Here is a 530,795-nt window from a genome sequence, read left to right as displayed (position 1 = left end):
GCCATCAGCTACTACATCGTCTGTGCTCATTGCGTTCCATTTCTTTAGGCACCCTCTTGACCGATGCAGATGGTAAAGTTACTGATCTGCATTTAAAAATGATACCAATATAATTTAATTTAGCGTAGTGCCTACGATATCAAATTCACTAAGACGCTCAGGAATTTGTGTGCATACATAGAAGTTGTCTCGAGGAAAAAAAAAACATGAAGTTATATGTACTTATAATGGTATGCACACATTCAAGATTGTGACCATTTTTTGTCGGCAATACCACTTGCTTAAATAGTTATGTACAAATAGACTCAGAATGTATGTCGTAGATTTTCCATTTCACACTATTTTGTGCCAGCGAGAAAGAGAACCACTGTCCTCTGTCTTGAAAACATATTGCATCGTTTGTTTCGTTTTTTTATGAGGCGAGGGGGACGAAATATTTATTATGGCTTGCATAGTTTCATAACACTACACGCGACGCCTTTCATGCAGACGGCTGGCACGCTACCCAGCTTTTCCGACAAGCTGGTGACGACAATGCGACGTGATTGGTCGTCGACGAGTTTCGCAGCCGTCCGTTTGCTCACTCTCTCCATGCTGTCAGGGTGACTTCCACCAGACGGTAATACTTTCCATGAGATCCCTGCAAAGACTAGTTTTCCTTTATGCAATCCAAAACGGGATAGACTACATTGCTTCATTGTGTTTATACCGTTATGAGAGTCCGGAATTTCTCAAACAAATGAATAAATTGGAAAGGTGCTTCTGACACCTTCAATGGATTTCTCCTACTCTCTGTGTAACAATTCGAAACATGAACACAAATGCAGCTCATTGCTAATCACGGCACCCGAGCATGACTCATGAATCGATCCGAGGCTTCAACTCATCACTTGGCCCGCCTCGTTCCTATCACATTTTCGATCTTCACTTCTACTACTATTCTGTATGACTGTTGCTCTTGTTGGTCTGTAGTTCCCTAGTAAATGCCTTTTATACGGTCATCTATATTTCGACTATCTGGAAGTCGTCTTCTGTTTCCTCGTATGCTGCACTATTATCTTCACCTCTTCATACTCTCTAGGCTCAACAGTGCATACTATGCTGCTTATCACTTAACTTGTCATCACTGATGGTTATTCTCTCATGTATCAGAAATTGACAAGTCCCTAACTCTTAGACCCATTTCCCATATTGTATCACCTTTTCTGACAGAGTCTATCGATATTTATTTTGTATTTGATCCTCAACGCTGGCGCCATGGTCTATTGGCAGATATGAATGATCGCCAGTCATCTTCTCGATCGTGCAAGTATCATCAAACAAAATGTAAAATTTTGAAATTTTCTCTTCACTACGTCCGACCTTGGACAATTTCGGACTAGCACAAATCATCAATCCTAATCAGGTGCCTTTGGCGGCTCTGTCGTGCTTTCCTTTTTGCTGCGCTTTCCTCCTTCATTTGCGCTGAACTATGGTCTCTTAGTTCTTAAATTAATATTCGATACAGTTGGCAGTTTAGGTGCATCTCTAATGAGACTGACTACAAGTTTACCTATCGTCAGCCAGCCGGTGGAAAAACCAGAGATGTCATGAACTAAGCTAGCTATGATTTGCAGGACATATTCCACCAACTTGGTGTGGTTTTCTGAGCAGCGTCTTCCGACTTCCAGAAAACATCCCTCGGTGAGATTTGCAAAGGCGTGGTAAACAGTCGTCCAGTAGACGTTGATCCCACACTCTTCCATCGAACTGATCAGAGTTTGACTCGTGAACTGCAGATAAAACTCCCTTCTTGGGTCAGGGGACACTGTGTTCCTTGGTTCCCCCCCCCCCCCCCCCCCCCCTGGTGCCTCCAGCAAGTTCTGTCGCAGCTAGCAGTGCACGGACAGCTCAATCGTGGCACACATCGCCAGTGGTTGTATTTCTTTTTCTCATGCCTCGTGTTCTCATATTGTACCAACATCGCGTTCGCTCCGCTCTGGTTCTGCTGATGGTAACTGCCACCACTCTACCCAGACAGCTCAGGACAATGACCTTTCCCAAAGGTAAACATTGCCCGTCTAGATGCCAACGACGTCCCACCCCATCACCTGTGTGTGGAGTCAGTGAAAGTATTCAGTGATGGAAAAACTACTGTTAGCTCCACGCTATTGTAAAAACCCAAGGTGGGCTACATATTTGTTGAATTAGTAGAATGATTTCTCAAGGGGAGAATATCGCTGTCCATGTGGATGCTGGCTTTTTTTTAATGTTTCTGTGTATGTTTAATTTTAATGTAAAGGTTAATTGTTGACTTTGTTGTAGGTATGAATTTTTCTATGTCGGATGAAAATACCACACATGAGAAGAGTGGCATACGTAACTAGTTTTTGAAATGTGAACATTGTAACTGAGGCAGCCTAAAAAGGAACAGAATTATAATTTTTATCGTAATGATCCTTCTTTTTGCATATACTCTGATCAGTTGATATACACTTGTATTCTTGAGACTTGTGCCTTGCCTCAACTGGAGTTTTGGTTCCCAGAAAGACGGTACTTTCTCCCCCTTGAACTCCTTGATGGCGTCAGTTATAAACCAGAGATTCGTCCCTGCCACCTTCCATGCACATGGAGAAGACGTGACATTACGTCCAATAAATACAAAAAGAGAGTACACATTTAATAAGTTAATTTAAAATCCAGCTGCCGATTCATACAGGATGGAAAATTAGGATTCCAATGACCACAGTTAATGGCCTGTTAAGTGCATATTAAGTGAGTTGAAATACTTTATCCATTATTTTCCCCTGTTAAATTAATTTTGCTACAGAAAATAGACGCAACGATAAGTTGTGAAAGTATATGATCATCTAATTATAAGAAATTAATAAACAACTCTCTGTAAGTGAACAGCTCTGTGCAAAAATCTATTAACACTAACAGACAAAAGGAGCCAGTGATTAGGGTAGCATGCTCCAAATATTTGGTTTACGTGTTGATGAAAATTAAAACTGGAACAGGGAAGAAAGGAAAGAAAGTTATTGTTTAGTATGTGTGGACAATAAGATTATTGCAAACGGGGCACGAGTACGGACTGAAGAAAGAAAGTCGAATTCATCTTTTCATAACAACCATCCCAGCATTTTCCTTGCGTTATTCAGGAAAGAAACATGTCACTGAACTTTTCAAACAGCTCTTTACGTAGTTGCTAGTTTTGGAAACAAACAAATCTTCTCAACATATTTTTCACATTTTCTACCTAATCTCTTACAATGCATTTTTATGGGGTAATTCACGGCATTAGAGGAAAGTAATGACCGCGTAAAAGCGATCAATGAGAAAAGTGTACGATATTCAGCCACAATAATTTTGTACTCGCCTTTTCTAGGAGGAAGGCATTCTAATTGTACCTTCAAATAAACCATTTCAATTTGAGAAGGTTATCAAGTCCACAGCTAGAACACTAAAAGAAGAAATGACCATCACACATTACTAAAACTGAGAGCGGATCAGAAAGAAGTTCAGTAAACACCTTTTTTTTATAATTTACCCAATAACTTAAAATGTCTGACAAGACCCATAGAAAATTTTACATCTAATATGAAATCTTTTCATCTTGACAACTAATACACTACACTTGATTATTTCATTAATCATTGGCACCATGTGTTCACTTCGCTGCCAAATTAGTGTTTCACTTGTAACATGAGAAGCATCTAAAATTTTCATTTCTGTCACTGCACTATTTAGTACTCTGTGTAAGCTTAGCATGCAGCTACACACAGAAATACATTATATACACATAGCCAGTAAACTGATTTATAAAGAATATAATTAACTAACTCTATTCAGTTACATGTCTGGTTCAAATGGCTTACTCTCCAACCGATAGTGCGATGTTATCACAGCCTCCCCGAAAAGCAAGAACACGATATAAATTGGCCCTCTTATGAATGTCCTTTTGGATATCGTCTATAAAGATGGCAGTCTGGTTTCATATAATTTTTGCTTCTAATATTCGTGCTGATTCTCACAGATGAGGTATTAGACCCAAGAAAAATCGACATGCAGTAATAGATTGTGTTCCAGGTAGCTCCATCAGACTAACATCAATAACTGAAGCATTTGTTCATGATGCCTCCCCCCCCCCCTCTCTCCCAGCAGCAGAAGAAATAAGGTGTAATAAAGTGCACAGGAAAATCACCTGTCAAAGAACTACGCAATACTGAGCAAAACTGAAACATTTTTGCAAAAGTATAATGCTCCCTAGAGTTGGAAGTTCTCTTGAAAGGCAAACTCTTCGTGACCCTAAAATTGCTCCATGTAAGACTAAACACCTGTTGAAAATTGAAATCCTCTTGAAAAGTGTTAAATAATCTTGAGAAATTAACAGTACTCGAGAAATTAACAGTACTCGAGAAATTAACAGTACTCGAGAAATTAAAAATACTCCTAGAAAGCAAAAGTACTCTATGGCTCTAAAAATCATCTTTCGGAGTAAAAATAGAATTCCTCTTCTAAACTAAAAATTTTCTTGAAAAGTCAAAAACACTATTGGAAACACATCCTTCCTGAAAATTAAGGAACACTCTGAAAACCTATATCCTGTTAAAATCATCCATAAATTATTTACATTATGTTACATCTAATGCAAAATCCATGGAGTTTTGTCTGCTTACATTGAAAATACAGAGTTTGTAAAATAATTGCGTTAATTATCCATTTATAATTACTGTGATGTTCCCTTCCACTTACATATTAGAGTAAATCTCCCCTGCTTAAAAAAATTTGAAGTTGGCTTGTGTCATCAACCTAGGCACTCTTCGGTTGGTAATTTTTTGGAATGTTTCTTTGTCGTCACTCAAAGCTGCTGGAGTAGGTGGTCTCCAGATCCCATAGCTGTTAAGTTCTGTGCTAGGACATGTCCACCTCGTGGACAGACACAACGTTCAGACTTACCCTTGTTTCTCCCGATGTCTTATAAATTACACAGTGCCCCTCTTCTAGGTTGCAGAAATAACACCTCCAATAGAAAGTACGTAGCGCAGAGTTCTCTGTTTTCTCGTGGAATATACATTGTTATGAACATTTGTTGCAAAATGAAACTTTGTATCGAACCAAATCTCAGAGTCGGATCCTGACTTTCACTGGCACTGCACTTCCGGTAAGTGTAGCTGACTGTAAACATATCGCATTTTGCTGTTATTACGCATAACATTATCGTTATTAAATGTGACTGATACCATAATTAATAAGTGAAGGTGGGAAGTATACTGTCATCAATTTGACGTCGACCACTATGACTCATTAACTAGAATAAAATAAAAATTCTGTTGCTTGATTATTTGTTCCTATGCTTAACGATATAAACAATAATTAAGACAGCCAGGATCCTTCATATTATACGAGTGTCAGAACCTAAAATAAGCATTTGACAGAGTAAGCGAAATAAGGTGTTCTAAATTGTAAGGGGACATTAGAGTAAGTATCTACATCTACATGTAGATGTAGATGTAGATGTAGAAGTAAAGGCACAGTCAAATGCCCTCAGATATTTATGAGTACCAAATAGACAGAAAGCTAAAAGAACTGTAGGCCTTGGGATGGGGAAGCAATATATGAACAACTGGTTTACTTAAGGTACCACGAAGCAAAAGCAATAAAAATTCCGAACTAAAGCAATGCTGTTAGTGGCAGAGAGTTATGCGTTGCTTCAAATATGAGTTTGTCATTGTGACTGAAGCAAAGAAAGACCTATGAACAGTATAAGATGAATGGATCAATAAAGATGCAATGACATGAAATCAAATTAGTGCAAACTGTTCAGGTATGCTGAATATCAAATGTAACAAACCTGTAGTGAGACTATTCAATATAAAAGAAGGTGGACGCTCGTTATGCAGCACGGAAAACCGCGTAATGAGTAGCAGAGCCAATGAAAGAAAAACATTCTCTTAGAGTAGAGAAAAAAATTGAACTGCCATACCAAAGCAGCAAGATACAACCGTACACCTGAAGAAGGAGATATGCAAATAACACAGCAGCGCAGCCAAGGACACGTTCTTTGAGAATGAAAACCTCCTGGCCTCGTTATGTGGCATAAAATTAAAGAAGTTCGTGAAGTTGCATCAGTCCAGCACATACTGCCTTGTATCGGAGTCTGAGCAGTGAGGAAACCACACTGGACAGGGCATGTCTGAACGTATCACCGCAGAGGTATTATTAAAGTTTTAATATTTCAAAGGTTCCAGTGTCACGTATTATCAAGTCCCATGCGAGAAAAATTTCAAGGGAAGAAAGAAAGCAAGAAATGGAGGCGTATATCAAACCAGTCGAGAAACCTTCTCTACGATAAAGAAAAGAAGTTCAAGAGCTTTTCTCCGCGGTAACATTCCTGTGAAGAATGTCTTCAAGTTACTTTCTAGAGCAATTCGTATCTCAACATTTGAAAAATAGCTGGTGTCCTTGCAAACTGGTTCTGATAGCAAGACCGAAACAGCTATCGCACCTGGTAATGAAGTCACAACGCTAGCGCAGTTACAAAGGCACACTTTGGAGCAACCTCAGGGTGAAACACATGGCACACATTTACAGTTGATAGCGACCGAGACGCGACAAGAAATCTCTGCCCTGATTTACACCACTTCGGCCTTTCGGTGTCCTGCTTGATGTGCACTCTGAGGCAATCGTGTGAGGCATCGGGTCACACAAGTTGCGAAACCCACTTCTGTCCAACGCTTACTAAAGAAAGTACGGCCATATTGCGTATCAAACAAAAATCGTTGCTGAGTTAAGGAGTTATTCTTAGGGAGGAAGCAGTATCGGTTAAGCATGCGACAGCATGCGCTATCTAATATGTCCCAAAACGCCACACATCAAAACGGGATTCTTACGGGTCACATACTTCGGATTCTATTGGTGTATGCAAGGTACGGTGAAGTGTTATGGATAGACCATATGGATACCCCATCTGTATACCCAACAGAACTATCATCTTGCTACATGTATATTACATATCTCTTCCTGTTTAGGCAAATGGAGCATATCGGTTGGTTCCTTTCACGTTTGATTTGGACTACTGTGGCTAGTAAGGGCCCATAGTTTATGGGCGGTTCCTTAGAAAATTAAAAAAAAACTATATTTACCAATCAAGCTGCGGATCCGAAGACGCCTATTCAAGGCAAATGACATATTCCTAAGATACCGATATCGAATAGCCCTGAAATGTCCTTTTCTTTTTTTATGTCGTTATCCGTATTTGGAAACAGAGGTTCAAAGTACCCTTACTTGAACGCGTGAAGCGAAAACATTATTTATATAGGGACGTAGCAAGGAGTAATATCCCAGAAGTGTCGCCTAAAGGTTTCTGGGAAACACATAGTGTTGTACTGAAGCAATATGCAAACTTTCGTTGACCACCATCCACACAGATGAGAGTGCACTTTCTGAAATTCCTGCAACTTTGAAGGGGATCTCTAGTCACCTATTTATTGTCACCCATTAACCTAATGTTCTGTTACATGTCACCAATTTCTATAGCAAATGAACTGACAAATTAATTAAACTGATCGAAAACATTGGTGGAAATTAGCTCAGTTCAGGTATCTTCCCTCCAATTAACTTATTGCGCCACACTAGGTATTCTTTCGCTGCATACCAGCTGCTTCAGGTCAGACCTCACTTACATGTACAGCGCACCTCCCACTCTAGAAAACAGACTGACTAATTAAATCTATATATTTTGTGTGAGACAGTTTGCCTTGACGGATAGAACCCCTTCTGTAAATATTGATTGGGTGGTGGGAAAATGATTGCAGTGTGTGGACTAATGTATTTTTAATCAGTTGGTCAGGCAATTAATTGCAGTGCGTGGAGTTTTTCAACAAGTGCGTCACTGTTTTATCCTGATGACGTAAGGAATACCATCGTAAAACATTCCCCACATGTAATTATATTGTCACGGATCACGCCAAACACATCCGGCGATCGTTGGGCTGTGCCATGTGCCGGACTCCACCGCAGCACTCCAACCCGACTGTGAGGCATGCACAGGCGGACCACTGGAAGCCACCGTGCCCCCGGTCTCACAACACCACACTGCAATGCAAGGGACCACCATGTGTCTACCACTAATGGCACAGATCTCAGCATTAGCACATTGACCCTACGGAGACTGCATATCAATACTGAAATTACACAATGCATACTGAGCACCCAGTGAGCTCTGATGCCTGTGTGGAAGCTACATTTTTTGTGGCCAGCCAGCAGGCGGGTCACAAGGGAGCTGCGGTCCCCTGTTCGCGGTAGCAAAAGCGGTTACTTCCGGCTGCAGTACCTGCACCTCAGACCAGCAAACCAAGCTGTCGCTCCTACTGACTTAAATATTACAGTCTGGAATCCACACTAACACCTTCTTTACCCTGCACAAAGTAGCGGATACCTGGTAAATCTCCAGCTGTGGATGTCTTGAATATTAACATTTCCACTACCCCCACTCTAACAAACGAATTGACTTATTAATAGAATCAATATCACCTGTGTGGGACAGCCTGGTGTGTGCTCGCAAAACCACTGTAACAGTAAATTGATCAATCAGGGATTTGACATCGTGAGTGGACATTTCTTTTAGCCGTCACTTCCAGTCGACCACTGACCACATACATTGCGAGACAAGCAGTAGAGGCTTGTATGTATACAACAGTTCTAACCAATCCCACCCTGAGACAGACCTCCCAGTGTAAAAAAATGCACATTATCCAATCCGTGACAGAAACATTGTGGAATTTATCTTGAGAAATGTAAATTTCTCACTTTCATACGAACAGTTTTCGAATACTGGGGATATCCAGACGTACACGCATTTTCACAGCGCTTATGTGTCGTTACTTGTTGTGAAAATCCTGTAAAAGTATGGCGTAGACTGTATTTCTCTCAGATGCTCAAAAAGTCTCTTCTAATCAGCTGAATATCTGTTTCATCCTGCATCACAGGACTAGAATATTAAACTAATTTTTGCTCATGTCAGACAGCTCAGAGCATGCTCTGCCTCTGTCACAGGATCCTTCCTCATTTTCGATCTCTCTTAAAAATGTTCCATCACACATGAAGCCTCTTAAGGTAAGAGCACAGACAAGTCGTAACTTGATCACGTTATTTCTTCGATAATATAGCTGATTTATCACAATGAATATATCTCCCTGTGAAGATGAAAGACTGTTATTTCATTGAATGATTTCTCCACAGTGATAAAACGCTTGATTACCAACTCAAACCCTCAATTATATCCATGGTAATATATTCCTCGCTTCTACCCACCTGATGGCAAATCGTTGATATCAAATTGATATGCTAATGAATGAAACTGATCATGAGAGTCAGTTTGCAGGATGAGTAATTTTTTTCCAGCTGTCGGTTTACACTCGCCAGCCAGCTCAAATGGGAATCCCTGGAGAGAAGACGATGTTTTTTCGAGGAACACTATTTAGAGCTGAAATCTGAAGACGAATGCAGAGGGATTCTACCAACGCAAACCTATATTTTGCCAGGACCACGAAGATAAGATACAAGAATTAAGCACTCGTAAGAAGGAATGAGGCAGTCTTTTTCTCTGACTCTGTTTGCTAGTGAAATAGATAAGGAAATGACTAGTAGCTGTATAGGGTACCACCCGCCACACACCATACCATGGCTTGCGAAGTAAGCATATAGATGTAACGATAAATTTAGTCTACATGTTACAAAGGTCACTCCATCGATTTATAGGTATAAGAATGTCACAGAAGGACATTGTCCCTTATCTGTTGAGAAAACAAAAGACGGAACTCCTTCTCTCGGTAAGAATCTTCGTATTAGCTCCAAATTTTCTCATTGTTGTCACTTCTCGAGATGTATGTGAGATGTAATATCTTAGAAGAAGCCGTATATACCTCACCTCATAACTCCTCTTTCGTCAGGGGATCTCTGACCTCGGATATTCTCATGAATCTTCGATGTATAGCATTTGAGTCCACATGATTTCCACAGGTAAGAGATGTGCTCCGCCAAATCACAGCTGCTAATTCTCTCGTAGTCCCTTCACTTTCCGACAGCATCTTCCATTAGTCAGAAGGCTGTCTAGTCCTCCATCAATCACTGACCAGGTAGAGACTATCACAACGAGCAAAATAGCACATTAATGTACGGCAGGAAATTTACAATCTTGCAGAGTACACACAGACTGCACAAATAAATTCAGAAGCAAAACTCCTACCATTTATAGATATCAAATGATGGTCTATAAATATCACCTCGTACACATGCTGATCTCTTTTATCATGGTCCTACAACCACTACATTAGAATCATGATAGTGTGAGGTGTGAGAGACTACAGTGACAGCAAAGTATCTCTCTCTCTCTCCTCATTATTTTTATAACATTCAACAGAGTGTAACTACGTATTATAAACATTTTGCTAATGACATCCAATAGAGAAATTGATAAGATATTACTGCATGCCTCTGTTACGATGTATCAAAATCAAATACTGTCTGCGTGTCGATATCAAGCTTATGTGACGATTCTCTTAAATATACATGTATTGATCCATTGGAGCAGGTGAGCAGTGATCAGAGTCACTTGCGCAAACCAGAGTAAAGTTTTTTCACTTATACTAGAGGAGGACCATATCTCACACTCTGTTCATCACAAGAGAAGTTTCATGCTTTGCTCTTTCATAAGCAGCCTGATACAGTATTTTTCTGCTGTAAGAGATCCAAGCATTGTATGAGTACAGCTTTGTACACAGCTATACATTTTGTTTTTCTACCATGTTTTCGAGTTCTGTGTCAGGTGTTAAACTGACATTAACAAGTTTTGATCCATCTGCTCTCATAGTTTACATCACATGGTGTAAACTATGCTCCTGCCACAACACAGAGGATGGCTGAAACAAAAGACAGAGGCGGTGTTTCATATTGACAAAAATGCGGAGGACATCACAACATACTCAAACTGGAAGAGTTTGTGCCATTGTGGAACATTTCCTAATGTTTGCCTGAAGATGATGACCTCTACATTTAATTTCATCTTCCACAGTGATATGGTATCAGAGGCCTCAGTGTTTCGTTTTCCCAAGAGGTTCTGAACATTGATTCCTCTTATTGGTGTTGCATATTGCATCCAGTTATATGATTCCTGTTTCAGTGTCCTAGGTGGTAGTCATCCTGACCTCCAAATCTTTGGCCATTGCATCTTTCGTTTTTATGACTTACAGTGCATAACTACTTATGGAATAAGAGGGTATTCTGTAGGATACAAACCCTTAGAGCACGGAGCGGTTCTAGGCGCTACAGTCTGAAACCGCACGACCGCTACGGTCGCAGGTTCGAATACTGCCTCCGGCATGGATGTGTGTGTTGTCCTTAGGTTAGTTAGGTTTATCTAGTTCTAAGTTCTAGGGGACTGATGACCTCAGATGTTAAGTCCCATAGTTCTCAGAGCCATTTGAACCTTAGAGCACGGATTGTATGCACCATCAGTTGCCAGTCTAATCGGTAGAAGAATGGAATGATTTTCATACATCCAGGCGAGCATGTAAGTACCTTCATCCCTCCAAATTTTTGTCGTATTTTCATCAATTTTCCATCAGTCTTTGTAATTTTATGAGTTTTTCCGTAATTTCAACACATTTTACACAACTAATCGAGGTCCAAACGCAAACAAAACGTCTCATCACGTAGAGCTCGTGATGCTATCAGCCAATGAGATTGCAGCATGGTTCTCAGTTTCTGTATCATTGCTAACCTCCGTCCCCCCCCCCCCCCATTACTTTGTGAGACTTTTAGACATTTTGCGAACCCTTTTCGACAGTTTACATCAAATGATGCAAATATTCTTAGTGTAGGAAACAGCCATCAACAGAGATGAGATGTATAAACTGCATTCCTTAGCCGAAACATTTTATAATTTGGTAAGATTTTATTACAATTTGTCAATCTCCCTCTATGTGGACGGAGTCACAAGGTATTCTCGCATTCCTGGGATAACGTCGGAGATTCAAAACTCTAGCACTCAGCCCTCCATTCTGAAAAGAACCACCCTTCATTCAACCTATCAGCTAAGGATCCTGAATGTATCTTCTAACTCCTCCTCTGTCTTCAACCAACAATCCCTGAAACACTGTCTCTGACATAATTTGAAAGTGACCAGAAGTAGTAGGGTACTATACCCCACTAAATTCGATGTCTCATGAAGGAACAGAACAAGCTGACTTCCAAATAATCAACACGCTTCTGTGTTTTGTTTTTGTAAAGAGCATAGCACATGTTCCAAACTTGTACTAACCGGTACTAGTAATATATACCGGTATTCTCATTCCAATTCTGTAACTGCCGTTCTGCGAAGACTGTTCCATCCCAGTTTCACTAACATCACCTGGCCAATTACACAGGATCTTTCTAGATGCTTGCATGGTGAGTAATTTAGCATTCCTAATTGGTGTATAATACACTCCTGGAAATTGAAATAAGAACACCGTGAATTCATTGTCCTAGGAAGGGGAAACTTTATTGACACATTCCTGGGGTCAGATACATCACATGATCACACTGACAGAACCACAGGCACATAGACACAGGCAACAGAGCATGCACAATGTCGGCACTAGTACAGTGTATATCCACCTTTCGCAGCAATGCAGGCTGCTATTCTCCCATGGAGACGATCGTAGAGATGCTGGATGTAGTCCTGTGGAACGGCTTGCCATGCCATTTCCACCTGGCGCCTCAGTTGCACCAACGTTCGTGCTGGACGTGCAGACCGCGTGAGACGACGCTTCATCCAGTCCCAAACATGCTCAATGGGGGACAGATCCGGAGATCTTGCTGGCCAGGGTAGTTGACTTACACCTTCTAGAGCACGTTGGGTGGCACGGGATACATGCGGACGTGCATTGTCCTGTTGGAACAGCAAGTTCCCTTGCCGGTCTAGGAATGGTAGAACGATGAGTTCGATGACAGTTTGGATGTACCGTGCACTATTCAGTGTCCCCTCGACGATCACCAGAGGTGTACGGCCAGTGTAGAAGATCGCTCCCCACACCATGATGCCGGGTGTTGGCCCTGTGTGCCTCGGTCATATGCAGTCCTGATTGTGGCGCTCACCTGCACGGCGCCAAACACGCATACGACCATCATTGGCACCAAGGCAGAAGCGACTCTCATCGCCGAAGACGACACGTCTCCATTCGTTCCTCCATTCACGCCTGTCGCGACACCACTGGAGGCGGGCTGCACGATGTTGGGGCGTGAGCGGAAGACGGCCTAACGGTGTGCGGGACCGTAGCCCAGCTTCATGGAGACGGTTGCGAATGGTCCTCGCCGATACCCCAGGAGCAACAGTGTCCCTAATTTGCTGGGAAGTGGCGGTGCGGTCCCCTACGGCACTGCGTAGGATCCCACGGTCTTGGCGTGCATCCGTGCGTCACTCCGGTCCGGTCCCAGGTCGACGGGCACGTGCACCTTCCGCCGACCACTGGCGACAACATCGATGTACTGTGGAGACCTCACGCCCCACGTGTTGAGCAATTCGTCGGTACGTCCACCCGGCCTCCCGCATGCCCACTATACGCCCTCGCTGAAAGTCTGTCAACTGCACATACGGTTCACGTCCACGGTGTCGCGGCATGCTACCAGTGTTAAAGACTGCGATGGAGCTCCGTATGCCACGGCAAACTGGCTGACACTGACGGCGGCGGTGCACAAATGCTGCGCAGCTAGCGCCATTCGACGGCTAACACCGCAGTTCCTGGTGTGTCCGCTGTGCCGTGCGTGTGATCATTGCTTGTACAGCCCTCTCGCAGTGTCCGGAACAAGTATGGTGGGTCTGACACACCGGTGTCAATGTGTTCTTTTTTCCATTTCCAGGAGTGTAGATACGAGCCTGACACATTTGAGAGTGTTGCGGTTATACAACAGATGATTAGGGAGAAAAAGAAATGTTTGAGTTGTGCGTAAGGGAGCTCCAGACAGAAGGAGCTTGAAACATTTTATGTAAACCACTTGGGCTATCAGTTCTGTAGCATTGTTGTAGTGTTTGGATTCGATACCAACAATGTACTGGGAAGAGAGAAATGATCATAGAACATAAACACAAATGCACAGTAACGGTGTTTGACATGTGAAATTATACACCATGCTGCACTAATTTCGTAAACAGAACACAGTTCCTCCCACACACACAAAACATTTGTGAAGCAAATGTACACACTTTGATTGTGTACCTCACAAACCCCTGTCATTAACTTATAATCAGTGCATTTATGAAACTGCAGACTCGAGTTATGTCCAAGATATGGCACAGAAATTACTTCGCATACGTTTTAGTTCATCTGGAGGATATTGTTGAAATCTATGAGCATAATTCATTACACACGTGTTGGAAATCCTCTGCTGACTGTGATTGGGATAGACTTGCCTTTAACGATTGAAGGTAGATAGCCCTCAAAGTCACAATAAAACAGGCAGTTGTATACCATTCGAACGCAAGTTATACCACACCGCTGATGTACCTCTAGAGAACAACAGAAAAAAATGGTTAAATCTGTGGTAAATGATCTGCTACACCTTCTCCCTCTGTCTACAATGCTTCTATTTCCATTAAATCATACCTCATTACAACCGCTCACAATCAATTATTCCATCTACATTCTATTATCCCTTAACGCAAAAAAAGGTTCAAATGGATCTAAGCACTATGAGACTTAACTTCAGAGGTCATCAGTTCCTTAGAACTTAGAACTACTTAAACCTAACTAACCTAAGGACATCACACACATCCATGCCCGAGGTAGGATTCAAACCTACGACCGTAGTAGCTGCGTGGTTACAGACTGTAGCACCTAGAACCTCTCGGCCACAACGGCCGGCTCCCTTAATGCAAATTCATGTCAGTTTAGAAGTAGATGGTTCTCTTTCCCAGGAAAGCATCAAAGACAGCAGTAAACTATCAGGTATCCCTATTACCTCAGTAGACATACAGCAGGATGTTGCTAAAAACCATGCAGCAAATGTTCTTTAAGGTATTTGTTAGCTGACACTGCACGGTTGTGATTGGGAGAGAGTACAGAGAAGCACATTTTAAATACTGTTTGTTAGCGTTTAAAACACCTGAACAGTCTTTCATAGGATCAAACATGAAGTTGTACGTTGCAGTCCCCCAGCTGGTAATAAAATGCTCTTTAGCTAAGGACACTATACAAAAATCTATAAAGTGTTGCCGGTAAATTTGGAGTCACTATTAAGGTTGCGTTCCGACACACATAAATTTATTACTCTACATTTGATGGTCATCCATGTTAAACAATCTGTTCCATCTGTCTTGTCACTGTCCACGAAAAATGACTGCTTCCCTGGTTCCCAGTTCTTCCATATCAACTTTCTGTCACATTCCTCTTGCTGTCATAAGCTCGTTCCCAAGTACAAGGCCGGCCGTTGTGGCCGAGCGGTTCTAGGCGCTTCAGCCTGGAACCGTCCGCCCCCGGTAGCTGAGTGGTCAGCGCGACAGACTGTCAATCCAAAGGGCCTGGGTTCGATTCTCGGCTGGGTCGGAGATTTTCTCCGCTCAGGGAGTGGGTGTTGTGTTGTCCTAATCACCATCATTTCATCCCCATCGACGCGCAAGTCGCCGAAGTGGCGTCAAATTGAAAGACTTGCACCAGGCGAACGGTCTACCCGACGGGAGGCCCTCGTCACAAGACATTTCATAAGCCTGGAACCTCGCGACCGCTACGGTCGCAGGTTCGAATCGTGCCTCGATCATGGATGTGTGTGATGTCCTTAGGTTAGTTAGGTTTAAGTAATTCTAAGTTCTAGGGGACTGATGACCTAAGATGTTAAGTCCCATAGTGCTCAGAGCCATTTGAACCCACGTACAAGAATTTTGCTGCACCAAGCAGACATGCAAGTAGTCCCTCATTTCCACTTAGTTTCCCTGTATTTTGCCGTACTTTCCTCAATTTATATCTGTTTTCCGAATTTTTTGTAATTTATCGATTTTATGTCTCTTCTATTCATGTGCCACGTATTCTAAAATTACTTGTAAATGTAGTACAGTTGTCAACACCTAACGCAAATGCATTATTTTTCTGTAAACCTAGTATAAGCCTGGTAATTAACAATTCTCTGTGCTCTTACACTCCTGGAAATTGAAATAAGAACACCGTGAATTCGTTGTCCCAGGAAGGGGAAACTTTATTGACACATTCCTGGGGTCAGATACATCACATGATCACACTGACAGAACCACAGGCACATAGACACAGGCAACAGAGCATGCACAATGTCGGCACTAGTACAGTGTATATCCACCTTTCGCAGCTATGCAGGCTGCTATTCTCCCATGGAGACGATCGTAGAGATGCTGGATGTAGTCCTGTGGAACGGCTTGCCATGCCATTTCCACCTGGCGCCTCAGTTGGACCAGCGTTCGTGCTGGACGTGCAGACCGCGTGAGACGACGCTTCATCCAGTCCCGAACATGCTCAATAGGGGACAGATCCGGAGATCTTGCTGGCCAGGGTAGTTGACTTACACCTTCTAGAGCACGTTGGGTGGCATGGGATACATGCGGATGTGCATTGTCCTGTTGGAACAGCAAGTTCCCTTGCCGGTCTAGGAATGGTAGAACGATGGGTTCGATGACGGTTTGGATGTACCGTGCACTATTCAGTGTCCCCTCGACGATCACCAGAGGTGTACGGCCAGTGTAGGAGATCGCTCCCCACACCATGATGCCGGGTGTTGGCCCTGTGTGCCTCGGTCGTATGCAGTCCTGATTGTGGCGCTCACCTGCACGGCGCCAAACACGCATACGACCATCATTGGCACCAAGGCAGAAGCGACTCTCATCGCTGAAGACGACACGTCTCCATTCGTCCCTCCATTCACGCCTGTCGCGACACGACTGGAGGCGGGCTGCACGATGTTGGGGCGTGAGCGGAAGACGGCCTAACGGTGTGCGGGACCGTAGCCCAGCTTCATGGAGACGGTTGCGAATGGTCCTCGCCGATACCCCAGGAGCAACAGTGTCCCTAATTTGCTGGGAAGTGGCGGTGCGGTCCCCTACGGCACTGCGTAGGATCCTACGGTCTTGGCGTGCATCCGTGCGTCGCTGCGGTCCGGTCCCAGGTCGACGGGCACGTGCACCTTCCGGCTACCACTGGCGACAACATCGATGTACTGTGGAGACCTCAGGCCCCACGTGTTGAGCAATTCGGCGGTACGTCCACCCTGCCTCCCGCATGCCCACTATACGCCCTCGCTCAAAGTCCGTCAACTGCACATACGGTTCACGTCCACGCTGTCGCGGCATGCTACCAGTGTTAAAGACTGCGGTGGATCTCCGTATGCCACGGCAAACTGGCTGACACTGACGGCGGCGGTGTACAAATGCTGCGCAGCTAGCGCCATTCGACGGCCAACACCGCGGTTCCTGTTGTGTCCGTTGTGCCGTGCGTGTGATCATTACTTGTACAGCCCTCTCGCAGTGTCCGGAGCAAGCATGGTGGGTCTGACACACCGGTGTCAATGTGTTCTTTTTTCCATTTCCAGGAGTGTATTTTAAGAGACTTGGTATGTGTCGAGAAATTTGGTTACTTTAAGAGAGTTCGAAAGTGAGGAGGCATCCTGTGACAGAGGTGGAGCATGCTCTTAGCACTCCATCATGAGACAAAAATGAGTTTAATATTCTAGTCCTGTGATGCAGGGCGAAACAGATATTCGGCTGATTAGAACAGTTTTTTTAGCAGCTGAGATAAACACAGCCTATGCCACACTGTTACAAGATTTTCACGACAAGTAACGACACATTAGCGCTGTGAATATGCGTGTATGTTCAGATTTTTCCTATATTTGAAAATAACTCGTATAAAAGTGAGAAATCTACATTTACAAGAGAAATTCGAGCTGGATCGTCTGTAAGGTGGCTATAATTTCGCACCTTACAAGCACTCATCTACATACTTTGCCGTGATTTACAACCGGAATTAGGTACCATTCGATAGGATGTACATAGTATACTTTAGTATTTAAATGAGACTGAGATTGTCACGTACACCTTGTGAATAGTTGTTAACGCATATCGCATGAAAGGTGGTGGATCGTCTTCGTTATCAAAACAGCGCAATGAATGGTTGCCTACACCAGCAGAGGTTGGAACGCCAGTGGAAATGAAAAGGCAGGCGTAACTCAGGCCCTGGGTGGAAAAGCCCGTACAGGTTTGTTGGTCACGCTAAAAAGAGAAAGTAGCCCAAGATGGAGGGTCAGGGCAACTGAGTGCTGAGGCACAATAGAGTATTGTAGCTAGGCCGGAAGGATAACCGGAAACTCTGAAAATCTTGGAAGCAGCAGAGAGAAGCAAAGGAAGCGTTACTTCGTAAATAACGCAGGAGGATTTTTACTCTGAGAAGCATGCCATTGTAGGAATTCCTAATTAATGGGGATAGGTATTTCATGGCAAACTTTCCGCGCTGGACGACAAAAGACTAAAATATGGTTGGTTGGCGTTCAGAAGAATTTGCAAATTGGGAGTGTATTCCGTGGTTTCGAGAATATGATTCGCCTTCTGCAGTTATGAGAGAGGGGAGACGAGCTCTGCTGTGAATCCAGCGGTGGAGAGAATGGGTCTTGCGTTTTGAGCGCCAATGTTTGATGCTCGCTTAGTATCAGCTTTTGTTGATACAGATGGACTTGCTGCCTTTGCTCTCAATAGATTTTTATAGTTACAACGGTTAGACACTGTACTGCTGCGAACTCATACGATTCTGAACTTTGCCTCTGGGTAGGGAGTCGTCGTTGAGTAGGCAGCGTTCAGTGATTGAGAGCACTTCCTCCGTCTACAATCACGTAGAGAAATTATCTGAATTCCGTGCTTGTGGCTGGGAGCTGGCGTTTTTTGTCTGTAGAGCACAGAGAGGAGAAGGCAGTATTAGATCATACTAGTCACGGGACCAGCTTCTGCCGTCCTAGTGTTTGAAAGAGTTTTCTATTTTGTGGCTGGAGCTCTTCTGTCGTCGCAGACATGTATGAGGACCATCACTCCGGCGCCCTGGACGCCCAACATAAGGTGATATTGCTAATTGCTTTGGCTTATTAGGGCTATAAAGCTTAACAGGCGTGAGCACGTAAGTTTGATTTCCACTGAGGTTGCACCACACTGTAGATCATCTTTGAAAGTACTGTCTTCTAGTGTTTAGTACATAGATGATGTCAGTCACCTCGCGTTATTTATATTAGATCGCGTAGCTACAAAAAGGGGCAGATTTGGGCAATTGATCAGCAATATTAGTTACGAAATTCATTTGTGTCTCTTTATGTCCACTGCACATTGATACATAAACTTTTGTAATATATAAAATGGGTTTTAATCTATAATAAATGGATAAGCAGAATCAACAATTAACAATTTTGTAGTTACTAGTTCCCTTAATCATTCATTTGTGTAATTTATATCTTAAAGAGCAGCAAGGAGGAATTATTATCACCATTAAGAGACTCTAAGATTTGCTTCAGGCCGCGGGGTAGCCGCGCGGTCTGAGGCGCCTTGTAACGGTCCCTGCGACTCCTCCCCGTCGGAGGTTCGAGTCCTACCTCGGGCATGGGTGTGTGTGTTGCCCATAGCGTAAGTTAGTTTGTTAGATTAAATAGTGTGTAGGCTTAGGGACCGATGACCTCAGCAGTTTGGTCCCATAACACTTTACCACAAGTTTTCCAAATCTGCTTCAGGGTAGTCAGACAGGGTCAAATCTTCATTTTCGCGTTCAGTATTTTCAGTTCCGCACATTCCTTTTTACACTCGCCCGGAGTATTGTCTTGTTTTCTAAATATCATAAGAGAGGGACGCAGTAATATCTTATCAGTATTTCTACCAGAAGCCATTTGCGCAGTTTTTATAGTTCGTAGTTTTTTTCTGCTGGATGTTATAAAAATAACGAGGAGAGAGAGAGAGAGAGAGAGAGAGAGAGAGACTGTGCCGTCAATGAAGCCTCTGTCGCATTACACTGCCGTGTTGCTAACGTACTCATCAAAGGACTGTGATAAAAGAGATGAGGACGTGTACAGGGTGATATTTATAAACCATCATTCGATATCTATGAATGGTAGGAGTTATACTTCTGAATTTATTTGTACAGTCTGCGTATACTCTACTTGATTGTAAATTTACTCCTGTACATTAGTGTGTTATTTTGCTCGTCTTGATAGTCTGTAACCGGTCAGTGATGGGTGGAGGCCTAGATAACCTTCTAACTAGTGGAAGGTGCTGTCGGAACGTGAACGGATTGCGAGAGAATTAGCAGCTGTGATTAGGCGGAGTACACCTCTTACCTGTGGAAATCATGTGGATTCAAATGCTATACATCGAAGATTCATGAGAATATCCGAGGTCAGAGATCCCCTGACGAAAGAGGAGTTATGAGGTGAGGTATATACGGCTTCTTCTAAGATATTACATCTCACATACATCTCGAGAAGTGACAACAATGAGAAAATTTGGAGCTAATACGAAGATTCTTACCGAGAGAAGGAGTTCCGTCTTTTGTTTTCTCAACAGATAAGGGACAATGTCCTTCTGTGACATTCTTATACCTATAAATCGATGGAGTGACCTTTGTAACATGTAGACTAAATTTATCGTTACATCTATATGCTTTCTTCGCAAGCCATGGTATGGTGTGTGGCGGGTGGTACCCTATACAACTACTAGTCATTTCCTCACCTATTTCACTAGCAAACAGAGTCAGAGAAATAGACTGCCTCATTTCTCCTTACGAGTGCTTAATTCTTGTGTCTTATCTTCGTGGTAGTTGTGCAAAATGTATGTTTGCGTTTGTAGAATCCCTCTGCAATCATCTTCAGATTTCAGCTCTCAATAGTGTTCCTCGAAAAAACATCGCCTTCTCTCCAGGGATTCCCATTTGAGCTGGCTGGCGAGTGTAAACCGACAGCTGGAAAAAAATTACTCATCCTGCAAACTGACGCTAATGATCAGTTTCATTCATTAGCATATCAATTTGATATCAATGATGTGCCATCAGGTGGGTAGAAGCGAGGATTATATTACCATGGATATAATTCAGGGTTTGAGTTGGTAATCAAGCGTTTTATCACTGTGGAGAAATCATTCAATGAAATAAAAGTCTCTCATCTTCACAGGGAGATATATTCATTGTGATAAATCAGCTATATTATCGAAGAAATAACGTGATCAATTTACAACTTGTCTGTGCTCTTACCTTAAGAGGCTTCATATGTGATGGAACATTTTTAAGAGAGATCGAAAATGAGGAAGGATCCTGTGACAGAGGCAGAGCATGCTCTGAGCTGTCTGACATGAGAAAAAATTAGTTTAATATTCTAGTCCTGTGATGCAGGATGAAACAGATATTCAGCTGATTAGAACAGACTTTTTGAGCATCTGAGAGAAATACAGTCTACGCCATACTTTTACAGGATTTTCACGACAAGTAACGACACTTAAGCGCTGTGAAAATGCGTGTACGTCTCGATATCCCCAATATTCGAAAACTGTTCGTATGAAAGTGAGAAATTTACATTTCTCAAGATAAATTCCACAATGTTTCTGTCACGGATTGGATAATGTGCATTTTTTTTACACTGGGAGGTCTATGTCAGGGTGGGATTGGTTAGAACTGTTGTATACATACAAGCCTCTACTGCTTGTCTCGCAATGTATGTGGTCAGTGGTCGACTGGAAGTGACGGCTTACAGAAATGTCCAATCACGATGTCAAATCCCTGATTGATCAATTTACTGTTACAAACAGTGGTTTTGCGAGCACACTCCAGGCTGTCCCGCACAGGTGATTTTGATTTAATTAATTAGTCAATCCGTTTGTTAGAGTGGGGGTAGTGGACATGTTAATATTCAAGACATCCACAGCTGGAGATTTACCAGGTATCCGCTACTTTGTGCAGGGTAAAGAAGGTGTTAGTGTGGATTCCAGATTGTAATATTTAAGTCAGTAGGAGCGACAGCATGGTTTGCTGGTCTGAGGTGCAGGTACTGCAGCCGGAAGTAACCACTTTTGCTACCGCGAACAGGGGACCGTAGCTCCCTTGTGACCTGGCTGCTGGTTGGCCACAAAAAATGTAGCTTCCACACAGGCATCAGAGCTCACTGGGTGCTCAGTATGCATTGTGTAATTTCAGTATTGATATGCAGTCTCCGTAGGGTCAATGTGCTAATGCTGAGATCTGTGCCATTAGTGGTAGACACATGGTGGTCCCTTGCATTGCAGTGTGGTGTTGTGAGACCGGGGGCACGGTGGCTTCCAGTGGTCCGCCTGTGCATGCCTCACAGTCGGGTTGGAGTGCTGCGGTGGAGTCCGGCACATGGCACAGCCCAACGATCGCCGGATGTGTTTGGCGTGATCCGTGACAATATAATTACACGTGGGGAATGTTTTACGATGGTATTCCTTACGTCATCAGGATAAAACAGTGACGCAATTGTTGAAATACTCCACACACTGCAATTAATTTCCTGACCAACTGATTAAAAATACATTAGTCCACACACTGCAATCATTTTCCCACCAATCAATCAATATTTACAGAATGGGTTCTATCCATCAAGGTAAACTGTCTCACAAAAAGGATATAGGTTTAATTATTCAATCAGTTTTCTAGAGTTGGAGATGCGTTATTCCAGAAACTGAGGCCTGACCTGAAGCAGCTGATATGCAACGAAAGAGTACCTAGTGTGGCATAATAAATTAATGGGAGGGAAGATACCTCAAGTGAGCTATTTTCCACCTTTATTCTATCAATTTAATTAACTAGTCAATTAATTTGGTATCAAAAATGGTGAAATGTAAGAGAACAATAGGTTAATGTGTAACAAAGGCAGTACACTAGAAACCGCCTTTAAATGTGAGCAAATTTCAAAAAGTGCGCTCATATTGGTGGGGAGTGTTGTGAAAGTGGAAAGGGAAGTGTGGAGGGTGAAGGGATGGGCGAGGGGTCGCAATTTCCCAGAGGGATAGTGGAAGGGACCCATGTGCCAGCTGGAGAAAACCCATGACGTCATAAGGGCGTGAAGGTAACTAATTGATGAATTTAATTAATTTGTATAATTATTTTGATATCAAAATGTTCCCTTCTACTTGTAAAACTCGGTCTGAGGTATAAAATTAGTTTCGCTTTATTTCATTTTCACATAAGCAAACCTTCAAAATTTTACTGACCCTTGAGGTTCTTTTCATATTAGTGGCATACCCTGTGGTGGCAGGGTAAAGAAGGTATCCAGTGGAAAAATGCTCCTGTCAGAGCACTGACCGAAAATTGAGGTACCGGCTGCCAGATTCATCCTTCCTCCCTTTATATATTTTCACAAAAATTTTGGTTTGCGAACATACGCTGCTGAAGGACACAGTGGAAGTGGGTACAAGCGGTTCTAGGCATTTCAGTCTGGAACCGCGTGACCACTATGGTCGCAGGTTCGAATCCTGCCTCAGGCATGGATGTGTCTGATGTTCTTAGGTTCTAAGTTCTAGGGGACTGATGACCGTAGATGTTAAGTCCCATACTGCTCAGAGCCATTTGAACCAAGAGGGTACAAGACGAAAAAGTAATAAATATATAATAATATAGTAGTCAGTATATATATAATAATATAGTAGTCAGTAACTGTAGTATGAAAAGAGTGGTGGAACAGTGACATTGTGAGAGAAACAGATGAACACAGTGGCTGCGGAACATAGTTGACAATGAGAGAACAGTGCTAGGAAAAGAGTGAAGAAGACATTTCCAGTGGGAGAGGAGTGAAGAGAAGGAGAAAGTAGAAGTGAGAGATGGTGACAGAAGAGACAGCACATTGGGTAGGGGTTAGTGTAGTAGTAACAATAAGGGAGAGCCAGAGGGAAACCGTAACAATGAGAGGAGAATGTAGTAGTAGGACAGAATGACGGAGACTGTGGCTGTCAGCCAAGAGGGACAGTTAGAGAGACACAAAGAAATAATGACAGTACGTTGGGCTGAATGAGTGAGACTGGACAAGTGGTAGCGGAAGGGTATGAACGACTTATAGCGGTGAATGTGGTCTTGAGCGAGTTAAGTTTAGGTGAGCTTTTGGAAATGAATGGTAAGTTGCATGTAAAAAAACTGCGCGAATATGTTCGCATGTCAAATTTTTTGGAAAATTTTCAAGGTGATGAGGAAGATAGGATGAGGCACCTGGTACCCCACTCCTCAGTCAGTCCTTTAAACAGGAGCATATTCACCTTTTTTGTACTCGGATAGGAGCATTCTTTTCGATGCTGTTATCTTAGAAGGAGAGTCAGTGATAGCTTGGGAAAAACTTCAAGCGTGGTCAGGGAAGAGTTGAGACCCCTACTCCGCCACAGTTTCCAGGTCAGTATTAAGCCTGGCATGTGGGAATATACGAGTATTATAGTGCCCTTCGTATCGCTGCTGCAGGGAGTACGGATACAGGTTAAATTACAGGGCGCACAGAGGCTGTTAAACTGTCATTCACACACGCTCCAAAAACCATTGAAGAGGAAGAAACCAGAAACATGGTACAATGGGTAGCACTCTCAGCCCTGTTCTTCAGAGTAGGTTTCATAGAATGGATGTAGACCTTTGCATGTAAATTTCAGAGAGCCCTTCTGGGCCACGACGACGTCTGTGTTATGACCGTATGTAATTCACCCCGACCGTTGTCAAAGAACAGCCCAGTTCCACGCTGTTGCGTAGCGAGCGTATTGGCACAGTGGTGTGTGGTACAGATAAAGGTGAAACGTGCCCATTACTTCCTGTCGAGTAGTCTGACTTTTTTGTCACTTTCTCATCATGTTTGGTGCGCAGTTGCCGAGTCTGCCCAAGCTAAATTTTACGTTAGCAAGACTGCACTAACCCTCTGTGGAGAAGACGGACCAAGCTAAGTGTCTTATTTCATTTATTCCTATTAATGCTATTTTAGTTTTCATTCTCCTATATTTCATGAGTCAACGTGGTTTTAGACACGACGGAGAAGGGAACAGACCATGAGAGATGATTCTTGTTTTAAGAAATAGAAGGTTGTAAATTATGGAAGTATTTCACTGTTTATACAAAAAGATCCCAACAATTCCCGAGACTTTCCCCGCGCCACAGTTTTTATAGTGCGAAGGAGTTGGAGGGATTGTATTCTAAGTCACTTCAGTGTTGATCACGTTGGAATTAAATTATATATGTGTCAGAATGCAACGTGCACTCCACTAAGTCACTTTCTAATGCAACTTTGCTTAGTAGGCGTTATTTCATTGTGTGAAGTTATATTTCATTGGGCCGTGATTTAGTTGTTTCACCTTAATCACTAAAGCACCAGACAAGGAATCTGACGTGAGATAATACAGCAAAAGCAAAGAGATAGTTCCAAGTTAACAAAAGTGTATCATTTAGCGACCTTCTGCCAAGGTAACAGTTCATTTTCACTTCTCGACCCTGTCATAATGTCATATTCACGTGAGTTCTTTGTAAAGCGGGAAGATCTTAGGATTATTAATAACCTCTAATTTTCTTTTGGGTTCGACTCAATACTGCTTTCACGCTCACAAAAAAAAAAAAAAAAAAAAAAAAAAAAAAAATCCGATCTTGCAGAACAGCGTTGATTATGTATTTTCCCATGTTGGTTTACTGTCAAGAGAGTTTTTCGTGTGAAATTGATTTCAAAAGTGTTCAGATCCATTATTAATGATAACAGACATTTTTATTAATGGTGTTGTTCAGTATTTTTGAGATTGGGGTAAAGAATTGACGGTATTGCCAAAGCAATAGTACGAATTTATGTTACTACATAATCAAAGGCTGAAGTCTTGAACACAGTAGACGGTGAATAGCCGGCTATAGTGAAAAATAGCGTTGCTTATTCCAAGGGTGGAGAAAGCAATGTGGCCAACTCGGAGCAAAGCAAAGCGAGTGTTCTGGAGTTACAGGCAGGTAAGGAACCAGCGCCGTACCAGGTAGAGAGTAAGCCGAACTTGACGCCTTTATTGCTATTTCTATGTCCACTTGTATCGATTAGAAGTAGATTTATATTATGTAACTGCGTATCTGCAATTATGGAGTGTGTATTCTTAATTATTTAAAGGCCTTGATTTGTGACATGAAAATTAGAGGTTCTTAATGTATATATGAAAAAAATGAAAAATTGTTATAATATGTGTATGTTCATAAAAAGAAAATGTTTATTGAAAGCTGGTTCATGCTTAGGGCACTTGTATTTGTAATGTATAAAAGACGTACGGAAGTCCCTCCGCAAGGGAAGTGGCATGGCGCGATGTGAAAGGTGGATCTGGCGGTCGAACTGAGCGGCTTTTGGTGTGAACGGTAAGCAGTATGTGGCTAACCGTAGCAGGGTACACTTCGACGGTGCTAAGATAGTCAATTGGAAGCTGCTTTACAATGGATTTGCCTCGGATGTGGATCTGGGTATTATTTGGTGATCTCGGCAAAAAGGAATGGCCCTAATATGGTGAAAATCCGACACCAAGAAGAGAGTTTGTAGAGCATTTGAACATCAAGAGCCGTGAGTACAGTTGGCCGCCATGTCGCTTGCCAACAGTCTTCGCCGCTACTTCACTAACTTCATACAGTCAGTAATGTATATGGGCATGGACCAGTTAATTTGTGTGTGGTCTGGAATAATAATCACAAAAACAAATTTATGTCCAAAACCATATTTTCTGTCCTGATCACGAACCTATGCAGGGTGCTCACCTAAGTGCTACTAAAACCGAGTATCCTATTTTAAATGAATAATTCTTCCATTCAAGTGTTTTAAACTGATTTTTTGCCTAAAGTAAAAGAAGTACTAAAAGTTAAAACCACACAAGTAAAGTTAGAGAGGATTTTGGTAAAGTATCCTTAGTTTATTACAAAGTATAGTTTTGTAGGAATACATTGCAAGATTGTGTAAATATTATTGTCTAAAATACCAGCTTCACAGGTGATAAAAACGCAAATAAGTTAAGCTCATTTTCAAAAATAGTGTGGTTTTGATTTCTATGGTTCCTTTTTTTAATGTTAATTAAGCCCAGTGTTGTGTTTTACTGTCTTGCAAAGTAAATTATGGAATACTCCAAGTGAAGTGAATGATTGTCTTTTTGAATTAGTCTTTTTTTTTAATGTAATAATCAGAGAGAGTTGACTAGCGAAACTATACTTGTTTATGGGTCCCCATAATATTCTCCACATAGTAGGAAAAAATTGAACATTTACTGTTGCTAAGGAACAGTGATGTACGTAGAGGAGCTTAAACAGTGTATTTATGATATTATTCACCTCTATTTATTTTTTTTATTTTTTTGTATGTCAGTTAAGATAAAAGCCTCTCATGTCCAAATTAAGTTCTGCACTTCATGCAGTAACATTTCAGTATTTGATTAAGTAATGCTCTTGAGTGTAGCTGTCATTAGTATGAGCTTGGTGCAAAATTACTTCTTATAATTTACTGATGTGTGCGTTCTTGATAACTGCTGCTACACACCGTTCAGAGTGCACTGTGTGAGTTTGTATCCTGTTTGCTACTCAATGTGAAATCTCAACGAAAGTAACTTCAACAACCAATATTCAATTTTCTTAAACGTATATTTCCAAATTAATGTGCCTAATTGGGCTGGCGACCGATCATTTCTTGTCATTCACTTATGATTTTGTCACTTCCGTTAACTCCCAATCTTAAAGTCCGTTTGTTTTTTTTCTGTTAATTTCAAAATTAGAGTCCGACACTTTCGTCCATTAGACACACGCACAGTCAATCTTAAAACTTCTCCAGAGGGTAACATTAGCTTGTTTCATGGCAAGTTAGTGTTATACGATCATTACCCAAAATGCTTGCACTATTATTGTAAGGACAACAAACGTTAGAGAAGACCGACAACAGGAGATAGATGGAAAACTTGTTAATCAACAACATGCCTTAGACAAGAATCTTGATTATCAACAACAGCAGCTAGGTAACAACGCGACGATTAAAATAAGACCTTTAATGAGAGATAAGAGGCGCTGGATAAAAAGCTTGATGAAAACATTCAGAACTAGGAATTAGATTTATCTAGGTAGTTATAGAGACTACAGCCACCACAAAATGCAGGGAGAAACTTAGTGCGATCACCAAATGGAAAGACGAAATATTAATGTAAGTTGGTGAGGTTCAAGGGAACCAACAGTAGTTGTCAAAATACACTGAAAGTCTCATTTCTGCGTTCAGTGTCCGATGAGACGATTACTGACAGCGATAAGAACAGAGGTTATTGGGGAGCTTTGTGGCTAACACTAGGAGGCTCTCGAAAGAAAAAAGTCAATAAGGTATCTCGTAGGAAAAACATGAGACTGAGACTCGTGATGTCTTCAAAGAAAGTAGATGCCCTGGCAATGCGAACTATAGAGATATATTTAAGGGATGAGGGGGACTCAAAGCGAATGCAGCCAATGGCTGTAGGAGAGAGTGAAAAAATGCTTTCTCTGTTACATTTCAAACAAAATGAGTTTGAGACCGCCTTGCGGATCCAGGCGGCATTAGATCTTCTGCAACGAATGCGAACAGATGGGAGTGAACTGTGAACAGGCAGATGACTTGTTCATGATCATGTCAGTGAGAACAGTAAGCACAACCGAGACGAAGACACAAGAAATCGAAGATTTGTAGAAAAGGATACGAAACATTCGACATTCTTTGGATCTGTGAGTCTGCTTGTTCAAAACGAAAGGATAGATATGACGATTACTGATGGAGGCACATCGTGTCAATAAAAAATTGTTCATTGTGATCTGAAGCCATCTCTGACTAGCTTCCGCAGACATCATTAGATCAATTAAAACAGGTGTTACCACTTTTACACTACTGGCCATTAAAATTGATACACCAAGAAGAAATGCAGATGATAAACGGGTATTCATTTGACAAATATAGTATACCTGAGCTGACATGTGATTACATTTTCACGCAATTTTGGTGCATAGATCCTGAGAAGTCAGTACCCAGAACAACCACCTCTGGTCGTAATAACGGCCTTGATACGCCTGGGCATTGAGTCAAACACAGCTTAGATGGCGTGTACAGGTGCAGCTGTCCATGAAGCTTCAAAACGATACCACAGTTCATCAAGAGTAGCGACTTGCGTATTGTGACGAGCCAGTTGCTCGGCCACCATTGACCAGACGTTTTCAATTGGTGAGAGATCTGGCGAATGTGCTGGCCAGGACAGCAGTCGAACATTTTCTGATCCAGAAATGCCCGTACAGGACCTGCAACATGAGGTCGTGCATTATCGTGTTGAAATGTTGGGTTTCGCAGGCCTCGGATGAAGGGTAGAGCCACGGGTCGTAACACATCTGAAATGTAACGTCCACTGTTCAAAGTGTCGTCAGTGCGGACAAGAGGTGACCGAGACGTGTAACCAATGGCACCCCATACCATCACGCCGGGTGATACGCCAGTATGGCGATGACGAATACACGCTTCCAATATGCGTTCACGGCGATGTCGCCAAACACGGACGCGACCATCATAATACTGTAAACACTCTGTGGAAGAAAGTTGCATTGACTTTCTTAAGGAAACCGAAAATCCTGAACGCAAATACCAACTGCTAAAATTATGCAAGTATTTTTTTTTTCTATTCCTGCTCACAACGCCACTGCGTTAAGAGTATTTTCGATGATGTCGGCCCACTCGACTGATGAAAGAAATCGACTGCTGCCAGGGACTGTGGAATCAGTCTTACAGTGCCAGTTTAACTACAAGGTGACTTGCATGGAATTTTATAAATACGTCAGAGGGAAAGACGAGTAACTAATAAAGGTTAAATCTTCTGAAAAATATGGTGTACCAACTACTTCTGCCGCAACAAGTTCCATGTAATTGTGTTCTAAACAAAAAGTAAATAAATTTTTTATTTCATTTCTACATCCCCACCTCAGATTCCCAAAGAGGTCCCAACTAGATATGGCATTACTGGTCTCGTGATGTTCTGTCTCTAGCCACGAGTTTCTCGCTATGTAGCGATTAGCGATTTACGAGTCATTTACAGGTATCTGCCTCCACAATACCAGCAGAGGTGTCACGACGAACGGTTAAATTATCCTTTATTTAAAGTCACGTGATGACTGGGTGTTGTGTGATGTCCTTAGGTTAGTTAGGTTTAAGTAGTTCTAAGTTCTAGGGGACTGATGACCATAGCTGTTATGTCACATAGTGCTCAGAGCCATTTGAACCGTTTAAAGCCAAGCTAACTGTGTTTTCTGGTAAAAGAGGTACGGCAAAGTTTTCATTTTGTCGATCCGTTTTTCATGCCAAACGCAGTGATCTTGTACAGCATACTAAACCAAAAACAAATACAGGTAAACACAAAACTACTTTTCACAGCGCAGCATTAATTCGTCGTGGAGGAAGTTGGAATAGTTTGTAAAATCAGCTACGGAATCCGGAAAGATAGGACAAGGTGAAATTCATTTTTTCCTGTATTGTGATTTTATTCCCCTGCTCCATATGAGGAGGGGAAGGCTGGCAGCAGCACAATCCACCTGTCTTCAGCCGAGTAACATGACAATAAATAAAAAGAGAAAACTATAGATATAAATGCTATATAAAGGGGGACATAAAAACAAAATAAGTGGAGATAATGGCATGGAGACGTTCATTATGGAACAGTTAAAAAAAAAGGGAGACATACAGTTAAAAGACGCAGTTAGCGAGTCATGGAGCACATAAAATACACTGAAGCTACACGCACAGGGTAAAATATGGTCACAGTATTAAAACACTCCAGAGCAAAGGCACTTTAAGACCACTGTAAGAGACGAAGCACACACGAAGACTAGGATCTGGTGAGAGGGATCTGCGAGGGAGAGGCTCGATAGGAGGGAAAAAGAGGGGAGAGCAAGGTGCATCAGGGGAGGGGGCGGGATGAACAGAAAAGGAGGGCAGAGGCCGCATCAAGGTGCAGGAGATGGGCGGGGTGGGAGATGGAGAAGGAAAGCAAGGCAGGAGGGAGAGCAGCAACACAGAAGGGGTGCACTGGAAAGGGAGGTGAGTGGAGGAGGGAGGAAAACCGCCCAGGGGAAGGCAAGAGGAGGGGAGAAGGAACCATCAGGAGTGAGAGGGGGAAGGTAGGGCTATAGTTGGTAGGATGGGTAGATGTCAGGTGCAGCTCATCATCTGGGAGGATTAGGTGCTCGAAGTTGCCTTGGGAAAGGGTGTGGAAGGTGTGGAGATGTAGAAAGGGCAGGACACAACGGTAAAGGTGCGGCAATGGGCTGGGGGTACAGAGGGATGGGGACATGAGGGGGCGGGGGGGGGGGGGGGTGGGGATCAAGTTGGTGAACTATGTGTTTGAGAAAAAGAAGAAGGTGGCGGAAGGGGATAAGGTTGCAGAGGACGCGTGTAGGGGACGGGAGGCGGATATGGAACGCGAGGCGGAGTGCAAGGGGTTCCAGGATTTGGAGGGCTGTACACAATCTGACTAGGTAAACTTCTCTGGCCATTTTTGTAGCATGCTATTCATCAATAGCTTAAGGGCACAGTACTGATGATCTCAGAAACCTTTACAAAATGTGTTTAATGACAATCAAACTGCAGCAGGAATTAAAACCCATAGAACAAACTGCGAAATAATAATGAAGTTTGTCTTGGGGCATGCATATTGTGAAACTTTTGTTACAAGGTAGTACAGGGAATGACCATTTTAGTTTTCTTATTGACGACTCTAATGACATCTATGTTGCTGGTTTGATGTTAGCTTTGTTTTCAGATTTGTTTTCTCTGCATGGCGGCAGGGTTGCCAATGTACACGACTAGACGCTACTAGTACATGTTTTCGATGGTGTCCTGAGTTGCTCGACTTCAGCCTCAAGTTCAGAAAAGAGTGGCGAACACAGGAAAACCTCAAGGAGGTGCGACGGGTCAGGCTCTTATCGCGCAGTTTCCTTTCCCTGAAAGAAAATCCACCTACCTCGTTTCTTAGGTAGTTGCTGCACTCGCCTCTCCTGATAGCAGCTACTGGAAAAATTGCAGAAAAGCAGTGTTGAAGAAACTGCAATTTAATAGCCGCTCACCGGAGGCCGCGATACATGTTTGCTGAAATACAATCTATGAGCAATCTTCCTAAATAAATTGAGTTATTGGAATGGTAGTAATTGTTTACTCAAACGAGAACGCGAAGTTGGTAATTCTATTTAAGCTCTTTATTGTCTTTAAGCCTGATCATCAGCCCGCTAATCTACGTTTGAAGAAAGTTCAGTTCACAATTCTATCCACACTCAAACCCCGCCAGAATTAGCTTTCAAAGTTACGGAATTTACTTAACTGCAACACAGACGATTTTCTAACATACACGTTTGCAGTCGATGTTCAATAATAGTTCGTTTTTTAACGTTAATGCTCGCCATAAGCACTTAGTAAAAGTTTACGAAGTACCGCCACGCTTTTAATTATTAAAGTTACTCGCGTCTTTCGCGGAACGAAAAGTCACAACTCGCTCAAACTCACACTACGCGTTACTGGACTCTTCCAGTCTCAAATCGCACAGTACCGAACCGATGAAGCCGTTTTATGACTTCATTTTACACATTATTCGCGAGGACACATCAAGCATGTCTCTTCTCGATCACAGTTCCTTCGCGACCCCTCATCCACTCGCGACTCCCTCTCCTAGTCTGCTAACCGTCCTCGCATCTCATTGGCTCACACATCACACAGCCAATCAGAATTAACTCTTTGGGTGCGCCTCGCGCCAAAATCTAGCACGCACCAGTCATGACTTCTGAATCATTTACGTCATGATTTCTTGTTACACAAAATTTACTGTATAATTTAACAAACCGAAAGGAAAACTAGACTTTACTTTATTTCCAGAAATTATTTAAATACTCGCGAACGTTCTGGCTGCTTGTACAATACCATACACTCTTGGACATCCGACATTCACTAAGATGGGGAACCACTGGCGACTCTGTTCCCACGGTTACATCGTCTGAACACTTGCGAGTTCCAACCTAGATTTTATACACTTGCAAAGAATGGCGAATGTCCCTCTTTCATTCACTCAGGCACACTCATTCACTCTCACCTACTCATATAAAATAACTGTTCACAAAAATTCAAAACATTTATGATTTTAACAAAGTTATAGGTGAATTTCTAAAAGTAAAATTCTCAAAATAAATACAAAAGCACGGAAGGTGATTTTGTTTCATAGTTGGATGGTCACTGAAGGTGATCTATACATAATGGTATTTATTTAGACTCGAAAATTGTAGAAATTTGCGTTTTCTGTAAGATTTTTCTAATTTCCAAAATATGCAGGTTTCAAAGCTCAAATTTGGATGACTTATTTTTATTCATAACAGAAACTAGTATATTAACTTTTAATTTCCTCAGGTTCCTCAGTTAGAAGTTATTAAAGATGAAAGTTCCACATTATACACGCGGCTAGTTAGCGCACAGGTCTTACATTCTCACGGTACAGACATGCCATATGGTCGTGACGTCAGACGAACGGACACCGGTAATCTGCCCGCTACAGCACATATGCTAATCTGATGGCTACTTTACAGTCTGTCTACATTTCACAGTAAATATTTGATAGAAAACTGTGCGCTCGCACTAGTTGCGACGCCACACACCTCCTGAGGAAACTAAATTTTTTCATTCATGACAAACTTTTAGTTTTCTAAAAAAATTTCTATTAAAGATTTACTCAAACAGCTATTTAACATTTATAGTTCCTGTACATCAATCATCCACTTATACCTAGGGCTGACGACCTACAAAACATCTTATATCTAAACATGCACTTTTATCATCATTCAAAAAAAATTTTTCAGATTACAAAATTCTATTTACAAATTCCTGAAAGAGAAAACAAACCTAAATACTATCTTGATGTACGTCACACGCACACTAACACTACTATCGCTATGGTGAGCGTCACTTTTTTTTACCACTTACACTTAAGATTTTGATAGCACTCGTAGTTCGACCGGGTCCTGCTTGGGAGGTCCATTTCAAGTCTCGTGCTACCACCTCTGTTTACTTCGGCGCACCTGAAACATCAGCTGGCCTCAGTTCCCTTTCTAACTGCTACGTCTTAACCTACAGCAGCGATAAATGGCGCTATCTGCTTGACTCTAAAGTCTCATATTTTTGATAAAATTTACTTTACAGTATGTACAATTTTCAATTTTTTTTTTTTTTTTTTTTTTAAGTGAAAAGTGAATTGACTTTCCTAATGCAGTACCGAAGTGGCACATTTACTCTTTAATTACTTCTTCATCTCATAATCAAACAAGTTATGGTTACATAAGAAATACTAAGAAAAACAATTCCTACAAATAGTTCACAAATACATAATAAATCTCCGCCAGCACTGGTGACTCTCCAGTTCCTGTACAATACACAACAATATAAAATATACACAAAATTATCAATATTACAATTCTGTCTCCAGGCAATCTCCTGTAGTCCTGTATCATAAATTAAACACTGAAAAATACATATTTACTTATTCATTTATCAACACTACAATCCTTATACTAATCTCTACGACAAACTTGGGGAGCTTTGTGTGTCTCTGGTCAAAAATGGAATCGATGTCATGGGTACTTTCCTCATCTCACATATCAGGAGTTACTTCAATTTCTTGTCAACATCAGGTTTTCTCTAGTCACATTCGGGTTTAATTTACAACTCTCATACTCATACTTCACACACTCAGGTTAGTATTTGTTAAAGCGTTTCCTACTAATCTGCGAAACCTCGTTACCCATACTTTCTAACATACATCCACCTCCTGAGTTACCAACGTCGCCTCAGCTCTGTTTACATTCGTAGCCTCACTTCCTTTTGTTTACAAACATCTCCTCTGTTTACCAACAAACGCCACCTCTGGTTACCAACATTAAGCTTTTTATTTACTCACCTTCGTAGCCTCACTTTTTCCTAATATCGAGCTAGCTAAACACTATGCTCATTCTTTCTCCTTTTCTCACATATTTCTCTTCATTTGACAGTCAGTCCTGCTGCACTGTCCCTTTAACTTAACTTCCTTTACCCCTTTGACAGTCAACCTTGTTGCACTGTACCTTTACTCATTTTACCACTAAATCACCTCCTGAGGCTCTGACTTCATTGAACAGACAGTTTTGCTGTACTGCTCCATTTCCTTTCCTAAACATTAGCTTAATGCTACGTCTTAACATATCGTTCTGTTACTTAACAAACAGCTTCAATGTTCGTCACCATATTTTCTGAGGCTCTTACATTTCTTAGTTATTTTACCTTTCTAAGGGCATTACTCACACCTTAGGCCAAACATTTACTTTACTGAGACTTATTACTTATCTGAGGTATCTTAATCCTTTTTGATTTTCTCTTACACTCATTCCTTACGCTTAACCTATACTGCACTGAGGTTCTTTCCTACTCATTACTTAAACACTTTATCACTTAAAAACTACGATAGAGAAGAAGGAAAGACGATAGAATTTTAGTTCTGAATGAAAGAAGAGGTAGGTTGACAATACGGAAAAGAAAGTGGAAGAAATATTGTCAAACGACTCGAGACCTAGTGCTCGTCACGCACTTAGCTCTGCAAAGAGTGCAAAGCTCTCTGAGGTATCTACTCACTCCTGACCACGTCTCTCTTTTGAACATATCTTTTCAAATCCACAATGTTCCTAAGCCCTAACACCTTATGTGATTTCACAAACTCCAGTCTATAAGCATTTGGGTGAGGCTTCTCTACGATTCTAAATGGGCCCACGTACTCATTATAGCCCTCCAAGAATTTCTCTGTTTTACAAATACATATAGGAAAATCATTCTGCTCAGGATCCTCACATAGCTGCTTACCGATGAAAGGTATAGTAATTAGTTTACCCTTAATTTTTACCATAACATCATTGGTAGAAAAATTCACCCATCCTTCATATTTATTCAAAAAGTCAGCCCCCACCAATATGTCTACACTCAGTCCATTTATAACTAAGAAGTTCTGTCTTATTTCTACTTCCTTAAATGCTATGGGTAGAAACACTTCCTGTTTTACTGTCTTCTTAGTCTTACCGGTTGCTACTACAATGTTCAAGCCACTTACTGGCATCTTAACAATCTGTTTACTGTTAGGGAGTTCATTTACCAAGTTCTGGGATACTGCACAGACTTCCGATCCAGTATCTATCAAACATTTAACTGGTTCATTTAATACTCTTAGCTCTACTATCGGTTGCCCTAAGTACTCTTTATTTATTTTGGGTTCTGCTTCCTCCAATAAATCTTGCACAATTTCTCTCCTTTCGAAGCCTGTCTTTTGGGTGGCAATCACATTCACACTTACAGGGTTTATTTCATGCTTATTATCACCCTCAATTCTAGTGGCAGCTCCTATTAGCCTATCCACTATTGCTAAGTCAAAACATTTTTCCAATGTTTCCCCCTCTTTCTCATTAACCTCCTTTTCTACGACCCTATCCAAGGCGTCGTCATTAACCTCTACCTCCTCCTCTAATCTATCCTCTTCTTCGTAACTATCTACAACATCAATTATCTTATCAAGCACAGTCACAACCCTGCCATTATTACTGTTCTCACCCCTATCCGACAGCTCTTCATTAGTTTTACTGTGCATAATGTCTTTCTGATTATTACCCTTATAACTAGTACTTAGTTCTTCAATAAGTGGCTTCTTATGATTATTCTTACAGTTAATTGGTTCATTAACCTCCACTTGACTTAAAGCTACTATCTCTGTCTGTTTTACGTTATCCTCCCTAAATTTTGTAGCAACAACATTTATGTTAGGTGGTCGTTCAGGCTGCTTTCTTATGAATGGTTTTGCCAGCGGATTTAACTTTAAACGCTGTTGCCTACGATCGCCAGCACACTCGTAGACAATTAATGGTTTTCCGAGCGCGGTGCGTCATCACTATGCCTCCAGCTGACCGCCTCACCTCCTGACATCTGTCGGCCGCTGTCATACTGCTCGCGTTCATTGAACCTGTTAACATATGTTCTTCCTCTACCACGTGAACTGCCACGGTATCCGCCGCCTCTCTGAACACCCATCCTATTAATGTTTACATCCGCGCGATTGTCATTCTGCCTAGCAGGCGGGCGATGCTCCCTCCTCATGTTTTCTTCTTCTTTTTGGACGGATTCAACCCTTTCTAAATACTGTACGAACTTGTCAATGTTATCTCGGGGCGCAGATATGATCTTAGTTTTCCAGTTCCACGGTAGCTTATTTTCTACCCCTAATATGATCTGTTCTGTTTCTAACTTATTACTAAGGTAGGACAGAGTTGTTACCCACCTTTGAACAAATCGTTTGATGCCCTCTCTCTTGGGGTCATACTTCTCTCCCGACCAGAACCGATTAAGAACATCCATCTGCTTTCTCTTTCCCCAGTATTCCTCAAAGAACGCTAATTTAAATTCTGACAATTTCGCGTATTTTTCAGAGGCTAAATTCCCCCATACTCTGGCCTCTCCCATCAAATTTGAAGTGATAAAGCCTATCTTTTGTTTATCGCTCCATACTTTCGGCAAAACGTCTTCAAAATCGTTCCAAAATTCTCTGGGGTGCATGTTCTTACTTGGGTCAAATTTTAAAAACTGTCTGTGGGTAAAATACGCAACCTCGGTAGATTCAATTATTCCACTGGAAATTATACTACCACTATGGTTAGAAACACACTGTTCTACTTTGGTTAGTCTGCATTCATGCCCACAAAGTTGCTCATTCACACTTTCACTGAAATGGCTTATGTGAGTCTCTAAATTATTGACCTTATTTACAACTTGCTCTCCAAGTTTCTCACACCGAATTTTGGTATCATTTACTTTACATTCTAAGGCGGCATGATTAATTTCATTGGAATTCTCTACCACTTTTATGTGCTCACATACTTTATCTAATTCTGCATCAACATGGGATTTAAATTGCTGTTGATCCTCAGTAACCTGTTCGATTCGTGTCGTCAATTCACTTTGCACTTGAACAATATTTTCTGTACATTCTAGTTTAACCTGCTGTATTTCAACATTTACTTTACTACTGAGCACTGCTAAATCTTGCTTCCAACAGTCTCTGAGATCGGATATTTTGGAATCTAAATCAGCGCCCATTTTAGTCATCTCATTACTTAAATCAGATCCTAATTTAGACATTTTTGAATCCATTTTACTTGACATATTAGTTTCCAATTGTGACATACTGGAATCCATCTTACTTGACATATTGGAATCCAACACGTTCATCTTAGTTAATAGATTCATCAGCATACTGGCGACATTATCCTTCGCCCCCTCATTTGCTGATACAATGTCCCTATTAACATTAACTACCGGCATGGGTAACTGTAACTCACTGGGCACTGACATATTTGGATCTGACTCCAAACTATAATTAACATAGGATGAATCAGTCAAACTACTACTGAAATTGGGTTGAGACACGTCTAAACTAAAATTCATGGGGTCATTTTCCCCTGTCTCCATCCCACTATCACAACTTAGTTCCGCCTTTTTGTCACTTGGTTGAAACTCAGCCATTTTTCTCAGTTTGACTCCACAAACACACAAAGTTTTCAAAAGCACTGTACTTAACTTTGTGCTTCGGCGTGCTGCGTTGCTGCTAGATGAAACTGCGGGTCCGTTCACCATACACTGCAATGCTGTACCAGTTTCCGGGCCCCCGCTCGAATCAGCGCTGCCAACTGCCACTGCTGTCGTCGCCTCTGCGTAGTCTCCGTAGCTCGTCGTCTGCCAGACGCCGTCGTAGACTGCTATTCCAATCGGCGCGTAGTCACCGAAAAATTCTTCCGTTCCGTACAACACATTACAGTTCACGGACACTTTCACTGTCCTTCCTATTCACGTGGCGATATCAATTTGTACGCTACACAGTTCCTACACATAGCGAGCACTTCTGTATTGTCCGGTAATTGTCACTACTGCTTTTTTTTGAAATTCACTGGAATTTAATATTTTTATTTCCCGGCCGATGCACCACTTGCGACGGGTCAGGCTCTTATCGCGCAGTTTCCTTTCCCTGAAAGAAAATCCACCTACCTCGTTTCTTAGGTAGTTGCTGCACTCGCCTCTCCTGATAGCAGCTACTGGAAAAATTGCAGAAAAGCAGTGTTGAAGAAACTGCAATTTAATAGCCGCTCACCGGAGGCCGCGATACATGTTTGCTGAAATACAATCTATGAGCAATCTTCCTAAATAAATTGAGTTATTGGAATGGTAGTAATTGTTTACTCAAACGAGAACGCGAAGTTGGTAATTCTATTTAAGCTCTTTATTGTCTTTAAGCCTGATCATCAGCCCGCTAATCTACGTTTGAAGAAAGTTCAGTTCACAATTCTATCCACACTCAAACCCCGCCAGAATTAGCTTTCAAAGTTACGGAATTTACTTAACTGCAACACAGACGATTTTCTAACATACACGTTTGCAGTCGATGTTCAATAATAGTTCGTTTTTTAACGTTAATGCTCGCCATAAGCACTTAGTAAAAGTTTACGAAGTACCGCCACGCTTTTAATTATTAAAGTTACTCGCGTCTTTCGCGGAACGAAAAGTCACAACTCGCTCAAACTCACACTACGCGTTACTGGACTCTTCCAGTCTCAAATCGCACAGTACCGAACCGATGAAGCCGTTTTATGACTTCATTTTACACATTATTCGCGAGGACACATCAAGCATGTCTCTTCTCGATCACAGTTCCTTCGCGACCCCTCATCCACTCGCGACTCCCTCTCCTAGTCTGCTAACCGTCCTCGCATCTCATTGGCTCACACATCACACAGCCAATCAGAATTAACTCTTTGGGTGCGCCTCGCGCCAAAATCTAGCACGCACCAGTCATGACTTCTGAATCATTTACGTCATGATTTCTTGTTACACAAAATTTACTGTATAATTTAACAAACCGAAAGGAAAACTAGACTTTACTTTATTTCCAGAAATTATTTAAATACTCGCGAACGTTCTGGCTGCTTGTACAATACCATACACTCTTGGACATCCGACATTCACTAAGATGGGGAACCACTGGCGACTCTGTTCCCACGGTTACATCGTCTGAACACTTGCGAGTTCCAACCTAGATTTTATACACTTGCAAAGAATGGCGAATGTCCCTCTTTCATTCACTCAGGCACACTCATTCACTCTCACCTACTCATATAAAATAACTGTTCACAAAAATTCAAAACATTTATGATTTTAACAAAGTTATAGGTGAATTTCTAAAAGTAAAATTCTCAAAATAAATACAAAAGCATGGAAGGTGATTTTGTTTCATAGTTGGATGGTCACTGAAGGTGATCTATACATAATGGTATTTATTTAGACTCGAAAATTGTAGAAATTTGCGTTTTCTGTAAGATTTTTCTAATTTCCAAAATATGCAGGTTTCAAAGCTCAAATTTGGATGACTTATTTTTATTCATAACAGAAACTAGTATATTAACTTTTAATTTCCTCAGGTTCCTCAGTTAGAAGTTATTAAAGATGAAAGTTCCACATTATACACGCGGCTAGTTAGCGCACAGGTCTTACATTCTCACGGTACAGACATGCCATATGGTCGTGACGTCAGACGAACGGACACCGGTAATCTGCCCGCTACAGCACATATGCTAATCTGATGGCTACTTTACAGTCTGTCTACATTTCACAGTAAATATTTGATAGAAAACTGTGCGCTCGCACTAGTTGCGACGCCACACACCTCCTGAGGAAACTAAATTTTTTCATTCATGACAAACTTTTAGTTTTCTAAAAAAATTTCTATTAAAGATTTACTCAAACAGCTATTTAACATTTATAGTTCCTGTACATCAATCATCCACTTATACCTAGGGCTGACGACCTACAAAACATCTTATATCTAAACATGCACTTTTATCATCATTCAAAAAAAATTTTTCAGATTACAAAATTCTATTTACAAATTCCTGAAAGAGAAAACAAACCTAAATACTATCTTGATGTACGTCACACGCACACTAACACTACTATCGCTATGGTGAGCGTCACTTTTTTTTACCACTTACACTTAAGATTTTGATAGCACTCGTAGTTCGACCGGGTCCTGCTTGGGAGGTCCATTTCAAGTCTCGTGCTACCACCTCTGTTTACTTCGGCGCACCTGAAACATCAGCTGGCCTCAGTTCCCTTTCTAACTGCTACGTCTTAACCTACAGCAGCGATAAATGGCGCTATCTGCTTGACTCTAAAGTCTCATATTTTTGATAAAATTTACTTTACAGTATGTACAATTTTCAATTTTTTTTTTTTTTTTTTTTTTTTTTAAGTGAAAAGTGAATTGACTTTCCTAATGCAGTACCGAAGTGGCACATTTACTCTTTAATTACTTCTTCATCTCATAATCAAACAAGTTATGGTTACATAAGAAATACTAAGAAAAACAATTCCTACAAATAGTTCACAAATACATAATAAATCTCCGCCAGCACTGGTGACTCTCCAGTTCCTGTACAATACACAACAATATAAAATATACACAAAATTATCAATATTACAATTCTGTCTCCAGGCAATCTCCTGTAGTCCTGTATCATAAATTAAACACTGAAAAATACATATTTACTTATTCATTTATCAACACTACAATCCTTATACTAATCTCTACGACAAACTTGGGGAGCTTTGTGTGTCTCTGGTCAAAAATGGAATCGATGTCATGGGTACTTTCCTCATCTCACATATCAGGAGTTACTTCAATTTCTTGTCAACATCAGGTTTTCTCTAGTCACATTCGGGTTTAATTTACAACTCTCATACTCATACTTCACACACTCAGGTTAGTATTTGTTAAAGCGTTTCCTACTAATCTGCGAAACCTCGTTACCCATACTTTCTAACATACATCCACCTCCTGAGTTACCAACGTCGCCTCAGCTCTGTTTACATTCGTAGCCTCACTTCCTTTTGTTTACAAACATCTCCTCTGTTTACCAACAAACGCCACCTCTGGTTACCAACATTAAGCTTTTTATTTACTCACCTTCGTAGCCTCACTTTTTCCTAATATCGAGCTAGCTAAACACTATGCTCATTCTTTCTCCTTTTCTCACATATTTCTCTTCATTTGACAGTCAGTCCTGCTGCACTGTCCCTTTAACTTAACTTCCTTTACCCCTTTGACAGTCAACCTTGTTGCACTGTACCTTTACTCATTTTACCACTAAATCACCTCCTGAGGCTCTGACTTCATTGAACAGACAGTTTTGCTGTACTGCTCCATTTCCTTTCCTAAACATTAGCTTAATGCTACGTCTTAACATATCGTTCTGTTACTTAACAAACAGCTTCAATGTTCGTCACCATATTTTCTGAGGCTCTTACATTTCTTAGTTATTTTACCTTTCTAAGGGCATTACTCACACCTTAGGCCAAACATTTACTTTACTGAGACTTATTACTTATCTGAGGTATCTTAATCCTTTTTGATTTTCTCTTACACTCATTCCTTACGCTTAACCTATACTGCACTGAGGTTCTTTCCTACTCATTACTTAAACACTTTATCACTTAAAAACTACGATAGAGAAGAAGGAAAGACGATAGAATTTTAGTTCTGAATGAAAGAAGAGGTAGGTTGACAATACGGAAAAGAAAGTGGAAGAAATATTGTCAAACGACTCGAGACCTAGTGCTCGTCACGCACTTAGCTCTGCAAAGAGTGCAAAGCTCTCTGAGGTATCTACTCACTCCTGACCACGTCTCTCTTTTGAACATATCTTTTCAAATCCACAATGTTCCTAAGCCCTAACACCTTATGTGATTTCACAAACTCCAGTCTATAAGCATTTGGGTGAGGCTTCTCTACGATTCTAAATGGGCCCACGTACTCATTATAGCCCTCCAAGAATTTCTCTGTTTTACAAATACATATAGGAAAATCATTCTGCTCAGGATCCTCACATAGCTGCTTACCGATGAAAGGTATAGTAATTAGTTTACCCTTAATTTTTACCATAACATCATTGGTAGAAAAATTCACCCATCCTTCATATTTATTCAAAAAGTCAGCCCCCACCAATATGTCTACACTCAGTCCATTTATAACTAAGAAGTTCTGTCTTATTTCTACTTCCTTAAATGCTATGGGTAGAAACACTTCCTGTTTTACTGTCTTCTTAGTCTTACCGGTTGCTACTACAATGTTCAAGCCACTTACTGGCATCTTAACAATCTGTTTACTGTTAGGGAGTTCATTTACCAAGTTCTGGGATACTGCACAGACTTCCGATCCAGTATCTATCAAACATTTAACTGGTTCATTTAATACTCTTAGCTCTACTATCGGTTGCCCTAAGTACTCTTTATTTATTTTGGGTTCTGCTTCCTCCAATAAATCTTGCACAATTTCTCTCCTTTCGAAGCCTGTCTTTTGGGTGGCAATCACATTCACACTTACAGGGTTTATTTCATGCTTATTATCACCCTCAATTCTAGTGGCAGCTCCTATTAGCCTATCCACTATTGCTAAGTCAAAACATTTTTCCAATGTTTCCCCCTCTTTCTCATTAACCTCCTTTTCTACGACCCTATCCAAGGCGTCGTCATTAACCTCTACCTCCTCCTCTAATCTATCCTCTTCTTCGTAACTATCTACAACATCAATTATCTTATCAAGCACAGTCACAACCCTGCCATTATTACTGTTCTCACCCCTATCCGACAGCTCTTCATTAGTTTTACTGTGCATAATGTCTTTCTGATTATTACCCTTATAACTAGTACTTAGTTCTTCAATAAGTGGCTTCTTATGATTATTCTTACAGTTAATTGGTTCATTAACCTCCACTTGACTTAAAGCTACTATCTCTGTCTGTTTTACGTTATCCTCCCTAAATTTTGTAGCAACAACATTTATGTTAGGTGGTCGTTCAGGCTGCTTTCTTATGAATGGTTTTGCCAGCGGATTTAACTTTAAACGCTGTTGCCTACGATCGCCAGCACACTCGTAGACAATTAATGGTTTTCCGAGCGCGGTGCGTCATCACTATGCCTCCAGCTGACCGCCTCACCTCCTGACATCTGTCGGCCGCTGTCATACTGCTCGCGTTCATTGAACCTGTTAACATATGTTCTTCCTCTACCACGTGAACTGCCACGGTATCCGCCGCCTCTCTGAACACCCATCCTATTAATGTTTACATCCGCGCGATTGTCATTCTGCCTAGCAGGCGGGCGATGCTCCCTCCTCATGTTTTCTTCTTCTTTTTGGACGGATTCAACCCTTTCTAAATACTGTACGAACTTGTCAATGTTATCTCGGGGCGCAGATATGATCTTAGTTTTCCAGTTCCACGGTAGCTTATTTTCTACCCCTAATATGATCTGTTCTGTTTCTAACTTATTACTAAGGTAGGACAGAGTTGTTACCCACCTTTGAACAAATCGTTTGATGCCCTCTCTCTTGGGGTCATACTTCTCTCCCGACCAGAACCGATTAAGAACATCCATCTGCTTTCTCTTTCCCCAGTATTCCTCAAAGAACGCTAATTTAAATTCTGACAATTTCGCGTATTTTTCAGAGGCTAAATTCCCCCATACTCTGGCCTCTCCCATCAAATTTGAAGTGATAAAGCCTATCTTTTGTTTATCGCTCCATACTTTCGGCAAAACGTCTTCAAAATCGTTCCAAAATTCTCTGGGGTGCATGTTCTTACTTGGGTCAAATTTTAAAAACTGTCTGTGGGTAAAATACGCAACCTCGGTAGATTCAATTATTCCACTGGAAATTATACTACCACTATGGTTAGAAACACACTGTTCTACTTTGGTTAGTCTGCATTCATGCCCACAAAGTTGCTCATTCACACTTTCACTGAAATGGCTTATGTGAGTCTCTAAATTATTGACCTTATTTACAACTTGCTCTCCAAGTTTCTCACACCGAATTTTGGTATCATTTACTTTACATTCTAAGGCGGCATGATTAATTTCATTGGAATTCTCTACCACTTTTATGTGCTCACATACTTTATCTAATTCTGCATCAACATGGGATTTAAATTGCTGTTGATCCTCAGTAACCTGTTCGATTCGTGTCGTCAATTCACTTTGCACTTGAACAATATTTTCTGTACATTCTAGTTTAACCTGCTGTATTTCAACATTTACTTTACTACTGAGCACTGCTAAATCTTGCTTCCAACAGTCTCTGAGATCGGATATTTTGGAATCTAAATCAGCGCCCATTTTAGTCATCTCATTACTTAAATCAGATCCTAATTTAGACATTTTTGAATCCATTTTACTTGACATATTAGTTTCCAATTGTGACATACTGGAATCCATCTTACTTGACATATTGGAATCCAACACGTTCATCTTAGTTAATAGATTCATCAGCATACTGGCGACATTATCCTTCGCCCCCTCATTTGCTGATACAATGTCCCTATTAACATTAACTACCGGCATGGGTAACTGTAACTCACTGGGCACTGACATATTTGGATCTGACTCCAAACTATAATTAACATAGGATGAATCAGTCAAACTACTACTGAAATTGGGTTGAGACACGTCTAAACTAAAATTCATGGGGTCATTTTCCCCTGTCTCCATCCCACTATCACAACTTAGTTCCGCCTTTTTGTCACTTGGTTGAAACTCAGCCATTTTTCTCAGTTTGACTCCACAAACACACAAAGTTTTCAAAAGCACTGTACTTAACTTTGTGCTTCGGCGTGCTGCGTTGCTGCTAGATGAAACTGCGGGTCCGTTCACCATACACTGCAATGCTGTACCAGTTTCCGGGCCCCCGCTCGAATCAGCGCTGCCAACTGCCACTGCTGTCGTCGCCTCTGCGTAGTCTCCGTAGCTCGTCGTCTGCCAGACGCCGTCGTAGACTGCTATTCCAATCGGCGCGTAGTCACCGAAAAATTCTTCCGTTCCGTACAACACATTACAGTTCACGGACACTTTCACTGTCCTTCCTATTCACGTGGCGATATCAATTTGTACGCTACACAGTTCCTACACATAGCGAGCACTTCTGTATTGTCCGGTAATTGTCACTACTGCTTTTTTTTGAAATTCACTGGAATTTAATATTTTTATTTCCCGGCCGATGCACCACTTGCGACGGGTCAGGCTCTTATCGCGCAGTTTCCTTTCCCTGAAAGAAAATCCACCTACCTCGTTTCTTAGGTAGTTGCTGCACTCGCCTCTCCTGATAGCAGCTACTGGAAAAATTGCAGAAAAGCAGTGTTGAAGAAACTGCAATTTAATAGCCGCTCACCGGAGGCCGCGATACATGTTTGCTGAAATACAATCTATGAGCAATCTTCCTAAATAAATTGAGTTATTGGAATGGTAGTAATTGTTTACTCAAACGAGAACGCGAAGTTGGTAATTCTATTTAAGCTCTTTATTGTCTTTAAGCCTGATCATCAGCCCGCTAATCTACGTTTGAAGAAAGTTCAGTTCACAATTCTATCCACACTCAAACCCCGCCAGAATTAGCTTTCAAAGTTACGGAATTTACTTAACTGCAACACAGACGATTTTCTAACATACACGTTTGCAGTCGATGTTCAATAATAGTTCGTTTTTTAACGTTAATGCTCGCCATAAGCACTTAGTAAAAGTTTACGAAGTACCGCCACGCTTTTAATTATTAAAGTTACTCGCGTCTTTCGCGGAACGAAAAGTCACAACTCGCTCAAACTCACACTACGCGTTACTGGACTCTTCCAGTCTCAAATCGCACAGTACCGAACCGATGAAGCCGTTTTATGACTTCATTTTACACATTATTCGCGAGGACACATCAAGCATGTCTCTTCTCGATCACAGTTCCTTCGCGACCCCTCATCCACTCGCGACTCCCTCTCCTAGTCTGCTAACCGTCCTCGCATCTCATTGGCTCACACATCACACAGCCAATCAGAATTAACTCTTTGGGTGCGCCTCGCGCCAAAATCTAGCACGCACCAGTCATGACTTCTGAATCATTTACGTCATGATTTCTTGTTACACAAAATTTACTGTATAATTTAACAAACCGAAAGGAAAACTAGACTTTACTTTATTTCCAGAAATTATTTAAATACTCGCGAACGTTCTGGCTGCTTGTACAATACCATACACTCTTGGACATCCGACATTCACTAAGATGGGGAACCACTGGCGACTCTGTTCCCACGGTTACATCGTCTGAACACTTGCGAGTTCCAACCTAGATTTTATACACTTGCAAAGAATGGCGAATGTCCCTCTTTCATTCACTCAGGCACACTCATTCACTCTCACCTACTCATATAAAATAACTGTTCACAAAAATTCAAAACATTTATGATTTTAACAAAGTTATAGGTGAATTTCTAAAAGTAAAATTCTCAAAATAAATACAAAAGCACGGAAGGTGATTTTGTTTCATAGTTGGATGGTCACTGAAGGTGATCTATACATAATGGTATTTATTTAGACTCGAAAATTGTAGAAATTTGCGTTTTCTGTAAGATTTTTCTAATTTCCAAAATATGCAGGTTTCAAAGCTCAAATTTGGATGACTTATTTTTATTCATAACAGAAACTAGTATATTAACTTTTAATTTCCTCAGGTTCCTCAGTTAGAAGTTATTAAAGATGAAAGTTCCACATTATACACGCGGCTAGTTAGCGCACAGGTCTTACATTCTCACGGTACAGACATGCCATATGGTCGTGACGTCAGACGAACGGACACCGGTAATCTGCCCGCTACAGCACATATGCTAATCTGATGGCTACTTTACAGTCTGTCTACATTTCACAGTAAATATTTGATAGAAAACTGTGCGCTCGCACTAGTTGCGACGCCACAGAGGGGGCTCTAAAGATATCTTGACCTACCTTCATTTTTATCGTAACAAAAAATAATGAAGTCACATAGAAAGTTTTATTTAAACTGATTATACACATATAGAATACAATGCCATCTTATGGCATAAAAAGTTACAATTGCGGTTCTCTTCCTTAAATGATGAATTCTATGCTCCTATTCTTCCTGGAAGACTCTTTAACTACATTGTCAATAGGACAATCAATGCCAGGGTGCGTGTTCAACAGAGCTAGGTCATCAAGTCGATCCTCCTTCATTGTCGACCTCAGCCATGTCTTTGTAAGTCGCAGTGTTGAAAAACTTCTTTCTACTGCAGCAATAGATGCAGGCAGACAAGCAAATATCTTGTACAGCTTGTGCAAAGTAGGACAGCCAGATCTAGGACAAACAGACAACGCTTGCATAACAGAATCACGATCATTAAGGACGTTTATGCTCTTTTGCTTGTATTGAACAATCTCTCCCGTAAGTCTCTTTTTAATCACAAAGAGTGATTCTTCTTCAAAGAACGGTAGTTCAGATAAGCACTGATTCAATTTATATGCCAGATCATTACCGCCATGTTAAAGTAATTATGAGGGCAAAAGTATGTTGAATTTTAAATGACAAATATTTTATTCAGCAAAAAGTTCTCTCACATCAGTCGTAACATTGTCCAGTGTTGCAATAAAAACAGTTCTTTTCCCATATGTCATGATTATGTCATCTGGCCATTTATGTGTGTCAAGCTTTTATTGTCGATTCCGTTCCTTTCTACTGTATTCGATAGGGGACCTATATAGTAACAATGCGTTTTTAGGAAGCTTCTCGAAAGTCATTATTACCGAAGATAGGCGCATCAATAGTTTCCCATACCTAACTCGCATTTTACGGCGTAGGCACCGAAGTATCGAAGCACAAGGCTGAAAAGATGTTTCCTTTAGTAGTTCAGTACTTCACTGAAACTGACGGAATCCAACAGAAGCTTTTGAAATCTGATTCGTTGAATAACGAAACATCGAAGACAATTGGAAAGTTTTATCTAGACACATTAAGACAACTGCAAATTCCATTTGGTAAATATTAATCGCTTTTTGTGGAGACAATACCTTTGATAAACCCTCGGCACCTGTTTGGTAAATCCTCGTCTCCATTTTGCTAAAGGTCTCGTCGCTACTACCGAGTTGCCACAGTTGTTACGGTAATCTGAGTTTGCGAGTTCGTGAAACGTCTTCTGTTTAGTACACCGCAAGACAATTTCTCCCTGCCACTATTACACAGCTATGCCCCAGTGTCAGGTAACAGGGTAGGAGAACGAATGTTCTACAGCGCTCCAAAAATTAGTAACAAAATCACACAAATGAATTAAAAAGATTTACTTATCTTTGTGAGCCGAGCGGCCTAAGGCGTTGCAGTCATGGTCTGTGCGGCTGATCCCAGCGGAGGTTCGAGTCCCCCCTCGGGCATGGGTATGTGTGATTGTCCTTAGGATAATTTAGGTTAAGTAGTGTGTAAGCTTAGGAACTGATGACCTTGGCAGTTAAGCCCCATAAGATTTCACACACATTTTTATCTTTGTGACCTATTGAATAATGAAGTCTGCAGCACTGCATGTAATATAACACTTAAGTGACGAGTCTCTATGGCACTGGCACCACCTCGTATATTCGCGCCTGTAGTACTTTTTCCCTGGCTGTTTCCTGTTCGAACGACACAGCAATACCAGTACCAACTTCGGAGGGCTTTGTCGATGCGGCCAGCAGAATGTATTTCACCAAATGAAAGAAGAACAAGGAAAAAATGTATAAGGAATTGGATGCCCTGCCCATATTACGAGTTAGGTATAGGAAACTATTGTTACATTATTAGTAAAAACATTGTTACAAGTCTCGTAACAATATTTTTACTGAGAAGTTACTATGAATTACTGTTATTAATACTTCACAATCAATTGATCACTCTCACTCTTGACTAATCTTCACACCTCCACTTTCTAAAACTAGGACTTTTTATTTATTCATTGTTCAGTCCTAAAATTTCTGCTTCTGAATGTAAATTAGCTTCCTATTCGGCGAATAGTCCGTATTTATATCGCTACGTATCGAAGGTTCTCTGTAGAAGAAAACAGTAGAATATTCGCGACTTTCCTCGAACAAATGCCAGACAGAATAACGTTCCGAGATGACTATAGTGGCCACGACTTTTCTCGAGGTTTGTGTTAGCGCGCCTGCCATATGCATCCGCCACTGTCAGAAACCCATAATGAAGTAAATATCCACCACTACAAAATCCCACTTACAGAACGCATAGTACACGCCTACTTTAGTTTGATAAGAAAACGTGAAAGCCAGAAGAACTGTCCGATTACGAGATAACGGCAACTGAATGTCGGAGAGATTAAGTGGTGGGTGTTTTCCGTCGTTTATTTTAGATGTGAACAAGTAAATGCAGGCAGTCGCAAAACGCCGCTTGCAGCATGCACAGTAAACGACTACTTTAGTAACAAAACATGAAGCCAAATTAACGGTCCGATTACGAGTTGGGGGCACCTGGATGTGGCAGAAATTACGTGCCTTCGTCTCCTAACTTCTGATTTCAGTTACTACGCGGTGTTGCTGTCCCCCAATTGCAGCATTCAGAGAACACTTCTTCCTAGTTCATTTAAGGAAACTTGAGGCCAGATTAACGGTCTCCTAGTTGGTTCGTTAATCTGGCTTCATGGTTTCTTATTTAACAAAAAAAAGGAGTGTTCTTTGGATGCTGCATGTGAGATATTTCGACAGCGAATTTTTATTGAGTGTTTGGCTTCCAAACTTGGCAGCCGAGATCGTCAAGCGCGCCTTTTCTACCATATCTCGTAATCGGACCGTTAACAATGGCTTCATGCGTAGCTGTTGAACTAAAGAAGGGTGTTCTCTGGATGCGGTAACTGGGGAACTGCGACGGCGAATAGTTATTGAGTTACTGACATCCGAAGTTGGCAACCGAGGGTGCCAAGCGCGCATTTTCTGCCATCTACTGCTGCCCATATCTCCTAATCGAACCTTTAATCTGGCTTCATGTTGTGTAATTAAAGTAAGGAAGGAATGTAGTATACATACTATAAGCGGCATTTTGGGAGGGCCGATACTTATTTAATTATGGGTTTCTGAACTTGGAGGCCGAAGTCGTGGAGCTCGGGAAGCTGTAGAAAAACTATCCACCCCCTATCTCCAGGCTGCGTAAACAAATCTGAAAACAAAGCTAACCTGAAGCCTGCATCAATGTTTGGAAGTGGAAAAAGAGAATTTCAGTCGTAATAAAACGTGTTTGACTTCAAATTTTTTGTCACCTTATGAGCTACGAAACTGTGACGCCGTAAATGTCACTGCATGTGTGCTGCAAACATACGGTGAGAAAGGACTAAAAAAAAATAACGTAAGAGGAACTGGTGTTGGTAAAGCCTCGTTTACGCTGGGGCAACATCTTGCAACATTGTGGCATACAACAGTGCCGCATGCTACAAGACGCACGTTGTCGCATGATTCGTGCGGCATAGACAACACGGTGCGCCATGTCGCAAGCTGCCGCAATGTGCCTCAGCTAACTCCCGAGCTGTGCGACATTTTCTGTGCGGCAGCGGTAAATCCGAAAATATGGAGTGGTAGTATTTAGCATTTATAGAGGACTACTGATAAGCTGAGGTTCTGTGGAACGCACGTGAAAGTAATTATAAAAATAATGTATATGCTATACGAGATCTCGCTTTAAAATATGAAATCGATGAGAATGCTATGATGAAGAAGATTAAAAACCTGAGGAGTGCCTTCATTGCGAACACATGCGTGTGACGAATACAAAAGCGGCTCAGCGGATAATGCGGAAAGAAAATGGTTCGCTTATGAATCAATGAAATTCATTTTAGATGTGACGGAACCACGTGCAGGAATGGATAGCTGAATTGTAAGTATCTCGATTTCAATAACTATTCATATTTCTCAACTGAGTACTGTAGCATACCAAACCATGGCAACCATAACCCCTCTCATTTAATCAATCAATCAATCAACCATGGCAACAAAATTACCAACAAGTATATTTGTAAAAAAGGAAATTTTATTCTGTTCTTAGAAGCCCCGTTCAAAAAAAAAAAAAATGTTTTGATGGATAGGCTACATATAGTACCTTCTACAAAATGCTTTCGAGTAAGTATCTAATCGGTAGATGTAAACTGTAGTTTTAATACACGCTTTTCTACAGTGGACCACCCAAACAAGAGTGTAGGAACAAAGTAACTAAAAAGTTTGAGTTCATATAGAAAATTCTGTTTATCTACTTAAATGAATTTACATTGTAGTACGAACATAGCTAGTATACATTGGTACACGATGAACTATTGCTATCTCTCTTGCCACTCAATCTTTCCATGTGGTGTCAGAAAATATTCTTGGAATTGCTCTCGTACTGCCTGTGCATCACAGGAAGACCCTCGAGGTATCTTTGATAAATTCGTTAGGCCTGCATAGTTACGAGCAGCTTCTCTCCATTCTCCAAAAGTAATTACATCATTATCTACGTCTTTTGTATCTAAATTATTTGGAGGTGCATAAATAGTTCTGGACGTTGCACTTTGTCTTAAAAAATTGTGGAGATACGTACAATATTTTGTAACAATTCCAGTGTTCTCAACTTTAAGTAATAATGGTTTGCTAAACACTCTAAAAACAGAGGACATTATTCCGAAAGCGTTTTCAACATTAAGTCGTGTGCGAGAAAGTCGGTAGTTAAATATTCTTTCCTCCGACCTTGATAATTCCCCAGTATACGTTTCCATTATATTTGTGGACAATGGAAATGCCTCGTGAGCTACTAAAACATCTGTTGTCAAATTTTCTCTTCCTGGAAGAGATTCTGGGGGAGGAATGTTTAATTTACTTTCCATTAACGCTTTGTGAAACGAAGTATTCTTAAAATGGCCTCCATTTGCTACGCGGCGCTGACATCCAACACGTACATACTGAAAGCAGTAACAAGCGTCTGCAATCACCATAAGGACGATGCTAAATGTTTTTTAGTAGTTAATATATTCTCTTCCAGTATTGGCAGGACATATAATTTGCACATGTTTGCCATCTATGACTCCTACACAGTGAGGGTTCGTAATTTCTGTTAACATTCTTACATTCTTCGGGATCCTTTGGAATCTGAATAGTAAAACATTATCATTACTTTCCCATTTTTTTCAGAATAACGACACAGAGGGCACAGAAATAAAACATGGAGATTAAAGTCAGCTTTATGAAGAAAATGTGCCTCAGACACCAATTACGTCTCATGGGGAAACACAGAGAAAGAGAATTACTAAACCCAAAAAACAACAGCTCAGAAATGCAGAGAGATGCTCGAGTTGTAGAATCTTACCAAATTTTAAAAACTGTTAACAACAGAGGTGAATGGAGTGTGTATGGAGAGATCATGGCCAATGAGAACAGAAAATTTCCCCGACAACACAAAAGTATGTGAAGCACATCATTAGAAATGTGCTATTCAAAGCAGCGTTGGGGGAGTAGCAGAAGTGAACTACCAATATCACATCATAACCGGTTCTCGTATCGGAAAACAGTACAAAAATAAGCTGTCCAGGAGTTAACTGTGAAATTATATACGTCGACAATGATGAGCCACGGGGTGTAGCCGTGCGGTCTTGAGCGTCTTGCACGGTTTGCGCGGCTCCCTCCCGTCGGAGGTTCGAGTCCTCCCTCGGGCATGGGTGTGTGTGTTGTCCTTAGTGTAAGTTAGTTTAAAATGGTTCAAATGGCTCTGAGCACTATGGGACTTAACTTCTGAGGTCATCAGTCCCCTAGAACTTACAACTACTTAAACCTAACTAACCTAAGGACATCACACACATCCATGCTCGATGCAGGATTCGAACCTGCGACTGTGGCGGTCGTGCGGTTCCAGACTGCAGCGCCTAGAACCGCTCGGCCACTCCGACCGGCAGTTAGTTTAAGTTAGATTAAGTAGTGCGTAAGCCTAGGGACTCATGACCTCAGCAGTTTGGTCCCATAGTCCTTACCACAAATTTCTAATACTGGTGAGAGCGAAGAATTCATTGTAGTACCAGGTACATCAGAAGAGCTCCATCAGTTTTTGCGATTTAAAAAAATAAGTTATATATTTTATACCAATTATTTAATTTCAATTATAACTTGCTTAAAAATGAGAATAAAAATTATTTTTGTAAAGTGAGTATTGAATGTTGTGTACTGATTTAAAAAATAAGTGATATATTTTATACCAATTATTTAATTTCAATTATAACTTGCTTAAAAATGAAAATAAAAATTATTTTTGTAAAGTGAGTATTGAATGTTGTGTACTTACCTTTATGTAGTTCAACACTGATGAAATAGCTTTACATACTTCAGGCATTATGAGGGAAATAACCGAATATGATGATACTTTGAATAAGTACAGGAGTGATTTGTACGAATCCCCAATGGCTAAAAATCGTAATGTGATGGCCAGTCGAATTCTTGGTGAAACACTGTCTTGGCAGTTGGTATCTTTCTTTAGAATAGGAGGTGTAGTTAACTGTAGTAAATAAATGATGTCGTCATTGAAGATTCTCGAAAAAATTACTAAATAATGCACCATCATCTGCTGCTGGATCTCCTAGTATACTCTTTCGTGGGTCTTCTTTAAATATTCATCTCTTCCACTATCGTTTCCTTTTCCGTTTATTTTCATTTCTGTTGTTAGCGGCATGTGCGATGACCAAGTAAGCAGCCACCGCAATCATTTTATTACCTATTCTCCTGCAAAGCCGACTCAGTGTGCCACAAATTCGGTTGCTTTGATATAAATTAACCTGCCGCATGCAACATAGGCCGCAAGATGCCTTTAGTAGCATACTACAAGAACACGCACACCGATTTCCGTAGCTTGCCACAATGTTGCAAGATATTGCCCCAGCGTAAACGAGCCTTTTAACGCTAGTAATGATAGTTATTAACAATGGAGTTTATGTCAAGTTGCGAAAGGATTGGCCCAGTCTCGTCCTGATTCGATGTGTATGTCATTTACGAAGTTAGTGACTCCGTCACCTTCACAGTGTTTGCCGATAAACTGAGATTTTCTCGTATGAGTAATGTACAACTGGTTTTCCCGTTCCCCTGTACGTCAGTGCATGTATAAAGTTCTGTTTGCTACGATAAATGGGGGACACAAGCCTATGAAAGGTGTTCGCGTGTGTGGCAATCGATTGATTTCGATTTGACTTGTCCTATATCATGATGTGCTATGCTGTATAAATTGTATGATCTATAGGACCAATAATAAATCAAATCAAATTGAATATCTATTTTTTTCGAATTGAAAAACAATGGCTTGAATTAAATTCTACTGGCATCGTGGTGTCTAAGGAGAGGAATTCATACTGATTCATTTCTACATTCCGTGTACCTAGATGAAAAAAAAAAAAAAAACTTTTTGCGTTTCTCATTTTTCTTTGTCTAGTTTGGACCGAAGTGTAAATCGATTGAAACTAAGGTTGACGAAAGTTCTAAATTGTTGGAAGCTGGTGTAGGCAGGAAGGTATTGCAAAGAAATTTGTTCTCCCAACACGCAGAAAGGATTTCTTGACAGAGAGTCTTGAAATCTACGTACGGCAGGCCTTTATTATTGCTCCTATTCATGGTTTGAAACTGGAGAAAATTGCACAATTTGAAATTTTCTGCTAAAGAAGAAACCGAATTTAGGAAAAGCTGCATTATTTTCCTTTGATGCATTTTAGTACAACATATACAATGTAGACGCGAGAACGCGAACAACTCTAGTTAACCGTAGAATATATGAAAGTCAACGGACAAAAATAAAATCAGAGAATAAACAATACGTTGCAGCTCGTAACGAATGCCGTCCTCGCTTTTCGCCTTTGAGATTTCATAGTGAACTTCAAACAAGACTTCCTGTTAATTTTATAGTTTCGAGAAATATGTCAGTGTTGTCAGTTTCAAATTCCTTGCGAGTTGTCAAGGAATCACTTTTAGGTCTACCAATAAATGAAACACATGCAAGACCTCAGCGAAACGGTACGTAAGAAATTTAACATCTGTTAAATCAAAATGGAACTTCTGAGACTGAGTTTCTGGCATGCTGTGGTTAACAGTTTTTAGTTTAAAGTGAATGTAGAAACTTCTTTACTATATAGTTTTGCCTCGGTCAAATGCAGAGTTGGAAAGAGCATTTAGTACTGTACCACTGACATAGTGAAAAACGAACTAAGCGATGGAATGTCATCAGAAGTGTTAAAATCAATAACTGCAATCAAAGCAAGACTTAGACGGATCGGGAAGTGTGAAAACTATAAATCTGCATCGACAGTGTTGCTCAAAGTAGGAAATGTGAATGCCCACAAGAGTGGTCCAACTGACAGTCCATTTCTGCCAACAATTAGAGCTACATGTTCGAGAGCTGCAGAACGGAGCAGCAGGTGTAGCTTGTTTCCTATCGATCACATAATTCGAATTTGAGTCTTATGAGCCAATAGAAATATTTATATAAACAAGGCAAGCATCATTTTTGTGCTCTTCTATGGCATTAAAAATACAAATAATACGGTATTATAAGTAATGTTTATTTGCATGGCTTTTGCCACAAATAATAAAATATCAATACATTTTAGGCTATTTCAATACAAAATAGGCCCTAGCTTATTTTCGAATCGCTGTTAGCGGGGTTTTCCACTAAGCATTTGGCAATACTGACATTTAGTACCATAGCCATTTGTATAAAGTATGTCTACGTCCTTTAACCGCTTGCTGACTTCTACTAAAGTTTTACCCTTTTAGAGTAATTTTAACCTTGAATTTTATGCCTTAAGTCCATAAGCAACTTTTTGGACCCTTCTGAAACTAAATTAAGTTCTTCTCATTAACACCTACATGATAACACTGAAGTTGAATATTTTTGTCTCGTTTTTGTGATGTTGTACATAATTTAAATGAAAATTAACTGTTGGTGATTCACACGTGGGCTAAATATGACAATAATAGTTTCTTTTTCTGTTTCTTCACACAGTCATAGCACGTAGGCCTACTCCAAGCCTTTTTAATGCATTAAGTCCTTTTAAAGTTTGCGTAAGTTGTTTCTACTTGTAACCAGTACAATTCACCGTTGCGCTCAGTTTCTGGCTTACATGGCTTTCATTTTTCTTCTTCTTTGGGTTTTAGCTGTTTTTGTCAGGTTTAACCTATTATACACTCACATCCTTGCCATGGAGTATTAAGTGAATGTATTTGTAAATATATGGTACACCCATGGTCCCGAACGTTATGACCACTGCCCACTGCGGAGGTTAAATACCAACTGGTGGCGTTGCAGTCATGTGATGCAGTAAGGAAAATACATAAATGTTGTAGAGATGAATGAGGAATCATTCTAGTTACAATACAAGCCACAAACAAGAAGAGTCGCTTATGTAAGTGACTTTGTATAAAGCCAGATAGTTATAGCTGGGCACCTAGAACAGGCCTCTCAGAAATGACAAAGCTGTTCATTTGTTCACGTGTTACTGTCGTGCATGTCTATTAAATTGGTTACAGGATGATGGAATCATGAGTTGGTGACAAGGTATTGGACATCCATACCCCATCAGAGAACATGGAGAATGAATGCTTGCACATTCTGTAAAATGGGCTAGGTGGCGATGTGTGGCAAATCTGACAACAGAGTTCATTTCTGGTGTGGACACGAGTGTGTTTGGTGCACACTGTTCAGTGCATTTTGTTGAGTCTCTTAGCAGACAACTACTACATGTTCACATGTTAATACAACGAGATTGTCAATTACAATTGTAATGGGCATAGGGTTACCACAGATCAGCGGAAACATGTCGCATGGTCAGTCGAATAACATTTCTTGTTACACGAGATTGATAGTCATGTGTAAATAAGCTGTCGTGCAGATGGATGGCTACTTAAACTGCGCACCACATCACGTACACAGGTCTAGGCTCTAGGAGATATTCATCTGGGCTTCCATGGAACCTATGGTAGTAATAAAAGGCTCCATGACAGGTACTGTCCATGCAAACATTATTGTGGGCCACCTGCATCTCATGCTTGATGTCTTCCCTAATGACAATGGCATCTCCAAGCAGGATAACTATCCTTGTCACAAGATCATAATTGTACTACAGTAACTGTAGGAACATGATAATGAACTTCCCCTAATGCCATGACCATTAAATTTGCCTCAGCTGTACCCTGTGGCATAGATCTGGGACAGTATTAGGTGCCAGGACTGTGCCACAAACCACTGGCTCAAGTTTTAAAGGAATTGCGTAACCTGTGTGTAGACGTCTGAAGCCACACATCTTTAGAAACCTTCCAAGAACTTATTCAATCAATGCCATGCAGAATTGCTACTTTATTATATTCCGAAGGTGGACCAACAACCATTAATCAGGTGGTCAGAATATTTTTGGTCATCAGCGTATATGTGTACACAGTTCAGTATCTGTCATGTGATCTTACAATACATAGAACCCATTTTGTCGTCACTTGTCATATTGTAGAAGACCACTAAGAACAAAAATGATGAGTGCCCAGAAACACTCTTCTATGCAATGATTCATTGACTTCTGCTAATATCTTGCACCTATGACTCTACTTGCATTATACCATCAGAGACACAAAACTTTGTCTCCTGAAGCATATGTAAATTTTGTGGTCCCAGAATGTACTCATATTATGGTCATGTCATGAATTGTGTGCTGTCAGGCTGTAATGTCAGCTCCAGTCGACATGCCTAGAAGCTGCTAAGACTAATGGCACTTATATAGTAGTTGAGATTATTGTTACCATACATAATATACAGTGTGACATTAGTTACCACAGTCAGCTCCTGGCACTGAAGATGGAGGAAGTCATCAAAAGGTTGTGTTTTTGTTTCAACCTAATGCAGCCAGGAAATTGGAGGAATTTTATCCAGTTGTTCACAACAAAATGTATAAAGGTTTTATAATTGTGAAATATGATCACTTGTGCTAATAATCTTACAGAAACTGCAACATTATCTGGTATCCCTCAAAATAATTCTGTTCACTCACATGACGGATCTGGCAATGATCTTTTTCACAAATTTTTATGCTTACCATAAGCCTTTCATTTTTATGTACAAAACAATTTATTTTTTTGGAAAATACACTGTAACTGTGAAGTTACACTACAAAATCGTATTAGTAATATAGTCACACTGCAACTATATTTAATTATACTGCAACATTTATCAACTGCATAGGTCGTGGACATCCCACTATTACAACTTGACATTAGGCCTATGTACCAATATATTATCCACGTGAACTTAAATGACATACAACAACAATAAATGGCTTAATAATGTCTCATTAGCTGGTATTTTCTATCTAAGTAGTTTATTTCAGTTTGACAGTATCTTAGAAGGGTAATGACCACAGAAAATGTTCTCTTGATATTAATCTGTTTGTTTATAACTGTAGTTTGCACTTTCATCTCTGGATGAGAGTTTCTTCATGCTATTGTCTACAGACTCCAGAGCAGAGATACCACAGTATAAACTAATATCTCCTCAGTGTTTTACCTAGTTTGGCTTGCTTGAATTCATCTGTTCTTGTGGGTCTACTTCCATTCTCAGATCCTAATTACTCTTAATTCTCTCTTTAGGCATATTATCGCTAGACAAGATATGTCTGACAGTCATTCACTTATGGGCAATATCAGTCCACAATAATAACAGTAAGTACTTGATATTATTGAGATAACACATTTCATTATAACTCATTTCCTGTTACATGGAAGATGACACACTACAATAGATGCAGAGAATGACAAACATGAAACAGCTACAGTACAGAGTGAGTAAAAACAAAGATATTGCACACTTCAATACTTCAGTGATTGTTTTTAATGTCTGACTAGTTGCATTGCCACACAGCTCCTCAAACCCCTCGGTGTAGGGCAGGTCTCGTGGTATAAAGGAGTACTTGTGGCGTACAACTATATCATCTCTAGACAGTACAGGAGAAGCTGATGGAGCGTCTGATGGTGGTAGACTCTCATCTGTTGATGGCATAGCCTTGGAGCTGACAGTTATCATGTGATGTAGTCATTAGGAGTTGACAGGAGATTTGGCCAGAAGCATTGTCCTCGTAAAGCAAGGGTCCATTTTAAGACATCCAAAGGACACCATAGTGGGTTTACCATTCACTAATATATTTAATTGTGTTCATTCCATGTTAATATGGGACAAGGGCTCATGTACAGTACTTTGACACAGTCTGTAAGCAACAAGACAAAAGGGCATGTCCATAAATCCTTGTGTATGAGGTCACCCGCATTTGTATTTTGGTATGACAGTGATGGATGACATTTGGAGATGCTACTTTTCATCTGTTGCAATAGAAGCTAATGTTTACCAAGGCAGGTGGTCACATTGTTGGTAGAAAAATTTCGGGCAGGGGGGGGGGGGGAGGGGGGGCAGGGGACTGAGTGGCTCACCCACCATGCACACATTCCATTGCAGAAGCTTCAATATCAGGTTTAAAAGCTACACGTAGATCCAGTAACACTAGCAGAAGGGCAGATAAATACAAAGAGCCATGACACACAAGGGGAAGATTTTAAAGTACAATTCCATAATTCTACCATTCTGTTACTAGATGGGTGATAGGTGGTGGTATGGTGAGGTTTGAAGCACATATGTTTGCAGCTCATGGAACAAACTTGATTCAGACTGACATCCATGATTAGTATTGGTGAGACTTCCAAAATGGGAGATCCATGTGGTCAGAAAAGTCCGTGCCACTGTTTTCGCTGAAACGTCTACCCAAACGCCTGATTCCACCCAGTGGGTAAACCAGTCAGTTGCCGAAAAAATGTTTCAAAACTCTTTACTGGAATGAGAGGGCCCACCAAGTAGATATGGATGTGTACATAACACCATATACGTATCTTGAATGAACCAATAATCTTACGGACATGGCGCCTCACCTTAAGCTATTGGCATGCTAAGCAAGTTCTTACCCATGATTTGCTGTCACATTTGACACAGGGTCATATGAACCTATCAGTCACCATCCAGAATGTCATATCAGTGGATATGATCAAAAACTAGTTTTCTGCAAACTGGCAGTAGAAAAGGGCAAACTCAGTTTTGGAAGTATCGTACCATATTAGAATTTGGTTACTGACCATAGAAGTCATTTTAGATGCAGTTCAGTATTTTGGCCCTTGATAAGCTGTTGTAATTCCATGTCAGCTCCTTGTAGTCAGTGTTTGTGGAAACATTATTAATTCACTTTGATACAAGAATACTTGCGAAAATCAGTAGTAAAGTGAGTAATGAATGCCAATTGGTAGAATTGTCTTCGTAAAAAAGATCTACATTGCATTTTAAAACGAAAACAAATAGCTTTAAAACTGTGGAAGGCCATGCTTCTATGTGCGGTCTGAAGTGCCTAATGGGTTCATACACAGCTAACAGCTCCATGTCTTAGCTACTTCGCGTAGTTTCTGATTCAGAAAGTTTCCTGGAAAGAAAGCAAGTGGTTTTGTAAGATTTGCCCCATATATGTGCCCATCACAACTCTTTCCAGGCCTATCACAGGTATGTCTAACCTATCTGAAGGGCCATTTGTCAAGCGAGTCACATCAATTGTCAACTATGCCGCAGTTACCATACTGTGTTCTATGTTAATATGAACATAACATAATATGGTGAAATTGAGCACAGATGGGAAGTTCCCCTGCTAAAAATTCTTTATTCCCATGTGAGTGGCCACAATCTCCACTGGTTGCTGATCTCCGTCTATCTCTTTTCCACTTTGTTCCACCCTCCTGTTTTTACAGCAACCTAATACCTCCATGTTACTTTTCTAGTCCATCCTATCTCATTTATATCTTTCTTTCCTTGTCTCTATCTCATATTCAAGATATCCAGCCTCTCTCCTATACTGATATCTCATTATTTCTCCAAGCAGTTCCTGCATAAGTGCCAGCTTCCTCTCCTACTCTCTACTGTCTGTCCAATGTTGGTATGATCTTTCCTTATTCTGCCCCATCCTGTTTCTCCCAGTCTTCCCTTTGCTTTCTCCTTGTTCCCCCCACACATCCCAATTCATATTGCTACTCACCTCTCTCTGGTTGCAGCTAGAGACTACATTCAATGTATGTATTTTGTTTTTGTTTGTTAGCATTATGCATAATATTAGCAATTTATCAGCCTTCCTACATGCCTGTCTGTTCTCAGCATCTATTTTATCTGGTGAGTAGTGATCTGCCCCACTGTACATAATAATATTCCATCCTAGATTTTCCATGGATACATTTTGTTTATGTTTTTGTCTTTCGCATCTTTGGTATAAACAGTAAAAGGTGAATGTGGAAAAATGTCTCAGTTTTATGGAAGCACTAGATGATTGAGTTGTGGTTGAAACAAGTTACTATTCCCAGAGGCCTAAAATAAACTGAGGAGTAATATTGGAGACAAATTCTACAAACATGAAAGAGAAGAACTGATAAGACCTAAATAAATAATCTGATTTTTTCTTAATTCACAATCTTCTAATTTAATAGTTTTCATTCTCATACATATTATACAATGGGAAACATTACCATTAATATTTCAGCTGTAATTTAAAATTTAATCACAAAGCGATGATAGGCAGGTTTCATTCGCTCTATTAGGTGAAGAGCTTGTCTCCTGCATTTCACCCTTCTTGCTCAACACTGAAATTTCAAATTCCGAAAAATACAAGTTAGCCTATTACACTGAAATTAACACAGTTTTTGATATTAACTATAAAGAAAACTGAAATCCAAGATGGAATAACAACAGTATTTTGAAAAGGGATGGATTAGTACTCACCATATAGAGAAGACGTTGTGTCGCAAACAGGCACAACAAAAAGACTGCCATACATTTAAGCTTTTATTCAGAAGGCTTTCTTCTGAAATAGAAAATACAGTCACACAAGCACAACTTATACACACAGGACCACTGTCTCTGGCTACTGTGACCAGACACAGTAGTCATGTGTGTGCAAGTTGCGCTTGTCTGAATGTGTGTGTGTTTTCTATTTTGAAAGAAGGCCTTTTGGCCAGAAGCTTAAATGTATATCAATCTTTTCATTGTGCCTGTCTGCATCCAAACACCTCCTCTATATGGTGAGTGCATTTGTGCATTTCACAATGATGTTATAATGAAAGACGTCTTGTATTGTTGTTTCTTCTTATATTTCTCTACACTTGACAACTGCTGAGGACCACTGTAACATTTCTTCTTGTGGCTCAGTCATTTCTGATATCACAAGTTCATTGTGCAAAAACCGTGGATATAGGATGTAATATAAGGAGTTTCTTTTAAGTGGTAGAATAAAAACTTTGAACTGTGCTGGCGAACTTTATCACTGGTTACAAAAATTGTGATATATCTTCACTGTACCACAGTGCAGAAAACTTCACTCAAGGTCTTAAGCCACTCACAATACTGAAATATATTTCACCAAGCTGTGAGATATTCCATTTCCAATCCCTTCATGTAATGCAGTTTGTTACAAAAATAATGATATATACTTTCTTTTTATACAAAAATTAATATTTATTAAAAGTTTTACCAAATAAACTGTAATAACAAATGTTTTCATATATTGAAGATATAAAAACAGTTCATCCTTTACATTTTACCTTTACATCACAGATGATCTATTTACAGTTTGACATTAGAAAAAAAATCCTTTATTCAAGAGTGCAGGCATCCTCATTTCAAGAGTTACACTACACTGAGAGCAGTGTATATAGTAATGGCAATATTTTTTAAATGTTACACTGACATAGATCTGGCACATAGCAAACACCATTTATTGCTGAAACGTATTCTGAATAGACTTCAGTATGCAAAGAATTAGAGCCAAATACAATAGTATTTGTGTTTCTATTATAGCCCTCTCGAAAAGGTCGCACTGTGATCTTATGTGGCATGACTTTGGACACACTTCAATTCATTCAGACTTCTTGAATGTCAGTGCTATTTTACATAGATCACTGTACAAATGTTTTGTTTTACATTGTCTCAGAAGTGAGGCAGATTTGTTTTTCTACTTCTAAAAATACTCAGGCTTCCCGTATTATTAAGCTACGAAATATATAAGTTGTAAATGTAGGAAGCTCTTGTACTGATTTCTTACTTTTTGTATTCTAGGAATGTAACTTTCACCCCTCTAACCTCCATGGAAAGCTTGTAAAATCTAAAATATTTTCCAAAAAACTTGATTGTACTTCTAGTGTAAGATGTTTTTAAGGAAAAGTACATTTTGAATAGCTTCTGAAAAACTTTAAAAAACAAGTCCAACTTAAAGTAGCAAAAATATTTCCAGGTACAACAGATCTGGCAACAGTTAACTCTTTGTACAAGGCATCCTCCAATTTATGTACATTAACATCTGCCTGCACATCAGAGGCAGCACATTTAATAAAATGTTAGCATCATTGTTTATTTACAATTGGCACATTATAAATGTTAGAGAGGTTCAAATGTTTCATCTTTTTGCCAGTGTAATACATATTTGTAATGGATAAAAAACATTTTTGAAAAGAACGATCCATCAAGATGTATCATTGGAACAACTGCGTGTATGTAGCACATCTTTAATAACATCTATCCGGACCCTAAGCTGTCAAGCCAAATTTTTAATCTTGATGCTTGAGTGTTGTAAAAACTAAAATAAAAAAGACTGCATGAGTGACTTAAATAATCTCAATATTCAAACAGAAGAAAAAGCACAGAACAAAGCTCTTCAGCTTAAATGTACTGTGTTCCCATTGCCAGATAACAGATATTTTTCTGGAGCAGGCTATATTTGTGGTTGTGCTGGTAATATATGACAAAATAGTTTAAAAGGTCGATGCTACTCACCATATAATGGATATGCTGGTCGCAGATAGGCACAACAAAAAGACTGTAGGAAAGTGAGCTTTCGGCCAACAAGGCCTTTGTTGAAAATAGACAACATACACACACACACATTCAAGCAAATGCAACTCACAAACACATGATCACAGTCTCTGGCTGCTGATGCCAAGACTCTGGCCTCAGCAGCCAGAGACTGTGGTCATGTGCCTGTGGTCATGTGTTTGTGAGTTGCATTTGCTTGAATGTGTGTGTGTATGCTGTCTATTTTTGACAAAGGCCTTGTTCGCCGAAAGCTCACTTTCTTACAGTCTTTTTGTTGTGCTTATCTGCGATTCAGCATCTCCACTATTTGGTGAGTAGCAACTATCCTTTTCATGATATTGTTACATTCCATTCAGGAGTTTCCATTGTTTAATATACGATAAACAAATACAGCAGAGTTGTAGGAACATTAAGCAGTTTGCGAGCCATAATGAGATAAATTATCTTAATGCAATCAGAAATACAGTGAATGAAGGTATTCACATACTTCAACTGATGTAATATCTTTAGTGAAACCACAAGAGAGAATATTTAAATTTAAATTATAAGTGGTCATGATCTGTGCTAATAATCCATAACATTAATGCAAAAAAGTTATAATAATCTTTAATTAGTTTGGGGGCATTTTTGAATGTTTCATACTGGTGATGATACAAATTTAAAATACAATATTTTATAAAATAATATTGTACAATATCTCTAATGGACCAGTGAAAATCTAAAAAGTGCTTTCCAGTGGTTGCAGATACCCAGATCAACTGTCTGTTAGCAAGAAGTTCCGAGATTCACTAAAAACCAAAAGAATAAGTAGCTTGAAACTATTTTGACACATTCATCAGCATTACTAAAAATACCAAAAGAAATAATAAAATAATTATTACTCTTTATTATGTAGCTTGTCTATAATCATCACAGTTTTTACACAGTTGTCTAGAATGTGCATTGATCTCAAAGGAATGTGAACACAATTTTTTAAATTAAAACGAAATAGTGTGGATAAACACAGTATATGGTTACATTAATTCATTCACTGCATTTAGTATTCAGCAATGGGCAGTTCATGTTTGCTCCAAAGCTGACTGTGACCATTGAGACAATTACATTCAAATGAAAGCTGAATTTACCACAAATGTAATTCAATGCAACTTTTCAACAAATGTGGCAATAAATGTATGTTGAGTGTAATATACACTGAGCATAAATTTCAGAAGTAGTAAGCATTGCAAAGTAAATGCCCAAAAAGTAATAATATTTTTAAAGACAAGGAGAAAGTATTTAATTGTAAAGGAAACAATTTATTATAACATTTTACAAATAAATAATCACAGTTCATGGTACTCTGTTCTCTCTCTCTCTCTCTCTCTCTCTCTCTCTCTCTCTTTCTCTCTCTCTCTCTCTCTCTCTCTCTCTCTCACACACACACACACACACACACACACACACACACGTACTCTCACTCACTCACTCACACACACTGTAATATCCACTCATACATGTGGATTCACATACATGTACAAACATATCTCCACAGAGTAAAAATAATATTGTTTCCAATACTGAATACTGTAAAAAGGCCCTCAAAGTAACAGCTTTTACATATTTTCGATAGTTTGAAATCACTTTCCTAATTTCTCTTCAGTCATCTAATTCAGTGTTTCAATAGAGAAATGAAACATTAAGTGAGAAGTGCCTCACTGTACGACTGTCTTATAGTGCACTAAATATACGTCTTTTTCATTTATTTTGACCATCGTCACTTTGTCAAACATTCACTCAGTCTCCCAGTATATTGCTGGTATGCTTTTGACAATTGTGTCCCAGTGAACATCATTCACACTAGAACCACATGTACTACAGTAGTACATAGTGGCATCCGATGTTTAAAGCTGCATGATGTGTGAAGCCCCCATATACACTTATTGATGAAGGTAGGTTTCACCTTTAATGTGCTTTAGAGCTTTGTTGTTTCATTCTCCACAACAGCATCTCCTTCCACTGTCTTTCTGTATGCCTGAAAAACAAATATGTTGAACATTATGTATTGACAGAAATGATTTTTTTACATTATGACATAAGGAATAGATCCATTGTGACAACCATTCACCTGCAGTTAATTAATTTGAGACACATGTAACAGCAAAGAATATTCCACTAGCTCCCAAGAAAACTACCACACTTTTAACGTTAAAATACTCTCACATGTACAACAACGTATCTGCTGCTTTGTGAGCAGCTCCCTTGGAATCTGAGGGGGACGGAACACAATAAAGTTTGTAGCTGGCAGTGTTAGTTCCTCTCTGGAACTTCTTTGCTCCCCCACCCTCCACTTCCATTTACATGGGCAACTGCTCATAAATAGCAGGTCACTGTCACTGCAGACAGTTGTGTACATCTGTGTGCACAGTTTGTATCTTTGGGACAGACATCAATCAACTGCAGGTGAGAATTGCCTTTTCTCATTTTTGTTATATATTGTTTCCAAAAATATCTTCATACCAAAGAATTTCTTACATAAATATGGCACTCGCTATGTGCCACTATTTTATAAGTGAAAGACATGATTTTGTGAAAGGTATAAATTTCATAACAATTGTAGGTTATTTTAACATTAACTCTTTCTTGAAACTACTATTTTCAAACTAAAAATTACTTAATTGTGAAAGGCAGATTATGTGTGAAATTATTCGTATTTTTGGGTGACTTTTTTCTGGAAATAAATTCACTTTACAAAGTAAAAAGTGCAAGTGACAGAAGAGAAATGTTATTTAACAGCTACTGATACAGGAACAACTGGTATATGGTTGGCCGAAACAGCCCAGCTCTGAGTGATATTGTATCAGATGATGTTCTTCTTCGGTACCACGCATTGTCAATTATGTTATGTGCAAATAAATTGATAAGCAATAAAGGCTAGCCAGTTGGATAGACTCCAGTGTAAAACTTTAAACTTGCTCACTGAAAAGACTTTGTTATATTTTTACATTATTATCTCACAACACTATTTTCTGTGATTTTACTGTCATGCAGTATTGTATAATTGATTTTATAACAAATCAGGTAAAATGTAAAATGTGTTATTATTTCTCACCTGCTGTGCTACTAAGAAGAGATTCTCGGCCATAATCTTCCCAGTCTCTTGAACAAGCTTGTAGAAGTAACCATCAGGATTCTGCAATAGCTTGTATGGGTGATCATACTCCTGTAAATTGATATAAAACCAATAAAAGTTCACACATTTTAAATATAGATTTGATATAAATTACATACAGCAATTCATTATTTCACCATGTTTTGTAGATCTCATCAAAAAGAAAAATCTTCGGGGATGTCGAACCCATCATGGTACAAAGTAACAGGAGACACGTAACTTTTACAATTTTAATTTGTATGCTGCATTAATAATAATCTGTTGCTTCATTAACTAATCAGATGTGTGTTCCTGCCAGTAATACGTAAGAAAGTAAATTAGAAGGAAAACCACTAATTTGAAAAAAAAAAAGGTGCCTTCTCATAATTATTAAGTAGCTGCTGTTGATCCTCTGTTAGTACTTCAATATTTACCTCATTACAGTGATATTTTCTCAGAGATAATAGTTACCTAAATTTGCAATAACAGAGACCTGCTCTCAATATACTACTTCTTGATATGCAGTTAATAGAGTGTTTTCAACCCTTGAAACTAGATAAACAGATAATTTTTAGGAGTCATCAATGAGGTATATTTTCAATTTATTTTCAGTTGGTTATGAGTCCCAGTTTGTCTCTTTTTTTAGGTGGGAGAACTTGAAGAACTTTCCACAAGAGTACTAGTACCTAACCTCACTGTGAACCTTAGGCAAAGAAGCAAAGTCTACATGAAAATTTATTTGTGTTGTGCAGATCACAGTTCAGCTAAACTGCTGATGTGCAACAAATGCCATTAAGGAGTAAATGTTCTGGGAAGTGGAAGAATTCCAATATCTTTTAAAATGATTTTGCAAGATTGGCATTTGTTTATTTTACACAATGTTTTTACTATACTCTTCTGTTAAATAAATACATTTACAACAGGTATACTGCCTCAGAAGATAAGACAATAAGGACTGAAAGTATCCATATTAAGCTAATACCCTTGTCTTCAAGTCAACACAATGAGAGATATTTCTAAGAGCAAAATACACTGGACTGAGCTTCTGCATTAGTTTATCCATCTGTTGACTCCAGCTCAACTTCAGCAGAGCAAGCTGGGACCCATTCCCATTTTGTTTTGTTATTTGCCTCCTCAAATGATTTGTTTTGTTTTGTTTTTGTTTTCCTTATTATCATTAGTGTTAGTGAGAGAAACATGCCATAAGGTAAAACTGCCATTCTGTAATTCCGACTAAAAGACCAGACTCAGCTTTGCTAAATTACATTAGTTAGAAGAATTTCCTAATTAATTTGAACCATTTCAAGTAACTAGTTTTGCTAAGGCTCAGTTCAGTTAACTAACACTAATTATTTCCTATTCCAGTCACATTGCTGACATGTAGACAGATATAATTACTATATTACTGATAAAGTTGGGAAAATTACCCATAGAATTCCTTAAATTATTCATGTAGCTAATTTCCAAAAAATGATAGGAACATCTGCATTTAATTAGTTCCTGGGTAATTAACACTTTTATGTATAGTATCATTTATTTAGCTATTCCTGCATTTTTTTTTTTTCAAGAAGGCTTATTTCAGTCAAAACTCTTATTGTAACATGATATTAAAACCAAAACCAATTTTTCTGCACAATTTAATTAATTTGAGATGTAAAATTCTAATTGTAAATTATTGAAATTATGTACTTGACAATGTGAAACTTTAGTAGTCATTTTTGCAAAACTAGCAATGGGCCTGAAGCCATTTTGATGTCAGTCTGTTCCAAGATTTCGAGTGTGGAACCTGTGTCAGTCAAAACAGCCATAATGTACTTATGCAATAATGTGTTTAACTTAATATGAAACCATACTGTGAATTACAACTGTTAATAACATGTGCATGTTATCTTGAATATGAAAGACAGTCAAGCCTAGGTTCCAAGTGTTGAACCCATGTCAGTCTGAACTGTAATAATGTAATGGTGCAATGATGTGTTGTTGTGAATAAGAAGATGGAAAATGAAGTAGGACAATTAATTGTGACTGGTGATTGACCTTACGTGGCACATGTATTGTTCATCTGAGTGAGACTGTTGTTGGCCAGTTAGGTTATACGGCACAGTAACTATTGTTGTGTAATGAGGAGGTGCACTATGTGGATACCTGGTAAATGAGACTTAATTATGTAACTAAGACACAGACTGACCGTATAACTAATTAAGTGAGGGGGGTCTGACATTTATGGAAGTAAAACCTCTGAAACCAAATGTGTGTGTGACTTGACCACATTATTGGCTGTATGCACCCATATTTACATCCAATTTTTTTGCCATGATCACTGCCACTGAGAAAGTACAAGCTAATTCATGACCAGGTATGTTACAAACTTGCTATCCAGTTGGATGCCCCACAGTTTTTAAAGTATGGATGTTAATGTCTGTGTCTGTGCTTACAGTGCTATCTGGTCATTTTTGCTTGTTTGGAATGATTATTTGTTGCTTAATATCTCCATGCTCCTTCCCCTCCCCCCCCCCCCCCACCACCACCCACTCTCTCTCCATTCGGCTCTTCCCCATCTCCTTTTTCTCCTAGTCCTTAATTATACTTCTCAATTCATTTCTCTTCCTCTTAATCCCTCTTTACTTCTCACTTGATCCTCATCATCTTTGGACAGAGATGGCACAGTGATTACCAATGTATTACTTTGGCATCCCATTCTCCCTGACACCTCCACCATCATTTTTGTCTCTCCTTGTCCTCACAACAAATAAGTCTCTCCAATCTTGGAGTCTGGGTGACCTGCCCTTTGTTTCTAACCTTCCCCAACATAATCTTTTATCCTCCCTAGGGACTATATAAGCTAAGCTAGTTTATTGTACTTATTTGTGTCTGTTAGCAGTGCTGTAAATTTCACCGTTTGAAGTTAAGTCCTGGCTGCCATTCACAATTTTGTAGTTTGAACAGATGGAAATCATTATTGCACATTTCCCATTGCTTATCCACCATAGTTATATATGCAGCAGCTGAAGAACATACAGAGTGTACATGATAAACAGATGCTTTATGTCACAAAAATTCATTTGTTATAATTTCAGAAACTGACTGGCAGACTGCCTGGACAGAATTTTATACTCTGCCAGAAACAAAAATTAGTACACCTCTTTTAGAGGTTTCCAATACACTCAATATTTATTGTTACAACAGTGTGTGTGGAGTACATGAAATGATTACATTTACAGATCATTAGCAAGTGGTTCTGAGGTAACGGGTACCAAACAATGCTGAAATATGCATATTAGTACATGATATAGCTTCCATGGGCAGCAATGCAGGTGCTGACTCTGGAATCCAGTCGATCATACAGATGGCGAATACTATCTTGGGGTACATTATGCCACACCTGCTCAAACTGTTGACGTAATTCCATAAGAGTTGTTGGTCCTTACACAACCACTGCTTTTAGCCCCTTGCCTCATGGCTCATATTCCTGTAAGATACCTAGATGCAAGAACTGACCTATCCTATACATCCTCCGACCACCATTTACTCCAGTCCAGCCATGAACATCACCTATCCCATCAAAGACAGGGCTACCTGTGAAATGAACCATGTGATCTACAAGCTAAGCTGCAACCATTGTGCTACATTCTACATTGGCATGACAACCAACAAGTTGTCTGTCCACATGAATGGCCACTGACAACCTGTGGCCAAAAAACAACTGGACCACCCTGTTGCTGAGCACATCACCCCACATGACATTCTTCATTGCAGTGACTGCTTCAAAGTCTGTGTGATCTGGATCCTTCCCACCAACACCACCTTTTCTGAATTGTTCACGTGGGAACTCTCCTTGCAATATGTCATACGTTCCCATAACCCTCGTGGTCTCAACCTTCATTAGTCACAGTCCGTACCCATCTAGCTCCTTCCCTCTTCATCCCAGCACTATACAGCCCTCTGTTCTACCAACACTCCCAGCTTTCTAACTTCTCTCATTTTCCACTGCCCCCTCCCTCTAACCTCCTCACTGCACCTTGCTATCCTACCTTCTGTCCACCTCGTCCCTGTGCATGTTTCCACTAGCAGTACCTTACAATCCCAAGCCCTGTCCCAGCTATCCCTCCCCTTCCCCACCCCAGCCTCTTCCTTACCCCCACCCAGTTGCCTCTCCCATCATGCACAGCTGCTCGTAGTCTGGCTTCAGCTGCCAGAGACTATGGTCATGTGTGTGAGAGTTAAGTTTGTGTGACTGTGTGTGTGTGTGTGTGTGTGTGTGTGTGAGAGAGAGAGAGAGAGAGAGAGAGAGAGAGATGCACATCCTGCAGAGCAAGTTGAGTCTCACAAGCAGTGCGTGGGGGAGCATTATCCTGTTGGAATAACACATCACATTCTTGGTGCAAGAAAGGTAAAAGACCAGTCTAATAACAGTCTGCATGTACCAAGTTCTGGTTAACATCCCCTCCAGAAAAAGCAAAGGTGAATGAGAGTTGTAACTTGCATCCTGACCATAAGACCTGAGGAGGTGCCAATGTGTCTTGGACAAACACACTCTATGAGACAGCACTCACCAGGTCTACATTGTATGACAACCATTGCTTGCATGATGGAAGAATTTGATTTCATCACTGAAGATCATAGCATGCCATTCCATCTTCCAAGTGATTCTCTGATGGCAGTATTTGGGCTGTGCTCATTGATGCTGTGATGTGAGTGGAAGACAGCTAGAGATCTACTCATAGTCCCACTGCTAATAAACGGTTTGCAAAAGTTCACATTGAAATGTCTGGGCTCACAAGTCATCTTATCTATATTGTGGTAGCAATGGTGGTGGACAGCACTGAAAGCATTATCAGTACATCTACTGTCATATGCCATCATCAGGTCAAAATTGACATTGTCTTTCAAGGTGTACTAATTTATTTTTCTGGCAACGTATGCATATTTAACTTACATTTGGTACTGATGTAGATATAGATATGTTCCTTCTTTTCCCTTCTGTTGTGTGGCAACACAACTACAGTTTAAGCAGTTATTACAGTTAATCAAAAGACCTGGATGACATGTAAATTATGACTGAAAGCTGAAGCTTGTTTCTCATATTTCAAATGGCGTGCCCAGGTGTGGTATAGACACAAAAATGGATTAGGACAGCTTGCGTTTTAAGCTTTCATTCTCCTTCAGAAGGAAAGGAAATCTAAACATATAGCCTAACACTGTATCGTGACTCTTGATTCTGCCGTGTATCCATATGTCTAATGGCCTCCTATCAAGAGAAAAATAAGTTTGGAACACAGCAGCCTAACCACTTTATTACTACTGAGGGCTTTCTTTTGATAGTGAATGGTGGACTGTCCTCTAAGATCTAAGTGAAGTGTTTATTTTACAACAGTGAGCTAAAGCATATAATGCAGTGCTCAGTTATTAACATTGTACATTTCTCTTAAGGGCTATTGTTTTTTCAAAATGTGCCTACTCTTTGGTACTGTTTGTAACAAAAAAAAAAAAGGAAAACAAAATGACCATAGTACATATGAAGTACAGAACCATAAAACTATATTCCAGAACATTTGCATATATACAGTACTTTGTATCACAATCCAAATTTCGTAAGTGGTGCACTACATTGACGTAAAAATCTTAGACAAACTTCCACTCAGGACCTTCTTTTGAAGGTGAATGGAGGTATCTGTCTTCTCGTATGCAGGTGAAATATATTTTGTATAACCATTGTTAATCATTTGTTAAAAATAATATGTAAAATTATTGGACCTTGCTTATTTGTGTATCTTGATAGTGCAAGTTTATATCCAGCTACTATTTGCAGAATGATATATCCATTACTGTTGCATATAATTATAATAAAAATGTTGGTTCCATAACACAAGCTTTATAAAGAACACAAATTTTCTTTCAAAGAATCCTTGAGCATTTTTTTTACACTTTTTCGTGTGCTGTCTTTGCCTTTAAGAACCTTAATAGCATGTCTCTCATGAATATGTTCAATCTTTCCTGTTGTGTCTATATGTTGCCAAAGTACCCTACTGCCAATTGTTCTTGCACTGATGCAATATATTTTGTAAATCGTTCTTCATCTCCTGTATTTTCCTTTCCAATTGCTCCAGAGGGTTAGCACATTACATGTAAGTTATTCTACCCATCATTAGATAATCCAATAATCCTTGAAAACACTGACCATAACCCTTCTGGTAAATTTAATGGTTTTGCCTTTTTTGTGCTGGGCCATCAGTTTTCATCCACCATTTAGATTGATATTTTGTTTCTGGAGTGAGGTTGAGGACTCATGTCTCACCCTCAATCAGTTGGGTTATTGTAAAAATTTCTGAAAAATTGGCTTTTCTCTTTGCTTTTAGTTTTTGCTCAACAAATATAGAACCAATTTTCTTTATGTAAAATTTACCACACTCTTCCTACTAATAGGCATCTGGTGGTAATTATTTCATATGCCTTTACTCATCAGTTGTACTGTAACTTGGTTTCACTTTCATAATGTTTATTTACATCTGTTATTGTAGTACTGGGACAATCTTCATGTGGATCTTAAAGACAATACTGTCATATCTCACTTCTTAAATAACAATTGAATGTTGTATTAATGTTTATTGGCAATGGAACTGTCCAAAATAAAAATAAAAATTGTGGGTTCTAGTTTATCCATATGAATGGAACAAACTCAACGTAACTACTTAAAATTTTCATATAAACAGTGCTAGTCTAAGTTAACGTTTGAGTCAGGTTACTACACCAAGATGTATCAATAAAATTTTTATTTTTTATTTTAATACAGTATCTGTACCAGATTTAGACATTATGCCCTTGCTCTCATACATATTACATCTGTCTGTTTAATAATGTAACAGCCTTTTAAGTGGTTTTGTTAGTGAATGGTTCAATTTGATGTAGGAAACGGCCCAAGTTGCAAGATTCAGTTTTTTTATTTAAATTATGACTGGTTTTAGGTTACCTGAACCAAGTTTCAAATCATCCAAATAGACAAAATAGTATATCCCAAAATACCATGCAAACCATGTTGAGATTGTATGTACAAGTGTATAACAGTCAAGTTTTTTTTGTTTTTTTTTTTTTTGTTTTGGTACACTTGTATGTACAATCTGAATATGGTTTGCAGGCTATTACAGAATGTACTACTTTGTCAGTTTGGGTGATGTTTTGAAAATGGAATCAGGTAACCAAAAACTAGTCTTCAATTGAATAAAAAACTGAATCTTGCTACTTTAGCTGTTTTCTACATCAAATTGCTTAACACAAGATGTTGTCCCATTATAAACCCAGCATGCTGGAAATCCATAAATAAATCAATACTTTAAATGATTTACTGATGTATAACATAATCCACTTACCACCATTGTTCCTGCATCCATTACAAGGACTCTGTCAGAATCCATAATTGTGTTCAGCCTGTGTGCTATGGTAAGAACTGTACAGTCGTTAAATTTTTTACGTATGGTTTCTTGGATAAGGGCATCAGTCCTGAAAATAATAAGCACTATTAAAGGAACACTGACACATAATGTTTGCTAGTCCATTTAATCTATTTCATGTATGTTGGGACATGTTCAAATTTGTTTCTGCTTCCATTTGTTTAGGCAAGGAACATTGACATATAATTCTGTCTAGTCCTTTTAATTTATTTGTGTATTTGAAATTTGTTTCTGCTTCCATTTGTTTAGACACATCTAAAAGAATACTACGACACTTTAAAACAGTGTTTATGCATGTTAATAATACTTATAAATGAAAATTACCTATTAAAAATAAAAACTGTTAATAAGAGGTAACTTGTTATTCAGCCAGTGGCCTCTAGAAACAAATATATGTGCATCAAAAATTTCATTTATAAGTATTATAAGAATCACAATCAGTGTGTATCATTTCCTTCTTTCAGTAGATCTTTCCACGTATTCAATAATTTGTTTTTGTCATTGTACTTTAAATGTTCCACACTGCTCATGTCTTGCAGAAATGGTCTAAGCATTGTTGACAATTCAGATTTCACATTTGTTTGGGGTAGCATTGAAAAATGTGGTAGCATTTTGCACAATTCATTCTATAAAAAGTACTGTACTCTTCCTACTGATGTAAATCTGAAATCAATTTTAAACATCAGTCATCCTGTGCTACATTATGCTCATTCTTAATCATTTTTGTTCATATCACACTCTAACTAGGTAAAAGTTTGAGAGCAATCATCTCACTCCTTGCATTCCATTGTTAGGGGTAGGTGGGGCTTCACAAGACATGGCCTGTATCTCAATAGGGGCTGGGGTGATAGCAAAATCTTTAAGGGGGATGGGGGGCACCGAAACTCATGGGAGTACTTTTTTAGGCTAAGATCAGTAGCTAGTTGTCCTACATTGTTTGAAAGTATGCTTAACGAAAAGCTCAGACAGGCAGATACTAGTGATGTGAAAATATCACAAGATTCTCCTAACAGTACAGTGAAAAATAATATATCACAAGATTCACATAAAAGCACAGAAAAAATATTTTTAGTATATTGCAACAGAATATCAGGGAATTAAAAACAAAGTAGATGAGCTTCTTGTTTGTACAGAAGATTTAGAAACTGAGGGTGGAATAGATGTACTATGTCTGTCTGAACATCATATAGTCACAGGTATGGAAATGGTAAATGTAGGTGGATATAAGCTCTCAGAAGATGTAGAGACACTATGTAGAGAGGAGAAGTTGCCATATATGTTAAAATCAGTCACAGTGTGAAAAATATGGAAACTAAAAAATTTTGCGTGAGCAACACATAGAAGCATGTGCATGTGAGCTTAAACTAAATAAAGGCACTTTTATAATTGTAGCCGTGTACAGGTCCAGATTGGCAAATTTTCAACTATTTTTGAAAAACTTGGCTTATTTGTTGTGCTACCTGTCAGACAAAGGAAAGCAAATTATTGTTTGTGGTGATTTCAATGTAGATTTTCTGAAAGAGCCAGATAGAGAGCTTGACCTTGAAGTATTACTTGATTCTCTCAATTTGACATCAGTTATTGATTTTCCTACCTGGGTGGAACAGGAAAGCAGCACACTGATGGATAACGTTTTCATAGACCGTGATAAATTCAATCAAATAAAAACTTTTCCTGTTAAGAATACTCTGTCTGATCACGATGCACAGCCAGTTACAGTATATGATATAGCTCCATACAGTGATGCAAAATAGTCCTCGAAAATAGTGGTTTAATTAATGATTTAGCACTTCAAAATTTTAGGGAAAGCTTGCAACAGTTAGACTGGGATGATGTGTACAGGGAACATGATGCTAATTTAAAATTTAACTTATTTCATGATACCTTTGTGAGTATATTTGAAAACAGTTTCCCTAAGAAAACAGTGAAATATAATTGTAAGAAACCATGTAAAAAGCCATGCCTTACTAAAGGAATAAAAATATCTTGTAAACAGAAAAGGGAAATGTATCTTATAGCTAGGATGAGTAATGATCCCAAAACAATGAAACATTATTAAAACTACTTCACTGTATTATGAAAAGTTATTGAAAAGTCCAGAAGTATGTGCATTATGTCTGAGATTAGCACATCATATAATAAAATTAAAGCAATTTGGAACATCGTGAAAAGGGAAACAGGGCAACCAGAGCACAGGAAGACAGTATTTATATCAAACACAATGAAAAGTTTATTAACAAGATGTCAGAAATAGAAAAAATTTTTAATAATCATTTTTAAGTGTTGTAGAGAAAATAGGTTTCAGATATTCATTAGAAAATGCAAGGTAGTATATGGAAGAGGCCGTACCTATGATCAATTTGATAAAATTGAAATTCAACCCACCTCTCCCTACTGAAATTAGGGAAATAATAAATTCACTCAAAAGTAAAAGCTCACATGGAATTGATGGCATTTCTAACAGAGTACTAAAAGCTTGTTCCCAACAAATAAGTTGGATTCTCAGCCACATATGTAGTAGCTCACTGAACAGTGAATTCCTCTAGATAGACTGAACTATGTTATTGTTAAACCTTTGCATAAAAAATGAGATAGATCTGATGCTAACAACTGCCACCTGATCTCACTTATGACAGCCTTATCCAAAATTCTTGAAAAAGTAATGTATTCAAGAGTAGCATCAATATTTGTAAAAATAAGGTACTAACAAAATGAGAATTTGGTTTTCAGAAAGGCTTTTCAACAGAAAATGCTACATATGCTTTCACTGATCAACTATTAAATGCAATGAATAACCAAACATCACCCATTGGGATATTTTGTGATCTTTCAAAGGCTTTTGATTGTGTGAATCATGAAAGTCTTCTAGAGAAGCTTAAGTATTGTGGTATGAGTGGGTCAGTGCACAAATGGTTTAATTCATACTTACCTGAAAGAATGCAGAAGGTTGAAATCAACAGTACAGATAGTCTACAAAAACCAGTAGTGTCCTCTTACTGGGGAAGTATCAAGAATAGTGTCCCACAGGGTTCAGTCTTGGGTCCCTTATTGTTCTCAATACATATTAATGAGTTGCCACTCTATATTCATGAAGATGCAAAGCTAAGTCTTTTTGCTGATGACACAAGTACAGTAATCACACCCAAGAAGCAAGAATCAGCCGAGGAAATTGCAAATAATATCTTTCAGAAAATTATTAAGTGATTCTCTGCAAATGGACTCTGACTAAATTTTGAGAAAACACAGTTTATACAATTCTGTACAGTAAATGGCATAACATCTTTGATAAATATAGACTATGGACAGAAGTCTGTTGCTAAGGTAGAATACTCAAAATTTCTGGGTGTGTGCATTGGTGAGACATTGAATTGGAAGAAACACATCAATGATCTGCTGAAACGGTTAGGTTCAGCTATCTATGCTATTAGGGTTATTGCAAATTTTGGTGATAAACATATCAGTAAATTAGCCTACTATGCCTATTTTCATTTACTGCTTTCATATGGCATCATATTTTGGGGAAATTCGTCACTAAGAGAGAAACATTCATTGCACAAAAGTGTGTAATCAGAATAATAGCTAGAGCCCACCCAAGATCACCTTGCAGACATTTATTTAAAGAACTAGGGATATTCACAGTACCTTCACAATACATATATCCGCTTATGAAATTTGTCACTAATAACCCACCCCAATTCGAAAATAACAGTAAAGTGCATAGCTACAACACTAAAAGAAAGGATGATATTCACTATTCTGGATTAAATCTCACTTTGGCACAGAAAGGGGTGAATTATGCTGCTAGAAAAATCTTTTGTCATTTGCCAAATAATATTAAAAGTCTGACAGATAGCCAACCAACATTTAAAAGCAAATTAAAAGAATTTCTGATTAACAACTCCTACTCAATAGATGAATTCTTAGATACGAAGCAGTAATTGACAAAAAAATTAATTAATCAATTCATTATTTTGTGTAAAGAAAACTTATGTGAAAGTGACATGTTCCACATCATTATGAAATCTCATATTCATTACCTATGGAACAAGGACTATCATAGCAGAATCTTACTGAAAGTTTGCTGAAAAAAAATCTAAAGAAATTCTGGCCACACACAAATGCCACCAACATTAGTGTCAGCACACTGATGGATCACACATGAACTTACAAGTGTTCTTTCACTAAAGAAGATTCAGATGTACTTAGTGATGGGATAACTGACTGGCTTTAACAACCAATTGGTCAGTCAGCTGTTTTTCACTTGAATGACAAAAATAAAATGAAACTAGTGTCTGTGGTCGCATTCAGCTGTATGAATTTCAGTCACTCTTCAGGTTTGAGCAGCTTCATTTAATACTTTTTCAGCCATTTTGGTTATACATGAACCATAACTGGGGTTACCCACTAGTTTAGGCACAAGTAAAGTGTGTTTCACAGAATAATGGACAGCAAGAGTATATATGTAAAAAATGAAGTATGTTCAAAATTCATGCCCTTATTTACAAAAATTAGAAATTTTTCATACCGTTGGCATTAAATTTTGATTTTTTTTGTTGGTTTTAAACGGGGAATAACTGGTGCTGCACTGCAGTTAAATAAAGGACCAATTACTTTTTATTTAAATTTACTGAAGCTCTGTCTGTCTCCCTTCCCACTGGTTTGCATCCATCACTGATAATTTTGTTTTTGTAAATGATGTGACATGAACAGAAAGCTTATAAAATGAATTATTTTATACATTTGATGACTTGATCACTTGCTTTTTAAGCATACACTGTCACTTAACAGAATTTTTTGTGAGAAATATTGATCATCTTTTGTTAATTGTCTTTGAATTTCGTAATTAATATAGTTTCATAATATGAATCATGCTTGCAGATATTCTCTATCCCATTGAATTTATCTTCAGGATCACTTCTTATCCACGCACAAGACTTTTTCCATTCCCATGCCACTTGAGCTAGAGACAAAGTTAATTAAAACATTAAGAAAACATCTGTTGGTAACCATAAACATGGATGAAAGCTGTACTAAAAGCTACTGATTGGCACTCAATAAAAAGTTTATATCAGAATGACAACAACAGTAACAACAAGCAATAGCAGAGTGCAATCAGCAACAGAGATTTAACAGTACCAACATTTTTCCACTCAGAACTGAATGTGCCAGACTGCATCAACTGTTTTCATTCTGTTGCTCCTGTATACTGGTTTCAATGGAAAGAAATGAATGGATAATGATGCTATAGATACATAAAATGACAACTGACTGAATCAAGTGTTTTGTTCAGTTGCTCCTATGGACTGATTTCACCCAAAAGAATGCATGAATAATTTAATCAATAGCTAAAAACAACACTCAGTTGTTTTCCAACAACCAGTTGAATAGAATGTTTTCATTCAGTTGTTCCTGTCACTAGAGGTGGTACCCCAGTTTATTTCTCATGCCACTGCATAGATAGCGACAAAGAGAGTAGTGTGGTGTTGAGAAACAGCTAAAACTGTTGAAATTAAACAAGCCTCTGGGACATGATGAGATCCTTGTCAGATTGTATAAGGAATCTGCTGCTGAGTTGGCTCCCTTTTTAACCATAATATATCATAGAGTCCTTGAAGAAAAAAGGACAAGTTGTACCCATGTACAAGAAGGGTAATGGAAGTCCACTTGAAAATTGCCTGGATGCGAAAGCCAAAAATAGTCATGCCCTTAAATAAACTGCATGTCAGCAACTGGAGTGGCTTTTATTAATTAAATCAGATAATGAGGCCTCTCAAGTACAATCTTCTCCATGGCAACTAGCATGGATTCTGAAAACCTCAAAACCTGGAACATGAGAAACCCTATTTTCACTATTCTCATATGGCATCCTAAAAGCCACAGATTAAGACAGTTAGGTAGATGCAGTATTTCATTATTTCTGAAAAGCATCTGACATGATATCACACAATTGTTTATTAACAAAAGGAAAATTACGTGGGTTATCAAACAAAATTTGTGACTGGGAGAAGATTTTTTGGCAGGCAGAGAGCCAAATGTTATCTTGAAGGAAGAGTCATTAATAGAAGTAGAAGTAACTTTAGGAATGTCCCAAAGAAGTGAATTGGAACCCTTGTTGTTCATGTTGTATACCAATGACTTGGCAGACAATGTTTAAAGCATCATTGGACTGTTGCAGGTGATGCAGTTAACTGTAATGAAGTACTGCCATAAAAATCCTGCAGAAATATTCAAAGATTTCAAAATAGTATGAGGTTGGCAACTTAATTCAAATTTTCAGAAATGTAAAATTACGCACATCTCAAATTGAAATAATGTAGTCTCCTATGAATACAATATCAATGTTCCACAATTAGCCATATCATACAAATACCTGAGTGTAACAATTTGTGGGGATATGAAATGGAATGATCACATAGGTTCAGTCATAGGTAAGGCAAGTAGCAGACTTCAGTTCATTGGCACAATACTGGGAATATGCAGTCAGTTTACAAAGGAGACTGCTTACATGTCACTTGTGCATCCTATCTTAGAATATCGCTGAAGTGTGTGGTTGACCCAAACCCAATAGGACTAACAGGAGACACTGAAAATATGCAAAGAAGAGCAGCATGAAATGTCACAGGTTTGTCTGACTAAGGGGACAGCATTATGGAAATGTTGAAAAACCTGAACTGGCAGACTCTTGTAGTCAGAAGCAATTAACCTGTGAAAGCCTACTTACAAAATTTTAAGAACCAGTATTAAGAGAAGAATCTAGAGATATTTGTCAGCCTCTAGGGATGGTGAAAACCAAGTTAGACAAATTACAACATGCCCAGAAGCATTTAAGTATTCATTCTACTCATGAACTATAAGCAATTGAAATGGAAAGACACTCCAATATATACAGTGCTGAGTACCCTCTACCATGGAGTTTGCAATGATTTGCTGAGTATAGATATAGAAAGAGGTATATCACAGTGATAATGGATGGAATGAATATTGTGTGTATTTCACACTACAGTTTTATAATTCTGCATTATCATATAAATGGCTACTTCTGTACTTTTACAGTTAACAGATGTTGCTTAGTGCATTACAGTACTTAGAGAATTGTAAAATTCCCATATTAAAATTATACAGTGAACTCACTCTGGGTCAACATTAGCAGTTGCTTCATCCAAAACTAGTATCTTGTTGTTTCGCAGGATAGCTCTTGCCAAGCACACCAGTTGTCTCTGACCCACACTGAAGTTACTACCACCCTCTGTCACCATAAAGTCCAGGCTTTGAACAGCTGATTTCAGTTCCACCTATACAGAAAATAAATATGTTTATATGGGCTAATTTTATTCTTCTGATAGTGCCTAAATCAAACTAGTCATAAATAAAGTCAAATTAAATCTACAAATATTTAGGCAACAAAAATCACATATCATAAAAAAAGCCCTGCAAGATGAAATTTATGCTACTGATTTTAGCAAACTGATCTTCATGTGATGGTATTACAAACTCTTTCAAATAATCATGTGAACAACACTTTTAATGGTGCCTCAAATGTAAAGTGCACTTCCAGTACCTACAACCAGTTTTTTTTCACTTTTTCTATAGCATTAGTTTGCTATTTGTTCCAGTAGTAAATGGGGTTGTAGCTTATGGTATAAAAGGGAACTAAAAACAGGCTAAAAAAGAACAAAATAAAGTCTTATATTGCTACTCTACCAACAGCTTTGTTGTGTAAGTGATGCGGGAGAAACACAGGATGTACTACACTACATCCCACCCCCACTCATGCCCCCCCTCCCCCTCCTTAAAATTCCTCATTCCAGAAGTGTGAGATTCTGCAATCATATATGAACATGAAGAGATATTTTGTGAAGTTCATAAGCTATTCCTTTACTGGGGTGATGGCTTTTATAATGGACACAATCAATAGCACTTTATATTCACTCTATGGCCTAAACCATATGCAGAGAAATAGTGATCTATGATTTTGAATTCTGGCAGCCAACATATTCTTAGGAAATGAGATATTTACAATATATGCTGACAAGTCCTTCTATATAAAGCCTCAGTTCTACATTACATGTTGATACTTTGATCCACAGATAATTACTTATCCTTCTTGTTTAAGTAATTTCATTCATGTCATTTTTCAAAACATTTAGCCAGTTACAGTATATTATATTTTACTTTGCCACTTAAGTGCACAGTTATCACCAGGCTGTTCTTAGCTCCATTTGCTTTTCTTCCATTTGTGTCATACTTCAGGCTTTATAACTGTTATATACAGGACATTGCAGTAAAAATATAGCAAGGCAAATATTATCTATTGTATCTATCCATAAGAGCCATCCAGATTTGTTACAACTCCAGATTATGTTAGTGGTACAAGAATTTGTTTTTGAAACACATTTAATTCCGTAAAATACGATTTCTACCAACTCTTGCCACCTCTTCTTCTCTTCTTCACTTCCAATACACAAACAATCAGCCATGCACCAACACATGCACAGTGCCATTGCTTTCTTAGTTTGTCTATTATGTTTACTTTTGTTTATTTTGTCATACATGTTATAAATTTTTCTCTTAATCCTTATTGCTTACTGCATTTCCCTATACTGGTTAGTGTGTTTGATATTGATGTGTTCACTCTCCCACTCTTGATATTTATTGGCCTGCTAACATCTAAACAAAACTCATAAACGAATTGTCAGAGGCATTAACGAGCAGCTTTCTTCAAGGAGAAAATGTATTTCTTCAGACCTCTCTTATGAAACACTTAAAAGGTATTTTGCTTCTACAAGTCTGCTTTGACAAAACCAATTTTTTAGTATCAGTAACTATTACCTCTTCCAAAGCGCTCCATAGTAAGTGATCCTCAAATTCACCAAAGGGGTCCAAGTTTGATCTCAGTGAGGCAGAAAAAAGAACAGGTTCCTGGGGTATAATGGAAATATGCTTCCTCAGATCATGTAGACCAATACTGCCAGTTTCAATGCCATCAACTGTAATTTCTCCTTTTACTTTAGCTAGGCGGAATAAAGCTGATATGAGAGAGGATTTTCCAGCACCAGTTCGTCCCACAATTCCAACCTGCAACAAAAAAAAAAATGGAAACATATATTCGCTTGCACTTCATAAATTGTGAAGCCATGAGCAATAACTCGTATGCTAGACGTGTGTTTCAACAACTAAATAGTACTTTGGCAATGAAATGAAGAAGAATGCCTGGCACTCTCTCTTGCCCATAATTTTACTCAATATGATTAAAAGGCAAATTTGCTATTTACCTTATGCCTTGGTTGAATGACAAAGTTTAGATCCTTCAGGACTGGAGGATCAGCTTCACTGTATTGCAGACACATATTTCTAAATTCAATGCGTCCACTAGATGGCCATTTTTCATCCGGTTTCCTTCCTGTGATTAAAAAAATAGTTTTATTGTGGTTGACATTTATTGTAATAACTAAAAATAATGAAACCGAGTAGCCTATAAGAAATAAAAAAAAAAAAAAAAAAACATGGCTCAGAAGGAAATTGCAGACCTGTCCTGTCTTGACCAAGTCTGTTAGGAAAAACAATCAATGAATTATAGACTAAGAGAAAATTCTCGTCTCATTTATTGAGCCATATACCACAGTTTCCTGCATTGTGTGTACAACTTTTAATCTGACGAGATATGACTAAGTTTTATACAGGATGTTACATTCACATTTTTTCACTTTCAAAATCTAAGTGAGACATTTCACAGGTATGAGATATTTAGATTCATGAGTAAGCTAGAATTATTCCTTGCTGCTATTCATTACTTTTTTAATTTCAGAAATGCCATCATGGGAAAGAGCTTCAGGGATGTGAAACAAGTTAAATTAAACATTAACAGGCAAAAGCACTCACTGCAGGAAACTTCTTTAATGTATACTGCTAACCAGTGCTACTCTCTTCACACGAGATAAATATGAGGATTAATTCTAGCTATTACTTTGCTGTTACAGCAGTGGCTTGTAAAAATAAGTTTCTTTGAAGAAACCACTGCTCTGCCTCGACACTAGAGAGCTGCCCTTTTTCTCTGATAGTTTAAACTAAGCATCAGTGTCACTTAACACAGAAAACTATCAGCTGTCTGCATAATACTAAAGTTAAAACCTGTTTAGAATTAATACTATCTACAGATCTAAATATTCTAATAAAATATCAAATAAGTGGCTAATAAGTGTTTATTTTACATTTGCTATGAATATTTACAGTGAGGAAAGTGGTGGCTGAATGTACATAATTTAAGAATAAAGGAGGCCACTCAATGAATAGCACAAGCATTGAGTTGTCGACAGATACACACAAAAGAGAGTAAAAGGTTTGATAGCTTTGCTAGCTTTTGGAAGAAATTCTTTGATGAACTAGCATTCAAATACACACATTGTGAGCCCAGCCAATGTGTGTGTGTGTGTGTGTGTGTGTGTGTGTGTGTGTGTGTGTGTGTGTCTGCATGCTCTAGCACATCAAGGGATTTCATCCAAAAGCTAGTAAAGTTTTCATCATCTTTTGTGTGTCTATATTTCCAAGTTCCTGTCTGGTGTTACCCAACAACTGATTAATGATTTTTACATCAGAATATAAACTTCCATTTCAAACCCTAATCTATATGAAAATAGTTTATGCTTTTAATATTGTGGTTGTGAATTACACAGTTCATTTTAAATAAATCCTTATTACTAAGTAGAAACATTAAGGAGTAACTGTATTGTTATGTTAATGTGTAAGTCCCTAGGCCTACAAAGCGGGTTCTATTTGGTTAAGGCTTGTCCAAGATGTTCAGTTATCAACTTCACACAATATTTTTGCTGCAAAATTCTTTAGAACAAATACTGGCCTTAGAAGCACATCTAAGAAAACCATGCTACTGGACAGTATTAAGAGAAAGTATGTAAAGCATTCCAGTGAGACTGCCTGCAGTTCAAAACCATGAGAAATATTTCTAAGTGAAAGTTGGCAGAGCTGATCCAGCACCTGAGCCACCCCAGTTGGTTGCCTAAAGTTTCACATACAGACCTTCATTTAGTGTGTGCTTATTGATATCAGCTTCTGCTATTTGGTCATTTTAATTCTGGTTGTCTATATAGCCCAAAAATTTTATATACAGACCTTCATTTAACATGCTTGTTGATATCAATTTCTGCTATTTAGAAATCATTTTAATTTGTGTAAAACTGCTTGATATTAGTTTCATAAGTCTGAGTTAAGCTGTTTGTTCTGTATCAGTTGTAAGTTGTTCGATTATTGTCTTGGTGGTGTCTGTTTTGGAACTGTTTGGGCCCTTTCTGAGTATATTTGTATAGTCAATAATAATAGAAAAAAACAACAATGTGACTTGGAATTTGAGACTGCAGTTGCTGTAGAAAGGAAGTTTTACTACAGGACAAGAGAAATGTATTGTTATGCATTTTATGAAACGTAAAAAAAGTTGTAGCATTTGGCAAAACCATTTATGAGTCATAACTAGTCAGTCTTGTTATAATTATGCCTTGAAGTAACATAAACATGGTAATTTCTAACATGCTCAGTTGTAGATAAAGCAAATGGCAGGCTTCATTTTATTTGTAAGATGGTAGGAAATGGCTATGTGTATATAAGAGATTTCTTGAAAAGTTCTTGTTTTCTTCATACTGAAATAATGAAGTTTTTGAGATCCACGTAACATTGAACTAACAACATATAAGACAGGTGCAAATGGCCATGGTCGTGTTAGTGGATAGAGAATTTAACAGAAACACTAAAAAAATCTTAACTCACATCAGTTAAAGATAGGCTACATGTTATCAAAAGCCTTAGCTTGAAATTGCAAGAACGAGCCTTCAGAGTAGATACTATGAACATTTTTCAGGTTGCTATGAAAAAATCTTCAGAGTGCAGAAGTAGGTTATTGAGAAAGTTTCATAGTTAAAAAATCTCATCTTTAAGTACTTCTAACACATTTTCAGTCACATGTCCATGTGGCTCTCAACAACTGGAGAAGAAAGAAATATAAGATAAAAATTGGGGACCTTTTTTTGTCCGAGAAAAATATATTTGTATCGAAGAATAAATACAAAACAACAGGGATCCTTTATGACCATGACATTTGGTTGCTTACAATCAGCATAACACATTGAGACTTTTTGTGGCAGCTGTAGATACATCATCACACATGTATCAGTCATATGATGTTGCTTATTTATGTGGGGCAAAGTACAATTTACAATTGTTCAGCAATGATTGCCCATTATTTAGTCTTGTTTTGCTACATGTTGCAATAGGTGATCGGAAATTCTGTGTCTTAGTTGTTCTCAAGACTGTAATCAAGTATTTAACTTACACTGTTGGAGTTCTGTGGATGGTGTTAGCGATGTATGTGGAATGGATGTAGGAGGCTTCAAGACTCAAATTGTGAGTCTACTGATGTTCTGTGAAAAGCATTTCTAATCTCATTTGTATCTAATAACAAAGAACAAATTTTACTTTGAGAAATCCAATAAATTTTAAAATGACGTCATATGTATAATGAATTTCTGTTTATGAAATATGTGCAACAATTCAAAAACCTCACAGGACTGTGCACCATAAGAAACTGCTTAAAAATTGCATACCCTCTTCAGATTCTAAACTTGGTTCCTTTTCTATATTGGTGTACTCCAGCACTCGCTCTACTGAAGTCATTTGGCTGACTACTTCAGTGATCTGCAGAATTCCATGTTGGACCATAACTGTCAGGATCAGTGACTGTGAGATAGCCAATCCTACATTTGCTCCTGGTACATCTGGAAAAATTAAATAAAATTTTGAAATATTGTGGAAGACAAATTTATTTTTTACCAAATAACATAAAAAATTTTGTACTGAGAATATGTTGTTTGTTGACTGCAAAGACTACAGGTAGCACAGACAGTAAAGAAAACCTTAGTTCCAGAGACTTAGTTGACCTTAGCTTTACTAATCAGAAATTTAATCCAACTCAATTTTTTTTCCAGTGACTTAATGTGAAAAGACAGTGACATTATCCCTTCCCCCATACCAAACTCACTTACTGAAATGAAAGCACTCCAGCAATAAAACTGGAATGGTAAAAGAATAGTACATAACGTTAGTATCACTCAGTGCAGTATTACTAATTCTGCAAACAGTGCAATACTATATCTTGAGTCATTCTGATCACAGTTACTTTATGCACTTACATCTGAGCTAAAAGAAAATGGCATAAGTAAATTAAAAGCCTTCAGATGGAAAACAGGAAAGTAATAGTATGTAGAACTGACTAAGGGCAGCTTCATAGTATGTCTGCATCTTTGTGTTATTCAAGATTTTAGACTCTTCAGTAAATCAGTAAATTGCTGACATGTAAAGTTGTACTTTTCTATTCTTTGTACATTTTTCCTCTCTTTTTCTGTCAGTGGTACATCTTTTGTTTTTCATTTTTAACACCCAAATTTGCATTATTATAATTACTTTCTTTGTGTTTAATGTTCTTGAATTCTCTATTGTAAAATTTTTCATTTTTTCGGTCACAAGCTTCTTCCTCCATAACATTCCATCTATTAATTTCTTTGGACTGTGTATGTCAGTTCCTGCATTTAGTGTGCAGACAGTTCATTTGCACTTGTTCTTGCATTGATTTTTACCAAATGTCTTAATGACCTGCCTTTCTCTTCCTTACCAATAGATAAATTATTTTGTTTTATTACCAGCTATCAGAAATTTTACTGTGAAAGATTGTGATACTTTTACTGGATTTTGCAACTGCTGGAACAGAGATTCAGTCTTATGCAGATGCAGAGAAAAGAAAAATGGGAGAGATTCATTTTCTGTAGTTGCAGAGAAAAAGATCAAAATGTAAGTGGTTCATTCTTGTGGAAATGCAGAGAAAAGAAGAAAAATGAAAGAGATTCTAAAGGACTTTACAATCAAACAGATCTCTGTAACAATAAAAGTAGCAGAATGTCTGTTAGTTTCAGTTAGTTAGTTCCATGGATCACTGATATGATAAGTTGTAATGATGTGGAACAAGTCATTTTACAGTGACACATATCAATGCACATGATCAACTGAAGTGACCATAGTTAATGATAACTTATGTGGATTGAAAATTATATTGCACTTTGTCATGATCTAGATTTATAAGTGCTACACAAGCCATCCACCATCACTGCAAAGGTATATCCACACGAAAATAAATTAAAAACCTGTATTAACTTACCTCCTCCGAGAACAAGAAAACTGAATGTGACAAGTGTAACAAAAATTGCACTCAAACAGTCAAGCCAGAACCCAAAGGCTGTTCCAGTAGCAATGAACTGGAACCATGCTGATGTATGCAGATCCTGTAATGATAAACATAAATGTACACAAATGGTGTGCATAGTTAAAACAGCTCTCTAATGCTTAACAACTGTATTATTTCATATTCTACAGAGCAAGAAAATTATAGGTCAGCCTGATGTAACGTTTTGCATGATTTGCACCAGTAGTAACTAGGTATGATAAATAGTAGTAAACATGAATTTTGATACTGAGTGCAATGTTGTTTCGACTTTTGATATATACATAGAGGACAATGGACTCTCTGTATATAGTAATAGGGATTTTGTAGTACTGACACTTAATTTATGTAACTTGATTAGCAAAGCAGTTGGATAGGTGATGATTTTGTTTACTTCTAAATTGTTTCAAATTATTCTATCACATAACCATCCAACATCATGAAACCCTTTGAAAAATGGGAAGCTGTGTGATTTTGCTAATTATAAAATTAATGAGTTTTTTCTGGTTGGAATCTTCCCATGCTTAAGTTCAAAAGATAAAAATTATATCTTAACATAAAATTCATTTGTGAAGGAAGTGAGTGCAACATACTTCACTCACTAAAAGAAAGAAAATATTACATATATCTGTTTCATAGTTTGGACACCAGCAAAATGTCTCATTTTTTTCAGAGTAGAAATAAAATTACTGCTTGATAAGTACAAACATTTAAAATAACTTGACCTATTGAGAAGTGAGTCCTTGCCATGTTCTACTATTCCTTTTGTATGTGTGTTACAAAACTACAGTTTACTATTAGTCAAATTATTCCATGTAGGATATGCTTAATTATATCCTGTTTTATACACCTGATGATTTTCCTTTAAGGCAAACTAAAAAAGATCAATTATTCCTGCTGTTAAACATGTTTTCCCCCTTTCAAGAAATTAGTTCTAAAAGCTTTTTGTTGATATTTCTACTTACTTGGTGGCTGTCAAATTCTTTTCTCACTATATCCTGTGTGCCAGATGCCCTAATTGTAGTGAGTCCATTTAATGAGTCTGAAAGATGGGAGAAAACAGGACTCCGTGCTGTTGGAAAGAAACAATGGTTTTTGTCATAGTGTCAAAATGGTTCCACTCAATTTTGTTGAAGATGTCGTAAACAAAGTCTCTATAATAGTTTGTAAGATGTAAAACAACAAACTGACTGATGTGAATGCTGTTCTTAGTACACTGTTTATGTACTGTTAGATAGCTTTTGTACAGGGTAACATTAAACTAGCTGTAGAATCTTTTTGTTATTGATTTAAAACATTGTATGTCTCAGGTGAAATTTGCCAGTGTATGTTGACATCCATGCACAGGAACAAAACTTTCAATGAAGAGTATTTGTAAAGCATATACTAATTTATTGTTACAAATATTTCAAAATGTTAGAAATTCATAGGCACTGACTTACTTATTCCTTCAAGTCTCTTCACATTTCGTGCTGTTGACATAAATACGCAAGAGATAAGATAGAATATGGTGCCAATCACGACCATTGGAAGCACCAACCAGTAGTTTACATACAAAACCATAGCAAATATTCCAGACATAACAAGGAATATCTGAAAATATGTTAAAAAATTTATTAATACAAATCATGCTGTTTCAATATAAGTTTGAATATATGATGTAGTAAATTTGAAATTGTAAGTTGTGGTGTGTAATCCACAAATTTGAAAGGTGTTGACTTTACCTGAATTGCTTCAAGAAGTGCTCTTGGAAGAAGTTCATCAATAGCCCCCATGTCCTTTGAAAATCGATTCAAGATTCTGCCAGAAGGATTTGTGTCAAAGAAGCGCATAGCTCCACGAAGAATAGAATCAAACATGCGGTCGTGTAGTCTCATCGATGCATTCATACAAAGTTTGTAGAACAGCATTGACCGTGAGATGGTGAGGAGGATGCATGCTAACACAACCCCTCCATAAATACCGATGGATGTGGTTTTTGAGAACATAACAGGCACCTGATCATGTGTATTGTACTCTGTTGCTACTAATGTGCCATTCACAAAAAACTCGTATACAGGTTGACGCCGCTTTGCCTCTTCACGTGTCCTGCAACATTTTAAGCTTTTGCTAGTAATCAAAACATATGACTATATTTTTATATTGGTTAATCAACAAAGGGATAATAATTTTTTTAACAGAATTATTGTTTTAAAAAAGTAAGAGAAGGAGTTAAACAACAATATATTTTTTGCTTCCCAAGTGTAATACTCTCTCTTTAACATGTGGAAGTATGGAAGTACAGCTGTTAATTTTCTACTAAATACATGAATAAACAACTAAAGAAAAGTACGACTGAAAATTAATTGTTCGTGTCATTGACACCTATTTTGCTTCTGTGGTATTGCAGTGCCTGTATTATTCGGAATCATATTGCAGAGTACGACGATTACAGCCATTTTGGATGCATAAAATGTATTCACACCTACAAATATGGACAACCATCAGCTGTAGAACAGAATGGCAATAGTGAAAATTTGCAAAGGATGGGGCTTGAACTTGGATTTCCCACTTTTAGCGAGCCTTACCATTTGTCTGTCCATGCCCGACTCACAGAGAGACCCAAACTTCCATATGTTGTCAACCGTTTGTCTACAGCCATATTCATACATTCATTATGTGTATTCCCATACAGGAGGCACATTTTACCTGAAAATTGGTTGCCTGGTTTTGGGGCATAAATACGATATTGCAGTCCATGTGTTTTACTAAATTATGATGAAAAGCTCCTTGGGATCCACCCTATAGATCAACAACAGTTCGTCTGGCACACTAACCAGCCCGACAGTTCTTTATACTCGTTACAGCAAATTCTGGGTTGGTCCAGCTGTAAATGGTTGTGACAAAAAGGGCATCCTACCAAGAAAGTTAAAGTAAAATGAAATTGATAAATTATGGAAGCAGTGGACCCCACACAATGAGATAAATGCTAGAAAAGTGAGACATATATTGTCTTAGAGTGTCTTCAGTTATGCAATTTTGGTAACCCTTCTACCCTAGAAGAACTTACTGGCATGTGAAGTATCCATTGTATTCCTGTGTATGTGCAGCTAAAACGTAAAGGTAACATTTTATGAATCCATTACAAGTTACTTCCAGTCACACAACACTTCACATTCTTCTGTCATGCATTGTTTCAGATGGTTCAGTGATTTATTATATAAAATATGTTAAAAAACAGAGGAACATGTGGTTTTTATTGTGTGTGTGTGTGTGTGTGTGTGTGTGTGTGTATGTGTGTGTGTGTGTGTGTGTGTGTGTGAGTGTGCATGTGAGAGAGAGAGAGACTGCCATTCAAGTTTCTGCTTCACACACACACACACACACACACACACACACACAATTTTCTCACTACCAATCAATTAAATACATTAAAACTTTGTCACACTCACAGCACTGTGTGCATTTCATAAATCATAGTGAACTGTAATTGTCTGACAGACATTTATTATCCAACTTTCTTAGCCCTGAATAAAAAGTCTAGAGTGCTATGTTTTTAGTTTGTACTAACCAATATGTAACCCAGTAGTCAGCACCACTTGTTGCTGTTTGAGCAATGATTAACATAGCTGCAACAAAGAAAAGGAAGCACGCATTTCCACCTGCTCGCAGATATTGTCCATATGCTGTCCAGCTGATACCTCCAGTTGTTCGGATCTCCTTGTTCTCTACAGGACCTCGCAAGTTCTTGACATCTTCTTCTTCTTGGGTGCGACTCTGAAAAAAAGTTGTTAGTTGAAATATTTTGTATATTGCATCTGATTATACTGAAATAATTCCTTTGTTCTCAGCCTCATGAAGTTTTGTATTAATTAACACAAAAAATTTCTCTGCGTGAATGAGCTGAATAAAAATTGGATCAGTTCAACTTTATTACACTGCGAGTACAGAATGAACTGCATATATTAACAATGTAATCACTATTTGTCCACATATGTGAACATTTTATGCCAGTTTGTTGCACTACAATGGAAAAAATTAAAATGAAGACATACAGGTTGGCCACAAGCATGTGAAGTTTCCAGTACAATCAACAGGAAGTGTCACCAAAGGATTCAAAAATGATCTTTCTTTAAGAATAGCACATACCTTCTTTATAACAAGAGCAGAGATAAAAAGCTGACAAAAGTAAGAAAAATAAATGGAAAATATTAACCAAGCCATCTTTCATAGTGTGAATTTATTTAGAGAAAGATAAACAAACTAGAATCACTGAGGGGACAGAAATTGGCAGTATTAAAAAGTTGTTCCAAGTACGGAGAAGATAACAAAATATGTTGCAACATATAAAGGGCAGATCCAAAGAGAAATTTTAAAAATGTATAGGAATGAGAAGATAATTATAAAAATAAGAAATATGTTGGAGAAGTGATGGTAAACAATATGCAAGATTAACACAAATTGTGAACAGGTGGGGGCAAGAGCTGATTGCTCTCCATGTGGCAAATTTCCAGTGTAATGTTCTGAAATATGAGTGGTAAGAATAAAGAAATTTTTCCAAGTCTCATGTCTTGTGAAGCTGGCACCAATTTCATTCCCATATAGAGTATTTTATGTGTGTTATCAACAGAAATTATGTCAATTCATTCTTAGTGAAATCATATGGATCACCCTTTTGAAATAAAAAGGTAAAGAAATTGTTGTACTGATGGACCTTTCAGTCATGTAACAAAAGTAAGTTGTGGAGGACCCATGGTTATATCAGAAAGTTGTATGAGAAAATAGTGAGACAGCAAAAATTCCTCTGTATGGTGTGAGTAGAATGGTTAACTCAAACACACAAACAATTTGCTGCTGTGTGTTGAAGGAGAAAGTGAGCCTGTAACAAGTGGACATCATTCTTAGTCATAACGTTAGAGTTTGGAATTTTTTCTTATTGTGATAAGTTATTAAGGGCATATATGTTTTTTGTAATGATATGTACAAGTTAGTTAATTGTTTGTACCAAGGATCATACTCAAATACATGTTATGATGTGGAATACAAATGTATCTGCATACTGTCCAATTACAATGTTTTTCCTGTAAAAATGTGTTAACTATTTCTCGTATCGCAGGGACAGGCAAGTACACTGCACACATGCAGATCTTTGTCATCTGACAACACACTTCGCCACTACCATGCCACACTGTATGAGTGGGAAGATGTGAAAATTGCAAATGTGCCACGTTGTATTAGATGGAAATGCAGTCATGCAAGGAACACTGTTTTTCCTGTAAAAATGTGTTAACTATTTCTCGTATCGCAGGGACAGGCAAGTACACTGCACACATGCAGATCTTTGTCATCTAACAACACACTTCGCCACTACCATGCCACACTGTATGAGTGGGAAGATGTGAAAATTGCAAATGTGCCACGTTGTATTAGATGGAAATGCAGTCATGCAAGGAACACTGAATAAGTTGCATGTGGTTGATTTCATATTGTGCTATATTATGAAAGTCAAAAATCAGAAGCTCTGTACAGCTGATCATGAAGAGCAATATATATTGCTATTGATTGTTGATACAGGAAAATACGCCCACAAAAATAAAAATAAATAAAGCTTGGTTTGCAACTGGATTATACCAGCAATATTTTGTGGGCCACATTGCTTCCTGTAACATTCTTGCAACTGTTACACTGAGGTACAGAAAGAGAGGCAAAAACAACTAGTTTGTATAGCACACTATCAGAGGTGGAAAAATTGTTTCTTTCATATGTAGTTAGAATCAAATTTAATAATTTAGAACTACTCTCTTTGCTGCAGTGGCTACATATCTCAACGACAGATCACAAAACAAATTGTCAGTTATTATTTAATTCTTTGATTTGTGAAGACATAATAAAATTTATATCTGACCCAACTGTTTGTACATGGACGTATACAGACCATTTAGAAGATTTTCGTTACCCAGGTTGCTACATAATTGTGACTTGTTTAGCTTCATTGTCGAGAAAAAGATGTTTTGCATGTATGTACCACTGTAAGAATCAAAATTTACATTTCTCAATATTATTGTGTAAGCACATGCTTCTGTCTATACATAATTTATTATTTCTTATTTTTATGTATCATAATTCTTTACTATGAATGTGACAATTCCTCCTAATCCATAATGGATCTAGAGGAATAAGCAGCTAATTTAGAAACCTATTAACATTTTCTATAGCTATGGTTATATGCTGTTCCGATAGACAAATGAAATCAATTTTTTCGAACTACTAGAGTCTTTTGAGTAAATAATCAACTCATTTACTTTATTTGTTACTCCCTAATAGTATGTAGTCTGCCTCCAAGACACAGTGGTCCGAGTGCTACTACATGGAGGATCTGATTTGGTTCCTGGTACTGTCAGGGATTTTTCCTTGGTTAGAGGACTGGAACAGGGTTCATTCAGCCTCATGCTGTCAATTGAGAAGCTGCCTGAGTGAGAAGTAGCAGCTTAAAGGTCTAGGAACTCGACAACAGGTAGGAGAGTGGTGTGCTGACCCCATGTTGCATACAAACGATCCTACCAGCGGAGGATGACATGGCCCACCAGCGGAGGATGACATGGCAGCCGGTCATTCCCGATTGGCCTCTCTAGCCCAGGATGTGGAGCTTAGCTTTTAACAGGCTAACAAAGCAAAGTTGCTTCACTTCTACTCTACTATTGTAAGATGAATGGGAGTCTCTGTCAGCTTAATTTCTTTTAATACTGTCCATGCACATTTTGAATTTGATCTTAAAAATCAATGTCTCATCTGACTCCACTAACCACAGCAGTGATTTGGCTTTTTATTGTAGGTGCGCACCTTATGGTTTTTGCTAATAGATGTGCTAACTTGTCTGTAACCTTCCTATTAGGATCTCTAGTATGGTACGTTTTTACTGACATCTACAAGAGATATCTGAGTGTACACCACATATTACTCTTAGTGCAAACTTTTGGATGATGAAAGTTTACTTCCTCTGATGTGCATCCTCCAGTTTATCAATCACAAACAAGGCAAAAGCTGTTGTACTGGTGCACTACAAAGATATTTGCAACATCTTATTTCCAAATAAAGCGATTAGAAAGTGGATCATCAACATTTTGAATTTGAATTTCTGTTTACCGATAATGGAAATTCCTGGCTGGAAAACCACATAAAATAAGGAAAAGCAATCATTTCCCTACAGCATACCAGTGTGTGACAGACAGAAACACATGATAGAAAACAGTTAACACTAGCTTTTGAGCTCTTGCTCTTTTTCTGGTTTGAGTACACACACAACCAAATGGACACAAAAATATACATGTAAGAAGTAGTGGTGAGATTGATTATTAAATCTCAGTTACTGTAAGCAGTTGCTTCAGTAGATGAATGTGAGGAGGGAGTAGGAAAGGATGTCAAGGTAAGGAGGGGGTACCTGCTCAGTTAGCCGTGCAGTCTAACACACTGCTTTCCAGGTGGGAAGGCATGCATGTTCCTGGCATGAATCTGCACAGTGGATTAGTGTCAAGGTCCGGTGTGCCGGCAAGTCTATGGATGGTTTTTAAGGTGGTTTTCCATCTGCCTCAGCGAATGCGGGCTGGTTCCCCTTATTCTGCCTCAGTTACACTATGTTGGAAATTGCCGTACAAACACTTTCTCCATGTACGCTTACACCATAATTACTGTACCACACAATCACTGGGGTTACGCCGGCTGTGGTGGTCTCGTGGTTTTAGGCGCGCAGTCCGGAACCATGCGACTGCTACGGTCGCAGGTTCGAATCCTGCCTCGGGCATGGATGTGTCTGATGTCCTTAGGTTAGTTAGGTTTAAGTAGTTCTAAGTTCTAGGGGACTAATGACCACAGCAGTTGAGTCCCATAATGCTCAGAGCCATTTGAACCATTTGAACTGGGGTTACACTTGTCTGGTGTGAGACGTTCGCGGGGCAGGGGGTCCACTGGGGGCCGAACCACAAAATAACCCTTGGTACTGTGTGGAGCAGCGGTGGGGTGACTGGACTATTGTAGCCTTTTGTGGAGTTGTATACCACTGCGTGCTATTGCGAGGATGAAGCCTCTCTGTTGTTTCTAGGTTCCCAGTTCCATACAATACAATACAAGGAGGGAGTAGCAGGGTAGTATGAGGCAGATCTTTCACCAAATGACTCAATGGCTGCATGACAAGATAAAAGGAGCTCAGAGAATAGAGGGTATAGGGGACACAGGGAGGGAGAGGGGTAGGAAAGGAGACAGATCGTCAGGAAGAGGGAGACAGGGAGGAAAGAGAGTAAGATGGAGGGGTGAAAAAATAGGACACACACACACACACACACACACACACACACACACACACACACAGAGAGAGAGAGAGAGAGAGAGAGAGAGAGAGAGAGAGAGAGAGAGAGAGAGAGAAGTATGCTCACATGGGGGGGGGGGGGGGGGGGGAGAATGCAGGGAGAAGGCTATGCACAATCTGGATGAGGAAGGGAGTGGTGTAGACAGAAAAGGGAAAGGTAATGTGAGGCTGTCAGGCTGTGGGAAACAAACTAATGGGGTTTTAGGCAAGGAGGAGTGTGAGAGCATAGAGTAAATTGGAGAGAGAATTCCCACATGTGCATTTGAGAGAAACTTGTGCTGGAAGGTAGTATCCAAATGGCCTGTTGTGAAGCAGCTGTTGGATTGTTATTGTTGTGGTGCATAGCATGTTGTGCAACTGGATGGTCCAGTCTGCAGTTTGACACAGTTTGGAGGCGGCCATTCATGTGAGTAGACAGTTGGTTACTTTCACATGTAGTGCTGTCATGTATTGGCTAAGAAATGCCTGTGACTGGAACATGGTAGGAGGTGTGGGTGGATGTATGGGACAGATCTTGCCCCTAGAGAATGATCCATGGGCTGCAGGTTTGGGAGCCAGATTGAAGTATGGATGGACAACGATATTCTGTGGATTGGTTGGGTGGTTAAATGCTGCTTGGGTGACTTGGGTAGGATTTTGCTTAAAGATATTCCTCATATCAGTGCACGACAAGAGGTAGTTGAGGTCTGAGGAAGGATGTCGTTGAGCTTTTCAATGCCAAGGTAATGCTGCATGATGAGAAGAGTGCTTGCTGATGGCTGGTTAACAGGATTACTGGCATCAGAGGAGGAGATGTCATGGAAGATCTGTCTATGTTTGAGCTGACTCTGATAAGGTTATCGGTATAGTTCGACAATTCGTGCTTTCCACTGCAGATGCTATGTCCACAGGTGATGAGCCTGTAAGGAAGAGAGAGCCATCTGTATGGTTGTGTGTCTGAGTGTGTACTGTAGCTACATACAGAGCAATAGCTCAAAAGCTAGTCTTAATTGTTTTCCTTACATGTTTCTGTTCTTTAAATGCGAACATTTTAGGTTAGGCTTTACCGTAACTGTTATTGACATTAAATGAAACAACAAGTTTACTGTTTAACGTTCCTGTCCATTTTGTGCCAGTCCTCTGTAGGTAATGGGCTTCTACTTACTTTCTTTCTTAAATGTTACATTGTTCAGTAAGTTCATCCTGTTCCGAACAAAATTTCCATGAATTTGTTTTATCCCACTTTAATTTTGTAGCAGGAACCAAACTTTATTTTTATGAACATTTCATTTATCACCCCTTCTGCTGGTGCATCTATGCTAGACTGCATTAACATGTTTTATCACCAGACATTTTCACATTATAACATGAAGGGTTATTTTTACATAGAAAAGACCAAGATTATGCACAATAACGAAAAAGATGATTTGTTATGCAAACTGTCGGAACTGTACAATGTTACTCTCTTATTTCCGAACAAGTTCTTTCTTCTGGTGAAGTCACTTTATACTACTAACTAGTGAAGGTACCTTTGTAACCAGGAAGGTAAATGAAATTGTCTTGTGACTATTTACAACTTTTCTATAAAGAAACTGTCACCAAACACATTGGAAAAAGAATATAAACAATTCTTCCTGCAAATGACCTGACCTTCCTCTTAGCTGCATGCTTGGGGGGAAAACTCATTAATTAAAACAGAGAATAGTACCATGTAAAAATGGTGCATTATCTATAGAACTTATTACAATTATATGTGTAGAATGGACCAGTAGTGTTTTGCTTGAAATGTTGGTCAAGAAGGTAACAGATATTTCAAGCATAATGAATTCCCCATTGATTCAATATAGTTCACCATTCTCAACTACTTCTAGAAACATTTATCAGGAAACTCACAGTTGTTGACATTTCAGAGACGAGTCTCTGCCTTTTGGGTGGTTCATCATCAGGCTTCTCTTCTTCATTCCCAGCTAGCAGCTTTGCAAAATTCAGGCCACTACGTTGCATCTCAACAAATGTACCTTTATTTTCAATACGACCCTGTAAAAACAATTTTTTTACCATTTAAGTCTGTCTGTCAAAGTTTCTTACAACTAAAGTCTAGCCTGTATCAAATACAACTCTCACTTTGCAACAGCACAAGTTATAAAAATCAGCCTTACTCTTTAATATATTACATTATTTTCTGTAATGTTTTTGCTGTCTCTGCATATTTATAGCTATAATATTAGCAATAGTGTGTACATTACACATAACCAACTTTACAGCTGTTCTTGCAACTTCTCTTACATTAGATATGTATTCATTCATAGGTGCTTACGTTGTTCAGAATGACAATGATGTCAGCATCTTGGAGGTACTGCAACTGGTGAGTAACCAAAATCCGTGTTTTATTTGCAAGGTAAGAGTTTATGCATTCATCAAAGAGATGTTTTCCAACATGAGTATCGACAGCTGAGAGAGGGTCATCCAATAAGTAGATGTCTGCATTGCGGTACACAGCTCTGGGAAAAAAGTGTCCGTTGTTGGCCTTTACATGAAATAGATGATCAAATATCATGTTAAAATAACGTTACATTATTCTGTCTTCTTTTTGGATGACAATGTTGAAGGAACACATATGCACCCATACCCACCAACCATATTAGATATATTCTAGAGTATGTCCTTCAGCTGTGTTGATATTCTTGGAGGTATTGAGATGAAATAAATATGTATAAAATTTTAATACAACTTTTCTGTAAACAAATCTGTTTAGTAGTTAAATGAAAAAAAATCATGGTAAGGATATACTCTGTTCACCAATACAAGCAATTTATTTTATGAATAACTGGATGTGCTGCAACATTATTCATAAGATTCTTGCCTGGATCAACTACATATTTAGTACTAAGTGCATTCCAAAAGAGTGACAGAAACTTTATTGTAATGTAGTACCTTGCCAGATTAATTCTTGCCCTCTGACCACCACTTAGAGAAATTCCTTTCTCTCCTACAAGAGTACGATCTCCATACGGCAGCATCTCAAAGTCTCTTTTCAAAGCACACACTCGCACTACCTCTCGGTATTTCTCTGGGTGATATGGCTGTCCAAAAAGAATGTTTTGGCGAACCGACCCAACAAAAATCCATGGTTCCTGGCAGGCATATGCAATAGATCCTCCAGTGATCATATGACCTGTCTTGAGAGGTAGTTCACCCAGGACAGCATGTAGCAGAGAACTCTGTGGACATTAACAGTGATACGATATGCAAATATCTGTTCAAATATGTGTTATTGTTTTATTACTTTATGAATAAAACATTCTAGATAATATTTTCTTTAACTGTTGTGATTGGTATTGCCCAATTTATCTCATCTTCTGATGTAAACTAAAATAAAGGACTGTTGCCACCATTGGCGTCAGCTGATGTGCGTTGTTACAATTTACAACAGTGCACATGATCTGATGCCAGAGGTAGCAATAATCCTTTTTTTTTTTTAAAAAAATATGAATATGGAATCTTTCCTGGGATTTTTGAAATGCAGTACAAGTGTGGAATAAGATGGTCTCATATTGTGAATGACTAATCACAGGAAATACATGTTGTGTTATTTTCTAACAAGGAAGCAATGAAGATGTGAATGCTGTACAAATGCATTTGGAAAGCAGAAAAGTACAATAAGGTGACAGAAGGATGTGATAGTAATATATAATGGACAATGAGAAGAAGGTACCTTATAATTAATGGTTGTTTTGCATGGCACTTCTTGCAAAACCTCACCTTTCCAGAACCAACAGGTCCTATAACAGCACACAGCTGTCCTGGTTTGACAGTTAGATTGATGTCACTCAGTGTGTCATTCTGTGAAATACGGCTCCATCGTGCACTTGCATCTACCAGCTGCACACCCGTTGGTGCCATCTTTCGTGTCAGTGTGGTATTGGCATTTGGCTCTGGCAACCCATCATTTTCATCCAGAAGCAGAAATCTCTGTGAAAAAAGAATACCCATCATAGCAATTTTCCAATTACCTGTAGGAAATTGTGGAGAAAGAGTTCAAGAGTTTGCAGTTAAAGAGCCACCTTATATGAGCTCACTACTACATGAGCATTACTAATAATTTGAGAAATTTCATATTACCATCTTGAGCTGCTGGTAAAATACTTTTTAGTATGACTGTGTACACTCTCTTGCAATGCTTTTACAGACTGATCATGTAATTTATGTTACGATATGATGACAGTGTAACATTCATGGTTTCATCGCTGGTTGGTAACGATTTTATACTTTGCTGAACATGACACTATGAATGCTTTTATGAATCTGATGATGGTCATATGACAGAAACTGATAAGAAGTATTTTATCAGCAGCTCAAGGTGGTAATATGCCATTTTTCAAAATGTATAAGAGCTATGGGGAACCACATCCTGAAAATATATTGGGATACTAATAACTTACTTATTTATATTTTTATAACAAAATGTTAATGTACATTTTCTGTATTCAATTTATCTACAATTAAAAAATGAAATGTGGTGAAAACATAACATATTTATAATCTGTGTGTTGCCATAGTGCAACTAGATGATTCAGGCTGCACACTCACAAATCTGTTTTGCCCTTATGCGAAATAAATTTTATACATGAAGAGTTTGTTTTTAGCAAGCAGTCTGCTTTTGGTGTGCATACAGTACTTGATGTGAATCTTCTGCTTTTCTACTAGGTGAATGATTGTATTTATGCTTTGCGTTAGTCTGTTGAAAATATAATATTTTATAGTACAGTTGAGGATCTGCCATCTTACACTGTTCATTTGTGGCAACAGTTAGTATTATTTCATACAATAGATACTTACACTAAAACTTTTTGACGTAACATTTTCATAAGAGGAATATGATGATGGCAGAGTTCATATTCACAGATAAGCGTACTGAATTTGTGTGAAAAAAGTTGCTGATGAATATTGTCAGCACTCCTCGTATACTGCTGGACAGTTATTAGCAGTCAGAAAGGTCACTTGGTGATACTGCTGCCCATAAAGAGCAGAAACTTTGTGTCGCTCATCTTTTACCATATTTTAAGCTGTGTGGCTAGCCATTTCTACCTCTTATCTACACTGTATGACTTTCCATCTTTTCCTTGGTTGCTCCAGTGGTCTTCACCCCATTTTCTGATATGTACATATCACTTTGGGAATACGAGTATGGTGAATTCTGTCTAAAGGATTTATCCCTTTTGGTTCCATCTGTGTTCTCTTAAACTCAGTGTTTATAACTCAATCCTTATTTCTGCATTTAGTATCTTTACTTTCTTGCATACCCAATTGTTATGCTCATAAACTCATTGATGCTGTCTGTAATCTTATTTACTTCTCTTTCTTCAGCATTTGTACTTCACTTCTGGTGGCATGAGATGAATAGTCATGGTTTCTGCTTCTAAATTGCAGAATTTTTGTTCTTTGTCACTCTTTATATTTATTTTACAACCTGAGACCATTCTCCCTTTTATGTGTTCTCTGTCATCCTGTAGTCCAATCTGTTATAGATTACACACATTTAAGCAATAAAGGTCACCAACTCTGATGAATAATTCTTGTGCTCTTTTTGTAGGTGACTGGGACATCCATTTCAACTTATGGGAATACTTCTCTGCATAAGTTTAGTGGTAAATTTTAGTAGGAAGGGCAGAGCTAAGTTGGTTGAAAATGCTGTGAAAGGCCTGAGACGGATTTTGTAAGGATTTGGAGCCCTGCTGCATATTAGGGATGGCACTTCTTCCTCAACACTGTTAACACTGGCACCTACATCTCACTCATTTTTAAATGGGTATGGCAACTGAATGGTATTTCAGTGCGTTTCCCATGTGAAAGGACATTTGACAGCATAGATAATTATTTGTTTTCTTTTTAATGTTGTCATTTTTTATCCTTGTGTCATCACATATCTGCATGCTACAGTGGTCCTAATTGTGTTAATGTATTAATAAAATTTCTTAATTGTTTTGTGAGATTGCACAGTAGTTTGGAGGATTCAAATATTTTACTTATGACAGCCAAGCATACTTTAGTTAAATTCTACATTCCTGTACACTGCTGTGTGTTCTATTTTGTATTATTATTTTAGAAGTTTATACAGTAGGGTTTATGTCAGCTTTAACATGCTTGAGTAGTCGCATGCATTAGCATGCTGATTCCAGGAGTCAGCATGCCAGTCAGCCTGGTTGTGTTTTTCGGTGGTTTCACACATCCAACTATGTAAATATGATGCTGGTATCCATGTTCCTCCTCAGTTACATGATTCAAAAACTTTTTAAAATGTTCACACACTTTCACATTGGATAACACTAGATGCAGAGATGTAGTGCACGGGGTGTGAGAACCAGAAGGGCATCCACAACATCTCCAAATCCAGATTAACATTCTGATTCTGTAGAGAGACAGGATAAGGCCAGGAGAAAGAAGACAGTCTCAGACACCCTTAACTACTGTTCTGGATACAATTTTTTATATACTGTAGCTTGATCAGCTATCTGTCTGAAGTTGAGTTCAAGTTACATTATTTGTGAATGAGGAATGCCAAGGCTACATTATTACCAAGTTTACGTAACTTGCAAATTTGTGCTTGTTTTTGTAACTTTCTGTATCTTAAATGGATACTGTAATGCCATCAGTTTTATGTTTGTAACAATGTATAAGGGGTGATCAAAATGTTTCATCTGTCAGCATTGCTACAGCATATATGCTTTCACAGCATGACTTTGATGTGGGTATATAAGCACTGACGTGTGGACCAGGGATTAGTTTGGCATTTGTGTGTTTCCAATGTGCATTAGTAGAAACAAGAACTATGCTATTATTACGAAATGTGTCCAGACAGGACCAACATGCACTTATACTTTTCGTGCCAGTCAAAAAGTGGGAGACTTTGGAGCAGCCATCCTATGTCCTGATCTCTACCCATGCAATTATCACACCTTCAGTCCCTTAAAAAAGGCCTTGAAGAGTCGACAATTCTGTTGGACGAGGATGTACAGCATGAAGTTACAGTAGGACACATTCTTTTACCAAATGGATGTCTTCAGCCTGGTGCATCAGTGGGATTATTGCCTCAATGCTCATGGTGATTTTGCCTGATTGGCACATCGATTCAGGACTTTGAACGTGAACTTTTTGATCATCCCACATAGTTGAGAGTTAAACATCTGATCTGCTATTCTGCCTGCCTGTGGAGACAGTGTAGAAATTAACAAGTTCATTTGGCCAGGGTCCACAAGGAATTCGGTTGCAGACTTTTTGCAGGGACCGTATCAGTATTTGCCTGAAGTGATTCGGAGTAACGACGGCATAATAATTAACAGAACCTTTTGTGTGTGTGTGTGGGGGGGGGGGGGGGGGGGGTGAGAGAGAGAGACCGTGTCCACAGAATAGCATTAATCGGCTGGAAACTAAAGGCGACGATAAAATGCTGTCATGTTGTGGAAAACGTTTGTCAACGTCAGACTCTTTGGTCAGTGGAATTATTCATCTAGACTACAGGTATGTAATCTAAGGATTGAGAATATTACAGAACGGACACGAGATCGTGTAAAATGAATAAATTTCGTTTTGATTTGGACTGGAGCTTTCCATCGCACGCTCGTTTCGCTCTGAAGCGGTTGCGTGCTGGAAGTTGCCTTCTACTAACCTGGTTTATCCAAGGCGAAAATTCTTACCTGTAAGCGTCTGATGGTGACGTAGGTTTCAGCTGCATTCGCCACGGCCAGAGAATAAAAGGACGCCATCGTTTGGTTCAGCACGTTGTAGAATTGCGCCATTGCAAAGACCTGAAAACATTACGTTTATTACAGAACACATACACCAAGACTTTCACGATTAAAGGAATCGCAACGTGTAACGATTTCAGCTAACTTCCTCATAAACAGGTCACGTTCGCTTCTCCGAGACTCAGAAACACTACACGTGTTGCACAAGTTGTAGAAACTTCTGTACACTTCTCGAGGTTCTTCGCAATTGACATACTTGCCTTTGTTTGGAAGCAAACGAGAGAGAGCTGGAATCAGCAGGACCGGTTCTGCGGATTTTGCAAACAAGGCACTGACGTTATCATAAAATTTTACGATATATTTCGCGTACCGTGACGTACACAGTTTCCGAGTATTTTGCCGCATGGTCTCTCCCCATAAATTGTAAAATGCGTGCCTTGTTGTCGATTTTTTTACTCGGTAGACAGAAAAGGAACAGAGGAGAAGGCACGACTAACTTCACAGTTTTATTTTACAAACTTGTTCGAGGTTTAATGTGCTGTCAGCATTGAAATTACTAATATGCCACAGATTTTCTGCGTTTTGCTCCGGCAGTCTGTTATGCATCCACTTTTTTACTCGGGGGTTTGTGCCGTGTTATTGTGATGAAAAGGCACAGAAAAAGAAAACACAGGTGCGACCGTGAATGAAAAAGTATCTAAGTGACAAAGATTCGAGAACTAGATAGTGGCGGCGACGTTTTGTTTGCAAGTTTCAAGTGGTCAAATCGAGATTTTGGGTTTTCTGCTGGGGAAACTGCAGCGATAAGGCTGGAAGTAACGTTTCGGTAGCTGGCAGTCGGCTACGTATATACCCATCTGAACTATTTTATTAGCATTTCAAAACATAGCAGTGCAGTAATTATTCCTGCAACTGAGACATACCTATAGGAGCATCCTAGACTTTAGCTGAAGATTGATTGGCTTTCAATACTACGTCATTTGTATTTTTTTTTTCTATAAACAGTTTGCTTGCACAACGTTAATCATAAAAGTAGCTTAACATCGTCGGACTCGACAAATTAGGAAATGTCACAGACCCCGGAATCCACTAGAATGGATGTTGCATTTTCCAGTTTTGTATGTTTTGCATGATCAGTATCCTTCATTTTAATTTCCTGTAGTTTGTTGAGGAGCTACACATTCCGGAAAATTTCTTTTGTTAAGATGTATGGCTCCTCAACTAATGTGCTATTAAGTCTATTCGTCGACAGTATTAATATACACATTATATAAATTTGTAGGCTTCTTGTTCTCTGTTTCCCTACTTCGAAACTTATCTTGTTCTTTATATCAATATGATCAGAGGCTTTTTATCTAATACTTCACTTTCAGGGCATCACATCTTTTTCCAAGTAATCTTCAGGAGTCATCTTTGGAGTCAACAGACGTTATTGGACATAAATCATCTTAAAGTTGTGTTTCATAATACAATACGAAGTATCTGAAAAAATCGAAAATAATACCTCGATTCGCTAATGCATTTTCACAAAATTACTTAATTTTCAAGTCAGTAGAGCCCTATTTCTCTCCAACGTATAGAAAATAGGAAATTTGCTTACTCGAGTAATGAACAATATTCTCTGTGAGGCCACTGTCACCTAAAAACATAGATAAAAACTACTGTAAAATTTATCTTGTTGTAAAAACTGTCAGATGAAATTCCAGCCCCTCAGATTTAGCAATCAATGTCGACTTTTCGCTTAATCGTTCTTGTCCACTAAATAATACCTGGTATCATACTACTAAATCCGAGATGAGTTTCTGTCATTCTTTGCCCGTTCTTTTCTTCGATGGATAAAAGATTTCTAAGCTGTTCTGAATTCTAAAGTGTTAACAAGCTATTGTTGGTGTAGAGAATGTGGAAGTTCGTGTGTGTGTGTGTGTGTGTGTGTGTGTGTGTGTGTGTGTGTGTGTGTTTTCTCACCATAATACAGCATGTAACCTTTCCCTCAAGTACGTGTGTAATTATAATAGCATCACATACACTGGTGACTCAGACATTATAACGAACTGTTGGTAGTGCTTTGGGCCACCTGTGGAACGCAAAACATCAACGACTGTGAGTGATATGGATTCGACGAGTTCTTGGTAGGTTTCCGAAGGCATGTGGCACCAGATGTCTTACACACAGGTAACACAATTCCAGAAAATTACGGGCTAGGTGTGTTGCATATGATTCAGACCAGGCGAATTGGTGGCTAGGACATTGTCAGATCCCTCGTGACACGAACAATTATCCCATTGAAAGATGCTATCTCCTTTGGTGAAGACATCAAGCATGAAGTGATGCAGATAGTCCGCAATAATGTTCACGGAATTCGCAGCACACATGGTGCCTGCGATTAGTATCGGAGGTTCTTTGGAAGCGCGGGTGAATGCCCCTTGTAGCCTGTAGCATAATACTGCCCCCACTCCCGCTCTTTCGTGGCGCGACGCGTGTTTCGAGCAGCCATTTGGTCGGGTGATGGCATGTCCGGGCACGGCAATCGACCTGGTATAAAAAGAAACGCGATTCATCCGACCAGGCGAAACATTTTAATCGACACACGGTCTGATCTCGATGATCCCGTACCAACATCAATTGTAATGGACGATGGCGTTGGGTCAACATGGGAACACGTTTGTGTCTGCTGCAGAGTCTGATGTTCAACAATGTGTGCTGAACGGTGTACTCTAAATCGCTTGCACCTACGGCAACATGTATTCTGTCATTAGATATGCCACATATAGCAGCCTATACTGCTTTACAGAGGATGAGGAGTTTACATCCTATACATTGTCTCCTACTCGCGGTTTCACCGTTTCTCAACCACTGTTCACGACAGCAATACGCAAACAGCAGACCAGCTTCACCATTTCCGACACACTCGTTTCCAGCTACCAAGCCATAACCATCTGCACTTTGACAAAGTCGCGTGTATCGCTGGATTTCCCCATTTCGCAGCCTAAAAGATACCCCGTTCGGTTCTATTGCACCCATATTATTTCCTTAAGCTGTCCTCACACGGGACGAGTTAGGTGTTGGACATGAGGTGGTACAAGTTTTGGGACGTAACTTACTGTTATTTCACGTTGAGGAGGAGGAGGAGAAGGCGGCGGAGACATTGTCAGCAACCTTAAACGAAACGTTGAGCCGTGTGAGGTAAGAACCTTCTCCATGTCACAAGGAGGACACCACTCTGGATTTTGTCATTTAAAGCCCATATTTAAAGAAATTTATAGTACTGTGTAACTTGCATCGTGCGAATAAATGCTGTTTCAAAGAACCAGCACATTGAGGATCTGTCGAATATACAATTTATTGTAATGAGGGAAACGTCCCATTGGTGGTTAAAGAATTTTCAAATTTGGTTTTTTCATATTGTAAATTTTGTGTCATGAAAGTATGCCGTTTTAATGTAAACGGCACTTTGAAGATTCATAAAAAAACGCGTTGTTCTTGGTAGGATTTGTTATAATTAAATGTCAGTTAATAACATATCACTAATTAAAGCTTCCGTCATTGCTTCTCCGATCTATAGATTGAACAGTAAGGTAGAAAGATACCATGCCTGTCTTTAGTCAGTTTTTGATACGAGCTCTTCGTTCTTGGCCTTCCATTCTTATATTTCCTTCTTGGTTCTGGCACATATTGTATATACCCGTCTTTCCCTACACCCTACATCTGTTTTCCAGAATTTTGATCATCTTGCACGATTTTACACTGTTGAGTACGTTTTATAGGTCGACAAATGCTATAGATGCCTCTTAATATTTCTTCGTGTTGCTTCCATTGCACAACGTCAGTTAGGTTAGGTTAACGGCCTCTATGGTGCCTTTACCTTTCCGAAAATCAAACTGATTGCTATTTAACAGCTCCTCCATTTCATTTTCCATCTTCTGCGCATATTTCTTGATAGCAGTTTGAATGCATGAGCTGTTGATCGTATGGTAGCTCTCGCACTGATTTTCCTTATTTCATATGGCCGGTAAATCACGCTACAGGGCAGTAGCCTGGATCAAATGGTTGTAGGCAGATGCGTTAATCACTATGCCAACCGGGTACAGCGGCTTTGCACAACTGCACCGACAACCCTACCACGACGATCTGGTCCAGAGTATCCTTGTGTGAAAAACCACCGAAGGACTGTGAGCCGGTGTATCCTAGCCTTGGTTGCGCGTTAGCACTGAGGTCGGGTGGCGAGAAATGCAAGCCTGGCCCGATGTCCTCCATGAGGCGCGTGGGCACACGAGCAGCCTGCGTGCGGTCCAAGGTCCCCTGGCGTATCTGGCCAACCTAGACCAGTCCTAGAGAGCCCATACTGCTTTGTTTACACGCCCCTGTCACAGCGTTAGACGCGCTCGGAGATTCAGCTACATCCATCTGTCTCCGTAAGGCGTCGTGCGGTGTATTGTGAAAGGCACACATTGTACCTGTGTTATTCGCTGCCTCCTTCAGCTATGCACCCCCTCCCCTTCCTCCACCGGCCCCATTTTTCGTATTCAATTCTCTGACTTCACTGAGGTGAGAAAAGTCATGGGATAGCAATATGCACATATACAGATGGCGGTAGTATCGCGTACACAAGGTATAAAGGGGAAGTGCATTGGCAGTGCTGTCATTTGTACCCAGGTGATATACACTCCTGGAAATGGAAAAAAGAACACATTGACACCGGTGTCTCAGACCCACCATACTTGCTCCGGACACTGCGAGAGGGCTGTACAAGCAATGATCACACGCACGGCACAGCGGACACACCAGGAACCGCGGTGTTGGCCGTCGAATGGCGCTAGCTGCGCAGCATTTGTGCACCGCCGCCGTCAGTGTCAGCCAGTTTGCCGTGGCATACGGAGCTCCATCGCAGTCTTTAACACTGGTAGCATGCCGCGACAGCGTGGACGTGAACCGTATGTGCAGTTGACGCACTTTGAGCGAGGGCGTATAGTGGGCATGCGGGAGGCCGGGTGAACGTACCGCCGAATTGCTCAACACATGGGGCGTGAGGTCTCCACAGTACATCGATGTTGTCGCCAGTGGTCGGCGGAAGATGCACGTGCCCGTCGACCTGGGACCGGACCGCAGCGACGCACGGATGCACGCCAAGACCGTAGGATCCTACGCAGTGCCGTAGGGGACCGCACCGCCACTTCCCAGCAAATTAGGGACACTGTTGCTCCTGGGGTATCGGCGAGGACCATTCGCAACCGTCTCCATGAAGCTGGGCTACGGTCCCGCACACCGTTAGGCAGTCTTCCGCTCACGCCCCAACATCGTGCAACCCGCCTCCAGTGGTGTCGCGACAGGCGTGAATGGAGGGACGAATGGAGACGTGTCGTCTTCAGCGATGAGAGTCGCTTCTGCCTTGGTGCCAATGATGGTCGTATGCGTGTTTGGCGCCGTGCAGGTGAGCGCCACAATCAGGACTGCATACGACCGAGGCACACAGGGCCAACACCCGGCATCATGGTGTGGGGAGCGATCTCCTACACTGGCCGTACACCTCTGGTGATCGTCGAGGGGACACTGAATAGTGCACGGTACATTCAAACCGTCATCGAACCCATCGTTCTACCATTCCTAGACCGGCAAGGGAACTTGCTGTTCCAACAGGACAATGTACGTCCGCATGTATCCCGTGCCACCCAACGTGCTCTAGAAGGTGTAAGTCAACTACCCTGGCCAGCAAGATCTCCGGATCTGTCCCCCATTGAGCATGTTTGGGACTGGATGAAGCGTCGTCTCACGCGGTCTGCACGTCCAGCACGAACGCTGGTCCAACTGAGGCGCCAGGTGGAAATGGCATGGCAAGCCGTTCCACAGGACTAGATCCAGCATCTCTACGATCGTCTCCATGGGAGAATAGCAGCCTGCATTGCTGCGAAAGGTGGATATACACTGTACTAGTGCCGACATTGTGCATGCCCTGTTGCCTGTGTCTATGTGCCTGTGGTTCTGTCAGTGTGATCATGTGATGTATCTGACCCCAGGAATGTGTCAATAAAGTTTCCCCTTCCTGGGACAATGAATTCACGGTGTTCTTATTTCAATTTCCAGGAGTGTATGTGAAAAGATGCCCGGCGTGGTTATGGCCCCACGATAGGAAGTAACAGACATTGAAAGCGAAAGGATAATTGGAGCTAGGTGCGTAGGACATTCCATTTCGGAAATAGTCATAGAATTCAGTATTACGAGATCCACAGTGTCAAGAGTGTACCGAGAATACCAGTTTTCAGTCATTATCTCACGCCATGGACAATGCAGTGGCCGAGGCCTCACTTAATGACCGAGAGCAACGACGTTTGCGTAGATTTATCAGTGCTAACAGGCAAGCAACACTGCGTGCAATAACCGCAACATGTGTGACCAACGTATCCATTAGGACAGTGCGGCAAAATTTGACGTTAATGGGCTGTGGCAGCAGACGACTGGCGCGAGTGCCTTTATTACAGCACGACGTCGCCTGCAGCGCGTCTCCTGGGCTCGTGCCCATGCTCGATTATACCCTAGACGACTGGAAAACCGTCGCCTGGACAGATGAGTCCCGACTTCAGTTGGTAAAAGCTGGTGGTAGAGTTCGAGTGTGGCGCAGCCCCACGGAACCATGGACCCACGTTGTCAGCAAGGCGCTGTGCAAGTGGGTGGTGGTTCGATAATGGTGTGGGCTGTGTTTATATGAAATGTACTGGGTCCTCTGATCAAATTGCACCGATCATAGACTGGAAAGGGTTATGTTCAGCTACTTGGAGACCATTTGCAGCCATTCATGGACTTCATGTTTCCAAAAAACGATGGAATTTTTATGGATGACAATGAGCAATGTCACTGGGATACAATTGTTCGCGGTTGGTTTGAAGAACATTCTGGACAATTCGAACGCATGATTTGGCCACCCAGATCGTCCGACATGAACCCCATCGAACATTTATGGGACATGATCGAGAGGTCACGACTTATTGAGTCCACGACGCGTCGAGTTGCTTGATTACTCCGGGCAAAAGGAGGTCCGACAGGAGATTAGGAGGTATCTCAGGACTTTTTCACGTCACGTCAGTGTATGTGCGGGTAAGTCTCTGTATGTCCGAATTTCTTTATTTTAGCGTCGTGGTCATTCTGCCAGATGTATGCCGGAGGAAGTAGTATATGTCATGACTCGTTGTAGAAAATGGGCTCTTGTAATTTTGTGAGTAAGTCTCTCCGTGATGCATAATCTCTTCATTGTTACAAAACCGTCTGTAGTCGATTGATAGCTTCTATATTATCTTCATGCTGATTAAACAAACCTGTGTCTACTCGTACCGTTTTGCTTTGAATATTTTATGAATTTATTGAATCAAACTTCGTAAGAGTTCTAGACTGACGAACAACACACAAGAATTAGTCGAACGAAGGTTTTGTGCGCGACTGCTTTCGTGCTGGAATTATACCTCCTTCGAATTCTTCCTTGAGTCTGGTATCTGCATTTACCAAAGCTAGATCTATTTGATTATTTCACTTTAAATCCCTCTGAACAGTTGCTTCTAGTGAATTGAAGGTCATGACTGACTCCAGTGGTTGGTCACCGATCGTATGGTAAAAAATGTCGTATCCTTGTGCCTACTTACGCGAATTTCTTTTTATGTTTGGAATGAGCAATCATGCTTGCACCATGAGCTGACCATGTATAAGTCTAGCTGCATTTCGAAACGAATTTGTAACGATGTCAGCTACTTGTACACAGCGGCGTCTCCCTCGCCCTACCTTGTGGTACGCTAGGCCACACATTCGCTTCTGACAATGCCTTTTGATTAATAACACCGTTATGAGTGCTCTGAGCAAGGAAATCTTGCATATTACCAAAGAAAAATCACCAAGCAGCTATATGTTTTCAGAAGTTGTTATTTTACGTATACGACAAATTTCGGCATCTCATTACTGCCATCTTCAAGCCCCCTATCTACGCCTTGTATAGAGAATCAGATACATCGACGCTTGCATAATCGGAGCCATCAATACCTGGATTCCGTAAATTTTTTATGGAGTGTACACTTCGAAGCTTGAGTTCAAGTCTGGCATCGTCTTCATTTATTTATTTATTCGAATAACCCTTTCAGAGGGTACGACAAATCAACTTTGGTGTTGCTTCTTTGTATTTAATTTTCATTGCTCCCAAACTTCCTTAACCCTTCGAGAGTGTCATTCTTTTTCTTTGTGGATCTATTTCCTACCTTTTGCAGACCTCTTTCCTTCCTGAAAGCCTGCCTTTTGTGTAGCTTCTCTAAATCGCATTCTGTTACCTATTATATCCTTTCTAATTCCGGTGTTTTTCGTATCTTTGTCAATTTCTGTGAACCATGTGGACTTGGATTTGTAGCTGTTTATTAAATGGAAGATCTGCTTGGTTAGTCTGTTATTATCCATTCGGTATATGTGTCTATAAAACTGTAATCTTCTTTTCCTCATTACATCATTTAGCTCTTCCGTTTTCAGATAGAGCTCTATGTTTGATCTTAATGTGTATTCAGTGTTACTTTTACTTCTTGGTCCCAGTATTATCCTTCTTCTAGTTCTTCAAGGTCCCAAAATCTTGTTAAATTAAGTATTTCTGCTGCATACAGTGTTTCAGGCCATCCAGTGTTTGATAGTGTCTTAGTTTTATGTGCCCTTTCAGTTTTATGTCCTCTACTGTCAGTGGCTATTTTTGTTTTGTGTTGCTCGTTGGCCATTATTTAAAAAGAGTTTGTGTTTGATATTGCGTTGTTATGAATTTTAAGATTTGGAGGGGAATCTTTGATATCTGTAATGAAATACGTTTTTTCAAATTACATTTTTAATCCTATTTTGTGTGATTGTTTCTGTAGTTCTGTGCTTTGTCCTTTGGCACTATCCAGTGAGCCAGTAATTAATGCCACATCACCTGCAAAAGCTAGATAACCTATGGTGACTTTATTTGAGTTTCTCCATAGTTGAACTTCCTTAGTATTGATGGATTTTCTCCGTTCTCTCACTACCCTCTCTAATTTGCATTTAGAAAGTAGAGGTGATAAACCATCTCCCTGTATTTGTGCAGATTTTATTTCATAAGGTTTTGACAGTTCCGCCACTTACTACTACAATGATCACAGGAGCATAAAAAGTTGATCAAGGTCGATTAAAATAGTCACCTGGTTGAAAAAAATTGCATTTTCTGTTACATTACTGTATCCGGATACGCAATGTGGTGATTGTACCAAGGAGTGTCCACTCTGCACAGAACTGCAGGGTGTACATAGCTAAGTGCTGACAGTATTATGTTTTTAGGGATACTGACACGGGCATCTCCAGCATCTAGAGGTTATGCAGCACACCATGATAAGTGCGGACTGTTGCTGTTAATAGCTTGTTTCCTTCCATGATTGAAGTCTTCTTAGGCTGGCATATTTTTCAGCAAAGTGGTTTGGCACACTATGCGGCTTGACTTTTATTGCAGTTGGTTATAGGAACACGCTGACGAATTCCAGTCCGCAACAGTCGCCTGATATGAACTCCATCTGTCGCATCTTGAGTGTAGCCGATAGCCTACTCAGAAAATCGAAATGATTTGCCCTTACAGTGAAGTCTTGCAGAGAATACTTATAAATGGAGAATAAAGTTAAGTTTTAGAAGTCCTTGAACTTGACAAGGAAACACCACAGGGAAGCCAATGGGCCACTTGGGCGCCAGCATTTGGCGGCCACGTATAGCAGTAATGCTACAAGCTATGAAAACAGAGTGGTCCAAGGACATTACAGAACTGTGTATGTCATATAGTGGGTTTGGACTTAGATACACTGGCAGTCCCATTTCGAAACAGACGGAATGGTACTAACCACTCATCGTCTCTTTAAGATTATCTGTGTACTAATTCTCGGCCTTTCGGTGTGTACAACTGTTTCAAGCCAGGCAGAGACGGAGCTGGAACTGTTTTCTGAATAATTTTAGAAGTTGCAAAACACTTCTAGTTGGAGTTAATTCAAATCACTTTCCAATCCTTACCTTCTGGAATAAAAGATTTAACATTATAGCCAGGTCAAGTCCCCCCCTCTCACATGGCCAACCAGTTAATTCTGTTCTCACGAGCCGTGTCGATCACTCTCAGGCAATACTCATGCATGGGACGCGTCACACATATTCTGTGCCACATACTATGCTTTAGCTTCTACTCTCAACATACAGCGAAAGAAGTAGGTGTATACTCTATAAATCAGCTGATGTTCTGAAATATTCCTGCTGTTTAGTTCCTACATTGCACCGGAGATATTTACTTGTCATTATGTATATGAAGACTTAATGTGCCTATAAGGAGTTTACCTTGTTCATAGAGTGCTATAATTTTTTTACTAGTTCCCATACAGTTATGTATTATTCGAATTATGTCGCTCTTCACATCAACTAAATTTGTCGTTTGAACGTATCAAAATATATCTGGATTGCCGTGAGATCAATCAGCACCTCTTGACGAAACATCGTAATTCATCCGTCCTGAATGGACTTGGATATTTTCTGGACTGTTAGTGGTGAAAGATAAGACTGTGTGTGTGTGGCGGCGGGGGGGGGGGGGGGGGGGGGGGCACATGAATTGCTATGTATCTGCAGTACAAACCTTGTCAGCGGACACCGTGTTTCCTAACAGGGAGTAGGCCATGAGGGTGACAAAAAGCGACGACCTTTCGACGAACACCAGTGAAGATAGGTAGTAGCCTCGCACATAGGATGTCTTCGTCACCACGTCTATTTCACTCCTGCAAATGAAAGCAAGTGATTCCGTCAATAACTGCAAAAAATAATAAAATCAGGAAAATAAGGAAAGTAAAGAAGAAAAAGAGATGCAGTAGTAACAGTCATTAACTATTCTCGGAACAACAAGCAGATTTTTTTTTTCGTTGTGATTGCTCTGATTTATGTTCGTGCACTAAAAAAAAAATGATGTTTACAGACTAGTCTGGTATGCAAATTATTAAAACCTTCTGCGTAAAATATACAGGAGGAAATCGTAAATAAGAAAATAATGATTATTAACAAAAGTCTTATGAAGACGTCAGTTTTACATCGAAAGCCTGCGAGAAAAATTAATGGACTGACAATATCCATTGAGAGAAAGAATGTGTGCTTTGAGGCTTTTCACCTTCTGGCTAACGAGACAAGTTTGGCGAATGGCTTCTCCCACGCATACATCTTGATCACTTGTATGCCCGACACGATCTCATTCATCTGTTTCATACGTTCATCCGTTCGCACAGCGATCTGTTTCCGTAGCCGTGAAGTTATTCTTCCCAAATAACCTGAAAAAGAAAGGAAGGTTGCGATAAGACTGGCAAAATGCTTAAGATCTCGTAGATATAGAACAGAACATTTCATCTGAAGGCACTTTGTTGGTTAAATATATGGAACAGCACGTTTTGTCATGTGTTGTGATTGGATTGTGCTAGTCATGGTACATTCGTGTGTAAGGAACACTTCTGTTATTCACTTATGTTTCCCTCCTATTTTTCTGTATAACCATGGGTTCCTCTACATGGAAATAGCTCCAGCAGAAGAACGGACATGTCGGACGGCCGTAGCTTACCTTGACGTAGGAAAATATATCAACTGACTTTTGTTATTGCTTTGTTTTCTATATTACACTAATTGTTAATTTCTGGATGATGCGTATTAATTCCAGAACCAAAGTCGCTTAAATTTTGCTTTAAGGAGTATTTACGTGTCACTAACATTTTTCGTCGTGGTTTTCCTCCGCCATGGAAAGTTTCAGACGATCTAACCCCTACTTTTCAATTTTATTCAACTAATTTAGACCATAGTCGTTGCATTGCAGTATATGTTAATAACGACATTCTATCAAATGTCGTCACAGATTTTATGCTGTTCAAATGTACTCAAAAGAATAGTACTATAATGAAAATTATTACTGTACTCTTTTTGTGTTCATGAATTGACACTGAATACGTCAGCTGAAAAAGCAGTCATAATACGTTACTGTGTTTCACATTTGTGCTGTATCCGATGACTATGAGAGGTAATAGCCGCATGCAGTTAATTTCAGTTTCCCAAATAAGACACCAACGTAAACAGAATGTAGTGGTTTCGAAACAACAAACCTACTTATGAAATTATGCTGACTTCTGACTTCGTCTTACATTTCCTGTGAAATTGTCACCACAGTATAAATTATTACTGAGATTGCAAAATAAATCTGGTCTACTAGACACAAGTTACATTGCCTTTGTCGTCTGATGGTGCTATCTTCTTCATATTCCATGGTTCAATCATCGTCGTCCGGATACATACTTTCGGATATAACACCGTTGCAGTTTAATGCAAACGGTAACTGCTATGGTTATATATGAGCAGTACTATTTCTGGTACAACAGCTCATGAACAAGTTCAGTGACTGCTGAAAGACTTCCTCTCAGACGCCAATGACGTCTGCTGATTAGTCACAGATCCTGAAATTCATTAATCTTAAAACTCATTCGACTAAGTACGGACGTAGACGTCACTTGTCTGAAACGTCTGTGAGGAGCTGAATTAACAATCAGGCACTCACAGAGCATATTGAGATTGAAGAGAACGAGTCGGATTCCTTCTTCGTGAAAGTTTCTTCCTGCAGCCAATCAAAATTGTGTTTCACTTTCTACTGGCACTGGCATTCAATTACGAACTTGGCAGATATTGATGACACCCGCCATAATTGACACTCTGAGGCTCGTTGCTGTCCTGTAACAGCCTGGTTGTATTATTCTCACACAGAAAAAAATTACGTTATATAAGAACACGAAGAAGAGAGTGTCCACTGTAGTGAACACAGTTCCACCTGGAAATGAAATTTGCCAGGGCGCCACAAAATGATTCATATCGGAGGTAATTTTTTGTTTATTTTGACCCCGTGGAAACAGGAACTATTGTCAAGCACTGATATTGTGCGCGACCGAGCTTGTTATAGATTTTAAGTGGCTAGACCTACCATTAGAAAGCTGACGGTTGGTAAAAGAATTTTAAAGAAACATTAAAAAGAGCCGCATTTTTAAAGTGTATACCCTAATCACTCTCACCCGCTTGTATTATGATGATGCCATTTCGTACTGACGGTTGTCTAGCGTAACGGCATAAACGAAAAACTTACGTACAGTGTATCTCTGAAAGCGAATTGCTACACTACAAGCTGTTGTACAAACGGAACGTGAACGAATAAGTAGTGGAGCAGCGGCAGAAGTTTGAGACCCTTACTATATGAAAAATATTGCTCAGTCGCTTTGTGAATACATATTGGACTTCGAATTTTCCTTTTTTTAAGCGTGTTATGAAAAAGTCTTTTTGTGTTTTATTTAAGAAGTCCTAAAGTCCTAAGAGGCACTTTTTCAGGGAATATCAGACATTTTATTATCAACTTTCAGGTCTGTTTTTTCGCAACTGAATTTCTTTTGAACAAGTGACTGTGATTCGAAAACATCTTGACGAAAAATTATTTCATACCTGTGGTGTTCACAAAGTGCAGAGATCGTAAAATTGTTTGGCTAAATATGCCTCCGTTGCTATCGAACAGGTAAATTTATTACAAACTTGTGCACAGGAAGATGCAACTGATACTTTGTATTCCATCATTTATTCGTTTTTTAGCAGTTTTATGCTGTTGGACGATGTTTTCAATGATTTCCTAATTTTCCGGGAATAAACGCCTAACCAATTGTTTCTTAACGTTAGGAAGTTTTCTCATATGTCGCTTCACATCTGCCTATAATTAGTCAACACGATTCGCGTAAGGTTGACTGCTTGCCAGGATGTTATTTATAGCTGGATTTCTTTTGGCTAAGTAGGGTAACTTCTCGATTTCTGACTAAGGGCCTCACTTGCTTGAAGACAAGGCTCTAGTTTCAAATGATTTTTTATACCGATGTGTCACCTTTAAGCATGATGAGCTACTGTGCCGTGTAGCTTACTTGTGGCGAAAGCTCATTTTCAAGCTTTTGTTGATGTTAATCTTCTTTCATTGTTGCATTCAAGAACTTTTCCCATCATCGCGTCGCGCTCCACTTAGTAATAATATCACGCTCCACACAGAAACGGGTGTTGAGTTCTTTTCAATTTGTTGCAGAAAAAAAAGTTTGAATGCTTTTCTTGACTTTCAAGAAATATAACGGCTATTTTCCATCACTGTCAAAACTGATTACTGGTTGAAGATATGTTTAAAACATGTAGGGAATATTGTTGTACCATGGAACACTTCACAGGTTATTGCCTGTTGTCATACCTGTAATAGAAGCTTAATATGTTTTCATCCCATTTTTTACTATAGTATTCACCTTTAGTGTTCTGCAGCTTTTTTTTTTTTTAAATTACAAATATTTCCCCAGAAAAGTAAGATTTTTCGAAATGTAAAAAAAGTTCCAAGGTACAACACAATCATGTTTCAAGCAACAAATATTTTACTGAAATCTGAAAGCGTTGCAATCGAGAAAATCTTGTCAATATTGTATTTAATCGTCTGTCTGCTAAATTATTAATCTATCACATCCCAATAATCAGTGAGTGTAAGCAAGTATTATCAAAAACCGGTTACAAATTAAATACATTCGGAAATAGAAGCTGTTAGAAACTGACATAATTTATTTCCACTTTCTAGATAGGTAAAATCGTTATGACATTAAAGAAAATCACTTCATTTGCAAACATCACGTGTTCCCTGGTAGAAGACCTACTTCCGTTTCAAGGTACAAGATAGTGCAAGACGGACGAAGTATGGATTAACTGTTCACACTTCATACAGCTAGTCCTAATACGATACAAGACTTTACAAGTCTGTATCTGAAGAATTAATAATATCTTCTAAATAGCTACAATATATCACTTGAATATGTAGAACTCAAAATATTTACAAATACTGCTTAAAACACAGCCTCTCGCCATACAACACAGAAACGATAGAAACGGTCTCCAGTGCGTATTCCTTCATGTGACACTAAATTCGATCACTAGACTGAAACAACTACCGGAAACATCATGTGCTCCCAGGTACACTATCCTCAAGGTGCAACACTCTTTCCTACCCATTACTTCACCCCATTGGGGTACCTGGCGTTGACGGCGACGTAATTTATATTTCCGCAATATCTAACAAACATTCAATCATCATCTCCTCATATCTGGGTAGGCGCTTCACGAGTTGCTGGCAAACTGCTATGACTTATGTGTGGTCACGTACTAAACAATGATTTGACCAATGAGCAGCTCTAAGGAGGAATGTTAACAAAACTAAAAAATATCGTCAAAATCAGCAAAATAGGATATTCCAGCTATTTCAACTACCTTTATGTGGATCGATTTTAAAATGTTAAGAAACCATGCTATAGTCTAATAATTTTAACATGATTGTATCAGTCATTTCACTACAGAAAATATCCGTCTAGTGACTACTTCATATGCCCCAGTCGTATAAACGGTGTGCATTGATTTGGAAAGCTGTCTTCTAAACTTGTGAATGTTGTCCACAGTGACAAATTTATGTTGTAAATAAATTGTATGTAAATGGTGTTTTAAGAGAACCTCTTAAAACTGAATGGGCAGAGGTACTGAATATGATTTGTGTGTACCATGTTTACGACTTAACGTAAAACGGTCAACCACACTAGCATTGGTAGGTTTACGTTTACCACGGTGCTGTACAGGATGTGATCTAAGCTTTAAGTGCCTGTCTTCCACCGACTGGGGAACGACTTCACGTAGACCCTCACGAGGCACGGTTTATGGGAAGCGGTGTGGCCTGACACTGCTTGCATAAACGTTCGGCGGAGATGAATATTAAGTGTAAATAAAATCACATCGAAGCGAACGGGTATTGAACCCAGGACCTCCGATTTTTCGAGTGAGCTGTTTGTCACTGCACTACACATGTCTCTTTTTGCATCCATCAATTTACAACAGTTTTGGCCATTACTATTTTTCAACTCGTTGCATCAGCCCAAGTTTTCACCAGCTTCAGAATTTTTCTTGTTTAACCTACGAAAGCATGATGAAATCTAATGCCTCAGAATCTTTTTATGTGGAAATCTTAATGCTTTTTAAATAAAACAAATTTTATTAACGTTCTAAATCTTTATTCTTCATATCTAATATATATTTCTCAACATAGTCAGTCCGCAGCTCGTGGTCTAGTGGCTAGCGTTGTTGCCTCTGGATCACGGGGTCCTGGGTTCGATTCCTGGTTGGGCTGGGGATTTTTCTCTGCCCGATGACTGGGTGTTCGTGTTATCATCATCGTCATCATCATCATCTTCAATCGTGATAGTGGCTAGACTGGACTGCGTAAAAAATTGGGCCTTTGTACGGGCGCTGATGACCGCGCAGTGGAGCGCCCCATAAACCAAACGATATCATCATCTCAACATAGTCACGCTGACGACGAACACATTTCTCTCAACGAGATGCCAGTTTCTTGATACCATCACTGTAGAATGCTTGACTTGGTTGACGGAGTCACAACCTTACATCTAGCTTGCACCACTTCATCGCTATCAAAAGTCAAATCCTCGAAGGTGTTCTTTAAGTTTTGGAAACAGATGAAAATCGTATGTCCCACACGTTGAGGTTAGCACCACAGTTTCCTTAATTACGAGCACAAACAACCCAACGTTACACGTTACTGATGTGGACACAAACATTACTGTGCACAGTTTTCATTCTTCTATGAATTTCAATTGGAGGTACGTTTTCTGCCGTTAGAAACTCGATTACAGCATACTGTTTCTGAGGCACCAACATAGTTATGTTACACACCGCCATGTTACATGCTACAATTCGGAGTCCTCTGACTCCAGATGGTAGTAACTTGCGTCAGCGAAGCGGGAAAGTCAAGCGAGTAATATGCAAGGCATTTCATATCTCAGCCGATATTGGGAACAGAATAAAAAAACTCGGAAACATTACTTTTCAGGAAGCGCTCGTAAACGGTTATTTTATCGTACCATGCAGTTTGCATTACACGCTTTGATGGAAGTAGTGCAAAAACATCACGATTGCAATGTCACGACTTGTTGACAGGACTTTAGACAAGTAAGATACTCATTATCACAGAGGCCAAGTAATTATAATTGATTGCTTCACTACACTTCAAAGTGATTTTTCAACAGCTATAAAATCTTTCGGTCCGAACCTTTTACCAAACATTCAGTTGCTCAACGGTAGATGCTGCTGCTGATGATGATATTTGATTTGTGGGGCGCTCAACTGCGCGGTCATCAGCACCCATACAAAGTCCCAATTTTTACGCAATCCAATTTTCTCACAATACAATCTAGCGACTGTCACGAATGATCCGACGAAGAAATCGGCTGCTTCGTCACGGAGCCATTCATGAACCGCTGTGTGAACGTGCTCATCATTGAAAAAGATCCTTCTCCTTATATATTCTTTCAGCTTGCCGAAGAAGGGAAATCGTATGGTGCAAGATCTGGACTGCATGGCGGAAGCTTCCAATATCCCTTCGCAAGCGTTGAACTAAAGCTTGAGCTATGCACACTTTGTGGGTTGTTGCGTTATCGTGCAGGACAACAATGTCTTTGCTTAATTTTCGCGGTTCTTGTTCCTTATGGTGTTTGCGGCGATATTAGTGCTGCACAGTTCTAATCGGTATTAATAGTTGTGTCGTTTACGAAAACTCTTGTGTATAGATTCTTTCATAGTCGAAGAAAATAGTGACCATGATATTCCCTGCTGATGGCGTAGATCTGCTTTTTTCCGGTGAGGCGATGAGGTTTGTCTTCATCACAATTGCTAATCTGCTAAGCAATGCCTACAACAGTCACTCTGCGATTTTTGCGAATGAGTTCCTCGACTGCGACATTATCGCCTGTGGCCGACGCAATGGCCTTCCTTCCTGATCAGCGTCGCCAGCGTCTGTGCGGCCCTGGTCGTCTTGTTAACACCAGGTCCACTACGGACGCGACATTGCACTTAGTCCATATAGCGCCAAAATTTCACGGATAATCTGTGTGCATTTCAGACGTTTTGCCCATAAGAATCATACCATTGTGCGTATTTCAGCTCTGGAGTACGTTTCCAGCTGTGCCGCCATTTCACTCGCATCCTGTAATTCACCTGTTATCCGCACCGTAGCAGAAATTTGTCTGTAGTAAATCCGGAACAAGTACTCTGTTCTGACAATCCACCACTCTTGTTGCTCAATGCTTTTAGGATGGGACAACATATGAATCTTACTTTCTGAAGACCCTATGTATTTTAAGACGCCCTGACGTAGAGTGTGGCAGTACATGATGTTCTTGTGACTCACTGTTGCTGACTGCGCCTCCTACGCATTCATAGAGAAAGTAGCTTGGTTTGATGAAGACAAGAACTCATTAAAAAAGAAAAATGCTATTTCGTTTTGCGATGCTGTGGAGGATCAATAAGTGCTTAAATAAACAAGCCACAACTCAAAACAACGTATATATTAGGTAAAATTGTTTGTCTGTTATAGCCATGCATCATCAGAGGTTGACAGAGACAGCCGCTCTTGCTAACGAAACGTCAGGACGAACGTTGAACAAACGTTGGTCGAAGATCCTGTGACAGAAATCAACAGGAAATACATCATACATAGATAGATTGGTTGGTTTTGCCAAGAATTACACAGAATTCTAAGTGTATGATGTTCCGGGTGATACACACACAGAGCTCGACGTGTATCAGAGATCAGTAAATAGTTTTCTTTTTTTGTTTTTTAATTACTAGCTTCTGTTGCAATTTGGGTTATACCGGTATTTATAACAGTGTATCCTCCATAATCATGATACCACTTTCTATCGATCCTCCTTTTTTAGTTGGGAATCTCATTCAGTGTTTTAGCTTACTTATAAAATGTACATTTATCATCTGTACGAGTTAAAACCTTTAGCGATTCAATGATCGTTAAGGATAACTTCTTCACTCTCCGAGAGGAATGCAAAACATCTCATGGTGGCGAGCACGAGCACAGAGTGTTTCCGGTATCCGAGGTTTCACTACCGAACTCGACATTGGTTTAGCAGTAGTGGAAAATGGGTCTCTTCTCCCCTTAAGTGGAGAGCGAAAGTGGCCCCCAGAGCTGGCGATCAACGAACACTCACGTTTGGCAGGGCGGCCATTCGTAACTGCGCCGGTGGCGCCGCCAGCGGCGGCTCCGGCGCCAGATTTCTCCGGCGCTGCGTTTCACCGACAGGCGCCAGCGCTAGCCTCGTGGGAACGTAACATCTGCCATCGCCGTGCGCGGCCCTTATGTTTAATTTATATTACACGCGAAAACGAAATTTATAATTGTGCGAAAATGTGAATGGATCACGACACGGCATGTGATTCAACAAAAAACCGAACAGAACAGAAGATATGCCCTGCGCATATCGCTAAAAAAAGTCCTCATTAATTCCTTTCCGCTAGCATGCTTTGTTATATTTAGAATAGTTTGTTAGGAAGATACCGAAGTAACTTCCAAGGTTAGAAATGAAGCTATGAGACCCGGCTATTCAGCAGCCAACTACATGGTGTACAGATGCTGTAAATCGACAACTCCGCCACTAGCGATACGGGCATGCTCAGAGAAAGATATTAGGCAACAGTTATGGAAAAAACATTAGTCAACTATAAATTCGATACTAACAGAGATTATATTATTCACCATTGCACAAAAAATTACAGACGAAATTAGGAAAACTGCACAGTAGCCTGACAAGAGAAATTGGTTTAGGAAAGTCCACGATACAAAAAAGAAATTGGCGTTAATGAACAAGAAGTCGGAAGACAGCACGATATCATTTTTAAACGTCTGTATTCACTTTCGACTGCTTCATTTGTTTCATATTTTCTCCTTTCGTCAAAGTGCTTACAAAACCAGTTCATCGGAATTGAGAGTGTCTTTAAAAGAGATTATAAAACGAACACCAACGAAGGTAACCCAAGAGTAATGGAATCTAATCGAATTAAATCAAGTGATGCTACAGGATTAGGAAATGAAACACTAAAAGTAGTAAATGCTATTTGAGCACAAAAATAACTGATGCTGAGAGGATATAAAACTCAGTCTGTATATAGCAAGTAAAGCATTTCTGAAGAAGATAAATTTCTTAATAGCAACAAAAGTATTTCTGAGTAAGAGAAATTTGTTAACATAAAATATAAATTTAAGTATCGGGTACCATTTCTGAAAGTATTTGTCTGGAGCAATGTTCGGCAAACAACGGCTGGCGAAGTACATGCGGTTCTTTGGCCCCTTGAGTGTGGCTCTACCACAAGATACCACATGCCGAAGCGCACGCACACTGCGATTGAAACTTCGCGATGCAGTGTTCCCTAACTATTTCTGCTCATTTAGGGGTTAAGTATTTTCAACCAGTCTGTACGCGTGGGGGAGGCGCGTGCGATACATGCATGAACTGAGTGAGCCAGAAAGACAACATTCTCCTTGTGGTGTGGTTAGTGCTGGTTGCGTCCGCAAATCTCCCGCAGGCGACGAAAGTGCCTACTCGAATCGTAAAGTTCCTGTATTTTACCAACCAGCTGCAAATTTTGTCAAGTATTTAAGAATTGTATTTGTTTTGTGTTGGTAGCTTTATCATTATAAAATGAAACATTTTTGGGTGCATTGTTTGACTTGGTTACAGAGAAGAAGCAAATAAAAATGGAACACGGGAACTATGATTTTAAAGTTAAGTGGAGCGAGACTTTCGCGTTATTCAAAACTTCACTGGCCTTCCGACGTTTCCTATTTTTCATGGAAAAGTGACTCATAACAAGAAAAGAAATTGGGAGGGACACTTTACAACTAAGGAACTGTCGGTGATGCAAGAAAGAAACCAGTTGAAGAATTCCAGAAGAGTCAAGAACAATCAACTTATGCATTTAATTACTGGACACAATCTACCGGTCATGTTAATATTGCAAGTTTTGTGTTTATTCTCTGAGGTTACGAAGAGAGGAAGACCATATACAGACGCGTAAGAAGCTGTTTTGTAAATGCACCGGAAGAGCTATTTCAGGAATTTAAGAACAAATCAGATATTCTAAAAAAATTAAAAAGTTACTATCGTCTACTAAAACAGTGGAGATACAACAGCCAGAATGTTTTCAAACATAATCAGCCAGCAAGTCGAAGATCCTGAATTGATTTCAGCTTTAACAATAGTAGTTGATGAATCTAGTGAGAAAAACGATACAGCGGAAGTCTTTTGTACGATTTATTTCATCTCAGGGCCCAAAGAAGAACTTTAAGAATGATTACCATTAATGGGATAAACACCAGGAAAGGATACAGCAAATGCAATAACTGAGTGCACTGAAAATTGTCACATTCCATTTTATAAAATCGTCTCAGTTTCAACACAGGGGGAGGAAAGTTTTACAAGCGTAAGAGACAAGTTTGTTGTTATTTTGAAATAAAAAAGTTAATCACGAGAGCCTCATTTACTGTTTGAAGCGAATTTCTTTATTATCGTTAAAGTCCTCCTTATATATAAAACATAGCTTGTTCTTAATCTTACAAATTGTAAAATTCACTTTCTTGTGTAAATTTTACCAGAAAATTTTATGAATTTTAACAGTGTAAAATTAACAATTAAATCGTTTTGTTTTCCTACTATCTTACTGCGATACTACAGTGCTTGTAAACTATAAGTTTAGAAGGAAATTAGTTTTTCTGAACGTTTACAAAAGTCATTTTTCTCTCATTACCCTCATGGAAAATTTAAATTGATAATGTTAACGAAATTCAAAAAATTCGAAAATCTGACCGATTAAGAACGTGTCTTAAGAGGGCAGGAGGGTATTCAAAGTCTCGCGGGGTGCTCATGCGCAAAATCTTTTGTAGGCCAATTTGGGGTTGTTTCATAGCTTCATAGAACGCAAGTGTTTTACATCAATTTCTTCTCCTCAAATTAACATTACGACACTGTGACACGTTGTCAACAGTTGCTGTTTACACTCTGTAATCACATATTTAAGAGTGAAAAGTTTTCCCAAGACATAGCAGCTCCAAAAAGTCAGGAAAGAAAATAGAAAGGAAAGAAAAAATAAATAGGCGAAGGAGCGAAATTAAAAATTTCAACTGGACACCCGCCAGTCATATTCAGGTGAGTCATCGAAGTCTTAGATGACTCACCTGAAGATAACTGCCATTGAAGTCTTCTGTGGCTCACCTGAAGATAACTGGCAGGTATCCAGTTGAAATATCGTGTAGTAAAGTTTACGACGACCGGCTGCAATCCCGAAATCTCTTCGAGCAGGTGAAGGAGTGTTGTAGAAAGTGTAAAACTAACTTAGCAGGCTGAATGTGGTCCTTTTCAGGACTGTTTCGAAAGGAGAAGAAGAATTCCGTTACATACTACATGACAGTAAATATGTTATGTGTTGCGGGTTATGTGACATGTAAGTAGGATCTGCACCAATAACACTATATCTTACCACAGCAAAACTGTAATTCCCATCACATTGGTATTTCAATACGTACATTACGAAACTTTTTACTGTCTGAAGGGCAATTCTGTCTTACGAAGGCTTAGAAATATGCCAGTCTTCAATAACTGATGCATTCTACTGATAATAAATCCTCGTCCTGCGTGTAGATTCAAATTTTCCATCGTTAGGGCAAATGCTAGAATGATTCCTTTGAACCGGATATACTAATATATCTTCCTTTGCTCATTCGGTGTGCATCACTGCATCATTTTCCCGCATTAACACGTACTGAAGAAGACAAGGCGCTAAATAGTAAAGCGCCATGCACATGCTCCTCCCCTTCAAAATAGCGTTTTATTTTAGACACAAAAACATAAGCTCACAGAGCGGTGACAGAGGGATTTACGCAAGATTTCTATCGCAGCTGTGTTCACTAAGATGGCATATTACAGTTCAAATTTCCGTCCGATCCTTCCAGGTGAGAAAATCTTTGGTTTTCTTCTAAATCTCTTAGGCGATACTTTCAGCCAAGATGGATCGACTCCTGCGTCCATCATTGTCTAATCCGAGCCAACTCCTTCTGTCTAAGGCTCTCTGTGGCGAATGAATGTGTAACTAACATTCGTTTTTTTTTCCAAAGGTAGCTGGTTCGAAAGCCGTCAACCAAAAATTCTTGCTAATAGTTTTTGGAGCATATTTGGAGGATAGGGGTACTGTAGATTTCTCGAACTTTAAATCGAGAACATTTGTCCTGGGTCAAATTCCAGCTGTGTGCATGGGTGTCGTATTCACCACAGACAATCGTACGATTTGGCTGAATGTCTCAAACATTCTGTCTTCAGAGTCATAATCATTAGCAAGCTGTAGATTCACTAGACATGCCGATATGGACTCTTCGTAGGAGGCAAATATCTGATTGTAACGTATCATACAAAATTTACATCGCACCATATCTAGAAGCGAATTATACGCTATCAGCGGGAAGGTATATGACATGTAGTTTCAAATGTACGAACATAAAATACGAGTGCACACCATATGACTAGCTTTACTCTTATCTGCAAATGACAGATAAAAACAATTTGAATAAAATTAATGTTATAAGCGTATTTTCTTGTCGCCTATCGTGTAGGTTTGTAAAGTATCCATTATGGATAAAGTGAGAGCCAAGAGAGGTCTCCTAGTGATGTGTGACGTCCGCCAAATTACAACGTCGCCGGCCAGTGGCTATTTTTTTGCTGACGACGTGGGTGACGAAACTTCGGCGTCCGATCTGCTACACAGTGATAATTGGCTTCACCTTGGGAACGGCAAACACCGCGTTACGTCACAATGCCTGCAATTACCCTTTCCCAATTGCGCTGTGCGCAACTCAAGTTTTGTTTCCTTCCGAGTCAATTATCGACGAGGCGTCGGTCTTAAACGCCGTCGTGGCTTTCTGGCCCCCATATTGCCATTGTCCGAGATTTCCCAAGATATCATGTGAACAATAATTCTGTACCTGCTGAAACACGTCTGCAGTGCTGATATTCCGAGAATTACACCACCCTCTGGTAACTGCCGCGCAATTGCATAACCTCTTGAGCTGGTAGAGCTCGATGTGGTGCTGGGAAACCCGAGAACAGAGAATTTCTCGATTCCATGTTGTCGGTGTTCTAGAGAACTGACGTATTCTACCACTATATCCAAGAACTAGACCCTTTGGTCCACGTTCCGGGTCAGCTTGCATCGCCAATACACGAGATTAGAACGATAACGGATTTTACTTCTGCTCGTGGTAATTCTCAGTTCTCGAACGTGTACTCGTCTCCATTTATTTCCAGCTGGCTCTGAGTACGGGGAATTCGGACAACAGCTTTCACTTGTTCACGTGTTATACAAAATAGTGCGTCAGACTTCGAAATTTATTTAAAAATAATATAGGATCATTAAAACTTTATATTTGCATTAAGATGAAATCACGGCATTTTGCAAAACTGCCCCACTAATTTTCAGACCTTATTAAGATACCACAAGAGGATAAATTATTTTGGAACAACTTATGCCGAAAGACTGCATTACAAGGAAAACAGTATAAGCCAAAAATATGTCTTGTTATGCGGAGAGTAAAGTGGAATCTAAAACAGTACAGAATTTATTTCATTTACATAAAACTACTTCGCAAGTACAGCCGACTGCTTGGCTGAAGCTTATGGTGCCCTTAGCAGCAATCGAGATCTCATTCACTTTCTCGGTTCTCGAATGTAAGATGTATCCGTTTGGTTCTCGAGGACAGAGTTCTCGATTCCTTGAATTTTCACTTCTGTCGATCACTGACACATCGTTATGCCTTATATAGCAACATAATGAAAGCATTGTTATTATTATTATTATTATTATTCTTTTCTGTCAGAATACGGTGACATCTGAAACTCGACGACTATAGCAGTGATCCAGCAGATACATAAAATCCCAAATAGCATTACTTTGTGTATAAACTGCTTGTCGTGGTATTTTTAAGTTTCGATGTTCGTCTTTCAACAATTATTTGCAGTTATGGACCTAAGTGGTGCTTGCAGAAAAGTAGAATTCAAAGAAAAATGCAATTTCAGTCGTAATTAAGGATATGTGGTCTATTCTAATACGTAAAATTACACTCTTATTGCGGAGAAGGAACTTGGGATGATTTAGGGTAGGAAACACTTTTTTTTCCTTGTGCTTAGTTTGTCAGTTAAAAGCTTGGATGCGGAAGAAACAATCCTTAATTATTTACAAATAATACACCTCTAGATTCTTCTCCTGTTTTTCTATTTACAGTTCTAGTTAAAAGTTTATAGAATATATGCACATCAGTTTATACCAGTTGAACTTTGTCTGACAGTATGAGAAGAGATTCGAAAACTCGACAACTGTAAATATTACACAGCTTGATATAGGTTAATGTATCATGCTATGAAATGCTGCTTGTATGTTGAACGCCAGAGACATATCACCGGCTTGGATTTAACCTGGATGCTTAAGGAAGCTTGATATAGGTTAATGTATCATGCTATGAAATGCTGCTTGTATGTTGAACGCCAGAGACATATCACCGGCTTGGATTTAACCTGGATGCTTAAGGAAGTCAGTCAAAGCGAATGAGATTACTCACGGACTAATACACTGCATTCCAACTTAGGGAGCACTGGTATTTAAAAAAACTGTGTTGCTTTTAGGATTCCATGGTTTCCTTAAATCGCTTAATGAAAACATGGAACCGTTCATTAAAGAAGCAATCCGACGAATTCCTGCCCAATCCGTTCCCATAGATCTCGTCGTCGATCTGACGTTAAATAATAAGTCTTTCCCGTTCGATATCGACAGTGTGTTGTCAAAGGAATATTCTTGGTATTCGCCTTAAGCGATGTAGAGAAACCGCGGGGGTGTTGAAACCTGTTCGGTGAATACAGTGTGATAACCACTGCAACAACTCGCTGCATCTTGTCGTTTTTGGAACAATCTGATTCATCTTGAAATGGGAATGTTTGACGAGTTGATTACAGCTAGCAACTTGTCGTCTTCAGTAGTAGGGGCACAATAAAGGGTACGAGCTGTATGTCAAAAGATAACACATTTCATCTGAAGATAATCCAAATCGGTCTGAAAGTATTAATGGGACAAAACGCACCAGTTGGTTTCCGTTTTAATTCAATTTAAACTACCCACTTACAGGACGAAGCACAAGTACGTACTACGTACATACCTTGTACAGGGATGGTGATCATGAAGATGAAGCAGAAGCCGATGATGGCGGCGATGCCGACGTAGCGCCAGAGGCAGTAGGTGACGATGGGCACCTGGATGACGGAGATCCACATCCAGTGCAAATACTGCGGGCACAGGTCGAACCGGCTCACGTCGTTCGACATGAGGTTCACGATCTGGCCCGTCGCCGTCTGGTCCATTGAGGCCCTACTCAGCCGCAACACCTGTGCAACGGAAAACCTTTACGTCAGTAAATTTACACTCCGTGTCTTCATGCTGCCAAACTGATATATTTTACGACAAGATAAGTGGTGGGAACTGTGAAAGAAAAACAAAATTGTCGATAAATAATGGTCTAATGGCCTCCACATGATACCACACACAGACAGGGAAGTTTTTTAATAATGAAGGAAAACTGTTGTTACAATATTCGTTATTTGGACATATTTGATGACTTACAGGAATTAAAACTAATCAGGGCAAACATGAAACTTCTTGTGAAAAGGCGAGGCCCACTAAACCCTTCCTGGAGGTGGAAATGTATACCACTTTAAAAGTGTACTATGTCATTATCCAAGCTTTTGACACAACACTAAGATATGAAGACACATTAGATATTAACGAAACGTAGACAAGGAGGTGATTAGAGAAGCACTAGCTGAGATGGCGAAGGAGGAATGGTCGTAGCCTTATTAGGAAAACCATCCAGGAATTCGCCCAGTAAACCTGTACATAATGGCTGGGCGGTAATTTGAACGCGAATCTGCATCTACACCATAATCCGTAAGCCACCATAAAGTACATGGTGGTGGATACCTTGTGTCACTACTATTCATTCCTAATTATTGGCTCTATTTTATGCAAAACATTGTATTTTCAAAGGCGGAACCTATATCCAATAACTGTAACTTCAAACACGGAAGGAAGACAAGAGCTGCAAATCCAAAATATAATATTCATTCCCGTTCCACTAGCAAATTGATCAAGGGTAAACCGACTGTTTGTATGGCTCCGTACGAGCGCTTAGTTCTCTCATATTCGTGGTCCTGAGGCGAAATGGCAACCTCATGTTCCACAGAAGATACCTATTGACATTAAACACTGACTTAAAACTGAGGAAGAATATTCTGCGGCATTTCAACGCATGGAGGTGAAATATGGACAGTTAACTACAACAGAAGGAGCTGCAACTGACTGAAATGCAGTGCTACAGAGACATGCTGTGAATTAAGTGGAAAGTTATAACTAACAAATGAATAGGCAATAGAATCGTTTTGCAGTCAGCTGTAAATGCCGGTTTCTAAATTTTCTCAGCAATATTTCGCGAAAAGAACGTTGTCTTCCCACCAGAGGTCACATTTGATTTTAAGAAGCAGCTCCGTAACACTCGCGTGTTTATCGAACCTACCAGTAACAAATATATGAGAATGGTTCTGAAATGCATCGAGGTGTTGCTTTAATGCGACTTGGTGCGGGTCACAAACACTCGAATAGTGCTAAAGAATGAGTCGCCCTTGTGTTACGTACGCGATTTCCTTTAAGTGTGGACTACAATTTCTTAGAATTTCGTCAATAAATCGAAGATGAATATTTCCCTTCCTACAAACTATCCTAATTTCCGCGCCAGCTCCCTCGTCCTTCACTCAACTGAAATGAAATAATAATTATCTTAGCAAGAAGAAAGGAAATACCATATACTTACGTGCGGTCTTTGGAAACCACTTCGTGTTATTGACTGTGTGGTTTTTGACTTCTTTTGTTGTTAGCTTTTCTTTTACCTTTTGATCACCCTGTATAGAGACTAGTACATACATTTTAGCTGGCCAGAGTTTGTTACCACTCCTGTGTATCCTGAATATCGAAACGGCAGTGGGGCAATTTAAAGAGGGATTCAGACTAGAAATGAAATTGTTCAATAGTCAGTAGACGATACTTTCTGTAACTATAAAATGGTGGCGACCAACTGCTTCAGACCGCTTTAGAATTGAGAATAAACAGAATTAAACTAACGAAGAGTAACAGAAATGAGAATAAAATGTCCTGACTGTTAGCACTTGGTAAGATAAACAAAGGCGAGCGATTGCTGCTTTCATGGAAGAGAAATAATGCAAGAGACAACATCTAAACGGAGCAGTTTAGTACAAACATAGAAGGCAGTGTTCCACAGAAGATACCTATTGACATTAAACACTGACTTAGAACTGAGGAAGAATATTCTGCGGCATTGCAACGCATGGAGGTGAAATATGGACAGTTAACTACAACAGAAGAAGCTGCAACTAACTGAAATGCAATGCTACAGAGACATGCTGCGAATTAAGTGGAAAGTTAAAACTAACAAATGAATAGGTAGTTAGAAAAGATTACAAAGACACTGGGCATCCCATCCTCGTCTCGTTAGTGTGGTAGTGGGAGAAACAATGGAGAGATGATGAAGACAAGGCAAAAGCAGTGCCGATAATTGGAGACATTAGGTTTAACACAATTTGTAGACTTTTAAAGAGGTGACACAGGCTAAAATGGAGAAGAACGGAAAATCAAAGATGAGTTATTGATAAAAGAGAGGTAAGGCATTCAAACAGAACCGTACACATCTGTAGGTTTTACTCATATGCACATATCAGGATGAGACAAAAGTCTATCAACTTTAAGAGAATCATTAACCAATATCGAGACTTCGTACCTGACTATCGGACGCAGGTGCAGCTGTAGTCGGCATGAGACGTAGCTGTTCTTCGCTATTTACATCAGTGGAATATACTAATGAAATGAATTGTAGTGCATATTACATGTTGTGTGTAGTTCAGCTTGATGATGACTTGAATTTTCACTCAACGTTTTTTCTTATTTTTCTTAATAATTTCTGTTGAATAATAGTTTGGGTTAGGAATTAGAACTGCGACTGGTCAATAAATGTACAATATCTATTCCGATTCTTTTTTCTCCAAGAATTTATTAATCCAGAAAATCTATAAGTAGCAATCAATTGATGTGACAGTACAACAAAAATACATGTAAAATCGAACACCTTCAAGCTTTTATTTTACTTTCAGGTATTTCCTTACAGTTTTTACGGGCTGTTTGCTTGGAGACAAGAAGGCAGTTCCAAATATAAGACACTTGAAGAAACAAGCGACAGTTTTACATCAGGTAGTTTTATTCAGATACTCAAATATATCTTATGTTGCTTTTTCTCAAACGTTGTCCCGATGTGATCCTGCTAACGAAATTCCTCCATCCAACTTACATGTCAACAGAGCTATCTCCGGCTTCCTGGCCTTCTATCAGAAAAGAAATATGTTTTGAACACTGTTGCTCCCAAGAGTTGCCAAAGCGGACGTGCAGTGCCGCTCACAAATTTCCCAAGCTGTCCTCTGCCTGCAAGTTTCCCACAAAGCTAATAAACTTTCAACACACGCGAGGACCAAATTACAGAAAATGGCGCTCTCACCATGTAATTCAGAAAATTGTTTGTGGGCTTTCCGGTGTTTTTATATCGTATTTAGAAACATGGTTGTTTGCTGTCAGCACTGTAAGTTTCCATAAAAGTATCTTCCAAAATAACCGTTAGAAATTGCAGAACAGAGAAGCTGCAAGTTGTAATTCACTGAGAATCAGTGAGAATGGTTCTTCGACGCACTGTATTTTTATGTCACTTCCATACCTTAGTTCGTGGTCCGCTTCATATGTGAGTCGTTATAATAATAATAAAGACGAAATTATGTTTAATTTTATGATACAAAATATGCCACATGTGGATATAATCTACTTACGGAATCTGTCTTACAAATTCATCTTATTCGTTCCTCCGTTCTTCATAGAGTGGAAAGTAGTTGTGGATTTCTCTGTAGACTCATAGTTCAGCTACGAAGTCACCTCAACACAAAAATTTGTTCTTTCGTGTACAATGTTTGCAATGCAGGGACTCCAAAACGCATAAGAAATGACCTAAGAAGTTCTAAATCACTGCAGGTATCTTAGTACATAAAAAAGGTATTAAAACATATGTAACTCTTCATTGGTCAAAGGTCATTTTGACAAAAATGGTTAAGCAAATTGGTTGTTGCTTGCAACTTGCTATTTCTGTGCTCTCTCCCCCTCCCTCTCTCACTCTCTCTCTCCCTCCCTCCCCCATCTCTCCCCCTCCCTCCCTACCTCTCTATCTCTCTCTCTCCCTCTCTCCCTCTTCCTCCCTCCCTCCCTCCCACACTCACTCACTCCCCCCCCCTCTCTCTCTCTCTCCCCCTCCCCTCCCCCCCCTAACACACACACACACACACACACACACACACACAAGTTGTGGGTATCGGTAGTGTCTGCGGTCATTTATAACTACGAATTCAGAACTTATTTGGAAATTATAATCATTGTTATAAGTGGGGAGATATCTCAAGACGTTCAAAATAAATTTTCCATGTAGCGATTTTACTCTAATCCTAGCAATACCAAGGCACTTTCCAAAACGTGTAGTACCTCGAGAGGGGCGGAGGGGGGGGGGTAGTTCTGCCCACCACAAAAAAGAAAAGAAAACAAATTTCGGCAATTGTCGCTAACGTTTGCTAACAACATACTTTACTGATGAGAAAGTAGGATCCAGAACCTGAAAATATCTTTTAGCACAATCATAGCAACATCAACGCATTTTGCATAATGTGTACACTACAAAAAAATTTAAAAATATATAAATTTCCTTAACTGTCGTTGACTTTCTTGCACAGCTTACTTTTTAGATACATAGATGTGTAAGAAGGGTCGTGAACCAGAAAATATGAGTATGACATTTGTTGTGAAGAGTCACATCCACTACTAAGAATTCAATTTTTGAGTTAAGTTTTATAGAAAAATTTAAAACACTTACGGAATATGGTGTAAGAAACAATTACAAACAATAAATATTTTTTTCAAAATTTAAAAATATGAACTACAAGACTAGATCGCGATTTTTCAAAGCGTGGGTAGAAAGTATTCCCACCCTCCTCCCCTCCTGGTATTTCGATGGTTAATCGGTAGTGTTTTTAGGCAACAGAATCTGAATCTGTGTAATACTGTTCCTCTAGGAACTTTCTTCGACGACACTGAATGTGCAGCAGATTTTCTGTACGTCCAGCAAACATTCGCACACTTTACGTTCGCACGCTTTCACATAGGATAACAGTAGACGCAGATAGTTGGGGTGCACTAATTCTGCCTTATATTGCCAAATCCAGTTATTAACATGCTGATCCCTTGGAGATAACGGAATGAAGGCCAGCAAAAAAGTAGAGGATGCTTGTCTCTGCCTCACAATCAGGTATAAGTATGCGACGAAATTATATGTTCTTGTAAGAAGGAAATCAGAGGACAGTTTTGAAGAATTACTGATTCTGTACCACAGCCTTATCGTTTATAAATAGAAAAGGAAAGATTTTATCATATGGATTTCGGCGACCACTATCGTGTAGCCTGTAATTTGTTTTAGTTTCTTTTTTAAACATTCAATACAGACTAGCAAAAAGCAACATTATTTCGCGCCAAAGTACTTACGAACACCATAGATCCGGGTTTGAGTCATCATCCGGCACACTGTTTTCAAGAGAGGTTCAGTATTGTCTTGCCGCTGGTGTACTGAGGAAACATGGCAATGCCACCAGGACCATTATTGCTACTTTCGGTGTCGCTAAGCGAGGTGTAGCAATGGTTGAAATACTGAATTCGTATTCGGGATAAGAAGGCTTCAAATCCCTGTACAGTCACCCTGACCTACGTTTTCAGTCGTATCCTCAAATTATTTCAAGCCAATGCTGAAGCTCTATAATCTCCTCTGTTTCCTGATTTGGTGATGAAACGCTCCATTACACCACCGGTTAAGTCGGGAGACTAATAAGCAGATCTGTCTTGATACACGGATGCACTGGCTTCTTCTCTCTTCTAAAAACAAGTTTGGAGTGCAATGCAAAAGCTTTCGCGGAAATAACCAATACATTGTTATTCGTCGCCGATCAGGAGGCGTATCCGCTGTAAACCACAGCTGTCTTAGTTGCATCACTGCAGACATAATATTCTGCGTTGCCGTGGACTGTTATCTCTTTAGCTAGAAAATTGGCGTCCTTGCTACTGGCGCCAGCAATTGCAAACCAGTATAGCAATCTGAAAGTCGAGAGTAGCTACAGTAAAGGTCAACCAGGCAGAACGGAAAAGTACGCAAGTTACACACAGTCAGGAGCTGCGAGAAAGCTGAATAAAAATTACAAAATGGCAAATGAGTAGCTCAATGAAATCGCTCGAGGCAACCGGAGTTTCTACTGGTACGTTTCAACGTGCAATTTAGATCATATGTGTGCAATTATTATGTAAGTCGTATCTGTACTGTCGAATTTGCTGTGACAAAAAGCCCTTTTCTTGCTCTGCTATTTTTACACGCAACGTTAAATATTTGGGAAATATTTGTTTGTCAGTTGGTAATACAGTAATGTTTTTCTTGTAGATCAAACTGTGTTCCTTATTACGCATTATCAGTCGTTAGTACAATCTTGCGCTTCTTCACATACTGCATAACACATTTTTTTTCGGTGCAGTCCTATACAGCCTATATTCTTTGTACCGTCCCACAGGATAAGTGATTCTCTCCACATTCGCATAGTCTATTGCTAACGCTGTATGTCAGTTAACAAAGGGTTCTTGGTTTTCTGACCACATCAAGTGGGCATTTTAGTTTAACATCCTCATCGTTAGTAGCAGCTCCTAGGTTTCATCTAAACGTTACTCGTGATGGATCAAATAAAGTTATTGAAACATTGACACCGAACTACAAACTGAATAACAAAAATCTTTTATACAGTATTTTGATCGCAGTGCACAAGTTTTAGTGGATTGTAATGTGCATGTACACGTTAGTATTCTCAGCGGACACTGAAAACTCCATTTTCTCTGCTACAAATTAAGTACAAATTCGTGACTATTGTCGCTTACACGAAAGCCAAATTGAAGAACTCACATCTCTTCCTACAAGGGAGCGGTTTTAAATTTATATGCCTGACTTCAAACTATGGTACAATGGACTTTATTAACCTACAAAGAGCTGTTGCATGCATTTTATGTAAGAAGTAAGGACATCACATTAAGTAGTGTCAAGTATCTACGGAAAAAAAGGAATGAAAGTTTGCTCACTGATACGCAGTCACAGCTCTGAGAACAGAAATCGAGGTGAGCGTATGTTATTCGTCTCTGACTTGCATTACAGAAAATTCTTTAAATGTGTCATAGGCTCATGCCGAGTTTCTGCTCATATTTTAGACTTTTTTTAAATTATCGACAATGGAGTTTTTCTCTTTCCTGCGTTTTGTATAAGATTCAAAGGCGTTACTCAATTTTTTTACGACTATTCTGTTGATTTTTAGAGAATTTCAGCAATCGTACCGCGATGTTGGAGGTGTTGTTATAGTAGTGTTTTCCTCGTTAATTCCATGATAACATTAGTAGAATTATTCAATCTGTATATTGAGCAAGCAATAAAGGAAACAAAAGAAAAGTTCAGAGTGGGTATTAAAATCCATGGAGAAGAAATAAAAACTTTGAGGTTCGCCGATGACATTGTAATTCTGTCAGAGACAGCAAAGGACTTGGAAGAGCAGTTGAACGGAATGGACAGTGTCTTGAAAGGAGGATATAAGATGAACATCAACAAAAACAAAACGAGGATAATGGAATGTAGTCGAATTAAATCGGGTGATGCTGAGTGAATTAGATTAGCGAATGAGCCACTTAAAGTAGTAAAGGAGTTTTGCTATTTGGGGAGCAAAATAACTGATAATGGTCGAAGTAGAGAGGATATAAAATGTAGACTGGCAATGGCAAGGAAAGCGTTTCTGAAGAAGAAAAAATTGTTAACATCGAGTATAGATTTAAATGTCAGGAAGTTGTTTCTAAAAGTATTTGTATGGAGTGTAGCTATGTATGGAAGTGAAACGTGGGCGATAAATAGTTTGGACAAGAAGAGAATAGAAGCTTTCGAAATGTGGTGCTACATAAAAATGCTGAAGATTAGATGGGTAGATCACATAACTAATGAGGAGGTATTGAATAGAAATGGGAAGAAGAGGAGCTTGTGGCACAACTTGACTAAAAGAAGGGATCAGTTGGTAGTACATGTTCTGAGACGTCGAGGGATCACCAATTTAGTATTGGAGGGCAGCGTGGACGGTAAAAATGGTAGAGGGAGGCCAAGAGGTGAATACACTAAGCAGACACAGAAGGATGTAGGTTGCAGTAGGCACTGGGAGATAAAGAAGCTTGCACAGGATAGAGTAGCATGGAGAGCTGCATCAAACCAGACTCAGGACTGAAGACCACAACAACAACAACATTAGTAGAATAAGACATGGTAGATAGTTTTATCGTGACGGCAACGCGAACTGCATTAAATTAATCCACTCCAATACCCAGTCGAATATTTTGACGTCGGTTAATGTTTTTATTCTGTGTTCTTCTTTTGTTATTGGTTTTTGTAAAAGACATACAGTTTTAAAACTGCATGTTTTCTGAGATTTGCGTATTCTTTTGACGTCAAGAAATGCGATTCAGAAAGCATGTTGTACGTTAGAGAAGAGTGGTGACTGACCTTGCGGTAGAGCAGCGAGCAGCAAGCTATCCTGATGCGCATGCCGATACACGCGGTGCCCATGGTGTAGTGGTGCTGGAAGCAGATGAGGAAGTACACGGTGGCGATCATGCCGCCCGCGTAGTAATACGCCTGTCTGATGTCCACGTTCCCCTCAGAGAAGTACTTGATCAGCTCTCCCAGCAGCAGAGGCTGCGCTATCCTGAATCAAAATAACAAACATTCACATTCAGTCGCTTGACTGGATTTCTGCGTTACCGCACTGTCAAGGAGAAAATAATTTTCATACTATTGATAGAGCACATGAACATGAACATTGATAGTAGAGCGCAGATCCTTTCTTGTGATATGTTAGACACTTCAAAACTGGCGTGTGGTTGAGTCCCAGGAAGGGTGTCCAGAAGGGATGCCTGGTATTAGAATTAGCCTAATTCAGTAGTGAATCACCGTGTGCGTGGTTTAGCAACTAGGCTTTGTCAGACTTGCCAATAAGGCAATCATCATATTCTTAACAAAACAAAATTGTAACATGTAAAAATACTCCACGAAAATAAATGGTTCAAATGGCTCTGAGCACTATGGGACTCAACTGCTGTGGTCATCAGTCCCCTAGAACTTAGAACTACTTAAACCTAACTAACCTAAGGACATCACACACATCCATGCCCGAGGCAGGATTCGAACCTGCGACCATAGCAGTCGCACGGTTCCGGACTGCGCGCCTAGAACCGCGAGACCACCGTGGCCGGCGAAAATAAATGTAACGTGTTGTAAATAAAGAGGCGAAAAGTCCCATTATTACTAGATCAGTTCTGGGGAACATTAGCGTCAGAAGAATATTTTGGAGCGTCCATGGTTAGAGACCAGAATTGAAAGGATCACATAAAGCAACTTCTAGAAAAAGCAGTTGCGAGGCATATTCACTGCCCTTATCCTAAAGAAATGTAATCCAATTAAAAGAGAATGGTAGTTTACATAACACTCATTCGACTGATTCTTAAATATTGTAGGTGAACATGGGACATTGATAAGATAATAGTAATACTAGAGATAGAAAAACAGCTAGTTAAGACTGTAATAGATGTCAGAGAGAAATCTGCCTGAACTGTAGTATGGCTTGGCTCTATGCATTTATTAAGTTAGTCTGAGGATCGAAAGTCAACAAAACGTGTGAGAGAATTCTGAAGATCTGTTTACAGAGAACAAATAAAGAAAAACTGAAAAAAAATCCATTTTTCTAGTTGACTAACCGTCTTATTCATAGCTTGTGGCGTTCTTACGGCAATTTCTTTTTGTAATCTACATTAATCATCATACGGCGATAAATCTGGAATGTTGAGAATGACGGAAGCATTATGGGATGTTTTATTTCCAATTTCATGAGTTTTCCAGCATCTGTGGTCGTCTGGTACCGTGTTATTGTGAGGGAGCAGTACCCAGGCAACTAGATTTAGTGTGTTCTATTAACTGTGTATGAACCATGATTTCGCTTTCCATGAGGTTCAGCCGTCTTGATAATGCTTGCCCTTGCTTACTCCGGTAGTATACTGGTGATTAAAAGAGTGAACTGTGAACCTAGTGTTCTTACCTTTCCTTATAGTATAATAATCAAACATCAAAAGAAATGCTTCGATTAACGAGTATCGGAATGGGAAAGGTAACGCTCCGTTTCCAGAAGAACCAGTTACATATTTACCTAAGGGGGAACGACAGCCTGACGGTCGAAAAATCTCAAAATTTTTTTATTGTAGAATTCGAATTTATTTACATTGAAGAACTATTTACCAAAATATTATGATGCGCGAACTCCAAAAAGTAACGATTCTGTGAGCGTTTGAAGTTAAGGGGGCATCGTCGTTATCGAAACCATCACCCCTATTTGTACCGATTTGCGTGAACCTGATTTGCCGGAGTGTTGTTTGGGCGGTTTTATTCAAAGTGTGAACGAAAGTTTCAATAGTCTCATTTGGAGACACTCTCCAAAGATAACATCGAGCCGACGCGAAATTGTCAACATTGCTTCAAATTTGGCCATATGTCCGTTCAATGTAGGCCATACTTCACTAACGTACGTGGCAAATGCCCTTCAAATCAAAATCGTCGACAAAACGCGAGGATTCTGTGAATATAGAGACGACAGCGCCAATGCACTCAGCGACGAAAACAGCTTTGAGGACTAAAGTGACGGCTTATCAGTAGCAGAAAGTGGTCATCCACTGGCTGGGCCGATAATTAAATGGACCAGGCATTAATGGAATCCCGTAAGTTTCAAGCTTTGTCCCTTTTTTATATGATAAATACCTGTCAAACTTCATACGCGTTTTTCTCAAAACCATGTTTTCTGCATGGTTGTCGTCGCCCACGCTACAATTTTCATCCGATATAAATGATTTTTGGTCTCCCTTGAAGCAAATTGAATTCTCTTCAGTTCATCGTAGTCCATTTTTATATTGAAATTTAGTATTTTTTGACCAAAAAGAGGAGTCCAAAAATGACCATTTTTTCAAATATCTATAATTTCTCCAATTTCAATTTATTTATTTATTTATTTATTTATTTATTTATTTATTTTTTTTTTTGCAGATCCCTACGATGAACTAAAATTACATATGTAAGAATCAGGGTGATACGTTAACTTCATGTTGCAGATAACCACAACCGGAGAGACAGTGACAACCGTCGGTCTACCTCCTTTCACAGCTGCCTCCGGAAAATCCTAATTACACAGTGAAGATATTAATATTTTTAATAAAAAACAATAAAAACTTCAATGTATGGTTTATTCATTGCAGCAAACCCCATCTGTCTACTACATTCCAGTAAGGAGAAAAAAACAGTTGAATTTATGCAATATTTTCGACCGCCACCGAGTCGTTCCCCCTTAAGCGATTTATAGGAACCACTGGAAAGCTAAATTTGGATGGGCGTATCGGAATTTGAACGGCCATCCTCGCTCTGTGATCAGCCATTAAGGAATGCGGTTACAATAGTGATAGGGAGAGGAATACTGACTAACAAAATTTTGACATTTGCGGGAAAGGAAGCATATTCTTGCAGAATAAGAAGAGCCATTTAATGTAAATTGAAATGCAAATTGTAAAACTGGAGTTCCATGGCCTCTTGGTCATAGTAAGTGGAGGAAGTATGGTATTTACCGAAACAGATTCCTCCCGGTGCGTTTAGTTTCCATAATCTCCCAAACATCACGAACATACGATTACTTTCCACAAGAACTCATCACAATAATTGCTCGGATAGATTATAGATGTGGTATATAATTTACAACAGCGAGGAACGATATTGTAAACGAATCTAGTGTATCACTTTGCTCATCAGTATACTCGTAGATCCACTACCGTACCGCAACACTGGCCGAGTACGAACATCAGTGTCAAATGCTTACAGTAGACGTATCAGCGAGTGTAGAATAATACTGTCTTATTTTGAAAGTTCCTGTGTCTGTTTTGACTGGGCACATAATTGCAAGTGTGCAAGAAACCACTCTTTTTCCAGTGCTGCTCTGACCGCAACCGGCTCCCTATAAGATAGCTCGAGGAGAAGCAATCGCGCAGATGTGGGGCACACTGCGGCAATCAAAAAGTCGATTAAGGCGAGCAAAAGGAAAAAGAGGGAGCGGGATTTCCAGAGGCACGCTACACGAGGAGGAGAAATAGCACGTAGGGGAGGGAAACAGGAGGCCGGGGAGGAGTGATGCAAGAAGAGAACGTTCGGGAAGTTTTCCATCCACGCGCACATAGGACAGGGACCGGCCGCGAGGCTGCGCTCCCCCTTCCCTGCCCACCCCAGACAGCCGCCTGGCGGCTGCGCCTACTCATGCCGGCAATGGCACACGTATCACGACTCCATTCCGCACTTCGTAATCTCGCGTCGTGGTCAGGCCATCAGTCTGTGGTTCTTCCTAACGTGCGACAATAATTCCGCTGCACATAATCAACGACTTCTGTAATCTGCGTAATTACTGTGTCTTAGTGTATTTCAATAATTTTATGCGAAGTCCCCACCAAAGGAAATGTTACTTACACTAATATTTTTTCGCGGAATCTCTTAATTACATTTTGATATATCTATCGGCAGTCGAATTCTAGAGATAATAAGATACGGTGTTTTAAAGGAACGAGGTATTCTTATCAGTGAAGTATATCAATATTCTCTCATATTATTATACAAGGTATGATTGGAAAAGTAACGGGAATTTTTTAATTTAACGGCCTTCATACATCCGATTTTCAATTTTTTATCTTCTTGCTATACATGTTCTTGATGCACGTTACGTTTTCATCTGTTTTGGATATTTAGTTTATTGTTGACAGTCTAAAAGGTTATACGTGGTTTCGAATCCTCGGCATGTTTTTAGTTTAGAAAAATACGGATTAAAAACTTCGTATCAAATTTTGCTTCAAAAATGAGTGGAGCACTCCATTCGAAATGTTGAATATGGCTTTTGGCGAGTGTGCTATGAGTAAGACAAGAGAATATTTCAAAGACGATCGAGAAGACGTTGAAGACGACGATCACCCTGGACGCCCTAGCATATAAATTACTGATAACAGTGAAGAAGAAGTAAAGAAAATGGTTGTGCGAAACCGTCGAATCACCATCCGAAGCGTTTTTGAAGATGTCGACATATCCCATGGTTCATGCCATGCAATTTTTTTCGATGTTTTGAGCATGAGACGTATAGCAGCAAAGTTTGCTCCGAAATTATTGCATTGCGACCAAGAACAACGTCACGCAGTCAAATGTTTTGAATGCACAGGCGAGTAACAAAGTCTCCTTCAACATCTCTCCCACATCTAGTATTTTTACCAGGAACTGGTGCTCTTTGTAGAATGTGAATGTGCAAATTGGTGTTTTGATTGTCTGACTATAACGTGAGCTCCTCTTACTTTGTTACAAGCAATCTGATCCTTAAATCTGAGACGACGCACACTTCCACTGCTTATGAACGGCTCGATTTTCCTTGCAAGAAAAGACGGCGAGTATGAGACAATAGTTCAAATTATGTATGCAAATTGTTGATAACGGTGCTAAGGAAGTCATATAAACGATAAGAACGTGCTCGTCAGTGGTGAAAATCATTATTTTCGAGCAGTAATGAGTTATTTGTGATGTAATGTGTTGACACTGAACATGGGAATAGGCACCTTATTACAATACATTTACATATAAACAGCAGAGGGAAGATAGTTACGAGCAGTGCCGCTTGTTTTATCATAACGCGTTTAAAAATATCTCTGCTCACACAGACTAGCTGATGGTGTCCATTCGTGCTGCTTCCGCTCGATACTTTTCCTCGAAAGCCGGCGCAGTCCGTTAACCCTTGTACTTGCACAGTGCGGTGCATCTACATACATACTTTACAACTTGCTTGCTCTGCACAGCAGAGGGAATCATTATTAATCGCTGTCATTTACATTCCATCAGTGCATGGAAGGTGCCAGAGCTAGTTACTGCAAAATTTTATCTAATACTATCACGAAAACACTCTCATACGGTCTTCACCAGTCTGTTACATCCTAGCAGAAAGCCGTTGAATTAAGCGATTTGACGATGTTACCACACACATTAAGCATTGTACGTCTTCTGTTTTCCTTCATTTATGCGCTGCAGTGCTTCAGAGGACCTCCGAACAGAAAATAAATTACGCGTATTTGTGTTACAATCGTAACGGCATTATGACTGTTAGTCTCTCGTTCAATTTGCTGTCTTGTCCATAGTCCCAAGGTGCAAGTGCGATGTCACATTGCTTCAGCTATATTCGAAACTGAATGGTTAGGATCGTACGTAAGGTACTGAGGCCATGCATAATTTCTCTCCAGAGTGCATTATTTTTATCTTATAATGAACAACACCTACCTCCTGCGTCCTTTTCATTGATCGTAGAAGGTTATCTTGAGAATGCGGTGCCGCCCACAGCGGCCGAGCGGTTCTAGGCGCTTCAGCCCGGAACTACGCGGCTGCTACGGTAGCAGGTTCGACTCCTGCCTCGGACATGGATGTGTGTGATGTCCTTAGTTAGGTTTAAGTAGTTCTAAGTTTAGGGGACTGATGACCTCAGATGTTAAGTCCCATAGAGCTTAGAGCCATTTGAACCATTTGAGAATGAGGTGGGGGTGGGTAAGCGAGGATGCAATCGCAGTTGTAAATATGGAATACCATCAGCTGTATAATGGAATGAAGACAATGAAAATTTTTGGCGGACGTGAACTCCTGGATTTTCCGCTTATCGTGAGCGGTCGCCTTACCATTTGGCTATTCGAGCACGACTCACCGCCAGACCCAAACTTCCGTATGTCGTCAGCCGTGTGCCTCCATCCTGTACTCGTACGTCCGTTATCTATATTCCCCTATAGGCGAGGCATTTTACTTGAAAGTCACTTACCCGGTCTCGGCGGGTAAATACGATATTTCAGTGCCTGTGTTACTGCATCATTTACATGCATGCATGACTGAAGGAACTTCACATGCAAATTTGGAATAACATAGGCACTGCAATATCGTACTGTAACAACTATCGTTGCATGTAAGGCTGAATGTCTGCCACGTCCGGTCATGAGACTTCGTAACAAGCGGCTTCCTTTCTCTGGGAGCGGTAGGAAGCGGAAAGCTGCAGCGGACATGACCGCGCTGCGCCTTTTAGCAAGTACGTACATTGTAATACTTTCCTGACTTGTAAGGATACCCGTCTCAATAAACACCCTTCTTTCGACAAGTCCGCTAATTCTTCTCTAAAAATGTGTCTGTTACACAACCAATAGCACCGTCATTGGAAACAGCGCCCGGTAACTCAATCTCTTGTTTTCTCGACCTTAAGCGCCTACGTACAAATTTTTATGGTGAAACGAAATTAATGTAATCTCTAGCGCTCATGACGTAGTTCGTGAGGATTCCAAATCAGAAGGAAAATAACCGACTGCAGAGCAGTTAATTTCCTGTCAGAGATACACTGCTCCTCATAAGTTTGGTAACACCAACTGCTTATGGACAATGAAAAGGAGATACATTATAAAATTGCATTTTATTCTTTTCAAAATGTTCATTAAACTCAAAAAATACATAGGTAAATGCAGCTATTAAATTTTAGGTTCCCCAGAATAACCACCCTCTGCTTTAATCACTGCCTTACACACGCTGGGAATGGGATAGGTCAATTTTGCCTGGATTTCATTTGGAATTAGTCTCCATTCTTGCTTCAGGACCTCCCACAAGTGTGTCTCGTTCATTCAGTATTCCCCGTTTTCGGATCCTCCTGTCCAATTCATCCCATAGTAGCTCGATTAGGTTACAGTCAGGGGAATGGGGTAACCTTTCCATATTTATCAATATTTTCTGAACGTCTACAGACTTTACATAGTTCTGACCCAATCGGAATGTACGCTTTGGGTCGTTGTCTTGCTGTGAGTCAAACCCTTTCCCAATCAAATGCAAACCAGATGCCTTGGCATGTCACTGGAAAACGACATGGTAATCCTTTTGGTTAATTTTCTCACGTATTTTCAACAAACCTCTGACTTTATTCCCTCCATGCCTCACAGTTGCAATTACGCACTGAGGACTCATGCATTTCGTAGGATAAATGGCATACAAATATACTGTGTTTACTTCCAGATATTTCGAACTTGGATTCATCAGTGAATAAGACTCTTTCCCAATCTCCTGCTGTCCATTGTTGGTGTGTCTTAGCCCGCTGAATCCATTTCTTGCCTGAAGCCTTTACTTGGTGCTACATAACCGTTGAGGTTGTTTTCTGACAGGCATCATCTCCCTGTTGACTCATTTACTGGTGTATATCTAGTCCAGCAGTCCGCTCACGGTCAGTTTTGAATCCCTTACGTTTACTGATCACTAACAAATGCTTTTTCTGGCGTTCTGATTTTTTATTGAGCACCCCTGAGCGTGGACGATCATCACAGGGGCCTTATCCCGATATAGAGGAATGGTGTTGTAACTCCACTGATGGAAATCCTCAATTTGTGTGATATTTGTCGGGCACTATTGCTTTCTTGGTGCAAAGTGATCACCTTTACCCGTGAATCATAAGGAATCTGGCAATTTGGGGCCACTTTTAGGTACTTTCGCTGCGTGTACTAGCTTTTTCCGCGGCGTAACCTACCTTCATACAAACGGAACTACAACTGAGCAGAACTGTGAACAACGTACCTCGCAGTAGTGCCGTCTACTGGCGCCACCTGGCGTGTTTAGTGGAAATGCTCGGACAGGTAAAGTCTGTTTATAAGAAACTGAGCAATACCAGTATCTACCAACATGTATGTATATGTACAATAATTATCAGTACAATACTGTAAGTGTCATTATTAATCATTATTTGAGCATACTATGCTGTATTTTAACCAATAAGTCCCATATATCACGCCCATCCTGCTCTGTCATAATACGCAGCATGTTGTTTCGTAACTTACGGAGGGTAACGTAGATGTCTCAAAAATTAGAAGAGTGAACTGCAGAAGGCTAAATTATCTTCTGGAAATTCTCCACAGAAGACTTGCCATATACTCTCTCTATGTGTCCTATTCTTCCTTTTTGTCCCACCATACTAACCACCTTTTCTGATTTACCATCGGATTACTTAGCGGACGATACGACTAACTAAGAAGGTATGCATGAAGTTGTATGAACACAACTGTTGGTTTGGAAGATGTGATTGCCCACGGCATATTCATCGTGAAGGTGTAAAAGAAAGGGCAGCAACAACAGATCAAATAGAGTGTAGAAATAAACATCTTGTTGGTTCATATTGACGGTAACCTGAATCAGTGGGACGAAGCCATAGTTCGAAAAACAAATCCAAAACATCACAGAATCACTTGTGCCTGAACTACACCCTCTGCAGACAGCACATTAAACTCCTCATTGGGTATTCAGTGAAATCGACGTGTTGCATCATTTGTAAAGATCACTACGTGAGACAACTTCATTTACTTTGCAGTCATGGTCACATCCGTACACGACAGTTCCTTTCTGCCATTCGGTCGAGTCTACACATCGACCCATAGTATTGCGCTGTTCCCATAGAACGACCTGGGAAATACACATTTCCGTGACTTACAGTACCGCTCATTAATTTCAGTATACCGTGACTGTTACTTGATGCATCGAATATAAACACAAATAAAACATTATTTTTCCAAAAAATAGTGATATTTCTCCAAAAAAATAGTGATATACACTTAATCATTATATAATATGCAGGATGATTCAGCTGCCCCTACCAAAATGTTTTATGCCACCCACAACGCCTTCAGATACCACATACAATGTTTTCATATTCTCTCGCTCCCTATGCGCAAACTACGGTCTTACAGAAAAAATGAAGAGAACCTTTTTGTAGGGAATCTAATGTGGTTAAATTTTGTACTGGGATACGTTTTCACTAGAGTCCTTAGCTTTAGAATTGTTCAAGAAAAACGCACTAAAGTGCCGTTCAGATGCGTTTTCCTTGAATAACTCGAAAACCGTGGCCCCAGCGAAAACTTATAGTAGTTCGAAATTTATCTGCATCAAATTTCCTACAAAAAGATACTGGTCATTTTTTCTGTAAGACTAAAAGTTTACGTGTAGTGAGCGAGAGAATATGAAAATCTTGTGCGTGGTTGTGGAAGGCGTTGTGGGTTGCATAAAACCCATCGGTGCCAATGTTGTAGCATTTCTTTGCTTACTCAGCCGTAGCATTGTATTATGTGGTATCTACAGGAAATTAGCGTATATGAACTGTAGTGTACATTGGTAGTTGAGGGTCACATGGCTGCCGATAGCAACTGTACACTATCTATAGCTACTTTGCAAGGCAGAAAGGGTCTCCGGGCATCCCCACAGCGACTGTGAACAGTAGACTCGGAAGCTGGCCACGCGCTTCAAACCAAAGACAGACACGCCGTCTGGTGCGTGGGCCGAAGCGAGACGCATCTGCCGGAAGGTGCGCCTGTTTGCTGCGGTACTTCAGCCCACACGCGTGCTGTTTGTGGCGCACACACCGGCCACTTACTTCTCACAACAAATGCGCCAAGAGCACACAGTTCTGGACGGCGAGACTTCCGCCGTAGCTAGCGGATCTTAGCCCCGTACAGCCGTCCCGTTATCGCCTCCCGCCTCTGGAAGCGTCTGTCTTGCCAGGGTACGATATCGCCACCTAGGCAACAGTGGATTGACGTTGGTTTCAGGACCGCTTTCACAACCTCAGAGAAACGCCAGGTTTCTGGTAAATTTTGTAGAAAATTTTTAACACACTCTCTTTGAAGAGAACCGTATAGGCTAGGTATATTCGCAACCAGTGCAACTCGGAATATCGCCACAGTTGGTATCAGAAACGAACTGGTTGTGTAAGTATTCGTTGATTTTGGACAACTTTCTACAAAATCGTAACTACAGGAATGTAACAAATGTAACCTAAGTCAAAGGACGCGTCATATCTCTTCACAACGGTACTCGGAGAACGAATGTTTCCATACTATCAAATTATTATTATTTGAAGAAGCACTGTTTGAGATATTTTGTAGGTATTTTTATATACTTACGAGCTAGTGTTTTCTAGTGCATCATAAAGAGACAACTGATTGTTGCAACCACAGATAACGCAGCATCTCAGTTTGGGATCCGACGAGCTTCGTTGGTCACAAAGACAAAGCTTTTACCACTGTCGCTGAGGAAATGCTTTTAGAGGTCGCTGACAAAATTCTGTAAAGCTTTCACTGAGACAATAATAGTGCACCAGGTCTCATTACTTCCCAGGAGATATGTGGTAAGGTCAGGTGACATTAATGAAAGGAGTGGAGTTGTGGCTTGTTCCTTTTACAGCTCACGGAATTTGTTGTAGCTGGATAAGAGTGTGTCACTTGAAGCGTCATAAATAGTATACTGAGATGACAGAAGTCATAGGATAGCTGTATGCACGTATACAGATGGCGGTAGTATCGCGTACACAAGTTATAAAAGGGTGGTGCATTGGTGGACCTGTCTTTTGTACTCGGGTGGTTCATGCGAAAAGGTGGCCGCACGACAGAAAATAACAGACTTTGAACGCGAAATGTCAGTTGGAGCTACACGCATGCAACATTCTATTTCGGAAATCGTTGGGGAATTCAGTATTCCGAGATCCTCAGTGTCAACAATGTGTCTAGAATAACTAATTTCAGGCATTAACTCTCACCTCGGTCAACGCTGTGTCCTTTGATTGACGACCGACAGCAGCGTTGTTTGCGTAGAGTTGTCAGTGCTAAAAGACAAGCAACATTTCGTGAAAAAAACGCAGAAATCAATGTGGGACGTAGGACGAACGTATTCCTTAGGACAGCGCGGCGAAATTTGACGTTAATCGACTACGGCAGCAGACGACTGACCCATATGCCTTTGCTATCAGGACGACAGCGCCTCTCCTGAGTTCGTGATCATATCGGTTGGAACCTAGAAGACTGGGAAGCCATGGTGTGGTCATATGAATCCCGATTTCAGTTGGTGAGAGTTGATAGCGGGGTTCGATTGCGGAGCAGAGCCCATGAAATGATGGACACAGATAGTCAACAAGGCAATGTACATGCAGATGGTGGCTCAGTAATGGCGTGGGCTGTAGTGGGTGCTGAGTATGTTCGGGTGCTTGGAGACCATTTGCAGCGATTTATGAACTTCATGTTCACAATTAACGATAGAATTTTTATGGATGGCAATGCGCCATGTCACCGGGCCACAATTGTTCGCGATTCGTTTCAAGAACATCCTTCACAATTCGAGCGAATGATCTGGACACCCAGATAGCCCGACATGAAGCCCATCGAACATTTATAGGACATAATCGAGAGATCAGTTCGTGCGCAAAATCCTGCACCGGCAACTACTTCGCAGCTATGGACGGCTACAGAGGCAGATTGGTTCAGTATTTCTGCAGGGGCTTCCAACGACTTGCTGAACTCATGCCACGTCGAGATGCTGTACTATGGCGCGTAAAAGGAGGTCCGACGCTATATTAGGAGTTATCCCATGACTTTTGTGTATAGTGTACAAAAGTTCTACTAGCTCGCAGAATCATGGCTACTCACAAAAGAAAATAAAAGGTGATTATGTACTGTAGGAACGGAATCTTAATAAGGGTGAGACACACACACAGAAATATAGGTAGAGATCGGGGAGATGATGTGAAATGATAAAATAAAGGTGATACATTGTTTTAGCCTCTCTAAGACAATGGATAACACAATCACGCTCATGAGCAAACCAATTACAGGCCTCCACCGTGTTGCAGAGAGAGAGAGCGGCGACAAATGGAGCGGTTCAGCGTATCATGCCATCAGACCTTGTTGTAGCTGTCTGTAAATAATCTATGTGTGTAGGGGCCACCGCCAGAAAGACTGCTGCTACCTCGGTTAACGGCCGTGATCGACAGCGTGATACTGGCTGGTGTCGCTACCAAAGAAATAGTACATAGAGAACCAACAGAGCCTAGTCACAAAAGTGACTACAAAATGTCATCAGCATTAGAGTCTAACAAACTCGAAGCTAAGGGTTACAAAAACTAGAAGTGCTGGATTCTAATGTGTTGATCAGAATCTATGCATAAATACGCTACCGGATTCCCCTAATTTATTCTTTCTTGTATTACTGTCTTCCTAAGCTTGGAATTGCAGGGATTTTGATGAGAATAAGAAGGTTAAGCATCAGGGCAATTATCCTGGCTCATGGAGCTCTAGGTTTGTACTGAGGGCTATAGGAAACGAGCTGGCAACCAGCTTGTTCCACTCGCAGCCTTGCTGCATTTGTTCCGGTCTGTGGTAACGTGCTGTACTTCCGTTTATTTAACGAACGAGGTGCGCAGCAAGGGCCAGCCGAGGTGCATCCAAGGCCATCAGTGTGACTACAACAGAAAGTATCACATCGTTTGCAAACGTATCAGATCCCTTGTTTTATCGAGATTTCGAAATGATATTCAGGACAAACAAGGACACGGACATAAGGAAACTGTAACAAATTGTAGCATAGTTGACACTGAGTGTGCTCGTAATTAACTCAGTAGGTTCCTCGAAAGTGTTAGTAATGGAGGGGGGGGGGGGGGTGGGATGCAACCACAGTCACGGCAATGACAATTTACGCACTTTCTCTTCAGCAGGATAGTAATTTTATTACAGTCTGATAATGGTCGTACGCTTTAATTTGCGCTTGGAGATCAACATGTTGATGATTGCCACCTGCTTTAATTTATAATCGCTAGACGAAATTAAGAACACATATTATCAAAAATTTAAGTTACTGGTGTTGCAGGCATATCCCAAATACCCTTCCCGCCTGGGGCTCCTTAACTGCTTTTCTTTTCCTTCTCCTGGCAGTCGAAGAGACATTCATTCTCCCAATAGGATTGTATTAGCGATAGAATCATTTTACAGATGTAGTGAAGCGCAAAAACGGTACCGGCACTAGTTCGCTTGCCTGTGCTTGAGATTGCCTCGAAATCGCGCGAAGAGTCTCCAGGAAGTAAGTTACACATGTTTTCTCAGGCTAAGACTTTCGCGTGATAAGAGTGGCGCATTGTGAGAAGATAATAAATGTTCAGGGTTTTCTGTGGACACATCTACAGCATTACGTTAAGAGATGAGTCCCAGTGGACGCGGCAACTGGGAACGTATTGCAAAGTTGAAGCATGCGGGACAGTACAAGTCTTGTGGGCAAACTGTCTAAACCGTACACACATACGCCGTGAAATTCTGGTCGTACATAGATCATATGGAATGTCGCGTCCAGCTGTAGTGGAATGGCGCCAACAGTCTGACCAAGGCGTCACAGCTGTGGGTGACGCTGATCCGCCGTACAGTCCAGATGTTGCATCATGCGATCTCCATCTTTTCAGCAAACTGAAGGAATATTTAGGGGAAAAGATATTTTTCATCGATGGAGATGTTTACACACAGGTTGGCGAATGGCTCTGTGGCTAAGGAGCGGTTTCTGAAGACAGAGGAATTAAATGGTTGGCGAACGTTCTGACTGTTTTATACATAGACTTTGTAATTATTTTGAACAATAGCGTCATATATCTGCACTTTGAAGTGTAGTGCATTATTCAATAATGTTGCCTGGCCTGCCTTAAAAATATATAACTTACTTTTTCAAGTCCCTTCGTAAAGCAAGAATGGTGAGTGGGATTTTTTAAATCAGGAGCCGTGGAAGGTAATTTGTCATTCACAGCGAATTTCATCTGATCACCTCAGGAACGCAAAGAAAGCACAGTTAGCCCTCGTCATTGCTCTAAAATAGCGACATAAAGTGCAAAAACTTGGTAGCGTAACAGCACGTGATGTGGATTTCCTTATATAAATCAGATGTCTATAAGAATCACGTTACTTATTCTGTAACAAGGTAAACCGAAAACCGAGTGGATGTAAATTTGTGCTGGTTAGTTTGAAATCTCCAAGACGAGTATGAAAAATGGAATAGTGGTTGCGACTAACGCAGAATAAGGTACTTGGACACATATTAAAAATTGATTTTGAAAATAAAAATAAAAGGTAACATTCACTGATGAGTCAAACATTACGGTCACTGCCAACGGAGAAACTGAATGCTGCCTGATGGCGTTGCAGGGATGTGATACTGTGAGGAAAGTATATAAGCGGACGAGAGACGAATACGGAGTCTTTTTAGCGACGATACGAGCCTCAAATGGGGAAATCCACTGACATAAGCAGCTTTGACAAATGGCAGATCTTTATTGCCACACGCATGGAAACGAGCATCTCTGGAACGGCCAAGCCCGTCGGCTGTTCGCGTGCTACTGTCGTATCTGTGAATAGTGCCCGAAGGACGGTGAAATCACGTCTAGGCGACACACCACATCATAGATCGTGGAGGTCGGAGGCTTGCTCGTTTCGTGAAGCAGGACAGGCGGCGATACGTGGCAGATCCTAAAACAAAGTAAAATGCTGCTGCTGCACAAGTTTTCCAAAGGACACCGTTCAGTGCGCATTGTTGAACATGAGGCCCGCAGCAGACGGCCCCTGCTCTCCTGTTGACCAAACGGCGTCATCATTTACGATTGCAAGGGCACGGGATCGTCGAGATTAGAACGTGGATCATCTGTTCGGATGAATCATGTTTCTTGTTACAGTAGGTTGATGGTCGTCATCCGCACGAGGGCTGCGCTGCTGATGCAGACCGGTGGAGGCAGTATTATGCCACAGGGGACATTCACGTGGGCTTCTATGGGTAAGCGAAGGCAACAAACAGCTGTGGACTAAATAAACATTAATGCGGACCTCCAGCATCCCCCGTGTTTGATCTCTTCCCTGACAGCGGTGACATCTTCCTACAGGATCAAGGTCCGAATCGTGCTTGTGATAATGAAATCACGTCAATGTCTTGTCCACAAAATTCGCTTGATAAAACGGGGTGTAATACATCTGAAACACTACCGGGAACTGTAAAAATGATTTGTTAACGTATTATTGTGAAAGGAACAAAGAAGAAACGAAATTTGAGTTGTATTATCGTCCTTTCAACATAATGGTCAATAGAGGCGAGAAACTATGAGTTACGGCGCGTCCGACAAAACTAGTGTAATGCTATGTACTGAAATATTTTTGTAGCACCAAACGACTTGTCATTATTTTTCCTGTACACGCGGTATCAACGCAGTATGTATCTAATATTGTCTACGAATGAAACTTACCCATCTGTGACACCGGCGTCACCCCTCGAATCTATAAACGAAAGCTTTTTGTTGGTCTCGGAAACCCGAGCACGTCACTAGTCAGGTTACGATTTAAATTCACTGGCGCGTGAACTTCGTGTTAATATGGTTCAGCATTTCCAGTGTTCGACTGAAGTGCACCACGAAGAACCGTTGTCGACACTAAAAAATCACACCATTGAGCATAAACCAGCAGGAAGATCTTAGATGCTGCTTTGTCTGAACAGTTTCAGCTGATCCGAGACGAAAAATTATCCATTTCTGAATCTAGGAGGAATTCACTGCAGGCACGCATTATCCTGAAAGTTACAAGATGCCTCATCGCCATCAGATGTTTTGCTTCACTGAATATTTAGAATGACGGAAAATGTGTGTATCGAGTTGTGAAGCGTTGGCGTGTGCGCAACGGAGAGAAGGCAGCGAAGAGGCTGCCAGCCACTGCCGGACGCGGGCAGGGCGGCGGCTCGCGAAGGACAGGCGTGGCGCGCAGATGCCGGCGGCTCCGGCAGCGGAGGGACTGGTTTGAGTCTCGGCGCGGGGCGAAAGTCTACGGCGCCGGCGAACACTCGAGAAGCGGCGCTGACGTCGAGGTCGAGCCCACCGGCGCGCGGCCGCGATTCGCCGCTTCCTGGTCGCGGCCCCTTTCTCCCGGGCTCCGCCCCCCGCAAAACCGCGCTGCTCGCTTCAAATGAATGGTACAGTGCAGTCGCACCAATGCATCATTTGTTTGCAACTCCTTCTTCACAACACTACAGTTCAATAAATTTTCTCTGGTACCTGGGTGACAATCTGAGCAGTTCTCTTAGGTTGTTCGCAGATGATGCTGTAATTTACCGTCTAGTAAGGTCGTCCGAAGACCAATATCAGTTGCAAAGCGATTTAGAAAAGATTGCAGTATGGTGTGGCAGGTGGCAGATGGCGCTAAATAACGAAAAGTGTGAGGTGATCGACATAAGTTCCAAAAGAAATCCGTTGGAATTCGATTACTCGATAAATAGTACAATTCTCAAGGCTGTCATTTCTACTAAGTATCTGGGTGTTAAAATTACGAACAACTTCAGTTGGAAAGACCACATACATAATATTGTGGGGAAGGCGAGCCAAAGGTTGCGTTTCATTGGTAGGACACTTAGAAGATGCACTCGTTCGTCCTCTGTTAGAATATTGCTGCGCGGTGTGGGATCCTTACCAGGTGGGATTGACGGAGGACATCGAAAGGGTGCAAAAAGGGCAGCGCGTTTTGTATTATCACGTAATAAGGGAGAGAGTGTGGCAGATATGATACGCGAGTTAGGATGGAAGTCGTTAAAGCAAAGAAGTTTTTCGTCGCTGCGAGATCTATTTACGAAATTTCAGTCACCAACTTTCTCTTTGAATGTGAAAATATTTTGTTGAGCCCAACCTACATAGCTAAGAATGATTATCAAAATAAAATAAGAGAAATCAGAGCTCGAACAGAAGGATTTAGGTGCTTGTTTTTCCCGCGCGCTGTTCGGGAGTGGAATGGTAGAGAGATTGTATGATTGTGGTTCGATGGACCCTCTGCCAAGCACTTAAATGTGAATTGCAGAGTAATCATGTAGATGTAGATGTAGGTACTACTAACTACAACTCTTTTACGAAGAAGAAAAGTTGAAAATATAAGTAACAATTACGTAACCAGCCACTAAATTTTCTGTTTTCTTTTTTAAGGCGTGTTTCGGGACGTCGTACTATCATCAGCTCGCAGTTGCGGTATTTAGTTCAGCTGCATTGGTGTCGGGAAGATAACTATGTTGACATATCTGCAGTTCTGTGTATTTTCGTTGTGTACTTCCCTCAAGGGTACTGCAATGACCACTCACTGTTTATTGCCATTACCAAAAGTTAGCGAGGAAAGTTTATAACGAAGATCGACAGGACTGTACACACACTACCCAGCCACATTAATATGACAACCTGTCAAAAGACTGAATAACAACCTCTTGCAGCGCTAACCGCTGCAAGACGTACAGGAAGACAAAATAGGGATGTGAAGCCGTGCTGGTTCCAGTATTATGGCCAGCTGCTCCATGGCTAGAACGTCCCCATCAAGGATGTTACACAGATGCTCGGGTGGGTTTAAACCAGGGAAGCTAGGTGGCCAGGTGAGTACGGTGAACTCTTCTTGGTAGTCTTTAAACCAAGCACGTACATTGCGAGCTGTGTGACTTGTTGAATTGTCCTGTTGTTAGATGCCATCGTGTCGACGAAGAATAAGCTGCTCGTGTGGATGAACGTGGTCCCCAAGGACAGAGGCATACTTCTGTTGACCCATTGTGCCTTCCAGAATGACGAGATCACTTAGGGAATGTCACGAAAACATTCGCCAGACGGTAACGTTCCCTCTGGCTGTACCGTTCTGACCATAAGTGTTACAGGGTGCTTGCTTTCAGACGTTTCACACCGATGGGACACAAAACGTGATTCGTCTGAAAAGACCATCTGTCGCCGCTCAGCGGATGTCCAATTGCGATATTGGCGTGCAAATTCGAACCATCGTCGCCAATAAATAGGACGCAGAATGGTTGCATGAACCAGGCTCCAGCTGCAGAGGCCCATACGCGGTAACGTTCGCTGAACGGTCGTTGAAGAGACGTTGGTGGTAGCCCCTTGGTTTATCTGAGCGCTCAATTGCTCAACAGTTGCACGAGTATTCGTCTGAACACATTTCCGCAAGCGCTGTTCACCCCAGTCATCTGTGGGCCATGGTGCACCACAGTTGCCACGGAGCCGCTTTTGGATAGCGGCGGTACACGAACAATTTACAAACTTGGTCATTCTTTAAATGCTTCCACCCTTGGCCTTCAACCCAATGATCATGCCCTTTTGGGCGTAAGATAAATCGCTCCGTTTCTGCATCAAGACGACGACTGTACTGTTTTTCGCGTCTCCCGGACACTCTTAATGTACGCTCCAATGTTAGTGCTGTCACCTACAGTTTGTGAATAGTTGTTTTGTACGTTGACGTCGAACATAGGGGGTGGTCACATTAATGTGACTGGACCGTGCATTTTGACATCATTCGTTGTTCAAAAATGGTTCAAATGGCTCTGAGCACTATGGGACTTAACATCTACGGCCATCAGTCCCCTAGAACTTAGAACTACTTAAACCTAACTAACCTAAGGACATCACACAACACCCAGTCATCACGAGGCAGAGAAAATCCCTGACCCCGCCAGGAATCGAACCCGGGAACCCGGGCGCGGGAAGCGAGAACGCTACCGCACGACCATGAGCTGCAGACATTATTGGTTGTATAGGAGCGCTGCATGGAACAAAATATCGGAACTGCCATAATGATGTAGAAGAGGCCCGAAACGCGTAGCAGATGAAAACACGGAAATTTCATTGACCGGTTACATTGTGGTTTTACATATATTTTAAACAGACAGTCACATAAGAAATCTACCGAACTTATCATTTGTAAAGAGTGATCCACTGCGTAGGAGGGCATGGCGAAAGTTTCTCAGAATGGTAAACCTAAACTTGGATGCTCGTACTGGGATCTGAAGCGCCGTCGTCTCGAATACGAATTTAGCGTCTTGCCACTGCACCATCTTGGGCGGTTTCTCTGTGGCTTCGTTATGATGTCTTCTGTGTACGACGACAACAGCTGAGAAGCTCCTTGAAGAGATAAACGCCGAAATCAACACAAAAACGGTCGAAGTAGCATTAAATAGAAAAGCATCCATCATTTTTGGAACCATAAAAGATTTACTTATCCTAGTTAATAGATGCATCAGTGTGGGTTCGCGCACGACTTTCGTTTTATTTTCCTATTAACAGCGCTTTTTGAAGAAGAGGTCACACTCCGGTGAAAAATTTACTACAGCGAACTATGCTTTCCGTCTGTTCTTCCTCTCTCCGAAGGAACGAATCCTTGACGATTAATACAAAAGATTTTGTTGATTTCAACAGAAGAGGAGATAGATGATAAAGTCTGGAGCTTCAAACCAGGTGATGAGACGTCCTTAAACCGTTGAATTGGAGAAACACTGCCTAAAGAAGACTGATGCATGGATACAGTTCCTATCCGATGTATAGGTGCTACTTGTCACTAATAGTTCGATAGTGAGATGAAATAAGTAAAATAATCTTATGGCATCATTGGTCAGGAGACCCCATCAGGGGTGTTTCGGTCGCCTGGCGTAAGTCTATTTGAATCCACTTCGGCGAATTGCGAGTCTTTGTGTACAGGAAATTAAGCGCACGAGATAAAAAAAAGTAGTCACCAACGGTAAACACCTCACTAACGTCGTATAACACCGCCTCTAGCTTTGATAACAGATTTAATTCTACGAGACTTTACAAGTTCCTTCAAGCATGCCATAGGTGAAGCCTCACTATGACGATTACATCCCAAGGGGCTAGGAAATTGCGGGGATGTTGATTGTTACGTTCCAGCGGCTGATCCAAATAGACCATCGACCAAGAGCAGCGGCGTATGCGTAGGGTTGTCAGTGCTAACAGACAAGCGACACTGTGTGAAATAACCGCAAAAATCTTTGTGCGTACAATCAGCATATTCGTTAGGACAGCGCGGCGAAATTTATCGTTAATGGGCTATGGCAGCTGACCAGAGACAAGAGTACCTTTTCTAACAGCATGACATCACCTGCACCGCAAACTGCTAAGCTCGTAATCATATTAGTTGGACCCTAGACTACTGGGAAACCATGGCCTGGTCAGATGACTCGCTATTTCAGTTGATTAGAGCTGATGCTAGGGTTCGTGTGTGCGCGGACCCCACGAAACCAAGGGCCCAGATTGTCAAAAAGGCACCGTGCAAGCGATAGTGGACGCTCCGTAATAGTGCGAACTGAGTTTACGTGGGATGTACTGAGTTCTTTGGTGCAACTGAACCCATCATTGACTGGAAATTTTTATGTTTGGCTACTTGGAGACCAACTGCAGCCAGCCATGGACTTCATGTTCCCAAACAGCGATGGACCCAAACAGCGATGGATTTTTTATGAATAGCAGTGTGCTATGTCACCGGACTACAATTGTTCGCAATTGGTTTGAAGAACATTCTGTACAGTTAGTCAAGAATCCCACTGAAGCTTTATGGACATAATCGAGAGATCATCTCGTGCACAAAATCCTGCACTGGCAACACTTTCGCAGTTGTGGACGGCTATAGAGGTAGCATGGGTCAATAGTTGTGCAGGGGCTTCCAACGACTTGTTGAGTACATGTCACTTGGAGTTGCTCCACTAGTCGGCGGAAGGATGCCCGATACGATATTAGGAAGTATCTCATGACTTTCATCACCTGCGTGTCCGTCCCTGGTAGCTGAGTGGTCAGCGCGACGGAATGTCACACCTAACGGCCCGGGTTCGATTCCTGATTGGGTCGGAGATTTTCTCCCCCAGGGACTGGGTGTTGTGTTGTCCTTATCATCATCATTTCATCCCCATCGACACGCAAGTCGCCGAAGTGCGTCAACTCCAAAATACTAGCACCAGGCGAACGGTCTACCCGACGGGAGGCCCTAGCCACATGGCATTTCCATGTCCATTACCTCCGTGTATGCTTGATGCAATATGAGCACGGCTATTGTCATCTTAGCGGAAGTAAGTGTCCGCAACTTACTCATCGCTAAGGTGAAGAAAGGACAACACTTGATAACAGAGGATGTTGAAATAAACATCGTGATTTATGTTCACGACAACCTAAATCAGTAGGCTCGAGTTATGGTACGAAAAACATTCCCAAAACATCAAAGAACCACCTTCTGTCACCAGTTCTACAAAGTCTACATCGCCCCAAAGAGACCGATGTGCTCTTTAATGGGTGACAAATATTTTTTCGAGTGGGCTTATTTCCTGCATTACTGACGAGAGGATAGTGATATAAAGTGACTTTTCTCATGCAATATGCTTTTGTCTCAGATAAAGAAAATCATTGAACCCTGTATTCAGCCTGTGTCTCCATGGCAAACAATCGATGAACTCGAGGAAAAATCTCGAGCAGAGCATTGCGGCTGCCCTTAGCGCAGTCGGTGTGAATTCGCATATAAGACTCATGAGCAGCTTTCTAAAGAGGGGCAAGTTATTGTTGTGTCTCCCTCAGCTAGAGAGGTGCGCGGGATTGCAACAGCGCCCTCACTGCCTACAGATCGTAGGCAGCGGCGTTTCGCGCAGGTAAAAATCCCTGCCAAGGCGAACGTGTTGCGCTGAGGTCAGATCCTGAACGCCGCCAGCCTGCGCCAAAACAGCGTCACCGTCACACGCGCGCGCAAGGTCGCTCCCACACGACACGCCCTTGCCCACGGCACGCCCTATCCTGCTGTCCCTGCGTCCCTTCCATAGTACCACGACAGACGGTTCTAAGGGAGCGGGACACTTTTCTTACGCCAATCCGCTGTGCTTTTTATGGGTTACCCTCATTGCCAACTGCACATCTCTACAAGTAATCCTCGTATCCAAATAAAATAGGACTAGCAGGACTGTACAGAAAAGGATGGCCGAATTGTCAGAGGCTTATTTGACTCATCGGGGAGAGTCGCGGAAGTGAAAAACCTGAGCTGGCGAGTACTTGAAGGCAGGTACCAATTACCTACACCTGCATCTAAACACCGCAAGTCACCTTGAAGTCTTTGGCGGAGGGTACTTCCGGCAGCAGTATCTTTACCCTTGTCCCTACCCATTCATGTATGACGTGCGAGAAAAATTATTGCCAGTAAATCTCCGTGTGGTCCCCAATTTTCTGATTTTCTCGTTGTGGCCATTTGGCGAGACGTAGTTGGGAGGAAGTAGTAGAACAAAGATGACCCCAGCACATGTCAAGACTATCGAAAAATCTTTAACATCTACCCTCACATGTGTTAAATATTTTTCTCCTGCCACTGTAACCTGATGATAAGATCTAACCTCAGAAATGTTGCTAATTAAATAATTTAAGCGTCAGCAAATTTCATGACTGGTAGCGATATATGAAACACGTTTCCATATTTTTTAAACAATCACGGTCGATTAATAGTCAATATGGCTTCAGAAAAAAGTAATATGTTGCCTGGACCTTACCGTAATTTCAGTAATAAACCTCTCGGTGATACTCAATGCTCCCCCTCCTTCCCCTTGTAATTTATTGAGCATTTCCGCAACGTTCTCGTGTCAACCAAACGAACCCGTGACGAAACGCTCCGATCTTCTCTGTCTTCCATCTATGCAATATGTAATGGTGGCAGACTAATGAACATTACTCAGGAATTGGTGGAAGAAGCGTTTTGTATGCCTATTATTTAGTGTATGAATTATATTTCATTAAGATTCTTCCACTGAATCTCAGTCTAGCATCGGCATTTCTTACAATTTGCTTTATGTGGTCATTCTAGTTTAGGTCGCTCCAGACGGTTATTCCTAGGTATTTTACAGTAGTTTCTGTTTCCAGTAATTTTATAATGTAACAATAGTTAATTTCTTCGCCTATTTATGTACAATGGTTTACATTTATTGACGTTCAGAGGCAACAGCCTGTCCCTGGACCAGTCATAGATCCTCTGCAGGTCTTCCTGCAATTCGCTATCACTTTCTTTTCTGCCATTGATACTCATTTATAGACAACCACATCATCGTCAATCAGCCGCACGGCTCTCCCGATGTTGTCCGCTAGATCATTTATGTGCACTGTAAATGGTAACGATACCATTACCTTTGCATCTATCGATTTTGTACCGTTTAGGGAGACGTGTTGGGTTGAATGTGAATGGAAGTCCTGAATCACATCACACATCTGGAACGATCTCGGTAAGATCGTTCACTTTATGCGGATGTTTTCTGTCACACTGTTGTAGTGAAAAGAATTAGCTATTTTCGTCCATAAGTTTGGACATTGTATCGGTGATGTGATATATATAGAGGCAAATGTGTACAGACCCACTTTTAGTGACGCTATTCTGAACTAGACAGGTCAGGGAAGCAATAAACTCAATTATCGAACACTTCAACAGCATTCACAAATATCAGTGTTGAAATCCCCATTCAGCCGCAGATATTTAGGTTTTCCGCGATTTCCCTAAGTCGCTTAAAGGAAATACCGAGATGATACCTTCGAAAACAATCCCTGAACCATACGATTTTCATCTTTACTGACATCGTCGTCAAGACATTAAACTCTAATCTCCTTTTTTTCCTAATAATCGCTAAACAAGGGTTTTAAAGGAACCAGCGCCCTGAACAGCGTTCTGCACAAATCAGTTGTGAGAGAATCATCAGCACATACAGTGGAAAATATTCAAGCAGGGCGATTTTTTAATGTTTTGTGAATGCTCGTGTTAACTGGCAACTTATAGCTGGTTCTAGATTACCCACGGAACGACTACCGAGTAACTGAGCGTGAGGAATGTTTCTCTAGCACATAAAGAGCGTTGTGTAAAGTTAAATTATTTATATGTGTGAATTACCAGGTGGTCCTCTGAGAATAACACAGGTTATTTCAGAGTGATGCAACAGAGAAATAAAGCATCATTTTGTACGAAGCATAAACACGAAGAACGTATCGTGGGAGAGAGGTTAGTGTATAAGCCTCCTCTGTGGCAATACCTGTTAAAAATTATTTACATGTGCAAATGGAATATTTGATACTTCACTTACAATTATGTAAGTATAAGGTGGTTGTTATTTTCAGTTGCTACAGCTGCAACATAAATAACAGTATTACAATAAATTTTTCATCCTTTTTACGAGTATATTCCGTAAGTCCGAGTAGAAGCATAATATTTCTTTGTTTAATATTTTAGCGTGATCCAGCTAAGTTCTTTTGATGTCAGTGCACCTTCATTGTTGGGAAAAATAAATTTTGAAATTTATTTATAATAATCGGATCGTTACGCATAAATGAAAAACCTTCATAATTAATGACAAAACATGATTTTCACTAAAACATTTTATGCAGTTGTGGCGTGAACGTACATCCCTAGGTACTTGACACTATTCTGACGTCTTACTGTGTGCATAACACTATTGCCGGTGTGGTTCTAGTACCAGTTGCAGAGACTTCAGGCAAAGATAATTTATACCGTAAAACAGCTTTTGCATTTACAATTATTTGCTTACATATAACAACATATTACATATCCGTGTTCAGCTGTTACATATGATACTGTCTGTACTACATCAGAATTAAAGAAAACACAATGAGCGTGGAAACTAGACTCATCATTTGTGAGTTGCGTTGTTTCAAAACAATTTCAGTAATGATTTTTATGAATGACTGCAGTGGCACACATAACTGCTTAGCAGTATACAGCTCAAATATCTACACATATTTTAAAGGTGCGGGTGTAGGCTTACACATTGTCTTTTAATTTATATCGTGTCTATCCGAAATGGTATAGCAGAAGAAAAAATGTGGGGAACAATTCTTTATGGCGTTAGGCAGTGTGTCTTGTCTAGTTACACCGTCCATCAGCGTACTGACTCAGTACTTTGACAACCTAACATGACTTAGTACCTCGTGTTTATGTAATTTATTACATTTCTCATTGAAGTTACTTCCTGTGGAGAACTGAATATATTATACTTTCCCAAAGTTACGAGCAATCCCATTTCTAATTTATTTAAGCAATTTTATTTAATATTTCCTAAATTGTTTTCTAACTGTCAATGTCGTCATATATTATGTTCTCTGCATGTAATCGTTGGGTGTAGAATGGAAAGTCTTTATAAATACCATGTATAAGAAACAACAGAGGGCGTATAACTGAACCATGAGGGGAACCTTTATTTTGTTTGTCTTCCGCCGTGACAATTCTGAGAACACTCTAGAATACTTTTGCGTTGATTTCGTAAGTATTAGGACGACCTCTTCGGGACTGTACCCGAGTCGCCTAGGTCGCTTATAGCCTCACTGAACCAGAAGGCTGTTTTGCTGTCTACGGAAATGCAGATGCGGCGTCGTGTGACAGGTTTCCGCCAGTGCGCTGCGGTGCCCCGCCGCCGGCTCGTTCCTCCGGGGCCGCCGTGTCGCGCCGCGGGGTTCAACGACCACGCGAGCATTCCTCTGCCTCGCCGGCGCCGCTGCCGACGGGCCCCACTAGCGCGCGGCTCAGCTGCGCGCCACAGCCTGCACTGCGTGCGCTCTGCCCCACTGCGGACGTACGCTTCTCCACATCTAGAGGCCGACTATCTCCCCAATTCCTAGTCGCATTCCGTTATGAGAGCTTTGCTGGTCTCTAGACTAAACGCCGAGTAGAAGAGCGTACCTGGCACTCAAACAAGGCAGTTAATTAAGGCTTTCACACTTCAGTGCGGAATAAGCGATACATGAATAAGGCTGTACAGTTATACACCCTAAACTTATTGTGCCGTTGTGTGAATATTGGTGATAGTGTGGAATCGATAATTTGTGAACTGTACAGTACATATATAGTGCACGAGAAATAACGAATATGGAAAGGAAGGACGGAAGTGTTCGGTGAATACGCCTTTCAGGATCGTAATACATCACACAGGGAGAAAGGGGAGTGTCGTGGGGACTAGCGCCCGTCGCTTATGCATATATACAGCAGAGGAAAAATGCTCATATAGGAGTACAAAAATGAGAATATGCTCCATGTAAAAGACTGTGACTGAAAAGTGGGGTTACAGCTGCATCATTCTATCTTACTCAGCACCATTAAAAAATTCTAAAAAACTTTGGCATGCGAAAATATTCGCCCTCTTTTTAACATCAGTTTCATCTCAAACTCTTACAGGCTCCCCTAACTGTTACTCACTCACACCCAATAGGCCATCGCTCTAAGTCACTTACACTCATCCATTCCCATTTGCCCTTTCTCACTCAACCCAATTCATTGTCATTATTTCTTTATGTCTCTCCAACTGTGACTGTCTCCTGCCTCACAGCCAGAGTTTGTTCTTTCGTATTACTACTGTCTCTTCTCACTGTCACTGTCTCCCTTTTGCTCTGTCTTCCGCCCAAAAGCTCATTCCTTCCTTCCTGTTGCTGTTGTCTCTTCCTCGTTGTCATTGTCATATACCCTTTATCTCATTGTCACTGTCTCTCACCCATGTGCACTTTCTCTTTCTCCTTTTCCTTCCCTCCACCTCCCCCTCCTCCTAGCACTATCCCCTTTACTTTTTTCCTAGCGCTGTTCTGTCACCATGTTCCACTGCCACTGTGTCCCTCTCTTTCTCTCATACTGGCTTTCTCTCCTTTGCTCTTTCTGTATTACAATTGCCTGCAGCTCGTGGTCTTGCCGTAACGTTCTCGCTTCCCGAGCGCGGATTTGATTCCCTGCGGGGTCAGGTATTTTCACCTGCCTCGAGATGACTGGGTGTTGTTACGTCGTCTTCGTCATCATCATTTATTCCCATTACGGTTGGAGGAAGGCAACGGCAAACCACCTCCATTAGGACCTTGCGTAATATGGCGGTGCGGGCCTTCCGCATCGTTATCCTACGCTCTGTAAAGAAGCATGGGACTTTATTTCCATGTTACAATTCCTGTCTTCCAGTATTTATTAATTTTCTGCCTCTTTGCCATGGTCACAGACTCCTTCTCACTCAGCATAAAAAAGGGGTAATGTGTTCGCATGCCAAAATTATTAGGAACAATTTTAAAGGTGCTGAGGAAGATAGAATGAGGCAGCTGGTACCCCATTTTTCAGTCAGAGTCTTTTAAATAAACAGGAATATAATAGCATTTTTGTGCTCCGCCAGGAGCATTTTTCCGCTCATTCCCTTCTTTTCCCTGCTGCTGCAGGGCACGTAAGTCACATTACATGAAAAGAATACACTGATCAATAAAATTTAGAAAGTTTACTCATGCGAAATTGTAACAAGGCAGAACTTATTTTACACCTCAGACCGGATTTTACGCCATAATATTGCTTGTGCTTCAGTACTAAAAGATGTTGCTCCCAGATAATAACGGAGACACTTTACAACATATTTCTCCGTGCTACGTCACTTTATAAACTACGTTTTCTCCTCACACCGGATTTTACGTGTACAAGTAGGGTAACTTTGAACCTCTGTATCTCGGAAACGGATAAAGATATGAATAAAATTTTCAAGGTTGTTCGAGATCGGGATCTTAGGACTATTTCGTAAAAATTACAGCCATCTGCTGTTCATAGCCGTCTCGGGACCGGCGGCTGGGTTTTGGTAGCCAAAAAAACATGTTTTTGTGGTGTTTGTCGATAACGGATAAATATTTTTGAAAACGGGGAGATGGATCGTCTACATAAATGCCTAAAGAATATACCGTTAAAACTTGAGTAATTTTCTGCGGTTATTTATTATTTAAATGTCGCCGCATTTTACGTACAGAAATAGGGTAACTTTGAACTTCTGTATCTTCTAAACGGACAAAGATATCAAGCAAATTTTCAAGACTGTTCGAGATCGGGATCTTAAGAATGTATCGTAAGCCTTCCAACGATTTCAGCGATTTGGAATCCTCAGCAGGGGGTTTTGGTCCGAGAATACCAAATTTCAGGCATTACCTCTGACCACGGACAACGCCCTGGTCGACGGCCTTCCGTTAACGACGGAGAGCGTAAGCGTTTGCGTAGAGTTGTTAGACAAGCAACATTGCGCGAAATAACAGCAGAAATGAATGTGGACATACGACGTTAAGCAGACGTCCGACACGAGTACCTTTGCTAGTAGCACGGCATCGCCTGCAGCGCCTCTCGTGGACTGGTTAGATGAATCCCGATTTCAATTGGTATGAGGTGGTGGTAGTGCTTGAGTGTGGCGCAGACCCAATGAAGCCATAGACCTAAGTTGTTAACAAAACACTGCGTAAGCTGGTGGTGGTTCATTAATGGTGTTGATTGTGTTAACATGTAATGGAGTGGGTACTCTAGTCCAACTGAACCGATCACTGACTGGAAATGTTTATATTTGGCTACTCTTAGACAGTTTGCAATATTCGCGGACTTCATTTTTATGGATGAAAATGCGCAATGTCACCGGGACACAATTGTTCGTAACTAGTTAGAAGAACGTTCTGGACAATTCGAGCGAATAATTTGCTCATTCAGAATCCCAGCTACCTTTTATGGGAAATAATCGAGAGGTCAGCTCGTGCACAAAATCTTGCATCGGCTATTGAAGCAGCACGGCTGAGTATTTCTGCAGGGGCTTTTTGAGTCCATGCCACGTAGAGTTGCTGCACCACGCCGCGTGAAAGGGGACCGACACGATATTAGTAGGTATGGTTCAAATGGCTTTGAGCACTATGGGACTTAACATCTATGATCATCCGTCCCCTAGAACTTAGAACTACTTAAACCTAACTAACCTAAGGACATCACACAACACCCAGCCATCACGAGGCAGAGAAAATTCCTGACCCAGCCGGAAAACGAACCCGGGGACCCGGGCGCTGGATATTAGTAAGTATCTCATGACTTTTGTCATCTCAGTGTATGTAAAAAAAAAAATGCATTTGTAAACTGAGATTGTTCTCTGCTTCGCGGGATGTTCTAGGATGACTCGATTTAAAGGCCGTTGATGACGAAAGGGAGAATTCGCATTCCCGTCCGATACCAAGTTCTCACCATATAACCGGAGGATTCAGGATCGGCGACCACCTCATTGATTGAGTCAGTTGTAATGGTGTGTATGAAAATGGCCTTGTACGGTTTGCGCTCTGCGCTGTGCAGCGGAATGCTACAGGTGGATGCCTGAGAACGAGAACTGCTCTTGCTGGTGACAGCCCGTTGCGCTCGACCGCGTAATACATCGCAGAGCCAGGAGCCGCAGCAGCAGGCTGGCAGATGGAAAGCGGGCTCTCCGCCGCTTCCGGAATGTTACCTCAACGAGGCGCCTCCAGCCTTCCAGGAACGGAGAACTGGCAGCGCCACCTCTCACGCGCCTTGCATCTAAATCAACTCCACATTGTGCGAGCACGCTGATGCTGAACTGTAGTTCGAACCGGGGTTGCCATATCACTGCATACCAGTATAAGGGAGCCATCTAATTTTACGAGGCCTTATTTGAATTACTCTGTGATTGACTCAGATTTATATATTTTTCTTCATTACGAGATCTTCCATAATAAACCACGCAATGCTCTAAAAATTCAATTTGGAACACAGACATGACGCTCTAACTACCGTAAAGTCACGTACAAATACTACTTGTGTGACACTGGATTCGTTGAGAGTATCTGTGCAACTTACGTTGACTCGGCCTTGCCTTGCTTTTCTTTCTTGCTTACTTGAGCCTCAATGTATCGCTTGTTAATGTAAAGATTCAATCTTCTGTATATGTCTTGTTCGTCTTGCAGATTTTTTTGCCCAGTATGATTAGTGTTTTAGTGCCGATCAGGCCAAGATGGTGCCACGTTAGCATCACACTCTTCTCCTTTGCGACAGCCCGGACGGCTACACTGAAACAGACCCATAGTACTAAAAATATCGTATTGTCGTAGATCTAATCCCATTCACACAGTCTTAGAACTGACCGCATTCACGCAAGACGTTGATCTGACCTTTCGAAAGTCCTTGTTGAGTCTTTGACGTAAACTGATATGTCACCCATCTGTATTCAGCAGTGCTTTGGAGTCAGACTTCCAAAGAAATCCATCGTTAGCATAGTCACCTTCTTGAAGCGATTACCAAGTATAAATTCCTGTAGCAACATGCAGCAAGAGCATTCTTGATTACAGCTTGGAAGATACGGGAAAGATATCGTTTGCTCCAGACATTAATGATATTGATTCGACATTCTGGCAGCATCGCTTTGAACCCCTCTCGATTCTCGATAGTTTGTCTAATTTAACCTTATTCGTATTACAAAATTGGTTTTCTGCGTTACCAATCTGGCTTCTGCTTCTCCTAAGTTTGCGTAATTCTCAGAACCTAATTTCATATCGTGTTAACAATTAAATCTAGCTGTCCTTTTCCAAGTACGTTTCATGAACACGGAATAACGTCACTTCGTAATTTGACCATTTTAAAAATTTCACGTTTGTATGTGTACAGTCGCCTACTATTATCCAAAATAGATCAATCGCTAAAACTTTAACATAAACCTTTTTTTTTATATATATAATGTATTTCAAGCCGTATAAATAGCAATGATAACTGGAATACTCTCTTCAAAATTCTGAAGGTAGGAGGAGTAAAATACAGAGAGCGATAGGTTATTTAAAACTTGTACAGAAACTAGACGGAAATTATAAGAGTCCAGGAGCAGAATGGGAAGCAGCAGTTGAAAAGGGAGTGAGATAGGGTTGTAGCCTATCTCTGTACATTGAGCAAGCAATAAAGAAAACCAATGAAAAATTTCGAGCAGAAATTAAAGTTTAGGGAGAAGAAATAAAGAGTTTGAAGTATGCCAATGACTCTGTAATTCTGTCAGAGACAGCAGGGAACTTGGAAGAGCAGTTGAACAGAATGGACAGTTCCTTTAAAGGAGAATACAAGATGAACATCAACAAAAGCAAAACAAGGATAATGGAATGTAGTCGAATTAAATCGGGTAACGACGAAGAATTAGATTAAGAAACTAGACACTTAAAGTAATAGGTCAGTTCAACTATTTGGGCAGCAAAATAACCTATGAGGCCAAAGTAAAGAAGATATAAAATGTAGACTAGCAATACCAAGAAAAGCGGTTCTGTAGAAGAGAAAATTCTTAACATCGACTATAGATATAAGTGTTAGGATGTGTTTTCTGAAAACAGTTTACAGAAGAAGAGAATACAAGCTTTTGCTGCTGCAGAAGAATGCTCAAGATTAGATGGGTAGATCACGTGACCAATGGGAAGGTACTGAAAAAAAATGAGGAGAAAATAAATTTGTGGCAAAACCTGACTAGAAGAAGAGATCGGTTGACAGGACACATCCTGAGACATCAAGGGATCACCAGTTTAGTACTGGTGGGAAGTGTGTTTGTGTGGGTGGGGGGGGGGGGGGGAGGGGGCGGTAAAAATCATAGAGACAGACCAAGAGATGAATACAGTAAGGTTGCAGCAATTATTCGCAGATGAAGAGCATTGGACGGGGTAGAGTAGCATGGAGAGCTGCATCACACAAGTCTTCGAATTGAAGACCACAACAACAACAAACTGCAGCGCCAACAATTTTTATAATACACGTGCTGGAAAGCTACAAAGTGAGTTATTATAACATGTAAATAGGCGAGTCACCGTCAACAGTCTTTAAAGAGTGATGTGTGGCGTTGGGTCAGGGGTGAGAAAACCTCTGGAGTGCCCTGTTTTAGCATCAATTCTCAAATTTGTGCTTATATTGAACCTGCTGTGTTCAACTTTCATTGTTCATCATTTACTCCGTTTTGCCGGATCGAATTAGCAAGCGCATTCTTATAGGCAACCCAACGAACATATTAGCAAAGCGTGCTGCTGTCGCGCCTTCCCGGACAATTTACGTCAACGAATCGCATGCTCGTATTGACGTTTGCTGCGTTAGAGACGGTGCCCATATTGAAGACCTGTGACGTTTTAAAAGCTTAGAGAGATGCCCTCTCTACTGACATGTTTTTGTGTTCTGTAGGTCTGGTAGACTTCACGCAGTCGTCTTCTGAAACCTCAGATGAATTTAGGAATAACCCTGTATGTTCTACACCTCTCTGTGTTGGAAAACGGAACGGCGGGAAATATTTGTTTCATGTATGTTACTTCTGACTACGACATTAATTAAAATAACCATACATTAATATCTTTCGATCTTAAATAAATTTTGCAGTGAATGCATAGCGTGTAGTGGAGCGATCACTCTGTTGTAGAAACAATTCAAAGGCCAAGATCGCTTAAATACTGTTTACTGGATAAACGGTTTCAACACACTAAAGGAGCCATCATCGGATCTGAATGTAGATTAACAGATTCGACGATGGCACCTTTAGTGTGTTGAAACCGCTTATCTAGTAAACAGTATTTAAGCGATCTTGGCTTTTGAATTATTCCTTATATAAATTGATGGTCAAAGATTTAAATGCAAATTCTGTAGCTCGAAAATTTTTCTCATAGTTCCCTTGCTAACATTGCAGTTGAGATGCGCGGCGGAAGGTGTAAAGTTTTGGAAGATTTGTTTTATCTCTGCACTGCTTATAATATCGTAGAAATTGTTGCATAATAATCTGTTTATCCGCAACGCCAATAGGATTTGTATTTTGTCCACTTTGCGTCGTCTTCTCTGCGGTAGACACTTGAATTCCACCCCAGTAGGCATAGTGTCGCTCCTCACGTAAATCGCAGGTCATTGGCTTACTCAAATTTAACATTTTTCTTACACGTTTCATCGACTTTGTCTGTGTGGAATACTCGTGTTTATTAGACCCCACCTTCAATTGAATTCTGTCCCTTAGAAAGGGCTCTGCGCCGGTTCAGAGCTAAAGAGAAGGTAAGCATATAGCACCTCCAAAATGGGCGTGCGTAGTTAAGTATAGGGGGAACCGACTGATCGTGTTGATTACTGTTGTATGTACTTGGTTAACTTCTTTTCAAAAATTCACTGTTAGACTTGAAAGCAGGAAAAGGCCATCGTATAAAAGTATGGATTACACTCTGAAGTATACAACCACGACTAAGAATGACCCTATCGTCGATGGTGGTGTCTTTGGAGAACGAGGCGGAAATCAACTGAAAGAGAACAGGTGAAGGAATCGACCTTGTACTTTTCAAAGGAACCATCCCAGCATTCGTCTTACATGATTGAAGGATACTGCAGAAAACGTAAATCCGGATGTCCAGGCGGAGATCTCTTCATCGCTACAGATTGGTTTATTATGAACATTCAAAGTTTGTGAAACCGTCATCTGTAGTAAGGAAAGAAATAAGCCGTTCCTATTGAAGGAATATGATATTTTATGTTGCGTGAAGCCATTGAGAATGGTACAGTTATCTTTAGAACTAAACAACAGGAGAACCACTAGATATGACCAACACTTAATGGGAACTGTAACGTCAGACCTTAGAGTTGAAATCGGAGGAGAGAGACAGTCTAAGACTAAAACACACGGAGAGGGAAGCGGAGAGCAATCGCGTACCTCAGCTACGTAACTGGAATTACGTAGCAACGGCGAAGACGATGGCAGTTCCAGGGAGAGCTCCGAGCGCCTACAAATGAATGGATGAACAACTCGACAAATGAGGTGCACGTGTTACGTGATGTATTCACCTCTCGGCCTCAACCTACCGCAAGTGTTAAGTATCAGATAATAACGGTCGGTGGCTGAGTAAAGCACTGGCGAGTAATGAGATTTATCCCACTGCAGTTCCCTGATGTTGCAGGCTACATTGTCTATATTTTTTTCCTTTTATTCCTTACGGCGTCGAGTTTTGATTTTCTTTTCACCACACTGAACTCACACTGCGAAGTCTATGTGGTAATGGGATCAGCACACTACACACCAAAGGAGACCATCCTATAAAAGTGTGACTTACATTTTGAAGTATACATCCACGCCTGCGAATGACCCAATGGCTATCTGCAACTCGGCTCAGTAAGGATGACTCCTATAAACAAATGAGCAGTTTAGTTCTACATGTGAGCGCTGTTATTGGTAATTACGGAGACTGAAGAAGAGGAGCTAGAAACTTCGTGCCAACACTTCTCGAATAACTTGACAGGAGCCACCAAGTGTTAGTGCCACTACTTCTAGAGTATTGTTACAGTGTTTGGAGTGATTATCAAGTAGGCATGACAACAGACGTCCAAAGAAATGGGAGAAATGCTGCTAAGATCGTAAGGCGTTGCTATAGCCCATACAAAAGTGTAACAGGGAACTTAAACGGGAATCATAGGAGGAAAGACAACGTAGTTCTCGCGAAATTTTGTTCGAAGAAGATACTGCCAGTAACAAATATCGATGGTAGGCAATTAAAACCTCGTGTAACTCCATTTGTCTCTGAAAACCTCGTAATTCCAGTAACCAGTAAATTCGTTATCAAAGAGAGATTTGAAAGTGCACGAATTTCTCTCATCTATCGATAACTAAGCTTCTGCTATAAAGTTGCACATGTAGCAACTTTATCTATATCATTTTATATTATTTTTAAGACCGCTTTTGCTTCTCCTGTAAAATTTAACAAAATGGAGTTACGAGGTTTTCGTTGCTTATCATCGATATCTCGTCCAGAAATCGTGTGAATAACGTAAGAGCGCTTACAGAGGCAGATAATCAATCATTTTCTCCTCGGCCGGTATATACGAACGAAATAGGAAAGCAAATCACTAACGTTTGTGTGATGTACCCTCCGCCATGCACTGCACAGTGACATGCGGATTTTTTATGTTGACTAGATACAGATTAACTATAGCCATCGACAGTGTTACATATTCTCATTGTACACTTTAACCTTTACATGACTCCCGGCATAAATCCTGAGGATTAAGTTCAGGTGACGTTGGACTTTAAGAGCCCTGCTCGACTCATCCATCTTTGACCACAATGTAGGAAGGAAGGAAGAATTTAATGTTGTGTCGACAGTGAGGTCATTAGGGACGGAACACCGTCTCAGACTGCGAAAGGAACCATCCCAGCATTTGCCTGGGGCAGTTTAGGGAAATCACGGAAACATCGATGGCAGGATATGGATTTGAACCGTCGTCCACCCTAATGCGGGTTCAGTGTGATAACCAATGCGCCACCTTGCTCGAGACCATATTGGCTCGTTACATCAACAGCAAAATGTGCCGGTGCCCCATCGTGCTTCCACTTCACAACCTTGGGCCATGGGTGAATTATGAGAACAACTGTATAATGACTTCATCGAAAAGTTTACATTTTAAATCCGTTTTTATTAACTAGAACGATATTTCTTCCCGAAGTCAGTGTCGGTTCTTTGGTTGGTTGGTTTGTGGGGGTTAAAGGGACCAAACTGCTACGGTCATCGGTCCCTGTCGGCTCTTGATCACACACTACACTTGTCTCGCAAACGACTCATTTGAAGACCCATGATTACTGGAACGCATTTCCTTGTATTACTGTATATTTGCACTCCTGTCGCTTCTCGCTATTAGTTATGATTACCCTAAATCACTGCATAATGGCTCTGAGCGCTATGGGACTTAACTTCTGAGGTCATCAGTCCCCTAGAACTTAGAACTACTTAAACCTAACTAACCTAAGGACATCACACACATCCATGCCGGAGGCAGGATTCGAACCTGCAACCGTAGCGGTCGCGCGGTTCCAGACTGTACCTAATGTAATCCCATAACATTATGAAGAGCAAACAGGTATTCATTCGTCCGAAGGCTGTTGGTAGACTGTCTCACAATCGCGCTCATTCGCTCGCGCGATATAGTGTGCCTGCCAAATGGTATATGAATTTGCAAAAGGCAATCGATTACAGAATTCTGAAGTTACGTGAGAATCTGTAAAACTGTCACATGAACCAGTAATAAAAAATCTGAACTCGTTCTGTGATGTATGTTGTGAATTCAGTAGCCGGCCAAGGTGGCCGAGCGGTTCTAGGCGCTACAGTCTGGAACCACGGAACCGCTGCGGTCGTAGATTCGAATCCTGCCTCGGGCATGGATGTGTGTAATGTCCTTAGATTGGTTAGGTTTAAGTAGTTCTAAGGTCTAGGGGACTGATGACCTCAGAAGTTAAGTCCCGTGGTGCTCAGATCCATTTGAACCATTTGAATTCAGTAAAGCGTTGTATGCCATTTAGAGTTAGTGGCAGAAACGTATTGTCCATAAATACGCTGTAAGCAGAGACGCGCTCTCAAATCATGACCAGAAATAACTCATTACAACGACGCAACAACGCAGTATTTTGTCTACTACTGCGGCACTGAGCGACTTACCTGATGACGAGGCACTGGATGGCCAACATGACGCCGTAGACAGCGTACTGCAGCCAGAAGGCGCGGAAGATGGCGCTCAGCAGGCTCGGCTTCTTCCCCTTCCCTGCTTGCCTCGCCTTCGCGATCTCCTTCTTCCATGCTCTGCAAAAACACATAACATGATATATCCTGAAATAATAACAACCGTGCAGATCTCTTTTCTCTTGTTCTCTTACATATTTCCTCATGTTCTGTTTTACTTCTTTGCTTTAGTGAATTCTTTCGAAAGATAACAGTCTGTTACACAAGCCAGGCATAGTACTGTAAGTGATCAATTTATCGACTGTGGTTCCTTTCATATACTGATAGATACATGTAGTCTCACCAAAACATCATCTTTTAGTGTGGAAAAAATAAATTATTAAAATAACTTAGGGAATACAGACGGGTAACATTGTCGACAACAGCGGATATTTCGAGCTACAAATGCAGCAAAAGAGAGGTCTGAAACGAAATTTAAATCCTCCATCGGCAGAACTGCGGGGTCGAGACTCATAATACGGCGCATGCAGAAAGCCAACACGAACATCTAGCGCCTCACACCGTCAAACATAACGAACTATTGACAGGTGATGGCCAAACAAATCGCTGAGTTAAGAAAAAATCTACGGATATGTCACTCTGGCCCCTATAATGACTGGACCAGAGGTTGGATTCTTCCTACATCTCGGCCAGGGAGCCTGAAGATGGCGTAATTTAGCGCTGAAATTGGCTGCTCAAATAAAATTACTGGAAATTTAGACGGCTGAGGGTTTTTTGATTCTACGTTTTATACTGAACAGCCGAGGCCCCGCAACCATCAGCATAAATATGGACTTACAGAACAGTTTGACGATGTTTCTTTGATGTTAACAGCGCTCTACAAAGGTATATATGTGAGCCATACCTAACAGTTCTGGGAGTATTTGTACGTGGCATAATATTTCAAGAGTGTAGACTAAAAATTCCACCGTGACTCGATAGCTTGGTGACTGCGAGATATAACGTCAAACTATAAATTTAAATTTCCGGTGTTCGATCAACAATGGCTTTCGTAATTTTGAAAAAAACTTAAATACACAGTCTTACGATTATTTTCTTTGTCAGCTGGCATAACGTCCACTTCTGGCTTTGCTCTGTGTATGCGAAAAACTCTTCCCTCTGTGCTGTATCTGTATACGGCAGAGCAACAGCTTTATTACGAACTATGTCCACGTGTTAGTTACAGCTTCCTAATAAGGAGCCCAGGTAAAGAGTAGCACCCAGTGATCGGTGTACCGTATGTCGTAGCAGGTTCTTCACCTTTGACAGAGGACCTAAACTTACCCATTATTATCCTAGGGAAGCACAATCTCCCCATTTCTCTTCGCTTTAAGTAATCACGTGAAGATTAATGACCGATGTCAGGGGTAAATATTGATTGGTGACAGCATAGCACAACAACAGACATATATGAATGTTTATACGCATATTTAGTATTACGTCTCCTATTATGCTGATGGAAAATAAAGACTGATGTCTGTCTAGATGTTTCCACACCGAGAGTTATCTCTTTATAAATGAAAACTCTCGTGTCTGTATTTTGTGGTGAAGGCTACTGGGCTGCGAATTTCAGGGAAACCGTTTTCGCTGTTTGACTGGTTTTGGCATGTGTAGTAAGAATTACGTAATCCCTTGAGGCGTAAGGACAGCTGCATCTACCTTGAACTCAAGTAGTACTGGCTTCTACGGCGGGGAATGGGAACCATAAATTACAACGGCCTCTTGAATGTAAAGCATCATGCAAAGCTCTTTCGTAATGAATTGCAATTCTGCGCAACGAGATGATAGCTGTGCTTGTTTGCTCGTTGACCTGCCGTTTTATGTTACACTAAACGGACGATAAACGGCGTGTTTTTTTAACCGGTTCTTTCTGGTGCGGTCACTTTGGCCACAATGTCTCCACATACAATGTGCTCTATACCCTGCTAGCTACCTCTGTTGGAAAATACCATGGATACTCACCATGGAACTCTTTGCTAAATCTCTACTGATGTACGTTACATGTTAAGATTGACTAACTTACTCCAACGTCTTCATAGTGATATTGTCCACATATGGGAGAAAGTGGAAAATATACCAAAAACTATATACGTTAGTCATTAGAACTATTCCTAATCAAGGTAACAATATTTCTGATTATACAATAGAGATTTTTTTATGCTCATAAGCAATTGGCGGTACAGTAGTGCTATTAGGGTTCAATCGAATTTGAGTTATTAAATAACTTGTTAATGTATCTAACAATGATACGCAAATACTCAATATTCCTTTATGGTTTTTTCGTGTAAATCAAGCAACGGATTTCCGCTTACATTGTCGTGCGTTATCAGCAGGGTTCGTCTCACGTATTTCATGTTATTTCTACCGGTTTCCTAATAGCAGATACTGTGTTAAACAAATCCGAAAAAATTCGCTTCGTTATACATATTCTACTGGTATATGATGGGAGGCTGTAGCCATGACGACTGATAGGTTTCGAAATATTAGTGCACCCAATTTTTTACAACAATTTACTCTCCCATTCCTCATATTTGGACTTAAATTTCGTTAATGGACATGTTATGCAATGCTAAATCTCTGTGATATTAGTGGAGTTACCCGACCGGATAGCCGTGTGCGGTAAAGCGCCCGATTCTGGAACGGGAAGATACGTCGGTCCTGAGTCGAATCCATAAGTGGAAAACAGAAAGAAAAGTAGTGAACACATGTGGACTGTGTCTGTAAACAGTTAAGGGTCTCGCGAAAACATGCTGGTCCAAGTGATTTGCCTGGATACATAGTGCAAAATCGAAAACAACGAGGATATAGGCTGCGGTTAGATAAACTGATTTCTGTACTCATCCTGAGAGTATATAACAGCACCGATGATAGTGGTCAGCAGAAGGTAAAAAATCATTGTGTATAAATAAGGGAGTTCCTGGAACTTGTCTGAAAGAGTGCATTCATGGAGCTTGGCCATCCGTACAGCAGGCGCTAATATAACGGGGAAAGTTTGCTCGGACATAGATGGTGACGTATGGAACACACGTTGTTAGTATCCCCACCAGGATAACAGCATTCAGGAATGTAATGTGTGCGCGCCTCATAAAGTATTCTCAGCCAGCTTTGCAGGCAAGGCCGAGGATGAGCCAACGGCTACGGAACGCGCTGACACGTGTGCAGTCACGTTTTCCAACCTGCCGTGCACGTGAGAACCTTATCTCACACCCCTTGCTTCTACAAGTCAGGTAACGAACTTACCGGTACAAATCTTACACTCTCGGTGCAGCATGCACCTTATTCTGTTCCAATATTGAGGAGCGCTGTTAGAGTTTCAAATTGTGTTTCATACATTTTAATCCTATATGCACGATCACCGGCAGGAGTTATCAAATTACTTGTTGTCGGGAGTTATGAGTCACCCTAACTCATGGTCGACGGACAGACAAGATGTTACCTCACAGTGGATGTTCATAAATATGTGACCGCATTGAGAAATTTGTGATAAATATAACTCTGTACGTTATCCAGTACGGTAGATGTTCGCCAGAAACGAAAGTAACTTCGGGGAACCTGGAAAAGCCTTAACAACTCTGTTAATGTTCTCACCATACGTAAGCAAAATATGAGGATCAGCACGCACATTCAGGCTGTTCGCAGACGATGCTGTTGTCGATAAGATAGTATTGTGGGTGCGTGATCGCAATAAAATACAGAACGACTTAGACAGTACCTGGTATACCGAATGACGTCTCTCTTCATGTGTGTATAGCTGCGAGATAATACCCACAACAAAGAGAAAACCCGATGGCACTCGATCGCATGTTCAACAGTAAACGTCTCGGGACTCCCATGTGGTTCATATATCTGGGGACAATAGTATGAAACGGAATGAAATGACACAAACACGGGAAGGCGAATGAAAGACCTGGATATGTTAGGAGTGTTCAGAAAGAGGAGGGGATGGAAGGGGGAGTTCAGGATACTGCACGTAAGGCACAAAGATCGGTTCTACAGTACTGCGCCGTGGTTTAGATTTCTTATGAAGTGGGCGCGACGACAAGCCTCGAACAAATTTAAACTCGCGCAGCTAGGTTCATGTCAGGTCGTACAGTCCATACTGAAGTGTGACAGATATACTCAGGGACCTGAAATAGGATTATTTGTTAGGTAATCGACTTCATTCTTGTGAAACCCTGAGCAATGATACTGAATACCCGTATATTTCGCAGAGGCAAACCACGGGACATACAAATTACACTCGCTAATAGGCTAGGGCTAATAAACTAGGCTATGCACTGTAGCTTGTGGACTACACATGGGGGTATATACTCGTGATAAGCCTATAGAGAGTGTGGCACCTCTGACATGCCACTGCCTCTACAACAGTGAAGTTGTAAGCTGTTCTGAAAACCAGTCCTTCACTTCGTCTCATCGATTCCTAAATTCGGTACTTGATTTTTAACCGACCTTAATGTCGGGCTTCATTTGCGGAATTTGCAAGCTTGTAAAGTTCATTTTTGGAAGTCCTGGCACTTCGACGTATACGTAGCAGATTAAAGGAGAGATCATCGATTTGTAGAAGTACTCGTAAAAGTCCTAGCGTTCGCCTGAAGTTAGGCTGCAGGTGGAAACATCAAGTTCGCAGAACGGTATTACAGGTAGTGTCATCCATCCCGCACAGTGTGAGCAGAACAGCAAACTTCTTAAAACCTCTACTATATTCAGCGGGTCAGGTTGTTCTTGCACTGAACTCAAAATTGTGAAGCCTAATAACAGTTAGGAATTATCAGGAAATGAGAAGTGAGTATCACAACCTACACCGACTAGTCGTTTGTACAAAGGACCTTGAAAGTTTGACATTCAGACTATTATGCGAAAACTGAGTGCTACCATCATCAGCATCAGTGTTCGCTCCATTATCATTACCGATGAAATGTACATGTTTCCAAAGTCGCCCATTATAATTTTATTATGGCCTGACACATCATGTTCTGGGTTAATTTTGTGCATTTCCAGAGGAACTCCTACGGCCAGACAAGAACTAGCAGAACTATTTGGGCATCAATTCGAGAACTTCGTGTACGTTGCTATTTAAGAATCTAGGAATTTCAGCACTATCATCCCAGAATGTATTGTATAGTTCATTATGGGATTTGTAGTTAATAGCATGAGATCGTATAAAAGGGCTGTAGAATATACTCAATTAGAAACCCACACAGAGAAAACATTTGTGACTGGATAACAATTCCCTAACTATTTTACACCGTGTTGTGTTGTTTCAGTAGCTTCAGTTTTCCATAGACATCCAGTAGTAATAAAAATATGAAGAATAAAATATTTTATAAAATCTAAGTTAAAAACTCTTGCGTGAAACATACTCCTTTATTCTGTACGAGCCGTAGATTACAGAATGTAATTGTAATGAGATATTTATAAATATATACTACGACAGTTCCCATGCTTTTTAGTCTGTCTGTATCTTTTATCATCTTTCTGTGAAGTGTATATGTTATAACTCGTGCCACGACCAAGCAGGTTTAGCATAGATGATCCTCTGGAACTCGAAAAAATAGAAAATGGACACAGTATTGATAAGTTAGTTCGACAAATATAATCGGAGACAGAAATAGCAGAGAATGACAGAAGTGTATACAATGATAGCAGGATCTAGTTTAGTTTAATGACCAACGTAAACATACCAAACTGATTATCGGTTTCAATTTACGCAACATATACCCTGTCTAAACAACATAAACGAACGCATTTTAACCCCTACTTACTGAACACCCGTATATTGCCCAGAGACAACCCATGGCATATACAAGTAAAGTTTGGAAGGTAGGAGACGAGGTACTGGCAGAAGTAAAGCTGTTAGGAGGGGCCGTGAGTCGTGCTTGGGTAGTAAAGTTTGGAAGATAGGAGACGAGGTACTAGCAGAAGTAAAGCTGTTAGGAGGGGCCGTGAGTCGTGCTTGGGTAGCTCAGTTGGTAGAGCACTTTCCCTCCAAAGGCATAGGTCCCGAGTTCGAGTCTCGGTCCGGCACACAGTTTTAATCTGCCAGGAAGTTTCATGGCATATACAGTTTACACTCGCTCCATTCGCTAATAGACCAGGGGAGAAGCCGGCTAGTATGGGAATTAAGTGCCCTCCGCCATGCACTGCACTGTAGCTTGAGGACTACACATACACTACGTGTTCAAAAGTATTCGGACACCCCCAAAAACATACGTTTTTCATATAAGATTCATTGCGCTTCCATATGAGCAACCTCAGTGGACATTAGACATCGTGAGTGAGCAGAATGGGGCGCTCCGCGGAACTCTTGGACTTCGAACGTGGTCAGGTGACTGGGTGTCACTTGGGTCATAGTTCTGTACGCGAGATTTCCGCACTCCTAAATATCCCTAGGTCCACTGTTTACGATCTGATAGTGAAGTGGAAACGTGAAGGAACACGTACAGCACAAAAGTGTACAGGTCGACCTCGTCTGTTGACTGACAGAGGCCGCCGGTAGTTGAAGAGGTTCGTAATGTGTAATAGGCAGACATCTGTCCAGATCATCACACAGGAATTCCAAACTGCATCAGCATCCACTGCAAGTACTATGACAGTTAGGCGGGAGGTGAGAAAACTTGGATTTCGTGATCGAGCGGCTGTTCATACGCCACACATCACGCCGGTAAATGTCAAAGGACGCCTCGCTTGGTGTAAGGAGCGTAAACATTGGACGATTGAACAGTGGCAAAACGTTGTGTGGAGTGACAAATCATGGTACACAATGTGGCGATTCGATGGCAGGGTGTGGATATGGCGAATGCACGGTGAACGTCATCTGCCAGTGTTTGTAGTCCAACAGTAACATTCGGAGGCGGCGGTGTTTTTTGGTGTGCTCGTGTTTTTCATGGAGGGCGCTTGCACCCCTTGTTGTTTTGCGTGCCACTATCACAGCGCAGGGCTACATTGATGTTTTAAGCACCTTCTTGCTTCCCACTGCTGAAGAGTATTTTGGGGGATGGCAATTGCATCTTTCAACACGATCGAGCATCTGTTCATAATGCACGGCCTGTGGCGGAGTTGTTACACGACAATCCCTGTAATGGACTGGCTTGCACAGAGTCCTGACCTGAGTCCTATAGAACACCTTTGGGATGTTTTGGAACGCCGGCTTCGTGCCAGGCCTCACCGACTGACATCCATACCTCTCCTCAGTGCAGCACTCCGTGAAGAACGAGCTGCCATTTCCCAAGAAACTTTCTAGCACCAGCCGCGCTCACCAACCCTGAGAGCAAAACTAATTTTTCTCCATTCCTAAACGCAGCATCGAAGGCTCGTTGGTCTCACTCATCAGCCCCAAACGCCCTCAGGAAAAAAGAAGGGAAAAAATATACCGTAAGATAAAATGTAGCTAGAGCGAGGTATAAGGTTATCACAATATTACTATTCTAACAACGTAGCTATGTATCAGTCCGTACATTGCTTCCAGAAAACACACCTTCATGAATTCCATGCACAATAAGTAGTATCGCTGAAATATTTGAAGGACACATGACGAAACGGAGCTACGTACTGTAGTTACTATGTAACTTTGGCCCAAGTCTGGCGTTAGCCACTATAACACAGAAATACAATGTACAACAGGCTAATGAGTGTAACAGAAACGTCAAAAACGTTAACTGTTATACATTCGATGAAAGACGTACATCTCGCGAGATGTTCAGCCCCTACGTAGAAATCACGCATATACAACGAGGCTGATTGTACAGAGAGCATGTTCCATGAATGGAACAGAAATAAACTTTAGTATATGGTTTTATGAAAAGTACTAATTGTCACGCACATCACTGCGATTTGCAGAGTAAAGCGGGAGAATGGGGTTCAGACCTAAGTCTGCCCTTCCCCATTTAGGTCTCCTGCGATTTCCTTGTAACAGTTCGGGTGATAGGTTGGATAGTTTTTTTGAAAATACCATGGCTCATGTTACTGCCACGTTCCTAATAACGTTTTCATCGACGAAACGTCAAGTGATAATTTTACATCCTTCAACTGTTGGAAGATAAGTCATATGAAAAAAATGCGAGAACGTAACTCCGAGTGGCAAATCAGAATGGAGAAATCAGAAAGCTTTCGAACATCTTTACGGATTCCGATAACTTCTTATTCGGATAATTTCTGTTGCTTGCAGTGTAACTGTCCTTTGAATGAACCGGAGGCTGCCGCTGGCGTTAAAATGTTGTATGTGTTGTCAGTGATAAAGCGCACACGGAAACAGGTATTAAAACTTACGTATGTTAAAAATGAATTCCGAAGACGTTCAAAGACGGATAATCTGGTACGAAAGCCTCGAATCCTTGGAATATGAGTGTTTATGAGTTAGACATACTGGTATAAGCAGGCATTGTGCTGTCAGTGGATGCGTCCAAATCTTTTAGTAGCAAATTATGAAGATGGCTAGTTTTTTTTTTCTTTTTTGTCAGAAACCGTCAACAATATCAATTAAACCCTCCGCCAGCCCTATTCTCAAGCTTGCCAGACCTCTAGAACTACCCAACTCCAGAAAATCAAGAGTTTAACGTTGTATAGTCTGAGAAATGACAAGCTACTATGTATAGGTACATCGAATTTTCGAAATTATAATATCTTATGTTCGATGCACCTCTCCCACGTCGTGCGTGTGGTTTGCCTGATTCAGGTCTTATTCTGTGAACGCAAAATGCACAGAAAAGCAGACGAACTTTCACAGCAGAGTAGCAGATGTGGTCTGAAGATCAAGAACATTTTTACTTGGTATTTCATTTAAATTGGGTATAATAAGATACTCTGTAGCTGAAATTTGTAGGGATACACAGTGCGAGGAGAAATCTGAGGACACAGTGGGGAAGACGCCCACGGCGCCCGCGTTCGGACTTGACGTAGTCTGATGTCAGACTGTTTGACCTTTCAAGGTGGCAAACAAAAGGCCTTCTTTTTTGCGTCGACGTGACAGGGGGAGAAGCCCACGGGCCTGGCTCCATAGGAAACAGGTTCCATGGGCGACACGTGGCAACGTTGCGACCTTCTTGCGGAGCCGCGCTGTCCAAGAAAATGACCGCCCGTTCGCCGGAGAGGCTGCGCGGCTCGCGGACCTGCTCGCCGTGGGCCAGAACGCTCGTGTGCATGCCGCATCCTGCTCCCAACCGTGACGTTAAAAGCAGACACGCCAAGATGCCATTTGCATCTGCCCTTTTTATCCCGATTGTATATCATGGCCACCGTCAACGCAGCACTTGCCTTTTGATTTAATGCTTAGCAAGTATAAATTGTCTCCTTTCTGAAGAGAGCACAGTTTACTAATTTCACGCGTTCATAAAATATCGTTGACGTAATTTTTATGTTGATCAGTTACGACAAAGATTTTTGGTTGCTCTGAAAAGGCATCATAGACTTTGGGAGCAGCTCACACCCGAAAAGCATATCTTTTTCTTCAGAGGCGAGACGAAATTGGCTATATACTGCTTACTTTTTGTTGTAAGATGCACATGCAAATAACTCTTCACCATGTTGTAGTAATTAAGTTGGGAAGTAGTTTGTGTAGTATTCAACAGGAATTTCTTACGATCTTCAGCAACAAATAAAGTTATTTCCTCGCGTATCTCTGCCCATTTTCAGTGTAGTATGATGTTCCTACGTAAAGAAAAATTCAGAGGAGTAGTGTAGAATCAGTTTTCATTATATCTACTGAACTATAACTGTTTTTCAAGCACTGCCACTGGTGTGACTTCGGTTTTAATGTAAAATTCACTGAAAAAAGATAGCGTTTGTTTTACGAGTACCGAAATATAGCGAGAAGTATAACTAAAAACGGAAATTATATGAAAACAGTCTTTGTATGAGTCGTATGTTGGCGTTCTAAGACGATAACATACATATTCCTACAACCATTTACTGCGCCTGCAAATTATCGTTCTTACCAATAATCTGCAGTTTCATTTAATTACACTAGCGTAGTTTGACACGGATGGTGAAGGAACTCGGGCATAACCCAGTCAAAGGAAAAATCCCGGCATTCGTCTGGAGTGTTTCAGGAAAATCCTGAATACACACACCTAGAAGGGTGGATGGAAATCGCTCCTCCGTCTTTCTGAATGCGAGTCCAGTGCCTCGACTATGTCCCTTTCTCGCTCTTTATGGCTGAATGTATTCGCCTGTGAAAGAAGCAGTGCCAGCTTCTGTCCCTGACCATGGACCGAGTCCTAATGCGGCTTACAGGCCCGCCTGAATAGGCAGTTCTGCCTTCGAATGCCACCCAACAGTGATACAGGCGTTTCGTCACCTGAGAAGTTGTTAGCCACGTCTAACCTTGGACGGGAATGAAAGCAACTTGTCCGCTTACGCACGCATTGAGCAGCAAAACAGGCAATCAATTTCGCGCAACGGGCTACTTCCGCCAGTTGCTGCGTAGAGAAACTCAGCTGCCGGGCGACGCCACAAACGGGTTTCTGAGCTTCTGTAGAGGCTTAGACAGTACTGGTTTCTGGTATCGTTTTTCGTGATTTGCCATCGACGAGCGTAAAATATATGACACAATGACGAACTCGAAAATAAATCACAAGGTTTTTTGCCGCCAACATTTGGAGCAAAAGGGGTAAGAAAAGTTTTAGCATTTCCCACATCAATAACATATCCAGAAAATGTTATTTAGAAACGCAAAATATATTTTAATGTTCGAATGGGTGTTTGTGTATACGCTGTATTCGTATGACTTATTCGTACTCGCGATGTGAACACAAACTGAACTTCAAAACAAAGTACCTACATAATGAATTTGAAAATTTCAGAAATGAAAATATAAAAATGATTCTTTTGGAAAGGACACCAAGAAAAGAAAAGTGTTCCAAGTAATTCATCAAGAGAATATTTTTAACAATGCAGTTGTTTAAGTGTAACCGTAGGCTTCCGCGGCCGTTGTCAATGTCAATAAAATTCTTCTGGGTTAGAGACCGCATTGTCATTTATAAAATTCCAACGTTTCGGCGTCTGTTGCAAGACGCCTTCCTCAGGGTGTGTTGCTAACAGTTGTTTAAGGTTTGATATTAGTTATGAGCCCGATAATGAAGTAGAGAAATTGGGGTCGGGGTTCGGGAGTATATATGGGACGAAGCTTTCTAACAAGCTACTTACGAAAAACATAATTACGTTAGCCTGAATTATGAGTTACGAGCTACACATGAGAACACAGTAATATCTAATTACTAGGAGCGAGATCTGTAAATAATAAAAGGATATCCAAAATTAGTGTATCTGACAGACGGGGTAATACGAAAAGAGAGCTGAACATCCATAGCTTGACAACCAAACGAATGGGTAAGAAAGAAACTGCAAAAATAGAACTACTCCCTCCTCGTCCCCTCCCTTCCCTCAAACAAAATCTCAGAGGCAGCACATGAATAACGCTTCTATTCAGAAATAGTTTTTATCAATTAACCGTAGATACACTGCACAAAAAAGTGTCATTTTTTCGAAATCCCATAATTATCTCGTATTTTTACGCACAAGTTTGAAATCAGACTCAAAGGTGTTTACAACCATCTTGTTAACGGTGCAAAAGCATGGCGCCCTGCGGCATCACCCATGTGAGAAAAAGGCCGCGGCTCAGAACGGTAACATCCTCAGTACACCCACACACCTTTGGTGACCGCATTAAAAATGTACATGTGATAGACTTTTGACACGTATTCAGTTGGGTGGCACCTCAGGACAGGTAACACCACTTATTGGGATGTCGAAGTTGTTACCTGCCTCCGGGCGGTAGAGCAGCTGCGAGGCACCACTCAACTGAATGTGTGTCGGAGTCTCTCGCATGTGCATTTTGAAAGTGCTCGACAAAGGTGTGCGGATGGCACTGAGGGTGTTTCTCAACTGAGATGTGTTATAGGGACTCTTTGCCATTGTACTCACGCATATGTCAATGTTGCATCCCTACTTGATCACCCCACAGAAGGGCGCGGAAGAGGAGGACTGAGAAAGCATAAATACGCTTCGGTTCACGTTCACATTTCGTGGACTCGTTTTGAACTGTCCCTAATGGTTTCACCGCGTATATTAGAGCAATCTTTGCGGTCGCACTGCAGCCCAAAGCGGTCAGATCATATTCAATGGGGGCACAGCCCCACCATGTTCCTAGAGCAGGGTTGAATCGTACGGTTGGTGTCAGCAATGTCGAACTTGCGAACAATGTCATCCTGTTGCTCATCGCAATACGAACTGTTGATTTTTCCGGCAAAATATCTGTGAATCAACGCCGCAAGGGAAAGCGTTGTTTCATTGATGCTCCAAATGCCACCCACTGATGGTTTTCAGTGTCGATCCTGAGCGGCGATATGAAATGTTCTCCTCAGACATCCATAAAAAAAACCGAGCGATTTCAACGCTTGATGTCATAGGTCTGACCTCCATCGCAGAGGCGTAAAAAGAAGAGGAAAATTTGGATAAGAAGGGATGTGACGACCTTCCCATCATGTGATATGCCCACGCTGGCCTTAGGCAGAATTGTGATGAAATTTGGTGGCAATGTGACCTCATTATCCCATCTTACACTCACGTGAACTTCTGAGCTGTGGCCTCTTTCTTTTTTTCCCATGTGTTGACACCTTGCATTCTTAAGCGTCGCCGAGCCCGAGGGTGACGCTGCAGGGTTCCCCCTTCAGCAACATTACAGAGGAATGTTGTAGGCAACTTCGAGCCAAATTTCAAGCTTATGCGTGGCAATGGGAGACATTGACACTTTTCGAAAAAGCGATAAGTTTTTTTTTTCCTTTTTGCGCAGTGCATTTTCAATAAAACCTTGTTGCAACAATCGCAACATTCGTTCGAATGACACTGTTATGAAATGTTGGGCAGTTTGGTGAGGCAAAACGAAGCATCATTGTAGCTGAAAGATACTATCTTTTTTTCCAATGCGATCCCTTCTGAATGCAAAAATTCAAGCAATCCTTCTCTTTGTGAAAACATATTGTAGCGTATGTATGTTCCGTTTTCTGTCTAATGGATTACTGTTTGTTGACAAGCAGATGTAGACGGCCGTCACAATAGTCTGAAATTTTCGGCATTACGTTACATTTTAAGTCAGTGTTGTACTTTATTTTTTGTACAATGGAGCATATGGCTCGAGAACAATCTCATAAAATTAAAAGAGATATAAACTTTCTCGCTTTTCCGGAATAACATGGAAGGAACGCCAGTATTTCGTACGATGGAAGTGCTCCCTACATTCACTTCCCAGTACCTTGCAGAGTTAGGGTGTAGATGTAAATGCGGAAGCAGGAGGGTGCGCGTTCTTTCAAGTCAACTGCTGCGAATGGTGTTCCTCATACTGACCGCTGTTCAAGCATAGCTAGAGACTTAAGGGTTCTCTGCAGCAGAAGGCGTCACCAGAATGTGCCAACATGATCTTTCATTTATCATTTATTACTAAACAGGAAACACGTAACTTCTTAGACGTAAACGTCGTATTGCATCAAAGGTGTCTGGATTTTCAGAAAATCAGTCGCAAGCACATTTGGCAAAATTCCAATTGTGAGATGCTTGTTATCTCGTACGACTATCTGTTCATTGCTGTTTTTTTTTTTTTTTTTTTTTTTTTGTAGAGTTGATGTTCATTTGTTAAATGTTGTGGCTCTTTCATTGTAGCGTGCATGCCCTGCCTGTTGCCGTCCTAGCCTTTCGCCTGTACTTTTTATATGGCAGCAGGAGGTAGGCTGCTTCCAGCGCGAGGTCAGTAGAACGTTGAGAGATCTCCATATCAACCAACTGATACAAATAATTACCAAAAATAATCTAAGATCTTGTGCAGCCATTATTCAGTACAGGAATGAACCACATTTAGCTTGTATGTATTGAAGTTGGGGTTCAGTGTGGAATGGATAAAATACAACCCTGAATGTTTTCCAGAGGAATTTTATGCAGTTCTTAACTGAAGTGCAGCATATTTCAGTCAATATGACGTCGGAGAAATTCTGCTCGTAAGCCAACCTCTATGTTCTGTCATGTTGAAGCTGAGTGATAATGCGAATCTCAACAGGTGCTGGAATCTATCTTCGTTAGAAAAAGCATCTTTAGCGTAGGATGCACCTGAACTCTCCAACACAAAATCCTCGCCCGTTGTTCGTCAATTGACAAAAGGAATACCCAGAAAGCGCTTCTGCTGTCGTCACGCAAACACATCCACGTTTACGAGAACGGCACAATAAGTAAACCTGCACTGTTACTGGAAAGAACATGAAATGAGTCTCCTCGCGTGTCTCACAATGCCTGCCTAGAAGCAACGCCAGTTTGTGTTCCTTGATCTCGGCACTATACATGTCGGGTTACTCGTTACTGTAGGTGATGTGGGGTACAGATAATTGCACTCCGCGCAAGGCTGCCAAGTTACAGACACTTGCAAGCGCCGCTGTTGCTCCATTTGACCACGTTCCAACAATTGAATGTCAGAGAGGTCTGCCATTCAGTTTCACTACAGCTGGCCAGTTGCAAGGACGAATATGTGATACAGTGCTTAGCATACTGCAGACTAAGTTCCTTTACTACATTGAAATCAGCAGTCACAGCGCTCGAATTATAAAAGACGGCGTACTTAGCAAAAGATGTGTACCGCCTGTCATGCTAGCCTTCCACTTTATCGTCTACTTTATCTTCACTTCAGGAAAGTGGTGTATGTCCGTTGCAGTTCTCAACGTTCTCTTGGTAAATTGCAAATGTTTCGTTTACTGCAATTATGTGTCCGGATTTTAACAACTGCAACCAAATCTTGAGTAGAACGATAGTAATGTCAGGGTCAGTGCGATGACCAATATCTTTTTATAAAAGTCGTGTTTAGTCTCCGAATAATTTCGAGTAGTTGCAAAATTTTGAACAATTTTTGTTATATAGTTTCCTGTAAGATCAACTTACTGCGACATCTCTGGTTCATTGCAAATACTAGAACTGACTAGACCCCTAGGCGCAAATATTAATTCCATTAAGTAGTCATACTTATGTGAATACCACTATTCCGTGAAAAACACGTTGATAACTCTCCTAAACCTTCTGCAAAACTTACTAATACTTTAGTTCACTGTCGAAACGGTCAGGGCTACTATTATTACATTTCGTATATCTAAAGGTCATTTAGGTGTGTAAGTCAAGCTGTGATTTATATTTGAAAAAAAAATGTGGTTACGAATCCACTCACTGAAATTCGCAGAAGTTTTAATTAAAATAGTTCATTAGCAAGTATACATAGCTCTGAAACTAGAAACACGGATCGAAAAGTTGATATAAATTGAACTGAAGTTACTGTACATCGCTGCAACTGAGTCGGTGATACTGTACTGGAGTTATATTTCTAAACGAGGAATTACTTCAGACTATTTCCTCTACGCGTACAGGACCTAGACCAACCCCAAGCATTTCGTGTGCGACGTCTCTCTGCAAAAATTCTGCGTGGAAACTATAACAAACTGTGTGTTGTGTTTCCAGCGTTAATGAGGAACCAGTCAAGCATATGTTTAGACATGCATGGTAAACAGTCTGTTAATCAGACTCCCTGAGGAACCTAAGCAGGTACTGTACCTAACGAGGTGCCAAGTTATGATCTCTATGTGGATTGCCTCCCTGACTCGCAAGGCAGCGCGCTGCATTACACTATAAAGAAAGTCATGTGTTTCTAGGTACACTATTGTCTAGGTACAATACTATTTCCTACCTCTCCTACCTTCTCTATAGTAATAATAATAATAATAATAATAATAATAAATGTTATCGTGCTGATGTTTATGGAAGAATTATCTTCTAAAATTATGTTGGTTATGATAGTGACACATAAAGTTATGTGGAGCAGGGATTCCCAAACTATTCCTCTGACGAAACATTTTGAGAATTCTGGTCAAAATTATTTAAAAAAGCGCCCTGTTATTGGCAATATTTTGCGGAACATTAATCCATGTAATCCGGAACACGTACACAGTTTGGGAAACCCTGATGCAGAGACTCCAAACTCTGCCAATCATTTAGGATACGCTTTTGCCGTACAGCAGCCGCGGCTTACCTTTCGAGGCGGTTGCCCAGCACTTGGGACTGGTCGTTCTCTAGAGGCGTGTACAGGTCGTGTTCCTCCAGCTCGCGCCGGTAGCCCTTCCACAGCAGTTTCCTGGTCCACCTGCCAAGTCACAAACGTGTCAAAGTGTCAGCCAAAACTAGGTGTCTTCTAGTTGTGAGATACCTTACTGAATAACACAATATCCGCAATGGAGTCTTGTCGTTTGCAAAACACAATTAAATTTAAATTAGCTCTCTAGCTTCTTTCGGCGGCTCTCTTCCATGAACAGCCATTAATCACTTATTTGCCGAGATCTTAATTATCTTCAGTAGCTGGTGTATTACTTTAATAAATTAAGCCCAGGTGACTCCCAGTACTATGGCCGTGTTGCTATTAAACGAAGGCAACCTGAGAAACTCTCATCCTGACAATGGGAAGTATTTTGTTTTGTTCTAACGAAAGTAGATTTATCTGTCCAAGTACTCTCGTTTTATGTCAATGGGTTTTGTCCTACTGTTTTCCAGTGAGAACGTTACATCTTTGAAACGTCATTCGGGGACGTCTACAGAATACCACATTCAATGGAATCAAAACATTTTCCGGAAAAGGTGAATTCCAGAGAATATCAAATCTTGTGAACAAGGGGGATGTTACAAGAATTGTACTTCAAGTATCTGTTTTCTCATTGCCCGTTTACTCTTGTGTACCAGCGAATGGTTCTTCTGAAAGATCAATATTTTTTTCTTTTGGACTCTTGCGAATATATTCTTTCACCCAGTAGGTGCTGAAACCTCACATAATATTTCGTAGATCTATTTTACCCTTGCGAAGGTAACAGGTCAGGAGTTTATTTTTACATCTAGCTGTAACATTTCCGGCAGACGGAATAGATTTTGACTTTCATAGTACAGTCCACGAATTGTTTTGAATCTCCGGTGTCAAACCGGTGGGTTTCCCATTTAAAAAGTGCGACCACTACTGACAAATTAATCATCGCATTTTTTCTGATCATCTATCAATAACTGTGGCATCCATCTAGCATAAATCTTTCTCACAATCAATACACCCTACTCCATCTGATATGGCTCTGACGTTAACTATTTCATACACGTTTAATCTGATACCACAAGATTGTTCTGCACGTCAAGGTGACACTTTCTTTACAATGTTGTACAACATGCACCAATGTAACAAAAGCATACTCTCAATATCATGCCATCTCTGTGTCAGGTCGAGACTTGATTATTCAACTTGACCTCGAAAGAAGTTACGCATCATACGGCGTGTTTGTAACAGAAGTGTTCGTGTTTTGCGGAGAGGTACTCAATCCAATAGCGAGGAAATGGTTCGGGATTGAGCGATCGTTGCAGCAGTTGCTCTTCAATGCATGTCGTAGTGCCAGAAAGGAAACTTTAAGACAAATAATAGGGAACATAACCAGGTGAAAGATTTGGATGTAAGCTCATTGGAAAAACTGCTGAAATTATTGATATGTACTATGCAACGTTTGATGAAATTCCAAAGAATAATTTAATTTTTCCGCTTTACTTTAATACTTTTAGCAGACATTGTATTCTAATCGTGAATATTCACAGGACTGATAGTTCAACAGCCTTGCATAGATGCTGAAGTATTTCTTATTCACTGAGTTCTACATATCTCAAGAGATTTATGATCTGTTTCATAAGTTTGCCTCTCAGGAACGTTGTATAATATATAGTAGAGAAAATATAGCTTTTACTCACCAGAGGAACAACTTGGAGATCGGATTGGCAGTCGCTTTAGGGTTTGGGTTATGCTGTTTCTTGTTCGCCTCCATAGTTCACTCTTATACTCTCTGTAACAATAAGGGAAAATAATATTTAGTTGAAGAAGTGATCAGAATTGTAGCTCTCCTACTTACATTTAATCGTAATTATCAGAGAAAGTATCACCATTGGCTTGAGTCGTTGTGTGTCGTTTCAGTCGGGATGTGAAGGAGAAAGGATGATATTTATGAATCGCTGAATCATCTCGATTGAGGTCGGTTTTCGTACTGGTTTCCACATTAATATTAGGAAATAAATCACATCTCAGAATCACTAACTTTAGAATATATAGTGCCTAGTACCACTGCATAGGACGAATAAGTTTGTAGCTCCCTCATTGGGGACTAATACCAATTTATATTACCGCCATTTTACCAGAATTTTTCTTTGAAAGGTCGTAATATTTTTCTGATCGGTTTTGTCTTGCGCAGCGTAGCTATAAAATACAATCATACTGCTGTCAAGGAACATCCGTGTGTAATGAAAAATATCCTTCAACACCGTGGGAGCAGATTTAGCAACTTTTTAGACTTTACTAAGCAATAATTATTTAAAAATAATATGTGCCATACTACTGTCCACGTTCTAATGACTGATAAAACTGAAATTGGTACTGAAAATGCAGCTACTTCTGGCTAGCGCAAGGAAGTGGAAGACAGAAGATTCTGGCGAACTCATGTATTAACTTTGGCGCCCTCTCCCGTCGTCCCTGTGGAGCTTGGATATGAACTTGGATCAGACAAGGAAACCGAATGTCTCCTTGCCGAAGGCATCTTCCCAACATTCGCGTTATTGCTGTTCGGAACACTCTTCCCCAGCTGACTACTAATGTAATGTTGCTTGCAGGCGGGCACAACACGTGGGAGGATCTAAGCAGACCTTTCCATTCGTCAAAGAACAGATTTTTAATATGAGTATTCAATTTGAAAGATTTCAGTTATTAAAGAATGAGAGCGAAATGATAGTTCATCGAAGTGGAAGCAAAGAAAACATTGTTTCAACGGAGAAATACAACAATTATGTGACAATTTCGCATAAGTAATTCGTAACCCTCGTCTATGGATCTGTTTGGGAACTATTTCCTCGTTTTTGGCCCCCCAGGAACTCGTGGAGCAATGTAATTGAATGCTCCAAGAATGTAATCTCTGATCGTATAACCCGACGATATATCATATGTTCGTCTTGGTGTATTTCCTATCGACTTTAGAACTGAACACATAATAAAGTAATGTAACAAAATTGTACCGTATGTTCTACGCGAAAGGTTTTATTCTAGGTGTAGTAGCACTGGAAATAAAAAGAGCAGCAATGTGTGATGAACTGCAAATTTACATGTCCCAAAAGTGTTAAATTTAGAAATGAAAAGGTGCTGAGAAACGTTATACTCCTTTAAGATAAGAAATCGGAACTCTCTTCATAGACCACTTTCTACTTTGTAACTGTAATTCTCACGTAATCGCTCACCCAGCGATGATACAGCAAAGAAATACGCTACCTGAAAAAAAAATCGCAACACGAAGGAGTTGTGGGACATAAACGAAAGTTGTTGGCTGCTTTCTATCTCTAAAAGATGATGTCTATTAAAATTTCGCGCCAGTCGCATTACAGTGGAGCTAGTAGCACTACAATGAGGATGCAAATCAAGCATGCTTTAAATACACGCTGTAACGGTTGTGATCGTTGGTTATCTTTGAGGCTGAACGAGGTGAGCTGATGTTACTTAAAGAATGCCGTTAAGGTAAGAAATATGCCATTATCAACTCCTCACTGTTAGAACGAGGTCGTGTGATAGGGCTACGAGAAGCTGGATGCTCCTTCTGCGACGTTTCAGAAAGGCTTTGCACGAATGTAGCCGTTGTACATGATTGCTGGCAGCGGTGGTCACGGGAATGTACGGTCGCAAGAAGGCCGGGCCCTAGATGGGCATTGGCGCTAACAAGAGGGAATACCATCGCGATCGACGCAAATCTCTGGCCCATCGTACTGCATCTGCAACAGCAATCTGAGCAGTAATTGGCACCACAGTGGCACAACAAACTGTATCAAATCTGTTACTTTAAGGACAGCTGCGAGCCAGACGCCCTGTAGCGTGCATTCAACTGACGCCAAACCACCACCATTTGCAACTTCGTTAGTGTCAAGCGAGAGCTCGTTTGAGGGCAGCGTGGAGGACTGTTATGTTTCCTGAAGGAAGCTGGTCCTACCTCGGTGCCAGTGATGGCCGTGGATTGGTTAGCGGAGACCAGCTGACGGCCTGCAGCCAACCTGTCTGTGTCCTAGACACACACGACCTACAGCTGTAGTTATGTTCTTGGGTGCGATTTACTTTGACAGCGGGAGCACTCTTGTGATTATGCCACTCAAACTTGACTGCAAATTTGTACTTCATTCTGATGATTCAACCTGTTGTGCTACCATTAATGGACAGCAAGCCACCATAACGCTCTCCAACATACCCTGTTGTACCTCAACGTGCTCAACAGAGTGTCGACATGTTGCCTTGGCCTGCTCGATCACTAGGTCAGTCTCCAATCGAGCAAATAAGGGTCACCATCAGACGACAACTTCAGTATCATCCACAAGCACCATTAATCGCCCCTTCTCCGTGCGTTCATTCCCGCGTGCACGCGGGAGTCGCATGAAGAGAAGGGGCCTGTGTCAGTAGTTACGATCACAGGGTAACGGAACAACTGGAACATATTTTCGTGCCAGAATATATTTGGAGTAGCGGAGGCTCGGACTGTTTGGGATGACACGGCGTTGAACTCGTATTATCGTTTGGGTCTCGGCCGGGAGACGCCTCGCAGGAGGCGCTGCCGCTGCAGCCAAGGCCTCACCCATTACGCAATTAGACGGCGCTTTGTGCCTTCGGACCTCTCGTTAGCAGCTGCAACACAAAGTCGCCGGTCGGCACCTCTCCCTGACCTCTGTAGGACACGGCGTAGCCCAAGGCGGCACTCGCAACTCGCTTGATACGGCAGAACCACATTGAGGAGAGGAAGCCCTGCTCTTCTTGGATACACATAGTAGGAGGCGGCACATTGTGTCTGGCGGTCCACACACACACACACACACACACACACACACACACACACACACACACACACACACAATTCACTTATTATGTGAGACGACGAAACCTGGCTCTAATATTTATTTATGTAAATATTTCATCTGGCAAAAGTAATTCCTTCAGGTCCTCTCTTACACCTAACAAGACATTCTTAGAGAGTCAGTAATTCCGTATATATAGTGCTTGAGCAATATAAAATGATAATGGCAATAAAATGAAATATCGCAATAGTAACCGACCTGACATAACTTTGACCAATAAAATTAAGTGAGCCACTTTCCTCAGAGACATAGTCCCTGTGATAATACTGTAGTACGGTGTAGTCTCAAAATGAACTGTGAAGAATCTATAGGGTCGAAAGCTGTTTTATTCGCTCGGTTGTAAACCGCAGAAGGTAGTGGTACTAAAGAGCTGCAGACTAGTTCGTAAAGTCGTTGGTGAGTAAAGTTGATTTAGTGATAACTTGTTATTTAACCCGATATCATTGTATCAAACTCATGTAAAAATGAATGAACCAATTAGTAATAATAATATGAATATATGGAATTTTAAAGAGTCGTTCCTGTTAATATTATATTAATTAATTTCCTCATTACATTCTTGTCAAGTGTGAGCTATAACATCTGACAATGTATGGCAGAAGTCCAAATGGAATCAAAAGTGAAGAAGGCTTAACTGCCAGAGGAAGTGCCAGCACAATAGGGTAAGGTCAGAGATGGAAGGAAGGATAGAAAAATAGATAATGATGAGAAAAGCATGTCTTGTATTGACAGCATTACGACACTGGTGCACGCTCGAACAGAAGGAAATCTTCTGGGACACGTTCAGAGGGAAGCTATGCCGAAGATAAAAGTTTAAACTTCATTGTTTTATCGCCACGTTGCAACGAACTGTGCAGTAGTCAGAAAATCTGTAGCCTTCAGAAAGTCAGTTACGGCCGTTCTCCGATTGTTGATATCTGTAGTGCCCGACTTTCGAAAAGTCAGGAAAAATGTGGTTTAAGGATGAGGAAGCAACAGACTGTGTCCCATTGAAGAGAACCGTTCCCGCAGTTGCCTTAAGCTATGTAGAGTAACCACGTCAAAACGGAAACCTGGTGATATGCGAGGCCAGTGAATCTCTAGAATCTTTCACCCGCACATGTGGAAACGGCTCTCCCAAGTCACCAAAAGGCTGTAATCGTCCTTCCAAGATTATGTCCCCCATAGATGTCTCTTTCATCACGACAACGCTAAAGGAAATCCCTCAAAAGATATCAACTGTTCAGGAGCGGCAGGCTTAAAAATTCTTGATCATTCTCTGTGATCTTTTGACATACCTATTTGCGAAATGACAGTTCGATCACATGATCTGATGCTTGGATTACAAGTGTAAAGACCTGGCTTGACGGTAGTGCACAAAGAATGAAAAACTGAAATAAAAGAGTGTTGCGGAACATCTGAAGTGTTTTCTCTGTTATGGTAGGTAGGGAGCTACTGTATATGTTCAAGTCCCCACATTTACAATTATTTGCGGCAGGTTAATCTTGTTAATTATGACGAACAATGATCACAGTCAGTTGCATTCGATGAGCTTTTAAAATGAAATGATATTGTACTCTACATGCTACTTTCAGTTCCGTGCACCATCAGCGATGATACTAATTACGGTGAAATTTCTATACTTTCAAAGTTAACAAATTGTTGTACGTCGGAATGTCGCAACTAAAGAAGGCAAGCAACCAGAAACTTGGGTATCGAGGGATTTTCTTCTCTAAAACTTAATATTAGCAGAAGCGAAAAGCTTTATAAACAGTCCGTAATGTGCTGTTAAGTTTCTTTCCTTTTTTAAAAAAATTATTAGCTTTTGGTGCGTGCCCATACAGCCATCTCAATAGTGAAACGTCAACTATGACGTTACGAACGTGGGTACAACACAACATCCAGTTGCGGAGCGGCGAAAATACCCGAATCGTCCAGGCCCCTTCGGTTAGCAGTGCTGGCAAGTTCAGGAGGGTGCATCGAAAGTAAGAAATGGTTGCAGCAAAACTAGAACGAAAATATACTACGTAAAACACAAAGCACGACGGTAGAAAGCATATGTTTAATGAATTGGTTCCAAATGTTGATCTACAACGAACAAGGGGCTTCAGAAACGTTGCTATTGTAGCTGCATTGAACTGGTGTAGAAACATGAAATATTTGGTGCTTGGTGCTACGCAAACGTGTTAGACAGAAATAAATAGTTAGTCTTGTCCAAACATGATTTAGCAGATCAGTTTTATTGTACATATTAATTACCAATCTTAAATTTTGCAAAAATTTTGTTAAATGGTTGTATATTCTATCACCGTTACTCAGATGTTATTCTCATTTACAAGTATGTACCTTGAAGACCGATGGACAAGAAAACGCACACGTCGAACTCCAGTCTGAAAGGAACAGCAGATACAGGTAGAATATTTTAAATGATGACAAACATTGGGATACGTCACACTTACTAGTAAGCGCGCTGGTTTGTGATGGGCTTGCTGAACGCTCGGTTACTTAACGACAGTTACTGAGAAGGAAACTTAAATATTTTTGTACTGCGATTAATACGGAACGACAGCGAGATTCGGATTCTGCAGCGATGGGACTGGGAAACTCCACAGCGGAAGCAAAATCAAAGTTGTATAATCCGAGATTTACATGGATCCATGTTATGAATTTGCTGGATACAACGAGAAGCAGCGTTTCGCAACTGCAAGGAAGATCAGATTACAGCTATAAAATAATGAGAAATGGTAGGCAGGAGAGGTTATTATTTGGTGCAGCATGACACGGAACGATATAGTTTGGGGTATATCAGATCCTTATGAAGCTCTCCTTACCTGACCTGGTAGTGCGAGGCAGTCCAGAGGTGTCTGTGGAGCGCACTGATACTGGCGGAGAGCTAGCTGGCACTGTGTGTCTGCTGGGGAGGGGACAGCGGTCCACAGCGCAAGGACGCCTCTTGTTTGGCGTTCTCCCTCATGAGGCGTAATGGATGCAAGGGCACCGCGCAGGGGGGTATACGCCGGAACACCCAGATTCAACCGTCGTTTGAGACTAATTCGAATCTGTTTACGAAACAGGATGTTCTGTAAGATAGGCTATTAGAGCGAGACTCGAACAGTAATTGCAGCTTTCGATGACGGTTACATACCGATCCGATGTGACTGTGGGCGTAAAGCTATATTCTCGTTTCCAGTTACAAAAAATAATAAACAGACAAGGAGGCTAATTATGCCATATGACGACACAGCACACTCCGTGATGGCTCTGTTACTCTGTAATAGACGTCGGTGTAGCTGAGCAGGATTTTCTTGTGCCCAATACGAATATTTTCTTTATTAACAGATCCATTAAGATGGCAATAGGCTTCGTCAGACAACTTTTTAACAAATTCACTGACGTCATTTATCTTTTCAAGTATTCGTTCCAAAACTGTCGTCGCATTACGTGATCGTGAGGTTTCTTTCCCTGGACTATCTAAACTTTTGGAGGTTGTAATTAAGACCTGTACCAATATTCGTCGAAATACTTGAATTGTGCAACTGTAAAGAGGACACAGAACGACAGATTGAACGGTGTGGGCTTCTTGTGCCACAGCCCGAACAGCTTCGATATTGTCTGGAATACGAATGGTTGTCAGACGCCCTGGAGGTTCCTTTTCTATTTCTGAACCTGTTCCTCAAAATTGCATTCCCACGTATTAAATTCATGTGCTGATAGAAAGTGATCGTGGCGTCTTAAATTGAAATGATGGCAAAATTCTTTATGAGCAGCCTCCACATTGGCATTATTTTTGTAAAAATCTGTGATGGCAAAAGCACGTTGCGCATCACTCTGTGTTAACTAAATGTGGGGATGGTGTGAAATGGTTTCTGTGTGTTACTTAATGTTACCAATCACCCAGGGCTGCCAACACTAATTTCAAAATGTCTCATTTCTCTTAACCATCCTTTACAAAGATAAATCAAACGAAATGCAATTATTCTGTAATGAGTGTCTGCAGACCACGGGTCTATCCGTGAGCAACCTCTAAAATTTTGTCGCTTGAGTTCACGTTTACCGTATATAAGCAGAACATTAGGATAATTTCGAGGAAGTTGTGTTCGTTATGACGTTCCTATGTTTTTGTTAAATACAGGGTTATTCAAAAAGAATACCACAACTTTAGGAATTTAAAACTCTGCAACGACAAAAGGCAGAGCTAAGCACTATCTGTCGGCGAATGAAGGGAGCTATAAAGTTTCATTTAGTTATACATTTGTTCGCTTGAGGCGCTATTGACTAGGCGTCAGCGTCAGTTGATGCTAAGATGGCGACCGCTCAACAGAAAGCTTTTTGTGTTACTGAGTACGGCAGAAGTGAATCGACGACAATTCTTCAGCGTGTATTTCGAACGAAGTATGGTGTTAAACCTCCTGATAGGTGGTATACTAAACGTTGGTATAAACAGTTTACAGAGAACGTCAACTACCCGAGGCGATGGATCGGCCGCCAGGCAGCCCGTGACAGAGCACTTCATCACTTGCCTCCAAGAAGCCATGATCTTACCCCCTGCGGTTTTTTCTTGTGGGGGTATGTTAAGGATATGGTGTTTCGGCCACCTCTTCCAGCCACCATTAATGATGTGAAACGAGAAATAACAGCAATCAGTTACGCCTGATATGCTACAGAGAGTGTGGAACGAGTTGGAGTATCGGGTTGATATTGCTCGAGTGTCTGGAGGGGGCCATATTGAGCATCTCTGAACTTGTTTTTGAGTGAAAAAAAAAACTTTTTAAATACTCTTTGTAACGATGTATAACAGAAGGTTATATTATGTTTCTTTCATTAAATTCACATTTTTAAAGTTGTGGTATTCTTTTTGAATCACCCTGTATATCTAGACATACCACTTCTTTAGTAATAAACAGAGAAAGTTCTGCATGAACATCATAGGATTTGGATTATACCTTTATCAGCTGAACCTCTATGATAAGGGCCCGTATTTATCCCCTTGTCACGCCCACAGTGATGCGAATTCATTGTGTCTTCACCCTAAAAATCTTTACATCGTTCGTTCGCTTCGCAGAACAGCAGAGAAAGTGACTCTTACGACTATTCTGTGAAGTCCCGGGCAAGTTGCCTGTGGTGTGTCAAGCACGGTACATCACGAGCAGAATGAAAACAACACTGGAGTTACGAGCGACCTGGGCGTTGTTAACTATTCTGATGCTGTTACGTGTCGAGGGGGAAAAGGCCAATTGTGTTTCGCAGTACAAGAACAGCGCTGCGTTTCTAAACAAAGCAGTAGTGCAAAGAATGTGTTTTCTTCGTAAGAAGGTCCCCTCCCAAGAAGCACACTTATCAGGAAATGTCAGACGGCAAGTAATAGCCATGCGTGATTGCGGCTGCTATTTTCATGTCATACAGACATATAAACTGCTTGACCACTCATTTTTACTACAGACATTGTTGACTATCACAAACGCCGGCCGTTGTGGCCGAGCGGTTGTAGGCGCTTCAGTCTGGAACGGCGCGACCGCTACGGTCGCAGGTTCTAATTCTGCCTCGGGCATGGATGTGTGTGATGTCCTTAGGTTAGTTAGGTTTAAGTAGTTCTAAGTTCTAGGGGACTGATGACCTTAGTCCCATAGTGCTCTGAGCCATTTGAACTATCACAAACTGTTATCATGTAGAAAATACAGGACTATTCAGTAAATTCAACCACACAGAATGATTGACTGGTTATTCAAAATGCAGAAAACTGTAATACTTGCCGTTCCAAGCAGCAGAAATCATGACCACGCCACTGACGACTTCAGCTTGTCTAAGACAGGGGTAGCTAGGAAACCGCTTATGTTACCTCTGTTGCAATGCTGTTAGACCTTGTGAATCTGTGTGTAGCTGGATTAACTGTTATAGTGATCACATGAACGACAGAAAGCTTCGATACTCTCAGGGTTGGTTGAAAAATCTAAACTTATTACAGGTTCCTATATTCCTATATAAGAACCTGGAAAGTAAGAAGAGAGAGCACATCAGCTTTGAGAAACTGAAAGACAAGGGCAATTGTGAAAAATTTGAGAATGCATATTGTGAAATCATGATGCGAGGACCGAAAACAGAATGCACAAAAAGAAGATGGGATTGTTTTAAAAATGGGATCAAAAAGGCAACTGAGGAAACGCTTGGAGTCAAGGGGAGGAAAAAAGTAAAGAAAGAAGGGACAACGCCAGATATGATAACCAAGGTGGATGATCGCAGGAAATGGAAAACTGTAAACATAGAAGAAAATGGCTGGTTCAAATGGCTCTAGGCACTATGGGACTTAACATCTGTGGTCATCAGTCCCCTAGAACTTAGAACTACTTAAACCTAACAAACCTAAGGACATCACACAACACCCATGCCCGAGGCAGGATTCTAACCTGTGACCATAGTGGTTACGTGTTTCCAGACTGAAGCGCCTAGAACCGCACGGCCACACCAGCCGGCTAAACACAGAAGAAGGGAAGCGCCACTACAGTAGGTTAAATAATGAATTAAGAAGAGAGACAGAAAAAGCAAAGGAGTAATGGCTGACAGAAAAGTGTGAAACTGTGACAAGATAGAGAAGTTAGAGAAAGAAGGAAAACATGATTTAATGTACAAGGAAGCAATGGATTTGACATTCAGGGAAAAGAGAAACAACAATGCACTAAAAGAAGTAGAACCCCAAGAAATAATGATAAGATGCGAAAAAATTATAGAATGGCTATACGCTGCAGACAGCTGACCAAGTGAAGAAGAGTATGGAATAGAAGAAGAAGAAGATAAAGTTGCAGGTGATGACAAAGGAAATGCAATACTAACTAGTGAGATTGAAGCATCTGTGAAGGAGATGAAAAATGGAAAGGCAATGGGAATTGACGATATTCCTGCGGAACTGTTAAAGTCTTTGTAGACAGAAGGGGAAAGAGAGAGGATTGAATTGTGTAATCAAATATACATGACAGCCTGATATCACATGCAACCAAACTCTTGCTGAGGACGCTCAACAGAAGGCTATATGGAAAGCTGAATTGCATAATAGGGGATGTACAGTTTGGTTTCAGGCGAGGAGTGGGAACTAGAGGTGCCATTGGGCTACTGAGAGTGACAGGGGAGAGGTACATGGAGAAGAAAAGCGAGACGTGTGTTGCGTTCATTGATCTTTAGAAGGCTTTTGACTGTGTCAGATGGAACAGACTGATGGAAATCCGAAGGAAACATGGCGTTGACTGGAGGGATAGACGGCCATTTTTAAATTTATATTTGAACTAGAGAGCAAGAGTAAGAATAGGAGGTGTGATGAGTGAATAAATTGAACTGGAAAGAGGTGTAAGACAAGGTTGTTGTTTATCACCAACACGGTTCAATATCTATCTGGAGGAAATTATTAATGAAAGTTTTGATGGAAGGAGAGGAGTTCGTATAGGGGGTCGGAGAGTGGAGTGTATTAAGATTTGCAGACGACATGGTTGTGATGGCAGAGAGTGCAAAAGAGATGGAACAAATATTAGATGACCTAAACGCAAAATTAGAAGAATATGGAATGAAGATTAACAAGAAGAAAACGAAAAGCATGGTAATGGGAGAAAATGGCTTATGAAAATAGGGGGAGAGGAAATAGAGCAAGTGAATAACTTTAATCACTTGGAAAGTGTGATAATGGATGATATGTATTGCTCAACAGAAATTAGGGAAAGAATTACAATGGCAAAAGAAGGATTCAAGAGGAAACAGAAATTACTTTGCGGACCACTAAACAATGATCTGAGGAAAAGACTTGCCAATTGTTACATCTGGAGCGTTGCAGTGTATTGTGCGGAGACCTGGACATTGAGGAAGGAAGAGAAAAGAAGATTGGAGGCACTAGAGATATGGATATGGAGAAGAATGGAAAAAGTGAAATAGGACGACCGAGTAAGGAATGAAGAAGTATTAAGAAGAGTTGGAGAAGAAAGAAACATGCTGAGAGTCATCATAAAGAGAAAACAGAACTGAATTGGACATTGTTTGAGGAAGGACTGTTAATTGAAGGAAGCTATAGAAGGAATGGTGGAGGGAAAAATGGAAAGAGCAAAAAGAAGATATCAAATGATGGACAATATCAAAGGAGACAAATACTCAGAAATGAAAAGACTGGCTATGGACAGACAAAAGTGGAAGAGGCTTAACCCATGACAAGACCTGCAGCAAGGCAGAATACCATACATACTACTACCGTACTACTATATTAGGCGCTCACTTGGGGCTCCTGAATACACTCAAAAGATGAATACACTCATAAGATCAGATTTACTGCAAACTCATGGCGGCATATAAGCAGTGATTTTTCTCATGCTCCACCTTTCATGGAACAAGTCGATTTCTTTATGCGTGGGTGAACTAAAATTTTTCTGTTTTGAACATTTATAGTAAGCTGCAGAGCATAGTACAAATTTAAATTTAATTTAGAAATTGGAAGTGCACAGAATTTTGTTTTTTTTAGTACATAATACAAGGGATTATTGAACTTATTAGTTAACTTATTTTATTTAATAGCAACATAGGTCACCTATATTTCGTATAACAGTTATGCGCGCATTGTGGTTGCTTTTGGAGATCGGATTTAACAAGAAATGGGATTTAACAAGAATTTCGAGTAATCTTGTTTTCCACCGTAAACTGTGTCTATCCAGTATCGTTTCTTGTAAGCTTTTCTCCGTTCGATCAGTGTCAGAAGCGCTCTGCAACAAACATGCATACAAGTGACTCACGTATTATTTGAAGATTTCATGTCTTAACCGATATGATGCAGTCACAGAAATACAGCTACGCGAAATATTAGCTCGCATGAGGTGTGCTTTATCCAACTTTCCGTTATTAAATTTTTGAGAATTAACGTTTGTTGTATAACGCAAAGCAGTGTTCGTTTTATTGGTTAATAGCTACTTTTTGTGGTGACTCCTAAACTGTGGTTCTTCTGAACTTGATTTCAATAAAATTCCTCTGATAAAAATAGAGACGTTTCGACTACTACTGCAGAGTCATCCAGAAGAATTTTAGTGAACTGCCCTCATCAAAGACTACATTTAATTATTCTTCACTTGTTGTTAACGGATAGTTTAAAGGCGCCCTGTTCAATCGGTTACCGAAATCAGGTACCAGCCGAGATTATCAATTCACACCCAAATATCTGACGTTACAGACGTTGATCGTGATTGCCTTTTTTAAATACTTCAAGTTTATTCCCACCGATAACCAATTTTGATCCGACCCACCTACAATATGGGGTTGCTGGCAGCGATGTTGCGGTTTGGTAAACAGGAACTTTATGACCATTGCACACGAAACATAAAAAGTCAAGTTACATCGTTTCAAGCAGCACGTCTTCGTCGTGATCGACGTCGTTGTTGCTTCTTGAGGTAGATATGTATATGCGAATTTGAATCTTATCTCCACTACGGATGAGGACTTTAAATGTGTCACTTCTGTGTGTTAGTACTTTCCGTACCGAAAAGCTCCGTCCGGACAGGCCTTGTAAGGTCCAACAGTTCCGACCGACAGCTGTGTCATTCTCAGCCGATAGGCATCAGTGGATGGCGATATGGATGGGCATGTTGTGAGCACACCGCTCTTCCGGTCGTTGCCAGTATTCGTGATCCGAGGCGCTACTTGTCAATCAAGTGGCTCCTCGCTTTGCCTCACGAGGGATGAGTGCACCCCGCTTGCCAACAGCAGGCGGCAGACCCGGATGGTCTCCTGTCCAACTGCTAGCGAAGCCCGAAAGTGCTTAACTTCGGTGATGTGACGGGAACCGGTGTTACCCGTGCGGCAAGGTATTGTCCGTACATAGATAGGATTTCTCATGTTTTAGTGGGTATATGGTCTAAACATTATTTATGAAATGTAAATATCAGATAGTGAGCTCGTTGTCACATACACAGCCCAAAGCGCTGCAGTTTCTATTGCCCAGTAACGCGGCAGGCACTTCGCGTCGCTCTATGTGCGTGACCAGGCAGCGTCCGGCAGTTTTGCTGTTTCGTAACTGAGTGCAGTGCCGAAGCTCTGCTGTACGAACACGGCCGCGGAGGTTCAGGGATAATCCAGGGAGGTTCTGAAGCTTGCATCCCCTGACACAAGCATTAACTGCAACTGTCGTTTCTCCCCAATGCCAAATTAAATAAAATTATTTAGGTCCGTAGAGTACTGCATTTCGTCAAGCAGTTGCTAGTAACTCGCGATATATTTAAAATTATCAATTTTTCGGATGCGTAGTAGCGGGTTTTGTACTTCGTCAGTAATAACAGGCAGCATTCTACCTCTTTAACCGTACTTCCATAATTTAAGAAGATGCGTTTCACGTCTGCCACAGGAAAATGAACATGCCGCGGAGAACGAAACTAGTTTACAATTTCTCTTCTTCTTTTCTTCTTCTTCTCCTTTTTGCCGTTTCTTCTACAGGGTCAGCATTGTTATATGGGCTGGACATTAGTAGTTGGTGACCAGATGCCCTTCCTGACATCACTATTCACCCTTCTCCTCGGATGGAATATGTGTACCCCATCTGTCTGCGGCTAGAGCAGGGTTTCCCAAACTATGTTCCACGAGAAATGAATAAGTGCTAGGCGAAAAACTATTCATAGCATGGCGGTTTTTCGACATTTTGACGACACTAATTCTTTTTTAAAATTTTATTGTGACTTCTGTGTTATTAGTTATGATTTAAAATTGAAGTAATCACTGAAAAAAATAAGCTTTTCTCATTTTTAAACATTTTATTATCCCTCAAAATAAACACGGTGTTCCATCAAAGTACGAAGATTCTCAAAGTGTTCCGTCAGAGGATAAGTTTGGGAACCTCATGTCTAAAGTAATCTATGTTCAGATGTGAGAATGTCTTCTAAATGTTTGCGTACCGTGTATCTCAAGCGGAACGTGAGTACCAGCCCAGTATTTACCTAAGTGGGAAACCGCCTACAAACCACATAAAGGCTGACAGGCTCACCAGCCCTCGCCGTTAATCCGCGAGACGCAATAGATCCGAGGTCAGCTCGACTCCTTGCATCCAAAAAGCGGCCCTTTAACGCGCAAGGCTATCTGTAAGGGTCGCAACAATTTCTTCATGTGAACGTTAAAATGTGAGGAATCAAGCAAGCATTTAGTGTTTATAAAAATCCGACAATGAATGGTAACGTGATTGCTGAAGAGACGTGCTATCTACGGGCTTTTGAAAAGTTTTCTTTCAGCAGCTGGCCGGTGTGGCCGTGCGGTTCTATGCGCTTCAGTCTGGAACCGCGTGACCGCTACGGTCGCAGGTTCGAATCCTGCCTCGGGCATGGGTGTGTGTGATGTCCTTAGGTTAGTTAGGTTTAAGTAGTTCTAAGTTCTAGGGGACTGATGATCACAGATGTTAAGTCTCATAGTGCTCAGAGCCATTCTTTTTTTCTTTCAGCAGCTTAGCGCACTGGATGGTCAAGCGTCATAAACAGATATAATTAAACATTATTAACGAGATAGTGGTTAACAATGGTTGCAAAGTATACTGGTAACACATGTATAAGAATAAGAAGAAAGGAAAGATAGGTCAGGAAAAATTGAAAGCTCACTATATCGTATTACGGAAGTTTCGCAGAAAATGGCGAACATTTTTAAGCCTCTCTTCGTCAGACTAATGTTCCATGCGAATAATGTAGGGGGTTATAGCCTGAAACACGATGGGAAGATGATGAACAAATTTAAAGGTTGAGAATTGTAAACAATAGAGTATATTCAAAAAGGTAAACAATAGAGTATACACCCTGTGATGCAAAGATTATTGGACACATTTTCGAACAAAAACAGACAGCTCAAAGACTCTGTCAGACTGAAGGACTGCGACAAGTTAGGAGTAACTAACCTCGAGTACGATAGCGGCCACCCATTAAAGCTAATAAAAGACAAACATAAATTTTGCACATGGAAAACGGAGGAATATTGTGGAAGAATTAGAAGGAGTCATTCACGAGAAGATATGTCACAATATTCTTAACGTATAAATTAAACAGAACGAATAAGATTTTTGTAATAATTTTTTTGATATATCTTCATGCAGGTGCAGTATCTTAAGCATTCAGTACTTCACTGATATAACACATACATACAAAAATAAATTCTCTGGAAGCAACCGTACTGTGCGTGGCGAAGGGTACACTGTACCCCTTCTAGTTTTTTCCTTTCCTGTATCACTCGTAGATAGAGCGAAGGAAAACAACTGCCTATATGCCTCTTTATGAGCCCTAATTTCTTGTATCTTATCTTTGCGGTCCTTACGCGAAATGTATGTTGACGTCAAGAAAATCGTTTGGCAGTCGGCTTCAAGTGCCGGCCGGCTCTCTAATTTTTCTCGAAAAGGAGGTCGCCTTCCTTCCAGGGATTCCCATGTGAGTTCCCGAAGCATCTCCGTAACGCTTGCATGTTACCGGGAACAAATGTAGCAGCATGCCTCTGAATTCTTCGATGCCTTCCTTCAATCTGACCTGGTCGGACCCCAAATACAGGAAAAGAACTCAACACGCGGCCTCCTTTACAGATGAACCACACTTTCCCAAATTTCTCCCAATAAACCGATGCCGGCTATTCGCCTTCCCTAACACGATCCTCATATCTCATTCTATTTCATACCGATTTTCAACGTTACTGCTAGATACTTAAACGATGTGATTATGTCAAGCGAGACACTACTAATGCTGTCTTCTGAACATTACGGGTTTGTTTTTCCTACTTACCCGCAGTAACTTAATTTTTCTACATTTAGAGCCAACTGCCATTCATCACACCAACTAACAGTAGCTAGAGGTTGGCGATCGTTGACGTTGGTATGCAAGCAGTAAGTTTAGAAACGTGGAAAGAGGAGGTGAACAACGGAATGGCACTTGAACTGAACACTGTTGTTGCCGGCAGCTGATGAAGAGAACACAACTTGTTGCGTGGTTGCAGCGTGTGATGACGCTCACAAGGACACAAGTGGACGGTTTTATTGTGAGACGAGGACCAAAAATTCGATGTAAACAAAGAAAAGTTTTCGAATCAAGTGTCTTCTGACGGGTTTGATGCGGTCCGCCATAAATTCCTCTCCTGTGTCAGCCTCCTCATCTCATAGCAGCACTTGAAACTTACGTCCTCAATTATTTGCTGGATGTATTGCAGTCCCTGCCTTCTTCTACAGGTTCTACTCTCTACAGATCCCACAAGTACCATGGAAATCATTCCCTAATGTCTCGACAGATGTTCTGTCAACTTGTCCCTTCTTCTTGTCAGTGTTTTCCACATATTCCTTTCCTCTCCGATTCTGCGCAGAACCTCCTCATTCCTTAACTTATCAGTCCACCTAATTTTCAACATTCGTCTGTTGCACTACATCTCAAATGCTTCGATTCTCTTATGTTTCGGTTTCCCACTGTCCATGCTTCACTACCATAGAAAGCTGTGCTCCAAGCGTACATTCTCAGAAATTTCTCCCTCAGAGTAAGCCTATGTTTGATACCAGTAGACTTCTCGTGGCCAAGAATGCCTTTTTTTGCCAGTGCTAGTCTGCTTTTGATGTCCTCCTTGATCCGTCCGTCGTTGGTTGTTTTTCTGCCTAGGCAGCAGAATTCCTTTGTGAACTTCGAACCATCAATCCTGATTTTAAATTTCTCGCTGTTCTCATTTCTGCTACTTCTCGGTATTTTCCCTTTCTTCGATTTACTCCCAGTCCATATTTTGTACTTATTAGCAGATTATGTGATTCTTCTTCACTTTCACTCAGGATAGCAATTTAAGAAGCTAATGGTGTCATTGATATCCTTTCACCTTGAATTTTAATTCCGCTCCTGAACTTTTTTTTTCAACATTGTTGTTATAATTTTCTATGCTTCAATCTAATTAGCTGAGTGTCGACAACATGATGGTAAAAGCATTGTGTCTCGAAACGGGTAATTGTGTTACGTGAAGTACAGTTATAGTGGCTGAATGCTAGCACGGCCCAGTGAAGCGAGGGTCTGTGATGTGGAGACTCGGCTCGCTGCAGTGGCGACGCTAGTTAAGACGGTAAAGGTGAGCGCCGATTCGTGAGATCCGAGTTGATGCAGGGACTGCGGACGCGCTCCTGGCGACTGGCGGATGGAGCGCTGACCTCGACCGCGGCTGGCGGGTTGCGAGTCACATAGGTGGGACCTGCTGGCAATTAGCTGCCGGCCTCCAGCTGATGAGCTGACTAACGATTTCCTACTTGCGAGTCTGCAAGTGCAGTGAAGGCAATTAAAACTCGGTCAGCCGCATTCATCATCTAGACGTTCGCTGAATGCTTTAGGGGCCTCCTGCTGGTATTTACGGGCCTCTCCACAGACATTATTCGGAGATGCATCAATAGGCAATTTTGTAAAAAAAAAAAAAAAAAAAAAAAAGCACGGACTCCACAAACATGAGGAAAGAAATGGACCGCGTCCTTTTCAAAGGAAACGTCTAAGCGTTCGCCTTAATCGATTTAGTGAAACGAATGACAGCCTAAACCTGGATATTTGGACGGTGAGTTGCACCCCACTCCTCCCAGATGCGAGTTCATTGTTCGGTTACTGCAGCATTTCATCCGTTGAGCACTTTCGTGTTTGCAGGACCCTTCAAAGTAATCAAATTAAATACATATATGTGATACTGCAGTGCCTGTGAAGTTCAGAAATACGATGCAATGTTCTTTCGAATATGTATCCATGTCTGAAGGAACAGGCACAACGGCAACAACACCTGTCATGAAATACGTGAATTGCATTCACAGTGTTGTCTTCATCATCATCATCATCATCATCATCATCCCCATCGACACGCAAGTCGCCGAAATGGCGTGAACTCTGCACCAGGCGACCGGTCTACCCGATGGGAGTCCCTAGCCACACGACATTTCATTTCATTTCATTTCATTTCAGTTGCGAATATGGACAACCATCAGCCTTATAATGGAATGACGACTATGAAAATTTGTGCTGGACCGGCAATCGAACCGGGGTTTTCTGCCTAATGTTAAGGGGACAGCTCGCGATAAGCGGAAAATCCGGTTTCGACTGCCGGTCGGACACAGATTTTCTTTGTCGTTATTCTTGTCCATTTTCAGAACTGCTAATATATTTCACTTTATCTGTAGCTCTTGGTGGTTCATAAATATGGGGCACCACCTGAAAAATAAAAACTATCACTTGCTAAAACGTAGGTAACTTTTATTCCAGATCAAGATATCTTTTATTTTGAAACGTGTGTTATGTAAGCATTAGATAATTTATTTCTGCATATCCCAGCGACGTGTTTTTCTTTACCATGTGCGACACAAGATCGAAGATCGCACTTGCATTTCTGTCGATGCCACGCTGAAACGAAAATTGCGTTAATGTTGAGCGAGAGCATTTTAAAATTAACAGAACATGTATACTTTCTAGTACAAAAAAGACGATTTTTTTATTACGAAAAAGATAACGCCTCGAATAGTTTCCGCAGAAAATTGCTACTCCAATAACACATAACAGTATTTGTATCACATCGTAAAAAAAAGTTTCTCACTTTGCAATCGTTTAAAAAAAATTGAGTTTGAGTCGTGTATCGCACTTTAGTGTCTGTTATAGACGTTCCGTTATAATGTCCCACGTACTCGTCTCTGGCTACCGAGCGAGGAGGCAGAGGGATAAGGCGCCGGAGTCGCACTCGTTCTTCTGTGAGGAAGTGCAACATCTGCAAAGGTGCTTCACAAGATAGTGCCTGATTCAAAGAAATCTTAAAGCAATATTCGCGTTCGGTAAGCACGGAGCTGTAATACCCGTTCAGGCATCCAGATTTAGTTTCTCCTCGGTGTCCACAAATCATTAACAGAATGCAGGGGTTCTTACGTTCGAAACGTCACGGCAACTTTCCTGCTCAATTCTTGCTGCTTGTCTAACAATTTTGTCGTCGGCGGGACATCCAAGCCTAAACTTTTTTCTTTCCATCTTCGTCTCTAGCTTCGTTTTTCTGGCCAAACTTTTACGGTATTTGTTATCTGACATGGACAGCTTGGAATTATGGCAGCACCAACGAAGAACGTTCTCCCTTCACCTTATTACATGTGAAATGGAAGAGAACTCTCTTTACTGTCGTGCGTCATCTTAAAACGTGATTGTTACCGCATGCTTAATGCTTTGCCTTACGTCAGCAGCATTTCTGAGCTGGTCGTTATACTATGCAACGGAGGCTTACTGGCGACGCTTACGCAATTACCATTCACGGAAATTGCATTACACTGCCGCTAGCCGGTTAAAAATCTTATACTACGGCGAAGAAATAGGTAACCGCACGCTACGAGGAAATTCCTCGCTACAACACTGCTATCAAGTAAATTTCCGTGCTGTTGTATAATTGCTAAGGTAATTTAACGGTTCTTCTTTACTATCGAGGAGAGTCAGTATGCGGCGGGACGAACTACTGTTAATCAGTCCCTGTTGAACATAATAATTTTTCCCAATGAGACATGAGATCCAGAATGAATTTTCACTTTGCTCCAGAGCCTGCGCTGATTTGGGACTTACCGGTGAACTAAAACTGTGTGCCGAATTGGGCTCTAACCTATTACTAACCTTTTACTTTTTCTTCTTGAGGCACAACTGTTGTACCAACTGAGCTACGCAAGGACAACACACGACTAACCCCCCCCCCCCCTCCCCCCTCCCACTGAAAGCTTTACTTCTGCCAGTACTTCACGTCCTACCTTCCAGACGTTCCTAGCACAGTCGGTAGGGCACTAGCCCGCGTAACCAATAGGTACCACGCCAGAGTCCCTGTGGGGCAAACATGTTTGTCTGCTAGGTAGTTTGCCGGCCTGAGTGGCCGTGCGGTTCTACGCGCTACAGTCTGGAGCCGAGCGACCGCTACGGTCGCAGGTTCGAATACTGCCTCGGGCATGGATGTGTGTGGTGTTCTTATGTTAGTTAGGTTTAATTAGTTCTAAGTTCTAGGCGACTGATGACCTCAGAAGTTAAGTCGCATAGTGCTCAGAGCCATTTTTCTAGGTAGTTTCAGATTAGCGCACACTCTGCTGCAGAGTGAAGATTCGCTACGGAAACAGTCGCCCAAGCTGTGGCAAAGCCAGGTCTCCACAGTATCCCTTCTTGCAGCAGTGCTCTTCCCGCAAGGTTTGCAGGAGTAACTTCTATGAAGTTTGAAAGGTAGACATGAGGTACTGCTGGAACTAAGTCTGTGAGGTCGCATCGTGAGTCGTGCATGGGTACCTCAGATTTTAGAGCACTTACCCGCTAAAGACAAAAGTACCAGATTCGAGTCCCCGTCCGGTACACAGTTTTAATCTGTTAGGAGGTGTCGAGACATTAGATGATTGATGACACTTTCCAAGGAGTTTGACGAAAGAAGTGAAGAAGTTCAGCTTTTCGGCGTCTAAATTCATGCCCAGAACAGCGACAGTCAAGTTGCGAGTGGTCAGCTGATTATGGCAGATTCAGAGGAGTCATAATGAGAAACTGTCCGACGTTTGTCAATATTTCTCACTTCTTGATTCTTGTCGTCGAGAATCAACAAAAAGTCGCTTTTATTGTTCATCCTAATTATACTGTAACGCGCCCGGTCCAATACTGGAAGCTTGACATTCCCGTAAGGGTAGCAATGCCCTTAAAAATGAGACGTACGAACACGCATCACGTACCGATCAATAGCTTTATCTTGACATGGGATCCTACTCACTCCTCAAAAATTGAGCAGGAATATGCCGAGATGCTTTTGGATCAAGTTCACCGTGCGCAATGGAGACACTGATATAATTCACAAAAGGTATACTCCCACCCCAATTTACACCCCCGAGGCTGTAATTACTTCAAATTACCCGTTTTTCCCTAAAGGCTGACGAAGCCATAATTTTTTTCTTGGCAAACCTCAATGCCAACCCACTGTATATAACGTATCTTAATTCTACGAGGAACTTCTTGAACTTTATATCCTAACAATCAGATGGCGGTAGTGGTGCCAAGACAAAATGATCTTTCAAAAGTGTTACTCTTCGGCAGCCGTATTGTGAAGAATCAGAGACACACATTTACTTTGCAGTAACTGTGGAAATGATCAAGCAAACACGTTTTCCGTAAAAATGAATTAAATAAAATACTAAGTTGTGATTTAATGCTTCATTTGAAATATTTAACATGGAGATATTAAAGCTACAGTAGTAATTAAAGTACTGTTCCTCTTCTGTTCCACAGTTAAGGAGCGCGTTGCTAAACGTAAGCGTGGACGAGCGTCTGTTGAAGATCGTGATCGTTCAGGAAGTCTAAAACCATCTACGATATGCGAGGCTACAACAAACGCTCACAGTGCTAAACGATAGAAAATTCAAATTCCTTGAGTTCGATAGCCCGTATTGCAACACGTTTTGCTATTTTTTTTTATTTTTATTTTTTTTGCGATGGGGCTGCCCACTCGTCCTCGTGTCTAGTGAAAACTGTCACAATCAACGCTGCTCATCAGTATTTAGATTTCTATTTCAGCGATTTTTCTCACGTGCTATGTTGTTGTTGTGGTCTTCAGTCCTGAGACTGATTTGAGGGAGCTCTCCATGCTACTCTGTCCTGTGCAAGCTTCTTCATCTCCCAGTACCTACTGCAACCTACATCCTTCTGAATCTGCTTATTGTATTCATCTCTTGGTCTCCCTCTACGATTTTTACCCTCCACGCTTCCCTCCAATATTAAATTGGTGATCCCTCGATGTCTCAGAACATGTCCTACCAACCGATCCCTTCTTCTAGTCAAGTTGTGCCACAAGCTCCTCTTCTCCCCAATTCTGTTCAATACCTCCTCATTAGTTATGTGATGTACCCATCTAATCTTCAGGATTCTTCTGTAGCACCACATTTCGAAAGCTTCTATTCTCTTCTTGCCTAACTATTTATCGTCCATGTTTCACTTCCATACATGGCTACACTCCATACAAATACTTTCAGAAACGACTTCCTGGCATTTAAATCTATACTCGATGTTAACAAATTTTTCTTCTTCAGAAACGCTTTCCTTGCCATTGCCAGTCTACATTTTATACCCTCTCTACTTCGACCATCGTCAGTTATTTTGTTCCCCAAATAGCAAAACTCCTTTACTACTTTAAGTGTCTCATTTTCTAATCTAATTCCCTCAGCATCACCCGACTTCATTCGACTACATTCCATTATCCTCGTTTTGCTTTTGTTGATGTTCATCTTATACCCTCCTTTCAAGACACTGTCCATTCCGTTCAGCTGCTCTTCCAAGTCCTTTGCTGTCTCTGACAGAATTACAATGTCATGTGTCATAACAGTATACGAAAAATGCCACAAATGAAGCAGTATTTGGAACAATTGGTGACAAAAGGTGAAAGTGAGCTGAGGAAATCAGAAGCAGTTCCGTCTTGAGGAACGGTCGTAGTTTCCGTATCCTTCTACTATCATGACGATGGTGGCAGATTATGTACAAATGGTAAGAAAAGTAACTGGGAACTGCTATACTTCACTACTGTTCGTAGCTATGTAGGGTAAACGTATAATTATTACGAAGAAGAAACCTCTGCTCTGTGACGATACTCTTCCCTGATATAAACTACCATTAAACTACTCCATGTCTTCCAAGTGAGAATGTTAGCATCAGGAAAAGCCTCAAGGCCACCATAATCTGCTTGATAGCCCCACACAACAGCAAGTGCGAGCCAAGTACTACCTCCAGACACTACTTGTACATCAAAGGTAAAGTTCAGATGGAGTCCACGAAATACATTCGGACCTCCAATCAACTGCTGCTTATTAAATTGACAAGCAAGGTCAATATCAATAGCCTTCAAACTGCGATAGACAGGTACACTGCGCCGCCAGCGACGACGCCATGCACGTCGCAGAGGCATTGCTGTGGCACGTTAACACAAGTTATCCGGATGTGCATCTACCGTATTAGGCGTACTTGGCAACTATTTTGTTTTCATATCTGGTGACTGAATGGAAGTAGATCGCATGAAAACTGCTAATGTGAAGTAAAACAGAAGATGATTTTCCACCGTTGGATGGATTTTATTGTACTGAGGCAATTAAAAAATTGGAAAATTGTTAAACTAACTGTATTCTGAATTTCAGGGTGGCTGCAATGACAAAAATGTCATTGTTACTGTTGGGTTTTCTTAGTTAGGAATAAACGTTTGGAGGTCTGTCGTGGCACACATTGGTGTTTTTGTAGTGGTCTTCAGTCCGAAGACTTGTTTTATGCAGCTGTCCACGGTACTCTATCCTGCGCAAGCCTCTTCAGCTCCAAATAACGACTGCGACGTACATCCTTCTGAATCTGTTTACTTTATTCATTTCTTTGCCTCCCTCTACAATTTTTACTCCCCATATATTCATTTCTTTGCCTCTCTTTATAATTTTTACTCCCCATATTTCCCTCCTTTGATGTCTCAGAATGTGTCCTATCAAGCGATCGCTCCTTTAGTCAAGTTGTGCCACAAATTTCTTATCTCACCAATTAAATTCAGTACCTCCTCATTAGTTACGTGAGCTGCGCGTTCTTCTGTAGCACTACATTCCAAAAGCTTCTATCTCATCTTGTGTAAAACCGTTTATCGTCCACTTCCATACATAGCTATACTCCACACAAATGTCTTTAGAGGAGACTTACTAATATTTAAATCTATATTCGATGTTAATAAATTTATCTTCTTGAGAAACGTATTTTTTGCCATTGCCAGTCTATATTTTATAGCTTCCCTACTTCGGCCTTTATTAGTTATTCTGCTCCCCAAAGAGCAAAATTCATGTACTACTTTAACTGTCTCATTTCCTAATATAATTCCTTCAGAACCTCCTGATTTAATGCGATAACATTCCATTATCTTTGTTTTTCGTTTTCATTTGATATCATTCTTTCAAGACGGAGTCCATTCCGTTCAGCTGCCCTTACAAATCCTATACTATCCCTGACATGGGCGGGCAAATCTCGAAGGTTTTAATTCTTCTCTCTGAACTGTTATTCCTCCTCATAATTTTTATTAGGTTTCCTTTAACACTTGTTCAAGGTACGAATTGAATAAGATCCTGGATAGGCTACAACTCTGTCTCACTCCTTCTCAACCACTGCTTCCCTTTCATGCCCCTCGACTCTTATAACTGCTGTCTGATTTCTCTACAAGTTATAAGTAGGCTGTCGCTCCTTGTGTTTTATTGCTGGTACATTCAGAATTTCAAAGAGAGTGTTCCAGTCAACACTGTCAAAAGCTTTATCTAAATATGCAAATGCTATAAACAATGTTTGCCTTTCGTTAACTGCCTTCTAGGATAAGTCATAGCTTTTCTCCGGAATCCAAACTGATATTCCCAATTGACAGCTATTACCAGCTTTTTCATTCTACTGTAAATAATTCGTGTTAGTTATTTGCAACCGTGACGCATTAAACTAATAGTTCGGTAATACTCACACCTGTCAGATCCTGCTTTCTTTGAAATTGGTGAAGGGTACTGAATTTTTGGTCAGAAGTGCTGGCATTTCTGTGAAGTTCGTTGCCAGTCTCGAATACCCCGGCCGCATGAGAACGAGCAGTTGAGTGACGGGAGTGGCCATTACGCATGCGCGGCGCCGATGTGAGAGGGGCGTGCAAAGCTCGCGGCTCGCCGCTAGGCAGAAGACGGCTGGCAGCGCCGCAATTAGCTCGTGGCCGTACGGAGAAACGCACGGCTCCGTGGCGACTTGCTGGCGCCAGAGTTTCGCGGGCCGCCCCTGTGTGTCAGCTGCCGGTACCTCGTCTCGCAGTGCGTGATTCTGCTACTCAGTAAATTCCACCAATATTGCTAGTACTCGTCCGTGATCGTGTTTAATGTTACTGGTCTGCCGTTCCTTAGAACTTAAAAAAAGTGAAGTTGTATCGTCAACCTGTAGGTTATTTTGAACACAAAAGTGCTGTACTATGTGCGCTTCTATTGGAGCTGATGTGCCCTCGATTCCTCCGACCGTTGAATTGACCTATTTTGTCATTAATAGAGGAACCTACAGTTAACCTAAACTTCGAACCAAGTAGCGGCTTGGAATTTTTCACGTTAACAAATAATTTCAGATGTGAAAGGAGTGATAAGTTGCAGAAAAATCTGAGGAACGACTAAGGTTCGAATACTAGAGCCGACTAAGGATTGAACCACATAACTCAGGGTTTATAGGTTCATAAGATAGCTGCAATACAATCTAAGTAGGAACAACTTGTTCTAGGCGCTTCAGTATGGAACCGCGTGACCGCTACGGTCGCAGGTTCGAATCCTGCCTCGGGCATGGATGTGTGTGATGTCCTTAGGCTAGTTAGGTTTAAGTAGTTCTAAGTTCTAGGCGACTGATGACCTCAGAAGTTAAGTCGCAGACTGCTCAGAGCCATTTGAACCATTTTGAACAACTTTTAAATTATAAAACAACGTGTAAAAAGCACATAAGACGTCTCAAGTATGAAACTAACCATTGGACAACTAGTTAATTCTTAAAACAGGAACATCATCATCATAAAAATGTAGTTTATAGAATAAAAAGTCTGTTTCAGTAGCCAAAAACTTCTTAATTTATTGCACGACCGTTTTCGCAGCATAAAGCGTCATCTTCAGGTGCCACCAACTGTGAACAAGAAGAGGGGAGCTACTAGCGTACAAATACTATGAAGCTGACTAACCAAAATGTAAACTACGGTCGTGAAACGTGGTGTAATTATCGTAACATAAAGGTGTGGCGGTTGGATCAGTCAGTCAGACAATCAGTCAGTCAGTCAGTCATGGGGGGATGAAGCTTTATGCTTCGAAACCGCTCGTGCAATAGATTAAGGAATTACTGGCAACTGAAGCAGATTTTTTAATTCTGTAAATATGTTCCTCAGTTGTGATGTTCACCTGATCAAATATTTTGTGCAAAAGGTACAGAATGTACATACTCCAAGTCAGAACAAATAAATAAAAAAAAACTTGCACCTAGTACACGAGAACTAATATATTCAAAAAAACTGTAACACACACCAATAAAGTTATTAATGAATAATTACATATAAAAAGTAGCTCATTGCAAAACCTGTCTAAATATAAGGAGTAGTTAAAACACACACATACACTTAGAACAAAATCACCGACCACACTACGCAAGCACACTCCACAGTTGTTAACACTACAAAATCAGAACAAAACAAAATGACGAGGAAGTGTATATACAGTTTGTGTGCTGGGCTGATAAGTATTTTGAGAGTTGAAAGTTGTAGACTGTCTTCGGTAGCAGTACCATCGTAGCATCGCAGTTAAGGACGTTTGTTGAGCAAAAAGAAGGAAGTACATATGGGAGAATCGGAAACTGTAATTTAAGCTATAGTTCCTGTAGGAACTGTCACCTCCAATACTTATAAGATTCCATATTTTGCCGGTAGATCATGGCTTATTTCTTTGTATGACCTATCAAATCCCATGCAAACAGGTCAAACACGTATAAAAATTAGATATTTACGATAAGAGTAATCTTAAGGCAAGAGTGTAAAATGCAGTCCATGGCTTACGTTCAGGTCTTTGGTTCGAATCCCAATAGGTTTTTTGTTCTTTTTCAATTTCATTTGTAAAATATTTCCAATCACGTGATGATTTAGCTCAACTGAAAGATTGAAATGCTACGTAAATTTGCGTTCCGTGTGCTAACATTTTCAAACCTTGATAGATTCATGTAGTTCTACGGCATTTCTAACGTACGATTCCAGTAAGTTCCGTTTCCTGCCCTAATCTACTTCACATTATTCAAGCAGTACGTTCATTCTCAAGGTTACACTAGGTCTTATTAAAACGATGAAAGAATTAAATTTTAGAAATCGAGTATCAGTAACTGCCTGTTACAGTTTTCATCGTGGGTAAACGCTGCGCATTATGACGTTCATATAAGTTTGCATTGTTTGATCTGTTAGTGAAATAATAACTAAAAACACCAATAATCGAAACTCCGACATACGAGACGATTTGTAAATCTGTGACACATAGGGACAAATAAGAATACCCTCATTACTCAGTGTTAGCCGGCCTGCTGACATCTAGGCGATTAGCCTTAAGTTTCTTAACAAACTGTAAACAGACGCGATGGTCAATGTTCGCACGTTCCACATCATTACGAAGTGTCGTATTCATGATCTATGGAACAAGTATTAATCTAATCTAATCTAATCTAATCTAATCATAAGCAGATGGATCTAAAATTACACAACATAAGCAGTCTTACCTTCATAGAGACTGGAAACGATACACAGTGCGAAATCCACAGACGGGAAGCCAACATCAAAAATGATTCTTATAATAGTTTGTAAGGGGAACGCTACAAATTACTTCTACGTGTGGGGGAGGGGAGGGATCCCAAAAGTAACTAGAATTCGTTCCCTATTGGAGTAAGAGCGGCTATATTTGTGACCTGAGAACAAAGCGGAAAGCTACAACCGCGTCAGTGGAATACGGCTTCATTACTTCATTACCAAAATATAAAAAGAGAAACATAAGAGAATGGTTCAAATGGCTCTGAGCACTATGGGACTTAACATCTGTGGTCATCAGTCCCCTAGGACATAGAACTAATTAAACCTAATTAACCTAAGGACATCACACACATGCATGCCCGATGCAGGATTCGAACCTGCGACCGTAGCGGTCGGGCTGTTCCAGACTGTAGCGCCTAGAACCGCTCGGCCACCCCGGCCGGCCATATGAGAATCAGCGCGCAAACAATGTCGCTTTGTCTCATCAAAGGAACAATACAGCATGAATTTGTTCCCTACTTCCAAATGTTAAAGCAACTGCATGACGCACTTCAGAAAAAAAACTCTCTATTGCGGCGCTCAGGGTGTTGTCTCCTCCACTGCGATGGCCGCAAAACATTGGTCTCACGCAATTTCTGGCAAAAAAAAAAAAAAAAAAAAAAAAAAAAAAAAAAAAAAAACCGGCTTGGCAAACATTCTATTCACTGCATCTGGCGCTGTCTGTTCCTTCGGAAACTAAGCTAAAAGGGAAGTGTTTTCAGGACAAAGAGTTGATGGAACAAATTAACGTGTCATAGTGGCGCCTATCGACACTTGAGAAAATTTGTATATTGGAGAAAGCCATGTAAGATCAGTATACAGATCATATCACTTTTACAACGGTTGGTATGATAGTATTTGACTAATTATAACACAATAGCAAATAAACTACCGTTCTTGGAACGTTGCGCATGTGGATGGTATGGCTAGAACAGTGAATGTAAAATAAAATATAAGCTCTATAATCAATTTACCTCTTTGCGGTTGCAGATAGCAGCGGCAGCAAATAAAACACCGATAAAAGAGTGTAGTCGAATTAAGTCGAGGGATGCTGAGGGAAGTAGATTACGAAATGAAACGCTAGATGTAGTAGACAAGTTTTGCTATTTGGACAGCAAAATAACAATGTCGGCAGGAATAAAGAGTACATAAAATGCAGACCGGCAATAGCAAGGAAAGTTTCTCCGAAAAAAGTTAACATCGAAGATCAGGAAGACTTATCTGGAAGTATGTGTCTGGAGTGTAGCGTTATGTGGCAATGAAACGTGGACAATATACATTACAGACATCGAGATAATAGCAATTTTGAAACCTGGTGATACAGAAGTAGCTAGAGAAGCCAATGAAGAGGTACTGAAGCGAACTCGCGAAAAAAAGTGTGTTGTGATGCGACATGACTAAAAAAAAGGTGAGCAATCAAGCAATAACGTGGAGGGCTATTAGTTGTAAAGGGAGGCAAGCAAGCGGATTCACACGGACACTGCGTGCTATAGCTATTTTTATATGGAAAGAACTGCGCAAGATACATGAGAGTGGAGAGCTATATTAAATCAGTCTCCAGAATGCTGACTACTACAACGGTTAGTAAGAGACTGCTGTTGTGTCCTTAAATATGCCCTTACAGTGTTACACGTTTCATGTGGGCAATCAGAGTAGGAGCGGACAGCGAACGTGAAAGATACGTATTGATGCGGCCTAGCCAGTCCCACTAATGACTCACCTCCTCTTACAGAAGCACCCTAGTGAAGATGGCCGAAAGGGACGGACGAGAACGGAGTCGAAACCCGCCAGCTGACAGACAGGGAGAGGCGGCCGACCGCGACGGGCGAGAGGAAGAGCGGCCTGCGTGTGGGCGGCTGCGGCCGCGGCACTGCGCGCGCTATCAACAGCACAAGGCACAGCGCAGCTGGGCGGCTCCGCCCGAGCCTGCACTGCCGGCCACAGCCAGCGGACCGACGCATTACGTGCCAGCACGCGTCACCACAAACCACGGAACGCACAGTTACATCGTGAGGAACACGTGCCCAGGGTATGGCTGCGTTCGCATTGTCGTGACTTAGCTTCCACGGTTAATACGCATCAAAGGGAAAAGAACCCTTGACTCACGTCAGTCCTAGCGAGCCGGAATTAGTCATAACATTATGTACCTAATCGACGCTGCACGATATGCTCCCGTGTCGAAAGTAGTAAAATTTTAGTGATACAACTCGTCTACAGACATGCATCAAATGTCGTTGGCGCAACTATTTGATAAGCAGAAGAAGGAAAAGGTGGTGGCTAAGAGTTAGTTATGACCTCTGCTCTCCGAAGATAAATGTAAGACATTAAGTAATGTAAAACATTTTTTCTCGGCGTAATTTGTTGTTAAACCTTGTGGCATATTCCCACTTTAGACCTTATACAGGCTGAAAAATATTTAAACCGACAAACTCTGGGAGGTTCTAGGGGACATCAAAACAAATATTTTTCCCTAATGTCATTTTTGCTATGAGGATTATTTAAACCGGTGGAGACCGTACTAAGCTCTTCAGTTGTTAGAGGCGGTATTACGATCTTCAGTTGTTAGAGGGCGTATTACGCTCTTCAGTTGTAGGCAGCTGCTGTCCACCAGTGTAGTAGTGCATTGTCTCTGTTTACTAATGTAGCGATACACCTGGAGTGAGTACACGAATATGGTTGGTGCGTACTACGTAGCGCACCACAACGGACGAGCTGTACAGCGGGTTTATCAACAATATCCTAATCGCCGTATCCCGCATCATACGACCTTTGCTGCTGTGTACCAACGTCTGCATGATGCCGGGTCGTTTTGCAGATTACCTGGACAGGGACGCCGTCGCACGTTAAGAACGCTGCAAGTTGAGGAAGCTGTCTTACAGCATGTTGAGCGGGATCCTTCAATCAGCACTCGTGCAATTGCACGTAACGTGGGGACGAATCAGACGAATGTAAGAACAGTCCTTCGAGAGCAATTGTTACGTTCATTTCACTTACAGCGTGTCCACAACCTGGAACCAGTTGATTATTCACCCAGAGCACAGTTTTCGCAGTGGTATCTGGAACAGTGTGAAATGCATCCTACATTTCCAGATTCTGTGTTGTTTACCGATTAAACAACGTTCGGGGGTGATGGAGTCTTCAACATGCACACAATTTGCATGTTTAGAGTGAGGATAACCCACATGCCGCAGTTACTTGCACTCATCAAGTGCGGTTCTTCGTTAATGTGTGGGTCGGTGTTGTTGGGGACTGTTTAATTGGGCCGTATATGCTACCTAGCTGTTGTCTCTTGGTCATAAAAAATGGAAAAGTGTTCATTGGTTTAATTAATTTGCCGCCAGAGAAATCTTCCTCTACCGGTTTAAATACTCCTCATAGGAAAAAACGACTTTAGGGAAAAATATTTGTTTTGATGTCTCCTACAACGTCCCAGAGTTTGTCCGTTTAAATACTTTTCACCCTGTAGTGTTATGAAGCTCCGATACGTGGCGGCGCAATACCTAGCTTTCAAAAGGGCTGCTGTAACTCAGGTGCGTTCGAAGCAGAGAGCTGTGACAGAGTTTCTTTCAGCGTCAAATCAGAGCATCGCACATATTTGAAGAATGTCTATGGAGGCGTGGAAGTGAACAAAAGCACGGTGAGTCATTGGACGAGGCGTCTGTCATCATCGCAACGAGGTCGCGCAGAGCTGCCCGAGCTCCCGCGTACCGGCCGCCCGCACACAGTTGTAACTCGTGCAATGTTGGAGTGTGCGAACACTCCCATTCTAGATGATCAGCGGATCACAATAAGGCACCTCGCTCCTCGACCGGACGCCTCTGTTGGTAACGCTGACATACTCGTCCACATGTTTGTGTACCTAACGGAAGACCATAAAGAGCAACGAAGATCCATCTGTGCGGAACTGGTTACGCATTACGAGGCTGATCGCGACAATTTTTTGTCGAACGTCGTCACAGGCGATGAAACACTGGTTCATCACTTCGAACTGGAAACAAAAAGGCAGTCTGGTGACGCCACACGATCTCTCCTCTGAAGAAAAAATTCTAAGCCTCGCCCTCAGCTGGTGACGCCATGGCGACGATATTCTGGAATTCTAAAGGGGTTTATTCTGTTTCATTTCCTCCCTCATGGTGCAACGATCAACTCTGAAGTGTATTGTACTATCCTCAGGAAATAGCAGAGACGACTTCAGCGTTTTCGTCGCCTCAAAAATGCTCACGAGCTTCTCATTCTCCATGACAACGGAGGACCTCACACAAGTCTGCGCACTCGAGAGGAGCTCACAAAACTTCTTTGGGCTACTCTTCACGTCCACACTACAACCCGGATTTCACAGCTACCAACTTCAGTCTGTTTGGCCCAATGGAGGATGCACTCCGCGGGAGGCAGTATGTGAATGATGTGGAGGTTATTGATGCAGCAAGACGTTGGCTCCGACGTCGAACAGTGGAATGGTATTTTGCGAGCATACAGGCTCTGCCAGTAAGACGGTGCAAGAGCGTCCCATTGAACGGAGATTATGCTGAAAAACAATGTTTAGTAGCCAGAAGAATGGGGTATAATATGATGTGCTGCAATCCTGAATAGAACCAAACTGTTCCCAGAAAAAAAGTGTTACATTACATATTGAACGCTCCTCATAAAACGCTCCACACTGTCTCACGAAGTGCGTATACATAACGAAAAACTTGCGAGTCGTAGGGGCAAGCTATAACCTGGTACAGGATTTCACCCACTTCCTCCCTTCCGTACCTTGCTTGTCAAGGACTACGCAAAATGCGTTACAAAAACGTTAAACACAGTCACCGACAAAGATCTCTTACACTGTTTCAGATCATCCACAGCGAAAAAGGAGTGTGAGGGCTACACTACGGTCCTTAGTTATCAGTGCCACTTGTGGTCGAGGTTTATTCTTTGTGCGGCCACTCTGTAATGTTGGCCAATAGCAACGGATCAAAGAGGCCTCCTGCAGTGTCTCGACAGCTCATGTTGGGGAAGGCGGCGCAGTGCTACATGGACTCACAGTCGGGGCGACGGCGGTTAAAATCCCCGTCCGGCCAACCAGGTATAGAAGTTTCGTTGATTTCATCCCCTAAATCGCTTGATGCAAACGCCGGGATGTTTCCTTCGGGAAACTCACGTCCGACTTCCTTCCCCAACCCCAGCGTCCGCTCCCTCTCCAATGACCTTGTTGTCAACCAAACGGTAATCTCTAATCTGCTTTCTTTCTTCCAGAGCTCATGCATGAGTCTATGACTGTCCTGTTTAGACATATAACACTGTTTAACGATACGCAAAGCGATTTTCCTATTTTCGTGTGTGTGGAATTCCTAAGGGGCCAAACTACTTAGGTCATCGGGCCCTACTTAAACTAACTTATGCTAAGAACAACATACACACACCCATGCCCGAGGGAGGACTCGAACCTCCGGCAGGAGGGGCCGAGCAGGCCTTGACATGACGCCTCAAATCGCGTGGCCACTCCGCGCGGCTTTCCTATCGTTGTATAGGTAGTTAAGACACCTGAAATTTGTACAAAAGAAACATGGTTCGAAATCCTGTCCACCCAGCCACATTTTGCTTTTCTCTAGATACGAATATCACTTACACTGAAGACCAGAATCGTTCACTCAGAAAGAATATTCTGAAACTCCGTCTCTAATGAATCTGATGTGATCCCACGAGAAACTAAGTGTAACTGGGTATAAAAACTATTTCAAGATTATTTAATAAACGGCTTCTGTACAGCTTTCATTGTCTTATGTCAGAATTGCACACTATTTCTTCTGAATTGTGTATCTCATCTGTTATTACCTATAACTGCATACAAAAGTATATAAATCAATAAAAAATATACGTCATATACTTATTCTTACGGTATTGCTGTCGTTAACGACACACATCTATCGAGAACTCAGCTTATTAAGATGTTTCCAGACTTTGGATTACAATAGAGCGATTTCTGCATTGCAAATGAAGTGCGTGACGACGAGGCATGCAGCTTAAAAGGACTAGTGAGTCATTCAAAAGTATCTGCAGCGGAAATTTAGAGAAGAAAACATTTTAAAAATCCACCATATCGTCTGTTCGCACTGGGTGTTAAAAGTCGGTGATTAAAACTTCCTTTAGAGGACGGTACCAACTTCATCTACAACTGAAGTTCGCCAGACGGAAATATAAAGAACAACATCACCAGGGAGGTAGTGGGCAGCAGGCAGGCCTCTGCACTGTTGGCATTGCGCCTTCATGGGCTGTGACATACGTAAAACTTAAATATTGTAGGCTGCATACAGGGCCTTTCGCAGTGAGGCTAGGGAAAATACAGAGCATTTGTGGGTCTGCATGTATCTGATTCCACTCTCTGGTATCACAGGTATGTTCTTTGCAAATCACAATGCTGTTGTTTACGCTGAAATGAATGTAGGAGTATAACGGAAAATATGAATATGTAGGTAGTTGATTTATGTTTCCGTGCTCGTTTCCATTTTTACGAAACTATTGCCTGTAGTGTGATCGTCAAGAATGTTTACAATAAAAAAATTCAGAAAGTAAATACTCCGTATTAATGTTCTACAGACTATGTATGACCTAATTGAAACACGTGTATGGCATCAGGAAACAAGAAGGAGATGCGCTGACGCCCACTGCTGAATGCGTGTAAAAGTATGAAAATGGCCCTTAATTATCATTGATTGATGATGATAGTGGCGATTACGTTGCTACCCTCTGCCAATATAGATGCACGGATTTTATTTTTGTACGGCTGCCTATGAAGAGTGATGATGTAAGTCTTGAAGCATGTAACAAGATATGCTTTTAGCCAAGTGCACGGCAATACTTTTTAACCGGTTCTACCTTCTGCCATACATGCGTTTTCACTCAAGAACCTGTTTAACTACTGTTGGGAAGTTCCCTCTCTTTGGTACAAAAATATCGGATGAGGTCACTCAGCTGATGTGTGTTTGGTGTACAAATACGAAAATAATGTTTCACGAAAGCAACCAAATGACGTTATATTTTAAGCGGATCCGTTTGTTGGCTCAACACTACACCGAATGATGTTCTGGGTAGCACAGTAGAGAATTTTTGTTGTTGTAGAGCATTAAAAATGATGACGCAGTTATTTCCAAGTTCCGTATGTCGACTGATAACCGCGCAGTTGAGCGCCCTACAAACAAACCAACCGTACGTCGACGAGAAACGGAAGTAGTCAGTAGTCAGACTATCCGTATCGGATGTGCTTCTGTGTAAGGTTATATGCTGTCCATTTACGCATCACAGTGACTTGAATTTAACAAAATGAAGATATCAACCTTAGTTACCAATGAAACATAGGAGAGATGTGGACGAAGGCTCGGACTTATCGATAGCCAACGGACTGTTGATATTCAGGATGTACATTCGCCCCATCTTTGACTATGCCTGTGAGGTATGGGGCAATGCAGCAAAGACACATCTTCAGCGCCTTCAATCGCTCCAGAATAAGATACTTCGCCGTGTTTTCCACGTTCCCCCGCAGTTTCCTCACCGATACATTCATGAAGCAGCCGAAGAATTGGAGGTACCGCAGAGACATAAGCAGCTTGCACGACGATTTTATGCCAGGACTGAAACTTCGACCAACCCACTGATACGACACCTTGGAGCACCGCCCCAGCCAAGGGAACGCTATGCGCGACCCATTGCTATGCTTGAAAGGTAAAAATGTAAAAAGAAAATAATCCGAAATACGACGGAATCTGCACCCAAGATGGAAACTGATTCATGCCCGCCCACACCCATGACACACAAACAAATAAAGATGTTCAACACAAACCTACCCCCCTGAGAGATGTAGGAAATGCTTACAAGTAAACCCTGCACCACCAAGCTGAAGCAGATCAGCCAGAAGAAATGCGGAAGTAGTACACACATGTCCTCCGTATTACCACTGCCATGACGTTTTAATTGTTGTAGTCACCTGTAGAATAGAAGGAATATATCAGAAGAAACGATTTGAGATTAGATTTAAACTTGGTTTCCTACCAGTAAGATATTTTATGTTACTGGGCGATTCAACATAGAATATTTGGGGGCGCATATTTAACAACTTTTTTTACCCAATGGAAACATAAATTGTGAATAATAAAAGTAACTTTTTCTTCTGATGTGTCAACTGTTGCTGCTACTATTCTCCGTAATCCGGAAAAAAGTAGGTACTTATCTGACAAAAACAGTCAACAATCACCAGAAACATCCCTGTTAGGAACATTGTGTGTACCTGATTTCCAGTTCGACTTAGTTGTGTTGTAGGTTATCACCCAGGTTAACACTGTAGAAAGGAGTCGTGTACTGTGACGCACGCACGCACAAGTAGACACTGTAGAAAGTAATCGTGTACTGTGACGCACGCACACACACACACACACACACACACACACACACACACACACACACACACACACTAGGGGCCTACTCAGATATGACAGTTGCAGGGTTTCAAAAACATCGTTAGGCTTACTTAGTGCGAGTACGCCTCAAGGGATAAGTCAAGAGCCATGTAATTTGTTTTTCTAACAAAGGTTAACATCAGCGTCCATTACGATAGTAAGTGCACCATTCCACGCGTCTCTAGATAACGTCCACGTTTTAGCTCCAAGTCACTTTCTGCCTTTTGTTTTCTTACTTGGGTGACTGTTTATGAGGATCTACCTTTTCTGAAATTTTTACGTCGTCAGTCCTTTAAAAATGTCATTATATGCATCAATTCCTACGCCTTTTTTACAACTCACGTTTGATTAACGACTCATGAATCGAGTTGGAATTTCGTCAAATGCGACAATGTGCTTTTATTTCGTTTCATATCCACGTAAACGAAAAAAGTAACCGCAGATTAACTTTATAATAGAAATGGAACGATGGAATAATAAAAGGAAAAATAGGCTTGTACTTCCTGCTGCTAGAGAACCCCTTCTCCCAACCATTCCTTCGATGACGCCTCCTCCCTAGAGAACCTCTTCCCCCACCCATTTCTTCCATGACGCCTCCTTTCTTTCTCCGTATTTTGGGCAGAGACAAGTTGAGGAGCAAACTACAAACATGGATTATTGGAGTCGACAATTATGAAAAAGGTTTTGCACCTATTAGTGTAGTGCGATTTGCTGTTCTCCATAGCAAAGTTCCGGTACTAAAGCGTAGTTTTGGGGTTGACTAAAGTTTGAGAAATGTATGAGGTCGATTAAACGGTACAAAGAAACTTATTTACTTCAATAAGCATTATCTAAGTGGCATTCGTTGTCGCACGGATAAAAGAGCGTTCAATTAAGAACGTTAATGTAGATAAAGTATTGAGTTAATTTGGTTTAAAGTAGAATTAGGTGTCTTCGTAATAGCTCAGAACTGCTAAATTGTGGTTAGTATGAAGTGTGATAAACTATTATAAGAAACATTAACCGTCAAGGGCCTGAAGTAACCACTCCTGATCCAAGAAATAAATTTTTTTCACGTGCACAACTAGCTGCGAAGCCTACTGCAACTAACAAATAACAACGTGATTTAAATACACTAATATTTTATGATTATATCTATTGGTGACAGTACCGTGCAGAGAGTACTTTTATGACTGATTAACCAATCTCTTGTCCTAGGAGGGGTTCTGAATATCGACGAAATGATCAGAAATTGGGTGCGATAGGAGAACTATATGCAACTGTCGCAGTAATGGCTGCACTGCCGATTTGTGAAGAGCAGTGTAAAGTATCATCTCAACATAGACCGAGGAACGGTGATGATGTCTAGCACGGTGCCGATGGAACCAAGAAATATATTCTTATGTAGAGCACCAGAGTTTGGCCACGGTAAAGTCCACAGGAAAAGAACTACTCTGACAAAAAAAAAAAAAGAATCATCCAGATGATATGGTTGGATGTGAATGTAGCTTTGTACAATTGTACCATCGGTGAGTGTGTAAGTCATTACAGTTACAATTATCTGGATGAGGTTGAACGGCACCGGTGTTTTATTACTGTTTTTCGTATTCAGTGTTGTTGACAGACATGGTAGGTTGTACAGGGGGAATAAATAGCTTCAGATGTTGAGTGACTTCTATGAAGGACACGGAGAAGCCGTGCTCGTTGAGACAGCGTCACAGCAGCTGACAGTGGTTGAAAGGGGCCTCATAATCAGTCTGAATTATACTGGGTGCAGGAATCGTGCAATATCCAGATTAGTAAGGCATTCGGATTTGACAGCGGCTGTATGATGGACGGCATGGGAACGTAAGGGCGGGGATACTCGTCGTCAAGGTTCCGGCCGACCACATCCGACCACCACACGGAAGGATCGCTGTAGTGTGCTCAAAGGACATCGTAACACCTTCCTCACATTTGCGCCTGCCATCCGAGAACAATCTGTGGCCTCCCTACAAAATTCTGTGTCATCCCTGAACACTGGTCGGAGTCTAGAGGCAGCCGGACTACGAAATGCGTAGTTTACCGTCAACACCACGACACTAACGGCTGCGTTCGGAGTAGTGCCACGACAGAGAAGCATGGAGTGTTGATGAGTGGCTTCGCACTGCGTTCAGCGATCGATCGCGTTTCTTCACTTCTCCGCATGATCATCGTTGGCGAGTGTGTCGGCGACATGGAGAGATGTCCCATACTTCCAATGTTTTGGAGAGGCACAGCGGTGTTACTCCTGGCGTCACCGTGTGGGAAGCCATCAGACGTGACTTCAGACAACGGCTGGTAACGATTTAGGGTACTCGGCGGCAGAACGGCATGTCACGGACATCCTACGTCGTCAAGTGTCACTTCTCGTGCGACAGTATTCTGGTGCAATTTTTCAACAGGACAGTGCTCGTCCACAGATGGCACGTGTCTCTATGAACTGTTTTCGTGATATTGAAGTACGCCCGTGGCTAGCAGGGACTACATATCTGTCCCCGATAGAACAAGTGTGGGACCAGCTCGGACGTCAACTCTGTTCCACTGCCCGTATACAGGATATCAAACGCTGTGGGCCAGCTTGTCTCAGGAGAGGATACAGCGGCTTTTAGGCATCTTGTCCAACTGTATCAGTCAATTCATACAGGCCAGAGATCGTGCAACGTCGGACTGATAAGTGTACCCATATTGCCACTTTGTAGTTTTATTTCGTTTGCTCTTATTCTTCTCGTGCTTCAATTTTTTTCAAGCAATGTATTTGATTACAATGAGTTTCTGATTGACATCTGTAGGACTGGGTTTGTGTGTACAAGTGAACATCCGGTCGATACTCTACAGCAGACTGTGTTGCCTCGCTCAGGTAGACAAAGAATATGTAAGATTCTGCCACATTCGTGAATGTTAGAATTTTTTTCTGGACGTAAAGCTATTCCAGATACCTTCTTTAGATAGAAAAGGGCAGCGACCGAGACGGGCAAGATCTGCATGTACGTATTTCTCCCGGGAAGTCAGTGAACAGAGTGTGTCTGCTGGGACATAGTGCACCCGTATATGTGGCACCTATTTATTCTATGCGCGTGGTGCGCACGGAAATAGTGAGTGACCGAACGCTCTTCGTGGTTATTACGTGAAGTGTATGCGGTAAGTATTACAGGAAGACAATTCTCTGTGTTAGACTTTCGGTATTAACTTTTATGATTCACGACAGAGTCCTTGTAGGGTCTACAACTGAAGCTTGTTGAGAGAGTCGCTGTGAGGCTCTCGAGCTGACCAAACACACATCTGGCGAACCTTGCAGCTCTTCGTTACGTTGCTTAAACGAGCTGCTGAGACTCAAGACTGGTAAATAATACACATGAAGCCCCCATTGCCCACAATGCCTTAACTTGTACAAAGGTTTCAATATAACGAATGCATTGCTACATTGTAACACGGAGAACCTACCGTTACCAAATTAGAAGTGATGCCGTATTAGCACCCCACTAACAGTACCTAGGAAATCAATGTGACATAGAGTTTTCACTTTTATTTTATTTTTCAATAGAAAAACTACGCACACTGAGGCCGTAACGGAATTTCCAGAGAAAGCGCTGCAGGTGCGTTACATAACAGCAGCCGGCTGAAGGTCGCCTTGGAACCTGCGCGCTGATCCCTCTCTTGTGCTGAGTTTCGACAGGCGAAGGACAAGCACTCGCAGCGCTTCCGAGAACTGCGTGACGGAGTGTACGCTGAGAAGGAGGCCACATTAACTCCACCAGCTCTTGTTCTATAAACCTTTTATTTACTCAGTAAGTTGTTTACTCATTTACATGACATTTGACGTGTCCTCGTAATAGAGCAATAAGACGTAGAAAAAAGTTAACAGTAAAACATACTTAAAAGTTAACAAGACTCACATCTGCAGCATATAATTACGAATATAGTATGCATGAGACATATTCTCAAACAAGTTAGCTGATAATGCCTAAAAATAATCATTAATATCTCTCACTAGTGACAACACACACACACACACACACACACACACACACACACACACATACCTTTCGTGACTATATCGATGCATTTCTGTTACATTCTGTATATTTGCCCTTCTGAAAAACTCGTAATTCCGCATTCCTCCATTCCTCCATAACGAATTCCTCCATGAATTTATTATCTCATTTCTTCCGTTATTTTGAACATCACTTGGCTGTCTTCTTCTTAAGCTTCTCTGTGAATCTGCATTCCGTTGCTAGATTTTCAAAAGCTTGACGATTTATTATGTTTTCTTCCTTTATCTTAATGTCTTCTTAATCTTCCCTAGTTACATTTAACCAGCTGAATTTGATCTGCTTTGAATTAATACAATGTTGAATAGTCTTTTCTTGAGTCAATTGTTGTCCATTCTGCAAAGATGAATGCAGAAGTTCAAGAATGTCTTGTGCGTACTGTATAGTGAACTTTACCATTTGCGTGGAGAAATCAGATCTCCTCATCTTCATCCAGATTCGATATTTTCGTTTGGGGCCATGTATTTTCTTAAGAACTCTCCACTCCTGTTTTTTAACTTCTGCATCTTTTGCGTTATTCTCTCTGATGCATGTAGAGCTTCCCATAAGAGAATTCTCCTGTAATCTCGCAGTTTGCCATAGCGTGATGTTACTTTTTTGTTTGTTCCATGTGATTCTGAATGCCTTTCGGAGATTCATAGTTTTTTCTATATTTGCGTTAATGTCCAGTTCTAATGGTTCAAATGGCTCTGAGCACAATGAGACTTAACTTCTGAGGTCATCAGTCCCCTAGAACTTAGAACTAATTAAATCTAACTGACCTAAGGACTTCACACACATCCATGCCCGAGGCAGGATTCGAATCTGCGACCGTAGCGGGCGCACGGTTCCAGACAGTAGCGACTAGAACCGCTCGGCCACCCCGACCGGCTCCAGTTATAATGGCAGGTAGATGAATGAAAATGCATGTGAAACGATTCACATTCAATCTTTAATGGAAGTTTCCTGCTGCTTTTCCCATGAAATAGAAGTGTTTTGTTGTTCATTTATGTTACTTTCTACCTATTATCTCAATAATCCTTTCTTAACAGCCATGTTACACTGGATGCCAATTGAGGAGCTACTTGACCGAGCAGCAGCGGCTCCATGTGAGGTAAATTGACAACAACTGGGAGAGCCGTGTTCTCACCTTAAGCCCCTCTACATCCGCATCTGATGACTTCAGTCTCTGAGGATGACACGGCGGTCGGTCGGTACCGCTGGGCCTTCCAAGATCTGTTCGGGCGTAGAGAGAGTTTAAATAATACTTTACTGTGCAGTGTCTATAATTTGAGAGGCATGTTTTAACAGTCCTTTTAAATATGTTGGTTGTCCGAATTTATGAGTGTCTAAATACTGTCTACGATCAAATTAGAGATGTACTTTTTTTGGCATAGGAGCAGTGGCAGGCTTTTGGAGGTACCGCAACTGTATTCATCTGAAATGTCGTGGGCGGCTTCAGAAGAGCTTGTCTGTAGCTCACTGACTCTTCACACGGCTCTGCGAGGCGCGGCGCTACTGGAAAGCCAAGCGGCTCCTTTGTCTTCGCGCTGCGCCGCTTTGATCTGCCGCGACGCCGTGTTTCCGTTCTGTCACGGAGTCTGATGAGCAGGATGCCTCCCTTTTATTTCTCTTACTGAATAAGAAAATCAAAAAGAGGTAATTTAAAAGTAAATCCTGGGTGTCATAGCTTCTCGGAGGACGAGTAGTTACAGGTTTACTGAAAAAGGCAGTCAGTTTATCTTACTGTGTGGCGGGTAGAACTGGTAAACATATATGTGTCATGAAGGCAGGTGACTGTGGATCGCTTTATTATAACGACAAAAACATTTTCTCGATATCGTTGCTGGTCATGTGTGATACCCACCACAGACTCCTGTACATTGACGTTGGAACAAATAGAAAATCGCCAGATTGACCTGTGTTCAAGAATTAATTACTTCAAAAGAAGTTAATTGACAATGAAACTAAACTTCCTCGAAGCGGCAGCTCTATGAAGGCTGTGATTATTTTTTTTATTGTAATCGTTGGTGATTAAGGTTTCGGTATGTTATTTTTCGCCGGCCGCGGTGGTCTAGCGGTTCTAGGTGCTCAGTCCGAACCGCAGGTTCGAATCCTGCATCGGGCATGGATGTGTGTGATGTCCTTAAGTTAGTTAGGTTTAAGTAGTTTTAAGTTCTAGGGGACTTATGACCACAGCAGTTGAGTCCCATAGTGCTCAGAGCCATTTGAACCATTGTTATTTTTCTTACTGTGCTAATACGGAGACAGTTTCTTTTCAAAGTGTCTTCAGGTACAATCTCAGCAGGTCTGAAAGATATGTTGAATGTATTATTGGCATTTTGTTAAATAAAGAGTTCAGAAATTTCATCGGCCTTCGAATGTGTCTCCAGAATTTGCTGAAGATGTTATAAGAACGTGCCGTGAGTCGCGCAGTTTTGTTAGTCATCGAGGAAGATACAGATTTGAAGACAGTCTGAGTACTTGTGTGTTCCACGATATGTCAACATACCCGCCAAAAGCGGAAACAAATATAGGAACACTCACCAATTGTCGCCTCCACTGAAGCACGTTTGCCTCCAAAGTCCGGTAAAAACTTTATTTTCTGCTGTTTGTCTGAGTATTCCTCACACTCCACGTTGCATATCGATGGATATTTTTCAGGTTGACAAGTGAAATCTTCTGTATTGACTACCATCTCTAGCCTACAGTATGACATATACGACAGCACCACCAAATAACCGTGAGCTGCAATCCTAATAAGTCACGAGCCGATTGTGAACATGCGGCTTTATCCCAAAGACGGTCAGCAGTGCCACCGAGTGGCGCCGTGAGAAGGCCGCTACCAGATGCAGTGTTCCTCCAGCAGTGGCCATAGCCTGTCATTGAGGACCACAATAGCGAGGTGGCGTTGCATGTCTGAACGTTCCAATTTAAATCAATGCTTCGTTAGCCGAAACGCTTCTGAGAAGCGCTTGTTGGTGGCCCCAGGTGAATGGGGCCATGTTAGGGAAGTCTCAAGTAATCACAAACGCTAAACGATGAGATCTTGGCGCCCATAATCACGTCAGTTCTCAGTAAAGGTCCGACGTTAACGAATAAGGAGCAAAGAATCCAGTTGTGAAATTGCGAAGCAGGAGAGGAATTTCTCGGTGCTCCACAGTATTTTGCGCTTACTTTTGTGAACGGTTCAGTTTTAACTTCTGTAAAAAGACTGATGACATCCTGGAACCAATAAGTCTTTAGTGATATTCCTGAAGCTGTTATTGGTGAAGATGAATTTGCGTTTAGCCGAGATCTGAAGTAATTTAGTGTTCGCAAATGTGTGTAAGACATTTCCTAAACAGGACAACGGATTGATACTGTTTGGAATCTAACGAATGGAGTAGAGAACGCGTTGACAAACTTGATGGGGAGCCGTAGTTTAATAGTCGCTGAGTAAGGCCTCCTTTTTGTTTTCTGCATTGTACCGTTCACACAGAAATCTTAGCAATGTCTGACGCACAGCGTTGAAATACTATTTTTGCTGTGGTAGCAATTTTTCGATTGATTGCATGCGATCGGAAAACAGTTACCTATGAACCGACACAGCCAACCGGTCTACCGTTACTCAGAGATGGAATTACGGCAGCCGCAAGTGGCAAATGGCAGTCGTTTTTCTGCTACTGCTTGTACGTGGCCGCGCACACACAATCGTTGTTTTTTGTTTTTGGAATCACTACTTTTCGCGTTAGTCATTACCGCATAGTTTTATCTCTGTAGAAGGTCAAATTATTAGAAGGTCACATTATAAGAAAGCAGTGCGAATGGTTATGGGAAATTTCAAAGCTGCCGTTAAGTCATCTCTGTGCAGCTTTCAAAACAATATGAGACTGCACAGTAAAATTTGAGCTTCCCTTACTATTTAATATACACTAATCTACTTTTATGCAGGCTTGTTTCGTGGCCGAAAATGAGGGTTTGTCTCCCAGATCCAAATGCAATGAGGTGAGAAAGATAGGGATAATGATATGCATATGTACACATGTACCATGTATAAAAGGACAGTGCCTTGGCGTAGTTATCATTTGTACTCACGTGATTCATGTGAAAAGGTTTCCGACGTGATTATAGCCACACGACAGGAATTAACAGACTTCGAACGCGGAACGGTAGTTGGAGCTAAACGCATGGGATGTTGCATTTCGGAAATTGTTAGGGAATTCAGTACCCCCAGGGTCCACAATGTTAAATGTGTGCCCCGAGTACCACAATTCAGGCATTAACTCTTACCATGGACAACGCAGTGGCCGACGGTCTTCAGTCAACGACCGAAAGCAGCGGCGTTTGCGTAGAGTTGTGAGTGCCAACAGACAAGCAACACTACGTGAAATGACCACAGAAGTCAACGTGGGACGTACGCGAAACGTATCCGTTAGGACAGTGCGGTGAAATTTGGCGTTAATGAGTTATGACAGCAGTCGACCGACGCGAGTGCCTTTCCTAACAGTGTAACATCGCCTGCAGTGCCCCTGCTGGGCTCGTGACCATGTCGGTTGGATCCTTGACGACTTGAAAACCGTGGCCTCGTCAGGAGAGTCCCCATTTCAGTTGGTAAGGGCAGATTGTAGGGTCCGAGTATGGAACAGACCCCACGAAGCCATGGATCCTAGTTGTCAACAAGGCGCTGTGCAAGCTGTTGATGGCTCCATAATAGTGTGTGCTACGTTTACATGGAATGAACTTGGGCCTCTGGTCCAACTGAACCCATCATTGACTGAAAATGGTTATGTTCGGCTACTTGGAGACGATTTGCGGGCCATTCATGGAATTCATGTTCCGAAACAACGATATCATGTCACCGGACCGTATCTCTCTCGTAGTGACCATGAAATGAAATTACGCTGGTAATAACTCGCACGAGAAAGCATTAAAGCAACATTTCCATCCTCTGTTTGTGAATACAACGATTAATGCGTGCTGAAATCAAAAGTGCTGTGTGCCTAGTGATTTACTCGGTATAAATGTTATTGTAAATGTAGGGATATGCAGTGACGATAGGAATTAATTATCTGCTGACAGTTGATAGAATAGACAACTAAAAAAAAGAAACACACTGGGAAACTAGAGACATCCCTAATAGTGTGTTACAAGTACTCTTCAGATCAAATACCTGACTGTTTTTTGATAGATGAATTTAAGTTGACCTTGTTTCAAAACAGGTGACAGAGCTGGACTTACAATGCGACAGCTCAGTCATCAAGAGGATTCATCGGCAACCATTCCTAATAAAGTAGTACAGTACAACACAGTAGTACAGGAAGTAAGTGTGCCAACCACGAACAACGCGTATTTCTATCCGGAAGCCCATGATAGGTGATGTAACATACAATGGACCACTGCATTGCAGCCAGGTTCAGATGTTGCTGAACTCTATATTCTCATCGAGAGAAGTAGCTCATTGGTTAGAACACCAGACTCGCATTCAGGGGAACGATGGTTCAAATCTCTTTCTGGTCATCCAGATGTATGTTTTCCATGCATTCTCTGTGTCACTCCAGGCAAATGATGGGGTGGTTTGTTTGTAAAGGGCACGGCCGATTTCCTTCCCCTTCCTTGCGTAATCCCAGCGTCTGCTCCGTCTCCAATGACCGCGCTGTCGACGGGATGTTAAACTCCCAAACTTCCTTTCGTGCTTCCTCACTGTTGTCAGTAAATCGGTAAGCATGCTACAACATGTGCTACCAATATGATTCAAAAAAGGATTTTTCCGGGGCTCATACCTCATTATGTACCCAACACAAGCTTCGTCTTAATGTAACTATCAAAATGGTTCAAATGGCTCTGAGCACTATGGGACTTAACATCTGAGGTCATCAGTCCCCTAGAACTTAGAACTGCTTAAACCTAACTAACCTAAGGAAATCACACACATACATCCCCGAAGCAGGATTCGAACCTGCGACCGTAGTGTAACTATCCTACAGAACAGGTTCACAGATTGAATATTTCGCACTTCATCCAGCTTAGGTTCATTTTGCGTTAGATGTGATCTACGGTAATGGGTTTGTGGAGGCAACATTTAGTTTATGGATGGTTCCTGAGAAAACCCGAAAAAACGTTTTTCATCGTTTGCTTGCCGCCAGTAGCGGATATACAAATAAATAACCGCAGCAAATTTTAACTTTATATTCTGTAGGCATTTATCTGTAATACTATATTCCCGTTTTCAAAAATCTTTATTCATTCCCGAAAGAAACAGGGTTATTGGGTACCAAAACCGTGCCGCGGATTGCAATTTTTACGATATATTCCTAAGATCCCGGTCTCGTCAACATTGAAAATTTTCTTCATGTCTTCATCTATTTATGAGATACAGAGGTTCAATGTTAACCTACTTGTATACGTAAAATACACACGTAAAATGCTGCGTGAGGCGAAAACGTAGTTTATAAAGTGAACTACCGCGAAGAAATATGCTGCAAAGTGTCTCCATTATCATCTGTAAACCCCATGATGTAGTACTGAAGAACATACATTTTTTTTTTGGTACGAAAAATCGAGTCTGAGGTTAAAATTAGTTTTGCGTTATTTCAGCTGCAAGTAAGTAAACCATCTAAATTTTACTGACCAAGACATTTATTTTCCTATGAGTTACATGCGTTGCTGTGGCAGGGAAAAGGTGGGAACCAGTGGAAAAATGCTCCTGCCGGAGCACAAAAATGCAAATGTATTGCTGTTTATTTGAAGGAATATGACTGAAAAGTGGGATATCATCTGCCACATTCTACCTTTCTCAGCACCTTTAAAAATTTCCCCAAAAAATGTTGGCATGCGAGCATACTCGCTCTCTTGTCATGATCAGACTGCTGTGCAAGATGATGAAAACTGATCCATGACTGATCTTATAGGTCAGACCTCGAGAACCAAGGCCTCCAGTTTCTTCATTTTCTGTTCTTCACGGAGAGATAGTCAGTCATTTCGTTCCTCATCTCTCAGACTTGGTTGATCTCAGTGGAAACGTCTACACTACCCGACTACTGTTGCATATGTTGGGGCCTTGCTTTGTACCAAGTCAACATTATTCCCCTTCAAATGCAGAGAACGATTTGATTTACTTTTTGACTACACCTCGCACAATCAGCTGCAGTGTGGAATGCTCTTTCTGGAAACTAGGCGCTCGTGTTAGTCGGTCGTAACGGGGTCAGTTCAGAGGCTGATCCGGAGATGTGGTATCTGTCTCTAAAAGATACAGATTTTCGCTGCCAAAACTGATTCCAAAGTTAGGTATGGAGAATAAATAAGAAGAACTGAAGGACTGAACTGGCAGTCACTGTTCGTAAATGTGAATGACACCGCCAAATTTGTACACGCGCCACGGCAGTGGTAAAGTACTTGAGACATGCAGACAGAGCGTGTCGAAGGGGGCGCAGGACGCGGGTGAATACGAAATGAGCGGCTGATGCGGCGGCCAGTTGGCAAGCCGTGGCGGCGCCGTTTCTCTGGGATAGGCTTTCTCGCGACTAATTCCACGTGCGTAGCTATTTGCGGCCGGCCAGGCGCCACACCTGACTGTCCGTGCCAGTGGCTGACAGGGCGTTCCTAGCCGGGGCTGGCCTGCGGCGAATGGAAGTCCGCGGTCCCAGTGCTGTCGACTCTCACGAGGAGAGCACGACAAGTGCCTTAACCGGATTTCCCAGAGACTTCGCTCAGTGGAAGAGTGGTCAAAATAGGCCAACACGTGTCTCGGATTATCCTTAGACACTCGAGCGTTTCAGGTAAAACGACGGTCAAAATTTTCGAGGTATTTACGGGGTCATTTATGTGCCTTTTACCGCTCATTGTCCTCGGACGAAATGGTGGCACAGTGGTTAGCGTCAAAGGTTCCTAATTTTTCACCCCGCGTTCGAAGCACGATTATTACTTTTATTTTTGTTTCTCATTTACATATCCATGTCTGTATAAGATTGCTACATGAATATTTTCCAGTATACAGGGTGTCCCAGCTATCTTGTCCACCCAAAATATCTCTCGAACAATAACAGCTATTGGAAAACGACTTTCACCGGTATCAATGTAGGGTTGGGGCCCATTAATGTTCATATTTGGAAACATTCTAAAACGAAAGTATATGTGTTTCTTAACACAAACTTATGTTGTTTTTTTTTTTTTAATGGAACTCCTATATTTTATCTTCAGCAATCCATAGCATGACAAAGCACATACACAATGGCGTTGATTGCATCGCAATATTCCCATTACATCCCGAGATATTGAGAGGCGAAGTTGACGCTTGAAACACCCGACATGCGCTGCTAGCGCACGTCCTGAGACTCAGGCGTGAACCCCATGCTGCCCGTAATCGCGATGTGATTGACATGCGTAATCACACCTCCATACGTATCAAGAGGTCCGAAACGAATAATACGGTCTGCTGCCATCCTGCAGCATGGGGTTCACGCCTGAGCCTCAGGACGTACGCTAGCAGCGCATGTCGGGTGTTTCAAGCGTCAACTTCGCCTCTCAATATCTCGGGATGTAATGGGAATATTGCGATGCAATCAACGCCATTGTGTATGTGCTTTGTCATCCTATGGATTGCTGAAGATAAAATATAGGATGCCATTTAAAACAACATAAGTTTTTGTTAAAAACACATATGCTTTCGTTTTAGAATGTTTCCGAATATGTACATTCATGGGCCCCAGCCCAACATTGATACCGGTGAAAGTCGTTTTCCAATAGCTGTTATTGTTCCAGAGATATTTTGGGTGGACAAGATAGCTAGGACATCCTGTATATTGATGTAAGGTTGTCCTTTTTTGTCTACTAATTGTATGTCAGATAAATTAATTTAAAATAAGATTGAGAAAATTATTTGAAATAGTTTTCGGTGAAATCCCTCTAGTGTATCTTGATTCATAATCAGTTGCAAGGGCCAGTTTTCGGAAAAGCGATCCATTATGCATTGTTTTCCGCTAAATTATTGACAAAGCACTAAATATTCAGCGATGTTAACGGTGTTTCCTTCCCGAGTGAGATTCATACGAATAAAATGTCACAGTGGCAAACCTCACTTCACACGTCAGTTATAGAGTTTGTAGCACCTGTATTTCGAATGTTTCTTCGATCATTACTATCCAAGGCAAAGGAATTCACCACATCTTCCTGAAGAATAAACACATGAATAAAATATAAGAATTGATATAAGAGTAGGTTGAGAATGAAATACCACAATATGAGAATTTAAATAGATTGTAGCCATTCAACGTACCATATACAAAAAGGTACGGCCAAACGTTCAGGAAACATTCCTCACACACAAAGAAAGAAAATATGTTATGTGGTCATGTCTCTGGAAACGCTTACTTTCCATGTTAGAGCTCATTTTATTACTTCTCTTCAAATCACATTAATCATGGAATGGAAACACACAGCAACAGAACGTACCAGCGTGACTTCAAACACTTTGTTACAGGAAATGTTCAAAATGTCCTCCGTTAGCGAGGATACATGCATCCACCCTCCGTCGCATGGAATCCCTGATGCGCTGATGCAGCCGTGGAGAATGGCGTATTGTCTCACAGCCGTCCACAATACGAGCACGAAGAGGCTCTACATTTGGTACCGGGGTTGCGTGGACAAGAGCTTTCAAATGCCCCCATAAATGAAAGTCAAGATGGTTGAGGTCAGGAGAGCGTGGAGGCCATGGAATTGGTCCGCCTCTACCAATCCATCGGTCACCGAATCTGTTGTTGAGAAGCGTACGAACACTTCGACTGAAATGTGCAGGAGCTCCAACGTGCATGAACCACATGTTGTGTCGTACTTGTAAAGGCACATGTTCTAGCAGTACAGGCAGAGTATCCCGTGTGAAATCATGGCGGTGAATCTAGGAAGTACAGTACATACTGACGGAACTAAAATGAGCCCTAACATGGAAATTAAGCGTTTCCGGACAAATGTCCACATAACATCTTTTCTTTATTTGTGTGTGAGGGATGTTTCCTGAAAGTTTGGCCGTACCTTTTTGTAACACCCTATATATATATATGTGTGTGTGTATTATATAACAAATGTATGACACTTATTGTGAAAACCAGTTGTAATTTAATGATTAATATAATGCGCTTGTATCCCCTAATTTGAAAAGAAACATTCGTGCAGTAATCTTCTACGGAGATGGTCATATAAATGAAAAACAAAAGTAAAAGTAATAATCGTGTTTACAATGTACTGCACAAAATTAAGAAGCCGCAACGCTTACTCACTGAGACACCATTTCGCCTGACGAGATGGTGCGGTATAATGCTCATATTATACCTTGAAAACTTTGACCGTCGTTTTTCAGGAAGGATCGAATATCTACGGATAAGTCGTAGAACGTGTTCGCTTATTTTGACTCCTCTTCCAATGAGCTAAGTTCCTTGAAGATCGAGTGATGGCACTTGCGTTCTCTTCTTCAGTGTCGCGCTGTAGGTACAGTGCTGCAAAACGACCCTACAACGCTTATCTGTTTTTTTAAGTGTCATATAGCCAATCTGAAGCATGCGACGTCTGTAAGTCTTTGTGTAATACAGTCATCTTGGTAGGGTTTGAATCTCCAGTTGACGTTTTTTCCGTGTTTGTGAATTGAATTCGGGTTTTTTAAACTTCGTCTTAGGCAAAACACAATGTATTTTTTTTTACCCATACACGTCTCGATATTCATGTATCGTTTTCTACGAGTCTCCCTTCATTTCTATAAAATATCGTGCAAAGTTCATGTCAGTTGTTCTATTTTAGAGTAAAAAACTATAAAATTACATTTTCTTTCATTTCTTTCGGTTGCTCACTTGAAACTACATTACTTATGGAATTAGATTTTTACAGGTCGATTTAATTTTATGCCTTTTACCGTTTTGACAGCACTTCATCCGCAAAATAATCGTGAAGAAATGTGTTTATTTTTGTAGTAATTTTTGTGGGTAGTTGTTGTGTATGTCACTGTACTTACATTTTCCGTCCAGTTGGTTGATTTTCTTTCTCTATTCCTGTTGCACACGCCTTTTCTTTATATTTTACTCTCGCCGTTTTTGTTTTTCTTTTGTTTTTAATACTTGGTTTTACAAAAATGAGATTTGAGCATACACTTAAGAAACAGTCTTTTGTCAAGTGACGACATGATGTATGTTCATTGAAATGTTAAATGCCTTCTTGATGTTTTAAGTGCCTAACTTTATTTGTTTATATAACTCTACAAAGATTTTTAGTGGATTAACCACATCTGAAGATGACAAGTACTTGCCGAAACCAGTAGTGTGGAGATTTTTGTATATCTAAAACCGATCGTGATGTAATAAATTATTATGAAATATTTAACTTAACCATGAGACTATAACGCAACGTCGTTTCATGTGCGTAGCGGTACTGTAATCTGTCTTTCACCTATAACTGTCATAACTGCACTTTAATGATTTGACTAGTGAACAAATTAGGCGGGAAAACGGCAATTAGCTGAGGCGATGTTTAGTACTGAGAGAAAGTTTCATTATCTGATTCATCTGCCAAATTATATTGCAAAGCGGAGAACGTAAGCTGTTGAACTGAAGGAAGTAGTGTTCTTAGAACGGTCTTCATACATCTGTTAATGGCGACATGAAGGCATACATACGAGAGCACAAACCTGCAACTTTGGTTTTCTAGCGTTTACACCTTCTTCAGACAATGTGTTTATGCAATCATGACTCGTCAGCTTTCCAACGTCGTATTGCCGTGCATCTCGCTTGTACTCAGGATCGACCCACCGTTTGAATATCGTGCGGCATACATTTATCCTGGGCACATGTAACACCAGTGGAAAATGACTTTATGACCGAAATTGATTGGTGTAACAGTAAACAGACAAGAACTTCCTATCGGCTATGACTTCATTAGAGACCAACCATAATATCGGGCTGGACAAGAAAGTCATCGGAAATTGTGCATGACTGCTTCAAAGAAACCATCCCAGCATTCACATCCATTGATTTAAAGAGGTGAGTGCGGTAAGTCAGAAATGGAACGAATTCGTGCAATTAATCAACAACGATTGTTGTAATTCACCATCTAGGTTGTGACATTTACAGCCAGATTCCCAGATCAGTTAAATATAATGAGCAGCTGTGGGTTTCTTGATGATTAAATCAGGCAGGGAAACTTTGACACCACGAGAAAGTAGCGGTGAAGTTGAGTAAACTAATAAGAGACAACATTTCCAAGCTATGATAGTACAGAACAGTTAACGTTGGAAGTGATAACTGATGCTGTTGTCACAGTCACATCTAGGCTGCATTTTTAGTTACACAGTTATTGCAAACATGATATATGCTTCTCTCAGTGTTCCTTCTACTATGACCGGTCTCTTATTTTTTTTTCGTAGACTATTTAGGAGGAGGGATTATCGAGTCGTACCTTATAACACTTCTATTAACAGTGGAGAGCATGTTGTCATATCTCTAGCGTACCTATGTTCCTATTGGATTGGTATCAAGTCTAACAAGACATTCGAAAGTGTCGGGAGTTTACTGATCACCTGAGAGGACCAGTTAGAGCTCAGTTAGAAGAGTACTGCAGTATGACTGCCACTCGAATTGAAAAACATAGTGGACATACTAACGTTTGCAAATCAGTGAATATCGCATTTATACATCAAGTGTTCTAAAGTGGAAAGAATTGGATTAAGATAAACTGATGAAAACCTGCAACAAGAACCCTGGTGCTAAACTGACCTTTGCCGAGGATATAAATTACCAGCTGCCTCTCTTTATCTTGCTTATCACAAAGACGAACTTTCGATTTCATAATTCGGCTCCTAGTTTCAACAATGACAGACACGGAACTGCGATTTGAAATTGTTTCCGTAGTTAGATCTCTTGTTACAAGTCTGAGACTTAAGAAAATCTATTTTGCGGTAAATAATAATTAATATTCCAATGTTCCAATTAAAAGCGTAAAAACAACCTACGTGACGCTCACACAAAGAAACATACAGGGTGTCTCAAACCTTTTGGGTCCTATTAAAACAGGTGATAATAGATGCACAACCGATTATATTGAGATAGGAATATGTTAGGGATATACACAGGGCACACCGCGTAACAGCAACGTAGCTCTTGATAATTTCTCGGGTATTCAGCCGGGTAGGGTCGTCCAAAAGGCGCGATATTCCGTCAAGCGGACTTCTTGCCATCTCAGGCGTTTTTGGAGACTCCAAGAACGCCTGAAGATGGGAAGAGATCGGCTTGACGAAATATCGCGCCTTTTGGACGACGCTACCCGCCTGAATGCCAGAGAAATTTTCAATATTTCTGTACACCGAGAAAACCTCAGATCACACAGCAGAGTAGCTCATAGTAACTGTTCAAAGCGACGACTGCCAGTCTCAGTGCAGTACTTTGGGAATGTGCGCCTTGTTCTCCGCGAAAGGATGTGTTTTCAAGACGACGGTGCTCCAGACCACTTCGATGTTAATGTTCGTGAGTACCTGAACATCAAGTGTCCTCATCGTTGGATTGGAATGAAGACCTGCTTGCTAGGTTCCAAAGTGCCTGCGTCCTGGTACGAGAAACTCCTTCATGCGCCGTTGCCGTGCATGCGTTGGTACGGCGGTCGCCAATTTGCGAAATCACTATGAGCCACGTTGGTGCTATGCGGTGCACGCTGTGTACGTCCATAAAACAATAAATGTGCTTTTCTGACTATTGGTTCTCCATCTCAGTGCAATCGGTTGTAGACCTATTATCACCTATTTCCATTTAATCCAAAAGGTCTGATACACCCTGTAAATATTTATTTTTTACTCATAAATTTCACAGTGCACATCAGTTTCGCTCGGTTGAGCCACACATGATATGCGAGCAAAAGTTTTATTACCGGGGACTGATCGTCGGTCGTTCACGGATAGCTCAGTTAGTAAGAGCGCTGCCTACGAAAGTCCCGACCGACAAACAGTTTTAATCTGGCAAGAGGTTTCACAACTGACCTAACTTTACAGCGGAGTGGGAGACTTATTCTGGAAAGGTCCCGAGTTCGAGTCTCGGTCGGACACACAGTTTTAATCTGCCAGGAAGTTTCATATCAGCGCACACTCCGCTGCAGAGTGAAAATCTCATTCTGGAAACATCCCCCAGGCTGTGGCTAAGCCATGTCTCCACAGTATCCTTTCTTTCAGGAGTGCAGTTCTGCAAGGTTCGCAGGAGAGCTTCTGTAAAGTTTGGAAGGTAGGAGACGGATACTGTCAGAAGTAAAGCTGTGAGTACCGGGCGTGAGTCGTGCTTCGGTAGCTCAGATGGTAGAGCACTTGCCCGCGAAAGGCAAAGGTCCCGAGTTCGAGTCTCGGTCGGGCACACAGTTTTAATCTGCCAGGAAGTTTCGTTTTATTCTGGAAAGTTTGTAATTATGTAGGCGTTCCGCGTACGCAAGAAGCAACGTGTAGTAAGCTTAACACTCTGCAGTAATCTGTGGCCCTTCACTTACAATGCTGTTTATCGTGTAAAACTAGCGAAAAAGAGAGGAGAAAAGAAGAGAGAGGAGGGATGGCCGGCCAGACAATCTGCAGGCAGGCAAGTGTCGGGCTGCGCGCGCCGCCGCCGCCGCACGTCCAGTGGGGGCGGCTGCTCTGGAGGCGCGGCACGCCATCGCCCAAGGCCCTGGGAAAGCGCGTCCCATCTGCCACGCCATTCCTGGAATTAATCGGCCCGCCGGGTCGCTGCCTTCAGACAGCCGCCTCGGAGAGTCTCACACACACGAAAAATGACAGCGTGCGGACTGGGTGTCATACGAGCTTCCAGACTGTTAAGTGCCAGCGGGTATTCGAGAAAGATACGAGAACCTGTTTCGACTCAAACTGCCCAGTGCATTGTCCCGCACTCTCCTTGCAACTGTTGCAGAGCATACGAGTATGTCAAAAGTATACTGGATTTCGTTTCATCAATCTGATTACTCTGCACCCAACACGATCGTTTCACTTTCACGTAGTCCTCGGAGGTTGTATGTTGACATTGTAATAATTAATGCCGTAATGCAAGAAAATTGCACATCAGAAGCACAAACGCGAGAAATTCCTAACCCACTCCACACGATAACGAGCTTAGAAGTTGATGTTTGCAACCTACTGCCGGGCAGATAATTCCGTCACGCTAAATGCATAATTTCCTTGTTCCAGCTTTTTCTTGTGGTAACAAGATGAACACCCCACAAAGATGTCAAACGTGCAACGAAATCGCTCAACATTGTAAGTTATCACTGGTTCGTTGAGCTCTTAAGCAACTAAAGTCATGTTAATTACCTCAAACACATAACGGAATGCATGTGAATCTCGCAGAATTCAAAGACGCTAAGTGACTGCACGTCGATAATACATTCTAAGAAGTACGGAAAAAAAGACGACCCCGTATGAAGCATTCGAGTGGGAAAGAAATCAGTAAATGTGATGCACATGTGCAGACAAACAAATTAGAGTTTCGGAAAACTGATGATTCATGCAAGAGAAAGAGCTCCACAAATTGAGCAACTGGTCCTCGTCTGACTCTTGTGAATGCAGTTATTCGGCTTGGCATTGATTGATAAGACTTGTTGGATGTGTTTCTGACGGATCTCGTGCCAAATTTTGTCCAGCTGGTGCATTAGACTCGTAAGCACAGGATTGTTTGCCATGAAAGGCAACAAAGACGAGGCGCAGAATACTGTCGACATACCGCTGTGATGTATGGGTGCCACGGATGACAACCAAATGGGTCTGCCATGGAAAGAAATGGCACCCAGATCATCACTTCTGGTTGTCATGCAGTATGGATGACGAGAGTCGTGGCAGTATCCCACCGTTGTCCGGGACGTTCAGTGATGAGTCGAGCCTCGATGATCAGCGAAGACGTGCCTGGAGACGTCTTCAGCAGCGGTGGGATACCAGCATGATTATCGGCCTCCACATTGTCTGACAACCAGAAGTGATGGTCTGGGGTACCATTTCTTTTCATAGCAGGACCGCTTTGTTTGTTGACCGTGCCAGCCTTACATCACAGCGGTACGTCGACAGTGTTCTACTCCTCGATTTTGTTGCCCTTCATGGCAAGCTATCCTGGGCTTACGTGTCAGCGAGATAATGCCCGCCCGCAAACGACGAAAGTTTCTACTGCTTATCTTCGTACTTGCCAAGCCCTACAACGGCCAGCAAGGTCGCCAGATCTCCCCCCAATTGAGAACGTTTAAAGCATTACGGACAGAGCCCTCTAAGTACCTCGGGATTTTAACGACGTAACTCGTCAGTTGGGCAGACTTCCCCACGACTACACTCTGTCAATCAGTGCCAAGGCGAATAACTGCTTGCATAAGGGCCAGAAGTGGATCAACGCGCTATTGACTTGCTGAATTTGAGCAGTTCATATACTTTTCTTGAAATTTTAATCATTTGTCTCTCTGTATATGTACATCACACTTACCGATTTCCATCCCATTCGGATAATTCCTTCGTGGTGCGTCGTTTTTCTTTTTTTTTCTTTTTTTTCTTTTTCTTAGAGCGTATTCTGCTAAATACAAACCAATAACAAAACTTTGCAAATACAGAGGAGACAACTTTAGTATCCAAAGACATTACAGAAGTAAAGTGTGAACATAACATCAGCTATATAGGAGAACAAATTCTTCAAGGTCTTGTGTATTGTACTAGGCAATTTATATACTGTAATCCGCTCCAATAAAATCTGTCTACTGCTTTCTTTTCTGTCCAGGCAATACGTAAGTCACAGAAAAATGGTTTCCAAAGTAGAAATTGCTTTGCTTTGTCCGAACATTTGCGTTAAGAGTCGTGTCGCTAGAACCCGCCTCCCGATCACACTCGAATTTTGTGTCTGCTAGTACCTCTCATTTTTACTTTGAATTCCACAGATGGCTTGACTCTCGGCGGAGAAGCAAAATAACTTTTTCTCGAAATTCTTACGCAAATATTAATGTCCAATAACTTTTTCTAACTTGCTTCACTCACAGCTGAAGCTACTTGTCTGTTTCATTTCATATCACTATGAACTGCTCCTGCCACAAATTTGTGCAGCATCACAAGAATGATATCTTCTTTTACTATAATTGGTATGAGAGTACATTATTGGGTTTATACGTTTAGATTCGTGTCACCCTGTATTCAGCAACGATGTATAAAAACGATGGCGTGACAAGTAACTTTGGGGACGCGGGGTTGACGGCAGTTAAGAAGACGATAGTGAGCTGGAACTGCAAACTGTATTCCTTGTAAATGACGCAACAAGCGGATTAGAACTGCTACGGTCACACACTTAATTTAACCATATGCCATTAAGTACATGTTCCATTACGAACCACGTTCGCGCGATGCTCGACCAATCTAATCTTTCCCGACTATCCTCATACAATAAGCGTCTACTCCATGTCCCTCAGACTTCGCAAATGCACAACTGCGAATTAACGTAGTTCACAACACCAGAAAAATTACCTTCTGCTGTTAATATAAATCAGCCAGTACCTTCTCACTTCCAATAAAGAAACTCAGCCTTAATGCCATTTTCGAGTACCTATACTACTTGTTACCATAATTTGGCTCTGGCTGCTCCGTTCACGGATGCTGTGAGTATACAGCTATTCTTTTGCTTCAATATGACTAAACAAACGAATCAAGAAACTGCGTTATTTTTCGTTGAAGCTCTTAATTCTTATTAACATCTGACAGACGATTTAAACACCTTCAAGGACGGTCTCAGGACTGGTCACCGAATTACACTCTAGACATTCTCTGCCTTTTCGTTTTATTTTCCGTGATACACTGTTGCACATCTGGATTCCCTCACCAAAGCTGACGTTACATTTTCTTTCAGCTCTTCGAATTTCCATTGATTTAGCAGTGATGCTTTGCGATACAGTCTTCAGTCTCCGAATGACCACAGTTCTCGAAATACGGGCATGGTTTAATCAGAGTTCGTTGTATGTGGTCCAGAATTATGGTTCACAGTTTTGCAGCAAACTAAAGGTGGCAATACATATTACATCATCGATCTCGGGTTCCTTCACAAGAAAAAGGGAACATCTGTTCTTTTTTCGAGTCACATGAGACGCAGGGTACTGTAGTAAATAGCATTTATATCGCCGTTTCCGGGAGAAAAGTGGCGATTTCTTCTACAAGTCGAAGGCCATTCGGCTCAGTGGCGTAGTTTTTCATGGTAAGTCTGCACTTGAATGCAGTTATCCAATATAAAATGCTGACAGTCTGTTTCGTGGCTAGTACGTCTGCGACTTCGCTTTTGAAAGATAAGTAGCTTGTGACATAGGCAAAAAATCTTGTACTTATACATGCCATGTAAGCACATGACAAGTCTCTTAAGGTAGCTGGAAATCCCACCATTATATAGTCCCTGTAATTGCTTTGTACGACTAGGCATACGCGAGAGAAACAGACTCTGCTTCAGCCTCGATGCTATCGTGACCATTGCTTTTTGTCCCTTTTTTCTCTTCATTTATTGTTTTTCACAGAACGCAAGAGCAACGGACGGCGTCATCCCGCTACTGTGTCTCCCATGCCCCATACAGTTTCATCTGGACCATCACTGGTAAACCACGAATCACTTTTCCGAACGCTATGCATAGTACTGTCAGTAGTGTCGCATGTAACATAGTATTGCCTTTACATCGATTTTTCATAAATTGCACACTTTTAAATTCGAAATTCTCTCACCAGCTCTTGCAAAATTAATGAATTTAGGTAGACTGGTTTCATTCCTTAGATGTAAATTCCGCTTTTGCATGTGCCAAAGTAATGGTTTACGTACGTAAATCCTTACCAGTAGGAAACATACTTCTAATGAAATAGATGTTCTCTCTACTTGTACTTCATTTGAGCTGTCATGCCGGACGAGGAGGCCGATCGGTTCTAGGCACTTCAGTCTGGAGCCGCGCGACCACTACGGTCGCAGGTTCGAATCCTGCCTCGGGCATGGATGTGTGTAGAGCACAGGAAAATGACTGTTTAAATGCCTTTGTGTGTGCTGTAATTAGTTAAAGCTTGTGCCCGCGGTCCCTATGGGAGCGATAGGTAGTCAGCTTTACTATGTTGCTAGTTACGCACTTGGAACTCGTTCTTGTAACTTTGTATGTAGGCTTTCGCGAGATAGTTGACGTATATCGTCAAGCTTCTGTCAGTTCACGTGTCTCAGCTTTTCCGTGACGCTTTCCGGTTGGTCAGACAGACCTTTGCCCTTTCGCGCTACCCTTCTTTGCACAAGCTCAATATCCCCTGTTAGACCTATATGGTATTAAGCAACATTCTAGGCTGTATTGCACGAGTTTTTGTAGACAGACTGCACTTTTCCCAGTCTATCGAAGGCTGCTATCTTCTTTACCTATGGCTGAGCCTGTATGATCATTCCATTACATATCCTGACACATTTGTACACCCAGGCAATTAAATGAATTGAGTGCGACCAGTTGTGACTCATTGACGTTGTAGTTATACGATACTACGTTTCTATGTGTTTTGAAGTTCAGAGTTCCACGTTTCTGAACATTTAGGCAATTTATCAGTCTTTGTACCACTATTACGTCGAGGAACTGGGCTTCACCAATATTTTCGTACATTTTGTCTCTGAAGAGAGTTAAGTTTACCGTCCTGTAAGCAACACATATTCGTCCGTGCAATGGCGTAAATGAATTTATCTTAACACTCCGACTTTGCGCCTAAGGAGATCGAACAGATACGCAATGCGTCCCTAGCCTTTGGCAATGACCTGGGAAACGTTTCTAACGATTTTAAGATATATTGTCGGTCATGTGGTGTATAATTTCGCGAAAATGTTTCGTGCATTTCACAAACAGGACTGGCACATAATTTGTTGTAGCCATTCTCATTGGGATTAAGGGGGATGGAAAATTTCAACATTTGATACCTCCATAGATCTCTGTTTTCCGAAGGATTTAAATGCACGTCGTAATAATATGTCACGCAATTTGAAATCTGCCATTTCGTCCAGTGCAACGATCTTGCGTATTAAGTATATAGCAGAATAATTGTAACCTCACTTGTGGAGTGATGAAAGAATGTGAGTCCCTTTTTGAAAGAGGGTGTGGTGTCTGAAGCAAAATCTGTGAACATATTTTCTGAGTTTTTAGAGGGTCGTTAATTCGTATGTTTGGTGATGACTTGACTTTCGGAGATACGAACGACTTCTATCCGCGTTGTCCCTTTTGACGTCCTCGTCAAGAATTGTAGTAGTGTACAGTTTTTTACAAACCTCTGTGCTGTTGCTGAAAAAACTGTTTCAAAGATGGGACACTTATTTCAGCTGACTGTTAGCTTGTGTGCGTGAGCACGTAAAGCCCATTCCGACTGTCATTTCATTGTTTGTGAGACGGGACACATGTGAGAACCTCGGCACTCATGTAGCTTGAGCTGACCGACAGCGGTCCGTCGGGAATAAACAGCACTGTGGAGCAAGCCTTCGCTGGACGAGAGCTTCCGACTCCAGGACGGAAAACAGCTTTCCTCATTATCGTAACTTGCAGCTGTGAAATCTTTTGAGTTTTATCGTCATGTATACATATTATCTCTTACCCAGACACGTTTCGTCACTACTGTGGAACTGTTTGTTTTGTTTTTTGTTTCACGGAAAAAACACTGCAATGTGTCTCAATTTTATGGAAACGATAGCCTTACACGTAACTAGCCTCATGGTAAAGCCCATCAGCGGTTGACGTCAATCCTCCTATCTAAATTTAAAAATTACAAACGTGAGAACTTTCAACTTTTACACCTAAATTGCTATTGAAAAATATTACAAACGTGAGAACTTTTGACTTTCATACTCAAGTAGATACTGGAGCAATTAAGACCTTTTCTAAACGTTACGCTGCGTTGTGGGAACATTAGAGTGCTTTTAGAAAGAGGAATACAGTAAAATAAGATTTCTTAATGCTTGCGAAGAACTTTTTTTCCAAAAGAGTCCGAGAAACAAACTGCGTATGAAATTAAAAGGCGCAAATTGACTGCTGTCGTCACGTAGCCTGCCGGTGTGGCCAAGCGGTTCTAGGCGCTACAGTCTGGAACCGCGCGACCGCTGCGGTCGCAGGCTCGAATCCTGACTCGGGCATGGACGTGTGTGATGTCCTTAGGTTAGTTAGGTTTAAGTAGTTCTAAGTTCTAGGGGACTGATGACCTCAGCAGTTTAGTCCCATAGTGCTCAGAGCCATTTGAACCATTTTTGAACCTGTCGTGACGTATAGAAAACAGAAAGGAGTACGACTGACCTCTCAGATGCACAAGATTTCATACTTCTTTCTTTCTTTTCTTGCAAAACATTTCAGTACGATCATGATCTGCAAGTTGTCGCTGTACTCATCCTTGCCAGAGATTTCGATGGGTGTTAAAATACGAACATAACTTCATTTTAGAAAACGCGTCAATTCAGTTACGAGTATTAAAACAACAGAAAAATATTCGTCTATGTAGACACTAATAAGTGTTGACGACTTCGAATCTTACTCAATTTCTTAGGAGTGTTGATAGGTAAACGTGATGTACACTGATAAATTCGCTATTGAAGGCTATCCGTTGGAATTGTTTCGCTGCTTCCACTGATGTTAAATTAATTTCAGAATCATTGTGTTGTACAATCGGGAGTGAGAAGACATTGTTTAAAGGTTCAGGACGGTTGAAGCACTCCGCGTTTGAACAGCTCCGCCATACAGACAGAAGTGGCAGCTGCTTCTTCCACGTAGTGCCGCGCAGCGATCCGGTGTCGAGACGGCGAGTGAGTGAGGCGGCGTGGCGATGCGCCGGCGTTCGACGCCCCTGCAGCGAGACCTCTTTCTGGGCCGCGTTTCACAATGAGAGGGCACGCCCTGAGCTTGCGTTCTGGGGCCGCGCCAGCCGGCGATCACCACCTGTGCACGTGTCCCTAAAGTGCCCGGCGCTCTCACTAAACCTCAGTCTGATTCCATCACCAGTTTCTCACCACTAATCCGACAACGGGAGCTAGGAGTACTTGTTCATCTTTGCTAGTGTGAAACACACCTCAAATATTGAACACTGCTCATAACTCTTTAAGGTACGCATTTTAGAGGAGATGTTTACCAGATTTTTTTGGTCGTGGTCCATACTACCACCTCTGAAAGTCGCCTACCCAACAATCTTAGCAACAACATTACCGGTACATGTATTTCACTGTCGGAGCTATCACAGCGTTTTTCGTTTATAACATTCGACTCGTTCGTTTCCGGTTCAGGGTACCTTACCTCAAATTAATACATTTATCCTTCTACGTCATCCTTTAAAATTTGTAATATCATCACGGAATTACGTGCGCAGCTCGTGGTCTTGTGGCTAGCGTTACTGCCTCTGGATCATGGGGTCCTGAGTTCGATTCTCGGCCGGGTTGGGGATTTTCTTCGCCCGGGGACTGGGTGTTTGTGTTGTCCTCATCATTTCATCATCATCATCATTCGTAACAGTGGCTAGATTGGATTGTTAAAAAAAATTAGACTGTGTAAACATTGAGACTTTGCACGTGCGCTGATGACGCAGCATTTGAGCGTCCTACAAACCAAATATCATCATCACGGAATTACCCTTTATGTCGTGCATACATTTACAGAAGCCAGCGCCTATAACATTAACGCTCTGTATCATCGTTGGCTGACGTTTCCGCACAAGGCTTCCTTGGCAAAACTTGATGTACGAAGTCCCTTCTACAACGTCAAGAAGTGTGTAACTCGAACTGTGAAACAACCTGTATATGTAAAGCGTCCCCTGGAAGTCTCGTTGAGACTGAAGACGTTAAAGACTGAGGACTAGACTACTTGGAGAAGTAACGACGAAGGAAATTACCGTTATATTTTGACAACGTGTCCCAATAAACGTTTGAAATGATTTAGAAAACATGCCAAATTTAAATGACTGATGGACGGTCATTTGATAGCTGCTCCTGGCGTATTGGAGTCAACTATTTCAGTCACTCTACAACCTTGATCAGTTTCAAGGCGAATGATGCCACTAATCCAACATTTGTCAGTACTGTATGCACGTGTCGTTCCACAGACTAAATATAAATTCAGGGGCAGAAATAATCATCTAGAATAAAACAGTATCATGTCGCAGTTAACCGAGAACTTCAATATATAAGCCGTTGTTAGGAGTACGAAGATTCTAAAAGCCAGTTATATTGTATTGCGCAGGCAACAGATGGAAGTTATTGCTTCAGAAACAATGGCTTCCATTTTCATGGGTACCAGCGCAGCTCATTGTGGCGTCACTAGAAGATAGAAAGTAAGCAGTTTACCTCGAGTTTATGTTGCTGCTGTAAGCAAACAGATATTCGTCAAGGCTGGCTCGGTATGGAAGCCATCTTGCTCCCTCTGATGCTGTAATGTACTAGAACAACAGTGCTGTGTCTATGCTCTACCGACCCGCTTCTCGAATGCTAACGTACGAGAAGTTCTCAAACGATTTCATGCTAATTCCTATCACCATCATGAAAATCAAAGCAAAGGTTGTATCGCCACTGAACTGTCGCTAAAGACGCAACCGGATTCTGGCTATAAAATGCTGTTTCAAACTATTAACGCTGGAAACTATATTTAACCAAAACGCGATATCAGTTTCTCGTACGACCACTCAGTCGAATAGTTTTTGTAAAATAAATTTGTGTCGTTTAGACATCTACCTTTTTGTAACAATAACTAAACTTGGATTATAGACTGCAATAGACACCACCGGATTTAACCGTCTTCTGTTCACAACACAGGAATGCCTGGTCGTTATTTATAGGGGGAGCTCCACAGCTGTCTGGCTGAAAGGTGGGGTTGTTTCTTGTTAGCATTCCCTAATTTTGAGACACATTGTGCAAATAATTAAAAGTGCCAATACGCGCATGCATTCACACAAAATGCGGAGATTATACGTTTGAAGGTCACACCACGTAAATGAGTTGACACCAACCCCGTTATAACCAAGCTGACAATGTAGTCAAGGATAGTGCTTTCAATACGGTCGAAAGCACTAAATTAGCTAGACTGGGACGGGATAAGAGATCAGGTGTGGACGACTTGTTCTCAATTAATAAGCAGCCTCGCTAGGCATCGGAAGAAGATAGGAAGATTAAGGTCTAAGTGCATTTCCTGGTGGTCCTGTACCATGACACGAATCTTATCACTAAAATTGTCTAGGGCCAATACCATCCTTGGCCGTTGCTAGAAATTGTAAATAAAATTAGGACGGAAACAATATTACGATATGGCTGCTAGGATCAGAATTCTCAGCAAAGCATCATCCTCAAAATGAGACAGCTCGCCAGCTTGGGTCTGTGCTCTCCGTATGTAAACATGAGTTTTTGTTAGAAAGAAAATGAAGAAAGGCTTGTTAGGCTTGATACTTTTCCATTGGCTCCTAGTGCGTGACTTATGTTACACGATTATCTCTTGTCTAGTCATTCAAGTTACGTAGTTCATCCAGTCAGAATTATTGAAACAACTGAGAGAACATAATGTACAAACTATTCCACCTGGAATGTAAGATATACGAGACAGGCAAAATATCCTCAGACCTCAATACGAATGTAATAATAATGAAAATAATACCATTTCCAAAGGAGGACGTAGCTGGCAAATGTTAAAATTATAGTTTAAAATGCCATGGTTGCAAATTACTGACAATAATCTTTTAAAAGTGAGTGGAAAGATTGGTTGCAGCTGACCTTGGGGAAGGTCAGTTTTGGGTCCCAGAAAAATGTAGGAACACGCGATACGTAACCGCTCTACTAGTGTGGTTAACTAATAAAGTTGCAATGAATCGAACTGGGGAGGAAAAAAATTGTGGTGCAGCTTGACCAAAAGAAGAGATCAGTTGATATATCACATTCTGAGGCATCAAGGAATTGTCTATTTGGAAATGGAGAGTAGCTTCCGATAAAGATTGTAGATGGAGACTAAATGCTTGACTGCAGTAAGCAGGGTCAAGTGAATTTAGGTTACAGTAGCTGCGCAGAGATGAGAGGCCTTTACACTAGCATTGAGACTATCATTGAGAGGTGCACCAGAACCAGTCTTTGGGCTGAGGCGACAGTTCAGTCTTCACTTTTTTCAAATACAAAGAGTTTGAACTTTAATAAATGAGATGATACTTTTGAGGTAGTGCAGATCACTGTTCGCTTCAGGGTCGTTCAGTTGTCTGCCAGCTTACATTCTGTATCCTATTCGTTTTTCCGTGAAGTTTCTGTTGAAGACATAGTACGGATCATCGTCATCGTAGATCTGTACTTAAGGATACTCCTAATAATTTAGCTACAAAAGCATAACGTCAGCGATCACCACTACTATGGTGCCTGCTGTGAAAGACTACGCTTTCAAACGTGATTCGGTGTCTGTCGCCTGCACAAGACGTCGCCTCTGGAGACACTGTGATCCGCCAACGCTTGGGTGGGCTTCTTTCTACAGAACACGCGTGACGCTTGTTTTACTGCTCACACGCGCCTGTGGTCCGATATTTCTGTTGCACTCATGCAAACCATTTGTAGCGCACATCGTGTAGGGGTTTCTGTTCTTAAGTGACAAGTCTTTCAGGACTTTCTAGCCTAGTAGCGTCTGTGTGAAGGTCGACGAGAGTCCAAGGGCGCGCGCAAGACTCCGTGACAGGTGCACGGAGAAGCTTCCGTAATTGGATGGGAACTACGCCGTGGGTTGTAGGCCGCCAAGCGGGAGGTCCTTGTGTCGAGAATCTTCCGCCGTGCCAACTATTACGAAATAATTTCACGCTCGCCACCTTTTTGCTACGTACTACTTAAGGGCGCTCACCTGGACGCGGCAGACGCGATTAGAGGAAACCATTACTACAGTCCTACACACTTAGTGCTTCCACTGCCAAGAAGGACGTAAAACAATGGAGTTCCATTAAACAGCGCCAAAGAGAAGCTAATTCCCGTTTTTATACTTTGTCTTCTTTCGACGCTACGACTAACGATTTAAACTTATGAAGGTGCAAAGTAAGGCGTCAATTTATTCCTCTTTCTTTCAGTCCTTAATTGTTTCATTCACTCCTCCTCTTATGTTCTTACTTCCTGGTGAATGGCAAACTCTTTGTATTTGTTGGTTCTTATGACCTTGTTACTTCCTTGTCCTTACTGAACTCGTTTGAGGTTTACCACTGTAGCACAAAATAAAAGAGTATTCTGCTTCAATCATAAGTTTTTCTCTACCCTTTCCGTCTTTCAACGGTATTTCGTTACTGAGCAATCATCCAGGTCAACAAGGTGCGTAGTCGTCTTTCACTATTGGTGAACTTTCGAAGTCGGATACTGTAGTGATGGACATTATAAAACCATACTTGTCTAAGATATCAGAAGAAATGCTTGTTATATCATACAGGTCCTGCTGCATGGCAAGCCTAATAGCTTTACGTAGACTCACTGTTTTCCGAAATGTTGTTGCGGAGTTTTTTGTTTGTTTGTTTGTTTGTTTTCATTATGGTTCAAACTTTCATCTTATGAAATGACTTTCTCTCTTAAATACTTTAATACTCGTACATAACTGACCGACGGTTGTAACAAAATACGAATTCTGTAGAAGCAGTTCTCAGATGTCAGTCACCCTGATTTAAGGTTTCTATCATGGCCAATTCCATCTTCTTCCTCATCCCAAAGCGAATCAGAGACTTGTCTCGAATGCGTTTCAGCCGATTCATCCCGATGTGTCCAGACATACTTAAGTTTGGGTGGTAGCAGATCATTCTGTAGATACATGTGACACCATTATGATGCCCCTTAATGAATCAGTATTGCAAGTACAACAGGTCTGTATACCAGATGACGGAGGAACAACAGATGCCTACCTTTGTATCACGTGACGAAAGAAATGTTTATTAATATTCATTAATGGTTGATATAAAAGTGTCTTTTTGCTACAGCACTGTTTTGAGTGTAGCATAAACTTGGATCGGACAAGAATGGGGAAGCAAAAATTGCCGTGTCCCTTTCAAAGAGACGGTATCGGTAATTGCCTTAGTAGTTCTACGGAAACGACGCAGCACTTGCACTTGTGTTGCTAACATGGGATTAAAACCCAGCACCTTTAGAACGGTAGTTCAGAACCTTCTCCAATGTGATATCTCGTTTTTCCCATACATATCTCTGTAGACACCTGACTCATTAATATCTTCTCAAAGTAGCTAAACTTTCATCTGCAATTCGTGTAATTAAATAGTACCTACAACGGAACACAAGCACCGCCAATATTGTACTTTTTTCGTAGCTGCAGACTTCAAGAAGAATTTTCACGATAGAAAATGTTAACTTATGTGACGTGTAAGTACGTTTTTACGAATATCATGTGTCGCTTGTAATGAGGCTTACCAGTGAATTTTTGCGGTAATGTGTTTTGTCTCCAGTAAATATATATAGTGCTTAGTTGAGCTGAAATTGTGCTTCATTACAGTATTCAAAAAATCGGTTATGTATGTGGGATAATCAATGAAGAGTAACAAAAATTGTTTGAATGCATCAGGAGATTGTATTAAACAAATATTTTTTGAAAGACTCCCCTTAGAATTTTATACGGGTTGCACTCTAATTACGTACGTTGTTCAGGGATACATTCTGACAATTTTGGTAAAACGAACGCATGGTCTCCGGTGACTTACCTTATGTAATTATGATGTATTCGGATTATTAGGACTTGGAGAGCCTCCACAATTTCGACAACAACACCGGTAACAACGTTAACGAAAGTGAAAAAAATCAATTTACTGTCCATATGTTACTGAATTAGTGCCATCAGCCACTTGGAAATTGCATCCTTAATCTAAATAAATATCGTTTCAATTGTTCATGCTCGAAGTCAATTATCCAGTGAGGTGGCGCAACAGTAAGACACTGGAATCGCATTTAGGAAAAGGGTGCTTTGAATCCAGGGCCTCGTAAAATATTTAGGTTTTACGCGATTTTTCTAAACCGCAAAAGGCAAATACCGCGATTGCTCTTTTAAAAAGACACGGCTGGTTTCTATCAGTCATAGCCGCCTTGTTGCCCTGTCTAAGCTGGTAGTCCTTTTCTAACGATCTCGTAATCAACGGGGCGTTAAACCCTCATCACCCGTCTTTCGAAATAAATCCTCCGTGTAAATTTTTGTACGTCGATAATATTCTGGGTTCTTACGTTTTCTACTTCAGAATTATATTTACACCAACTAACGTTTCGTGAGAGCGTCATTAGTAAAGAACAGTGAAGTACTGTAGTGATTAGCTTTCGTTAGCTGACTTGTTTCTGCCGCAGCGGGAGATTGTATTGTTAATGCTTATTTTTAAGAGTGGTTTGTATGAGGCAACAGGACTTGGTTGCATCCAGGTACACTTACTTTACAGATTTCATTCGTTTTGCATGAAGAAATTGATTTAATTATGATTGTCAGTGCGCTCTCTGAATAAGAGTGTATTGTTACTGTCGTGCTGTTGTTTATTAAAATATGAGATAGCATTTTGTCTAAAACTGACATGGTGAGACCGTGGCTTGTACAGTTAATGTTGGTTAATTCTTACAAAGAAGAAGACTGCGAGCAGCCACTATTAATACTGTTATTTATGTAGTTAAACAGCGCCGTAACCGGTTTCGAACTGGAAAGTTCATCATCAGACGGCTGTTCACATGATTTGAAAGATACACTTAACATGATCGTCAGTTTTCGATTTTAATTCTTCCACTGTGGCGAAATATGCTTGGTGTGTTGAATCTCAGTCTGGCATCTGCTTTTCCTATTATTTGTTTTATGTTGTCATTCTACTTAATGTCACTCCGGATGGATACTCCTAGATGTTTTACGGTAGATACTGTTTCCAGAAATCTGTTTTCAGTATTTTAGTTGTACACAAGTGAATTCCTTTTCCGATGTTCGCGCAGTATGTTAAATTTATTTACGTTAAGGGGCAAGTGCTAGGCCTCCACCATTTATCAATCCCCTGCTGGTAATTCTGTAAATCGATACTGTCTTCTGGCGTTGCTACTTTCTTATCAACAACCGCATCATCTGCGAAATATTCTTAAAGAGCTTCCGCTATTTGTACAACATTATTTTTATTCATCGTAAACAGTAATGGTCCTGTCACACTTTTTCAACGTTGATAATAATACTTTGCAGTCAGAATTGGCCATGGAGTGGAAATACGCTTGCACAAATTGCCGTTTTAATTTGAAACGCATACTAGGGTCAAAATGTCTAATGCAATTCGAGTGATTAATAGTAAAGTAGAATGTCATCTGTTGTTTCAAGATTAACCAGCAGTTGCTGGTTCTGAGTCACGGAAAAGCCTTGCAGTACACTGATCGAGTACAGAAACCTTGTACCGCATTGTATAATATACACAAGAAAGAACTACGTCGCCTGAAACATGAGCTACCCATGCGAGTACGGTGAGAACAAAATTTAATACCTAAGAATATCTTAAAAACTCTGGTTACAAGAACTGGTGAATTGCAGTAAACGGATGTTTCAATAAGAATATTATGTGGTATGAATTCCGGTACCATAGGCGCCGTTTCGAAGCAGCTGTAGATATGAAGCGATATCTACCAGATCCGATATCCTCATTTAAGAACTTAGTGCATGCTCATTGATATGGAAAAAGCACTAGATGACTTTTAATTTCATTTGTCGTGTCCACGTACAAGTTTCGTCCATATGCAAGTGCGACAGAATCTGCCCCCACCCCCAGACGATTTCCCTCAATACCACCCACTGAAAACATTTAAAAGATCGATAAGGGGTATCTGTAATTCAAGACAGGCCGAAAGCTTACCTGGTGCAAAGGCTGGATTTATTCTGCTGGATGCTACTGCTGCTCGCTTCTCTTGGCCTCAGAATTCAGCTGAAAACAAAAGAAGACAAGTTAATCGGAATACTCAGGATATCTGTATAATGTCTTTTTATTTGGTAAACTTATGTTAGAGCAGCAACTATTTGCTACAAAATATTTCCCCGCTCCCAGTTCCATTTAAGAATCACTGTAGTTAGAGAGATGCACTCCGTCTTCAGGCCACGAGTGGGCTACCGGGACCATCCGACCACCGTGTTATCCTCATGGAGGATGCGGATAGGAGTGGCGTGTGGTGAGCACACCGCTCTCCCGGTCGTTATGATGGTATTCTTGACCGAAGCCGCTAGTATTCCGTCGAGCAGCTCCTCAATTAGCATCATGAGGCTGAGTGCACCCCGAAAAATGGCAATAGCGCATGGCGGCCTGGACAGTCACGCGTCCAAGTGCCGAACACGCCCGACAGCGCTTAACTTCGGTGATCTCACGGGAACCGGTGCATCCACTGCGGCTAGGACGTTGCCCGTAGTTAGAGAGATACTAGAAGAAACTGTATCTGATGACGTATTTGACTCTCAGGGCGTTCTACTGTGTGGAAGAATAATTACAAGTCTTGTTATAAGTCTAGTATAATTATAAGTCTAGTTCCAGAGTAACCAGAAAAATAGTTTTCTCATGTTGTTTTTCCCAAATCACGAGACAGATAAAATAAGAAAGTATAACTGTTACGTAGATAAGGTGAGACCAAACCACAACACTGTTCTGTAATTTACTAATCACTCAGCTTTTCAATTAATATACTTCTTTTGATAGACAGACTCAATATTCCACAAACTCGTAACTGGTTACATATTACATAGATATTTGCACGGCTAGGGATCTATTTACAAGCTGAAAATAGTTGTTAAGAAAAAAATTCGATGCGTTGCGCCGTTTACGCGTCAGTTTGCATTGAAGTTAGCCAACCAGGAGCTGCATGCGAAAATTCAAACAGCCCGCTAGAGACGGTGTTGCCAAAAGAGTTCTACGTTTTATTTCCTAAAACCGAAGGAGAGAGCGGTGCAAAACTTGGGCATGGGGTGGTAGTAAAGATCGAACCTGAGCAAAAGGCTGAGCAATCTCGTGCGCTATCACCTACGCTATGAGAACAACTGATGCCAGTATTCTATCAGGCGAGCTGCTTGAATTTGTACCTGCAACGGGCGGACTGGCAAAATTCAATGCTAATTCACTCGAAAACTGCGCAACGTATCGACTTTTTTTCCTAAAAACTATTTCTCAACTCAGCCTATCCTGTAACGCACTTTAAGCTTTTCAGGCCGTTTTTGACCTCACAGTATAATCATTACTGAATACCATTATTCCTTATGAATATTTTTTCTATCAGTATACCTGGAAATGTAAACCGATGCATGGAAATAAATCATACGATAAAGTGTTGAATCGTTGACAAACGTGTTAAAAAAGTGCATGTACAAACTTTCCAGAGTGAATTCTATAAATACGAAGAAGATAGTGTTGCAAAATTGTTTTGCGTATGTCCACTAGAATTCTCATTTTAAAAAACCTTTCTTATCACTTTAGGGTTCTATAGACAAAAGGTGAAGCAGATAAACTACACAAAGAACCATTTTACGATATAAAGTGTGAATGTAGACCATGATACGCAGAGTGATTAAAAACAGAAGGATGTGTTGCTATTCTTTGTCACTGTATCACTCGAATGTGGCTGTTCTTTATCATTTTTTTCAGTCGAAGCTGACAGCCCGAACGGAACCTAGAAAAAGGAACAACAGTGTACTGAAAGTTTTTTGTTACCGATCAAACTGAAGAACACTGGCCTCACAAAATACTGTGGAGTAATAGACAATGTATGTTCCATTCCAGTTTCATTAAAACGCAGACTATCAGCTGAGAATGAAACATTCGTGGCGTAACGGGCAGTTTGGTATGCTGCCTACAAAATTAAACGATATCATTACTACCATGCATGTTATTAGACGAATGTCTGGCACATTTCAACATAGCAGATGTTACCTTTCACCAGAATTTCGTATTTGTTAGTTAAGGTGTTAATAATTGTTCCCTCACTCCAAAAAGTAATAAAATTAAGGTCGTATGAGAATGTGGGCCGGGAGATCCCACTGAGTAATTTCATCCGATTAATTATCAAGGATCCGGTACTTCATGAATTTCCCTATAGTCCCTCCGCGATATACGTTTCTTTTTTAAGCGCAATCGCTTAGTGTAGCTAGTAGTGATAGGTACGTGTAGCGTGGACTGTCATGTGTGAGTTGTTGGTAATAGAGAGACAGAAGACAGAGGGTGAAGGCAGGTTAGAATTTAACATACCGTCGGCATTGAGGTCATTACAGACGGATCACAAACTCGGATTAATGGAGGATGATAAAGGAACTCGGTTGTGCCCTTTTCAAAGAAACCAAACGGGCATTAGCTTTCAGCGGTTTAGCGAAATCACGGAAAGCCTGAATGGAAGGTCGGGAATTTGAACCGACTTCCTGCCGAATACGAATCCACCATACTAACCAGCGCGCCACACCGCTCAGTAAATCTTCATGGTTTCAGAAATAAACTTGAACTGCTGCCAGAAGTAAGACATCACTACGCAAAGCATATACAGGTTAAAACACAGTCCTATAACCAGAAGGATCGATATCGACGAAGTATAGTTCTCGAGGGGTTTCTCTAAATAGCGCTTATGACACGAGTAATTTATTCATTTAAATACTTGTAATATTAAGAAACCAATTTTAATTATAATTCAGTGTCAGTCAATAGCAAAGAATTTGCCACTGGTCACTGGGAGACTCTGGAGTAAGCTGCAGCGAGGAAGAAGATTTAGATTTTCGTCTATGTCCATGGATCAGAATGGTTTTTAGAAACCATCGCTCGTGCGAAACTCAGCGCGCTCTTTTCTCACGTTATGTCCTGCGAATTACGGATGAAGGACAGTAGGCAGATTCCATATTCCTACATTTACGAAAAAAATTTGACGCGGTGCCCAACTGCAGAGTGTTAATGAAGATACAAGCAAGTGGAACAGGTTCCCAGGCATGTGAGATGATCGGAGACTTCTTAACTAATAGAACTCAATATGTTGTTGATGGTGAGTGTTCATCAGAGACAAGGGTTTTGTCAGGAGTGCCCCAGATCGCTGTTATTTTGTGTATACATGAATGATATGGCGGACAGGGTAGGCAGCAATCTGTGGTTGTTTGCTGATAACGCAGTGGTGAACGGGAAGGAGTCCAAGCTGAGTAACTGCAGAAAGATACAAGATGAGTTAGACAAAATTTCTAGCTTGTTTGATGAATGGGAACATGCTTTAAACGTAGACTAATGTAATTTAATGCAGATGAGTTGTTAAAACAAAAGCGTAATGTTCGGATGGATCATTAGTAGTGTCCTGCTTGACACATTCACATCGTTTAAGTATCTGGGCGACGTGTTGCTAAGCGATATGACATGGTACGAGCTTGTGAAGGGTGTGGTTGTTAAGGCGAATCATCGACTTCGGTTTAATGGGAGAATTTTGGGAAAGTGTGGTTAATCTGTAAAGCAGACGGCACACTAGTGCGACTTTTTCGTGAGTATTGCTCGATTGTTTGGGATCCGTACCATGTCGGATTAAAGGAAGACAAACAAGCAACGTAGAGGCAGGCTGCTAGATTTGTTACCACTAGGTTTTAAAACAACACGCAAGTGTTACGGAGATGCGTCTGGAACTCAAATTGGATTACTTGTAAGGACGTCGGAGTTCTTTTCGAGGGATGCTGAGAAATTTTGAGAACCGGCATTTGAAGCCTACTCCAAAACGATTCTACTGCCGCCAGCATACATTTCTCATAAGGACCACGAAGATAAGATACGAGAAATTAGGGCTCATACGGAGGCATAGAGACTATTGTATTTCCCTCGCTCTATCTGCGAGTGGAACAGGTAAGGAAGTGCCTAGTAGTGGTATGTGGTTCCCCTCGCCACGCACCGTATGGTTGGGTTGTTTTGGGGAAGGCGACCATACAGCGAGGTCATCGGTCTCGTTGGATTAGGGAAGGACGGGGAAGGAAGTCGGCCGTGCCCTTTCAAAGGAACCATCCCGGCATATGCATGGAGCGATTTAGGGAAATCACGGAAAACCTAAATCAGGTTGGCCGGACGCGGGATTGAACCGTCGTCCTCCCGAATGCGAGTCCAGTGTCTAACCACTGCGCCACCTCGCTCGGTGCACCGTATGGTCACAACATTGACTGACTGGTCGTCACTCAGTGTCGTGAGCCCAACTGAGTAGCTGTTTTATTCAGAAGTAGCGGTTCCACGTCAAGACAAATGACAGCGGCCGGGAGAGCGATGTACTGACCCCACGCCCTTCCATACCGCATCGAATAACGCCATTGGCAGAGGATGAAGCGGCGGTTGGTCGGTACCGATGGGCCCATCACGGCTTTTGGACGGACAAATTACGCGTTGAACTGAGGTGCAAAGAAGGAAACGCGCGCCACAGTGTCTCGATAACAACAACGTAAAGCTAAAGAGGAAGTGAGTCTTAAGTTACCTGTTAACACTACACAACGTTATCACATTTCATCACCCAGAGATCAGAGCCTAAAAAAAATTTAAAAAAAACCCTCTTAGCTTGTTCTCGCGCTAATCTACATCAACAGGTCAGACGTTCCTCGATACATCAAGCACAAAAAACCGGATGCTACAGAGTTTACGACTGTGGCAGGCGGTTTTTCAGTTCACACGCAAGTGGACCGATTTCCCGATTGTATGGAAGATGGCTCACGTAACGTCGATGCCTCACAAACGGTTGTAAATACTGAAGTAAGACTTAATGTACTATTACTTACCGGGAACATTAATTAGATACCTTGAAAAGTTCGTGAATTATAAGTCCATGTTACTTGAGAAATTCTGAATAACACGGCCATATCCTGAGATGGCTTACACATTCCACCTACAGACGGTCCTTCCGACGTTTTCACCGACCGACATGCGCTGAGACCGATGCCAGCACCATGCAGCCTGTGAATCTGGTTACCTTAAGGGAGACGTAGTTGCCAACCCGGGTCGGACGTGCGCTCGCCTGCATGTCTCCGAGCAACTGACTGCCTGTCTGGTCGACTCGTCTTTGCCGATTCGCATGGCCGCCCGCTTTGCGCAGATCCTTGACCCACTGACAGAAACGCTCTCTCGGTAGGCTCACTAGTTTGCGATTCCACTCCTACCAGGCGACGTCGCGGACGCAGACGTTTTGCGTGAATTCTCGCGTTCGAGACCCTACCCGGAAATCATCGACACCAGCCATTACAGTGCTGCATTCAGCCGGGACTTTATTGAGGCTTTCTAAATTTGATTAGCTCTTAGAAACTTGCGCACAGTTTCCGACCGATAAGATGTCAATTTAGCATCCGAACTTTCAGTTCTGCTCTGGTTATTATGTAGCAACATGTCCCTTAGTAAATCCAGCTTTCACGGATATAGACTTGGGTTAAGTGAAAGAGCTTCCATTCTTTTCCTCCTCTTCTATGGGCAAGGCCTAACGTTCGCCACAGGCTGTCTTCTATTAATATTGCAGCTAGGTTCCTGAATGAGAAACCAGAGAATTCGTAGGAGTCCCGAAAACGTATGTTTTATCGATAAAGATAATAAAGGCGGATGAGATATAAAAAACTATTCAAGGTATGAATAAAGGAAAGTCTATTGATGCGATAGTGTATCAATAATTAAAATAATGAATAATCAACTTAAAACAGTAGTTACAGAAGGTCATCCAAGGAAGACAATTATCCAAAACTGGAACAATGGTGCAACTGTTCTCGGACAAAAAAAAGAAACAAAAAAACACACTTGACATAAAACCCTATAAATCTGTCAGCTGCCTCTCCGTAATGTACAAGATGCTCAATAAATCACCAGTGGCATAGTAGAAACAATCATTTTAATCAAACAAAGGAGCTAGGTGGCTTTAAGAAAGAGTACAGCGCAATGGATCACGTGGAAGCCGTGAAGAAGAGACTACAACTAAGCAGTGAGAATGAACTGCCATTCTACCTGCGGTTGATACCTTCTGAAAAAGCTTTTGAATTAGTTTCAACAAATTGGAAGAACAAACCATTGCATTAAGTTGTCTTTGTAAATGAAAACTGTGTACATCATTGATAGACCTTCCATTTAGACTTCATGACAGTGAAACAGAGGAGATCCTATAGCACTAAAACTATTCTCAGCAGCACTAGATCATGTTTCCAGCTCCCTCAGCAGGAGTATGCAGAAGAAATACCTGTTGATGGAAAATACCTTGGTTTTTCTGATGTTATTGCCTCTATAGCACACAAACGCGGAAAAAACAAGTTCTAAAGTGGCTTGAAAATCCATTATAAAATAACTAAAATACTGAATTGTTACGAGACTTGACGTTGTCAAGATTATAGAATATGTGATCGTAATTGTCACCATAAAATTTAAGTGTCTTTATCGTAAATCAGTACATCGAAAAGAAAGTGGTACAGATTAAAAACCAATTCATCAACCTGTTGAAGATTTTTAGATTCTAGGATGGTTGAAGAGAACGGCTGTATGGTCAGCAAAGAAATAAACAGAAGAGTTCCTACGACCTTTGCTGCTTGTGGAAAAGTAAATAGTTTTTAAAACTAAGATTCGTTCGTTTTTAAGTACCGAAGTTACAATCACTGTCACCCCCACACTGGTAGGTTGATTTGGGAGGGACCAAACAGCGAGATCATCGGTCCTAGCGGTTTAGGGAAGGATGAGGTAGGAAGTCGGCCGTGCCCTTTCAAAGGAACCATCCCGGCATTTGCCCGAAGTGATTTAGGGAAATCACGGAAAACCTAAATCAGGTTGGCCGGACGCGGGTTTGGACCGTCGTCCTCCCGAATGCGAGTCCAGTCCGAACCAATGCGCTACCTGCTCGGTTCCAGCATTGATTATGGCAGTGGTACGTGTACTTTTAATGCGAAGACGATTCGAAAATTCATCGTAACTTAGCAGGAAATGGAGAGAAGGATATTGGCAATTACCATGTGAGACTTGGAGACTCCTATTTTTAATGCAAAACGTAAAATAAACGACTCTTTAAAACATAGGAGTCCCGGAGGAGACGGCATGCGTTGGATTACTACGCCCAAAAAGAAAATATCGTGAAAAATAAAAGGACTATTGGTATCGATACCTTCTGGAATGAGTGTAAAATCTCAAATTGTCAATCTCCAAGAAATTTCTCATTAGAAACATTGACAAGTTCGACGAGCTACCAAAGGAGCGAGTCATCAGAATAGTAATAAAGGCTGAAGATGAGAGAGCCAAAGCGGACGTGTTCGTTGTGGATCGTTAGCAGAAGTTCTACTAACACATCCTACGGTGACGCACTGGCTGTGATTCGCATGGGCTGTGGGCTTAAGTGAAGGGTCGTTTGTTCGCGATGATTTCCGGAGAGCACGTCGGTCGTCAGCTGATGCATCTCGGTGAGTCACGCTGCGTAGAGCACGAGGACAGACTCTTATTACGACACCGACACACGCGAGCGGCGGTAACCGAGGATGTTGTGCTCACTTGTGTAACTTTACAGAAAGATTACTGCCTACTCTGTGTCCGGGCCTGCACGTGGGAATTCAATACGGCCGATTCTGCGAACCCGGAGCTACCTACCAGAACGCAGGGGATAGCTTCGCGGAGGTGGCGTTTCACTCGGAAGTAGCTGGTTCGAAGGCCCGTAACGGAAACAGTGAGGCGACGAAGTGGCTTAAAGTTTGACGTAACAGAATTACACACACAGTCCTGGATTGTAATAGACAAAATCTACAAATTGTCCTGTGAATGGCGTTAATAATCGTGAGAAACCGTGCCAAATATCGATTTGCTGCAAAGAGTGACAACTGATTCTAAATACTGAGGTATACCAAGCCGAACATTTAACAAAATGTAAAAAGTTCAGTCACCTCTAAGCAAAAGATTACTTGCGTTACATCTGGAAACACGTGTACCATGTAGATACTCTGGAAAAACAAAGTTGGCGATATGAAAGGAAACGTTCATTACGTTGATTGATAAATAAAGCGAGATGGACGTGTTATTTCGTTTGCAGAATAACGTGAAATTGTATATACGCAGACTGAAGCGACGAATGAAAATTTGAACCAAGGCCGAGATTCAGACCTGATTCCCCTGCCCTCTAGGTAGATGCGCTGAAGACTGCACCACGCCAGGATAGTGGCTTTGGACAGCTGCACAGGCTGCCCTAGCACACTACTGTGCCAATGTGGCGAGGCAGGTAGCGCATCTACCTTGTGAGCAGGAGACCAATGCCAGCCTTGGTGCAGATTTTCGTTCGTCGCTTCAGTCTGCACATATACAGTGTAGGTGTTTGAGACTTGAAAAGATCTCTGGACCATATAGTTTCATTTAAAGTGAAATTGTTTACGGTGAAGATTGGCTACAAAACAGTTTAGAGATACTCGACGATCAGAAGACTTATATGAACCCACGGAACAAGCAACCATTTACTAATCACTGTTACTTTTTCTTTTTTTTATTTAATTATGCTTTTATGTCAGCCATTTAGCCAGGGGGGTGAGTAATGACAAATTGTTATTCAATATCAAGTTCACAAAAGAGGCATTTTAAATCGCACTTGTGCAATCTAACCTTCGTAATGCAATTCGCACAACTGAAACCTTTTACATCATTTCACTGTTGTAGATCTCACAGTATCGAGAAGAAATGAATGTTTAGTACTGTTCTGAACTGTTGTTTTCCGCCGGGAGTAGCGGTTCCCGGCGCCAGTAATTGCCACACCGTAACGTGTCTCTGCGGTCAGCAAGCGGCGTTATGACCGTCTCAGCTGACGCGGCGCCGCCAACCGTTGCTTCCAGCTGTTCGTGACACTCGCCGCCTCCGACCATAAACCACCTACGTTTCCCAAGACATTCGAGTGAGTAAACGTGCAGTGTACCGTCCAACGGCCTTTACTTACTTTCTTCCTTTCACTTCCATGTGCTGAGACACACTAGGTCGCTGACGTTGTGCCTCAGAAGGGAACTATACACGGTCTAATCACCTTAATGTGACCACCGCCTATTTTCGACGTCAACGCACAGACGGCTGGGCAGCATACACGCCGGCCGAAGTGGCCGAGCGGTTCTAGGCGCTACAGTCTGGAACCGCGCGACCGTTACGGTCGCAGGTTCGAATCCTGCCTCGGGCATGGATGTGTGTGATGTTATTAGCTTAGTTAGGTCTAAGTAGTTCTAAGTTCTAGGGGACTGATGACCACGGCAGTTAAGTCCCATAGTGCTCAGAGCCATTTGAACCATTTATTTGCAGCATACACAGTGGAGGCTATATAAAGCAATCGGGGAAACGCGGAAAACACAGCAGTCATTGTCGTAATGCGAAAACGGAGTGATTTATATGACGAACGAGCACGATCATTGGCTTTCGGGCCACGTTTGGAAGCATTTCCGAAGCGGCTAAGACTGTAAACTGTTCGCGTTCCGCCGTGGTCCAAGTATAGCGTGCATGGCAAATTGGCGCTACCCAGAACAGGCGCCATGGCAACTGTCGTGGACAGGAGTGAACGACGAGTGCAGAGATGTGTACGGGAGAATAGACGTGCAACAGTTGGGCAACTGACCTCCCAAATGAACCAAGGGGGCAATCAACAGTGTCTCCTGATCGACCGGTCAGCGAACGTTTGCTGTGTATCGGCCTCCGAAGCAGATGCCTGGTTCAAGGACGTATGCTGACCGCTGTTCATCACCGACGAAAGCTCGAATTTGGGCAACAATACCACAACTGGATATCCAGTGAGTGGAGAGACAGGTGGCCTCTTCAGATGAATCACCTTTTATGCTTCATCGGACAGATGGTCGTTGGCGTGTACGGCGTGAAACGTCTGCAACCACCGTCAGAGCGGTATGGTCTGGGGAATGTTTGTGGCATTCTCTGGGTGATGTCATTCTGAATGAATCTCATCGCAAATAATTCATCTCAGGCCCATGGTTTGTTTTGTATGACATTATTATCGGCGAGTGTTTAACTGTTGCGATGTATTATAAAAAGAGATTTTGAGAAATTTTTCAGTGGTTGCTAACACGCATGACTAATCAGTTGGCAGTGTGTGTTTTTTAGGACAGTAAATATGTATTCGGCATCCTTCAGGAATTATAGTAGTAAAGGACCTAGCGATGCGTGAGGGAGGATACCTGGTGTACAACTAACATTGTACATTCCCGTACTATTACAATCGTGTATGGTTCGCGGAAGAAACGGCTGCCTCTAAATCTATGTGTGTAACCGAATTTTATTGAACACTAAACGAACCCATAACGAATCGCGAACTACTACTTTTTATCCTGTGTGTTTAACGCCAGAAAACCAAACCTGAGGAGTGAATCTAGTGAGCGTTTCTTGAGGAGCCGTTTTCACAGATAGTTCAAAGAATTATTAAGGAAAAAAAAACACATTGTGACATTTGCTTCAGCGTAGACCAAGAGCAGATTAATATGAGTATTCATATGTAATCTCTCCTGACGGTGATCCATTAATGTGTGATGCTGTACCAGTTGAAACTAATCTCCGTCGTCAAAGTGTATGGGACGGTACAAGTCTGGTAGTTAGCAGTCTTGAGCAACAGCCTCTGTTGCCCTTTCTGGCCAAATACAGGTGATGAAAGCACCACCAGTATACGAACACGTTACCTCTGAGCCCAGTACTGCGGCACTAATCAACGGCAGCGATTTCGTGTACGGTAGCAGGGTACACCCCGAAAGTTAAGAAATCAGGATGGTATTAATCAGGAGCGTTGTTTACAACGTTCTGCTTATCGTGAATGTTTTGAGTAAGATGAAATAAGAGCGAGTGTCATTTACGGTTCCCACGGGTGGAGGGACATTCAGCGTGCAACGTCGGTTTGAAACCTGCGGTCAGTCGACGCGGATTCGCAAAGGCGTTGGCCGAAGGCGCACCGCGCCGCGCCGCGCAGCACTGCCGGCGCCCCGCAACGTGCGCGGGTGGGTTCAGCGGAGTACAGACGGCCTTGCTGGAGGGACGGCGCGGGCGCGGCGAGTTCCCTCACGCTTCGTGTGCTCGGTGGGCGGCGGGTCGACATTCCCGCTCACCGCACGTCGCGGGCGTACACGGGAAGCGGTGCTCGCACGCACCTCAAATACTTGCCTGACTCTTTGTTCAGTGCTACGCGTGTGTGCTCCGTCTCACCAAGCAGTCTGGCTGCAATAATGTACTGTCTGTGCGCTTATTTACTTACAATGACGTCGCCAAACCCAGTGTTATAGACTCCGCTTGTAAGAAGCACACTGGTCGCTTAGGAGCGCTCTATATAGTGTTGAATTGGGAGGGACAGTGGCCCAAATTTTGGCTAATGCCAAATTTTGGCTAGCTAGGTATTTGGCACTGGGAGGTGCTGTAGCATAGCGGAAACAATGTAAAACAGTGTTTCAGGCCACGTCAGTTGTTCTGTTAGGCCGCCATCACTGTTCATTGTCATATGCGATTGCTGTCACATTAACTCAGTTTCGATCATCTTGAAACTTCACCAGGTGTGCATTAATTAATTTTTCATATAGTTTCAATATTTTCGAATAGTCTTCTCTTTTGTATAATATGTTAAGGGTAATATTAGTTTAACGAATGCCTTCAGTTTTAGCAGCTATTATTTTTTGTTCTTTTGTTACTATCTCAAAAATTAGTTAGTAGTAAAGATCCAAATTTAGGTTATGTTTGTTCTAAATTTGGGCTATACCCAGATTTTGGACCATTTTGTCGCTATGACTATCCTGTGTCGTTTTCGTTCTAGAATGCCAAGAACAAAGCCAAATTCTTCATTCTTAAGGGACCGAAACAATATCACAAGGTGATTCGAGCAGTCAAGAGATAAAATTAATGGGAAGAATCTTCTCAAGAACTCCTATTCACTTCGGATAGCCCTATTACATGAATATCTGACGTGTCAGCCCCTAAATTCATTAACCTCAGCCACAGAGGTCTAACTCATCGGCTGTTGTTTCTGGAGGCATTGCTCATTGCTCCTGTTCTTACAGAGAAAAAGAAAAAAAGGGAGAGGATAACTGGCATTGCTTGCAAATCAATGTCACAAACGGTATTACAGCCGACCGTTGTGGCCGAGCGGTTCTAGGCGCTTCAGTCCAGAACCGCGCTGCTGCTATGGTCGCAGGTTCGAATCCTGCCTCGGGCATGGATGTGTGTGATGTCCTTAGGTTAGGTTTAAGTAGTTCTAAGTCTAGGGGACTGATGATCTCAGATGTTAAGTCCCCATAGTGCTTAGAGCCATTTGAACCATTTGGTATTATATTTCTAAGAATCCTCCCATACGAAACACTGCAAGAAATAAATTGAAATTTCAAAAAGAAGTGATATCTCATCCAAGAAAGTGAAGGTTCAGATAATAATAATAATAATAATAATAATAATAATAATAATAATAATAAGAAGAAGAAGAAGAAGAAGAAGAAGAAAAATTAGTTGGAAATGGAGGAAGAAAACAAGAAGGGAGCTCAGATGAGTCACAGATAGGTCAACCGCCCTCGCCACTCATTGATGACAGTATCAGTGATTTAACCCTCCCTGCTGGGAAAACAGTCTACACACTGATGACGCAAATGCAGTTTTTGCGAAGTAAAATTTTCTTATGAAGTGCCTGGAGAGTTGTGTGTTTCGTGCATCATGCGTAATATGTGACCATCAGCTGATAAAAACATTTATATTTATTTCATTTTTATTTTATATTTATTTTATTATTTTTTTTCAAGAGAATAGAATGTTTTACATTGTGTAACGACATTTTTTGATAAACCACACTTACTTTAAACAAAAATATACCATACTGTTTTTCAGCTACTTTGTAAAATGTTTCTTGTTTGTTTTCTGTAAATAGCGTTTATTTCTTTGATTTTAGTGAATGTTTTTCAGTGATATTTCAATATTGTTAGGAGTAGTCCAAATTTGGACCTCATCTCTAAGTCGTGTCAACTTGCCAATACTTAACATTCTTTCACTTATTTTCAACAGAACAAGGGTTTTGTCTTAAAAAGTAAATGATATCCCAAATTTTGACCACTTGCCCTACGTGGTGGTCATGTAATCCTCCGCAAGACGCAAGTCGTGGTAGGGGAGTGTTCTATACGTTTCAGTCGCTTGTGTGGTATCGGCTGAGTAGAATGAATCAACACGTATATATGACAGGATGGCAGAAAGGAGCTGTCGCATTTGAACGTGCACGTGGCCACACCACGACTCAAGTTGCCTAATTTGTAGATGTATCAACGCGCACTGTCTGCAGTGTCTACAGAGAATGGTGCACCACTCGCTGACACGTAACACGGCGTAAGAACGGTGGTCATACAAACCCTAACCGGTAGGGACCAGCGACTAGCGACCCGCCTTGTCAATGACTATCGGTTTCAAACCCAACAGGTATTACACGCTCTCTTGTATGACAATCAATCACAGCCATAAGAAAATATCTTAAGTAACAACCACTTGGCTGCTCTTCTGAGTAATTTATTTAACGACCCGTTTGGTAGCCCGGAAACGACATCATCATGTTAAATCTGTTAAATTAGAAAAAGCGTTAACTACAATTCTGGTGGAAATATAGTTATAACCAATAGTGAGAAATAGAGAAAATTACTTACATGGTGAATCACGACATTAAATTTAAAGCTTGGACGGGACTGAACATTCCATGTCGATGAATAAATGACGCAATTAGTGGATCGTCTGGTAAGCGGAAATCATGCCTAAAGGTTTTCTGAAAAACTATAAGAACCGTCAATAAATATCCTAACAACCTAATGCGATAAAAAAACCAATCATGGGCTAGAACATTCAGTCAAACATTAAAAAATTCTTATCGATACTTACACAATTTCCATTAATTTTTATGCAGTCTTAACCCGTCATGTTCGTCCTACTGTCGTCCATTTGGATTCACGGAAGTTGTTTTTAATGTTTGACTGGGGTTCTAGTCCATTGTTGGTATTTTATTGCAAGGTTGGGAGGACATTCCGTACCGGTTCTTATAATAAAGAATTAAGCACGCTTGAGGAACCATGGACTCATACTTTCCGCGTACCTGGTAATCCAGTAATTGCATCATTTATTCAGAGACAAGGTATGTTCTGTCCCGTCGATGTTCCAACTTTAATGTCACGATTCACCATGTAGTTAATCTGATCTATTTCTCACTATTGATTGTAACTATAATTCGACCACACCTGTAGGGGATGCTTTTTCTAATTTAACAGATTTAATACGATGATGTGGTTACTGGGCTACGGCACCGGTCGTTAAATAAATTATTTATAAGAGGAGCCAAACGGTTATTATTGAAGATGCCAGGAGGAATTATTGCTGTCAGACAATTCCGGGCCATTTCAACAAGTTTCCCAGGTAAAATTCCGAAGGAAATTGCGTGTAATGGAAACTTAGAGTCGCTTACCTCGTAAAACACCATTACTCCCAGCACCACATGAAGCTGCACTTTAGGGGCCAAACAACACGGACACTGGATAGTAGCTGACTGTGGGCGTGTATTGTGGCCCGACAAGTGCTGCTTGTGCCTCGTTTCAAGTAAAGCAAGGCGTTAGTGCACCGATAAGCGAACAAGGCGTTTAACCCTCAATATGCAAGAAAGAAAAAAAATGTTTCCATATGCAATTGATAGGAAAGGGACATGGGCACAAAGGGTCAAACAAGTGAGAAAGGATTAATGGTGATGTTATCATTAACCAACGCTTACCCACTTTGTTCAATATGGGCACTATAGACGTCGATGAGATGCTATGCAGCGCCAAATTGGTTTGTAGTGGCCAAAATTCGAACTAATTGTTTTCAATCGTGAACTGATTACGCAATAACGCATTAGAATATCTACAATGTTTCGCTGCCATAGGATAACCACAACCCACACTGGTTCTCTGTGACTAACTGCACTTTAGTTATAACCATCCGGTACACACATACACATACCCAGAATGTTTTCTTTTTGTCTGGTGCAATGGAAGTCAGTGTATGGCTTTTTCTTTAGTATATTTCAGTTGATAGTTTCTTTGTATTGAGCTTCTAGCTTTTGAACTTACGTTACTAAGCCAGATGTATATTACATCTTATTGGGTCACTATGGCCACTGCGACATATTTACGAAATCATTTTTTCCCAAAGGCGTCTTTATTAGGATAGTCTTGGAGGTCGTCGCCAATGTTTTAAGGTCAACAGTTGCTGTATTCATTTTAGACACTTTTCCAGCTAATCTCTCTCTTTCTCAGTGTTATTCCTGTTTTTTTGGATCCGCAAACAATGGACAGGCCTCCGTCTTACATTTAGCATTGCTTTATTTCTGTAGCCAGATGCCACTCATGTCGCCGCTGTATGTCTTGGTGCCGAAGAAGAGACGGAAAATTTGTGTGCCATTTACAGGCGGTTCTTGTTAATAGGAATTCTCAGTGTTGCGGAGAGCGACAGTATAATTATACGAGAGCTCATGTCGCAACGCACATATCGTGAGGTGACCACAAGGGTAAAATAAGGTAAATTCGAGCAAATCTAGAGAAATATCTACGTTTTTCATACTTGTCATAGGCTCGTACACGAATGGAACAGAAAGGGAGTAGTGAGTGATTCTGGCACACTGCCTTCTGCCACACACCATACGGTGGGTTACGGAGTCTTGATGTTGTTAAACTGACTCGCATTGGACTAAGTCATCTTCTATTTGGGTGTATTTTCTGCCAGGTTAGAAAAGTCGAAATGTGAAAGGAAAAAAATTATTGAAGGCAGGATTTAAGTTCTATAGCACATCTGGATGCTGAACTCAGTCCAGTGACTCTATACCTACCATCTTACGTGAAGAGCTGATTGTTATGTGCTGTTAAACTCAGACGGTTATAACCCTTGTCATGACGAAGTTTTATTGTCCATTCGACTGGACGTACCTAGAGCCTTAAAGACGTATATTAATAAGGGAACGCAAGCACGCATACCTGCAACAAACAACGGTTGGAGGCTTTTACATGAGTGCAAGCCGATATTACATTACTCAGCGGAAACGGTCGGCTGCGCGCGAGGAATCGGAATGGCCTTTGTAGGCGAGCAGCGTGCGCTTGTTATTCGCCGTGTGAGGAGGGTCGCGCGCTTTGCGATTCCCGCGGCAGCAACGGCGGCGCATCGCGATACCAGCCGGCGACGGCGCGGGCCAGCGGCCGCACGCGGTGACTCAGCGCCAGCCGTGACCGCGCGGCACAGCCAAACTGCCGCGCAGCAGCACTGCCTTCTGAAACCAGTCCCCCTACCACTCGCTAATCCCAGTTCGCTGTCGACACAGCCTTCGTCGACCTTCACACGACCTTCCACTGTCTCCAGCGAACCCTCCTAGACCACTACAAAAACTCGGGCTATCTGTTCCCATCGTGACAGTCTTTCCTCCCCGAGTAATCTTTGGTGCCTGAAACAACCACAACGAATAATTCTATGATGTACCAATTACAGATACAGCCTCTTAGATTTGTACACTGCCTGATCAAAAGTATCTACGTGTTAGTGGACGGTAGCAGTGGATGCGACCGCCCTTCGCTTTCGTGAAGGGTTCAACCCTGCTGGATACACATTCACTGAGGTGTCTTAGTATCTTAGAAGGAAAGGCAGCCAATTCTTCCTCAAGAGCCGAACCAGAGAAGGTAGTGATTTTGGATGGTGGGACCTGGAGCTAAGCCGACATTCCAGCTCATCCCAAAGGTGTTCCCTAAAGTTCAGGCCGGGCTGTGGGCAGGTCAGCCCAATCCAGGAATGGCTCACAGATGCTGCTTTGTGACAGAATGCATTGTAATGCTGATACACACAATCATCGCCTCCGAACTGTTCCTCTTCTTTATACGATACATAATCATGTAAAACGCGTTCATTTCCTTCCATATTTAGCGTTTGTTGAACCGCAATGAGGAGACCACAGCGTAACCTCTAAAATGTTCCCATATTGTAACACCACTTTCTCGGTATTTTACTGTTGGTACTGCGTATGGTGGCCGGTAACGTTGTCCAGGCGTCTGCCAAACGCAAACCCTTCTATCGGATGGCCACAGGGCAAAGCGTGATTCATCACTCCAAATCACTACTTTCCATTATTCCACGTCCATTGGCGTCGCTCTTTACATCACCTCAAGCGTAGCTTAGCTTTGACTGTAGGAATGTGTGGTTCATGGGGCGCTGCTCGAGCGTTCTGCCCAATACTTTTAAATTCCCTAGGCACAGTTATTGTGAAGCTCACGAATCATTCCTTCCGCTCAAAAATTGCAAATTTATGGTAAGGCCTTATGGAACCAAACTGCTGAGGTCATCGGTCCCTAAGCTTACACAATACTTAAACTAGCTTACGCTGATGACAACGCACTCACACATATACCCGAGGGAGGACTCGAACGGGGGAAGCCGCGCCTTCCGCTGATTTATGCTATTTTTACAGCCACCCACCGTAATGCTCGTCGGTCCCTGCCCGTCGGTAGATGAGATCTGGTTGGTCTTGGTCCTCCTTTAGATGTGATTGTTCCTTCGTGTTTCCATATCGCTGTCTCGTCACCAACAGTAGACCTAGAGAGGTTGAGAAGGGTTGAGATTTCCGTCATGGATTTGTTACTCAGTTGACATCTAATTAGTAATCCACGTTCGAAGCCACCGAACTCTTCTGACGGACCCACCATTCTGCCACTTCTTCTGTACTGGTAACACCTACTCACCACGTCCTTTTATACTGGCGGGTTCACCGCTTGTGACATCTAGTGGTCAATCTGTATTACGTAGGGGTGTCCGGATAGTTTTTATCACTATGCTTATGCATCCTACCCAACTTACTAAAATAAAGCAAGATCCTGGTAACCAGCTGATTTGTAGCTAGCAGATTTTCCGTGCATGGTTCCGCGCTTTTTGGAAAAATAAGAAACCCAGTCTGAAGTATTCTATAATAATTAGAACAAATATTTTCTTTTCGAATACACTATTATACAAAGTCAATGACGTTTTACTGCCGGAACAGTGAACAAAAACGAAGAAGCTGTTTTCACGCCCAGCAAGACACTTACATGCGTTGATCTGTTATTACAATATCCAGGAAAAAACTCTTTTGAATACGGCAGTCAAAGTAAGAACGGTCGTCATGGCAAGAAATGAATGCAAAAAGAAATACAAGAAATTGGCCGGATATTTCCAGACAGAGAACTGAGAGCAAGTTATTCGGAGAACAGTGCGTAAGAACATTGTGTTGTAAGTGTAATTTTATAAATAATTTGTCAGTTTCCTGCGAGTAACACATATGAAATGCTCTGAGCTTTCAAATGTGACACTTAGCATGTTTTCTACATGGAGTAAATTTCAGTTGCCAGTTTTTTCGCTTATAGGCGCAGTCTTGTGTCTGCATTGACCTGTATAATTAGAATCTTGCTCTATATATTGCTCTACATCTTTACAAGTTATACTGGGAATACCATCTACCGAACATCCAACCAAGCGGCCATATCAGTACCTTTTGAAAGTACTGCCCATGTTTCCACAATCGTAAGTGTGCGTGTTCCTTTCGCCACGTCCTCGGAGCTTCGGTGGCGTCACGCCGAGTCCCACGCGCTGTCGCGGTCAGCTTCCGCTCTCTCAGCCAAGTGCGGCGGCTGAGACTAATTCCGCGACTTACTTGTCCACAGACACAACAGCAAACGTTTATTGGTGCACCTGCACTACATCTTTGCGCTTCTACGGTCTATTACGCCAGCCTCCCATTGATCCCTGAGACGAGGCTGATCTCACAGCTCCAAAATCAATAACTAAGTTAATGATGTAGCAGTTTAGCTACCTTCAGAAAGATGCAGCCACTGGAATGGAAACTGTGCATTGTTACTGATTCGTATCCGCCCCCAGCTCGCTCTAAGCAACTTCTAACGAGGATTTCCTCAAAGACCCAAAGGACTGGAGTTCAACATTAATAGGTAAAAATGGCAGAAAAAAACCGGGCTTCTGGTTCCCACGAAAACAAATGGAATTTACTGGCATGAACCGGACCTCGCAGTGACCCCACTGTACAGAAAATAGCATCTCTAGCCAGCCGCTTGCCTGTATAACCTAATTTGAGATCTACGTTTTCGTGAATTGGTGGATACCATCTAAAACCAAATAAATAAAATATTTTAGGCCTCTACCTGCTCAGTATGCGCTCTCTTGGTAAACTGCAACACTCGCCTCAAAAGCCGTGTGTTAGTATTTTATGTCTCATCAACAACGGGGTCAGTAGACACACAGCACAAGCTCTGGTTGGGGAAGGATGAGGAAGCAAATCGGCAATGCCCTGTCGCGGAAATCACCCCGGCATTTGACGTAAGCGATTTTGGGTAATCACCGAAGACGTAAATCTGGATGGTCACAGGAGTATTTGAACCGTCATCCTTCCAAATACGAGTCCAGTGTGTTAATCACCACACTACCTCGCTCGCCCATTGCATAGAGATTATCCGTAGCATTGTGTAAAAAACCACCCCAAATATAACTGAATTTACTGGAGGAAATCACGGAAAACCTAATGAGGGATACAGGGCGGAGTTTTGAACGCTACTTTAATGGCAATCTGTGTCTTAAAGACTGTCTCAGTACGTGGCGGCTGTAATTAAATGACAGGCCTGATGGGATTAAATTTTCCTAGAGACATATGGGTTTCAACTTTGACTTTGGTAAGGATAGAAACTGAATCAGTGAAACAAAATTTGTGTCACAGCCAGGTTTTGAACCCAAGTCTTCTGATTGATGGCCTATTTAAATCGCCAGTATCACTGAGGATCTTCGACGTTCTAGTAGCACCCCAGCGTTGTACATAACGGGGAAATATGGCAATTAAAGAAGTGCAAAATGGGCTGAAGGTGTGTACGGAAGTTTGTGTTAGAGAGGGCACTGCACTAAAGTTGTGTGTGCAGCTGGAGTAAACAACGCTGCGTTGGTGTAGTCGTCAGCACACCTGGGTAGTAAGCTGGAGACTTGGGTTCATGTCCCGACTATGGCACAAATTTTAATTCATTCTTTCAGCTTTTGTCCTTACATGACCAGTGTTCTCACAGACTTGGTTATAATCTTGACAATCGTTTTAACAATTTTGTGTGAAGTATAAATTCGTTGGAGAAAATTACTTATGAAAAACGGCCTTGGCTTAGTCTGGATGAATCGATAGCTACGTATGTTTGTCTTTACATCATTGATCTGTTCTCGAATGAAAAAATGGAAAATTAAAAGTCATTATTGGTCTCATTTAAGAGTTACATATCATACATCCCCAGTTTTCGTCCTGCAAACCTCATCAGCAAAACGGCTTAGAGTGACGCCAAAGTCTGATCGAAGAGACCACACATGTAATCATCCTACTATACATGTGAGTACTTGTAAGTTTGGCGAGTCAGCACGGCCGCGGTTTGAGGCGCCCTGCCACGGATTGCGCGGCCCTTCCCGACGGAGGTTCGAGTCCTCCCTCGGGCATGGTTTTGTTCACACACACAAGAAAAAAAAAAACAGGCAGGACAGGTTGCTGTATGGGAATACAGTTGTCCTGATGCAACTGCGCACTCTAGCTCGGCGCGCTCGTGAGACGTGCCAGCGAGGCGGCTGCCCTCGTTGGCGGACCCTGTGTCTCGCCAAACAGGCGGCCTTGTCGCGACCCTGCCAGTCTGCCAGCCGGTCGGCACTGACCGACACCATTCGCACGGTGCGTGGCCTGAGCCACAACATGCGGGGCGGGGGGCGGCTGTAACACGGCGAAAAGCTCCACACGCACACACGCAGGAGCTCTCATAATCAAAGAGCTGAGTATGGCACGATTCTGGATTCACAGTCATCACTCGCTGTGTAATTAATGTTTTCATTTTTCCTTGTCACTGTGAAGACTTTCAACAAACATTTATGAAAGAACTATGTCGTTTCCTCAAATTATGAGATTCTTAGGGACTCTTCTAATTCAAGGACAATCTATTTATATGATCCTCGAATGGCAAACGTAGACAAACTGTTTAAAAGAGCTCATCCAATTTAACTGTGGTAGATTTACGAAATGTGTAATGTATTATTTTTCTGTTATGATCGACAGACAGGGATGGCATGGACGTAATGGATAATAATGGGAAAGGAAATCGGGTGCAATATCTTCGATAAGCCGTTGTGACAGTTCCCTAAAATTATTTGGAAAACACGAAGAATCTAAAACAGATGGTTCGGACGAGGATTTAAATCAACAGTCGAGAAGGTGTAGTGGTCTCGTATTGTTGCTGTCGGTGGTTCAGATCATTCATCAGGCCACTCCCAACTCATGTTTTCTATTAAAAAAAATAAAAGAAATAAATGTCCAAATGTGTGTGAAATCTTATGGGACTTAACTGCTAAGCTCATCAGTCCCTAAGCTAACTCACTACCTATCCTAAATTATCCTAAGGAGAAACACACACACACCTATGCCCGAGGGAGGACTCGAACCTCCGCCGGGACCAGCCGCATAGGCCATGACTGCAGAGCCTGAGAGCGCTCGGCTAATCCCGAGCGGACTACGTTTTCTGTCGTTTACCTAAAACGCCCAAGAGAAATGCTCGAATGGTTCGCTAGGAAAGATACGGCCTAGTTCTTCCCCAATCTGAGATTGCGCTGCGCCTCTAATTAAAACGCCGTCCCCAGGCCTTTAAACCATAATCTTCTTTGTTTCCATGTCTAGTGTTAGAACCACTGCTGCAGCTCTCGATCTTCACTAAAGAGCTGTGACTGTTCTCCTGTTTGTAATGATTTTGTACCCTTGGAAATACACCATGTACTGACAGCGTCGTTTTAAATTTTGCATTATTCAAATTTTGCCAGATCCAGTGCTGAAATAGCGCATATATCTCCAGACAACGAGACATATTAAATCTTCATCCATACGAGAAACGGAACTCTAAAACGTGACAAAAATGTCTGCAAAGTAAACCAAGGATGGATGTGATAATTTATGGGACTTCTTAATACTTAGTCCCCTCAACAGAACCGCCATATATAATGACTGTGTCTGTTTTTAGATGCGGCAGTAAAAGGTAAAGCAGTCTATATACTCCATGATTTTGAATACTGAAGTTTTTTCCTAGGCGAGGTCCTAATACAGATCGTGCACGCTTATCCTCTTCCAGCCTGAGAATCACCGCCTCCAACAACCAGCGACTGACCAGCTCTGAACTTCCACACAAAGCGAGACAGAGTATGTTTAATATCAATGTGATGAGCGTATTTATAATAATCGTATGTAACAATGATAATAAGCATAAAGACGGACACTAACAAATACATCTCCATACTCACTTAATATTGTTTGCTAATGCGTTTTCTAGCCAATTCCCTTGCAACAATTATAAAATATGTCCCACGGATAGTTGGCCTCGTGTAAGCACATGTAACTAATACGGAAAGCGGCGAAAAGACATAAACTTCTATCAACAAAGGGTAGTGAATCCGTCAGTTTGTGGCACCAGTGTCTCGCATGACGCGACAGCGTAAGTAGAGGATGTTAAGTAGTCTCAGTTTCGAAGGTCAGTTATTACACAGGGAGTATTCGATATGAAAGGAATGTCCTGAATTACTTTCATGGAAGTTTAAAAATAATTACGCGAAAAGTTTCCGCCATCATTCGTGAAAGAATAGCAAGAATTAGCATCAAGAACCTTTTGAACTGTCGAAAAAATATATTACACTACTGGCCATTAAAATAGCTACACCAAGAAGAAATGCACATGATAAATGTGTATTCATTGGACAAATATATTTTACTAGAACTGACATGTGATTACATTTTCACATTTTGCATAGATCCTGAGGAATCAGTACCCAGAAAACCCACCCCTGGCCGTAATAACGGTCTTGATAGGCCTGGGCATTGAGTCAAACAGAGCTTGGATGGCGTGTACAGGTACAGCTGCCCATGCACCTTCAACACGATACCACAGTTCCTCAAGAGTACTGACTGGCGTATTGTGACGAGCCAGTTGCTCGGCCACCATTGAACAGACAGTTTCAATTGGTGAGAGATCTGGAGAATGTGCTGGCCAGGGCAGCAGTCGAGCATTTTCTGTATCGAGAAAGGTCCGTACAGGACCTACAACATGCGGTCGTGCATTATTCTGCTGCAATGTAGGGTTTCGCAGGGATCAAATGAAGGGTAGAGCCACGGGTCGTCACACATATGAAATGTAACGTCCACTGTTCAAAGTGCCGTCAATGCGGACAAGAGGTGACCGAGAGACGTGTAACCAATGGCACCCCATACCATCACGCCGGGTGATACTCCAATATGGCGATGACGAATACACTCTTCCAATGTGCGTTCACCGCGATGTCGCCAAACACCGATGCGACCATCATGATGCTGTAAACAGAACCTGGATTCATCCGAAAAAATGACTTTTTGCCATTGTTGCACCCAGGTTCGTCGTTGAGTACACCATCACAGGCGCTCCTGTCTATGACGCAGCGTCGAGGGCAACCGCAGCCATGGTCTCCGAGCTGCCAGTCGATGCTGCTGCAAACGTCGTCGAACTGTTCGTGCAGATGGTTGTTGTCTTGCAAACGTCCCCATCTGTTGACTCAGGGATTGAGGCGTGGCAGCACAATCCGTTACAGCCATGCGGATAAGATGCCTGTGCCTGTCATCTCGACTGCTAGTGATATGAGGCCGTTGGGATCCAGCACGGCGTTCCGTATTACCCTCCTGAACCCACCGATTCCATATTCTGCTAAAAGTCATTGGATCTCGACCAACGCGAGTAGCAGTGTTGCGATACGATAAACCGCAATCGCAATAGGCTACAATCCGACCTTTATCAAAGTCGGAAACGTAATGGTACGCATTTCTCCTCCTTACACGAGGCATCACAACAACGTTTCAGCAGGTAACGCCGGTCGACTGCTGTTTGTGTATGAGAAATCGGTTGACAACTATCCCAACGGCAGAACGTTGTAGGTATCGTCACCGGCGCCAACCTTGTGTGAATGCTCTGAAAAGATAATCATTTGCATATCACAGCATCTTATTCCAGTCTTTTAAATTTCGCGTCCGTAGAACGTCATCTTCGTGGTGTAGAAATTTTAATGGCCAGTAGTGTATTTAGTATGAGTGATAGTAGGGCGAGGTAGTATTTGCAGAAAATATCGGTACTTCGAATTGTTTTGTGTTATTTGCATTTATGTAGAAAATAAACTTATACTCAGCCACTGTCCTGTTCCGTAGAATAATTGAATTTAGAACTGGCTGCAAACAGAAAACGGCAGGGAATGGAAGATGATAAATGTCATTCAATTCGAGATTCAATGCAGGCTCAAGCCAGGCAAAGGGCTCTACGGTATCTACCAAGCTAGGAAATAACTGCTTTACTTAAATGTCGGGGATTGTCCCCATTTTGACCTACGGCAGTGAGACATGTACTTTCAGCACGAAAACGATTGAAAAAATAAGGGCTGCTTGTGGAGCAATAGGGAAATGCATGTTCAGAATTGCTAAGAGAACAGAAAGGCATAAAAATGGCTCAGTGGAAGATGTAATTATGAGTGGAATGAAAATGTAATGGAGGTTGAGGAAAATAGAGTCAGGTGAGGAGGCGAAAATGGAGCCTGGATGTTCTCGCGCTACAAGACTGAGATTATGACCTACCTGTAGGTCACTAGACGACGTTTGGAAACTACATGGATGCTTGTAGCTGAAGTGCTTGGTTCATGATAATTGTAGACATGGGGAAGGGATTTGCCTCGCTTCTGGCAGCAATTTATCGTAAGTCACTCGAGCATCGAAGGGTACCGAGCGATAGAAAAAACATTCAGGTAACTCCCGTTTTTAAGAAGGGCCTTTCAACTGACGTCCATAATTACAGGCCTGTGTCGTTGACGTTAACATATTTTAGAATTATGGCACAAATAGTATACTCATGCGTTATGTCGTTCTTGCAGAACAAAAAATCTTGTCTATAAAAATCGACATCCATTCCGTAAACAGAGATCTTCCGCAAACAAAGTTCGCTCTCTTCGTCCATTAAATCGAGAGTTGCGTAGAAAAAGTCGGAACGATTGAAGCAGTGTTCCGTGACCGTCGTAAGGCATTTGATACAGGCCCGTCCAGCCGTTTAGTGAACAAAATTTCGCATAAACAAGTGAACAGTTCCATTATTGTTCGATTATGCCACTGGAGAAAAATCACTGGAAATAGCAACCTAAGAGTAACCTTCTGGAGCTACCTAAAGGGAAATTCCCACATTAAAATAATTGAAGGCAAGCAGACGCCAGAATTCATTGGAAGAATCTTAAGGAAATGTAATTCATCCAAAACATAAATGGCCGCAACATGCTTTTAAGACCAATTCTTGAGTATTGTGCATCATTATGAGACCCTTACCAGGTAGGATTAATAGACGAAATACAGATGACAACGGAGAGCAGAGCGTTCGTCATGGGATCAAATAGTCGGAGAGCGTTACGAAAGTGCTCAAAAATCAGCGGTGTCTACCATGAAGAGGTTTACTGTTGAAATTCGGACAGAATACGTTGTGGGAAGACCTGCGAAACATACTAATTCCTCCCAGACCTGTCTCACAAAATGACCGCAACTGGAAACTCAGGTATATCACGGCTTGTAAGGAGGTTCGCAGACAGTCGTTCTTCGACGCACCATTCTTTAAAGACACAGGAAGTACCACACGCCGTAAGCTGGCCTACGGAGTACAGATGCAGATATTGAACTATGGATGACGAAACGGGGATGATGATGGTGGTGGAGATCATCAACAACATTTACGCATGCGAGGTTCACAATACCCAAATTCAAAGCAAGTCAGTGAACGTAGACAGATGTCGTGGTGAGTAGGGATCAGCACGCGAGGTCTCCGGAAAGGTCGAGGTCCCGCTACTCGGAGCAGACGGCGTCCCCTGGCAGTGGCAGGCAGAGACGCCGCTACCGTTACCCGCAAAACATCGCCGTCCGGCCTGCTTCTGGGCCGCGAATATAAACGATCAACATCGCCGCATTTAGTCGCCAGGGAGCGTGCTCTGGCTGCAGACAAACCCGCCCCAGGCTGCCGTCGCACTACTCGTAGGTCCAGTTCTGTGCCAAGCGGGTCAGCTGTCGCTCTCAGACCGTGTAAACACCAATACCGGCTGTTAATGGTGAAGGCTTATTTCTGTGCCTTGTGTTCCCGCTTATTAAAAACTTCACTGGACCAGTAGCTGTAAAAGAAAAATGGCGACGCGGATATGAACCTGGAAGAGAACGAAAATACTCTCAACACGAGCAGGGAACCAGTACCACCGCTCGTGAAGGTTTCTGTATCACGGTACTAAACTGTTCGTGCACCCATCATCAGTGAACAAAAATGAATAGTAAACAACATTCATCTTTTCTTGTTTGAAGAAAAACTGCGCATCGAATAAAGCAAGTCTTTAAGCGAGAGGCTAACCGAGCCTTGCGTTCTGATAACTAACAAATCCAAATAGAGATTACCTCGGCATGGCTTCTGACTACTGCTCACCATGAATTCTTATCGAAATAAATCATAGAATGACATAGATCGCCCAATATTTCGCGGTGGTTATTCCAGGCGATGCTAAAGCGTAGTTAAACAAAGACTGGGGAACCATCCGTCTCACTTCCGATGGAGCATTCGCTCGAAGTGATGAAGCAAACCGCGGATCGCATGATTTTCAATAGCCTGCTCCTTACTAATAAGAGTCACTCGATTATAAGAAACAAGTCGGAATGTGTAATATTGTAGGTGAATGGCGCTTGTATTAGCGCCTTTCAACCACGTCGGTATCGCACATTGCAAATTGTTGAACGTTAGCCAGACGATCAGTTAAGTTCTCTACGAGGAGAGATTCTCACACAAATCGACAAAAACAGGCAGTCGGTGTTTAATATCAAGTAAGAGGGACTATTGTCATAGGGCGACGCCAAGGAACATGTTTGTACACCCACAGCGACGAGTACGTGTTCCCAACTGAGAGACACTAATTCACGCACTGTGTTCTGGTTGGTTCATTTTTCAGGTTACCATTTGTTCCATTATCTGATGTGAATGTGCTTACATGAGCGTCTACAAATCTGGGCGAATTCGCCATTTCTTTGGTTCGTGTCAGCTTTCTTTATCTTGGAAGACCTTTAGGTCCGGAGAAAGCTTTATTGATCGTTTGAAGTTATAACCATCTTAATGCAGGCTTTTTACGTGTCGCTAAATCACTTTAGACTAATATCAGAAGGATTCTTTGAACGATGACACGATCGATTTCCTCCCCCATACTTGCACTATTGATATAGTATTCAGTATCCAACAACATCGAAGTCAATGAGACGTTAGTTACTCTCCGTCCTTCATTCGATTGAGGTTTAGCTTATGTTATTCTGAATGCTAAGAATTTTACAGTCTCGATATCTGTAATACTCTTGTGTTTTTTCTCAGACAAATTTATTGCTCTCTTTGATATGGATTAAGAAAAAATCACTTTGTGTATAACATAAAAATTATCCTATGGTATAAAAAAGCTGAAATTGGTTTCATAAAAAAGAATGCGGACTGTCAGGTGAAAAGCTGCAGATGTACAGATATAGAGACTCTGAGAAACACTCTAGGTGCCAGATAATGGTATAAGAAAGAAAGATCATCCACCGACGACACCACTGCAGAAACATAACGAATACTAGACAAGGGATATAAACGTGTTTTGCAGTATCGCTTCATGGCGTGCTTACTCTAAAATACATTCGTAAAATATATTCATTTGCTTTTCTTTAGTGGTGTGTTGACACTTCATCAATATTGTCTACTTGGGCATATGACCTGAGACGCAGAACCAACCGTGGATTTTGCTCGCTGTTTACCGTGGTATTTTAAGCGCACGCTGTTCTCGTGAGAACCCTCAGCCTGCCACCGGCGTAATGCATGCTAAACTGGCTGTGCCGAGACGTGAGGCAATTTGCCGGCGACGCGGCGTGCCGCTCGCCAGCGTTTTCTTTTTAGCGCCGCGGCCAGGGCAACCGGTGTGGCAACGCGGAGGAGGCGGCTTGCCCGCCCCCGGGCTCGTCCGGCAAATGCAACGAAAACATTGCGTCATCCACAGCCGACTCATCCAGGGCACCTAGAAAAGAGTAATGCTGTGAACTCTCTCAATCACACCGCAATTGTAACCACCGGGGGATGCGAAGGTCACACGGCCATCATCAAATGTATATTCCCATTTCATTTGTCTTAAAATGGGTAGCATTCATCAAAATGGTAACCGATTCTGCTCACCTTTCGCACAGTTGAACTACTTATTGGCCGTAATAAATGGTACTCTATAAGTCTCAAGAAATCAAGTTTTATACGCCTCTTGAATACTGTGCGGAACTGCCAGCGAGCATTGACATTATTGCTGAGGTGGCCAACCAGGCAGGAGTACTGCGTCCGAGGCACATAATTTTCTCTTTTTCCCAATCTTTAACAATTATTTGTATCGCTACAACAAATTATGTTCCTTTGCAAAGTATCAGTAAAAATATAGACGCAAATAAGAAATTTCTATAACATTCGAAACTGATTTTTATTCACCAGTTTCGACAGGTAATACTGTCATACTCATATCTTTAAAAACATTTTCGGTTATACGTTATGTTCCATTGTAAGTTCATTACTCATGACATATTAACATTTTAGTGGCTAGTGTATTGCACATTCCACACAGGTTTGTAAACAATAAAATCACAAACAGGTTTGTCACAAATAAAAATGTACACAGCTAAAAAGGACTTCGTGTAGCTTGTCACATCCACATACAGTATCTAGCATTTCTTCGACGCTTGTCAGTTGTTAAAATCCACAATATACAATAAAAGTGCATATTTATGACAATGTTTACATTTACATGTCAAGTAATTGCATCTTGGATCCTTCTCACTCGAAGTACATTGTGCATAGTGCATAAATGTGCACTTTCAGTATATATTATAGATTTTAACAGTTGACAAGCATCGGAGGAGTGCTATATACGTAGACATGCCAAGTTCCACAAGCTGTATTTTGTTGTTGTTGTTGTTGTCTTCAGTCCTGAGACTGGTTTGATGCAGCTCTCCATGCTACTCTATCCTGTGCAAGCTGCTTCATCTCCCAGTACCTACTGCAACCTACATCCTTCTGAATCTGCTTAGTGTACTCATCTCTCGGTCTCCCTCTACGATTTTTACCCTCCACGCTGCCCTCCAATGCTAAATTTGTGATCCCTTGATGCCTCAAAACATGTCCTACCAACCGATCCCTTCTTCTAGTCAAGTTGTGCCACAAACTTCTCTTCTCCCCAATCCTATTCAATACCTCCTCATTAGTTACGTGATCTATCCACCTTATCTTCAGTATTCTTCTGTAGCACCACATTTCGAAAGCTTCTATTCTCTTCTTGTCCAAACTAGTTATCGTCCATGTTTCACTTCCATACATGGCTACACTCCAAACAAATACTTTCGGAAACGACTTCCTGATACATAAATCTATATTCGATGTTAACAAATTTCTCTTCTTCAGAAACGCTGTCCTTGCCATTGCCAGTCTACATTTTATATCCTCTCTACTTCGACCATCATCAGTTATTTTACTTCCTAAATAGCAAAACTCCTTTACTACTTTAAGTGTCTCATTTCCTAATCTAATTCCCTCAGCATCACCCGATTTAATTTGACTACACTCCATTATCCTCGTTTTGCTTTTGTTAATGTTCATCTTATATCCTCCTTTCAAGACACTGTCCATTCCGTTCAACTGCTCTTCCAAGTCCTTTGCCGTCTCTGACAGAACTACAATGTCATCGGCGAACCTCAAAGTTTTTAGTTCGTCTCCATGAATTTTAATACCTACTCCAAATTTTTCTTTTGTTTCCTTTACTGCTTGCTCAATATACAGATTGAATAACATCGGGGAGAGGCTACAACCCTGTCTCACTCCTGTATTTTAGCTGTGTATATTTTTTCTTGTGGCAAACCTGTTCGTAATTTTATTTTTGTCTCACTCCTGTATTTTAGCTGTGTATATTTTTTCTTGTGGCAAACCTGTTCGTAATTTTATTTTTGATTAACCTTTGTGGAATGTGCAATGTACTATCTAGTAAAAAGTTAACATAGAATGAGTAATGAACGAACAACGAAACAGAACATACAACCAAAAAAGTTTTTAAGGCCCTGAAGATGACAGTCTCACATGTCGAAACTGCTTAATAACAAACAGTTTTGAACGCGATATTGGTTGTAAAAATAGAGATCTCCTCTTCTCCTTTCTCATTATGAGTAACTTCAATCAATGATGGTAATCATTTAGGTACATTCGTGGCGAGGTATAAACGCGATATAATAAGGAATCTGATCAAGTCAACCTTTATCAGTTATTTCACGCGTTTATTACAGTGAAGCTATACCGAACTATACCTGTTTGAAAGAATCTACGTCAAATGCGATACAGGCATGAATGTATCGATAAAATAAATGTTTCAAGACGATTCCGTATTATACTTCGAATGTACCACAACGATTATTATTATTATTGTTCCCCTGCGATGATGTTTTTCTTTATGGAATGAAATAAAAAGAGAGTGCGAGACTCAGCGCTAACGCACAAGATTACTGCATTCAAATACATATCTCAACAAGAGCTTGGAATATCATAGAGTTTACCACAATGACTTCGTATGGTACACCCACTGAGGTTTGTACAATACCTTATTAACAAAATAAACGTAATTCTTTCCGAAAATAAGGAGTATTTTGGTTAGCTGCAAAAAATCATTACAAAACAAAGCACGCTCTCTTTTAAGTGTATATCTTGAAAACAAAAACAATGAAAATCTTTATATCACAATGATGATTATCAGTATTTGGTAGTGAGTACGTCCTATCCTACACGTGGATAAGTTCTTCCAATCTGCGAGGCATGTCCTGGATGAGACCATCAGGTTTATCTTGGATATGAGGTCCCACTCCTCAATGCCAGCTTCAGTGAGGTCCTGAAGACTGTCCGGTGGATTCGGACACTGTGCAATGGCCCCCTTGAACAAGTCCCATGCATGCTTAATTGCGTTTATGTCTAAGGACTGTGGTGGCGTCTGCATTCGGTTGATGTTGCATCTTTGAAGATACCGAAAAACTGCTAGAGAATCGGCTGGGATGAAGTTATCCACAACTTAATGTCCGTAGGACCTAACAATCGTTTGTAGGCCCTCCTGGAGGTATCGGGGACCGGTCAAATTGCCCTAGATGAGAATAAGAGGGGTATGTTGTCCCATCATTATTGCCACCCAGAACACTAACTTCCATCTGCAAACTGATGGACTTCCTGGACGTATCGGCGTTCCTGGTGTCGTCTAGCGTTCCTCCAAACTCCAACACGTTTAGTGTTCGCTCGCAGACCAATCCTGGTCTCGTCAGCAAACATGATATTACTCGATTCTGCAATGGTGCAATGTTGGTGTGCAAGAGCCCAGATCCTTCGATTGCGTCCGTTGGTTCAGTCCAGAACTTCTCATTGGTGTTCTGAAATGAAGGCCATCTTCATGCAATCTTCTACGTCCTGTCTGGTCTGAGACACGAACCCGCTGTTGCTTGGGAGAAGTCATTTCCAACATTTCTGGCAGGTGATGTCGGCCACCTGCGAGCCGACAATTGGAGGAAACGACCCTTCATTGATGTTTTCATATGAGGACAACCACTGCGAGGTCTATCGTTCACATTTTGCGTCTCCCTGTACTTTATCCACACCTTAGGCACACCACTTTGAGTGACTGTGTCCAATCGGCAACATCTTGTTTTGTATGTCGTGCTGAAAGTAAAGCCACTGTCCTGACTCTATCGAAGTGTTGTGTGCCAGTACTTGGAATGTTACTGCGATGGTGGACACAAACTGAATGGAGCTGTTGTCGATACTGGACTGCTCGCAATATGCCGCTGCGGTGGCGGTATGTTTACATGACTGGGAAACGGCCACAAAACAAGCCAGTAGTAAACACCGTCCAGTATATGGGCTCTAACTGGATAATGCGGTAAGTGTCTAGGTCACTGAGACCTCTAGTTTACGACTGAAACTTTTGTTGAGCAGTGTAGAACCAAGGTAGCCGCCGATCTGGTCGGATCACCATCGGTAGTGACACACGTCCCAAGTTACTTTGACAGAGGAGACACGTTTGGGATTAAACCCAGTAAATTGGTGGAAATGCTAGTGATCAAGAACTTTACACCACCGTCTTGCCTTCCTTTGCTTGCCAAGTACTTGACAATGAAAATTTCGAAATCCCTGAAATTAAAATTAAAAGCATCGCTGTGTAAATAATTATGACAAATGTAAAACAATCCTGTTGGACAGAAGCCTGTAGCACATGTATGTTTAAAAGTCGCTGGTGGTTCAGTTTCGCTGTCCGAAAGAGCTTCAAATTACGTTGTATTCTGTATGCCTCAAGTTAATAATGCGTGTCTGCTACAGTAGTTTAGGAGCCACTTTTCACTTTATATCAATTAGTAATCACACCCGAAACAATTTTACAGACTGAGACTGAGCTAAGTCATACATGTTTGAAATTCCGCGTTAAGTGCGCATATTTAAACAATTGTCGCAGTAGGAAAGGAGGTAATATACCCCGTTGTTGCAGGCCTTCACGTATAGCGTGCAGGTCATCACATGTTCTGTGTGTGGGCACGTGGACTGTGTCCGCTGCCGGAACTGTGTACGTTTACTCACCGATTGGCTTCAGATCGACGAACTTTTATCTCCTTGTGAGCCACAGCAAGACGACACAGCAGATTATTTACTGTTCGTAACACTCAGGTTATACAGACGCACCGTGGTGAGAAACGGACTCTGATGCTTCTTTGGCCTATAATGCTATTGGATTTGGTCTCCGTGAGTACGCCACACAATTTCAAACTACCTCTCTCTCCCTCTCTCTCTCTCTCTTTCTCTCACGGAGTGATGTGGCGCAATGGTTAAGACAGTGGAATCATACTTGAGATGAGCGAAGTTAACATCCCCATGACACCATTTAAATATTTGTTTTGCGCGATGCCCCTTAAGTGTTGAAGGCGCATGTCTGGATTTTCTTCCCAGTCCTAGCCGAATGCAAGATTTCGCTTCATGTTTATTTGCCTCAACACACTGGGGCGACCTTAATCTTCATTCTCTCTCTTTCACATTCTCCTTCCCTTTTATGTTCTCTAGAGGTATTTCTTGTGACGGGTAGCAGTGATATAAACGACGTGGAGATAATAGGGACGCTTTAATAAGATACGTCTGTTAACCCTAGATTACTAAACCCTTGTAAAATTTACGATTGCAGTTGGAACAATTCACTGTCCTCGCCAATCTGGCATCGTCGGTGTAGGATGTAGAACAGAGCATTTTGTACTTATTTTTATATTTGACACGCCACTGGAGACCTATAACTTTAATTAACTAGTGTATAAACTATAAATTTTGACGTCCTTTGAATGAAATATGAAGTAGTAAAATTTAGATTGGTTTAGTAACTATGTAATATTTTCCCTCCTTTAGTGTTCTAAGGTCATGTATAGCGTTTATCACAGAAGCAATGATGCTGGACGCTTATCACGAGAAACTGTGCAGAATGCGCGGAGAGAGAGAGAGAGAGAGAGACAGAAGTAAACCTGTGCTGGTGGTTGATGCATGAAGTTGCAAGATGCAAGACGTTAGTTGAAATGCAAGAGCATTGTCTTCAGCCATCAAACATTTGCTCTCTGCTGTTATGTTTGAAACCACACAGTAAGACGAAAGTAAGAGTATTGTTGCTTGCTAGTTCCCTGCGTTGATATTCGTAACAATAGAGGAGCAATATGTTGTAGCACAGTTTAAGTGGTTAGTGGCAAGTAAGGCGTTGGTTCAAAATGGTTCAAATGGCTCTGAGCACTATGGGACTTAACTTCTGAGGTCATCAGTCGCCTAGAACTTCGAACTAATTAAACCTAACTAATCTAAGGACGTAACACACATCCATCATGCCCAAGGCAGGATTCTAACCTACGACCGTAGCGGTATCCCGGCTCCAGACTGTAGCGCCTAGAACCGCACGGCCACTTAGGCTGGCCAGCGTGGGTTCCTAAAGAGGTTTTTCCCGCCGGTGGCTTTGTAGCACAGTATTAACTTACTGACAAAGCTGACTGATATATCCCAGCTGAAACACACTCAGTATTGTTTCAAAGGCACGGTCAACCTTTATGGAATAGCCTCGAAATCTCGGGCGTCTGTTGCTGAGGTTAGACTGGAGAGTGCCCGCGAGGGCACAGCACGTCCTCGCCACACGCTTATTGACCTCCCACAGAGGCAACGCGACCTACGCGCTACCAGCTGGCATGCCGACCTGTTTATGTGGGTGGCTAACGCCCGGAACACGATACCTTGCTGCCGGCTATCGGCCGACTCGACGATAAGCGGCCATCTACTTCTTTCCAGCTACTGCTAGCTATGCTGGGGGACCAACGCTCCCAGACTGCGCTCACTGGTTCCATGTTTGATCCTAACTGCGCTCGGGGCTGTGTACCTAACTACCTGCAAGTACATTTCTGCTTCGAGTTTACAAGACGGAAAGTTAGATATTTGCGTTTCGTCTTCATCGACACCATCAGAAATAGAGCATTAGCTGCGGTTAAGAAAGTTGAGGGAAGGAGGGGTCATGAGTTGTTTCAGCAACCTGTAACGCATCATGTCATAGCCGTACCTGTGTGCTCGCCCTGTTCTGTGTTGTAGATGCCACGGCCAGTTTTCGGTAGCCGCGCAAGAAGGCATAGTTCAGCCTGGGGATCATGTGCTAGTTCTCCCCTGATCCCCCTAAAAGGGTGGCAGTCTGGGTGTACTACGCTGACATCAAGGGCGGGTAATTTTCATACAACGGCCAGTGTCTTCCAGCAACTGTTATAAAGGAAAATTTCCGGGAGTGCAGCCAGGATTTTACAAAAGCGCTAGTAGCGGTAGCAGGAAATGGCCAACGAAAATGCCTACATTCTGCTCCAGATTGAGAGCGTTTGAAAGGGCTTAGTGTTAAATAATTTCGTGGTACTGTGTGTAGTTCGCGAAACTGGTGAGTCGTCTAGTAGACCTCTCAGGGTCGTGGACCTTAAAGAGCAGAGTTGTTTTTTCAAGTGTTTAACTCAAGTAATCCTTTTTCATCATGCAGTATCTTTTTCAAATACAGATAGACTACAAACATCCCAAGTGCACTCCCGTGCGCGAGCGTGGAACTTTGTTTAGCCCTTTTCCTGTTTTCTCGGTGACAATTCCCTTCTAGTGAACGTGTGAGTGATCGATAGGAAGAGACTATCACAACATGGAGCCATTAGCCATCTGAAACTAGTGTTCACTAAAAAAAATCGACTTGACAAGGTTTAATTGAAGTAAATGCTTCCATGGAAATTGACGTGTTGTTGCTTGTATTTTCACATGTTAACATTGTAACATAGTCATGTTTTGTTACTGTGGGGGTTAATACCGAAAGTTGCAAGAACGAAGTTGGAGGCGTTGTGTGATCTGTTAACGGTATATGTATTCCACTCCAGTGGTCTTATCTCAGAATCACCTAGAGAATAGTAAGGTATCTACGGGATTTTTAATTATTGACTTCGGAGTTGTGTGAAGATTAACCCTATATTACGGGCTGAGTGAGGCTAGTAACCCGGAGGGATTAGATATGGTGACAGTGCACAGAATTAAATCAGGTTCACAGAAAAACGCTTCCGATTAAATCTGAGAAGCTGCACAGCGCGTAATTTGTCTTGCGCATCGCACTTCGCCATGAGTGCCTCGATACTGGTTGCTACTGCGAGTGAAATTCCACTTAATTCCACCGAGACTCCTAGTGCAGCTCTTCACGATTTCGAATATAGTGCCTGACCAACGTCACTTGGTACGAAACGGTTGAAGCCGTTCGCTTGAACTGTGAATGAGCACGAAAATAAGGAAAGCAATTAAAATTTCAGGGTTTTCTGTTTACGATGACTCAAAACGCACAGGCAGATCAAGTTTGCAATTATTAGAACCACAGAACATACTCAAGTCATCCGGAACTGCTGCGGACAAGGTATAAAAAAGTAAAAGAAGTAGCAGAAAAATGAAAACTTGAAGTGACTGAGAACTTCCCACAACAGGCTGAGGTATTTTTGCCGTGACCTCCCGCTTAACCTGTGTGGCCGCAGGTAATGTAGGCACAACGTCGGCAAGACTCTGAATATATTAAAGGTCTGGGATAGCTGAGAGATCCAGAAAGATGTTAATGTAAACAGCGACGCGACATCGAGCAAGGCCGTATATCCAGCGCTGGCGGAAGCTCGTATATTCACGGCCCAGTAAACGGCTTGTTTTCTCGCGGTAGCGACCTACCAGGCCTCTCGCATTTCTGCTGCGCCGGGCGGCCATAGTTCCAGCTGCGTGTTCCTCTGCCTGCATAGTCAGCCACTTTCGTTAGCCCAGCAGGTGCGGCCACGGCTGTCAGCGGCTGATCGGCACGTGATTGCGGCGGGCCGTTCCCTGCTCTTAGCTGCCGTGTAGCCAGCTCTCAGCTTTCTCAGCAGTTCTCAGAGCTGAGTCAGCGACTGATCGACGCGTGATAACACCTACATACACGCCTGTTCCTCGAGACCACGACCTTCAATGTCATTTGTATCCCAGTGGACGCATTTTCTGCGGTGTTCTCAAGATGTCTGCGTATCGCCTCATCCTTTCTGGTTCAGTTACTACAACTCACGGTACTTCAGTAGGGCCTGTAAGAGGACTTCTACAAGAAAATGGCCCTACACGATGAAAGCAATGTCGTGCTCTTTACGAAAAGTAGAGCATTTGGCATCACGCAGGTGTAATCAGCCTTTTTATACAAATATCTGGGAATAGCAAATTCTGAGGGTATGAAATGGAACATAAGAATACACTCTATTGTGGCAAAAGAAATTTAATGTCTTCTCTTGATTGACACGGCATCAAGGGATAGCTTATAAAATTCCTGTGTGTCTTATGCTGTAATGATTGTTCGGGCCATCCACTCTGTATCGGGTTGGACTAATAAGGAATATCAAGGGCACAAAAGCTTTTTTTGTTGTAGTTCTACTGCTACAGTGCGGCATCGTGTTTCCTGCTTGTTTTTAACTGTGTATACGAGGGTTGGAACTTTAATAGTGGCAACTATTTATTTACAGCTCGTACAAAATAGATACGTGTTTCAAAGTTTTACTGGCCTTCAAAGTAGTCACCAGCATTGTGTATAATCCGTTGCCAGAGATCTGAAAGTCGTAGGACACTCTTAGCAGTGCCAGTTGTGTTGACAGTTCGAACGGCGCGGTCTATTGCCCGATGAATTTGTAGCAGTTCTGAAGCGAATACCGTGAAGTGTTTCCTTCAGTTTAGAAATCCAGTTGAACTCACGATGGCTTAAGTCAGGGGAGTGCAGTAGGTGGTATAGCACTTAGCAGCCCCATCAGTCAAACAAATCAGTAACCGCTTGCAGTGTACGTGCTTGAGCATTGTCCTACAAAATGATGGTCAGGTCCTACAAGAAGTGTCATCACTTTTGTTTCCAAGCTGGTCGTAGGTTATGTTCCAGAAACGAACAGAATAGTATCGATTTGAGGTAAATGGTTCCTGTATCGGAAACGAACGAGTCGAAGTTACAATCGAAAATCACTCTGATACGTCTGACAGTGAAATACACGTACCGGTGCTATTGTTACTAAGAATACAAAATAGGCAACTTTAAGAGGTGGCATTATGAACGAAGATAAGAAAATATATCTAGTTAAAATGGGCTCTGAAATGCATACCTGAGGACCTGTGAGCACTTGTTCATCTTCGCCATAATCTCTATGAACAACTGCTCGTAGTTCTTAAGGTATGCATTTTAGAGCTCATGTTTACTGGACATTTTTTCTTATTTGCGTCCATACTACCACCTCTGAAAGTTGCCTGTCCAACAATCTTAGTAACAATTATACCGGTACATGTATACCACTTTCAGAGGTATTAGAAAGGGTTTCGCTTATAAATTGCGACTCATTCGTTTCTGATACAGGGACCATTACCTCAAATTGGTACATTTATCGCTCCCACTATCATTTAAAGTTTTCAATAGATATTGGTAATGAATTCAATCTAAAATCACAGCTAAGTAGTTTGGGTGTTTAATCATCTCGACGTGCTACACCAGAGAAGCAATAGATGGCGCCGTTAGTTTCGTAGTATAAAAAATAAAAAATAAAAAAAATACATTATTTGTTTAAGCTAAGAGACAGCTGTATTTTCGGAAGTTTATGTCAGTGACACAATTAAGCGCCGCAGTCTTATCTTTATGGATGCAAATCAACAGTGAATTTACTTGCCTAGAAATACGGGTTTACTGATTTCGCTTTATGTAGTAGAAACTTAATGACATTGATTGACTTCTTTCTGTAGGTTTTATTTATATACCTTCTGAGGAAAAACTAAGTTTTCTTTGTGTTTTGAGTGTCTACTCATTACCTTTTGATTCCGTTTTCTTTACAAATAAAAATGCCTAGAAAACGGTTGTGCCTTTCTGAGTACTTCGGAACGGCTAAAAGACTGAGGACTACGTGGTCTCAAGAATCCAGAGAAAACCATGAGATGAGCCTTGCTTCAGCTCGAGAACATCAAACTTTAACTCGCTCTTGTGAAATTCGATCAGAAAGCAAGGTGAGATGTAACTCGGATCAACACCGGAATGGCTGGTCGTTGTGGACGAGCGGTTCTAGGGGCTTCAATCTGGAACCGCGCGACCGCTACGGTCGAGGTTCGAATTCTGCCTCGGGCATTAATGTGTGTGATGTCCTTAGGTTAGTTAGGTTTAAGTAGTTCTAAGTTCTAGGGGACTGATGACCTCAGCTGTTAAGTCCTATAGTGCTCAGAGCCATCAACAATGTCATGCATTATCTCGCTCCTCAGAACCATTCATCACAGACGCTTGAAATTACTTCTCTCCAAATTAATATCTTAGAAGCACAAATTCTGATGGGAAGTGGCGCAGACGAGAGAGTTTTCATTCCCGAATCCCGCTTATTCCTAACGCTTTACTGTTTTGCTTTGCTGGTGAGGTTGTGTTATACTAAGACCATAAACAAAACACAAAGTTAGACGGTGCGTGTTGAGGGAGTGGACCTTAGTGCCACCTGCTTTTCGCACTGTCAGATGTAAAGGAATCTCTCCCATGTTAATGAAACAAACAAGTTCTTTGTTCCTCTTCCCAATCATACTACTTCAAATGACGTATAAAAAGAAACTTTATAGGCCAAAAATAAATTCCACGAGTAAGAAGTCTTGTGTACATCTATAAATAAATATCTCAAGAAAAACACCGGGTTTCTCAGCTAATTCTACAATAAAGATGTCTCGAACACCAATGGCACACCTGTCGTCTCCTACAGCCAAATAAATCTGCGGTGGCCGAGCATTGTATTTGTACTGATCATTCCATGTACAATGGCGACGCCGAAATACTGGCTGCATCCACACACTATTTGTGTTCTTTGGTCAGAGAACTGTGGAAATTCGATTAGGAGGCAAACTGACCGACCTGGACGATGCCCTACGCCATGACACTTCATGGAGTCCTCTGGTATCTCCCCCCCCCCCCCCCCCCCCCCTCACTCTCACAGCATTTTCTGTTCTGAGCCTCGATTGTTTGGCAGCCTGCCACCTGCCACCGTGATAAATGACTCACAGTGGCTATGGATTTGCAGATTCCCCAAGGGCTCAGTTTTGTACATACTCGGAGCTAGTAACATGTTATCCTTGACAGATGTGTTTCATTTGTGAGTGACATTGTTGTGGCAGCTATGTTGTCATTAGTGTAGCTTTTTGAGTCACGTGGTTTCGGCATCTCAACAAATAAACAGGCACGGATTCACACTCGGAAGTCAGTCCCCGACTCGCCGAGGCAATGACTAGAAAGATTTCTGCTGAAATATCAGAAGATGAAAAAATTATGCTCCAGATGCAGACCCAAAAATTGATGGCTAAAAATTATGGATGATTTTGTAATTTAGAGTAGGGTCAGTGACGCACAAACTTTTTAATCAACAAATTTACGCCGTGACCTCTCCACTCCTCTTAGTCCAAATGTTCACGATGAAAACTTCTTTCACGTTAAGGATTTCAAAAACTAATTCTGGTTCAATGGACACGCTGACTATGCAAGCGGGTGTGTCCGACTTCACTCATAGCAATACTATATACTCGTCATAGTATAGGCTGAAATCTGTTGTTGCCTTCCGCTTTTAGAGCAGCTCAATAGTCACTGAGTTTAAAGGTTCCATGTGGTGGGCATCCTATCTCTATCGGCGTTTTTCACCACAATACCACAGGAATCTAAAAAAAAAAAAAAAAAAAAAAAAAAGGCTGTGAGCACTATGGGACTTAACTTCTGAGGTAATCAGTCGCCTAGAACTTAGAATTAATTAAACCTAACTAACCTAAGGACATCACACACATCCATGCCCGAGGCAGGATTCGAACCTGCGACCGTAGCGGTCACGCGCTTCCGAACTGTAGCGCCTAGAACCGCTCGGCCACGCCGGCTTGGTTCTTACTACGGCTCTAGTCTACAGTTTCAGAAGGTGAATAACACGCGTCTAACACGCTTCTATCATGTCGCCCGTAAGTATAAAACTACTAAGCGGCTCTTTGGCTTACAATTAGTGATCTAAACGAGAGACGCAACTAAAATTAAGTGGGATATTCTGAGACCTTCGACTGCTCCAAAAATTTGAGATCTATTTGAATGAAACGAAACACCTTGTTGCAAAATACCACTGCAATGGACAAGACCTTCACATACTATTCGTTAACCTCTGTATCTCATATATGGACACTAGTTTCAGTACTACACAAAATATACGGGTCAATATACCGAAAACCTCCCTTTTCGCTCTTATTAAAAAATACCACCCTCTAATGGGGTATGGGACTGCGAAGGATACCAGAGTTCTTCTACTGAGATTAACTTAGTAAATACCGTGGAAAATCTTGCGAAGGGGAACGAGGTTGTAGCAGTCTCTCATTTTATGACAGCCTTACTGGATTCATTGCGTTCTAGTTTTTCTCATGCGTCCTTGTACTACAGAAAATTTAATCGCAGAGCGTGGAATCTGCTGAATGATCGGTTGTGAAATAAAGATAATTGAGTTCGCGGCAAAGCTTTTGCCTCCGAATTTCTTTGGTGTTGTACGTAGATCCTTCGCTTTCTTCAGACAAATGGTGCAGTAATGATCGCCCTTCGCCTAAAACGCCTTGCTGCTTAGAACTTGTAAACAGATAAAAATATGTTGAAAATAGAAGGTTATACACTGTTTATATGTGGAAATATAAGCTTTATTGGTGCTTTGCTGTTTATCTATGACGAAATTCTAGAAAATCCTACACTCACATAACTGTCCTCTTTGGACGTACGCGGGAAATTGGGAACATTCAGAGCTTCAATTTTTTTTTAAATCAATAAATGATACTGGACATACGGCAACATTTTTTGTGTAGCAATGTAAACGTCATTAAGTACTCTCTTTAAGGAGAGATGCTTTCATTAAAATGATGAAGTTAGCCGTGGAATTTACTGACAAAGCACAACATGAAATAAATTTTCCTGATGCTTCAGTATTTACTATGACCATATGTTATCTTTCTTTTTATAGAGAAACAAAATAATGTCCATAAGAAGGAAATAGTAGTAGTATTTAGTTTAAGAAAACAATTAATAAGTATTATAATGCAACACATAAAGACAATAATAAAAATGACTGCTCTAAGTACAGGTACATACTTTGCGAAATGTATTTTTATGACGAAGCTTAACAATATAGCCAGTTTTGGAATAAATTATTCAACCATTTATCATAGGGCTTGACAGATGTTTAGTCCCCATTCTCATAAAAATTAACGGAAAGTGATGATAATCACGTGGTGAGATCGTCATCACATGCCAGGGTTATCACCGTGAAACTTCTCTCATCTACAATTCTCACACCGCCCCTTCCCACAAATTCGTCAGTAACTGTCAACTCTTGCGTCATATGCACATTATCATATCGAACGTAACATTCGCGTCTACGTGCAAACCATTGATTCGCTTCTGCGTCATCCCTTTAAAACGCTATAAATTTGACAGTCAATACCTGATGCTGTCGTGTTTCAAGTGTTATGGGGCGCCGTCTGACGCAACAAGAGTAGCGGTGACGTTGTCGATTCTCCTCATCTGTCACCACACGTACGCAGATCACAACAAAAAGAATGAGGCGTCTACTCCGAACTATTTAAAAAAGTTTGTACCCCGAATGTAGAAAATATCAACACTGCAGTGTTACAGCAAATGTTGAAGTCGTATGGATACTCAATGAATGTGATTAAGTGTGTTTGGATGATGCATACAGTAATGTGGAATTGTATCGATGCTGACGACCTGCTGAAACCCGATGGCGACTCGTCGACTACTTCCCTCGTATAGTACAAATGAGTCAGCAGAGTTTAACGACCCCACCCAAGAGACAGAGTCTGGTGACCTTGCACTTGCTCTACAAACTCGCAGGGAGAATAATAACTATGAAAATTTGTTCCACCACAAGGACTCAAAGCAGCTGCCTATAGGATGATCGGCATCCCACTGCAGATGTTTCTGGCCACGTAGGGGGATGCGCCGCAGTGTTACCAACACTAATCAACGGAACTACTTTCCAGACGATGTGTCACCTAACGTGAACAAGACTGTTAGCTGTTCCAAGTGGCTGTTTGATATTAACCATTTCCGAAAACCAGCAGACGGAAACCGCGGTCTCTCGCTTGTCTGTGGCAATTACCAATCTTTGTCCGATAACGACAGAAATCCCAGGCCGCTGGAAGGCCCTGTTGTGCGCCATTGTAGGTTAAGCACCAGTAAAAGGCGTTCAGTAAGCAATTCAGTTTACGTCTAGTCGTATACTCCGCAAGCCACAGTTCAATGGATGGCAGTGGGTGCAGCCTCTCAATGTTATTGATTTTCTTTCCTATTTCATTTACGTGTGGAATGAGGGAAAATGATTGTCTGTATACCTATTTATGTGCGGACGTCTCTTATTTTCATGATCCCAACGCGAGATATACGGTGGCGGTAGCATAAATGCTCGCATTCCTCTTCGAATACAAGTTCTCTAAATTTAAGCCACAGAGTTCCTCGAAAAATTCGTAGCGTTTCTTCCAGTAATTTTTTGTCTCTGGTCATTTCTGTTACGCTTCAGTTGGGCTGTACTGACTTAGGCCGTAGCAGCACGTCTCTGAATTCGTCCATTGACATGACTACTTCATAAGGACTCGGAAATACCGCAACAACACTAGAGAATCGGTCGCAATAGCGCTTTATGCTTTACAAAAGAATTATGTTATCCACAGCACGTCCATCAAATCTAAGCTTTCCATTCGGCTTCCTCAACATTGATTTTACGTAATCTTACCATTTCATATAACTTCTTAGTATCACTCCAAAATATTTACACGTTGTGTTGGGGTTTGGAGTCTACGTAAAAAAGTGGGTCCTCCTGCAATGGCTGGGTAAGTCAGTGCGGATGTCGGAGGAAGGGACGGCGCACTACCCCCGGCAGGACAGTGCCTCTTGCTGCTGATTTCAGAGGACTGTCGGAATATCTTCATCACTGAATATAACAAACCTTTCTCTAACTGGTATTTTAACTAAATTTTTTTGTTTCTTTTATACGGAATTTAATGAAATTGTATAGCTCCAGAGACCTTTTCAAGTCTGCAACTGTGCCAGGGTGGCGTAGTGGCTAGCGCATCTGCCTTGTGAGCAGAAGACCTAGGTTCGAATCCCAGCCTTCGCGCAAATTTTCATTTGTCATTTCAGTCTGCATATATGGAATTCTTCGTGTTGTGAGCTTCTCAAAATCTGAATGACACCTTGTGGATGCATGATTCTATATTAATGTGGAAAGTTTGGCCGGTCGCTGTGGCCGAGCGGTTCTAGACCGCGCTACTGCTACTGTCGCAGGTTCGAATCTGGCCTCGGACATGGATGTGTGTGATGTCCTTAGGTTAGTTAGGTTTAGGTAGTTCTAAGTTCTAGGGGACTGATAACCTCAGATGTTAAGTCCGATAGTGCTTAGAGCCATTTTTTTTTTCTAAGATTGTATAGTATTTAGTGTGGGAAGTTGCGATATAGTTAACTGACGAGTAATAGTGGTACGTTGTAATTTATTCTTTGTAGTAATTTAACACACTGAAAAATTCTGATTATTTCTACTCTTATGTTATCATTAAGGCGGGTCCACACTGAGCGCGCCGCGCTTGCCAAAACGGCTGTGCGCGGCGCAGCGCAGTTTTCCGACCGTTGTCGGTACATCAAAGGAAGTGGCGCGTTTGCGCTCGCTCAGCTTAGACGGAGCTTCGGCTCGCTCCATCTTCAGACCGTGCGCGCGCTCCAACTGGAGCACAGTGCGTGCCTCGGAGCGGCACGGCGGGGCGCGGAAGGCGCACTCCTCTCTGTTACAGCTGTGCGCGGGCTGCAGCAGCGCGGCGCGGCGCGCTCATTGTGGACCCGCCTTTAGGCCTGAGATGACGTGCAAGTCTGGTTAAAACCGATAGCCTTATGTTAAAAATAATCCCTTGTACGGACAAGTTTTATGAAGTAATGAGCTACCGTACTCCACAATTTAACTGTGTTTAATTTCACGATTCTGATCTTATAACCAGATGCTATCGAGTTCATCCTCTTTATAGGCAGTCTCTAATGTATTAAACATGTTCTTGTGAAAATACGAATTATCGGTCGCGCAAGTATTTGAGAAGAGTGTTGATAATTTTAGACGTCGAGCGGCATACTGCGGCGAGCCGACGGAGCACGGTGGGCGCACCGGGCCCTGGCGTGAGATGCGGCAGCGGCCTGGCCCCGCGGCTACCGGATAGCCGTGCGAGGAGCGGCCGTTTCGCGGTAAACAACTTTCGTGGGCCGCCGAAACGTCAGCGCGGTCACGTGCCGGTAAGGCGGTCAGGCACCGGGCTGCGGTGAGGACGTTCTGCCGGTGAAGGACGCGGCTGGGCCCCTGTCCGCTGTGCTCTCAGAGCTTCCCCAGGCAGCTTGGCAGTGGCCCGCACGAGTATGTTGTCACATTGCGAGGCACTACATTCACGTACATGGTGCAGCATAATTAGTGCCGAAAACGGAAAATATACATTGAAACTAAACGTTCCAGAAGCCATGCGTCCGCAAAAGAACGGTTTACGAGATAATTGCCTATCAGTAGTTGGTTAGGAGTCGCCACTAGCTGTAATATGAAATAATGTCTCCAGTCCGTACAAATGTACCGGGTAGTTATAATTAAAGTGCACTACTCACGGAGGTCCATCGTTTGGCAATATGCTAACGCGTTAACGGGGAATGGATTTACGCTGGACAACAAATTACTTCCAGTTTTGGCCGTTAGGTGCAGATCTGGCGCTGTGCACTGTTTGTATGATTGTTTGACGTCCACGTTGTCATTTGACAAGCCATAACGTAAGTGAACATTATGACTACGGAGAGGTAACACCGTCCGCTGTTAGTAAAACTGTTTTTAGATCAGTACTGCAACGAGAGACTATCGCGGCCTGAAAGGTCTAAGGAGACGTCCGATGTCATTAACTGGTTCAAAGGAGATGATGATCAGATTCGAAAACACAGGTGAGCTTGACGTGCCACCTAGAAGAGAAAGGCTTCCTATTCCAGTGGAAGTTATTGAGGAGCTTGCTGTTGCTCTAACTGACCACGAAGCACGTGCCCCGGGTAGTTCTAGTGCTCTGCAGTGTTACGAGAATGGTCCATGCAATTGTCAACAGTTAGAGGTCTGAGTTACACTGAGTTACACTGGCACCCATACAAGATCCTGACGAAGCAAGAACTATAACCTCATTATCCGCGGCAACGTTCTGAATTTGCTCTTCGGTTTCTGGCACGGATCAAAGTTAATGACATGTGGCCGGGCAATATTCTATCTAGTAACGAGGCACATTTTACTACAGGATGCATTGAATACGCTCAGCTGCCGAATTTGGGGCATAGTTAAACTGCATTTTGTGTACGAAGAGTCATTGCTCTCGTCGGACGTGGCTATGTGGTGCAGATTCACAAGCACCCTTATTCTCGGTCGGTTCTTCTTTGAGGAGAATACACATAGAGGGCGTGTCAGTTGCACCGTGGTGTCTGCACGTTTTCGAGAGTTCCTCGTAAAGCATATCATTCCTGCTTTCGAAGAACGCTACTGTTTGGAAACCACTTTTTTAATGCAAGGTCGGGCCACACCTCATGTCGCTCGCCCACTGAAAGATATGCTTAAAGCAACCTTCCACTAAAGTAGCTGCATGACCTGCAAGATTACATGATATGAATTCACGTAACTTTTGGTTTTGGGGACACTTAAAGAAACGCGTTTACCAGGGAAATGTTCGGTTTCTGCCTGATATGAGGGCCAGTGTACAGGAACACGTTGCTCAGATGTCACCGGAACTGTTCCGAGCAACTGTTGATCACGTCATTTTACGGATGCAGCATCTCATCGATGTCTCCGGTGTTCCTACTGAACAAACTGTACTTGCATAGGTTAATAATTACATTATGGTTCAAATGGCTCTGAGCACTATGGCACTTAACATCTGAGGTCATCAGCCCCCTAGACTTAGAACTACGTAAACCTAACAAACCTAAGGACATCACACATGTCCATGCCCGAGACAGGATTCGAACCTACGACCGTAGCAGCAGCGCGGTTGTGGACTGAAGCGCCTAGAACCGCTCGGCCACCACGGCCGGCGCATCAACATTATGCATTTCTCACTTGTCTCACCTTTTTTGCCCACGTTCTGTTCCTAATCCAGTACATATGGAAACATTTCTCTTCGTCTTCTTGCATTCACAGCGCCAGATTTGCATATGATGGGCAAAATGGGAACTATTTTTTTCGAGCGTTAATCGGTTCCATATTAACGCATTGGCATATCTACCAAGTTTCGCTGCCATAAGATAATCACAACTCACACAAGGACCTCTGTATGTAGTTGCACATTAATTATAACCACCTGGTACCTGAAGTATAAACTTTTCCATTACGATCCCACTTACCTGAGATCAAATTTCACCTGTAGCCTACCTTAACACAAAATATAAAACTGGTTTCGCACTTTACATGCTACAACTTAGTGTACACGCGTTCCGGTTCAAAGAGCCATCGCCCTCGCATCTGGATGTAATATTGCACTCGTCTCTGCTCTGAGTTACGAATTCTTTCGAATTCTTTCATTGCATCGTCTGGTAAATCTTGACAAGGCCGTACACTTTACGGCTCTTTTTCTTCAACCGTATAAATGAGAGTATTGCACATATAACTTTTGAGATGGCTCCAGAGAAATCCAGAGGACTGAGTTCACATGGTCTTGAATGCAAAAACCCTGCTCGACCTGTCCACCTTGGGCTGTCGTCTTAACGTCAGCAGCAAATGAACCGGTGTCCTATCACAATACTATGGCATTGCCAGACCATCGACAATGGGTGAAATTTGAGCCCAACTAGATGAGGACGTAATCGAAACATTTACATTTCAAATACATTTGTCGTAAGAAGGACAATATTCCGTACTGACGTCAGTACCGGCTCATAACCTTATATCATTCGTAATTATATCGTCTGTGGACGCTTGTTTACTACAACGTTTCTGCCTCTGCTATCGTGTACTTCCACTCGAGTCAGTTTTCACTATTAATTACGCTACAAACTTTGAATACCTGTGTGTAGGAGATGAAAGGGAACGTTCTCTTACACTCACTAGCAAGAAGTAGCGACCAGCTCTCTCCCGTGGGAATGAACACGTCTAGGCAATCAGAAGAGTACTTGACACGGTGCGGAATGTAAATAGCAGGTGCTGGACATACAGAGAATATTTTCTGTCCTCTCCTTCAGCAACGAACGGGGAAAGCTGCGAACTTGACCATGAGGCAGACAGAGGCGAAGCACCTGGTTACGAGTACTGCGGCAAGAAGGAAAATGAAACTGTTCACATACTGCTGTAATTATTTCTGTTTAGCCGGACAGATACTCCTAACAATGAAACCACTAGCACATGGCAAAGTGTAAGCCCTCCATTTCCAGTCTAAGATTAACCCTAGGACACTAAATGGGGGAAAATGTTCATTGTCACTAAACCATGGCAAATTTTACTACTCCGTATTTTATTCATAGGAAGTCATTATTTATAGTTTACGCACTAGTTAATTACAATTATAAGGTCTACAGTGCTATGTCAAAATCAAAATAAGGGAAAATGCTCTGTTTCGGGCCCTATACTGACAACACCAGACTGGCGGGAACCGCGAATTGGTGCCAACAGCATCGTGAATTTTACGAGGGTTAAATAATCTAGGGTTAAGGATATCTGGGACGTACTCGCTCTGTAAAACAGCACCTGGCGTGGAGGCAGATTGTTGTAAATGGTATCACTTTTTGAAACAACACCCGTTGCCTCTCTTTTTGCAAATGGACTTGTCTGCGCGAAATTGTTGAACACTTATGACTGGAGTGCGTATGAATATTAATCGACCGTACAGCAGTAGAAGCGAAGTGTCAAGTATTTAGATTCCACTGCATCGCGTTGATTGCCCTGGTCAGCATACTCTGGCAGTGAACTTATTAAACAGTGGAATACTTTAACCCGGCTGTCATTGTAATTTTAGCATCAGGATAGCCACCAAAAAAGCTGTCGTCTACACCAATATTGCCAGCGGCTACTTGATCTCCATATGCTCCTCCATGGTACAAGAAATTTTCCAGAACTGACGTTGCCCTCGTGATGAATTCAGTGCTTTGATCCATTATACTTAATTGTAATTGACGAAAAAGAGATATACAGCATGCAATACAAAATACAGGGTTCGTAAGTCTTTTCTGGAAGCATTAACGTGGCGCCTAGCTTTACCCGTAAGTGGAACGTGAACGACAAGTAGTGTAGACAAGAAGAGAATAAGAGTGTTTCATCTGTGGTGTTGTAGAAGAATGCCAAGCATTGGATGACTAGTTGGAATAATGAAGAGGTACAGAGTGGAACGGGGATGAATGAGCGTTATGGAGCAACTTGACTAAAGGAATGGATCGGTTGATAGGAGACATCCTGAGACTTTAGGGAATAGTCAATTTGGTTTGGTAATTAAGGGAAATGGGGGGAGCGTGGGCTGTATCGGAAGGCCAAGGCTCGATTACAGTAATGATATTGAGGTGGATATGCCACAACTGTGGCGAAACATGTTTGAGTGACAAAACAATAATTTGTGTGAAGGCAGACCCATCCTTAATTCATTATCGCAATATACAGGTAAACATTAATAAAACTGACAAACTGCAGGGACTGATTCCTGACTATAAATTAAGGAAAAAAGTTCTTATGAAAAAGTTTCCGGAAATGGACGGTGTGCGTGCAGCAACAGCAAATCGTGCTGGAGCACAGGACCATGTTGGCAGGCCACTTGCCTGGAGCTTGTACTAGAGTTTGTGTCAATATCCCGTAGACCCCGGTCTTCCAAATCTGGTATACACACAGTCCGCCTCCTCCCAGCACGTTCGTATATCTGAAACAACCCATGATCACACGAACGCCCAAACAGACCATGAAATGTTGTGCGATGTGACGTCTCGACATGAATACCGAAATATTCTTCTGCTTACAGTACGCTGAGTCAATCACACAGCCTGCAGTACACAAGGAACATAAGGCACGTGATCAGTGGATCTGTTATTCGTCAGCGCTATCTACCGTGGTGAAGATGCATTTCCAGACGCATGTTTATAGGGCCTTTCTTCCTCCATTTCCAGTCAGAATTCCGTCCCTGCAGTTTGTCGGTTGTATTAATGTTCACCCTGTAGAAAATGTAATAGTCAATTTGATCTTTGCATGGATGGATGCTTGCAAGATAAATAAAACTACATAAGGGCAGTACGCAATATTGATTTTTCTAGATCATTTCACGGTGTTGAAGAGGACAGATAACTCTCTTGAAGGACGAACTGTTAGAAAGCGGTAGCGCGACTAGGAAGAAGTCAGATTTTACTGACAATGCAGTAGTTGCTGACCATAGTCAATAAGAAAGTACACTCCACTATGTATGATTTTTTTCGATCCGTCGTTATCAAATCTGTGTTTTATAGAAACATTCTGGAGATCAAGAAACTTTATTGCAGACTCGGAGAATCACCAGATCTCCGTCGTAGACAGCTTTATGTAAATGTTAGACACACGTATTACTTGTACTTCCCCAAGGCTAATTAAAAATACCTGTTCATCCCATTAGTATAGATTTTAGCCACGTTTACAAACGATTTACAATAAAATGGTTCAAATAGCTCTGAGCACTATGGGACTCAACTGCTGTGGTCACCAGTCCCCTAGAACTTAGAACTACTTAAACCTAACTAGCTTAAGGACATCACATACATCCATGCCCGAGGCAGGATGCGAACCTGCGACCGTAGCGGTCACGCGGTTCCAGACTGTAGCGCCTAGAACCGCACGGCCACTCCGGCCGGCTACAATAAAATGGCTCGTAGTTTTTCGTAATTTGCAGGAATTGCAATGACCTGTACTTGGCACCTGGTGACAGCCATCTCACACCATTCACCAAGAACGTGTTAAGAGCTATACCACAACAGACCGCTACACACTCCATGTGGAGGGTGCTCGTAACGTTTTGATAATGTAGCCTCAGCAATATATAAAGTAAGTACAATGCTTCAGTTAATTTGTAGAACAAAAGGTAACTAATTTGCAACGAATTACATTGGTTTGTACAACCTGAACTAAAACAGACACGCGTTAGGCGTACAATGAGGTGACAAAACTCATGAGATATCTCCTAACATCGTTTCGGATATCCTTCTGCGCGGCGTAGTGTAGCAGCTCGACGTGGCATGGACTCCTGTCGCTGGAAGTCCCCTGCACAGAAGGTTCCACCGTGCTGCCTCTGTAGCCGTCCACGATTCCGGAAGTGTTGCTGGTTTTTTGTGCACGAACTGAACCCATGTCGAGCGATCTGGGCGACCAACTGATTAGCTCTAATTGTCCAGAATGTTCTTTAAACCAATCGCAAACACTTGTGAGTCGGTGATATGCGTCCATGGCTTCATGGGGTCTGCGCTGCACTCGAACCCTACCATCAGCTCATACAAACTGAAATCGGGGCTCATCTGTCCAGGCACGGTTTTCCTGTAGTCTAGTATCCAATCGATATGGTTACGAGCCCAGGAGAGTCGCTGCAGGCGAGGTACTGTTGTGAGCAAAGGCACTCGCTTCGATCGTCTGCTGAATAAGACCTTTGCGCCAAATTTCGTCGCATTGCACTAAACGATACATTAGTCTTACGTCCACGTTGATTTCAACGATTATTTGATGCAGTGTTGCTTGTCTGTTAGCATAGACAACTCTACGCAAAAGCCGCTGCTCTCGGTCGTTAAGTGGAGACCGTCGACCACTGCTTTGTCCATGGTGGAAGTCAGTGCGAGAAATCTGGTATTCTCGGCACTCTCTTGCGCTGTGGATCTCTGAATATTGAATTTCCTAATGATATCCGAAATGGAATGTCTCATGTGTGTAGCTCCAACTGCCATTCCGCGTTCAGATTCTGTTAATTCCCGTCGTGCGGCCATGATCACGTCGAAAAGCTTTTCACGTGAATCACCTGAGTACAAATAACAGCCCCTCCAATGTACTGCCCTTTTATACCTTGTGTAAGAAATACTACCGCCATCTGTTTATGTACATATCGCTATGCCATGACTTTTGTCACCTCACTATATTAATATGAATGCGTATCTAAATCTACTGAGTAGAATTTCCATCACTATTTCTTGCAGGAAAGCTAGGAAGATTACACGTGGGTTTTATTTATCAGAATAAACGAATAATGTTGGAACATCGTGTTTGATGTAAAACTACGTGTTATCTGGCTTTCAAGATGTCACATTCAGTTAAAAATGAATTTCGTTCTCCTTCGTGGCGTCTGTGATTCGGAGGAAATGCAAATTCAGCAGCATCGCCTCTTGCAGTAAGCTATGCCCGTCAGGGTGTCGCTTCACGACAGTCTCGGGTTTAGCTTTCACCGGCTTCACGCCTTAAATCTAGCGTCGACTCGGTTTTCAGCGCGACACTCAGACGCCGAGAATCGTGCGGGAGTTTCTCTGCAGACTCTAGCCGCACGCTTGGTTACATGGGTCTTGGTGGCGCATGTCCGCATCCTGATAGTTTTCCGTTGTCGGTGTGTACCTTGAGCTGATTATAAAGGAGCAAGCCTTGTTCAAAACATCCACTAGATTAGAGATGTCTCTAAACTTACCCTAGTCGCAGCCGACAAGTACCTATCCGTACACGTTCGGTACGACCTCAGGCGGGACGAGCTCATTAATATAGCGGTGAGGGTGGCAGACGCCAGACAGCGATTTAATGGAAGAATACTGACGAAAATGTAACTCATCTGTGACAGACGCCGCTATCTAATACCTCACGAATTCTTCCGTATTGTTCGGCCGTATGTGCCCTTACCAAGTTTGGGTTATTGGAGTTTGTTCAGTTAACGCAAGTGGGTCAGAGAATTACTCAGTTGGCTCCAGCTCTAGACGCTACAAGAAGACACTGTGCAATGGCAGGACCCTTACACTCATAATTTCCAATACATCTAAAGAACGTATTACACCATCGAGCACACACCTCGCAAAATTACCACTAACTGGAAATGAGATAAATTTGAGGTTCTGCAGAGGACTGCTAAGACATAATCAGACAAAGCTACAAAGGCTTACTGAATGTAATAGAAATCGTCGTAATACAATCGTACCAAGAAAACAATGTAAATTTTAGATTACCTTTGATTCCATGAAGTGTACCAGAGTGTAAGAATAAAGAGAATGCTACTAGGACTATATTATAGCATCGGCGTGGAAATATTATCAGTCTTTGAAGAGTCAACTTGTTTACACTGACTGGAAAAAATGGTTTCTCAGTTCTTCGTAACACTGTGCATTCTCTGTTGATGACATGTTGTATATGCGACGTTTAGAGCAAGTTGTGTCTGAAGATTTTGGTTTCCTTCTATCTGCGTTGTTTCTCCATGATCGTCCAGGCTAACTTCCGCATGTTGAGCTCTACTGCGGTTTATGGTTGAAGTATAATCAAGATTTTTGGAGACTCCGTTTTTGATGAAGAGTGGTTCAGTCTTTCAGGATATGTGAATTCACAGAACATGAGCCATTATGCATCAGAATATCCCAATAAGTTCTCTTGAGAGCCGTCGCATAATCTCATGGTTGATGTTCGGTGCGGAACGTCCGATGTCCTTATCGTAACAGCATTCTTTCAGAAAACTGTAATGCTGACCTCAGTTCGTGGTCTAGTTAAAACTGTAATGCTGACCTCAGTTCGTGGTCTAGTAGTTAGCGTCGCTGCCTCTATTTCGGGTGTCCCGTGTTCCATTCCTGGCCGCGTAGGAGATTTTCTTCGGTCTGGAACTGGGTGTTTGGGTCGAACTGGTGCCATGTAGAAAGGCTAGCACCAGTAGGCGAACAACTCCAGACAGGGTCTCCCAGCCAATAATGGGATACGATTATTTCATTCCAACGGATACGTCGAGACACTGTTAAATCCATATGTGAACCAAGACGTGGAAAGTGAGTGACTGTATGGATATTTTCAACAAGCCGCAGCAACGGCACCCACCCCCTTGAATACTTTCTTCAGGTGTGCATCAGGTGGTCTTTGAGGAGAGGACAATCAGCAGAGATAGAGCAACATTCTGGCCATCTCGAGCACCTGCTCTCTTTCTCATTTTTAACGGCTGGGACAAATACACTGCGGTGACCAAAGTCATGGAATAGCAAAACGCACATATACAGATGGCGGTAGTATTGCGTACACAAGGTATAACAGGGCAGTGCATTGGCGGAGCTGTCATTTGTACTCAGGTGATTCATGTGAAAGCGTTTCCGACGTGATAACGGTCACTCGACGGGAATTAAGACGCTGAAGGCTGAATGATAGTTAGAGCTAGACGCATGGAAAATTCAATTTCGGAAATCGTTAGGGAATTCAATAACCAGTCTCAAGAGTATACCGAGAATACCAGATTTCTCGCATTATCTTTCACCACGGACAGGGCAGCGGTTTACTGTTTTCACTCAAGAGCAGTGGAATTGGCGTATAGTTACGAGTGCTAACAGACAAGCAACACTGCATGAAATAACAGCAAAAATCAATGTGAGTCGTACGACGAACGTATCCGTTAGAACAATGCTGCGATATTTGGCGTTAATGAGCTATGCAGGAGTCGACCGAGACGAGTGCCTTTGCTAAGTGTTCGACATGGCCTGCAGCGCCTCTCTTGGGCTCGTGACCGCATTGGTTGTACCCTAGACTACTAGAAAACCATGGCCTGGTCAGATGAGTCTCAATTTCAGTTGGTAAGAACTCATGGTAGGATCCGAGTATGGCGCAGACCCCACGACGCCATGGACTCAATTTGTTCAAATGGTTCAAATGGCTCTGAGCACTATGGGACTTAACTTCTCAGGTCATCAGTCCCCTAGAACTTACAACTACTTAAACCGAACAAACCTAAAGACATCACACACATCCATGCCCGAGGCAGGATTCGAACCTGCGACCGTAGCTGTCGCGCGGTTCCCGACTGTAGCGCCTACAACCGCTCAACCACCCCGACCGGCGGACCCAATTTGTCAAGAAGGCACTGTCCAAATCGGTGGTGGCTCCATAATAGTATGATCTGGGTCCTCTGGTCCAGCTGAACTGACCGTTGACTGGAAATGGCTACGTTCGACTACATGGAGAGCATTTTCAGCCATTCAAGGAGTCCATATTCCCAAACAACGACGGAATTTTTATGGATGACAGTGCGCCACGTCACTAGGCCACAGCTGTTCGTGGTTGTTTGAAGAACATTCTGAACGATTCCAGCGAATGATTTGGTCACCCATATCGCCCATCGAACATTTATGAGACCTAATCAAGATATCAGTTCGTGCACAAGTTGCTGCACGGCTAACAATTTCGAAATTATGGACGGCTGTAGAGAAGCATGACTCAGTATTTCTGCAAGGGACTCCCAATGACTTGTTGAGCCCATGCCACGTCGAGATGCATCATTACGCCGGGCAAAAGGAGATCCGACACGATGTTAGGAGATATCCCCTTAGTTTTGTCACCTCAGTGTGTAAGGGTGAGATGTAAACCTGACACATTGGAGGAGCAACAGCGAAACATTGATAATACTATTGCTGCTGTCTCTCAGACAGCGCAACTATGCGTGTATCTCAGTCTGATAAATCGTGCAAAGCGCTGCGTTGATGTTAACGGTGGCCATTTCTAATATTCTGAGATGTTCTTTAAAGAGCGTCAGTCTCGCGTCAGTCTTACAGTGAATATTTTTCGGGGTGGTTTTATCTCGGCAATATAACAGTGCGGTTTTCTTCATGGCGGCCCTATGCGATAGAAATGAAATTTCACTGTTGATGCTGTGTTATGGAGCAAAGGTTTGTTAATGGCTGGGAACTGTTACATGGGCAGCAGTAATATTGAATTGTGCTCTGGTGACAACACTAGTTCGTCCAAACGTATCGAATGTGAACAACCATTTGGAGAGTACAATTACAACATTATTTCTTTGCAGTCTTGAGAGCGGTAGTTAACGACCGCTTACAAAACTGACGCGGACACGCTCTGCGCCCGCCGAGTAGTCGCACAGATTATGCCAGCAGGGGCCGCGAGCCGGCGCCAGGTTGCGGTAACCCGGATTCCCGGACGTAACGGTGCCCTGCCCGCCCCGCCGATACTGTAGAGCACCGCGCCGGCTTGACCCGAATGGAGAGGCGCGGTCGCCGTCACAGGCGCGGACCAGGACGAACCCGGCGGCGCCGCGGGCAGGGGAGACGCACTTTCTCCTCCGCCTGCCGGCCGGGCCGCCACCGCAGCAGGCGCGGCGACGCAGGTCTCCCAGGCATTCGCGTATGTGGGCTGCAGAGCTACTCTCAGCCGCGGCAGTTGAGCGTGAACACCATCGGTCAACAATGAGACCGCTGTTTCCAAATTTTCGGAATGAACACTTATTCAAAGCTCTAAAGTAAGCTTAATAGTCGTCAAAACAAACTGATGGTCCTGCATTTCAGAGTTTACTAGATACTGTCCTACTACATGTGATACGCAACATGGTTTGCAAAAAATTTGAATGTATTCAGTTTCAAAAAATGGTTCAAATGGCTCTGAGCACTATCGGACTCAACATCTGTGGTCATAAGTCCCCTAGAACTTAGAACTACTTAAACCTAACTAACCTAAGGACATCACACACGTCCATGCAGGATTCGAACCTGCGACCGCAGCAGTCGCGCGGTTCCTGACTGAGCGCCTAGAACCGCTAGACCACCGCGGCCGGCGTATTCAGTTTGGAGGGATACCAGTCACTAATATTTAGCGCCATAGCACCAGTCTTGTTTAACTTATATATTAACCCTCAGTCACAACCTCTTAACACAAAAACTTTTATCTGTGTCGACGATCTGGCATCACTTTCGCAGCATGCTACCAGAATAACTGTCTGAAACCGAATCTGGCTAAAACTCAAATATGTGCTTTTTATCTATGCAACAAAGAGGCCAACATAAAATTAAAAGTCGTATGCGTTGGCATGGAGCTGAAGCACTGTGATAATCCAAAATCACTGGACCGTGCGCTGATCGTCATCAGTGTTCTGCCGTAGGGCAGGTCTTCATATGTAGCTCTCCATGCAGTCTTGTCACTTGCTACCCTCTTCGTTTTCTCATAATTGTTTCCTATCTTTATACTATCCACCAACTGGTATTTTCAGCGTTCTCTTCTTCTTCCATTCACATTTAGGAAGTACTGCTCAAACACTGTTGTAACTTGTCACACCAGATTAATCTTAACATTAGATCACAAATGTATGGGCAGTTACCACTTCTATCTTTGGTACTCATGTTTCCTCATATTTTATACAAATACCTGTCTGTAGTGCTATCTCTAATTACCGAGTCGTCGAAATCCTTAACTTCTTTTTCTCTGGCATTTGGTCTACTATGGAATGCATGCGCAAAGGGTAGAATTGCATTTGTTAATGAAGTAGGACAAAGGGGGGCGTCACTAGCCAGTTAAATCACTTACCGAAATAAGAGACGAAACAAACGCATCATTAAACGCCACCAAGTTGTTATAAGCTATCTAAACTCAAGTAACAAATCTTCGTGCCGGCCGGCCGGTATGGCCTTGCGGTTCTAGGCGCTTCAGTTTGGAACCGCGTGACCGCTACGGTCGCAGGTTCGAATCTTGCCTCGGGAATGGATGTGTGTGATGTCCTTAGGTTAGTTAGGTTTAATTAGTTGTAAGTTCTAGGCGACTGATGACCCTAGAAGTTAAGTAGCATAGTGCTCAGAGCCATTTGAACCATCTTCGTGCCGCACACAATTCGACTGAGAACACGCGGATGCACTAGCATGCATTCGTAGCAGAGGCGCGGATGTCAATATATACTCATTATGAATACGTTAAGTAACTGCAAGCCAAGAATCTGCTATAAATGCGCAATACAGAGTAACACTGTGACGACTGGTCAAGTGCTACAAAGTGATGGATATTCCACAAAGGTCAATGGTGAACAGTGGAACTCCGTTGCCGTTTGTTGACAGTGACGGACTGCTGACTTAGAAATAAGCATGACTGCCTTATGCAAATACGTCGCTAGCGCCAATGTACGTTCTACTCCCCCCTCCTTCCCAAAAAGGCCATTATATATACTGAACGGTGGACATTGTTTTAAATCTTGCGGCGTGTCACACACTGCCCTGTGGCTTGTTCTCATGGCTGCCACCAGCAGAAACTTCATTTTCACTGCCAGCAACACACTTTGTGTGGTCTTGGTATGTTACATGTAATGAAGCTATTGTGCAAATAAAATGTGCAAGCAATCGTTCTCAGAATGTTTCAAGGAGAAGAACTTAGTTCCGCTTCGTTGATACGCTATGGTTACTCAGCAGTTAGGGACTTGTCACTCTTAAGTAAACACGCTAACACATCGCAACTGCTTCGCTGCGATCCACCCACGCACCTGTCATCACTAAGTGCCCACTGTAAAAAGAAGCATACAATATTACTTCGTGGCAGTTAGATAAACTAAAAAAAAAGGCCCCCAGGATGGGAAGTCCACGACTCAATTTTAAAAAAATACCTTTCTACAGAAAAGAGTAACAAGGGATACATTTCGTACGATCGCCACATTGCTTGAGAGTTCTGAGATGAAACTGGGCTCTGAGATTAAATAACGTCTTGCTAATGATCATTGGCTTCTTAGCAAAGTCAGAAACCGGGTGAGACTTGCGGTCTAGAAATGCAGTAGTGGCGTGGTGATTCATGGAACATTTCTGAATACGTTGGTGTAGATACAAAAGAAAAAATCTATAGAGCGAATGATGAAGCATTTTATTTGCTGAAAACGACAGTAGGACTCAAAAATGATTGTTTTTGGATCGTCAGCAGCGAGACAGAAGAGTATGGGTAGAGCTTCCCCCACCACCTTCTCCTAATGGCCAGAGAGTGTTCTGGAAAATTTGTGGCAGTCTTTTTGCCGTTGTGTACAGTGAATGGGTAGTCAGGATTAAGCAATTGTCGGGGAAAAATCGGCACCGATCTGAAGGTTAAAAACGAGACAAGTTATCGATCGAGGAGCCTGCCACGTAGACAGTGTGTCACCCGGGCAGCGGATGTATATAGAATCGACGAACACATCCACATACACAGGAAAATGTGTCACTGCGAAGTGATGCAGCTCGATGAAATTTGGGCCATCATAGGACGAACAGCTACAGTATAATGCAAAAGGTAACTGAAAAAAATAAGCAGTGTGACGAATAGAAGATAATAAAATTGAAGTTACCGTGATTTATGATTGTCCCTTGATCATTAAAAAAGGCGGGGCATCGTTCTTAATAGGATGTGTGATCACCACGGACAGCAGTGCATTCTCTACTTCGTGCTCCCATGCTGGCCACAAAGTTGTTAAAGATTCTTGCGGTAGGGCGTTTCACTCTTTCATCAACGCCGCTGACAACTGCCGGATGGATGTTGGTGCATGTGGACTTTCTGCAATACGTCTTCCCAACGCTTCCCACACGGGATTTAACTTGGGGCAACGGGCATGCCAGTCCACACTCCGAATACCCTCTCGTTCCGAGAGCTCCTCAACCTGCACTGTTCGATGCGGTAATTCATTGTCGTCCATAAAAATGAAGCCTGGGTTGAATGAACTCTGAAAAGACGCAAATGGGGAAGGAGTACAGTGTCACAATTGATCTGAGGTGAATGTATTGTGTGCAAAGATTTGGAGGCCAGTACGCCCAGTAACATTATGCCTCCCTGTACTGTCACCTGGACAACCAAAACGATGGTGTTCGCCAGTGTTCCTGGATCCATTATGTTTTCTTACCTCTCGTTGTATGAGGTACTCAGAGTGAATCAGCTCTCATCCGAGCACGTGTCCCCACGCCTCGTTGGTCTAGTCGGTATGCTCTTGGCTCCATCGCAAACGGTACTGCCAGTGTTCCTGTGTCAACGGAGCAAAACCTTCTGGTCGTCTGGCAAAAAGACCACCAACATGCAGTCGCTGTGCCACTGTAGGGCGTGAGATTGCGAACCTTGCAGACCTGTTACATGTGGTTGCTGTTTGACTTTGTTCACTTATTGCCTGTTGTGCAAAGTAGCGGTCATTTGCTGCTGTAATTGATCGTGGTAGACCACCTCCTCTTCTTCGGGCAGCAGTTCCTATTTTTCGAAACGCTTCCCATACACGAGAAACGTTATGAGCAATACCGAACACCTGGGCTACACTCGACACACTTCGTCGTTTTTCCAGTTTCCTGATGATTCTTGCCTGCGCAAAATCATCCAGATGCTGTCTATGAGCTATTTTGCAGTGAAGAACACCAGCACAGTGCACCGTAACTGCTTGCTGATTGACGCATACGGTCTTTTTCTCATTACAACTGCCTTGTGCTGCGGCGCCAACCCCATTTGAAGCTGTAGTTACGTTGATCTCATTCCATGTGACGTCTCATTTTCTGAGGATGACTGCGAAACCTCTGGAAATATGCACCTGCACTTCATTAATTTCCACTGAATAGTCAATATGTTACGTTGCTTTATCTGCACTGATCAGCCAGAACATTTGACCACCTATCTACTAGCCGGTATGTCCACTTTTGGCACGGATAATAGCGGCGATGCGTCGTGGCATGGAAAAATTGAGACCTTGGTAGGTTGCTAGAGGGAGTTAGGACCACGTCCGCCCAAAAACGTCCCCTAATTCTCTTAAATCGCGGGGAAGGGTCGATGACTTTTGACGCCACGTTCAATCACATCTCAGATGCGTTCTATTGGATTCAGATCTGGCGAGTTGGGGGGCCAGCACATCAAATGGAACTCGCCACTGTATTCCTTGAACCAATCCATCACACTCCTGGCCTTGTGACATAGCACTGTCGTCGGGAAATATGACCTTCGTACCTGGTCTGCAACCTGCCTACAATACTCTTTGGCCCTCATTGTGCCTTGCGCGAGCTCCACTGGACCCATCGATGCCCACGTGAATGTTCCCCAGAACACTGTAGAGCCGCCGCCAGCCAGTCTCCGTCCCACAGTACAGGTGTCAAGGAGCTGTTCCCCTCGAAGACGACAGATTCGCCCCCCCGCCCCCATCATCAGCATGATGAAGGAGGTATCGGGATTCATCAGACCATGCAACGCTCTGCCACTGCGCTAACCTCGAATACCGATGGTCACGTGTCCATGTCATTCGTAGTTGCTGATGTCGTAGTGTTTACATTGGCTCGTCGGCTGCGGAGGCCCATCGTTAGCAGTGTTCGGTGAACTGTGTGTTCAGATGCACAGGCACTCTGGCCAGCATTGAAGCTGATGTTATTTCCTCCACAGTTCGCCGCCTCCCCTGTTTCACCATATGCCCAGCTTACGACGTCGGACATCTTTAACGAGGGACGGCCGCCCAACCCCATGACGTCTATACGCGGTCTCACTGTGGTTTCGCCACGTGTTCAAGACACTCACCACACCACTCCTCGAACTCCCGAAAAGTCATTTTCGAAACGCTCGTGCCGAGCCTCCGGGCCATCAAAATCTGCCCTCGGTCAAACTCGGACAGATCGCACACTTTCCCCATTCTATAAATGGGCAGCACGCTGACTGATACTACACGAACCGTACGTGTGTCTGACTAGCAGTCATTCCTCAACAGGCCTGGACGCGTTTACGTCGATAGTAGGTCGGTGGTCAAAATGTTCTGGCTGATCAGTGTATGTCCTCCGTAAGTTTCGCAGAGCAGTATACGTGTTTTCGTGTTAAATAGTATATATGCTGCGCCTTCCACTAGAAATTTGGTTTCCAGAGCAGAAGAAATTGACATTTACGTTGTACATTCTGTCGTCATTCCAGAAGGGTCACAATCTGGCTCACTCCGTTATAGAAGTGTTAGTACGATCCACTATTCCTCAAACACACGTTTACCTACAGTCTTGATTCCGTCTGTCGTAATCTATTTCCGTCAATTTCTTCGAATTATTATGCAGCTGTACTTTGTAAGTTTATAATAAATCCATTGCTCTCCTCCCTGTGTCATTCTTCAGGTTTCTAACCTTAGTTTCCTAGACTTCACCTCCGACCTTTTCTCTTTTAGTTTTCTGCAGAGTACTTTTTATCACTCTCAGCGTATTTCTTTTTCTCTGCATGTCTCGACAATATCAATTCCGGCTTACTCCTTAATTTTCTTCTCTGGTCTTCTGATTCTTGTTTACTATTATCACATTCTTTCTTCTTGAGACAGGAACAAGGCTAGTACGAAGCATATATTAATTACTGCTAATTTAGCGGTGTTCAAGCGACATCTTTAGAAGAAAATAGGTACCTCCTGGATATATTGGGCATACCTTTTCCCTCACGATCTGCAGCGCGTTGAAGCCCTGAGACGACGTTAACTGATTATATTGTCAACATATACAGAGCCAAGGGAGAGGGATATCACAATTCTTGCTGTAAAGAGAGCCAACTGCTTAGCTCTGCATTGCGAAACGCGGTTACCTGGTTACAATTCAAGGTCCTATAAGATTGCCGATACAGCGTCAATAGGTGCTTTCTTCCTGTCACGACTTCCACTGCAACTGCACAAATAGGCGCGTTCTCCTTGCCAGGGTTCCCGGTTCGACTCCAGCCTTGCCGCCTGCAGCGTTGCCCAACGCCTGACCCGGGCCTTCACCTTCCCAGCGCCATCTGCCCAAGGGTCTCCAGGCAAGGTCGCCGCCGATTTTTATGTGCCGTTGCAGGTTTGCCGCGCCTCGGCGTATCTCAGCTGGCAATAAATAAGCGAACACGTCAACTGACCCTGACATCTGCTTTGGGGTACGTCATATGCCGGCGCAGCCTTCATTGCTAATTGTTGGCGGCTCATTTAGTTTATCGTTTAGTACCTAACGACAGAGTTGCAGTGTTAGCGTGACCATTTACTCCGCAAGTGGCTGTAATCTTCTCGTTGTAAAAGAAGAACGTCATTGGTATGTCAGTCTAAAAGTTAGTTCCTTTCTCTTCGACGGAAAAGTTCATATTATGCTCAACAATGTTTCAGTTGTTGTGATACTGTTTCGTATTTCTTTTTATATTAATTCAATCCTATAATCTCTTCCTGCTAGGATTTCTTGCTGAAACAAACCACAGTCGATTTCTTCATAAAACTTCCGCGGGCGACTTACAAGCCGATGTGACAATGAATTCTGATCTCCGTCTCTTTTTGAAGTATATCGTCTTTACTGCATGTCTGACGTACTAGTCGACTCTCATATCCGTTACATGTATTCCAGTAGTTATCATTTCCTAAAACATTCATGCAACTTTGCTGCAATCATTCCCTGATAACTTTCTTGGTTGCGTTCCCATTTACTACGTTGACCTGTCATTTTTAATGATACTGATAGCACGTCAAATTTCTGGTTTATATATTGCGTTTAATATTTCGTCATTCCTAATGCATTGATGATAAAATTGTCAAATTGCACTGTCTTTTTCAGACTGGTACGGTTTTTTTCGGTTTTCCCGCTAAATGTTTGACTTTATACAGCACTATTAATCAATACGTAATGTTCATATCATACGGTGAATGTCTGAAAAGCTCACTGCTGATGATGATGACCCGTCCGTCGGGTGGAGAGTTTAAGCTCGGCGGTTCCTGGGTCTTTTTCGAGAGTAGACTGTGTACCGACATCGGGTTTCACCCTGACCGTTTCTTCTTTCATAGTCTTCGACAACACCAACACGACACTAAAACTCTACTCGCACTCATCACAACCACCTACAATTGACACGTGCGGCTGTAACACAACACTCACATTTCTTGAAGGAAAGGCGGCCCAACACCACCCCATGGGCCTCTCTATCAATTCCAGTTAGATTTTGTGGTTCAAGAGGAACAACACCAACACGACACTAAAACTCTACTCGCACACATCACAACCACCTACAATTGACAGGTGCGCCTGTAACACACGTCTTGAAGGAAAGGCGGCCCAACACCACCCAGTGGGTCTCTCTATCATTTCCATTTAGATTTTGTGGTTCAAGGGGAACAATAGTCACAGAATTATTTCGTCTTTGGCATTAAAAGGGATTGCATGTATAATTTTTTTCATGTGACCCTGCAAGTGCGATAACTCGGATCAGAGCAAACACTGTACAACAGATCATACTGTTTCTATCCTCCTCCCTCCTGAACGGCCGTCCCTCTCACCTTAGTTGCTGACTTGTACTCTCCAAAAAACGTTACTCAGAAAGTTGGCTCGGGAAAGGGGTAGAAGTTAAAGTGGGATTAGTCAAGAAGAGTTTTACAGATGGTTCGTGAGTGTGTTGAAGGCTACTTGGTAATCTCTGTCGGTAGTTAGTGAGTGAATTTACTTAGTTACATGTTCTACAGAACATCTGAACTACTCTTTTATCGAAATGGCGTGGAACATGTCAGTTAACAAGATATGTACAGATGATTATTGTTAACCATTAATAAATACATTATTATTTTTAGACTTACAATTACAATTTCCTTTTTGTACTGGCCACCAGTTTCTATGTAGAAATTTGTCATTGGGGTTGTCTAGGAGAACTGGTTTTAAATTAGATTTGAAACTTGCTTCGCTACCTGTCAGACGTTTTACGTTATGGAGCAAACGACCCAAAAATTTTGTTGCGGCATATTGAACTCTTTTTCTGAACCACTGGCAACGGCCAGCCGTAGTGGCCGAGCGGCTCTAGGCGCTACAGTCTGGAACCGCGCGACCGCTACGGTCGCAGGTTCCAATCCTGCCTCGGGCATGGATGTGTGTGATGTCCTTAGGTTAGTTAGATTTAAGTAGTTCTGAGTTCTAGGGGACTGATGACCTTAGCAGTTAAGTCCCATAATGCTCCGAGCCATTTGAACCATTTTTTGAACCACTGACAACATTAACAAGGTGTAATTAAGATAACTTATATTGGCAGCTTTAACACTTTCCAAGAAATGTCACTTTTCTCTCCAGAGCTGTAGTATGGACATAACTGTTCTTCTCAAATTATGACGGATTTCATTAGCAAATATATGTTTTGTAAAGGCGCGCGTACAATGCCTAGCTCCTTGAAGAGGTGCCTACATGATGCACTGGGATGAGCACCACATGTTATTGTTCAAAAGTGTGTGAAATCTTATGGGACTTAACTGCTAAGGTCATCAGTCCCTAAGCTTACACACTACTTAACCTAAATTATCCTAAGGACAAACACACACACCCATGCCCGAGGGAGGACTCGAACCTCCGCCACACGTTATTCTTACTGATCGCTTTTGTAGAATCAATATCTACTTTCTTAGTGTTGAGTAACCCCAAAAAATTATTTCGCGAAATATTATTAAGGGGAAATATAAAGTATATGTCACGAAGTTAATACGATTGTTTCCAAGAATAGCAATAAATACGAAGAGCAAAAGTAGCTGAACCAGTGATATACTTCTTCCAGTTCAAGTTTTCATTGGTATGTACACCTAAAAAGGTGGAGCACTCTATCCTATTTAATGACTCTTACTCATTTGCTATTCTTTAGGAAAAGGTCTAAAATGGATTTTATACCACTCTTATAAAGTAAACGTCGTTGTGGTGTTGCAATACAGGAAATCGAACTTGCTGTCCTTGCAACTAGTTTTGTGAGTATGCGGCGTTCACACTTCTTACGCTACTATTCGTGTTAAGTGTGCAGCCAGCGCTGCTAAGCAACACGAGCACGGATGCTCAACCCGTCGATCGCAGTCGACCAGTCGATAGCTTTTTCTGTCGATCTTTCGAAACTTTTGACCTAACTATGTTCAAATGAGCGCTTTTTTTAAGTACTAGTTTGTTGACAATGCGTGTTTCGCACGGCATTTGTAGACAGTAAATCTGACAACACTGTATCCGCCTCTCTCGTCTCCATCTGCATTTCGCCGCCTTTAACGATCGCGCCAAGCAAGGGTCTTTCCTCTTGCGTCGTAAGGTTATTATTCGCGAACAGTCAGAACTGTCGGATCAACAAACATCATAAAATCAAGAAGCTATCCAGAAGTATGTGGCCAACCTGACCGTTGAAGAGAGAGTTTCAAAACCGGTTTTCAGATTTCAACACAATGGAATCTGTTCTAGTTTTCATTGTTCAGCCTCTCCAAAAAGTGGATGTGGATGTGTGTGATGTCCTTAGGTTAGTTAGGTTTAAGTAGTTCTAAATTCTAGGGGACTGATGACCTCCGATGTTAAGTCTCATAGTGCTCAGAGCCATTTGAACCATTTTTTAAAGAGCCAAGAAGAGCTGCGTTGCAACCAGTTTCAGAACTTAGGTTTTAAAATGTTGTCCAACTACCAAAATTTATTGGGCCAAGGAATGCCTCAAAATGCACGAAACCTGGTTGCAGTTCCAAGATAAGAGAGATATGCGTCAAATGTGTACTGTATTTATGCATCGTGAAAAACAATTGTTTTGTAGCTTATAAAAAGTAATGAATTATTTATTGGTAGGAGCAAGTTATTACTTGCCAGAGATTATTGTATGATTATAATTTTCTTGCATCTATGAAGTTGCTTTAGAGAACCAACAAAAACCTGTATTAGAAGTCATATATTTAAGAAATATTGACATTAACAACCCTGTTTCCTGCAGAACCATATACAGTTCACTGTTTCAAATGAGATATTACTGAATAAAATGTTTTATTGAAGAAAGGATAAAGAAAATACAGACAGACTAGTGCGTTTTCACGATAAGTGAGATTTGAGGTTCACATGTGTGGAAATCCATTTATGCTTTGGTGAATCAAAAAAAAGAAAAAAAAGTTCGTTTGCATTTGTCTCAGGCATGTTTATTACTTTGCTTGGAAATATGAAAAGAGAAAATTCATGCGGTTTTTTTTTCGGGTGTGAAAAGGCTAAGAAGAGGTAAGGCAGTGAAAACTGTGAATGGAGTACAGGTCCTGCCAGCTCTCAGAACTGTGAGACAAATTGATTCTCACCGCAGTGCTTCGCAGAGTGCGTGTATATAAAGTCGTACTGAATCAACCACAGTGCATATCAACAGCCGAAGATACATTATAAGAAGCAGAGAAATAATGCTGGACAGATTACAGAGTAATGCAAGGTAGTAGAGGCTATGAGACACGAAAAGCAAAGTAGAATAGGCAATAAGAGAGTTCTGAACGGAGTACATCCACTCTCCTCAAACGTGAAGAAGAAACTGCCGTAGGTTTAGACGATGTGGAGACCTTCCTCAAACCTGTTAACTCTTTGCTAATGCAGGGAATAACACGAACTTATTTCTTGCAGTGGATTTGAATCTTTAACGAGAATACTGCCAGTGTTGAGATAGCGATGCGCGCTCTGTAAGCATACGAGTACTTGCAACATCTATCGAAAGCTGCTTTTCGCGCGGCCGTAGCATGACGTCAAGAGCGCGGAGGTCCGCGTGCGTTGGATACGGGGAACTGGTAAAGCTGCGAAACGTGTGATCGGTAAATTAACATGGCGGCGGCCTGCTAGCGTGGGTATCGCGCGTTGAGGGATAGTGGTAGAGGCGAGTGCGCCCTTGTACCACAAAAGTGCGGCTGCCGGCACGGCCGATAATTGGCGAGCTAACCGGCCAATTACCTGCCGCGCATGACTCACGCGACGCGACGCTACGCGACCGTCGCCGCGGCTGCTGCGTGCGCGCCCCAAGGAGCCGAGCCGCAGAGGCTGCTCCACGCAGCAGGTCCGTGGCGCGCCACCCCACGGCCGCCATGCTAGGTCAGGCCAAGCTGTCAGATAGTTCCGCTACACAGAAGGACTGCAGTTCTCGTGTATGGATACTTTGCGACGTTGTCTGGGTTTTGTTACAAAACTAAGACACACACTCACCTCAAGTCGCAAATGGTTCAAATGGCTTTAAGCACTATGGGACTTAATTGCTGAGGTCATCAGCCCTCTAGAACGTAGAACTACTTAAACCTAACTAACCTAAGGACATCACACACATCTATGCCCGAGGCAGGATTCGAACCTGTGACCTTAGCGGTCGCGCGGTTACAGACTAGCGCCTAGAACCGCTCGGCCACCGCGGCCGGCCGCAAGCAGGAAAACTACTGACAACTATTAATGCCTCTCGTTAAGACGGCGGCTCCACCACGACAAAGTCAAAGACGCCCTTGAGGATTCGCTCCCATGTAGTATTGAGTTCAGTGATGTACACAGCCTATGTACCTGGAGTAGGTCAAATTTATGTTTGTACAAGCACTTTGTTCGTTTCTGCTAGTGTAACGAGCGGACTACAGCTGTTGATTAGTTTTATCGCTATGAATACCGATTCTGCAGTATATTATTTTGTACAGGGGGATATGGTGCGTCTCGCTGCATTTTCTATATTTAATCATTTCATTTTACGTACTTTAACATCGATAAACGCTCCTGCTTTCTGTCAGGTCTGTGGAGATAGTTTGCTACTTAGAATTTCCCAGAAGTTTTTGTGGGCGAAGATGATTTTTTATAACTATTGTGTACACACAATTGCGAACGACAACTTAGATCCCACAGTGTTCCTTTTTTACCTTTTTTTCGTATGTATCGCATACATTTTTTCGAGAGATCAAAATACAGTAAATTTCAGGAATGGTGCATGAGTCCTAAGAAGAGAAATAAATGTCAGTAACTTTTATATTTCGCTTTTAAGTTGTACTCCTGGGAGCAATACTGTTGAACCGGTATTCTCACCTAACGAATAAGCAAAGCTTCCCGAACGTATCGTAATGCGTTTAATAACTTGTTATCCGGCCGATGTGGCCAAGCGGTTCTAGGCGCGTCAGTCTGGAAGCGCGCGACCACTACGGTCGCAGTTTCGAATCCTGCCTCGGGCATGGATGTGTGTGATGTCCTTAGTAGTTCTAAGTTCTAGGGGACTAATGACCTCAGCTGTTGATTTCAATAGTGCTCAGAGCCATTTGCCATAATAACTTGTTATGAAATGCTTACTGATTTATGATTTAAAGAGAAAGTAACCTACACAGCATGTGTAAAAATCTTAATATGTAAAGAGAAAGAAATTATTGAAGATGACGTGTTTGGTAAAAAACCGGTAATGATAATAATTATTTATATAAGTGCACAGTGTCTGTTCTTTCGGACGTGTTCGTCTCGACGGCCAATGAATCCAGAACCTTCAGTGTGGATGCACATTTACATTCGACCTCCGGTGGGAATCTAAAATTGGGGAGCATGGAGGACACGAACAGCGACTGCGGATAGGTGGCGCTAGGTGGGAGTGTATGTTGTGTGGGGAGTGTACCGACCTTACTGTGTCTGCGTGGTGCAGTGGTTGACGCAACTGCCTATTAAGTAGGATATTCCACGTTCAAGTCCCAGTCCGGTACACATTTTCACTCGCCGCTGCTGATTCCGTATGAAGTCCAACTGCAACTGAATCATTGGTTTCTTCCCTTTCCTTTTCTTCCCCCCTCCCCCACCAGTTTACATAATACAGTTATTTCTCTACGCTTTTTCAAGATAGTGCAAACGTTTCACATTAGTCGTATACATGAATTTACATTTCTCCACATATAGAGTGAGTCAGGAGGAAAGGTACATGTTTTGAAAGGTGATAGTATTGATGATTCTGAACAATAAACTTCAAATGACCATATGCCCTTTCCTTAATCGTGTCCGGCATACAGCATACTTTCACCCCGGCATACAGCATGTCATTGTTCTCCAGCACTCCCATGCGAATACAACCAAATCGACATTAGGCTGCATAGTGTTGACTTCACTGACCTTTTCAGTGCGCAATTCACTTGCACTTGTATTTTACACGCGTGTTCTCAAATAAAGGGCCGCACGAACGAGCACAGATCGGCAGCATAGCAGCTGTCTGCAAATGCTGCAAAATGCGCTGTAGCTGCCGGAGGATTGTTTTAACACCTTCTGTGAGGAAATGTTCACAATCAAACAAAACGTTAGATCACAGAGTTTCCTTTACTATCACCTACATTTATCCTGTTCCCCACTTTTTCACTTTTTCACTAGTTTCCTTACAAACTGTTAAGCACAGGATATTTGATCGTATGATTGTTTTTGCTCACTAATACTTTCACCCCTCAAAGCATGTACCTTTCCTCCAATTCTCCCTGTATATGGAGAAATTTAAATTTATGCGTCTGGTGTATACGCCTTTCACTGCGTAATTAACCATTCAAAGCTGCGTTTCGCCGTACGGTTATCTGAGGTTGCAGTGTGCGGGACGATGAAATTAAACAAAAATGTGGTTTGTTACTGGTTAAAGTCAGTGGAAGGTTTTGGTTCAGTGTAGAAAAATGGGGAATAAAAATTTATGAATCTCAAACAGACACTGCCAGTGAAACGGATATATGGGTTTCTTAGAAAATTAGTTATATGAGTTTATATCTACATCTGGGACTCTCAAACGCCTGTACGAAGTATCGGGATTGTCCACTTTGCGTAAACGTGCAGCGGAAATGCCGAAAAATGTCAACTGACACACACTCCATGGAGGACAGCCTGTGTGTAACGAAACCCGTTTTAGACTATTCCAAAGCCCCGTTAAAGTTTGCGATATACCAGCATTGTTATGCCCACACACAACATATCGCTTCTGTAGATTCGTGATTCAAATATTTCATTAGCACATAGCATTGGTTTCGGACCATGTAACGCGTCTCAGATTTTATTTGTTTCTTAACGCTTTTCACCGTACAGCAGCAGTTGTGAACCGCATGACAGAGAACAGAAGGCCGGCAAGCGACGGTTTTCAGTCGTTGGGGACGACACACTCATATGGGGTAGGATGAAGGTAGCGACACTGAAGAGCTGCCACAACGGCACTTGATTGGCGAATAAAGGCACCAAGCAAACTAGGGTGTAGGGTCCGCTGAGTTCAGGGTAGCGTTGTCAAGAGTTATTAATTCAATGGAGTGTGGTCGAGTTTCCAAGGCGGGGTCACACCGAAGGAAGGAGGCTATATGTAAACGCAATTCCTCTTCTGCTTTAACTGTCTTGCTTTCTGTTTCTGGTTCATGGGATCTGATGACAATTAATGGGAATAAAAACTTTTATACAAATACATTCGATCTCTGTACTTTTTCAGGATTTTAAAATATTTTTTTTTCCCGGTAGGGAACTATTGTTTCTTAAGCTACAGTGAATTCGACGGGAGGAAAGTACGAAGGCTAGAGCTGAATTTTCACTGACATCGTCGACATTAGAGACGGAACACTAGCTCATGTGAATAAGTATGGGAGAATCAGTTACTCGTGTTTTATTGAAGGCGCCATCGCGGCGTTCACCTGAACTGATGACTGTGTCGCGAAGGAGTACGAATTTCAGGACTGAAATATACTGCTTAATTGATTTAATGGAATAAGTAGGCAAACCGTATTCATTTCAGTAAACGTTATTTTGGGGCGGATTTCTGTACGAGACATTTACCCTGGTTTTTAGTTTACCTAGATTTCGCTCAAGATGAGGTCGGTTGAGCTGACCGTAATTTCAGGCAGGACTGCTTGAAGACCACTTGCTGCATAAAGAGCATTAGAAGGTCTTTTAACGCCACTTTATGTCACAGATGCAAAAGGTTTACTGCAATGTAGCAATCAAAATACAAATTACAAATACCAAGGGTGTGAAACTTTATGGTCGTGTTTTATCGAAGTCTGAGGAATTTTTATATTGTATATCGACATGTACACTCTTAAGCGTGGCCCACAGTGCACGGGGCCTGTTACGGGAGTTAGCTGCAGTCCCCTTCTGTTCCATTCGCGGATACAGCGATATCAGATGAAACGCCGCTTTTGAATTCATCAGGCCTGATTATTAGTTCAGAGCTGCACTTCAGGAGACAGAGAAAATAAAGCCAAACTTAATTGTAGTATGCGCAATAGGCAAAGTCTGGATCGGACAGAACATGTGGGACTCCAGTCTGCAGTCGCCTGTCGTTACTGCCTATGGAAAATAACACATTGGCTAAGGCAAAGGAGTTGTATGTGGAAGGAGCCGGCTCCAAATCCGAGGCCTTAAATTGTGATCTAGGTTTAATTGATTACTCCTGTTATCCAACTGAGAGGGTGCTTCGTGTCTAAAGCTCTCGGTACTGTCGGGACAACTGGTTCGAATAGAAACAAATACGAAGAGGAACTCATTTAAGTTCCTTATCATTTAGTTTACTTCTGGCGTCTGCGGAAACATTGGACTTTATAGTTCTACCAATATCAGACAACTTTTTACCCTTAACGTATACCGAACAATGTTGAAAGTATCGTTTGTCTATGTGAACACAATTATATTTTTATAACTCAATTCTGTTAAATAACATAATGGGGAACGTGATATAGTTTCGCCGTTAAGCGTTTCTTTCAGCTTTGGATAGGATACTCGGAATAAGAATAACTGAAAGCCGCCTTGTATAGGATTTGTTTAGCTTTAAATCGGAAGATTTTAGTTTTGCCTAACTCTGTCTTATGAATATCAGCTGAAATACACACTACTGTGACGCAACCTCCGCTTATGTCAACTCCTAAGAAGTAAAATGTGTACGTAAATATGATTGGTGAGAGCACTCTGTGATGGTTGGAAGTTATTTATTTGTATTTCTATTTACTTATGCAATGAAAGCACCCACGTAATTGTAACCGCAATCGCTGTTATATTAATACTATATTACTTCTGTTACTTTCTCGTCTTCTTTTTCCAGACAATTTCACACATTGTGCTGAGAATCACGCGTACGTATCATATGATGATGATGAAAACACGAAATCGCAATATGAATTAAACTGGCTGGTTGCAGTTCTTTGTGGGTTTCAGTTGATGATCTATGTGAAGTTTGAAAAATTTATTTGATATCCAGGCAGTAGAAAGAACAATAATATGGAACCACGGATCGTAAGACATCATCTCCGCAAATTTTGCTGTACGTTACTAATGACACAGTAATGCTTTCATTTATCTCAGGGTCTCATTTCAAATCAACCTGCCGTATCAGAGGCGCAACAGCTATTGACCTGAGAGCTAATTTCTGCCACTTTCCTTTTTCCCGTAATCTGAGCGCAAAGGTAAATGCCATATGAATGATGGTTACAAACTGACGACTAGAGAACGAGAAGATGCGTAGCCTGCTGTGTGCGGGATGTGCAAATATTTTCAGGACAGTGTTGGGCTGTGTGCTTACGCCCTTGCGATGTATGAGGCATGTCAGCTTCCTGTTGACGCTGCTGTTGAGCTGAAATCGCTCTACTTCCGCCGCCTGTGTAACCTTGTTCCTGCATCTGTCTGTTGGCGTCCTTCGGTCCCCGCCTGTTGTTTGCATGATGCAGCAATATAGCGCCGGAAGCCAAACGCAGCTGATTGCCCAGAATCGCCGTGGCCACTACCACACTCTCGCCTGCCGCAGAAACCAGTGCGCCGTGTCGCTAGGTGCATTTTGAGCAGTCTTGTGCATCAGCGAGAGCCACTCTGCCGGTTGGGAGAGAAAAGTAGATTACCAATGACAGCGGCGATATAGCGAGGAAATCGTAGTCACAAATGACGTTTTCGTGCTCTTATATGCTTTGCTGTTCTTTAAGTTTCTCAACCAGAGATAGATGTCTGAAAGTAGCGCCCGACATGACAACAACTTCACGCTGCCATTGCATCACGGCAACATTTGTTTGTGGGATGTTTTCGTGAACGAACTGTTTCTAGAACTGGGGCACACACATTGTACTGAAGTAATGTGGTAAGATAAACACACTTCGTCGTTGCCTGGCTTTCTTTCAAGAATGTTGCTTAGAAATACTTATGTACACAGTGTTTAGACGTATGTGTGTGACGGAATACAGTAATTTGAACGCTATTTTTCCCCCTGTTCTTAAGGAAGAAGATCATAGTATGTTAAACGATGTGCAACGAATTCGTAGGAAGTCCGGATGAGAGTGAGATAAAAGCCAGTACCTTCCCAACGTTTAACGAGGCACAGCGAAATAGAGCTTACCGTATGTAGCAATACTAGCGGCAATATTATTCCAAGAAATTAGCCCACATATGAGTAGTGGCCCGAGGAAACATCAGTGGAGAGCAGCAATGGTCGAAATCAAAAAATGGCTCTGAGCACTGTGGGACTTAACATCTTAGGTCATCAGTCCCCTAGAACTTAGAACTACTTTAAACCTAACTAACCTAAGGACATCACACACATCCATGCCCGAGGCAGGATTCGAACCTGCGACTGTAGCAGTCACGCATGGTCGAAATCAGTGATGGCGACCGCACAACATCAAACGAACAATACCACAAAACTCGCCGGTATGGTGAAAGTATCTGCAGACACTTGCGTTTGCTGTCGCAATGTCGTAATCGCATAAACTGCAAATCCGTGCCAATCTTCTGACTTCAGACTGTATTATCAGGATGTAAATGGTGGTGAAACCATGCTTCAAAACAAACACCTGAAGACAGTAGTATAGTGTGATGAGTCGTCCTGTACCTTGTCCACAGGTTTAATATGGAGAATACCCAGAAGGACTTACACGTTAGACTACTTTTTTTTTACTGTTATATATGGTATTAAGACTGTCATTATTTTTACTTAGATTACGTATTTCAGTCGCTGTGGATCACCTTCAGATCTAAGTAATTGCGTCAGCAACACGTCATGTCTACTCAGAACCATGTACAGTATCAGAGTACTCTGATATTTGGTTCTGAGTAGACAAGACGGGTTTCTGACGCAGCTACTGAAGATAATCCAGAGTGACTTAAACATGCAGTCTTATTAAAAATGTGCAGTTGAGGTGGAACAATAAACGAGAAATTTCGTATAATTTGCTGAATGCCTCATGACGATTATGTCTACCATAGTGATATATGGCATTCTCTTGGTCCTATTGTTACTCTCGAAATACGACATAAGACCATGAGTGCGAGCAAATGATTTTTAACCGAGTACATCCTACAATACACATATTATTTGCAAACAAGGAAAACATCTTTGGAGACGACAATGCTCCAATTAAAAGTAAAACTACATCCGTGTGGTTTGAGGTAAATGTGGCTGAACTTCAACACGTTCCAAAGCCCGCACAAACACAAACTAGAAACTTATTGAAGATGTGTGGTAGGTTTAAGAACTCAATATTTGGTTATGATTAACTTCTCTATGATCACTGACGTTGCTAAATGCTGCATTCTACTATCTGCTCCATTCCATACAATTCACGAGTTATACGCATCCATGATGTGGTAAACAGCCATTATAGAAGTGATTCTCCTGCAACTACATGACTCATATCTTTGCCAACTTTAGCCTTTAGCGCTTCAGTCCTCATTGGCTGATAAATTTATTATATTTCATACTACGGTATTTCGGTTTCCGACGTTCGCAACATTTCAAAGAATTATCAGGACCCAACGCATACACTAGTAACGTATTTTCGCCAATAGCAGCAATTTATTTGAATACGAAACGAAGGATTTGCATCAGTCTGTACAAAAGTTATTTTTTGAGTTGTAAGTGGCAGATTCGGCGTCGACCAGGGCAACATTACGAAACTCTGTGCTGGAACTGAAAACAAACGTGCAACTATTAATTCTGTGAAAAAAGGCTGCCACACCTTGCTTTTGACGACGACAGTTCTTGAGAACTGCGAGAACCGGATCCCAAGTTTTGCTACATTCAGTGAGCGAGGTTGCGCAGCCTTGTTTTCTGGAGCAGCCAGCTTCAGTGTCCCGTCCGACATCTTTTTTTTTTTTTTTTTTTTTTTTTTTTTTTTTTTAAGGACAGCAGCCATAGTTGCAAAGTTCTCTTTTTATTTGCTCGATGACTACTATCGGGCCGAGAGTCATTTCAATCCAGGTAGTCGTAATGGTATTTCCAAAAATACAAGAACCATGTGAAAAATATATATTTATTATGATGTGCGAATGAACTGTTATAGAGCATACAGAAGACTGTTCACTTGCACTTCATAGCACATACGTATTTTTGACATGGTTCTTGTATTTTGAAAATACTGTTTTGACTATCTGGATTATTTGAAAATAGGTCGCGGCCCGAACCTAGTCATCAAGTAAGTAAAAAGGTGAAATTTGCATCTTTGGCTAGTTTTCCGTTGCATCGATTAACAGAAGTTGCTGACCTGCAATTATTCCAGCACGCTGGAAGTTCGTAAACCAGTATTTGGTGTTTAAGGTTTATGTGACGTCACGGTTGTACAACTATTATAATTTGAACTGTTTAGGTATATAAGAGCATCTATAGATCTGTTGCCACCACAAAGTCACCTTTCGTAGTTACTATTGCATCCTTTAAGAAGCCCACTGCAACTAAAGGTGCGGTGGTGTTGGCGTAGCAAGAAGTCTTGACCGATTTTCATCAGACCTCTGCTTTGCCACGGGCAGTGGTTTAAAAACCTGTCAAAGAGAAAGATACGATCCAGAAAGTCTGTTTGCGAGTTGTAAGCTGTGCAGCATTTGTGGTAATAGACGATACTTGAGACCAGTGAGCAACCAGAGGTAATTAATAAAATGCACTGATCACGGAGCAGATAAAGGAAGCTTGTTAGTAGTACATTCACGTTAAGTTTCCTTTTGCACAGAATGGACGAGATTGGATTTCTAGCAGTTGCTCGTCCCATCTGACATTAGCTCGAGGTATTATCTCACAGTTTGGTTTATCACGGCTGCCATAAAGCACATTACTGTACCGTAACTCTCGACATAAAGCGTAATTCCATCAGCGTTGATGACTCTCCGGCGTCACTACTGTGGCAGCGCTTTCCGCCGCGTGGCCAGCGCTCTGCCTTACAGCTACACGTCAGCCAGTAGACACGATTCTCTAATTTTATTCCACGCAGTCATGCGTTATTGCAAACACATTGATTTGACAGGGGCGGAATGTTCTTATTAAAACTGACCACTAAAAATAACTTTCGAAGTTGGCTCAAATGGTTCAAATGACTCTGAGCACTATGGGACTTAACATCTATGGTCATCAGTCCCCTAGAACTTAGAACTAGTTAAACCTAACTAACCTAAGGACATCACACAACACCCAGTCATCACGAGAGAAAATGCCTGACCCCGCCGGGAATCGAACCCGGGCGCGAGAAGCGAGAACGCCACCGCACGACCACGAGCTGCGGACAACTTTCGAAGTTTCTTCTCGTAATTCGAACGCTTGTGAGATGGATCCCTTATTGACCCTGGAAACTTTTTCTGGCTCTGTAAGTGGCTTTCACTTCTGCGGGTGTTCCACGAATGAAATAAATACGAAACTGCACTGTCACCGGAACTTCACGTTAAACTGTACCTCGTCTTGTAACTAGCAATTTGAGTACGTTCAGACATGGGAGAAAGACGAGAGCATACCATCTCCAGGAAGACAACCACAGGTATCACTGATGTTGGGAGGAAGTTGTTTGTGTGAGCATTCAGCTTCTCCGTAACTATTGTTCTGCGTAGCAAGTATTACATTTTTTAAATGTGTCGTCGTCTTCAATAACCTACTAACTTCAGTATTTCAAAGTCTCATCGTTTTGGTACAGGTCTCTCATTAACATGATGCTGAGCGTGGTGGAACAGCGGTTGGACTCGCTTTCTGTAGCATTGTACTTCAGATCGCCGCCAGATAGGTGTTTCTTTGATTATCCGAAATTACTTCAGGAGAATGCATCGTCCCTTTCATAAAGCCGTCCTTGTTCATAAGATACTGATAGAAAGATATGAAATGATGAGAGGTCGAAATATCTGCCTTGTCTCGATGCAACTCAGTAAGAAAGAAATTGGAATAACTTCCTTTATTTCTCATCTTTAATTCCAGAAGCCACATGCAACTACTTTCGTGAACTAGCTTTATAAGCCACACATATATCTGGAACTTCCTACAGAGGAGTTCTTTTGCTATTCTCCAAGAGCGCGCTCCGGGTGAAAGGGGGTTGGTAGGGGGGCGGGGGGGGGGGGGGGGAGGGAGGAATAGTAGGCGATACGTTAGGCACAAAAGCACATCCAAACGACACTTCGGAGTAGGCCCTAAACAAGCAGTAAACATTGCTCACTTGTACATTAATCATGGTTCCGGATCTCCTTGGAATTTTCTCCCTTCCAGTGCACTCTAAGCAGTAAATAAGCGGTCCCACTTTCTTTGAGAGCCACCTGCTGTACGTTAATGGAGCAGCCACACAAAGCGTTCTGGACAGTAATAAGGCGAGAACGCCGAACGGCGCTGGAGCACGGAATTCTTCGAAACCTGCAGCTATGAAGCGTAGCCTGCCCCTAAACACAACTAAGTAATGGACTCGTCGTCACTCGCACGTTAGTTTTTCTTTTTTAACTGACTGAAATGAAAAATGGTTCACCATTTGACGACACGCAACACTCTCCAGAAACGCCAAGGTGACCGCCCAGCTTAGCGCGTTCGTACAATGGACAGATTACATGCCTGCTGTGGAAAAGTTAGAATGGACAGGTTACTTGCCTGTTGTGGAGAAGTTAGGGATTTAATTCACGACAGTGGCACACATCCTGATGATTGAGGAAACACCTCGTCACAGTCGAAAACATTGTGTAGTGCTTATGTAAGGTTTCATATTGGTTTTCCAGTTAATGTCTCTTAAATTCTGAATCTGTTTTGCTACAGACTAGAAAAACTTGAATTATTAGTGGAACTATTTCTGGTGTAAGTCAACGCTTTCTGTATTTTTTTAAGATATGCACTTTCTTCTAGGAAGTAGGTCGCCAAACAGACAAGCATTTAAAAATATTTTCCAAATATACAGTTTAAGAAACAATTTCTTCAGTTCTAAATTGAGAAAACACAAGAGAACGTAGCGACAGTCATCCAATATTCGGACCGTTCTGCCATTTCGCTTTAGGTACTCCGCGGTCTCACATGATTTCTTCGATATGAGAAATACGCCCTCGCAATAAAAGTCAGCTATGGCCTGTCCGTCTCGACCTCTGACGAGCAGTACTCAAGTAAAATTACTTGCTGATAAGATTTTCTTCCAGTGTTATGGATACTAAAGTGCAGTTTTATTGTGCTAGAGCTCACAGAGTAGAGGAGTCGATGCACGTTCTTGTACGTAATCTGGCTCTGGACACAGATGCACCGTTCGCGGTAGAAGACTTTGCGCCGCCTTGTATGTCGGACCGTTCTCGGTAAGCTCGCATCGTCAGCGCCTACTTTGCTCTTCGAATACATACGCAAGCAAACAGAGCGTCGGTTGTCCAAACAAACATGAGTACCATCAGGACACTACGCGACTAGCCAATACTCTGGCGGCCACCTGCAGCCGGCAATATGGCGTACGCGGAGAGTGCCTGGCCGGACAGCTTCCATTCAGGACATACGCAAGTGACTTTGTGGGTAACGTCGCTAGAGCTCTGTCAATATTCGCGGACAGCACTGATGTGTACAGAGAGGTGCAGTCCGTGGGTGTTATTATGAAATGAAAGCAGTCTTACGTGTGGCCATTTTCTGTGAAAAACTGGAAGGCGGCTTTCAACATATAGTATCATAATGTAACGTGTCTAAACGGGAGAACAAATCGCATATTATCGACAATAAATATCTAGATCGGTGGTTCCCAACAGGTGGTCCGCGGACACCCAGGGGTCCGCGAGCTATGCCAGAGGGGTCCGCAAGATGCTATTAGAATAAAAAATATATTAAATATATTTCGTATGATAACAAATTTTTTGTTTTGGCTGCTCAATATTTTTAATAGGGAATATGTCAATGTTTTTTCTAAGTACCAAAAATAGAAAACGTATAAAAAGACTCTTAATTTGGCTTTTTTAGGTACTTGAAACTGTGATATGACAAGAGAAAATTTTGTTGGGAACCCCTGATGTAGGTCTAATGACAAGAGCCAAACGTGTAGGAATTACTCCCTGTACCGACGGTATTGTAAGGCTAGCAGTTACTTGGCTATGATACACTGGGAGAATTCGTCGCTATGTAATCCATCTGTGGCGAAACAATTATCGATACATTCTTGTGTGTTGTTCCTCTGTCCGGCAATTCTCACCAATCACTATTTATAGAAACGATAAGGAATGTTAAGATGCATTGCGTCAGTCGTCAGCGATATGTTTAGCCCGATAGCAAAAGTGACATCCAGGTCCAGTAGAATCCAGCGAGTGACACCAAAACAAAGCTACTGATAAAATTTACTTTTAAAATTCTGAAAAACTGTTTTTTCACGAAGAGTCAGGGAACTCCAGTCTGCCCTCCCCTAAACATATACATTCTGGAAATATCACATTATGACCGCGATAATACATGAAATGCGGGCTTAGGACAGACAAAATCACACAAATGGAACAGAAAGAGCTTCTAATGAAACTGGCATGGTAATTACGTTTCACCAAACGACGTACCGCAGAAGCTTATTGAGATGTGGATGGCGGGTTTAATTCTTGTATACCTTTCTAACATTTAGTGTTGTTCGTAATCGGACGATTCCGTGCACAATTTCAGTTTCTTAAACGTTAGCAATTCGTATTCCTGCATCTTTGAATGCATTTTCGAAACTTTTCAGCAAACTGAAAATAGCACAATTTTTTTATACGCTTGTCTATTTTTCGCCCCGCTGCTGCCACATTTCTGTCTCGCAACCTGTTTTAAAAAACGTAAAGCATTAATTTGATGACTTGACCCGCACATTGTACAGCTACATATGGGCACGCTTGGCGCCTTCTGCGTCAGAAGTGAGCGTCCCTCGGGTGGCACTTGCATGACAAAAGTCGCCTGTAGCGACCTCACTGACAATCCAACGATAAACACCGACACGCCAAACTAGTTAGCGCACCAACGTCTGTCTGTGCCGCGTTAGTGCAGTGACGTTTTAGGTTTTACATTAATTCTCATTAGCGAACACATGTGTGTGTGCTAACGAACAGAGGACCTTGCCGTTTGGCACAGGAATAATCCGAAATAACACCGAAGACGGGGCCTTATACAGTTTATAGTTTTTGAGTTGGAGTACGTCCTAGTATAAATGTGGTACTGGAGATTAATTTCGCTCCTAGTCGGCAAGGTTCGTGACATTCCCAGCGATGATGTGTCATTTTCGGAAATCAGTGCACCCAACATAAATTGATCAAAAAAATGGCTCTGAGCACTGTGAGACTCAACTGCTGTGGTCATCACTCCCCTAGAACTTAAAACTACTTAAGCCTAACTAACCTGAGGACATCACACACATCCATGCCCGAGGCAGGATTCCAACCTGCGACCGTAGAAAATTGATCATTGCACAGATGTTTTTATTGTCTGTGATTAAAGCCTGCTGTTATAATTAGTTGCATCAACAGGCTTCTTAATGAAGAAAAAAGAAATATTTTGAGAAGGTATCAATTTGAAGCAAAGATTGGTTCAAATGGCTCTAAGCACTATGGGACTTAACATCTGAGGTCATCAGTCCCCTAGACTTAGAACTGCTTAAACCTAACTAATTTAAGGACATCACACACATCCATGCAGGAGGCAGGATTCGAACCTGCGACCGTAGCAGCATCGCGGTTCCGGACTAAAGCGCCTAGAACCGCTCGGTCACAAAGGCCGGCTGAAGCAAAGAAAGGAAAGAATATACATCTGTGCACTTTTCAAAATTGAAAATGAAGGTTAATGATTCACTGCTCCAGTTAGGTATCCCGTAGCAATAACTGACACTAGGAAACGTGGGGTTATGCGATAGTGAAATTTTACATGTGAAAAAGCCTTTTGAACTCTTGTACGACCTGCAATGAAATAGCACTTCAGTATATGGAAGCTAACTATGGGTAAAAGAAAAGGACTCATCGAGCGGATGTGGCGAAGTGGAGAATGAATTCTCAGAGGTTAGCTCGACTGGAGGTACTGGGAGCCAGGAATGCTGGAATATCTGACGAAGTAAAACTGCGAAGAGCTACTTTTACCGGTAAGACGCACGTCGGAAACTCCTATTGCCGGCTTTTAACTACGAATTTAGGATTATCCTAAAATATCTTACCTAGCGTAGTGAACGTGAAAACAATAAGGAAAAATAACGGCAGATTTAAAACGCTCGTTTTAGAAAAGGTAGGGAAGGAAATCAGCAGTGTCCATTTCAAAAAAACCACACCAGAATTCGTCTCAAGGGTATAGAGAAACCATAGAAAATCTAAATCTGGGTGTCTGGATAGTGATTTTAACTGTGGTCCACGTCAAAGCGAGGCCAATGCCAACCGCTGCTCCTCCTCATTCGGTACAAAAATGAAATGCGGCTCAAAGAGACGCAGGGACGGGGAAACGTCAGTATATGTGACAAGAGCAAGGACTTTTAACACTACTCCTATTGTGATTTACCTGTTGCTGATGTAGATATACAGGCTGCCTGTTTTGTTAGTAGGCCTCGTCAATCTATTTGTGTACAAATGTGAGTGTCTAAAAGTCACTTAAATGTGAGAACATGCAGAGTCCACATTGCATTCATCTCAGAGCCAATGTTGAGCATTGTCTAGCACACGCCTCGTAGCATACCACCGCGTTTCCGAACGAAATCTTGCTGCCTGTTTTTTTTTGTATTTTTTTGGTTTTTTTAACCACTCATGATGCTGTAATTACTACACACTTTCATCGGATATTCAACGATACACCGCACAATTGATCAGTGAAGCTTCTAACACAATAGGTTTACTGGTATCAAAAATGCCAAGCCAGTGCGGGGCTCGTTTTGCAAACGCCGAGTTATCTAAGTAACAAATCACTTGCTACCATAAGCTTGCTTGTAAGTCAAAGTGCTCTTTTAATGAAACGGAGAAAAATATGTAATTGATAGTAATAAGAATTAAAATAATGAAAAGGCAGACCGCAGAACTAAGCCAGCCACTGCTGCAACAGTAAATACTATAAAAATGTGATGAGGCGGTACTCACCCACTGTCAGAACATAATAGCAGAGGAAGTAGCACAGGATGATGCCTGGACTTAACACAGCCTGTATGACAACTGAGTGGAGCGCGCAGGGAGGCTTGGTTTAAGTCGCCGCCAGCGCAGAAACGTCCGCGCATGCGCGGTGCAGCCCTCGGCGCGCCAGCAGCCAGCAGCAGCGGTGGCGGCGACGGCGGCGGCGGCGGCTACTGTGCTGGCCTTGGGTCAAGCGCTCAGGGGCGGCGGCAGCAGCCAGCCACAGGTGGCTGTGTGCAGTAACGGGACGCGTGGCCGGCCGCCGCCGATGGCTCTCGACGCGCTCAGGGCACTCGCTGCACAGGAACATTAGGAGAGGGGAACGTAGAAACCGTGTGATAAGCGAAAAACCGACGATCTCGACAACATCATTTAAGAGAATCTATCTCCAACTACGTATTCCGCCTTGGCTGTATTTATTGACCAATGAACATTTATTTGACCTTTGATTTTTTCTTGCCAGCTCCTCATCTCTAACGAAGCCAGAAGCAGAGGAGAAGAGGTAGAGCATGACAATGAAGACACTCTTCTAACGTCTCAGCCTCCAAACATGCATCATGTATGGTGCATTTCACAGTTCGGTTAATTATTTGCGTTAAACAAAGTGCACTAACTGAGGTGATGTTATTTTACTTTTGATATAGTAAACGCGCATTAGCGCACAGCTGAACGTTAAAACTCAAAATGGCTCAAATGGCTCTGAGCACTATGGGGCTTAACTGCTAAGGTCATCAGTCCCCTAGAACGTAGAACTACTTAAACTAACCTAAGGGCATCACACACATCCATGCCCGAGGCAGGATTCGAATCTGCGACCGTAGCGGTCGCGCGGTTCCAGACTGTAGCCCGTAGAACCACTCGACGACGAACATTAAAACCGGAACACCAGGAGACATGAAATTTCACCTCCTGTGCATATAACGCACAGTAGTGGAAATCAGTATAAAACATGGACATTTCAAGGGAAATGAGCATTCTCGGCTGCAGTAGTTGAACATCGCATCTAAGCAATAGTGTGAGATCCAGTATACTGACAAACGCAGTCAAATGGTTTCACATTTGATGCCAGTATAGGACATCAACGATTCAGGTAGAGGGTGGAACTCGGTATAAATGAAGTCAGCTCTGTGCGGTGTTAGTGTCTTTCCTAAAGATAGAAAACAGACACCATTAGTGACGATGCGGTACATAAACCACGATTGTGAAGCAGCGAGGCAAGTAACAGTTATCGTGTGATGAAAAAGCAAAAATTGATGTGTAGAAGGAAACTGGATTCTCTGAGCGTAAGATCACCAAAAAGTTTAACATTCAACTACAGTGAGTTATAATTTCGTTAGATTCCGTCCACGATATGGACAGAACGGAAAATATGGGAAAAGTAGAAAATTATCTGAGGCATTGAAACAGTTACTTTGCTAGACGTGTACGACAAATTTTGTTAAATGAAAACATCTTACATTCACGAAACGACAGCAAAAACGTGCTCTAACACCCAATCATAAACAGGTTAAATTGGGGTTTGCAGAAAAACATTTCTCATGGACTTGAGAATAGTATAAAGTTATCTTCAGTGATGAGAAGAAGTTTAATGTAGATGGGCAAGATGGATTTCAGTATTACTGGCATGATCTGAGTACAGAGCAGCAGGTAAGAATGAGCAGAAATTTTGGTGTTGGGAGTATTATAATTTGGTCAGCCTTTTGCACTAAGGGTAAATCACGTGTTGCTTGAAAGAACACTTTAATGAACTCGTAATATGTACAATGAGATGCTAGAGGCAGACCTGATTAGGTTAATGAGGACCTAGGGAACCAAAGTACAATGTTTCAACAAGATAATGTATCTGTGTATGTTTATGTTACAACCAAAAGTGGTTTGAAATTATCGGTGTGAATCCCTGGCCTGCGTGTAGCCTAGATTTGAACAACGTGGAAAACGTTGGGGCACGCTTGCAAGGCGTGTTTATCGTAAATGAACTAAAACGTGCGATTGGAGAAGAGTAAGCGACAAAGTCACTGGAACAACTACAAACATTTACAAAATCGATGCCGAAGATAATTTTTGAAGTAATTAGGAAGAAGAGAGGTTGGAAAAAGTACTAATAATGCAATAACATAAAAGGACAGTGAGTACCTCTATACCAATTTCCTTCCAGGAAATGCAAACACCTTATTTGTTACTCGTGTTATGAAAGAAACTATAATTCCGTCTTGACCGTTTATGCCTTATATGTATCTACTATTTTTATATTAAATTCGGTAGCTATACGCGTCAGACATTGTATATTAGTTTCGAAGGAACCATGCCTTAATACTGATTCCTCTACTGTATGGTAGAAAGAATACATGAATAAATTTGTAGGTCTTTTAGAGGCATAAAAGGCCCCAAAGTACATAGGACTGCCATTCTGATAGCAACATTGGCTATAACCAGGCTGAGTATCGTGTAGAATTGAGAACCGTTGACAGATACATGTACGTCGTTCCAGCACAACACGAGAGACTTTCAATGGGTAAGAGATCTGGCTAGGGCAACAGACAAAGTACAGGTAGGTCAGGATAGTATGGGCAGCATGCTGTTTGCGTTATCTTGTTGAAATAAATTGTCACGGAGACGTCGAAGACACAGGAATGCCAGAAGTCGTAAATCAGAAATGTAACGATTGCTGTTCATTTTACTGGATAATCGAACCAGAAGTGATCGTATCGTGTACCCAATGCTAATCCAGGCCAAAACGCCCGGTGCTGGTTCTTAGTGACGATGACTGCAATCTCAAAATTCTCGTCAGAGCCTCCACACACGGATACATACGTCGTGATTCTGTACGCAGAATTGGAACTCGATAGAGAACACGATGTGGTGCCCCTCCTGTGTCCGATGCTGTCGATGGGCGTACCACTGTTGCCTTGCCTGTCTCTGTTGTGATTTCAAGTGCAGCCGCAACCAAGGTGCCGCACTGTTCATGTGGGTGCCCATTTCCTTACAAGGTACGTGACGTCGCTGTACGATCCTGCACATCTGAGCGAACAATATATCTGTCCTCTCGCGCGATAGTCGCGTGCGCCAGTTAAGAACGTACATGGCTTTGGGATTGGTCTCCCTGAACCCATCGATTCCACATTCGCTTGGCTGTCGTGGGATCCCGATCAACGGTAACAGAAACGTCTCCGAACGATAAACTGCAACCTAGATAGGCTGGAACCCTGCTGCTATCGATACCGACACGTACTGTTTGACGTTTGTACTTCTTACAGAGGCATAACATGACCTGGCAAACGCGATTTCTGAGTGAAAAACCCAGTGTGTAATCTTCTTACCTATTAATGGTATGTGCAATTGCGCATAAATGCTGTTGTTGTGATCTTCAGTCCTGAGACTGGTTTGATGCAGCTCTCCATGCTACTCTATCCTGTGCAAGCTTCTTCATCTCCCAATACGTACTGCGCATAAATGCAAGTCTTTGCATATCCAAGCATAGTAAATGGAACAATCGGATGTACACTCTGTCATGAACTTCATAATGGTTTGCAGAGTATAGACGCAGATGTAGTACACTTGCTACCAATTTGACGTTTGATTCATGCCGCAGCATAATATTTGTAGACCTAAAATTGTATATCAGACCGAAACTAGTACCCAGACATATGCCTACTAGTGGACATGTCGAATCCACGGAATACACTGGGGACAAGAAATAATCGATACATCGTGAATAAATTATCCGAATGGGAAGGAAATAGGTACATGTGATGTACCTATATAGACGAACAAGTGATTACGGTTTCAGAAAACTTGGATGATTCATTAAAGAGGCTTTACAAATTCAGCAAGTCAATAACGCGTTAGTCCACCTCTGCCCCTTATGCAAGTAGTTATTCCGCTTGACATTGATTTATAGAGTTGTTGGACGTCCTCCTGAGAGATATCGTGCCAAAGTCTATATAATTGATGCGTTAGATCGTTAAAATTGCAAGGTGGTTGGACGGTCTCAGTTGGGTACAGTCCCAGGGACCTGGCTGGTGACGGTAGGGTTTGAAAAGCACGAAGACAAGCAGTAGAAACTCTCGGCGTGTGCGGGTGAACATGATCTTGCTGAAAAGTCAGCCACGGATGGCTTGCCATAAAGGACAAGAAAACGGGGCGTAAACCAAAGGGGTCTTGCTATGAAAATAATGACACCCCAGACTATCACTCTTGGCTCTCAGGCCATACTGCGGGCGACTGTCAGGTTGGTATCCCACCGCTGTACGGGGCGTCTCCGGACACTTCTTTACAGATTAATGGGGCTCAATTCGAAGCCGGACTCTTCACTGCTACCAAGTGTGATGGTGTGGAGTGCCATTTATTTTCAGAGCAGGATCCGTTTGGTGGTTATCGCCGGCACCCTTACAGCACTGCGATATTATACGTCCTGTTGTGCTGCCCTTCATGACAAGCCATCCTGCGCTTATATTTCAGCAAGATAATGCCCAACTGCACGCGGCAAGAACTTCTACTGCTTGTCTTTGGGCTCACCAAACCCTACCTTGTCCAGCAAGGTCACCGGATCTCTTCTCAATTCAAAACATTTTGAGCATTATGAGAAAGGCCCTCCAACCATCACGGGATTTTGATGATCTAACGCCCCAATATGACATAATTTGGCACTATATTCCTCAGATGGACGTCCAACACCTCTATCAAGGACATAACTGCTTGCATAAGAGTCAGAAGTGGCCCAACGCGTTATTGACTTGTTGAATTTGTGAAGCTCTTTCTCTTGAATAAATCATCCAATTTTTCTGAAATTATGATCGTATGTTTGTCTGTCCATTTACACCACATCTATCGATTTCCGTCCCATTCGGATAATTCCTTCGTCCTGCGTCGTTTGTTTTGCCGTAGAGTGCGTATGTTGAATTTGGTTGGAAGGGTACCAGTGGTTTGATGAAGCTCAGTTGATAGACAATGGATCTCTAAAGTAGAAAAGGAGGACGAGTTAGATTTCGAGTCCCAACTTGGCCCACAGTTTTAACGGCTGGATTAGAATCTACGATGCAGTATATTATTTGTGTACCTGTATCATCATCGGTTAGACTTACACAGTTGAACAGAGTCCCAAAGTAAATGTATTCTTCGTGTACTGCCAGTCTGAATTTCACAGGTCGACACTACTTTTATCGTCCGTTAGAGCCAACCATGAAGAACACCACACTCCTTGTAAACAATAGTTTCCAAACACAGGTAAGTAAAAAGTGCCCCAGAATAATGATTACCTTCTTCGAATGTTAACGACCGTATGAACAGAGAAAGTAAAAGGCTGAATTTCGTACTGCAGTTCAGTCACATGTAAAATTTCTAGTTCACATAACAACTTGGCAGTAACGGAACAGTGCGTTGTATGAAGGACTGTACCTGACTACAATTTAATGTGAATGCTGTAAAAGAGTCATGTAGTCAACCACGCTAACAACTGTATGATACATCGGTAGAACGGAAGGTAGAATTATATTGTCGTCATGATAAGACTGTTATTGAATGGACATTGCATTGGGACCCACACACATCCGCTTTATCAACTGAAGATTTAGCCGGCATCTTGATAGACTGCAACGGACACACATCTATGCAAATGCTATTAACTAGCTATTAACTTACCATCCTGTCTATTGGGGATGTACACAAAAATTACCATCTGCTGTGAGGAAATTGGTAATATCAAATGATTTTGTGATGTATGTAAACAAATTTTCAGTTTTAAACTTCTGGAACAATAATTATATAATGTTTGACGTATCGTAGCCTACATTTAATAATTCAAATAATTCATAAGCGTATAATGGTGGCGATGGTGCTGCGTGTGTTTGTTGTGTGTGTGTGTGTGTGAGAGAGAGAGAGAGAGAGAGAGAGAGAGAGAGAGAGAGAGAGAGAGAGAGAGAAAGGGAGAGGGAGAGAGAGAGAGAGAGAGAGAGAGAGAGAGAGAGAGAGAGAGAGAGAGGGAGGGAGGGAGGGTGGGAGAGAGGATAAGTGTCGAAGTTTTAGCAGATTTGGACGTAAGTTAACATTTCGATTGCACAGTAATATCTGAATCTCTTGTATTAGAGGCTGTCTGGCTTGTTACTGTCTGGCCATATATGATAGAAACATGACCTAAGTGTTGTAACGTTTCCTAGTAATTCCAAGAACATTAATTTCTACTGGAAGCCATGATTGCGTCAGATATAGACAACAAAAAATGAAGTAAGTGTTGTGGAAGCACTTCATTCCCACGCAGCTTAGTCCTCCTGAATTACCATGTTTGTTTAGTGAATTATCATGTTTGGTTAGTGAATTTTTAAACGGAATTGACCATCTCTGTAGCTGTTGTATTATGCCACTGAAACACTTAATAGAGCTAACATTTCCTCTTTATAGACTTTAGAGTATTCGCATTCAACGGAACTGTGCCAAGCGAACGCTGGATACACTGCGCCAGGCTTTCACCATCTCAAGCCAGGTGAAGGTTTCATTTTCCACCACTGCCAATTACTGCCGAGACTCTCATATCTTTGTAAAAGCACCACTTCAGTGACGCTACAAATTTGTCACCGTTTGTTATCTCTAAAACATTTCATTGTTGTGTAGCGTTAGCCGTCAGGCTGCAAATAGTAGTTTAGGAATCGAGCATCGATTGGTTCTATGAATTTTACTCTCACTTACCATTAGTTTCAGTTCAGGTTGCTTATTGGCCCAAACTACAGTTAGAGAGATCGCATACCACATTCAGCAGGACCATGCCTAGAAACACGTGTTCAGCCCTTCCATTATAGGCATCGCATACACAGTAAGCGTTTCCATTAGGCATTGGCGCGGGGCTCTTCCTTCCAGAATTGTCACTACTGCGAGTTTCGAGAGATCACAACTGGCCGTCCATTTTGCAATTAAGCTAAACTCGCACCTCTAACGAAAATGTTTGACGCTGCTACAGCTGTGAGTTACAGTTTCCCGTGCATAGTGACGCACATCACGTTGAATTCCGAGACGTTGTATCTCGAATATGAACGCAACACAGGTAGCGACCTTGCAAGACATACGTGGAAACTTTGAGGATATAGCGTTAAGTATCTATACAGATTTTGAAATACAATACTGCTATGTGTTCATCTTGTATACGGAGAAGCAAAAATGAGGTAAAGAAAGATTCAGATTTGTCGAATGGTAAATTCTACTATGAATCGAAGTGAATGAGGGGTGGTGTTAAAAATGATTTTGAAAAATAAGTGGGCTCCTAGGATAAAAAGTGAGGTTGTTGTTCGTAGAATCAGCGACGAAATCAATATGTAGAATGAGGGAACAAGACGATATTCCACATGTTAAGATATAAGGTGATATGAAACCGGACTCCCATTATTTCACATCACATCCTGACGGTCTTGAATCAGAGCAATAAAGTACACGCAACATTTTTTGACTTCAGGAAAACACTTGACTTAGTCTCACAACATCGCCTGCTAAGTTGGCTTTGAGCACGATGGGCTTAACATCATTCCCCTAGAACTTAGAACTACTGAAACCTAACTAACCTAAGGACATCACACACATCCATGCTCGAGGCAGGATTCGAAGGTGCGACAGTAGCAGTCGCGCGGTTCCTGACTGAAGCGCCTAGAACCGCTCGGCCACAGCGGCCGGCCGGAGGGGTAAAAAGCCAATGTGCACTCCTTGTGCATGCCGGGTAGAGTCATTCCAGACGTGTAAATGGTCCTTCCGGATGTCATGAAGAGCACAGGGTAGAGCCAGCTGCAAGTGGTGACTCACGTCGGAATCAATGATGTGTGACGCTTTGGATCGGAAGATATTCTATCTGGTTTCATGCAGCTAACAGAAGTGGTAAAGGTTGCCAGTCTTGCTTGCGAGATGAAAGTAGAGCTAACCATTTGTAGCATAGTCGACAGGACCAGCTGCGGACCTTCAGTACAGAGCCGAGTGGAGAGTCTGAATCAGATGCTCAGACGGTTCTGCGACTGTGTAGGTTGCAGATTCCTCGGCTTGCGCCATAGCGATGGTGGGGTTTCGGGTGCCGCTGAATAGGTCAGGAGTCCACTACACGCAGGAGGCGGCTACACGAGTAGTAGGGGATGAGGGGTGTGGACTGAGCGGTTTCTTAGGTTAGAGGATTTCGGGGAAATACAAAAAGGGCTTCAGTCTCAAAGGGTGCAATGTCGAACATAGGAAGAACATAGATACAGGAACCATCGGCATAACAACTGTAAATTGTCGTAACTGTGTCGGGATAGTACCAGAGCTCCAAGCACTATTGGCAAGTACAGATGCTCAAATCAGTATAGCCACTGAAAGGAAGCTAAAGCCTGAGATACATTCAATCGAAGTTCTAGCGAAGAACCTAACGGTGCCCCGAAAGGATACGCTAAACACAGTTGACGGTGGCGTGTTTGTTGCTATCAGAAGTAGTTTATCTTGCAGCGAAATTGAAGCAGGTAGTTCCTGTCAGTTAGTATGGGCATAGGTCTTTCTTGCCAAACGGAATAAAATAATAATTGGAATCTTTTACTGATCTCCCAACTCAGATGCTATAATCGCTCAAAGTTTCAAAGAAAACTTAAGTTTAATTTTAAAAACATACCTTGCTCATACAATTATAGTTGGTGGTAACTTCAATTTATCCTCGATATGTTGGCGAAAATACATGTTTATATCAGAAGGTACGCATAAAACATCATCCGCAATTGGGCTCAACGCCTTCTCTGAAAACTATTTCCAGTAGTTAGTTCACGAGCCCACACGAATAGTAAACGGTTGTGAAAACACACTTGACCCCTTAGCAACAAATAATTTTGGGCTAAAACGAGCATTAAAACGGATTAACAGGTATTAGTGGACACAGTGTTGTCGCTGCGAGACTAAATGTTGTAACTCCTAAAATCTCCAAAAATAAATGAAAAATATACCTATTCAAAAAAGCAGACAAAAATTCACTTGGCACCTTACTGAGTGAAACGATCTCCACTTCTTCCAAATTAATAATATAAGTATAGACCGGATGTGGCTTGAATTCAAAGAAATGGTTTCGATAGAAATTGAAAGGTACGTACCAAATAAATTAATAAACGGCGGAGCTGATCCTCCTTGTTACACAAAACGGGTCAGAACACTGTTGCAGAAACAACGAAAAAAGTAGTCCAAATTTAAACGAAAGAAAAATCCTCAACATTGGCAATCTTTCACAGAAGCTCATAATGTAGTGCTGACATCACTGCGACATGGTTATAATAGTTCCCACAACGAAACTTTATCTCGGAACCTGGCAGAAAATCCAAAGAGATTCTGGTCTTATGTGAAGTATGCTGGCGGAAAGACACAGTCAATGCTTTCTCTGCGCGGTAGCAATGGAAATACTAGCAAAGACAGTGCTGCGAAAGGAGAGTTTCTAAACACAGCCTTTCGAAATTTCTTCACTAAAGAAGACAAAGTTTATTAGCTTGACTTAGAATAAAGAACAGCTGCCAACATGAGTAACTTAGAAGGTGATATTCTCGGAGTACTGAAGCAACTGAAATCACTTGATAAATGCAAGTCTTCTGGTCCAGACTGTATACCAGTTAGGTTCCTTACAGAGTATGCTGATGCAGTAGCTCCATACTTTACAGTCATATAAACGCTCGACGAAAGATCCATACCCAAAGACTGGAAAGTTGCACAGGTGAAACAAATGGAAAGTTGCACAGGCCACAGAAATATTCAACAAAGGTAGTAGGAGTAATCCACTACATTACAATCCCATATCATTAACGTCGATATGCAACAGGATTTAGGAACATATGTTCGATGTTTATGAATTACCTCGAAGAGAACTGTCTATTGTCACACAGTCAACACGGATTTAGAAAAAAAATCTTTCTTATGAAACACAACTAGCTCTTTACTCACACGAAGTGATGATGAGGCTATTGACAAGGATTTCAAATTGATTCAGTGTTTCTAGAGTTCCAAAAGCTTTTTGACGCTCTAATATACAAGTGGCTTGTAGTGAAATTGCGTGCTTATGGAATATCGTCTCAGTTATAAGTCTGTATTCGTGATTTCTTGTCATTGAGGTTGGAAAGTCATCGTGTAAAACAGAAGTGATTTCTGGCGTTCCCCGAGGTAGTGTTATAGGCCCTTTGCTATTCCCTATCTATATAAACGATTTAGGAGACAATCTGAGCAGCCGTCTTAGATTGTTTGCAGACGAAGCTGTCGTTTGTCGTCTCTTAGATTGTTTGCGGATGATGCTCTCGTTTATCATCTAGTAAACTCATTAGAAGATCAAAAGAAATTGTAAAAAGATTTAGAAAAGATGTCCGAATGTTGCGAAAATTGGCAGTTAAACCTAAATAATGAAAACTGTGAGGTCACCCACATGAATGCTAAGAGGAATCAGTTAAATATCGGTTACACGATATATCAGTCTAATCTAAAGCCCGTAAATTCAACTAAACATATAGGAATTACAATTAAGAACAATTTAAATTTGAAAGAAGACGTAGAAAATGTTCTGGGGAAGACAAACCAAAGACTGCGTTTCATTGACAGATCGCTTAGAAAATGTAACATATTTGCTAAAGAGATTGTCTACACTACACTTGTCCGTCCTCTTTTGGAGTACTGTTGCGCGGTGTGGCATCCTTACCATATAGGATTAACGGAGTACTTCCAGAAAGTTCAACGGAGAGCAGCATGTTTCGTTCTATCGCGAAATAGGGGACAGAGTGTCACGTACATGATACAGAATTTGGGGTGGTCACCATTAAAACCAACTCGGCTTTCGTTGCGGTGGAATCTTCTCACGAAATTTCAGTGATGAGCTTTCTCCTCTGAATGCGAAATTATTTTGTTGACGCTGACCTACATAGGTAGAAACGATCATGATAATAAAATAAGAGAAATCAGAACTCGCACGGAAAGATATACACTATGCGATCGAAAGTATCCGGACACCACCGAAAACACACGTTTTTCATATTAGGTGCTGTCACCTACTGCCAGGTACTCCATATCAGCGACCTCTTTTGTCATTAGACATCGCGAGAGAACAGAATGGGCCGCTCCGCGGAAATCACTGACTTCGAACGTGGTCAGGTGATTGGATGTCACTTGTGTCATACGTCTGTACGTGAGATTTCCACACTCCTAAACATCCCTGGGTCCACTGTTTCCGAAGTGAAGTGGAAACGTGAAGGGACACATACAGCACACAAAAGCGTATAGGCCGACCCCGTCTGTTGACTGACAGAGGCCGCCGACAGTTGAAGAGGGTCGTAATGTGTAATACGTAGACATCTATCCAGACCATCACACAGGAATTCCAGACTGCATCAGGATCCACTTCAAGTACTACGACAATTAGTTTGGAGGTGAGAAAACTTTCATGTTTGAGGGGCTGCTCCTAAGCCACAAATCACGCCGGTAATTCGTTACGAATAGGAAGGTAGGGCAGAGGGTGTGTTACTGTGAACAGTTCAGTGACCGGGTTGTTCTAATCAGAATCGACAGCAGACCAACACCGACAACGATAGTTCAGGTATACATGCCGACGTCGCAAGCTGAAGATGAACTGATAGAGAAAGTTTATGAGGATATTGAAAGGGTAATGCAGTATGTAAAGGGGGACGAAAATCTAATAGTCATGGGTGACTGGAATGCAGTTGTAGGGGAAGGAGTAGAAGAAAAGGTTACAGGAGAATATGGGCTTGGGACAAGGAATGAAAGAGGAGAAAGACTAATAGAGTTCTGTAACAAGTTTCAGCTAGTAATAGCGAATACCCTGTTCAAGAATCACAAGAGGAGGAGGTATACTTGGAAAAGGCCGGGAGATACGGGAAGATTTCAACTACATTACATCATGGTCAGACAAAGATTCCGAAATCAGATACTGGATTGTAAGGCGTACCCAGGAGCAGATATAGACTCAGATCACAATATAGTAGTGATGAAGAGTTGGCTGAAGTTCAAGACATTAGTCAGGAAGAATCAATACGCAAAGAAGTGGCATACGGAAGTACTAAGGGATGACGAGATACGTTTGAAGTTCTGTAACGCTATAGATACAGCTATAAAGAGTAGCGCAGTAGGCATTACAGTTGAAGAGGAATGGACATCTCTAAAAAGGGTCATCACAGAAGTTGGGAAGGAAAACATAGGTACAAAGAAGGTAGCTGCGAAGAAACCATCGGTAACAGAAGAAATACTTCAGTTGATTGATGAAAGGAGGAAGTATAAACATGTTCCGGGAAAACCAGGAATACAGAAATACAAGTCGCTGAGGAATGAAATAAATGGGAAGTGCAGGGAAGCTAAGACGAAATGGCTGCAGGAAAAATGTGAAGACATCGAAAAAGATATGATTGTCGGAAGGACAGACTCAGCATACAGGAAAGTCAAAACAACCTTTGGTGACATTAAAAACAACGGTGATAACATTAAGAGTGCAACGGGAATTCCACTGTTAAATGCAGAGGAGAGAGCAGATAGGTGGAAAGAATACATTGAAATCCTCTATGAGGGTGAAGAGTTGTCTGATGTGATAGAAGAAGAAACAGGAGTCGATTTAGAAGAGATAGGGGATCCAGTATTAGAATCGGAATTTAAAAGAGCTTTGGAGGACTTGCGGTCAAATAAGGCAGAAGGGATAGATAACATTCCATCAGAATTTCTAGAATCGTTGGGGGAAGTGGCAACAAAACGACTATTCACGTTGGTGTGTAGAATATATGAGTCTGGCGACATACCATCTGACTTTCGGAAAAGCATCATCCACACAGTTCCGAAGACGGCAAGAGCTGACAAGTGCGAAAATTATCGCACAATCAGTTTAACAGCTCATGCATCGAAGCTGCTTACAAGAATAATATACAGAAGAATGGAAAAGAAAATTGGGAATGCGCTAGGTGACGATCAGTTTGGCTTTAGGAAAAGTAAAGGGACGAGAGGGGCAATTCTGACGTTACGGCTAATAATGGAAGCAAGGCTCAAGAAAAATCAAGACACGTTCATAGGGTTTGTCGAGCTGGAAAAGCGTTCGACAATATAAATTGGTGCAAGCTGTTCGAGATTCTGAAAAAAGTAGGGGAGAGACGGGTCATATACAATATGTACAACAACCAAGAGGGAACAATAAGAGTGGACGATCAAGAACGAAGTGCTCGTATTAAGAAGGGTGTAAGACAAGGCCTCGCCCCTACTTTTCAATCTGTACATCGAGGAAGCAATGATGGAAATAAAAGAAAGGTTCAGGAGTGGAATTAAAATACAAGGTGGAAGGATATCAATGATACGATTCGCTGATGACATTGCTATCCTGAGTGAAAGTGAAGAAGAATTACATGATCTGCTGAACGGAATGAACAGTCTAATAAGTACACAGTATGGTTTGAGAGCAAATCGGAAAAAGACGAAGGTAATGAGAAGTAGTAGAAATGAGAACAGCGAGAAACTTAACATCAGGATTGATGTTCACGAAGTCAATGAAGTTAAGGAATTCTGCCACCTAGGCAGTAAAATAACCAATGACGGACGGAGCAAGGAGGACATCAAAAGCAAACTCGCTATGGCAAAAAAGGCATTTCTGGCCAAGAGAAGTCTACTAATATCAAATACCGGCCTTAATTTGAGGAAGAAATTTCTGAGGATGTACGTCTGGAGTACAGCATTGTATGGTAGTGAAACATGGACTGTGGGAAAACCGGAACAGAAGAAAATAGAAGCATTTGAGATGTTGTGCTATAGACGAATGTTGAAAATTAGGTGGACTCATAAGATAAGGAATGAGGAGGTTCTACGCAGAACCGGAGAGGAAAGGAATATGTGGAAAACACTGATAAGGAGAAGGGACTGGATGATAGGACATCTGCTAAGACATGAGGGAATGACTTACATGGTACTAGAGGGAGCTGTAGAGGGCAAAAACTGTAGAGGAAGACAGAGATTGGAATACGTCAATCAAATAATTGATAACGTAGGTTGCAGGTGTTACTCTGAGATGAAGAGGTTAGCACAGGAAAGGAATTCGTGGCGGGCCGCATCAAACCAGTCAGTAGACTGATGACAAAATAAATAAATAAATAAATAAATAAAAATAAAATAAAATAAAATAAAAATAAAAAATAAAAAATGCACAGATAATAGTTATTTTGCACTTGTGGATCGCCTAGGAATGACGAGACCTTTACTTTCTTGTGCTAGTGATTCACTTAATTGAGTACCAGAGCTTTCACCCAGCACAGGCCTACACTGATGTTTTAATCACCTTCTTGCTTCCCACTGTTGAAGAGCAATTCGGGGATGGCGATTGCATCTTTCAACACGATCGAGCACCTATCCATAATGCACGGCCTGTGGCAGAGTGGTTACACGACAATAACATCCCTGTAATGGACTGGCCTGCACAGAGTCCTGACCTGAATCCTATAGAACACCTCTGGGATGTTTTGGAACGTCGTCTTCGTTCCAGGCCTCTCCGACCGACATCGACACCTCTCCTCAGTGCAGCACTCTGTGAAGAATGGGCTGCCATTCCCAAAGAAACCTTCCAGCACCGGATTGAACGTATGCCTGCTGTCATCAAGGCTAAGAGTGGACCAACACCGTATTGAATTCCAGCATTACCGATGGAGGGCGCCACGAACTTGTAAGTCATTTTCAGCCAGGTGTCCGGATACTTTCGATCACATAATGTAGATATTCTTTTCTAAACATGCTTTTCGAAAGTGGAAAAAATGGTTCAAATGGCTCTGAGCACTATAGGACTCAACTGCTGTGGTCATTAGTCCCCTAGAACTTAGAACTACTTAAACCTAAGTAACCTAAGGACATCACACACATCCATGCCCGAGGGAGGATTCGAACCTGCGACCGTAGCAGTCGCATGGTTCCGGACTGCGCGCCTAGAACCGCGAGATCACCGCGGCCGGCTGTTCGAGAGTGGAATAATAGAGAATAATTGGAAGGTGGTTTGATGAACCCTCTGTCAGGCACTTAATTGTGATTTGCAGAGTATCCACGAAGATGTAGATGGAAGGTGTGCAACAACTGGCGGGGAGTGCATTGTTCAAATCCTTTGGCTCTATCACTAGAGGCGGATGCCGGAATGTTCCATGGACAAGGCAATAACCGATTTCCATTCTCACCCTCGTACATTTCGACCCCATTTTCTGTGTATGATGACCTTGTTATTAACGAGACTCCCAGCACTAGCCTTGCTGCATTTCTATCTTTTTAACTGAGGACTAACAATGAGCGAGTGGAAAATTAGGGAAGGCAAAAGTTTTCAGCTAAAATCGTTCATAGCATTATTGCACATGTTTCTCGACGCCAAAGGAGCCTCAGGTGCGCTCTTGTTGACCCAACGACAATTGTACGAGTAGCTACGATTGCAGTTATCAGAGGAACAGCCTGGTAATGACACCGGAATAACGAAACCTTATTCAGTGAATCATGCTTCTAGTTTCACGGCAAGTGTTTTCGAGGAAAAGTCAATTATTCTGATCCTTCTCGACTGCATCTCCAGGCTCGAAGAGCAAGGGCGCCTGTTTCTCAGTCAGTAAGAGTCTGCCTACTGTTGGTTTTGAGGCGGTTCTTGAACGTCTTTCTCTGACCCCGGCATGTCGACTACCTTCTACTCTCGCTTATGTATCTACTAATACCTGGGAGGTTATATGAAGAGAAAACTATTTTGGCAAGGTCTGTTAATTGAAATATACCTACTAATAGTGAATAAGTAAGCGTGCCATGGTAAGCTAATTGAGACATAACCCATAAGGGGGAGATCATATTACGTTATTTATCTTGGTAGGATTAGCTAAATAAAAGGTATCTGCAGTGTGCATACTTAAGATGGAGAGAAATTTATGCAACGGATTTGTTGAACGTAAAGTGCCTCCTACTTATGTACGGATAAAGGCTCTGGTTAGTCCATAACGTTAATCCATAATCAAAGAGTGACAGTGGTTAACTAGCTATCGAAGTTATTGGTACAGGAATTTTATTATTGCACATTTATTTCACAAGAATCTACACACTTGCGAAATACTAAACCTAGTGAACATCTGCGTTCAAAACTAACAAAATGCACGTAAAGGATTGAACAGTCTTAGTTACAGATAACATACACACATTGAAAGACGAAGAAACTGACGGTTTCATCGACTTTCACGTTATTGATATATAGCGTATTACTTTATTTTTGTTAAGGATTTTCCGACAGTGACTGGCAAAACATGAGGTACTTGTAGGTGTTTTATTTCTTGAGAATTACGTATCGCTGGGCTGGCAATTTCACGGACAGTTTCTCGGCAGAACATGGCAGGCGAGGTGTGAGGATTCTGTAAGTGTGAGACTGCAGTTTTCTCGCCCCAAAAATACTTGTAGCTGACCCTTCATACATATATAAAGCAGATCGGATTCGTAGGAGGGTCATAGGAAACAACACTCTCGTTTGAGACACCGACAGGACAAAGCCAAAACAAATTCCTTTCTTTAATGTGGGCCTCTGGGCGCGAAAATGCGGAAATTTCATTGGTCAGCCTGGTCTGACGTTGTAGTTTTAGAAAAAAGTTGAGAAATGGAAGGACGCTCCAGGAGAATTGACACTTCTCACTGGATGATGGTCGTGAGAGGCTAGGATTGGTGTATGTTGCGCGGGAAGACAGGAAGAACTAAGGTGGAACGTCGATCGCTGCAACTGAGAGAATCGCTTCTAATTCAGTTCGCAGAATTCGGTGTGAGAAGTAGTCATTTCACTTTGCAGCTCCAACTGGAGGTAGCTTTTCGGTTTTCACGGGCGGCCGGCCGTGTGGCCGGGCGGTTCTAGGCGCTTCTGTCTGGAACCGTGCGACCTCTACGGACGCAGATTCGAATCCTGCCTCGGGCATCGATGTGTGTGATGTCCATAGGTTAGTTAGGTTTAAGTAGTTTTAAGTTCTAGGGGACTGATGCCTCAGAAGTTAAGTCCCATAGTGCTCAGAGCCATTTGAACCATCTGAATTTTTTTTCACGGGTGCCGTCCGTCACTGTGTCGGACAACGGCAGCACTGTGGGGTAACACAACGACACTGTTAAACAAAAAATGTTAAGATCTGCAATCGTCTTCGGCGCGTGTAGGTCGCAATGGACTCAGAAAACGTTAGAGTTTTAATGTGCAGCAGGAAGACGCCCTTCTGGCATGCATAACTTTACGAACTCAAATTTTGGCAATCACTGTCGTCAGATCGTGCAAACGGATCAGTGTTCTAATATTGTAGTAACCTACCTGTCGGTTCCTTGTCTTGAATCTCTGCCTGCCTAGTTACTTGTCACTGTTTCATGTATTTGTGATAATTTGTCAGTGAATAGGATGTCACTAAATATGTTCGTGTTATATTTCAATGCAACTAAAAACAATAGAACTTACGGTAACTTTGACTCTCATTACACACGTTTACGTTCTATGATCATTTCTTTCTTCCCAGTACCTTCTTGGTATGGAATCCAAACAGTAGAACAATTCTGCAGTGTTGATAGCACAAGTGATTTACGTAACATGTTTCAAATTCTACATCTACATATATACTTTCTATGAGATCTGTAACGCTCTCGCGATGGCTAAACGTACCAGTCAATAATCTTGCCTCTCTTCTTTGGACCTTCTCAATCTCTTGAATCAGACCCAACTGGTAAGGGTCCCATACAGACGAACAATACTCTGGACGAACTAAAGTATTGTAAGCAATTTCCTTTGTTGAAGGACTGCATCGCTTCAGGATTCTACGAATAAACCCTCAATTTAGAGTTTGCATTACCCATTACTTGTGTAATTTGATCGTTCCATTTGAGATCATTTCGAATAGTCACACCCAGATACTTACCGCTTCCAAAGACTGGGCATTTATTTTGTACTCGTACATTAATGGGAATTTTCGCTTTGTTATACGCAGTAGGTTACACTTACTAATATTGAGAGATAACTGCCAGTCATTACACTATGCATTTATTTTCCGCAAATCTTCATTGATTTGTTCACAACTTTCGTGTGGTACTACTTTCCTGTAGACTACAGCATCATCGGCAGTCTAATACCGCCGTCAATACCATCAACCAGATCGTTTACGTAAATCGTAAAAAGCAGCGGACCTATTATACTGCCCTGGGGCACACCTGATGTTACACTTTTTTTTTGTTGAAGTCTCCCATTCAAGACGACATACTGCTCTCTGTCTGTTTGAAAAATTTCTATCCAACCGCATATGTCATCGGATAGACCGTAAGCGCGCACTTTTTGGAACAAGCGACAGTGCGGAACTGAGTCGAACGCCTTTCGAAAGTCGAGAAATATGGCATCAAACTGGGAGACGATATCTAGGACCTGTTGTATATCATGAACAAAGAGGGCCAGCTGTGTCTCGCATGACCGCTGTTTCCTAAAACCGTGCTGGTATCTGCAGATGAGCTCAGAGTCTAGAAAGGTCATTATGTCTGAACACAAAATATGTTCCAAGATTGTACAACAAATCGATGTCAGCGAAATTGGCCGTTAATTATATGCATCCGATTTTCTACCCTTTTTATAGATTGCTATCATCTGGTGATTATGGATTGGGGCTAAGAAATGAAAGAGGAAGCCGTCTGGTAGAATTTTGCACAGAGCATAACTTAATCATAGCTAACACTTGGTTCAAGAATCATAAAAGAAGGTTCCATACATGGAAGAATCATGGAGATACTAAAAGGTATCAAATAGATTATATAATGGTAAGGCAGAGATTTAGGAATCAGGTTTTAAATTGTAGGACATTTCCAGCGGCAGATGTGGACTCTGACCACAATCTATTGGTTATGACCTGTAGGTTAAACCTGAAGAAACTGCAAAAAGGTGGGAATTTAAGGACATGGGATCTGGATAAGCTGAAAGAACCAGAGGTTGTACAGAGTTTCAAGGAGAGCATAAGGGAACAATTGACAGGAATGGGGGAAAGAAACACAGTAGAAGAAGAATGGGTAGCTCTGAGGGATGAAGTCGTGAAGGCAGCAGAGGATAAAGTAGGTAAAAAGACGAGGGCTGCGAGAAATCCTTGGGTAACAGAAGAAATATTGAATTTAATTTATGAAAGGAGAAAATATAAAAACGCAGTAAATGAAGCAGGCAAAAAGAAATACAAACGTCTCAAAAATGAGATCGACAGGAAGTGCAAAATGGCTAAGCAGGGATGGCTAGAGGACAAATGTAAGGATGTAGAAGCTTATCTCACTAGGTGTAAGGTAGATACTGCCTACAGGAAAATTAAAGAGACCTTTGGAGAGAAGAGAACCACGTGTATGGATATCAAAAGCTCAGATGGCAACCCAGTTCTAAGCAAAGAAGGGAAGGCAGAAAGGTGGAAAGACTATATAGAAGGTTTATACAAGGGCGATGTTCTTGAGGACAATATTATCAAAATGGAAGAGGATGTAGATGAAGACGAAATGGGAGATAAGATACTGCGTGAAGAGTTTGACAGAGCACTGAAAGACCTGAGTCGAAATAAGGCCCCCGGAGTAGACAACATTCCATTAGAAATTCTGACGGCCTTGGGAGAGCGAGTCATGACAAAACTCTACCAGCTGGTGAGCAAGATGTATGAGACAGGCGAAATACCCTCAGACTTCAAGAAGAATATAATAATTCCAATCCCAAAGAAAGCAGGTGCTGACAGATGTGAAAATTACCGAACTATCAGTTTAATAAGCCACAGCTGCAAAATACTAACACGAGTTCTTTGCAGACGAATGGAAAAACTAATAGAAGCCGATCTTGGGGAAGATCAGTTTGGATTCCGTAGAAATACTGGAACACGTGAGGCAATACTGACCTTACGACTTATCTTAGAAGAAAGATTAAGAAAAGGCAAACCTACGTTTCTAGCATTTGTAGACTTAGAGAAAGCTTTTGACAATGTTGACTGGAATACTCTCTTTCAAATTCTAAGGTGGCAGGGGTAAAATACAGGGAGCGAAAGGCTATTTACAATTTGTACAGAAACCAGATGGCAGTCATAAGAGTCGAGGGGCATGAAAGGGAAGCAGTGGTTGGGAAAGGAGTGAGACAGGGTTGTAGCCTCTCCCCGATGTTATTCAATCTGTATGTGGAGCAAGCAGTAAAGGAAAGAAAAGAAAAATTTGGAGTAGGTATTAAAATTCATGGAGAAGAAGTAAAAACTTTGAGGTTCGCCGATGACATTGTAATTCAGTCAGAGACGGCAAAGGACTTGGAAGAGCAGTTGAACGGAATGGACAGTGTCTTGAAAGTGGGATATAAGATGAACACCAACAAAAGCAAAACGAGGATAATGGAATGCAGTCAAATTAAATCGGATGATGCTGAGGGAATTAGATTAGGAAATGAGACACTTAAGGTAGTACAGGAGTTTTGCTATTTAGGAAGTAAAATAACTGATGATGATGGTCGAAGTAGAGAGGATATAAAATGTAGACTGGCAATGGCAAGGAAAGCTTTCTGAAGAAGAGAAAGTTGTTAACATCGAATATAGATTTATGTATCAGGAAGTCGTTTCTGAAAGTATTTGTTTGGAGTGTAGCCATGTATGGAAGTGAAACATGGACGATAACTAGTTTGGACAAGAAGAGAATAGAAGCTTTCGAAATGTGGTGCTACAGAAGAATGCTGAAGATAAGGTGGATAGATCACGTAACTAATGAGGAGGTATTGAATAGGATTGGGGAGAAGAGAAGTTTGTGGCACAACTTGACTAGAAGAAGGGATCGGTTGGTAGGACATGTTTTGAGGCATCAAGGGATCACAAATTTAGCATTGGAGGGCAGCGTGGAGGGTAAAAATCGTAGAGGGAGACCAAGAGATGAATACACTAAGCAGATTGAGAAGGATGTAGGTTGCAGTAGATACTGGGAGATCAAGATGCTTGCACAGGATAGAGTAGCATGGAGAGCTACATCAAACCAGTCTCAGGACTGAAGACAACAACAACAACGACAACATCATCTTGGCCTTCTTACAGTCCCGTGGAACTTTCCGCTGTTCCAATGATCTCTGGTAGATGATGGATGAGAATGGTGAAATATTTGTAGCATAGTCAACATGAAATCTTACGTAGATACGTCCGGGCCAGATGCCTTCTTGGCGTCTAAGGATCTTAACTGTTTTACAATCCCAGATACACTAAACACTATGTCAGCCAGCCTGGCGTTTATTCGATAATTGAAGGGGGGAGTGGTGCTGCAGTCCTGTAACGTAAACGAGTTTTTGAAAGCTAGGTTTAGAATTTCGGACTTCTCTTTATCCTCATCCGTTACGTTACCTGTACTGTCAACAAGATAAGGTATAGAATTATTTGTAGCGGTCATAGATTTTACGTATGACCAAAATTTTTCGGAGTTATTTTTAGAATTCGCAGATAAAATATTGCCTTCAAATTCGTTAGAAGAATCTCTCATTGACCTTTTGACAGGTACTTTCATTTCGCATAATTTCTGTTTGTTAGCGAGGCAGTGGCTACATTTAAAACGACTGGGAAAAATTATCTGCTTTCTCAGCAAGTTCCTAATATGTTTTTTAACCAAGGTGGATCCTTTCCCTCCTCTATATTTTTGCTAGGCACATGTTTCCTTAGCACGTGGTGGACAATAGCTTTGAATTCCGACCAAAGTTGCTCAATATCTTTGTGACCGGCGGTGAGTGCTTGGAGCTGACTATGAAGATATTCATTAATGATACTTTAATTCGCTTTCCCAAATAAGAGAACTACTTTTTTTTTTCAGCTTCCACTGACATAGAAGCCACAACGACATTATGGTCGCTCATACCTTCTTCTACATTAACTTCCTCAAAATGATCAGGTCTGTTTGTCGCCAAGATATCTAATATGTTCCCATCTCGAGTTGGTTTTCTAGCCAATTTCTCAAGGTTGTATGTTGAGAGCGCTCTTAGAATAACTTCACACGAGTCTTTGCTTGTGGCCCCTGTGATAAACGTGTAATTTTTCCAGGCAAAGGACGCCAGATTAAAGTCTCCACGTATAACTAATGGATAATTGGGATATTTATTTCCGGTGTACTCAAGACTTTCCCTGAAACTCGTTCCATCTGGAGCTCCATTACGCACAAATCATACGTTTCTTCTTCTTCTCAATCGTCTTTTGTATCACCACAGTGCTATCAAATGTATGAGCCTCGCATCTACTATACACCAACAGGGAGTGCTAAATCCCTCAGCATGCAAGCATCTGGAGAGTTCGTGTGTAATGGGGTGGATGACATAAGTAAGACCGGTACGGAACAGTCTTCGCAGAACAGCAGTTACAGGACTGGAGTGAGAATACTGGTGTATATCACTAGCACTGTGCGGTAAAGGTTTTGAACACGTGTTATACTTTTTGTGGAGCATAATATCGGAGTGTATTGATTATGTGGATCGCAGCTTGTTCCGTTCCTTCACGCGACGTCGAATAGTTCTGGTCAGTTCCAAATTAAATTGGAAACTTGGAACCACTGTTGCAAGAGGTTTGGTTAAAGCAAGAGGAAGAATTAGGAGATGCCTAACGAGAGGCCATCTAGAGTTTTGCTCAGCGTCCGTCCTTATCCGATAGGCTCAACGAAGAGGTAGCTTGTTTCGAAATAGAGGGCAGAGTGACATCTGCTACCCCATCATGTTGGAACATGAGTGTAAATGTAGAGATCATGACCTTCGGAGAGCTATTTGGACATTCTCCACAATGCTGCAAACTCTTGCAGTTTCCATATTTTGCAATGTCCTCCATATTTTTGTCAGTAAGAAACACAGTCTCTGTCTTTCTTTTCAAACACGCCGTGTGTTGTGGGAGCACTTAACTTACACTATGTGATATCCTGTGAGAGCCAAGGTATCGAAATGTGTCAATGCCAGTTTAGCACTCAACACAGACTTCAGAATCATGGTGGAAAAACAAAATGTATGGCCATGTACCAAGCTGTTGTCATACACTGCTTGAATATGTTACAGCAGAAATGGGGAAATGTATTACAGCCTCTCGTATACATCTTGGTGAGGTGGCTGCAGTGAGAAAATTAGGAGCTAATACAAATTTTTTTTATCAAGAGACAATCAGCAGCGAAAGTTTCATCTTCTGTTTTCTCTATAAATAAGATACCATATTCGTCTGTGAAGTTCGTGTGCCTATAAATGGATGGAGTGACATCTTAATGGTAAGATTAAATTTACGTATACATCTATATGTTTACTTCGCAAACCATCATATGGTGTGTGGCACATGGTACCATGTCCCACTACTAGTCATTCCCTTTCTTATTCCACTTGCAAATATAGTGAGGGAAAAAGACTGCCTATGAATGCTAATTTCTCATATCTTATCTTCGTGGTCCTCATGGGAAATATACGTTGGCAGTGGTAGAATCCTTCTGCGGTCAGCTTCAGATATCGATTCTCAATAGTGTTCATCGAAAAGAACGTTGTCTTCCCTCTGGAGATTCCCATTTGAGCTACCTGACTTGTGTAACGTCACAAAATATCACCCTGCAAAGTGACTCTCATGATCAGTTTAATTAAGTAGCCTATAAATTTAATATCAATGATGCTTATGGGTGGGTAGAAATGAGGGCTTAAGTACCGTGGATATGATTCGGGAGTTGGGGCAGTAATCAGGGGGCTTTTTCACTGTGGCGAAATCTTTTAAAGAAATTCCATTCTTCCACCTAACAGGGAGAGATGACCATGGTAATAAAATCAGCTATATTACCGAATTTATAATATAATATGTAGTATAAGTCGGATATTTACAAATTCTTTGTGTTGCTACCTTAGGAGAGTTCTTACGTGACAAAGCATTTGGTTACTTTGAGAGAGTTCAAAAGTGAGGTAGCATCCTGTGACAGACGTAGAACATGTCCTTAGTGCTCTGTCATGAGCCAAAAATGAGTTTAATATTCTAGTCCTCTGATGCAGGGCGTAACAGATATTAAGCAGATATTTTTACCTCATGAGTGATTTCGTAGAAGAAATATAGCCTAAGCCATACTGTTGCAAGATTTTCACAACTAACAATATTTTAACAATGTGAAAACGTGTGTATGCCTTGATTTCTTCTGTCTTCGAAAGTATCTCATACGAAAGTGAGAAATCTACATTTCGCATGAGAAATTTGAGGTGTATGGTCAACAACATCCGTATCTTGGATTGGGTAAAGTGGATTTTTTAAACTGTGGTTGAAATTGGTTAGAACTAGTGTATGCATACGAGTCACTGCTGCTTGTCTCGCAATGTCTGTGGCTGACTGGAAGTGGCCACTTAGCCTCATGCGATTGGCAGGTACAAAGGAAATATTCCAGCTACTGGCTAATTGGCTCTCGCCCACAGTCTCGGGGCCAAGTCCCAGTGGCATCCCTTCAATGCCCTCTGGAAAGGTGAGTAGTGAACTATCTAGTGTGCTGGTAGAGAGGCGACAGAAGTGGATGTGTGTGATGCATGAGAAGATTCAATATGGCGTGTGTTTGTGCTGGACAATTACTCCCTCTCACGTAAATTGATCTGTTGATGGGTGGGTGGCCTCAGTGATATTCTCTCTCTGGTCCCTGATCATCTGGTATGGTAGGCATGCAAATACTAGGAGATTGGTTGGTTAACTGTCGACAGATGCACAGCACAGCTGTTCCTCTGTCGTGCGGTTTGGTCGTGAGCCCAGCAGCGGATGGCACGTGGTGCAGCCCGGCAGATGACAGACAGCGTGCACTTTGTGATCACAATAGAAACGTTTTTTTCATGTGATATATTAAGTGGAAACATTGCAGTGGAAGGAGGTTCTATGAGTAATTTAATTACTCGATTTGCATATTGTTTGCGTTTGATACTCACATATTTAAAATATGTTTTATTATGAAGAAGGACCATCATAAGGTGATAAGTGTTTTAACTGATCTATTTCACTCCTGTAAATTTTTAAACAATTAATTTGATACGGTTGTGCAAATGGACCAAGAGATGAATACACTAAGCAGATTCAGAAGGATGTAGGTTGCAGTAAGTACTGGGAGATGAAGAAGCTAGCACAGGATAAAGTAGCATGGAGAGCTGTATCAAACCAGTCTCAGGACTGAAGACCACAACAACAACAACAGTGCAAATTGACTGTTTACTTTTGATACTGAAATTACGTCAGCTCTCCCTTTGTCCCCAGAATTACCCAACAGAAATACAGCATTCTCAGGAGTGATGAAAATCTCCATCTGTGTGTTTGGAGACATTGGTTCACACACTAACAGGAAGTAGCCACTTGAGAGAGACAAAGAGAGGAAGCGAGTCTGGAATTTCCTGATCAACACATTTCAACACATTTCCACCACATACGCTTTGTTTATGGATTCAGGGTCAATGGAGGCCGACATCCAGTCTATGTTTGGTTTTATTTAGTATCGTGATGTGTAATTAAGAAACTGGGCGGTTTTTGAACTCTCTGGCGGTGCCTGGACGACAGACACATGTGCGGGGGTCCCAAACGGTATTTAGGCAGCTACTGTACCACACTTCATTCCATTTCTTAGCGTTTACAGTTAATACATCATGGGAACAGGGATGGGGAGTGCAGATGTCAGCTCTATACAAGTGGAGGAGGCTTGTTCCCGCAAACTGATGAAATAAGGAATATGCATAAATATATTACTAACATTGATTTGAATTTCGTGTTGTCAGACCCTTCCTCTCCAGCACAGACTGAGTATTTTTCCTGGTAATTTTTTCTGGGAGGGATGGGGAGGGACGGGGCGAGGGGTTGGGCATGGCACGTCATCTGGTAGTGGCATTGTGCTCTAGCTCAGTCGATCCCTGCTTGTCAACATGAGCACACATGTGAAAATTTTCCAACAAGACACCTCCCATCTGCCTCAGTGTAATTACGTAGTTAGGGCATGTAGTTTCTTGATTAGGTAGTACTTGCCGCTTCCACACCAACAGCTCTTCATAGACTGATCGATTTCCCTACCAGTGTTTTTCTGATGGAGAGGGGATGGGAGAGATGGGGGATTTCCTGCCAATTTGCAGCAGGGTGACACCCAAAACAAAGAAAATAACCTACCTTGTGTCCTTCCTCTACAACAGCTCAGCACAGTCTTTTTCCTACCAGTCACGAGGAGAGGGGGCAGTGGGAGAGGGTAGGGCAGGGGGATTTCCCAGGGTGGAGAGGAGGCAATTAATTGATTAATTTAATTAATTATTCAATTAATTTGTAACCAAAAATGAGCTTGTAATGGCAAGGAAGAGGGAGGAGGGTTGCAGATTTCACAGAGGAGGGAAGGAATGGTGAGGGGGAGGGATGGAGGTTTCTCAGAAGGATGGATTATCCACAGGGGGTCATAGATCAACCCACCGAGGTCACAAATCAACCCCAGGGAGTCATAAATCAATCAAGTTTGCCTGCGAATGTATGTAACCCACACAAATAAAGTGGTGTAGTCTCCCCTCCCTTGTCCTACTTCTAAAATAGACAGTCCATGCTGCCAGGCATAGTCCACTTCATGTTGCCATTATGACTATGCAGAAAACATCAGGTGGTAAATAATGTGATTTGTTTGCAGGAAGACTGTTAGATACAGAGGAAAAACACGTAACATACTGAAGCGGGTAAATACACTCCTGGAAATTGAAATAAGAACACCGTGAATTCATTGTCCCAGGAAGGGGAAACTTTATTGACACATTCCTGGGGTCAGATACATCACATGATCACACTGACAGAACCACAGGCACATAGACACAGGCAACAGAGCATGCACATTGTCGGCACTAGTACAGTGTATATCCACCTTTCGCAGCAATGCAGGCTGCTATTCTCCCATGGAGACGATCGTAGAGATGCTGGATGTAGTCCTGTGGAACGGCTTGCCATGCCATTTCCACCTGGCGCCTCAGTTGGACCAGCGTTCGTGCTGGACGTGCAGACCGCGTGAGACGACGCTTCATCCAGTCCCAAACATGCTCAATGGGGGACAGATCTGGAGATCTTGCTGGCCAGGGTAGTTGACTTACACCTTCTAGAGCACGTTGGGTGGCACGGGATACATGCGGACGTGCATTGTCCTGTTGGAGCAGCAAGTTCCCTTGCCGGTCTAGGAATGGTAGAACGATGGGTTTGATGACGGTTTGGATGTACCGTGCACTATTCAGTGTCCCCTCGACGATCACCAGAGGTGTACGGCCAGTGTAGGAGATCGCTCCCCACACCATGATGCCAGGTGTTGGCCCTGTGTGCCTCGGTCGTATGCAGTCCTGATTGTGGCGCTCACGTGCACGGCGCCAAACACGCATACGACCATCATTGGCACCAAGGCAGAAGCGACTCTCATCGCTGAAGACGACACGTCTCCATTCGTCCCTCCATTCACGCCTGTCACGACACCACTGGAGGCGGGCTGCACGATGTTGGGGCGTGAGCGGAAGACGGCCTAACGGTGTGCGGGACTGTAGCCCAGCTTCATGGAGACGGTTGCGAATGGTCCTCGCCGATACCCCAGGAGCAACAGTGTCCCTAATTTGCTGGGAAGTGGCGGTGCGGTCCCCTACGGCACTGCGTAGGATCCTACGGTCTTGGCGTGCATCCGTGCGTCGCTGCGGTCCGGTCCCAGGTCGACGGGCACATGCACCTTCCGCCGACCACTGGCGACAACATCGATGTACTGTTGAGACCTCACGCCCCACGTGTTGAGCAATTCGACGGTACGTCCACCCGGCCTCCCGCATGCCCACTATACGCCCTCGCTCAAAGTCTGTCAACTGCACATACGGTTCACGTCCACGCTGTCGCGGCATGCTACCAGTGTTAAAGACTGCGATGGAGCTCCGTATGCCACGGCAAACTGGCTCACACTGACGGCGGCGGTGCACAAATGCTGCGCAGCTAGCGCCATTCGACGGCCAACACCGCGGTTCCTGGTGTGCCCGCTGTGCCGTGCGTGTGATCATTGCTTGTACAGCCCTCTCGCAGTGTCCGGAGCAAGTATGGTGGGTCTGACACATCGGTGTCAATGTGTTCTTTTTTCCATTTCCAGGAGTGTATTATGAGTGTGGTTTGAAAAGTTTTCAGAACGGAATAGAAAAAAGGTACTTACATCAATGAAACCTTTATTATTTTTCAAAGTAGTCTTCTTGTAGAGTAATGCACTTGGTCCAACGATGTTCCAGTGTCTAGGTCCCAACTCGAAAATGAGTTTCCTCTAGGCCTGCAAAGTAGGTGTCAACTCCGGCTATCAGTTCTTTGTTTGAAGAGAATCCTCATCCACCAAGAAAAATTTTCAGTTTGGGGAAGAGATGGAAGTCTGACGGAGCCATATCAGGTGAATAAGGCGGGTGTGGCAACAATTCATACCATAGTTCGTGTAATTTTGCCATGCCGACAGCACATGTGTGCGGATGCGCGTCAACAGCCGCGGCATCCATCTTGCAGATAATTTTTTCATTTCTATTTCTTCAGTTAAAATATGATATACCCTTTCAGACGTCACCTGTCAAGCGTGAGAAATTTCAAGCACTTTCAATCGGTGATCCTACGTGACCATTTTGTGGACTTTTGCAATGATTTCTTGAGTAGTGACCACTGCGCGGATCATCATCTAAGCTCTCCTGACCAAATTTAAATTCATTTGTCCACTTGGCAACAATTGAATATGAAGGAGTAGAGTCCCCCAGTGTATTACGGAAATCGGCATGAATGTCCTTTGCTTTCATACCTTTCTTTACGAAGTACTTGATCATTGCTCAAATCTTGATTTTTTTCATCTTCGCAAATCACTACGCGGGAACAACAACAGAGTCACGTCACCGCCACAGCTCTCTTACAAGAGCACTGACGTGACACGTGTTTCCAGGCGACAGTCCAACAAAAATCACGTGGACAATTCGCTGCCCTAACGCTGACCTCTTCTGGTGATTCCGAGAACTTTTCAAACCACCATCGTAAGATACTAGTATTCACAATATTGTACTTATAACCCTAACTTATACATCATGTAGGACATAACTTTTTAAGTTGGAAAAACTATTCAGAATTGTGTTCGAAATTCCAACGCCATATGAGCTGTTGTTTCTGTTTAAATTTTTTAAATAATTTTTCTTGCGTTACGCTGCATTCAGTTCCATGAGAAAACGATCTGTGCAAAGTTTTGACCCACAGAGATATCGGTAAATAGTGCCCCTTGTTCTTAAAAACTGGAAAAGGAGAAGAAAGAAATCCATCAGCTTCAAAAAATATTATTTCTGCATGATAAATCCATTTATTACCTCCAGTACACATCTGTGTACTTCACTCTCAACTGAATCCATTTGCTTGTCACAGGATACGTCAGTGACCTAAAAGCAGTTAGAAAGAGTGCAGGAGCGAGCTTAGCTGTTCCTTTAAACCACACAGATGCCTTTCATCTTGAAGAGAAAATAACAGTTGTTTCGTCTTCTGTTCGTTTATGGAATAAAAAATAATTTATTGAGTTATTTCTTTCATGAATAACTGGAAGCGAAGTCTTAAGTGTCTTACAAACGTTACTGATTTTCCTTTGTAGTGTGTGTACATCGCGGAGCAGAGTGAGTGGGCCTGAGAAGGCAGGTGGCGAAATAAAAAGGGTTAAATTAATTGAACTTGGTGTATATTCTTGGTATACGGAATACAGAAGAAACTCGCCTCGGGATGGACGTAATGGATGACTGCCACTCTAGCAGCTTGGTCAAAAATGATAAAGGAATAGGGAAGACTAGAGATGGTGGTTGAAGTTCGTTTGGCTGGCAGCAGGTCCTGGTAAACAGGTTGACTGGGAGCCATCTGCTGTGGCTGAAGGCTGGCTCACGATAGAGCATCTGCTCTAAAGCTGGAAATTCAGAGAACAGCTTGAGCGCCCTGTGCTTCCCCGGACACGACGAGCAGCATCCACGTGATTCCTTTCTCATACCCCGTGTTGCCTAGCAAATGGTTTGGGTACATTACTGCATTCAGCAGAAGGCTGGACGCGTACCCTGTCAGCAGCTTACACTGGAATGAACTGTTTTTGTCCTGAAGAGCAGGCTGACTTGGAACATAGGGCCTGTAAGAATCCACACTGATAACCTTCGCCTGTAACTTGGTTTCAGCTGCATGTATGAAAGAAAATTTTAAATTCGCAGTAAAATATGAATGTACTACTTCTAGCAATCCAGACTGCCTCGGTGCCTTGTACAGTCCTTCCTCTTTCTGCAAGGCCCATGTTCGTGGGGAATTGTCCTTTGTGGCAGCCTAATTCTGTGGAAAGGATCTGTGGAAAGGAGCTAGGTTATCAGAACGTGTCGTGGTATAGCTCCAAAAATAGCTATTCACAACGAAATGCCACAAATATATCAGAATTTTTTGAATATACATAGATTTTCTTTGATCCAATCATGTCCGAATACAAAAGTAAGAAAAGTTTTATTTTATGCAGAAATACTGACGCATGTGCTGGGGGTTATATTTAACTTTTGCTACTTCAACCAGAGTAGATAAAAATCTATTTACCATATGGGTACTCTAAGTTAAAGGAAAGATGATGCGAGTGTGTCATACAGTATTTGCGTTGTTAGTGGTTTTAGTGTCGTGACTTGCCGTTAGGCACCAGTACAGGCAGACACGGGATTGAAACACAAGCATCAGTGTGGATTACATCTGCAGATAGTCAACATGGATATGTACAAGGTGAGCAGGGCTTTCATCGTGAAACTTTTTTATCAAGACAACAGCAATAGCGCTGCTGCTTCTCGTGAGTACCGACATGTTAAACAAATATGGACAGGTTTTATTTCTGCGCCAGGGTTGAAGAACATGATTCAGAAGATTTAAGAATTGCTCCTGCCAGATCTCAGTGGCTTGCAATGTACGCTCTTCAAACAGTGCTCGGGCTGAACATTCCATGGTGCACAATTAGAAAAGTACTGCGAACAATTACGAAATGGTATCTCTATTGCGGTTCCAGTCCATCGTGCATGCAGGTCATCACATTGAGCAATATCTGTAACCTTGAGTGTAATCATGGCACGCAATTAACAGGTGTTCTCCTCTCATGTGGAAACTGAAATGTCTTTCTTTCTTCTGTATGTCCTTACAATGTTCCCAAAAAGCGTCATTATCCTGTGATCATTAGTTTCTCATGGTGGCTCTCGCAAGTAGCAAAAGTTTAATCATACCAACCTGCATACTAAGAAGCACATTCATCTTCAAAATACTAAAAAAAATTCTTGACTGATAAAAACTTTTACAGTTTGGAAAATAAGTAAAGTAATTATTACAATATGCTTTGGATAACGTAGAAACGATCTCATTTTTCGCAAAGGCAGAGCTGGGGAGGGGGGGGGGGGGGGGACGTGAGTGGTTCTAGTGGACGTGGACCCTCCTGACCCTGCAACAAGAAGGGAGGTGTGATGTCTCAATACTGCCACTGCCAGAAGTATACTGCTTGAACTGTCCTTCTTCGGCAGAAGAGGAGACAAGGATAGCTTTGGTAAAACAGCAAGACGTTAAAAAATAAATAGGGAAGGGCAAAAAAAGTATTGCTGGGTAGTGTCAGAAGTTGCCACGTACCTATATCAGTAGAATGGATTATGGCAATCTCACCACCTCAGTAGTAGAAGAAACTGTGCTGCCGAAATGTTGTCCGATCTAGTCCTGGTCTACTGTGGGACGAATGAACCAGAACTAGATCAATAAATGCAATGGACATTAATCATTCATAAAACTTAAACAGAAATATATTCCTACAAACTGTACGACAATATGTAATGGAAAAAAATTATAGAGCGCAAAAGATGTTTATTTTTCTGCTAACCAGTTTGTCATAGATTGACCATCTTCAGACCAGTATGTATCTTTGACATTAAAAAAGTAGGCCAGGGCTAATACAGCTATTCATCTTATATAACATTAAATGAGCACGATATTTACAAAATAAAAATACGACGTATAAATATCCGTTGATGACAGATGGAGTTGATGAGAGGAGCTGTTGTACATGTTAAGATGCACCTGGCGATACCATTTGTGGCCAGTGGGTACATACACACTGTAATTTGTTTTGTAACTATGTTACTAATTTAAAATTATGTAAGGTGAATAGTTGTACTATTCCTGGCCCACTGGTCTGGTGATTGTCTATCTCGGAATGAAATGGGTTACCAAAAAATAGACAACATTTGCGGGCTAGACTGTTTTCTGTCAAATTACTATATAAGATTGCTGTTTACACCAGTAATGACTTCAAAAATTAATTTGTAATTGTCCTATTATGTCAGAAGTACACAAAAGAGTTATCACATCACAATACATTGTCAAAAACACATGTAGCCATTGAATGATAAAATACATTTTTATAGAGTGGACACTAAGTTGTCCTCATATAAATTATGAGTAATAACTTAACAATATCTGAAAATTGTTCACAATCAAGTATAAAACGTAAAGTAATAATCAAGTGGAAACACGCATGCAAACCTGTAGTTGTATTGGTCTCTAAGTTCTCAGTTGAGCACATATGGCATGTGTCTTTTGATTATACCAGTAACAGGTAATGCACCATGATATGTAATAATTACTTTTCAGTCAAAACTTACTAATACAAACAAATTCCAGTTGTAATTGATATTTTAAAACTGTGGTTCTCTTCAGCTCTTAAGAATGCAATTCTTCGAAATGTAATGACACATAACTGTTTCTGCTAGAATACTTATAATGTGCGTTACATGCACGTAAAAAGTTTATACTTCTGCAGTTTGTTGTCATTCTACGGTAAAGTTGTTTTGTTTCTGTTGTCTTTGAACAGAGTAGATAACCGGGCACACGGCCGCGGTAGTCTCGCGGTTCTAGGCGCGCAGTCCAGAACGGTACGACTGCTACGGTCGCAGGTTCGAATCCTGCGTCGGGCATGGATATGTGTGATGTCCTTAGGTTAGTTAGGTTTAAGTAGTTCTAAGTTCTAGGGGACTGATGACCACAGCAGTTGAGTCCCATAGTGCTCAGAGCCATTTGAACCATTTTTTTAACGGGCACAACAGGTAATTCTGATAACGTATAGTGGCAACAAATCTGATAATTGTACTGGAGAAGAATATATGGTTTTCTACTAGTGTGTTAACATCCGTCAAGTGAACAGTCGTTGCTCTGTATATATACTCAGCAGCCTTGGTAGATAAAGTGAATGAAGGAGCCTCTTCTATTTATCGGTAACATCCAGACGGTACAAAAGGTAAATAAAATGCTAGTATACACAGAAAAAAAAACTAAAAAATGTCTGGTGTAGCTGAATGGTACTGAATGAACAACATAAACTGTAAGGGAAAAAAATGCACCAAGATCTCCATAAAATATTGATGCTACATTCAGAACATTATTCAGCACTGCACAAGCACATGAGTAATTCATTTACACTAATGTCAATCTGACAGAAGACAGCCACATAGATAACACAGCGAGGAAAAAGGAAGTAGCGGAAGGTGCAATAACCACGCTAATGTAGACTAGTGGGGAGGGAGTACTCCTTGAGGTATGTTCCATGGATTCCCCGTGAGGGGAAACGAGCGGTGGGGTAGAGCGGTGCAAGGTGCAGTAGGGGGGGGGGGGCGGATGTGGGAGGGACGATGGTACTGCAGGGGGCATTCAGGGGGAAGGAGGGATTGTAAGGCGCGATACTACTAAGCATTTACGTAGAAGGCGAGGGCAACGCCTCGAGCATGCTACAGCATGTATGCTGACAATTGACAGATTGACGCCAAATTTGCACAGGAAGTAAAGGATCTTAACTCCTAAGTAGCAGAAGTCCAAGCACCGACACCGGTTGGTGCAGGCGTATTCGAGAACTGCAATAAGGTAGAGAACAGTGAATTTAGCTGGCAAAACAAATCATAGCTAAGCTTAATTTAGTGTGTCAGTAACGACAAGAAGAGTGTAACTTACTACACCTCCATTTTGAATTTCAGCGAACACCAGATTCTAAAACTTTGGCCATCGTTTCAAGAACCTGCCATTTGCATGAATGTCGCAACAGAGTCGCGTCAAGGCGACGAAAATTTTGATACGAAAAGAAGCTGAGTGTACAAAGAATATAGTATCTTAGCTTCCCGATGAAATTACGCTAGTTAAAGCAAGTGAGCAGAAACAGAATGCACATTAATTTCACTGAACACGGGGCATAACGTTTTATATGGAAATGAAGAGAGAAACAAGACAGGGTAGTGGACATAAAAACCAAAAATATGTCCAATTATTTTCAAATCTTATGAATGACTACTTGAAAAGAAATGAATGGAAATAAATCCTTGCAAAATGAGAGAAACTTGGTTAGAACAAATTAACTGAAAATAATGGTCCCCTGATAATAAAAATCGAACAGAGTAGATACAGCAAAGAGATGGGTGGACTTGGCAACAACGCCTAACACCCGAAACGTAAAATTGCAACAGGCAGACCTGATACACTCTATCGATTTTCATGAATATATAAAAATCTACACTAACCACTCAAAACCAACGCTAAAGGGCGTACATGGAATGAATGATTTCCAACTACAAAAATATGACAAGTGCACGACCAACATTACGTTGGTTTCTGGGCATTATCAATCGCAAAATACTGGTCAAAGAACCATCTTCCTACAAAGCTAAACTCTTAACATTGAAGCAAAATTAACTAAGAAGTAACCTCTTCCAAATCCTGCCTAAAAGCATGCACTGAACCAAGATCAACTCAGTCGTCATTGTTCACAATGCAGGGTTAAACAGACAATAACAACCCATACTAAACAAATTACATCAATTCGGCAAAAATCCTGAGTTAAATTATAAGTATCACATACTGCACAGAAGTCAATTTTCTATCTTCTTTCATCATTCTTCAAAACTGCGAGTCTTCCCTAAAGATTAAGGAGAGAGTCATTCATTTTAACACATCACGATCATAATAATTGCTCAGGGATCTGAAAAAGTGCTATGCTGCAACTCGCTACGTAGGATCTGATACACATGAGTCAAAAAACTATCCTCATTTTTCAAAATTATCGCCTTCATCGTCACGTCATTTCTATCTTTACAGCAGAAAATTGTCTTCACTTTCACTTAATATTCCACTAACTTTGGCGTAACAGCTGAAAGTAACCCAAAATAAGAAGTTATATTAGTCGTCTGGAATGATACGATGTATTCTAATTCATTGTGCACACTTCGTCTTCTCCACATCAATTAATCATGTTCTCCGTCACATTTTTAGTCATACGGTGAACATATACTCAAAACAGATTTCTCTAAAACAGAACTATCAACATTTTGGAGAAATATTACTATCACAAAAAATCTTGACAATTTTCATTTCATTCGCTATAACTTGCAGATGTGAAAGTGAATTACCGACTATGGTGGCAATGGAAACAAAAGCAAGAAACCGACTGAACTTGGTACACAATTACCCGAAATGCATTGACCGAGACGAAATGAAAATAAGACGTTCTTTAAATAATCAGTAACAACCGTCTTATTGACTTCCATTATTTTATGTGTTGAACGTAAGAAAATACGAAGGCTGTTCTATAAAGATTGATCATAATTTTTTTTTGACAATATGCCTTTACTCATTCTTATAATTTTGATGGTCATTCTTAAAGTAGTCTCCCATAAATGCGATGCAATTATCCTGGCGTTTCTGCCAGTCTTCAAATACATGCTGGAAATCATGTTTTGAGATGTCCTTGAAAATCGCCTCCGCACCCTTCACCACTGCTTCTGATAATTGATAATGCCTCCCACGAAGACGTTTCTTCACGTTAGGGAATAGAAAAAAGTCACACGGGGGTAAATCCGGAATATATAGAGGGTGAGGGATGCACTTGACGTTGATTTTTGCGAGATATTCAGCAACAACATTCGCAATATGCGGCCGCGCATTATGGTGGTGCAGCATCGAGCCTGCTTCACGGAAATGTGGTCTTTTGTGCCTGCAATGGACTTGTAATGTTTTCAGGACATCCCTATGGTATTGACCAGTTACAGATGTGTGCGCAGGTTCAACATGCTGATAAACCATTCCATGAATATCAAAGAATGAGATGACCATAACTTTCCCAGCAGAAGCAACCACTTTTGCTTTCTTGGGGGTTGGTGGTGAAGGAGATTTCCACACTGGGCTTTGCTGTTTGCTCTCAGGATCAAAATGATGTAGCCATGTTTCATCACAAGTGATTACATTTGAATGAAACTCCGCATCTTTCTCTAACATCAACTTTAACTGCATGCAGACCTGCACGGTAATGTTCATTTGTTCGGGAATCAACGGTCTTGGAACACATCGCACACAAACATGTGTCATGTGTAATTTTTCAGTGATCAACGTGTGGGTGTCACCCAATGAAATGTTCAGTATTTCAGAAAGTGATCTTAAGGTAATTCTTCAACCCTCTCTCACAATGACAGTTACAATTTTCTTCCGTAAGAGAAGTAACTGGATCACCGGATCCATCTTCCTTTGAAATTGATTGTCTCCTCTCTTTAAAGATTTTAAACCACCTTCGAGCTGTGCTGTAGGGAAGAACAGACTCTCCATAGATTTGCTGAGACGAAAGCAAAATTTCAAAACCACGTATTGTTCCTCGCGTGTTACCTCCATTGCAGCGGTAGGCGATACTGAACATGTCTGTCCTTGCCTGCCTCTCACAGGCGGGAACCAGGAATCCCAACAATGAAACTGCTATGGCGTGTTTGTTGCGAATTAAGCTAACAGAATATCATAAGATTAAATTTTAGCGCGAGAAAGTATGACCAAAAAAAATTATGATCACTCTTTATTGAACAGCCCTCGTATTATGTATTTTTAAGAGGAATGTTCTAACAATATTTCCCCTGTGAACGTTAGGTACTAAACTCGTTGGGGGTATTGGCTTCTAAATGATCTCATTCAGGCATAATGTTACCAGAGATATTAGGACTTTCTGTCCTGCTATCTACTAAACAAATTACAGAAACATCCAGGAAAAATCGTCGGATGTTCATAAGCCAGAAGAACCAACTTTTTTCATAAACGTGACGGTATAGTAACGCTTTGATATCGTTTTTGTTGAATAAGGTAGTCAGTTGTTGATCAATCAACAGCTGAAAGGAATGTCAAGTCCATATACGGACTATACGACCATTTAGTTGAGAAAGAGGGGTTCTGAGTGAGCAGGGGCAGTTATGAAAAGGCGAAGTTAGAGCAAACTGATAATGTAGCTCATCGGTTAAGTAAGTTACGTATTTATGTACTTATAATACATGTTTACTTCTAAATGTGTTTGAAAAGAAATTAAAATCCACTATTCAGTCAGTGCTGACAAATTTACAAGTATTTCGGATGTGTAACTTAGTATGAAAAGATCAGAGAAAGGTGGTCTATTAAACTCTCAGTGAATGTGATTTTTCAGTCCTATGTTAAAGAACTAGTTTCGGATACAACGCCATCAGATGTGTGTCCTTTATAAGTGTGTGTATTTTTACTGGAAACTTGTAGGAAACATATCTCTTGCAATTACCTTGCATCCATCAGATGTATCAAATCATTTTCAAAATCAATTTTGATCGACAAATAATTGTACGACTATACCAGTCTGTAAAAGGATGCAGAATGTTTGGTTTGGAATCAGTGTTAATTACTGTCAAACTGGAATTCACCACATAAAGGCAAAGAACATTTGTATGATATCTATATTCTGAACCTCATTTCTATTAACGCTACGTTGAGAGAATTGCTATCTAGAAAGGATTATGTTGAATTAAATCCGACATCTGTTATCAAAGTATTATCTTGTTGATTATCTTTCCATGCTATCCATGATCCAAGGTAGAGGAATAAAGTTGCATATTAGTCAAAGAATGTTTCTGTTCCGTGATGAATTTGAATTATTATCAAAAGAAGAGAATACAGTGAGCTACACTTCCGCTTTCCTTATCACTGCGAATGTCGACACTGGGTCCCTTGTGACACCGAAGCACTGAATTTGGATTCCAATGTTATGTAAAAATTTCATAAATATCAGATTGTTGATCGTGATATATTTTGTGTGACTTTACAAACACTGAAGTGTCCTTAATGGTACCCGTTTCCTGTTCTGTCGCCTCAGCCATCTGTGTTCTGAATCAAAAAGGAAAATGATCAATGTATAAATTACTAGACATAACCATCAGATGAAAATCTAAAGAAAGGCTTCAAGCAAGAGTGAGTGAAGTTTCAGAAATAATTAAAATTGGATTGACCAGTTATGTGTAATAGAAGAAAAATGTTTTTAACTAGATAAGACTTGAGTGATGAGTTTCTTTATGCAGTGACATGAAAATCAAGATTTCGTCAACGCTCTACACCTAGTTAACAAATTGAATGTTTTAAATGACATACATGTTAAGGCCATGGAGCGCTATAACAACTGATTTATAAAAATTGACGAACAAAAAGTATATGGCTTAGGCAGCAGCTGAGCGTGACCACAAGTATGAAACAAAAGCTTTTCACTTCAGCATCTCTTTCCATATTGATATTCGTTTCATTCCACCTCTTCCGTTTCGTTGTTAAAACATATTATTGTGTTTTGTCGTGCGCAGTACGGTGCTACACTGTTCGTTTTCGGTAAACGTGGAGAATGATTGCATTGCGGCTTCACACTAGGCTAAGCGTTAATTTTGTCGAACTGATATCTGTCTGTGTAGCAAGATAGAAGGACCTTGATGATCATATTGTCACAGAGTTAGAAAATTCACTATTGAAATCAGAATGTAACAGCCAAACATAGTTTCTAGAAACATACACACGATTAGGTATTTTTACTTGATTAAAGGGAACAAAGACAGTTGAAAAATGGTTCAAATGGCTCTGAGCACTATGGGACTTAACATCTGAGGTCGTTAGTCCCATAGAACTTAGAAGTACTTAAACCTAACTAACCTAAGGACATCACACACATCCATGCCCGAGGCAGGATTTGAACCTGCGACCGTAGCGGTCGCGCGGTTCCAGACTGAAGCACTTAGAACCGCTCGGCCACAGCGGCCGGCCAAAGAGAGTTGAATCCAGTTGAAAGAACAATAAGTGAAAAGAAGAAGAAAAACGATTTGAGTCGACTGGAAGCCCTTATAATAATTGACGCTTTCCGGTTTGGATATATATCCGATCTTCGTTTTCTATTGACGCAAGATGCCGCATTTACAAAGGTGCACTTGTGTAGCTTTCAGGAGACGCTTTCTTCCGAAACACAAGTTCCCGTACCTCGTACAGAACTTGTGTTCCTGAAGAATGGGGTTCCAAAACCTGCCTGTATATCTGGCTTTATATTTTCTGTTGTTTTTCTAAATTGTTGCTGGCGAATGCTATGACAGATCCCGCAACTACATTCCAAGTTCTCTTTCCGCGCCCATATCAACAGATATAGAACTCATATCTACCAGTCTCCATGTCGACTGTACGTTATATTGAGCATTTTTCGCTTTTCCTTTTATGGTTTCTGTCTGTTGATGACTTGCACGCAAGGAGAATTCTCCTGCAATAAAACTTAGAACAGCAAATTAACTGCAACGCAGCGGGAAGGGAAAGGTACACAGGGCAATAAATGAACGCTGACCTTGAAAAAGCACGAATCTAAAGCATTGTCTTGGCAAACATAAAACTGAATAGCAGCTGCTTTTCAGATTTTATGTCGTACGACCATAAGAAGTCACACATTCCGATTATATGGGAGATACAGGGCCCGACTGGCATAGATTAGAGTTGCCGGGCAAAACGTTAGGCATGCACTGTGAACATTCATGGCTGCTTTAGAGTTCCTGAAACGCTCTTGACACGCGTTCCTATTGAAGATTACGAAAAACAGCGCTAGACATTCAGCTTATTTATCCGTTTGAACAAATACAGCGGAGAAAAGCTTTTGCAGATAAAAACTTGGTGCGGGACTGGGTCCGGAAACGGGGCACCTCATTTCTCGGCCAGTGGTGTTACCAATTGAGCTGTCCCGACTCGCCCAGAGCGGGACTCAAGGCTTTAAACAGCCGTGAATGTAACTTTCAGTGAGAAGCGCTGTTTATATTGATCGTTTACTTCCTCCACTGATTAAAACGGCTGAGAACGTTACTGGTCTAGCGCTCCTGGAAGAAAAGACTTAGCAATCTTCTATTCTCCGAGCTACAGAGATGATCTCCTTCGTATCTTGATAAAGTAGAGAGTAATACTGTCATAATAAAGATTCGACACGTAATTTTAATGTCAAAAAATGCAGCGTAACCTTCACAACGCAGTGGAAGATCCATTGTAGTAAACCTGCATTGTTGTTGTTGTTGTTGTTGTTCTGGTGTTCAGTCCTGAGACTGGTTTGATGCAGCTCTCCATGCTACTCTATCCTGCGCAAGCTTCTTCATCTCCCAGCACCTACTGCAGCCTACATCTTTCTGAATCTGCTTAGTGTATTCATCTCTTGGTCTCCCTCTACGATTTTTACCCTCCACGCTGCCCTCCATTACTAAACTGGTGATCCCTTGATGTCTCATAACATGTCCTACCAACTGATCTCTTCTTCTAGTCAAGTTGTGCCACAAGCTACTCGTCTCCCCAATTCTGTTCAACACTTCCTCATTAGTTATGTGGTCTACCCATCTAATCTTCAGCATTCTTCTGTAGCACCACGTTTCGAAAACTTCTATTCTCTTCTTGTCCAAACTATGTTTCGTCCACGTTTCACTTCCATACATGGTTACACTCCATACAAATACTTTCAGAAACGACTTCCTGACATTTAAATCTATACTCGCTGTTAACAAATTTTTCTTCTTCAGAAACGCTTTCCTTGCCATTGCCAGTCTTCATTTTATACCCTCTCTTCTTCGACAATCATCAGTTACTTTTTCTCCCCAAATAGCAAAACTCCTTTACTACTTTAAGTGTCTCATTTCCAACCTGCATTACATCATCAATAACACCAGATGGCAGCTTCAAATTGCAATCGACGTTCTTTAGAGGTCCATTAAATATACAATGTCTAATTAATCTCTTATTCTTGCACACTGATTTGGTAATGAATGGTTCCACAAAGTATCAGAATATTCACGGAAATCTGCATTTACGAAATGGATCTGTGCCATTCTCTACGGTCTGGCACTAAATAGTCTACCTGTCAGTTCATAGGCGGTGTATATTTATCACCACTCTTCTACGGCTCTTACACATTGATTAGCGGAACACTCATTCCCGAACTACTTGTCAGTAGTAGAAAGCAGCTAGGTCTGATCACAATGTAACCGTCTCATCCACAAATTTCATGATACAAAAGGCAGCGTTCATCAGATATTTGATGCAGGGACTAGCGTTGGTCAGTACGACTTGTACGGTGTACTGCCAACTACAAAGTCATAGGATCAAATTTTTCTTCTATTGTAGCAGCCCTAGATACAGATTCTGCTGCGGCGTGGACATATTTGGTGAGTGTGGCTATGTAAGAAAGCCAATTTGTCATAATAATTGATATGGTCTAGAAATGCTAAGAGGGTCTGGTCGTCTTTGGCTCTTTAGGGCCCTTTACATATCCAGTTCATTATGTATTCAGAATAAAATTATTTAGCTGTGCTTAGGAGCACTGAAACCTTCCACATTGATTTCTTACAGAGGAGGCAGGAGGCACTCACTATCGTGACGACGTCGTGGGAGCGGCGGATGACCACTATGGTCGATTATCATCTGTCACACGTATTTTTGGAGCTGTCAATGTTACCTTGAGTTCCATAAGGCGGGTGACGTCAATATATTTAGTGCACAGTTCTTGGATGCTATCTTGACACGTGTTATCACATGCATAATCTAACATCACAACTTCTCTCGCTATCTCTTTTGGCTCTATCAAAGGCAAGAAAGACGACATACCACGTGGAATTGGAGAGTTACTTCAGACTTTAGAACCTTGTAAAAATGTGCAATGCTGTTGTTAAGCAGGGGGACGCGAACATCTAATAACGGATCTATCACCAAAATTACTAATTCTGTGCCTGAAAAAGTGTTAGACAGCTTTTTATGCATGTGCTACTGTCTTCAAGTCTGTTTGGTCTGGTAGATTAAAACTTTATGGTGGACCAGTAACTGTTCCTGGCTCTAGTTAACTTGTCATCAAACTCCAAAACAGTAAACACTCTATTACAGTAAAATATTCACTCTTGGAAACAACCCCCAGGCTATGATCAAACCATTTCTCCGCAATCCTTTCTTCCAGGGATGCTAGCGCCGCAAAGTATGCAGGAGTGCTTCTATGCCGTTAGGAAAGTGGAAGACAGGTACAGGAAGAATCTACGGGGATGGTCGTGAATCGCGCTTGAAAAGCTTACAGCTCAGCACATAGATAAGTATACTGTTAAATCGTTACTGAAACACTGTACGTTATTTTCCTGCTCCTCCTCTCAATTTTTCAGTGTGCGGTCGTACACTCTAGAATCCAAACCTCTTTTTGTTTATATAAAGTTTTTCAGCCATCCTCCAAGTTCCTCAGCTGTTACCAGCAATTTGTAAATGCAATTTTCACACACTTCACCTCGCTGGACACTTTGTCCACCGATCGGCTTGTTTTGTGTCTGCCGATATCGCTGTCCCGCTTCTACGTGAATACGATTGTGAACTGCTTCGGTTCGGTAACCTTGACTGTTTTACGGATTTGCGTTATCGGTGTTCCGTTGCGAAGGGAGAACCCAGTTATGTTCTTCTTTATGGGCGGTTACATGGCTCGTAATCTATTGACATTGAGAAACGCTTCTGTTTCCAGACCGTAACTGGTGACTAGAGTCGTAAACTGCCTGTCTTTCTTATCTAACATGTGCTTTCAAAAACTAGACTACATACTGGCCCTTATTGGAGAGGCACAGTTCCACAATGAAAACGTAAGAAAGTTTACTTATCTTTTAGAAGCTTATACTGTAGCGAGGTGGCGCAATGGTTAGTACACTGGTCTCGCTTTCGGGAGGATGACGGTTCAGATACTCGTCAGGTGCTCCATTATTTCCCTAAACCGCTTAAAGCAAATGCCGGGATTGTTTCTTTGAAAGGGCGTGATCGACTTCCTCCCATAATCCTGACTTGTGTTCCGCATTTAATGACTTCGTTGACGATGGAACGCAGAACTCTAAACTTTCTTTCTGCTTTTCTGCAATCGTATCTTGATGTGAATTCGTCCTCTGATTGTTTGGTTAAGAATTCCGTGTATGAGGCCCAAGTTCTTCAATATTTGTACGAAAATAAGGCCGATAAGAATGTGATTTTTCAGATTTATTCGATGTCATTGTGGCAGAGATAAACTTCACGTAATGAATTTTGACACAACTGACTGTTCTGAACCTTCTTCATTTTTACTTTGCTTGTACTAAATAATAAAACTCATTTTCCCCATCTTTCTTGGGTCTTCTTCTACTGTACACAGTTATAGCTAAGAGATATGCTACTAATCAGGTTTGCATTGATGTTCTCTGTCGAAGGCAGCGACAACAGGAATACAATAGGATGACTTGATGAATCGGGTTGAACCACTGTCGTGAGTAATTTAATTATAATTCAGAGAATTTTGACACACGTTATGTGTACTACACCTACGTCACATTTAAACAATTACCGCTGAATTTTAAGCCGCACTAAGTCGAGTTTTATCCGGGTAATACAGACAGTTTGGACATAGTATTATCAGCAGACGGCGACGTAAATTTTATAGTACAAGATAAATTCTATATCCTAGCACGGAGTACGCTATAATGTTTAGTTAACTTTGATATTAATTTTAGCTGAACCAAGACGAATCTTTATCACCTATAATATTGCATCTGCACAGACCTAATTCACGATTGTGCCCCCTATACACGGTAATAAAATATATCGGGACAAAAACGACAAATGTAGCCGCAATTCCGAGTCGAAGGGTTGTTACAGGGTTGTCAGTGTGCACAATAGAGAACAGTGGAAACTTCTGCCACACGATAGGACTTCCAATTGATATAGAACGCCGGCCGCGGTGGTCTCGCGGTTCTAGGCGCTCAGTCCGGAACCGTGTGACTGCTACGGTCGCAGGATCGAATCCTGCCTCGGGCATGGATGTGTGTGATGTCCTTAGGTTAGTTAGGTTTAAGTAGTTCTAAGTTCTAGGGGACTAATGACCACAGCAGTTGAGTCCCATAGTGCTCAGAGCCATTTGAACCATTTTTTGATATAGAACATAAAAAATACAATGTAGTTTTGGCTGAACCAAGACGAATTTTTATCACCTTTAATAGTGCAGCTGCACAGACCATAAGCCACGATTGTGCCCCCTATACACCGTAATGAAATATAACGGGACAAAAGCACTGATAGTGTTACGCTTTCAGGCAGCTGTCCAGAACGCTGTCAGCAATTTGGAATCAAGTCTATCCATTCAACCACGTATTTGCGTTGGATCCTGTAGAGACATCTTTTAATGATTACAGCCGCTGGTGAATCATATTCGTGCAACTCTCGTATCTAGCAATCCGAAAACAAAGGAAGTAGGTTACAGTACACTTGTTCGCCCATTGCTTGAATACTGTGATACCGTTCACCAGTGTGGGATCCGTACCAGATAGGGTTGATAGAATATATAGAGGAGATACAACGGAGAACAGCGCGCTTCGTTACAGGACCATTTAGTAATCGCGAAAGCGTTACGGAGATGATAGATAAACTCCAGTGAAAGACTCTGCAGGAGAGACGCTCAGCAGCTCGGTACGGGCTTTTGTTAAAGTTTCGAGAACATACCTTCACCGAAGAGTCAAGCAGTATATTGCTCCCTCCTACGTATATCTCGCGAAGAGACCATGAGGATAAAATCAGAGAGATTAGAGCCCACACAGAAGCATACCGACAATCCTTCTTTCCACGAACAATACGAGACTGGAATAGAAGGGAGAACCGATAGAGATACTCAAAGTACCCTCCGCCACACACCGTCAGGTGGCTTTCGGAGTATGGTTGTAGAGTAGATATAGATAGAAATAGGCGAAGGAATCCATTACAGTTAGATCTAAACTACTGAGAGCTACTAAAGAAACTCATCCACACCTTGTAGGATAACAGTATAACAATGCAAATATTCCTGTACAAATTCTTTATTAATTTTTCATTTTTTTTTAGTCATTAGTCTTCTGAATGGTTTGATGTGGCCCGCCACAAAATCCTCTCCTGTACCACCCTCTTCATCTCAGAGTACCACTTGCAACCTATCTCCTCGATTATTTGCTGGATGTATTCCAATCCCTGTCTTCAGTATGTTTACCCGCCACGGCTCTCTGTAGTACAGTGTAAGTTATTCCCTGATATCTTAATAGATGTCCTATTTGCCCCTTCTTCTTGCCAGTATTTTCCACATATTCCTGTCCTTGGGGATTCTATGGCGAACCTTCACAATGTGAACCGTTTTCAGCCACCTAATTTTCACCGTCCTTCCGTATTACCACATCTTAAATCCCATGATTCTCTTTTCTTTCGGTTTTTCCACTGTCCATGTGTTATTACCGTACAATGCTATGGTCCAAACGTACATACGGAGAAATTTCTTCCTCAGATCATTGCCTATTTTTGATAATAGTAGTCTTCTCTTGGCGAGGAGTGCCATTTTTACTCCTTCCTGCTTCCATCATCTTTTACTTCATCTATTTCGTTATCACCACTAGACAGAGAAAACAGTTTTTATGTTTATTTGGTGTAGTTTAAAACATCCAGCTTAATTTTTAAATTATAATTTAAAATTCTTTTTCCAAAAGTAATTCGCTAAATATAAAGAAGGTATGTACTCAGAATTTCATACATATCTAATTTTTCTGTAAACTATCTGCCTTAGCCCCTTAACAATTGGCTCGATTCCTTCTTGGAATTCTTCTAGCTGAGATCATTCAGGATTTTAATTTTGATATTTTTTCTGCATTTAACTATCGTTAAAGCAGTCTATATCGTATTGGGTGTATGTTATCAACTCTTCTCATTAACGTTTTTATAGATTATCCATATAGAATTACAAGTGGAATCAATTGTCCATTAAATGCAGTGTTTCCATCGCTTTTAATCTCTGAAAATGGCTTTTCTGTTGCTAGATGCACAGTGTCCGGTGAGGTACTTTTAGACACAACGTGACCACCCTTTTTAACGTGATCCGAATGGGAATAGAGGTTTATAAACAGAATTTTCATGTACGCTTTAATACAGTAAGCATCCTCGAATCCATCGTTTTCTGCAAGTACTCCACTCACCACTTTCCATTGCTGTTTACAGTAAATGCCGATATCCTGTATTCTCCAGTCACATATTGATTTTTCCCCATGCTGTGTTTAAATTAACTTGTGATATGTGTTTGCACATCTACAATGGTTCGTTGGTTCTCCAATAGCAGTTTATATTCCGCCCACATGGCGATTGTTTTCGCCAAATACTCTAGTTTTCGTTTTTTGACTTCGAGCTTGCCCGTTTCCAGTTTTTTTCTCTGGTACATAACTCATTAACTACATTTAAAGAAGTAATTTGCAAAACAGGGAATTGTTAAGTCTGTCCAGTACATTGCTATCTTTTCTTGCGACACGTGGAATAACTTTAAGCCCGCATCTCGTGGTCGTGCGGTCGCGTTCTCGCTTCCCACGCCCAGGTTCCCGTGTTCGAGTCCCGGCGGGGTCGAGGATTTTCTCTGCCTCGTGATGGCTGGGCGTTGTGTGCTGTTCTTAGGTTAGTTACGTTTAAGTAGTTCTAAGTTCTAGGGGACTGATGACCATAGTTGTTAAGTCCCATAGTTCTCAGAGCCATTTGAACCATTTTTGAATAACTTTATATGTTAAAAACCAATCCCAATTCATCAATAATTATGTTACATGGCACTGTGGACAACAACATCCTCGATTGGGAAAATTTTTTTCGCCGGTTTTAGTATAATACTTATGTATAATGCTTACATCCAACCTCTTCGAGTATGTACACTCCTGGAAATGGAAAAAAGAACACATTGACACCGGTGTGTCAGACCCACCATACTTGCTCCGGACACTGCGAGAGGGCTGTACAAGCAATGATCACACGCACGGCACAGCGGACACACCAGGAACCGCGGTGTTGGCCGTCGAATGGCGCTAGCTGCGTAGCATTTGTGCACCGCCGCCGTCAGTGTCAGCCAGTTTGCCGTGGCATACGGAGCTCCATCGCAGTCTTTAACACTGGTAGCATGCCGCGACAGCGTGGACGTGAACCGTATGTGCAGTTGACGGACTTTGAGCGAGGGCGTATAGTGGGCATGCGGGAGGCCGGGTGGACGTACCGCCGAATTGCTCAACACGTGGGGCGTGAGGTCTCCATAGTACATCGATGTTGTCGCCAGTGGTCGGCGGAAGGTGCACGTGCCTGTCGACCTGGGACCGGACCGCAGCGACGTACGGATGCACGCCAACACCGTAGGATCCTACGCAGTGCCGTAGGGGACCGCACCGCCACTTCCCAGCAAATTAGGGACACTGTTGCTCCTGGGGTATCGGCGAGGACCATTCGCAACCGTCTCCATGAAGCTGGGCTACAGTCCCGCACACCGTTAGGCCGTCTTCCGCTCACGCCCCAATATCGTACAGCACGCCTCCAGTGGTGTCGCGACAGGCGTGAATGGAGGGACGAATGGAGACGTGTCGTCTTCAGCGATGAGAGTCGCTTCTGCCTTGGTGCCAATGATGGTCGTATGCGTGTTTGGCGCCGTGCAGGTGAGCGCCACAATCAGGACTGCATACGACCGAGGCACACAGGGCCAACACCTGGCATCATGGTGTGGGGAGCGATCTCCTACACTGGCCGTACACCTCTGGTGATCGTCGAGGGGACACTGAATAGTGCACGGTACATCCAAACCGTCATCAAACCCATCGTTCTACCATTCCTAGACCGGCAAGGGAACTTGCTGTTCCAACAGGACAATGCACGTCCGCATGTATCCCGTGCCACCCAACGTGCTCTAGAAGGTGTAAGTCAACTACCCTGGCCAGCAAGATCTCCGGATCTGTCCCCCATTGAGCATGTTTGGGACTGGATGAAGCGTCGTCTCACGCTGTCTGCACGTCCAGCACGAACGCTGGTCCAACGGAGGCGCCAGGTGGAAATGGCCTGGCAAGCCGTTCCACAGGACTACATCCAGCATCTCTACGATCGTCTCCATGGGAGAATAGCAGCCTGCATTGCTGCGAAAGGTGGATATACACTGTACTAGTGCCGACATTGTGCATGCTCTGTTGCCTGTGTCTATGTGCCTGTGGTTCTGTCAGTGTGATCGTGTGATGTATCTGACCCCAGGAATGTGTCAATAAAGTTTCCCCTTCCTTTTCTTATTTCAATTTCCAGGAGTGTATTAGCGATCTCCACAGAGGTTACAGGTAAACATTTAAAACTATAGCCAGAAAGAACATAGTTTACAACCTTTTACTGATCCTGATTCTTTGAACGGTTTACTTGTACATTAGTCATATTTTGTGTGTTTTTGTTTCCTTGTTGTTGTTGTGGTCTTCAGTTCTGAGACACTTCGTGACACTTAAATCAATACCCGATGTTAACAAATTACTCTTCTTCAGAAATGCTTTCCTTGCCATTACCAGTCTAGATTTTAGATCCTCTCTACTTCGACCATTATCAGTTATTTTGCTCCCCAAATAGCAAAACTCATTTACTACTTTAAGTGTCTCATTTCCTAATCTAATTCCCTCAGCATCACCCGACTTCATTCGACTACATTCCATGATCCTCGTTTTGCTTTTGTTGATGTTCATCTTATACCCTCCTTTCAAGACACTGTCCATTCCCTTCAACTGCTCTTCCAAGTTCTTTGCCGTCTCTGACAGAATTACAATGTCATCGGCGAAACTCAAAGTTTTTATTTATTCTCCATGGATTTTAATACCTACTCCGAACTTTTCTTTTGTTTCCTTTACTGCTTGCTCAATATACAGATTGAATAGCATCGGGGAGAGGCTACAACCCTGTCTCACTCCCTTCCCAACCACTGCTTTCCTTTCATGTCAATCGACTCGTATAACTGCCATCTGCTTTCTGTACAAATTGTAAATAGCCTTTCGCTCCCTGTATTTTACCCCTGACACCTTCAGAATTTGAAAGAGTGTATTCCAGTCAACATTGTCAAAGCTTTCTCCAAGTCTACAAATGGTAGAAACGTAGGTTTGCCTTTTTAATCTTTCTTCTAAGGTAAGTCGTAGGGTCAGTATTGCCTCACATGTTCCAGCATTTCTACGGAATCGAATCTGTTCTTCCCCGAGGTCGGCTTCTACCAGGTCTTCCATTCGTCTATAAAGAATTCGCGTTAGCATTTTGCATCCGTGATTTATTAAACTGATAGTTCGGTAATTTTCACATCTTTCAACACCTGCTTGCTTTGGGATTGGAATTATTATATTCTTCTTGAAGTCTGAGGGAATTTCACCTGTCTCATACATCTTGCTCACCAGATGGTAGAGTTTTGTCAGGACTGGCTCTCCGAAGGCTGTCAGTAGTTCTAATGGAATGTTGTCTACTCCCGGGGCCTTGTTTCGACTTAGGTCTTTCAGTGCTCTGTCAAACTCTTCACGCAGTACCATACCTCCCATTTCATCTTCATCTATCTCCTCTTCCATTTCCATAATATTGTCTTCAAGAACATCGCCCCTGTGTAGACCCTCTATATATTCCTTCCACCTTTCTGCTTTTCCTTCTTTGCTTAGGACTGGGTTTCCATCTGAGCTCTTGATATTCATGCAAGTGGTTCTCTGTTCTCCAAAGGTCTCTTTAATTTTACTGTAGGCAGTATCTATCTTACCCCTCGTGAGATAAGCCTCTACATCCTTACATTTGTCCTCTAGGCATCCCTGCTTAGCCATTTTACACTTCCTGTCGATCTCATTTTTGAGACGTTTGTATTCCTTTTTGCCTGCTTCACTTATTGCGTTTTTGTAATTTCTCCTTTCATCATTTAAATGCAGTATCTCTTCTGTTACCCAAGCGTTTCTACTAGGCCTCGTCTTTTTACCTACTTGATCCTCTGCTGCCTTCACTATTTCATTCCTCAAAGCTACCCATTGTTCTTCTACTGTATTTCTTTCCCCCACTCCTGTCAATTGTTCCCTTATACTCTCCCTGAAACTCTGTACAACTTCTGGTTTATCCAGGTCCCATCTCCTCAAATTTCAACCTTTTAGCAGTTTCTTCAGTTTTAATCTTCAGTTCATAACCAATAAATTGCTGTCAGAGTTCACATCTGCCCCTGGAAATGTCTTACAATTTAAAATCTGGTTCCTGATTCTCTGTCTTACCATTATATAATCTATCTGAAACGTTCTAGTATCTCCATGGCTCTTCAATGTATACTACCTTCTTTCATGATCCTTGAACCAAGTGTTAGTTATGATTAAGTTGTGCTCTGTGCAAAATTCTATCAGGCGGTTTCCTCTTTCATTTCTTAGCCCCAATCCATATTCATCTACTACGTTTCCTCCTCTTCCTTTTCCTACTGTCGAATTCGTCACCCATGACTATTAAATTTTCGTCTCCCTTCACTACCTGATTAATTTCTTTTATCTCATCATACGTTTCATCAATTTCTTCATCACCTACCGAGCTAGTTGGCATATAAACTTGTACTACTGTAGTAGGCGTGGACTTCGCGTCTATCTTGGCCACAATAATGCGTTCACTATACTGTTTGTAGTAGCTTACCCGAACTCCTATTTTTTATTCATTATTAAATCCACTCCTGCATTACCCCTATTCCTCCTGCCACCGAGCTTCATTAATTCCCACTATATCTAACTTTAACCTTCCTTAGTACATAAATTGTAGAACACAATTAAATACAACACAGCAACTGTTCTATAAACTAACCATAATTTGTACCACATATAAGCAATTGGACAGAGTGCAACGGAGCACATTGTAAATACTGTTTGTTTATGTTTAACAAACTTAGACAGGCCACATTATGAAACATATCACCCATTCTATAGTTATAAATCGCGGCTCTCCATAAGGCAATACCACGTTCATTAGCTAAGAAAATATAGAAGCTTCTCATCGACTTACTTCAGGGCACGTTATAAAATTCATAAAATGGTTACAAATATCTTGTTCACTCCTGGACTTGTGAGTTGACATATAAATTTGTTATATATCGTTATTCTATAGTTGGAGCTTGTCTACATTAAACAGACTGTTAAAACTATGGTATTGTTGTTTGCAATCACAATGCTATGTCCTTGGAAGTCTTCTTGCACACAGAAATCATGGTTTGATCCAACTTATCTCCATAAAAATCCCAACAAAATCTTGTGTTATATCCAAGTCCATTTGGTAATGTCGTCTACACAAACTTGCTATAATATCCCACACAGTTCACCTATTAACAAAGTCGTTTTAACGATGGCGAGTCCCACTTTATATGGTATAGCCACTATCTTTATATATTTCCTCGAACTGGTTTCCAAAGGTTCCTTTCCCATTTTTGACAATATGTCTCTTGCTGGCAGATTGTGATACCTGTGTAGGAGAAATGGCAGTTACACTGAAAGGTGGCATGACACTGTCTCACTTTAACTACACTGTTAGTCAGATTAGTATTTTAGGTCATGGTCTCCGTGTTCCCCAGTACTATATTTGGAATGTGTCGTTTATGACTTTTTTTACAGAGGAAACTGTGGGCAGAATGTTCATGTAACTGCGTGTGTAGCCTGTAGAGAACTTGTACGCGAGGGGCCATAGTGGAGGCAACAGAGAACAGGAAGAAGGGTGGATTGTCGTGCGGGTGATTCATGGGAAGCAGCACTCTGTGAATTGTACCCGCAGAGGGACTTAGGGCCATGGCGCTCCACTCTTCCCTCCTAGGGTTGAAGCCCGAGAGCGCTTGCTCATAAAACATTTTACTTGGGCCAGGTGACATTGTCTCGCGAAGGTGGCCAGTTGGTGGTAAGTGGGTGGAGGAGACCATTTAAGAGACTGCTGTAATCTGAGATTTTGTCCAAACAGTGGGATGTTCATAAAACTACAATCATTCTCATGTTACAAGCTAGGATGATATGAACAGAGAGACTGGTGCGCTTGTTTAATGGAGGCAAGGCTGTAACAGCCCCGATGACAGGAAGTCGCCAGATTCTTTCAGCGAGCGGCAAAAGCATTTGTTTCACAGGCATGACTGTTTGGGAAGCTTAACAGCCTTCTTTCAGAAAATGGAAATGGTCGGCCTGGAAAGACTGTATCTCTCTCTGTAAATGAGAAATTGAGGTCCCGCATAGATACACATTTTTTTGCCAAAACTTGGCCATGCTTACCATGAGAACGACGACTCCTTACTCCAAAATCTGCTTTTTTCAGACAAGAGAGATTTTGAGTCGCTTATTGGCTCCCCTAAGGATATCAAAAGTAGAGACTTGCTCCCCTGTGTGGAAACCCCAGTGCTGTGTCTGGATTGGCTATCAGGTCAGCAGAACAGTCAAGAGGGGAGAGTCAATGAGTGGAGGAGAGTTCAGCTGGTTTGTACAACGTGGACGCGGTTTTTTTTCTGCTAATGCAGCTTCCGTACCGAGGCTTGGTGGAAAGTGATTGTGATTCTTTACCTTCTTCGTCTTCTGGTCCTCTCCTGGTGGAGAACTTCAGGTCTTTCCCTTGTGAGTGAGACTTGTGGTCTTGCAACTTGTGGTGAACCAAGAGCCAGTGGCAGTTTCCAGCTGTACCGACAGGGGAACTGCATGTCATCTCGGACATATCATGTGTTGCGAGGGTGAACTTATTTGTCCTGAGTCAGCCGTCTGACGTTTGACAATTCCAGCACGCGCCGTCGTGCTTGTGAGTCAAATAGGTGTGGCCAGACGAGCGAACGAGTGCACCTCACACTGAAATCTACTGGGGTTTTAGAGCTCTGATAGGGAAGTTTTCTGCTCCGCTCCTCACGTGCAGCGTGCCGTTTTCTGCTGCCGCCTCAATCAAGGTGGAAGGGAAGAGTATTGCTACACCAGTGTAGGGTTGTAAAATGATATTCACAGTTCCCTGTTCTCCGTGAATCACAGTTTATGGTGTATTTGGTGGTAGGTGTTTCCATTTGAATAGAATTCTGCCTCACAGTGGATTCGTGTAAACAAAGGCAGATTGCATTGTAAAACGGATTAATTCAGGGGAGAATTTCCATCCCAATGAATGCTTAGCCAATCAATTACCGTCTCTTTTCTGATTTATGTTGCCTATTTTTTGTACGATTTATCAGCTCGATTGTAGTTATGAAAGGATGAATAAAAACTTGTCACAATTTTTGTAAACTTAAACATGCCATTGTTCTCATTCATATTCCTGCAGCCGATCACTGTTTGTATATTATTGTGGTAAGACATGGATACACCAGCCATTCAGAATTTGGTCGTACTGAAGGATTAATTTGAGGTCCGAAGGTGAATGCAGACATAGGAAACGAAAGTGTCATGAGTAAATTCAATAATTTCATATATAAAAATTAAGGTTATAACTCACGATTTGAAAATTGTTGAGAAGATAATACCTTTCTTTACGAAACGAAATAACATGCAGCATCACTTGCACGTATATTTATGATTAAAGCAAGCGACATCTTGCAACATCTTGATGCTGTCTCTTTCAGAGACGACCGTGGAGACTTTACCACGTAGGTACTTGTTTAATGCACCACGTATTTCTTTCTTTAACACTACAGCGCTGCCCTTTCTAAAGTGTTCTTGACGTTCCACTCGATCGCAGATTTTGATTACCATAGTGATGTTACAAAATGACTCTGTAATGGGTGTAGAGAGGTTTAAATTTTTCTTGCTGAAGAGCATGCCATTTTCAGTGTAATTTACGTTACCAATATCAGTAACAAAATTGCCCAGGATCTACAATAATAACGAAAAATGAAAGCGTTTTTCTGTTGTTCTGATCTTCTTCCTTGGTAGCTGAGGGATGTTTAGCACTTTGGACTGAGACATGACGACACTTTCCACTACCGCAGAATACTTATCAGTTTTGCTTCTCAAGATTTGTTGTGTACTCTAAAGATCCAAGATGTTGACACTTCCAATCAAACGATCACCTCTGGTTTTACCTTGTAAATTTAAAAGGCTACCCTATAGTCCCATGCAGTTAAAAAATTGCTATATAGTGAATGTGTTGGCAAAAAGTATGGAAAAATCTATAATTTTTCATTTCATTACCTTTTTAATGTGTGCTTTGATAAATATGCAGCCGTAAATTTCATCACTTTACTTCTTTTTTTATGCCGTTTATAATCGTCTCTGTCGGTTCGTACAGTTCTTTTGTCGGTCTATGTATCCAGATCCCCTGTTTGTGAAGTGCTCTCCAGATCTTTCTCGGTATTTTCCTCTCTTGTTTTTCCATCTCCCTGATTATCATTTTTTCCCTTGATTACTGTTCTTTCTGAGGCGCAAAAGGTCTCTGATGAGGCTATTGTATTAAAGTGTCTTAATTTTTCATTGATGGAAATTGCACTTCTAGCAATCGTTCCATGCAAGTCTGTATGCTTTTGGTAGTTCTAAGGTCCTCTCACCATTGGACGTTGAGTTCACTCCAGTTTTCTGTATAATTTCTACTTGCATTATCTTTCTGCATTTTGTTGCAAGCGGCTGTCCGTATTTGGATTTTGTGTCGATGTACTGCGTTTTATCATGTGAGGTTTTTAGTCCTGTTTAGGCTGTGATCTCATCTAGTGCCTCCTGAACTTCTTTGACTTATTGTCTATTATTTTTTATGATGACTGCATTATCAGCAAAGGCCAGGCGTTTTATGTTGACGGTTCTATCCTTCCCTATCTTTCCCCAATGGCTCCTTTTTGTCATGTCATGTCGTGATTATTTTCTCCATAACTTAGTTAAATAGAATGATTGACAGGCCATTTCCATGTCTCACTCGTGTCTTGGTTTGAATGGTTCCAAGATCTCTCCAATGAATTTCACTTTGGATGTTTTATTTGTTAATGTTTCCTACATTATCTTTCTGGTTTTGTTGTTCACTTTCATTTCTTACAATGTGTTAAAAAGTGTTTCTCTATATAAAGCGTTGTACGCCTTCTTGAAGTCGACGAATGTTATTGTTGTGTTCCTGGACTTTCTCATTGTTGATATTGTTCTCTGTCACCAGATCTTCTCACTGCATGATCTTCCCTTTCTGAACCGTCCTTGATTTTTTCCTATCTTTGGATCTATCTGAGGCTCTGCCTATCTAACAGGACTTTGAATAGGCGTTTGTGTGTCAGAGACAGGATCAAAATTCCTCTGTAGTTATTAGCGTCTGTTTTGTCATCCTTCTTGTGGAGTTGGTATGTTAGGGCTGACTGCTATTTTCCTGGTACCAATTGTGTATCAGAGATATTTTCGATAAGTCTGTATATTATGGGTGTAATGTTTTCGTGGTCTAGTTTACAGATTTCCCGAAATTAGTTCTTATTCTCCAGGTGCTCCGTCGTGCAAAGGCGTAAAAGTGAATTTTTGAGGATTATTAATTTGCTAAATAGTCTAAGTTTCGGTTTCTATGTTTGTAATTTAGTGTGCCGTCCGTAGTTTTAGAAGATCGCGTGGCAAGTGGCGCAGCTTATTCGCCACTTTAAAGGCGACAGAGCCGTAATTAGTAATATTTCAAACTTTGAATAGAAATCGTCTGTGAACTGTGTCGAGTGCTGATCTGCTGATTACAAAAGGAAAATTTTAATAAACTGCAAAACTGTTAATTTGGCATGTGTTTAGAGAATTAGAATTTCATTTCGGTTTGGGCGAGCTGAGTTGTGGACATGTACACTGAAGATTACTGGCAGCATGTTCTCCATTGCGTTCTGTATGTGCTCATAGATAATTTTTCGGGCTCATGTAAACGGCAATGACTTTTAAAAATCACGCAAATAATCTAAACAAAACTAATTGACAAACAAAAATAAATTCAAACCCACATCTGATGCTTATCGGTAGGGAAAGTAAACAGTTGCAATGGACTCGGTTGGCGCAAATGAGGTACCTAAGTGGAACATACATCAATACTCCGTGAGACACCTGACGTACCACTAACTGATCTCTCCTTCCCTGTTCCACTCGCGAATGGCGCGTAGGTAAGAATGATTGTCGGTAAGCCTCTGCATTATCTCCATTTTCTCTAAGTTTTTCGTACAGTAGTTTATTTCTCGAGATGTATGTGGGAGGAAGTAATATGTTGTTCGACTCTTTCCAGATAAGAATCTCGAAATTTCAGTTGTATACCTCTGAGTAATACACAAACGTCTCCTGTAGCGTCTGCCACTGTAGTTTGTTGAGCATCTCTGTAACGCTCTCGCGCCGACTATATGATCACGTGAGGAAACGCGCCGCTCATTGGATCTCCTCTATCATTTGTATCAGTCCTACCTGGTAACACTTACAGACTGACGAACAGTACCAAAGATTCGGTAGAAAAAGCACCTAGTGTGCCACTTCTTTAGTGGAGGAGATACATTTCCTTAAGGTTCTTCCTATGAATCTCAGTCTGGCAGCTGCTTGCCCTTCTGTTTGGTTTATGTGGTCTTTCCGCTTAACACCGCTCTAGACATTTACTCCTAGACATTTTACCGGATATATTGTTTCCAGCAATTTGTCAACAATAATTTAGTTGTGCAGTAGTGAGTTTCTTTTCCTATGAATACGCAATATGTTACATCTATTTACGTCCAGGATCGACTGCCAAAGGCTGCATATTTCATCAATCTTGTGTTGGTCATCTTACAAATGATATTGTCTTCTGGGGTTGTTACTTTCTTATAGGCAACCGCATCACCAGTGAACAGCCTTAAAGAGCTTCAAACGCTTTCTACCGGATCATTTACGTACACTGAAAACGATAACGCCCCTATTACGTTTCCTTGCAGTTCTCCGGAAATTACATTAACATTTGTCGATTTTGTTCCGTTGTGCAAGGGAGTCTGAATGCAGTCGCAAATATGGTCTGATTCTTAGTAGGCTCGTATTTTTGTCGCTGTACGGCGGTGTCAGTGTCAGATGCCTTCCTGAAGTCAAGGACACGGCATCAAGCTGGGCGCCGTTGTCTACAGCGCCGTGGGCCTCATGGAGGAACCGAGCGAGCTGAGGTTCACAATGTCTCTGTTTGCCAAATCCATGTTTATAGAGGAGAAATTCGTTCCCCAAACACGTCAAACCTGCGTTTCTTCCAGTCGCTCGGTACCCCAGCGAATTACGATAAACTGCTGTTAGAAGGGGACCAATTTCTTTCGCATTATCTTTGTAGAATCTTGCAGGCATCTCGTTTGGTCCAGAAGCCTTTCCACTACTAAGCAAGCGGTTATCGTAATATGTGCCAATTCGAAATTCGTTTAATGAGTGAAAGGAATTACCCAATTACCAGCTTCCTCGGTGAAACAATTTCGGAAGACCGCATTCGGTATTACGGCCCTTTGACATCTTCCGCTTCGGTGCCTGTATGACCGCTGAATGACAGAATAGATACTTTAGAAACGGTTACTGATTTTGCGCAAGATCAAAGGCGCTTAGAGTTTTGATCAGATCAGTTGACAAAATTTTACCTTTAAAGTCATTGATCGTTTCTCTCATTGCTCTCCTTACGCTCAATTTCGGTTCATTCAGCTATTGTTTGTCAGCTAGGTTTTGACTTCCCTTGAATCTGTGACTAGTACTCTTTCTTTACGTCACAGTTTTCGAACACACCTATTAAACCACGGTGGTCCTTCCCATCCCACAAGACTTTTCTCGGAACATACTTGTCTAAGCCGCATTGGCCTATTTACATTTGTGCTCCACATCTTCCTACTTAGCACTGAATATTTCATGTAAAGTGAAAGAAACAGTGAAAACAATGTCATGATTTATTCGCGAGTGTTAAGCCTAGATAGTGAATGCTATCCACGGTGACTATGCACGTGACGGTGGAAAATAATACAACGCTACGTTGCTGTTACCACCGGCGCTGAGTGCAGAGGGAGAGACTGTGCGTCATCATAGAGCTGCGAATTCTACGAGCTGCTCTGCTCGCTCACTGGCGTTAGTCCTTCTCCCACGGCGTTGCTGCAATACGCGATACCCGCCACCAACAACGGGCCATAACTGCTGCTGCTGCTGCTGCTGCCTGCATTACACGGTGACGCATCACATCACTATTTCTGCTACACCGCGCCGGGATCGCTTGTTGAGTTCAAGCAGTTAAGTCATGAGTACTTAAAGGATTTATTAATTGTTTCTAACCATCAATAAAAATGGAATCTACTAGAACCAGTCTCTGATGATTTTAGGATAGAGGTAGAAAATATACAGTCTACTGAAGAGTTTGGAAGGCGATGTAATATAAGTTGAAGCTAAGAAAGAAAAAGCAGAGTTGGTGTATGTTTCAGATAGCGATGTTTAATGTTTCTGAAATACAGGCAAGACAGATAATGCAAGAGACTCCTCTGAGACCAGCTGAAATAAAAAGTGTAGAACTGCCAGATTCGATCCAGTTGCTATTTCCTAAATTAGAGTCCGGCGGTAATGAATTGTGAAATAAAATAAAATCTAGTAGTGATAAAGCAGAACGTAGTGTAAAGCAAGAGCTGAATTACAGTAATAAGGAAATAAATCCAAAAATTGCTTCCAGTAATAAGGAAATAAAATGTCAAATAAAATCTAGTAATAAAGCACTGAGGGATGAAGTGAAATCGGCTAGTTTAAATTATAAAATTGATTCTAATCATCATGATTAGAAAATCAAAGTAGGGGAGCAGTTATCCAAATTGCATAACACTTTTAAAACTGAAATCATTGACGTTCCCCCGTGAATTCAAAACAGTAAACCAACTGTTAGAAGAGAACACAAAGAATAGGCAAGGAATCCAAACTTTACTCTAAGTAGTCTGGTGAACTAAATACGAAACTAAATGTTGGTCAAATAGAAATTAAAAAAAAAAAAGATTGTTAAAATATGTAAACAGATCGACAAAAAGATTTCTGAACAGGCAGAAACAGTAGATCGCCAAGTTGAGGATTTAAATTCTAGCGTTGCTAATATAGTAAGTAGAGTAACCAGTAGTAGTTTTATAACAGTACTGAGCTGCGTAATACCTCTGTCGTTGCCACTCTCATTGGATATCGGCAGTTTTTAGGTTTTTATCTAGTCAAGTAAAAGCACCTGTTTGGTTGTGGAATGGTTTTGAAGATGTGTTGCCGAAGGTGTGGCCAGGGCACAAGAGAAAGCTCTTTTATTAGCAGTCATATGTCGGTAGATGCATTGCGTTGGTCAGCTGCTGTCTTCACGAGATGTAAAACACTTTGAATTCAAATCTGGCCTCCTGAACGAGTTCTGGACCCATAATAAATAAAATGATGTTTTAAGGGAATTTTGGAGGGGTAAAAAGTGATTTCCTCGCTGCGACTCTGTTAAAAAATTCTCTAGGAAGTGAGTTTCACGTGTGTCACACCTCATAGAGAAGATGAAGCCGGAAATGGTATTAGTAAGATTATAAGATAAACTACATTGGTACTGGCAGGAAACAATTATTTCCACACTTAGAGATAATGTAGATACCGTACACTCATTGAATATTTGGAGTGTGTTCACAAATGAGGAACAAGTTCACAGTAATGAAAGGCTGCCTGATAAAAATGTAAATAATCGAAATAATGAGGATAGAAACGTGAATGTTTAGAAGTTCTAAACACGAACTCTAATTATCGTGGAAGAGGTAGCAAAAGAGGAGATCGACAGCCACCGTGTTTCCAAAATTATGACGAAAACAGACATGCAGAGATGTACCGATGAGACAGAACGAAGAGCAAAATGTTTTCCGATCTGAAAATGAAATTACTGAAAGTAATCCGCGTGGGGAAGCTAATTCCCGTCTATGAGGAAACTGGCGTTCATCAGCTGCACACAATAATACAGCCAGTAATTGAGAGACTGATCAAAGTAATAAGTCAATACACACCGATAGATGACAAGTAACAACTATAGGTAATGATAATTTGTTCAACCTTTTATATATGATCTAATAGACAGTGTTTTGTCATACTAGAAAGGTGGGATAAACTTGAAAAAGAATACCTTAGAGATAATAGGGAAGAGAAAAATAATTTATTTTAAACTGGTGGTAATGAAAAAATGTAAATGTTTACATTTGTGATAGTGACGGAAATCTGCAGGCCAAAATTGTTCTGGAGGAAGTAGATTAAATGTTGCAAAATTTTGAGGATGATGATTTAATGGATGAAAAGGGTATCAATTATAATAAATTTGAGGAACCTAAAAGGTATGTTACCTTGTCGAAAGAAGTAGGAGCAGATGATGATTTATACAGCAATGACGTAAAGGGCGACTTTCTCAAGAAGGTTAGCTGATATTCAGCAAACGAAAGTAAAAGGATTCGTCAAATACTTTGATTTTAATTTGGTGGCAAGGTTAGAAAAGGCAGCTGTAAATGTGAATACTGATAATCCTGTGAATCTAGGGGAAAAGTAGTTGCAGAGAGACTAGTTTAGCTGGAGGCACATTGGTAAAGAATTGCTCGACGAATTTCGTGAGGCACTGGTACAAAGTAAAATATCCACGCTATTACAGAATTACATACATAAAGTCCGCTGTCCTCTGGACAGTGGCACCAAAGCAAGTGCGTTGTCCTGAGCATTCTCTGATTCTGTTCTTAACAGGAATAATTTAGCTGTTATGGTTGTAACTGGTTTAGAATGGTAGGTGCTATTACAAAAATATCTGGACTATTAAAGCAAGAAGTTTTGATACCGATGCATATAAGAAATGTAATTATAGATAGCTCTGTCAGGTTTAAGTGTGGCTATATTAATTTACACTTATCTCTTATGAAAGTACCAAAGATTGACTTTGATCAGAGCCGAGCAGTGTAAAACTAGTCAACTCTGATGTAACTGATAATTGGCAAGCATGTTGTTAATGATAACGAAATGTGGGAGCTGCCCATTAGAGTGACGAAAAATAGGGGATACTTGGAGAAGATACCGAATTTAATAGAAACATGCACAAAGCTGACAAAGAAAAGAAATCAGCTGTAAGAAAGAAATTTGTACATGTGTAGGGTGTATTAAGGAATGTATGGAAGTATATAGGCAATTTCTTACCAGATCAGCATGTGAGACTGGTATAGATGGGTAATCGATAATGTTGGTGGACGTACTATACAGCCGCTTGCAATGTTTTAGTTTTAGATGTGAAATGTACATACATGATGGAGTTGTCTGGAAGCAGGCAGTAAGACCATAGGTGGAGTTCGTAGTTGACGTGAATTCCACGAAATCTACCGCACATTAATAGGACTATAAATCCTCTACACTGTCATCAGATGTGTTAACTAGCGTAAAATATGTAGCAGTAAGCATCTGGAGCCAGCTAATGTAGAATGCATATGTCTGGCTCGGAATCATTTTCTAGAATCTTAAGGGAAGCAATCTAAAGACTATGAATTGACAAATCCATCGACTAAAGCATAAGAATATGTCATAATCAAATTCGTCTGCATGGATATTTAAGTTATAGGGTGGGGGGGGGGGGGGTGAGCTGTGACCCACACACTAAGATGTGATAGTGTAGGAGCCAGCTGTTGCTGGTTACTTGTCTTCCCATGTACTATAGTTGAATAATTGTGTAAGTACTGAGTTTGCTTTTAAATAAATATGTACACTACACATGTGCTTACTACCCATGTGGATATACTCTGCTCTAGGCGGAACAAATTATCATGATCGGTCCACTATTGAACAGCAAGTTGGGGCAAAAAAAAAAAAAAAAAAAAAAAAAAGAAATTGCAATGCTGTGATTACGTCCCGAATCTCTTCCAACTCTTGCAATTGCTCTGAATTATAAGGGGAGGTGTAGGCTGTTGCACCGATGCAAATAATTCAGTGTATAGTATACTGGAAGCTCTCAGACGCTGTCAGATCTGCATTATGGAGGTATGCTACATTTGAGAAAAATATGTGTTTATCACGAAATGCTATCTATCAACGAATACTCTGAGACCACTACACTGTCGTATTTGTAGCGTAGTAATCATAGGAATACGATAAAGGAGGTTGGCACACATACAAGGGGATATGTATACACCAACATTTGTTATTAGTGAGTTGTAGGTGTTATGGTTCTGAATTTCTTTGTGCACTCTGCGTATACTCTGCATGGTTGTGACATTTCTCCTGTACATTAATGTGCTATATTTCTCGTTGTGACGGAGACGGATGGAGGTCTAGACAGTCTTTTCACTAACGGAATAGTGCTGTTAGAAGATGGTGGGATTTCGACAGAATTAGCATAGGGCTGTGACTTGACAGGGGGACATCTCTTACTCATCGAAATGAGTTGGCTTCAAATGCTATGTGTCGAAGACGGGAAGATTCACGAGAAAATGGCAGATATGCTACTGCCCCCGTAGGCTGACAAGTCTCAGCAGGATTAGTTTGGATGCAGTGTGCTGGAATTCCAAGTGACTTACTTCCACCAGCGTGACAGTGCAACCAATAGCCAGAATATAATTAGCAATGAATATCTTCAGCTATTTGACGAACATTAACACCCATTTTAGCATCGGAGGAAGTGACTATCTGGCCTGTGGGAAGCCCCAGAGACGTCAAAGAACCGTCTGTAAAGATTACCTTGCGAATGTAATCTGCAAGGAAAAAGTTACTCACCAAGCAAAGAGACTGTCATGATGAAATGGTTCAAATGGCTCTGAGCACTATGGGACCTAACATCTGAGGTCATCAGTCCCCTAGAACTTAGAACTACTTAAACCTAACTAACCTCCAGTTAGTTCCGGACTGAAGCGCCTAGAACCGCTCGGCCACATCGGCCGACTGTCATGATCAATTTAATTTGTTAATCAATCAGTTTTATATAAATGACATGCTACCGAGTGGGTGCAAATGAGAGCAAAGTACCATGGGTATGATACATGAGTTGGAGCGGTAATCACCTTTCTTTTGTTACGATGAGGTCTTTTAACGATATTTCAATCTCATATATGCGCAGGAGTGATGACCATCGTAATAAAAAAAGTGATATGTAGTATTAACCGTCTGTGCTATTACCTTAAGAATCTTTGTAGGTAATGAGGCTTTTGGCTACTTTAAGAGAATTCGAAAGTGAGGAAGCATCCTGTGACAGGTAGAACATGCGTCCTGTGATGCACGACGTTAACAGATATTAAGCTGATAAGAAGAGACTTTTTTTACCTGATGAAAAAATACTTAGAGGAAATATAGTCTATGACATATTTCTGTACAGGATTTTCACAACAAGTAATGTTAGTTTAGCGATTTGAAAACGCGGGTAAGCTCCACATGTTCTGTATTCGAAAATAAATAATATAAAAGGGAGGAATTTAAATTTTGCTATAGAAATTCTAGGTGTATGGACAACACTCTCCCCATTTCGGATAGGATAAAGTGGATTTTTTAAACAGGAGCATCTTTATTAGGTGAGGAATTACAGTCAGAACTATATATCCAAGCCACACCTGCTTGTCTTGCAGTGTGCTGTGGCCAGTGGCAGGAGTGCTCACGATGTTTTGACCAACCAGAAGCCACAGCTTAGCCTCGCTTGACCAGTGGGAACAAAGATTGCTCAGATCTGTCGACTTTTGCCCACAGCTGCTGGGACAAGACCCAGTGGCGGTGCTTGTGGTGCCATTATGGGTGGCTGAATAATAAAGTAACAAGCCTGTTGGTCGAGGAGCGACAGAAGGGCACGTGTGTTTTGCATGAGAGGATTCAATATTGTGAGTGTTTGCGATGGATGGATATTCCTAACCCCCCCCCTCCCCGCCCCCATAAATTGATCAGTTGACAGCTTGATGGTCACAGCAACAGTCTCTCTGTCCTCTGTGTGTCTAGTACGGCTTGCTTGTGGATACCTGGAGATGGCCAAGTGATTACTGTCAGGGCTAGTGCAGCAGCAGTTCCTGGCCTGTCTACAGTCAGGTGGTGTGTGCTTCATGACTGTGAGTGTGTGCGATCAGAAGGTCTTTTTCAACAAGTGCGTTTAGCGTAAGGTGGAAACATTGGAGTGGTAGAAGGTGCTTGTGTTATCAAATCTCGGTGCATGCAAGACCTCAGATATGTTTAGCATTATAGTCTATTTGTGGTGAAAATGTATGTTTTTGGTTTTAAATGTATGTGTGTGATTTTAAAACACTGAAAATATGTGTTAATTCAAAGGAGAATCATTTAAGGTGGTGATGATGGGTGTTTTAAGCGATCTATTTGACTTACATCTTCCAGAGCTTTATTCCCTACCCTGTGTCCTGTAAACTATTATTCAATTAATTTCATACAATAATGCAAATGGACGATTTCCCACCATTTTTGTTATCGCAATTGCTCCAGCTCTCCCTTTGCCCCAGCATTAGCCAATAGGAACACAGTATTCCGAAGAGGGATTAAAACCTCTGTCTTCAGGCAGGTGTTTACACAAACAGGAAGCAACCACTTGAAAGATACAGGGACAGGAAGCGAGTCTGGAAATTTCTGGTCAACGGAATGCGTCCACCTAATGCTTTGTTCTGGGACCATGGAAACAAATGGAGGTCCCTCAAGTGGGTAGGCACATCACCTGGGTCTACTGGTTTGAGGTACAGGTGTTACAACAGGAAGACATCACTTGAGAGAGAGCAGAAGTGGTTTCTCAGCCTTCAAGTATCAATAAACGCCGACTTCTGACCCATGGTCAGTGGTATTTAAGATCATTATCTGTAATTAGGACATTGTGTAGCTTTCGACCTACTTGACATGCAAGTGCATGCTCTCAGTGCTTCATCTGGTGTTCATCAGCACCCAGCCAGCTCATTTGGTCTGACCCCCATGACATGCAAATCGGTGAGCTCAGCACTTTGTGACCTGGAAAGCCGACACACACATGGGTAACCCAAAATGGCTTCTAATATACTGCACTTCATTCCATTTCTCGGTGCTTTCAGCTATTACATCATGGAAAGTGGTGGTGCAGATGTGAAATCAAACCAAGTGGGGGATACCTGTCTCCTGCAAACTGATTACATAAATAATATGCAAATTGAATTGAACAATGCATTATTATGTCACTTGACATTGATTTGAATTTCATGTTGTGACATATTTCCTCTCCAGCAGTTCAGCACAGACTGAGTCCTTTTTCAGCTGATTTCCTGATTGGGGAGGTGAGGGAGGAAGTGGGAGACAGGAAGGGATGACTCTGGGATTTCTCAGAGAGAGAGGGGCAAGTAACTGATCAATTTAATTAATTATTCAATTAATTTGATAACAGAAGTGTGGCTGGATAAGTAAGGGGAGGGTGGGGATTTCCCAGAGAGATAAGGAATGGGAGTGTTTAAGGGTTTCTCAGAAGGACAGATTATCCCTAGGTGCCATAAATCGACCTGCAGGGGGTTATAAATTAATTAGCATAATTTTCCCCTGAATATACGCAACCTACACAAACAAAATGTCTCAGAACTCTCTTTGCTCCACTACTACAGTGAATAATCCCTCACATATGTCGGAACCACACAAATATATTTTCGTTTTGGTGTTTTTATTGTATTTGCTACTTACCTAACCTTTTTCAGCTTGTTATATTTATTTTACGTTCATTATGCGCATATTTTTATAGTAAACATGTATATGCTATGAGTATCATACGTGTTATACAAAAATATCCTCAGAATAAAGCACAGTAAAGAAACTGGTTTTGCACTTGTACCTGTCTTACTGTAAAAAGCTTTAAGATGCAAGGAGTATAAGTATTTCTAATATATTATAAAAGATACCACAGAAGCATCTCATTCTCGAATCATTACCTACAGCTATTCATAGACTAAATGACAAGTAGAATGTTTTGGCGCTAAATCACATAATTTATAAACAGGCACTTAACTTTGGCAGTGATTCACTCAGTTTGCTTCAGAAAGCACTTGCACCACTTCTAGTCTCAGCCGCTCAGTTATAATACAGACAGCGTTTGATAGAGATTATGCCAGTGCAAAGCACGGCCATTGACAAAGCAATGTCTTTCGTCGTAAGCTAATTCAAATTCTAATTGAGTCATACAAAGATGGAAGATCACTGCAGTTACTCAACTTTACGAAATTAAGAAACAACTGATGTGATAATTAATACAAACTATCCAATTTATGACAAAAGAAAAAAAGATCGATAAAGACATATTAAAACACAAGCAAAAATTTCAGGGTGCCCAAAGAAGATGAGAATTAAAATTACATTAAGATCATCTTGCATTTTGAGACTGATGTGGTGTAAATAGTAATCTTGCGAAAAGATAATAAATTTAAATAGAATCAATCTTTCTGCTAACGTCCTTTATGGTTATTTAAGTAAAAGAAAGAGAAAGTACATCGTAAATAATTTTTCCCGCACTTAGGATAGTCAGAGAACAGAAGTTGAGGCTCTGTTATCTGTTTCTCACGGACAGGAACGTCACGTGTATTTGCAGCCTGCGAGGTGAGTGAAGAAAACCAACGAGAACTCCAACCTGAATGAATCATCCCCTTTCCTCTGAAGTAATAGATCGGCGAGAAGAACGCTCACTCAAATGACTTCCTCTCTACCAAAACTAAATAGTAAGTGAGCGTTCATGTGCATGCTCACAAAGTCCCTATGTTCTATAAATAAATAAGTACCAAAATTTGAAAGAGTGAAATGTTTGTATTTTTAGGTAAACTCACTGAAAAAATGAAACACTGCAAACCATAAGTTGATTTTCTCTTAGTGTGAAAGAATGATTAAATTGGAATCAAAAATTTGCATTCATTTTTATACATGTAAATGTAACAACTGTTGATCTGTGTTTCTTGGTGTTTTGATGTGAATATTAGTATTTTGTGCGTACAGTAGTAACAAAATCTGCTGGGTGGGATGTGGGAGTGCAAGCGCTATATCTGCATATCTACAGTGCCGAGCGGCAGGTCGGTTTCTCCCCATCATTTGACTAGGATCAAAACGCTTGTGACCTAACGCGTGTCCGTGCAGCTCAAACGATTGCGTAACTATCCCGCCGATTTTAAAAGTTGAGTGTCAGCACGATCCACTGATTAGTGTACATAAAAATCCACTTTTTACGAAATGTCAAAAGTACATAATATTAAAGGTAGAAAGTCATACCTGTGGATTTGAGTTCAGTTTTATATAAAAGCATTCTCTAGTGGTTTCTGTGAAGCTACCTCTTTTTACCTTTCAAAATATTCAGTAAAAAAGTGGTTTGTGGACTATGACTTGTAAAAACATGTTATATTATCTAACCTTTATAATGAAGATCTAAAAAGACAGCACTATATGCAGTAGATGTAATGAGAAAGCTATATCAGATTTCTAGATGAGACTGTAAATTGACAAAGATACAGAGGATAGAAAAGAAATAGTTCATAGGTCACAACCTAGCCTCAGTACCGTTAAAAAAACTCTGGTTTAATTATTATGAAACGGATATTGTTAGAACACAGATTTGCTTAGAGAAAAATTGGGTAAACTGTTAGTCTTCACCTAAATGAGTTTGTAGTAAAAAGGAAGTGCTATGTAGGCACTACTGCAGACGCTGGAGTCGTTTTAACTACAGCATTCTGTTTACTCTCCGCGCTGAGAGTACACATAAGGATTATTGTTGTAGCATAAAAAAGTTCATTCGATCGACTTCAGTCGCACTGCGCTCCTCAGATTGTGCCGTAATTCTAAACGCATCCGCGCGCACTAAACCTTGGACGGCATTAAAGACGGCTGAATGGAGTGTTTTCCGCTCAAATTAGTTATCACACAGATTTTGTGCAAATGTATAAAAGTGAACTTGCGAGGATTATAATTTGCTGGAGAGCCTGAGTTTCCTTTTGTGCCCCGCGTAATCGTAGAAGACCAAGTGGCAAGTGGCATAACTTATTCCCCACTTTAAAAGGCGACCAATTAACTATGCTTGTTTAACAGACAGATTGATAATTAGCAATATTTGAAACTTCGAGTAGAAATCTTCTCTAAACTGTGTCGAGTGCTGATTAGGATAGGAAAACTTCAGTGAACTGCAAAACTATTAATTGATTTAATTGATAAGTGTGAAATTTGATTGAATATACTCGTACTGATTTGTTGAATGACAGCAGATTTTTATTTACAATCATAGTTCACAACTCGTCTGGACTATACAAAGTTAGAAAGTTGGAACATTTTATTTCGGTTTCGGTGAGCTGAGTTGCAGACTTGTATGCTGAAGGCTAGGGCAGCATGTTCACCATCCTTTCTTCTGGCTGTGCATGCAGATAATTTTTGGCTCATGTAAAGGGCTGTGGTATTTATGAATCACACAATTAACCTAAACAAAGCTAATTATAAAATAAATTAAAACCTTACGCTCCACAGCATGTCGATCACTGGTAGAATACTGCTGCGTAGTATGGTATCAAAAAAAAATGTTTCAAATGGCTCTGAGCACTATGGGACTTAACTTCTGAGGTCATCAGTCAACTAGAACTTAGAACTACTTCAACCTAACTAACCTAAGGGCATCACACACATCCATGCCCGAGGCAGGATTCGAACCCGCGACCGTAGCGGTCGCGCGGTTCCAGACTGAAGCGACTAGAACCGCTCGGCCACCCCGGCCGGCAGTATGGTATCCTCACCAGATAGGATAAAGTATAAAGAAGGGCAGTTCGTTTTATGTTAGCATGAAATAGGGGAGAGAGCGTTGCGGATATGATACGTTAATGAGATGGCAATAACGAGAAATGGTCATTGTAATAATATAACAGAAGTCAGAACTTGCACTGGAGGATGTAAGTGTCCGTTTTTCCCGTGCGCTGTTCGAGAATGGAGGAATAGAGGAGTAGCTTGAAGATGTTCAATGAACCTTCTGCCAGGTATTTAATTGTGAATCTCAGAGCAGTCGTCTAGTTGCAAATGAAAAAACTATTGTTTTATTGGCGAGTGTATTTCATTGTGCTGTATCCACTTTGTTTGATTACATAAATAATGTTTTCCTTCGTTTTTGATAATAATTTTAGTGAGTATTCTCTACATTACACAGAGGAAGCTGATAGCTCTACATTTCCTCATCCTCTTCTGTCTCGTTTCTTACGAAACAGTACAAATACTGCAGTGTTCTAGTTTGTACGAATTATTTTGTTTTTGCAGACATTCTGTAAATATTTTTTCAAGTCCTTTTATATTAGGTCCCCTCCCCACAGTTTTAATACCAGCAACTGCAAAAGTCTAAAAGAGTTTTTCATAAATTTCAAAATTTGTTGAATACTCGCGTACATCATCATTCTTCTGGCGTACCAGATGAGAGGTCCTTGCAACAGAAGCTTGTACGTCTCTTCCTGTATATATGTTCACTATCCAATTTCCATAAGTATTTGTCGCTATTAGAAGTGTCACAGATTTACACAAATTACATTGAGTTAATTTTTTGTTACTTCTGGAGCGATAATTCTGGTAGCTAGCGTTGTTTTATACAGTATTTTAATAGTGAGTGTCTTGTTTCATAATACGGCATTTATTCTATTGTGAGACGAAATCTATGAATCAAGTGCGTCCGTCGAAAAATATGAGGTTATCTTAGCTTTAGTATGATGTCCTTATGTGCGACATCAATGTTTCCTGTTACATAGTAGCTTACAGAGACCTTCAGAATCGGTAGTCGTTGTCGTTTAGATTTTAATTTAGCTGCATTTCACTCTTAGTTACATTGTCATCTCAGTTCTATACTGATAACTTTCTTAAAAGTGCAGTGACGCTAACTTGTACCGTCTGATAATGGACTCAGACCATAGCCCAAACTTTGTTCAGTACATGAATTAACGATTTTATGATTTAAACGTGGCTCACATGCACACACACACACACACACACACACACACACACACACACACACACACACACACACACTAAACGACGAGCATTTTAAGGTAATGGTGATTATGAAACAGAGACCAGAAATAACTTTGCATCACAAGCGAATGTTCGTTAAGTGACGGCAGGCGGAAGAATGCAGAAGCAACGCTATTTATACACGCAACTTTTTCGGGGCAAAAAGAGTGAAGGTTTCTGAAGTAGGACAGCAAGTGTCTACGAGAGAAAGGCAGTGAGATCATCCCCACTGCTACAGAAATTAGTAGATTTACTGCGCAGAAGGTAAAGAGCACTTTTGTAACTTAATGCGGTGCGTTATGGAATCATCTGATAATGAATTGTTAGAAGGTCGAAACTAATAATGAAACTGTTTGCGTTACACAATGTGAAAAATACAATAAAGAATCCCGTCATGGCACAGTCGCTTCGTCCACCTTAGGCAGTATTCTCAGTCTGTGTAAAATATAATCTTTCTTTCGTTCTTTACTGCTTCTCTTTGTATCTTTCTGAAGATTGCTTGTGGAAACCAGATCCAACAAGACAAGTATTTCTTTCACCTCGTCTTTGTAGACAACCCCAGTATGCGTACATTGAAGTCCAGAGGTGTCACGATACCAAACAAATCGATTAACACACTGAATCAACTCACAAAGTCTCTAAAGGTGAGAACAGAGGAACTGTAAATTACAATCACTATGTTTTTAAATAATTTCGAACCCCTCTAAAACTAGGATTTATTTTAACCAAAATATCTTAAACTTGGATTACCATTTGTCTGTTGCAAAAACAGCTCATAAAGTTTAATGGTCGGTTCGTCTATACAAACAGGCACTTCTTCCATTAAACCGAGCAATCTCTATGTCAGAAAGTTTCAGTTATGTATGTCACTCTCATGTCACTGAGGGTTTACGTGTTCCAAAAGATTTTACCGCTTATATCCGTTGCAAGAATGTGGCATTACCGGCTTTGTCCAGAAACAGAGAATGCCTATTGCGACTTAGTACTCGTTGAGTCAGCGGTGGAGCAGTGAAACGCTTTCTCTGTATTTCTGCGGAACGCGTTTATAGATAACACAAATGGCGGGTTGTTCATTCGCGACACGTTCACTGATAGGTGATTGTCGTGCGTAACTGCAGAGTGGACGTGAGTCGACTCCGTTGCAGGCAGTCTAACCTCTCACCTAAAGTAATTTGTAACGCACCAGGTCAGTCACGTTCTTCGTACTTATTTATTCTGACGATACCCTTCAGACTGCTATCAATTCTGAAGCACAATACTGTTCCGAAGGACGTACATTTTCTTCTACATCACTTTCTGTTCAGTGAGTGTTACGCCGTTTCGCTTGACTTAAGTAGTAGTGTTTGCGGTTTTGATTGTGTACTCTCGTATTAAGTGACGAGGCTGCATTTCAGCACACGAAAGAATGATCATTATTCATTACACACATGATGTAGCCCTCAGTGGTTCTTGCGCTGTTCCATTGCGCAATATTCTTCTGACACCACTGAGTTCATGAATACCTTCGCATACTGATGTCAGCAACTCATCTTCTTTTGGGTTCTTCTACACATTCTTGTTCGTCTGCTGTGTATTACAGTTATCTTCTCGGTATTTAGCTCTAGCCTCTCCCTAAAATGCAATCGCTGTAGTTTGATTTTTTCATATATATTACAATTTCTGAGTCACTCCTTTATATCATCGTTTTAATGCCGTTCCCGTCGTGAGTTCGCTGCAACGGATGCTTCTAAGCTCCGTTCTCTATGAATGTTCACTGTCCAGTTTTGTGTAATTATTCGTCGCTATTAGAATTACCACCGATTTATACAGCTTAAGTTGTGCTGTCTTTGTGTTACTTTTGGAGCGCATATCTCGGTAGCTGGCTTTATTTAACCCAGTATTTTAATAGTCTGTATCTTGCTTCATAATTAAGTGTGTATCCGATTATAAGACGAAATTTATGTATCAAAATCGCCCTTCTAAAAGTACGGGGTCATTTTAGACCTCCAAATTAAATTTTGGTAGCCAGTATCAGTGTTTTCTGTTGTGAAATACTTAGCAAAGAGTTCAAGAATTGGTAGCACTAACGTTTGTTTAGCTTCTACAGTTAGTTGTATTTCACACATTATTATGTTAACATCGGACTTTGTGGTGATAACTTTCTTAAAAGCAATCACATTATTCCGTTTCCTTTCGTTAGCAGAAGTGCAGGGACTGTAAGTTGTATCGACTCATAACTGACGCAAATCATTCCAGTAACATTGCATAGTACGTAGATTTCGTGGTTTAACGCGGTTACACACACACACATACACACACAGCGCGACGCTAGTTTTAAGGGATTGGTCATCACTGAAACAGAGCAGAGACAACAATGTCGCAGAAGCGAATTTTCGTTATGTGACGTCGGTATTAAGAATACATTTAAAAAGTCAATTTCTAGACGAAGAGTTTTAGAGGACGTAAGTAGCGAAGGTTTCGTGAATTGGCACGGCAAATTGTGCGTGAGGAAGTCAATGAAATCATTCCTGTTGTTCCAGAAATTGTTATAGAAATAGCTGAATTTTGTAACAGAAAGCGTTACGGAATTCAAAGCGAGTATCGGTTCGTGTTTAAGAACGATGAAGGGATGAGAGTGGGAAGATGGACATTAGCTGAGGTACGTCGTGCTGCTCTTCATTAAAAACTAAAGTATTTTTATTTTCCTATTCGTTGTTTTATTACCATGATGTAGCCAACCAATAGTAGGCATCAGTGAGATGACGATCTTATGTCAGTGTCACCGACAAGACACGGAAGGTACCAGGTTTCACATCCAGTGGCCGGTTGTTCATCTTCGGCGACATATATTTAAGGCCACCCCTCACTCCCCTCCCCACAGGGGACCACCTGGAAGTGATCATCATCATCAAGGGGGACCCTCCCACACCTTAGGCAAGGTCGTCATATAACTCGATACTGGTCAGTTGATATAAAATTGGCAGGAAACCTGTTTGCATCTCTCTATCTCTCTCAGCCAGTGTGAGCACAATATAATGCCGGGAAGCCCAGTGGATCAATAAGATTCGTGCTCACTCTTATCATCTTTTATAACATGTTGAGTTGTGTAGCACTCCACATTCGAGGTCTAACCATCACGGAGAAGAGGTTCAGGTTTGTTATAAACAACAGAAAATTAAGTCGTGGATTATCAAAAATTACAATCCCTCTCCATAGTTCAATTACATGAGCCTGATGAATTTTAGTTTGTATGGAAAGGGCCAGGTCCATTTGTAAATAAGAATCCTGATATAAAAAATACCTTATGATTTATTGATACTACTTTTTAAGAATGTTTATTTATCTATTAAAAATATTTTCTTTATTTATGGCTTATTTGCAAAATGTGCATCGGGTAATTTTACAATAAACTGTTTTTCTAGTAATTAAAAGATTGTTTATACAGCTTTTTATGTATTTTCCTTTATAATTAATACTATCAGTTACAGAGATATTATTTGCACTATAACTAGAAAATAAGGAGGTCTCATACACTGCACATACAACCATCATTTTGTGATTATTCAGTATATACAGTATATCGGGTGTTTATATTTAATCAATCATTTCTTCTAATTTTACAGTGTATTAAAGTGTTCATATTTCTTTCATTGTATCGAGTATTTACATTTAATCAATCATTTCTGTTTATAATGCTCTTCCATATACAATATACACTTGGGAAACTGGCACTAGCTGCCCTGGATGAAACACACACACACACACACACACACACACACACACACACACACACACACACACACACACACACACACACACACATGGTGAGGTACATGGTACACAATATTCAAGCTAACTCAGCCACGTCGTATATCTACGAAATGAAACATAATTTCAAAAATGCAATGAGCATGGGGGCATCTATATCGGGGACTCACACAAACTGGCAGGAACTCGAAATCCATAAATATAAACAAACATCACTTATACCATCTGAAATACGAAGACTTCGAAGGATGGTAAAGGCGCCACAGTTTCTGCATAATGCGCAGGGCAAGGGTTGCGTACTGCAGGCTTCAGGACAGTGCAGGCAACCCGATTACGGCATTACAGCATTACGGTAGAAAGTGTACCACTATTTCCATTATTTAAAGTCTAAGTATTCCAGTCGCAATAAGGTTTAGAGCAATGAAATCAATTCCAATCTAAAATTATTTGCCTATTTTCTGAGAAACAAATATAATCACTTGCAAGTCCACCAGCGTATTTCTTCCTTAGTCTACCGATGCCTTTGCCGATGCTACAATGACAGACCTTCCCTTGGTCCGGTATGTGTAGGAGTTTGTGTAGATAATTGCAGACTCCCTGTTCCTCTGGGGTTGGTGTTGATGGTAGCTAACTTGAAGAACTGTTCTGGTACCAACTGAAGCATCGAAAAACATGTTTGCTAGCAAGCTAGCGGTGACATTTTCTTTGGTCTGTGAGTAGGTCGGCATTTATTATCTTCAATGTTGAAAATTTAACGAAGCCACACAACTTTTTCTTGACCTTCAACTTTAAAGTGTTGTAGTTGTGATTGTAGATTCGGTACGATTACACCACGTCTTTATACAGCAGTCTGTCTTCATTCCTCCGCTTTCGTGATAATTCTGGGTTAACCAGACTGCAGTGCGGCAAGTCATCACACTGCACTTTTTTAAACGGTTTCAGTCAAGCGACGGTTATTGAAAAAGTTATAAATACTCATCTAGTGTGTTTGAAAACGAGAAACGCATCATCCTCGAACACATGTTGGCCACACTTGTAGTTAAAACCCCTGCAAGTCCACAACAAAGTTCACACGTTGCTGTACCATCGTGGATTGCCTCTGGTGTGAAACAGCACCGCCACATTTTTACTAATCGCTGCGTAATTCTGAAGTCACTATCAGTTATATAGTAAGTCACTATACATTTCACTGATATACTAACGGAATACTTGTTTCTTGCAGGGACTACGACAGAATGCTAACCAAAGAAGAACGAATCGCTGTTGTTTCTGCTCGTCTTCGTGGAATGACGTATGCTTGCTATCAAGACCCTGGTCAATAGACTGCAGCGTACTGGTAGTGTTGCAGATGAAGAACCTCCAGGGAGGCCGGCCATAACGCCAGACGCCGTGCAAAGTGTGCAGTATGCGATCACACGTAGCCCTTCCGCATCTACCAGGAGACTTAGTAGGGAGCTTGGTATTCCTCAAACCACTGTACGGAGAGTTCTTCGTTACAAGCTGCACAAACGCGCGTACCATATCCAGGTCGTACATAAGCTTGAAGCGGAGGACTACGCAGCCAGACAAGCTATGTGTCGTGGCCTGCTACAAGCTGTGGAACATGATAATTTGATGCAAAATGTCTTATTCAGTGAGGAAGCTACATTTAATACCTGTAGGCATGTGAACAGACACAACTGCAGGATCTGGGTAGACGAACAACAAAGTGTGCTGCAGGAGTGGCAACGGGACACAGCAAAAGTGAACGTTTGGTTAGGGATAACGAGGTCGTGTACGGGTCCATCTTCTTCGCAAAACAAACCGTTACTGGAACTGCATACCTAGATGTGATGGAACAGTATTTGGAGCCCCAGTTGATATGTGATGGGATTAGGGATACTGTTGTTTTTCAACAAGATGGTGCACCACCGCATTTTCCACTCGTTGTTTGGGATTATCTGAATCAAACATTTCCCGGCAGATGAGTTCATCGTGCCTCTCCACGGATGTGGGCACCCCGCCCTCCTGACTTGACACCCTTAGACTTTTTTTACATGGGGGTTTATCAAGTGTAAGGTATACCAGGTGAAGATCCACAGCACTTAACACTTGACACAGCGGATTCGAGCAGCAGCTGCTGAGATTACACCAGACATGCTTGGGCAGGTTTTTCGGTCTGCAGTGGAGCGCTGGGGGGTGTGTCTAGACATGCAAGGTGGTCACATTGAAATGTACTGAAATGATGTCCTATTGTAACGTAAGTTGCAGTGCCATTACATATTGGTTAACAAAATTTGTTTAAGTATAAAATGTATAGTGTCTTTAGAATCACCCTGTGTTCTAAGGAAGAAAAAAGAAAAAAAGCTCACCACCAAGGAATTATCGGAATGGGGTGGAAATCGGTAGATGTGTTGTACATGTAAAGACAAACAAATGATCACAATTTCAGGAAAAAAGGATGATTTATTCAATATAAAGAGCTTCGCAAGGTGAGCAAGTCAGTAATGCGTTGGTCTACCTCCGGCTCTTGTGCAGCTAGTTATTCGGCTTGGCATCGATTGACGCGTGTCTTTGTGATTGCCAAACCCTACCGTGGCCAGCAAGGTCGCCGATATCTCCCCAGTTGAGAACGTTTAGAGCATTATGAGTAAGCGTCTCCAACCATCTCGCCATTTTTGTACGATATAACGAGCCAATTGGACAGAATATGGCACGATTTACCCCAGAAGAAGATCCAACAACTGTGTAAATCAGTGCAGTCGAATAACTGCTTGCGTAATGGCAAAAGGTGGACAAACGCATTATTGACTTGTTCAGTTGCTGAGCTCTTTCTCTTGAGTAAATCATCAAATTTTTCTGAAACTGTAATTATTTGTTTTTCTGCACATGTACATCACATCCTTCATGCTGCATCGCCTTTTTTATTTTGTTTTTTAAAGGGTTATGAGACTTATTAGACAGGCCTCGTCGATATACCAAAAAAATGTAGCAGTTTTGTGGTCATGGACATGTCGAAAGCAGACAGGAGGCGCTGTCTGGCATTCTGTGTCGCGTCAACGTACCACAATGAGCTGCTGCCGTACGACGGACTAGACATACAGACACTACTTCACTGACATGGTGCACGTCAGCAGTGGAGGGCCGCGTTACCATATAATGCCTGTTCCAGTGCAAAGAGAAAGAAGTCAGACTATGCAACAGATGGCTTGGTACAGGATCAAATGGCAGCAGCAATGCTGTCAGGAAATTAGCAGTAGGGAGAGCACCTTATGATGTTGTTGTTGTTGTTGATGACGATGATGATGATCAGTTGTATGTCATCTACGGCGCACCAAAGCTACCAGCGTGGTCTTTCAAAGGGATGATCAATATTATGTACAGTGAGTTTATCTAGTAGAGTGAAATGCACGTCAGTAACTGTGATTTGCGGAGAACGCGTGAAGATTTGAATCTACTCTGGAAATGCTGGTGAACGGCCCCAAGTGCACGTGATCTGTATGACTCTGAAATGCCGGCAGCAGAACACATTCCCCTGCAAGTCTCCGCCAGGAGACTTTACTACTGGGAGTGATAAGACAATACAGCAGAGCCGGAAGCTGGTGGGGTCAGCGCTGCTGCTGAACGGCCCGCTGGCTGATAAGCGGCTGCGGCTGCGGCTGCGGTTGCGGCTGTGACGTCGTAGCCTGGGTGCCGGGCGGACTCTTCCAGAAGGCTATTGTCACAGCTCTCACAAGGGACACGGAACGAGCGGCTGCGCAGCTATTGCGAGTCTTAGAACAGCATTTACTGCTAATAAAGGCGCGCTACATTCAGAAGGTACTGCTGCGTTTCACTACTTCCATTTCTTTTGTTGACGCGGGAGTGCAGATTGCCTAAACGTCCTCACGCTTTTTGACGCAGAAGTAGCCGTGTACAGTGAGTACACATCTACTCGGGCAAGCAAAATGTATTTAAGTATTGCCGGCATATTCGTTGTGTATTTTAGTCATAAATATATATCAAACTATCCTATATATACGAAACCCACGCTTCCGCCCACCACAGTAGTACAAGTTTATATGCCAAATAGCTCCTTAGATAACGAAGAGATTCAAGAAGTGTACGACAAGATAAAAGAACTTATTCATGTAGTTAAGGGAGACGAAAATTTAATAGTCATGGGTGACTGGAATTCCACAGTAGGAAAAGGAAGAGAAGGAACAGTAGTAGGTGAATATGGAATGAGGGTAAGGAATGAGAGAGGAAGCCGCCTGGTAGAATTTTGCACAGGGCATAACTTAATCATAGCTAACACTTGGTTCAAGAAGCGTGAAAGAAGGCTGTACACTTGGAAGAAACCTGGAGACACCGGAAGGTTTCAGATTGACAGTGTAAAGGTAAGTTAGAGATTTTGCAACTTTTGGAACAATATTTTTAAATTGTAAGACATTTCACATTATCACAATTTATTTCTTATGAACTGTAGATTAAAACTGAACATACTGAAAAAAGGTAGGAAATTAAGGAGATGGGATCTGGACAAGCTGAAAGAACCAGAGGTTGTTGAGAGTTTCAGAGGGAGCGTTAGGCAATGACTGACTAGAACAGGGGAAATGAATACAGTAGAAGAAAGGAGAAAAATATTAAAATGTGTGCAGTAAATTAAGCAGGTGAATCTCTCGACATTTGAACAGGAACGATGCTACTATTCTATGATTACTCTAATCGGCTTCTTAGAGCCGAAGTACACTTACTCTCTCAAATACAGAAACCTGCATATATTGTTCACGCACCTGTGTGCGAGGCATATTTGCTGTCCAACTGAGTACACACAATCAAATTCGCGAAAAATTTATGTCCCTGCTATCGACAAGTCCCATGTTTACTAACCGTGCAAGCTGCGTGGTGAAACTGCACTGCAGGGTCACACATTTATCCAACGGTCGCAAAGTTTACAATTTTGCATTAATCTGCGATACTTTATTAATATCATTTTTAACCAGTTTTGATAACTCCTTCGTGAAGCGTCGTGTACTTTCTTTTCTTTTTTTAAATGACCAATCGACTGGTGGAAACGTTTTCACTCTCCTCCGACGATAAGAAACTGTTTTGTAAAACAGAAGCGTCCCATCTAGATTCTATGGATTACCCAAAGTGCATAAACGTGAAGTTCCTTTGAGGCCAATTGTCAGCTCTGCAGGCGACCCCACCAACGAGTTAGCTAGATACCTTGCCTCATTGCTGCAACCTTATGTTGGCAGGACTGACAATCATATTAAAAATTCAGCTCATTTCTTTGACAAGTTAAAGGAAATGAGCGTGGGCTCGGATGATATCCTCGTTAGTTTTGGCATTGTGTCGTTATTTACCATGATTCTGGTAAACAGAAGTTATCTCCTGCATAGCGGATAATTTTCCTACCGATGTTGTGGCATTATTCCGACAATACCTCACCACAACCCACTTTCAATACAATAGTGACTTTCATGAGAAGATTGACGGGGTGGCAACGGACAGTACTCTTAGTCTTGCTGTGGCTAATTTGTTTATGGAGACACTTGAACAACGGGCATTGCAGAATGCCAGTAAGAGACCAGCCAGATGGTATCGCTAAGTCGATGACACTTTCTTAGTATGGACATACGGAGCAGAGGAGTTGGATGCCTTCCTGATACTTCTTAAGCGCATTAATCTGAAAATCCAATGTAGTATGGAGACGGAGAGTAATGGACAACTGAATTTTCTGGATGTGTCTGTGATTGAACAACGGGACGTAACGTTGGGTTTTCAGGTGTATAGAAAAGTCACACATACAGATAGTTATCTGCATCAAGATTCAAACCACATCCCTAGGCAAAAAAGATGTGCAATAAAAACCTTGGTAGACAGGACGTACAAAATTTGTGAACCTGTTTATTTAAAAGATGAGACTGAACATCTACGATCGAATTTCGTGAAGAATGGCTATTCTAGGAAGAAATGGATTGAGCACTTTGCTCTAGGCAGAGAATCAGGAGCAAAGACGAACAACAGCCGCCAAACAGCAAGATTTTTCTTCCGTTTATTAGTAAGGTCACAGATCGTGTTGGGAAAGTGTTAAGCACGTATGGGGTGGAAATTATTTTCAGACCCACCATGAAACTAAAAGAATATTTAAGATCGGCAAAAGATGCACGACATCCTTTGGCTACACCGGGGTATATAAATTCCTTGTAGGTGTGGACAAGTTCATATCTGTACCACAAAGAAAAATGTTAACACCCGTCTTGTTGAACATAAGAGGAATTGTCGCCTGGCTCACACGGATAAATCGGCCCTAGCAGAACATGTTTACCAGGAAGGTAATCATGAAATAAAATTCAGCGAGACGAGCGTCGTATCTAAAACCTCGCATTATTATGCGCGCATGTATAGAGAGGCCATCAAGATTGATAAACACCGTAATAATAATAACAGGAAAAAGGAAGGTGTTAAACTTGATAAAATTTGGATGTCAGCGTTGCACCGGAAGCTTGACGATCGATTACTTTCAATCGAGAATGTTGGCATTACCAGAGCCAGTCTTATAGCCGACGCCACGTGATGGACAGTGGCGTATTCTGCACTGCCTATATAATCGGCGCTTCTTCGAGTTCTCTTTGCAGTTCGTCGCTTTACCTCGAAGATGTCTCTCGCAGTCGGAGACGAAACGTCTGGGGAGAGTTTTATACATCGACTACTGCCTATCAGCCCGGAAGTTTTAAGTGAAGACAATATCGGCCTTGAAAGCCTACATTGTGGGATCAATATACTTAGGAGGTCGATAGCGACTTACGTTCGATAGCTGCAAAAATAGAAAACTATAGGAGATTTGTGGGAGTCATCATTGGTGCAGCCAAACGCAATATACCACGAGGGCTCAGCAAACATTACAGCCCTTGCTGGAATGACTCAGCAAAAAACCATGTATACAGTATGCTGAATACCAACAAACTGAAAACCCTGATACTACTAAAACAATACTACGACAGGTAAACGAAGCGAGAAAGCGGAAATTGATGAATCTGACATCCAGCTTAATTTTGACTCATTCGAGCAGAAAGATATGGACGTTATTAAGGAAACTTGGCACTGCAAACCAATTTTTGCAATCAGCAACCGAAGATAACGCCATCGGAACTGGCATTACACATCAGAACAAGAGCTGAGAAGATCCCTATAGACTCAATCATCAAAGAAAAGATAAACTGTGAACTGAATGAAGTCAGTAGCTACGTTCATGATAACACCACCTTATCAGACTCCTTTAATGACGGAGCTATAAATGGGGCTATCAAAATATTGAAAATTAGGATAGCAGCAGGACTGGATGCCATATTCCCTTAATTTATAAAACATATTGGGGAACATGGACGAACTTGGCTGAAGAGGTCCTACGACGATATTATCGAGACTGGAAAAGTACCTCAGCAGTTCAAGATTACAAATACATTAGCAATCTTCGTCTGGAAAGGCAGTTGATGGCCCCTGAAGATACCACCCAAATGTGCTGCTCAGCGTGTGCTTCAAACTACTGGAACGAATTATCCTTAACAGGATTCAAGAATTAATAAATTATATAACTCCAACATAACAGGCTCGGTTCAGAAGCAGCGCAGCTGCTGTGAACATGTTCTAGCCTTGACATCCTGCATTGAGGCTAGATTACAGAAGAAACTTGAGACATCGGTGGCCTTTGTTGATCTGACAGCAGCATATGACACTGTGTACTGAAGTTAAAAAAGCATGTCCCAAGTAAGAAATTGACGACACTTCTGGGAAATACGTTAACCAATCGTTACTGAACAGAACAGAATAAGCCATTTACCATAAAAAATAGGCTTCCCCAAGGATCTGTTCTAGTACCCATGCTCATACCAGTGACATGCCAAATACTGCTAGCAAAAAGCTTTGTTGCGCCGATGACCTTGCCGTAGCCATACAAACCAGCACACTTGAGGAAGGAGAAAATATATTGTCTATTGACTTAAAAAATTTCGACAGCTATTACATAGCATGGAGACTCTAACGAAATGCAGCCAAGGTAGAAGTCTGTGCATTCCACGTAAGATACAGAATCGCAAGCCAACAAGTCAATATGAATTTTTGTCAGCAGAGGATTGGATATAATTCCCAGCCTAAATACTTTGGTGTCACCGGCGATCAGTCGTTAACATACAACAACATCTGGAAAACACAAGTCAAAATCTAAAGACGCGAAGTAACATAAGAAAGAAACTGGCTGACACAGCCTGGAGTGCAGACACTTCCACTCTACGGGCTGCATATCTGACACTATACCCAGTAGCTGCATGCTGTGATCCAGTATGGCGACACAGTGCTCATGAAAGAAAACTAGACATCCATCTGAATGAATAAATGAGAATTATTACGGGTAAGCTAAAATTCACACCGATCCTTTGGCCGCACACCATCAATAACATTCCACCATCTGAACCGCGACGCCAAGAAGCAACCCACCGAGAATGGGGGAATCTACATCACCCCGACTACCCCCCAACACCTTCCAATTCATACAGTCTTGAATGACTCTCTTCCAGACCGCTTGATATCACGCATTCTCTGTTCACGAGTCTGGGTATTTTGACATTGGCCTCTCAATATGTATATTCCTTATTGTCGTTTCTTGTTACCAATATTAGCTTATTCCCAAGAATAAGCAGCTTTCACTCGGTTAATACTCGGCAGAAATCAAACCTGCATTTGGATCGGACTTCTTAACTCTTGTGGAGAAAGGTGTGCAGTATTCTGCTGCATCCATTTTCAATAAGATGCCACTCGAATTCAAAAATCTTAGCAGTAATCCACGCGCTTTTAAATCTAAACTGAAGAGCTTCCTCATGAGTCACTCTTTCTATTCTGTCGAGGAGTTCCTTGAAAAATTAAGCTGATTGTTATTATACTGATCGTCCAGAGTGGCCTGGCGGTTCTAGGCGCTACAGTCTGGAGCCACGCGACCGCTACGGTCGCAGGTTCGAATCCTGCCTCGGGCATGGATGTGTGTGATGTCCTTAGGTTAGTTAGGTTTAAGTAGTTCTACGTTCTATGGGACTGATGACCTCAGCAGTTAAGCCTCATAGTGCTCAGAGCCATTTTGTTATTGTACTGCTTACAGCGTTTGCTTAAACTTATGGACTTACTTTCTTCAGGTTCGTGAATATTTATTTTTATTTGTTATTACTTTTATGTTGTAATTTCATCTACTGACACGTTCCATGACCTTGGAGATTTGCTCCTCAATTTGGTGCTACGGAACTTGAGATGTAAATAAATAAATAAATAAATTCCACTGTGGTATAGTGGAAAAAATATCAGGGTGTTCAAGATCCACCTGCAAGTCTCCAGGATTTAATCTGAAGAAAAGTGAGTGAACACGACTGAAAAGGACAAGAACCGGTCACGCCAGGTCCAATGCTCTGATGCACAAGTGATGACCGCAGCCTGTGATTGTGAGGCACAAGAACAAACCGTTCAGCATATTGTCAGAGACTGCCCTCTGAGAAAGTACCCAGGACCATTCAGTGATTTTATTAACGCTGCTCCCTCTCCTGTCTAGTGGCTTCATTCAACAGATGTTGAACTCTGGCTAAATGTGTCTGTTTTAAATAACTGTCCTAATTTTATAGTTTAAATGTTCTCCTTTTAGTATTATTGAATTCATAAGTTCAAGAATTTGAACATATTAGCTATGGGCCTAAATATTTAAGTGTATAATTATAAACTTAAGTGGTTCTCAGTATTTGCTGTTGGCACCATACGATAAGTAAATACGTAGAAGTAAGTATTATCGACATAGCAAAGCAGCTTGAGTCACTTAATAGAAGCTAAGCCTCTGGTTCAGATTGTATGCCAGTGAGGTTCCTTTCAGAGTCTGCTGATTCAGTAGCTCCATACTTAGCAACCATTTACAACCGCTTGCTCGTCGAAAGATCCTTACCCAAAGATTGGAAAGTTACGCACATCACACCAATACCCAAGAAAGGAAATAGGAGTAATTCGCTGAATTACAGACGCGTATCACTAACTTCGATTTGCAGTAGGATTTAGGAACGTGTACTATGCTCGAACATTATGAGTTACTTCGACGAAAACGAATTAGTGACAAATACTCCACAAGGGTTCAGAATATATCTTTATTGTGAAACACAATTAGCTCTTTATTCTCACAAAGTGGCCGCACGGGGTAGCCGCGTGGTCTTGGGCGTCTTGTCACTGTCTGCGCGGCTCCCCCCGTCGGAGGTTCGAGTCCTCCCTCGGGCACGGGTGTGTGTGTCGTCCTTAGCGTAAGTTAGTTTAAGTTAGATTAAGCAGTGAGTAAACTTAAGGACCGATGACCTCAGCATTTTGGTCCCATAATATCTTACCACAAATTTCCAATTTTTTTTTTTTTCATAAAGTAGTGAGCGCTACCGACAGGGGATGTCAAATTTATTCCATGTTTTTAGATTTCCAGAAGGCTTTTGACATCGTTTCTCACAAGCGACTTCTAATTAGATTGCGTGCCTAGGATGTCTCGTCTGAGTTTGCGACTGCATGATTTCCTATTACAAAAGTCACGTTCGTAATATCTGACGGAAAATCATCGCGTAAAACAGAAGTAATATCAGACCTTTCCAAGGAAGTGTTGCAGGTCCTCTGCTGTTTCTGAGCCACAAGACTGATGTAGGAGACAATCTGAGCAGCCCTCTTAGACTGTTTGCAGACGATACTGACATATACCGTGTCGTAAAGGTGACCAAAACGAACTGCAGAATGATTTAGACAAGATATCTGAATTGTGGAAAAGTGAAAATTGACTCTAAATAACGAAAACTGTGAAGTCAAGGACATGAGTATTAAAAGGAATCCGCTAAATTTCGGTTACATGACAAATCACCCAAATCTAAGGAATGTAAACTCAGCTAAATACGTAGGGATTGCAACTACGAATAACTTAAACTGAAACGGTCACGTGGAAATGTTATGGCGAAAACAAACCAAGGACTGCCATTTATTGGCAAAACACGTAGAAAATGTAACAGTTCTGCTAAAGAGACTGATTACACTACGCTTGTCCATCCTCTCTGGTGTATAGCTGTGCGGTGTGGGATCCGCATCAGATAGGATTGAAGGAGGACATCAACAAAGTCCAAAGAAGTGCAGCTCGTTTTGTATTATCGCGAAATAGGGGAAACAGTGCCACGGATGTGATAAACGAATTGGAGTGGCAATCATTAAATCAAAGACGTTTTTAGCTGCGGCAGGACCTTTTCATGAAATTTCATCGCTAACTTTCTACTCAGAATGTGGAAACATCGTATTCGCGACCACCTACATAGGTAGAAATGAGCATTACAATAAAATAAGTGAAATGTAAGCTCGGACAGAAAGATTTAACTGCTCTTTCGAGAGTGGAACAGTAGAGAAGTAGCTTTAAGATGGTTCGATGAACCCTCTGCCAGGCACTTAATTGCGAATTGCAGAGCAATCATGTACATGTAGATCCCAGTTGCCTATTCTTCAGACACTTTTTGAAACCACTGTTCTTATGCTGTGTGGCATGCCTGTCATTGCTTGTAGACACGTTGCCCAGTCCGTGTCCATACACCAATACGTCGGGCAAGTTCATCCGCGATGTGTTCATGCGCAGTGCAATAGTTCCTCCGTGTCTTCTGCCAGCCGGCCGTTGTGGACGAGCGGTTCTAGGCGCTTTAGTCCGGAACCGTGCGACTGCTACGGTCGCTGGTTCGAATCTTGCCTCGGGCATGGATGTGTGTGATGTCCTTAGGTTAGTTAGGTTTAAATAGTTCTAAGTTCTAGGGCACTGATGACCTCTGATGCTAAGTCCCACAGTGCTCAGAGCCATTTGAACCATTTTTTTGGTCTTCTGCCACGCCTTCATGTCTACCATTCTTACTGCGCTGATTTCACACAACTGACTGACACATTTATGGAATTCCAACACTGCGTTATCAAAACCATCAGCAGCTGCGTTTGGTCTATTTATTGCTTCCATTTCCTGCTTCACTTCAACCAGCAGTTTGGCTTAATGTTGACTAGTTTCTATAAGGCACTGACATCTTCGAAAGCAATCACCGCTAACCGAAATCGTCTGTGTAATTGAGACAGAAAAGTAAAGTAATAATAAAAAACGACTAGCTCATGATTCAACAGCAGCACAATATTATTGGCGGTTATCTATTCAGGAGTTCTGTTGATCTTGAGGTTCAGCTTCATCGCTCATTTGTTAAATTAGAAACTGTATTATCGCGACTTGCGAATTATGAAATTAAGATAAATGCTCGTAATATTAGTTGCTTTCCCTATCCGTCTTAGATTTGAGCATTCATTGAACACTTAAACCAACGTGGCGCCTAAACTGTAAGTTCAACTGGTCTTGTTGCAAACTATGTCAATGACAGAAGGGCTAGTTGTCTCCTAGAAGTCGAACTAACAAGCGTGGATTGGCTTTTTTCTCTAGATCTTTCTTAATGACCCGAAATAAAAAGGAACTGCCTTTAGTAATATTCTGGAGAACGACGGATCAAACCTACGTGCTGACATCCAGGTATAGGTTTTCCGTGATTCCCCTAAATCTCTCCAGGCAAACGCCGGGATAGTTCCGTTGAAAGGGTACGGTCGATTTCCTTCCCCATCCTTGACATCATTCGAGCCTGTGCCCCACCACTAATGACTCGATGTAGACGAGACGTTAGACCAAATCATCTTTTTTCCTTCTCTGTGATTTGCCTAGTAGTTTCTGGGGAAGAACCGTTCTATGATGTTGGTTTGGCACTGCCAGCGTTTTACCGCTATTTTCGCCTTCCCCTTCACCGAACTGTTTATGCTTACTTCTGCAGGAATTCTTGTAGCCTCCACCGCTTTTCAAAAGGAGCCGCCGTTTGTCAGTGATGTCGCCTTGACGGCCTTTTCCCACGCTAAGAACACGTCTGGCGTCATGTGTTGCCTCTACGGTGTGACTTTGTAAGGGCAGTGGGTTGAAGCGGTTGCTCCGCTACTGGCTGTTTTAGAGAAGCCACTGGCAAAGTGATGAAACAAGTTCGCCAGGCGTGGTTTGTCTCCTGCTCCTCTCGCATACAATATTAAGGAAGAATTTACCCGTGTCCATTTCAGTGGGTCCATCTTGACACTGCTCTTACTCGATTTAAAGAAGCTACGGAAAAATCTAAATTTGGATAGACCACCGATGCTGTGGGACCCTGTCCTGCCGAGTACGATTCCATTGCCTAAACCACTGCGACATCTCACCCTGCCTCTCCAGTAGGAGAATGCAACTCCTCGTCGCATCGGGAAAGGAAATTAGGACGTAGTTCGGTGGTAGGATGAAAACTTGCGACTTCCGCATATTGTAACTTTTACTTACGTCTTTATCGCACCAGCTCAAAAGATGGACAGACACCGAGATCGGCGAAAAAAGAATAATGAGGTACATAGAATGACTGCTGTTTTTGTTCTTCTTCTTTGTCAACGTGGATGTAATTATACACCCCTACGATATCATTGCCAAACGGAGACTATGCCATTTAAAAAACTTACACAGCTGCTCCCCCCCCCCCCCCCTCCCCCGCACCCAGTGTATACTGGTGTGATCCAGTGGTGGTGAATTATACTATATGCACTTTTTTGTAGTTTAAACTCTTGGCCTGTCAGGACACTAAGACCTTTATTCGTTGCAAGTTTACCTCGTTTACTCCCGGAACGTGTCAAATAATTTTGTTTAATGTATATTTTATAAATTGTTCCTACGACTGTTTAAAAAAATATTTGAAAGGGTGCGTCAACAGGCGCATTTGAATTCAGAGTCTTTAGACTGATTATTGGAATCTAAGGGTTGCTATTGCGGCATTGTCCAGCGCGCGCATCTCACGTGACGTATGCTACGCGCGCACTTGTGTTTGTTAACGCTGCAGTGAAGCTGAGCTGTCCATGAGTGTTATACAGTCTCACTTGTTTAGCGGAAGTCAATAAAAATGTTCATCCCATTGTTGCAACGTGGTGTGCTAAGGCTTGTGCGTAGTGGAACCATCAATGCTCTGGCGAGGAGGTTCATGTTTACGGCCCAGGCATTTATTCCTGTCATAATCCGCATGTTTCAGTGACTGAACCAAGCTCACTCTATCAGCATCCCGAAGACACTTGAATGGGTTCAAGATAAGTCTCCAATGCCTTTATTCGTTTCCGAACCACCTCTGTGGTAGAATACCCTGTCGATACCCGAGTCCACCGAGGATATAAACGTTCGTACTGGCACACGCTTTTCACGAGAACACACCGAGCTACGGGTTCGGACCTTCACAAAATGTTCGTTAGCACATTTGAAGTTTTTAGTTCACGTATGCAGTCTTGGAAAACATATTCAGCTTTAAATAGTCTTCACATCTTATCATGGTTACGATAACCTAAGTATTTACATTCTAAAATATATTGACGCGTCGGGTTTGAGCATTTCTTACCCAGTACATATATATTTTTGAACTGCGTTTACTTTTCTTTACTTACAAAAATTTACATAAACACTGCACAGAAATTATACATACAAGATATTTAATATTATGTACATCTCTTGTGTTTTTATGTTACATAACATCTTTCAGTTTCTACATTATCATTTTTATCACGTTTTCCTCTCGGGCATTACCATTTTGTATGTTCGTTTGTGAGCAATCTGTATTCATAGTCTCACCTCAGTTTAACTTTACACAGGTTGTCGTTTGTTCATTATCATTTTCGAGTATTGCAAAATATTTGCATACAGCATTTTCACATGATGTGCAGAAGTTTTTTATTCATACACCGCAACTGACGCAAGTATCCGTCGTTACAGATGCAGAGGATAACATAAAATCATGATAAGCGTATATAACTACCAGCTACGCCACTGACAAGTTTACTAGGATGTGACTACCGGTCTACAGGAAATGTCATGGGCAAGAAAAAGCATTCAAAAAAATGGTTCAAATAGCTCTGATCACTATGGGACTTAACTTCTGAGGTCATCAGTCCTCTACACTTAGAACTCTTTAAACCTAACTAACTTAAGGAGATCACACACATCCAGTGCCCGAGGCAGATTCCAACCTGCGACCGCAGCAGCAGGGCGATTCCGGACTGAAGCGCCCTGAACCGCTCGGTCACAACGGCGGCTGATACGTTCTGACTGTACAGTATCATGTTACACACCATTGACTGTAAACAGTGCACTTCAGTGTCTGTGACATATACTTCCTTTTACTACGTGATATCACTCTTGTTTATTCTGTTGTGCACGAATCTGTCTCTACGAAAATTGTGCCAGTGAGCAAGTGTAAGACAATGTTGAGACAGCTTATGTTCGTGTGTGTGTAATAACTCTTGCTTGGAGCTTTTCTCACTGTTTACCCCATTCAGATGTAGTGGTAAGATGGCCCGTTAGAACCTGAACACAGATCGAGCAAGAACACAGGAGGAAGGTGTAATGAACTGCGAAAAACAAGCAAAATTAGAAACGGTGAACCGTCTAAGATGTTTTACATCGAGGCATGGCGTCGTGGCTGTGTTGTTACGATGTTGGACGCCGGAAGGTGAGATACGTGTTCAAATCTGCCCCCCCCCCTTTTCTTTCACAAAATTATGAACTGTCCGTCCGGTCATTGACGTGTCTGTTCGCCGCATTCAAATTCGTGTCTGTGTCATAGTGTAACATCCATTCGCAGTAGCGGGGTGGACGGAAGGGACTTCCAGATGTCCGCACCTCCTATTTTTTCTACACAAGTACCGCGTGTTATGACTCCTGGTTCCATTTTGGAAGTTTTGACTCTTGAATACCTTTATTGTATCACATTTCGCACCCGTTTATTTGTTGTTTTCGTTTATGTGGGAGTATACGGCATCTCGCCTGCTCTCACTATTCGTCACATGACTCATATTCTATAACCAGTGTAACATATGGCAATTGCCAAGACTGTAGAAGGAGAACAGACACGTCAGTGACCGGACGGAAAGTTCATAATTTTGTGGAAGAAAAATAGAGGGGGGGGGGGGGGGGGGGAGATTTGGCCAGGGATCTCCGACTTTGCAATCCACGCACCACACAATCACGATAGTGCTGCTGTTAAATTGCGTTCGATGTTGTATATCTTGAGCTTGGAGCGATCACTGTTTCTATTTTGCTCCTTTTTTCACAGTTCAGTATACCCTCTTCCTGTTTTCATGTTTCAGTTTTTGACGGCCTATCCATTGGGCCACTTATACTATTAAATCTGAGGGGGATATGATGGGGAGTTTCCCTTGTCTGTCACATGAATTGGTAATGCTTGTTCTGACCCCTTTTGATTCGGTAGCACAAGACCCAAGTTCAATCTTTTTATACGTCTGACGTCCTGTAGCTTTTTCTCATACATTCACGCTATCACAGTCTCACATATTTTTATACATATAATTATTTATTTTCGGTGCGGTCCTTATACTTAGGTACCAACACCTATCTACTGTGCCCCTGTTTTTCCCAGGATTCTGCATCGTTCGCTGGAAGGACACATAAATACTATCTTAAAGCTATGCACATTGTTGCTCGCTGGCTATTGATATATCACTCTTCCAGTATTCATATTTTCAATTTATATCAGTACACTGTTCATTTTTATGAGTTTTTTATGAATTGCAAGAGTGCACATATTCGGACTGCGATTGCCGTCTTGACTTACCTTCTTGCACTTGAAAGAAAAGTGTTGTCTTAGGCGGAGCACAGTTGTATCACTCGTAGTATAGTCAAGATTTTATTTATATTCCTTTACTCCTCATATAGATACTCCCTTTGAAGTAATCTGTAAATAGCAACTTGTATACATGTAAATAATTTGTATATAGTACAATAGTGTGCAGCTATTTTTCTATATTACAATGAAATTAATCCCCCTAGCTGCATACAGGCGTTGATGTAAGTCAACGGGGACAGTTCAAAATGTGTGCCCCGACTGGGACTCAAACCGAGGATCTCCTGCTTACATGGCAGACGCTTTATCCATATGAGCTACCGACGATAGTGAGACTGCAGGAACTTATCTCTTTCACGCGTCACGTGGGATTCACATTCCCAACTTATTGACCAGCACTGTACTCATAGTACCCCTGCCGTTTATAATAACTCGCGGCTTTTTGTCGATTCCCGCAAGACTTCGGGCAGTGTTTGTGCATCCGTACAGAAGAAGATGGTCACATGGCCAGTGAGCCATAACTATATATATAGTTTTCTGTAGTTAGTGTTTACTTCTTCCTCTGTATATTCACTCCTGGAAATTGAAATAAGAACACAGTGAATTCATTGTCCCAGGAAGGGGAAACTTTATTGACACATTCCTGGGGTCAGATACATCACATGATCACACTGACAGAACCACAGGCACATAGACACAGGCAACAGAGCATGCACAATGTCGGCACTAGTAAAGTGTATATCCACCTTTCGCAGCAATGCAGGCTGCTATTCTCCCATGGAGACAATCGTAGAGATGCTGGATGTAGTCCTGTGGAACGGCTTGCCATGCCATTTCCACCTGGCGCCTCCGTTGGACCAGAGTTCGTGCTGGACGTGCAGACCGCGTGAGACGACGCTTCATCCAGTCCCAAACATGCTCAATGGGGGACAGATCCGGAGATCTTGCTGGCCAGGGTAGTTGACTTACACCTTCTAGAGCACGTTGGGTGGCACGGGATACAGGCGGACGTGCACTGTCCTGTTGGAACAGCAAGTTCCCTTGCCGGTCTAGGAATGGTAGAACGATGGGTTCGATGACGGTTTGGATGTACCGTGCACTATTCAGTGTCCCCTCGACGATCACCAGACGTGTACGGCCAGTGTAGGAGATCGCTCCCCACACCATGAAGCCGGGTGTTGGCCCTGTGTGCCTCAGTCGTATGCAGTCCTGATTGTGGCGCTCACCTGCACGGCGCCAAACACGCATACGACCATCATTGGCACCAAGGCAGAAGCGACTCTCATCGCTGAAGACGACACGTCTCCATTCGTCTCTCCATTCACGCCTGTCACGACACCACTGGAGGCGGGCTGCACGATGTTGGGGCGTGAGCGGAAGACGGCCTAACGGTGTGCGGGACCGTAGCCCAGCTTCATGGAGACGGTTGCGAATGGTCCTCGCCGATACCCCAGGAGCAACAGTGTCCCTAATTTGCTGAGAAGTGGCGGTGCACTCCCTTACGGCACTGCGTAGGATCCTACGGTCTTGGCGTGCATCCATGCGTCGCTGCGGTCCGGTCCCAGGTCGACGGGCACGTCCACCTTCCACCGACCACTGGCGACAACATCGATGTACTGTGGAGACCTCACGCCCCACGTGTTGAGCAATTCGGCGGTACGTCCACCCGGCCTCCCGCATGCCCACTATACGCCCTCGCTCAAAGTCCGTCAACTGCACATACGGTTCACGTCCACGCTGTCGCGGCATGCTACCAGTGTTGAAGACTGCGATGGAGGCCCGTATACCACGGCAAACTGGCTGACACTGACGGCGGCGGTGCACAAATGCTGCGCAGCTAGCGCCATTCGACGGCCAACACCGCGGTTCCTGGTGTGTCCGCTGTGCCGTGCGTGTGATCATTGCTTGTACAGCCCTCTCGCAGTGTCCGGAGCAGGTATGGTGGGTCTGACACACCGGTGTCAATGTGTTCTTTTTTCCATTTCCAGGAGTGTATATTCCTTAGCTTAGTTCTTCCTACGTTTTTAATCTTAGTTTAGTTCTGTATTGTAGACGTTTTGTTTTCTTACTTTTGTTGTTGTTATGGTCTTCAGTCCAAAGACTGTTTTGATGCAGCTCTCCATGCTGCTCTATCCTGTGCACTCCATCTCTCAGTACATACTGCAAGCTACATACTACTGAATCTGCTTAGTGTATTCATCTCTTGGTCTCCCTCTACAATTTTTATCCTCCACGCTGCCCTCCACTACTAAATTGGTGAACCCTTGATGCCTCAAAACATATCTTACCAACCGGACCCTTCTTCTAATCAAGTTGTGCCACAAATTTCTCTTCTCCCCAATTCTATTCAATACCTCCTCATTAGTTATGTGATCTAACCATCTAATCTTCAGCATTCTTCTGTAGTACCACATTTCTAAAGCTTCTATTCTCTTCTTGTCCAAACTATTTATCGTCCATGTTTCGCTTCCATACATGGCTACACTCCATTAAAATACTTTCAGAAACGACTGCCTGACACTTAAATCTATACTCGATGTTAGCAAATTTTTCTTCTTCAGAAATGCTTTCCTTGCCATTGCCAGTCTACATTTTATATCCTCTCTACTTCGACCATCATTAGTTGCTTTTGTTGATGTTCATATTATATCCTCCTTTCAAGACACTTTCCATTCCATTCAACTGCTCTTCGAGGTGCTTTGCTGTCTCTGACATAATTACAATGTCATCGGCGAACCTCAAATGTTTTGTTTTTTCTCCATGGATTTTAATTCCTACTCCAAATTTTTCTTTTGTTTCCTATACTGCTTGCTGAATATACAGATCGAGTAACATCGGGGATAGGCTACAACCCTGTCTCACTCCCTTCCCAACCACTGCTTCCATTTCATGCCCTTCGACTCTTATAACTGCCATCTGGCTTCTGTAAAAATTGTAAATAGCCTTTAGTTCCCTGTATTTGACACCTGCCACCTTCAGAATTTGAAAGAGAGTATTCCAGTCAACATTGTCAAAAGCTTTCTCTAAGTCTACAAATGCTAGAAACGTAGGTTTTGCCCTTCCTCAATCTAGCTTCTAAGATAAGTCGTAGGGTCAGTATTGCCTCATGTCTTCCAACATTTCTACGGAATCCAAACTGATCTTCTCCAAGGACGGCTTCTACTAGTTTTTCCTTTCGTCTGTAAAGAATTCGTGTTAGTATTTTGCACCCGTGACTTATTAAACTGATTGTCCGGTAATTTTCACATCTGTTAACACCTGCTTTCTTTGTGGTTGGAATTATTATATTCTTCTTGTAGTCTGAGGGTACTTCGCCTGTCTCATACATCTTGCTCACCAGATGGTAGAGTTTTGTCAGGACTGGCTCACCCAAGGCTGTCAGTAGTTCTATGGAATATTGTCTACTCCGGGGGCCTTGTTTCGACTCAGGTCTTTCAGTCCTCTCTCAAACTCTTCACGCAGTATCATATCTCCCATTTCATCTTCATCTACATCCTCTTCTATTTCCATAATATTGTCCTTAAGTACATCACCCTTGTATAGACCGTATACATAGTCCTTCCACCTTTCTGCTTTCCCTTCTTTGCTTAGAACTGGGTTTGCATCTGAGCTCTTGATATTCATACAAGTGGTTCTCTTTTCTCCAAAGGTCTCTCTAATTTTCCTGTAGGCAGTATCTATCTTACCCCTAGTGAGATAAGCCTCTACATCCTTACATTTGTCCTTTAGCCATCCCTGCTTAGCCATTTTGCACTTCCTGTCGATATCATTTTTGAGACGTTTGTATTCCTTTTTGGTAGCTGCATTTACTGCATTTTCATATTTTCTCCTTCCATAAATTCAAAATATCTTCTGTTACCCAAGGATTTCTACTAGCCCTCGTCTTTTTACCTACTTGATCCTCTGCTGCCTTCACTATTTCGTCTCTCAAAGCTACCCATTCTTCTTCTACTGTATTTCTTTCCCCCATTCTTGTCAATCGTTCCCTAATGATCTCTCTGAAACTCTCTACAGCCTCTGGTTCTGTCAGTTTATCCAGGTCCTATCTCCTTAAAATTTCACCTTCTTGCAGTTTCTTGTTTTAATCTGCAGTTCATGACCAATAGATTGTGATCAGAGTCCACATCTTCCCCTGGAAATGTCTTACAATTTAAAACCTTCTAATATATCCCGGCGTTTTCCATGCATACAACCTTCTTTCATGATTCTTGAACCAAGTGTTAGTTCTGTGCAAAGTTCTACCAGGCGGCTTCCTCTTCCATTTCTTACTCCTATTCAATAATCGCCTACCACATTTCCTACTTCTTTTTTTCCTACTACCGAATTCCAGTCACCGATGACTATTAAATTTTCGTCTCCCTTCACTACCTGAATAATTTCTTTTATCTTATTATACATTTCATTAATCTCTTCATCATCTGCGGAGCTAGGTGGCACATAAACTTGTACTACTGTGGTAGGCGTGGGCTTCGTATCTATCCTGGCTACAATAATGCGTTCACTATGCTCTTTGTCATAGCTTACCCGCATTCCTATTTTTTAATTCATTATTAAGCCTATTCCTGCATTACCCCTATTTGACTTTGTATTACTGGTTATCGAGCGGAGCCCTGTCGAGAATGGTCCCAGTTTTCCAAGCTACGCTGAGCACCGACTTCCTCTTTAGGGATAGCCTTATCTATCTGCACATTATGCGTCTGGTTTCAGTATGGTTAGTATCTTGCGCGACTCTCAATTGGAAATTTTGTTGTCCCTGGCCGCTATTCGAAACATAATTTTGATTGTACTGATTACAGTCAGGCGGCACCGGATTATTTTGTCGCCCAGTTGCGTTCCGCCCTTGCCGTTCGGAACATTGCCCTCGGTCGCCGGTGGATTGCATGTTTGCTGACTATAAGCTCTCTGGTCGTTAAATCCTGACCGATTGAAATTCTGTCCTCGATTATTTTTATACCCTCGCTTGAATTTTTGTCCTCTTCTGTTATCAATTAGTTGCTGTTAGTATTACTGTGAGAGTATATGGCTGCCAACCGTTTTGGTTGTTATTACCATTCCTATCACGTTGTTTGTTAGTTGGTGTGGGGTATTCCTGCGCACTGACACTTTGTGTTTGCGAGCTAACATCGCAAAGATGTTCGGGTTCACATGCGGTTCCCCTTTGTCGAAATGTTGTGGCTCAAACTCGTCTACGGGTTGAACTGCACGTATATCCTTAAACTAGACACTTGTGACCCTTTGGTTAAATTGTCTGGCTGATGGCAAGATTGTGAAATACAAAATTAATATAACATACAATAACAGTAATAGTAATATCGGGAACTAAATTAACGACCCATGGACGATGTAGGCCACACAGATGAGATTTGTTGAGAATATTTTTTATTCAGAAAGCAAACTAATAGCGAAAGTGATCGTATTTTGAATTACTATTACACTCGAGTTCATATCCATTTGACACAGTGCGATCATTCACAATCTCATCGCTAATTACACGTCCAATACTCCACCTCGTCAACTACGCGAAAAGTTAGAGTTCGCACCAGGCTCGCGGCTGTTCACCGGTCAGAGACTAAGTCCCGCGATACCACACAACGCGAAATTTTCTGAGTCGTTTCACTTCCTAGCTACATAAAGTCACAAGAACTTCAATCTTTTCCTTAATTTGCCCAGTATTTTCTACTTTTTTAAAAAATCAGTGTCCACTATGGCCCATCTGGTCAACTTGCAAGAAGTCACTTTATTGCTACGTTGAAAGAAATCTTTTCTGGTTGTTCTTCTGACTAATGTGAAAGCCTTTCCACATCGGAGTGGCTTTGAACGTGAGTCGACGTTTTGTGAGAGGCGGAGCTGCGATTGCAGCCTACTGTAACCTAGTTATATTCTGAACGCGCAGAATAGTAGACAAAACGTCTTACCTTTACATTGCTACAATCTTTTGGACTAACCCTATGAAGATCAAGAGATTTTTGACAGTTGTTCAGTACAAAATATTTGTGCGTTATTAATAAATTCCTTAGTAGCTCTGCGCATAAAGCGAGAAACATTATAACTGAGACATGGTCCATCCTTTAAAGGATCATTTTCTAACAATTCAATAGAAAAATCTAGAGACGTGATGCGATGTTAACATATGGGACTCGCATTTGAGAGGACGGCGGTTCAAAACCACGCCCGTCCAAACTATTCTAAGTTTTCCTATTTGGAGTTTTCGCTTAAGGCAAATGCCGACATCGCTACATTGGAAAGGATGCGATCCATTTTCTTCCTCAAACTCAACTCTTCCTTGTTCCGAACAACTTCTCGCAATTTTATCGAGTATTCCGCAACTTTTAACGGGAAGAAACGCACTCTCTGTTATTTTTATGTTGTAACTTTTGTTCCAAAAACTAACCTACAGGCAATTTTACAACCTTTAACTGGAAGAAACGCACTCTCTGTTATTTCGATATTGTAACTTTTGCTCCACAAACTAACCTACAGAAAACTGCGTCACGTCTGCCTTTGATTAACAAGAGTAGTGGGAGGGATGACATCGTTAGGCTGACGATTACTCATTTTGCGGCGCAGATAGAGCAGTTGCAGCTAGTGATAACGCGGTGACGTAGACGCACTCTTTCCCTCCCAGGAAATGCGGCTGACGGAAGTGTAGTGGTCGCGCAGTCTTCATTCCTTCTCTCCATGGATTTCGTCATGCTAAAACGACAGTTAATGAGAAATACGAGTACTTTGTTCGTTCTTCTCAGAGTAGATAGCTTCTTGCAGATGGTCCGACCATCGTGCTTGAGATCACTTCTGTGTTCGTTCTTCTCAGCAAATTATTTAACAAGAAAAACTAGAAAAGACTTAATGAGACATGATCTTTCTGCAAGTAATATAGTGTCACGTCGAAACCAAAGTCCAAATACGGAGGCGAGGTCGTCATTGAAGTACAGCACGTAGAATTAGAAGCACGTTTATTTCTGACACCAACATACAGCCAGAACAGAACAGAACAGAACTGAACTCCTGGACGGAGAGTGCAGCTATTTATACCCTACTGTTTGTAAAAAAGTGAAAAATTCAATGCAGAGGTCTGCAACAAGCCTCAAGAAAGAGGACATGCGGAACAACGAAACCATAGTAAGTGATTTAAATGACAGAGAGGTGGCAAGCAGGTCGGCTCAACAGCGCCCTCTTCTGTGCGACCAGACAAGTCAGTGTTATGCAATGCTCAGTCGGTGCGGAGCCGTCACACAAAGTGAAAACGTGTAACCAAGTGTCACTGCGCCTCGCCGGCATCACAGGGTGAAGTGTCGGCATGTGAGCGCCTTCGAACGGACCAGAATGAGTGGTCTCGGGGAGGCGAGTATGTCGTTTTCGTGACTCTGCGGCTCGTATAGGGTAAGCTGCTTCAACAGTGAGGGCCGGAACGGTAGCTCAATGTGTTCGGTCAGAGGGTTAGCCGCCCTCTGTAATAAAAAAACTGAGTTAATCGATCAACAACGAACATAAACGGAGGTCTTACGACGTCTGCCCCGAGAAGATGCAACGAACAGAAGCGAACAAAATGAGATTTAACAAAAAAGAAAAAAAACAAAAGGGAGGTATATGTGGAACTAGTGGAGAGAAGACGGCCGCACACAGCGCCGACGAGGTACCGGACAACACAACATGAGCACAGGGCCAGATGACCGCCATCTTTTCCGCTTAGCTTTAACGGACAAACCAGCTTCGTCCACAGTGTTGGCGCTTCTTTGGAGCACAGCAGCGGCCGTCAACAGTTCGACGCCGTCTTTGACGACCCGCACTGGTGGCACTCATGCCGTTGCGTCGGCTTCCACTGACCCCAACCCACCAACGCCACAGACTGCAAAGAGCACGTGAACGCCACCACTGGCGTGTTGAGTGGCAATATGTAGTATTTTCGGACGAGTCCCGCTTCAGCTTGTCCTACAGTGATGGCTGTATGCGCGTCCGACGCCGCCGTGATGAACAAAGTCAGGCACAATTTATTATTGAGCGGCATACCGGAAAAACGCCATGTGTGATGGTCTGTGGCGCCATTGCCTGTAACACGCGCTCTTGCCTCCTGCTTCTTGAGCACAATCTGAGCCGTTACCGCTACGTCAGCAGGTTTTACAGCCCGAGACACTGCCCCTCGTGCAGACCGTTCCACATATAATATTTCAGCAGGACCAGGCATGGGTGCATGTAGCAAAAAATGTGCAACCCATCTTGAAAGAACAACGGTTATCAGTGCTACCCTGGCTTGCCCGCTCGCCTGACATGTTGCCAATCGAACATTTCTGGGATATGGTGGATCGGCAGCTTGTTCGTTCAGGTCCTCCTGCAACCTCAGTTGATGCTTTGTGGACGCGCCAACAAACCGGGTGGCATAGAATTCCCCAGAAGCATATTCAGTCGCTCTTTGATTCCATGGTACGACTTCTAGCGGCTCTGATTGCAGGGCGTGGTGGCGCTGTTCCGCTCTGAATTTCCACATTCACACTGCATGTTGAGGTCTGTGTTGCTAATCTTTTGTGTAGTGTCATGCCCGCAATCCGTGCAGTAAATAACAGTGTGATCACATCTCTTGGTCCTGGTGCTTCACTTTTTTCAGACAGTAGTTTACAAACGCCGAATATTACAGAATGCTGGTATTCGTACAAAAATCGAAGACTCCGGAAGTAAAAACATTATCAATATAGATACATCAAGAACATTCTCGAAATGATAAGCACTTAATAGCTGCAGCTGGTTGAATTGCGATTCGCAGCACGACAACGAGTGATGCTAAGCACTTCTCAACACAGCACGCGCCTTAGTTACCGCCAGTATTGTATCCGTAATTCAATTTCTGCGTCATGACAGATTCACTGTATGGAAATTTTTGTGTGACATTGCGAATCAAAACGTAAAAACAGTTTTAGAAACAAGGCCAAGGGAACGTGCAACGACTAGGCAAGGAGTTAAATAAGCTCACTAAGTAGTGGAAATGACCATGGCAGACGATGATCCCCTTAAACCGAACGGAAACAACTGTGGGGCTCTCGTTCTAGAAGGTGACGGGGTCTCCCCCTGTCCATTCTAGTGGTTGTGTTCTAATTCACGCTGCCACTTCTGTCGAGCTGCAACCGTTCCGCAAGACTCTAACATCGATCACTCCATCCGCCGTACTGCCAATCACGCTCTCTCGCGGCCACCGTCGCTGAAATCGAGCGACCGCTGAGAGGGCAGCGCCTCCACCGGAACAAGAACGTTTTAGAAGCGAACAAACCAAAAACAGGTAGACCCCGGGAATTCGAAGGAAGCTGAGTCGCATGGCTCAACCTGCCCTGCCAAACCTACAGAAACCCCTTCCTCTTTTTGACATGTAGAGTTCAGAGAGGAAGTCAGTTCTCTTTAACCTGGGAGACATTAAACCTGAAGAGCTTATTTGACTTAAATTGCTCACAAGCAAATTGATCAGACCCAATACTCGGACAGCGTGAAAGGAACCCAAAAATTGGGGTCCTAACTAACTAGAATAGCCCTTCTCCCCTCCCTCCCAATTCCGATTAACATAGGGGTTGCACACAAAAACCTGATCACCTACGTTACCCCTAAATTTTCTACACCCCCGGTTATAACAATTGGCCAAACTCTGATGGGCCCTCTGAATATTTCGAAGCGCTTTCCTCAATTTGGCCAGAGGTAAATTAACTTGATAGCCCAACGCAAGGGAAGTAGGGGCAGCATCCAGTGACTCAAGTTGCGCTGTATTAAAATCAAAATTAAGTCACCTCACGGAGCGGTCCCACTTATTCTGTAAATTATGGAAGGCAGTAAGCATCCCTTTAAAATTTCGGATTACTCGTTCCGCCAAAGAAGAATAAAAAAAAATCTCCTAATGTTATTAGATTTAAAATCCAGTGCATTATCGCTGGGCAAATACCTCGACTGGCCAAAGATGGAAATTATCCGTGACAGGTGTCGAGTAGTAATAGGAGTCGTAACCCCCCGACTGGGGATTAACCAACACAAGCGGAGAATGTGTGCACCACGACGAGTACGTGCCGCTTACCATCGCAAGCGCATGGCAAAGGACCAATATAATCGATGAACCACTTATCCATTGTATATATAAGCTTGTGTAAGGATGGCCAAGACATATGGAGCGTAATATTAGCGATAGGTTTGAGAACACGTAGATGCCCTCCAATCACAATGTGATGAATGTACTGGAACACTGACTTGACGAGATAACTGGGCAATCAGATTCGGAAAGTACCTGAACCTGCCACACGACAACAAAAGAGGCCTTTGTGCATGAGATGACCTGCGACTTGTTCCCCAATCAACAGTTTATTCTTAATGGCCTTAATCCTGGGACCACTGTCTTGTTTTAGCCTGAGGACCCCTAAAAGTTCTGGGACTTCCAATTGTCTCTCGCCTACACAAACCTCCAGACAGGAATACTCCTCTGACTGCTGAATCCCAACCTGAAACGCGCGACCCAATGCATCGACTAACTGATAGTCGGAGCCACGTACATGCTTCACAATCAAATGGAAAGGTGAAATCCGAACAGTCCAGCGATCCGTAGACCCGTATTACGTGAGTGCGCCAACAGCCAACTGAGAGCTTGAGTATCAGATTCAAGTAACAATTCGGGATGCTTAAGGTAAGACCTAAACTTCTGTAAAGCAAAGTCTACTGGTCTACGTTCCCCTTCCTGCTCTTGGAAGAGGAGTGACACTACCCCGCAAGTAGAGGTGTCATTTTGGATCACAAAGGGCAACTCGAAGTTAGGGATAGCCAGGATGGTCAGTTTACTAAGAGCTTGCTTCGAAGGATGCCTTGTGAGTTTGATCCCATGGAAATTAAATCATTTCCTGCGTAATTCATTTAGAGGGGCGGCAAGTTGTGCGAAATAGTTGGGCATCCCATGAATCTCGTGACAGCAGAGGGAAATGTTTACAGATCCTTCATACGTTCCTTATCTGTCCTAATCCCTTGGGCAGAGACAAAGTGGCCTAGAAAGGAAATCTGACGGTGGACCAAGGTAACCTTACAAGGGTTCACAGTCAAACCTGCCTCCCTAAATCTCTCTAAGACTGCTTCCAAATGTCGCAAGTGTTCCTCAAAGGTTGGGTTATAGATAACAACATCGTGAAAATATTTGTATACACATTTAAATTTTGATTCGCCGAGCTCGTGATCCATTGACCTAGATAAAACAGCTGGTCCTGTAGACAGACGAAAGGGAACTCTGTTAAATTCGAATAAATTACAATCGGTACAGAAGGCGGTACTATGCTCGAAATATTTTGAAAGTGGAATTTGGTAATAGGGATGATTCAAAACCAAAGCGGTGAAATGCTTTGTTCCAGAGAACCTTGTGAAACAGTGATGAATATCAGGTAAAGTTACAGATTCCAAGATAACCTTTTCGTTCACCAACCTGTAATCAACTACTGGTTGGAACCGCTCCCTTACTACCCATAGCAGCCAGGAACATTAGTGACGCTTAGGGGGAGGTAGAATTTCTTGTGACCGCCTCAGGCAACATAAAGTGTATGAGGGCATGCAGGATCTTCATTTTTTTTGGGGGGGGGGGGGGGTGGGGGGCAATTACCTGTAGGGTGATTAACGAACCGGAACATCGTCAGTCAACCGGATTTTGTTAGTCATGCCAAGTCTCTTGGTGAGAACTTCTGGAAACTTACCGAGCGCCCAAGACAATTGATACCTTTGTCCTGTCTCCAAATGACTCAGCTCATAACATCCAGTAGCAGCAAAACAGAACACACCGGTAACGAAATATTACACGATCATCAACCGATTCGCTCTCCAGGGCAAAATTTTAAAAACTAGCGCTTTCTTGACCATCCAACATTAATCGCGTGTAGGATCAAATTAATGGACAAATTCTTAACCACTAACAACTTCACCGGCCAGTAAAACTTCCCGATACTCGAACTAACCACAAACTCGACGACTAGTCTGGCGTGGGACCTGTCGTCTCGCGGTGCGTTTTGGTGTGGGCCAATCCGCGCCTGCGCGCCGTAAGGCACAGAAGTTCGCACTGGGGCGTATCGCTTCCAGTCGGACGTGCCCACAGGGGAAGTGATGCGTCATATATAGCCTCTCCTTCTCAAGTGGCTCTTTCCGCCTTCAAGTGGTGCCAGACGTTAAGCTTGGCATTTCTCGGGCTCGCCCGGGTGTGCCTTGCGACAAAAGGAAGAGCTGCGACCCAACCCGATGCGAAAGCGAAGGGTGCGTGGCACAGGGGGAGCTGTGTCGAGGGACGAACATCTGTCCCTTTCTGTTCGCAGGGCCCAGACCAGCAAGGAGCTCTGCATGCCGGCGACTTCGTTTGTCGGCGTGGGATCGCGGCGCGAGTCGGCAAGGGTGCCTCGCCGCGCCCCTGGGTAACCGGGGCGTGTTCTGCCAAACCCAGGAGGTGGTGACATCGCCTGGGCTAGGTTAACTGGGTCCAGACCGCCGAACGTCTGGGGGACCGGCCCGCCACCTGAGTAGGAGTGGGTCCTTGGCCGAAAGGTGGAAACTCGGGCTAGTAGGCGGCGAAGGGCGAGAGGTGCATCCGCCTCTCCGGAGTGCGGGGTGCAGTTGCCGAGGAGCGTCGCGTAAAATCGCCGATGACGAAGCCATCGATGGGGACCAGTGCGCTGGCGACGGCGCGCTGAACCCAGCAGTTCGAGAAGGCCCTTGACCTTGGGGCGAGGTCGGTGGGCGAGCTGCAAGAAGTCCCCCCCCCCCCCCCCCCCCCATGCCAGAGGAGCCGGTCCGGGGTAAGAGACGGGCTCCCAACTTTTTTCACTCGTCTACATCATCATGGCCGAACAAGAGACGAGTGATTCGAGTGTGCATTCGAGGTGCTCGATGTCTACTGTTCCTATCCCAGAAGAGGGCCTGGGGCAAAACGAGGAGAACGTAACTGACTGGCACAATAGAATAAATCAATTATTGGACTCCAGCATAAAGAACGGCAAAATAAGCAATACTGCTGTCCTGTCCATCAAAAAGGAGCTCGCCGCCTGGGCGATCGCTAGCTGGGGAAGAAGGTCGATTAAAGATCATGAGCGACCAAAAGGGCATCCTGTGGTAGGGAGTTTGACTTTCCCGACAATCAAAGACAACACAGCTGATGAAGGAAAAATACAAATCAATGATGTGAGCAGTACGAGTACGATGAAAGATCCACCCTCCTTTGGAGGCATGGGAGTGGATCCAAGGAGGATTTACCCAAATTTGGAACAGGCATTGCAGCTATCGCGCCTGGAGGAGCCGGCTGTCCTCACCACCGCTTTAAGGCATGTGGTGCGTGTTGGCCATGAATATGGTAGAGACGTCACCTTTTCGGTAATGGAGGCTGTAGATAGAATACAGCTCAAGACAATGAATCTCCCCACTGACTTTGGAGCCCTGCGTGACTTGGTGAAAAAAGTATTCGAAAGGCGAAACGAAAAATTTGATCTGGAAGAACTATATCACCAGTCTGTAATTACAAATGGAAGGCTTGCACACGACTGGAATAAGACCTGGCCAGAATCGCATATTAGAACATACTTTTCCATTGAGCCTTACAAACGTAGGGCAGATTAACTGTCATAACAGCAGACTAGTCACGCAGGAACTCCGGAAGGTGGTGGAGGAGAGGAGACTTGACATACTCTGTCTACAGGAGCCATACTCTCAAGCTGGACGGATCCCCTTTACAGCTGCCAACTGGCAAATAACTCACAGCACAGGTGAGCCAAAAGCTGCAATCATAATTATTAACAAGGCACTGAGAGTTACAGTGCTTACACAGCTTTCTGATGACCACTGCAATGTCGTGGAGTTGCAATCACCCATCGGGGTACTGTACATCGTTAATATGTACTTCCAGTACGGAAGGGAGATTGACGAGTTCTTATATAAACTAACTCAGATAACCACGGCACTGCAGGGGCGGAGAATAATAGTCACAGCAGACATAAATGCAAAGTCCGCCCTATGGTTCAGCGGCACAAGAGATGAACGCGGAGAAAAGGCTGAAGAGACCATCATGGCCTTACAGCTTATGGTCGCCAACAAGCAAGGGCACCCCCCTACCTATGCAGGTGGCGGGGGAGAAGGTACCAATATTGATATTACCTTGGTAACGCCCAACGCCGCAACCAAGGTAATTGATTGGAAAGTATGGGAACACATGACAACAAGTGACCACAATCTGATTACCTTCTCACTGGGAGACAGGGAGTGCCGCTGGGACATGGGGTGGGAGCTGCAATTCAATTACAATAAGGCCGACTGGGATCGCCTGGCGAGAGAGTGTGACATTCCGACATGGCCGGAAGGTGACGTAAACGTGGAGCTATACGCCGAAGAACTGGTGAGTTCAGTCAACAGAGCGGTGAAAGCAGCCGTACCAACCAGGGGGAGAGCCGTCGCGGCCTCCCCAACACCATGGTCGACAGAACTAGAACAGATGCGCCAGTCTGTAAGGAGGGCTAGGAGGTACTACCAGCGGTGTGCCGTCTGGAGGGAAAAACAGCGATGGCTAAAGATCTACAGAGAGGCGAAGGATCATTTTCAACAGGAGCTCAGGGCAGTCCGACTTGCAAGCTGGGAAAAATTTGTTTTAAATCAACTCGCCACAGACCCATGGGGTACCCCCTACAAACTAGTACGGGAGAAAATAAAATCGCCTATGGTGCTGTCCACCGTCAGGAGCGGGGACCGGATGACGGAGACTTGGCAGGAAACTGCCGAGGTCCTTCTCCGGGTCCTGCTGCCTGATGATGTGGAAGAAGAGGACACAGAAGTACAAAGGCTGATCAGGGAGGAAGACCGACAAGATTATGAAAATAACAGTATGGTCTATCCCTTCTCAGAAGAGGAGGTCGACGCCCAGATAAAAGCCCTCAAAAAGGGGAAGGCTCCTGGACCAGACGGTATCACAGCGGAAGTGGTGCAGTTCCTGGCTCCCCAGCTGGTGGCACCTCTCACCAAGTTGTACAATGAGTGCTTGAGACTCAGAAAATTCCCTAACACCTGGAAGAAGGCAAATGTTGTAATACTCAAGAAAGGCCCAGATAAGGACCCAAAAGAAGCCAAATCGTACAGGCCTATCTGCCTACTAGACATACTGGGGAAACTTTTTGAGAGGTTGCTGGCAGACAGACTGGCTGCACATCGTGTGTTGTGTGGGATGTGCGACAGGCAATTCGGTTTCCGGTCGGGGAGATCAGCGTCTGACGCTATCACCCTTGCCGCGGAGGTCTGTGGCTCAGCCCCGCACAAATACATTGTTGGCATCATGGTGGATATCAGCGGCGCCTTCGACAATCTGTGGTGGCCCTCGCTCTTCTCTCGCTTGCGGGAGAAAGAGTGTCCCGGGCCGCTATATGGTTGTTTTAGGAGCTACTGTGAGGGAAGGGAGGTCTGGCTATCGTCCCCTAGCGGGAGGGTTAGAAAGCAGATTACAAAGGGGTGTCCACAGGGCTCTGTCCTTGGGCCACTCTTTTGGGACATAACAATGGAATCACTCTTAGAAGATCTGCAGAATAGCGAGGATGTGCTAGAGGGCATAGCCTACGCAGACGACCTCCTACTGTTGGTTGGCGGCCGTAGCCGCGAAGAACTGGAACCGAAAATTGAGAGAGCAATTTCTATCTTGACCACATGGTGTCACAGAACAAAAATGACTATATCACCCAGTAAGTCTACATATCTGTTGCTCAAGGGACAACTAGTTAGGAACCCGACGGTGAGAATAGACGGCTCGCCAGTGCTTCGGCGACGTGAGGCCCGGTACTTGGGCGTAATCGTCGATGAGAGATGGAACTATACATCGCATGTTGACACTATAACACAGAGATCCCTAGAAACACTGAATAAACTCATTGGCATAGGACACAAGCGGTTTCACTTACCACCAGACCTAATCAAACTATATCATAACAGCATACTGACCTCCATTGTGGGATACGCGTCAGGGGTCTGGGCTCACAGGCTCACGAGGGTCATGCCTGCCATGGCCGTGAGGAGAGTGCAGCGGAATATGCTCCTGCGCTCTGTAGGAGCATATAGAACAACACCAGGGGGGGCGCTATTAGTACTCATGGGGCTGTGTCCTCTAGACATTAAAATAAGAGAACAGGCGGCATGGTACTGGGCCAAGAAAGGCAACAGGGATAAAATGATAGAAATAATGGGGATCTACACGGGCTCTAAATCGGAAATTAGAAATAGGGGGGAAGAACTTTGGCAAAAGCAATGGGATGCGGACGACACAGGTCGGAGAACGCATGAGCTGCTGCCAAATATCAAGGAGCGCTTACAGCTCAGATACTTCAAGCCATCTAGAGGACTTCTGCACTTCCTCACTGGACATGGACCCTATCCAGCATACTTATGCAGATTCGGGAAACGGGCTACACCAGCGTGCGACTGTGGGGCCCCACAGGGCACCCCAGACCATGTGGTGTATGAGTGCCATCTCTTCGACGAAGTAGCATCACAACTCAGACTCCAACTACCAAATCAAGACACGTACCACTTACTCAGGCGCGAGGATCACTTTCAAATTCTAAATAATCTTGCGAATGAGATCTCGGGCAAAATATTAAAGGACTTTCTCAGGAACAACCAAAATTAACCCGAAATTGACAAACACCTGACCAGACCTAAGTGCACCCGTCCCTTTCCGCCGGACGTGGAATTGGCCAGCCGTTTCACGGCTGGGATCCGCCACGCTCCTGGACCAGGAGGAGGGTGCACATTTCTACCGGATTTGACAAACACACTGAAATTGACAGTAGCATAGGAATAGGTTAAGAAGTAGGATAAGTTAGGATAATACCTTAGTATAAACTGCAGCGGTTCAAACGTCTTGGGCCAGCCCGGTGCCAGGGGCATGCCCACTGGACTCAGCTCAGTGGGCCCGGCCACAAACAGTAGGTTTATACTTACGCTGGCACGTGTGTAACGTTGCAGTTAGGTTAAGTAGGTTAATATTAGAAGTAGAAATGCCCATAGCGAAAAAACTAACACTAAAAAAGTAGGTAATAATATTACGTAATGAATGCTGTAGTAACTGTATTATTGTATGTAAGCAAAGACCCACTAATGCTTCAGGTAGTGGGTTATTCTGTATCATAATATTGGTTTGAAATAAAGAATTTCTTTAAAAAAAAAAAAAAAAAAAAACTCGGCGACTAAAAGCAGTTTCAAATCAGTGTGCAGAGTGAACATTCGTTCTGTAAAAGATTTAACTGTCTGAAAGTAATCAAGACAGAATAGAAAAATCCGCGAGACAGAAGTCCTCCACTACTCTTACAAATTCTTAGTTGACCATTGAACTTTTAACTCTCAGCCAGCATTTTATTTTCTTTCTCGCGACCTGTAACAGTCTTAATTATAATATATATAATAATCTTAATAATAATAATAATAATAGAAAACTGATCGTATTTTAATAGTTATATTTTATGCTTTCTGAGGAGAAAATGAAAATAAAAACAAATTTTAGAAAGAAACGATCAAATATTTTGTGAAATGATTTTTCAAAATGTGAGAAATAAAATAAACTCCTGGAAATGGTGTGTCAGACCCACCATACCTGCTCCGGACACTGCGAGAGGGCTGTACAAGCAATGATCACACGCACGGCACAGCGGACACACCAGGAACCGCGGTGTTGGCCGTCGAATGGCGCTAGCTGCGCAGCATGTGTGCACCGCCGCCGTCAGTGTCAGCCAGTTTGCGTGGCATACGGAACTCCATCGCAGTCTTTAACACTGGTAGCATGCCGCGACAGCGTGGACGTGAAGCGTATGTGCAGTTGACGGACTTTGAGCGAGGGCGTATAATTGGCATGCGGGAGGCCGGGTGGACGTACCGCCGAATTGCTCAACTCGTGGGGCGTGAGGTCTCCACAGTACATCGATGTTGTCGCCAGTGGTCGGCGGAAGGTGCATGTGCCCGTCGACCTGGGACCGGACCGCAGCGACGCACGGATGCACGCCAAGACCGTAGGATCCTACGCAGTGCCGTAGGTGACTGCACCGCCACTTCCCAGCAAATTAGGGACACTGTAGCTCCTGGGGTATCGGCGAGGACCATTCGCAACCGTCTCCATGAAGCTGGGCTACGGTCCCCCACACCGTTAGGCCGTCTTCCGCACACGCCCCAACATCGTGCAGCCCGCCTCCAGTGGTGTCGCGACAGGCGTGAATGGAGGGACGAATGGAGACGTGTCGTCTTCAGCGATGAGAGTCGCTTCTGCCTTGGTGCCAATGATGGTCGTATGCGTGTTTGGCGCCGTGCAGGTGAGCGCCACAATCAGGACTGCATACGACCGAGGCACACAGGGCCAACACCCGGCATCATGGTGTGGGGAGCGATCTCCTACACTGGCCGTACACCTCTGGTGATCGTCGAGGGGACACTGAATAGTTCACGGTACATCCAAACCGTCATCGAACCCATCGTTCTGCCATTCCTAGACCGGCGAGGGAACTTGCTGTTCCAGCAGGACAATGCACGTCCGCCTGTATCCCGTGCCACCCAACGTGCTCTAGAAGGTGTAAGTCAACTACCCTGGCCAGTAAGATCTCCGGATCTAGAATGAGATTTTCACTCTGCAGCGGAGTATGCGCTGATATGAAACTTCCTGGCAGATTAAAACTGTGTGACCGACCGAGACTCGAACTCGGGACCTTTGCCTTTCGCGGGCAAGTGCTCTACCATCTGAGCTACCGAAGCACGACTCACGCCCGGTACTCACAGCTTTACTTCTGCCAGTATCCGTCTCCTACCTTCCAAACTTTACAGAAGCTCTCCTGCGAACCTTGCAGAACTAGCACTCCTGAAAGAAAGGATATTGCGGAGACATGGCTTAGCCACAGCCTGGGGGATGTTTCCAGAATGAGATTTTCACTCTGCAGCGGAGTGTGCGCTGATATGAAACTTCCTGGCAGATTAAAACTGTGTGACCGACCGAGACTCGAACTCGGGACCTTTGCCTTTCGCGGGCAAGTGCTCTACCATCTGAGCTACTGAAGCACGACTCACGCCCGGTACTCACAGCTTTACTTCTGCCAGTATCCGTCTCCTACCTTCCAAACTTTACAGAAGCTCTCCTGCGAACCTTGCAGAACTAGCACTCCTGAAAGAAAGGATATTGCGGAGACATGGCTTAGCCACAGCCTGGGGGATGTTTCCAGAATGAGATTTTCACTCTGCAGCGGAGTGTGCGCTGATATGAAACTTCCTGGCAGATTAAAACTGTGTGACCGACCGAGACTCGAACTCGGGACCTTTGCCTTTCGCGGGCAAGTGCTCTACCATCTGAGCTACCGAAGCACGACTCACGCCCGGTACTCACAGCTTTACTTCTGCCAGTATCCGTCTCCTACCTTCCAAACTTTACAGAAGCTCTCCTGCGAACCTTGCAGAACTAGCACTCCTGAAAGAAAGGATATTGCGGAGACATGGCTTAGCCACAGCCTGGGGGATGTTTCCAGAATGAGATTTTCACTCTGCAGCGGAGTGTGCGCTGATATGAAACTTCCTGGCAGATTAAAACTGTGTGACCGACCGAGACTCGAACTCGGGACCTTTGCCTTTCGCGGGCAAGTGCTCTACCATCTGAGCTACCGAAGCACGACTCACGCCCGGTACTCACAGCTTTACTTCTGCCAGTATCCGTCTCCTACCTTCCAAACTTTACAGAAGCTCTCCTGCGAACCTTGCAGAACTAGCACTCCTGAAAGAAAGGATATTGCGGAGACATGGCTTAGCCACAGCCTGGGGGATGTTTCCAGAATGAGATTTTCACTCTGCAGCGGAGTGTGCGCTGATATGAAACTTCCTGGCAGATTAAAACTGTGTGACCGACCGAGACTCGAACTCGGGACCTTTGCCTTTCGCGGGCAAGTGCTCTACCATCTGAGCTACCGAAGCACGACTCACGCCCGGTACTCACAGCTTTACTTCTGCCAGTATCCGTCTCCTACCTTCCAAACTTTACAGAAGCTCTCCTGCGAACCTTGCAGAACTAGCACTCCTGAAAGAAAGGATATTGCGGAGACATGGCTTAGCCACAGCCTGGGGGATGTTTCCAGAATGAGATTTTCACTCTGCAGCGGAGTGTGCGCTGATATGAAACTTCCTGGCAGATTAAAACTGTGTGACCGACCGAGACTCGAACTCGGGACCTTTGCCTTTCGCGGGCAAGTGCTCTACCATCTGAGCTACCGAAGCACGACTCACGCCCGGTACTCACAGCTTTACTTCTGCCAGTATCCGTCTCCTACCTTCCAAACTTTACAGAAGCTCTCCTGCGAACCTTGCAGAACTAGCACTCCTGAAAGAAAGGATATTGCGGAGACATGGCTTAGCCACAGCCTGGGGGATGTTTCCAGAATGAGATTTTCACTCTGCAGCGGAGTGTGCGCTGATATGAAACTTCCTGGCAGATTAAAACTGTGTGACCAACCGAGACTCGAACTCGGGACCTTTGCCTTTCGCGGGCAAGTGCTCTACCATCTGAGCTACCGAAGCACGACTCACGCCCGGTACTCACAGCTTTACTTCTGCCAGTATCCGTCTCCTACCTTCCAAACTTTACAGAAGCTCTCCTGCGAACCTTGCAGAACTAGCACTCCTGAAAGAAAGGATATTGCGGAGACATGGCTTAGCCACAGCCTGGGGGATGTTTCCAGAATGAGATTTTCACTCTGCAGCGGAGTGTGCGCTGATATGAAACTTCCTGGCAGATTAAAACTGTGTGACCGACCGAGACTCGAACTCGGGACCTTTGCCTTTCGCGGGCAAGTGCTCTACCATCTGAGCTACCGAAGCACGACTCACGCCCGGTACTCACAGCTTTACTTCTGCCAGTATCCGTCTCCTACCTTCCAAACTTTACAGAAGCTCTCCTGCGAACCTTGCAGAACTAGCACTCCTGAAAGAAAGGATATTGCGGAGACATGGCTTAGCCACAGCCTGGGGGATGTTTCCAGAATGAGATTTTCACTCTGCAGCGGAGTGTGCGCTGATATGAAACTTCCTGGCAGATTAAAACTGTGTGACCGACCGAGACTCGAACTCGGGACCTTTGCCTTTCGCGGGCAAGTGCTCTACCATCTGAGCTACCGAAGCACGACTCACGCCCGGTACTCACAGCTTTACTTCTGCCAGTATCCGTCTCCTACCTTCCAAACTTTACAGAAGCTCTCCTGCGAACCTTGCAGAACTAGCACTCCTGAAAGAAAGGATATTGCGGAGACATGGCTTAGCCACAGCCTGGGGGATGTTCCCAGAATGAGATTTTCACTCTGCAGCGGAGTGTGCGCTGATATGAAACTTCCTGGCAGATTAAAACTGTGTGACCGACCGAGACTCGAACTCGGGACCTTTGCCTTTCGCGGGCAAGTGCTCTACCATCTGAGCTACCGAAGCACGACTCACGCCCGGTACTCACAGCTTTACTTCTGCCAGTATCCGTCTCCTACCTTCCAAACTTTACAGAAGCTCTCCTGCGAACCTTGCAGAACTAGCACTCCTGAAAGAAAGGATATTGCGGAGACATGGCTTAGCCACAGCCTGGGGGATGTTTCCAGAATGAGATTTTCACTCTGCAGCGGAGTGTGCGCTGATATGAAACTTCCTGGCAGATTAAAACTGTGTGACCGACCGAGACTCGAACTCGGGACCTTTGCCTTTCGCGGGCAAGTGCTCTACCATCTGAGCTACCGAAGCACGACTCACGCCCGGTACTCACAGCTTTACTTCTGCCAGTATCCGTCTCCTACCTTCCAAACTTTACAGAAGCTCTCCTGCGAACCTTGCAGAACTAGCACTCCTGAAAGAAAGGATATTGCGGAGACATGGCTTAGCCACAGCCTGGGGGATGTTTCCAGAATGAGATTTTCACTCTGCAGCGGAGTGTGCGCTGATATGAAACTTCCTGGCAGATTAAAACTGTGTGACCGACCGAGACTCGAACTCGGGACCTTTGCCTTTCGCGGGCAAGTGCTCTACCATCTGAGCTACCGAAGCACGACTCACGCCCGGTACTCACAGCTTTACTTCTGCCAGTATCCGTCTCCTACCTTCCAAACTTTACAGAAGCTCTCCTGCGAACCTTGCAGAACTAGCACTCCTGAAAGAAAGGATATTGCGGAGACATGGCTTAGCCACAGCCTGGGGGATGTTTCCAGAATGAGATTTTCACTCTGCAGCGGAGTGTGCGCTGATATGAAACTTCCTGGCAGATTAAAACTGTGTGACCAACCGAGACTCGAACTCGGGACCTTTGCCTTTCGCGGGCAAGTGCTCTACCATCTGAGCTACCGAAGCACGACTCACGCCCGGTACTCACAGCTTTACTTCTGCCAGTATCCGTCTCCTACCTTCCAAACTTTACAGAAGCTCTCCTGCGAACCTTGCAGAACTAGCACTCCTGAAAGAAAGGATATTGCGGAGACATGGCTTAGCCACAGCCTGGGGGATGTTTCCAGAATGAGATTTTCACTCTGCAGCGGAGTGTGCGCTGATATGAAACTTCCTGGCAGATTAAAACTGTGTGACCGACCGAGACTCGAACTCGGGACCTTTGCCTTTCGCGGGCAAGTGCTCTACCATCTGAGCTACCGAAGCACGACTCACGCCCGGTACTCACAGCTTTACTTCTGCCAGTATCCGTCTCCTACCTTCCAAACTTTACAGAAGCTCTCCTGCGAACCTTGCAGAACTAGCACTCCTGAAAGAAAGGATATTGCGGAGACATGGCTTAGCCACAGCCTGGGGGATGTTTCCAGAATGAGATTTTCACTCTGCAGCGGAGTGTGCGCTGATATGAAACTTCCTGGCAGATTAAAACTGTGTGACCGACCGAGACTCGAACTCGGGACCTTTGCCTTTCGCGGGCAAGTGCTCTACCATCTGAGCTACCGAAGCACGACTCACGCCCGGTACTCACAGCTTTACTTCTGCCAGTATCCGTCTCCTACCTTCCAAACTTTACAGAAGCTCTCCTGCGAACCTTGCAGAACTAGCACTCCTGAAAGAAAGGATATTGCGGAGACATGGCTTAGCCACAGCCTGGGGGATGTTTCCAGAATGAGATTTTAACTCTGCAGCGGAGTGTGCGCTGATATGAAACTTCCTGGCAGATTAAAACTGTGTGACCGACCGAGACTCGAACTCGGGACCTTTGCCTTTCGCGGGCAAGTGCTCTACCATCTGAGCTACCGAAGCACGACTCACGCCCGGGAGTGCTAGTTCTGCAAGGTTCGCAGGAGAGCTTCTGTAAAGTTTGGAAGGTAGGAGACGGATACTGGCAGAAGTAAAGCTGTGAGTACCGGGCGTGAGTCGTGCTTCGGTAGCTCAGATGGTAGAGCACTTGCCCGCGAAAGGCAAAGGTCCCGAGTTCGAGTCTCGGTTGGTCACACAGTTTTAATCTGCCAGGAAGTTTCATATCAGCGCACACTCCGCTGCAGAGTGAAAATCTCATTCTGGAAACATCCCCCAGGCTGTGGCTAAGCCATGTCTCCGCAATATCCTTTCTTTCAGGAGTGCTAGTTCTGCAAGGTTCGCAGGAGAGCTTCTGTAAAGTTTGGAAGGTAGGAGACGGATACTGGCAGAAGTAAAGCTGTGAGTACCGGGCGTGAGTCGTGCTTCGGTAGCTCAGATGGTAGAGCACTTGCCCGCGAAAGGCAAAGGTCCCGAGTTCGAGTCTCGGTCAGTCACACAGTTTTAATCTGCCAGGAAGTTTCATATCAGCGCACACTCCGCTGCAGAGTGAAAATCTCATTCTGGAAACATCCCCCAGGCTGTGGCTAAGCCATGTCTCCACAATATCCTTTCTTTCAGGAGTGCTAGTTCTGCAAGGTTCGCAGGAGAGCTTCTGTAAAGTTTGGAAGGTAGGAGACGGATACTGGCAGAAGTAAAGCTGTGAGTACCGGGCGTGAGTCGTGCTTCGGTAGCTCAGATGGTAGAGCACTTGCCCGCGAAAGGCAAAGGTCCCGAGTTCGAGTCTCGGTCGGTCACACAGTTTTAATCTGCCAGGAAGTTTCATATCAGCGCACACTCCGCTGCAGAGTGAAAATCTCATTCTGGAAACATCCCCCAGGCTGTGGCTAAGCCATGTCTCCGCAATATCCTTTCTTTCAGGAGTGCTAGTTCTGCAAGGTTCGCAGGAGAGCTTCTGTAAAGTTTGGAAGGTAGGAGACGGATACTGGCAGAAGTAAAGCTGTGAGTACCGGGCGTGAGTCGTGCTTCGGTAGCTCAGATGGTAGAGCACTTGCCCGCGAAAGGCAAAGGTCCCGAGTTCGAGTCTCGGTCGGTCACACAGTTTTAATCTGCCAGGAAGTTTCATATCAGCGCACACTCCGCTGCAGAGTGAAAATCTCATTCTGGAAACATCCCCCAGGCTGTGGCTAAGCCATGTCTCCGCAATATCCTTTCTTTCAGGAGTGCTAGTTCTGCAAGGTTCGCAGGAGAGCTTCTGTAAAGTTTGGAAGGTAGGAGACGGATACTGGCAGAAGTAAAGCTGTGAGTACCGGGCGTGAGTCGTGCTTCGGTAGCTCAGATGGTAGAGCACTTGCCCGCGAAAGGCAAAGGTCCCGAGTTCGAGTCTCGGTCGGTCACACAGTTTTAATCTGCCAGGAAGTTTCATATCAGCGCACACTCCGCTGCAGAGTGAAAATCTCATTCTGGAAACATCCCCCAGGCTGTGGCTAAGCCATGTCTCCGCAATATCCTTTCTTTCAGGAGTGCTAGTTCTGCAAGGTTCGCAGGAGAGCTTCTGTAAAGTTTGGAAGGTAGGAGACGGATACTGGCAGAAGTAAAGCTGTGAGTACCGGGCGTGAGTCGTGCTTCGGTAGCTCAGATGGTAGAGCACTTGCCCGCGAAAGGCAAAGGTCCCGAGTTCGAGTCTCGGTCGGTCACACAGTTTTAATCTGCCAGGAAGTTTCATATCAGCGCACACTCCGCTGCAGAGTGAAAATCTCATTCTGGAAACATCCCCCAGGCTGTGGCTAAGCCATGTCTCCGCAATATCCTTTCTTTCAGGAGTGCTAGTTCTGCAAGGTTCGCAGGAGAGCTTCTGTAAAGTTTGGAAGGTAGGAGACGGATACTGGCAGAAGTAAAGCTGTGAGTACCGGGCGTGAGTCGTGCTTCGGTAGCTCAGATGGTAGAGCACTTGCCCGCGAAAGGCAAAGGTCCCGAGTTCGAGTCTCGGTCGGTCACACAGTTTTAATCTGCCAGGAAGTTTCATCTCCGGATCTGTCCCCCATTGAGCATGTTTGGGACTGGATGAAGCGTCGTCTCACGCTGTCTGCACGTCCAGCACGAACGCTGGTCCAACTGAGGCGCCAGGTGGAAATGGCCTGGCAAGCCGTTCCACAGGACTACATCCAGCATCTCTACGATCGTCTCCATGGGAGAATAGCAGCCTGCATTGCTGCGAAAGGTGGATATACACTGTACTAGTGCCGACATTGTGCATGCTCTGTTGCCTGTGTCTATGTGCCTGTGGTTCTGTCAGTGTGATCATGTGATGTATCTGACCCCAGGAATGTGTCAATAAAGTTTCCCCTTCCTGGGACAATGAATTCACGGTGTTCTTATTTCAATTTCCAGGAGTGTATATTAGAGAAGATTTGGCGCACCTTCGAATGATTCTCGGAATCATGTGCAGGAATTTTATAGTCCAATGTTTAACTTAGAACCAAAGAATCTTAAAGAGTATTATAGGATATTTGTCTGTTGTGTGGCCTTGGCCCAAAGGTGTAAATAGTTCCAAAATTTTTTTCAGTTGGGGTGTCTTCAAATATCAGGAAAGGGAATGCATGTGACGCAAGGAGTAATGTCTTCCATACAAGTGATGTCGACATCATTATTCTTGCTCAGATGATTTACCCGACTTTTTTTTGAAAAATTTTGGTCAAAGATTTTGTGAAATGAATGTCTACAAGTAAGAAATAAAATAGGTTAGAGAAAGTTTTGACGAAACTCATTTGCTATACTTGTTTTGGAACATCACTCAAAGGCGCTTCAGATGTTTCTCTGACCTATTTTATTTCACATATTTACACAAATCATTCCTCAAAATATGTGACCTTTTTCTAGTTTTTTTAATGAACTGCGCATCACGGTAGAATTTCATCTTGCTCATTGAGAACTTCGTCAGGTTAATTTCCTTCATACAATGATTTTCTTCTACACTCATTTTGTGGTCAGTGTAGTAGATGGTTTACTATGATTATACTTTGAGATGCAGGTGGAAGCAAATCATTTCGTAAATATTGAACCTAATTTTATAGCCCCTTCTACTTTTTTCTATAGTTGGTTCATGTCAGTCATTATTTGAAATTCTATAGGGTGAACCGACGAAGAACCGAAAATTTTTTAGACTTTATTAAAGGATTCTTTCTGAGTATTTTGGTGTAAGGAACCCGTAGTTTTTGATGGCTCGTGAAACACTAATTAAACTTCGTTTGATTTTTAACTCAACTTTTCCTATTTGTACTTCATTGGAAATTTCTCCCTAGCGTTGCAAGTGTATTGCTTGAAAACAATTTTTTTCTCATTCACTCACGTCACTCGCTGTAGACAACGAATGTTCACGTTACTGTTCACCGCAAAGCTTGCTTTCAGTACTGCTCGGGTTTGTCTCGGGACTGTATTTCCAGGAGTTTTAATTGTATGTTACCAGTGATACACAGCAATATCGGTACGTTTACTGATGAAGAGTTAGAAAAATTGAACGTATGCAAAGGTACTGGTCGTAGATGTAGTCGCTGAGAAAAGAGCGCTGCAAAGCGTTAGTATGCCGCTCTTAAGCTGCATTCAATGACCCTATACACGATATGCCAAGGGTCAACTCTTCATTAGTAAACCTATCCGTAGTACTGCTGTGTACCACTGTTAACGTACAGCTAACATTGCCAGAAAAGTGAACCCAGAACAGAATTGATCCAAGAATTGCACTGAGGTCAGCACATTCTGATGGTCAATGTTTCCCCTCCCCATTTTGCTCTGTCACTTGCAAAACATTGACACCAGTCTGCTGTCGACCAGTAGCCACGGCACTGCACTGGTTCAGGCATTGTGCATTCAGTTATAGATCTACTCTCTATTGTGTGAGGTCCGATATTAATATGATAAGTCGGCTATAAATACTGGCATGAAATAGTCAAAATGGTAGGAGACCTCAAAATGCAAATATACCTCCCCAATGTTTAAATGCGTCCACTCTTGTAGAAAAAGGAGCGTGCAATGCAGATGCGACTGCACATTGTAAATAATTAGCTCCCTGGTAGCAAATACACGAGTCAAGCTTTTCTACTCAGCAGTGAAGGGATCAGGTTCTTTTGTAAGTAACATCAATTATATAACAAAATAATTAATGGTTTATGAACAGTAATTTCTTATCAGCAATAATTTTCAACAATCTTTTGTTTCTACTTTAAAATAAGGTTTGTGCACACATGTATACAACAGTGAAGTAGCGCCTATTTTGTAACATTAATTTATTTTGCACCTTAAAAGACGTTTACAATGTATTTGGAATGGATGACCTAAAAGAGTAACTGGTGAAGAAAAACCATACACATATGTACATACACACATTGTGCAGTTGCGTTCATAGTTGAAACAATATACATGACTCAAGACGACTTACGGACATTGGCTACAGTGGGCACTGATTGAAATCAGGGGTAAGTTGATAATTCGTGATGGACTGGGATTTGAACTCATGCGTCCACTGAATCATCTGGATCCAGTGGTCAATACTGAGTGACGTGGTGCTGTGGTTAGCTCGCTGGACTCACATTCAGGTGGATGACGGTTCAAACCTGTATCCAGTCATCCTAACTTAGGTTTTCCGTGATTTTCCTAAATTGATTCAGGCAAATGCGGGATGGTTCCTTCGAAAGGGCACAGCCAACTTCCTTCCCTAATCCGATGAGACCAATGACCTAGCTGTTTGGTCCCCTCTCCCAAATCAACCAACCAACAAAATGGTCACTGCAGCTGCAAGGATTACCCTAGCACACCTTCCATCAGACCCAAATTCTCAACTTATTCACACACTACTAATGTAGTGCCCCTTTCCCCTATCCTCATTATTCGAAGCATTTGGATGACTCCTGTAAGAGTTCAAGCCTGTTGTGCATCTGCACTGAAGAGATGTCTCGGCTTAATTGTTTACGTATGTGTTGTCTGTTCTTTTGGACATGTATGGAAGAATAGACACCATTTTGATCCAGCAGCCATTGTGAATTTAAGACATAAAGGAATCAGAGATATTGGCTGCCAGTAGGCATTGATTGAAATCTGTGGGAAAGTTGAAAATTTGCGCCTGACTGGAATTTAAACCTAGGTCTCCCGCTTACTAGGCAGATACTCTGACCACCAAGCCATCCGCAAACAGCGGTCATTGCAGCTGCATAGACTAACATAGCATGCCTCCAGTCAGACCAAAATATATATAATTAATGCGAGACGGCCAATGATCTCAACTGGCAAAATGCTGCAAATACTGAGGATAATGGGCAGGGGGCACTACATTATTAGTGTGTGGGTAAGTTGAGAATTTGGGTCTGACTGGAGGCGTGCTAGCATAGTACGTTAAGCTGCAATGACCACTATGTCCAGATGAGTCAGTGCTCAGAGAATCTGCCCAGTAAGCAGGAGACCTGAGTTCGAATCCTGGTCTGGCCCAAATGTTCGACTTTCCCCATTGATTTCAATCAATGTCCACTTGCAGCCAATGTTTGTAATTCCTTTGTGTCTTAATTCATAATGACTGCTGCATCAAAATGGTGTCTGTTCTTTTGGATACGCAATATATATTCACATAATACGCAATATATATTCACATGTAGTGTGCATACACATACCCGTGCAAACAGTTATTAGAAACACATCCACATACTCACAAGAGAATGATCCAACCCGACATGTCGAAACTTACCCTGAAATTTTTCACACAGGGTTAATAATGTGAAACAAATGCACTGTCAACATTTTAGCTGCAAAGGCGCACTGCAAGTGTTTAAAAAATAATAGAGCTACTCACGTTTGCCACACGAAGAAGCACTTCTAACGGCGTTGTGTAGAGCCCTTCGCGCTCAGCGCGCGACTGGCGAACAAGCAGACACAGTTGTGAATAGCGCTAAGTCCAAAGTGAACAAAAGCGAATTTTAAACACTAAACCATACCAAACGATTCTCAAATCATCAATTTTTAAATAACTTGGAGTTCATATCGAAAGCTAAACTGTTGTAGACTTATTTCTTACACAAGTGACTACCAGAGGATAGAAAATCAAGGCAATGTATGATCTTACATTGCGGACGACTCAGGCTAAGAATCCAACAAAATCCAGAATCGTTTTCAACAAACGGTAAAAAAGCCATTTGGATGTAACACTAAAAATTATTCTCTCCCATTTTTCCAGATTTTGCTATGTAGATTACAAGATTTTTACAAGTAAACAGCCTTTTTTCTTAAATTTTTGTTCTAATTTCCTTGTTGTACCTGAAGACAGATATAGAGCTGCAGAACCAGTGACCCACAGTTACTTATCACTAGCATTATTGTATGTGATTGTGTCTTAGACATTCATCAACGGCACAAGTGACTCTTGTCTTGTTTTCGATTGAAATGGCAAAGGGCAATTTGCACACAGTTTTTGCGTTAAATCCGTCTGATTGGCTTTACACACAGCATATCCGGGTAAACAGGAAGCTTCATTTCACGTCAGCTACATATTTCAGTATAGTATTACCTGTTGATGTCACGTTTAGTGAGGTAGTTTTGCGACTTCATTTCGTATAATTTCCTGAATCTGTTCAACCAGGTCGAAAGACCCCGGAAATCAGTAATGCTCATCTCACTTGCAATTCAGCAGACCATTCTCAGAGATCTCTCTTTGTAGCAATGCACTGATCCTCACGAGCAGTTCTAAGTCGTTCGAATAGTCTTTCGTCCACACTTTTGCACGTATTTCATACTTAATGTAAACGTTCTTCATTTATACAATTCATGTTCAGACTTTATGAAACGAAACCGGCTTTCCACACTGTTTAAGCTTTTTGTCCCTCGTTAAGTTAACCAAAAAATTACAGCCATTTCTTTGCTATTGAAAGCTGTTATTGCATATGTTTTCTTTAGGCTTGGAAACATTCTTTTTTTGTTCTTGACATTAATTAGCACAAAAATCATAGTTTGAACTACAATTCGCACAATCGTCTGAGTTATTTCCTTTTTGTATAATACTCATGCTTCCACAATGTCTAACGGAATTTCGACATCATTCGAATGAATGTCCAAGAAATTAAATGATAAACAAAACATATGTAGATCTTCGGGAGAAATAGATGATTTCAGTTCCACAGCTCGTTCTTGATATTTCTTCTTTGTATGCTTGAAAATGTTAAATGTTTCCACATTATTGTGAAACTTTGGGATCTGCTCGAAGACAGATGCTATTAGCAACCAGTGCTAATTATTATGGATATAAAATCAGTTGCAGATTTGAACAGATAATAACTGTGAACAATCATGTCTGAGAAACTATAAACAGAAACTGAAATTCGCCTTACAAATTACGATCATGTAGTGCCGTGTTATCTGTTTACCTGTGTGCCCTTAACCAAAGATACTTGCTGTCTGCTACAGCTACAGCAGGTAACCACCTGGTGAGCTACGAATTTGTGCAGTTTTTCAAAAAAAAAAATGTACAAAATGCAGTGTGCCTGTGTGCCGTAGCAACTACAGTTTTGGCGATGTGTTTCTCTCGCTGTGTTCTTCCTGCATAAAATAATACAGATCAGGTTGTGAGAACGGGAGGTCTCAATCCAATCTACACAAATCTAACACGACACTTTCAGCTGCAGTGCAGTAGGTACCTCATGATCTCGCGATCGAAAGACTAGTTGGCGAACAATAGGCGGAACACCACCCAGTACCCTCTAGCATATGTTATAATCATTGATTACGAGAGCCTTTGAGGCTGCACTCTCTTAGCCGTCTTTTGGTGGGACTTGTATATATGCGTATGAGTACATTTTAGATTTGAGCCTCATACATTTCCACATCTGCAGTCCATTCACATCAGAATAACCTTCTCTTTTGAAGTGTTATGCCGTAAGGATTATTGGCTGGACATCCAGACTGCATCAGGATTGTACCTAATTACCATACTTCACATGGATTGTAGCCTTTCACCCAATACATGAAAATGTATGTACCCATTTAAAGTAACTTTGCTCTGAGTCTGTGAAGTCAGACTTCACTGATACAGAGTCGATACATGTGATGTTGTCCGGATCTGCATACTAATACAGACAGGCTTCGTGAACTGCACTGAAACCTAGTCATCTCCACAGCGACAAATCCTTTGTTGAAGATTGTGGCCTGCTTAAAATTTGGCCTGGTGATGTGATTTCCTGCGCCATAAGACCTCTCCGAAAGATAAACTAAATGAATTTTACGATGGTTTCTAAAATTTTCTATAAAAATCGTTTACAAAATAATATGTTTTAAGAGCTGTCGTTTTGTTATTTGCATCAGTATACTCCTTCAACTAACGACGCTGCTTTAAGGAGATTCCGTGTGTGATTCCAGTAAGTTTCATCTGGAGTCCGAGTTCACCCATTATAACTAACAGACTTTGTTTCTATCATTCGTGATGGTTTAACGTATCTGTGCCACAAATGATCTCTTCTGAATGGAATTTTAACATTCGTGTTTTGTAAACACTCTCCAAAGTTACCAGGCATCTCACCACCATGCAGCATTTTAATGCACATGACTTTCAGTCAGTTTTTATCTCGCTTGGTTTCAATACACAGTCGTTCGGTGTAGGAAGATTTACACCCATTTGTCGGCGCAGTCTATTTTGGAATTACAGGCTGACTTTTGATCTCTTTTGTGGCTACGGAGAACTTCATGATAACCCATGTAACAGAAATTAACGTAGACCTTGTTATATGATAATGTGTTATTGGAGATTTCGTGGACGGCAGTATCATACATGACGATTCTGTAATCGTTCTAAAGGACTGAATGTGCTCAAGTATTTTCAAAGAAAATTATCTCTGAACAAATGAGTAAGGCCTGATAATAGTATTGATGATGGTATTCATAAGCCACATGAAACACTGGACTCATAGGAGCTGTATGTGGCCTGGAATTATAGATTTTGTTTTGATCTAGACTGTGAAGTTTGTATATTTCCTTTCTTGTAAATACGAAGACGATCTGGTGTACAGATAGAAACTAATAATCAACGTAATCAAAAGTGGTAATCCAGGTGGAAATAAATTTAAATGAAGAAGAAGGCTTTATATTAAAGTCTTATTATCTTACTGAGAATGGAACTGCAAACATTTAGCAGCACTGGTGCATGAATGCACGAGAGCCTCTGGTGTAGAGAATATTGTGTGAAGAGAGATGAATATTGTTTTACCTTTCCTTAAACTCTCTTTTTCTGCAGAAGTTAAAAGACGTCATATTTCATTTGTTATCTACTTCGTCATTTCGCTTTGGTTTCTCTATTTGTCTGCCTAGAGCTGATAGTCTCCGTTCCTAATTATTGCTACATAGCCAAATTCGTTAGTTACTCTTGCTTCCTGTGATTTTAAACACGCCCTATAGGACATTGTGACAACACGTATCGAGTACGTAGTTACTATTGTCCAACAGTTGCTGGAGTATTGAGCACTTAGGCATATATTCCATCTGTCAACAGTTCATGACCCATATGGATGTGAAATAAGCGGGTATTTGAACAGAGAAACACTTGTTCGTCTGTGTCATTTGGTACTTGTACCTCCATGTAACTGTTTCACCTATCTTGTGCTACAGACAATGGGACATGACGGACGAAATTGTCGGACATTTTGCGAGTGTTTCTGCGTTCCCGTACACGGTAGGATTATTACGTTGTCAAGTGATTTACTCTTCTTCAGGCTGATGTGTAGCAAAAGCGTCGTTACTTTATGTCACTGACAAACGTAGTAACACTTTGTTGTGGAGGACTTACTTATAATGACCGTGAAAAACGGAACACTACGCACTTGCTAGAGAGAACCACACGTAGCTACAAAATGATTGACGTGAGAAGAGATAATATTTGTACGGCGTCTCTCTCACTCCACGCTGACAATGTCGTTTCACGACTTGTTTAAAGATCGTTTCTCGCAAGAAGACCTTCGCTGCCAAATATTTCACATCGGACGACGAGACGGTGTAGTTCTTCTTCATACATGTGTGAGGTCATAAAACCTGTCCCAGAAATATTGAGAGTTGAGAACTGAATTATGTTACGCATAAATAACTCAGATAACGAAACAACCATGTCAGTTTTACAAAAAATGTGTTATTATTAACTCGTTATTCTAGTATAGCAACTCCATGGACATGAACATAAAAAACCCGCTGCTCCTTTGCTTGATATTCAATTCGAAGTATAGGGTAAAAAAGTGACTAAGAATAGTTATTTATTAACTGCTGGCAAAAAATATTTTAATCAACTTTTAATGTTATGCCATCTTGTTCTTTAACGAAATCATTAGCAAGAATGAGCTTGCTTCTTCATCACCAGTTTCTCAAATCTCGATACAAGAGTGGAAGCTGCGACCTACATTATTTTCCCCACATTCATTCATGATCTGTATTTCGTGTTCTTGGCTGACAATGCTGAACCTACTTCGTATAAATAGGATGTTGCGAAAAGGTGTTAGAACTCGTAGGGCCTTTTTATGTGCTTGCTGGTACTCTTGCTTCGCTAAGCTCCAAAAGCCAAGCGGTGATGAGTTCATTGTGGGGTCTCAAGAAATATCAGTAAACTGTTCTTTTCCTTCAGTGGCAAGTGGATGTTCTGTACTAAGAGGATCTTTGATTCTGTTGTGTTGATCAACTTGTTCGGGGAAGTACTTCAGCAACTAATCACAGAGTTCAGTTAAATGATCCACAAACACAAATTCTTCACTCTATTGAAAGTCATCGCCTTGTAAGACTTTATCGTCCAACTTTTTCTTACAACTTTTTCTTCCACTGTACGTCTTTCTTAGTCTCATAGTTGCAGAATGTTGGTCTCATTGCCTTGAAGAGATACATGTAACGAATTAAGTTTTCAAAGATGTTCCAAAAATACGCTGGCTTCAAAACAAAGTCCCTGTCTACAGGCTTCTCGGAAGTAAATGTTTCTCTTGAACAACGTAAGAGTGAAGTTTACTCCTGAGTTCGTACACTCTGAGCAAGATTTTCCCACGAAAAGCCAGCGAGAATTTCTGCAATGAATTATGGAAATGTGCTGCCACCGTATCGACAGCCTTAGTAGGTATCGTAGCTTGTTTAGAAAAACTTTATTTTGTTCAGTCATTTCTTTTAATTTGCGGGAATAGTATTCTCGTGGTTATTTATTTATTTATTTTTTACAAAACTACCGTGACCATGAGTTGACTCCAATTACCGCTTCATTTTATTAGGAAGCACGCTTTCAATAGCTACAATTTGGAAACAAATGACACGCTTTGGCCTTTGTTCGTTTGCAACAATAGTACATATAAAATTCGAGTTTGTCGTCATATTTCCTACACGATACATTTGAAATACCACGTTTTGTAGTTACATTAAAAAATCTTTCCATGCTAACAGGGAAACACAAATCACAGAAAACAAACAACAATTGAGAAAATTAATCTTCAAACTGATTATTACTCAGTAAAGAGAAATGAGTCATATTCTGCGGCTCCATAGTAACATCACTTACATGCCGGCCCTCTGTTATTTTTTTTAGGAACCCATCATCAAGTCCCTACTATACGACCGCGACGCACAGTTTGAAAACTCATGTTCTACTTGCTACATTCCTTAGTACATAAATGTATTGTTGTCTTGATTCTGATAACTCTTTATAATTAATAGCATATGTATTTCTATTCGTCTTACCTTTGTGTACAACGTAATCATTATTTTGTTTCAACTACACTCCGGGAATTGGAAAAAAGAACACATTGACACCGGTGTGTCAGACCCACCATACTTGCTCCGGACACTGCGAGAGGGCTGTACAAGCAATGATCACACGCACGGCACAGCGGACACACCAGGAACCGCGGTGTTGGCCGTCGAATGGCGCTAGCTGCGCAACATTTGTGCACCGCCGCCGTCAGTGTCAGCCAGTTTGCCGTGGCATACGGAGCTCCATCGCAGTCTTTAACACTGGTAGCATGCCGCGACAGCGTGGACGTGAACCGTATGTGCAGTTGACGGACTTTGAGCGAGGGCGTATAGTGGGCATGCGAGAGGCCGGGTGGACGTACCGCCGAATTGCTCAACACGTGGGGCGTGAGGTCTCCACAGTACATCGATGTTGTCGTCAGTGGTCGGCGGAAGGTGCACGTGCCTGTCGACCTGGGACCAACCGCAGCGACGCACAGATGCACGCCAAGACCGTAGGATCCTACGCAGTGCCGTAGAGGACCGCACCGCTACTTCCCAGCAAATTAGGGACACTGTTGCTCCTGGGGTATCGGCGAGGACCATTCGCAACCGTCTCCATGATGCTGGGCTACGGTCCCGCACACCGTTAGGCCGTCTTCCGCTCACGCCCCAAAATCGTGCAGCCCGCCTCCAGTGGTGTCGCGACAGGTGTGAATGGAGGGACGAATTGAGACGTGTCATCTTCAGCGATGAGAGTCGCTTCTGCCTTGGTGCCAATGATGGTCGTATGCGTGTTTGGCGCCGTGCAGGTGAGCGCCACAATCAGGACTGCATACGACCGAGGCACACAGGGCCAACACCCGGCATCATGGTGTGGGGAGCGATCTCCTACACTGGCCGTACACCTCTGGTGATCGTCGAGGGGACACTGAATAGTGCACGGTACATCCAAACCGTCATCGAACCCATCGTTCTACCATTCCTAGACCGGCAAGGGAACTTGCTGTTCCAACAGGACAATGGACGTCCGCATATATCCCGTGCCACCCAACGTGCTCTAGAAGGTGTAAGTCAACTACCCTGGCCAGCAAGATCTCCGGATCTGTCCCCCATTGAGCATGTTTGGGACTGAATGAAGCGTCGTCTCACGCTGTCTGCACGTCCAGCACGAACGCTGGTCCAACTGAGGCGCCAGGTGGAAATGGCATGGCAAGCCGTTCCACAGGACTACATCCAGCATCTCTACGATCGTCTCCATGGGAGAATAGCAGCCTGCATTGCTGCGAAAGGTGGATATACACTGTACTAGTGCCGACATTGTGCATGCTCTGTTGCCTGTGTCTATGTGCCTGTGGTTCTGTCAGTGTGATCATGTGATGTATCTGACCCCAGGAATGTGTCAATAAAGTTTCCCCTTCCTGGGACAATGAATTCACGGTGTTCTTATTTCAATTTCCAGGAGTGTACTAAGTTCCGTGTGATGTTTTATGTAACTAGTGTTGAACTCTGATTAATAATTCCTCGTTGGTCTTAAGAACGTGTTGCTGGTCAGACATGTTTTAGGGTTCTTTCCTATCTCGGATCAGTAATCTTCCGTTTCAGTAAGATAATGCATTTTTATTATGAAAACATAATTTTTAAATTACTGTCAATGGTAATACAGGAGATGGTCTATTCATATAATAGTAATATCATTTAATGAGTTAATATGTTTCATACAAAACTGAAACGTAAGGACAAAAAAAGAAAAAACAGACAAAATAGAAAGGTTAACTGATTCGGCCGTCGTTTCTTGGTAGCACAACATCAAAATTATAAATTAAAAGTGCGAGTTTTTGTATTAATTTACTCCTTCATTAGTTTTAGGCTAACAAGGCCTCCATTAGACTTTAATTGACTGGCGTCGTGAAAGAGGGTACAATACTGGCGAACAGCATTGAAAAATATGTTACAAATCGAAAAAAAAGCCAGTCATAGCCAAAAACAAAAATAGGGGACAGTGGAGGAACAGACTGGAATAGATGGTGTGAGAAGAACCGAAGAAAATGTACCACCTCAAATTTCGAGCGCTTTCCCTTTAGATAACACGATCATTTAATTAATAAAAGTTAAAGGAACGTAGTCATCTAAGTTAAGTTTTTATATGTTAATGGATCTGGATTAAATGACACTTTACGATCGGCAGTCAATAAAATTCTTCTGGGTCTGCGACCGCATTGTCAATGTGTAAAACTTCCGACGTTTCAGCCAGTGTTGCCTATAGCCTCTTTTTTTATTCTTTTGCAAAGACTGTTATCGATTTCTGATACGCTATTGAGGATGAGAAAGAAAAACATCCTGAGGAAGGCCACTTGCAGTAGTGGCCAGGACGTGGGAAGCCTTGTACACCGACAGTGCGGTCACAGACCCAGAAGAATATTATTGCCTACGGTTATATTTATGATCGAATTTTACCAGCACTGATAACTAACAGCAACATCTCCAAGAACAGAAGTAGCTGTTCCCAAGCATCCGGTTTGATGGCTTTTGTTGTTAATTCATTAATTAAAATCAAGGAATCGCCGACTTATGAGAAGCAGCTGATGCTCGTCTTATCGTTGCTACTTCGTTGAAACTTCCCTCCCCTACGCGCAGTATGTGCCAACTAGATGCCGTTATAGTGGCCCCTCCACTCTCCGGTGAGTGGCAGGAGCCACTAATGCCATCTGCACTGTTGCGTTGGTAGAATGCAGACTTGGACAGCCTCCTGTTTGTTGTAAATCGATTTAATAAAACTAAGAACACGCCTCGCCTCGCTCTGACTCTGTGCCTGCGCTTCGATGTACATCTTGATGGAGACTTATCGTCCTGTATAGGACGAGGAAGACGGACCGTTATTGGAGTAGCCGTTAGCCTAGGGCGTCCATCTTTCTCTGTTTTCTTATAGGCTTGCAGACAAAAAATTAGTCAGCCCCAAGAAGGCGTGATGCTAACACGCCTATAGCCTAATCTCCAAGGAAAAAAAACACAAGTTTATTCATGTATGCCATATCCAGCTGAAGTAACTCATTGAAGATTAGATCCCGTAGAGCTGCCATATTAGGAGAATTTTGATTGCTACGTTTCACCTGCGTTTCGGAACAGTCTGCGACATTTTGTCTGAGATTAAGAGCGGATAATTTAACGCAGTAGATGAATTAGTCGAGTACGACAGATGTCTGAGTGTTAGTCAAACCTTGGACTATGCGTACAATCACGTCAACGCGACTCTTATAATCTTGGAAGAAGGGAGTGGTCACAGCATATATTTCACGAAGATGTTGAAGGCAACACTCGGTCAGCTTGAATGTTGAAATTAATACTTTGGTTCATGTTCGAGGTAAACAGAATGAGTTGGTCCAAGTCCTGGTACGGAAAACACCGCCATAACATTACAGAACCATCTCCATGCTAAAGTACGCACGTTGACCTGTCTTACTGCTCTTGTTCCATAGAACATGTAAATAGGCTGTTTAGGTTTTTTTATTGGTAACGCCGCCGCCACGTAGCGCTCTGTATGAAAATCACTGGCTGTGCTGTGTGCAGTCAGTGGCTGGTTGGCATTGTTGTAATACTCGCCATTGTAGTGTTGGGCAGCGGCAGCTGGATGTGAACAGTGCGTAGCATTGCGCAGTTGGAGGTGAGCCGCCAGCAGTGGTGGACGTGGGGAGAGAGATGGCGGAGTTTTGAAATTTGTAAGATTGGATGTCATGAACTGCTATATATATATTGACTATTAAGGTAAATACATTGTTTGTTCTGTATTAAAATCTTTCATTTGCTAACTATGTCTATCAGTAGTTAGTGCCTTCAGTAGTTTGAATCTTTTATTTAGCTGGCAGTAGTGGCGCTCGCTGTATTGCAGTAGCTTGAGTAACGAAGATTTTTGTGAGGTAAGTGATTTGTGAAACGTATAGGTTAATGTTAATGAAGGCCATTCTTTCGTAGGGATTTTTGGAAGTCAGATTGCGTTGCGCTAAAAATATTGTGTGTCAGTTTAAGCACATTCCTGTATAATTTTTCTAAGCGGACGTTTCATATGTCGACCCTCGGCCGAGGATACCTCACTGGAATCTTCAGATTTTTTCTTGCAGTTTGTGTAGTTAGTGTAACCTTTGTTTATTGCTAGCGCGTAATTGTAGAGAGAATTTCCTCTGTAGTTGTAGTTTTTCATTGTTGTACAGTAAAACAGTTGTGGCATGCATGTAGGTTTGCACCAAGTATTTCGCAGCTGCGCTTGCAAATTAACTAGATATTATTTTCAGTGGTGTGTTAATGTTTTCTCTTATTTTTTTCTTCAAATTGTGTTTTCCTGTGTTGTCATGTGAAATATTGTGACAATAATGCCGAGTGAAAAACGTAATACTAGGCTCCAAAGTAAACTGAGAAATGACAGTGAAGACGAAAGCAGTGTGTTAGCGCCACCATGTAATGAATTCACTAATGTTCAAAGTAGTAATTTGGTAATTGTGCATAGGGAAATGGAGTGGGCTGCAAATAATGGTGTAGGCAGTGAAACAATTAGTGAACAGCGAAGCATTATCGATCGATCGGTTGGCAACAGCTCGCCTCAGTATTCCGAAATGACAGGACACAATCTTGCAAATACTGTAGATTCAGATTTTGCGTCCTCACCGTTTTCTCAAATAAATCAAGACACATTTTCTGCTTTTCAAAATGCGAATATTGCCGCTTCAAATGCACTGCCGAAAAGCACTGAGGAACATGTTTCAGACACCAGTGCACTGTTATTACAGTTAATGCAACAAATGGGACAAAGGCTACAAAAGTTAGACGCAACGCTTGAACAATGAACAAAATCAGAAACAAATGGGACAAAATCTTCAAAAGTTAGACACAATGGAACAAAATCAGAGACAAACACAGCAAAAGCTTCAAAAGTTAGACACAATGGAACAAAATCTTCAAAAGTTGGACAGAATGGAACAACACCACAGACAAACACAGCAAAAGCTTCAAAAGTTAGACACCACACTTGAACAAACACGTGAAGATTTAACTACTGAGTTACATAACATTGAATCGAAGTGCCAAAAAATTTGTAATGAGGTAAAAACACAAATTTGTGAGCATTTTCAACCTATTTTATCGCGGCATGAAAATGTATTACAGAATCATAAAGCAGCCATAAAAGAACTGCAAACTATTGTTCGTGAAAATCGCGACACCTTGCAAGCTAAAATGGACTCAGTTGCATCCACCGATTCGGTTACGCAACTTGCAAGAACTCAGGAAAACTTAAAGGACACAGTAGATTCGATTTCAACGCAAATGGACACTCTGAAACTTGGTTCAGAAAAACACACTGAGGAAATGTGTTCACTATCGGAGAAAGTAGCTGAACTTTCAGATCAGTTCACTAACTTATCTACAAAGGTAGATGATGATCTGAGTGATACAGAAGAGTGCGAACAAATTAGGAAATTCAAACAAAATCAGAATCAAATTAATACACAACACCAAAGAGAAATCCGGGAAGTCCAAGATTAGCTGACACAGGCAATACAAGAATTACGTATTTTAGAGGACACTCGCGCTCCAACACGGGAAGAGGGACTTAGAAATACGGAAAAACAACAAAATAATAACACAGGGCATTTCGGAAATTATGAAAGAAATTGGCAAGGTGCACCGAATTTTGAGATGGAACCGCCGACACGACGTAACAGTGTCCGATATGCTACCCGCCGACACGATGATTTTGACTATAAGCTGTTCATTACCTCACGTAAATTCAAAACATTTAAGAATTCTGGCAACGACATTCATCCACAAGCGTGGCTTCATCAATTCTCTCATTGTTCCCCCCCCCCCCCCCCCCAACTGGTCATTAGAGCACAGATTAGAATTTATGTGTAGCTACTTAGAGAATGAACCAGCTGTAAGAATGCGATCGGTCATTCACGATTGCCACAGTGAAGGAGAATTTTACTATGCCTTCCTCTCAGCATATTGGTCTCAAGCCACACAAGACCGAGTAAAACATGGCATCATAATGATGAAACATTTCGAACAATCTGAATTTTCAAGTCTTGTCAAATATTTTGAAGACATGTTACATAAGAATCAGTATCTTTCAAACCCATACAGCCCCTCAGAACTCATCCGCATTTGCTTAATCAAATTACCTGAACATTTACGACAGATTATTTTAACAGGGTGTTGCAAAGACGACATTGAAGCTTTTCAGGGACTCTTACAAGAATTAGAAATTGACACAGACAGTCGCGGGATGCGAAAACAAGAAAACAATCACTACAGTTCACATCCGTCACAATTCCGTGACGACAGAAGCAATAACTGGACACGACAAGTCTATTCTCACAACACAAATCGTGACCAAAACAGACACCACCCATATGACAACCACTGGCGGAGTAATAATAGTTTCAGAGAAAGATCGCATTTCCGTAGTAATGACTATCACGGAGACAATCAGAGAAACAGACAATATGGAAACCAAAATAATTATTATCAAGGGAGACAGAATAACTTAAGACGCAACGGTCCAGCGCGCAGTTACGATTCAGGGAGAAATTCTCCACCACGTGACCGACAAGAAATTAATTACAGAAATTACCGACATGACGACAGACGATATGATCGTAACGACAGACCTGAATTGCATCAGAACCGGCGGGATTCAAACAGAGCAGGGCCCTCTCGGCAAGGTGAATATGTAGAAGTTAGGTCTCCTAATCCCAATAACGACGCGCGCCAACAAAGAAACAGGCAATAACTCGTACCGCAGGCAGCCGCGTGCGCCGGCTGGCTCAGAGAAAAATAACAAAAGCTAACCTTGAGCAAAATTCCAGTGTTCCTTACCGACGTAACCACATGATAATTGCTTTTCAGTTGAGTCTGCGTACTAGGAAGAGTAAAGGTTTACACCACTTTTTACATGTAAGACCGTTTATTAAGAGATAATCTGCTTTTTAACTTTGTCTTTGCCATAAAACTTTTCACTTCACATTTCTAGTATGCTTCTTCAGACTTAAGAAACTGTTAACATGCAACAATGTTTTGAAGTTAACCATCCAGTCTAGAACCTAGGGAACATTTTTAAACAGAAATTACGAATGCATTGTTATAGTGAACAGACGACACATTGTTGTTATTTGTACATTCTTGCTTGTTAGTTGCACGATTACGTAACGACTATAAGGCTTACATACTTAGAAAATATACTGTTAATGAGATTTTAATGCAACATTATGGTTTAGTTGAAAAGACATTCCTTATTTGAAGTACTTTCTGTGAGATTAAAGATGACTTAGCATTTGGTTTCTTTGATTGCTACACGATTATATCACGACGCTACTAATGTGTGACGCAATTTACATTGTGCTTTTGCGGTGTATCTGTTTTATATCTGCACCATTTTCTGAATTCTTCTGGAAAGGAAAACAAGTTTTACTAGTAACTTTGTGGTATAGCTACAATGAGACAGCCTTTTCTGTAGCACAACAATACGTTACAGTACAGTACTTACTTCATCACGGCAATAAGTGTAATAACTACAATATCTATACGCAAAGCATTTCACTTTTGTTTATCATGAGGTAAGTACATTGACTTCAGCAGAACTTAGCTTTCGGAGGACGATAACTACGACACTTCCACAGAGATTATCTTACATCACGACGCACAGTTTAGCGCTACAGTACACGTAATTGAGTGATTAATTTTGTACTTAAAACGTTTATTTTTAAAGATATTTGAAGTACAATGATACAAAGGTTTTCCGTGATACATTTCATTCCATTGCTGTAATCTGCAACACCTGAGGATATAATTACATTAATGCTCATGGGGCTACACGCCTACTTTGTGTACCATGTGTTTGGCAAGCACAAGGAGCCCTAGCTAATATGGTATTTGCTTATACAAATTTACACATCGGTACCATATTTCTCTAACACATAAATTACACAGCTATCTGATCATTTAACTGAGAGAGACAAACATTTATTTTACTATGTCAGTGACACATGTTTATGCAATTATACATCTGGATAACTTCACACTTATGAAATTGTATTTTGTCTGTACTTTGTGAAATGTTCATATTTTTTCGGAAAACCATTGTGATACTATGAGAGCTTTGAATGATGTATTTGGTATGGGATCATGATTTTTAAAGTACATTTGAGGCAGATGACACTTTTGACATGAGCAGAGAATTATTTTAGGTTCTGAAATTATTGCAGAAAGCTATGACGTTTTTGAGATTTGACTGAGGAGTTATGAAGTTATTATTACGACGACGGTGTGAATTATGCTGCTGGGGTATGTTTAAGCTGATGCTATATGAGTTATTTGGTTATGCTATGTATCTGTTATGATGAAATATGTATATGTGTAATAAGGTAAGGAATAATGAGTAGTGGTTAGGGACTCTGATTTGTGGAGAAGGATGTTGGAAACCAAGAATCGTACTTTAAGAATTATGAAATGTGTGTACATGCGTGAATGTATTACAATGCTGTCGAAAATTTTTTGGACGCTGTTATATTTATAGGATTTTATTTTCTACACATTGGTGACGGAAATTCTCAACCTGTGAAAATATTTTTATATGAGACTGCCACTGTAGCATTGGTTTTATAAAATAAAATTAAATGCATTTGCTAATGTGAAAACTTTCTGTCAACAGATATGTTAAATAATAATTAAATGATCCACATTCTTCAAAAAAAAAGGAGCACTTGGAAAGGAAAGAACAATAAGAAGGGACTAGTAACAGTAACTGCATATATAATTTTCTTTTCTAGTACTTGGTAATTTTTTTTAGAATTAGTTTTTTTAGTGCGCCACTTTAATTTCATAGACATTAAGATGTGAATATACATTTCCCTTATCTGCATTGTTGTCTTTAATGTAATATTTTTTCTGCTTGATCTTTGTCATGTTTAGGTATAAGTTATTACATTTATTGCTGCTTGCTTTGCTTACTTGCATTTTTTTCATTGCTGTTTGTATTAACTGTTCTGTGCTGCTGCATTGCCTCGTCTCTTAGTTAAGCATCTGAGCACAGTAGATTTAAGTTAGCTTAAGAGGGGTGGACTATGTAAGAGGATGAGTTGCGATGAATTGAAAGGAATGTATTGAGAAGCTATAAGAAAATGGTTTGGCTAAAAAAGTATTTTGAAAGAGGATAGAAATAAAAAAAGTAGGGTTTAGGGACAACAGGTTTAGGTAGGATTTTCTTGGAAATAAATGATGAGGTAAGATGATGGAAAATAAATAATGAGGTAAGAAATATGTGAACATATAACTACAAAAAGCATGTTTGGATAGGATTTTTTTTTTTTGGTGGAAACAAATTTTGAAATAAGACGAAAGATCTATGGAATGAAGTTTTGGGTTGGACTGCAGTACCAAATGTTACACTGAAAACAAACCCTGTCCTTTCCTTCTGTTATCCCACTATGTGTTTGTGTACCCTTGTGTATTTATGTTCTACCGGTCTTTATATGTTTATCTGATAAGACTTATGGTGCAGAATTTTTCTAATACTCAGCTACATGAACTATGATGAGGAATATTGTTATCCTCAAATATAATTTGCATTAATAATATGTTATTTACTTTGTGAAGATGTTAGACATTATTAATTCTGATCTGTTTTAATGCTCATGTGTGAAGTTTATGTTTCAAAAGTTATTTTGAACCCTTATGTATTTACTTACGTCATAATTCTTGTAACACTGATGTATTTGTTATTTCGATTCTTTTGTAATGCCTGTATTACTGCAAATGTTATCTGTACTATTATGCTCTTTATTGATATATTTTGTACCTTTGTTATTGTATTCTCATGTTATAAAATTATAATTGACACCAGTTGATCAAATTAAGTAATTTGTAAATTACATTTCACTGCACACGTTTCTGTTGGTTATAGTATATGGACAATATGTGAGAAGAAGAACTGATAGTGTATGCACGTGTGTTAATAATTCAGCAAGGAGCTGGACAATAGCATTGCTGCTTCTAAGGACATTTCCAAAAACTTTGTGCGTGCACAAGTGGTGGCTGATGGACTTGCTATATTCTCCGCAAGACTCTTCGATGGTGATTGTGCACCTGCACAGTCGCAACAGATGGCTGCTGGCTATCTCTACAAGGACTGAAGTGGGTCTACGCCTTTGATGACTCACCAATACCATTATTTCTACTAGGACTGCAGTGGGTCTGCACCTCTGCTGGCCCACCAATACCATAATCTCCACCAGGACTACAATGGGTCTACTCTGTGTTGATCTACCTACCAATATTCTTCAAAACTTCGACTGACTCTGCTGTGGGTTTGCTCTGTTGTGGCCCATTACCTGTCTGCATGTCAGGAGTCAGCACTGTCTTTCCGTTGGAAGGAAAACACTACTTCTTCAAGACAGCATGGAAATCCATCACTTCGATGTGCATTTTCTTTTACTGCCCAGATTTTGAGAAAAGCACTGCTTTTTTACTGTGATGAATGATCAGGACTCTCTTTATGGACTGTGAGAAAATTTTAGCTTTTGACCAACATTGTATCAATAAGTGAGCGCATTTGATTTCTTTGTTATTGTAATTATAATTATAATTATCAAAATTTTTTTCAAATCTGTATTGGCCACTGCCCAAAACAATTTGTAAAATTTTTTGTGGGGAGCGTGGGGGCTATGTAAGTAGGCTGTTTAGGTTTTTTTTATTAATAACGCCGCCGCCACGTAGCGCTCTATATGAAAATCACTGGCTGTGCCGTGTGCAGTCAGTGGCTGGTTGGCATTGTTGTAATACTCGCCTTTGTAGTGTTGGGCAGCGGCAGCTAGATGTGAACAGTGCGTAGCGTTGCGCAGTTGGAGATGAGCCGCCAGCAGTGGTGGACGTGGGGAGAGAGATGGCGGAGTTTTGAAATTTGTAAGACTGGATGTCATGAACTGCTATATATATATTGACTATTAAGGTAAATACATTGTTTGTTCTGTATTAAAATCTTTCATTTGATAACTATGTCTATCAGTAGTTAGTGCCTTCAGTAGTTTGAATCTTTTATTTAGCTGGCAGTAGTGGCGCTCGCTGTACTGCAGTAGCTTGAGTAACGAAGATTTTTGTGAGGTAAGTGATTTGTGAAAAATATAGGTTAATGTTAGTGAGGGCCATTCTTTCGTAGGGATTTTTGGAAGTCAGATTGCGTTGCGCTAAAAATATTGTGTGTCAGTTTAAGCACAGTCACGTATAATTGTTCAAAGGGGACGTTTTAAACAAACTGACTGACAACTTGACCGTCATGACATAGATCAGCTGTGGAGTGTCACATGACGCCCGGTGCCAGTTCTACACCACACACAGCGGACCAAGGTGTCCTTTTAACGGGGAGACTAATATTTTGTTCGGTGAGTTTAAAGAAGGGCTTACAGAAATTCGGACCTAATCATAAAGGTGATTCTCTGTGCAAGTGGGATTTTGGAGATTGTCATGTGAGAATAAGATTTTGTTGCCAACGCGTTAAATTTTTCAGACCGCCCTGTGCGTAATTATTTCTGCCATTGGTTTCTAAATGAAGTTATATCCAAACTTTTATTGTTTTCTTTTATTTCTTGACGTGGCTGTGTTTCGACCTGTCCAGCTGTATTGAATTGAGAGAGAGCGCGCTTTTGCGCTTCAGAAAATCCTGATCAGCATGTTGAACAGCGATTGCGTAATGGGAAGCTTGGTATTCGATGCGCTATTGCCAGGATAGTTCCATTTTCTCCGTCCTCCACTACTAACAGAAATGTTAAGTCACGATTTTTAGAAAGCATTACTTTACACAGAAGCGATAAGCATAGCAGAAACCGACATTGGCGGCGGAGATCGGCGTACCTCCAGCGAGAGCTTCTGCGAAACGTACTGAACCATCGGATGCAGCGAAATGGCTTCGTCAGGCCAATTGTAGGTTCAGCTGTCTGAGCTGACCGTGGCTGAAGTTCTTAGAAAGAGGTTGGGTCTCTAAAAATAGAAGCCACTGAAACCCGAGGAGAAACCGCAACGCGTAATTGAGCATCAGAGGTACTTAACTGAAGGCTGTATTTTGAAGGAGGCTCACTTCAGATTTATTTAACTGCTTCGATGGAAAGACCATCCTCTTGGCAGAGATGAAATTCCACAGAGATGAAATGTCCCAGCGAGTTGCAACGGTACCTAACGGTTACTGTTGAGTAGCTGCTCTTTCAAAGAGCCTTCCATACGAGTTAACTAGTTGCTTCTTTACCTGCGGTTACTCGTAATTTAAGTTCTTGGGCTATGAACGGCTATGTTTAAAAAGAAGAGCACTCGATGTAGTCACAGGGTTGAGTCGGGCACGTCTGCTTTCATACCACGCAGCTAATCCGCTGCAACTAACAAAGTGTTGCCTTCATCCCTCAGTGAGATAGTCTGTACAGTGGGTAGAATTGCGATCTAATAAAATAAACAGAAATACAAAGTGAAAGATAAATGAATAATGTAATAAAAAGGACTCTATTCTAATGCCTGTAATTGATGTAGACGACAAAGAATTATGTTGAATAAAGTTTGTTCAACAAATAACATATCAGATAAACTGTAAGTGGTTCTACGATATTCTGTTGAAATACAGACAGGAAAAGCTCTTATAAAATGCAGTAAAGTTACATTGAGAGTATTAAAGTTACATTGAGAGTGTTACAAGAATGGTACCAAATTCCACCGACAAAATGGTCATCGAACGTACACGAAAACGATGTCTATTTGGTGATTACAATATACGAGAGATTTACCAGCTCAAAATAGTTCAGAGTTCATCATGATGATTCACAAATTAATACTACAAGTGATGCAAAGATTAGTAACTCACACTCAGCCTATTCTCAGTTCCGTTAATCAAGCAGCAAAAGTTAGATCTCTCAAAGTATGAAATCTCTTCAGAAATAAAAGTATGATAGCGGCCGTTCACCGCACAGTATCAAACACATACGATCGGATGTCGCACGTTACTGCACGCAGGCAGGTCTGCCTTCTTCAGAAACTCGTACATTAAGTGTCCAGAATCGCTCCCTTGAGCTCTTCACTCATAAAGTCCAAGTCTCCATCTGACTTCGGCAGTGCTCCGTCACTGTCCTACTCTCACCGGCTGAAGGCCATCCCCACCAAAAATACATCGACCTTAAGCTCTACAGACCTGACATGATTGAAGTCGACCACTTTCCGAACTAAACTAATGTATTACAACAATATTTAAATAAAGAAATGTCATAAATACTAGGTTTCGCTCAGATCATTTACAATAAATATAAGTACTTGTTGGTTCATAAATAAATAAACCAGCATTCTTGCGCAATGTACTCACGATAAATGACCATTGATTGTCCTTATTGTTCTTAAGTATTGTTTAAACAATTATTTATGCCTGCTTGACAGAAACGTGTTTTGGCACTCATAACAATAGTGATGTCGATTGACAGCTTTTAAATTACCGCGGTTTTCAATAGACTTGCAATCAACTTTTAAACAGAGTTGCTGATAAAATAGTAAATGTTCATTAAATAACTACGAAAGTATAACAATATGTGAGGTATTCATGCTGTATTCATTAGCTGTGTAAATGTGGAGAAAACAATGTTCTGACAAACATTAGCGTAATAAAATAAATATAAAATACGTCATAAGTCAATAAATAAAATAGATACATATATCTAGCTTTCAAGAATGATAGCTATAGTGCAATGCTATCATCTGAAGCAACGTCTATTGAGATCGCATGAAGCGATTAAATGTTAAGTCAGAGGATCATCGCGGAAATGTTTATTCGCTGTGACATATTAACTTCTGTAGTTTTAAAGATATTGAGATGTTATTGTGTCATTGGATGCGCCTCATTTTTCTGAGATTGCAAATGTATTCAGATTTGCGTTAATATTTGATGTGAGCTGTAACCTGGCCATGCTTAAGAGTGTATTCTGCACAAAGGCAATGCGAGGATCAGCCGTCTTCCAGCTCTGGGATTAACCCTTTCCCAGCGATGCGCTCACTGTCTCTGCACATGGGTGGCCAGAAACGGTCGGGTAGCCGGGCTGCCCGCAGCGCTCCCTATGCCCTCGGCCCGCTAGCGTTCGCCTTGCAACAAATTCACCGTAGCCTACCTGTACCAATTGTAGGCGGCCGATTAGCTCGCCTCGATACACGTAACGTTATAGAGTGTACAGCTTCTAGAAAGGATCATGAAATAATGTAATCTGAGACGTTTATGATTTCCAGTTCGTAACTTACAAGAGGTAGAAGGCGTGACAGTTGGAATTTGAATGTTTGATGCTGTCTGATACATCAATTTCTTGCGTCGGTTCCTTTCGTTTGAAGCGAAATTTAATACGATTTCTTTGTCTCGACATGTAAGAATAGCGCAGCTGGTAACCGAAGCAAATGATACGATTCAAACTAGCAAAGTATGGATTTCTGTAATGAGATTCATACTGGATATGTAGATTACACATCGAAGTGTCGTTCTGTACGTACAGAGAAGTACTCCTTCATTTAAATTTGCAATTGTACACAAAAACATATGCGCTGGTCTACAAAACTTATGGAGCAAACTAAGTTTCGCATGTATGATGCCAAGTAACAAACCTCGATGAAACTTGGACCGCACATAGAAAGAGCTGCTGCAGTATACTGCGAAAGGTAACTGGAAGAATAACACTGTGAGGCGAACAGAGAAAGACACTTTTACTCAAAGGTAATAACTAAACTGAAGTTAGCGCCATTGATGATGGTCCCTTGGACGTTGTAAAAGACAGGGCATGGCTTTTAATAGGATGTGTGATTATCAAGAGTTTGATCTGTGTCTGGCTCGAGTCATGCTTCTCTAGGGTTAAACCTTGGTTGCACTCCTGTGGTTTTATTTCTCTTGCAGTTATCGCGATAATGTTGCTGTCCTCTCCGTGAGTGGCAGCAGCAACGTCTATCGATACTGGTACTGCTGTACTATCTTTGGTGAAGCGGATATAGTTTCCGGTTGAGCGGCGTGTGACCAGACGGTCGGTTGGCGTGGAGCAGCAAGGAAGTATCCATCGCGCGTGCTCTGGCCGGGGCCGCTGGTGGTATGGTGGTGGTATGGTGGTGTGCACGCGCGGTTGGAGTTTGGGGTGCTGCTTGCGAGTGCTAAGAAGTTCGTCGCCCACCGATCTTGGACATGAAAGTTGGGTCCTCACTTAACCTACTATCGAGCTTCAACTGCTTACATTTCTTCGTTTCATCCTGGTTGTCGCTTTTGGGACATTCCCGCGAGCAACAATGTGTGTGTATTCAAGTCTGCTAAGATTTCAGCCGTCTTTCTGTGAATTTAACTTAATTTATTCCCTATTATCGAAGCTGACAAGCAGTATCTTCTGCCTTGTGGCCGTTGACGTTCCGGTTACCTGCCCTGGTCGTTGACGTAATTTTCGTCAGTGTATTTTCCTCGTTGTGTTGTTGCTGTCCAGCGCGACGTGTAGCTCGACAGCTGAGGTGTTGTTGGTCGTTGTGGGCGCCAATATTCTGTGTTTCGTTGAGTTGAAATCTTATGGCCGTTTTGCTGGGTGCGTGGGTCGGAACTGATCTTGTTGATTGGTCGGTCGGCTGTATCTCGGTTGGGTTGCCTTCAGATTAAGAAGTCGTTGGACAGCTTGCCTGTCTCGCCCAAACGGGCGTTAGTATTAGAATCCCAGGCCGACCCGTGGAAACTTTTGAGCGCAGTCCCTTGTGTGTTACATAGCAATTTCCCTGTCTGGGTTTTAGTTATTTGGTTGATGTATCAATATCTATTAAATTAATGTTCTTTTCTTGCCGTTAAGGCATGAGATTGTTATTCTTTCGTATGGGGCCTTAAGCCGAATTTTATATGAAATGTTTTAAGATACTGCCTTCTGCCTTTTAAAAATGAAACTCTTCTTTCTAGGGCTTCAGCCGTTAAATTATTTGCTGATGTGCAGCCTCAAGCCGACTTTTAATATCTCTTAAATTAATGATGAATTCTTCTCGGGTTACCAGCCGAGTGGTGGAGTCGTTTTGTCGCAAGGTTTCAATGAGTTTCGTACCCATCATCTTCGCCAGAAGATTTTCCTCGTTGTCTTCGCCAGAAGATGATGGGTACGAAAGTCATTGAAGCGTTGCGCCAAGACCGTGCCACCACTCGGCTGATAACCCGAGAAGAACTCATCAATGGAATACGCCGAGAAAGACTGCAATCGCATATCTTAAATTAATGGCCTTGTCTTGCCCTTTAGGCATAAGATTGTTATACTTTTGTATGGGGCCTTCAGCCGAATTTTGCATGAAATATTTTAAGGTAAGGCCTTCCGCCTTTTGGTTGAAACTCTTCTTATTGTTTGATATGCGGCATCCAGCTAAGTTCCATTAAAATTAAATTTCTAAGGCCTTCAGCCCGTTTAGATTGAAGATTTAGAAAATATTTTTTGGATGAAACCTCCAGAAGAACAGTGTATTTCAATTTCTTGCTTACGCCTTCTGTTTTGGATTTTGAGTGTGCCCTTCAGCCGATCTAAAGTTAATCAAAGGAGGTTGATTAAAGTTTTGAGTGTTTTGCATCCTTGTTGTAATACTGTGTGTTGATAAATAAAGTTTTTATGTTGAGTGCAACTGACAGCAACTTATTTTGGTCCCTTTCCACAACCTAATCCGCTCTGTCCTGAAGCCCAGGCATCTCAGTTTATGTTGGACAATGGTGCTGGATGCATCCGCGTTCCCAGCTCTGGCCATACAAGGGTATGTCCAACATTCCGAAACATGGTCGTTTTGGTGGTCCAGGTGTTACTGTGTGGGTAGACATGATGCCGCGCAGACGTACTGACATCGAAATCTTTGAACACGGCAATCTCGTCGGTCAGTGTTATAGTGACACTGTACTCCTTCCCCGCGTGCATCTTTGTAGGGTTGTATTCGGCCCTGTCTTCATTTTTGTGGATTACAATGCGCTGTTGCATCGAACAGAGCATCTGGAGATCTTAGAATGAGGTGAATGTTTTGGCTGTCCTCTCCCGTGACTTAAATAAGGTCGAGGCCGTGTGGGGTGCGGTGGGAAGACGTGTCGCAGAATGTGCACCTCCACCAGTTGTCAACCGCACTGATGGAGGAATGGAACGCCCTACCAAGAACTCCTTACTAACTCTGTGATCAGCGGGGGAATACGTCAAGAGCAGGCATTGCCGTTCGTGGTGATTACACACCGTGTTAGGAACCATGTCCTGCCGTTTGTAATGTCTAGGGAATCATCATGAATTACGGTGACTTCAGTGGAATTATTGAATTCTAATAAAAATGTCTGTTCATGTGACTGCGTATTTGTTTCGGTTACCTAATGTGCTATACTCTAGCAGATCTTTGTTTGTATAGTCCATATTTCATCGAGCTATGTTTGTTGGCACTGACACTTCGTGCGAGTCTTAATTTCGCCCTTAAGTTTTGCACACCAATGTATTTTACGTGCATGTAAAGGTAACCTTGCTAGTTTATAAAATTACTTTTAGGAACAGAGTTTTCATTGACCTTTCATGAATTTCCACCGGAAGCAGATTTAACATCCAGACGATTGTCAAATTGGTCCCATGCTTCTGTGAGCATGTGCAGAGTTACTGCAATCACTGCTATTGCTGTACTGCGCCACAGTTCACTCAGATCTGTTTTAAGCTGTGGCACATAGACGGATCACGCATCGTTGTGCTTTGGTGAAAATGTTTCTATTGGAGCGCCAAAAATGCGAATGTGCTCCTGTTTATAAGATTCTGACTGAAAAGTGGAATGTCAGCTACCTCATTCTGTCTTTCTCAGCACCTTTAAAAATTTTGTTATGCAAACAGATTGAGCAGATGGCGTTATGGACCGCGAAGGAGCAACCCGAACCTTACAGCCTGGGAGAATATGGAGGAGGCGTTCACCCAGCAGTGGATGTCAAATGGATGACATATGAAATATTTGTATGCTGGGTGTTCCACACTGTGTTTGAGAAAGGATATATTGTTGTAAGTCATGAGCTGCACTTCGAAAGTATTTACTAACCAGACAGGTACTGGGGCATATATTTTATCACCAGCAACGCACACTTTCCTTCATAGCTATACAAGAGCTTTAAGTAAGAATATTAAATGAAAAGCTGCCCACAGTTGCACTAAATTATGCACATTTTAAACCTTGACCATGGTTTCTGCTATAATAATATAGCCTTCTTCAATAGTCATACACACTAATAAATGAAAAATATCTTAGCCCAGCGGCTGCGTCAAGACCAATAAAATAACTTCAACACACATAAGCCTGTTTCGAACATAAGCAAAATTACATGTGGCACCGTATGTCCTCCGCCACTACCACTCAAGCTTTCGGGCTGCTTATTACATACATCAAAACAGTTTTGCATTATCCTGGTTCCCAGAACTCCTGAAGATAGACGTTGACTGTGGAAATTGTATCACAGGCAAATTCCCTTGACTGTTCAGAAATATCACTTAACCCGCCCAAAGATATAAACAACTATGCATGAGCAGCTCCTATTAGACGGAGGGGGTCTGACAGCCGATCACTCCACCAAGAAGGAGGTACATGGCTCGTGTTGTCAGTAATTCAACCATGCCTAGACAATACCGCTGTTAGATCGCGGCCGCATAGTTACTTTGTGCCAGGAAGGGCTCTCAACAAGGGAAGTGTCCAGGCATCTCGGAATGAACCAAAGCAATGGTGTTCGGACGTGGAGGAGATACAGCGAGACACAAACTGTCGATGACATGATCGTTCAGGCCGCCCAAGGGCTACTACTGCAGCGGATGACCGCTACCTACGGATTATGGCTCGGAGGTACCCTGACAGCAACGCTACCTTGTTGAGTCATGCTTTTCTTGCAGCCACAGGACGTCGTGTTACGACTCAAAAGTGTGCGCAATAGGCTGCATGATGCGCAACTTCTCTCCTGACGTCCATGGCGAGGTCCATCTTTACAACCACGACACCATGCAGCGCCGCACAGATAGGCCCAACAACATGCCGAATGGACCGCTCAGAATTGGCATCACATTCTCTTCACCGATGAGAGTCGCAAATGCCTTCAACCACACAATCGTCGGAGACGTGTTTGGAGGCACGCTGGTCAGGGTGAACGCCTTAGACACACTGTCCAGCGAGTGGAGCAATGTGGAGGTTCCCTGGTATTATGTGGGGTCGACGTACGCCGCTGGTGGTCATGGAAGACACCGTAACGGCTGTACGATACGTGAATGTTATCCTCCGACCGATAGTGCAACCATATCGGCAGGATATTGGTGAGACATTCGTCTTCATGGACAACAATTCGCGTCCCCATCGTGCACATCTTGTGAATGACTTCATTCAGCATGTTCTCCACACATGAACCCTATAGAACATGCCTAGGATAGATGGAAAAGAGCTGTTTATGGACGACGTGACCCACCAACTACTCTGCGGGATCTAAGCCGAAATCGCCGTTGAGGAATGGGACAATCTGGGCCAACAGTGCCTTGATGAACTTGTGGATAGTATGCCACGAGGAATTGAAACGTACCCTTTGTAAAATTATTACACGACTGTGCTTAAACTGACACAATAGTTTTTAGCGCAACGCAATCTGACTTTCAAAAATCCCTACGAAAGAATGGCCCTGACTAACATTAACCTATATGTTTTACAAATCACTTACCTCACAAAAATCTTCGTTACTCCAACTACTGCAATACAGCGAGCGCCACTACTGCCAGCTAACTAAAAGATTCAAACTACAGAAGTCACTAACTACTGATAGGCACAGTTAGCAAATGAAAGATTTTAATAGAGAACAAACAATGTATTTACCTCAATAGTCATAATATATATAGCACTTCATGACACCAGTTCTTACAAATTTCAAAACTCCGCCATCTCTCTCCCCACGTCCACCACTGCTGGCGGCTCACCTCCAACTGCCCAACGCTACACGCTGTTAGCATCCAGCTGCCGCTGCCCGACACTACAATAGCAGACAACAATGCAAACTAGCCACAGACTGCGCACAGCACAGCCAGTGATTTTTCATACAGAGCGCTAGGTGGCGTTACCAATAAGAAAACGTAAACAGCCTACTTACATAGCCCCCATGCTCCCCACAAAAAAAATTTACAAATTGTTTTGGGCAGTGGCCAATACAGATTTGAAATTTTTTTCATAATTACAATGACAAAGAAATGAAATGCACACACTTATCGATACAATGTTGGTCAAAAGCTAAAATTTTCTCACAGTCCATATAGACAGTCCTGATCATTCATCACAGTAAAAATGCAGTGTTTTTTTTAAGTCTGAGCAATAAAAGAAATTCTTGGAAGTAGTGGATTTCTAAGCAGTCTTGAAGAAGTAGTGTTGTCCTTCCAACGAAAGGCAGTGCTGAGTCTTGACATGCAGACAGGTAATGGGCCACAGCAGAGCAAACCCACAGCAGAGTCAGTCGAAGTTTTGTCGAATATTGGTAGGTAGGTCAACACAGAGTAGACCCCTTGTAGTCCTGGTAGAGATTACGGTGTTGGTGGGCCACCAGAGATGCAGACCCACTGTAGACCTTGTAGAAATAATGGTATTGGTAGGTCATCAAAGGTGTAGACCCACTGTAGTCCTTGTAGAGATGGCCAGCAGCCATCTGTTTGACTGTGCAGGCGCACAATCACCATTGAAGAGTCTTGTGGATAATATAACAAGTCCATAACCACCACTTGTGCACTCAGAAAAATTGTTTTTGAAATGTCCTTAGAACCAGCAATGCTGTTATCCAGTCCCTTACTGAATTATTAACACACGTGCAAACACTATCAGTCCCTACTTCTCACATATTGTCCATATACTATGACAAACAGAAACGTGTGCAGTGAAATGTAATTTACAAGTTACTTAATTTGATGAACTGGTGTCAATTACAATTTTATAACATGAGAATACAATAACAAAGGTACAAAATATATCATTAAAGAACATAATAGTACAAATAACATTTGCAGTATTACAGGCTTTACAAAAGAATCGAAATAACATATACATCATTGTTACAGGAATTGTGACAGGAGCACATACATTTAAAAAAATCAGAATAAATTTCGAAACATCAACTTCACACATGAGCATTAAAACAAAATAGAATAAATAATGCCTAAACATCTTTAGAAAGTAAATAACATATTATTGATGCAAATTATATTTGAGGATAACAGTATTCCTCATCATAGTGAATGTAGCTTAGTATTAGAACAGAAAAAATTCTATGAAACGGTACACATAGACAGGATGAAAACAAATACACAAGGGTACACAGACACATAGTGGGATAACACAAGGAAAGGACAGGGTTTGTTTTACTGCAGTATTTTGCAAACAAAACTTTCTTTACTTCTCGAAGATCTCCCTTCGTTCTTCATTATTTCCAAGAAGTCTTATCTATACCTGATTTCTGTACTTTTTTCGTATAACTTCTCAGTGCATTTCTTCAAATTCATCGCAACTCATTCTCTTATATAGGCTACCCCCTCTTAAGCTAACTTAAATCTACTGAGCTCAGATGCTTAACTAAGGGACGAGGCAATGCAGCAGCACAAAACAATTAATACAAACAGCAATGAAAAAAATGGAAATTGGCAAAAAAAGGCAGCAATATTACAACTAATATAAGGCAATGCGCAGCAAACGAGAAAAATAAATCAGTAGTAAAACTAGCTTAACAGAGTAATGCAAAGTGAAATTTAGTAGGACTATGCCTAGCAAACAGCAGCAGGAAATGCAATAACTTTGGTTTGCATTGTTGTCTGCCATTGTAGTGTTGAACAGCGGCAGCTGGATGCTAACAGCGCGTAGCGTTGCGCAGTTGGAGGTGAGCCGCCAGCAGTGGTGGACGTGGGGAGAGAGATGGCGGAGTTTTGAAATTTGTAAGAATTGGTGTCCTGAACTGCTATATATATTATGACTAGTGAGGTAAATACATTGTTTGTTCTCTATTAAAATCTTTCATTTGCTAACTATGCCTATCAGTAGTTAGTGCCTTCAGTAGTTTGAATCTTTTATTTAGCTGGCAGTAGTGGCGCTCGCTGTATTGCAGTAGCTTGAGTAACGAAGATTTTTGTGAGGTAAGTGATTTGTGAAACGTATAGGTTAATGTTAGTCAGGGCCATTCTTTTGTAGGGATTTTTGAAAGTCAGATTGCGTTGCGCTAAAAACTATTGTGTGTCCGTTTAAGCACATTCGTGTATAATTGTTCAAAGAGGACGTTTCACATAGACCAGTCTTGTATAAATTGTTCTAAGGAGACGTTTCAGAATGAAGGCAGCATCAATGCAAGAGGACGTGCTACTGGGTATTAGAGGAACCGGTGTGTATAGCAATTTGAACCACCACCTCTGAAGGTCTCACTGTATGGTGGTACAACATGCAATGTCTGATTTTCATGAGCCATAAAAAGGGCGGAAATCATGTTTATGCTGATCTCTATTAAAATTTTCTGTACGGGTTCCGGAACTCTCGGAACCGACGTGACGCAAAACTTTTTTGGATGTGTATGTATATGGTTCAAATGGCTCTGAGCACTATGGGACTTAACAGCTCTGGTCATCAGTCCCCTAGAACTTAGAACTACTTAAACCTAACTAACCTAAGGACGTCACACAACACCCAGTCATCACGAGGCAGAGAAAATCCCTGACCCCGCCGGGAATCGAACCCGGGAACCCGGGCGTGGGAAGCGATAGCGCTACCGCACGACCATGAGCTGCGGACTGTGTAGGTATATCATGGGGTCAAGGTTACCAGTATAGTACGAGATGAGTATGAGAGGGATGTTAAGTTGGACTTCTAGGGGTCTACTGTCTACCCTTACCTAACGATCATTAGCTGCAGTCCGAAATATTCTAATTGCTTGTTGGTAACAACTGTTTCTTAAAAATTAGTCGAAGCTGTAATTATAATTTTGGTGCTAGTTGGTGAAGTGTTTATTTCCGTATTTACCGCCATCACTTTCTGGCATGTTATGAAACGATCTCTTGAACTTTTATTAATAATCAACACAATTTAATTGTGGCTACTGACAAATTTTAAAAGACCTTCCGTAGGATTAGCCCCTTGTCAGTTGAGTCTGGCCATCTTACTATGACGCGCTTCTTTGGGCATCTTTCTAACGTTGTATTGCTTTGTATGTTAGCTGGCTTGTAATTGTCTAATCTAACTCCAGTTTTAGTTTTGTGTAGATTTTGGTAGTGCTGTGTCTGGTCTGGCGAGTTGTCAACTTGCCCTGCTGCTGATCCGCGCGGACACGGCAAGGCAGTTGTTTCCCGGGCAATTGCGCCGGCGTCCTACGTGACTGTGTAAGAGTTTGTTGCTAGCGCACTCGAGGTGATGTAATATCGATGTATTGCTCACGCGCTGCCTGCGATATGTAAGCTAGAAGAGAATCTGAGACCAAAGAGCAGTATTGACTGCAGTAGGAACTTGTGTAGCAGTAGGAGTAAGTTGTTGCTAGCGAGCAGTCGTGTCTGGTGTATCGTTTTGGCTGGGCCGGTCGTGTGCAGCGATGGCGGAGCCTGAGCGTTGTAGGATAAGGTAAAAGCAGCCTCGCGCATATGTAGTATTGTTATATCAAGTCCCATGTAAATGTTTTAAAAAATCTTAATAATCTTTCTCATAAAAAGTAACTTTTGACATTAATCTCAATTTAAAGAATTCACTAATTTCTCCAATCCTTGGCCATCCCGATTATTGAAAAGAAAAATCAGTTCTTTCCTTTTATATAAGACAAATCTATCGGCCATCATTGCACTTAGCTGCGCCAGGAAAATTTCTTATAGGAGCAGATATATACGCTGATAAGAAATTTTATGATGTCATTTTCTAGTTTTGCTTTACATATAGACATTAAAATGACTCCCAGTACCATTGCATACCATTAACAAACTACATTAGGATTGGGCAGACCGAAGCATGTAACAACAACAGCAGCATCATTCACAGTTCAAAAAGTGGAACACTTTAATAGCCGGCCGATGTGGCCGAGCGGTTCTTCGCGCTTCAGTCTGGAACCACACGACCGCTACGGTCGCAGGTTCAAATCCTACCTCGGGCATGGATGTGTGTGATTTCCTTAGGTTAGTTAGGTTCAAATGGCTCTGGGCACTATGGGACTTAACATCTGTGGTCATCAGTCCCCTAGAACTTAGAAATACTTAAACCTAACTAACCTAAGGACATCACACACATCCATGCCCGAGGCAGGATTCGAACCTGCGACCGTAGCAGTCGCACGGTTCCGGACTGCGCGACTAGAACCGGTAGACCACCACGGCCGGCGGTTAAGTTACCAACATTAAGTGAGAAACAAATACAATAGAATGTTTAAGGAAATTGATTTGTTGGCCAAGGCTTCGTATGAAGCCACAGTGACATTGCAGTTGTAACCTCCCCACAAAAATAAAATAATATTCTCATTTAGCGTAAATACCCAACAGTGAAAATATAATACAATGTGACAAACCTATAACCTTTCAATAATAGACAGTCAATTTAACCTGGTAAATTTTGGACGTCAGCAATGCTGCCTCATGGCCCTGATACATCATTCTGAATAAACTGAAAAATCTTACCTTAATTAGATCGCCGGATAACGCGTATATATCTGCTCCTATAAGAAATTTTCCTGGCGCAGCAAAGTGCAATGATGGCCGAAAGATTCGTCTTATATAAAAGGAAAGAACTGATTTTTCTTTTCAATAATCGGGATGGCCAAGGATTGGAGAAATTAGTGAATTCTTTAAATTGAGATTAATGTCAAAGGTTACTTTTTATGAGAAAGATTATTATTAACAGATTTTTTTTTAAAAACATTTACATGGGACTTGATGTAACAATACTACATATGCGCGAGGCTGCTTTTACCTTATCCTACAACGCTCAGGCTCCGCCATCGCTGCACACGACCGGCCCAGCCAACACGATACAACAGACACGACTGCTCGCTAGCAACAACTTACTCCTACTGCTACACAAGTTCCTACTGCAGTCAATACTGCTCTTTGGTCTCAGATTCTATTCTATCTTACATATCACAGGCAGCGCGTGAGCAATACATCGAAATTACCTAAGCTCGAGTGCGCTAGCAACAAATTCTTTAATTATGGACCTCTTACATAACCCTCCACTGGGGGGCAAAAATTTGGCAGCGATGGTGAATCAACTGGACTTGCCATGAGCAACAAATTTTTCTATAATCTATTTAGTTACTGTGTCTACAGTCAGAGTATATACATTATTGATAAGTGCAGAACATATTAAGAAATTAAATAGAGTGCACATGCACTGAGTACAAAACATATTCAGAAATGACAAAGTATATACGCAATGATTACAAAATATATTAATAAATGACATAAAGTGCACACGTACTGCATAAGTTGTGGCGTCGCAACTAGTGCGAGCGCACAGTTTTCTATCAAATATTTACTGTGAAATGTAGACAGACTGTAAAGTAGCCATCAGATTAGCATATGTGCTGTAGCGGGCAGATTACCGGTGTCCGTTCGTCTGACGTCACGACCATATGGCATGTCTGTACCGTGAGAATGTAAGACCTGTGCGCTAACTAGCCGCGTGTATAACGTGGAACTTTCATCTTTAATAACTTCTAACTGAGGAACCTGAGGAAATTAAAAGTTAATATACTAGTTTCTGTTATGAATAAAAATAAGTCATCCAAATTTGAGCTTTGAAACCTGCATATTTTGGAAATTAGAAAAATCTTACAGAAAACGCAAATTTCTACAATTTTCGAGTCTAAATAAATACCATTATGTATAGATCACCTTCAGTGACCATCCAACTATGAAACAAAATCACCTTCCGTGCTTTTGTATTTATTTTGAGAATTTTACTTTTAGAAATTCACCTATAACTTTGTTAAAACCATAAATGTTTTGAATTTTTGTGAACAGTTATTTTATATGAGTAGGTGAGAGTGAATGAGTGTGCCTGAGTGAATGAAAGAGGGACATTCGCCATTCTTTGCAAGTGTATAAAATCTAGGTTGGAACTCGCAAGTGTTCAGACGATGTAACCGTGGGAACAGAGTCGCCAGTGGTTCCCCATCTTAGTGAACGTCGGATGTCCAAGAGTGTATGGTATTGTACAAGCAGCCAGAACGTTCGCGAGTATTTAAATAATTTCTGGAAATAAAGTAAAGTCTAGTTTTTCCTTTCGGTTTGTTAAATTATACAGTAAATTTTGTGTAACAAGAAATCATGACGTAAATGATTCAGAAGTCATGACTGGTGCGTGCTAGATTTTGGCGCGAGGCGCACCCAAAGAGTTAATTCTGATTGGCTGGGTGATGTGTGAGCCAATGAGATGCGAGGACGGTTAGCAGACTAGGAGAGTGAGTCGCGAGTGGATGAGGAGTCGCGAAGGAGCTGTGATCGAGAAGAGACATGCTTGATGTGTCCTCGCGAATCATGTGTAAAATGAAGTCATAAAACGGCTTCATCGGTTCGGTACTGTGCGATTTGAGACTGGAAGAGTCCAGTAACGCGTAGTGTGAGTTTGAGCGAGTTGTGACTTTTCGTTCCGCGAAAGACGCGAGTAACTTTAATAATTAAAAGCGTGGCGGTACTTCGTAAACTTTTACTAAGTGCTTATGGCGAGCATTAACGAAAAAAAAAACGAACTATTATTGAACATCGACTGCAAACGTGTATGTTAGAAAATCGTCTGTGTTGCAGTTAAGTAAATTCCGTAACTTTGAAAGCTAATTCTGGCGGGGTTTGAGTGTGGATAGAATTGTGAACTGAACTTTCTTCAAACGTAGATTAGCGGGCTGATGATCAGGCTTAAAGACAATAAAGAGCTTAAATAGAATTACCAACTTCGCGTTCTCGTTTGAGTAAACAATTACTACCATTCCAATAACTCAATTTATTTAGGAAGATTGCTCATAGATTGTATTTCAGCAAACATGTATCGCGGCCTCCGGTGAGCGGCTATTAAATTGCAGTTTCTTCAACACTGCTTTTCTGCAATTTTTCCAGTAGCTGCTATCAGGAGAGGCGAGTGCAGCAACTACCTAAGAAACGAGGTAGGTGGATTTTCTTTCAGGGAAAGGAAACTGCGCGATAAGAGCCTGACCCGTCGCAGACGGTTCTATCCCGGGTTGAGGCATATGTTTTTTATTTTGTAAATGTAGTCCAGGTGGTACGGTATCTGGCATCTCAGTCGTCAACAGCGATTGAAGCTGGTCCTCTACAAAACATTTGCACTTACATACTACAATAGTAGAAATGTAAGATTGGTCAGCTTTGAAAGAAGCCCTTCCCACTTCATGTACTAGATGCGAAACCTGGTTTCATTGTAGCCTCCTCAGTCAAACTACTACTGAAATTGGGTTGAGACACGTCTAAACTAAAATTCATGGGGTCATTTTCCCCTGTCTCCATCCCACTATCACAACTTAGTTCCGCCTTTTTGTCACTTGGTTGAAACTCAGCCATTTTTCTCAGTCTGACTCCACAAACACACAAAGTTTTCAAAAGCACTGTACTTAACTTTGTGCTTCGGCGTGCTGCGTTGCTGCTAGATGAAACTGCGGGTCCGTTCACCATACACTGCAATGCTGTACCAGTTTCCGGGCCCCCGCTCGAATCAGCGCTGCCAACTGCCACTGCTGTCGTCGCCTCTGCGTAGTCTCCGTAGCTCGTCGTCTGCCAGACGCCGTCGTAGACTGCTATTCCAATCGGCGCGTAGTCACCGAAAAATTCTTCCGTTCCGTACAACACATTACAGTTCACGGACACTTTCACTGTCCTTCCTATTCACGTGGCGATATCAATTTGTACGCTACACAGTTCCTACACATAGCGAGCACTTCTGTATTGTCCGGTAATTGTCACTACTGCTTTTTTTGAAATTCACTGGAATTTACTATTTTTGTTTCCCGGCCGATGCACCACTTGCGACGGGTCAGGCTCTTATCGCGCAGTTTCCTTTCCCTGAAAGAAAATCCACCTACCTCGTTTCTTAGGTAGTTGCTGCACTCGCCTCTCCTGATAGCATGAAAATATTTGCTTTTGACTTATTGCTAGAAATAAGGATTATTAACATTTTCGTCATGAGTCAGCTTTAGCAAGGTTATGAAGTAAGTACAGTATATGTGATCACATTCATAAATGTGAGACACAACTGGGTAAAAAAATGCAAGTACTAGAACAGGTTTAATAACTAACTGCTTATAGCATGTGATGTCACGAAAAGCTTCTCCTGGAAAAAATACAAAATGGATTATTGATCTGAAAGAAGAAATGCATATTATGCTGAAAAATAGTGAACTTCTAATTAACAGGTAATGAAACGTGTACTTAATATGTATGTACTCTACCTGTCTTTTCCAAAACATTCAGTCATTAAACTATGCGACATAAGACATACTGTCAAAAGGAACTGCAACAAATACTTAAATAACTACATAGCATTTCTTAACTAACAGTAAATATATGAACTTTATCATTATCGTCATCTGCAAAGAAAAACTTCATTATTCATATTGTCATAACTTCATCACTATCATCACTATCATCATCTGCAAAGAAAAACTTCATTATTCATATTAGCATATTCTTCATATAACTATTCATCATTTATTATCATCTGCAAAAAATAGACACTTCATTATGCATATTCGTATTACCATTTACTTCATACAACTATTCAATATCATTCATTACTTCATATAGTATAGAGTTTCTTACTTCTAGCATATTTCATCACTAAAATTAACATCTGTAGTTCTGTCTGACAGTCTGCATCAATCGCCTTGTATTCTGAAAGAAAAATAATTAGTCAAGACTGCTATCATACGATGTGTACAGTATATTCCGGTTAATGCTTGTTAATTCTGATCCATTTACTTTTCGTGACAATATATTGCATTATCTTTCCTTCATTCTGATGGTAAAATTTCCATTTCATAGTGAACCACTGTGGTTGTTTAATTCATTTCTTTTACACGGTATTGCTTTCTGAAAAATTATGAATAAGGATTAATATCTTGCATTTAAATCATATACCCATTAAATAAAAACTCGTTTCTAGTAAAATAATTAAGCATACAGCATAGCATGACAGGTCAAAAACAGACAGTTTTTAAGTGCATAAAATATACACACAGTATCATAATGTAGTAGCAAAAAATGTAGAATAGTCAAGATGTTGAGAGATCATAATGCAAAATGTCAATGTCAACTGGTGTTTGTTACATCTTAAACATTTCATAGTGCATACAGACAAAAATTCTACTTTCGATAGGAAAACAATCATACATACACAAAATCGAAAATGTGCACGGTCTGATATATAACGACAAGAAAAGCGACCTGGTAACCTTACCTTGCCGGGCACTTGCCAGGAAAAAATATGATAATCATCAGTAAGTGTTTATATCAATAACCGGAAAAGGCATTAAAATGTGATAAATCATAAAGTATGTTCATTCAATAAAGGGTTTAATATTGGAGACATGGTGATTGCCTTTGCTTTTTCTGGTTCTCAAAGTTTCAACATGTACCACATTGGGATGAGGAATGCTGCGATTTCTGTATGGACCTGCGTATAGAAGTTCAAATTTACTGCATCTACTCTTTCCTCTGTTGGATAAATAGTGTGTGCGTACTAATATCTTCTGTCCAATGTGAAAGTCACGGCGTGTACAAACCTGTTTTTGCTGTTTTCTCCGGTGTTTGATGTTGTTGAGAGCAATCACAATTATTTCATGGTGGCGTAGTCGACGAGATGTAGGAAAGGATACTAATTCTTTAATTTTGTTAGGTGGTTCAACATTTTTCAATATAACAGTCGGAGATAGCATAGTAAATTCATTTGGTATGGAGTTAATTACATCCTGGAATGAGAGTATGTGTGTATCCCAATCAATATGTCTTTTATGGCAGTACATTCTACACAGTTTACCAATTTCTTTCATCAGTCGTTCACAAGGGATCGAAGAAGCGTGATACTTGGATATATAGACCGGAGAAATGTTTCTAGCTCGTAACATACGTGTCCATATCGCAGATCGAAATTGCGGTCCATTGTCGGAAATTACTTTCAATACATGCCCTACATGAAATAAAAATGTTTTACAAATGCATTCGAAATAGATTTAGCAGTAGCTTTGCGCAACGGAGTGAAGGTAACAAATTTCGAAGTGAGTTCAACAGCAACAAGGATGTAGCAAAAACCTCTATTAGTTCTGGGAATCGGTCCAAAAATGTCTACAGCAGCCATGTGTCTCAGTTTAACAGGTACAATGGGATGTATCGGAGGAATATGTGAAGTCGTGTCTGATTTAGCTTTCTGGCAGATTTTACATGACGCTAAAACTCGTTGAATACATTTCTCCATGTTGGCAAAATAACAGTTCTGTCTCAGTATAAGAAAACATTTTCTGGCTCCATAATGTGCGTAACTCAAATGAGTACACCAAATTAATTTGTTAACAAGTTCGTCAGGAATGCATAATAACCAGTTGTTGCCGTCAGGGTGAAAGCGGCGAAACAATGTTATTGCGTACCGTGTAATGGTTTCTAATGGTAACGTTATTCTTATCTTGCCAAAGGTGTTTAATTTCTTTCCATACGTTGTCTTTACTCTGCTCTTGTGCTATGTCTCGTAATGACGATGAAATGAAATTTTCAAATGCGACATGTTGAATATACATGACGCTAGAATTTGCTTGGCAGAAGTTGGTTGTGATGTCTTGCTGATTGTTGCAGAGAACGGGATAGTGCGTCTGCTACAATATTTTGTGTACCGGGAATGCGAACAATTGTAAAATTAAATCCCTGTAAATAAAGTTTCCATCTGCTTAATCTGTCGTGTGTAAATTTAGCGGATAGTAAAAACTGGATAGCTCTGCGGTCTGTGTAAACGGTAGTATGTCTTCCATAAAGAAAATGCGTAAATCGGGTAAATGCCCATACAACACATAATGTTTCAAGTTTTGTAACAGAATAATTGCGTTCAGCAGGTGACAGAATGCGACTTGCAAAGGCGATGTTTTTAATTACTGTATTACCGTCTTCTTCAATTTCCTGAAAAATGTGTACGCCTAAAGCTGTGTTAGAACTGTCGGTGGCAATGGAAAAATTTCTAGTGAGATCTGGGTATGACAAAAGTGGTGCGTTCACCAAAGCTTGTTTCAGATTGACAAATTCAGACTGCGCTTGGCTATCCCAGGACCAAATAGTGTTTTTACCCGTCAGTTGGCATAATCTAGGGTGTCTAAAGCAGAGTAATGAATAAGTTTACGGAAAAAGTTAATTAATCCCAGAAAGCTGCGTAATTGTTTCTTTGTCGTCAGAACGGTAATGTTACGTAAAGCTTGAAGTTTTTCCGGGTCAGGCGCAATGCCTTCTGCTGAAATTACATGTCCAAGAAATTTTATAGAAGTTTTACCAAAGTGTGATTTGCTAAGATTAACTGTGAGTCCTTGTGCACGAAAAGTTTGCAACAGTTGTTCAAGAATTAGATTGTGTTCAGACCAGTTAGCTTCGGCGATAATGATGTCGTCTACATATGTAGTGATTCTGTATTTCAGTTCTGTCCGAAGTATAGTATTGAAACCGCGAATAAATGCTGCTGAAGAAATTGTTAAACCTAACGGTAATTTGCAAAATTGATAACAGTCACCAAAACAGAAAAATGCTGTGTACTTTCTGCAGTTCGAATGGAGCCGAATTTGCCAAAATCCCGATTTCAAATCTAATGTGGAATAAATAGCAGTACCATGAAATTTCTGTAGAATTTCTTCTAGTGTTTGTGAGCGATCTGTTTCATTAATAATAATGTCGATGTGACGCGAATCAAGTACGAGTCGAAGAGATCCATCCTTTTTCTTAACAATATGGAACGGGTTTATGTACGGACCAACTGCTGGTTCGATAATACCTTGGTCAAGCATAGCTCTGTGAATATACGGAATGGGATAATGTTTGACTTTAAACGTGTCGTGCTGTTTAACTTGAAATTCATACATGAAACTGGACATAGTACCAGGGATGTTGTCAAAACTGGAGCTTGCTGTAAAATAATATTGCATAGTTGAGTACATTCAACGTCTGTATTTACACTGCTTTGTTTTACTTTCTCAGAAATCATTTGCATAACGTCGTAATCGGCTTCGTCTGGTGTATTAATAGTTGTTTACGAACGTATCTGTGAACAATGTGGAATGACAGTCTATGTTACGTGATGCAGAAATGACCTCTGTCCGATTAATTGTTTGTTCTTCTGCAGATAAAGAGTGCTGAAATTCTAATGTCAGTTGTACATTTTCATCCTTTAACATTAAATAGGAATTTTGAAAGTCAATAATTGCGTCGTGTTGTACCAAAAAATTCGTACCTAAAATAACGTCTGTTGTCAATAAGGGAACAATCAAAAAACTTGAGTGAAACGTATGACCTGCAATACAAAATGATAAGTGTGTCTGTAATTTTACATCTACTCCTTTACCAGAAACTGCTCCTTTTACTTTAGTTTTAACTAATGGTAACCGTAAGTATTCTCTTCGTTACATTCGTTGAAAGTTTCCTCATTTATAACTGACATAGGTGATCCAGAGTCGATTACTGTTGAAAATGTGGATAATCCAATCTTTACTTCAATGACAGGGTGGGAAATGGTTTTTTGAATAACTGGTTTTTCATGCAAAAGTGTGTCTCAGATGTCGTCAAAAGTAATAACATTTTCGTGAACAAGAGTCTGTGTGTCAAAAGTATTGCTTACATCGCTGGAAGGTTCAATCTGTGCTGCATCTAGTCAAATTCTATCTGACGTGCTGTTATTTGCGGGAGGATGCTGTGGCATTTCCACTATTTGTACTGTTCTGTTATTTCTCCCTGACGTATTACGTTCGGGATGATATCTACTGTCTGGTTCATTCATGATAATCTGTTGTTGTCGATGATTCTGCTGCTGGTAAGACCGACTGTTACGCTGAAAACTGTGCTCATTACTTTTACGTCTGTCATAATAATCATTGCTATACGGTGCGTTGCGATAGGAATTGAAATGATGGGTTTTCTGTACGTACTGATTTCCTTGTTGCTGTGCGTTACTATTTGGTGGAGCCGACGCTATACGTGTAGGCGGCGAAACATTAAAGCTTGGTTGACCTTGCAGACTACATTGTTGGTTAGGTATGCTAACCGACTGGTTTTGTTGATGTTGTGGGGAAAATCCTCTATTGTAGCCAAAATGTGTCTGCGATTGCTGAAAATTTTGTACATACTGATGCTTATTGAAATTAAGCTGGTAGTTCTTGTCATTTCAGGTTTTCTTTACTCATACCTAATCCTATATAGATCGATAGTTGAAGAGCTGTTTCGATAGATATAAAGGATAGTAAAAGAGAAGGCAGCAGTGCAGAAAACTAAAGATGAAATAGCACTACTACGGCTCGGGGCCCTGTGCACGCTACGGCACATATTCATCGAAGCGTAATGAATCCCCTGAGGTCTCTTACGCGCTGCAAATAAATTTTAGTTTCTGCGTTACAGGCACTGCCGGTGAAAATTCAAAAACAAATTGTTGTATCCAGGCCAATTCTAGTTTCTGCATTACAGGCCAAGCTGATGAAAATACAAAAGCAAATTGTCGTATCCAGTCCAAAGCATGTATTTGTGTTCTGTCATTTTTGAATACTTTATATTTTTTCACGGATAAAAATTGCTTATAATCAACGTTATCGTCTCTGAATATGTGAACTGGTTCAGGATTGTATGATAATCCGTTTGTCTGTGTCTGGCCGGATTCCAAGTCACGTACTCTCTGTAAATTACCTTAGTTACACTGGCTGTGTGAGTGTGACAAATGTTCCGAAATTGGCGTATACTGTATCGTGTTACAGGCTGAGACATTTGTCATCTCCGTCACTTCTTGCTGTAAAGACGACACTTTTCTACGCAATGTATTATTGGACGAACCTATCTCACTGATTGTCTGCTGTAAATTTTGGAATTCGGGTGTTTGATTGAAAGAAACTGGTGACGTATCGTCTGATTTGGTGTCATATTTATTTTCGATAACGTCAATACGACTGGCCAATTTATCAAATTTTTCAGTCAATGCTTTAACCTGATCATCATTTTTAGTGTCACAAGCATTAATTTGTTTTTGGATTTTACGGGTAGTTTTGTTCAATTTCTTAACGTCTGCTTTAATGGCATCGGGATCCTGTACTAATTCTAATTGTTCAAGTCTGTTGGTCACTGTCTGAAAGTCTACTGTGTGTGTGTGTTTTTGTTTTAAGATTGGAGATTTCATCATGCAATTCGGTGTTCAACTGTTTAATAGTATTGATTTCGTCTGCTACTGTAGCAATGTTATTGTCTACGTTTGTTTTTGCTTTCGTAAATAATTTACGCTTATCTTCCTGTCTCTGTGCAGTAATTGTTTCCATGACTTGTTTCTTTACTTTGTTCTGTTCCTGTATGAATTTACGGTAACGCGTTTCACTGTTTTGTAGGTGGTGATTAAAACGTTCGTCAATTTGGCTGTTTAGTTGTTCAAATTTCGTGTCTACTTTCGCATCCAGTGTGCGTGAAAGTTCTGATGATATTAATTTAAACTCGTCGCGCAACTGTGTTGCGTTTTTAGAACATTGTTTAGCGACTGCACTAATTTCATCTCTAAGTAATTTAGTGGTGGCTGCATGTGTATTACTTAATTCTTGTGCAACGGATCTAATTTCTTCACTACTATTCCTAGCACAAGCCTTAATTTCCTCACGTAATTGTTCTTTAGTATCATGACATTGCACGGCAACGGCTTTAATCTGTTCACTAAGCTGTTTTAAATTGTTGTCTTGTTTTTCATTCGACTGTTTGGAATTATTGTGTAGTTTTTCATTAAATTGTTTGTTTGATTCATTAAGTCGTTTGAAATTGACGTCTTGTTTTTCATTGAATTATAGCAATAATGCTACAACTTGATCCATGCCAAAATGACCGACTCTATTCTCTGTACTGTGTGATGGTGTGCCTGCATTTGTCACGTTTTGTGAAACCATCTGGTCATTGTCTGATTCACGAAAAGGTTTCCTAATTGGATGTGCACTGAGGGTCACTACCATGGAATCAAATAAATCTGACGTATTTTGACAACATTGTTCATCTTCGTGAGAAAAATTTATCTATTCACTGTGTAAATTTTGCAAATCAGGTGTGTTAAACTGGGCAGCGTTCATTGTAACGGAACGTGCCACGTCATCAATTGTCGTTAAATTAACAGAGGACACAATTGAATTTGTTTGCTCATCATTAGCATTAAAATCATTACTAGTGATCGGCACGCACTCATTATCTGTAATTAGAGGATTATCACTATTACACTGACTGTCACTAGTATGATCGGTCAAATTATTCGAGTCAGCTTTTTCACTCATCGCACATCGCGATGAACTGTTATCGGTTTTTCGCGGCATTTTTACAGATCAAAGCTAAGCACAAAATCAAACAAGGACAAAGCAAAATGTAACAAATGCAATTACAATAAAGAGCAATAAATTGCCGATGATCTGTGAAAGAAAAAGTGACAAATTAGTAAATGCGTTGCGCCAGATGCAAAGTACTTTTAATATTAGGTAAATAAGAGCAGATATATAGCTGACTACTTCTCAGAAATTCACAAAAATACGTTCCTGGCCGTTGTCGACAAGTGTAACCTCCCCACAAAATAATTTCCGTAACCTTCCAACAAAATAAAATAATATGAATAATATTCTCGTTTAGTGTAACCTCAAAACAGAAAATTCCTAAACCTCTCAACAGTAGAAAAATATAATTATGTAGTTCACTTTCAGTATAACCTACCAACAGGAAAATTGTGTAACGTATCAATAATAAATTGTGACTAATCTCTCAATAAAAAAGAATGTGGGTCACTTATAACCTTTCAAATTTTGGACGTTAGCAGTGCTGTGTCATGGCCCTGATACATCATTCTGAATAAACTGAAAAATCTTACCTTTATTAGATCGCCGGATAACGCGTATATATCTGCTCCTATAAGAAATTTTCCTGGCGCAGCAAAGTGCAATGATGGCCGAAAGATTCGTCTTATATAAAAGGAAAGAACTGATTTTTCTTTTCAATAATCGGGATGGCCAAGGATTGGAGAAATTAGTGAATTCTTTAAATTGAGATTAATGTCAAAAGTTACTTTTTATGAGAAAGATTATTATTAACAGATTTTTAAAACATTTACATGGGACTTGATGTAACAATACTACATATGCGCGAGGCTGCTTTTACCTTATCCTACAACGCTCAGGCTCCGCCATCGCTGCACACGACCAGCCCAGCCAACACGATACACCATACACGACTGCTCGCTAGCAACAACTTACTCCTACTGCTACACAAGTTCCTACTGCAGTCAATACTGCTCTTTGGTCTCAGATTCTCTTCTAGCTTACATATCGCAGGCAGCGCGTGAGCAATACATCGAAATTACATCACCTCGAGTGCGCTAGCAACAAACTCTTTAATCATGGACCTCTTACAATATGGAGCTGCAGAAAGCCAGGCCAAACGTGTTATTTGAAAATCTCGCAAAATATTTTAGTCGCTGTCTTGGTACAGAGGAAATCTCTGTCAAGTTTAAAGAAGGTTTCATCACAAACATACCTAAAATGGGAAACAAGGATGATTGCGCAAATTATCGAGGCATCACAGTTCTCAGGTCTATATCAAGATTGTATTGTGAGACACTTAAAAATAGAATTGGGTGAAAAGTTGAGAAAGTAAGAACAGAGTGGCCGTCGGTTAAAACGGCTCTGAGCACTATGGGACTTAACATCTATGGTCAACAGTCCCCTAGAACTTAGAACTACTTAAACCTAACTAACCTAAGGACAGCACACAACACCCAGCCATCACGAGGCAGAGAAAATCCCTGACCCCGCCGGGAATCGAATCCGGGAACCCGGGCGTGGGAAGCGAAAACGCTACCGCACGACCACGAGCTGCGGACGTTCGGAAATGCATCGCTTCCACGCTAGGTACCGTTTATTCAGTCATACTTCATTACAGTCTTCAGTGTAATACGCGCTATACCATGCAGTCACAGTCACAGTATGCATGGTTTCCTCCTAGAGGGTGGTACTGCTCCTCATACGTAATGCCCCAGCCCCCCCCCCCCCCCCCCTCCTGCCATAGCAATTGGTAATGTGTCCAGTTCTCTTCTCTAGCTGACTCAGCTTGTAGTGGGTGTGATACAGTGTTGTACACAGTGGTTCGTATTTCGAATGGAGAGCTTGCCGACATGGTGTTTACTTACGGAAAGGCAAATGAGTCTGTGATACTGGCACGGAGTGACAATGTGTTGACATTTGTACGGAGTCCAGAACACTATAGGTACTGGACAGGATGTTCCAGAAGCAGGATACATCGCCCTGTCCGTCACTACCTGCGACGTATTCTGTGAACGGTCAAAGCTCATTTCCTGTCCCCGCGACAGTTCGTAGTGTGCTTGGCTTTCTCCCAGGGTTCAGTACTACGGTTGACCTGTAACTGGCAAATGATGTTCCGTGTTTTAGTGATGAGATAATGGAGTTCACTGAGACCACCAAAGGGAGGCCTTTACTGATTTATAACGGGCTTCAGTATGGAGTAGTCTACACAAACAAACAAGAAGTTACTTCCCCTTTGTGTAAAGTTTAAAAAGAATAAATGCTAAAGAATACCATCCACAAAAAATAACACAGTTTCAGGCGAAAGTAAGCATATTTGCGTCCCATATACAGCAGTAACCATGTTTGCGTTCCATATACAGCAGCAAATGATGTGCGAAAACATCTTATCAGCGCGAAGAAGCGGGCAAAAGGTCAATTTCAACAGCTTACGTTGAAGAAGTAGGCCAGGTCTTCAATCGAGGCTACGACTAACTAATATAGTTACCATTACACAGAAATGCGAAACAAATGTTACATCGCATTAGATGAAAATATATGGGAATTACACAAGATCCCACCGATTCTGGAAGAATACTCTCCCAAGAAAATAATTTACTGACCAATGATGATAGAAATATTTTACTTGTAGATGATAACAGAATGACAGAATACAGGTGTTTGCCAGCGAAAAGGGAAACTCGTGTTCATTAAATCGCGAATCATTCCTTGTGAATGGAACGTTCAGGAGTTCGGGCAAGCAGTTTGGACAGTTGTGTATATTTCACGCCGATCGTAATAGTTCTTGGGAGGAAACAAGCACGATTCCAGCTATTTACTCTTTGCTGCGAAATAAAAAGCGAGAAATCTTTGAACTAATGTGCCTTAATGGAATTGTGCATTTCTGATGATTGACTTCGAAACTGCCATCGTCAAACAACTAATAGTTTGTTTCCTGAAACAGAGATTAACGGTTGAAATTGCCATTGTAAACAGTGTTTCTGGAAACAAATTCAGTGTTATGGCCTCTTTCCGGCACATAAGGAAAGCGAGGATATACATTGTCACTTAATAACGTGTTCTTCTCTAGCATGTCGTTCCCTGGAAATGGTGGATGACGGTTGGCTGCGTATTGAGGAGACCACGCTCGAAAATTATTTTGTAATGAACATAGGCCAAGAGAGATGTGCAACTGTGGTTGAAGGCGCCATAGCACTAATAACATCTCAGAAAGATGGAACCGAAGATAAATACATTAATATCAAAAGTTCATCCGAATGTCTACCCATTAGTGAAAAATCTTCGAGAAGAAGCACAGTACCAAGGCCAGCAGTTTGACCGACTAATTTTAAACTTTGATGAAAAAGAAGAAAAATACCGGCAATGAAGACTGACGAAATTATTGCTTCTTTAAGAAGCTCCAAACTGATGGTAACTTAAAATAATTTCTGACTTGTGTGGTCTACACACAAAAGCTACAACGAAAAATGTCAGAATCATTGAAGAATTCGTAAATTTTGGAAAGTAGTTTAATGAAATCATTGGCTGCCTTCTAAATACTGTAAATATTGTAAATAAATTTAATGAGGGACGAAAAGAGACTACCTCCTCCTGGTGTTCCCTGGAAATGACACAAAGTCGGCTAAATATCTCTTGAAATGTATAAAATATTTCCTAAAGAAAACTGACAAGACTATCTCAAAGGCCAAGCCGTTTCTATGGGACAAACACAGAACGCACCTTGAGTTTCTGCATGTTAATTTAATATCTAATAGCCACAATTCTCGCCTTTTCGTTTGCGTCCGAAAGTAAACCGATTTTGTGACATATTACAACTTCCTTATCAGGGCCGAATTATTCAGTTCCACTTGAGTGCTTCGGTAGTTAGATTTTTGAATATCTGCGTATTAATCTGATTTATTAGACACAGTTCCTGCGTTTTCGTCAGGGTCTACAGTAGAGTTGCGGAGCAAGTGCCGATAGTACGTTTATCTTCATCTTTTCCACGGTATTTAGTATGGAGAGGGACTGCAATTGTTGTCTGCGGGTGCGAGCCGAGCTGTGATGGCTTCGGTTACACAGCTTGAGGCTGCAGTGGATGGGCACCACTATCGTGGGCCAGCTGTGGGGAACCAACGGACGTCAAGCACGTCCGAGTCCTCCAGTCGGTCCTCACCGATGGCCAATCCAATTACTGCTCGCACTGAGATTGGCCCCTCACCTGTGGTCGAGTGGGAGGTCGCCTCGTGGCATAGCAGGCATCTAAAGACTTCCCAGGCGGCCGCACGTAAGGCCTCCCCAGTTTGTCTAACAAACAGGTTCCAGGTGCTGTCTGTGCCTGACACTGTCGCTGAGCCAGATGCTATTGCTTGTCTTGTTTCAGAGGAAATCTCTCAGCGTGCAAGATCCGGACAATCACAGAGGGTGGGATAATTGATAGTTGGGAGTTACAATGTTAGGCTCGTTGTGGGGCCCCTTAGGGAAATGGCTACCAAGAAGGGAAAGGAAACCAATGTGCACTCGGTGTGAATACCGGTTGGAGTCATTCCAGATGTGGAAAGGGTCCTCCCGGATGCCATGAAGAGTGCAGGTGTTGCCAACTGCAGACGGTTGCTCACGTCGGTACCAATGATGTGTGTCGCTTCGGATCAGAAGAGATTCTCCCTGATTTCGAGCGGCTAACAGAAGTGGTAAAGGCTGCCAGTCTTGCTTGCAAGATGAAACCAGAGCTGACCATGTGCAGCATAGTCGACAGGACCGATTGCGGACCTCTGGTACAGAGCCGAGTGGAGGGTCTGAATCAAAGGCTCAGACGGATCTGCGACCGTGTAGGCTGCAGATTCCTCGGCTTGCGCCAAAGGGTGGTTGGGTTTCGGGTTCCGCTGAATAGGTCAGGTGTCCACCACACGCAGGAGGCGGCTACACGGGCAGCATGGACTGTGTCGCGCGTATTGGGCGGTTTTTTTAGGATAGAGGGTCTCGTGAAAACACAAGAAGGGCTTCAGTCACAAAGGGTGCAGGCCGAACACAGGAAGAACGTAGATACAGGAACCATCGGTATAAAAGTTATAAATTGTCGTAGCTGTGTTGGGAAAGTACTAGAGCTCCAAGCGCTAATAGAAAGCACTGATGCTCAAATCGTTATAGGCATTGAAAGCTGGCTAAAGCCGGATATAAGCTCAGCCGGAATTTTCGCGAAGAACCTAACGGTGTTACGAGAAGATAGGCTAAACACGGTTAGCGGTGGTGTGTTTGTTGCTGTTAGAAGTAATTTATCTTGTCACGAAACTGAAGTAGATAGTTCCTTTGAGTTAGTATGGGCAGAGATCATTGGTGGCAACCGGAATAAAATAATAATTGGACCCTTTTACCGACTTCCCAATTCAGATGATACAATTGCTGTAAGGTTCAAAGAAAACTTTAGTTTGATTTCAAACACATACCCGACTCATACGATAATAGTTGGTGCTGACTTTAATTTACCCTCGATATGTTGGCGAAAATACATGCTTAATTCCGAAGGTACGCATAAAACATCATCCGAAATTGTGCTAAGCGCATTCTCTGAAAATTATTTTAGCATTAGTTCATAAGCCCACGTGAATTGTAAACGGTTGTAAAAACACACTTGACCTCTTAGCAACAAATAATCCTGATCTAATACCAAGCATCAAATACAGGGATTAGTGGACACAGGGTTGTCGTAGCGAGATCGAATATTGTAACCCCCAAATACTCCAAAAATAAACGAAAAATGTACCAGTCCAAAAAAGCAGATAAAAATTCACTTGACGTCTTCCTGGGAGACAATCTCCACTCATTCTAAATTAATAATATAAGCGTACACCAGATGTGGCTTTAATTCAAAGAATTAGTATCGACAGTAATTGAGAGATTTATACCAAATAAACAAACGACGGAGCAGATCCTCCTTAGTACGGAAAACAGGTCAGAACACTGTTGCAGAAGCAACTAAACCTACATGCCAAATTGAAGCAGGCGCAAAATCGCCAAGAGTGGTGATCTTTTACAGAAGCTCGAAATTTAGCGCGGACTTCAATGCGAGATGCTGATGACAGTTTCCATAACGAAAAGTTTGTCTCGAAACCTGGCAGAAAATCCAAAGAGATTCTGGTCGTATGTGAAGTATGTCAGCGGCAAGAAACAGTAAATTCCTTCTCTATGCGATAGCAATGGAGATACTATTGAAGACAATGTTGCCAAAGCAGAGCTACTAGACACAGCCTTCCGAAATGCCTTCACAAAAGAAGACAAAGTAAATATTCCAGAGGTCCAATCAGGAACACCTGCCAACGTGAGTAACGTAGAAGTAGATATCCTCGGAGCAGTGAAGCAACTTAAATCACTTAATAAAAGCACGTCTTCTGATCCAGACTGTATACCAATTAGGTTCCTTTCTGAGTATGCTAATGAATTATCTCCATACTTTGCAATCATATACAACCGTTCGATTGACGAAAGATCCGTACCCAAAAACTGGAAAGTTGCACAGGTCACACCAATATTCAAGAAAGGTAGAAGGAGTAATCCATTTAATTACAGGCACATATCGTTAACGTCGATATGCAGCAGGATTCTGGAACATATATTGTGTTCGAACATTATAAATTACGTCGAAGAGAACGGTCTATTTTCTCACAGTCAATGCGGAAGCAGAAAAATTTGTTCTTGTGAAATACAAGTAGCTCTTTACACACACTAAGTGTTGAGTGCTATTGACAAGGATTTCAAGTTTATTGAGTCTTTCTACATTTCCAAAAGGCTTTTGACACTGTACCACACAAGCGGCATGTAGTAAAATTGCGTGCTTACGGAATATCATCTCAGTTATGTGACTGGATTCTTGATTTCCTGTCAGAGAGGTAGAAAAGTCATCGAGTAAAACAGGAGTGATTTCTGGCATTCCCCAAGGTAGTGTTATAGGCCGTTTGCTATTCCTTATCTACATAAGCGATTTAGGAGACAATATGAGTAGCTGTCTTAGACTGTTTGCAGACGAAGCTGTCGTTTGTCGCCTATTAGAAAATGGTTGAAATGGCTCTGAGCACTATGGGACTTAACATCTGAGGCCATCAGTCCCCTAGATTTGGAACGAATTAAATCTAACCAACCTAAGGACATTACACTCATCCATGCCCGAGGCAGGATTCGAACCTGCGACCGTAGCTGCAGCGCGGTTCCCGACTGAAGCGCCTAGAACCGCTCGGCCACAACGGCCGACTCGCCTCGTAGATTGTTTGCAGATGATGCTGTCGTTTATCGCCTAGTAAATTCATCAGAAGATCAAAACAAACTGCAGAACGATTTAGAAAATATATCTGAATGTTGCGAAAATTGGCAGTTAAACCTAAATAATGAAAAGTGTGAGGTAATCCACATTAATGGTAAAAGGTATCTATTAAACATCGGTTATACGATATATAAGTCTAATCTAAAGGCCGTAAATTCAACTAAAAATCTAGGAATTTCAATTAAGAAGAAAATGTAACCGATCTACTACAGAGACTGTCCGTCCTCTTTTGGAGTACTGTTGTGCGGCCTGGGATCCTTGCCAGTACTTCGAGAAAGTTCAGTGAGCGGGCCGCGGTGGTCTCGCGGTTCTAGGCGCGCAGTCCGGAACCGTGCGACTGCTACGGTCGCAGGTTCGAATCCTGCCTCGGGCATGGATGAGTGTAATGTCCTTAGATTGGTTAGATTTAATTCGTTCCAAATCTAGGGGACTGATGACCACAGCAGTTGAGTCCCATAGTGCTCAGAGCCATTTGAACCATTTGAAGTTCGGTGAAGAGCATCATGCTTTGTACTATCGTGAAATAGGGGAGAGAGTGTCACAGAAATGATACAGGATCTGGCCTGGACATCATTAAAAGAAAGGCGTTTTTCGTTGCGACGGAATCTTCTCACGAAATTCCAATCACCTGCTTTCTCCAAAAAATGGTTCAAATGGCTCTGAGCACTATGGGACTCAACTGCTGTGGTCATTAGTCCCCTAGAACTTGGAACTACTTAAACCTACCTAACCTAAGGACATCACACACATCCATGCCCGAGGCAGGATTCAAACCTACGACCGTAGCAGTCGCACGATTCCGGACTGCGCCCCTAGAACCGCGAGACCACCGCGGCAGGCCTGCTTTCTCCTCCGAAAGCGAAAATATTTTGTTCACATCGATCGACATTGGGAGAAACGATGACCACGACACGTTAAAATAAGGGAAATCAAAGCTCGTACGGAAAGATATAGGTGTTCGTTCCTTCCGCGCGCTATACAATACTGGAATAATAGAGAATTGTGCAGGTGAATCGGTGAACCCTCTCCCAGACACTTTACCTACACGCGGTCGTTCGGGTGGTGATGTGACAGCCTTTTTGCAATTTCGCGCCATACATACTCCACAAAGGTAACGAGGCGGCGGGAGGGACATGTATTCTCTAGTTGCACCTTTTTCCGACAGGTGCTGCTCAAAGTTGGTCCAAGTCGCACCTGTCTGCCTCTCAAGACAAGTTCAAATAGGGCCAAACACGTTCGACGGTCAGTTTACCACCTTGCGAGCGCTTACGGCACTTACAAGAACGATCAGTTATCGCCTTGCGAGCGCTTAAGAGACTTTGTTCTACTCGTCCCCTATAATTCCTCAATTTTATAGATTCTTCCAATTCTCTAGTGAATGTGCATGTGCTCCAGCACAAAGGTGGCCTGCATGTATATTTTTCCGCTTACTTGGCCTGGCAGGAATAAATTCGTTACGCATTTTTCAATTCAACACAGGTAATATGAAAGGAAAAATCGAGAAGACAATTCTTACATGCGTTATCTTTGGAACTGATGAGCGAAAACCTGAAAGAAAGAGCTAAATTGAAGCATTTACGAAAAGATTTGTTAGTATTTTTGGAAAATTACAGAGAGAGTGACGTAGTTTATCCAGCTGTATCAACCCATACAAGGAGAGGAGTATGTTATTTGTGGGCTCAAAAAAGAATATAAAAACAAAGCGAGAATGCGGTGAATGTGCAAGAAACGTCTGTCTACGACATTCAACCACGACAGTTACGTGCAGTAATTGTTGTCAGCCTCAAAACGAAAATGAAATGCATACTTTCTGATCAGCATTTTTCATCTGACACAAATATTTGTGACGTTTTCAATCAAAAATTCTTTTTTTCAAAGCAAAATTAGATTTTCTTGTGACGAGCTAAGACAGTGAATAATTCTAGTCTTGAGTATTACATTATATACTCCCAAAACATTACAATTAAAAAAAATGTTCTTATTTTTCATTTGGGTATTTGGCTTCCTTTTTGTATTCCATTGTATATTTTATTGTTAAATAAATAATTTTCATTACAAATGTGTTTGCAATATTGTTTGAGATATCCTGTGTCCATATTTTATGGAAATATGACCTTTAAAAACGGAAAACCTCAAGAAATGGATGACCGCCCGCGCGAGCGCTCGCGTGACTATTTCTAGCGCGAGCGCATAAAGGTTAAATGTGGTGACATGCAATTAAATTCATACTTTCTCCCTCCGTTAGAAGATGAGCAAACCAGCATGCAACACGTAAAAACGAAATAAATTTTCATAAAAAAGTGACTGGTCGCCGTTTTGCAACCTTTCAGCATATGTCGTATGCTGTAACAGGCCTGTTGAGGATTCGGCTAGGTGAGCAAGAGTGCTCACACTCGCTCGCCGCTTGGGTTATGAGCACTCGCGGTAAACTTGCACTGTTAGATGTCGTTAAGCAGCGCGGAATTGTCGACTGGCAGCGCAGAAATGCGAACGGTGCACTGCCTTCCGAGGAATGACCATCATTAGGTTCGGCGTAATCTTAGACACTAACACACAGCATATACGGCGCAGTGCTTAAGGGGAGACTCCACCCAAAAATTCAACTTTTCTTCTAATTTACGCATAAGAACCAAATTTTAGATTCGTGTCTGTTACGTAAGGAGGTAGGAATGCCCAGGTTTAAATTCCGTAACTTCACTGGTTTTCGAGTTTTGGATTTTTAATATTGAAACCAACTTTTGGTGCTCACGTCACAATTTTCACATACCATATTTTGTAGGTACATTCAGAAAACATAGTTCAACTTGTGTGCATTCATTTTATCCGAAATATTAAAAACTAGTTTTCCCCGTTTATTTCAAATTTAAGCCTTACATTTTCCTTAATTACCGGTGCATAAATGTGATGATAAAATAAACAAATTACATTTTCGATATAGCCGTGCGGGGTAGCAGCGTGGTCTAGCCGCCTTGCCACGGTTCGCGCGGCTGCCCCCCCCCCCCCCCCCCCCCATCCCGTGGGAGGTTCGAGTCGAGTCGTCCCTCGGGCATGGGCATGGGCCGATGACCTCAGCTTTTTGGTCACATAGCAACTTACTACCACAAACTTACCACTACGTTTTCGATTATATTAATGTATAGAAGTAAGCAAACATATCAAGACTACTTCACTCAAAATTTTCATTCAGATTGGTTAATATTTACCTCAAAAAAGCTTAGAAAAACAAACTTTTGGTAAAGTAGATTTTAATGTTACTACGAGACAGGAATCCATTAAAATTCACCGGCATCACAACATTGTGGCTTCCTGCCTATAGCTTCTTCCTGTAATTTCGAGATCAGGATAGCCTTTTTCATTAATTTCCTTAATTAAACTTACCTTCTTAAGGAGGTGCAGTGGTAGGGATGTCTGATTGTAAGTCAATGCTTATTCCGTTGGAGCCTGTGGATTGTATTTAACAGCATTTCAGTGTAGTCCCTAAATTTATATTGACACAGTCAACAGACAAAGTAATTGAATTCCAGCGAGTAGCTGCCAGTTGTTTCGCTTCAGTTTTTCTGGAAGTCTTGCAACGTGTTTTTACCAGTTCACTCCAAATCATGTCGGTGTTTATAGTAACTTGTGCATGCTGCTTTTTTACGCAATAAAGAGAACAAAATCGACCCACAGAAGTTCACTGGCATACTTCAGCTTATGGGCTTGTTGCCACTGGTTTCTTAGCCAGCAACCACGATTATGGGATTTGTGTCATTCATCCTGTTCGCAAATGAGGAAACCTTTACGCGGAGTGTCATCTTCAACTTTCATAACAGTCATCTGTGGCATAGCATGCGGAACTCACTTGGAATGGTGACTACGAATCATCAGCATCGGTGCAGCCGGAGTGTGTGGACCGGGATAATTGGCGAGCGTATCTTGGAACCAGTCTTCCTTCAACGTCAGCTAACAGGCCGGAAATATCGGCGTTTCTTGCGGGTGACTACCTCTCCTGCTGGTGCCATTGATGATGTGAAGGGTTTTGTGGCTGTCACATGTTAATGTCCGGACGCCTCTCAACCGTGTCTTCCCTGGTCGACGGATCGGACGAGGGGTCCCGTTGCATAGCGTACTCTTTCATCGGATCTCAACTTTTGCGATTTCTGGTTTTGGGGTCATCTCAAAATTATCGTGTATTCAGAGCCCATTCAAGATGTGGAAACAATGGAGCAGAGTATTCATGTTGCTTTCGACACTGGTTGCAGTGCGGCCGATGTGAACGTTTCCGACAGAATGTGCTACAGCGCATACACGCGAGCGTTGAGGAACATGGAAATCTTCAATACATACTGTAGCTATGGCTGCATGGTACAGCGCATGTTAGACCGCAGTCTCTATAACAACGTATGATTGAATAAATGGCCTCTAGCATGGAAACCATGCATTTCTGGACATATGTTCATTGGACCTTTTTTGTTCCGTATCCTCTCATCGATCAGTCTCTAGAGTTTGTACACGGTGGAAAAAAATCACGCTGTACACTAAGAGTGAGGCCGAAATCTGACAACGTATGTCAGTTGTTCTTTCGTGGCAATGCAAGGAAAGCATAGAAAGACGAGAACTATAATTAGCGGAAACCTTTACCTCATAATTATATTTGCAAAAGTTTCATTGCTCTGTTTAACGCAACGTAAAGAAGAGTCCACTTAATACATTATGAGATAGCCTTTTCTTGAACAAATTGGTCCGAGAGCAAGTATTGCTGACTGATCGACAGAGCTGTTGTGTTGCGTTTAGGCCTATAGCATATTGTACTTCCAGCGTCTGAAGTCAACATCGTAGGAGATATGTGCAGGGCGAAAATTAACTCCAAAGTATATTTTATGCTATGAATATGCAAATAATGCGTTTTACCCTTAGTTCCGCGAATTCTGAGTGGTTCTGTTTCCAAAATATATGATCACGGTGCTATCTTAGTATTCAAATCTTCGCTGAGACAACGAACATCTTGCTGGTATCACATCCGTCTTCATTGTAGGATGACGTTGAAACTAGTCGAGCTAAAGGAAATAGTATAATTTACTGCGACAAGCATAAAAAGCAAACAGACACAAATCATTTACAGAACGACTGTTTCACTATGCAGCAGATTGTGTGCTGCTTTTGAGCTTGTGTATGCGGGACCGAGCCCCGAACCGGTCACCTTCCTTTCACGGACAATGATCTTACTGACTGGGGTATACACGCACGAGCCAGGAGCCGCCTTCACAGCTTCGCTTCTCCCAGTAGCCTTCTCCTACCCTCCAGACTTGATTGAATGTCTCAAGCGTACGTTGTTGGAAATGGCTCTGAGCACTATGGGGCTTAACATCTGAGGTCATCAGTCCCCTAGAACTTAGAACTACTTAAACGTAAATAACCTAAGGACATCACGCACATCCATGCCCGAGGCAGCATTCGAACCTGCGACTGTAGCGGTCACACGAATCGAAACTGATGCGCCTAGAACCGCTCAGCCACACCGGCCGGCGTGTACCTTGATGGACTAACACTTCTATAAGAGAGGATACTGTGTAGAAACGGCTTATCCACAGCCTATGTTACATTTATTTGTTATTCACTAAATGATACAGCCGATTTCGAAAAAAATGTTTATTTTTACGTTGGCTTTTGGCGCGTAGGCCATTTTTCCTTGGTCACTTATTTATCACAATATAAATCGCATTCTTAAACAATGAGCGCTGTAAAACTGGACCTGCCGAAAATAGTTTTTTTGCAGAAATGAGTTATGTGTTCACGGAGTGGTGTGTCATTACTGTAGGTTAGTATGACCAAATCGAGGTGATGAAGTTTCAAGTATTTGATCCTTATTTCGAAACTTAACGCTAATACGAAATGGATAAAAGCAGGACATGAACCATCTTCTTCCTCATATCTGTGAATTTAAGCATTGTGCGCTTTTGTACATTCGGAAACGAAGCAGTTCTTCTGACACACTGAAACTGTATTTTCAATCCAAATTCAGAGCTCAGTCAGTATTACATTCAGATGTATAACAGAGGAACGAAAATGCTTCTGTGTACGATTTATAACAACAAAAATAAATTATTACACAAAGGAATTTAAGGCATTTGGTGCGTGAGGGCGTTGACTGAAATGAATGGGGAAAGCTGAGAATCTGTGACAGATTCGTATCTGGGATTCGTATCTGGGTCTCTTGCTTACTAGACAGGTGCGCTGACCACTAAGCTCCGCTCTCCCTCTTTCCAAGCATTAATCCCGACTTGCGGCGTCTGCTGTTTTGCTACATCTCCTCCATTTCTCCCTGACGTCGACATCTTCTGGTCTTAAGCCAACAACGCGCTTGTCTCCCATGACGTTATCGGTCCATCTCTTTGCCGGTCTTCCTCGTGGTCTTGTTCCTCCTGAGTTGATGTGGAGCGCTGTTTTTGCGACTGATTTGTCTTGCTTTCTCATGACGTGGCCGTACCACCGGAGACGGAGTTCGCTCACTTTGTCGGTGATCGGGGCGACACCAAACCTTTGCCGGACTTCTGTATTTTTTGCGTGCTCATATCGTGTCAGCCCCATGATAAATTCCGGCTGGGCGTACCATGGTCTTATATACTTTTGCCTTTAGATACTGAGGCATCTTTTTATCGCAGAGGACTCCACTTGAGCGAAGCCGCATTCACCCTCATCCAAGTATCAATAGTTGTGTCGCAGTCTGAGGTGACGGCAGACCCTAGGTACTCAAAAACCATGGTCTTCTGCAGGTCTTCTTCGCCGATACTTATGGTGCCTCTGGTATCGGAGCCGCATTCTAGGTAGTCTGTCTACTGGACATTGAGGTGCAGTCCATTTTCAGCCAGTCCGTCCTTCCACGTTTGGATCTGGTGCTGGCGTTCAGGGCGGGCTTGGTCGGCAAGTACCACATAATCTGCATAAAGAAGGGTCCAGGGAGGTGAAGTCTGTATGTCAGCTGTTGCCGTATCCATGCGAAGGATGAATAGCAGTGGTGAAAGGGCAGAACCTTGATGAACACCCACAGTGATATCGAAGGGCGGAGAAATTCCAGCAGGACTCAGAAAAACACTAATGGAATTACGGTACAAAAGTTGCAGCCAGCTTACATACTCTTCAGTGACGGCATGCCAGGAAGAGCTCGCCAAATAATATCGTGTGGGATACAATCGAAAGCCTTTTATAGGTCCAGAAATGCCATGTGTACACTCTTCTGTCTCTCTCTCTGTGTTTTTCCATCAAAAGGCGCGTGGCATGGATAGCATCGATGGTGCTGCATCCGTTAACAAATCTACACTGGTTTGGTGTTACAGAGACAATAGTTCTGAGTCTGTTATCAAGTACTCGTTCAAGGATCTTTAAAGTATGACAGAGGAGTCGAATAGGGCGATAAGACGAGCAATCGTTCACGTCTCCTTTTCTCTTCCAGATTGGAACTGTTGTGGTAGTTGTCCATGCTTGTGGAAGTTGTTTTTCGGCGATGATTCGGTTGAAGAGTGAGGCAAGGAATTCTGAAGCAGGCTTTCCGAACATTTTCCAGATTTCCGCTAGTAGGTCATCTGGGCCAGTTGATTTTCCATTTTTCGTCTTGCTGATGGAAATCATTACTTCCTCACGTGTAATTGAGGGGACGGGTCCTAAGGTAGGACCAGGACTAGTAATTGGTGGATGTGTAAACTCTTTGTTGCTGATATTATGAAATTTGTCTGTCCAACGCTGGAGAATAAACTGTTTATCTCTTAGCAGTTTGGCGTCGGCTCCCTTGATGTGCATGACGTGTCCAATGTACAGAGATGATCGGTGACGTGACTTAGCAAGACGGTAGATGTTGTTTTCTCTCGATGGTGTGTCAAACTGATCATACAGTGTCTGCAGCTACCGCTCTTTGTGTTGCTGATTTCAGATTCCGATATTTCTGGAGATCAGTGTCATGTCGTGAGTTCCACCAAGTCTTGTACGCCGTTTTTTTTCCTTGATTGCTTGCTTGACTTCATCTGTCCATCACCAGGTTTGTTTATCAATGTATTTTCTTCCAGGTATGGTTTTTCCCAGCGTTTTTGTCGGTGCTTGATGTATTTGTTCCATAGCATCTTTCCACATCTTCAACCGACTGATCGGTCTTCACGCAGAAGTTTGCCAAGGCTGCACATCAACTCGTTTCGATGGGTATTCGTTCGCCACCACTTACTTCGCTCAGGCCCAGTCTTAGGTTTAGGTTTGGGTTGTATAACACACGAATATCGAGGACAAACAATTGGTGTTGAGGGGCAATGCAGGCATACGGTATTACTTTGGCGTCTATTACCAGCTTCATGTCTTGCTGACAAACTAGCCAATAATCGATCTGAGTTCATGACCTCCACTTGCATAAGTAGCCAGATGTTTTGGCCTCTTTTTAAAGTATATGTTGGTCAGAATGAGATCATGAGCTTCTGCAAAATAAAGTACCCGACATCCACCATCGTTCCACACACCGAACCCATGTCCTCCATGGCATCGCATAGATTCTTGATTGTGAGCCCCGACATGTCTGTTTAAATCTCCGCCGGTCGCTGTGACCGAGCGGTTCTAGGCGCTTCAGTCCGGAACTGCCGCGGTCGCAGGTTCAAATCCTGACTCGGGCAAGGATGTGTGAGATGTCTTTAGGTTAGCTAGGTTTAAGTAGTTCTAAGTGTAGGGGACTGATGACCTCAGATGTTAAGTCCCATTGCGCTTACAGCCATTTGAACCTTTTTTTTTAAATCTCCTCCAACAATGATAGTCTCATCCTGGGGAATTGCTCGAAGGAGGTCGTCCAGACTGTTCCAAAACTTGTCCTTCTCATTCTCAGTGTATCAAGTTTGAGGAGCATAGCAATATACAATGTGGGCAGTGATAGCTGTTGAATCAATGTCGTTAGACATACACCTTTCTGACACTGTTGACACTGGTGACATTGTTACGGAAGTCCTGGTACACGAATATTGCTACTCCGTTTCGTGTACTGGTACCATGATAGATGAGTCTGTAGCCATCTCCGATTTCTTTTGCCTTTGAACCTTTCCACTTGGTCTCCTGTATGCAGGCAATGTTGACACGTCTGTTTCTAAGCATTTCTGCTAGTTCACCGTTTCGGCCGGTCAGTGAACCAATATTGAGGGTAGCAAATCTCATTAGTTGTTTAGGTTGGACTAATTTCTTTAACCTATCCCATTCATGAATAGGTAACCCTCGCCCATTTCTCATGTCACTCAGGCGCAAGAGGCGCGCGTCGCTTCGGGGGGACGCCTTAGATGCTTCGAATTTAGAAGAGACGTTGCCATAGTTTCGACAAAAGATTCTTCAGTGACAGACGAGCTGAGGGCATTTTATAGCTACTGTCAATATGTAGTTAGGCCGTCCCCAACCTGGAGAACGAACGCCTTCTGCAGCCGCCCCTCTGGAGTACAAACGCTACAGCTAAATGGTATTTCTCTTCTCACTTAATCCCCAGGAAGGAGGGTTGCTTCACCTGCCAGATTCGCCATTCCGAAGTCCTTCTCCGCCGTCGCTGCCATTGCTCCACTAAACTACGCTATGTGATCAAAAGTGTCCGGAAACCTGGCTGAAAATGACTTAGAAGTTAATGCCGCCCTCCATCGGTAATGCTGGAATTCAATATGGTGTTGGCTCACCCTCAGCCTTGATGACAGCTTCCACTCTCGCAGGCATACGTTCAATCAGGTGCTGGAAGGTTTCTCGGGGAATGGCAGGCCATTCCTCACGGAGTGCTGGATTGAGGGGAGGTATCGGTGTCGGTCGGTAAGGCCTGGCACGAATTCGGCGTTCCGAAACATGCCAAAGTCGACCACACCATAACACCACAGCCTCCGAAATTTTCTGTTAACACTACACACGCTGGCAGCTGACTTTCACCGGGCATTCGCCATACCTACACCCTACCATCGGATCGCCACTTTGTGTACCATGATTCATCATCCCTAAAAATGTTTTTCCATTGTTCACTCGTCCAATGTTTACGCTTCTCACACCAAGCGAGGCGTCGTTTGGCATTTACCGGCGTGATGTGTGGCTTGCGAGCAGCCGCTCGACCACGAAATCCAAGTTTTCTCACCTCTCGTCTAACTGTCATAGTACTTTCAGTGAATCCTGATGCAGTTTGGAATACCTGTGTTATGGCCTGCATAGATGTCTCCCTATTCAACTGTCGGCGGTCTCTGTCAGTCAACAGACGAGATCGACCTGTACGCTATTGTGCTCTACGTGTCCCTTTACGTTTCAACTTCACTATCACATCGGTAGCAGTGGACTTAGGGAAGTTTAGGAGTGTGGAAATCTCGCGTACAGACGTATGACACAAGTGACGCCCAATCACCTCACACATTCGAAGTCCGTGAGTTCCGCGGAGCGCCCCATTCTGCTCTCTCATGATGTGTAATGACTACTGAGGTCGCTGATATGGAGTATCTGACAGTAGGTGGCAGCATAATGCACCTAATATGAAAAACTTATGTTTTCGGGGGTGTCCAGATACTTTTGATGACATAGTATATCTGGATGCAGTGGTCAACTCAACTCCATAGACTATCCGAGGACGCCCCGTGTCAGACCCAAATTCTCAACTTATTCACAGACTACTAATGTAGTGGCGTTTGCCCATTATCGTAAGTACTCGCGTCATTTCTTCGATTCTCACCAGAGTTACAGACTGCAGGACATCTGCACTGAAGAGATCATTGGCTGTCACACCTTCATTGTATATGTTTGGTGTCTGTTCTTATTAATTCATAATGGCTGTTGGATCAAACATGGTGCCTGTTCTTTCGGACATGTCTGAAAGAACAGACATACGGTAAATGGTATTGTTGGCTGGTATATATTTTAGCATTTCACCTGCCTAAGCTGGAAACGCTTTTCTTAGGCGCTGTTTTCCTTAGCGAACACTAATTTGATGAATGCCTCTTTGTTTCAGGTGATTGCTGACGGTTTGTAGAACGGCATTTTGTGGCTACGTTTCGTTGCTGAAAATAAAAAAGAAGTGCGAATGAAACCCACTATTAATTGACAGGGGTTAGGCAGTAGGTTATTCTGTATGGAGAGTCATCTACAGAAACGGAAGTAATACCTTGTGGTTTTGTCGTTATATGTGAGGACGTTTCATGCAGTTACGGGGGCTGTTCCATATCTCATCTGAGTCTACGTGCTACACAAATGAAGATAGGAACTTGAGGTAAATTTTAACTTTAGTGTCAAAACTAAGCATTTACCGTGACGACAGTTGTAAGTTGTTTATTCATATGGTTGCCGGTTGAAGGCCCCCGGCTGCTGCTACCTGGCTTGGTAGCACCTTACACGCGCTGACAGACACAGGGGGAGACTAGGAGGGAAGGAGGGTGAGGGTGAGGGAGAGGGAGAGAGAGAGAGAGAGAGAGAGAGAGGGGGGGGGGGGGAAGTCGGGGCAAGGGGAGTACTTATTTTCGTTAATGTAATTGAACACTGTTCAGTATTTTACACGACTTAGGTTCCCCAGTTCTATAAACAAGAGGTAGAATCACATGCTTATGTATACACACAGAAAACTTTGATTACAGGGTTTGGAACTACAGGAGCGTATTTCTAAGAGAGGTAATATCCGTGATATTAAACAACCTCAACAAACAAACCGACAACAACTCAACAAGGTAGCCAAGTTTGTCTGATGGAAGCTTTAGCAGAAATGAAAGTGCTAACTGATGCGTTTCAGTGGCGTGCGCAATAGGTACCCGGGATGAAAACTGAAAATGTAGAAATATTGTTCAGTACTGTCGTGACGTCAGGTAGCCCGGACGTGTCATGTCGTAACGGTTAACCCTACCAGAGGCACAGGTCAACAAGCATCACGTCGGCAATGCTTGCGGTCATTCAGTGGTCATCTTCTCAGCCGTTAATTGCTTCGAGAGAAAGCTAACGGCCACAGCTTCCCAGAACAACTGTACGGCTCCTCCAACTCGCTAAGTGGCTGGCAATGCGCATGCGCAAGGCACTCTTGTACGTCGATGTGTGCCACTTTCTATACTCAAACAGAATTAAGTAGGCATTCGTGTTTTCTTTACATTTTCGAACATCGACGTGTTCCGATTATTAAAACCTTTTCTTTACGTTACCATTTAAGTTTTACCAGCAGAAACTGCATGTTACACAATGTTTGCCAGACAAAGTAGACCCATGCTTTAAGAAAAGTGTGCTCCACAAGTCTGCAGAGTACTGCTGTAAACTCTCCATCCTGAGACAAGGAGTACGTACATGGCAGATCGCGTGGAGTATTCACACAAAAACATTGTGAAGTTCCTGAGCACAGCAATAGACGGCTGCAGAACGAGGTCGTGATAGGTTCGTTGGCTTGTTATGTGTCTTTCTTTTTATTTTTTTGTTTTTTATTACTGGAGGGCGCTAGAATTCTGAAATTAAAAAAAATTCTGTAGGATTCATTATGTGATCAAAAGTATCCAAACAACGCGTTAATATGAGGTGTGTCCACCCTTCGCCTCTATGACCGCTTGAATTTTTCTGGGGACACTTTCAATGAAGTTTCTGCCTGTTTAGGAATGACAATCCATTCTTTCTCAAGACCCGAAAACAGAGAAGGTAGTGATTTTGGAAGCTGGGGTCTGCAGAAGTCGGTAAAACTCATCCCAAAGGTATATGGTTCAGGTCGGGTCTATGGGCAGGCCCGTAAGTTTTAGGAATGTTATTCTCCATAAACCATTGCCTCACAGATGCATTGTCATGCTAGTACGAACAGTCAGTCTCCGAACTCTTCCTCTATTGTAGGCAGCACACAGTGCTGTAAAATTTGTTCATATCCTTACTCATTTAGCGTTTTTATTAAGCGCAATGAGAGGATCACACACTAACCACAAGATATACCCACATTCAGTAACACTAGCTCCTCCGTACTTCATTGCCACTGCACGTTGTGGCAAGAAATGTTTTCCAGCCATTCGCCAAACCAAGACCCTTACATCGCCTTGCCACAGGATATAGCGTGATTCATCACACAAAATCACTCATTTCCCGCCATACAGAATGGGTTCAAAATGGTTCAAATGGCTCTGAGCACTATGGGACTTAACTGCTGAGGTCATCAGTCCCCTAGAACTTAGAACTACTTAAACCTAACTAACCTAAGAACATCACACACATCCATGCCCGAGGCAGGATTCGAACCTGCGACCGTAGCGACTGTAGCGCCTAGAACCGTTCGGCCACTCAAGCCGGCTCTGGTTTATGGAAAGCTGCTTGACCATTGTACGCTATTCATTTCAACACCCTACGCTCAGGCACTGCGGCAGCTGGATTGCTGGTAGCACTTTGGAACTCACGACACATTCATTCCGGTGAATTCCTGCGATATTTTAAAACCACCCTCTGCAATACTCGACGGTTCTCGACCGTCAGTAAATGGTGTCCGCTTGTCTTGGTTTAGCTGTGGTTTTTCCCTTTACTTTTCCACTTCACAATCACATCACCTACAGTCGGGCAGCTTTAGAACTCACGTGACTTCGAATGACTAGTCCACGTTAGAGGCCAGTGACCTCTGCTAATTGACCCATTCTGCTGTTACTGCTTCTCTGCTGGCAACACAGTTCTTGCTGCCTCCCTTCATACTGGCGTCACTTATTACATCTAGTAGTCAGTTCCGCATTACGTAAGTGTGTCCGGAAACTTTTAATTAGATAGTGTTGCTGTCAAGCATTACGAATGACGCATATCGTACACTATCATCTTGCCACTGCTGAATACGAAGAACTCTCATGAAATTTTACCGTCTAAATAGTAGTTTATCTTGGTTTCAGCTGATATTTGCTTCCTCTTTTCCCTGGCTAACCCAGTGCCGTAGCACAAAACAGTAAAGAATCTTGCTTTAGCTTCGGATGAGCAACTTTGTATGCCCTCTAGACATTACACAATGTGTTCTCGTATGATGCGGAACAAGAACTCGTGCATTCTCATGTCGAACGTCCGCTATTCTGATTTAATTAATTAAAGTAGCGAGTAAAATCTAGACTGCTCCAACTGTGAATGTTTGTGTCTGTTACGTCTTGACTTTGTCAGTGCCCGACATTCTCCACTTATCATTTGATGTGTCCTAACTCTGGAGCAAGTTATTCTACATTCTTATGCACAATTCAATATTTTGCTCCATTTATGTTAAGGTTGAAGCACTTTATGCTGACACACATAAATTTTAAAAAATGTACGACGATTTTGGTCACATTGTGAAGCAAATACTCACTTGTCTCGTTTACGATTCTTTTTCTTTCTATTTTTCAATTAAATCTTTTTTCTTATTCCAATAAGTCGTGTGCTACCAAATCGGCACGTTCCGCTTTCTTTCCCTTTGCTATGGATTCTGCTACGTCTACTTCTGTTACATCCCACAGTCTAGATCTGCGTGTCTCTTCGCAATCAGATATAAGCTGTGCGTTTTTTCTGCAATACGTATTATTGGTTTCATTGTTTATGTTACTACTATTCGTTACGCTTAGATTCCACCTTTAAAATAAGCAGTATCGTAAAACGTATATGTTAATGTCTGTGATAACAGAGCATGAAGCATGTATGGTTACTTGCCAGGTCACTATAACAGAAAAAAAACTGAGGTTGTACTGCCTCCAGCTTGCCAATGGCCAACCCGCCGCAATTTGCCCTCTACAGGAGGCCTTGGCCCCACTCAAACGGAACGGCAGTACGTGTCGTCTTATCGCACTCCCTGCTGTTGTCCTAAGCCCAGACAAGTAGTTGTCGGTTATAATAAGTACTGATAGCTCAGACAAATTAGGACGCCATGATATCTACTGAGCAACTGTGACTTGTTATGGCAAGCTATGATTTGTTCAACAAGCGAAGGTGAACTACCAGCAATGTGTTTACCTGTGTTTCGGGCCTTATCCCTGTGATAACAAAATAATCAACTTACGTGTCATTGCTTTATCCTTCTTTTGAGGCGGCTGTCGTAGTATTTATGTAAGGTATGGATATAGCTTGTTGTTGTTGTCTTCTTCAGTCCTGAGACTGGTTTGATGCAGCTATCCATGCTACTCTATGCTGTGCAAGCTTCATCATCTCCCAGTACCTGCTGCAACCAACATCCTTCTGAATCTGTTTAGCGTATTCATCTCTTGGTCTCCCTATACGATTTTTACCCTCCACTCTGCCCTCCAATATTAAATTGGTGATCCCTTGATGCCTTAGAACATATCCTACCAACCGATCCCTTCTTCACAAACTTCTCTTCTCCCCAATCCTATTCAATACCTCATTAGTTATATGATCTACCCATCTAATCTTCAGCATTCTTCTGTAGCACCACATTTCGAAACCTTCTATCCTCTTCTTGTCCAAACTAGTTATCGTCCATACATGGCTACGCTCCATACAAATACTTTCAGAAACGACTTCCTGACACTTAAATCAATACTCGATGTTAACAAATTTCTCTTCTTCAGAAACGCTTTCCTTGCCTTTGACAGTCTACATTTT

The 530,795-nt window shown here is 41.8% G+C and overlaps 1 protein-coding gene and 1 non-coding gene across 2 annotated transcripts; one reads left to right on the top strand and one right to left on the bottom strand.

The window, feature by feature from the left end:
* Window positions 1–63,879: 63,879 nt before the first annotated feature.
* On the bottom strand, window positions 63,880–347,304 carry LOC126334646 (ATP-binding cassette sub-family C member 4-like). Its single transcript, XM_049997091.1, has 26 exons — window positions 347,176–347,304; window positions 264,514–264,582; window positions 194,813–194,904; window positions 193,077–193,187; window positions 176,975–177,115; window positions 140,506–140,707; window positions 131,908–132,133; window positions 116,899–117,055; window positions 116,377–116,515; window positions 105,705–105,815; window positions 101,773–101,982; window positions 100,945–101,231; window positions 100,328–100,511; window positions 99,904–100,047; window positions 93,244–93,449; window positions 91,418–91,781; window positions 91,136–91,286; window positions 90,659–90,765; window positions 89,631–89,754; window positions 88,027–88,197; window positions 84,694–84,821; window positions 84,251–84,496; window positions 82,553–82,713; window positions 75,341–75,470; window positions 67,938–68,048; window positions 63,880–66,860 (listed from the first exon to the last, which is right to left on the bottom strand). The coding sequence occupies exons 3-26, from the start codon at window positions 194,884–194,886 to the stop codon at window positions 66,801–66,803; spliced, it is 3,945 nt and encodes a 1,314-aa protein (XP_049853048.1). The 5' UTR covers window positions 194,887–194,904; window positions 264,514–264,582; window positions 347,176–347,304; the 3' UTR covers window positions 63,880–66,800.
* Window positions 308,399–308,470, top strand: Trnat-ugu (transfer RNA threonine (anticodon UGU)). Its single transcript has one exon. It is a non-coding gene; the product is annotated as a tRNA-Thr (tRNA).
* Window positions 347,305–530,795: the final 183,491 nt, after the last annotated feature.

This window comes from Schistocerca gregaria, chromosome 2 (genome assembly GCF_023897955.1).
Source record: "Schistocerca gregaria isolate iqSchGreg1 chromosome 2, iqSchGreg1.2, whole genome shotgun sequence".
Taxonomy (NCBI): Eukaryota; Metazoa; Arthropoda; class Insecta; order Orthoptera; family Acrididae; genus Schistocerca; species Schistocerca gregaria.
The sequence above is the reverse complement of the archived record's forward strand: the minus strand, read 5'-3'. Positions and strand labels throughout refer to the sequence as shown.

What these genes read in the sequence shown, in the direction of transcription:
- LOC126334646 (XM_049997091.1), bottom strand. Translation starts at nt 194,886, where the DNA reads ATGGAGGCGAACAAGAAACAGCATAACCCAAACCCTAAAGCGACTGCC. An exon ending in CTTGTCTCGTTAGCCAGAAG is followed by an intron (nt 116,516 to 116,898) that starts GTGAAAAGCCTC and finishes TTTCATTTGCAG; the next exon opens with GAGTGAAATAGACGTGGTGA. An exon ending in TATGGAGCGCTTTGGAAGAG is followed by an intron (nt 82,714 to 84,250) that starts GTAATAGTTACT and finishes TTTTCTGTATAG; the next exon opens with GTGGAACTGAAATCAGCTGT.